The following is a 411679-nucleotide window of genomic DNA, read 5'->3' on the forward strand; positions in this document are numbered from 1 at the left end:
CCTGCCATAAGATGGCAGCTGCCCAGAGTCACAAGGTGCTAGCAGGTGGTGTGGAGACATTACCGGAAACTGGGAGATCTGATTCCTAAGTTCACACCAAGGTATGGCCTTGGTGTAGCCTCTGGGCAGGCCTTGTTTTCCTTCTCACTCAAGGAATCCTGCCTGCCTGTGTTCTGGCCTCTGCAGGCCCCAGCACGTGGAGAGATAGAGCGTGCTGTTCCTCCACCTGCTAGCTGCTTCTGGCCCCTCTGCAGAGTGCGTGCATGCGCGCGCACGTGCGTGTGTGTGTGTGTGTGTGTGTGTGAGAGAGAGAGAGAGAGAGAGATGCAATATATTTAAGAGCATCTGAGTGAGTCACATTTCTAGGAGCCTGGCTGGCAGCAAAGGTAATTAGTATGTGAGCTGAGTCTTGTGCATTCGTTCACATTTATTCATTACTCCTTTTGAGAAGCGCACGCCTGCATCCCACGGGTTTGTTGCCATATATTCATCCCGTCCCAATCAGTCCTGCCTCGAGGCTGACTCGAAACCTCTAATCTGGTATTGTTCCTTTTGGGGCTCCTGGAGAGCTGCCCAGCTCTCGGGGGTGGGAGGCACCAGGTGGCTAATTTAGCAGGATGGGGGCTTACCTGCCAGGGGGGCACAGTGGATCGTGGGCATTGCCTGCCTTGTCTTGGGCTGGGGTGGGGAGGTGAAGGAGCTAGGGCTCTGAGTTCCGGCTTTCGCTGCTGTACGTGTCCTTGTGTATCCAGCCTCAGTACACCCCCACATCGCCTGCAGCACTGGTGGAAGCACTGGTGGCTGGACCCACTCCCTGAGAATCTGCATTTCTAAAGAGCTTCAGGGCGATGTTGCTGGTTTTGCCAGCCCGAGAACCAAACTTCGACGTAAACCTCTCAGACCCTCAGTTTCCTCCTCTATAAATGGGAATGACAACACACGGCCTTTCGGGGTGGTGTGAGGTTTGGAGACCACATTTATCCATTCATTCGGCAACTGGATTGTGAGCACTGCCCAAGTGCCAGGCACTGGGGAAATGGTGCAGACGACAAGGTCCTGGGCATGAGGTAGGGGTTGGGGGAAGAGGGGAATGGTGAGGAACAGACCAAAAGAGTAATACAAATAAAATAATCTGGCCCAGTGTGGTGGCTCACACCTGTAATCTCAGCACTTTGGGAGGCTGAGGCAGACAGATCACTTGAGGTCGGGAGTTCGAGACCAGCCTGGCCAACATGGCAAAACCCCCGTCTCTACTAAAATACAAAAATTAGTCAGGCGCCTGTGATCCCAGCTACCTGGGAGGCTGAGGCAGGAGAATCGCTTGAGCCCAGGAGGCAGAGGTTGCAGTGAGCCGAGAACATGCCACTGCACTCCAGCCTGGGCAACAGAGCAAGACTCTGTCTCAAAAAAATAAAATCAAATAATTGAAAATTGAGGTATACACTACAAAGACAACAATCAAAATTATTGACAAGGACAGGGAGAATCTACTTTGGGTTTTTTTGTTTGTTTGTTTGTTTTTAAGACAGAGTCTCACTGTGTTGCCCAGGCTAGAGTGCAGTGGCGTGATCTCGTCTCACTGCAACCTCCGCCTCCTGGGTTCAAGTCATTCTCCTACCTCAGCCTCCCAAGTGGCTGGGATCACAAGCACGTGCCACCACACCCGGCCCATTTTTGTATTTTTAGTAGAAACGATGTTTCACCATGTTGGCTAGACTGGTCTCGAACTTCTGTCCTTAAATGATCTGCCTGCCTCGGCCTCCCAGAGTGCAGGGATTACAGGCGTGAGCCACTGTGCCAGGCCAGGGAGAATCTACTTTGATTGACTTGCCAGTCAAAGGCTCAGCAAGTGGCACTTCTAGGACTCTTAGAGGGTAGTGAAAGCCCAGGAGCAATAGTACAATTGTTTGCGTCTGGCCTCACCCCTTTGTAGCTGCGTGACCTTGGACAAGCCTGCTGTCCTCCCTGTACCAGGTTTTGTCTCCTGTAAAATGGAGATAGTAATAGTACTTACCTCATAGAATTATAATGTGGATCATTAGGTATTAATATACGTGAAGTACACAGAGTGCCTAGAACATAGCACTGCAAGGGTTAACCAGTTATTGTTGTTGTCACTTTAGCTGCAATAGGAAACTCTGGGGGGCATTTCTGAATCCCCCCGGAAATCCTAGATGAGCTGCCTCAGCGTCAGTCTGTGAGGCGGTGTGCCACACCCCTCCCCCAAACATCCTGGACATTGTCCTATGGAGTGGGGTGGCTGTCACCTCATGGGCAGCCTTGGCAATTATAATGACCCACTTGAGGCAAGTGGTGCCATCAGTTGCATCTATGTGCTTAGATATTGGGTAGGGAGGACTTCCTGGAAGAAGGGGGCCGTAAGATGTGGGAGGAACGTTAGAACTTCTTTGTTGGTAAGTGACAGAAACCCAGCTCAAACTGGCTTAATCCAAAAAAAGCAGGGGCTGGAGGAGTTAACTGGCTGCTGGAACTGCAAAGACCAGGCCGGCTTCAGGCATGGATGAATCCAGCCATTCAGTGTATTAGGACTGTGGTCCATCCCATAGCTGTTTCCTCTGGGACAGCTTGACTCTCAGACAAGTTCTCACCCTGTGTGTTCTCCAGCTTCATGCCTTCATCCTAGTAGTTTTTCAACCTCAGCAGAAAGAGAAGACCTCTTTTCCAGTGAGTGCTAGAACAATCCTAGAGCGGATTCTCATGGGCCTGACTCAGGCCACGTGCGTTTCCATGAACCACTCACTGTGGCTAAGGGTAGCATAAATGCTCTGATTGGCCAGGCCTAGGACAGATGCCCATGCTGGGAGCTCAGACGCAAGGTAGCTCTCCAAGGGAAAATCAGGTGCTCTTTCCAGAAATGGGAGAAGCGGATGCTGAGCAGCGAAAACAACAGCTGTCCCGGAAGAGCAGAGAGTTCCACCCTCAGGGATGAAAACAGAAAGCAAGAGTGTATCTATTTCCTATGTCAGAGAGGAGTCAGGAGCTGGAAACCTGGACCAGGGCCATAGAACTCTGCACCATTTCAGAAGCTTGGTCGCCATCTTGGTGTTGGCATCCTCCACATAGGTTTTCTGTTGTGGTTGCATGGCTGAGCAGGAAGGGGGAGGAGCTGGAGAAACAAAGGTCCCAATTTGCAGCCAGGTCTGGAAAAGAGAGAACCCCCTCCGAGAGTGAATGGAAACAGCTTGAGAAGGCCAAGTTCTTGCAAAAAGACCCAGGGTGCAGGCCTGCTGCTGAGGGGCCCGGCTGGTTTTGTGGCATCTTCCCCATCAATTCTCTCTTTACGTGCCTAAACCAGGCTTGCTCCACCTTGGCACAGTTGACCTGTAGGGCTGGAGAATCCTTTCTCGTGGGAGCTGTCCTATTGTAGGATGTTTGGCAGCATTGCTGGTCTCTATCCCCCCGATACCAATTGCATCTCCCTCCCTAGTTGTGACAACCAAAAATGTCTCTAGACATTGCCAAATGTCCCGTTGGGGTCAAAATTGCAACTGGTTCGGAACCACTGGCCTACAGGGGGAGGAGGGGTTGGGGAATCGGTGGTAGTCAGGACTGCAAAGCATATTCCTGCCTGTCATCCTCCCAGCCACCCTGGGGCTGGATGGGATTAGAGAGGCTGCTTGGAGCATTGCTTGCTGAAACTTGCTGAGAAGTCTCTTAACTGAGCTGGCCATTGATGAGATGTCTCAGGGGAATCCATTCCAGGACCCCCTCCACTGGGTCAGGGACTGTTGGCCTTTTGTTCTGACACCTCCAGTTCTTAAATTTTGATCCTTGTGTGCTTTAGTACCTCGTGACAAGCAATTGTGCTAGGATGATGTTTCTCCAAAGAGTGGTAGGTTGAAATGTGCCCAGTGGGTATGCAACATGGGTTACATCAACGAGCAATTTTATTTTATTTTTATTTATTTATTTATTGAGACAGAGTCTTGCTCTGTTGCCCAGGCTGGAGTGCAGTGGCAAGATCTCGGCTCACTGAAACCTCCACCTCCCAGGTTCAAGCGATTCTTCTGCCTCAGCCTCCCAAGTAGCTGGGACTACAGGCACGTGGCACCACGCCCAGCTAATTTTTTTTTATTTTTAGTAGAGACGGGGTTTCACCATACTGGCCAGGCTGGTCTCAAACTCCTGTCTTCAAGTGATCCTCTTGCCTCAGCCTCCCAAAGTGCTGGGATTACAGGTATGAGCCACTGCGCCCAGTCTCAATGAGCAATTTTAAAATGTCTGGAGATAAATACTTGAATGTGTTTGGTTTTCTTTTAAGTGGGTTGATTCAAAAGTTAAGTAAATAACCGTCCAGGTGGCGTGTGGACAAAGCATAAGTAGCTGCGGTGGCACGTCAGCGACCGACGTGGCAGGACCAAGAATAAGTGCTGGGGTGCAGGCCGACCGATGCCTGGGGTGCATCCTCACCCTGGAATGTGCCTGAGCAGGATGCTGGGGGGATGCTGGCCAGATGCCTTCTATTCCGAGCCTGCCTCCTCTCATCAGTAGGCAAAGGACATGAGCCCGACAGCCCCAGGCACCTTTTCCTTCAGTAACATCAATAATTTATGACACTGGAAAGCCTCACAGCCAGGGCAGGATCTGAGACGCTCACAGGATCTCCGTAACAGTGAGGTGGTCGATACCGCATTTACTTAGGGAAGCCCCAGGGACGTACTGGAGCCCGGGGAGAGCAGCTGGCCACAACCCCACACGTGGGTTGAGCTGGGGCAGTAAGTCTGGCTTGAGAGGCCAGGAAACGAGCATCCAGCCAGCCGTGCGGGCTGTGGCTTTCCTAAAGACCAGGCTCCCTTCGAAAGCAAGGGGCTGTTAGAGAAAAAAAAAAAAAAAAAAAGCAAGAAGCTGGTAGCCGTGAGGTAGAGGACGGTCCTCACTATATTCCTCATTCATTCAGTATTTACTAAACATCTACTTCGTGCCAGGTGCTGTGTGTCTACACCCGTGGTTCTCATCCAGGCGATTTTGCTCCCCCAGGGGACATCTAGCACTGTCTAGAGACATTTTGGGTTGTCACAGTTGGAGGAGGGGACGTGCTACCGGTATCCAGTGGGTAGAACCCAGGGATGCTGCTAAGCGTCCTGCAACGCACAGTCCCCCATGACAGGGAACGACCCAGCCCAAATGTCAGTCGTGCCGAGACTGAAGGAGCCTTGTCTGCCGGTGAACAAGAGAGACCATGTCCCTGCCCTGCCACGTCTTGCAATGGAGGAAGTGAGGATGGGAGGACAGGAGGAAGGGAAGGCAGAAACAAAGTAAACAGGCAGAAAATGACAGACGCGATTAGACCAGAGGCTGCGGTGGAGAGGACTGGGGTGTGACCTTGGCCAAGTCTGAGTTGATGGCATCAGAGCTGAGCTCAGCACAGGGAGGAGGAGTGGCCAGGCAGAGGGAGCGAAGGGGCAAGAGGAGACTTGGGTTAGGCCCGTCACTGAGGCTGCTGCGTGGACTCCAGCTCGTATATGGGCAAGAGAGAGGGCAGCAGGGAGAATTCTGCAGGTTTCCCAGGGAGAGACACACTCCGGGGAATCCTCCAGAGATGTTCTAGAGAGCGAGCGTGGGAGGGGAGGGAGAGACGCAGCCTGAAACCAAGGAAGACAACTGCTTTTGTGTTTACTACATTTGAAATGCTGGGATTCCAGCACTTTGGGAGGCCGAGGTGGGTGGATCACTTGAGGTCAGGAGTTCGAGAGCAGCCTGGCCAACATGGTGAAACCTTGTCTCTACTAGAAATACAAAAAAAATTAGCCAGGCGTGGTGGCGCACACCTGTAATCCCAGCTACTCAGGAGGCTGAGGCAGGAGAATCGTTTGAACCTGGGAGGCAGAGGCTGTAGTGGGCCAAGATTGCACCACTGCACTCCAGCCTGGGCAACAGACAGTCTCCGTCTCAAATTAAAAAAAAAAAAAAAAGGAAATAAATGCTGGGAGCCCCCAGAAGTTGAGTTGTGTGACCTTGTTCAAAGGTTGTCACCTCCTGGAGACTCTGTATTGTCACCTGTAAGATGGAGGTCCTGATAGGAGCTGTCTCACAGGGCATTGTGAGGACTGGATGTGTCCAATTCCTGGCTGTTAGCTGTTAGCCTCGAGAGGCTGAGACCAGGTAATCCGTGCCACTCATTCTCCCAGTGCGGCACTTGGCCTGTGGCTGTCTCTTTAAAGTTTCATTTTTTTCCCGTTATTTTTCCTTCTTTCTTTCCTTTTTCTTTTTTTTCTTTTTTGGAGATGGAGTCTAGCTCTGTCACCCAGGCTGGAGTTTAGTGGCACAATCTCAGCTCACTGCAACCTTCGCCTCCTAGGTTCAAGCAATTCTCCTGCCTCAGCCTCCCAAGTAGCTGGGATTATAGGTGCCCGCCACCACGCCCAGCTAATATTTGTATTTTTTAGTAGAGACAGTATTTTACAGTGTTGGCCAGGCTGGTCTTGAACTCCTGACCTCGTGATCTTCCCGCCTCTGCCTCCCAAACTGCTGGGATTACAAGCGTGAGCCACCACGCCCAGCCTTCCCCTTATGTTTCAAGAGGTTGGATGTGGCACAGAGTATCCAATTCAAAGAATACAAAAGGGTATACAGAGAAGCTGGCCTCTCTCCTACCCTGTCCTTCAGCCACCAGTGATGATGATTCACGGTTCTTCACTGCACCCAGCCAAGGGTACAGATGGGACCCAAAACCTCCCTGCCTGGAGAAAGGGGCAGGTTTTCCTATGTGTGCAAAGGTGCCATGTGCGCTTGCAAGTTTGAAATGAGGTGGGTCTTCTTCAAGAAATCAGGAGAGGGGGGGAGTCTTCCCATGAATTGATCTTTCCTTCCCCCCAACCATTCCCCCCTTGACTTTTCTAGAATGTTCGTGGCATCAGAGAGAAAGATGAGAGCTCACCAGGTGCTCACCTTCCTCCTGCTCTTCGTGATCACCTCGGTGGCCTCTGAAAACGCCAGCACGTCCCGAGGCTGCGGGCTGGACCTCCTCCCCCAGTACGTGTCCCTGTGCGACCTGGACGCCATCTGGGGCATTGTGGTGGAGGCGGTGGCCGGGGCGGGTGCCCTGATCACACTGCTCCTGATGCTCATCCTCTTGGTGCGGCTGCCCTTCATCAAGGAGAAGGAGAAGAAGAGCCCCGTGGGCCTCCACTTTCTGTTCCTCCTGGGGACCCTGGGCCTCTTCGGGCTGACGTTCGCCTTCATCATCCAGGAGGACGAGACCATCTGCTCCGTCCGCCGCTTCCTCTGGGGCGTCCTCTTTGCGCTCTGCTTCTCCTGCCTGCTGAGCCAGGCATGGCGTGTGCGGAGGCTGGTGCGGCATGGCACGGGCCCCGCGGGCTGGCAGCTGGTGGGCCTGGCGCTGTGCCTGATGCTGGTGCAAGTCATCATCGCTGTGGAGTGGCTGGTGCTCACCGTGCTGCGCGACACAAGGCCAGCCTGTGCCTACGAGCCCATGGACTTTGTGATGGCCCTCATCTATGACATGGTACTGCTCGTGGTCACCCTGGGGCTGGCCCTCTTCACTCTGTGCGGCAAGTTCAAGAGGTGGAAGCTGAACGGGGCCTTCCTCCTCATCACAGCCTTCCTCTCTGTGCTCATCTGGGTGGCCTGGATGACCATGTACCTCTTCGGCAATGTCAAGCTGCAGCAGGGAGATGCCTGGAACGACCCCACCTTGGCCATCACGCTGGCGGCCAGCGGCTGGGTCTTCGTCATCTTCCACGCCATCCCTGAGATCCACTGCACCCTTCTGCCGGCCCTGCAGGAGAACACGCCCAACTACTTCGACACGTCGCAGCCCAGGATGCGAGAGACGGCCTTCGAGGAGGACGTGCAGCTGCCCCGGGCCTATATGGAGAACAAGGCCTTCTCCATGGATGAACACAATGCAGGTAAAGTGGGCACCGCCTGGCTGGGTCAGGCCCATTCATCTCAAAAGATGCTCTTCGTCCTCTCCAGTGGGGATGGGCGGTCCCAGGGCCTGGGGCAGACCTAGCAGATCAGAACCCACAAACATTGGCTCCTGGGCTGAAACTGGCCCAGATATGGGTTTGGGTTGTTTGTTTGTCTGTTTGTTTGAGACAGATTTTCACTCTTGTCACCCAGGCTGGAGCGCAATGGTGCAATCTCAGCTCACTGCAACCTCCACCTCCTGGGTTCAAGTGATTCTCCTGCCTCAGCCTCCTGAGTAGCTGGGACTACAGGCGCATGCCACCACATCCAGCTAATTTTTGTGTTTTTAGTAGAGACAGGGTTTCACCATGTTGGCCATCTTGGTCTTGCTCCTGACCTCAGGTGATATGCCCACCTCGGCCTCCCAAAGTGCTGGGATTACAGGAGTGAGCCACCACGCCCAGCAGGGTTTGGGTTTTTTGTGGTTTTTTTCTTTCTTTTTTTTTTGAGACAGGGTCTTGTTCTGTTGCCCAGGCTGAGTGCAACAGTGTGATCATAGCTCACTGCAGCCTCGAACTCCTGGCTAAAGCAGTCCTCCCACCTCAGCCTCCTGAGTAGCTAGGACTGTGTGCATACGCCACCATGTCCAGCTACTTTTTTTATTCTTTGTAGAGACAGGGTCTCATTATGTGGCCTAGGCAGGTCTCAAACTCCTGGGCTGAAATGATCCTCCCGCCTCAGCCTCCCAAAACTCTGGCATGAGCCACTATGCTCAGCCTCAGATATGGATTTTTATTAAGTTTTTTTTTTCTTTTTCCCTACCAATTGCCAGCCAATTTATTTTAAAAATACAGGTTTCTGGCTTCTTTTGCAAAGTTGAATCTGGCAACACTGGACCAACATTTCCACCGGGCTGCAATGGTCTGAAACTGACTTGAGCCCGTGTGCACTGGAAGGCCCTGCCTCTGGCCCCTCCTGGAGTTGTGGCTGCCCTTTAGATGGGAATCCACTTTTCTGTTCACCGCACTCTCCACCACTCTCTATTGCTCCTGACCCAGCCGCTATATAGCACAGTAACGTTAATTCCCTGGCTCCCCCAAAGCATTTGAGTCTGCAACCCATGTGCTGGATGGATGTAGGGGGCCACAACGGGGATTGCTCCCATCCCCTCTCCTACCTCAGTTACCAGGAATGTACTAATTTGGGCCCTGGAGGCAGATGTCTGGGTTCAAATTCTGCCTCTGCCACTTCCTAGATGTGTGGCTTTGAGCAAATTATATTACTTTTATGAGCCTCAGTTTTTCTCATCTGTCAACTACAAATAGTAAGAGACTGTACCGCATAGAGCTGTTAGGAGAAGGAACACAGTGAGTACAGAGCCCTCTTGGTACCTGGTGTGTTCTCTGTGCATCTGACTTGGCTTCCCCGGAAAGCAGAATCTGAGACAAGGGCTCCAGTGCAGGTGGTTTAAGTGGGGAGGTGGTCCCTGCGAGGGAGAGGGCAGGGAGAATGAGACTGAGAAGGCAGAGAAGATAACACAAGCGCATCAATGAGCTGGTTAGTGCCACGGGCGACAGGGGCTCGTTTGTGCTGGGAATCCTCTGAGGACATATGCTGAATGAGCCTCAGAACTGGTCCCGGAAGAAAAGGAGGCTGGGGCATCTGTCCACCAGCTCCCATCTCCCAGTGTTATTTGATTTTGCTTTTGGTTTTTTACGGATTGAGTCTCACTCTGTTGCCCAGGCTAGAGTGCAGTGGCACAATCACAGTTCACTGCAGCCTTGACTTCCTGGGCTCAAGCAGTCCTCCCACCTCAGCCTCCCAAGTAGCTGGGACCACAGGCATACACCACCACACCCAGTTAACTTATTTTTTATTTTTGATAGACACGGGGTCTCACTCTGTTGCCTAGTGTGGTCTCGAATTCCTGAGCCCAAGTGATCCCCCCACCTCGGCTTCCCAAAGTGCTGTGATTACAGGCATGAGCCATAGCACTGAGCCCCCCAGTGTTATTAACATCCCCTATAATTCTGGTGACTGGGGTGGATAAGTATCATCGGTTCCAAGGGAGAAAAACAGATTTGCTGAGCCCTTGAGATGGACGTTATCTGGGTACCCAGGGCTATCTACTACTGCTGCAGGGGGCTTCAGAAGTGAGGTCTTGTCCAGGGGATGTGGCATAGGAACCCAATAGGACCTGCCTAGGGGATGTGATACAGGAACCCAAATCCCCTGCTATTGATACTTGGGAAGTATCTCTTAGAATCATTACTTGAAGGGAGTCAGCCAGGGTCCCAGCACTTGAGATTAAATAAACTTGCCCTTTTTTGGTTCTTTGAAGATGCATCAGGGGCTACAACATTAATAATAATAATAACTAGTATTGTCATCGTTTGTTGACCACTAACTGTGTGTCAGGCACTATTGTGAATCTTTTTTTTTTTTTTTTGAGGCAGAGTCTCGCCCTGTCACCCAGGCTGGACTGGAGTGCAGTGGCTTGATCTCAGCTCACTGCAGCCTCCGCCTCCCAGGTTCAAGTGATTCTCCTGCCTCAGCCTCCCGAGTAGCTGGGATTACAGGTGCGTGCCACCACACCTGGCTAATTTTTGTATTTTTAGTAGAGACAGGGTTTCACCACGTTGCCGTGGCTGGTCTTGAACTCCTGACCTCATGTGATCCGCCTGCCTTGGCCTCCCAAAGTGCTGGGATTACAGACATGAGCCACTGCGCCCGGCCACTATTGTAAATATTTGACCTGCATTAGCTTGTTAGTCCTCACTGCCACCTAATGAGGTAGATCTTGTTATTATCCCCATCTTATGGGTGAATAAATGGAGGCTCTGAGAATTAAATGACTTGTCCGAGGACTTCAGATTGTCATGATTCCCTCTCCAGTGACATTCACCCAGGGGCCTGGTGCATGTGCCATGCTCAGCAGCTGCTCATCCTATCCAAGGCCATCCACATCCCTCCTTCCCGCGTGGATGGGTCCCCTCCCCCTGGCCTGATCTCTAGGAGGGAACGCCAGTGGCCCCTCCGCTAGATAGGGCTGGAAATCCCAGTGTGGTTTTATCAGCCGCTCTCTTCTTACCAGGAAGTTCCAGGACAGCAAGCCTGTGTTTGTTGAGATTTGGCAAAGATGGCAGAGTCAGCCCAGCTTGGAGGCTGGCTCCCTGGGATGCCAGAAGATAGGGATCGGGACAGAGATCAGCACTGGGAACCCAGAGGACGGACCCTTCAGGGAATGTGGTGAGCAGAGATCAGGAGCTGGTCAGTTCCTGGGGTCCTGGTTGGGCCATCTCTCTGCTGGCCCAAACTCCCCCTGGAACTCAAAAATAGCAAGAACTCCTGAAACGGATACAAACTTTTATACATTCATGTTTTCTTTTTTCTTTCTTTTTTTTCTTGAGATGGAGTTTCACTTTTGTTGCCCAGGCTGGAGTGCAATGGCATGATCTCAGCTCACCACAACCTCTGCCTCCAGGTTCAAGCAATTCTCCTGCCCCTGCCTCCCGAGTAGCTGGGATTATAGGCATGTGCCACCACGCCTGGCTAATTTTGTATTTTTAGTACAGACAGGGTTTCTCCATGTTGGTCAGGCTGGTCTCAAACTCCTGACCTCAGGTGATCCACCCGCCTCGGCCTCCCAAAGTGTTGGGATTACAGGCATGAGCCACCGCACCCAGCCCCTTTTTTGTTTTGTTTTTCTAGATCGAGTCTCACTCTGTCGCCCAGGCTGGAGTGCAATGGTGTGGTCTCAGCTCACTGCAACCTCCACCACCCGGGTTCAATCGATTCTCCTGCCTCAGCCTCCCGAGTAGCTGGGACTACTTGAGATGGACACTTGAGATGTGTGAGCCACAACACCTGGCTCATTTTTGTATTTTCAGTAGAGACGGGGTTTCACTATGTTGGCCAGACTGGTCTCAAACTCCTGACCTCGTGATCTGCCTGCTTCGGCCTCCCAGAGTGCTAGGACTACAGGCGTGAGCCACCACGCCCAGCCATGGAGGCTCTTTTATAAGGACACGAATCTCACTCGTGAAGGCTCCACCCTGATGGCCTAATCACCTCCCAAAGGCTCTACCATCTAATATCATCACACTGGAGATGAGGTTTTAACATGTTTCTCTAGGGAATTGTTCTATGGCTTTGTCAGATTCTCAAAGCCACCCGTGACCCCCAAAAGGTGAAGAACCAGTGTGTTGTTGAACATGATGTTTCCATTTCTTGAAATAAAACCACGATGCCAGAGCTACCCAAGTCTTATGGCCTTCACAGTGTAAGATAACTAACCTCTGCTGGGGGCTTCCTGGGGGCCCGGTATCATTCTGAGCATTTTAGTGGCTGATCTCTTTTAATCTCTACAATAACTCCATGAGTTCTGATTTGCAGATAGGAAACTGAGGCACAGAGAGGCTAAGCAGTTTGCCCAAGAGGCAGAGCCGGAATTTGAACCCAGGCAGAGGAAGAGTTAAATCTAGGCAGAGCCAAGAGTTTGAACCCAGGCGGGATAGCTCCAGAGCCTGCATGCCTGACCCCTGTGCCATGGAATTTCCTTCCTCTCCATAAAGCACTTAAGCGCCCCTCATCTCACTGAGGTGTCAGGACCACTCTGTGCATTTGGAAAGATGAGGACTATCAGACCCATTTTACAGAGTGGAAAACTGAGCCCAGGGATGTCAGGCAACTTGTTCAAGCGTAGGCTATAAATACATGGCAGAGCAGGAAGGGAAAAAGTTGGTTTCCTGAATTCCATTACTGACATCCTTTCTTGTAAAAACGCAGCCAAGACTTTATAGCCAGATAAGATCCAGAGATGCAAGGGCTCTGGGACCCAGGTTGGTGTCAGCAGAGCTGGGGCTGGCGCGGAGACGATGGAGAGTCTGGAGGTGCGGCACTCCTTATCTGTTTCACATCTGTTTCACAGTGACACATTCCAAAGCCAAGGAAGTTGTCTTTCTATTCCCCTCTTTCTTTTCCAAAACAAAAATACCTTTATTACTCCTTCTTGGTGGCAAATAAGCAACAATAATCATACAGAATCAGCGGAATCATGTAGGTTCAACAAGTAAAAATAATAGCCAGGTGCGGTGGCTCACGCCTGTAATCCCAGCACTTTGGGAGGCCGAGGCGGGCAGATTGCTTGAGTTCAAAAGTTGGAGACCAACCTGGGCAATGTGGCGACACCCCTGTCTCTACTAAAAATATAAAAAATAATAAAATAATAATAAATAGCTGGACAAGGTGGTGCATGCCTGAAGTCCCAGGTACTCGCTCGGGAGGCTGAGGTGGGAGAATCGCTTGAACCGGCGAGGCGGAGGTTACAGTGAGCTGAGATCGCGTCACTGCACCCCAGCCTGGGTGACAAAGGGAGACCTTATCTCAAATGAAAAATAAAATAAAACAATAATAAACAAAAATTGCTTAAAATCCCTTTGTCCAGGGACAACGGTTTGCTTCCACACTCACACACAATGGGGCAGAGTGCTTCTTAACCAGGCTACACATTACAATCACTTGGGCTGCTTTAAAAAATTACCAATGCTTGGCCGGGCACAGTCCCACCACTTTGGGAGGCCGAGGCAGGCGGATCACAAGGTCAGGAGTTCGAGACCAGCCTGGCCAATATGGTGAAACCCCGTCTCTACTAGAAATACAAAAAAATTAGCCAGACGTGGTGGCGCATGCCTGTAATCCCAGCTACTCGCGAGGCTGAGGCAGAATTGCTTGAACCCGGGAAGCGGAGGTTGCAGTGAGCTGAGATCACGCCACTGCACTCCAGCCTCGGTGACAGAGCGAGACTCCATCTCAAAAAAAAAACAACAAAAAACAAAAACAGTGCTTGCTCAACTGTGATTAAGTCTGAGTTTGGGATTAGGTATTTTTTAAGCTCTCCAAATGATTCTCAGATGTAACCAGGTTGAAACCACTGGTCTAAGTGACGTTCTTCAGCGTGCTTGCTTTAAATCAATGTTAAGGAGGTAAGTGAGGATCAGCAACTGCAGAGCTACCGTCTCCTTTTTTTAATCTTCAGCTGGTGAATATTCTGCCTGCTTCTGGCTCTCGATGATAAACAGTGCTGCAATGAACATTCTTATGCATTCATCTTCAGGCTTTTGATCAATTCACTCCTTGCAAAAAAATTTTCTAGATATGGGTTAAAGAGTCTGCACTTCAAATCATGATACAGTTAAGTCCTCACTTGACATTATTAGCAGGTTCTTGGAAACTGTGACTTTGAGTGAAATGATGTATAATAAAACCAGTTTTTTTCTCATCAATTTCAGTAGCAAAACAATGACACTATTTGAGGATCTCTTGTACGTTCCTTCACTTAAAGTCACAGTTTTCAAGCACCTTTTGATGGCATCAAGTGAGGAATTACTGTACATATGGCCAGATGGCACCCCAGAAAGTTAGACCAGTGGACTGTCCTTACCCTTGATAAACGCATTGAAGCCCCATCTCTCCACCTCTTCGGCAACCTTGGGTGTTGTCAGACCTTTTTAAAAATAGCCTTCTTTTGAATCATCCCAAATGTGTGTCCGCCAAAATTCACACGAAGCTGGATGCAGTGGCTCACAACTGTATCCCGGCTCTTTGGGAGGCTGAGGCAGGAGGATTACTTGAGCTCAGGAATTTTGAGGCCAGCCTGAGCAACACAGGGAGACCCTGTCTCTACAAAAAATATATAAAAGTAAGCTAAGCATGGTGGCGTGTGTAGTCCCTGCTACTTGGAAGGCTGAGGTGAGAGGGTGACTTGAGCTAGGGAGGTCAAGGCTGCAGTGAGCCATATTCATACCACTGTACCCCAGCCTAAGACAGAGACCCTGACTCAAAAAAAAAAAAAAAAAAATCCCATGAGACTGGGCACAGCTCCCACAGAAAGGCTAAGTTGGAGTCCTGGCTAGATGGCCTTTGTTCTAGAAACCCTTGCTTTGCTGGCTGGGGACTGTCTGACATGCTCCCTTGCCACGGGAGGAACAGCTGTTGGCATCTTTGGTGCTGACCTCAGCCAGCTTGTATTTTAGGAGCCAGGCCCCATGAGGCAGACGCCTTATCCTTGAGCCCTTGGGTCTCACAGAATAGCCAGTGCCCAGGAGCTATGGTTGGCCCAGTTTCTCTTGCATTTTAGCCTTTTGGGGTCTCTTCCTTTGAGAGTCCATCCCTGACATGCTCATGTGGTGGGAAGGGCATTCTCCAGGCTGGCCTGTGGCTTTGCCAAGCCCCAGAAGCCTCCACGCCCTATATCCTTCCACTGAGTGAGATCTCAGATATATACAACTTCACCCACCTGCTCCTTACTAATAAGTATCAACAGGGCATAAGGTATGTGATAAAAGATTAAAATACACTGAGAGATGTAGCACCTCAGATCACATCTTGGAAAGCGTTAACAAGGCACTTGAAATGTTCACTTTCAACAGAGCAAGAAAGAAAAGTGTTCTGGCTGGGTGCAGTGGCTCATGCCTGTAATCCCAGCATTTTGGGAGGCCGAGGCGGGCAGATCACGAGGTCAGGAGATCGAGACCATCCTGGCTAACATGGTGAAACCCTGTCTCTACTAAAAATTACAAAAAAAAATTAGCTGGGCATGGTGGTGGGCTCCTGTAGTCCCAGCTACTCGGGAGGCTAAGGCAGGAGAATGGCGTGAACCTGGGAGGCGGAGCTTGCAGTGAGCTGAGATCGCGCCACTGCACTCCAGCCTGGGTGACAGAGCGAGACTCCGTCTCAAAACAAAAAAAAAAAAAAAAAAAAAAAAGAAAAGAAAGAAAAGTGTTCCTTCCTCTATTAGGGGCTTTGGGCTCTCAGATCTCATCAGTGCCAAGGTCTATTTAAAATGACCTTTTGCTTCTTGCTGGAAGGCCCCGAGTTGGCTTTGGGGGCAAGGCCAGCCTGGCATCACATGCAGGGTCTATGCAAGAAAAGGCTAGCATTCAGCCATGTGAGCTTTGATTCCTAAGGGGACCTCTTGTCTTAGGAGAGGTCCTAAACAAGGTGGGTGAGCCTGGCTTGTCTTTGTCTCTGGCCCAGGTCTGGGTAGGGTGTTAGTTGGGCTTCTTGAAGTAAGTTGCAAGTAATAACAAATCCATTGTGAGTAGGCTAAAGCAGCTGTCCCCAACCTTTTTGGCACCAGGGACCGGTTTCATGGAAGACAATCTTTCCATGGATCAAGGTTGGGGGGTTGGGGGGTGGTTTCAGGATGAAACTGGTCCACCTTAGATCATCAAGCATTAGATTCTCATAAGAAGCACGCAACCTAGATCCCTCGCATCCACAATTCTCAGTAGGGTCTGAGCTCCTATAAGAATCGAATGCTGGCTGGGCACGGTGGCTCATGCCTGTAAACCCAGCACTTTGGGAGGCTGAGGTGGATGGATCCCTTGAGGTCAGGATTTCAAGACCAGCTTGGCCAACATGGCAAAACCCCGTCTCTACTAAAAACACAAAAATTAGCTGGGCATGGTGGCACGTGCTTGTCGTCCCAGCTACTTTACTCAGGAGGCTGAGGCAGGAGAATTGCTTGAATCTGGGAGGCAGAGGTTGCAGTGAGCCGAGATTGTGCCACTGCACTCCAGCCTGGGCAATAGAGCAAGACTCTTGCCTCAAAAAAAAAAAAAAAAAGAACACAGATTCCTTGCCTGGGTCCCAATGCTGACTGTGACCCTTACCAGCTGTGTGACCTTGGGCAAGTTACTGAACCTCTCTGTGCCCCAAGCAAAGTGGAAATAATGAAAGTACATATGGTAAACCTTGGCAACAAAGTGAGACCCTGTCTCTACAAAAAATATATTAGAAAATCAGCCAGGCATGGTGGCATGTGTCTGTAGTCCCAGCTACTCAGGAGGTTGAGGCAGGAGGATTGCTTGAGCCTGGGAGTTCAAGGCTGCAGTGAGCTATGATCATGCCACTGCATTCTAGCCTGGACAACAGCAATAACTTGTCAAAAAAAAAAAAAAAAAAATACCTATCTTGCGATGAAAATTAAATGAGTTAAAAAGAAAGAAAGAAAATTAAATGAGTTAATGGTTAATGTATATAAAGTACTTTGCACAGTGCCTGGCTCCTGGTTGGCGCTCTATGAAGCTTAACTGTATAACTAAGGTGATTTTGGTCCCTGCCCCAAGTAATTCTCAAAACAAACAAAAACAAAAACAAGCTCTCTTGTTGCTTCCCTTCAGGGAAGATTTTTTTTTTTTTTTTTTTTTTTTTTTTTGAGACACAGTTTCACCAGGCTGGAGTGCAGTGGTGCAATCTTGGCTCACTGCAACCTTAACCTCCCGGATTCAAGTGATTCTTATGCCGCAGCCTCCCGAGTAGCTGAGATTACAGGTGTGCACCGCTATTCCCGGCTAATTTTTGTATTATTAGTAGGGGGGGGTGGTTTGCCATGTTGGCCAGGCTGGTCTCGAACTCCTGACCTCAAGTGATCCACCCGCCTCGGCCTCCCAAAATGCTAGGATTAGGGATTACAGGCTTGAGCCACTGCGCCCGGCTTCTACCCCCACTTTTTTTTTTTTTTAAGATTCCTCCATGTCTTTTCATGTTAATTTTTCTTTAACAAAAAGGAAGTTCAAATCTCTGAAAGTACAGTATATAAGAAACACCAGTTTTACCCATCTTTCAGAGGGAAAAAGTGCCGACATGCCGTCTTGGCTTTAGGTCTCCCTTTTATCCTTGTTTGGAATAACCCTACACGTGTGGTTAGAGTCTCCCTGTTCTCATCCCTGGTCACTTTCCAGTGAAGACTCTTAGCAGCTTCCTCCTCAGTGTGTGTCCAGAAACGGCAAGCAATTTTGAGTAGCAGGATGCTGAACTTTACATGAATGGCTTTCTGTAGTGAGAAGGCGCCTGTCACCCACGGCCTGCAGAGGCTGCGTGGCTTGCGGGGGGGCTAGAGGCCCAGCCATGGGCCTTCTTCCCCGGTCTCCACAGCAGCTTTTCCCAAACCCACTGAGATGGGTCAGGCTCCTAGACAGCCTGAGAACAAAGCCCCTTTGTGACTTTTGTTTTGAATCAGGCTTGTGACAAAGGGGAGGAGCCACTGGGCTGGATGGATGGGGGTGCCCGGAGCGCGTTGTTGTTGCAGGGGAAGAAAACAAAATTGTATCTTTTTTTTGGCGATGTTGTCTTGCCAATCCCTCCCTCCCCCAGCCCTCCGAACAGCAGGATTTCCCAACGGCAGCTTGGGAAAAAGACCTAGTGGCAGCTTGGGGAAAAGACCCAGCGCTCCGTTTAGAAGCAACGTGTATCAGCCAACTGAGATGGCCGTCGTGCTCAACGGTGGGACCGTAAGTATCAAGATGTGATGTGGGGGTAGGAAGCCTAGGAGTGTACAGTGTGGGGAAGCAGCTTCAACAGGGACATACTCCTCCATGGAAGCTGCTCATGTGGCCTGCAAGGACCGCAGCTCAAACGCATGCAATGCTTTTATTTTTCTTCTTTCCCTTTCTACCCCTTTTCTCCACACACGGAATACCCACCTCTATTTAGAAAACCATCTGTAGATTCGTTTGAAAGAGCTCGTAATCCTTGAGGCTGTTGGACCAAGTGAATTATTTGGCTTTCATGATACAGTGCCCCAGCTTTGTCCCTGGGAGGTGACTTTTGGAAAAAGCCCAGAATGATGGAGCGCCCCTAGCAGATTTTGCTGACATCCAGCCTTGTTTAAGGTCCCCGGTCACCCCTCTGTTGATTCCCCCCAGCTGGGTACCAGGTTCTCCCATTCCCTAAGAGATGTCTTAAGAAATTGAAGCAGTTACTATTTCTCTGCCTCAAACACAGAAGCAGGTTTACTACTATCTGATGCCAAACAGACCTTCAGCAGAATTGTCATTGTTTACGTTTGCCTCTGTGGAATGACATTATTTTGTTTCTCCAGCAATCCAAAGATGCACTCTCATCCCCACATTTAATTTCCAAACATAGCTACATGCTTCTTTCAGAAACAAGGCCTGAGCCAGTTTACATGTGTAAATTGGGTTTCCATTCTTTATATCATGCTCCAACTCCATAACCCAACCTGAGCATTCTTCTTCTTCTTCTTTTTTTTTTTTTTTTTTGATGTAGATCAGGGATGGTCTTTGATCTCTAGAGGGAATTGAGGTTTTCCTGGCCTTTTGAATGGTATGCTAGACATTGGTTTGCATTGGTTTGCAACAGGCTCAAAGACAGAATCACAGATTTGCATTCTTGAAACCCCCTGCCAACAACTGGGCTGTTTTATTGTCCCGAGCCAAGAAAAGCCTGATTCACAAGCATTCGGCCTGTGTGTTATAATAAATACGGTTAGAAAAGCCCCCATCCGTCACTCTTAAGCCCTCCTGGTTCCTTCAAGGCCAGTGTGTGAAAAAGTAGTCAAGACAGAAAGTGAATGAGTTGAACTCACATTCCTTAGGGGTGGATGATTATAGAAAAGGGAGCTGGGCTTCCCAAGAGCCACAGCAGCATGACTCACAGTCATTGCTGCCTCTCCTGGGAATTATTCGGCCCATCTAGGTAAAAGCAAGGTAACTTACTTTTGCCGCGTTGTTTACGCATCGGTTTCTAATGCTGACTTTGCAAAGCACAGAGTTCTCAGTGTGTTATCCTTATGTGTTATTCCAGATCCCAACTGCTCCGCCAAGTCACACAGGAAGACACCTTTGGTGAAAGACTTTAAGTTCCAGAGAATCAGAATCTCTCTTACCGATTTCCCTCCCTGGCTGTGTCTTTCTTGAGGGAGAAATCGGTAACAGTAGCCGAACCAGGCCGCCTCACAGCCAGGAAATTTGGAAATCCTAGCCAAGGGGATTTCGTGTAAATGTGAACACTGACGAACTGAAAAGCTAACACCGACTGCCCGCCCCTCCCCTGCCACACACACAGACACGTAATACCAGACCAACCTCAATCCCCGCAAACTAAAGCAAAGCTAATTGCAAATAGTATTAGGCTCACTAGAAAATGTGGCTGGGAAGACTGTTTCATCCTCTGGGGGTAGAACAGAACCAAATTCACAGCTGGTGGGCCAGACTGGTGTTGGTTGGAGGTGGGGGCTCCCACTCTATCACCCCCTCCCCAGCAATTGCTGGACCCCAGGTGGCCTCTTGGAGAAGACCGTTGCGTTGAGGACAAATGGGGACTTTGCCACCGGCTTGCCTGGTGGTTTGCACATTTCAAGGGGGTTAGGAGAGTTAAGGAGGTTGTGGGTGGGATTCCAAGGCGAGGCCCAACTGAATCATGGGGTGAGCTTTATAGCCAGTGGAGGTGGAGGGACCCTGGCATGTGCCAAAGAAGAGGCCCTCTGGGTGATGAAGTGACCATCATATTTGGAAAGTGATCAACCACTGTTTCTTCTATGGGGCTCTTGCTCTAGCGTCTGTGGCGAGAACACAGGCCCTGCCCCCTTCCCTTGTAGAGCCATAGAAATATTCTGGCTTGGGGCAGCAGTCCCTTCTTCCCTTGATCATCTCGTCCTATTCCTACACTTACAGGTGTATCTCCAAACCCTCTCCCAATTTTATTCCCTTACTCATTTCAAGAGCTCCAATGGGGTCACCAGCTGAAAGCCCCTCCGGGAGGCAGGTTGGAAGGCAGGCTCCACTGCAGGTTTTCCGCGATGATGTCACCTAGCAGGGCTTCAGGGGTTCCCACTAGGATGCAGAGATGACCTCTCGCTGCCTCACAAGCAGTGACACCTTGGGTCCTTTTCATTGCTGTGGTGAAAGTTCCTGGAAGGAATGGATCACATGATGGTTTCTTGTTGCTTTTGGAGGGTGTGGGGGATATTTTGTCTTGGTTTTTCTGCAGGTTCCATGAAAACGGCCCTTTACCAAGCCCATTGTTTCTGTCATGGTTTCCATCTGTCCTGAGCAAGTCATTCCTTTGTTATTTAGCATTTCGAACATCTCGGCCATTCAAAGCCCCCATGTTCTCTGCACTGTTTGGCCAGCATAACCTCTAGCATCGATTCAAAGCAAAGAGTTTTAACCTGACGGCATGGAATGTATAAATGAGGGTGGGTCCTTCTGCAGATACTCTAATCACTACATTGCTTTTTCTATAAAACTACCCATAAGCCTTTAACCTTTAAAGAAAAATGAAAAAGGTTAGTGTTTGGGGGCCGGGGGAGGACTGACCTCTTCATAAGTCAGTACGTCTGAGCTGAGTATGTTTTAATAAACCTTTTGATATTTCTCGAGGCCCTAGTCTCTGCTGTCTCCCCTTCCCACCCCATCCTTGCAAAGCACTGGGGAAAATAAGGCCAATCTGGCCCTCCCTGTGTGGCCCTCCTTCGAGTTTTCCTTAACAGCTAGTGCATTTCCTTGTGTTACCACGCATGGGGAAGAAAACGCATGGCCCCAGAATGCCACCCCCACCTGAGCTCCCCGGAAGCACCCCGCCTCTGCCCAGAGCATGTGCTTGCTTCTAGAGAATCCCGTTCCAGTCATTGCGTGGACTGAAAACGTAAGAGTCCTGGGGAGGGGTGGGAGGGAATGAAGCTAGGACCTGGGGTGGGGGTGGGGGCGGTTGCATGCAGACCCGGTATTCTGAAAAGAAAGAAATCTTCAAACACCTCGGTCCTCTCCGGTGAAAAACGACAGCATTACACATTCTCGTGCCAGGAAATGGTTACTCACCCCCGCTCTCTGGAGTCCTTTGGAGCTTTCTGATACTATTCACACGATGGAGCAATTCACACGTTCGTTTTCTAAGTTCTTTATTGTCGAAGCATATAAGGTGAGCACAGCTCAAATGGCTGCCATGGAAAGTCGTGCTTCTCCAACGTAAGAACAGAGCCATCTTTGAGCCATGGGAAGCCTCACTTAATGAGACCTTTCCCCCCTTTTTAAATCTGATATGTTATCGCACTTAGGGTTTTGTTTTATTTTGGCTTTTAAGGTTGAGAGTGGGCTGAACGCCTTCATAATGGGGGCTGAGGCGGGAGTGAGAGGAGAAGGGAGACAGCTGTTCTTTTTCTAATGACAACACCTGAAAAGTACCAAGAGGCATCTTTGCCAAGAGACTGTAGCAGCCAGCTGCCCCCCATGGAGCAAGGTTTAAAGACAAAAATAAATGGCACCTCTGTTTAAGATGTGTTTGTGTAAACAATACTCGTTTGGGGAAAACGTCCTGGGAGGAGAGCATCTGTGATCCAAATCTCTCATTGTAAGCACAAATCGTTCCGTGTCTGGTTATTAAAATCGCTTTGGGTCTATAACAGCCACTCTTGTCCCCCCTTTTAGTAGAAAATTGTCATTCTAGCCTGGATTTCTCCCCACTGGAGATGGAGGGTGGGAAGAGAAGGGAGTCAACTCTGACAGCTTACAAACTGGGAAGTTCTGTGCATCTCCAGGGATTCCAGAGTTGAAGATGCGGTTGTTGGAAGCTGGGCGCCCAGTGCTTTTTTTTTTTTTTTTTTTTTTTAGCCCAGATGCCATCAGGACCCACTGAACAAGGGTGAACTCGGGTGGTGGTCTTGGTTGGCCGAGGCTGAGTTGAACACCTCAGGCCAAACCCCAAGTTGAAAGGGAGCATTGTGGCTTTTATAATCCAATGATGCAATGATGATACCAGCTTACAGGAGTTCTCAGCAGGTGCTTTTTATTAATTGATGAAGAGCTAAGGCTCACTTTTGATAGATAATATATATTTATTAAATGCATTAATGTGTGTTTTATAATGTACCTTTATCTTTCCCCCGGCTGATTGTTGCATACTTATAAAAAAGAAGTTAAAGAAATTTCAAGACAATCAATATGTACCATAAATGACTATATAAATATTACAAATTTAAAAGGTTGTAAAGCATGGGCAGATAGGTTTTATTTTCAAAATGCTGTTCTTAACACAAAAATAAAGGCTTTACTATTTACTTAAGACGTGTGGTAGCTTGTCAAAACAACCCAATGCAACTAACTACTAGGCTTTCAGATCTGCCCTGAGGTTCAGTCTGTGGCATTTTAAATGGGAGAATCTTGGTTAACGGCAAACCACAGAACAAATTAAGGTAATAAGTTTACCCATAAAAGCAGGAACTTTCTATATAATACTTTGGGACTTAACAAAAATCCTTTGTTACATCTGTCTGGGTTTAAGTGTCTCATCTTGTTGGGTTTGCAGTAAAAGTTAAGGAGTGGTCTCCTTTGGAAATGATCATAAGTATAAGGTCTTTATTATAAAGACAGTGGTCAGTCACTAGGTAAACTTAAAACCAAATTCAGAGGTTGGGGACTTAAATTAGAATATGCATCTTTGCAAAGGCGGCCACAAGTGGGAAAACTGGTAATAAGAGCACTTCTGTATCCCTTGGGACTAGAGTTCATTGTACATTTTAACAGCAGCTGGTGTAGATGGATACTCCTGAGGCACTGAAGAAGTAATCTGGATGAATGAATAAAATGTGGGGATAATGCAGAAAGTGAAGACTGGTCCTTTCTTTTCTAAACTATTTGCACTAAGCCTTGTTTGCAATGAATCCTATCTTGTACAGAAAAGATTCCATTTTCACATGTTCCAAGTCTTGTTAAAGAAATCACGAGAGAGAGCATCATATGGACATTTTCCTTGCATAAGGGAACTTGTGCTCGAATGGGCAAAGATACGTCTTAGCTATGGTTAAGATGATGGAATTTTCATCTTGGCTGCAGGTACCGCATCATCCTCCATTTTGCATTTCACTGCAAAGAAAAGGGAAAGTCACGATCAATTTACATACGTAGACAGGCTTGTCATTGGGAGACCGGAAACTGATGTGTGGACAAGGTCAGTTGCACCAAAACCCATTGTGTGCCTGCTATTCATGGTTCCGGCCCCATGGATCCACGGGGAAGAACACAGGCCCATTGTGCTCTAAGGACAGCACCTGAAAGTTCAAAACCACTTCCCGGACTGTTCATGGCCATTCTTAATTCAGTTCAGAAAGAGGTCAGAAGTGTGCTTTGCCGGTCAGGGTACTGAAGGAAGGCAATTTTACTAAAGATGATGACAGATTCCAGGCTCTCCACTCAACCCCGTCTGTCACCACACACCCTGTTCTCCAGCCACCCAAAATGGAAAACTCAGGGTATCACTGGGGTCAATGCAAAGGTCAGAAGAAAATCTTTTCTCTTATGTCATGGTCTGGACTAAGAACCTGATCTCGGTGATTTCCCCTGTCTGCCAAACAGGAAAGTTAGCTCCATACAGGGCATGGCTCTGTGTGTAAGGGGAATTAATCCCAACAGATAAAAGCCTCTCCCCAGTTAAATATGGAAACCCAGTCCCTTGGTGGGTGCAGTAGGGATCCTTTTGGAAAGACCCTCTCTTTTCATACATATTTCCCTTGAGTGTCCAAGTGCTGCTTGCCCATATGTGAATGTCTTGAAAGGTGGTTTGAGCCAGGCCACAGACTCTGATGATTTATGGAGAGCATCGGTCTGGTAAAAAGGGTGTTTGAGCTTGTTACTACGTAGGGCTGAGGTTTCAAGTGAACCTGCCCTCGTCCTGACCTCCCAGCAACTAAGGGCATGCATCAGCCAGATGTGGCAAAGAGGTAGGTATGTACATCATCCCATGAAATGCATTTTTTTTGTCTTTTTGGGGACAGAGTCTCTCTCTGTTGTCCAGGCTGGAGTGCAGTGGCAAGATCTCGGCACACTGCAACCTCCACCTCGTGGGTTCAAGTGATTCTCTTGCCTCAGCCTCCCAAGTAGCTACAGGCGTGCACCACCGCGCCCTGCTAATTTTTGTATTTTTAGTAGAGATGGGTTTCCCCATGTTGCCCAGGCTGGTCTCGAACTCCCAGCCTCAAGTGATCCACCCGCCTCAGCCTCCCAAAGTACTGGGGTTACAGGTGTGAGCCACTGCACCTGGCCCTAATGTGGTTATTTTCTGATGGAGGTGGGATGAGGGCCTTCAGCAACACAGACCAGCCCTGCAGTCTTCAAACTGAGGGCAAGGGTTCTTGGTCATGGTTCATTCAAAGGAAATCAATTTCCAGATCATCAGCTTCCTGTCCTCCTGTCATTCCTGGCCCGGTGTGTAAAAACTCCCCAGGTGCCAAACAAGAAGGCAGTTCAAAATGAGGGCCCTCAGAGTCTCCTTATTTTCTATGTTTGACAACTATCAAATTGTATCATGTATTTATTTGGTTTTGCCTACTACTAATAATTGTATTAGCAACACAAATCAGAAAAAAATATTTTTAATACTTGGAGCCTGTGGTCACAGGACATTTTAAAACATTTTTTCAAGGTATATACCTTTTTTATTCCATATATATGGAAGCTCTATGGGCAACCACAGTGAAAACCCTATGTGCATCTAGACCCTACTAACGATGACATTAACCCTTCATAGTCAAGGATGCGCCACACCTCCCTAAAGACTGTCCCACTAGCTCACTGATCCCTGAGATGCTGGTGATTAACAACTCATCAGGGATTGGGGGAGAGTCCCGAGTTGTAGCATTTGCCATTTCCATAGCCTATTGGAAGCCAGCAGCCTGACAACGTAACAGAGTTGGGAAGAGGTGCGCACAGTCAGATGGAGCGGGGCTGCCCTGGATCCCCCCAGGGAGGTACACAGGTCAACTAGTGCAGCCAGCATCAGGCATAACTTCAGACCTGCAGGCTGGCTCTCTAGGGACAAGTTGGGGACATCTGCAATAGGGGGAAATTGTTAGAAATGCAAATTCAGGGCCCTTTTCCGGGCAGACAGAACCAGACACTGGGGGTGGAGCCCACCCATCTGCAGTTTAACAAGGCCTACAGGTGATTCTGATGGATGCTAGTTAAAGTTTGAGAACCATTGATTACTGGTTTTCTACCCTGGCTGCATGTAAGAGTCACGTGGTCAGCTTCTGAAATTTATTGGTGCCTGGGTTTCACTCCAGCAATTCTGATGTAACTACCCTGGGGCCCGGGCATCAGTAGCTAGGTAAAGCTCCTGTGTGTTGCTAAGGTTCAGCCAGGGTTGAGACACAGATGGGGCTTAGAATCCCTTTAAAGAAACATGACTGTAAGACACTGAGGAGTCTAGAATTCCCCTCAACTTCTTAGCATCATGCTGGCTGCCTGTGAGTCTCACAGTTTAAGCTGCTAAAGAGAGAGCTGGCAGACAGGCTGGGCACAGTGGCTCATGCCTATAATCCCAGCACTCTGGGAGGCCAAGGCAGGTGGATCACTTGAGGTCAGGGGTTCGAGACCAGCCTGGCCAACATGGTGAAACCCTGTCTACCAAAAATACAAAAATTAGCTGGGCATGGTGGTAGGCGCCTGTTAATCCCAGCTACTCGGGAGCCTGAGGCAGGAGAATCGCTTGAAGGGAGGCAGAGGTTGCAGTGAGCCAAGATCGTGTCACTGCACTCCAGCCTGGGTGACAGAGCAAGACTCTGTCTCAAAAAAAAAAAAAAAAAGAGAGAGAGAGATAGCTGGCAGACAGACAGATGCTGGAGGCAATTAATAGCTGGAGGAAAGGACTGGCTTCTGGGAGGATTCCCCAGCCCTTGGGTTTTCTTTAGTTTTCTTCAACTGCCTGAAGGAAGAATTCACCTGCAAGCCATTGTCCTGGTATTTTACCCAATTCCTGTCCATGCCTTGACAACCTTGTTGGCTACTCCCTACGTGTTGACCTTGCCTGGGAAAAAGCCCCTTAGTATCTCTTTAGATCATCACTCAGAAATCTTGACAGAGGAGGGCAGAAAGGAATGAGCTAGGGACCTTGTTCACGGTGGAGGACTGAGAGGTGTTATCTCGAGTTGACGGGCTGGAAATCAAGGTGGGATGTGGAGCCTCCCAGTGGAATTACCTGGGGAGTTTTGAAAACCCTACACAATTAGGTCACCATCTCTGGAGGCACAACCACACTGGAAAACTGCTTGGCGTTACCAAGTGGAACTGAGTCTGACAGTGAATACAAACGATTCCACTCCCGTATCCCACTGCAGAAACCCTTCCATACGTGTACTGGGAGGATGCTTGTGATAGCAAAACCTGGACACAACCCAAATGTCCATCAGCTGTTGACTGGTTAAACCAATTGTGGTCTACCTGACCAGTGATTATACAACAGTGAACATGAGTGAGCCACAGCCACACGCATCAACTTGGATTAGCTTAAAAATGTTGCAGGAGGCCGGGCGCCGTGGCTCATGCCTGTAATCCCAGCACTTTGGGAGGCCGAGGCGGGCAGATCACGAGGTCAGGAGATCCTGGCTAACATGGTGAAGCCCCGTCTTTTACTAAAAATGCAAAAAATTAGCCGGGCATGGTGGCGGGTGCCTGTAGTCCCAGCTACTCGGAAGGCTAAGGCAGGAGAATGGCGTGAACCTGGGAGGCGGAGCTTGCAGTGAGCCGAGATCGTGTCACTGCACTCCAGCCTGGGCGACAGAGTGAGACTCCGTCTCAACAAAAAAAAAAAAAAATGTTGAAGGAAAGATGAGAGGCACGGAATAATACATATAGTGTGATTCTATTTATAGCAAATCTAAATGCTGAGAGATGCATACAAAGGTGAAAAGAGCTCCAAAGAAAAGCAAGAGAACAGCTATCACAATAGTCAGGGAAGTGGCTTCATGGGGGAAGAGCTTTAAAACTGTTGACAGTGTTCTGTTTGTTTGTTTGTTAAATGTTGTAGAGGTCTCGCTTTGTTGCCCAGGCTGGAGTGCAGTGGTGCGATCATAGCTCCCTGCAGCCTCTGACTCCTGGGCTCAAGCGATCCTCCACAAATGTTTTATTTATTGTTATATGTGTTTTATAGCCACTGTTGTACGTATATTTCACCCCCCAAAAGGTAAAAAGAAATAGGTATGTTCGTGTACTGCTTGAAATTACAAAGCCAACCAATAAAGGAATGGAAAAGAATGATTTAGCTGTTTTCAGGAGGAGAGGGACGGAATCTAAGCTAACCCTCACCTATCATGGCAGGAAATCAGTAGATCCTATTGAAAATCTTATTACCATAGAGGCCTGTTCCAGATACAGAAGTAACGCCCCGAGGAGCAGCTGAAGTTCAAAGTCATTGCCTTTGGGGATGCACTACTTTGCTAAAAATTAAGCAAGAGATAAAATCACGACTTGGTGGTCTTCCTCCTCCTGGTCTTGGCAGAACACAGCCTTGCACAGGTAGGTACTTGATCAGCGGAGGGAGGAAAGGGGGAGGGAAGCAGGGGTGAGAGACAGGACAGAAGAGGCAAGCCAGGATGCTGTAAAATGCAGCTTCCACCTTAGCTCAGAGACATCATCGTGGTTGGCTTCCAACACCAACAGACAGATGCCTCAGCGCCCCTACGCTGTCCTTGTCTCTCTCAGCAGGCTGATGCCCAGCCAGTTCCGGAAGGGCTGGGAGAGTGGAAAATCCCAGAGAGAGATACACCAGCCCTTCAGCTTCAATTAAAGGCAATGTGACAAGAAGAGCCTTGCATGCTAATAAGACTCGGTACATCTTCTCCTCGTGGTCGCCCTTATCCTCTCAGTCAATTGAATTGACTGAGAATTCAATTCACAGCCCAGAGAAAAACCTCCCAGCCAGCAGCACAGGACAGATAAAGAAGATGCCTAAAGCTCAAGACAGGAAATTTGGGGACCACAGGGTCATCTGGCCACTCATACAATGTTGTGCAGACAGGGCCTCAGCATAAAAGGATGACCTGGAGTGAAAATATAGATTCCTGGGCCCCACCCCAGACCTTTAGAAACAGAATCTCCAGGAGTGAGGCCTGGGAATCAGTATCCCCCTCCACCTCAAGTGCTGTGGGTGGGCGTTTTGATCTGGCAAGTTTGGGAAAGAGGGCAGATCTGGGCAAGTTTGGGAAACGTGCCTGTTTCCTGAGTCAACTGTGAGCCAGGGTTGAGAATGGCACCTGCCTCCTAAGGGCGCTGAGAGAAGCAAAAGAGGCAAGCCGTGCAAAATGCAAAGTGCTCAGCACTGGTTCTGACCCAGAGTTAGGCACTTGATAAATATCGGCTATTATTATTCGCGTTTTTATTGAGACCAGGTCTCGCTCTGTTACCCAGGCTGGAAAGCAGTGGTGCAAATCAGGACTCACTGCAGTCTCAACCTCCTGGGCTCAAAGGGTCTTTCCACTTCAGCCTCCTAAGTATTAATATCTGGGACCACACACACGCACCACCATGCCTGGCTAATTTATTTTTATTTTGGGTTGAGATAGGGTCTTGCTATGTTGCCCAGCCTAGTCTCTAACTCCTGGGCTCAAGCAGTCCTCCTGCCTCAGCCTCCCAAGATGATAGGGTCACAGGTGTGAGCCACAGCACCTAGCCAGCTATTATTATTCTTAGGGCATATTCTTTGCCCTCAAAGATGTCACAGTATAGAATGTGAGGCAGAAAAAATCAACAGGAAATTGTAAGAACCAGGAGATGCTCACATACTGTGGAGAGAACTTGCTTCACTAGATATCATCTGCCACACAGCTGTGGACCATAACCGTGCTGGGGCCTGGGATTACAAGGAGGAGACTGGCTCACGCTCCCAAATCAGCAATATCTATGAGAAACCTTAAAATGTTCATCTTTTACTCAATTAGCTCCCGATTTCTAGGATTCCAGGTAAATAATAAAAGCAAACACTTCTATGGTACTTATGAAGCCCTTGACACATACGAAGTCATAGTGAGCTAAGTGCTATTATTTTCCGCAGTTTTACAGGTAGGGAGACTGAAGCAGAGACAGGTCATGTAACTTGCTCAAGGTTACCCTGTGAGCTGTCTGGCTGCTGCTGCTCTTAAAACTCTACAGGGTCAAGATCTCACAACTGCCTCCCACCAGGACAGTAAAAATGTCTGTGGTTAAAGAAGCAACAATGATGTTATGCAGACAAAGGTGTTCACTTCCGCATCCTCTACCACATAAACAGTTTGAGAACAACCTAAATGCCCAACAGTCAGGGAATGATTAAGTATCTGATAACCTATAACCTTGATGTGATGTAATATAATGAAGCCATAAAAACATGATGTTTTGGCAAAGTGTAAAAACAGGGAGAAATGTCGGTGGGAAAATACAGTGCAGCACATTTCCTGTAAATTTCCATTATGCAAATTTGAAATTGTTCAATACCAAGTTAATCGTGTCTCCAAGGAGTACAAGGATGGCACAAGGGCATGGAGGCTTCTGTCTGTTAGAGTTGGAAGCCAAGCATGATGATGTCTCTAAGATGTAAACCAGGCTCTTTCATTTAATCATCCCTGCTTTCTTTTCTTTCTTTCCTTCTTTTTCTTTTCTTTCTTTCCTTCTTTTTCTTTTCTTTCTTTCTTTTTTTTTTTTTTTCAGAGACAGGGTGTCATTCTGTTGTCCAGGCTGAAGTACAGCTCACTGCAGCCTTGACCTCCTGGGCTCAAGTGATCCTCCTGCCTCAGCCTCCCAAGTGGCTGGGACTACAGGTGTGCACCACCATGCCCGGATATTTTTTTTACTTTTTATAGAGATGGGGTCTCATTGTGTTGTCCAGGCTGGTCTCGAACTGCTGGGCTCAAGCGATCCTACTGTCCTGGCCTCCCAAAGTGCTGAGATTACAGGTATGAGCCACCGCACCCAGCCCCTGCCTTTCTAAAGAAAAAAAAAAGTTTACTTTTTAAAATTTTTATTTTTTTAGAACAACTGACTCCTATTCCACATTCATTCTTGGGTGAGATTTTCATAATACATCACTTAAATGTAACCACCCTGTAGAAAATTACATTCATTACCTCCAAAATTACATCTATTGCTCAACTAAGTTATAACCCAGCATCTCAAATACATTAAAAAAAAAAAAAAAACCTGAACATAGATGTAATGATTGAAAGGAAACTGGTGAATTTTTGTTTTCCTGAATGTTCTACAGTATACATGTATTGCTATACAACTGGGGGAAACTTTCTAAAAGAATCACCAGAAAATATACCAGACAAAAGAAAAAGACCCTCAGGGTAATCAACACCTAAACAGTATTGCTGCAATTAGAGCCCAAAGATGGGAGAAAGGCAGGAAGGATGAGAAATGGTATCAAGTGGCCAATCAGAAGCTGCAGGGGAAACTCCCCGATCATCAGATCCAGGGTGGGGTGACAGTGAGGAGAGATCCACCCACAAGTGGTGTGGCCTTAGTAGGGGTAACCATTCACAGAAATAATTATGAAATGTTTGCTAGGAAAAGTTTCTGATTAGCAAATTTCTAGGAAAATAACGTTTCCTCCTCAATTTGCTTGCTAACAAAAGGGTACACTTTAGCATCAAGCAGACGCAGTGTTCAAATCCTGGCTCTGCCACTTAATAGCTGGATGATACCCCACCTCTGCCCCCAGCCTCAATTTCCTCATTTGAGCCATAGGTATAATAATCTCCACCTCACAGAGTCCTTATGAAGATTAAAGATGATCCACTCAAAGTGCCTGGTACACTGTACCAGTGGTACTGGTGGCACCAGTATGTGGCACATGAAGAAGGTACTCAACAAGTGTGGCTTCCTTTCCCCCCAGGTGGACTGCAGGACTATAAGCTGAATTGCTGCTAAGTAGTTCATTTAGCATCTTTTAAAATTCATAAGATGTCACTCATCTGAACGTTACTTATCTTTGCAAACTCAGGTATCAAACACGGCCAAGAGCTTGAAAGTAAACAGAAGACGCCAATGTGGATGTTCCGGAATGTATTCCCCAAACTCAGAGCATGGGTGCTCATTCTTTAAACATCATTCTGGCAAGTTGACCTATCAGATATCCCAACAGCAGAAATGAATTTAGGAATGAAATACGGTCCCAATGGCTGATAAGCACATAAAAAGGTGTGCAATGTCATTAATCATTAAGGAAATTAAAGCCACGATGAGATAGCCACCACACACCCACCAGAATGGTTAAAATGAAAGACTCATCACACTCATTGTTGGTAAAGATGCAGACTGCTTGTGCATCACTGATGGGGATGTAAAATGGTACAGCCACTTTGGAAAATGAGTTGGAAATATCTTAGAATTAAACATATGTATGCCCTATAACCCAGCAACTCCAAATCCACAGCTGAAGTGAGTATTTACATCTGCCAAAAAACAGATCCAGGAGTGTTCAAAGCAGCAGCATTGGGCCAGGTGTGGTGGCACATGCCTATAATCCCAGCACTTTGGGAGGCCAAGGCTGGAGGATGGCTCGAGCCCAGGAGTTTAAGGCTGCAGTGAGCTATGATTGCACCACTGCACTCCAGCTTGGGCAGCAGAGTGAGACCCTATCTCTAAAAATAATAATAAAATCAACAAAGTAGCAGCATTTTTTTGTAATAGCCAAAAAGTGGATATAATCCAATAATCCATTACAAAGTGACTGGATTCACAACTTGTGACAATAATCATACAAAGGAATGCTACAACAGCAACACAGCAATACAAGATCAACTGAGTGCTACCCTCAACAATTTAGCTGCATCTCCCAGACATAATGTTCAGCAGAAGACACAGACGCCAGACACAAAGGAGTTCATTCTGTGTTTTCCAGTTAGGCAGAGAAGAAGCAAAACTACTCTGTGGTGAAAGGAGTCAGAACAGAGTTTACCTCAAGGGAAGGGGACACCGCATGGGGCATGAGGGAGCTGGCTGGAGGCCGCCCATGTTCATTATCTGGATCCAGGTGGTGGTTGGGTTGGATTCATGCACAGAATTTCACGGAGCACTGCACTGGGACCAGTGTACCCCACTGCATGTGAGTGCCACCTCAATCACAAAAATTAAAATAGGAACAATGGGGAGGAAGAAAACAGACACAAAAATGTGCCCACCTTTTTAGTCAGACCCTCAAAGAGTCTTACACACCTGAGAGGTTCCCTATGAACAATATCATAGAATTAATCAGGAAATTTGCACTAGCCAGATTCTGGACACTAGGCTCACGGCTTTACATACCTTAATTATCTCATACAATCCTCCCAACCATCCTGGGAGGTAGATGCTATCCTCATTTCCATTTTACTGACTGAGAAATTGAGGCTCAGAGATACTAAGCAACATGCCCAAGGTCACAGAATTAAGTAGATGGCCACACCAAGATTCTGATCTTGGTATCTTTTGAGTCCAAAATCCATGGTCTTAACCATCATCTGACACCACCTTGGAGTAAGAATTGGTCCCTAAAATTAGAAAGGCAGGGGAGTGTATGATATATATGACCGAGATTTTATTTTTCCATGAAGAGCAATACATTATAGAAAATTCAAAGAATACAGGAAAAAAAGAAAAAAAAATCTATGCTCCTCTCCCCCCAACTAGAAGAACAAATTGTGGAAGATTCCTTTCTACAAAGAAATACATGTTGAGGCCGGGCGCGGTGGCTCGCGCTTGTAATCCCAGCACTTTGGGAGGCCAAGGCGGGTGGATCACAAAGTCAGGAGATCGAGACCACAGGGAAACCCCGTCTCTACTAAAAATACAAAAAAAATTAGCCGGGCGTGGTGGTGGGCACCTGTAGTCCCAGCTACTCGGAGAGGCTGAGGCAGGAGAATGGTGTGAACCCGGGAGGCGGAGCCTGCAGTGAGCCAAGATTGCGCCACTGCACTCCAGCCTGGGCGACAGAGCGAGACTCCATCTCAAAAAAAAAAAAAACTAAAAAAAAAAAAAAGGAAATACATGTTGATATTCAGGGAGTAAATGTCAGTAGCCTGGTAAATTTACTTCCATTTCTTGACAGTACCAGATGCTGTGTTGCATTATTTTTGGGAAAATTAAGCCAACTTGGAAGCCACAAGGCATTCCGGCAGAACGTGACAGCCTTGAATGTGCAGTAATTGCGGCTTTCTGTTGTTGACTTCCAAACAGTTACTAAAGTTAATCCAGAGCAAAGGCTCCTTGAAGGCAGTATTTTAAATGGAAACATTTGGCGTGGGAGTGGCAACAATGGTTATATTGAGACAGAACCATGGGATTATCAAGGTTTGACACCGTAGGCTGGGCGCGGTGGCTCACACTTGTAATCCCAGCACTTTGGGAGGCCGAGGCGGGCGGATCACGAGGTCAGGAGATCGAGACCATGGTGAAACCCCATCTCTACTAAAAATATAAAAAATTAGCCGGGCGTGGTGGCGGGCGCCTGTAATCCCAGCTACACGGAGAGGCTGAGGCAGGAGAATGGCATGAACCCGGGAGACGGAGCTTGCAGTGAGCTGAGATCGCGCCACTGCACTCCAGCACTCCAGCACTCCAGCCTGGGTGACACAGCAAGACTCCGTCTCAAAAAAAAAAAAAAAAAAAAAAAAGGGTTGACCCGTAAAGGGTCTTGTTTCCTGGCAAAAGAGAGATTCAATAAAAGGCTTGTTTTTAATAGGTGAAAACTGAGTTATTGACAGGGGAAGGAAGCCACCAAATCAAACCTAGCAATGGGGCCATCCAAGCACAGCTTAGCTGCTTAGAGCACACCACTTGGGAGAAGGCAGCTCCGGCTTTGAATCCTACCACCATTTACCAACTGGGTGGCCTGAACAAGTCTCTCAACCTCTTGGAAGCCTCAGCTCTCTCATTCATAAAAGGAGGATAGGAAGACTTTCCTTTTGGTAGAATTCAAAGATGAAATGAAATGGTACATATTGTATGGCACATAATAAATATTAGATAAAATTATTATTATTTTTTGAGATGGGGTCTCACTCTATTGCCCAGGCTGGAGTGCAGTGATGTGATCTCAGCTCACTGCAGCCTCTGCCTCCTGGGCTCAGGTGATCCCCCCGACCTCAGCCTCCCAAGTAACTGGGACCACAAGCATGCACCACCACACCTGGCTAATTTTTTGTGTCCTTGGTAGAGATGGAGTTTCACCATGTTGCTTAGGCTGGTCTTGAACTCCTGAGCTCAAGCGATCCGCCCGCCTCAGCCTCCCAAACTGCTGGGATTACAGGCATGAGCCACCATGCCCAGCTATAAAATTATTTTTTATCACACAAGTAATGCAGTTACTGCAGAAAAACTGGAAAATATAATATTTTAAAACAAATATTTAAGCAGGTTTTCTTTAAATCATTGAGTAAGCCTTAGTTTATGTGTTATTCATATGTATTTATAGATCTATTCGTATTTTCTTTCCATATCTCAATTTACAAGGGTAACTCCATTTTGCAATTAGCTGAATTACATTGAAATTGGAGTTTCAGTGCTGCAGTTTAAACAGCCACCATCTGGTTGTCCTTCGAAATTCTGTGTCTTCAAAAGCCGAGTGAGTCATGGGTGTGAATGAACACAGACAAACCCCGTCAGCCGTGTCTTATGACTTTTTTATTTATCACTGCATTCTCAGCTGCCGCTGCCCAAACTGAACCTTTAGAAATATCCCAGGCATTCTGAGTGAGTTTAGGGTATAAACTGTTAGCCAGTTCGGACTGGCAGAAGCTCTGTATATTACACGCTGCCTTTAAGAACAACAGAGACAAACCCTCCAGTTTATTTTTAAACAGCTCCTCTACAAGGGTAACAAATTAATAAACAATTGAGAAATTATTTCAGTCTGTACTTAAGGATTGCGAGACAAGATTCACTCATCTTGATGGCTGACTCAGAATCCAGGGCAGATAGGGCTAACGTCAAGAAACTCCAAGGAATAAGAAACTAAACTGGCAGGGCGTGGTGGCTCACACTTGTAATCCCAGCACTTTGGGAGGCTGAGGCGGGCTGATTTCTTGAGCCCAGGAGTTCGAGACCAGCCTGGGCAATGTGGCGAAACCTCTACAAAAACTACAAAAATTAGTCGGGCATAGTGACGTGTGCCTGTAGTCCCAGCTACTAGGGAGGCTGAGGTGGGAGGATCACTTTAGCCCAGTAGGCAGCGGTTGCAGTGAGCCAAGATTGTGCCACAGTGCTACAATCTGGGGGACACAGCAAGACCCCGTCTCAAAAAACAAACAAACAAACAAACAAAACTTCCCATCCCCTTTCTTCATGTTTGGTAAGGTGTTTGTTGTTGTTGTTGTTGTTGTTTTTACCAAACATGAAGAAAGAGGATGGGAATTAACATCCTTCCAGTTTCAACCAGCATTCTTTCTAAAAGGAAGCCCCCTGGTCCACTGAAAAGGAAACGTGAACGTTTTCAACCACTTACTAAGATGAGAAATACATTTATCTACAAACAAAGCTGCATTTTTAGAAAAGATCACTGATCTCATCTTTGTCATTTTTACCCCATAAATGTCTCCTAAATCTGTCCACTTTTGTCTGTTCTTACTGCCACTGGGTCATCCGACCCATCTCCAACCTGCCCCATACTCATCTTTCCGATAAAGCCCTCCTAAAGCTGTGTGGCCCAGCTGAAATTGGGTTCAACTCTGAAGTCTTCAACAACGCCGGCCAGACACAGTGGCTCACATCTGTAATCCCAGCACTTTGGGAGGCCAAAGCGGGCGGATCACCTGAGGTCAGGAGCTTGAGACCAGCCTGGCCAACACAGTGAAACCCTGTTACTACTAAAAATATAAAAATTAGCCGGGCATGGTGGCGGGTGCCTGTAATCCCAGCTACTTGGGAGGCTGAAGTGGGAGAATCGCTTGAGCCTGGGAGGTGGAGCTTGCAGTGAGCCAAGGTCGTGCCACTGCACTCCAGCCTGGGTGACAGAGCCAGACCCTGTCTCGAAAAAAAAAAAAAAAAAAGCAAGCATATGAGTACACAAAACCTTGTACATGAATATTCATAGCAGCATTATTCATAATAGCCAAAAAGTGGAAACAATTCAAATGCCCATCAATTGATAAGTGAGATGTGATACCTCCATACAATGGAATATTACTCAGCCATGCTACAGACTGAGTTATGTCCCTCAGAATTCATATGATGAAGCCTTAACTCCCACCATCTAACTGTATTGGAGATAGGACCTTTAAGGAGGTGATTAAGGTTAAGGATAGATACCTGATCTGGTAGAACTGGTACTGTTACAAGAAGAGGAAGAGACACCAGAGAGCTCCCTCTCCCATGTGATGACCCAGCAAGAAGGTGGCTGTCTGCAAGCCAGGAAGAGAGCCCTCACTAGAACCTGACCATGCTGGTTCCTTGATCTCAGACTTACAGTGTCCAGAACTGTGAGAGAACAAATGTCCGTTGTTTAAACTGTCAAGCCTGTGGTATTTTATTATGGTGGCCTGAGCTGACTAATACAAGCCGTAAAAAGGAGTAAAGTACTGACACATGCTACAACATGGATAAACTTTGCAAACATTGTGCTAAGTGAAAGAAGTCAGTCACAAAGGATTACATATTGAATGATTCCATTTATATGAACTGTCCAGACCAGGCAAATCCATAAAGAGACAGAGTAGATTAGTGGTTGTCTGGGGCTGGGAGGAATGGAAGTCTTGGGAGATAATGGCTAAAGGGTGTAGGGTTTCTTTTAGGGGTGATGAAAATGTGCTAAAATTCATTTAGCGATGGTTGCAAAATCTGTAGTATCTGTGATATACTAAAAGCCATTGAGTTGTACACTTTGAATTGCATGATATATGAATTATATCTCAATAAAACTTTTAAAAAAAGAAAGATGGTATTTCAATAATGGTCAACTCTAGGCGGTGAGACAGAATCATCCACTTTTTTGTTTAGTTTTCTACAAAGAGCAAGTATTACTTCTACAATCAGTTAAGAAAAAAGTTATTTTTAACAATTCTGTTAAAACAAATGCCAGCCCTATTCTCCTTGTCAACAAAGCTGATAAAACTTACACCTTTGCAAGAGTCAGATATGCTCTAACGACAATTCCCCCTGGGCCGGGCTTCCCAGTGTTTAATGTTCTTCCCCATACATTATCTCATCTGAGGTTCACAAGCTGTCTGTGTTATAAGCAAGGAAAACAACTGTTTTCCTCCTGAATGTATTTACATCCTGCTTCCTTCCTTAAAAGATTTGAGATAATTTATAATAAAAGATGGTAAACCAAAACGGAAAAAGAAAACCAAGCGTGAAGAGAAATGGAGAATTTAGATATGCTAACTATAGCGTTTAAGACGTTGCTATAAATGAGTTTCACATTGAACTCTGAGCATCCTGGCCAACAAGGCAAAAAGGGAAAGACAGGGAAGAAGCAAACCATTTTCAAGGGAAGCAACATTTTTCCTGGCACCATTTGCTGGATGACATTTCACATATGGATTTATTTTTGAAAGGGATTTAATGGATTTTGCCTCAAAGAAAAAATTTTACAGAAGATGTTAAAGTACATTAACATGGTTATTTCCCAAAGGTACCTTGGTTTGTAAGCCAAAGACACACCACCTTGGCAAATTCAGGGAAAATCTAAAACCATGGGAACCAAATTTATAATCTAACTTAGTGGTTTTCATATTTTTAAACTGCCACCTTCAACTTAAAAAATATGTTTTACATTGCTTTTACAATGCACAAACATATCTCAAACAAATATTTCTCCAAAAAGTATTTCCCTTACAATAAGCAAAGCATGTTGATATTTTCTCTATATTGTACTTCATTTTTCAAAATGTTTGTGGCAACCCACTAATTGATTTCACCACTCAGTGGGAAAAGACACTGCTCTAAAATGATTCAAAAATGATATGGGGCCAGGTGTGGTGGTTCACACCTGTAATCCCAGCATGTTGGGATACCGAGGTGGGCGGATCACCTGAGGTCAGGAGTTCGAGACCAGCCTGGCCAACATGGTGAAACCCCATCTCTACTAAAAATACAAAAATGGGCTGGGCGTGGTGACAGGCGCCTGTAATCCCAGCTACTCAGGAGGCTGAGGCAGGAGAATTGCCTGAACCCAGGAGGTGGAGGTTGCAGTGAGCTGAGATCGCACCACTGTACTCCAGCTTGGGTGACAAGAACAAAACTGCATCTCAAAAAAAAAAAAAAAAAAAAAAAAAAGATGGCTTACAATGCTAGACACTGATCATTATTGAGCACCTAATGTTTATGAGGCATTGGACTAAGCATATTCATTACAAGCATTATCTCATTTCGGAATCCAGTGAGGGGGATACTTTTATTTCCATTGTACAGGTGAAAAAACTGAAAGCTAGAAGGGTTAAGTAACTTGTTTAAGGTCACATAGCCAGTAAGAATTTGTAGGTGAAATTAGCTCAAGTTGTTGTTGTTGTTTTGACGCAAATAAACTTGTCTCTCAGTTGGGCTTTCAGGGAGAGTGTTAATTTCATTCTGCATCTAAAAGATGAGCGATCAGGAAGGTTAAGTGCCTTGCTCAAGGACACACAGCCAGGAATTTTCCAGCCAGGGTTCCAATGCAGGTCTTGGGACTCCAAGCCTAGGACTTTCTACTATTATTAGCTGCTCATCCTGAACAGCTTCAAATGTCACTTTGAAACCTCTTAAGTGACAAGTCTCTGGATGCCACGGGAAGAAAATGAGGGCAATTCCAATGCACGTGGCAACAGTAGGGCTCATGCAAAAGATTCCTTAGTCTCCCCCATCTTCCTCCTACTCAGATCTGGCAAAGTAAGGCATTTTTGAAAAGTTTTCCTAGCCACCGAAGTATTACCAGTGACAGTGAGGTGGGTACCTTTTTTAGATCTCTTGGTACTATTCTATGTTTTTCATAATGAGAATGTATTGCATTGATATGGGGACAGGTTTTAAATTATTTTTAAAAAGGTAATTTAAAAGAGATAATGAGAGTTGAATCTGAAAACTGGCAAGACGCTTTAGCTGTTCAGATCCTAAATTTAGATCCTAAGGGTGAACGCCATGTGTCAACAGACTTGGACTGGTGCTCACAGAAAGAAGCAGGGACAATTTGGTGGGCGGGATCCTTACTCTTTAAGGCAGGCTCACAGGCATAAAGAAGCATGTGCTTCATGCCCTTGGCAATGCAACCAGAAGTCCTAATGGACTTTGTAGGAAACTGAACACCAACAGATTTCTCTCGAGCATTTGAACTCCATAAATAACATCTGTGCATTGCAGCCTAATGAGGAGAGAGAGAGGGAGGACTCTGGAGTCAAGCTGCTTGGTTCTGCTACGTTCTTGCTGTGTGGCCCCAGATAATATTGTTTGACCTCTCTCTGCCTTAGTTTCTTCATCTACAAAATGGAGACCATAGCAGTACCTACTTCAAAGGTGTAAAGATCATTTAATTGAGTTACTACTAGTAAAGTGCTTGGGAAAATGCTTGCCTCATAGTAAGTGCACAATGAATGTAAACAAACACTCCTTTTTATTATTTTTAGAAATTATGGATAATCGAAAAAGAAAAATAATCACTTGCATTTCTGTTTTAGAAAAAAAGGCAAAAATCAATCAACTCATCAATCGCCTGCATTACAACCACCCAGAGATAATCAATATTAGCATCTGGGGATTATATTCTAATGAGCTTTTTGTCTTTCTTTCTTTCTTTCCTTTCTTTCCTTTCTTTCCTTTCTTTCTTTCTTATTTTTTGAAACGGAGTCTCGCCTGTTGCCTAGGCTGGAGTGCAATGGCGCGATCTCAGCTCACTGCAACCTCCACCTCCCGGGTTCAAGCGATTCTCCTGCCTCAGCCTTCTGAGTAGCTGAGATTACAGGTGCCTGCCACCATGCCAGGCTAATTTTTGTATTTTTAGTAGAGATGGGGTTTCACCATGTTGCCCAGGCTGGTCTTGAACTCCTGATCTCAGGTGATCCACCTGCCTTGGCCTCCCAAAGTGCTGAGATTACAGGCGGTCTTTATCCATTTATATATTATATGTAAGCATATAGCTTCCCTTAATTTTTTTTTTGGAAACAGTTCTGTTTGCTTTATTTTTCTTTTTTTTGGAGACAGGGTCTTGCTCTGTCTCCCAGGCTGGAGTGCAGTGGCACAATCATTGCTCACTGCAGCCTCAACCTCCTGAGCTTTAAGAGGTCCTCCTGCTTCAGCCTCCTGAGCAGCTGGGTCTACCGGCATGCACCACCCTACCCAGTTATTTATTTTTTATTTTTTTAGCGGACACAGGGTCTCTTAACATTGCCGAGGCTAGTCGCGAACTCTTCAAGTGATCCTCCCAACTTGGCCTCCCAAAGCGCTGGGATTACAGGTGTGAGCCACTGTGTCCAGGCTCAGTTCTGTTTACTTGCCCATAGAGTGTTTGGCAAGCTGGCTGATCTGGGAAGGAGGTTATGTAACACAGATCCATTCATTCAACCAACAAGTATTCCTTGACTGTCTACTATGTGCTAGGCCCTGTTCTAGATGCTGAGGATAGAGCAGTGAACAAAATAGGAAAGAAAGGTCCCTGCTGTCCGAGAACTTACATTCTAGTGCAGTCACATAGACAATAAACAAAATAAATCATTAAAATCCTGGGTGACTGGCCGGGTGTGGTGGCTCACACCTGTAATCCCAGCACTTTGGGAAGCCGAGGAGGGTGGATCACTTGTGGTCAGGAGTTCGAGACCAGCCTGGCCAACATAGTAAAACCTCATTGCTATTAAAAATACAAAAATTAGCCGGGTGTGGTGGCACGCGCCTGTAATCCCAGCTACTCGGGAGGCTGAGGCAGGAGGAACCCTTGAACCCCGGTGGTGGAGGTTGCAGTGAGCCAAGATCATGCCATTGCACTCCATCCTGGGTGACAGAGCGAGATCCTATCTCCAATAAATAAATAAATTAATTTTCTCAGTTCTGCCACTTCAAAGCTATGTGACCAAAGGTGAATGATTTAACCTCTGAGACACAGTTTCCTCCCCTGAAAGATAGGGGCAATAATAGTTTCCTTTTTTTTTTTTTTTTTAATTGCTATGGAGTCTCACTCTGTGGCCCAGGCTGGAGTGCAGTGACGTGATCTTGCCTCACTGCCACCTCCGCCTCCTAGATTTGAGCAATTCTGCAGCCCCAGCCTCCCGAGTAGCTGGGATTACAGGCGCCCGCCATCATGCCTGGCTAATTATTATATTTTTAGTAGAGACAGGGTTTCACCATGTTGGCCAGGCTGGTCTCGAACTCCTAACCTCAAGTGATCTGCCCACCTCGGCCTCCCAAAGAGCTGGGATTACAGGCATGAACCACTGTGCCCAGCCGGGCAATAATAATTTCTACTCATTCTGTTTGCTGTGAAGATTAGAAATAATATATGCAAAGTGCCTGGCATGTAGTTGGCACTCTAAATCAGAGCTGCTATGAGGATTGCGGGTCTTTGCAGACACCCAATGTTTGGCAGCCACAGGTAGGCAATGCTGTCCTGTAGGCCAGGACACAGCTTGACGAGGTAGACAGAATTTCCCATTGCCCTCCCGATTAGCTCCAACTTGCATTCAGAAAGGGTCATTCTGGGTGTGACAGGTTCAAATGTAGTGACAGGAGGAGACTCCTTCCAGAATATATGCTTCCTACCTTCTCAAACGTGATCAAACTTCACAAAAATCTCCTTTAAACCTCCCTACTCCTTTCCTCCAAACTTTCCCAAATTGCCAAATACCAAATTCATGCCTCCCTCTTCTCTGCCTCACCCTCTAAACTTCTGGATTTACTCTCTGCCTCCCCCAGTGATCCCACCTCGCCTTCCCCAACAAAAGCCCAGTAGTGAGCAGAACGTTCACGATCTATTGTTCTTGCCTTCAACGTTGAGACCAAACTCCCAAACCCGGCAACAGCCACCAAAACGGCAGCAACAGGTTTTCAAGGTTTAAATTCGCCCAGACAGCAGGCCTCTTGCCTGGGAGGCAGGAGATTCTACAGCAGACACCTATGGGATATTCTGTTTTGCTGTTACAGAGATTTCCTGATTCAACCATTCAATTTTTCAAAGCAGAAAGCAAGGTCCATGTAGCTGCTAAATTGCAGAGTCGAACAGGAACTCAGATCCCCTGAATTTTAGACCAAATGAAACTGCATTAGTGAGGAGAGCCTCGCAAAGGAAGATTTTGAATCCAAAGCTATTACTGGGATCTTGTAGCTAATCCATAGTATTAGGGCTTTGCTGATGTGGTTACAACACATTCTCTACTAAGAATAAACCCATGTAATCACTTTCTCTGGCCTCTAGCCTGACACAGCTTATAAATTTCCCCCAGGAGATTCTAATCTGCAGCCAGCATTGAGAACCACTGCTGTACATAAATTACCTGGAATAAAAACTTTATTTTTGCTGACAGCTTTAAAAAATATTACTAAAACCAGCCACCAGTTACTGACCTTTCACTCTGTGCCAGGGACCTGTTTAATTCCATACACGGCTGTTTTACTTAATCCTCACAGTAGCCCTTTGTGACAGATCCTAATTGTCCCCACACAACAGAGGAGAAAACAGCCTGGAGAGGATTAACAACCTGCCCAGGATACCATCCTGATGGTAAAAGGCAGGAGCTCGGTTCTGTCAGACCCTCCAAAGCCAATATTTTTATTTTTATTTTTTTTGAGACAGGGTCTTACTCTGTTGCCCAGGCTGGAGTACAGCAACATGATCATGGTTTTCTGAAGCCTCGACCTCCCAAGACCAAGAGATCCTCCTGCCTCAGCCTCCCAAGTAGCTGGGACCACATGCACAGACCACCACACCCAGCTAGTTTTCATATTTTTTGTAGAGATAGAGTCTCCCTATGTTGCCCTGGCTGGTCTCGAACTCCTGGGCTCTCAAGTGATCCTCCCATCTTGGCCTCCCAAAGTGTTGGTATTACAGGCATGAGCGACTGTACCTGGCTGCCAATATTCTTAACAATATATATTAACCATATGTTGAATGCTTTGTTTAATTAATAATAATTATCATTTATTGATCACTTATTATGGGCCAGGCACTATTCCAGTTCATTTAATCCTTACAAAAACTATGGCTTGGTTACTAGTATTAGTATTGCCATTGTATTGCCAGACAAACTGAGTTACAGAGAGGTTAAGCAACCTGCTCGATGTTGCACAGTGAGAAATGGGAAACTTAGCCCAATCTGGTCATGAGCCGTCCAGGGGTTTGTAGATTTATCTATATCCTTCAAAAGCATTATGCATCGGCCAGGCATGGTGGCTCACACCTGTAATCCCAGCACTTTGGGAGGCCAGGGCAGGCGGATCACAAGGTCAAGAGATCAAGACCATCCTGGCCAACATGGTGAAACCCTGTCTCTACTAAAAATACAAAAATTAGCCAGGCGTGGTGGTGCACACCTGTAGACCCAGCTACTCAGGAGGCTGAGGCAGGAGAATCACTTGAACCCGGGAGGCGGAGGTTGCAGCGAGCTGAGATCACATCAGAGATGAAGCTCATGAAGTTGGAAGTGGTCATTCGCATAAGCTTAAATATAGGATCTTGAACTTTTAGGGCAAATCATTAAGAAAGGAAATCATCTTTTATTTTTTAATCTCAGAACAGTAGGGATCTTCAGGCATTGCAGTAGGAGGCTTGTGTCATGTCATAGCTGTGCAGACTTTTGGAAATTTTAAATGAAAAGATATGTGTAAAACTTGATGTCATCCAAACATCCCCAGACACTGGTGAGTCCTAAAAATAGAATTGATGAAGGCAGTGCCAAGGCATGAAGTCACTAGATGTCTCTTAATCAAATTATTTATTTTGCAGGTTAAAATGGAGAAGGAACTAAGTTTTGAGGAATTATGAAAGAAAAAAATGAAAATGACACCTTAGATTTACAGATATATTTCTTCTGAAGGAGCCATGGTCCTATCAAAACAATGACCTCATTTAGAATTATTACTGAGGCATAAGAATTCTCATTTTACAAGTAGATGTAGCACAAAGATGACATCACCCATCAAAAGTCCCACAGTGGGTTGGTAGCATTAAGTATAAATTAATATAACATTTTTGGATGACAATACGGTGATCACTGTCTAAATTTAATATGTGCCTGTCCTTTGACCCAGCAATTCCACTTCTAGGAATTTATCCTATAGAGATACTTCTACAAGGCTCGGCATGGTGGCTCACACCTGTAATTCCAGCACTTTAAGAGGCCGAGGCAGATGGATCACCTGAGGTCAGGAGTTCGAGACCAGCCTGGCCAACATGGCGAAACCCCGTCTCTACTAAAAATACAAAAATTAACTGGGTGTGGTGGCACTCACCTGTAATCCCAGCTACTCAAGAGGCTGAGGCAGGAGAATTGCTTGAACCTGGGAGGTGGATGTTGCAGTGACCCAAGACTGTGCCACTGCACTTCAGTCTGGGCGACAGAGCAAGACTCTGTCTCAAAAAAAAAAAAAAAAAAAAAGAAGAAGAAAAGAAAAGAAAAAGAAATACTTCTACAAGTAAGCTAGAATATAGCTACAACAATGTTTATGGAGCATTGTTCATAATACAAGCCAACTATCCATTCATAGGAATTGGTTTTACAAAAGTGTGGTACAGCGCTATCATTTCTATGGAGCCACTAAAAATAATGGGATAGATCTGTGTGTGCTGGCATGAAGCAGATGGCAATGATATATTGCCAAGTGAAGGAAAAACAAGCAAGTTACGGTACAGCATATATAATATGGTTACATGTTTATAAATATATATATTTACTTTTTTTATTTTTTTGAGACAGAGTCTTGCTCTGTCACCCAGGCTAGAGTGCAGTAGTGTGATCTTGGCTCACTGCAACCTCCACCTCACTGCAACCTCCACCTCCTGGTTCACCCAATTCTCATGCCTCAGCCTTCCGAGTAGCTGAGACTACAGGCATGTGCCACCATGCCCAGCTAATTTTTTTGTATTTTTAGTAGAGACGGGGTTTCACCATGTTGGCCAGGCTGATCTCGAACTCCCAGCCTCAAGTGATCTGCCTGCCTCGGCCTCCCAGAGTGCTGGAGCTATAGGTGTGAGCCACCACACCTGGCCTATATTTGTGTGTTGATAGATGAATGGGAAAACTATGGGCTGATATACTCGACAGTGATTGTCTTTGGAAAATACATCACTAAAACTTGACCTTTTTTGTTAGATGACAGACTGTTGGTCACAAAGGTTCTCAACTAATGCTAGAACCCACTTCCTGAGCCACAGGCTAGAGTGTTCCCTGTACCCAGGTTCCCTCTCTGGTGGCCAAACCCTTCTCTGCTCCTCAAATGTAGATGGACAGAGGATTCGGAAAGAGGGAGGAAAGAATATTCTTATCCTTATTCACTTAACCCTGGTTTCTTGCTTTAGTGAAAGTATCTCCCCAAAACATTCATGTAGATCCTGCAGCCCTTGAATGGGGCTCTCAGCCTCCTCTAGTGCCAAGCCTCCCCTGTACTAGTGCTCTGTGGTCACTCCAGTGTCAGGGTGCAGGCTGGGAGGCATAGCCAGACACTGCCTGCTGTCCAGCCTGTGAGTCCTTAGATACCATGCTGGGAAGCTGTGCACTGGACCACTTTGGCCTACTGGGCACTTGGGTTACAGAACAGCATGGCCTGGGATGGCCCTAGCCTCTTTGGCATCAGGTAGATCCAGGTTCAAATCCCTGGTCTCTGGTCTGACTGGCTGCGTGAACTTGTGCAAGCCGTGTATCCTTTCAGCCCCAGTTTCCTCATCTGTACAATGGAGATAATCTCACCTCTTTGAGATACCAGGTGTGAGGACTACGTGGAAACATAAGGTGCTTAGTGTAGTGTCTGGCACATGGTATAAGCTCCATCGCTCGTAGCTACTCCTTAGTTGCAGACATCCTTCTCTGCTCTCAGCAATGCACCCAATTACATGGGCTAGGAAGGAAAGAACTGAGTTCCAGCATATCTTATTTATTTATTTATTTTGAGACGAGGTCTTGCTCATTACCCAGGCTGGAGTGCAGTGGTGCAGTCACCTCTCAGTGCAGCCTCGAGTTCCTAGGCTCAAGCAATCCTCCCACCTCAGCTTCCTGAGTAGCTGGGACTACAGGAGTGTGCTACCACGCCTGGCTAATTTTATTTTTTGTAGAGATGGGGTCTCATTGTGTTGCCCAGGCTGGTCTTGAACTCCTAGGCTCAAGCAATTCTCCCACCTTGGCCTCCCAAAGCGCTGGGATTACAGCCGTGACCACGGCCTCCAGCATATCCTAAGGTCACAAGCAGGTGGGGTGGCTAAGATGAGGTGTTCATCTGAAGAATAGCCTTTAAACCACAGGGAAATCCTAATCTCTAGGATTTGTCATTGTGATCTAAATTAAAATTAGGGAAAAGAACTTTCTGTGGTCTCCACCCTCTACTCTGGGCTTTCATGTTTTCCCTCTAGAAGGAAACATTGCTCTAAGAAACGTACTATATTTGGGAATAAAATGGTGTTCAGTATGTTATAGTGTCCTCTTTATGAAAGAAAAATCAAGTCTCAGCTCCAGGAATATGTGCTTCCAAGAAACTTACTTAATCTTGAGGACACAATAAACCATTAATGATCCTATTTCCTTTATTGTTGTGGCTTCCAGGAAACTCAGAGCCATATTTCTATTCACTATAGGAACATTTTTGAGGCCATGATTCACATTGCATAATGTATTAGGGAAGCGCTGAGTATTTCCTGAACAAATGGTTTGTCTTTTTTCTTATGGACACTGTGAATTTATGTAATAGATTCTATTTCCATCTTTACTTTAGCATGTTTTTCTAAGAAACTTCTATGTTGGTCAAAGGGTACAAACTTTCAGTTATAAGATGAATAAGTTCTGGGGATCTAATGTAAAGTATGGTAACTACAGTTAATAATACTGAATTGTTTATTTAAAAATTGGTAAGAGAGCAGATTTTAAGTGTCCTCACCACACACATACACACGCACAAATCGTAATTAAGGGTGACGGATGCGTTCATTAATTTCATCGTAGTAATCATCACACAGTATGTATGATACAGCTTGGCTCTGTGTCCCCACCCAAATTTCATCTCGAATTGTAACCCCCATGTGTGGAGGGAGGGATCTGGTGGGAGGTGACTGGAGCATGGGGGAGGTTCCCCCATACTGTTCTTATGATAGTGAGTGGGTTCTCATGAGATCTGATGGTTTATGTTTGACAGTTCCCCCCTCACTCTCTCTCTCTCCTGCCACCATATAAGACGTGCCTTGCTTCCCTTTTGCCTTCCACCATGATTTTAAGTTTCCTGAGACTCCCAGCCATGCAGAACTATGAGTCAATTAAATCTCTTTTCTTTATAAATTACCCAGTCTCAGGTATTCTTTATAGCATTGTGAAAATGGACTAATACAGTGTACAAATAATAAATCATCATGTTGCACACCTTGAATATATATAATTTGTATTTGTCAGCCTAGGCCTTGAAGTATTTTACTTACAGCACTGAGTGGCTTTATTTTTTTCTCTAATCTTAATTATTCCTTCATTACCACCTTTATCTAAAAATATCATATTGTGTGTATTTCCGTAACTACTAAAAATAACTCTGGGAATGAAGTAAGAAATAAACAGTTAAGCAAACAAAAAGTAGACAATTCATTTCCTTTGACAGATCAATCAATCTCTCCTTCCAAGTCTCTGCCTTTTCTTCAAAACATTAAGAAGTGATAGTTATTTAGAGATTATTTGTGCATATATAAAGAATATACACACAAACACATATATGATAAATTTATCTAAAGGTATATATGATGTATATATACGTGTGTGCATATATATATACACACACACATATGTAATTTAATCTGATGCTATGGGAACAATTTCTATGGTTTCTTTCTCCCTGCTCATACTAGATTTCTAAATAAAATATGGATATTCAATTACAAAGCACATTTGAAAACAATTACTGACTATGTGAGTCTAAAAATATGCTATTAATCGAGACATGATACTTTTTACTACATCTCAAAAATGACTTGGGCATCTTATTTTCAACTACATTGGCTGAAATTCTTACCATACACGTTTTAAAATAATTCCTGCATCTGTCCTGATGGATAGAGACTTGAAGATAACTTCACACCGCTTCCGTCCTAGAAGAAAATACTGTTTGGGACAGGCAGCCTCTTACTCACTGTAACGTGAGATGGGCTATATATGACCACGATTCCACCCCGACAGCTGATGTGACTCTCCCTCAGACCTCGTGTCTGCCCAAGGTTGCTCTAAGCTATGAACTTGGTAAAATCTATTTGTACTGTAAATGCCGGAGCGCAATGTGGATAAAATGGCAACAACTTAAAAAGATATGCCTGTCTCCTGGATTTGTACATAGATGAGCTTTTTTTTTTAAATGAAGTTGAAAAACCGTTTTCATTTGCAATCACTCCACTATTTTTTATTGCAAGTCTAAAGGAGAACTAGCATGTGCTTAACATCCATTTTCAAATTGCTTCACTGCAAGCCTTTGAGGTCTAACTGAGGTATCACCTTGGCTGGGGAGATTTATTTTGTAACCCCCCACACTACCCAGATTCATAAGGTTTAAAATAGGAAGTAACTCTAGCGCATGAGCTTAATGAAATGATTCAACTCGGCAACAGTTAAAGGGAACAAGAAGTTCTGCTTCGCCTGGTGTGCAGCAGGTTGTACTCTGCTTCTCATAATGCAGCCCCTAGCTGGAGGCTTCAGTCCATGAAAACATAAACAGCAAGAACCCTGAAGCCCAGAGAAGAAACTGAACAGGTCGTATGTCATGTTCCAGAAGATTCCTGAGAAGTTGGGTCTGAAGGCAGAATCTAAGAGAATGTCTTAGCTTTCTGCATCTGTCCTCCAGGATGTGTTAGAACACTGGACAAAGAAAGGGAAGTCCTGGGCCCAGCCCCAGACTCTCCTCTGCTGTGTGACCTTGAGCAAGCCACTTAATCTTGCTGGAACTCCATTTCTTCATATGTAAAATGAAGCCCAGAGCTTCATCCCCTAAATATGTACAGACCACCTGCTCTGTGCCAGGCTCATGATGACTAAGACAAACACGGTCCCTACAGGAAAGCCCATGGAGCCTGGAGTCTATTGGAAGATATCAACACAAATATTTTAATAATACTATCATGACAATAACTCACATTTATGGGAGCTATGTGCCAGGACTTGTTCTAAAGATCATCATCTCTTATCATCTTGTAATAACACCTGTACGAGATAGACACTATTATTACTAGTCTCATTTTGCACAAGGGAAAACTGAGGCGTCATGAAGTTCACTAGATCAGGGTCACATGGATAGAAGTGGTAGTTAGGATTCCAAGGGCAGGTCTGGCCAGCTCCAAAGCCCGGTCCTTTACCTGTCCTTTCTGCTGTCCTGACTTCCTTCTTAACTGATCACAGACCTGGGGACAGACTTTAGAATTGGCTTGTTTGCCCAAAGGCCATTTGACGGTCTCAGCGTAAATGGGAACCTATCCATGGGTTCACACTGGGGTATTTACTGAAGAGGTGTTTCTTGTTTGGAAAGCACGGCTCACTCCTTCCAGAGCCCTTGGAAGGTGGCACGGGAAGCCAGCAGCAGATGGTGGAAGTGGAATTGCTTCCACCAGCCCCTCCAGCCCCTCTGCTGCGGGCTGGATAACGGCATGAACTCCAGTCTATTCTCCCTGCTCCAAAGCGAGCCCAATCAGTCAATCAACCAACTGCAAATCAAATCCAAAGAATACAGACCAACACAAAGAAATAGGCATGCTGCACTTTCCTCGACCTTTAAACTGATTACAGCCCTGATTGCCTTCCAGTTTTGAAGCCAAATGAAACTGCATTTGTGCATGGAACAGAGGCCTGTGCTGAGCCAGCCAAACAGTAATAGCTCAAGCTGCTTCTTTATAAGGGCAGCTTAGATCACCAATTTGATGTACTCCTACTCTGCACCAGGAATTTTCTGTTTATTGACTCGTTTAAACCTCACAGCTCCATTCATTCATTCATTCGTTCAACAGATATTTATCTGGTGCTCACTTTCTGCCAGGCACTGTACTAGGAGTTAAGCCAGGCAGACACATCACATCAGGAGGTACCATGATGTCAGTGTGTCCTATTATTTCATGTAGGTTATATGCTAGTGGGGAAGACAATTGTCCAGTAAATAAATTTAGGCTGGTGCAAAAGTAATTCCATTTAATGTCATTATTTTTAATGGCAAAAACTGCAATTATTTTTGCACCAAGCTAATAGCAGCTGTACAGTCAAGCATCAGCAGGACTTGTTGCCCAGAGCCGAGAGCATAGGCCTAAAGGACTCCACATTTTAAAGAAAGCACAAAACAACTGGGCATCTCGCATCTCCTTAGGTTCTCCATCCTGGCTGAGCAATAGACACGGTGGCTGATGCCTGTAATCCCAGCACTTTGGGAGGCCAAGGAAGGAGGATCACTTGAGATTAGGAGGTCAGGACCAGCCTGGCCAACATGGTGAAACCCCGTCTCTACGAAAAAAAACGAAAATTAGCTGAGCATGGTGGCAAACGCCTGTAATCCCAGCTACATGGGAGGCTGAGGCATGAGAATCGCTTGAACCCCAGAAGTGGAGGTTGCAGTGAGCTGAGATTGCACCACTGCACTCCAGCCTGGGTGACAGAGTGAGACCCTGTCTCAGAAAAAAAAAAAGGAATAGAAAGTACAGAGTCCCAAGGTGAAGAAGGCATTGGCACATTGCAAGAACAGAAAAGAGACTAGAGGGGCTGCAGCCCATTGAGGGAGGATGGGGACAGGGTAGGACGGGGAGGTTAGAGGATCCAAGGCATGATGGCCTGTGGCCTGCTGAGGGATGTATGACTATTTTTTGTAGTTTCTCATAATGATAAAGTACTATGTGCTTATCTAAAAGATTCCAACAGTATGGTTCCACCCCTCTGGTCCAAATTCTCAAAGGTAACTACCAATAATTTTCTTCCAGACTGTTTAGCATCTCTGTGTTTCCATGCATATATATATATATATTTATTTTTTTTTTTTTTTTTTTTTGAGACGGAGTCTGGCTGTGTTGCCTAGACTGGAGTGCAGTAGCACAATCTCGGCTCACTGCAACCTCTGCCTTCTGGGTTCAAGTAGCTGGGATTACAGGTGCCCGCCACCATGCCCGGCTAATCTTTGTATTTTTAGTAGAGACAGGGTTTCACCATGTTGGCCAATGTGGTCTTGAACTCCTGACCTCAGGTGATCCACCTGCCTCAGGCCCCCAAAGTCCTAGGATTACAGGCCATGCATATATTTTTTATATGAATAAAAACTTACAGTTCTGCAATTTAATTTTCTCCACTTGAAAACATATCAGGCCAGGCGTGGTGGCTCATGCCTGTAATCCCAGCACTTTGGGAGGCTGAGGCGGGCAGATCACCTGAGGTCAGGAGTTTGAGACTAGCCTGGCCAATATGTATGGTGAAACCCTGTCTCTACTAAAAATACAAAAATTAGCCGGGCATGGTGGTGGGTGCCTGTAATCCCAGCTACTCAGGAGGCTGAGGCAGGAGAATTGCTTGACTCTGGGAGGTGGAGGTTGCAGTGAGCTGAGATCAAGCCACTGCACTCCAGCCTGAGTGACAGAGCAAGACTCCGTCTCAAAAAAAAAAAAAAAAAGAAAAGAAAAGAAAACATATCAGCCAGGCACGCTGGCTCATGCCTGTAATCCCAGCACTTTGGGAGGCTGAGGTGGGCAGATCACTTGAGGTCAGGAGTTCAAGACTAGCCTGGCCAACATGGTGAAATCCTGTCTCTACTAAAAATACAAAAATTACCCAGGCGTGGGGGAACACGCCTATAATCCCAGCTACTCAGGAGGCTGAGGCTGGAGAATCACTTGAACTCAGAAGGCGGAGGTTGTAGCGAACCGAGATTGCGCCACTGCATTCCAGCCTGGGCAAACAGAGTGAGACTCTGTCTCAAAAAAAAAAAAAAAGAAGATGATATTGGCTGATTATGAGACTGAGATGTCCCACAATCTGCCATTTGCAAGCTAGAGACCCAGGAAGTCCAGAGAACCAATAGTGTAGATTCTAGTCTGGGTTTGAAGGCCTGTGAGCCAGAAACACCAAGGGCAGGAGAAGATCAAGGCCCCAGCTCACATGGCCAGGCAGAGTTCATGCAATCTTCCTCCACCATTTTGTTCTATTCAGGCCCTTAACAGATTGGATGAAGCCCGTTAGAGAGGTCCATCTGCTTTATTCGGTCAATCAATTCAAATGCTAATCTCTCTGGAAACACCTTGACAGACAGATCTAGAAATAATGTTTAATCTGGGCATCTCACAGCCCAGTCAAGTTGACACATAAAATTAGCCATCGCAAAAGGGGAGAAGACAAGCATAAAATACCATCTGAGTTCAGACACGCAATCAACAACTTAGAAGAATAACTATAACTATCCATCATACTGATAGACACTGTGTTTCCAAAATAATGGGTTATTCTTGATGCCTTGTAGCTTCAAAAATAGAAGTCTGCAGACACAGGGAGACACTGAATTTGTCCCTGTGGGAGAGAAATGGCCCTGTAAATTATATCACATCACCTCTGTCATTCCAGAGGAGAATCTTAATATGCAGCCACTTCCCCCATGCACAAGTTGAGTTCCATGCAGACAAGGACCTTACAAAAGCTCAGAGGGCCTCCTTCTTGAGCTTGGAATAAGAATCAGGCTTTTCTTAAATGAACTAAGGACTGTGAATCCAGCAACTTACCTTTTTGTTCTTGCTTGGCCCAGAAAATTTTGACTCGCTGGTGAATGTGCTTGGCCTCGCGAAGTTTCTTCTGCCACTGACGCAGTTCTTGAATCTCAGGATCACAGCGAACCTGGAAAATCCCAGTGAAACTTCAGTCCCTTTTCAACATACTTCTGTACACTAACTTATTAACCCTGCGTGGAAAATCCTTTACAAACCAATTGGATGTACTTTTGATTCTCAATGAATCATCGTCCTAAATGAATTATTGACACTCCTAGAGCTTACATCATATTTGAGCATAAATGAGGTTGTGTGAAGATTTGCTATAGTAACAGTAGGTTAAGAATGAATAGGCCTGTGCTGTCCAATAGAAAGATAATGCAGCCACCACATTTGTAACTTTAAACTTCCTGGCATCTCATTTTAAAAAGTAAAAGCAAGCAGATAAGATTATTTTTAAGAATATATTTCACTTGGCCAGGCACGGTGGCTTACTCCTGTAATCCCAGCACTTTGGGAGGCCGAGGCTGGCAGATCACCTGAGGTCAAGAGTTCGAGACCAGCCTGGCCAACATGGTGAAACCCCCCTCTCTACTAAAAATACCAAAATTAGCTGAGCGTGGTGGTGGGTGCCTGTAATCCCAGCTACTTAGGAGGCTGAGGCAAGAGAATCGCTTGAACCCGGGAGGCAGAGGTTGCAGTGAACCGAGATTGTGCCATTGCACTCCAGCCTGGGCGACAAGAGAGAAATTCCGTCTCAAACAAACAAACAAGAATATATCTCACTTAACCTAAAACATTCAAAATCTTATTACTTCAACATGTAATTAATATAAAAAACTATTATGCCAGGCATGGTGACTAATGTCTGTAAATTCCAGTATTATGAGAGGCCAAGGCAGGAGGATTGCTCAAGCCCAGGTGTTCAAGACTAGCCTGGGCAACGCAGCGAGATGTCATCTCTATAAAAAATAAACAAAATTAGCTGGGTGTGGTAGTGAACACCTGTAGTCCCAGCTACTCAGGAGGCTGAGATGGGAGGATTGCTTGAGCCTGGGAGGTTGAGGCTGCAGTGAGCCAAGATTGTGCCACTGCACTCCAGCCTGAGATCCTGTCTCAAAAAAATAAAAACAAAAAATTATTTATGAGTTATCTTACTTTCTGTTTTACATGCTAAGTCTTCAACACTGTGTGTTTTTGCACTTACAACATACTTCATTTCAAGTGCTCAACAGACACATGTAGCTGGTGGCTACTACATAGAACAGCACAGTTCTAGGTTCACCACAGTTAATGCATTAACCACAGTTCTATTTAACACTGACTGCTTACTTCATACCAACTTTTGTGCTAGACGTTGAGATTAAAGAGATGAATAATATTCATTGTAACAATAATTATTTTTATTTTTATTATAGCTCGTATTTATTGAGCATTTATCTCCAGACATGGTTTGAAGTATCTTACAAATTTTATTTCATTTTTTATTTTCTTTATTTTGTAGAGAGTCTTGCCATGTTGCCCAGGCTGGTCTCAAACTCCTGGGCTCAAACCTTGGCCTCTAAAAGTGCTGGGATTATGGGTGAGAGCCACTATGCCTGGCCAAATATTTTACAATTTTTTTTTTTTTGAGATGGAGTTTCGTTCTTGCTGCCCAGGCTGGAGTGCAATGGTGCAATCTCAGCTCATTGCAACCTCCGCCTCCCAGGTTCAAGCAATTCTCCTGCCTCAGCCTCCCAAGTAGCTGGGCTTACAGGTGTGTGCCACCAGGCCTGGCTAATTTTGTATTTTCAGTAGAGACAGGGTTTCACACATGTTGGTCAGGCTGGTCTTGAACTGCTGACCTCAAGTGATCCACCCACCTTGGCCTCCCAAAGTGCTGGGATTACAGGTGTGAGCCACTGCTGCCCGCCTATTTTACAAATTTGAATCACCAAGCCAAGCCAATAAGGCAGGAATTATTATCCCCATGTTACAGATGAGATAATTGAGTTTTAGTGGCTTGCCAAGTCTTACTGGTAATGGTGGAGCTGGAATTAAAACTTGAATGGATTGATTTGAGAAAGTTAAAGTGTAGGAGGAGACACAGGAATAAGATCAATAAGGTATGGTAAGAGTAGGGAAATTGGTGAGTGCAAGGGAAAACAGAGGGGGCATCTAACCTACCCTTGGAGAGGTCAGAAAACTCCTGGGCTGTTTTGAAGGATGAACTAGAGTTCACCATGGTTAGAAGGGATGGAGTTTAATTGTGTTCCTGGGAGAGATACTGGCCTCTGCAAGAGGCGCAGAAGGGTGAAACAGTCTTGGATGATACAGGAATTCTAAGGTGAGAAAGTAACAAAGGGCTCAGAAAGGCCACAGCCACTCACATCCTTCCTCTTCCTGATTCATCTTTCTACCTCTTCACTTGCCAGAGGAGCTGCATCTCACAAAGCAGATTCCCAGACTGGAAGGGAGTGATTTTATATATGTGGATGTGTGTCAACTTTATCTTGAAAGATAAGTTAAAGTCACAAAAGAATGCTGTGAGACTTCCTGAGAAATGAGATCCAACATTTTCCAAAGAAGTCCCTGACTCAGCTCTCTAGATTAACTATTAAATAAGGCTACTTTGGGGGTTCCCCTTATTTCGGGGGTACCCAGCCCCCACAGCCACAGGCTGGTACTGGTCCATGGCCTGTTAGGAACCAGGCAGTACAACAGAAGGTGAGTGGTGAGTGAGCAGTGAAGCTTCATCTGTATCTGCAGCCACTCCCTATTACTCACATTACCACCCGGGCTCCACCTCCTGTCAGATCAGTGGCAGCATTAGATTTTCATAGGAGCATGAACCTTATTGTGAACTGCACATGTGAGGGATCTAGGCTGCATGCTCCTTATGAGAATCTAACTAATGCTTGATGATCTGTCACCATCTCCCATCACCCCCCCAGATGGGACCACTTAGTTGCAGGAAAACAAGCTCAGGGTTGCCACTGATTCTACATGATGGTGAGTTGTATAATTATTTCATTACATATTACAATGTAATAATAATAGAAATAAAGTACACAATAAATGTAATGTGCTTGTATCATCCCAAAACCAATCCCCCCACCCCAGTCCCCCATCCATGGAAAAACTGTTTTCCATGAAACTGGTCCCTGGCGCCAAAAAGGTTGCGGACCACCATCTTAATCAGCTTTATTTATTTATTTATTTATTTATTTATTTTTCAGAGGGAGTCTCACTCTGCCATCTAGGCTGGAGTGCAGTGGTGCGATGTCACCTCACTGCAACCTCCGCCTCCTGAGTTCAAGCAATTCTCCTGCCTCAGCCTCAAGAGTAGCTGGGATTACAGGTATGCACCACCATATCTGACTAATTTTTGTAGTTTTAGTAGAGACTGGGTTTTGCCATATTGGCCAAGCTGGTCTTGCTCCTAACCTCAGGTGGTCTGCCCACCTTGGTCTCCCAAAGTGCTGGCATGAGCCACTGCACCCGGCCAGCTCCATTCATTTTAAATGAGGCAATAGCTGTGTATTCTGGAGGAACAGTTGCCTGAACTGGAATGAGCATGCAGAACTGGGGCAGTCACACGCCACATGCCCAGGTCAGTGCTTCCCACTCTAGGCCGTGGTCCCCTCCTGTCTCTCCAGGGACCCCAGGTGCCCAGAAGGGTGGCCTCCTTGCTCTTCTTCTCTTCTTAAAGCCACAACTCAGATCTGCCAGTCTGATAGTCAGGAACTACTGTCTCTCCTGCTGGGAGGGATGCAGGGCAAACTGAAGCAGAAATAGAAACCTGCCAGGCCTGCAGGACCCAGCATTTAAGAGAAACTGGTGAAGGGAGAGCAGGGTGAGGACAGACCAGAGAGCCAGGCTTGTCTAAAGGGGATGGCTGCTCCCCAACTCTGCTGACCATGGGGATGCCACCAAGCCAGAGCTCCATCTCTTGCTTTTTCAGATCACCACTGGATCTTGGGACTTCCTACCTTAGTCCCTGGGCTTCCTACCATGGTCACTGCTATCCTTTGAGGGAGCCCAAGCCTGGGCTCCCAAGTTTCAACTTGCTCGAGTCACCCACACATCCACCATCTTAGGACACAAACGCAGTCCCCAAAGGGTGAGATTGAACCTGGTTTCACCATCAGCTACCTCCCAGCCCCAGAACTACCATTCCCTCTCGTCTCTCCCCTATTGAAAGAGGGGCCACCTCTTCCAACTCTCTTAATAATTTTACATCAAAGAGCCTTGTTGTCCTTTCCTGCCACTGAAATTGTATCAGATTCACACAAGTAACCTTAGTGGTTTTTTAAAAATTTGCTCAAATACACATAGCATAAACTGTACCATTTTAATCCTTTTAAAATATACAGTTCAGTAGCATTAAGTACACTTACAATGTTATGCGACCATCACCGTTCTCTCGTTGCAACACATTTTCATCAGGCCAAAAGGAAATCTCACATTCTTTAAGCAGTGAATTCCCATTCTCCCCTCTCCGTACCCCAGCCAACCACAGACCTGCTGTAGTCTCCATAGCCTCTCTGTGTCTTTAGATCCACAGTCTCTCTGGATTTGCCTATTCTCCATATTTCCTACAAATGGAATCATACAATCATGTGTCCTTTGTGTCTGGATTCTTCCAGTCAGCATATCATATTTTAAGGTTTATCCACATTGCAGCATGTATCAATACTTCATTCCTGAATAATATCTATCATATAGGTATACCACATTTATTTTTATCTATTCATCACTTAATGGAACATTTGTTTTGCCTTTTTTTTTTTTTTTTTTTTTTTTCTGAGACAGAATCTCACTCTGTCACCCAGGCTGGAAGGCAGTGGTGTGATCTCAGCTCACTGCAACCTCCACCTCCCTGGTTCAAGCAATTCTCCTGCCTCAGCCTCCTGAGTAGCTGGGATTACAGGCACCCGCCACCATGCCCAGCTAATTTTTGTATTTTTAGTAGAGATGGGGTTTCACCATGTTGGCCAGGCTGCTCTTGAACCCCTGACCTTGTGATCCGCCTGCCTTGGCCTCCCAAAGTGCTGGGATTACAGGCGTGAGCCACCACACCTGGCCTTTTTTTTTTTTTTTTTTTTTTTTTTTTTGAGACAGGGTCTCATTCTGTCACCTAGATTGTAGTGCAGTGATGCATGATCTTGGCTCACTGCAACCTCCACCTCCCAGAGTCAAGCAATCCTCTCACCTAAGCTGGGACTACAGGCCCGCCACCACACCCAGCTAATTTTTAAATTTTTTGTTTTTGTAGAGACAAAGTTTCACCATACTACCTAGGCTGGTCTCAAACTCTTGGGTTCAAGCAATCCTCCTACCTCAGCCTCCCAAAGTACTGGGATTTACAGGTGTGAGACACCAAGCCCAGCACTTAATGGAACATTTGAGTTGTTTCTAGCTTTGGGTTATTGTGAACAGGGCTGCTATGAACATTTGTGTAGGAGTTTTTGTTTATTTATTTATTGAGACGGAGTCTCGCTCTGTCACCCAGGCTGCAGTGCAGTGGCGTGATCTCGCCTCACTGCAAGCTCCACTTTCAAGCGATTCTCATGCCTCAGCCTCCTGAGTAGCTGGGATTACAGGCACATGCTACCATGCCTGGCTAATTTTTTGTATTTTTAGTAGACATGGGGTTTCACCATGTTGGTCAGGCTGGTCTTGAACTCCTGACCTCAGGTGATCCACCCGCCTCGGTCTCCCAGAGTGCTGGGATTACAGGCGAGTTTTTGTTTAAACACCTATTTTCAATTTGGAAGGGGAGTTGTAGACCTAGAAGTCGAATTGCTGGGTGACATAGGTAATTTTACATTCAACTTATTGAGAAAACAAACGGGTTTTCACAGTGGCTGAATCATCTTCTATTCTCACCAGCAGTGAATGAGGGTTCTAACTGAACCACATTCTTGTCAACATGTGTTATTCTTGATTTTTTAATTTTACATTTAAATTTCATTTTTAATTTAATTTTTTATTAAATTAAATAGGGTCTCGCTCTTTTGCCCAGGCTGGTCTCAAACTCCTGGTCTCAAGTGATCCTCCCACCTCATTCTTCTGACTAGCTGGGACTACAGGTGTGTACCACTGTGCCTAGCTCTGTTTGTTTTTCACTATAGCCATCCTAGTAGATATGAAGTGGCATCTCATTGTGGTTTAAATGTGCACTTCTCTAATGTTTAATGACATTGAGCAACTTTTCATGTGCTTGTCGCCTGTCTGTATATCTTCTTGGAGAAATGTCTATTCAAGGCCTTTGCCCATTTTATTTGTTCACTTTTTTCTCCCTCCACTTCCCTTTGCCCTTTTAAAGAGTGGGTTGCTTGTCATTTTGTTGTTGAGTTGTAAGAGTTTATTAAATGTTTTGGACACTATACCCTTCTCAAATGTATTATTTACAAGTATTTTCTCCCATTCTGTAAGTTGTCTTTTCACTCTCTTAATAGTGTCCTTTGATGCAAAAGGTTTTAAATTTTGATAAAATCAAATTTATTTTATTTATTTATTTATTTATTTATTTATTTATTTATTTATTTTGAGACAGAATTTCCCTCTGGGGCCCAGGCTGGAGTTCAATGGCACAATTTTGGTTCACTGCAACCTCTGCCTCCTGGGTTCAAGTGATTCTCGTGCTTCAGCCTCCTGAGTAGCTGGGATTACAGGTGTGTGCCACCACCCTGGCTAAATTTTTTTTTTTTTTTTTTTTGAGACAGAGTTTTGCTCTGTCACCCAGGCTGGAGTGCAGTGGCACGATCTCGGCTCACTGCAACCTCTGCCTCCCGGGTTCATGGCATTCTCCTGCCTCAGCCTCCTGAGTAGCTGGGACTACAGGCGCCTGCCACTGCGCCCAGCTAATTTTTTGTATTTTTAGTAGAGACGGGGTTTCACCATGTTAGCCAGGATGGTCTTGATCTGCTGACCTCGTGATCCACCCGCCTCAGTCTCCCAAAGTGCTAGGATTACAGGCATGAGCCACCACGCCCCGCAATTTTGTATTTTTAGTAGAGATGGGGTTTTGCCATGTTGGCCAGCCTGGTCTCGAACTCCTGACCTCAAGCGATCCACCCGCCTTGATCTCCCAAAGTGCTAGGATTACTACAGACATGAGCCATCGCGCCTGGCCTGAATTTATCTATTTTTTTTCTTTTGTTATTTGTGCTTTTGGTGTCATAGCTAAGAAATATTGCCAAATCTAAGATAATAAAGATTTATCCCTATGTTTTCTTCTAAGAGTTGGGTAGTGTAGCTCTGTGATCCATTTTGAGTTAATTTTTATATATGGTGTGGGGTAAGGGTCCAACTTCATTTTTGGCATGTGGACACTAAGTTGTCCCAGAGCCATTTGTTGAAGACACTATTCTTTGTCCCACTGAATGGTCTTCGCACCCTTATCAAAAATCAATTGACCACAGAGGTATGCGTTTATTTCTAGACTCTTAATTCTTTTCCCACAATGCATGGTTTTTTTTTTTCAAGTTAAAATGCATGGACTTTCTGTATTTTTAGTAGAGACGGGGTTTCACCGTGTTAGCAAGGATGGTCTAGATCTCCTGACCTCATGATCCGCCCGCCTCGGCCTCCCAAAGTGCTGAGATTACAGGCGTGAGTCACCGCACCGGCCAAAATGTATGGACTTTCTAAATAAGGTATAGGAGTGGTAAATAAAACTAAGTCTATAGTTATTAAATTTTGACATAGTCAATACTGCTTCCAATTTATCATATGAATTACTTCCAAACATGTTAATCACAGCTAGATTAAAAGAGCATTTGGGAAATGTGGAAATATTTTCTACAGAATACATTGTAAGTCTACTGGTGATCCGAAGAGATTTGCCCTTGTGAATTTTTTTTTTTTTTTTTTTTTTTTTTTAGATGGAGTCTCACTCTGTCACCCGGGCTGGAGTACAGTGGCACGATCTCGGCTCACTGCAACCTCCACCTCCCAGATTCAAGCAATTCTCTTGCTTCAGCCTTCTGAGTAGCTGGGACTACAGGCACCCGCCACCATGACCGGCTAATTTTTGTATTTTTAGTAGAGACGGGGTTTCACTATGTTGGCCAGGCTGGTCTCAAACTCCTGACCTCGAGTGATCTGCCAGCCTCAGCCTCTCAAAGTGCTGGAATTACAGGCGTGAGCCAACGCACCCAGCCCCCTGTGGAATTTGAAACAAAAGAATAAGCAGCAAAAGCTACCGTGATAGGTCCAGATCCACCAGTGGTGGGGCGCCCAGCTTTAACACACTCACCATCATGGACATTCTTTAACATTTCAGCTCTCTGATCCTGTTCTTCTACAGCAAAGGCCTCTAACAGGTTTTGATAACTAGGAAACTTGGGGAGAAATATTGGGATTGCGGCGATCTCAATCCCTTTCCTCCCAGAAAATTCTAGATTTTTTTATGACAATTGATCTGATGCCACCCCGGAGCTTTACTCACCGAGAGGAATTTGGATAGATGGTCTCGTCAAACTCAAGAAAAATAAAGTCCTTCCTATTACTTCCTTTTCCAGAGCATAGGGTGCCTTACTTGTTTTAAGAAAACCATTCAACTGATTTTTTACTCCCAAATAAAGAAGATTGTTTTCAGCTAAACTTAAAAATGGAAGTTTATCTTGCTTAATAAAAAGAAAATACACAATATATCTCTAAATATATATAAAAAACGGCCGGGCACGATGGCTCATGCCTGTAATCCCAGCACTTTGGGAGGTCGAGGCGGGCAGATCACCTGAGGTCAGGAGTTCTAGACCACCCTGTCCAACATAGTGAAACGTCGTCCCTACTAATAATACAAAAATTAGCTGGGCGTCATGGCACATGTCTGTAATCCCAGCTACTCAGGAGGCTGAGGCAGGAGGATCACTTGAACCCGGGAGGCAGAAGTTGCAGTGAGCCAATGTCATGCCATTGCACTCCAGCCTGAACGACAAGAGCGAAACTCCGTCTCAAAAAAGAAAAAGAAAAATGTATATATGTAAAACGTTATATATGTGTATACACACACACACACACACACACACACACAGAAAGTAGTGTGTCATGCAAATCTCAGAGAGGAAAATCAGCTCTATATTAATGTCACAGAACATGGGATAAGCCCCCAAATCTTTTTTATTACAAACCAATGTTTTTACAGTATTTCTTAAAGTCTTATGATCATAAGAATCAGGCATCCTAGACATCTCTGTTCTGGGTAGGATGGGTTATCATATCTTACTAGCCATAACTTTAGCTGTGATCTCAGCAACCCAAACCCTCCTAGAGGCGAAGGGCAGGGGAGGAGGCAAACAAGGGATTAACCCTAACTTTCCCACAGGCTCGTGTTTATCGGGATCTAAGCACACAAGAATCCCCATACTTCTGGACCGCGACAACTGATAACCTTCATGAGAATAAACCCAACGGATCTTCTGAATCATTAAAGGAAGGCCTAGTTATAATCAGCAACTTGACTATGTTTTATGGCAGTCAAATTCTTTCTTTACAATTGGTTTACTCTTAATGTTTGGAAGGACATACAAGGTGGGTTCGTCATCAGGGACTGTCACTTTTTAAGTCCATGTTTTTCTGGACTGGATTGTTTGGGATATTTACAATGAGCATGTATTGTTTTAGGAATACAAGAAGTGTTTAAAATTTTAAGTTAACAGGTTCTGAGAGGCAAATAAAAGTCCTTTAACTTATAAATAATTAATTTTTCCTATAATCATTCGACTCTCCATTACCTAAATACTCAACAACAACAACAACAAAAACAGAAACATCCATTTCCTCATCATTCTGGAAGCCTGCAATTGTTCATAGGGTTCTGCTGACCAGTTTAGCGTGATTTTGCTCTGTCAGGCCAGAGACCCTTTGCTCTTTTCCTTAATTTCCTTCATTTTGAAGTGAGGACTGCTATTTACCCATAGAGAATACAGCAGCCTTGTTAGTTCATTATCAGGGAAGCCTGGATCTCTAGAGAAGGCTTTTGTGAGCCCTGGGGAAAGCATGCACCCATTGAACTGAGCTAATCCCAGTCATTATCATCCTGATTAGGGAATCAATTTCAATGGCAGTGGTTGTGCCAATCAGCAAATACCATGGAGTGCAGTTTAATGTTTAACACATAAACAATTTCATTGCCAAACAAAGCCTCCCTTACTAAGAGCTTTCTACTTTTATTTTTAAAAAGTACTGTGTGGAGTCTCCATTTGCTCCTTCAAGACGGGAACATAAATAGGGTATATATTATTTATGTCAGTTTTTTTTTTAAAAATGCCCATGACACCATGAGATTCTCCTAATTATAGATTGCCCTGATGGAAGCTAGTACAGGGTACCACATTGGTTTTAAAAGCTAACCCTGGATCTGATAGCCTGAGGTTGAATCTCAGCTCCACAAATTACAAACTAAGGAGCTTTGGGCAGGTTCCTTAAACTCCCTGAGCCTCAATTTTCTCATCTGTAAAATGGGGAAAATAAAAATATGTTTTCATTGGGTTGGTGTGAAAATAAGCTGAGATAATACATGTGAAGTGCTAAACCAATGTCATTACACATAGCAAGCTCTCACTGTTAGTAATTTCTTAAATCAATTGATGAAGTAGTGAGAATAATCTGGATTCAGCTCTCAGGTTGAATCTTACAATTGCTATTAGTACATGGAACCAAGTGGCTGAGGAGCCAGTTATTCAGAAAACTGAAAGCAAGCCTCCTCCCAAGGGTTTACAAAGTGTTGAATATATAAATGATCTCATAATTTTATAATTTTAGGCATTAGCCAGGCAGCAGAAAGAAGTGTTGGCCAGGTGCAGTGGCTCATGCCTGTGTAATCCCAGTACTTTGGGAGGCTGAGGCGGGTGGATCCCCTGAGGTCAGGAGTTCGAGACCAGCCTGGCTAACATGATGAAACCCCGTCTCTACTAAAAATAGAAAAATTAGCTGGGTGTGGTGGCACGCACCTGTAATCCCAGCTACTTGGTAGGCTGGGGTGGGAGAATCGCTTGAACCTGGGAGGCGGAGGTTGCAGTGAGCCGAGATCGCGCCACTGCACTCCAGCCTGGGTGACAGAGTAAGACTCCATCTCAAAAAAAAAAAAAAAAAAAAAAAAAAAAGAAGTGTTGCTGTGAGGTGGTGGTTTGCAGGCAGAGAAGAGGAGGGAGACTGTTGCCTGGGACTCTGAAATTACCCATTGTGGATCTAGACTTCTAAATTCCTCAGTTGTTTTCTCTGATTCTTGGCAAAACAGACAAAAACCTAGCAACAGCCTGGATGACTGAGGATGATTCCCAGGGCTTTTTCTAATTGCTCTGGAGGAAGGCAGTTCATATACTACAGTTGCTGGAAAGAAGCTGGGGAAATAACATAATGGTCAGGCCTCTTCAGTCATGTTCACAAGAGTGAACCACCGACTTGGTGTGAAATGCCTCATAGAAGGTTCTTAATACATCTTTGCTAATGATGTGACATACTAATGATTATACTGAAGGATTTTATACTCAAGAAAAGCGGATTTCAACATAAAGGAAATACATGTTTACAAAATCTTTTTCAATGACCTTATATTAATAAAATATTCAGAGTTCATAACTCTCTTGAATTCAACTTTATAAGGAAGCTTTGTGATTTCTTCTTAGATCTTTGGCAAAATGAAACAAAACAAAAGCTAGTTTTTCATTCTGGTAATTATTAGTGTTCCTTATTGTCTTAAGGATCTAATGTTTGTTTTTGGTTTTTGAGACAGGATCTTGCTCTGTTGTCCAGGCTGGAATGCAGTGGCGCAATCGGAGCTCACTGCAACCTGAAACTCCCAGGCTCAAGGGATCCTCCCACCTCAGCCTCCCATGTAGCTGGGACTACAGGCACAAACCACCATGCCTAGTTTTGTTTTGTTTTGTTTTGTTTTTTCCTAATTATAGAGATGGGGTCTCATTATGCTGCCTAGGCTGGTCTTGAACACATGGGCTCAAGCAGTCATCTCACTTTCACCTCCTAAAATGCTGGGATTATCAGCATAAGCCACTGGCATCTGGCCTTTAAGGATCTAATTTGTAAAAGCTGTAGATATCACCTATTCCCTGGTATTGTGGAAGTGTTACAGATATTCTATTGCGGTAGGACAGTAGTCCTCTTAGAGTTACGTGGGGCTTTCAGGGAGGCTTAGAAGTGTGTTCTAGAGCAGCATTTTTCAGTCTGTTGTGTCATATTAGTGAGTGGTAAATTCATTTGGGTGGCTGGTGAATGATATTAAAAAAATAATCAAATGGAAAATATAGAAAATGATAATTATTCCTTTATCATTAAGGACCCTCTCCAGGCCAGGCATAGTGGCTCATGCCTATAATCTCAGCACTTTGGGAGGGTGAGGTAGCTGGATCACTTGAGCACAGGAGTTCGAGACCAGCCTGGGCATTTTAGTGAGACTTCAGCTCCACAAAAAAACTAAATTTTAGCCAGGTGTGATGGTGCATACCTGTACTTCCAGCTACTCGGGAGGCTGAGGTGGGAGGATTGCTTGAGCCCAGAAGGTCGAGGGTGCAGTCAGCATGACTGCACCATGGCACTCCGACCTGGGTAGCAGAGTGAGACCCTGTCTCAAAAAAAAAAAAAAAAAAAAAAAGGACCCTCTTTATTCCTAATGTTTTCTGCCTTAAGTCTATTTATCTCATCTTAATATTGCTATATCACTTTTCTTTTGGTTAGTACCTGTGTTGTCAATCTTTCCCCATCTGATTATTTTCAGCCATTCTGGGTCATTTTATGCGCCTATACCTCCAGCATAGAGGCAGATTTCTTTTTTAATTCAATCTGAAAATCAGAGAAGACTTCATTCTATTTACATTTATTGAGATTAGTGATATGTTTGTATTTATGTCTCTCACTGTTTTTTTTGTTATAACTTTGCCTTTTCTATCCTGCTTTCTGTTGCATTGAATTTTCTGCATTCTACTTGTTTCCTTCTACTGATTTATTCGTTCACATTCTATTTGTTTTCTTTTCTTTTCTTTTTTTGAGATGGAGTTTCTCGTCACCCAGGCTGGAGTGTGATGGTGCAATCTCAGCTCACTGCAACCTCTTCCTCTTGGGTTCAAATGATTCTCCTGTCTCAATCTCCTGAGTAGCTGGAATTACAGGTGCCTACCACCACGCCCGGCTAATTTTTGTGGGTTTTGTTTTGTTTTGTTTTGAGATGGAGTTTTGCTCTTGTTGCTCAGGCTGGAGTGCAATGGCACGATCTCAGCTCACTGCAACCTCTGCCTCCTGGGTTTAAGCGATCTTCCTGCCTCAGCCTCCCGAGTAGCTGGAATTACAGGACCTGCCTCCATGCCCAGCTAATTTTTTTGTATTTTTAATAGAGACAGGGTTTCACCACTTTGGCCAGGCTAGTCTCGAACTCCTGACCTCAAGTGATCCGCCCACCCTGGCCTCCCAAAATGCTGGGATTACAGGCATGAGCCACCACGCCCAGCCCTAATTGTTTTCTTTAATGTGTTGTTATAATGTAACAAATGACTTAAAAAAAAAAAAAAAAGGCTGTCCAGCCTCCTCCCAAACAACACAAGGACTTTAAAATGCTTAACTCCAACCTTCCAATTCTCAACTTTTATATTATTGTTATCTAGTATTTTAGTTTCCCCTAATTTATTTCCCATTGGTTAATAACTATTTAGATCTATCAGCTTCCTCATTCACCATTGTTTCTTGCATCCCACTCCTTCCTTGTGGGTTCAGTTTCCTTCTAGCTGAAGTATATCATTTAGCAGTTCTTTCAATGAGAGATGTGTTTTTAAATGCCTTTGTTTATAGCCCTTGCTCTCGAATGGTAATTTAGTGGGCACATAATTCTAGGTTGAATATTATTTTGTCTGGATTAGAAGATGTTACACTTCCCTGTCTTCTGGCATATACTGCTGCTGATTGGACGTCTACAATCAGTCTCACTGTTTTCCTTTGTAGGTAATCTTTCCTTTAAGATAGCTTGCAGGCTTCTTTGCATAGTTTCACCATGAAGCATTTTGGTATTGTTTTGTCCTTATTTATCTAGTTCAAGATTCATGTTTCTTCAACTTTGGAATATTGTCACTCAATATCTCTATGAATATTGCTTCTCCCTCACTCATTCTATTGTTTCCCTCTGGAATTCCTAGTAGACTTAGGTTGGACCTTCTCATTCTGTCCTTGTCTCTTAACTGCTTTTCCACATTTCTTATCCCTATCTCTCTACTGCATTCTATCTCCCAGATCTGTCTTCCAGTTGACTAATTACTTCTCCAGCTGTGTCTATCTGCTGTTTAACTCATACCTAAAATATGGTCCATGGATCAGAAATATCAGCATCACCTGGGAGCTTATTAGAAATGCAAATTCATGGGCTTCACCCAAGACCCATTTAACAGAGTGGGGCCCGGGAATCTGTGTTTTACCAAACTCTGCAGGTGATTGTGATGCTCACTGAAGTTTGAGAAGCACTGCTTTAGTACATTGATTCAATTGCTTTCATTTCTAGAGGATGCACTTAGTTTTTTCAAATCTGAATTTCCCTCTCTCCCATTTTCTGCAATGAATTGCCTTTTTCTTTCAGCAAGATTTATATATTTTTTCTAGCAAATCTTAATAATCTTATACTTATTTTATAGTCTCAAATTGCCACTCTTGGGGATTTGGATTTTCCAGTTGATTGTGTCTGCTGACTCCCCTCCTTTCTCATTGGTTTATTTTTTATTATGAGCTCATAACTATTAGTTCCAATTCCAAGTTTGCCCACATCTGAAATCATAGCTCTTATCCAGGGGTCAGTAAACTGTTTTTTTGTAAAAGATCAGATAGTAAATATTTTCAGCTTTGTGCATCATATGGTCTCTGTCATAATAATGCGAACTCTGACATTATAGTACAAAAGCACCCATAGAAAACATGTTTTTAAAATAGGCATATTGTATTTCAACAAAACTTTATAAAACAGGCAGTGGGCTAGATTTGCTCCATGGGCTATAGTTTACAAACACCTGCTCTTGAGTGGCCATTAGAACCTATAGCCCCCAGCTTCCCTTATTGCCTCTTCCATCTCTCTATATGTGTTACATAAATATTAATTTAAGGTTGTTTCCATGGCCGGGCATAGTGGCTCATGCTTGTAATCCCAGCACTTTGGGAGGCCCAGGTGAGCAGATCACTTGAGATCAGGAGTTCGAGACCAGCTTAGCCAACATGGTGAAACTCCATCTCTACTAAAAATAGGAAAATCAGTGGGCGTGGTGGTGCACACCTGTAATCTCAGCTACTGGGGAGGCTAAGGCAAGAAGGCAGGAGAATTGCTTGAACCCGGGAGGCGGAGACTGCAGTGAGCCAGGAGGCGGAGACTGCAGTGAGCCGAGATTGCACCACTGCACTCTAGCCTGGGCAACAGAGTGAGACTCTGTCTCAAAAAACAAAACAAAACAAAAATTAAGGCTGTTTCCTAAATTTACCTGATGACACTGAGATCACTGAAGGTACTTGTTCAAAACAGAATCCCAGACCCTTTCCCTGTAGGTACTGATTTAGCATGTGTGAGGTAGAACCAAGGTTTCAGCATGTTCAGGAAGAAACCTAGGTAATTCTAATGATCTCAAAAGTTTGGGGAACCCTGTTCTAATAAACAGAATGTTAAGAATGAACTTAATGTTACAAGACTTACCATCCTAACATCTGTACAACTTTCAGTTCTTGCTCACAAGAATGCCACGTTGATTATTGCAAATCCATAAAATCTGAGTCAAAAAGGACTGCTCAGGTCATTAATGTATAGTCAGCAAGGCACTATGTCTGTGACTCATGAAGAGCAGCTGCTTTTTGGTGGGGTCATCTTTGCAGTGCCGGATATAAAGAGGCCTCCCAGGAAGCCACACCTATTTTTTGTTAAAGTCCCTTTAATAATAAGACTATATCGCAGCACATATTTGGAAAAGACGGAATTTCCCCCAATAGCTCAGTGATAATAGTTCAGATAAAGTTCACCCAACTGTTCGTCGTACTTGTTTACCCAAATAACGAGGGAATGAATAAGTTGCAAAAGCATTTAAGGTATTTGATAAACTTTCCAATGATTTACAGGGTTAAACTACAGCAAAGTTTGCTATGCCAGAGACCATATCATTGTACAATGCATTGTTGTTGTTTTGAGACAGGGTCTCGCTCTGTCACCCAGGCTTGAGTGCAGTGGCATGATCTGGGCTCACTGCAGCCTCAACCTCCTAGGCTCAAGCAATTCTCCCGAGTAGCTGGGACCACAGGCATGCATCACTACACCTGGCTGATTTTTACATTTTTTGTAGAGACCAGGTTTTGCCATGTTCCCCAGGCTGGTCTCAAGCTCCTGAACTCAAGCAATCTGCCAGCTTCTGCCTCCCAAAGTGTTGAGATTACAGGCATGAGCCACTGCACCCAGCCTGCACAATCAATGCCTTCAATGCCTTGATCTCTTCTTTACCACTAATATGTATTCAAGAGCTGACTTTTATGTAGTACTTTCATTACATAATAGTGCCAGCACTGTTTTAAGACTTTCATACATATTAACTTTTAATCCTCAGAACAACCATACAAATTAGAAACTATTGCCATCCCCATTTTCTTTTCTTTCTTTCTTTTTTTTTTTTTTTTTTGCTGGAGTCTTGCTCTGTCACCCAGGCTGAAGTGCAGTGGCGCGATCTTGGCTCACTACAACTTCCGCCTCCCGGGTTCAAGTGATTCTCCTGCCTCAGCCTCCTGAGTAGCTGGGATTACTGGTGCCCGCCACTGTGCCCAGCTTTTTGTATTTTTAGTAGAGACAGGGTTTCACCATATTGGCCAGGCTAGTCTCAAACTCCTGACCTCAGGTGATCCGCCCGCCTTGGCCTCCCAAAGTGCTGGGATTACAGGCGTGAATCACCATACCTGGCTACCATCCCTATTTTCTTTTTCTTTTTTTTTTTGAGACGGAGTCTCACTCTGTCACCCAGGCTGGAGTGCAGTGGCGCGATCTCGGCTCACTGCAAGCTCTGCCTCCTGGGTTGACACCATTCTCCTCCTCAGCCTCCTGAGTAGCTGGGACTACAGGCACCCGCCATCATGTCCGGCTAATTTTTTGTATTTTTTAGTATAGACGGGGTCTCACCGTGTTAGCCAGGATGGTCTCAATCTCCTGACCTTGTGATCCGCCCGTCTCAGCCTCCCAAAGTGCTGGGATTACAGGTATGAGCCACCGCCCTGGCCAAACATCCCTGTTTTCAAAGAGGAAACCGAGTCAAGGAGAGGTAGAATAACTTGCCTAAACTTGTGCATACTGTAGCCAGTGCTTGAACCTACATGGCCTAACTCTAAAGTAGCAGTTCTTAGCTCTGGCTGCCCATTGGAATCTCTTGGGGGAGCTCTAAAAAAAACCCACTGAAGCCTGAGTCTTACCACCACAGCTTCTGATTTAACTGATGGCTTCAGGATTGTTATCGCTGCCCTGGTGCTTCTAATGTACAGTCAAGGTTGAGTGCCACTGCCCTCACGTGTGGACACTGAACTCCTCTGCCAGCTCTCAAAGTCGGATCCCTAGACTGGCAGCATCTGCATCACCTGAGAACTTGTTTGAAACACAAGTTCTCAGGCCCCACTCCACTCCTACTGACTCCGATTTTCTGGGGGTGGGGCTCAGCAGCTGTGTGTTAACAGGCCCTCTGGATAATTATGATGCGGGCTAAAGTTGGAGAACCGCTGCACTGTGCCCCAGTGAATCACATCTTCTTGGGCCCCTATCCCCTTGAAAACATTGTTGTGCTTCTCACTGAATGAGGGAGTCTATCGCCTCTCTTGAATCTAGGCAAGGCTCATGACTGGCTTTGACAGATAGACGGTAACTGAAGTGCTGTGTTGTGCAACTTCCAGAAGGCTTGAAGTTTTTGTTTTTGTCCCCTGGATTGTATCTGCCACAATTTAAGGAAGCTGATGTGGTTTACTGGAGGATGAGAAGCCACATGGAGGAGAACTGCGGTGCCTCAGCCAGCAGCCAGCACCACCTGCCAGACATGTGAAGCCAGCTTGGACATTCCAGCCCAGCCCGGTCACCAGCTGAACGTAGCTACATGATCGAGTCTAGGTGAGACCAGTAGAGGAACTACCCAGCTAACCCACGTCACGAAAAACAATCAACTGCTGTGGTTTGAAGTCATTAAATATTAGAGTGGTTTGTTACTCAGCAGAAGGGACTAGATTGCAGCTGCGCAGTTTACCTTAAACTTTGCCCTGGAGGGAAACTGGTTAGCCCTTAAAAGAAAAGGATGCGGGCCGGGTGCGGTGGCTCACGCCTGTAATCCCAGTACTTTGGGAGGCCGAGGTGGGTGGATCACGAGGTCAGGAGATCGAGACCATCCTGGCTAACACTGTGAAACCCCATCTCTACTAAAAATACAAAAAATTAGCCGGGCGTGGTGGCAGGTGCCTGTAGTCGGGAGGCTGAGGCAGGAGAAAGGCATGAACCCGGGAGGCGGAGGTTGCAGTGAGCCGAGATCGCACCACTGCACTCCAGCCTGGGTGACAGAGGGAGACTCCGTCTCAAAAAAAAAAAAAAAAAAAAAAGAAAAAGAAAAGGATGCAGCTGGGTGTGGTGGCTTACGCCTGTAATCCCAGCACTGTGGGAGGCCGAGGCAGGTGGATCACCTGAGATCAGGAGTTCAAGACCAGCCTGACCAACATGGTGAAACCCGTCTCTACTAAATACAAAAAATTAGCTGGCTGTGGTGGCACATGCCTTAATCCAGGCTACTTGGGAGGCTGAGGCAGGAGAATCACTTAAACCCAGGAGGCAGAGGTTGCAGTGAGCCAAGATTGTGCCATTGCACTCCAGCCTGGACAACAAGAGTGAAAACTCCATCTAAAAAAAAGGACCCTAGGAAAGTTGATTTGGCTGGTGCTAACGCCAGGCAGGGGTACTAGGTGGCTCACATGCAGGCCTGGCTTCATGGGTACTGCCCTGTGCAACTGCACAGGACTCATGCTTACAAGGGCCTCACATTTATTTTATGCTCCCCTGACACTATCTAGAAATTCTTAATCACTTTGAACAAGGAGCCCTGCATTTTCATTTTCCTCTGGGCCCTGCAAATTAATATATAACCAGTCCTGCTAATATGCAGGTTTCTCATTTACTCCACACAACCACCCTAGGAACTAGAATTCCTTATTATTATCAGCTTCACATTACAGATAAGGAAAATGAGGCTCCAAGAAGTGAAATACTCATACAAGGTCACATGGCAAGAGAGGCAGGGTGGTACTCAGGCTTCTCAAATCCCCGAGCCCTGGAGCCAGTTCACTGCGGTGAACCCTGTGTGAACCATTGAGTGAAACCTGGAGTGTGGTTTATCAGTTTTTGTCACATACTTGGGGTACATTGTGACTGAGCAAATAAAAAGGGGGTTTTGCTGATAGCCTGGCAAGTTGGCAAGACATTTTCTGGGCATATTAAGGAAAATGCAATTGCAGCTCTAACCCAGAGTATATTTAAACAACTACAGGAGCAGGCAGGGGAAAGGGAAGGGCCTGACCTGAGAAGTCAGGCCCAAAGCAGCCCAAATCCACTATTTATAGTGCTGTGGCCTATTTTGGCCTGCCGGGTGGTCCTGAAAATTGCCCTGAGAACTGGGCCTAGAAACAGACCATGGAAACCAGGCGCCTTCATTCTGGGGTATGGCTGGAATCATGCTGGGCACAGACAAAAGTTTTCTTGATGAGCTCAAGGACGTTTTTTTAAAAAAAACAAAACAGGATTTTCTTTGACAGGGAATTAAAAAAAATACTAATTTAAGGAACATCATCAGGAAACGATCAGGAATATATTCTTAGGGAGCAAATGCATGGATCAGACCCAGCCAATACAGAGCTAATACTTATGAGCCCTTAACCATGTGCCAAGCACTATGCTACCTGCACCATTTCATTTATGCCCTCACATATGACCCTGTGACAGCAGCAATATTATTATCCCCATTTTACAAGAAAGGAAACTGAGGCTTAGGAAAATTAAGTGATTTACTGAAGGTCACATTGTTGGCAAGCCAGGATTAAAACCCAGATCATGGCACCCTACTAGGCTGTCACCCACAGGACTGCTTCTCAAACTTCAGCATGCAAAGACTCTCCTGGGAACCATGTAAAGATGAAGCTTTTGATTCAGGAGGTCTGGATGAGACCTGAGATTCTGCATGCCAACCAGATGCCAGTTGATGATGATAATAGCACTGGTTCTTGGATGCAAACAAATATTACAAGTTTTCCTGCTTCTACTTTTATCCTCTTACAATCTGTTCTCTCTGCAGCAGCCTGAGTTATTGTATTGGTCTCCATTGCTGCATAACAAACATCCCCACAGGCATAGCAGCTTTAAGAAACAACACAATTTCTGAGGATTAGGAACATAGGAGCAGCTTAGCTGGGGCGTTCTGGCTTAGGGTCGAGGCTGCAGTTAGGATGTCAGCTGGGCCTGCAATCATCTGAAGGCTCGACTGGGCTGGAGGATCCACTTCCACAATGGCTCCCTCCCATGGCTGTTGGCTGGAGGCCTCAGTTTCTTGCCATGTAGGTGTCCCCATAGGGATGCTCAAGACCAGCTGGCATCCTCCAGAGGGAATGATCCCAGAGAGAGAGAACAAGTGAGCACAAGACTGCTGTGTCTTTAATAACCTAATCTTGGACATGGCACACCATTATTTCTGCCATATTCTACTGCCACACATATTAACCCTGATACAATGTGGGAAGAGACTCCTCAGTAATGGGAATCCCAGGGGGTGGGGGTTATTGGGGAGTCACTGTGGATGCTGACTACAGTTTCCTGATGAAAACTCAGATCATGTCATTCTTCTGCCCATCATTTCTTATCAGAGTCAGAATAACATCCAAAGTTCCAGCATCCAAATGAAAGCTCACCTTTGATTCTACAAGATCTGTCCCCTGACTGCTTCCTCATCTCCTCTCCTATTCACCTCTAGCTCACTGTTTTTTTTCTTTTTCTTTTTTTTTTTTTTTTGGTGGGGGGTGTGGTTTGAGACAGGGTCTTGTTCTGTCGCCCAGGCTGGAATACAGCAGCATGATCTCAGCTCACTGCAACCTCTGCCTCCCGGGCTCAAGCCATCCTCCCACCTCAGGTTCCCAAGTAGCTAGGACTACAGGTGCGTGCCACCACACTCAGCTATTTTTTTTTTTTGTAGTGACTTCATTTCACCATGTTGCCCAGGCTAGTCTCAAACTCCTGGACTCAAGTGATCTGCCCGCCTCAGCCTCCCAAAGTGCTGAAATTACAGGTGTGAGCCACTGAGCCTGGCCTCACTTTTATTTTCTAATATATATATATTGTATTTTTTAGAGAGAGAGTCTCGCTCTGTCACCCAGGCTGGAGTGTAGTGGTGCAATCAGAGCTCATGGTAGCCTTAACCTCCTGGGCTCAAGCCATCCCCTCACTTTAACCTCCATTAGCCTCCACCACCATGCCCAGCTCCAGCTCACTTTCACACTGACTCTCTTGCTGGTCCTCAATACATCCAGCACCCTCCTGTTCCTGCAGGCCTTTGCATGTGCTTTTCCTTCTGCCTAAAATGAACTTCATTCAGGTCTCAGATCAAATAACACCTTCTCAGAGAGGCCTTCCTTGACCAAATTCACCATCTAAAATAGTAGCTGAGATGTTTTTTCAGGCTTTTGCATTTCTGACCACTAGACGGCCTCACCCAGACCTGTGCTGTGACTCAAGCAGTCCTGTGGCTCCCCACCCAGAAGTAGACTCAGCACATGAGGACCGCTTTCCACACCCCTATGATTTCATCCCCAACCAATCAGCAGCACCCATTCCCTAGCCCCCCACCCCACTAAACTATCTTTGAAAAACCTCTAGCCTCTGAGCCTTTGGGGATATTGATTTGAGTAATAACTCTGTCTCCCATGTGGCATGGCTGGCCTCGTGTCAATTAAACTCTTTCTTTACTGCAATGCCTGGTCTCTATGAATTGCTTTTGTTTGTGCAGCACACAGGAAGAACCCATGGGGTGGTTATAAGATGAAAATGTATATATTGTGAGCTGCTGAGTTTTGGAGTTTGGGGGTGATTTGTTATGCAGCATTATTGTGACAATAGCTAACTGACACTCTTTGATGTTATGTTACTATGTATTTATTTGTATCTGCTTATAGTCTCCTGAAAGAATGCAAGCTCCATAAGGGCAGGGACTTTGTCTCCTTCCCTGCAGTATGCCTAGCATCCAGAACAATGCCTGCCTGCCGCACTGTAGGCACCCAGTAATTACTAGTGAGTGAATATTAGCGAATGAATCGATCTCATTGTAGCACCTGCCTGCTTAACTATGATGCTATATTGCCTTCAAATCAGACCCCAAATTGCAAAGTATCAAAAAATAATTGTCTTGCACAGGAGTTCTAGGCAGCATACTATTTACCAGGAAAATGTGACTCATACACCAAGCTGTTGGCCATTGTCTCTGTGCCAGATGCCATCTCTCTTCACCTGGGCCATATCTGAAGTCAGCCAGAAACGAGAACCAACCCCTGCCTGGGAACGGAAGTGCTGCTTTAAATGACACTGGCTCACCTGGTTGGCAGGCTGTCCCCAGAGGAAAGCCAGAGACAGGGCTAATGAGCTCACACAAAGGGAGGAAATGCAACCCACCCCCCTTCCTGGAACAGCTGCAGCAGGAGACGCCCCTCTCTGGAAAGGAGGAAGAGGAAGCTGGGGAAAGCAGACCAACAATGTGGGGAAGCCAGGCACTCAAGAGAAAGCAGAAGGAAAAAAGAATCTGGTGCTTAAACAACTGATTGTTGGAACTTTATGATGAAATATAATAAAAATCAAGACCAACTCCTAAAGGTTTCTTTGGTCCTGCCATCTCAGGGCTCACCCTGAGTTGAAAGTATTGTGAATGAGAAATGTTTGGCTAAATGCCAGCCCATCAGCCACACTGGTAGTATGTTTTTCTTTAAATACAAATACTGGCCAGGTGCAGTGGCTCACACCTGTAATCCCAACACTTTGGGAGGCGGAGGGGGTGGATTGCTTGAGCTCAGGAGTTTGAGACCAGGGAACATGGCAAGACCTGTCTCTAAAAAAATACAAAAATCAGCTGGCGTAGTAGCTCACAGCTGTGGTCCTAGCTACTTGGGAGGCTGAACCGGGAGGACTGCTTGAGCCCGGGAGGTGGAGGTTGCAGTGGGGTGAGATCGTACCACTGCACTCCAGCCTAGGTGACAAAGTGAGACCCTGTTTCAAAATAAAACAACAACAAAAAAAACCATCACACACACACATACACACAACAAACCTCTTACATCTGTTTAGGAAATAGAACCTCAAATACTTTTTTTTTTTTTTGAGACGGAGTCTCGCTCTGTCGCCCAGGCTGGAGTGCAGTGGCGCAATCTCGGCTCACTGCAACTTCCACCTCCCGGGTTCACGCCATTCTCTTGCCTCAGCCTCTCCGAGTAGCTGGGACTACAGGCGCCCGCCACCACGCCCGGCTAATTTTTTGTATTTTTAGTAGAGACAGGGTTTCACCATGGTCTCGATCTCCTGACCTCGTGATCCACCCGCCTCGGCCTCCCAAAGTGCTGGGATTACAAGCGTGAGCCACTGTGCCTGGCCTAATTTTTTTATTTTTAGTAGAGACAGGGTTTCACCATATTGGTCAAGCTGGTCTGGAATTCCTGATCTCGTGATCCACCTGCCTTGGCTTCCCAAAGTGCTGGGATTACAGGCATGAGCCACCACGCCCGGTGAAGAACCTCCAGTACTTTTCAAACAGGAAAGTCACTGATACATAATCACCTCCATACTGACACCATTCATTTCTGCATCTGCAGTTTACAGAACACTATCTCCTGTGTTGTTACATTTAGAGACTGGGCACAGTGGCCCACATTTGTCATCCCAGGACTTTGTGGGGCCAAGGTGAGAGAATCACTTAAGGCCAGGAGTTTGAGACTAGCTTGGGCAATATAATGAGACCCCCATCTCTACAAAAAAAATTAGCTGTTTGTGGTGGTGTAAAACTGTAGCCCTATCTACTTGGGAGGCTGAACTGGGAGGATAGTTTAAACTCATGAGTTCAAGTCCGTAGTGAGCTATGATTGCACCACTGCACTTCAGCCTGGACAACAAAGTAAGACCTTGTCTCTGAAAATAAAAAATAAAACATTTTAATTATCATGCTAACTTGGTGAGCTAGACTGGGCAGCTATTATTATTCTTCATCTAAAGAGAAAAAATGTTGTGATTTATCGTTCAGTGATTTGTCCTGGGTCATAAAACTGGTAGGTAGCAAAGTCAATTCCAATACATCAGTGGGTGTCAATCCTGGCTGCATGTTAGAGTCACCTGGGAGCTATTAAACAACACCAATCTCTGGCTGGACGCGGTGGCTCACGCCTGCAATTCCAGCACCTTGGGAGGCTGAGGTGGGCGTATCACTTGAGGGCAGGAGTTTGAGACCAGCCTGGCCAACATAGTGAGACCCTGTCTCTACTAAAAATGTAAAAATTAGCCGGGTGCAGTGGCGTGCGCCTGTAATCCCAGCTACGCGGGAGGCTGAGGCAGGAGAATTGCTTGAACCTGGGAGATGGAGGTTGCAGTGAGCTGAGATCATTCCACTGCACTCCAGCCTGGGTGACAGAACGAGACTCTGTCTCAAAAAAACAAACAAAAAAACAAAAAACGAACAAACAAAAACCAACAATAACAAACCTATCTCTTGTTCTCACTGTGACCAGTTGAACAAGAATCTCGGGAATAAGACCCCAGGTATCAGAAATTAAAAACAAAATCTTTCAGTGGATGGCTTTGATGAACAGTGAAGCTCAAGACCATCACAATCTATAGGTTCAAATAAACGAGTCTTACGTAAAAGTCATATGTGTTTATTCATCAGCAGAGTTAAGAACCCCTTCCTTCATGTTTCTTCTCTTGCTGGGTTCTACAGTGGAATACTGTTCAGCAATAAAAAGGAAGGGACTACGCACACACCCAAACACGTGGGAGAACAGCAAACACATGGAGCCAAGTGAAGGAAGCCAGACTCGAAGGCTACGTGATGTATGACTCCATTTATGTAAGATGGTGGAAAAGGCAAAAGTATAGGAGCACAAAACAAATCAGTGATTTCCAAGGTGAGATGGGAGCCTGCTTGGTGCCTTTGAAGAACTTAAAGGAGGGCATTAGTTGGCTTTTTAAAAAGAACCCCTATTCAGGAAAATAGAGCCAACAACTGCAACAACGATAACAACAACAGCTAATATTTCTTGTGGATTTACTATGTCCTTGGCACTGTGCCATGTCCCTTACGTGGACTGAAGCATCTGATTCAATCTTCATAGGCAGGAATTATTACTCCCATTTTACAAACAGAAAACTGTGGCTCAGAAGTTACATAATCTGCCCATAGTTATTAAAACCCATTTATGCCTATGTGGGAGTTATTTATATCCTACTGCTCAAAGTCGTCACTAAAGTCTGGTTGCAAAAATTCAAAACATTGCAATCTCAGGCATAAATGGGTAAATAACCTGACACGTTGGTATTCAAACAGGTCTGTCTGCTGCTAGAGCCCATATTATTAACAAATTGCTATAGGGCATGTTTTACCTGGAAAAAAAAAAATAAGTCTTTCTCTTCAGCCACAACTTTGAAGACAGGAAAGTTAAGGCCAGTAATGAGAACTTCAAGTGACCTTTCAGAAAAAATAAAACCTGTCATGCCTAATAGCCCAGCCAGCTGCCCAACTTGGAGAAAACTCTCCCTCTCAGTGCTGAGCCTTAAGTTGTAATTTCTGCTTTTTGTAGAAAAATATGGGAGGAACTACAAAACCTTTTATTTGTATTGTTTAAAGGTCCTTTCCATACGTGTTTGGTTTTTATCCTGAGCTGTTTTCATCATCTATTTTCTACCTAACTATGCAGGCCAGATCTTCTCTAAATAGAAAGGAGTGGTTTTTCAGAATAAAAAATAAAGTTGAATCAAATCAAAACACACCTGAACACCCACCACTTTTAACTGAGTCTTCTGAATGCCCTGCCTTTTAGAATGTCCGCTGATTCAGTGCGTGTTCTCCAGTGAAGTATAACACGTGTGGCGTGGAAGGCTTTCTCTGTGAGGCCAAACTGTTCTCCAGATGACTTGCGGTCTATGATTTCTTGTCAGTTAAGACTGTGAAGAGGCTGGGTGCAGTGGCTCATGTCTGGAATCCCAGCACATTGGGAGGCCAAGGGAGGGAGGATCACCTGAGCCCAGGAGATCAAGACCAGCCTGGGCAACATGATGAAATCCCATCTCTACAAAAAATACAAAAATTAGCCAGGCATGGTGGAGTGTGCCGTCATCCCAGCTACTCAGGAAGCTGAGGTGGGAGGATCACTTGAGCCCAGCAGGCGGAGGCTGCAGTGAGCTGTGATTGCACCACTGCACTCCAGCCTGAGTGACAGAGAGAAAGACCCTGTCTCACAAAAAAAAAAAAAGAGAGAGAGAGAGAGAAAAAGACTGTGAAGACTTGTAATAGGAGGTCTATAGGCAAAAATCCTCAAACTTCTCTGCTAGTGAAAATATTATTTAACCATAAGCACTTATTGTGTACATAGACACACACACACACAGCCCAAACTCAAAACCAAAAACACTGTTAGAAAGACTACGAAATACAAAACAAGATGATTTTGGAATTTCAGAATGAACAGAGTACACTAGCAATCAGATTAAAATAAAACAAAGAACACTTTCCAAATACTATTGTTTCAAATTTTTTTGCATATTTACACACACACACATACACACACTCCTAAAAAGGCTCAGAAAAACTAGTCTAATTATGTCAAATTTTAACTAAAGAAGAAAAGAGTAAAAAATATTATCATGGTAGAATATAGGTTTCTAAGTAAATAAAGTTTTTATTACTTTGTAAAAGCCATATATATTCTTTGTAAATAATTTTAAAAATATAAAAACAGAGAGAATAAAAACATCACTCCTTATCCTGCCACTGAACAATCACAATATTTTACATATGTCTTTGTAGCCTATTTTCTATATAAAGTTATTTTTTACATAGTCATAAAATAATCTGCATATGGCATTTTACTCATTTTTCACTTAGTAATACTATGGGCAATATCCATCTTGTTACCATGACTGATGTTGATTATTTTTAGTGTTTAAATAATACTCTATGGAGTAAATTCCCAATGTTTATTTTATAATTATTATTATTGAATATTAAATATTATTGAATATTCATGTTTAATCTAAGATGCTGCATAAATTTCAGGAAGAAAATGCAAATTCTTGATCAAAACAGTAGTACTTCTATATGGTATCACTGATACACGCTCCATTGACTCATCCAGCCTCCAGCTAGCAGAGGGGTTTTATAAACCATAGGCTAGCAGCTGGGTAAGCCAGCGGGATTTTAAAATGTGTAGCAAGTGGCCACTCAACTACTATTTCCCAAGCTTCTCCAAGCCTCAGATGTCTAATACATATGGTTTTGAATGGTATCCCCAAGTTGTGCAGTGCACAGCCCACACAACTGAACAAACTGGTCCTCCCTTCTCATACCCTCTAGCATGGTGTCCTCACAACTCCACTCTCCCGAGACATGCATCACGTTCCCAATCCCTTCCTTTCTCTCTCTACTTTCCCATCAAAACCTACGGCTAACGTACACTTGCATACATTGCTGGTGTGCATATAGATTGGTCTAGGGGTTGAACTCTAGCCTCTCTAAAGGGTAATTTATCAATAATGATCTGAACTCTTGAGAAACGGTACTTATTCTTTGAGCTATCAATTCCACTGCCAGCAATTAATCTGGAGAAAAATTGGACAAGTGTGCAGACATATGAACGAGGATGCTTTTGGGTTTTTGGTTTTCTGTTTTTGTTTTGCTCTGTTTTATTTGAGAGACAGGGTCTTTCTCTGTCACTCAGGCTGGAGTGCAATGGCATTATCATAGCTCACTGCAGTCTCGACCTCCCAGGGCTTAAGTGATCTTCCCACTCAGCCTCCTGAGTAGCTGGGACTACAGGTGTGTGAATTCGAACAATAATGTTTTTCACTGAATATATAGGAGAGGAAACGAGAATGTCTAACCACCTATGATTAAGTTATGACTAAATGTATTCACTGTGTGTGTGTGTGTGTATATATATATATACACATTTGTAAATATACATTTTTATATATATATACATTTATAAATATACATTTATATATATACACATTTATAAATATACATTTATATATATATACACATTTATATATATATATATAAAATAAAATATAGGCCAGGTGCAGTGGCTCATGCCTGTAATCCCAGCACTTTGGGAGGCCAAGGCAGGCAGATCACCTGAGGTCAGGAGTTCGAGACCAGCCTGGCCAACATGGTGAAAACCTGTCTCTCCTAAAACTACAAAAATTAGATGCGTGTGGTGGTGGGCGCCTGTAATATCAGCTACTCGGGAGGTTGAGGCAGGATAATTGCTTGAACCCAGAGGCGGAGGTTGCAGTGAGCCAAGATCATGCCACTGCACTCCAGCCTGGGTGACAGAGCAAAATTCCATCTCAAAAATAAATTAAAAAAAAAATAAATATATATATATATACCATAGAAGAATTAAAATTTGTGAGGTACATCTTTGCGTGGCAACAATGAAAGATATTCCCAGTATATCATTAAGGAGAGAGAGCAGGCTTAAAAAAGTGTTTATAATCGCAATTTTGTAAAAAAAATTTTTTAAATTTCCATACGAATAGAAAAAATTCTAGAAGGATGAATATTATATATTTTTAAAAAGCTTATATGCATTGCTGGGCACGGTGGCTCACGCCTATAATCCCTACACTTTGGGAGGCCGAGGTGAGAGGATCCCTTATGTCCAGGAGTTTGAGACCAGCCTGGCCAACATAGTGAGATCCCTTCTCCAATTTTTTTTTTTTTAATTAGCCCGGCATAGTGGCACATGCCTGTAGTCCCAGTTACACAGGAAGCTGGGGCAGGAGGATTGCTTGAGCCCAGGAGATTAAGGCTACAGTGAGCCAAGTTCACACCACTGCACTCCAGCCTGGGTGACAAAGTGAGACCCTGTCTGTCAAAAAAAAAAGACCCCAAAACTTATATGCATTATCTATTTTTCCCACAAGTGATATGCATTACTTGCACAATTAAAAAATATATATAAGTTTTAGACAAATTTGCTTGTTGGGGTAGGCTCTCCTCTCCAGCCGTGGCCAAGCCTCCAGTTGACATAGGACAGTCTTTTCCTGGGACAAAGTGAAATGGCTGCTCTGTACCATTGGGTCCAGATTTTCATTTTGTGCCAATATCCTCCTTTGTGTGCAAGTAATAAAGAGTCTGGATATTTTCACACTGAAAATTTTATTGTCAGGACTCTAGGCTGTAGGTGACCAAAGTATTTTTTTTTTTTTTTTTTTTTTGGTGATGGAGTCTGGCTCTGTCACCAGGCTGGAGTGCAATGGCCCGATCTCAGCTCACTGAAACTTCCTCCTCCTGGATTCAAGTGATTCTCCTGCCTCAGCCTCCCAAGTAGCTGGGATTACAGGCACCTGCCACCATGCCCAGCTAATTTTTGTATTTTTAGTAGAGACGGGGTTTCACCATGTTGGCCAGGCTGGTCTCCAACTCCTGACCTCAAGTGATCCGCCTGCCCCAGCCTCCCAAAGTGTTGGGATTACAGGCGTGTGCCACTGTGCCCGGCCTGAAGTCCATCTTGAAGGGGATTCATTGGTATAGCTGAATGCAGGCCCTCAAACAACAAGTTCAGGACCCAGCCCCTTTCTCTGCCTCTTAGCCCTGCTTGCCTCTGTGGTCATTTTTCCAACAGGCTCTTCACACTGTGTTAAGATGGTGCTGACAGTCTGGCCTCAACGGTAACCCCAGTGCAAAGAGGGCTGCTCTATCCCAGCCACTCCAATGAGGATCCCAGAACGGAGTCTCACTAGGTCTGACTGGCCTGATTTCCGTCTGCTGCCCATCACTAAGCCCTATAGCCAGAAGGATGGAATACGTGTCCAGGCTGCCACAGCCCCTCCACATCTAGGGTGAGATCTGTCCCACCCTCAACCTTATACTCTGCTGATAACAAGCTGTTTCTCCTTGGGGGTTCGCTCATTTACCCTAGGTCAGTTCGCTCAATGCACAGATTCTTACTGTTCTCTGCAAGTGGAGATGAGAAATCTCCGTTATCTTATTTTATTGGGTTTTTTTTTTTTTTTTGCAAGGCCTCAAAGGGGCTGCTGTAGCAACCTGGCACTGTATTGTTCATCAAATAATGGGTAATGATTGATGGACTTTGTAATTCTCAGTTGTCACAATGCCTGGAGGGGGAGCTGATGTTGGGAGGAGGGGAGGATTGCTAATGCATGCCACCGTGGGTGAATCCGCTGAGTTAGAATAAAACAAAACAAATGAGTAGAAGGCATAAAACACCACGGGCGCTTATTTAGATGGAATACATATTCAGTAGATTTATCTGGTCTCTACTTCTAAAATCATTAAAGAAATTTCAATCATGATGGCCCATAAGAACCTCATATTTGAACTTCACAAGAAAGCAAGGTTTTTTTCTTACCATTTGTATCCAAGATTTCATAAACCAAAGAACACCAGTGATGCAATAGCGCGTGACTTATCACCAATCACACTTGGAAAAGGAGAGTTTTCAGAAGAGGACCAGAATTCATTCACAATATTAAAAAACTAACACTCAGTTTTTGTACTTCGAAACAATCTGACTTTTCTTTCTTTCTTTTTTTGAGACAGAGTCTCACTTTTGTCCCCCAGGCTAGAGTGCAATGGCACGATCTTGGCTCACTGCAACCTCCACCTTCCAGGTTCAAGCGATTCTCCTGCCTCAGCCTCCTGATAGCTGGGATTACAGGTGCCCGCTACCACGCTCAGCTAATTTTTGTATTTTTAGTAGAGACAGGGTTTCACCATATTGGTCAGGTTGGTCTCGATGGTCTCAAACTCCTGACCTCAGGTGATCCATCCACCTTGACCACCCAAACAATCTGACTTTTCAACCACTAGATTCGAATTTTGAGTGAAGAAACAGGCCAGGCACAGTGACTCACACCTGTAATCCCAGCACTTTGGGAAACTGAGAAGGGCAGATCACTTGAGGCCAGGAGTTTGAGACCAGCTTGGCCAACATGGTGAGACACCATCTTTACTAAAAATACAAAAATTAGCCAGGTGTGGTGGTGTGCGCCTGTAATCCCTGCTACTCAGGAGGCTGAGGCAGGAGAACAGCTTGAACCTGGGAGGCAGAGGTTGCAGTGAGCCGAGATCATGCCACTGCACTCCAGCCTGTAAGACAGAGCAAGACCCTGTCTCAATAAATAAATAAATAAATAAATAAACGAAGACAATGTCCACTTCTACAGAAGTGCTTAATGTGTAGTCATAAATATCCAGGACCTATTTAGAATGCTAATTACAAAATCACAGCTACCAACAATGGTTCACTACAAATAGCCTTTCAGATCACATGATGTCTCTGTTAACGTGGTTGGTTAAAATATATTAATATTTTTATGAGATGTCTGGCTTGTTTTGTGTTAGATGGGTGAACATGTCAGATTTCTGGATTTTAAAACTTCATGGCATGAAAATTATTCAGCCTTCAAAAGGAAGAATATTCTGACACATGCTACAACATGGATATAACAACCTTGAGGACATTAGGCTCAATAAAATAAGCCAGTCACAAAAAGACAAACACTATATGACCTCCTTTATATAACATACTTAGAGTCGTCAAATTCATAGAGACACAGAATACAATGGTGATTGCCAGGGGCTAGGAGGAGGGAGAATGAGAAGTTATTATTGAATGGGTACATAGTTTCAGTTCAGAAAGAGGAAAAAGGATATGGATGGTGGTAATGATTGCATTATATTGTGAATGTACTTAATGCCACTGAAACGTACACCTGAAAATTAAGACGGTAAATTCTGTTAAATACATTTTGCTATACACACACACCAAAAAAAAAAAAAAAAAAAAACTTGTAGAAAGACTCTTTTTTTCCTTCAGGGCATTTGAGATAATATAAGTAAAAGATTTGTTGCTGGCAAATCGAGTAAAACCTACATGGCAGTGGGTAAGGACAGAGTAAGGGAGCTTCAAGATTCATTTCGTGAATTCCTGAAAGTCCCTTTTGCTAGTCATAGGACGTTTACTTTTTACTGCCAAAACCAGGTCAAACATCAAGAACTTGTATCGAAAGAACACATGGTCAAAAGGAATAAAATGATGACTTGCTTTATATTTTTCCCCATATTGTTTATTTTCTCTTATATAATTCACATGACACAAAATTCACCCGTTTAAAGTTTATCATTCAGTGGTTTTCTTATATTCACAAACCTGTTCAACCATCACCACTAAGTCCAGAACATTTTATCACTCCAAAAAGAAGCCCTGTAGCCATTTGAAGTCACTGATTCTCCCCTTTCTCCAGCCCCTGACAACCACTAATCTAGTTTCATCTGTAGATTTCTCTATTCTGGATATTTCATTTAAGTTGAATCATTTACATGTAAAAATGCGACCTTTTCTGTCTAGCTCCTTTTACTTAGCATAACATGTTTTTTTTTTTTGAGTCGGAGTCACGCTCTGTCGCCCAGGCTGGAGTGCAATGGCACGATCTTGGCTCACTGCAACCTCCGCCTCCTGGGTTTAAGCAATTCTCCTGCCTCAGCCTCCTGAGTAGCTGGGATTACAGGCGCCCACCACCATGCCTGGCTAATTTTTGCATTTTTTTAGTAGTGATGGGGTTTCACCATGTTGGCCAGGCTGGTCTTGAACTCCTGACCTCAGGTGATCCGCCCGTGTCGGCCTACCACAGTGCTGGGATTACAGGCATGAGCCACTGTGCCCTGCCTCCTTTTACTTAGCATAATATTTTAAGGATTCATCCGTTTTGTAGCATGTAACAGCATTTTCTTTTTATATATGAATGTATCACATTTTTTTTTCTCCTTTCATCAGTTGATGGGCATTTCAGCTGTTTCCATTTTTTGGCTACTATGAATAATGCTTCTATGAACATTCATGCACAAGTGTTTGTGTGGACAGATGTTTTTTGGTTATCTTAAATATATACCTAAGAGTGAAGCTGATGGATATAAAGTGGATACTCCATGTTTAACTCTTTGAGGAACTGCCAAACTCTTTTCCAAAGTGGCTGCACCATTTTACATTCTCATCAGCAGTGCATGAAGGTTCCAAGTTCTCTATATTTTCACCAACACCTGTTATTGTGTTACTGTCTTTTTGATTATAGCCATGCTAGTGGATATGAAGTGATATCTCATGTGGTTTTGATTGTATTTCCTTATGACTAGTGATGTTGAGCATCTTTTCATGTTTTTGGCCATTTGTATATATTCTTTGGAGAGATGTCTACTCAAAACCTTTGCCAATTTTCTAACTGGATCATTTGTACTTTTACTGTTGGGTTGTGAGAGTTCTTTATATATTATAAATACGGGACCTTTATCAAATGCCTGAACTTGCAAATATTTTTTCCTGTTCCGGGGGTTCTTGTTTCACTCACTTCATGATGTTCTTCGAAGCACAAAATGTGTTTTTAATTTGATGAAGTCCAATTTATCTATTTTATTCCTTTTGTTGCTTTTGCTTTTTGTTATATAAACTGTTGCTTAATATAAGGTCATGAAAATTTACATCCATGCTTTCTTTTAATATTTTTATAGTTTTCACGCTTTCATTTAGATATTTAATTAATTTTGAGTTTTTTTTTGTATAAGATATGAAGTAAGGGTCTCACTTCATTCTTTTGCATGTGAATATTCAGTTGTTCCAGCATCATTTGTTGAAAGGACTATTCTTTCCCCCATTAAATGGTCTTGGCACCCTTGTTGGAAATCAATTGACCATAAATGTAAGAGTTTATTTCTGGACTCTCAATTCTATTCCATTTATATACACATTTATCCTTATGCTAGTACTACTCAGTTTTGATTATTGCACTTAGTAGAAAGTTCTGAAATAGGGCAAGGTGAGTCCCCCAACTTGGCTCTTCTTTTTCAAGATTGTTTTGGCTGTTTTGGGTCCCTTTGCATCTTCATACGAATTTTAGGACTGGCTTGTTAGTTTCACAAAAAAAAAAAAAAAAAAAAAGACCCAGCTGAGATTTCGATAGGCATTGTGTTGAATCTGTAGACCAATGTGGGGAGTACTGCTCTCTTAACAATATCAAGTCTTCCAGTCAATGAACACAGGATATCTTTCCATTTGATTAGTTTTTCTTTAATATCTTTCAATGTTATATAGTTTTCAGCATGCAAGCCTTGCACTTCTTTTGTTAAATTTATTCCTAATATTTTATTCTTTTAGATGCCATTGCAAATGGAATTATTTTCTTAATTTCATTTTCAGATCATTCATTGCTAAGTGTATAGAAATTCAGTTGCTTTTTGTATACTGATCTTGTATCCTGCAACCTTGTTTATTAGTTCTAATAGGTTTTTAGTGAATCTTTACAATTTTCTATATATAAGATCATGTCATCTATGTGGAAATATATTTACTTTTTTGTTTCCAATCCAAATGCTTTTCTTTCTTTTTCTTGCCTAATTTTCCTGGCTAGAACCACCAGTACTATGTTAAATTGAAGTGGCAAGAGAGGACATCCTCCTCTTGTTCCTAATCTTGGGGGGGAAATATCCAGTCTTTCACCATTAAATGTGATGTTAGCTTTGTGGTTTTCATAACTTTATCAGGTTGAGGAAATCCCCTTCTATTCCCAGTTTGTTAAGTGTTTTTGTCATGAAAACATTTTTAACAAATGCGTTTTCTATATCCATTGAGATGATCTCTGGTTTAAGTTCATTTCTAATTAAACAAAATCATACTACATTCTCTTTGTAAAAAAAATGTGTTCAGTGTGGCTGGGTGCAGTGGCTCACGCCTGTAATCCCAGCACTTTGGGAGGCCGAGGCGGGTGGATCACCTGAGGTCAGGAGTTCGAGACCAGCTTGGCCAACATGGTGAAACCCCCCGTCTCTACTAAAAATACAAAAATTAGCTGCGTGTGGTGGCACGCACCTGTAATCCCACCTACTCAGTAGGCTGAGGCAGGAGAATCGCTTGAACCCAGGAGGTGGAGGTTGCAGTGAGCTGAGATCACGCCGCTGCACTCCAGCATGGGTGACAAGAGCAAAACTTCGTCTCAAAAAAAAAAAAGTGTTCAGTATACATAAGGCTAGAGTCTTCCTAGTTCTTTCCCAACTGCCCCAAGGTACTCACTGTTGTCAGATTGCTGTTTCCTTTTAGCTAATTTCCTATCCGTGTCTGTGTGTGCATGTATTCAAAATATACAATATGCTTTAACAAAAAATGGCACAATAGTATCAAATTAAATTCGGCCTAAACCTGCCGCCATGGATCATAAACTGCAATCTATGAGAGTATATTTTTGTAACAAGTAGCTGAGTCTCAGCCAATCACAGTAGACAAGCTTCAGTCAATTGCAGGCTGCCAACTGATGAGACCACGTCCATATTAGGCAATGCCAAACTGTAACCCATCAAGCTGTTTCTAGATGTCATTTCCACTTTCTGTCTATACATAAGGCCTGCCTAGGTTGCTGGGTAGAGCGCTCTGAACCTCTCTCCTGGTTCTGAGTGCTGCCTAATTCATGAATTGTTCTTTGCTCAAATAACTTCTGTTAAATTTGTCTAAAGTTTTTCTTTTAACAATGTATGTATGCAGTTTCCTCTCCCCGGAATGCCCCCTTGGCCCCAGCTGACATACCAGTGCCCACCTCCTCTTTAAGACTCAGGAAGTCCCTCTTTTCTGTGGTGCCTTCTAAGGTCATCCATACATCAGACATCTTTTCCTTCTAGTGATGGCTCAAAATTGTTCCCCCTTTTGTAGTCCCCTCTGGTTATGATTTTAGCAGGGGAGGTGTTTACATTTGAACAGCCTGAACTTTCATACAGTATACACTGATATCCCCCTAAACATCTTTTTAGCTATAAACACATTTATAGCTATTGTGTGATGATGGTGCTATAGCCACAGTTAAATTTCGAGCCACTTTGACATCTTTTTATATGGCAGCGTTTGTTGGTATGATAAGTGGAATTCAGTCGTCTTACAGACTGCTTTTCATGCTGTATTCATATCACTAAGAATGAATCCCAAAGCTCCTTGCGTGTGGAAGGATGAGGGTGGGTGGAATCTTACCATGGGAGAATCAGGGACGAACAGTTCCCCTTTTGCTGTTACATACTGGTGACATACTGGGCTTCTGGGTATGATTTCATTTGAAATAAACAGCACACACCTGTTTCAAGGACGGGCTTGAAAATGACTATTTTATTGCACTTTGCTCTTACCTTTTCTTTATTAAGACAGAGTCTCACTCTGTCACCAAGGCTGGAATGCAGTGGCACAATCTCGGCTGACTGCAACCTCCATCTTGTGGGTTCAAGCGATTCTCATGCCTCAGCCTCCCAAGTAGCTGGGATTACAGGCATGTGCCACCATGCCCAGCTAGTTTTTGTATTTTTAGTAGAGACAGGGTTTTGCCATGTTGGCCAGGCTGGTTTCAAACTCCTGACCTCAAGTGATCCGCCTGCCTTGGCCTCCCAAAGTGCTGGGATTACAGGTGTGAGCCACCACTCACAGTCTGCTGTTAACATTTCATAAAAATAGAAAAGTAAAATTGCTGATTCTAGTGTAACAAGTATAAGTCTCACAAATCAAAGATGGAATTCAAGTAGTATCTGAACGCCAGGAATATTTTGCCTTGGTTAGACATCCCTGGATGTAAGCTAACCTTCTGGTGTTCAATGAAGAAAAAAGACCACATTTATAAAATATGTATGAAATACTGAAAACCTACATTATAAAAAACTATGTCTAAATCACGGGGAATAATAGGGGTTTCTGTAACAGGGTGTTTTTGTTTGTTTTAACTCTTTGGGCATAGACTGCTCCTTTAATGTGCAAATATGTTATTTAACTTTCACACTTCCCTTTAGCCCATGGTTTCTGGAATACACCATGCACAAAAGGAATGGAATAACTGGACAATATTGACTCATACAGTAAGCTCTTGTGTTCAGGGACAGTTCCACTAATGGGCATGTAGCAAATATTTGTTGATTAATTGTAGCTTGTTAGGATTAATCCAACTTCTTAATTGATAGCTTTTTGCTGAGGTGTTTATCAGAGTCTCTTTTTCCTACACCAGCTGTGTATGGAGTATGAAGAGCTTTGGCCTCTATGGAAATCCACTGGGACCTTTCCTTCTGGCAGTGTTTGCCACTGCTGATGTTAAATGTAAGCTCATTCCATGATATCTGATGCTCAGATTTGGGGAAAGTCATCTTGCTACCTAGAACGGGAGCTTCATGAAAGCTTGTTAACATTGATACACTAATTGCCAAATAATTGGAGAGGTTGTATACTTTTTGGAATGAGATACACACGCTACTCTCATATGTATTTGGTGAGAACTTCTTACATATGACAATATTATCAGGAGTTTTGTTTTGTTTTGTTTTGTTTTTTGAGACAGGGTCTTGCTTTGTCACCCAGTTGTCACCCAGGTTGGAGTACAGTGGCACAGTCATCTCTCACTGCAGCCTTGACCTCTTTGGCTCACGTGATCCTCCTGCCTCAGCCTCCCAAGTAGGTGGGACTACAGATGCCCACCACTGCACCTGGCTCATTTTTGTATTTTTATTGCAGAGACAGGGTCTCACTATGTTGCCCAGGCTGGTCTCTAACTCCTGCCTCAAGAGATCCTCCTACCTTGTCCCTCCAAAGTGTTGGGAATACAGGCATGAGTCATCTTGCCCAGCCAGGATCAGGAGCTTTAAAAAAAGCTTACCTTTTCGTCTAGATATTCCACTTCTAGGATTCTCCTATATAAATGACCAGACGAATACGCAAAAGTGACTGCACAAAGGTGTCTATTGCAGCATTTATTACAATAATAAAAAATAATGTAAATAACCTCAAAGTCTCAAATAGAAAAATGGTTAAAAAAGACAAGTTATAAAGGCAAAGGCTATTTTCTATGTTAAGTATTTATATGTCACTGTGTGAATTCAGATTTTTAAAGTTTGAAGTTTTATACCAAAATGTTAACAATAATTATCTTTTGGTGATGGAGTTATCAGTGACTCAAAAATTTTTATTTATTTTATCCGACTTACCTGAATTTTCTAGTTTTTTTTTTTTCTAAAATGACAATGTAGTTTTCTCTGTATATATGAACACAGGCCAGTCAACCCAACTTTAAAAGGTTAAGAGAGTACTTTTAATAACTACAAAATAAGTTTTGGTAAAAAGTCTCTGTGGTTTTTTTTTGGAGACAGGGTCTGTCTCTGTCTCCCAGGCTGGAGTGCAGTGGCACAATCTCCACTTACTGCAACCTCTGCGTCCTGGGCTCAAGCCATCCTCCCACCTCCGCCTCCCAACAGCAGCTAGACTACAGATACGCGCCACACGGGCTAAGTTTTGTATTTTTTTTTCTTTTTTTTGGCAGATACGAGGTTTCGTCATGTTGCCCGGGCCAGTCTTGAACTCCTGGGCTCAAGTGATCCTCCCACCTTGGCCCCTGCAAAGTTCTAGGATTACAGCCATGAGCTACTATGCCCAGCCAGTTTCGGTAAAAATTCTAAATCACTCTTTAACACCCATTTTACAGAGAATCCTATTTCTGAGGTCTGGATGTTAGTTATAATATCCTGTTCCGAGCTCATCTAAGGTTTCCCCTGGACCCTCCACCTCACAAAAGTTCCCCATTAAATCAAATACCGCAGTCGCATATGATTCTTACCACATAGGCTCTCCAGAAGGATTGAATGTAGAGGGCTGCTTCCTCTTCTGTCAGCAGGAGGGAGAGTGTGATTGGCGGCCGTGGGCTGAAAAGCAATAAAATGGTCATACGCCCATGAGAATCCAGTCCTTCAGTCTTGGCATTGCCTTTGACAACATAATGACCTCTCTGATTAAGTGCTTCATCCATCCCCTTTCTTAGCAGGCAACAGTGTCATTTTAGATAGAAAAGTGTATGCTTGAGTTAGCATTTATTATTTTAAAATCTGGGAAGGATTTTTTTAAAAAAAGCATAATCTTAAGTCATCGTTAGCCTATTTTTCTTTTGAAGGACTCAGGCTGCTATACTTGCATTTTAGTCCTGAAGGTGCAACATACATGTTACTGACATGAGACTATTTGGATACAATGCAAGAGACAGAGGAGCAGCCGCCTTTATGTACTGCAGTATGACTAAGACATAATAAAGAGCTCTTTCTCCAACTTTCCATTGAGGTGGGCGGATCACGAGGTCAGGAGATCGAGACCACGGTGAAACCCCGTCTCTACTAAAAATACAAAAAATTAGCCGGGCATAGTGGCGGGCGTCTGTAGTCCCAGCTACTCGGAGAGGCTGAGGCAGGAGAATGGCGTGAACCCAGGAGGTGGAGCTTGCAGGGAGCCGAGATTGTGCCACCGCACTCCAGCCTGGGCGACAAAGCAAGACTCCGTCTCCAAAAAAAATAAATAAATAAAAGAAATTAAGGACTGCAGTTCATCTCTTTCCTGAAAGGAATACTGGAATTTATTTCTGATTAGTGTGCATTCCAGGTTAATGTGGTTTAAATTCAAACACATTTTTAAGTTCTGCTGTTGTTACAGAAACATCAAGGGTTTGGTGTAGGTCTTGCTGCTCACCACACAGAATGCCAATTACTAAACTGATGAGTATTACCAGGGAAGAAGGCTCTAATCTTAACCGAGTGCTGCTGCCAGGAGGAGATGGGATCAGTCTCAAATCCACCTCCCAGAAAAACAAAAACTAGGGGTTTATACAGCAGGAAAGAAATGTGACAATGTGTAAGAAAACAAGAACTACGGAGGAGCAAGGAAGCAATCATGATGAATGAGGGCTGTGGCATCTCATTGTCTAGATGTGGTGATCTGATGTTTTTTTTTTTTTTTGAGAGGCCTGGGGGTCCTTCCCTGAGGAAGGAACTCAGATAAATTAAGTTGTAAGCTTTAAGGCCAGAAGGGTCAATTTCTATGTTTATCTGAAAACAACAACAACAACAACAAAAACAATGGGACATTGGCTTGGTTTCACTGCTTCATCTTAATAAGAAATAAAATATCTCAAGTGCTGGATCAGTTGATAGTGTCTGCTCTTGTGGGATTTTCATATCATGGGATTTTTTTAAAAATCAAAGATACCACATTAAAAAATCAAGACTACATACTCTTTTCTTTCCCCTAAAAGTTTAACAGGCACTAACTGACGACAAGTTCTTACAAATCTGTCTTAATTCAGGTTCTTTATATTTCCCCCACAGCAAAGCATAGCTACCTCTGAAAAGCAAAGGCCAAGGCTGTTCAGATATAAAAGAAAGAAACCCTCAAGGATATGGATCACATGGAGGCTGCTCCCAGTATAGCATCCCCAGAAATGACTTTGCAAGTAAGGGACTCCCAAGTGCCCTGGCCTCAAAACTCTCCCAAATAACAGCTAGAGCTTACAGTAACTCATGGCACAGACAGGTTGACTAACCTGCCCAAGGTCACACAGCTTGTAGGTGCCTAGTGAGGATCTGGGCCCAGACCCGTACAATCCCAAAGCCCAAGCATCCCTTACCATGGAGTGCTGACACACCAGGCCTCAACTGGGCAAACACATGCAGATGCCCAGCCTGCCACAGACTGCAAAGCTAACTGGTAACGGTGCATGATTCTCCAGGATCCAAGGGTTTTATTTCCCTCCAAAAACTCTGACTTAAAAAAAGAAAAAGAAAAGCTTGATATAGTCTATTTGTTTGAATGAATGAGTGCTCTTTTGAATTTTTCCAGAACCAAAGAAATCAAAGCCACAAAGAACACAGAAGTTATCAGCAGTTGAGTGCAGTGCTGTTGCCAGGCTCTGGTTTTCTGGCTGGACAGGTCCTTTCTAAGAGACCAAGTAAAGGTGATTCTTCCATTTCTTCCTTTTTCTTTCCTTTCTTCCCTTCCCTTCCCCTCCCCTTCCCTTTTCTTTCCCTCCTTCCTTCCTTCCTTCCTTCCTTCCTTCCTTCCTTCCTTCCTTCCTCCTCCTCCCTCCCTCCCTCCCTCCCTTCTCTCTCTCTCTTTCTTGGTGATTCTTCCATTTCTTCCTTTTTCTTTCCTTTTTTTCTGTTCTTTCCCTTCTTTCTCTCTTTCTTTCGATGAAGTTTCACTCTGTCCCCCAGGCTAGAGTACAGTGGCATAATCTCGGCTCACTGCAATCTCTGCCTCCCAGGTTCAAGTGATCCTCCTGCCTCAGCCTCCTGAGGAGTGGGACTACAGGAGCACACCACAATGCCCGGCCAATTTTTGTATTTTTTGGTAGAGATGGGGTTTCACTGTGTTGGCCAGGTTGGTCTCAAACTCCTGAACTCAGGTGATCCACCTACCTCTGCCCCCCAAAGTGCTGGGATTACAGGCATGAGCCACCGTGCACAGCCTCTTTTACATTTTTTTAAGTAAATTTTCTTAAAACTGTAGAGACAGGGTCTCGCTATGTGGTCTCCAACTCTTGGCCTCAAGCAATCCTCCCATCTCGGCCTCCCAAAGCACTGGGATTACAGGCATGAGCCACCCGCCCAGCCCGGGCTCCCTGTTTTCCACATTAAATGTCTCTCCTCATCCACTGTCCTGATTCTCTATATCTCAGTTGTGTGACACCAACAAATCACATCCCTGAAGTAATTTCCCTTCACTAGTTAAAATTCAACAGCTTCTAGAGAGACCTTGGTGTTTATAAGGAGACCTTGGTGTGTTGGCAGTGAATTCATGGGAATGATGCTCTAATGCATTCTCATTGGCTGATATTTACTGAGAACTTTCTGGATCCCCTCCCAGTAGCCTTGCTCCTCATGCTCCGGCCCTGTGGGTGTCACTGGTAGAGGGTCGTGACCGCAAGTTGTCCAGGTTCTTGGCGTTTTGAACAAAGAATTGTACAAAATGCCCAGCAAAGCAAAGAAAGAATGAAGCAACAAAAGAACGAAAGCAGGGATTTATTGAAAACGAAAGTACAAAAGTACACTCCACAGTGTGGGAGCGGACCCAAGCAGGGGCTCAAGGGCCGGGATACAGAATCTTCTTGGGTCCAAATACTCCCTAGAAGTTTCCCATTGGCCACTTCATGCTCACCTCATGTAAATGAAGTAAGTGGTAGCCAGCAATCAGTCTGATTGGTTGTAGAAAGCAGCCAACCAGAGGCTGAAGTGAAGTTACAAAGTTATACTTCTATGCAAACAAAGACTCGGCCCGCAATCAGTCTGACTGGTTGCGGACAGCCAATTCCCCATCTGCTGCGCAGAAAATTTTGGGAGTTGAAAAGGGGGAAGCCTCTGGTCCTTTTGTTACTTAGGCGTGGAAAGTTAGGGTTTTCCTTTCAATTTAGCTCTGGGATGTCAGCGTGAGACAGCCTTAGGTTCCCTGCCTCCAGACCCTATTCCCCTGCCTCACTGGCACTTGGCAGCTCCTCAAATGTGCCTGCTTCTCCCATCTCAGGGCCTTTGCTAAAGTGCTTTCCTCTGCCTCCAGTATACCCCTAGCCAGGGGCACCCTCTACAGAGGTCCTGGTTGTTCTCTGCTCAAGGGCACCCAGCAGATCGGCCAGAGGGTGCTAAAACCCAGCACATGCTCTGCTCCTGGGTGTGTGGCCACATCTACCCTAAGGTGAGGATATCTTTTCCTAATTTGCTCAAATGCACCCTGGGGCTGGTGCAAGGCCTGACACCTCTTTTTCCTGGTTCCATCTTATTACTGCTTCTGATCTCCATTCAAATGTTATTGAGGCGGGGCGCCATGGCTCATGGGCCTGTAATCCCAGCACTTTGGAAGGCCGTGGCGGGTGGATCACCTGAGGTCAGAAGTTCGAGACCAGCCTGGCCAAACATGGTGAAACCCCATCTCTACTAAAAGTACAAAATTTAGCCGGCCGTGGTGGTGTGTGCCTGTAATACCAGCTACTTGGGAGGGTGGGGCAGGACAATCGTTTGAACCTGTGAGGCAGAGGTTGCAGTGAGCCAAGATCGTGCCACTGCACTCCAGCCTGGGCAATGAAGCAAGACTCCATCTCAAAAATAAAAAAAAGTAATTGAAAAATGTCCTTTGATTACATCAGGGTCCCAGGAAGCTTCTGTGTAATTTTCCTTCCTGGTCCTTGGCCCAATTTGGAGATAGAAGCCCTTGTAATTATCTAATTAATGCTCGAATCTTCTACTGGTCTGAAAGCTCCGCAAGAGTAGACATTGGTCCTGTCTTTGCTCCTCTTGGTATCTTCAGCACTTAGGACAATGTCTGGCACATAGGAGGCACACTCAACAAATACTTGTGGAGTGAGTAGGTGCCTCTGTGCCCAGCTGTGTGTTAAGCATTTTCTACACGTGATTTTGTTAAATCCACACAACATGAAGAATGAGTTGTTATCCTTTGTTTAGAGTTGAAACAACTGAGGCATAGAGGGGTAAAGGGACTCTGTGTTCAAGGTCATTGAGCATTTCCAGCTGAGAATGCAAACTGCCCACGAAACAGTGGCCCAGAGAGAAGATGGGGCCAGCTTGTAAGGTCAGTAGCATGGAAGGCAGGGTCTAGCAGCTGCTGAGTGTTAAGGAGAAGAAAACACAATCATTTGCTTCGAAGAAAAAAAAATGGGGGCAGGGAGGGTGCAGAATCATAGAAAACACCCTCTTTGTTGAACTTTACAGTAATAACTTGGCAGATATTCATTTATCTGAACCTCCGCAGGGAATCCTATGTCAGGAAGGCTAAACAGAGTAGAGTTTGTCACTTGTATTGGAGGGGAGATTTGATAGCGCCTTCCTGTTCAGCGGCAATTTTCCTGCTTTAAGTATGTTTTTCACAACTGATGTCATGAAATCCTCAAAGTAACAGTATTCCTGTTTCGGAACAGCAGCAGGAAAACAGAACTGCAAATCTCAGAACACAACGGGTGAGCCCAAACAAAGGGCTTTCACCAGTAATGAAACCCTGAACCGCTTTGCATCACAACGACATTTCCAAAAAGCAAAATGAGATTTCTAATAGGCCTACAATAAGCAGTAATAAGAGGCCACCTTTAGTGACATCCCTGCTTTCATAGCTAGATAATGGGGCGCTGTCTAGTTCCCAAACCAAGAATAAGTATAAGAAAGCCATGGTAAATCGGGCCAAATGAAAAGGACTTACTCTTCGAAGAGTAGTCCTGGGAATTATCAATCATTTCAGCGGGCCAGCTTGAAGGGAGAGAAGCCACGCCAGGCCCTTTCCTCTCTCTTGGAATCCGTGCAACTGGCTTAAGGTCAAATAAAAATAAAGAGGCGACTGCTCATCACCAGGGAACTCGGGAGGAGAGAGATGAACACGTCAATCACAGAAGGAGGCAGCTGAGGCCTTAAAGTGCTTAAATCAGACATCCCCAAAGCAGACGTTTTTGCATGTTCAGACGGGCACGACAGCACTGCTAGGTATGCTTCCAAGGAGAATTGTTATACTAGTAATGCTCATTTGTCATGTCCTCCTCCTTTTTTTCTCAAATGTGAATACATTTGAACTGTAAGAATCAATGCTGGCCGGGCGCAGTGGCTCCCGCCTGTAATCCCAGCACTTTGGTAGGCCGAGGTGGGTGGATCACCTGAGGTCAGGAGTTCGAGACCAGCCTGGCCAATATGGTGAAAATCCATCTCTACTAAAAACAAAAATTAGCCAGGCGTGGTGGCGGGCACCTGTAACCCCAGCTACTCAGGAGGCTGAGGCAGGAGAATCGCTTGAACCCAGGAGGCAGAGGTTGCAGTGAGCTGAGATTGCACCACTGCACTCCAGCCTGCGCAACACAGTGAGACTCCGTCTCACAAAAAAAAAAAAAAAAGAAGAATCAATGCTATAATTCTGAGAAGGAACAAAAATTTATTTTTCTGATTGTGTTGTGTATATATAAATGTATGTGCACATGTGTGCACATACACATGCTTCTTTCCCCTTTTTCAGATGCAAAGTAAAAGATTTGCAGGACATGAAGATACAGCATGCTAACAAAATATATAATAAGAAAATCTGAGACGTGAGTCTTGATCAATTTCTTCATCCAGTTCAAACACAATTAGAGAGGTGTCATCAAAAATCACATTTAATCAGAATAAAGAAGAAAGGAAGAAAGCTTGCTTGAGATTGAAAAAGAAATTTTGGAATCAAAATTCTATCCACTTTTCTTTCTCTCTTTCTCTTTTCTTTTTTTGACAGAGTCTTGCTCTGTCACCCAGGCTGCAGTGTAGTAGCATGATCATAGCTCACTGCAGCCTCAAATTCCTGGGCTCAAGCCATCCTCCCACCTCAGCCTCCTGAACAGCAGAGATTATAGGTACACACCACCATTCCCAGGTAATTTTTTTTTGTATTTTTGTAGAGACAGGGTCTCACTGTGTTGCCCAGGTTGTGCCCAGGCTCTCCACTTTTCTTTTCTTTTTCTTTTTGAGATGGAGTCTCACTCTGTTGCCCAGGCTGGAGTGCAACGGTGCGATCTCGGCTCACTGCAACTTCCGCCTCCCAGGTTCAAGCAATTCTCCTGCCTCAGCCTCATGAGTAGCTGGGATTACAGGCACCCACCACCATGCCCGGCCTTCCACTTTTCATTAGCTAAGAGATTAAGTTGTTTTCTTGGAATATGAAAGCACAATCCAGATATAAGGCCATTTACAAAGATGGCACATGCTGTAAATCAATCATCATGAAGTTTTGCAATACACTAGTATTTGATAATGGCCACTTGTCACAGTCAGCAAAAGAGACCTTACCCAGTCCTCGCCTTCCATCCTAACTGGGTTCCCAAATGCTCTATATTGAGGCATCACATTTTTTTTTTTTTTTTTAGACGGAGTCTCACTCTGTCACCCAGGCTGGAGTGCAGTCGGCACGATCTTGGCTCACTGCATCCTCTGCCTCCTGGGTTCAAGTAATTCTCCTTCCTCAGCCTCCCGAGTAGCTGGGATTACAGGCGCCTGCCACCACACCCAGCTAATTTTTGTATTTTTAGTAGAGATAGGGTTTCACCATATTGGCCAGGCTGGTCTCAAACTCCTGACCTCAAGTGATCTGCCTGCCTCAGCCTCCCAAGGTGCTGGGATTACAGGCGTGAGCCACCACGCCCTGCCGAGGCATCACACATTCTTGACTTACAAACTTAAAATATTTCTAAAAAGTACAACAGAGGTTATCTGGAATGGTACTCCCACAGATATGGTGACTAGTCGTTAGGATGGAATCTCATAGGATTCTTCCAATTCCAGCCTTCTGTGAACACATGAATAGCTCCAAAACCCGCAGAGCATTACTCTCTGTAGCCTTAAAGCATATTTAGAAATCATGGTTACCGGGATATGATGTTGCTTTGGCCCCTTCACTAATCTCTACCCTGGGAGATCAACAAGCAGTTATTACTCCAGCATCAGGCTGAATCATTCTCCTAGTTACAGACAGAGCCGAGTTCCATTTTACCAACCCCATCACTGAAGCTGCATACGTGTCCAGATAGCAGAACTCGCCAAGCAGCAAAGTGCAAGACCACGTGCTCCCATGTGGGTTTCAGATATAACCATTTTTTAAAAAAACCAAGGCTGTGATACTTGATATTTCTTGATAAAATATGCCCAGATTGTGGTGTTATTTAATGTCTTTGTAACTGATTACACATTTTCTCTAGTGTGACTAAAGGAAAAATTTAAGGAGACCCACCTACTCCCTAGTCTCCCTCTCCCGGATTTAAAGGGTGGGCCCAGGCAAGGGGGATGTTCAGAAGAGCAGACCACCTACCTCCCACCCTTTTCAAACCTCTCACAGGGGATCTTCACCTTTTTTGTGTCACGGATCCCTTTCTACTTTGGCGGTTTGGATTCCTTCTCACAATAATGTTTTTAGCAACATGAAAACAATAGGATTACCGCAAACCAATTATATTGAAATAAAGGTATCAAAATATTAAAACATGAGCTGGTGACATGGTAATATATGTGCTTCTAAATTATGCAGTAAATAACAAGAGCTAATAGCAGGCCAATTAACTACTGTAATTTGAAAGGTGTGACAAGTGTAAATGGTATTTCTTGATCTCTGCAACAACTGTAATGTGACAGCAGAATATCTGTGATTGCTGTCAGGGACAAACTCACAGACACTATGGAAACTACTGAGGTTTGTTGTCCAAATTCATACTTAAAGGAGACGCTGGATTTAAGTGAGAGATTAGTGAAAATAAAGAAGGAATTTCCTTCCCCTTCCAAGTTCTGGGACCCCTGAATCATAGTTAGTTATGGCTGGAGCTGGGGAAAGATGGGTTTTATATCCAGTTGGAGACTGAAGACTAAAGATTTAAAAATAAACAAGATGGGCCAGGTGCAGTGGCTCATGCCTGTAATCCCAGCACTTAGAGAGGCCAAGGAGGGAGGATGGCTTGAGGTCAGAAGTTCAAGACCAGCCAGGGCAACACTGTCTCTATAAAAAACATAATAAATTTTTGGCCGGGCATAGTGGCTCACGCTTGTAATCCTAGCACTTTGGGAGGCAGAGGCGGGCAGATCACTTGAGGTCAGGAGTGCGAGACCAGCCTGGCCAACATAGTAAAACCCCATCTCTACTAAAAATACAAAAATTAGCCAGGCAAGGTGGCACATGCCTATAGTCCTAGCTACTTGGGAGGCTGAGGCAGGAGAATCGCTTGAACTTAGGAGGTGGAAGTTGCTGTGAGCCCAGAGTGCACCACTGCACTCCAGCTGGATGACAGAGCGAGACTCCATCTCAAATAAATAAATAAATAAATAAGGCCAGGCGTGATGGCTCATGCCTGTAAGATCCCAGCACTTTGGGAGGCTGAGACGGGTGGATCACGAGGTCAGGAGATCGAGACCATCCCAGCGCACACTGTGAAACCCCGTCTCTACTAAAAATACAAAAAATTAGCCGGGCGTGGTGGTGGATGCCTGTAGTCCCAGCTACTCGGGAGGCTGAGTCAGGAGAATGGTGTGAACCCGGGAGGCGGAGCTTGCAGTGAGCAGAGATCGCACCGCTGCACTCCAGCCTGGGCGACAGAGCAAGACTTCATCTCAAAAAATAAATAAAATAAATAAATAAATAAATATTTAAAAAATACTTGTGATTTAAAAAAATAATGAGGATAAATCCTAATGGTGAAATGAGACGATCTAAAAAGAGTGACCAGAAAATTAGGGAATTTGGTCAAAAATTATTAAAGAGCTGCTATCCAGATGGCAGATGGAGTCAATATAATATAGTGTGGTGGTTAGTGGGAAAAAAGAAAAAACTTTTCATGTTTTTATTCCCAATAATTTGTGATTTTTCAGTGTACCCATTACATTTTCAAAAGAGAACTGTTATTTCCCCTACTCTGTTTCATTAAAGGGATCCCATTCAGCCAGTTGCTCAGGCCTGAAATCTCTGTTGCATTCTTGACTCCTCTCTCTCCCCAAACATCCAATCCATCAACAAGTCTTCTTGGTTCCAACCTCAAAACATGTCCCAAATCCAATTTCTTTTACTTCCTCCTCTCCATGAGGGCATCATCTCTTCACTGTAGTCACCTCCCTGTATGCACTATTAGGTTGATTTCAGTCAATACCCCATCCAGATGCCGGACTGATCTTTTTAACAGATACACTGAAGGCTGGGTGTGGTGGCTCACGTCTGTAATCCCAGCACTTTGGGAGGCTGAAGTAGGAGGACTGCTTGAGGGCAGGAGTTCGAGGCTGCAGTGAGCTATGATTGCACCACTGTACTCCAGCCTGGAACAGAGTGAGACCCTGACTCAAAAAAAAAATTGTGTGTGTTGTTTCAAGCACCAACTTTGTGGTAATTTCTTGCAGTAGCCCTGGGAAACTAATATACTAATTCCCATCTTATGATCCTTAACTTAATCACATATGCAAAGTCCCTTCTGCCATATAAGGGAACATATATATTTACAAGGTCTGGGAATTGGATGTGGACATCTTGAGGGCACTAAAAGGAAAAATCTTTGTTTCTCTACTCGCAAGACTTCTGACACCAAATGTGTGGGTTTTTCACGCTAAGCAATTCTCCAGCTCTCTGCAGATACCAACTGGGCATCCTACAATTTATTATTTATTTATTTATTTATTTTTTGAGATAGGGTCTCACTCTGTTGCCCAGGCAGGAATGCAGTGGCATGCTAATGGCTCACTGCAGCCTCCGCCTCCCAGGCCCAAGTGATCCTCTCCCCTCGGCCTCCAGAGTAGCTAGGACTACAAGTGTGTGTCATCACATCCAGCTAATTTAAAAAATGTTTTGTAGAGATAGGGGTCTCACTATGTTGCCCAAGCTGGTTGCAAACTCCTGACCCGAAGCAATCCTCCCGCCTCGGCCTCCCAAGGTGCTGGGATTACAGGCACTACAATTTAATTTAACTCTGACACTAACTACCCACAGTTAGTGCAGACCCCACAGAAGGCCCATAGGGAGTCCACAGGATAAGGGCTTAGTCCCACAAGAATGCTCTCCACTACAGATGCCAGTCACAAGGAATGGGTCTCCAGGTTACTCATACTTCTGCCTGACTTGGCTACAAATTGGAGGCTCCCACAATCCCCTCCTCAAGTTCGATAATTTTCTACAACAGCTCATAGAACTCAGAGAAAACGTTTTACTAAATGGTGGGGCTAAGATTGGGGCCTAGATGTGCGTGCCACACTGCTTCGCACAGGCTCTCTGAACTAGTTCTTTCTTTTTTTGAGACAGAGTCCCGCACTGTCACCCAGGCTGGAGTGCAATGGCACGATCTCAGCTCACTGCAACCTCCGCCTCCCGGGTTGAAGCTATTCTCCCACCTCAGCCTCCCGAGTAGCTGGGACTACAGGCATGCACCACCATGCCCAGCTAATTTTTGCATTTTTTTAGTAGAGATGGGGTTTCACCACATTGGCCAGACTGCTCTCGAACTCCTGACCTCAAGTCATCCGCCAGTCTCGGCTTCCCAAAGTGCTGGGATTACAGGCGTGAGCCACCGTGCCCAGCCCTGAACTGGTTCTTAAACAGCCATGGAGAAACAGCAGAAAGAAAGAACGGAAGCAGTACTGAGTGCCCCTGAGAAAGGGCCACCCATATGTCAAACCTCCAGCAAGAGGGAGGCACTAGAGAATTTACACATCTCAGCACGTCCCAAATTCAGGAAACAGCTTTCCTTCCTCCCTCTATTTGAAGATGAATGTGAATATAAAAAGCAAAGATGATTTACTATCCTCTTGGGACTCTCTGGCCTCCGAAATTACTGACACAGAAATCTACTCTTCTATAAGACAAAATAAATTAAAAGGATTTTTTTTTCTATCAAGAGGGCATGACAGCAAATTATCTGCCGTGCCACCATTTAATTATAATCTTCAGTACGAAATGCAGTTTTTTTGTGCCACTCTGAAGGTAGGAGCATTTTCAGTTCCACTATCAGCCTCAGCACAAATAGATCATCATGCGACTGGAGCTTGTCCTCAAACGACACGGTGACACTTTTGTTTTCACCTCCGTTTTTGGTCACAAGATACCTTTCATCAACATGAACACATCATAGGTTCCCCCAGCCCTCCACCTTTTTTTTTGTTTCAAGGATAAAATTTAGCTGAAAAGACATTTCACCCAAAGCAACCTTTTCTTTTCAAAAACACAATCTTTGTTTCATTGAAGGTCTCAGTTTTAATGATGTCTTTCATGAGCCTTCCCTTCTGGGACATGAGACCAGAAAGGCAGTGGTGCACTTTTGCTCTTCGTGCTCATTTAGTTATTTATTTTTGCAAATGAATCTGACCGATTCTCAGCGCCATTCTTTTTGGCCAAAATAGAAATTTAAACTTTTTCTCTTCTTAATGTGCTAGAAAATAATTTCATTGCCTCTGATTGGCTGGTTGAGTCACGACTATATACTACAAAAGAGGATGGTGCTGGATTAATAAACAGGACTAAAGCCAACGGGAGATATGACATCATCTATCCCTGTTAAAAGGTAAGGACAAAAACACCCTCATCACACTTCAATTAGAGTACGTGAGAGATCGTTTTTTGTTTGTCTGTTTGTTTGTTTTTGAGACAGAGGCTCACTCTATCACTCAGGCTGGAGTGCAGTGGCACCATCTTGGCTCACTGCAACCTCCGCTTCTCGGGTTCCAGCGATTCTCCTGCCTCAGCCTCCCGAGTAGCTGGCGTATTACAGGCGTGCACCACAATGCCTGGGTAATTTTTTTGTATTCTTAGTAGAGACAGAGTTTCACCATGTTGGCCAGGATGGTCTCAAAGTCCTGATCTCAGGTATCTGCCCATCTTGGCCTCCCAAAGTGCTGGGATTCTAGGCGTGGCCACCGTGCCCGGGACATGGCATCTTTCAAGCTGTCTCGCACAGCCAGGTTTCTCCCAGTCTCAGTACTGATCACTTTAAGGACCAGGTGACAGAAGGGGAAGTAGAACAGAGTAATTAGCCACACTCTTAACAGTGCATAGACTCTGCAGCCAGGTTGCCTATGTTCAAATACTGCCTCCACTATGCACTGGCTTGAGATCCTGGGCAAAGACTTAATTTCTCTCTGCCTCAGTTCTTTCTTAGAAATATGCGTGTGGGCCAGGTGCAGTGGCTCATGCCTGTAATCCCAGCACTTTGGGAGGCCGAGGCAGGTGGATCACCTGAAGTCAGGAGTTCAAAACCAGTCTGGCTAACACAGTGAAACCCCATCTCTACTAAAAATACAAAAATTAGTCAGGCATGGTGGTGGGTGCCTATAGCCCAGCTACCTGGGAGGCTGAGGCAGAAGAATTGCTTGAAATGGGGAGGCAGAGATTGCAGTGAGCCTAGATAGTGCCACTGCACTCTAGCCTGGATGACAGAGATAGACTCCTTCTCAAAAAAAAAAAAAAAAGAAAGAAAAAAGCCTGCCCAGAACAGCTAGTGTTCACCAATATCCACATGTTCCTTTATGTATCCCTGCCTCCCCTGCAACTGGCTTGAAGCCATGCTCTGTAAAGAGAGGTGAGAAGGCTAAGGACCTTCTAGACTAAGAAGGTTAAGAGCTGAGGGACCTCCTACATTCTTTTCTTCCTTTGTGTCAGTGACCTCAGAGGTAAGACGGCTGTCCAACCTACCACAGTCTTTTTTGAGCAAGAAATAAGCTGTTATTGGGTTAAGCCACTGGTATTTTGGTATTGTTTATAACTGCAACCTAGCCTAGCCTAGCCTAATACAATGGGGATACTATGATTTTCTACTTTGTAGGGTTGTGATGTAAGTTAAATTAGGTAATATTTGTAAAGTACCCAGAATAATACCCAAGTAAACACTATGTAAATGTTTGGTAGGTAGTTAGTTAAATATATAAATATGAAAACAGCCTTATGAGCTTCTTATGTTATGAGGGGTACCCAAAATTGAAAACAGCTGAGGAAAGAGCTAAGTCACATGTCCTATTTTATGCGTCACCTCTAGAGTAAAGTGGCAAGAATTGCTTGCATTTTAAAAAGTCTTCTTTTTTTTTTTTTTGATACGGAGTCTCACCCTGTCGCCCAGGCTGCAGTACAGTGGCGCAATCTCAGCTCACTGCAATCTCCGCCTCCCGGGTTCAAGTGATTCCCCTCCCTCAGCCTCCTGAGTAGCTGGGATTACAGGCACGCACCACCACGCCTGGCTAAGGTTTTGTATCTTTAGTAGAGATGGGGTTTCACCATGTTGGTCAGGCTGGTCTCAAACTCCTGACCTTGTGCTCCACCTGCCTTGGCCTCCCAAAGTGCTGGGATTACAGGCAAGGCGTAAGACACCGTGCCCGGCCTTAAAAATTCTTATCCCTTTCCCTTTCTTCCCTTCTCTGTCTTTCTCTCTTCTTCCCAAAAGCATATCATTGAATTAGCATAAATTAAGTACACATACACTTCAATCCAACTATACACAGTATGTCTGTCCATGAAAACGGGAACCATGTTTGTCTGTTTCCACGTGTCATGTTTCCATGGCACATAGTAGGTGTTTCATAAATGGTAGCCAGCCCTCTTATGAATATACCTGCCCCATAATTTAAGAGCATATTTAAGCATTCAATAATTATTAGCTGGCTGGGCACGGTGGCTCATGCCTGTAATCCCAGCACTTCGGAAGGCCAAGGAGGGCGGATTACTTGAGCTCAGGAGTTCCAGACCAGTCTGGGCAATGTGGTGAAATCTACAAAAAATTAGCCAGGCATGGTGGTACACGCCTGTAATCCTAGCTACTTGGGAGGCTGGCTTGAGCCCAGGAGGCAGAGGTTGCAGTGAGCCAAGATCGCATCACTGCACTCCAGTCCGAGCAACAGAGTAAGACCCTGTCTCAAAAAAAAAAAAAAAAAAAAGTATTAGCTAAATAAATAATTCCCTTTAGCTGGAACATACCTGCTTGGTATATGTACCAATAATGAAATATAATAATAGTTGGCACTAGGATTCCTCTTAGGTGGGGAACTTCGTCCAGATAAAGGCCATTTTTCAGATGGAAAAACTCAGGCTTGGAAGGATTAAGTCATCTTTGCCCAAAGTCACATAGCTGGAAGTGGTGGAGCTGAGTTTAGAATGCAGAGGTGTGATTCTACTGCTTCCAAGCTCCTAACCACCACACTACACTGCCACTTCTTTGACTTCTAGAACATTCCTACACTTCCTTTGGCAACTTTGGGATTTAACTCACTGCCATCTTCTTCAGCTGTCTCCTCCCAGTGTTCTCAGCTACTTCATTATCTATGCTGATGACCCCCGCAATACCATGACTTTGGGTCCACGTTTCCAATGAACCCTACCTTCCTTCTGGGTCAGTCACCCAACAGAAAGGTCACATCTTAGAATGGTTCATCACTGAAGACTGTCACATATCAAGTTCCTGAATTCCTGATGTAACCATAAACTTTTCTCTCCTTCCATCTTTCCCACCTACTATTTACTTCTAATTATGTTGGGTTTTTTTGTTTTTACATGAGACCATGGTTTGGGAAGGTTATTGGTGTCCACCTGAAACAGGGGATCAACAAACCGTAGCTCATGGGCCAAATCTTGCCCACCACCTGTTTTTGTGAATAAAGTGTTATTGGAACACAGCCACACCCATTCATTCACATATGGTACATCTATGGCTGCTTTCATGACACAACTAGGGAGTTGAGTAGCTGAGAGACCGTCTGTGGCTTGCAAAGGCTAAAAGACTTAACTATCCTCTACAGAAAAGTTTGCTGACCCTTGACATAGAAAGCCATGTCCTTGTTCCCCAGGAACTCTAAGATTATTGGAGACTTGTTCTTTAGAACAAACCCAAGGCTCTGATCATGTTAATCCTCCTTCTCATTGTTTCTGGGGAAACTGGGTTTGGGTTTGGTGGGAGGGTTGGAGTTACCTGAGACTAACATAAGAGAATTGATTGGGAAGTTGTGCACATTCAGAGCCAGGTCTCTGGAGGGGTGACTGAGACCTTCTCAGCACCACAACACTTGTCAGTTGGGCTGCACCTGCCATCTCCTCTTTCCCCAGGGCCATTTTCCCTCAATGCCGTTTGAGTTTCTCAGCATGATCATAGGAAAACTCAGTCCTCCATTGTCTGTCACTCCAGCCACCTCCAGTAGGGAATGGCCCCCAGCCCTCCTGGTTCATTGCCTTCCAGTAGATACCTCCTCGCCCAGGGCACATCTCCTACACTATCAAGTGCTCATAAGGAGCTTTGAACAATCTCATTTTAATGTTTTTTAAATTATTATTATTTTTTGAGACACAATCTCACTCTGTCACCCAGGCTGGATTGCAGCAGCACAACCACAGCTCACTGCAGCCTAAACCTCTGGGGCTCAAGTGATACTCCCACCTCAGCCTCCTGAGTAGCTGGGACCACAGGTGAGCACCACCATGATCTGATTTTTGATTTTTTATAGAGATGGAGTCTCACTATGTTTCCCAGGCTGGTCCAAACTCCTGGGCTCAAGCAATCCTTCTGCCTCAGCCTCCCAAAGTGCTGGGAGGCATGAGCCACTGCATCTAGCCCTAATCTCATTTAAAAAATTTTTTGTTATGTAAATTTTAAAAGCTATACAAAAGTAGACAGAAAAAATTAAAAGGAGTCCATGTCTCCATCAACCAGCTTCAATTATACTGTTCTCCATGTCAGTTAATGGTAGCTTCCCTCCCTCCCTCACCCCTGTCCATAGAATATGTAATTTCATATATAAATATTTTGGCATGTTTCTCTGAAAAGTAATAACTTTTTAATCATGACTATGAAATTAGTATTCTCTTCATCATATCTTAAATAATAACTTTTTTTATTTCATCAACTATTAAGTGTTCAAATTTTCAGTTGTCTCCAATATTTTATATCGCTTCTTTGAATTGGGATCCAATTAAGATCCACACATTGGAATCTTTAAAAACAAATTGTCTTGATTCTAAGATGGACCCCATTACCCTCATCTTAGTGTTTCTGAGTTTGGTATGTTTCTTACTTTCAATGTGAACACCTAATGTAGGGTTTCTTTCTCTTCCTGAAAACTGGTTGCTAAAGCGTTAACATAATTCAGAAAATATGGTAATTTATGATTTAAAAATGTGAGACATTCTTTAAAAAGGAAACAATGCTTTCACTTGTACCTACGATCCCCTGGGCCCAGTCTAGACCTTTTACTAGATTAGCTTTGCCAGTCTTCAACCCTGATTTTATCAACCATCTGTTCTCCACCCCCTTTCCAGAGCTGTGGAGGGTTGCTGGAGACAATCACATAAGCAGGCTGTTTATATGCACCACAAATTCAGGCCATCAGCTGGGCCATCCCTATTTATCCCTTGTTGATTCCCTGTCGGTTTCACCACAGCAGCTGTTGCAACCCCCTCCCCTCCTCCATAAACCTCTGCCTCCCTCTCAGCAGATGCCTTCACACCTACATGAATGTGAACATTAGTGACAGCACCCACCATGAACTTTCTCAGTGCTTCTCCCTCCACCTCAAATTTTCTCTCACTCTTAGCTCTAGTCTCAGAGGAATACTTACACATTTTTTTATGTCTATATACATATGGAGATACATAGAAAAGTATCTGAAAAGTTCACCAAAATGTCAACAATGGTTATATCTGGGAGGCCGGCTCTTCTGTGCATTTTTTTTTTATTTTTCTGTTTTGTTTGAATTTTTTCACTCAGCATGTATCATTTTTATTATACAAAACCTGGAATACTATTTTAAAATGTAAGCAATCTTCAGCAAAATGTAGGTGATCTCTAAGAGAAAGGGACTTTAAATTTCTCCACATTCTCCATTACCCTTTGTGGTAGGCAGAATTTCGGTCCTAAAGATGTCTGCATCAAAATTCCCAGAAACCGGTCGGGCATGGTGGCTTAAAACTGTAATCCCAGCATTTTGGGAGGCCAAGGCAGGCAGATTGCTTGAGCTCAGGAGTTTGAGACCCACCTGGGCAACATGCCAAAACACTGTTTCTACCAAAAATACAAAAATTAGCTGGGCATGATGTCATGCACCTGTAGCCTTAGCTACTCAGGAGGCTGAGGTGGGAGGATGGCTTGAGTCCAGGAAGTCAAGGCTGCAGTGAGCTGTGATTGTGCCACTGCAGTTCAGCCTGGGCAACAGAGGGAGACCCTGTCACCCTCGCATCCCTCCCAAAAAATTCCCAGAACCTGTGAATACTTACCTGACAATGGCAAAAGAAACTTTGCAGATGCGATTAAGTCAAGGATTTTGCAATGGGAAGGTTATCCTGAATTATCTAGGTGAGCTAATGTAATCACAGGAGTCCTTAAAAGTGGAAGATGGGGGCAAAAGAGAGTCAGAGAGGCCAGGAGAGGTGGCTCACACCTGTAATCCCAACACTTTAGGAGGCTGAGGCAGGTGGATCACTTGAGGCCAGGAGTTTGAGTCCAGCCTGGCCAACATGATGAGACCCTGTCTCTACTAAAAATACAAAAATTAGTCAGGCATGGTGGCACATGCCTGTAATCCCAGCTACTTGGGAGGGTGAGGCAGGAGAATCACTTGAATCTGGGAGGCAGAGGTTGCAGTGAGCCGAGATTTCACAACTGCACTCCACCCTGGGTGACAGAGTTAGACCCTGTCACCCCCCCACCCCCCCAAAAAAAGAGAGTCAGAGAGATATGACTAAGAAAGAGGGTCAGACAGATGCAACATTGTTGGCTTTGAAGAGGAATGCAGGGGCCACTAGCCAAGGAATGCAGGCAGTTTCTAGAAGCTTGAAAAGGCAGGGAAACATTTTCCCCTAGAAACTCCAGAAAAGAATTAGGCTCTGCCAACACCTTGATTTTACCCCAGTGAAATCCAAGTCAATCTTTGGATCTCCTGAACGGTACAGTAATAAATTTGTGTTGTTTTAAACCTGTCAGTTCTGGGGTGATTTGTAACAGCAGCAATAGAAAATAAACACACCCCTATTTCTCGTTGCCAGTCATTTAAAATCAACATAGACTCTAAGTTGAAACAAGTCATCGTTACACTGCCAACCACATGACTTAGAGTAAGTGCCATTCATTGAACTTCTGGAATCAACTCTGGGCTACCCCTCGGTTCAGCCCTTGTCCATCTTGACTTAATCCACACATTCGATGTGGGGCTCTTGATTCCCAAACCATTTCTCTTCATATCCTACTTGTAAGCTTTAGGCCAACGTTTCTGGCATGGATATCCTAGAAGCACCTCAATCTAAATGTGCCCCAGACAGGAATCATCATTTTACCCTTGCACTTCCTCTTCTGGCTGGGTCTCTTGGCTTCCATTATGGGCCGCCCACATACCCAGGAGCAAATCTCACCATTTCAGGCACACCCCTTCTCTACCTCTAAATTTATCCTGTGTCATCCATCCATTCTACCCATCCCACGTCCCCCCTTTACCACTAACATGGCCCTAACTCAATACCTTACGGCTATAAAGACAGTCTTGGTACTAGTAGCCCCAACTCCAGGCTCTCCCCAATCTCAGATGTCCTGTGCACTGTCTCAGGAATTATCTTTCCAAAACAGCCTAATCCCATTTCACCTCTGCAGAAAAGCCTTTGAATGATCTCTTGCTTATGGAATAATGCCCTAACTTCTTTCTTTTACTGAAAACCATAATCCACCCCCTAACTGCCTTCTAGCCGTAGCTTCCATCTCATCCCTATGTCCTCACACACTCCAGGAGCTAGCGATGCTGGTTTCCTGTGACTGGACCAAATCTGGTCTCTTCTCTCATCTTTGGGTCTTTGGCCTGGAATGTCACAATGTCCACCAATGGCAATAAGCCACTATTCACCATTTAGTAAGCCACATGTTATTACAGGTTGGGCTTGTTCACGATCCCATTTGTAGCTGTATCACTGCTTCTTCACAACCACCACATTTATCAATAAGGAACTGGAGGCCTAGAGACAGACATGCTGTGATGCTTTTAAAATAAATATGTCCACACATTCTTTGATACTCCTCCCTCCCCAAGGTAGAGCTTAATTATTAAACCTCGAATGTGGCACTTGGTGACCTGCTTCTAATAGCATGTGATGGAAATGGAGGTATTTGACTTCCAAGACTAGGTCATAAAAGATACCATGCTTCCTTCTTGTGCCCAAATCTTTCACTCTGAAGGAGGCTAGTCACCATGTTACGAGGATACTCAAGCAGCCCATGGAAAGACCCAGATGGGGGAAAATTTAAAGCCTCCAAACAACAACCAGCACCATGTCTGTGCACCATCTTAAAAGCAGAACCTCCAGCCCCAGTTGGGCCTTCGGATGACTGCACCCCCAGTGACATCTTGACTACAACCTCATGGGAGACTCTGAACCACGACCACCCAGCTAAGCTGCTACCAAATTCCTGACCCAGAGAAACTATAGGATAATATTTATGACTTTAAGCCACTATATTTTGGGGCAATTTGTTACACAGTAATAGATAAACACTTGCCCAAGATCATAGGATCAGTAAGTGGTGGAGATATGTTTTTTTGTGTGGTTTTTTTTTCTTTTTGAGACGGAGTCTCACTCTGTCACCCAGGCTGGAGTGCGGTGGTGCGAACTCGGCTCACCGCAACCTCTGCCTCCTGGGTTCAAATGATTCTCCTGCCTCAGCCTTCCGAGTAGCTGGGATTACAGATGCACACCACCACGCCCAGCTAATTTTTGTATATTTAGTAGAGACAGGGTTTTGCCATGTTGGCCAGGCTAGTCTCAAACTCTTGACTTCAGGTGATCTGCCTGCCTCAGCCTCCCAAAGTGCTGAGATTACAGGTGTCAGCCACTGCCCCCAGCCAGTGGTGGAGATTTGAATACTGGTTTATCTATCCCAAAAGCTCAGGGTCTTAATTCTGCCTGAAGCACTACTGTAGTTTATATTTCACTTCCTTTAAAAAGCCTTGACAGAGTCTCCCCCTCGAAAGTTATCTTCCTCCAATCTGTATCATTAAGCCATACTCAAAATGTCCATCCATAATACTCGTATAATCACCTTATTTGTCGAAAACCCATCTCACTTCATGGACTTTCCAGCTGTGGGCTCTCAGCTTTAGTACCTACATCCTAGTGTTGTTGTGAAGATTAAATGAAATGGCATGTATCAAAGCTCTTAGTGAAGCAATGGCTCAATTATACTATTTATTAGTTCCTGGATGCAGTACTTTTTCTGTCCTATGGATGGAAAAGCTCTTAATCCTGGCTATATATTAGAATTACCTAGGAAGCTTTAAACAAAAAAAAAGCAAAAAAACAATGTCCAGGCTATAACTGAAGATTATGATTTAATCAATCTGGGTGAAGTTAGGTACCAATATTTTTCCAAAGTTCCCTGGGTGATTTTATTTTATTTATTTATTTGTTTATTTATTTATTGAGATGGAGTCTTGCTCTGTCACCCAGGCTGGAGTGCAGTGGTACCACTGATACAGGAGTGCTGGGAAGGGAAGAAGGGGGTAGGGGAAGTGCTCCGTAGAGAAGGGCATGGTCCCTGGCAAGGGCTCCACCCCCAGGGACCTAGATGAGAACAGGCATTTCCTGCCAAATGTTGCATTTCCCAAGACCGCCCTGACTTGCCACACCCCCCATCCTGGGCATATAAAAGCCCAAGACCCTAGCGGGCAGACACCCAGGCAGCCAAACGTCGAGAGGAGCATGTCAGCGGAAAAAGATACAAGCAGCGGCTCATGGAGAGGATGTTGAGAGGAGCACGCCAGCAGAAGAGCACATGGATAGGCACAGGCACCTGGCAGGACGAAGCTGAGTTTGGCCAGGGCAGCTAGTTGGAGGAGAGCTGTGGCCACGGAGCAGCCCAACTCCATGGGAAAAACCATGGTGCCCTTCTGGCTCCTCCATCGGCTGAGAGCTACTTCCACTTAATAAAACTTCGCACTCATTCTCCAAGCCCACGTGTGATCTGATTCCTCCGGTACACAAAGGCAAGAACCTGGGATACAGAAATCCCTCTGTCCTTGCAACAAGGTAGAGGGTGAATTGAGCTGGTTAACACAAACCGCCTATAGATGGCAAACTAAGAGAGCACCCGGTAACATATGCCCACTGGGGCTTCAGCTGTAAATTCACCTATAGACACCGCCATCGGGTGAGAGTCCCACAACCTGCCTGCCTGTATGCTCCCCTAGAGGTTTGAGCAGCAGGGCACTGAAGAAGCGAGCCACATCCCCCTGTTGCACACCCTGCAAGGGGGACAAGGTAACTTTTCCCGTTTCACCTTCTTGGCTCACTGCAACCTCTGCCTCCTGGATTCAAGCAGTTCTCCTGCCTCAGCCTCCCAAGTAGCTGAGATTACAGGCATGTGCCACCACACCTGGCAAATTTTTGTATTTTTAGTGGAGATGGGGTTTTACTGCATTGGCCAGGCTAGTCTCGAACTCCTGACCTCAAGTGATCTACCCACCTCGGCCTCCCAAAGTGTTGGCTTAAAGTTTTGAAACTACTGGACTAAATCAGAGGTTCTCAACCAGAGGCAGTTTTGCCTCGTTCCCCTTGGGGACATACGCTAGTGTCTGGAGATATTCTTGATTGTCACAACTGTAGGAGGGTGCTACTGGCATCTAGTGGGTGGAGGCCAGAGATGCTGCAAAACATCCTACAATGCACAGGTCAGCTCCTTACAGCAAAGAATTATCCAGTCCTAAATGTCAACAGCGCCAATATTGAGACAACCTGGATTGGATATTTCCCGGCTCCCACCCTTGTTCTCCTTAAGAACTTTGGTTCCTACTTGCTTCTCTGACTATTCCTACTTGAGACAAGAAGAATGTAGCATTCGAGTTCTTGCCTTGGACCAAATCTGGGCACCAACCAGCTTGGCCGCTGCCCCAGCTGGGCTGGCTCCAGGCCCACCAGGAAGGGCACGTGGATGGTCTCATGCTTCCCCGCTTCCCTTTAATGCTTTGTTAACATTTGAATTACAACACTCACTACAGAAACTACAGCAAATTGTAAACATGTCTCCCTCACCCCAAGGGCCAGGGCCATACTTTATTCATCTCTGTTTTTTCCACAGCACCAAGCTCTGTGCAGCTGAACTGGGTAGGTGTTCAATAGATATTCATTGCATCAAATAGATTAATATCACTTTAAGGCCGGGCGTGGTGGCTCACGCTTGTAATCCCAGCACTTTGGGGGGCCGAGGCGGGCGGATCATGAGGTCAGGCGATCGAGACCACGGTGAAACCCCGTCTCTACTAAAAATACAAAAAAAAATTAGCCGGGCGTGGTGGCAGGCGCCTGTAGTCCCAGCTACTCAGAGAGGCTGAGGCAGGAGAATGGCGTGAACCCAGGAGGCGGAGCTTGCAGTGAGCCGAGATCGCGCCACTGCACTCCAGCCAGGGTGACAGAGCAAGACTCCGTCTCAAAAAAAAAAAAAAAAAAAAAAAAAAAATCACTTTAATTTTTATCATGCATCTGGGCATCTCTTTGAAAGGTCATGGATGTAGAGAATACAAATGCCAGTTAAAGCAAGAGCTCTTGTGTTTCTGTTCCTGTGGAGTGCAGCTGAAATGACCGCTACTGCTCCTTTACAGTATATTTACATGAGCTTCCTGTGGACATCAGCGCCATTTAAAATTAAGGTATTTGTATAATAAATAAATCTAAGAGGATTCTTATTAGAGAAGTTATATTATTTTTAAGATTATTTTTCATTGGTTATTACAAATGGAAAAATATTTTATTTTCAAGGCAAAGCAGCAACCTGGAGAATGATACTCAAAGAAGCTTGTCTTAGAAAAATATATGCAAATCAATAAATTTTGGACTATACATTTCATAGCAGATAAAATCAGGCACAGGTTTAAAAGCTAAATAAGAAACAAGGTTTTCCAATGTTTCTCTCCTTTCAGTGTGTAATCTTAGATTTTTTTAAAAAAAACTGGTTAATATCTGGGGTTTTTAAAATTCTCAAAATTGCCAAAGTCAGCCAAGGGTCTATTCATCTTGGCATTCTCAAAGAGGGCAGATTTAAGCAAAATATGTGACAACTGAGAGCCGAGACTCTAAATTTTTTTTTTGAGACAGAGTCTCACTCTGTCCCCCAGGCTGGAGTACAGTGGTGCGATCTCGGCTCACTGCAACCTCTACCACCCGGGTTCAAGTGATACTCCTGCCTCAGCCTCCCGAGTAGCTGGGATTACAGGCATGTGCCACCATGCCCAGCTAATTTTTGTATTTTTAGTAGAGACGGGGTTTTGTCATGTTGGCCAGGCTGGTCTCGAACTCCTGACCTCAAGTGATCTGCCTGCTTCGGCCTTCCAAAGTGTTGGAATTACAGGCATAAGCCACCATGCCCGGCCAGATATAAACTGATTTTTTTTTTTTTTTTTGAGACGCAGTCTTGCTCTGTCACCCAGGCTGAGTGCAGTGGCACCATCCTGGCTCACTGCCAGCTCCACCTCCCGGGTTCACGCCATTCTCCTGCCTCAGCTTCCTGAGTTGCTGGGACTATAGGCGCCCGCCACAACGCTCGACTAATTTTTTGTATTTTTACACCATGTTAGCCAGGATGGCCTCGATCTCCTGACCTCATGATCCGCCGGGCGCGGTGGCTCATGCCTGTAATCCCAGCACTTTGGGAGGCCGAGGCAGGCGGATCACGAGGTCAGGAGATCAAGACCATCCTGGCTAACACGGTGAAACCCCGTCTCTAATAAAAATACAAAAAAAAAAATTAGCCGGGTGTGGTGGCAGGCGCCTGTAGTCCTAGCTACTCGGGAGGCTGAGACAGGAAAATGGCATGAACCTGGGAGGCGGAGCTTGCAGTGGGCCGAGATCGCGCCACTGCACTCCAGCCTGGGCGACAGAGCAGACTCCATCTCAAAAAAAAAAAAAAAAAAGAAATTAAAGGAATAAAAGAATGGCTACTCCATAGACAGGGCAGCATAAACTGATTTTATATAGCTAAATAACTAAGAGGTCTGGAAGGCTGCACTGTGGACTGAAGTGATTACTTCAATGTGGGGAGGAAACCCATATTAGAATGGTCAAAGAGTTTTAATTTTATCTGTCATGTTCTTTATTATATTATAAATGGAGAATTGATGCAGGTAACTTATTATTTAAGCTTTTTTAGTATTTTCTAAGTATTTAGAAAAGCTTAGTCATATTTGCTGAGACATAATTACATTCAGAGAGAGAGAAAAAAATGAAGGGAATGGAGGGATAAATTACTTAGGATAATAATTCTTTTTAAGTTTTCTATTTTATTTCTGGAGTGCTTCTTGAATGAAATTACTGGCCTGATTAGGATAAGGTTAGCCTAGGCTAAGAATAACTAGAGACAGGAGTCACAAATACGACTGGCCCAAAGTCCTGGATGGATCACATCAGTTTGTTCTCTTAGATTGAAGAAAACTATTATTAATGCAATCTTAAATTAGGAATAAATTATTCAAAGCCTTATGCCATACTCACTGTTGCTTTAGCCACTCCTCCACAAAAGGAATGGAGAAAAATTCTGTGAATGGCTCCCCTGCCCTCTTTGGATTTTGGCTGGTCACGATGCCATATGTTTGATTGACAAGAAAACAATAAGCAAGAATTCAAGTCAGTTGTTGCTATTCTGCTTGCAAATTAACACGACTGAATTCTTAGGATCACTGAATAGTCAAACATGAACAACTTACTTGTATAACCACTCGGTCAGAAAATCACAGGCAATGAATTTGGTTCTTTTCCTCTAAAGGGAGAAGAGATAATTAAATTACAGCTGACCCTGAAACAATATGGATTTGAACTGCACAGGTCTACTTATACATGACTTTTTTCAATAAAACTTAACATGGGCATGGTGGTTCACACCTGTAATCCCAGCGCTTTGGGAGGCCAAGGCAGGTGGATCACTTGAGGTCAGGAGTTCGAGACCAGCCTGGCCAACACAGTGAAACCCCGTCCCTACTAAAAATACAAAAATTAGCCAGGCGTGGTGGTGGGCTCCTGTAGTCCCAGCTACTCAGGAGGCTGAGGCAGGAGAATTGCTTGAACCTGGGAGGTGGAGGCTGCAGTGAGCCGAGATCGCACCACTGCACTCCAGCCTGGGCAACAGGGTGATACTGCCTCACACACAAAAAAAGAAACTTAACACCAAGTGTGCCTGCCTCTCCTGCCTCCCCTTCCACCTCTATCACCTCTGAGACGGCAGGACCAATCCTTCCTCTTCCTCCTCCTTCTCAGCCTACTAAACCTGAAGATGAGGAAGAAGACCTTTATGATGATCCACTTCCATTTAATGACTAGTAAATACATTTTCTCTTTTCCATAATTTTGTTAATAAATTTTCTATTGCTACCTTACTTATAAGAATACAGTATGTAATACATAAAACATACAAAATTTGTGTTACTGGTAAGTCAACAGTAGGCTAGTAGTTAAGTTTTGAGAATATAATACATATATAAAATTTGTGTGACTGGTAAGTCAACAGTAGGCTATTAGTAGTTAAGTTTTGAGGGAGTCAAAAGTTTTATGTGGATTTTCTTTCTTTCTTTTTGTGACAGGGCCTCATTCTATCATCCAGGCTGGACTGCAGTGGCGTGATCTCAGCTCACTGCAACTTCTGCCTCCTGAGCTCAAGTGATCCTTCCACCTCAGCCTCCCCAGTACCTGAGACTACAGGCACACACGACCATGCCTGGCTAATTTTTGTATTTTTTGTAGAGATGGGGTTTCATCATGTTGCCCAGGCTGGTCTCGAACTCCTAAGCTCAAGCAGTCTGCCCTGCCTCGGCCTCCCAAAGTGCTGGGATTACAGGTGTGCGCCACTGTGCCCGGCCAAAGTTATAAGTGGATTTTTGACTGCACGGGGGTTTGGCATCTGTATTGTTTAGGAGTCAACTGTATATTCTTACCTTGCCCACATGCCTGAGTAGGAAAAAGGAAGGGAGGTTAACTGATTGCTTGTGTTAGATGAAATACGCATGAATTCTTTATGAGATTTATAAGAACATCAACAAACAGTAACTTGGGCAAAGAATTCCAAAGACATTTCTTTAGTCCTCTTTCAATAAGCACATTTTCTGACATTAGGTACTAATAAAAGGCAGTGTTCGTATCAGGGCTTATTACACGCTTTTGGAATTGAAGGATTTTGTTATTTAAATTTAGACTGTGCTTCTTTTTTTATGAGTAATTGTATATATTGCTTTACCCCAAATCCACTCAAATCCTCCGAGCAGCAGTCCTTCGGGTCTGAGTGCCACCTTCACGAGACACCCCGCACACAGGTGCCGCCAGCAGTGTGGCTGACCCTGCTAGCTCTCCACCCAAAGTCCACTCTCCACTTCAACCTTATTAACAGAAACTTGATTGCTTCCAAATGGCAATCAGCTCAGCCAAAGATCTACATTTCCCAGGCTCCCATGTAGCAAGGGACAGCTACGTCATACAGTTCTGCCTGATGAGCTAAAACCAGACATATTCTAGGGACCTATGAGAAAATTCTACTTTCCTGATTTCTGTTGCCCCTTCTTCCTTGAAGTTTCGTTTCACTTCTTCCAGGCTGGAACACAGATGTGGGGCTGGAAGTGGAGCAGCCCCTTTTAGCCATGAAGCCCAAAGCCACGTGCTAAGGATGGTAAAGCAGGGGATAGAAAGAGCCTGTGTCTTTGCTGACTTCCTTAAGCCACAGCACCAGCCGGGGCCTGCCCTACTCTGGACATCTAAATGTGTAAGGAGAAATAAACTTCATTCGTTTTATTACCACCGTTCTTGAGTTTTCAATACAGGCAGCTGAATGCAGCCCCTAAGGGATAGATACCTAGTAAGCCACAAGGGAAAAGACATCCCAGAGTAATGGGGAGAAGATAAGCTGAGCCTGCCAATGGGGTGGAGCACCAGATATCCTGTCTTCTATTTCCATTTCAAGTTTGTTCTTGTAACCCAAAGAATACCAGTAAACTTCTTTTAGAGAATTGTTATGGAAATCGGGTGATAAAATCTCTGTGTCTTCTTTTAAAATAGCAGGAGCTAAGAATCAAGTCAGTCTAGAGGTGTTAGTTGCCATGTGGAGAGATCCTTCCCAAGAAGAAAGGTGCTACAAAGTGTCCTGGAAATCCTCTTTGCCCCTCCAGATCCACCCTCCCTACCCTGCTCTGTACCTCAGGAAGCTGCTTTTCATGGTTCACATCAACCAGGCTCCTGTACCCTCCAGATGGGTCCATCCTATGGGAGGTACCAGCAGGAGACCAGAGAGATGAAGGAGGGAAAGAAAGAATATTAGGGGTTGAACTGTATCACCCCAAAATTCATATGGTGAAGTATAACCCCTTTGGAATGTAACCTTATTGGAAATGTCAGAGGCATGTGAACCAGAGCAACTCCATCTTGAATAGGGGCTGGGTAAAATGAGGCTGAGACCTACTGGGCTGCATTCCCAGATGGTTAAGGCATTCCAAGTCACAGGATCAGATAGGAGGTTGGCACAAGATACAGGTCACAAAGACCTTGCTGATGAAACAGTTGCAGTAAAGACGCCAGCCAAAGCGCACCAAAACCAAGATGGCGACAAGAGTGACCTCTGGGCATCCTCACTGCTACACTCCCAGCAGCGCCATGACAGTTTACAAATGCCATGGCAACATCAGAAAGTTACCCTATATCATCTAAACAGGGGAGGCATGAATAATCCACCCTTGCTTAGCATACACTCAAGAAATAACCATAAAAATGGGCAACCAGCAGCCCTCAGGGCTGCTCTGTTTATGGAGTAGGCATTCTTTTATTCCTGTACTTTCCTAATAAACTTGCTTTCACTTTACAGACTCGCCCTGAATTTCTTCTTGCACAAGATCCAAGAACTCTCTTGGGGTCTGGATCAGGACCCCTTTCCTGTAACATACCCTCCAGATCAGTCCAGCCAACGAAGAGATACCAGTAGGAGATCAGAGAAATGGAGAAGGGAAAGGCAGAGTGTTAAGGGTTGAATTGTATCACCCCAAAATTCATATGTTGAAGTATAACTCCCAAGACCTCAGAATATGACTGTATTGGAAACAGGATTGTCACAGATATAATGAGTTAAGCCCAGCCACTCCTGAAAGACAAAGCAGTTCCACTGAGAGTGAACAAATTTGGGGCTCTATTAACAAGGAAGAAGAGAGATGCTGTTGGGTAGACAAACAGTGGCAGATCCTTGATGATACTCTACTAGATCCTAGGTCCAGCTATGACTGAAGCCAAAATTCCCTGGGCCTTTCAGGTACAAGAACCAATATATTCTCTTTTGCACTTAAGCCAGTTTGCATTAGGTTATTATTTGAAACACAGAGACTTTTTAGCACTATTATTGTCTTCTCCAATCAGTTAACCACCATTTATCCTTCATGATGCCTCCAAGAAGCCTTTCTGAGCATTCTCATTGTCTTTTTAAAAAATTATATATTTTTTAAAATTTTAGAGACAGAGTCTGTCTCTGTCACCTAGGCTGGAGTATAGTGGCATGATCTCTTTCCAGCCTCAAACTCCTGGGCTTAAGCAATCCTTCTGCCTCAGCCTCTTGAGTAGCTGGGACTACAGACATGTGCCACCACACTGGCTAATATACTTTTAAAACTTTTTGTAGAGACGGGGTCTCACTCTGTTGCCCAGGCTGGTCTCAAACTCCTGGGCTCAAGTGATCCTCCTGCCTCCTGCCTCAGCCTCTTGAGCAGTTGGGACTATAGGCATGCGCCACCACGCCTGGCTAATATATTTTTAAAACTTTTTGTAGAGATGAGGTCTCACTATGTTGCCCAAGCTGGTCTCGATCTCTTGTGCTCAAGTGATCCTCCCGTCTCGGCCTTCCAAAGTGCTAGGATTATAGACATGGACCACTTTGCCCAATCTCGCCCTCTTCAGTTTAGGGTGGGCTCTACTCCAGTTTTCCGTGTGCTTATCTGTCATAGCATTTGAGACTGTAACATGAGTCTGCCATGTTTATCTTCCCTAGTGAATCATAAGCTCTGTGACGACAGGCCACATGTCTTTTTTTTCTTTATATTCCCAGTGCTTAACTGACTGCACTGAGGCTGGGCATGGTGGCTTACACCTGTAATCCCAGCACTTTGGGAGGCCGAGGCAGGCGGATCACTTGAGGTCAGGAGTTTGGGACCAGCCTGGCCAATATGGCAAAACCCCATCTCTACTAAAAATACAAAAATAAGCCAGGCATGGTAGCACATGCCTGTAATCCCAGCTACTCGTGAAGCTGAGACAGGAGAATCGCTTGAACTTGGGAGGCGGAGGTTGCGGTAAGCTATCGCGCCACTGCACTCCAGCCTGGGCAACAGAGCAAGACTCCATCTCAAAATAATAATAATAATAATAAATTTAAAAAACTTGACTGCACTGGACAGAGCAGGTGAGCAGTTCCTGTTGAGTAAATGAATGAATGAATTCACCATTCAACTCTCAAGCATCAAAGCAAGAAAAAACTCATGTACACAGGTTCTGATATTTACAAGTAGGAATTGCTAATATAATTGTGGACAATTTATCTTTACTTTCTTCCCACAATATTTACTAGGAAAATGTTTCCATAATTTTTTTTCTTTTTTCCTCTTTACTTTGAAATGGCCAACTCAGCTTTATAATTCAAGATAAGTTTGAAACGATTGTTGTGAAATTGATGTTTCACCAAAAAGAAAAGTTCTCCTTAACACTTTTTACCGAAACCTTTACTGGAGTTTTTAGTAAATAAAATATCGTGGTGCCTGAGTTACTGGAGATTATCTGCAATCTTTTACCTCATTGCTGAAACCCCTTTATGAAAAAATGGAAATACTGCTGGCTGGCGTAATAAAATGCAATGTATCAGACCATGTAATGGGGTCTTCTAATCTGCCCTGCAAGAATAGGAGTCCCTTCAAAAAGCCATCTTTAACCAAAATAAGAAAATACTTGTATAACAACGCAAATATGTAACTAGCCTGAATTGCCGTATAATAATTTAAACAATCTGTCAATTGTAGGATGGCAGTGTCTCTCTCTTGCCCTACAAAAGATGCATTGTTCCCTTGGCATTTATCACATCATTTAGTGGTAAAGATTTCTTCTGTAAAGAGAATGCAGCTTGACTTTAATAAATAGACTTTAAAAATAGCCAAATGGTCTGATGTATGAAGGTCATGAACACAGATTTAATCACTTTTGATGCAAAGAAATAAAATGGAAGAAATAGCGTTTTCCTTCTGTTCTGGGCAAGTGTGGACGTGCTGTGCATACCCAGACATGTGGAACAGTGGGGATATTGTTCAGCTGTTGTTTAGTTTAAAAATTATCTGCTGAGGAGCTGAAAGAGAGAAGGAAAAGCAAATGAAAAGTTGTGGTGAGTGATGAAATGAGAGGAAGTAGGAGAGAAAGAAATTAAAGAGCGAAATTTAGACAGCGAGGGCACCCAGGGTTTATGTAATGTGGGCAAATACACTGAGTCCTTGATTGTTAAAGGGTGAAAATGCTCAAGTTTGTGAGAGCAGAGGGAAGAGTTAAGGCAGCCTCTAACAAGGTTTAAAAATATTCTTTTAATCTATAATTAAAAGGAAAAAGACTAGGTGTCAAGGGTTAAGGCATCATCATGTCCTCATTAAGTCTGCAACTTACTCTGAAATGCATCCAAAAAACGGAGATGAATGAATAGAGGGATGGATTGATGGGTTCATGGATATGTGATAAAACAAATAAAGCAAAATGGAAATTGTAGAATCAAGACAGCAGATATGTGGGAATTCATTCCAAAATTCTCTCAGTTCATCTATCTGATTAAATTTTTTTAATAATAAAATTAGAAGAGAAATAGAAGGAAAATACCATCATAAAAGACCCAGACCTCTAAAAGAGAAAATGCAGAATTTTGTTTTTTGAGACAGAGTCTCACTCTGTTAAACAGCCCAGGCTGGAGTGCAGTGGCACGATCTCCACTCACTGCAACCTCCACCACCTGGGTTCAAGCCTCAGCCTCCCAAGTAGCTAGGATTACAGGCGTAGGCATAGGATTACCATGGCCTGGCTAATTTTTGTGTTTTTAGTAGATATGGGGTTTTGCCATGTTGGCCAGGCTGGTCTCCAACCGCTGGCCTCAAGTGATCTACCCGCCTCGGCCTCTCAAAGTGCTAGGATTACAGGCATGAGCCACAGTGCCCAGCCGAAAATGAGGAAATTAATAGAGGTTCAATCCAGACAGTATTTTGTACCAATTTTTTATACTGGATGCACGTAGAGGAGACACACTGGAGGACCAAAGGCTGAGAGAAGAAACAGCTAGCATTAAAAAGCAATTGAATCTGCATCAGATGACTCATATAATTCCACCTGGAAAAGTCAAAAGCACATGCTGTGAGTTCAGGGGACTGAAGTGTGGCTGGCTATGGCACTGTGTTGATTGAGACTCTTTGGGCTTACAAGGAATAGAAATATGCTCAATTTACTTCATGTCTTAGTCCATTTAGGTGGCAATAACAAAAATATCATAAACTGGGTAACTAATAAACAACAAACATTTGTCTCTCACAATTCTAGAGGCTGGGAAGTCCAAGATAAAAGTGCTGGCAGATTTGGTGTCTGGTTCCTCACAGATGGCACCCATAGATGGAAGGGACAAGGTAGCTGTCTGGAGCCTCTTTTTTTTTTTTTTTTTTTGAGATGGAGTCTTGCTCTGTTATCCAGGCTGGAGTGCAGTGGCGCGATCTCAGCTCACTGCAAGCTCCGCCTCCCAGGTTCACGCCATTCTCCTGCCTCAGCCTCCCGAGTAGCTGGGACTACAGGCATGTGCCACCACGCCCGGCTAATTTTTTGTATTTTTAGTAGAGACAGGGTTTCACCGTGTTAGCCAGGATGGTCTTGATCTCCTGACCTCATGATCCGCCAGCCTTGGCCTCCCAAAGTGCTGGGATTACAGGCTTGAGCCACTGCGCCTGGCCATGGAGCCTCTTTTATAAGGACACGAATCTCACTCATAAAGGCTCCACCCTGATGGCCTAATCACCTCCCAAGGCTCTACCATCTAATATCATCACACTGGAGATGAGATTAACATATGAACCTGGGGGGAAGATACAGACATTCAGACCATAGTACCTCAGTTACTGGGTTTGTTTGTTTAGTCATATTCGGCTCGATTTTGCTGTGATAATAACTAAACTTCAAGTCTCAGTGGCTTGTCAATGGTTTATTTTTCACTCATGTTACATGAACATTTCAATCAGCTGTGGCTCTCTGCTCCATGCTGTCTTTACTCTAGGACTCAGGCTGACAGAGCAGCCTGTATCTCAAATGTCACCAGTTCTTATGGCCAATCAAAAGAATATGGTGAACCATGCTTTGACGATTGATTGATTGATTGAGACACTCTATCACCCAGGCTGGAGTGCAGTGGCACAATCGGGGCTCACTGCAGCCTCAACTTCCCAGATTCAAGTGATCCTCCTGCCTCAGCCCCCCAGGTAGCTGGGACTACAGGTATGCACCACCAGGCCCAGCTAATTTTTTTGAATTTTAGTAAAGACAAGGTCTTGCTATGTTGCTTGGGCTGGTCTTGAACTCCTGAGCTCTAGTGATCCTCCGGCCTCAGCCTCCCAAAGTGGTGGCATTAGAGGTGTGAGCCACTGTGCTTGGCCTGTTTTGACTCTTTCAGCATGTTTTTGGAAATGGCATATGTCACGCCCATCCATTTTGCTGACCAAAGCAGTCAGTCACATGGTCAAACCTCCCTTAGGGAGAGGCCAAAAATATTTCTGAAGTATAATCTATTCTACCACGGGGAGTGACTGTAAAGGTAAAAGAAATGGTGGGGGAAAATGAGAATCTCTCTGGCTGGTGGCAGAGCCAGGTCTCAGGAAGACCTGGACCATTGCTTATGGCTGTTCAGGGCACAGGCGAGGCTACAGTCATCCAACAACGGTTCTGGTTCCGGTTCCAGTTATGTGGAGCTCAGCTCCTTAGCCGTGGCTCCTTTCATTGCTTGCTGTTGCTTTTTCTGCTGTTCTCTCCTAATTGATTCTCTGTCCTCCTTTCTCTGCCTTTAAGGTTGTCTCTAGGTGTCCCCCTCTCCCTACACTACAGTCTGCCTGTTCTCTCTGCAGTGCGACATCCCACCTCCCCAGATGAGAGAATCTGATAGGACTAGTTAGATACTCCCGAGAGAGACCATCCCTGTTGGGTGGACCATTTCACAGTCATTTGCCATCTAAGAGTGGCTGCCCAAGGGCCTGATCCATATTCCTGGTTCAATCACTCGTATTCAGGGTGATGAAGACATGGATAAAATAGGGACAAAGAACAGCAGTTAAGGACTGTGGATGTGGCATACACATAGAACATCGCAGCTTCCTTTCCCACATATTTTCTGCAGTACATTTCCAGATACCCGATAATTCCCAGACACGATGAAACCATCCATAACTATGAACCTAGAAATAAGCATACACTTGGCCTATAACCAGATGCCAAAATATTTATAGCAAACTGCAAACAGGTATTCACATTTTTTTCCACTGAGAAGGCATTTCATTAGTGAAAAATAATACTTCTCTAAAGAAGTTCAAAAAATGCACTAATAACATTGACCAAGACCTCCAGCCCAGGCCACAGGGTCATTTCAGAAAGTGTTTTGGCTGAAAAGAGATCATGCTAAAATAATTCTACCACACCTTTCCTGCCAGAATCTATTGTTTCCACTCCTTAGAAATGTTTTTGAACAAAAGCCGATGGTATTACTAATTTTCCTTATTGGTCAAGACCAGGAAATAGAGTTTCTTCCCTCACTGACCAAAGCCCTTGTACTTTTAAAAGGATATTCAGGTATTTCATTATAAAAAGGAAAATAACTACAATGAATGACTATGAGATGGGCAAGGAATGTAAAAAGAAAAAAAAAGAAAGAAAGAGAAAAAAATTCTGTAATTTTACAGAATTATTTGTAGTAGCAAATTTTAGTGTTATGAGATCATCAAAGAACTTGTCAGGAGTTAGAAATAGTTTCCTGATACCAACTATGGTCTACAATAGTCTTCACTGTAATGGAATTTGATAAGCAACCAAAAGCCGAAAGGGAAAATTTTACGTTGCATGGAGTAAGACAGGAAAAGAGGCGGTCTTATGGCCTCTACCCACAGTCCACATTTAATCCATATTTAAAGCTGACATAAAATTTATTTTCAGCCATCGTTTTACTCATGCACAAAACTGATTTCTTTCCAAATTAAGCAAAGTGCATTGTTCCAGTCTGACTCTGTTCAACAAACATTTACTTACTGTGTGCACGCCCTGTGCTAAACACAAGAGATAAAGAAAATGAGTAAGGCACGGCCCCAGTGTGGTTATTAATTAAATGCCCCCAAACTGCCACCCTGCAGCTCCTGACCTGGGTAGTAAGTGACAGTAGGTGCAGATGGTTAACTCCGTCTCAGCTCCAGGTGTGAACTCTGATAAGGCAGGTGAGATAATCCCACCTCACCCCACCTAGACCTGAGCCAATCTGGTCCACATTTATCCTGGCCAAAGGGATGCACTGAATCAGGAATGGGCATGTGACCCATTTCAGAGTGATGAGATGTCAGGGGAGGTGTGCTGGGGCTTCTGGGAAGTTAATTTCCTTTGCTTTCCTGAAAGAGTTTGTTGTCCCCCTTCTGTTTGATTTAGTAGGTGGATACAAAGCCAAGGCAGTGGTCGCAGCTGTTTTGCCAATCCAAAGGAAGCCAGCCCTGGGATAAAGCTGACTGCTAGAGGCCAAGCAGAGAGGCAGGAGAGAACCAAGTCCTCCTCAGTTATATCACAGAGTTCCTGAATCAAACCAACCCTGAAGCCTTCTGTCTCTACCTTGGGGCCTTCTAGTTTCCTGAGCCAATAAATCCTCTGTATTATTTAAGTCAGTTTCCTGCTAGTTGTAACAAAATGCACCCTAACCAAGATACGTGCTCAGTATCCCTTCCATTTGTTTTGGTAACAGCACCCTGAGTTCCTTTCAGGAATCCAACTTTCCTCAGCAAAAACTATGGGCTTTGGATGGGGCCCCTTTCCTTGCCTAACACACCACTAAATCATAATTCCCCTAGTTTCAAGGACTTATTCCAAAGAAGGTATGTTTATTTATTTATTTATTTTATTTTTAGAGACAGGGTCTTGCTCTGTCACCTAGGCTGGAGTGTAATGGCATGATCATAGTTCACTGCAGCCTTGAATTCCTAGGCTCAAGGGATCTCCCTGCCTCAGCTTCCTGAGTAGCTAGGACTACAGGCACATGCCACCTGTAATGCTCAGGTAATTTTCAAAAGTTTTTTTTTTTTATTGTAGAGACAGAGGTTTTGCTATGTTGCCCATGCTGGTCTGGAACTCCTGGGTTCATGTGATCCTTCTGCCTTGGCATCTCGAAGTGTCTGGGATTACAGGCATGAGCCACTATGCCTGGCCCAAATTACTCAATTGACCTGAGTTGGCTCAATTAGAAACTCTGGGAGAGACTCTCTCTCTCTCTCTGCTACACTTGAGCCTTATAGGACATAGGCTGGTGCCACAAGATGAGGGCCCATTTGAGGGTAGAGCCAACCCAGATGAAGCAGTCAAGAAAGAAAGAGAGAGAACAGTCATGGAGTCATCATCTGGGCCACCAGATCAAGCTGTGCTGGAAGATCTCCCTGTGGGCCTCTTGTCTACATTTTTTAAAAGGTCCGGGCGTGATGGCTCACACCTGTAATCCCAACACTTTGGGAGGCTGAGGCAAGTGGATCATTTGAGCTGAGAAATTCGAGACCAGCCTGGCCAACATGGCAAAGCCCCATCTCTACAAAAAATACAAAAACTAGCCAGGCATGGTGGCATGTATGCCCATAGTCCCAGCTACTCAGGAGGCTGAGGTGGGAGGATTGTTAGAGCTGGGGTAGATTGAGGCTGCAATGAGCTATGCTCTGACTCCAGCCTGCGCAGCAGAGTGAGACCCTATCTCAAAAAATAAATAATATGTAAAGAAAGAAAGAAAACAATCCCTTTCTACTTAGGGCAGTTTGAATGGGGTTTTCTGCCATGTTCAGGACCTGCCCTCAAAGAGTTAACTCCAGCAAATAAGGAAATCTTAGCTCTGCATACTTAATACTCCCCAGCTGAAACAAACTCATTTGAGTTTCCACTACTTTTTACTGCTAACAATATAAGCCTTTTATCAAAAAATGCTTATAGTAAAAATGATTAACTTTACTCTGAGTGCTCAAAATATTTTCAGAGATGCATCAGAAAGAATTTCCAAGCGAAGTTTGCAACGTAGCCACTGAGCCAGCTCTGTTTAATATAGCAGTTCAATTAAATTCTAATTAAATTCTGATTGCTCGTGTTCCAATTAAGCTAATCCAAAGGCAGGGCTGAATGTCATGGAATTCCTTAAGAACATCAACCTAACTGTAACGTTTAATCTTCATAATGCTATTTACACATCTCAGACTTAATTTGTTCCAGTGGAATGCAATGCAGGTCACGGTAGGGCAGGAACGGTACTGTGGCCTTTTAACTAGACTTCAGTCTAAAAACACTGTTTAAGTTCTATTTTAACAATTGCACAGTTGATTTCCTGCCTTACAACCTTTTCCCCTTCCAACTCTTGTAGAGTGTAGCCAGCCCAGGGGCACTCAGGAAGGCAGCTATAACTATAATCGGAAGATCAGAAAGGTCAACGTCAATGCAGATTCAATAAGGAGAAGGCAAGTCTTTGTACAAACTCTACTCCCACAGATTTTGATCTCAGGCTCAAAATTATTTGCACACCTAGCTTCAAAGCCATGCCTCCGAGAAACCAAGGGATCTGGAGCACTCCCTTCAAGGCCTGCTCTCTGCTTGGAAAAGACATGCCAAGCCCTGTGTTAAAGGAAGCTACTGGCAGAGGCTTGATGACATACCTGTCCTGATCCATCTCGCTACTCCTGCCTAAAACTGAATTTATTCTTTCTCTCATCGCATACCTGGACTTCATCTCTCTTTCTTCTGGCTTTGCACTTGCTCACATTTGCCTCCCTCCTTCAAACATAATTTTAAAATTTATTTTTATTTATTTATCTTTTTTAGAGACAGGGTCTCGCTCTGTCACTCACGCTGGAGTGCAGTGGTGTGATCATAGCTCACTGCAGCCTCAAACTCTCGGGCTCAAGCAATCCTCTCACCTCAGCCTCCCGAGTAGCTAGGACTATAGGCACATGGCACTATGCCTGGCTAATTTCTATTTTTTGCAGAGATGGGGTTGCCCAGGCTGGTCTCCAATTCCTGGTCTCAAGTGACCCACCTACGTTGGCCTCCTAAAGTGCTGGGATAATGCGTGTGAACCACTGTGCTTGGCCAAGCACAATTCTTAATAATGATGGCTCCCATTACTGTGCTTGACACACCCCATCTCATTTATTCTTCCCCACAGCCCTGGTGAGGTGGGTAATATGATTATCACTTCCCCACTTAACAGATAAGAAAACCGAGGCTCACAGCATTTCAGGGAACTTCCTAGGAGCACAGAGCTAGCAGAGCTGAAGGACAGATTCAAGCCCATCTAACTCCAGCAGCCCCACCCTCATCACCGTACCTGCCACAGCCCTCCACATTTCTGACACCACCCCTACCATTCAACTCCCCCTACATGGCCAGTCCCAGTCCACCTCTTCCTCGCAGACTGTCCTCATTTTCAGACTTCCACTTTTTCCAATTTAATTTTGTTGTTATTCAACTGTTATCTTTCATTGTAGCTGTGCCAGGCACTTAGCTGAATGCTTTAAATGCATTATCTTATTAAATTCTTGGCTGGGTGCAGTGGCTCACGTCTGTAATCCCGGCACTTTGGGAGGCCCAGTTGGATGGATCACTTGAGGTCAGGAGTTCGAGACCAGCCTGGTCAACATGGTGAAACCCCGTCTCTACTAAAAACACAAAAATTAGCCGGGCATGGTGGCACACACCTATAGCCCCAGCTACTTGGGAGGCTGAGATAGGAGAATTGCTTGAATCCAGGAGTTGGAGGTTGCAGTGAACCGAGATCATGCCACTGCACTCCAGCCTGGGTGACAGAGCAGGACTCCATCTCAAAAAAACAAAACAAAACAAAACAAAAAACCAAAATTCTCATTAACTTAGGCCAGGAGCGATGGTTCAATCCTGTACTCCCAGCACTTTGGGAGGCCAAGGCGGACAGATCACTTGAGATCAGGAGTTCAAGACTAGCCTGGCCAACATGGGGAAACCCCGTCTCTACTAAAAATACAAAAATTAGCCAGGCATGGTGGCACACGCCTGTAGTCCTAGCTACTTGGGAGGCTGAGGCAGAAGAATCCCTTGAACCAGGGAGGCAGAGGTTGCAGCGAGCCAGGATCATGCCACTGCACTCCAGCCTAGGCCACGGAGCGAGACTCCGTCTCAAAAGAAAAAAAAATCATAAACTCCCTTATCTGAAGCAATTACTATTATTATTTACGTTTTACAGAGGAAGAGACTGAGGCTTAGAAAGATTAAAATTACAAGGTCACAATACTAGCAAGGTCTTGGGTCACGCATCTAGAAAGAGGTGGAATGAGGCCCTATACTCAGGTGAAAATGGCTCCAAATTCTATACTAAATCATTAAGCTTCCCTTACACTGTAGTGCCTCCTACACAACAATAACTACTTAATCATTCAGCTTCCTTTATACTAGACTGCCTCCCACATAACAGCTATGACTATAAAAATATGGATAGCTCCAGGACTTCAAAGCATGAATAGGCACACTTTTTCTTTTTCTTTTTTTTTTTTCCCCCCTTTTGAAACAGGATTTCACCCGTTGCCCAGGCTGGGATGCAGTGCTGCAATCATAGCTCACTGCAGCCTCAACCTCCCAAGCTCAATGGATTCTCCCACCTTACCCTTCTGAGTACCCGGGACTACAGGCGCACACCATGGTGCCCAGCAAATTGTGTAAATTTAATTTTTGTAGAGACAGGGTTTCACCATGTTGCCCAAGCTGGTCTTGAATTCCTGGGCTCAGGTGATGCTCCTGCCTCAGCCTCCTAAAGTCCTGAGGTTATACATGTGAGCCACCATGCCCGGCCAAACTTTTTCTTAAAGGGTCAGATAGTAAACATAGGCTCGTGTCACAAATATTCAACTCTGCCATTGTAGTGCAAAAGCTATTACAGACAATAGGTAGAGGAACAGGCGTAGCTGTGTTCCAATGAAATTTCATTTACAAAAACAGGTAGCTGACCTGTGTAGTTGGAAGGCGTTAGCTTCGTAAAGTTATGAATAACTGACAGACGATCTTTCATAAGGAGTCATGGAAACATCCATAGTACTTGATTTCTGACACTGAAGTCTGATTTTAAGAAAGCTCTGTTTCGTCTCTCTTCTCTATTTCCTGGATAACCCTTTATGATTCTAAGGGGTTAACAATTGAAACATCTTTTGGATCTGGGACTAGTTTATGACCTGGCTTTTCCTGTTCCTAAAATGTAGCAGGAGAAATGCAGTTCTCTAAACAACCAAGAAAGTCAATGATTTAAGATAATGTTTTCAAAAAAACCTAATTTTCATTCTTTTAAAAAATGGCTTCCTTCTTTAGACATAAATTCTCAAGAGAAGGCTGGAATACTTGTAGGGCTGGTTTTTTTTTGTTTGTTTTGTTTTGTTTTTTTCCATTACAGGCTGTGATTCTAGCAGTTGCTTAATTCTGGGAGGTGTCTTTATATTACATTCTCAGATTCTAAGCTCATCATTATTTCTAAGAGTTATGTTTTGATTTTTACTAATACCTATCATTTTAAAAAGGTACTAGTATTTTCAGAATGACAAGGAGAGTCCATCCTTGGCCATCTATCTGTAATGTCCAGAATGCAGTAAGAGAATTACACCCTCCATTCACTCATGTAACAATTGGTCAACCAGAAGAGGCCATGGGGAATAGCACTCCTTTACAGGTTGGCTGTTTTCCAAGAGAAACGCTAATAGGATTAACAACAGTTAATGTGTATTGAGTGCTGTCTATATGCCAGACACTCTTAAGTTTTACTTAACTCATTTATCCTCACAACGAGGACATATTACTACGATGTACTACCTATAATTCATGTTTTACAGATCAGAAAATAGGGGCACAGAGATGCTAAATACCTTGCCCAAAGTCACTTACTAGTAAATGGAAGGATAAGAATTTAGCTGGGTTCGGTGTCTCATGCCTGTAATTCCAGCACTTTGGGAGGCAGAGGTGGGCGGATCACCTAAATTCAGGAGTTTCAGACTAGCCTGGCCAACATGGTGAAACCCTGTCTCTACTAAAAACACAAAAAATAGCTGGGACTGGTGGTGCACACCTGTAATCCCAGCTATTCGGGAGGCTGAGGCACCAGAATTGCTTGAACCTGGGAGGTGGAGGTTGCAGTGAGCTGCGATCACACCACTGCACTCCAGCCTGGGCAACAGAGTAAGACTCTGTCTCAAAAAAAAAAAAAGAATTTGAGCCCAGATGGTTGAACTCCAGAACAAGGCCCTTCACACATTAGCTCATTTAATATTGCCTGAAGTCACCAGGCTGGAGCCAGCAGTCACAGCTGCCATCTGTGACCCGGTCCATATTATTTCTAATGCAGTGTATATGGTAAGTTGCAAAAAGGGCCACCATTCTCCACCCTTCCTGTATCTGCACTTTGCAGTGTGACTTTACAGCTCTTCCCATCAAGAAGTGGAATCTATAAAAGGGAACAAACTCATGTATTTTGCAGCAACATGGATGGAACTGGGGGGCATTATCTTAAGTGAAACAAGCCAGACACAAAAAGTCAAATATCGCATGTTCTTACTCATAAGTGGGTGCTAAAACCTGTATATACACAGATGGAGAGAGTGGAATGACAGACAATGAAGACTCGGAAGGGTGAAGGGGTGGGAGGAGGGTGATGACGACAAACTACTTATTGGGTACAATGTGTGTTATTTGGGTGATAGATACCCTAAAGCCCTGACTTGGCCACTATGCAATCTATGCATGTAATGAAATTGAATTTATACCCCATACGTTTACTTAAAAAAAAAAAAAAAAAGGAATCTATTTCCTAACTCTTTGGATCTGGGCTGGCCTTGTGACTTGCTTTGGCCAATCTAACATGTAAAAGTGACACTATGTCAGTTCCAAGCCTCAGGCTCAAGAGGCCTTGACGTGTCTAATTGAATTGAAGCAACCCTGCCTGGCTGCCATATGAACAATCTAGGGTTAATCTGATCCAGGATGAGAGACCACATGGAACAGCTCATCCCAGCTGAGGCCATCCCAGACCAGCCAGCATCTAGCCTATCCAGTAGCTGCCAAAGACACATAAATGAACCCAGCCAAGGCCAGAAGAAACTCCCAGCTAAATCTAGCCCAAGTTGCTAACTTGCAGAAAAGGGAGCTAAATATATGGTTATGATTTTTTGTTGGCAAAGATAGGGGTCTTGCTATGTTGCCCAAGCTGGTCTTGAACTCCTGAGCTCAATGATCCTTCTGCCTTGGCCTCTTAAATTGCTGGGATTACAGCCATAAGCCATGATGCCTGACCAATGCTCGTAATTTTAAGCCACTAACTTTTGAGGTAGTTTGTTATATGGCAAAAAGTTAACTGATAAAGTACATAATAATCGAAATGCAATTTATGGCCAAATGATAATGTTCCCCCTATCTGGCAGTTAGTCAAGACTGCTACCACAGCCATCTGGCATAAAGCCATGCCCCTCAAAGCCAGAGGACAAAGCTTCAGACCAGAGAAGGAAAATCCTGCCACAAAGCCACTGCCCTTCATTTTGTAAAAGAACCATGGGGTCACCCTCTGGTCAGACCCTGCTGACTTTCTTTTCAAAGCCTTGTCCTTTGAGGATCACTTTGATTTTTAGAAACAAAAGCAACTCGTAGCCAAGTTTGGGAAATGAAGTGATCAATGCTCTTTTGTTACAAATAAAAAAGAAAAGAAACTTGACTATAAAGTTATAATAAGATTTTCTTGCGTGGCTTACAAACTAGACCTGACAGCAATTCTAAGAGTCACAATGGGAAATATTTTCAGCACCCACAGCCTTATCATCATGAGACACAGTAGGAATGAATGTCAGGTTGGGGATGGTTAATGGCAACAACTAAGACCTACTATTTGATAGCACAACAGGGTGACTACAGTCAATAAAAACTTAAGTGTACATCTTAAAATAAGTAAAAGAGTGTATGCAATTGGATTGTTTGTAACACAAAGTTACTTAGGGGATGGAAACCCCATTCTCCATGATACTTCACATTGCATGCCTGTAGCAAAACATCTCATGCACCCAATATATATACCTACCATGTACCCACAAAAATTAAAAGAAAAAAAAAGAAATGAAGCCAGACTCTTTTTTTTTTTTTTTTTTTTTGAGACAGAGTCTCACTCTGTCCCCCCAGCTGGATCTCTGCTCACTGCAACCCTGCCTCCCAGGTTCAAGCGATTCTCGTGCCTCAGCCTCCTGAGTAGCTGGGATTACAGGCGCATGCCAACATGCCCAGCTAATTCTTAGTATTTTTAGTACAGAACTTGGTGGAAGTCATGTTCCAGAAGGTCTTGGCTTTGCACTTTTGCTTTTACCCTCTTGGAAAGCTGCTGGAGACCACCATGCTGTAAAGGAGCTCGTCTGGCCTGCTGGAGGTTGAGAGGCCCCACGAAGGGGAACCAAAGTGCCCCAGCTAGCAGGCAGCACCAGGGCCCCAGACACACGAGTGAGATAGAATTGGACGTTCCAACCCAGCCCAGTTACCAGCCGAATGCAGTCACATGAGTGACCCCAGGAGAGAGCGGCAGAACTGCCCAGTTGTCGGCCCAGAGTCATGAGAAATAATATATCGTTATTTTAAGCCATAAAGTTTTCAGGTAGTTTATTGTACAACACAGCAATCAGGTAACTGATAAATAGGTTATATCATATCATCTAAGCATTTCATTTCAGGATAGCAAGCAGCACACTATACAATGCTATGACAAGGGAGCACTAGGCCCAGTAGGGTTGAGTCACAGTTCTAATTATTTCCAACTGCTTTTAAAATAAAACCCACTTTCTTTACTGGCCCATGTGATGTTACAGCCGCTGCGGGGCTGACCCTGTCAAACTCACCTCCCCTCTCTTTTGCTTACTCTGCCCCAAACATACTGGCCTCCTTTTTGTCCCTGGAATAGGTCACAGAATTTGGCAGTACTGGGTCATTGGTAAACTTGAGTTGTACCAGACATAGTGAGCATTTAGATGCCAGAGTGTCACATTAAAGAATGAATGGTAAAAAGATGTAGGTGAGGTGATTCACTGAGTGCGTCAGTGAAAGGGAAAGAGAGAAAGAAAATAACGTAGATGAGGCAGCAGGGTCAAATATAAGGACTTGAAAATGTTACTTATCATTAACTTTTATTTTTCCTGATTACAAAGGTAACTCGTGCTTCTTTTGAAATTTTTTAATTACCCAAAATATTGGAATATTAAATATAGGAGAGCAAAGGGTCCAAACTTTCATCTATTCCCCATCTTCCATGTGATTCTTCACTTATTGGCTAATGAATTTAGATACTATTATCTGCATTCTGTTACCTTTGGCTTGTTGTATACATGGCTGCATAAATCGCTATACACACAGGAAATGTCTGTACAATATCTATTGTTGGCCACAGATGTACTTCCACCAGCTATTTGTACAAAGCAATCATTTTCCGTTATTTATCTTTCACAGAGTATATTTGTTTAACACAATATAAAATACTGCTAGCACCCAGCTAATTTCACAGCAAAACTAGAAGGCCATTGGCTTTATTTGTAGATTGTCACTGTAATGCCATATAGATGCCACTTAAAAAAATCTCAATTACTTGTTTTACATGATTGAAAACGACCCTTTGAGAAAGGGTTAAATAAATCTATTTCACTTGTTAAATTCATATCATGAAATGCGCAGGTCTTGATCTAACTCTCAGGCTGAGATAATTCATGGAAATCATGTGCTTAAGGTTTATTCTCCCAATTGTAATCTCCACCAAAAATTAAGGATTAGAGAAATACCTGCCTATTAAATATGCTGAATATTATACTGAGCATTTAAAATACAGTTAAATATCTAAAGATGGGCCAGGTGCACTGGCTTATCCCTGTAATCCCAGGACTTTGGGAAACCAAGGCAGGAGGACCACTTGAGCTCAGGAGTTTGAGACCAGCCTGGGCAACACAGTGAGACCCCATCTCTAAAAACAAAAATGAAAATAATTTTTAAAATGAAAAAATATACTATTTGTGTGCTTAGAGATAAGAAGAAAAAACAAACTAAGCAGGAACAAACTGGTTAGAAACTATATTAAATTCGTAATATTTAAAATTTATATATATGTATATATATAAAAGAATCAGAAGATGAGTGACTCAAAATCAAAATAATCAAGCTTGCATAGCTTTTGGGGAACAGGCCTGGGTTGAAAGGGTCTGCCTGATTCCAGAGGCTGGAATCATGGAATTGCTGAACCAAGTACCGTACAATGCCTCAATTCATGTGTGCAGACACACCTACACCTATACACACACCCACACACACCACACATCACACAACAGATGTGTGTGTAATTGGCCAAATGCTCTATGGCATAGCAATTAGGTGCCAGCTCTTGCTGTTTCTCTGTCTGCTCTGTTCCCCCAGTCTTCCTTGGAGTTTCATGGTACTGGCAAGACAACCTAAATAAAAGGCTTGCTAACTTCTCACTCCTCTTCTCCACAGCCTCCAGACCCATTTTTCTTTTCTTTTTTTTTTTTTTTTTGAGACGGAGTCTGGCTCTCTCGCCCAGGCTGGAGTGCAGTGGCGCAATGTCGGCTCACTGCAAGCTCCGCCTCCTGGGTTCACGCCACTTTCCTGCCTCAGCCTCCCGAATAGCTGGGACTACAGGGGCCTGCCACTGCGCCCAGCTAATTTTTTTGTATTTTTAGTAGAGACAGGGTTTCACTGTATTAGCCAGGATGGTCTCGATCTCCTGACCTCGTGATCTGCCGGTCTCAGCCTCCCAAAGTGCTGGGATTACAGGCATGAGCCACCGCGCCCCGCCAGACCCATCTTTCATGTCAGAATCTGACCTCTGCTTTCAGCAAGCTGTGAGACTGACCATCAGAGTGGAGCAGTGGTCAAACTCTTAGACTCTGGAACCATTCTTGGTTTGAGTCTTGGCTCTACCACTTTCTAGCTGTGAGCTTGAGCTTCTTGGTTAGCCCTGGTGCTGTACAGCCCTGATCCGTAAAATGATGATAATAGCATCCACCTCCAAAGATTATTGGGAGGATTAAATGAGTGACTGCAGGTAAAGTGCTTAGAATGACATCTGGCACAAAGCAAGGCTCAACAAGTGCTGGCAACTACTATTCTTGAATCCTAGCCTCTTGCTCTACCCTCTGGCTCTCCATTGTCTATGAATGAGGCTCCTTCAATTTGAGGGGATTTGCTCCTTGCCCAGCTCCAGCTCCAGGGAGCCTAGCAGACTTAGGCAGTCTCCCATTGTCTACCTCCCTCCAGAGGCAGTAGATCCAGACACTGCAGGTATAGTTAATAAATTACCTCCTGTGTGTAATAGCTACAACAAACTGGATAAAGGTCACAGACCTCCACAGAGTGCTCGTGTAGCTTAATTACTATCTTAAAAGTAGGCCCTGACTTTTATTTATTTATTTATTTTTTTGAGACAGAATCTCACTCTGTCACCCAGGCTGGAGTGCAGTGGTGTGATCTCAGCTCGCTGCAACCTTTGCAACCTGGGTTCAAGTGATTCTCCTGCCTCAGCCTCCCGAGTAGCTGGAATTACAGGCACGTGCCACCACGCCCAACTAATTTTTTTGTATTCTTAGTAGAGACAGGGTTTTGCCATGTTGGCCAGGGTGGCCTTGAACTCCTCACCTCAAGTGATCCACCCGCCTCGGCCTCCCAAAGTGCTGGGATTACAGGCATGAGCCACCGCATCTGGCCAGCCCCAACTTTTGAGAATCCATATTCATTCATTTATCCAATAAATACTCATTGAGTTCCTACTATGTTCCAGGCACTGTGGAGGCTATGTCATAGAAAAAAAAAACACAGAAAAATAATGAAGTCAAGCATAAATAACTAGACATCAGCAGTTTAAGGGCAAAATGCAGATCTGCAAGTATTTTTGAGCAACTTATTATAAATGCTATTTCAAGATATAATTTGAATGGCCCCAATAAACAATGAATTACACTGCTGTGTAAGAGCCATTTGGATGCAAGTTCAGTTGTGGGTGACAGATAAAAATGCCCCTGTTATGTAATTTTGGTTGGAGGCCAGTCATCATTCAGTTTAAGCATCTATTCCCAATGACAGGATGTAAGGAACAGCTGAATCAAGAAAATGTGAATCTGTTGTGCAGATCAGGATAAGGGGAGTTCCACTTGGGTCTGACAAATGTTGAAATGGCACTAATGTGATTTTTAAGCCTTCGAAAATAACCCACAAAAGACTACATGACTGGGGGGGAACATGGAGGGAATCCGATTTAATTAAAAAACCCTAAGTCAGGAAATGAAGACAGTTAATAGTAATTTACCCACCTTGCATATTTGTGGCATTCAAAATACTGAATTTCCTGGCAAAGCGTGAGAAGCAGAGGAGGAAGAAGTTAACATTCCTTGGGTCTGGGAGTATCATTCACTACTTCCCCTCTTCCGCCCAATGACAAGAGCAGGTCTGCTGTCCTTTTAATAGTTGAGGAAACTGAGGCTCACGGATTACTTAGGGCCATGCTGCAAGGAAGCAGTCTAGCAGGATTTTGAACTCCCGTGTGCCTGCCTTTCAAGCTTCTCCACTCTTACAAGTGAACAGGTTTGTTGTTGTTTTTGAGACTCAGTCTCTCTCTGTCACCCAGGCTGGACTGCAGTGGTGAGATCTCGGCTCACTGCAACCTCTGCCTCCCAGGTTCAAGCAAGTCTCCTGCCTCAGCCTCCCAAGTAGCTGAAATTACAGGTGCCTGCAATCACACCTGGCTAATTTTGGTATTTTTAGTAGAGACAGGATTTCACCATGTTGCCCAGGCTGGTCTCGAACTTCTGGGCTCAAGCAATCCTCCCGCCTCGGCCTCTCTAAGTGGTGGTATTACAGGCATGTACCACCATGCCTGGCCACACATGAACAGTTTTAACAACCCACATTTTCTACATTCCTTTATCATTCATTATAAAATTTAATGCTCTGTTCAAGCACCTTGGAGCATTTGACATCTGGACTGTTTTCATTTAGTCTCAGGAGTAGCTCATCTGTAGGATGTCAATGATGAAATATGAGCTGGCACAAGGATGCCTCATTAATCTCTAATACAATTAGAAATTTATCTGGTTCTTCCAAAGCATTTTATCACTGCTTAGAGGCTGGAAACTGTTTCTAGCCTCCTTGTTACAAAATTATTTATGGGCAAATATTAGATATGCAACCTTCACGTAAAATCTTAATTACTGCCCTTTTAGCTGATTTCTGTGCCCTCTGAAAGGGTATAAATTAGAAGAATAATGGCCAAGCAAATTAGAATAAAGGTTGCACAATGGAATATACATGCACCAAGGTCTAGAAATGAATCTCCAGCTACAGATCCACTGTAGCCATTTCTCCTTATTCATTCTTATTTCAGAGGAGTGAAAAAAACAGACACAAGGGGAAGAAAAATAAAAACTTTAGTTCATCATTATGGCTCCTCTAGGACAGGACCATGTCTTCTTGTCCCCTCAGTGTGCCCTGGGGTCTGGCCTCATGATCAGTACACAGCAGGGCTTAATGAATGTTTGTTGAACAGAACTAAACACGGGCGACTCATCCTGCTTCATCCTGCTTGTAGATATTCTTTGTTTTTTTGGAACATAGTAGGAACTCTGTTGCCCAGGCTGGAGTGCAGTGGTGCGATCTTGGCTCACTGCAACCTCTGCCTCCCGGATTCAAGCCATTCTCCTGCTTCAGCCTCCCGAGTAGCTGGGACTACAGGCACCTGCCACCACGACCCGCTTATTTTTGTATTTTTAGTACAGATGGGGTTTCACCATGTTGGCCAGGCTGGTCTCAAACTCCTGACTGCGTGATCCACATGCCTCAGCCTCCCAAAGGGCTGGCATTACAGGCATGAGCCACCGCGCCCAGCCAGATGTTCTTTACATGTACGAAAACAAAGGTTATTTCACTGTGCTCACTTCATTGTTTGATCATTATATTCCATCCTTTGTTCAACTGAATAAAAGACACAGTGCACTGAATATACTTTGGTCAACAGCAAGATAGGAAAAAGTGATACAATTGCTGAAATGTGACTCGTGAGGTGCTCTTTCTCACTTAGCAGCAGAACAGAAGGCAGAGAGACAAAGCCATCTAACAATGGTATGGCCAGGCTGAAGGTCTGCTCTGGGAACACTCTTCAGCCCAGCCTCACTCCCCTTCCACTCAGCCACACCTTGCAACTGTTTAACACCACAGGATACCTACCAACTGTATCACACCACAATCTGATACAATTTCTGATGATTATCATAGCAGTAGTCGAAACACAGATGATTGGGGAAGGTCAGTAATGAGTAGTGGACAAGAATTAAATTGTCAGGAAAAGCCAAGTGAGCAAATGAAAAAACAGAAGAGAATTAGAAGCAGTTTAAATTTGATAACCGAAGGCAAGTAAGCAGTCTGTTCTTCAGAAAATAGCTATGAATGAAAAAAAATCAGTATCTCTGGGAGCTATTTTGAGGACAGCCTCCAACTCCCATTTACTAGGAGGGATGGAAACCCAGGCTTCAGGATCATCTGGGCCTTGGTTGGAGATGTGTGCTGTTTGTTACTTACTAGATGACCTTGAGTAATGCTCAACTTCTCTGCGTCCCAGGGCCATCCTTGGTAAAAGGGAGGTGATCAAAAAGAGGATCTGGTTCAGAAGGTTATTGTAAGGGTGAAACAAGGTGGTGCATAGGAAGCCAGTGCTGACGCACAATGGGCAATAAATCAATGAGAGGGCTCCTCTGACTTTTTTTTTGAAACAAAGTCTCGCTCTGTCACCCAAGCTGGAATGCAGTGGCGCCATCATGGCTCACTGCAGACTCAACTTCCAGGGTTCAAGTGATTCTCCCACCTCAGCCTCCCAAGTAACTGGAACCACAGGCATGTGCCACCATGCCCAGCTAATTTTCATATTTTTTGTAGAGATGGGGTTTTGGCATGTTTCCCAGGGTGGTCTCAAATTCCTAAGCTCCAGTGATCTAGACGCCTCAACCTCCCAAGGTGCTGGGATTATAGGCATGAGCCACCACACCGGGCCTTCTCTGACTTTTGATACAATTTCTGATGATTATCATAGCAGTAGTCAAACCACAGGTGACAGGAGAGCAATTACTTGGATTTAATCATCAGTACCTGAATCATTGACTTTATTTTACCTGCTTTTTTGTTTACAGTTCTCATCAGCAGAGTGCCCTCTCTTGTTAGTGAAAATAAGGGATCTGATCATTGTGGTCTTCCCAGGTTCAATATGACAACCATGTCTGTAGTAGCACGTCAGGAGAAAGAGTGGGGAGTGAGGTCCCCAGATTTGAATTCACCAGGCCTATGTGTCAAAACTAGGATTTCTGACAAAGCAATATGAGGAAAACCTTACAACTGCGTCTTTGTTGGGGTGAGAGATGTGAAGCCCCCACCCCCAGTTCCACCTGCAAGGGCTACATGATGGCTGAATTGCATTTAAGAGAGAAGGGAAAGCTGCATGCTGGGCTTGGCCTTGCTGAGTGGGCCATGCAAGCTGAGAGCCACAGCTGAATTGTTCAGGATCCAAAAGGGGTCTGCAGAGTGAGCATGGGGAGGGGGTTCCTGGAGGGTCAGAAATGCTTCCAGAGAGGATTAATGAAGTATTGCTTGATAAGTGCCAACACAACCCTCTTCCCCACCTTCCCATGAGAGGACCCATAAAACAAACCCTCCTTGCAAGATCACTGTGGAATTGGATGGTTTTTCTGGGAACTGGGACCAAGTCCTGAATAAGGACTCTAGAAGGCCAAGGAACAAGAGTGACACCACTCAGGTAGCAGGTGTAACCCACCCTATCTGGGAAGTACCTGTACCACTGTATCACTGAGATAAGTTAACATGTACTGAGTTCTTCCTAGGTTCCAGGGACTGGCCTAAGCACTTTACATGAGTTACCTCATTTCATCAGCATAATAATCCCATGAGCAGGTGCTATGATCAGCCTCATTTTACATGGAAGGAAGTGATAATGGCTCAGAAAGATGAAATGACTTGTCCTGGGCTGGGCTGCCAGTTGGGATGGAGGTGGACTTCAAAATCAGGTAACTTTGACTCAAGTGTTGCTCTTAACTGCTACGCTATAAATCAAGGCCCAATTTACTAATTACTTGCATAATTAATATATGGGGGGGTCAGACTGTGCCATTTGTCCCCCACTGTTCTCCCCCATCAACTAAACTCATGAGATAGGTGCATATCTTCTTCCCTCACCCCTCCAGGGAATTTCTCCAGGGATGAGTCCAACAGAACAGCCTTCCCAGATAGAAGGAAGCTGGGTTTTGGTCAAGGACATAGTAATAGTGACATTCCCTGGTGTATAATCATGCACTCACTGATTTAATATTTATCAAGGGCCAACTCTATGTTCACCATGTGCTAGGCATTGGGTAGCATTGACTAGAGATATAAAAATAAATCAGAGAATCTGTCCTCAAGGAACTTAAAATACGGGGGGAGACAGACATGCATAAAATTAAGTATATGTGGGCTAAGAATGTCTTAATTAAGGATGTCTTAATTTGCCATAAAATGAGGAACAGATGAAATACTCTGAAATCTGAGAGTTGGGATCAATTACTTCTAGTTTGAGCCCAGCAGGGAACTGGAAGCTTGAGAGAGAAGTTATGGAGCTGAGTTTGGAAAAACAAGTAGAAGTTAAATATGCAGAGAAGAGGAGCTCAGGGATTTTTTTCTAAAAAAAGCAGGAGCAGATGCACAGAGGCCGTGAGGTGGGGGCTGGTGGAGCGAACTCAAGTGGTTCTGCTTGGGTGGAGGGTACCATCGGGAAGGGGAGCACTGCGGGGGAGGGACAGAGGGAGGAAGGAAGGAAGGAACCATTGAACAAATGAACTAGGCAGAGCCTTGAAAGCTAGGCTGAGGGCTAGTGACTTCATTATGTGGATCCACTGTTGTCAAATGGTGAACCACGGCCCAGAGGTGTATCCCAAATTCTTCCTTTCTAAGCGTGCTACCCAAATTCTGATCAATGTCTCATCATCCATTTCTGCCTCAAGTAAAGACACAACTGTCATGGTGAGGCCTGTCAAAGGAATGTTATGCTGAGCAGATTAAGTGGCAGGCAATTAGGGGGAGGTATAATACGGAGTGATTAAGAGGCAAGTGGGGCAGGATACTGTCAAGGCATTGCTGAGGAAACATCGGGTATTTGCTAGAACATGGGAAAACCTTATTTCCTCAGTACATAGAAGTACCAGCACGGCAGTAGGCAGTTCTCAGATGGGGACCCTGTGCTGAAGGGCAACTAGTTGGGTGATATCATTAACTATGGATAATTTTATAGACCCAGGATGTGTCAAACTCATTGATTGGGGTTTACACCGTAATTACTTTTTTAGTATCTTTTTTTTTCATTTTGAGACAGGGTCTTGCTCTGTTTCCAGGCTGGGGTGCAGTGGCATGATCATGGCACACTGCAGCCTCAACCTCCAGGGCTCAGTTGATCCTCCCACCTCAGCCCCATGAGCAGCTGGGACTACAGGTATGCACCACCATGCCTGGCTAATTTTTTTTTTGTAAATATTGGGTCTCACTTTGTTGCCCAGACTGGTTTCGAACTCCTGGGCTCAGACCATCCTTCTGCCTTGGCCTCCCAAAGTGCTGGGATTATGGGCATGAGCCACTGTGCCCGGCCTTTAGTATCATTTTGAATCATTTAATCTGGATTTGACTCCTAACTCTGCCATTCGCCCTTGATCATGTTTCAGGCCTCTGTGTCCCTACATTTTCTCCTCTGCAGAGTGCAGATAATAATAATAGAAGGAAGCTCACATGGCTGGGGAGAGCAACTGCAATAATGGAAGATGCAGCACTCAGCAAAGTGCCTGGCACAGAGTGAGTGCCTGGTCAATAATAAATGTTGTAATTTTACTCTCTTCATCCAGATCATCCAAAATTCTAGAATTCAAAACTGTGCAGGGAACACATACACCCAAAGTATCCAGTGAACTACGGAAAAGAGGGAAACTCTAAGGGTATCCACGTGGGCGTAGGCCAGCATCAGAACTCGGTTTGTACTGAGTTTACCAAGTTTTTGCCCAGTATCTACAAAAAAAAAAAAAATTAGCCAGGAGTGGTGGTGCCTACCTGTAGTCCCAGCTGCTCAGGAAGCTGAGGTGGGAGGATCAACTGAGCCCTGGGGGTTGAGGCTGCAGTGTGCCATGATTATGCCACTGCACCCCAGCCTGAAAACAGAGCAAGACCCTGTCTCAAAAAGAAAAAAGATACTAAACTAAAACTTCCCTGCAGAGAAGTTGATTCTCTGCAGTGCAATGTTAACTGTTATTTACTGAGCACTTACTGTGTTCCAAGACTCTCTGCAAGCAGTTTACATTCATGACAGCTGGCATGGAGTAGAGAGATGCCAGGGGGAACAATCAATCCAGAGCCAAGTAGGAAGTAAGCAGAGTTTTGTGGGACTTTTTTTTTGAGCCGGGGGGTCTCGCTATTGCCCAGACTGGAGTGCAGTGGCGTGATCATGGATCACTGCAAACTCAAACTTCGGGCCTCAAGGGATCTTCCTGCCTCAGCCTCTTGAGTAGCTGAGACTATAGGTATGCACCACCATACCTAGCTAATTTTTTTTAAAAAAATTTTTTTAGAGATGGAGGTCTCACTATGTTGCCCAGTGATCCAGAGCTCCTGGCATCAAGTGATCCTCCCACCTCAGCTTCCCAAAGTGCTGGGATTATAGGCATAAGCCACTGTGCCTGGCCAAGGAGAGCTTTAATCAGTGCATGTAATAAACAGAAGCTGAAGACCCAAGAAACCTGGTGGATGCCAAACTGCACAGGAGAAGGGCAGGCAGGAGGCCAAGCAAGGCGGAAAAGCTCTCTGGAGTCCAAGTGGCCAGACAGATGGCAGCGCAAGTATGTGCACAACTAGATGGTGTGGCTGGAACTGGGTAAGTGACCCCAAACACAGGCTTTCCCTCCCGAAGAGGTCATCTGGAGAACAACTTGATGGTACCAAGACAATGAGCTATCATCTGATAATAATGAATTATTGAGAATCTTAAAATAAAGAAATCCTGCCAAACAACTGACCTCAAAACATTTTTCTTTCTTCGCTTGGTGAAGCAGGCTAGCCATTCCGGGAAGCAGAACAGGAAAGATGAAAGTTTCCAAATATTCTTTGGGAGAACCTAAAACAAACAAACAAAAATTTCCCCTGCAAATCCCCAGTGGCCCAAGCTAATCTGGGAGAAATGTTTACTTTTCAGCCAGAAAAAGGTACTGTCCATTCAATCACATGATCTTAGATGTTATATTTTGTTCCAGACTGCAGAGCTGGGCTGTATCGCTAAAGTAACTTAAAATGTCCCTCTGAGCCTCTATAGTCTGGTGAAGATGTAGGAAGTATCCTACATAAGGCCAGGTCCACCAGCTTGTTATGGCCCCAAAGCAGGAATAGCAAGGGGGCCAGTGTGGCCGGAGGGACAAAAACAAGGGGAGTGTGGTAGGAAATGGGAGCAGAGAGGAATTGGGAGTGAGAGTATAATGGGTAAGGTCTTACGGTCACGGTAATAAAGGCAGTCGTTAGCCAAGGCCCAAGGCATGCAGAAGGCACAGAACAAACCAGTAGGAGAGGGTCTGGTACCAGGGAGGGCCCAAGGAACTACGACTCAGATCTGCAGTATACACCCCTGCTTCCACACACAAAGCAGGGAAGCATGATGATGCTTTCTTCTAGTTTTTACTTTTTTTTTTTTTTTTTGAGACAGAGTCTCACTCTGTCGCCCAGGCTGGAGTGCAGTGGCACAATCATAGCTCACTGCATCCTGGACCTCTCAGGCTCAAGCAATCTTCCCACCTTAGCCTCCCCAAGTAGCTGGGACTGCAAGTATCTGCCACCATGCCCAGCTAATTTTTTTTTTTTCTTGCTCTGTCGCCCAGGCTGGAACGCAGTGGTGCGATCTCAGCTCACTGCAACCTCCACTTCCCGAGTGCAAGCAATTCTCCTGCCTCAGCCTCCCAAGTAGCTAGGGTTACCAGTGTGCACCACCATGCCTGGATGATTTTTTTTTTTTTGTGATGGAGTCTTGCTCTGTTGCCCAGGCTGGAGTGCAGTGGCACGATCTCAGCTCACTGCAACCTCCGCCTCCCAGGTTCAAGCAATTCTCCTGCCACCATGCCCAGCTAATTTTTGTATTTTTAGTACAGACAGGGTTTCACCATGTTGGCCAGGCTGGTCTCGAATTCCTGACCTCAAGTGATCCTCTTGCCTCAGCCTCCCAAAGTGCTGGGATTATAGGCATGAGCCACTGCATCTGGTGATAATTTTTTTTTTAATTTTTTTAGAGATGTAGAGATGGGGTCTCCTTGGGCTCAAGCAATCCTCCTGCCTTGGTCTCTCAAAGTGCTGATATTACAGGCATGAGCCATCACAGCCGGCTACATTTGTTTACTGTTCTCTTTTCCTACTTTTTATTTAATGTAAAATCAAAGTATGCTTTTTGTTACTTATCTTTATTACATTTTTAACCTTAAAGATAAATCAGTGAAATAAAGGACATTTCTCTTAAAAATAAAACAAGAACACATTCTTTCTTATGTATGTGGTCTCTCTGAGGTCTATCTGTCCGCCTCCATACCCACCCTGTGGTTCTGCAATGGTAAAAGCCCCAAATTATAAAAGAGGGCATCTCTCTTACTCACATGTTTTTGGGTTGACTGTTTCCGATTTATCTTGAGGACAGGGTGTATGTGAGATCATGGTGAAATGGGAAACTGGAAAATAGTGCTCTGCACTGAAGCCATGAAAAAGCATTTCCTCTACTGGCGCAACCTGGAGGCAGACAGGGGAGGGGGGGCAATTCATTCAAACAGCTTAAATAATTGTATTTTCTGGTATAACCTTATGAAGGAATAAAATTCTACATCAGACTTCAAGGTTCAAGGGGGTACGCTGAGCATAGATCTTTGTCTCCCTTCCCTCCTGAGACACCTATAAACAACAAGGCAGAAACTCCTGATAGAGAAAAGAAGGACCATCTGTGGATGAGACATTTGTAAACATATCCAAAACACCAGGGATGAAGCCTCACTCAAGAAGCAAGAAGCTCACGCCTGTAATCCCTGCACTTTGGGAGGCTGAGGCAGACGGATCACCTGAGATCAGGAGTTCAAAGCCAGCCTGGCCAACATGGTGAAACTCCGTTTCTACTAAAAATACAAAAAAGTAGCCGGGCGTGGTGGCGGGCGCCTGTAATCCCAGCTACTTGGAAGGCTGAGGCAGGAGAATTGCTTGAACTCAGGAGGCGGAGGCTGCAGTGAGCTGAGATCGCGCCATTGCACTCCAGCCTGGGCAGCAAGAGTGAAACTCCATCTCAAAAAAACAAATAAATAAAAGAAGCAAGAGTGGAAGTAACAGTCACAGGAGGAAGCTGCCCCAGAGGACAGATGTCCATCCTCCCAAAAGATCCCAAAGGGACTCAACACTCAAGTTGACAGGCACTGCACAGGGTGGGAACAAGAATGGAATGATACATGGCGAGGCTGGGTGGAAATCCAGCTGGGCTAACTTGGCCTGCTGCCCATACTCCCCTCAGGCTTCTTTCTGGTCCCTCAATATCATAAAGCTGTGTTCACACCAGCTGGATCTCCAGCTCCCCCTCCTCTCCAGGAACTCTTCTGTAAACCAATGAAACAGCCTGAAAAGGAGTAGAACACTTAGAACCACTTAGGGCACCATGATGGTAGCGAAAGAAAAAAAAATTGGGCTGGGCGTGGTGGCTCATGCCTGTGATTCCAGCACTCTGAGAGGCCAAGGAGGGCAGATGTCTTGAGTCTAGGAGTTTGGGACCAGCCTGGGCAACATAGTGAGACCTCATCTCTACTAAAATTCAAAAATAATTAGCTGGCAGTGGTGGCATACGCCTGTAGTCCCAGTACTTTGGGAGGAAGAGGCGGGAAGGTCGCTTGAGCCCGGGAAGTGAACTACTGCACTCCAACCTAATGACAGAGTGAGACCCTGTCTCAAAAAGAAGAAAGAAAAAGTTGATTTAGAGACCCCCCCCACCGCCGCCCAATCCCAAAATACCTACTCTCTGCCTGTTCATCCTGAAGAAAAGTCGGCCAGTGGACAATCACCCTTCATGAGCACCCAGTCAGTGTTTTGCTATTCATAGAAGAGACCCATCCAGAAAACAAACCCACATGTACAGCAGTAGGAGAAAGCCACACCAGCCGTGATACTGTGATGGTTAATTTTCAGTGTCAACTTGACTGGAGTAAGGGATACCTAGGTCACTAGCAGAGCATTATGTCGGGATATGTCTGCAAGAGTTTTCTGGAAGAGACTGGTGTATATGTTGGTGGACTGAGTGGAGATCTATCCTCAATGTGGGCAGGCACCATTGGATTGGCTGAGGGCCTAGAACGAACAAAAAGTTGAGGAAGGCTGAATTCTTGCTCTCTTCTGGAGCTAGGACGCCCTTCTTCTCCTGCCCTTGGACCTCAGAACTCCAGGTTCTCTGGCTTTGAGACTCCAGGGCTCTCACCGGTGGTCCCTGGGGCTCTCAGAGGCTAATTAAGTCCAGCTAGATTTCCATGTAACCCTACAATGTATCATAAACAGAGGCCCTCAGACTGGTAGTTACACTGTTGTTTCTTCCTGGCTCTGAGGCTTTTGGATTTGGAATGAGCCACTCTACCAGCTTCCCTGGTTCTCCAGCTTGCAGACAGCCTAATGTAGGACTTCTCAGCCTCCATAATCGTGTGAGCCAATTACCCCAGAAAATCCCCTCTCATATATGTATCTCTCTATATATCCTACTGATTCTGTCTCTCTGGAGAACCCTAATATACCAGCTATATAGAAAAATCCACTCAGGACCATTGTACGTTTTAAATAAACAATCAAATCTCTTTATACAGGTCAAGAAGATCATAGCACAAGAGACGAAGATCAACATATATTGTCAGAACAGCTGACCCTGGAAGAAGCACAGAGAATTCAGGGAAGAGAACTGTGATTTTTATCTGCAGAGAAATTTGAGAAAGAATCGCATCCATAAAGCAAGAACAGGATGCTAGGAGAAAAGGAACAATCACAGAACAAGAAAGTTTTTAGACACAATGTCTCTGTCAGAGGCAGCTGCGGTGACGGAAGTTACTAGAAGTCGAGAAACAGGTTTTGATTCCATCTGTGTTACCATGCTCAAGTCCCTTCATCTCTCAGAGATGCTTTTTAAAAATTTTAAACTCCGTTAAGCTCCTAATTCCAAGGTAGACTTCATGAGGGCCTCTCTTCCTGGCTGCCCTGTCCTTAGCCCTCTCTCCTTAGCACAGTCTTCATCTTGTCTACCCTGGCATGCAGAGAAACTTGGTCTATCTGCAACTGTCCCTCACATGGACACGGTGTTAGATCCACTGCAAAGGCTCTTCTCATCCAGGATCTCATGTGAGCCCCACAGAAGCCCTGTGAGTTAGTCAAGGATTATCTGTCCCATTTAATAAATGCAGAAACCTGGCTGGGAGCAGTGGCTCACATCTGTAATCCCAACACTTTGGGAGACTGAGGCAGGCAGATCACTTGAAGTCAGGAGTATGAGACCAGCCTGGACAACATGGTGAAACCCCGTCTCGACAAAAAATCCCAAGCACGGTGGTGGGTGCCTGTAGTCCCAGCTACTGAGGTTGCAGTGAGCTGAGATTGTGCCACTGCACTCCAACCTGGGCGACAGGGCAAGAGCCTGTCTCAAAAAATAGATTAGATAGATAGATAGATAGATAGATAGATAGATAGATAGATAGACAGACAGACAGATGCCGAAACTAACGCTCAAAGACGTTATGTGATGCCCTCTAAGTCAAACTGTTAGTATTAGAGCTGGGATTGGCCCCAAGTTTCTGGTTCTCGCTCCAGTGCCTTCTCTTTCCCACCTCCTGAACTCAGTGACATTGACAGGCCATCAATGCTATTCTCATTTAAGAGCTTCTTGCTTAGGTTGAGGCCTGGGTAATACTCACCGTAATCACAGGCTCCTGTTTGACTTTATATCCTTCTGGAAAGGGAGGCTGCTCAGCTTCATACTCTAAAGGGAAGGGAAAAAAATCCTCAATTCCATACTTCACTAGAGTTTCTGGTGTAATTTCCTTCTCTCTGAATAAAACATTCTTAAATTTTATTTTGGCTGGTGGTGTACAGAAATGAAAAAACAACTGGCCATGACAGGTTAGCATTTAATGTAATTTAAAGTTAACATTTAATGGTATTTAAAATCAGCAAGAGGCCGGGTGTGGTGGCTCACACCTGTAATCCCAGCACTTTGGGAGGCCGAGGCAGGAGGATCACCTGAGGTCAGGAGTTCGAAACCAGCCTGGCCAACCAGATGAAACCCCGTCTCTACTAAAAATACAAAAATTAGCTGGGCATGGTGGCTGGTGCCTGTAATCCCGGCTACTTGGGAGGCTGATGCAGGAGAATCAGTTGAACCCGGGAGGCAGAGGTTGCAGTGAGCCAAGATCCTGCCACTGCACTCCAGCCAGCCTGAAAGACAAGAGCGAGACTATCTAAAAAAAAATTATTAATAAAATAGGCCAGGCGCGGTGGCTCACGCCTGTAATCCCAGCACTGACCTAATCTCCCTAATTTAAAGTCAGCTGGTTAAAAGCTTTAAACATATCTGGAAAATCTTCTGACAGCCACACCTAGACTAACGTTTGATTGAATAACTGAGGTGTGTTCACGAGGTGGCAAGAATATTGGGGGCTATCTTAGAATTCTGCCTACCATACCAGCCCAAGTTCTACCATTTTTCTTCCTCTCCAGCAAGCATGTAAATTCACCCTTCTTCCCCAGCTGCCTTCGGAACCATTGATATAGTGTGAAATTGTTTATTTGGGTTTAAAATGTATACATTTATACTTCTTTCGATTACAAAAGCAAGACATACTTATTGAAAGAAAATTTCAAATAACATAGGGATGTCTTATGTAGAGTGTAAAAGTCACACCTAGTCCTATTGCAACCCTAAAACCATTGTTAGATATGGCATAGATCCAACCAAATCTTTTTTTTGGGGGGGTGGGGGGGGGCGCCAAAGTCTCGATCTGTTGCCCAGGCTGGAGTGCAGTGGCGTGATATCGGCTCACTGCAACCTCTGCCTCCCGGGTTCAAGAAATTTTCCTGCCTCAGCCTCCCGAGTAGCTGGGACTACAGGCACATGCTGCCATACCAGACAAATTTTTTGAATTTTAGTAGAGATGGGGTTTCACCCTGTTGCCTAGGCTGGTCTCGAATTCCTGAACTCAGGCAATCCGCCCGCCTTGGCCTCCCAGAGGTAGCATTCCAATGTATTTACTAATATATGTATATAATACATGATACATTTGTTTACTTTCAATTTCCCAGGCTAGGTCAAAGTGCCCATGCATAGAACCACATAACACTTTGTCCTTTTTCTTCATAACTCATATTAGTTTTTGCCTTATTTGAAATTTATAAAAATTAGTGACTATCTTTTCTTTTCTTTCTTTTTTTTTGAGACCGAGTCTTGCTCTGTCGCCCAGGCTGGAGTGCAGTGGTATGATCTCGGCTTACTACGACCTCCGCCTCCCAGCTTCAAGCAATTCTCTTGCCTCAGCCTCCCAAGTAGCTGGGATTACAGGCACCCACCATCATGCCCGGCTAATTTTTGTATTTTTATAGAGACAGGGTTTCATCATGTTGGCCAGGCTCGTCTCGAACTCCTGATCTCAAGTGGTCTGCCCACCTTGGCCTCCCAAAGTGCTGGAATTACAGGATTCAGCCAACATGCCTGGCATTAATGACTATCTTTTCTAATAGGCTATATGTTTTATGAGGGAAGGGCCCAGATCTGTTGTCTCACCATTATTTCCCCACAGAATACTGGCTGAATGAATGAATGAATGGATGAACAGAACCAATCATATGGTAAGTTACTTTTGATGCCTTATTCATTCATTTATATCTATTGTAAGCCCATTACCTGCTATGAACCATTCTGTGTGTTAAATATGAGACTCCTTTCAATGTTGCTACATACATGACGTGCCACATTTATTTAACCAGTGTACTCTTAATGGGCATTTGGGTTGTTCCCATTATTTTATTATTATAAACAATGTTTCAATGAACATCTTTATACAAATATCATTAATCCACAGAGAGGTATTTTGGTAGGATCCTTAGATGTGGAATTTTTTCTGTCAAAGGAAAAAATAATTTAAAAATTGGGCCAAATTGCCAAACTTTTCTCCAGAAAGTTTAGTCACTTGTACTCCCAATAGTGACACTACCTGTTTCTCTAGAGTATAATCAATCTTATACATTAAAAGTTTTTCAACACATGTAAAAGAAAAAAATGGTATTTTCTTTTATTTGCATTTCTTTATTACTTGCTATCATATTTTTTCCAGTGAAATCTCTCAGGAGTTCTGGAGTGGGCACGGTGGCTCACACCTGTAATCCCAGCACTTTGGGAGGCCAAGGCGGGCGGATCACGAGGTCAGGAGATCGAGACCATTGTGGCTAACACGATGAAACCCCACCTCTACTAAAAATACAAAACTTAGCCAGCCTTGGTGGCGGGCGCCTGTAGTCCCAGCTACTCGGGAGGCTGAGGCAGGAGAATGGCGTGAACCCAGGAGGCGAAGCTTGCGGTGAGCAGAGATCGCGCCACTGCACTCCAGCCTGGACGACAGAGCGAGAATCCGTCTCAAAAAAAAAAAAAAAAAAAAAAAGAAATCCCTCAGGAGTTCACTTAAATTTGATGGAAAAAACACAAATTTCTTCATCATACGATCACAGAAGACATACAGTTGAAATGATTATGTAGAAGTATGAAGTATGCGAAAATAGCTTCAAGACAATCTGACGTGTTACTTAAAACCTTTGTAATGTTTAAGAGAATCTAACATATTTGAGAATGTCAGTTTTCCCTATGGTTTCAATCTGAAGTATGATTACAGACTGATGCTTTTACATTGAAAGGCATAAAAGAATTTAAGTTTGTAGAGTACTGGACTCTTTAAAACAACTTGATTTACCATAGTTTAATTAATTCCATTTCCAAGAGTTGTTTCAGTGCTTAGAAAAGTGTGCTTATCTGCTCTGTTCTGCATTAGAAATACTTAAGAAACTCAGGGGCCCAGGCATGGATTACAGGCTCACACCTGTAATCCTAACATTTTGGGAAGCCAAGGTGGGCAGACTGTTGGAGCCTAGGAGTTCAAGACCAGCCTGGGCAACACAGCAAAACCCTGTCTCTACAATAAATATAAAAATTAGCTGGGTGTGGTGGTGCACAACAAATATAAAAATTAGCTGGGTGTGGTGGCGCACGCCTGTAATCCCAGCTACTTGGGAGCTTAGGTGGGAGGATCACCTGAGCCTGGGAGGTTGAGGCTGTAGTAAGTACGATCACGCCACTGCACTCCAGCCTGGGCATCAGCCTGTCTCAAAAAAATAAAAATTAAAAAAAATTTTTTTAAATCAGGTATATTAAATGTATAAATGTTTACAATCTTTCAATTACCAAAGGTTATAAATGGCATTAATTGATCAGGGGAATTTAATGTTACATGCATATTAAACAAACATTATGAACAAGTGAAAGTTGCTGTTCGTTTTATGCAACAAAGGCAACATTTTAGGAGAGGCAGAGCAGGAGCCCGGAAACTTGTTGGCAGAGTGGAGCCCCTGTGCCACAAGTGAACCCTCTCCCCTCAACTTCTGGGATGTGAGAATAATTAAATGTTTTTGTTTAGGCCATTATGAGTTGGGCTTTCTGCTGTTTGCAGCTGAACATGTTCCTGATAGAAACAATTAAAATATAGCATTGACTGGTGGCCAGGCACGGTGGATCACACCTGTAATCCCAGCACTTTGGGAGGCCGAGGCGGGCAGATCACAAGGTCAGGAGATCGAGACCATCCTGGCTAACACGGTGAAACCCTGTCTCTACTAAAAATACAAAAACAAAATTAGCCGGGCGTAGCGGCAGGCACTTGTAGTCCCAGCTACTCAGGAGGCTGAGGCAGGAGAATGGTGTGAACCCGCGAGGTGGAGCTTGCAGTGAGCCGAGATCACACCACTGCACTCCAGCCTGAGTGACAGAGCCAGACTCCGACTCAAAAACAAAAAACAAAAAAAAACCCAACAACAAAAATGTAGCATTGACCCACAGTAGCTTATTGGAAGGGGATGCAACAGGAAGGTGATGCTGGGAGTGAAGCAGACCAACATTTGACAGGCATATACTATAGGAGGAGGTTGTACCAGGTTGCTGGAGAGCCAGATGAACGGGGCAGAGGAGCTTATGTTCCAGAGAGGGGATGAATGATAAACCAGGGGTTATGATAAGTGAAAGTATTGCTGTAGAGGGCTTCAACCACAGCCTAGAGGAGGGGAAAGAAGGAGCTTTGAAATTGGCCTGAGGAATTACAGAAGGCTTTCCAGAAGAGAGGCCACGTGGACTGAGTCTAGAGAGATAAATGAGAAGGCAGGGATGTTCCAGGAAGAGATAAAGCTTGTGGAAAGGCATGGAGGAGAGGAATAGTATGGTGTATTGGAGGAACAGTTTTGTGTGACTCCAAGTACACAACACAACAGTGGTACCGAAGTGCTTGTTTAAAATGCAGAACTCAAAGACTCACCCCCAAGGAGTCTGGCCCATCAGGCCAGGAAGGGGAGCCAAGGAAGCTGCATTTTTTTTTTTTTGAAACGGAGTCTCACTCTGTCGCCCAGGCTGGAGTGCAATGGCATGATCTCGGCTCAGTGAAACCTCCTCCTTCTGGGTTCAAGCGATTCTCCTGCCTCAGCCTCCTGAGTAGCTGGGACTACAGGTGCACACTGCCACGCCTGGCTAATTTTTTTTATTTTTTATTTTAGTAGAGATGGGGTTTCACCATGTTGGCCAGGCTGGTCTCGAACTCATGAGCTCAGGCAATCCAGCCCCTTCGGTCTCCTAAAGTGCTAGGATTACAGGCTTGAGCCACCACGCCCGGCCAGGAAGCTGCATTTTAACATGTATCCAGATTTTGATGTAGGTGCTCCCAGTCTATGCTTTAAAACCATGCTGGTGTCTTCTTCAAGGGTTTGAACTTGAGAGTCAAAATAGACTTGAGTTTGCAGCCAACCCTGCCACTTACTTTGGGCAAGTTTCCTAACCTTTCTAAGCCTCAATTTCCTCATCTGTTGCTGAGGCTTAAATGAGAAGTAATGCACCTAGCACAATGCCTGGCACATAAATAGCAGCTCAATAAATGGTTGCCATTAGGATGATTTGGGTGAATGGTATGTCATGAACTAAGAAAACAGAGATGGGACGTTAAGAAGCTTAAGGGTTAAGCTAAGGAGTTTATCACGTAAGCTATGAAAATCATTGTAGGTCACAGCATGATGCGATTAGATTTGAATTTTACAGAGGTTCCTACGACAGCCAGTGGGATGTGGTCTGGAAGGAGGCCTGCCTCAATTAAGAAGCCACAGCAGCAATCTAAGCAGGGGGTGGCAAGCGCCTGATCTAAGGCAGCAGACATGAAGGCTGGTGGGGGTGGGGAGTGGAGGCAGGGTGGGGATGGTGGGAGATATTAAACAGGTAGAATCTATAAGGATTGGCAAATGAGAGTGTGGGGCCGTGGAAAGTGAAAGGGAAGCAGGCTGGATGCGGTGGCTCACACCTGTAATCCCAGCACTTTGGGAGGCTGAGGCGGGTGGATCACCTGAGGTCAGGAGTTCAAGACCAGCCTGGCCAACATAGTGAAACCCCATCTAAAAATACAAAAATTAGCCGGGTGTGGTGGTGAGTGCCTGTAATCCCAGCTACTCAGAAGGCTGAGGTGGGGGAACTGCCTGAACCCGGGAGGCGGAAGTTGCAGTGAGCAGAGATCGCACCTCTGTACTCCAGCCTGGGCAACAGAGCAAGACTCTGTCTCAAGGAAGAAAAAAAAAAAAAAGTCTGGACTGGGTAGCTAAATGAACAATGGTAACACTCATGGAGATGGAGGTAAGTTGTTGGCGTCTAAAACAGTGCCTGCAGTCATGCCTGGCCCATTGAAAACAGTTCCCAGCCCTGGTAGATACAAGTTGGCTCAATGCTTAAGAACAATTTCTTCGGAGAAATAAGGAAGAAGCTGGTCTGCCCTTAGTTGATAAGGGAATAGGAATGAAAGACTGATAGGAACTGGAAGAGGATATAGGGTCAACGTGGTTTCTTCCTGAGATGACAGGACAGGGGTGTTTGGAGGAAAAAGCTAGTAAAGAAGTTAAAGGCATAGCAGAGGAGGTGAGTGATAAAGCAGGATCCTGGAATGGCAAGGGGATGGTAAGCAGAGATGGAGAGCTGAGTGGCGAGTAGCGGGGTGAGAGCTTCTTCCACCTGTACAGATGGATGTTAGCGGACTCCCTCCCTACTCCTGACTGCCTGACTCAGTGAATGCCTCCTATGCTAAGAGGTATCACAGAACATTTCAGGAGGTGTTAGAAATTTGGACTAGTAGAACCAGGCAATGGGAGAAGGCACTGAGAGATGCTGACTGCTGAGCAGTGCTGAGAGACAGTTGGGGTCATCTTTCTTCAGCTGGCTCAGTGGTTGTGCTGGAGGAACAAGTATTGATTCACAACTGATCCATGTCGTTATCTGGCAGGTGAAATGAAAGACCAGATTTTACAACAGCATTGGGGGCTAAAGCCAGAGAGTGCTTCATTAAGTGATGAACCAATGACAATAGTGAGGATGCTGATAAGAGTAATCACAGCATATCAAAATAGGAAACTGTAAGGCCGGGCGCAGTGGCTCACGCCTGTAATCCCAGCACTTTGGGAGGATGAGGCGGGCAGACCGCTTGAGGTCAGGTGTTTGAGACCAGCCCGGCCAACACGGCAAAACCCCATCTCTACAAAAAATTAGCCAGGCATGGTGGTGGGCACCTGTAATCCCAGCTATTCGGGAGGCTGAGGCAGGAGAATTGCTTGAATCTGGGAGGCAGAGGTTGCAGTGAGCCGAGATTGCGCCACTGCACTGCAGCCTGGGTGACAGAGCCAGACCTCATCTCAAAAAAAAAAAAAAAAGGAAACTGTTAAGCCCCACATCCTTTGATTGTCTTGATTAAAACCATGAACACAGCAAGTCACAAACTACTATAAGATTTGATTAGAAGTGTTGGCCGGGAAGACGTTTATTGATACTAACACAAGCGCTTTTTAGAATACAAAACTCAGTTGTCACTGGAAAGATGAGAGAGAAAACTGAAGAATATGTACAAATAAGTTATAGTGGTGAGCATGCACATACATACAAAAGAGCGCTAGTCAGGTTGGTTAAGGTCTGTGTAAGTTAGATATTTACCTACTTTGTATTTTGTCTTCATGAAATTGAGTTTCTGGCAGGTCTGTTTGCTATGATAATTTGTCTTTTGAATGGAGACTATCTTAATAGAATGTAGTACTTAACCTCAAAGATAGGATTACTACAAAGCCTGTTTTTTCATGTTCGTTGTGAGAAACTGAATTTACTACGTGTTATAGAAAACTGCATTTGTTAGATGTTTAAGAATTGGGTTTATCCATCTAGGTTATAATCATCATCACTGTGCCCATGTGTATAGTTTGCCAATGTTGACCTCATTGAATTTTTTTTTTTTTTTCTAGACGGATTCTCACTTTGTCACCCAGGCTGGAGTGCAGTGGCACGATCTCAGGTCATTGCAACTTCCGCCTCTCAGGTTCAAGAGATTCTCCTGCCTCAGTCTCCTGAGTAGCTGGGATTACCCATCACCACGCCCGACTTAGTTTTTATATTTTTAGTAGAGACAGGGTTTCAACATGTTGGCCAGGCTGGTCTCCAATTCCTGACCTCAGATGATCCACCTGCCTCAGCCTCCCAAAGTGTTGGGATTACAGGGGTGAGCCACCATGCCTGACCTCATTCTGTAACTCTATCATTTTATAAGTGGCATCAATTCACTTGCTTTTCAGAGAGCACCAAAACCCTTTGTCTTTGCTTTCTCTCTAGAGGCCTATTTGACCAAAATAAATTCGGTGTGTAAATCACAACACAAGGCATGTTTCTTTGTCAACAATAATGAACATTTATTGACTACTTTTTAAATGCCAGGCACTGTGCTAAGCACCTTTTCATACATTAGCTTACTTGGTCCCCACAACAGCCCTGTGAGGTAGGTACAACAATTATCTGTCTCTTACAGATGAGGCTGAGTAACTTTTCCAACAATCCTCTAGTAAACTGTATTATAAGAAACTGTTTGGCTTGGAGAAGTGAAAGCTCTGGGGGAAAGGCAGCCATAGTAACTACTGTCAAATATCTGAGTAGATTCTTTGGGACAGAGTAAGCAGCTCCTTGGGTCATAGCACCCAGAGGTAAGGACCTAGGGGTGAAGGTGACAAAGAGAACATCCAAAATGAAAGGGATTTTTCTAGCATGATGTAAGGTTGGAGAAGGAATTTAAGTACTGGATGGGGTTGAAATAGACAACTTTTGAGGGCATCTATCGACTGAGTCTACTATTCTCTTCCTTCTCTGTATTCTCCACTTCTTTCAAGTCATGTATACTGGTACATTCATTCTTTTTTTCCATTCGATAAACATTTACTGACCTGCACTATCCAATACAGTAGCTACTATCCAAATGTGGCTATTTAAATTTATTAAAATTAAGTCCAGGCTGGGCCCGGTGGCTCACGCCTGTAATCCTAGCACCTTGGGAGGCCAAGGCAGGTAGATCACCTGAGGTCAGGAGTTCGAGACCAGCCTAGTCAAAATGGTGAAACCCCTTCTCTACAAAAATAAAAAAATTAGCAGGGCATGATGGCGGGTTCCTGTAATCCCAGCTACTCAGGAAGCTGAGGCGGGATAATTGCTTGAAACTGAGAGGCGGAGGTTGCAGTGTGCCCAGACAGCGCCACTGCACTCCAGCCTGGGCGACAGAGTGAACACTCCGTCTCAAAAAAAAAAAAAAGTCCAACAAGAAATTCAGTTCCTCAACTGCATTAACCACATTTCGAATGCTAAATAACCACTTTTTTTTTTTTTTTTGAGACAGAGTCTCGCTCTGTCGTCCAGACTGGAGTGCAGTGGCGCGATCTCAGCTCACTGCAACCTCCACCTCCCTAGGTCGAGCAATTCCCCTGCCCTGCCTCAGCCTCCCAGGCAGCTGGGATTACAGGCGCACACCACCACGCCAGGATTTTTTTTTTTTTTTTTTTTTTTTAGTAGAGACGGGGTTTCACCGCGCTGTTTCAGGCAGCTTAGGGAGTGATGGTGACCAAACAAATGAAAAATCTGAGTCATTGACCTTGAGGAGCTTATGGTTTCGTGGAGGAAAAAAAAAAACACCAACACCCAACATTATTCATTAAGAACTAGCGCTTACGCAGCTCTTTCTGTAAATCGAGCAGTTTGTTTTTGTTTTTATTTTTTCCCAATAAGCCTTTTGCACTCCTAAAATTAGGCAGTTTGCTAAGCACTTTTTATGACTATCTGGTTCCGTGTTCCTAACACCATCGAAATAGGTGCCATTATTATGCCTACTTCGCAGACGGGTAATAAGTTAAATAATTTGCCCAACTTAAGTAACGAATACTGAGCAGGGCCACAAAGGAAGATGTGCTCAACTCCGTTTGGGGAGGTTAAGGAAGGTTTGAAGCAAGAAGGGACTAAAACCCGTTTGTCCACACCATGGTTACTGAAGGTGTGGGCCACCGACTACCTATGTTAGGATTATCCGACGTGCTCTTTTAAAAAGTGCAGATTCCCTGCATCCCAATTTGAAGCTCTGTGGGCGGGGCCTGGGAACCTCCGTTTATAACAAGATCCCCGCGCCCGCCCCCGCCCCCGCCCCTGCCCCAGCAATTATTTTCTGTTCACTAAACGAGGTTTAAGAACCAATGGTCCACACTGCATGGTTCTCTTTATTCAGCTTTCCCTCGCCGTTCCCTTGCCTTTGACCTCACTGCGGATCGCGATTGTAGTCCGCGCTGCGTAACCTCGGGCCAGCCTCTCCAAGCCTCAGTTTCCCCGTGCGTAAAATGCGGAGCCCGGGCCCGCGAAGCGGCTGCCCGGCGGCCCCGCGCGTCAGCCGCCAGGCGCACAGTGGGCGCTCCCCAAACGCAGCCCCCGCCCGGCCGCCCGGGTCCCGCCCCTCTCGGCCAGCCCAGGCTGCCTACCCTCGCATATCTGCTCCCACAGACTCTTGCTCGACGGCTCGGCGACCTGCCACGGCGAGACAGGCAGCTCCCGGGACTCGAGAGACACGGTGGACACCGGCGTCCGGGTAAACGACGAGTTCGTAGAGCAGCTGGGCTTGCGGGGCATTATGTGGCGGGGCACTTGCCGCGGTGCCGCCATGGCCGCGGTTTCCACGGTAACCGCGTTCGCCGGAAGGCTGCAACCCGGAAGAAGCCGGAAACCGAGAGGTTGGGCCGGAGACTCGAAGTGGACTTCCGGGTCACGGCGGAGCGGGCTCTCACGTGGAGGCGGGGAAATTTCGCCCACCGGTGAGTGCCAGGGCGCGTTGCAGGCGGGCCGGCGCGGGGTCTGGAGATTGCACCAGAGGAAATGCGCGGCGGAGAAGATGGGGAAATGCGGGCCACCCGCATCCCTAAATCCGACCCCTCCAGTTGGTGTGCGCCCGCTCCGGCCTGAGGCCGCCGCCTCCAGAAAGTTTTCCCGCCTCAGAGCCGGGCCTGGGACCCCACGTAATCTTTCCCAGTCTGATGATACGAAGGCTTGGGCGCATGGGAGCCTTGGAGGTACGGATCTCACTTCCTGGCTCCCGCGCGTCCTGCTGGTGATCCTGCGGGGGAGTGGGGTGTTGCTGCACAGGCTTTGGAGTTCTGTGGGCGGAATTCCAGTCTCCGTTTTCCACTTCCTGGCTTTGGAACCTAGGGCAAGTGAATTATTGAAGTCTCTGGAGCTTGTGAGGTCGGGTATTCACAAAGATCCTCACAAGGCTTTTGGAGAAAGCGTTTGTGTTTGCAGGAGATGCACTGTAATGTTCTTTTCCTTTCTTTCCCCTTGAAAGAGTGAATGCATTTGGTCGCAGGGCTAAAGAGGAGGATGCTATACTTTTCTAAATGGCAGAGATGGGGAAAGAAGGGGATTAAGAGTTGACCCGCAACCTCCCGGTGGATTCTTTGTTCTTACCAGATCTCTTGGCCACTCCCCTATTCTGAAGTCGTCTTGGCTCTCTTAACTACACTATTTCAAGGTGTGCACCTCCTTCTTCTTTGCAAGCTCCTTTATCTCTGCCCACTTATTTAAATGCCAATACAATAGTCCCCGTCCCCCATTATCCGCGGGCAGTAAGTTCCTAAACCCCCAGTGGATGCCTGAAACCACAGACAGTACTGAACCCTAAATATGACTGTTTTGTCTTGTGTATACTACCTATGACAAAGTTTATAAATTAGGCACAGTAGGGCCGGGTGCAGTGGCTCATGCTTGTAATTCCAGCACTTTGGGAGGCTGAGGCGGGCGGATCACCTGAGGCCAGGAGTTGGAGACCAGCCTGGCCAACATAGTAAAACTCCGTCCCTACTAACTATACAAAAATTAGCCGGGCGTGGTGGTATATGCCTGTAATCCCGGCTACTCGGGAGGCTGAGGCGTGAAAATTGCTTGAACCAGGGAGGTGGAGGTTGCAGTGAGCCAAGATCATGCCACTGCACTCCAGCCTGGGCAACAGAGCGAGACCTTGTCTCACAAAAAATTAGGTGCAGTAAAAGATTACCAACAATCTAGCTAGTAATAAAATAAAGCAATTACAACAGTATGCTGTAATAAAAGTTGCATGCATGTGGTCTCCCTCTCAAGATGACTTCCGGTACTGTGCTCACCTATTTTGGGACCAGGGTTGACCAGGGGTAACTGAAACCTGGGAAGAGGAAACCTGGGATCGGGGCGCGGGGGCTACTGTATTTCTTGAGGTCTTGTCTCAGACTTGTTCTGTTCAAGGCTTAATCACCACCCATACATTCCTAACTTTATGTCGCCCGTGTCAGCACAGCCACCCAAACACCTCATCCATAGATTCACCTGTTCAGTGAACATCTCCAAGTCATCTGTCCAATCAAGCCTGTTCCTTCAGCCACTTGCCTTCAGTACCTTTGTCTCAGGGATTACCACCATCCTGCAGTTCTTCAGAAATTTTCCTGACAACTGGTAGGACAGTTTCCACAACCTCCACCACCCTGACCTTACCACTGTCCTTGCCTTTATCACCTGTGTCATTGTATTACCCTTATTCTCTCCCACACCTACTTGCTTCTTGATGGGTGGTGTTTTATCTTGTTCATCTCTGTATCCCTAGCATGTGTTCATTCATCCAGTGAGTATTTATTGAGCACCTGCTATGTGCCAGGCACTGAGCAGGACACTGGAAATAAACCAGGAAACAGGGCAGACAGGAATGAATGAGTATAGTTATTCCCTTGACTCTCCAGGTGCTCCTGGAGTGGGTTATGAATGAACTTGACCTGTAGCTCAGGCCTGGCTCTTTGAAGCTGCTAAGAGTGAGCCAGCTCCAGTGTGGACCCTCTAAGTTCCGAAGCTGAGGAGGGCTGCAGGATGGAGAAGTTTTTCCTTTCCCTCCCATGATCCTAACTTGCTGTGAAATATTTTGGGATATTTTGCTTCTAGATTCTGAGAATGTCTAGTGCAGGGAGCAGCAGGAACTTGGCTGGGGACTGGAGCGAGAGAAGTGGTCCAGCTGGACACTGATGGGTATTGAGGACCCCAGCCCATTCTCACAGGTGCTTCCATGATACCTGTCCAAGACAAGCTGGGTGCCCTCAGTACTGTGTGTCACTGTGACTCATTCAGTGTTGGCAATCAACTTCAAATTTTAAAAACAGTGAAACTAGGCCAGGCAAGGTGGCTCATGCCTATAATCCCAGCACTTTGGGAGGCTGAGGCGGGCGGATCACTTGAGGTCAGGAGTTTGAGACCAGCCTGGCCAACATGGTGAAACCCCATCCCTCCTAAAAAAGAAAAAAAAATTAGCTGGGCATGATCACGGGTGCCTGTTATCCCAGCTACTCAGGGGAGGCTGAGGCAGGAGAATCACTTGAACCCAGGAGAAGGAGGTTGCAGTGAGCCGAGATCACGCCACTGCACTCCAGCCTGGGCGACAGAGCAAGACTCTGTCTCAAAAAAAGAAAAAGAGAAAAAGAAAAAGGGAATTAACAGTGTACCAAGCCCTTTCCATGGGTCATCTCATTTACTCCCTCCAACACCCTTTTGAGGAGGGAGGTGTTATATTCCCCCATTTTCCAGATGGAGAAATTGAGGCTCAGGGAGGTTAGCTGATTTACTTAAGGTGAGAGAGCCATTTAGGTTTGAACCTAGGGCTGTGTGGATTTAAAATTTATGCTGTTTCTGTGTATTTCTTTTTTTGCTCTAAAGGAATCATGTCCATTTTCCCTATCCCGCAACGCTTAGACCACCCACTCAAAGAAACATGGCTCTTGGCAATGCTTAATAAAATTGAACACAGGATGGCTTGGTATAGGGGTAACTTGTACCATTTGTTTTTTCAGGAATGATCACCAAGACACACAAAGTAGACCCTGGGCTCCCAGAGAAGAAAAAGAAAAAGAAAGTGGTCAAAGAACCAGAGACTCGATACTCAGTTTTAAACAATGATGATTACTTTGCTGATGTTTCTCCTATAAGAGCCACATCCCCCTCTAAGAGCGTGGCCCATGGGCAAGCACCTGAGATGCCTCTAGTGAAGAAAAAGAAGAAGAAAAAGAAGGGTGTCAGCACCCTTTGCAAGAAGCATGTAGAACCTGAGACCACTCTGCCTGCCAGACGGACAGAGAAGTCACCCAGCCCCAGGAAGCAGGTGCTTGGCCACTTGGAGTTCCTCAGTGGGGAGAAGAAAAGGAAGAAGTCACCTCTGGCCATGTCCCATGCCTCTGGGGTGAAAACCTCCCCAGACCCTAGACAGGGTGAGGAGGAAACCAGAGTTGGCAAGAAGCTCAAAAAACACAAGAAGGAAAAAAAGGGGGCCCAGGACCCCACAGCCTTCTTGGTCCAGGACCCTTGGGTCTGTGAGGCCAGGGAGGCCAGGGATGTTGGGGACAGTTGCTCAGTGGGGAAGAAGGATGAGAAACAGGCAGCCTTGGGGCAGAAACGGAAGCAGAAGAGCCCCAGAGAATACAATGGGAAGGTGAAGAAGAAAAAAATCCACCAGGAGGGAGACGTCCTCCCAGGCCACTCCAAACCCTCCAGGTCCATGGAGAGCAGCCCTAGGAAAGGAAGTAAAAAGAAGCCAGTCAAAGTTGAGGCTCCGGAATACATCCCCGTAAGTGATGACCCTAAGGCCTCCGCAAAGAAAAAGATGAAGTCCAAAAAGAAGGTAGAGCAGCCAGTCATCGAGGAGCCAGCTCTGAAAAGGAAGAAAAAGAAGAAAAGGAAAGAGAGTGGGGTAGCAGGAGACCCTTGGAAGGAGGTAGTTTTTCCTTCAGAAATGGACTCTGCCCTGGGAGAATTAAGGGTGGGGCTTGGGAGGGGTGTGTAGGCGTGTGTGCAAGTTTGCACATGCACGAGCACTCATGCTTTTAGCTAAAACCCTGGTTAAATTAATTTCAGCCAGAATAGGGAGTTTATTGATATATGCAATTGGAAAGATTATGGTTAAACTAGCTTCAGGTATGGCTGGATCCAGGGGCTCATGCAATATCATCGATAATTGCAGGTATCCTTTGCTGCTGAAACCACCCAAGTTTTCCCTGTCTGCCGTTGGGGTCTGAATTAACTGGGATCAAGTTTTCAGATGAATCCCTTGCTTTCTGAACTCTTGCCACTTGCTATCCAAAACTCAGGAACCAAGTAACATGAGATAATGTAGTGCCCATAGCTATCTGAGTATCATCAGAGCTCAGTGTACACAATTTATACATCAAATAGATTTGGGTAGCAGGAGGTGCCTGTATGAGATTTCCTCAGCTCTGGGCTTTGTATTTTTCTATCTTGGTTTATGGCCCATCCTCCTCCTCCACCTCCATCACATTGTGGCTTGATGGTCCCGGCAGCTCCAGGCTTTCGTCCCAGCACTTCAGCCACCCCCAAAGGAAGAAGGGTAGCCCCTGTAAAACTATGACAGAAGTCTCAGGGCCACTGTCGCAGGCCTGAGTTGGGTCAATCTATCCAGAAGCTCTAATTTAAAACCAAAGGTGACCGGGTGCGGTGGCTCCTGCTTGTAATCCCAGCACTTTGGGAGACCAAGGCAGGCAGATCACTTGAGGCCAGGAGTTTGAGACCAGCCTGGCTAACATGGTGAAACCCCGTCTCTACTAAAAATACAGAAACTAGCTGGGCATGGTGGCAGGTGCCTGTATTCCCAGCTACTCGTGAGGCTGAGGCACGAGAATTGCTTGAACTCGGGAGGCGGAGGTTGCAGTGGGCCGAGATGCCACTGCACTCTAGCCTGGGTAACAGGGTGAGACTGTCTCAAAAAAAAAGAAAAAAAAAAAAAAAAAAAACTTGAGGTGAAGGGCAGGGGGTGTCAGTCCCAACTAAATCACACTGTCTGAGATGCGGGGAGGCAGTTTCTGAGAGGAAAACTGGAGTTCTGTTACCAGGAGGGAAGGAGCGGATGATGGCTTGGTGAAAACCACAGAGACCTGCTGTCTTCAGCCTGCCAGGCTGCCTGGAGTGGGAGAGGGAGGCCTGAAGTGAGCCGGAGGGCTGGGGGCTCCCCAGACCCACAGCCTTTCCAGGGCCAGGCCCCCATTCCTGTCCTCAGGTGTGTGCATGGACATGTAGGCCAAAACAAGATGGTGTGTGGCTTGTTTCAGGGTGTGTGTCCTGCTCCAGGCAGTGTCCAGCCCTTCCATGTGGCCGGTGGCTGACATTTCATGAGTGCTTACTGTATGCCCAGACTGCCATGTATCAACCCATTTCATCCTCTTCCCTGTCTGGTGAGGTAGCGGCTGTGGGCACCCCCATTTAACAGATCAGGAAACTGAGGCTCCAGAGACTTAATATCTTGTCTGAGGTCACGCAGCTGGCAAGAGGTGGAGCTGGGTTCAAACTCAGCTAGTCTGGCTTCTGAAGTTGGCATTTATCCCTTCTCAGAAACCATCTATGTAACCTCTTATAGAAGCCGGTATTAGTAGAGCCCCAGAAATGACCATCTTTCCATTAGCATAAACCCCAGATTCTCTTCCGAACTCTGCACCAATCTGCTGGGTGACCTTGGACCAGCCATTGCTTGGTTAGAGGGTGAAGGGAGGGGAGGGGTGGCCTCCATATCAAAGGCCTCCAGGTGTTAGCTTTAGTTGCTGGGATTTCCCCAGCTTTGCCCTAGTCCATTAGCCTTGGTTTTACCAGCATCTTCCTTTATTCAGAAACTTGGAGTTGGGAGGAACCCTAGAGGCTTGGGCCCAGCCGCCATCAGACTCTAGAATCCCTTCTCCCAGGAGCTCAGTGAAAGGGGGTTCCCTCTGCTTAACATCTGTGGGGGGGACTCTACCTCCCACAGCAGCCCACCTAGTCCGGCAAATGCACACGTGTTGCAGGCCTGGATGAGTGATGGAAATGGAGAGGGCTTCCAGGGTCATCACACACGTGACGCTAGGTGCCAGGCACAGCACACTTATCGTGAGGACGCATGAAATGTCAGCATTTGTCGTCACTAAAGAACCTCGAGAAAGTGGCCGGCCTGAGGTCTTGCTTTTGGAGGGTGTCTTCAGGGCCAAGGCGGGTGGGAGAGCGTGGTGCATGTTAGTGTGGTCCTTGGCTTCTGTCCTCTAGTTTGGTGTCACCATAGGAGGTAAGTGACGTGTGTAGTGGGAAAGGTCGGACACCAAGCCCTGGGTCAGGAGATGTGGGTTAGAATCACCAGTCCCTGAGCCATGGGGTAACCTTGTAGTCACTTTACCTGTCTGAATCTCAGTTTCTTCATCTGTCAAATAGGTTAGTACTACCGTTTTGTGGGAGAATTGTGGAAGAGAAGGGATGGGAAGGGCTTTGCTGACTATGAGATGTTTCTAGGTGGCAGGGCTGGGGGTGATGCCGTGGTCTGAGGTGTTTTCTGGACTTTGTCATGGTCTCACCCCGGCTGGGTGCAGGGGCAGAGGCCATTCATTGTAAACTCGAACCTTACCCAGCTCTGCCTCTCCTGCAGGAAACAGACACGGACTTAGAGGTGGTATTGGAAAAAAAAGGCAACATGGATGAGGCGCACATAGACCAGGTACAGCCCAGACCCTCCTCAGGCCCCTCCCGCTGCCTCCTGCCACCCTTGGAGTCTCACTTGCCGCCTGCCAGGCTGGCTACGTGATCCTGGTCTCAGGGGCACCAGGGACTCCAGAGGCCACTGGGCCAGCCGCCAACGCACACCTCCCGGGCTGGGAATGCATGCTTTCCCCATCATGCTGGGGGCCCTTCCGGCTGCCGTGGCCATGGCTGAGAGGCCTGACTGGCCATTCCCTGTTACTTGCTGCAGGATGTGGGGGACATGTCCCTAAGACCCTGCAGCTGGACAGGTGACACATGCTGCCACCCCCTGGGCTAATTCAGGAGCATTTAGAGGAGAAGTTTTGTTGTGAATCAGCTTCCGCTTCTGTTGTTCCCAGATGCCGTGGCAAATGCATCCCTGTGGGAACTGGACTTTCTGGCCTTGGGGATTTTTTTTTTTTTTTTTTTTTTTTTTTGAGGCGGAGTCTCGCTCTGTCCCCCAGGCTGGAGCGCAGTGGCGCCATCTTGGCTCACTGCAAGCTCTTAAGCCTCAGTTTCTAGGAAAATTCATTCTTAAGAGGCTAAAGAGGATAAATGAGCCTGCCCAGTGTAGGCCAAGGGGCTGTAGCCCTTGAGATGCTAAGAGAATACTTTTGATAGCAGCTTCCCATTGTTTGTAGCAGATTTAGGCTGCGTTAGTTGCTCCCATGCTCCGTTCCCCCAGCCCCATCTCTGTCCTGGGTTTTAAGCTTGAAAGAAGATCTCTGTGTCTGATGGCCCTCTTCTGTCATCCTTCTTGCTCAGGTGAGGCGAAAGGCCTTGCAAGAAGAGATCGATCGCGAGTCAGGCAAAACAGAAGCTTCTGAAACCAGGAAGTGGACGGTAAGTTTGGGGCTAGGGCTCTGTGAGGAGGTGGCACGCTTGGCCTCCCAACGCCTCCCCTCGCTTCCAGCACGAGGAGTGGAGCAGGAAAACCAAGTATGTCCAGGCCCCAGAGGCAGCCCTAGCCTGCAGCTGGCTCCCTCCACAGCAGAATTTGTCCTGAGCTAATTTCCTTCCTTCTGAAAAGGGCGCTTGCCTCCCTCCTAGAGAGCTGGCCCGGTGAGATAAGCTGTCTCAGCCCTGGACTGTTGGGGTGTCCTAAGGATTAATCGCTGAGGACACATTCCAGCGAGCTCTTGCCAGCGGTGGACAATGCCCTTGGAGGGCTGCTAGGAACGGGCAAGAGGCAGAGGGGAGGGAGTGGCCGCGGCCTCTCTCAGGCCTGGTTTTCAGATCCAGTCTGACTGGGAAATGTCCAAGCTGGGCCTGAGAAGATGTCTCAGGAGGGAGGAGAGTGTGAGGATCATGGGGCTGGAGAGTGTGAGGTTGTCAGGCTGGGGCCCTGGCAGGGTTCAGTGAGGGCTCTGTGCTGGGTGCTGGACATGGAGCAGATGAAGCCCATGTGATCCCCATCATTGCGCTCACGGTCTAGAGGCCAGAGTGGGGTGAGCATGGCAGGGAAATGGTTAGCAAACAAGGAAAGGAAGATCAGTTGAGGTGGCAGTAGCGGTCAGGAGAAAGAAACAGAACAGTGAGCTGGAGAGGGGCTGCAGGCGGGGCTATAGGTAGGGGCTGCAACAGATGGGCGAGGGCTGGGAGATGGCAGCACTTGTCCAGAGATGTTCAGGGTGCAGAGGCCCCAGCCCTCAGGACACTGGGGGAAGAGCGTTTCAGTGAGGCCAGTGGCCGGTGCAGACCCCTAAGGTAGGAAGGGGCCTGGAGTGATCTGTAGGAAAGGCCAGTGAGGCAGCACTGCGGCTGGAATGAGGGACGAGAGGGCTGCAGGCCACAGGCCTCAGCCTCAGCGGCCATGGTAGAGACTGGCCTGGGATCTGGCTAAGTGGAATTGGCTGGAGGGCATTGATTCGGCAAGCGGGAAGACCTGGTAGAAGGCTCAGCCGGCAGGCCGCAGCCTGAGGATGGTGGCAGAGGATAGAGAGAGAAAACAGCTTTGTGATTTACTTTGGAGGCACAGCTGGCGGGACTTGTTCATAGATTGGATTTCCGGGAGAGGAAAAGAAGGGTCTGGGTGACCAGCGATGCTGGCCTTCAGGCTCTGTCAGAGCATTCAGAAAAGAACAGTTGATTCAGATCAAAAGATCTGATTTCACTACTGTCTCTGCTACTGTCTAGTGGTGGGACTCGGCCAAGTACCTTCCCCTGAGCCTGTAAAATGGGACTCGTACCCTGGCCTGGTGGGGTATGGAGTGGGGCTTTGTTATGGGTTCTGCCTTGGGGTGCCCTTTCTCTCCATGCCACCCTGCTGAGCTGAGCCGAGCTGATGGGACATCCAGCTTGAATAGGGAGGGCAAGAAAAAAGGCGGTGTGATTCGGAGCCGATGTCCCGGGGGCTGTCCCTGGAAGGACCTGACGGCAGGAGAGTGATCCTGGGGCATAGGGGCTGGGACATGCCGTGCCACTGAGACATGTGGTGAAGTGGTCCTGTGGGTGGGCAGCAGCCGTTGGAAGTGCTGGTTGACGCAGGACCAGCTAGCAGTCTCCTGCTCTCCCCAAAACCCATGTGGGGTGGTCATAGATGGCCTCTCACTCTAGAAACTGCAGGGCAGGGGAGCTGTCGTTATTCCTGCATCTGGGCCACCATGAAACTGGGAGAATGTGTCACCGGTTCACTCAGGGCAGCTGTAGTGACAACTGGTTCTTATTTTCCCAAAGCCAACCCAGAAATAAGTGCTGGGCTGGCCTCTGGCTTATGGGCGGGAAGTTCCCAGGCAGCGTGGAGGTCAGCAGTCTGGTTAGGGTAGGGGGAGAGGAGTGGCCAGTCACTGAGGGCTTGAGGTGTGCCATGCATCGTGCACTGGGCTTTTGGTGTCAAATCTGACGTATGTCTCACTGAAGCCCTGTGAGGGGGATGTTATCACCCCACCTTAGAGATGAGGACACTGAGGCTTAGAGAAGTTAGGGGACTTGAGCAGGGTCACCCAGGGGAGGCTTCCTCCCGGGGCTGCCTGACTTCAGAGTCACAGTCTTCTTGGGAGGTGAGTTTCTTTCCTCTCCCACCGACCTGGGAGAAGGGGGTCTGGAGGGCTCTCCTGCATTTTCTTGCACATGGGTGGTAGCGCACTCTGGCTGGAATGGGGACCCCGGAGCTCCTGGGCTTGGCTCAGTCTGACTTGGCTGTGTGACCGTTTACTCCTGTGGGCCTGCACCCGTTCCCGCCATAAAACAGTGCTTCTGAGAAGCACACTTCAGATTCCCACTCGCCTTCTCCCACCCGCCAACTCACCCAAACGTTAGGCTGCTGGGTGAGTGCGCCCTGCTGCCGGGCTGTGGGGTGCCCTGTGTTGCAGGGGAGGTGCGCCTGTGGGGAGGTGGGGAGGTGTGCTGTCTTGTGAGATGCATGGTGGAGTGAGGTGCGCTGTGTAGGGAGGTGGGGGGAGGTGCGCTGTATAGGGAGGTCGGGGGAGGTGCCCTGTGTGGGGAGGTGGGGGAGGTGCGCTGTGTGGGGAGGTTGGGGGAGGTGCGCTGTGGGGTGGTGGGGAGAGGTGCGCTGTGTGGGGAGGTCGGGGGAGGTGCGCTGTGGGGTGGTGGGGAGAGGTGCGCTGTGTGGGGAGGTTGGGGGAGGTGTGCTGTGGGGTGGTGGGGAGAGGTGAGCTGTGAGGGGAGGTGGGGGGAGGTGCGCTGTGGGGTGGGAGGTGCCCTGTATGGGGAGGTGGGGGAGTTGCGCTGTGTGGGGTGGGGGGCGGTGCGCTGTGTAGCGTGGTGAGGGGAGGTGCGCTGTGTAGCGAGGTGGGGGGAGTGTGCTGTGTAGCGTAGTTAGGGGAAGTGCGCTTTGTAGGGTGGTGGGGGAGAGTGTGCTGTATAGTGTGGTGGGGGGAGGTGCGCTGTGTAGGGAGGTGGGAGCGCGCTGTGTAGGGAGGTGGGGCGGGGTGCGCTGTGTAGGGAGGTGCGCCGTGTAGGGAGGTAGGAGGAGTGTGCTGTGTAGGTTCGTGGGGGGAGTGTGCTGTGTAGGGAGGTGGGGGGAGGGGAGGTGCACTGTAGGGAGGTCGGGGGAGTGCGCTGTGTAGGGAGGTGGGGGGAGTGCGCTGTGTAGGGTGGTGGGGGGAGTACGCTGTGTAGGGTGGTGGGGGGAGTACGCTGTGTAGGGTGGTGGGGGGAGTGCGCTGTGTAGGGTGGTGGGGGGAGTATGCTGTGTAGGGTGGTGGGGGGAGTGCGCTGTGTAGGGTGGTGGGGGGAGTACGCTGTGTAGGGAGGTCGGGGGAGTGCACTGTGTAGGGTGGTGGGGGGAGGTGCGCTGTGTAGGGTGGTGGGGGGAGTACGCTGTGTAGGGAGGTCGGGGGAGTGCGCTGTGTAGGGAGGTGGGAGTGCGCTGTGTAGGGAGGTGGGAGTGCGCTGTGTAGGGAGGTGGGAGCGCACTGTGTAGGGAGGTGGGGCGGGGTGCGCTGTGTAGGGAGGTGCGCCGTGTAGGGAGGTAGGAGGAGTGTGCTGTGTAGGTTCGTGGGGGAGTGTGCTGTGTAGGGAGGTGGGGGGAGGGGAGGTGCACTGTAGGGAGGTCGGGGGAGTACGCTGTGTAGGGAGGTGGGGGGAGTACGCTGTGTAGGGTGGTGGGGGGAAGTGCGCTGTGTAGGGTGGTGGGGGGAGTGCGCTGTGTAGGGTGGTGGGGGGAGTGCGCTGTGTAGGGTGGTGGGGGGAGTGTACTGTTTTGAAGTGAGGCACACTGTGCTGTGTGTCATGAGTTAGGAAAGGAGGAGGAAGGCGGAAAGGCAGCTCTGTGTGCAGAGGTGGGCAGTGGTGTTGGCTGGACCTGGGCTGGAATTCTGGGGGTCACTAGTTAGGTTTCTGTCTCCAGCTAAGCTGCGGACCTCTATTTTATCCTCTGTGCAATGGGAATAACAACAGTGTTTCTCATAGGGCTGTCATTAGGATTAACGGAATAATCCATTGTTGAGCTTATTAGCACTGTGCCTGGTACACAGCAGCCATCTAATCTGCTGGGCCCTCCCTGATGAGGCTGAGGTCAAGGGAAGGAAAGGGCTTTGGACTCAAGGAAAATAGCCACCTTTTTCCTCTCCTCACAGGGAACCCAGTTTGGCCAGTGGGATACTGCTGGTTTTGAGAACGAGGACCAGAAACTGAAATTTCTCAGACTTATGGGTGGCTTCAAAAACCTGTCCCCTTCGTTCAGCCGCCCCACCAGCACGATTGCAAGGCCCAACATGGCCCTTGGCAAGAAGGCGGCTGACAGCCTGCAGCAGAATCTGCAGCAGGACTACGACCGGGCCATGAGCTGGAAGTACAGCCGGGGTGCCGGCCTCGGCTTCTCCACCACCCCCAACAAGATCTTTTACATCGACAGGAACGCTTCCAAGTCAGTCAAGCTGGAAGATTAAACGCTAGAGTTTTGTCCCCCCAAAACTGCCACAGTTGCTTTGATTATTCCATTTATGCTGGAGATTACAAATTTTTTTTGTGAAAGAAATCAGATCTTGGTGATGACCTTGAGCAGTAGGATATAAATAACTCCCATAAGCTTAGCGTTACAGTAATGGAACACTAGGCATAAATGGTTTATTCAGTTGTGCAAATGAAAGCCATCTGACAGTTGGCTCACATTGAACACCTGTGGAGATTAAGGACGAGGACAACTATCTTGATGGGCTTGGATGAACTGGGGCGGGGCAGCTCATATTTTGGGAGCCAGGAGAAGGAGTGAGTGGCTAAAACCTCCTGTTTTCTGTGTTACACATTCCGTCCCTGTTTGAGACATCAGTATGTACAGTTAACCTTTGTTGAGTGTTTAGCAGGTGCTAGGCACATACTAGTGTTTTCCTTAATGTATTTAATCTTCATAATTATGAAATGGGTGCTATTATTAGTCCCATCTTATAGATGAGGCAACTGAGGTTCAGGGATAAAGTAATAAAATTGTCTGGGGTCACCGAGTCACTAAGTGCAGGGTGTTGTATTTTTGTACCCGAAGCCCTAAGTTCACTATTCGCCACTCTGAATGTCCCCTTTAGGGAATTTCCACCAGAATCCTCATTGGGGATTGAAATGTCTTTAGATGGAGGAAAAAGTTTTAAGACAAGTCTGCATCTCTGATAAAAAGTGTAGTGAATGACGAAGGGAGAATCGCAAGCTCCTTTTCCTTTCTTTTCCTTTCTTTTCCTTTCCCCTGTCATGGAGCAGCTGTAGGCAGAGAGGTGTCTGAGTTGTTACCAAACACGTGACTGAGCTTCTGCTGCTGGGAAATGTGCCTCTAAACCAGTCCTGCCTTTTCCACTGGCGTCCCTTCGGCCCTAAGTGCTGAGGTAGGATTTTTGTGCTTTGACTGGATTCTGAACAAGGCATTTTAGGAAGAGTGGTTAGTCCCGCAAATGAACCAATGGCAGATTCCCAGGGACGTGTGTGGTGTGTGTGGTGTGTGTGTGTGTGTGTTTTGAGCTAGGGTCTCACTCTGTCACCCAGGCTGGAGTGTAGTGGCATATCACGGCTTATTGCAACCACTACCTATCCAGCTTAAGTGATCCTCCCACCTCAGCCTCCCAAGTAGCTGGGTCTGCGGGTGTGCACCACAACAACCAGCTAGTTTTTAAAATTTTTTGTAGAGACAGGGTCTCACTATATATGTCCAGGCTGGTCCCAAACTCCTGGACTCAACTCATGCTCCTGCCTCAGCCCCCCAGTGCTGGGATCACAGGTGTGAGCCACCGTGCCTAGCCCCAGGGATGTGTCTGATGAGATTCTTTTTTAACACAAGGAAGAGAATCCCAGGTGACTTCTGTAGGAAGATATTGAATGCCGGGAGGAGGAGATGAACGTGTGGAGATAACATGGGAAGTTGCCTTATTAGCTGTGGGGACAGCATTTCCAAGCCTGGACTCCACAGCAAGCCTCAAAGAGCTCCAGGTCCAGTGGCCCAAGTTGCACGTGACCATCTGTGACCACCTTCTTTCCATTCACCTCGCCTTTTGCATCCCAAAATACAGGTTCTGATGGACATTTTCATGATCGTTCGGCCTGAACGACATCCTAGCCCAAGCAGGCCTTGATGGCCAGAAAGTTCAGTCTCACATGGCAGGAAGGCCTGATTAGGGCCTGGTTCAGCAGACCGCCAAGGAAGCATTCTCTCCATCATCCCCAGTGTTGGCTTCATCAAGGCTAGTATAAAGATGGCAGTAACAGTTCCAGGCAGCATATCAAGACCCTAGAACATGCCAGAGGAAGAAAAGCCTTTTTCTGTCTCAAGGAAACTTCCAGAAGCCTCCATTGCTGGGCAATGAGTCATCTGCCTATACCTGCACCCACCCCTGTCATGGGAAGGGTGGTGATTCCCCTTAGTCAAGAAGAGTGGATGCTGGTGAGGTGGCCATGGTGTCCACAGCTGCCCACTGGGCAGAGGTGAGGCAGGCACTTCAGGCGGTTTCCCTGGCTCTGAACCCTGACCCGCAAGCATTGGCCAGGTCAATAGTTGGACAAGTGTGTGCTACAAGGACCTACTTGGGCCACTTCCCTCAGGACGTGAACTTGGCCTGCCTTTCTTTCCTGGATTCAACCTTGAGATACATAATGGGAGAGGCCATGGAAAGCCCAAGAGGCAGTGTTCTGGATTTGAGTGAGTGCCTTCTGGGCACCTCCTCCTTTGATGGAGAAACAAATCCCTCCTGACCTTGAGCAACACTACAGGAATGTGCCTGGTGTAAACAGGAACCAGCCGTTTCTTTTTTGAGATGGAGTCTCACGGTTGCCCAGGCTGGAGTGTAGTGGTGTGATTCGGCTCATTGTAACCTCTGCTTCCTGGGTGCACGCGATTCTTGTGCCTCAGCCTCCTAAGTAGCTGGAATCAGCCATTTCTACTCATAGTTTTTATCTTGCCAAGAGGTCACCCTGCCGTTGGCCTGCCTTAGCTCTGTTAAAAAGGTTGTGCTCTGCCAGGTGTGGTGGCTCACGCCTGTAATCCCAGCACTTTGGGAGGCCAAGGTGGGCGGATCACGAGGTCAAGAGTTCAAGACCAGCCTGACCAACACGGTGAAACCCCGTCTCTACTAAAAATACAAGAATTAGCTGGGTGAGTGTGGTGTCACGGGCTTGTAATCCCAGCTACTCAGGAGGCTGAGGCAGGAGAATCGTTTGAACCCAGGAGGTGGAGGTTGTAGTGAGCTGGGATGGTGCCACTGCACACTCTAGCCCCGGGCAACAGAGTGAGACTCCGTCTCAAAAACAAAACACACAAAAAAAACTGTCTTCGGGTGATTGTGGAGAGGTGATCCTATGTCCGCTGTGTTGCTCCCATCCAAGCTCTGGTGACTGGTCACTCTCAGGAGGGTGTGATGGTCAGGCCTTGCGCCTGGTGTAAATTCTGTCTGTAACGGGGTGTGACTTTCTAACTCAACATCACCACTGGCTTAGGAGTTCCATTTGCACAGGGGGCGCTTTATTGCTTTTCTGTGTACATAAGAACTTCACGTCTTACCAGTGGAGGTTGGGCAGCCAAGACACCACAATGCTGGGTGTCTTCAGAATGGACTTAACCTTGTCCTTTTGCTTTCTGCCAGTGCAGATCACCATCTGTCAGATGAGCAGGACCCCACCCTGTGGCAGTCTTTTCTTGGGAGAATCACTCTGAGCTCCCATCCTTTGTAAAATTGGTTTGAGCACCACCCTCCGTCACGGCTGCAGTGAGCCATGACTGCACCACTGTGCTCCAGCCTGGGTGACAGAGCAAGACCCTATCTCAAAAAAAAAAAAAAAAAAAAAGTATTTGCCAAATAGACACAGTCCTCACAAAGGAAGTTGGCAGAATAACACCTGTTCCTACCACATCTCAGAACCTGTGTATTTGGTAGGTTACGAAACAAAAGGGAATTAAGTTTGCTAATCAGCTGACCTTAAAACAGGAAGAGGATCCTGCGTTTCTGGGTGGGCCGGAGGAATCACAAAGATCCCTAAATATGGAAGAGGAAGGCAAAAAAGAGTCCGCGTCAAAGAGACTTAAGAAAGACTTGAGTAGACACTGCTGGTTTTGAAGATGGGAAGGGAAGGGTCAGAAGCCAAGGAACGTGTGTGCTGTCTAGAAGCTGGAAAAGGCAAGGAAGTAGATTCTCCCCTAGAGCCTCCCAGAAGGAGCGTAGCCCTGCTGATGCCTTACTTTTAGCCCAGTGAGACTAGGCGGACTTCAGACCAATAGAACCGTCGGATGACAACATTATGTTTTAAGCCACTAAAATTGTGGCAATTTGTTAAAGTAACAATAGAAGACCTAATACAAGTCTTGTGGAAGTTGCCATAATTTTCTTTTTCTTTCTTTTTTTTTCGAGACAGTCTCGCTCTCACTCCACGCCCAGGCTGGAGTGCAGAGGCGTGATCTCAGCTCACTGCAACCTCTACCTCCAGGGTTCAAGCGATTCTCCTGCCTCAGCCTCCCGAGAAGCTGGGATTACAGGTGAGCACCACCACACCCAGCTAATTTTTTTTTGTATTTTTAGTAGAGATGGGGTTTCACCATGTTGGCCAGGATGGTCTTGATCTCTTGGCCTCATGATCCACCCACCTCAGCCTCCCAAAGTGTTGGTATTACAGGCGTGAGCCACCGCACCCAGGCCCCATCATTTTTATTTTCTACAATTCTGGCTGACATCTTATTACTCCATCCTTGCTAATGATAGACTTCATCTCATATAGACCAGTGTTTTCAGAGACCGGCTTACTGATTCAGTAAAGGGCTGGGGGAAACTGCACACACAGGGACATACAAAATCTAAGCCTCCGCCTGGGCCACATGACAAGATTCAGAAGCACCTTTGGTATAATGGGTACCTGACCTCATGTGAAAGTCCAAGTTCAAGTTAATGCAAGAGCGGTAAGAATTCACTGGCCTGGGCTTGGGAACTAATGCCGCCCAACACGTTCAGCCTCAGAGGAGAAGAAATGACTTGAAGAACATAATTTGTGAATTTGCTAATTGTTTTTTTCATTTTATAGCATCACACAGTAAAAGTAGTAGATAAAATAATTTTAATGAAAATAATTTTGTGGGCCAGGCACGGTGGCTCACGCCTATGTAATCCCAGCACTGCGGGAGGCTGAGGCAGGCAGATCACCTGAGGTCAGGAGTTCTAGACCAGCCTGACCAACATGGAGAAACCCCATCTCTACTAAAAATACAAAATTAGCCGGGTGTGGTGGCGCACTACTGTTATCCCAGCTACTCAGGAGGCTGAGGCAGGAGAATTGGGAGGCGGAGGTTGGGGTGAGCCAAGATCACGCCATTGTACTCCAGCCTGGGCAACAAGAGTGAAACTCCGTCTCAAAAAAAGAAAAAAAATACAATTTTGTGAAATAAAGGCCACTTGGGAGTATCTGAGCCACCCCACAATGCTTTCTGAGTTTCTGTACGATTTATTTAGTAGAGGGGAGGGAAAGAAGCATTCATTAGTGTCTGCTGTCCTTTAATTTTTTTGAGATGATATTTTGCTCTTGTCGCCCAGGCTGGAGTGCAGTGACGCAATCTCGACTCACTGCAACCTCCACCTCCTGGGTTCAAGCGATTCTCCTGCCTCAGCCTCCCAAGTAGCTGGGATTACAGGTGTGTGCCACCACACCTGGCTAAGTTTTGTATTGTTAGTAGAGACGGGGTTTCACCGTGTTGGCCAGACTGGTCTCGAATTCCTGACCTCAGGTGATCTGCCTGCCTCAGCCTCCTAAAGTGCTGGGATTACAGGCGTGAATCACCGTGCCCAGCCAATAAATTGATTTTAAAAAATTTTTTAGTCCCTTTTACCGTCTGAGGTTAACTAAGTGTTCAACTGTAGTCTTGTATTTCTCAGAGTAAAGATGAAATGTAATCTATGTCCAGTTCCAGTGTGGATCTTCTAGAAGCACAATAGTTTGGGGCACTTTTAATCCACAATGTGGATGCATTTTCACAATGGCAGTGGGGCTGAGATGATGAATCACCAATCAGTATGAATGCTTTTACTGATTCAAAATGAAATGTGGGTGCAAGCTCACCAGCCGTAATAGAAGAATCAGGTTCCACCAAACTGTTGGAAGAAAAGCAGACAGAATCACATGCTGTTTAGAATTGTGGCTGCAAAACAAACCAGGCTAATGTATTTAGACACGTTCTCTCTCTTCTGGAGGAAGACAGAAGTAATTAAATGAACAGTCATAAACATAAATGCTCCTTCAGGACATTTATGCAGTTACTGTATACTGAAGCCACAGAGAATCTCAAAGTTGACCTCGCTTTCTCCTTTGATCCACCAACACAGATTCTAAGTCCAATCAAGAACTGCTTTTGACAGGAAAAAGAGTTAATGGAGTGCTATTTCTGCCTTTTATAAATCCTCCATAGGGGTTCAGGTAATACAGTTCTAGGCTTTGGGTGTGCTCTAACTGTAAGGTACAAAGTCTGGAATGGAATGGGTCTGGAACAGCGGCACTTTGAAAAGCAGTCCACTTTTAAAGTCCTTATTTCTAAACTATGAAAAAACAAACACCTTCCAGAGAAGAAAGATGTTACTTGCATTCTTGTTTCTCTCTTGCTAAAAAGGCCCGTCGGATCGGGCTGAGTAGACTGAAGGCCACTTGTGCAAAAACACAGAGACTGCTTCTTAATGAAGACTGCATTTTAATGCTCTGACAACTCCCATTTCTTCATTGTCAGAATAACCTGGATAGAGGCCAAAGCTTAAACCAATTTGTACATATGTAAAAAGAAAAGAAAAATGAGAAACCTAAATTACAGTAAGAGTTCAGGGCAGCAGAGCAGATCTTTCTGGATTTGGCGCCAGAGTCCCTGAGCCTGGGGATGGGCCCAGGGGTCAGGTTCTTGTTTGCAGAGGGAGTCTGAGGGCCAGCTCCGTCAGATGAGTCATGTCTGGTTGTTTGCTTTGCTTCTTGATGTATTCTAGCGTTTTCACCTACGAGGAAAAAGAAAGATCCATCTCCTTTCTGGTTCATTATCCTTGGAGCCCAAGGCTCTAATGAATCAGCCATTATGTGAGCTTAGATTTCGTAGCAGAGAATAGTGAGTTTTTTGAGGGATGAGGGGAGGGAAGAAATCAAAGTCTTTAACTTCTTGGATTGCAGCTTGCCCTAAAAATCAGATTTGGATGTGACCAGAAATGACTGATGTTTTATATGTATGGTTTTTATTCAGAGGGAATAGACTTTCAAAGCTATGCTTTTGTTTTTTGTTTTGGAGACAAGGTCTTGCTCTGTCACCCAGGCTGGAGTGCAGTGGTGTGATCATAGCTCACTGCAGCCTCGAACTCCTGGGCTCAAGCCATCCTCCCTCTTCAGCCTCCCGAGCTGGGACTACACATGTGCACTACCATGCCCGGCTAATTTTTTATTTTTTGTAGAGACCTGGTCTCACTATGTTGCCCAGGCTGGTGTCAAACCCTTGGCTTCAAGCAATCCTCCTGTCTCAGCCTCCCAAAGTGCTGGGATTATAGGCATGAGCTGCCACACCTGGCCAGCTCTGCTTTTTACTGCTAGGAAGTGATCCCGTAGAAATGGACCAAGTGCTTTTCTAAAAGGGGAATATAGGGTTGTCTGTCTGATGTCCAGGCCACAATGCTGTGTTGAGGGTGGTTGTGCACTGGCCAGTGGGCTTATACCACGGGGCCGTCTGAGCGCCTCACCATGGTCCTGGTGTCTGCACAGCCGTGCCTCTGTGCCAGGTGCCACAGGTTGACGGAGAGCTGGTTGAGCTTGTTGTTGCGTAGGTCCCCATGGGCCAAGATGCTGTTAAAGAAGGAAAGGCCCAACGAGCTCTGGCGCTTCAGGGCCTGAAACAGAAAAGGGAGGTTACTGCCCTGCACTGGGGCTCAGGCCATGCCCCGCAGAGATGCTGTGGACAGTGTTGACTCTGGGGTAGGTCATGCCTGAGTTCCAGTGCCAGCTCTGCCATGTATTTGCTGTACGGCAAGCTGATGAACCTCCCAAAGTCCCAGCTTCTTCATCTGTAAATGACAGTAAGGTCACCACTGCAGAGGGTGGGGATTCAGTAAGATGACAAAGCTCTGTGCCCACAGATGGTCATTACTCATGAAATGGAAGAAACTTGCCAGTCAGTGAGGTCGAGGAATGAAGGGTACCCCAGCAGGGACAAGCCTTGCTTTAATGCAAGTACAGCTGAAAACTGAAAGGCTTCAGCTTGCCTCTTTCAGATGTGTCCTCAAACTACCCAGAGCTGCAGTCAGTATTCCTGCCCCTGGGCTGCCGGTAATAAAGACCAAAACACATCTCCTCCCGAACTGAGCTCCCAATCCTTGGTGCCCATATCCAGCCTTTACACGCTGACATCAGATCTTCCCTTTCTTGCTCAATAATCTGATGTGAGAGGTATCTTGCCAGAAAAAGTCTAACCACAGTGTCATGGTAGACCGAACCTGAACTCCAGCTTTGAGTGATAAAGACAAAAGGGAAACTAAACCTCCAGAATGCAACACCAGGCCCAGGAGAAAGGATACAACTTCCCCAAGGTAAACGAAGGCCCCTGGAAAAGCCACATCAACAGGTGGGTACCTGCTGTTCAGGAAGCCTATGGGGCCAGGGCAGATCCCACATCTGCACAACATCAGTGCTGCCAAGAGTCTCGTGTCTGCTCCCTGACAGTGAATGCGTGTAAGAGCCCTTAAGAGTGTGCCAGGGATTCTGCTCTGTGCTTTATACAACTCGACTGATTTAACCTTCATGACAACTCTGTGGCAGGTACATTCCTAACCGCCCATGATAGATAGAATTCTAGAGGTGTCTCCCAACATTCCTTCCCCTGTTATTCAAACATGAATCCCGGTGCTGCTGTGGAGAGACTGCAGATGGAATTAAGGTAGGGAGCGTATCTTAGATGACCTGAGTGGGCCCTCGAATCACTGGAGCCCTTAAAAGCAGAAGCATTTCTCTGACCAGAATCAGAGACAAGCAGTGAAAGAGAAAAACAGGAAAGAGGAGGAAGAAGGGAAGCCAGAGATTCAAGGCATGAGGAGAACCTGGCCCACCAGTGCTGGCCATGAGCTGAGAAACACAGGCAGCTTCTAGAAGCTGAGAAGGACGCCCGGCCAACAGACACAGGATCTCAGTCCATGATCACATGGAAATGCAATCTGCAAATACCCTGAAGGAACAAGGAAGTAGATTCTTTCCAGTGCCTCCTGCTAAGAGCCCAGCCAGCAAGACCTTGATTCTGGCCTTGTGAAACCCAGAACAGACACACCGGCCCCAGCCAGCACTGACTTCTCACCTACCAGTGAGATCAAAAATGGGTACTGCTTTAAGATGCCAAGTTTGTGGCAACGGGTTATGGTGGCAACAGGAAATGAATACGCTCCCATTCTGCAGATGAGGCACCTGAGGCTCTGAAAGGTTAGGAACTTGCCCAAGGACCACAGATGGGTCCTCACAATGCAGAGGGGAGTCCGAGCTCCAGCTCTGTGACTCCAGAGCCTGTGCTCGTACTCACAGCCCTCTCCAGGCCACACACTCAGGGTTGCATCTTATCAGGAATTGCAGTCAGAAGGGGCTGAGAGACTTGCCAGTGCTGCGAGCCAACTTCGGCTATGCAGTTTTATGCAGGGAGTAAGAATGGCTTGATTGAGCTTACACCAAAACACATTTCTTCCTGCTTTTCTCAACTACTCTTGGTGGCTAAAACCAACTTATCAACTGTCCATCCATCCAACGTTCCACAGATAATTCACATGGCACCTGCTAGCTGCTATGCCAACTGATTTACCCCTTTTTACTGTCCTTTCCCAAGTGAGAATTTAAAGTCTTTTAGTGAAAAGAAAAAAATTAGCTGAGCATGGTAGCACACACCTATTGTCTCAGCTACTCAGGAGGCTGACAGAGGCTGGAGGATCACTTGAGGGCAAGAGTTTGAGGCTGCAGTGAGCTATGATCTTACCGCACTCAAGTCTGGGCATCAGAGCAAGACCCTGTCTTAAATAAAAAGTCAAGGAACAGCTTCAAATGCAGTTGGGCAAGGTGGCTGAGTGGCAATTAAGAGTCTTCGGCACCTCCCCTCCCCCCTCCGGTCAAAATTGAGCCTGCCTTGGCAACAGCCTAGAGCAGCAACAGTCACAGAAGCAGCAGAGCTGACGGCGAAGAGCCCAATCATCAGGAGCAGGTTGTGCTGTGGGCGCCCAGGCCCGCGGGCAACGAGGGAAAAGCGCTTTGGCATGGGGCACACGGGCTGGCACCTACTGGGCACGGACTCGCAAACTGGCTGGCGACCACCTGCTCTGGCTTCATTTGTTCTAACAGACAACGCAGTTATGCCCCAAGTGGGAACCTGGGCCCATTCTGCTCTCCTTTTAACCTGGTCCTCGTCTGACACCTGGGAGAACGGGAGCCCCGCTTTCTGCTTGGATCTAGAAGACCAAGCTAAAATAAAACTGTTTCAAAGCCAACTAAAAGTCTCCTTGGAGAGAGGCCCTTTGACTACCTTTCACTGAAGTGGGAGAAACTGTTTTAAAAGTCAGACAAGTAGCACAATACCTAATTGGCTATTTCTCCATTCCATATCTTCTCAATTAGCAAAAAGCTCAATTCGCATGTGTTTTAAATGGCAAAGCCCATTAAAAGTGAAATCATTGGAGACGTGTCTGAAGGATGAGACACATGCCAGCTGATATATTCAAACACCGAGAAAAATACAAACACGTAGCTTGGGAACCAAATCAGGGCCTGATCCCCTCCCCTCGCCACAGAGGTTTTAAATAGAAAAGAGCTGCTTTTCCTATGAGAACTGTCATTTCCAGGAAGCTCTCGGGGTTTGGCATGGTTCCCAGCTCCACCACACCCAAACAAACAACTTCATAAAATACAACTTGTGATTAAAATGAGGCTGGCACCTTCATGTGGCCTTAGAGGATGACTTTGGAAGCAGGGTTGCTACCAGAGCTGAGGTATGATTCTCAGAACGGCACAGGCATCAGGGTTTTCCAACAGCAGGAAGCCGCCCACCCACTCAGTGGGGAGAAACCCACCAGGCCCTTCCTGGTCTGTGATGGGCCTGGACACCAAGCCTCATGCTCTTGGGGTACCAGACTTCAGAGAACTCCAATATGGCTGTTGAGCTGAACTCCAAATTGCACCATTAAAACGAAGGATAGCCGGGCGCGGTGGCTCACGCCTGTAATCCCAGCACTTTGGGAAGCTGAGGCGGGCGGATCATGAGGTCAGGAGATCAAGACCATCCCGGCTAACAGTGAAACCCTGTCTCTACTAGAAATACAAAAAATTAGCCAGGTGTGGTGGCATGCGCCTGTAGTCCCAGCTACTCGGAAGGCCGAGGCAGGAGAATCACTTGAATCTGGGAGGCGGAGGTTGCAGTGAGCTGAGATTGTGCCACTACACTCCAGTCTGGGCAACAGAGCAAGACTCTGTCTCAAAAAAAAAAAGAAGGATAACATGTTGAGTTTCAGCTTGGTCCACCCATATGACCATGTTTTTGTTTATTTATTTATTTTAGAGACAGGGTCTTGCTCTGCTGCCAGGGTTGGAGTGTAGTGGTGCAATCACAAATCACTGCAGCCTCAAACTCATGGGCTCAAGCGATCCTCCCACCTCAGCCTCTTGAGTAGTCCCAGCTACTCAGGGTGCACACCACCATGCCTGGCTAACTTTTAAATTTTTTTTAGAGATGGCTTTTACTATGTTCCCCAGGCTGGTCTCAAACTCCTGGAATAAAGCAATCCTCCTTCCCCAGCCTCCCAAAGTGTTGGGATTACAGGCATGAGCCACCATGCCTGACCGATGTTTTTCTAATAAATGTGCATATATGGACAGACATTTTCAGTGAACATCGCTGGTATTGATGCGACGTGAAATGTTCTTCAGAAACATTCCATCTTTGCTATTCTTTCAGAATCACTATCACCATCAACCCTTCTCTCCACCAGAGAAAGAGACATAAATGTTAAATATAAATAGCTCCAAATTATATGGTTCTGGGCTTTATTTTTATTGCAAGCTTGGGACTTCTGGGCTATGATCATTTATGCTGTCAGTGACCACCTCTGATTAAACCCAGCCTATTGCCTTAGAATGAAGAAACGTAATTTTGAACCACATGTCAAGTTTTCTGTGAGTGTGACTTGTCAAACACACATCATTGTTCTAAGAGGTCCCTGGACTAGAAGTTGGAGCCAGAGCCAGTGGTTTCAAGAAATCAGGGGAAGGCTGGGCATGGTGGCTCACGCCCAGAATCTGCAGCACCTTGGGAGCCCAAGGCCAAGGTGGGCGGATCACTTGAGCTCTGTCTTTTTTTTTTTTTTTTTTTTTTTTTTCTGAAACGGAGTCTCGTTCTGTCACCCAGGCTAGAGTGCAGTGGCGTGATCTCAGCTCACTGCAACCTCCCCCTCCTGGGTTCAAGCAATTCTCCTGCCTCAGCCTCCCGAGTAGCTGGGATTACAGGCACGTGCCACCATGCCCGGCTAATTTTTGTATTTTTAGTAGAGGTGGGGTTTCACCATGTTGGCCAGGCTGGCCTCAAACTTCTGACCTCAAGTGATCTGCCTGCCTCAGCCTCCCAAAGTGCTAGGATTACAGGCATGAGCCACCGTGCCCAGCCAGGCTCCGTATTTTAGGACTAGCCTGGGCAACACAGAGAGACCTCAGCCGTGTAAGAAATAAGAACTTAGCTGGGTGTGGTGGTTACACGCCTGTAGTCCCAGCTACTTGGGAGGCTGACATGGGAGGATCACTTGAGCCCAGGAGGTTGAAGCTGCAGTGAGCTAAGATAGTGCCACTGCACTCCAGCCTGGATAACAGAGTAAGACCCTGTCTCTGGAAAAAAAAAAAAAAAAAAAGAAATCAGGGGAAAAAGCTACGACAAGCTTTCCATGGGGGGATCTACTTAGTACAAGCTGAAGGTGATGGGCTTCCATTATTCCTGTAGGCTGAAAGGGCTCTCTCCTGAAAACCATCTACACAGAAAAGGGAAGAGGTATGAACTCTTGCTGAGTGTTTATGCATGTTTGTAAAAGGTCTTTTAAAACAATGTGTATTTAGGGTTTTATTTTCTCATCTTGAGTCATGAGCCTCAGCTATGCAACATTTAAAAATTATTGATACATAATATTTGTGTGTATTTATGAGGTACATGTGATATTTTGTTACATGCCTAGAATACACAGTGATCGTGCCAGGGTATTTGGGGTGTCTGTCACCTGAGCATTTATCATTTCTATGTGTACGGAACATTTCAAGTCTTCTCTTAAATAGCTATTTTGAAATGTATAATACCTTGGTGTTAACTATAGTTACTCTGCTCTGCTATTGAACATTAGAACTTACTCCCTTTTATTCCTTTTTTCTTTTTTTCTTTTTTTTTGGAGACAGGGTCTTGCTCTGCTGCCTAGGCTGGAGTGCAGTGGCATGATCACAGCTCACTGCAACTTGAACTCCCGCCTCAGCTTCTCCAGTAGCTGGGACTACAGGCACACACAACCACACCCAGGTAATTTAAAATTTTTTTTGAGATAGAGTCTTGCTCTGTTGCCCAGGCTGGAGTGCAGTGGTGTGATCTGGGCTCACGGCAACCTCCGCCTCCCAGGTTTAAGCGATTCTCCTGCCTCAGCCTCCCAGGTAGCTGGTACTACAGGCACACACCACCATGCCCAGCTAATTTTTTCTGTATTTTTTGTAGAGGTGGGATTTTGCCATGTTGGCCAGGCTGGTCTCGAACTCCTGGCCTCAAGTGATCCGCCCACCTCAGCCTCCCAAAGTGCTAGGATTACAGGTGTGAACCGTACCTAGCCTAATTTTTAATTTTTTTTTTATAGAGACAGGATCTTACCATGTTACCCAAGCTGGTCTCAAACTCCTAGGCTCAACTAATCCTCCCACCTGGGCCTCCCAAAATGTTGGGATTACAGGTCTGAGGCATTGTGCCTGGCCTATTCCTTCTAACTGTATCTATCTCTGTACCCATTAACCAACCTCTCTTCATTGCCCTCCCCACCCCCGCATACACACACACATCCACATACCCTTCCCAGCCTCTGGTATCAATCATTCTAGGAGAGTTGCCTCGTCTGATACTCACTGGTTTGATAAACCAGTTTTCCTGAAGAAGAAACAGGTTCCAATGCCACTCTTTCCACAAACAACCAAGAGCCCTCCAGGCACTAACTTGCTCAGAGTTCTGGTACTGCAGCTCGGGGTCTCCAAGGTCAGTAGGACACAGTCACATACCCTCCCTCCCTAGAGAAGGTGCTATGAGGTGCTACGGGCCCCCAGGGCTGCAGCATTTCTACAACTGTTGGGCATGTAGGTCTCTGCCCTTTCAACTACTAACCTTAAGGCCAGCCCTTTGGGCAGTGCCCCTGAACTTGGAGGCCAGAAAAAATCCTACTCTCTCAAAGACATGCTTGAACACCCTGGACAGAATGGGTATATATTGGCCGGGCACAGTAGCTCACGCCTGTAATCCCAGCACTTTGGGAGGCCCAGGTGGGCGGATCACTTGAACTCAGGAATTCGAGACCAGCCTGGCCAATATGGTGAAACCTCGTCTCTACTAAAAACACAAAAATTAGCCTGGTGTGGTGGGATGTGCTTATAGTCCTAGCTCTCAGGAGGCTGAGGCAGGAGAATCACTTGAACCTGGGAGGCGGAGATTGCAGTGACCTGAGATTGCACCACTGCACTCTAGCCTGGGCGACACAGCGAGACTGTCTCAAAACAAAACGAAACAAAACAAAAAAAGAATGGGAATATACTGCATATGAGTACCTACAGCTAAATAATGTGGTATTTTTGGTGGGTGCAGAAGGAACATGAGGATGGGTGGTGGTTTATACAGTCTTGGAAATGACAAAGAACTACTACAATCCAGTTTGATCTTATTTTGTCCTGAAAGGGTCTGGATGCTATGAAAGGATGTGAGATGAGAGGTATGGGAGCAAAACCCAGGAAGAACAAGGACTCCAGGAAGACCCAGTGGGTTGGGAATGAAGGAGCTGGAGGAGGGAGGTGGTCAAGCGCCTTAGAAGGAGTGGGAGCATGGGAAAGGCACTGAGAACCCGGGGGGCAAAAATCGTCTTAGGTTTGGGGAAGGGAACTGAGGAGGAGGAGAGCGAGAGAATAGAGGTCCCCTCCTGCCAGGAGGATATCAGGAATGAGTTATCTATCAGGCAACATCTTTTGCTAGGTGGGAATACAATAATCGAGATGCTCAGAGCTTCGAACAAACAGCTCATAGTGGATAAAGGGCAAGATCTAGGAGAAGTGCTTGGAGGCAGAAAGTCAGGGAAGGACGCAGACAGAGGCCAAGCACTGGCTCTGACTCCCAAGATGCTGCCAACCTCCCCCTACACCTCTATCTTCACTACGCTACAGCGATCAGCCTTAACCGCAGTGAGAGAGACACACCTATGTCTACACAACTGACTGACTCGGCCACGTCTGAGACAGGGTCTCTGGGACCCATGTGTCACTCACACATTTGGGCCAAAGCTGTGAAAATGGAAGCCATGGTCAGGTTGGGAAGAGAGGCAGGTAGTTAATTGGGTTGTACTCGATGGAAATTACACTGAAATCAATCAATCAACTATCTCTATGGAGAATATGAAAAACAAACTTCTGAAAATACAAAAGACACAACATCTGATAAAAAGAATTTAGCTTGTGGATAAGAGCAGGGCTTCTAGAAAATTGCCTTGACCATACTCCATAACTACCGCTCTAGGATTCAGTTTCCTCATCTGTATAGCATAAAGGACTGCTGTGAGAATTAAGTGAAATAATCCACGCAAAATTCTTTATACTACACTTAATGTATAATGAAGGCTGGGAAAACAGAACCTACTATTATTAATGACCACACACCACTTCTTAAAACTGAAGTGGGCCAGGCACAGTGGCTCACGCCTGTAATCCCAGCACTTTGGGAGGCCAGGGTGGGTGGATCACTTGAGCTCAGGAGTTTAAGACCAGCCTGGCCAACATGGTGAAACCCCATCTCGACTAAAAATACAAAAATTAGCCAGGTGTGGTGACAGGCGCCTGAATCCCAGCTACTCGGGAGGCTGAGGCAGGAGAATCATTTGAACCTGGGAGGCGGAGGTTGCAGTGAGCTGAGATTGCACCATTGCACTCCAGCCTGGGCAACAAGAGTGAAACTCTGTCTCAAAAAAAATAAAAGAAAAAGAAAAGTGAAGTGGAAAGGCCTTGGTTGAGGAGGGCAATGTAGCAGTGCAGAGTTCAGGTTTGGGAATCCGGGTTAGAATCTCTGCTGTTTCAACACGGCCAGAGGAGATACTAAGGGCTCTGAATAACCCTCTCTGAGCCTCAGTTTCCCTTCCCATTCAATGGAAATAAACACAGCACCTACATCTCACAGGGCTGCTGTGGGCACTGAAAGAGCCCAGGTATAGCAATCCCACGCTATCACGGATTCACCATGAACTGATGGAGCATCTGCCGCAGGCCGGGCTCTGCATGAGACGTGGGGTGGTGCAAAGAGTTACCGGGGGTCCCAGAGTCGCTGTCTTGTCATTCAGACACAGGCAGGTCTTCAAGACTCACCAGGTCCGGGCCGGGCGCAGTGGCTCATGCCTATAATCCCAGCACTTTGGGAGGCCGAGGTGGGCAGATCACAAGGTCAGGAGTTCAAGACCAGCCTGGCCAACATAATGAAGCCCCGTCTCTACTAAAAAAATACAAAAAATAAGCCAGGTGTGGTGGCAGGCACCTGTAATCCCAGCTACTCGGGAGGCTGAGGCAGGAGAATTGCCTGGACCCGGGAGGCAGAGGTTGCAGTGAGCCGAGATTATGCCATTGCACTCTAGCCCAGGCAATAGTGTGAGACTGTCTCAAAAAAAAATTTAAAAATAAAAAAAAAAAAAAAGACTTGCCAGGTCCCTGCTCCCATGGAGCTTACATTCTAGTCAGGGAGCTGGGGGATGGACAGACAAACAGAACATTTCAGACGGTGACTGAACAGGCGCTACAGGGACAATCGGGCAGAGGCATGCAGGTGGTGGTGGCTCCTTGAGACAGGGTCTGGGAAGGCCTCTCTGAGGAGGTCCTTTGAGCTGAGATTTGAATGACGAGAAGGAATAGCCAGGGGAAGCCGTGGGAGAGGCGCAGTCCATGCAGAGAAAACAGCAGGAGCGAAGGCCCCAAAGCAATGGAGAAGTGGTTTGCACATAAACACATTACTCACATGACATACTTTCCTTTCTAGAATGAACCAACGTTGAACCACCCTGGAAACTTGTGCTTTCAGAGCAAGAGGCAGGTGGAGGACAGCAGAGGGCACCCACCTCGTCCTTGGCCAGGGTTTTCAGATGCTCTAGGATCTGAGCCATCACCGTCTCACACAGCTTGTTGTTTTCTGCCAGGAACTTGGAGTCTCCCCCGTAGAGGCTGTCATTGGAGTCCACTGTTGAACAAACAAGAACAGTGAGGCAGACCCAAGCTCCGCGGCCATGCTGGCCAGGGAGAGGCAGCTGCGTGTCATGTCACACCGTGTCAGCAGATGGCAGGAAGTCGTGGCAGGGCACATGGAAGTGGCGGAAATTTCCCACTGGGCTTGGGGCCTTGGGAATCACAAAGAAAACACCCAGCCTGCAGGACAGTCTAAGCCAGTGGTGTGGAAGTCACCCCTCCAGCCCATGTGTGCGTGGCGGGGAGCGGGGGGGACATTAATAATCATAATGATCATCACAGCAGCTGCCAGGCACTGGGCTAGGGCTTTAACTGCCTTATTGCAGAGTCCCCCACAACCAGTATGTGAAGAGATGATTTTTCTTTTCTTTTTTTTTTTTTTTTTTGAGACGGAGTCTCTCTCTGTCACCCAGGCTGGAGTGCAGTGGCATGATCCTGGCTCACTGCAACCTCCGCCTCAAGGCTCAAGCAGTCCTCCTGCCTCAGCCTCTTGAGTAGCTGGAATTACAGGCACCTGCCAGCACGCCTGGCTATTTTTTAAATTTTTAAAAAAATTTTAATAGAGACAGGGTTTCACCATGCTGGCCAAGCTGGTCTCGAACTCCTGACCTCAAGTGATCCGCCTGCCTCGGCCTCCCAAAGTGCTGGGATTACAGGTGTGAGCAACCAGCCCAGCCAAGAGATGATATTAATATCCCCCTTTTAGGGAGATGAGGCTCAGAGGTGGTCCTAGCTGGGATCCTAAACCAGGAAGTCTGATTCCAGAGCTCACACTCAGCTACCGCTTCCAGCTGCCTGCCCTGCCACCCTCTCCTCAAAGCTGGCTTGGGAAGGACTGCAGAGATTTCCTATTTCAGCTACTCTAGAAGTGTAAATCCCTTTGATAATGTCTCTTGCCAAAAGCTCCTCCACTGTTTGCTTGGTCTCGTCCTGTGACAACCACTGCCTAGAGTAAGACAGGCCCAGCCAAGGACAGCCTGAGTCTGAGCTCCTCCTCCCTCCCTTTTCCCTCCCCGCTCCTTCCTCTCAACTGACCCTCACACAGAGCATAATCTGGGCGATGAAAGATACTACACTCTGTGCTGCTTTACACTTTGTTTTTTTAACTTAATGATAAATCTTGGGGCAGGGATCAGTGGTTCACACCTGTAATCCCAGCACTCTGGGAGGCTGAGGCAGGAGGATCACTTGAGTCCAGGAGTTTGAGACCAGCCTGAGCAACATAGCAAAACCCCATCTCTACAAAAAAAATTAGCTGTGTTTGGTAGCTCACGCCTGTAGTCCCAGATCCTTGGGAGGCTGAGGTGGGAAGACTGCTTGAGCCCAGGAGTAGGTGGCTGGAGTTATGATCACATGACTGCACTCTAGTATAAGCAACACAGCAAGATCTTGTCTCAAAATAAACAAAATCAAATAAATCTCTGTGCTATTTCTGTATCAGCATACAATAGTCCCCCCTTATCCTTGGGGGATACGTTCCAAGACCCTCAGTGGGTGCCTGAAACCACAGACAGTATTGAATCCTATATACATTATGCTTTTTCCTATATAGTAACGGGTAGGAATTACTTTTTCCTATATAGTAATGGGTAGGTAGCGTTGCATCAGTGTGGATAACCTGGACAAAGGGATGATGGATGTCCCGGGTGGGACAAAATAAAATTTTTTCACCCTATTCAGTACAGCACGCAAATTAAAACTTATGAATTATTTCTGAGATTTTCCACTTAATATTTTTGGACCAGGTTGACTGTGGGGTAACTGAAACTGCAGAAAATGAAACTGGGGCTGGGCACTGTGGCTCACACCTAGAATCTGAGCATTGTGAGAGGCTGAGGTGGGTGGATCACTTGAGGTCAGGAGTTTGAGACCAGCCTGGCCAACATGATGAAACCTAGTCTCTACTAAAAATACAAAAAATTAGCTGGGCATGGTGGTGCACGCCTGTAGTCCCAGCTACTTGGGAGGCTAAGGCAGGAGAATCGCTTGAACCCGGGAGGCAGAAGTTGCAGTGAGCCGAGATGGAGCCACTGCACTTCAGCCTGCGTGACAGAGCGAGACTGTTTCAAAAAAAAAAAAAAAAAAAAAAAGGCCAGGCACAGTGGCTCACGCCTGTAATCCCAGCACTTTGGGAGGCTGAGGCAGGTGGATCATGAGGTCAAGAGATCGAGACCATCCTGGCCAACATGGTGAAACCCCGTCTCTACTAAAAATACAAAAACTAGCTGGGCGTGGTGGCACGCGCCTGTAGTCCCAGCTACTGGCACGCTACTGCACTCCAGCCTGGCGACAGAGCAGGACTCCATCTCAAAAAAAAAAAGAGACACCGGGTAAGGGGGCGCTATGTGTACAGCTCTGTTGCTTTGTTGTCATGGCTGCGTAGTATCCCACTGTATGATGGAACAGAATGTATTTAGTTGGTCCCTACTGTGAACACTTCAGTGGTTTTCTTCCTTCCTTTTTTTGGCTAGGGCCAGCCTGCTGCAAACCCTAGGGTTCACAACGAAACCACCAGCTCTGCCTACAGAGCCAGTTCTTTCCTTCCACGCCCACATGAGCTCACACACCTTTTCCACTGGATCCTCTTACAGCTGCTTTCATTCCAACTACCAGACAGGGACTTGAATGTGGCCGAGCATAACCGAGTGTGAACAAGCAGCACTCTGTCTGGGGAGCCCAGTTCAGCATCTGAACCCCCAGGCTAAAGGGAGAGCTCTGGAGCCAACACAGCACTCAGTGGTCAGGAAGGGGGATGGTGCGGTGGCGGCGCTTGCTGCTTCTCACCTGGCACGGGCCTGCAATCTGGGTCACCGTCCTGAGCGCGTGGATATCTCATAAACCAAGAGCCATGCCTGTGCCTCGGGGTGTGGTTGTGTACACGCGGCCACATGTGCACACAGCTAATCCAGTTTTGTGGCTTAGGGATGTCTTTAATAAACCACATCCAGTTTCGCTTATCTGCTAGAATGTGATTTGTTGTGCTTTTCTCGCCCCTTTGGAAGAATATTCATCACTGTCTTGAGGAAACGAGTAGGAAGGATACTGTCTCAGATACACACAATTCAAAAGAGACAACATTTATTAAAATACTGCTTTTTTTTTTTTTGAGATGGAGTCTTGCTCTGTCACTCAGGCTGGAGTTCACTGGTGTGATCTTGGCTCACTGCAGCCTCCCAAGCTCAAGCAATTATCCTGCATCAGCCATCCAAGTAGCTCGGATTACAGGCACTTGCCAACAGCCTGGCTAATTTTTTTGTATTTTTAGTAGACATGAGGTTTCGCCATGTTGGTCAGGCTAGCCTCGAACTCCTGACCTCAGGTGATCCGCCTGCGTCTGCCTCCCAAAGTGCTGGGATTATAGGCACGAGCCACTGTGCCCAGCCAACACTGTTATTTTGTAATCAACAAAGCAGTGTAATGCACGTCCCACCGCTCTGGGTGTCAGTTGCACTTCCATCACTAACTACCGGAAGCCCTGGAGTAAATCACGTTGTCTTTCTGGATCTCCTCTTGCTTATACATAAAATGGGAACATGAATGCCTGTCCTCATAGTAAAGCTGTAAGGATTAAGGGAAAAAAAGGCCTGTAGAGCCTGATGTAGTCCTTGGCATGCAGTAAGTGCTCAGATCAGGGTAGCTGCCATCATTCTTGCTATGAACCAGCCTCCCTGAGTTACATCTTTATCCTCAGTCCCCAGACCCAGCTAGACAAAGCCTGAGAGGTATGACAGAAGGCAGGCCATCCCTTAAGCACTGCTAATGTGTTCACTACAACTTGCAAGTATAGAGATGGTTTTTTAAACCGTAAAGTACACAATTACCGGCCAAAGCACTTTTGACATTAAGACCAATTTTTGGAACCCAAAAATTAGAACTGAGGGTCTGCCAGGCAGGAGGATACTTGGGCTCAGTGGGAAAAGGCCTGGAACTGGGATGTCCTGTGGTAAGTCCAGGACATGAGGAGGCTGCTCCCAACTTGTACTAGCAAGTTCAAAATGTCTGGTAGCAGGTGATCAAGGCCACCTCCTTCCTCCAGACAAGGGCCGCTGAGCCTTGGCATCATCTGAGGAGCAGGTTGCAAACACCCACACCAGGGTCCTGCCTGAGACTGTGGTAAGGAACAGGCCTGGCACGAAGCTCATACATGTGTATATTTAGCCATTGTTCCAGTTTATTGTGTAGCACACTGATCCAAAAGAGGGTTCCTCTGAAAAGAGAACACTTAACACTCTGTCAGTGGAAATGCAAATTAGTTCAGCCACTGTGGAAAGCAGTTTTGGAGATTTCTCAAAGAATTGAAAACAGAACTACCATTTGACCCAGCAATCCCATTACTGGGTATATACCCAAAGGAAAATAAATCGTTCTACTGAAAGGACACATGCACACGTATGTTCATTGCAGCACTATTCGCAATAGCAAAAACATAGCATCAACTTCAATGCTCATCAACAGTGGATTGGATAAAGAAAATGTGGTACATACACACAACGGAATACTATGCAGCCCTAAAAAAGAACGAAATCATGGCCTTTGTGGCAACATGGATGCAACTGGAGGCCATTATCCTAAATGAACTAGTGCAGAAACAGAAAACTAACTACCGCCATGTTCTCACTTGTAAGTGGGCCCCAAGCATTGGGTACCCATGGGCATAAAGATGGAAACAACAGACACTGGAGACCACTAGAGGGAGGAGGAAGGGGAGGGGACAAGGGCCGAAAAACTACCTATTGGGTACTATCTCATTTGTACCCCAAACCTCAGCATTGCACAATATACCCCTGTCACAAACCTGCACGTATACCTCCTAAATCTAAAACAGAAGTTGAAATTATTATAATTATTTTTTAAACAATGTTTCCCCAGACTGGTCTGATGTTTGACATGATCTCAGGTGCTTGTTAAAGATGCAAATTAAGAGGGAAGGCCAGGTGTGGTGGCTCATGATTATAATCCCAACACTTTGGGAGGCTGAGACGGGTAGATTGCTTGAGCCCAGGAGTTTGAGACCAGCATGAGTAACACGGTGAAACCCTGTCTTCAGAAAAAATTTTTTTTAATTATCCGGGTGCAGTGGCACATGCCTGTATTCCCAGCTACTTGGGAAGCTGAGGTGGGAGGACTGCTTCAGCCTGGGCTGTAAAGGCTGCAGTGGGCCAAGATCACATCACTGCACTCCAGCCTGGGTGACAGAATGAGACCTTGTCTCAATCAATCAATCAATCAATCAATAAAGGGAAGGATGGGGCTGAAGAATCTGTACTCTTTTTTTTCTTTTTTGGGATGGTGTTTTCACTGTTGTTGCCCAGGCTGGAGTGCAGTAGTGCGATCTTGGCTCACTGTAACTTCTGCCTCCCAGGTTCAAGCGATTGTCCTGCCTTAGTCTCCCAAGTAACTGGGATTACAGGGGTGCACCATCAGGCCTGGCTAATTTTTGTATTTTTAGTAGAGACAGGGTTTGGCTCTGTTGGCCAGGCTGGTCTCAAACTCTTGACCTCAGGAGATCTGCCCGCCTTGGCCTCCCAAAGTGCTGGGATTACAGGCGTGGGCCACTGCGCCCGGCCCAAGAATCTGTACTCTTAAGAGTTGCCCAGGTAAGTCTTGGATCAGGTAAATACAGTTAGACCCTGGACTAGAATTTCATGGGAGCTAAAATACAAGGGAGGAAAAAATAAAAGAGAAAATGAATGCATTCTGTCTGCCTTTCATGAAATCCACGCGGAGCATGGTTTGGTGGCGGAGGCTCTGCTACCTTTGTCTATGTGGTAAAGGTACGTCTCCTGGCTCATGGCAGAGAGGAGATGCAGGACGCAGGTGTAGATGCGGATTTTCTCATCGCTGTTGTCCTCCCAGGTGTAGTCCTGGATCACGTTGAGAAGCTCTCGAACAAGAAACAGGACCCCATGTTCAGGATGATCCTAGCAGAGAACCAAAAAAAGGATAAATAATCCCAAAGATGAAGCGGGGAGGGAAAAAGAAAATCAACACAGAAACCCAGATCCCCCCTCAGCAGCTGTAGAGAAATTAATGTTGTCAGTTACTGAACAAAGGCAAGACCCACTCACAAGCCTGGTTAAACAATACAGAGGAAAATGACAAAACGTGATTCCCACGAATCAACATGCTCCTGTCTGGGCAAACAAGCTTTGAGAGTCCCTTTTTGGATCCCAAAAAGGAGAAGGCAAAGTTACCTGTCGGCTTAATGGCCTGTTTCCAAAATTACACTCTTGTTTTTCTGTGGGTGGTGGGAGTTAAAAAAAAGGAAGCCCTGTTCCAACCACAAAAGCAAGATCGCGGGTATCGTAGCAGATGGAACGGCAGAAGCCACCTACGCTGGGTGAGCCCCCGGATGATCCCTGTCACCACTCGAGGCAGTGACTTTAAATAGAGCCTCACTCTTTGGGATGCTCAACAACAGTAACAGCCAAATGGAGGACGCTCTCTTGGGAGAGGCAAAACCTGAGAGACAGTCACGGAGTTTATAGCAAACAGTGTTTCTCAGATGCTAAACTGAATCTATAAAAAGTTTTGGGGTGTAAAAAAGTAAGCAGCTTCAATTCCATTCCAAAAGGGTGTATGTGAGTGTAGGGATGCCCTGCTGAAAGCTCTCCAGACTTCTCACTCTGTGCAGAAGCTCTGCGTGGCCAGCCCCCTCCACGGCCTCACTGGCCCGCCCCACGCGAGTCCCCTTCCCTTACCCCAGCCACGTTAAGGTAGGGAGAACAGCATGATTGGAACCCGCAGCGGCAGGGGAAACAGCATGATTGGAACCCGCAGCGGCATGATTGGAACCCGCAGCGGCATGACTGGAACCTGCATCTAGCCCAAGATGTAGTCTTGGGTGCAGGAACAAAGCCATTGCCAAAACATGGCCCGGGGGAATGGGGGAGAAATACCCTAGCCTCGCTTTCCTCCTGCCCTGCATCATGCTGCTGCATCCTACTGGCTGAACAAATTGGGAGCTAGAGGAAGGATAGGTGAGGCAGTCCCCAGAGGCCAGTCTCCCTCACACACAGTAGGACAAAGGGCACAGAGTGGCACCAGGGGCCAGCACACACGTCCAGGTTCTGGCCTCCAGCCAGGCACGTTCTCTCTGACTTGAGTCTGTGCCCCAGGGCTTGGCCAGACTGGCTCCTTGGTAGCCTGCAGTTCTCATCTTACACATTAGCTCCTTAATGAGGCCTTCCCTGACGTTCCATCTTCATCACAAATCATCCTGTTTTTGGGGTGGGGGGGCTGGTTCTGAGACAGGGTCTCACTCTGTCACTCTGGCTACAGTACAGTGGCACGATCACGGCTTGCTGCAGCCTTGACTTTCTGAGCTCAAGCGATCTTCCACCTCAGTCTCCCGAGGTGCTGGGACTACAGGTACATACCACCACGCTTGGTGAATTTCTATTTTTTGTAGAGATGAGGTCTTGCCATGTTGCCCAGCCTGGTCTCGAGGTCCTGGGCTCAAGCAATCCACCTGCCTTGGCCTCCTGAACTGCTGGGATTGAAGGCGTGAGCCACCGTGCCCAGCCTCTGCGTTGTTTTTACAGAGCACCTCTCACTATCTGAAATGATCTTATGTATTCCTTCAATGACCTGCCCAACAGTATCTCATGGTTTTCCTGGTTCTCTCTGTTTCATGCTAGCCTATAACCTCCAGGAGGACAGGCACTTCATCTATTGCATTTGCCAATACACCGCCAGGTCTGCTGGCTGCACACTGTATTCTGTTAATGGTGCCTCCCGGAACTCAATGTGGATGGTGTCCCTGATGACATTCAATCCAGCCCTGTCTCTGGCTCCTGGGACAGGGCTGGACACTGACATGCATTGGGTGAACAATGTTGAATGGATTGCAGTTTTTGGGTACCTTCTATGTGTCAGGCACTGATGTGGCTACGAAAACAACAGCAGCTAACATTAATAGCAGCTACCATAGCTTTTCTATGTTCCAGGGTGATACTATGATAAAGCCCCATTTCACAGATAGGAAATGAGCCACTGAGAGGTTAAGTGGCCCAAGGTCACACAGTTGGTATTTGGGGACCCCAGGTTCAATCCCCAGGAGTTTGGCTCCAGAGTGGACATTTCTAACTACTGGTACCATATTCGCACTGCCTCTCTGCAGATAAACAGCGTCTCTGACTTTATAGAACTTGTGAACTGGGGGAGGCATACATGCAGTCAGCTACTTAGAATACAAGTATGAAGTATGAGAACAGCATTGCCATTATATCCAATGTGAATGTGTGTACATATCGCAGTCATACTTTCAAGTGGGTGAGGACAATTGTGGAGGGGCGTGGGATGTTTTGTACAAGCTGTTAATATCTGTAAGAATTGCTCTTAGCCTGGGCTAGATAGCAGTGGCTCATGCCTGTAATCCCAGCACTTCAGAAGGCTGAGATGGGTGGATCCCTTGAGGTCAGGAGTTTGAGACCAGCCTGGCCAAAATGGCGAAACCCCGTCTCTACTAAAAATACAAAAATTAGCCGGGTGTGGTGGTGTGCGCCTGTAATCCCAGCTACTCAGGAGGCTGAGGCAGAAGGATTGCTTGAACCCAGGAGGTGGAGGATGAGCGAGCAGAGATCACACTACTGCACTCCAGCCTGGGTGACAGTGCGAGGCTCTGTCTCCAAAAAATAAATAAATAAATAAATAAATAATTGTTCTTAACCTGGGCAACATAACAAATATTGTTGCTACGAAAGAAAAAAAAATTAGCCACGTGTGGTGGTGTGCACCTGTGGTCTTAGCAACAGAAAGCTATGATGGCACCACTGCACTCCAGCCTGGGTGATAAGAGTGAGACCATCTTACAAAAAGAAAAAAAGAATTGCTCTTTGATACTGGCAAGAATGAGAATACAAGATGCTCAGAAGTCTGACATCCACAAACTACACACATCAAAATTGCCCATGCCATGATCTGCCTTCCACTCAGAGCTGGTTTCAGCTGGGAACTTCCCCCGCCTTCTTTTGCTAACAGCTGTTTTTAACTAGGCTATTTGGTTCTGCTATGTGGCTGTCCAAAAATATATTTTATTTAAAGATCTGCCATGGGAATAGACAACAATCTGAATGTTCCAGCAACTTCATTTCAACACAAATGCATAAGTCTTGTGACAGACCATGCAACACACTGTCAAAAAGGTGGTACAAGGGCCAGTGGAGACGTAAAGGTTTGTAGTGAGCCATTTCCGTGAGCTTTTGCTCACAACCGAAGAGGTGGGAGACTATTTCCGACCTTCTGTACATGGACAAAGTTTCCCATGTGACATCCATGCTTCAGTGGTTGTAACTTTTTTTTTTTTTAAATTGTACTGACGGGCTCGGTGTGGTGGCTCAAGCCTGTAATCTCAGCACCTTGGGAGGCCGAGGCGGGTGGATTGCTTGAGGTCAGGAGTTTGAGACCAGCCTGGCCAACATGGTGAAACCCCATCTCTACTAAAAATACAAAAATTAGCTGGGCATGGTGGCATGCACCTGTAATCCCAGCTACTCGGGAGGCTGAGGCAGGAGAATCGCTTGAACCTGGGAGGCAGAGGTTGCAGTAAGCCGAGATCGTGCCACTGCGCTCCAGCCTGGGCAACAGAGCGAGACTCCTCTCAAAAAAAAAAAAAAAAAAAATTGTATGGATGGTTCAGTGCCAACAGCTGGAAGTAAGGCAGACACATTTTTTTTTTTTTTTTTTTTTAAATACAAAGAAAACGGTTCTGGATTCAGACGGCGCTTCCAGTGGGAAAAGGTGTCCCCAAGTGTCCCTGGCAGGGCTGCCTCCCAAGTGGAACAAACAAATGCTGACAAAGTGGCTCCCAGGTAGCACCTGGCAGGGGCTCAGACCTCTCTCCCTGCTGGCCCAATACCTACCACATCAGCAATAACCCTCTGGATTTCTGGTCTGCAAGAATCCTTCTACTGAACCCCTTGGGAGAAAAAGTATTAGGTTGGTGTAGAAGTAATTATTTTCAGTGGCAAAACCCACAATTACTTTTGCACCAATCTAATAATACCGTAGAAGTAACTAACTCTTCCTAGGAGAACCAAGATGAGAGGCAGTGAGTATGGCAGCTGGGCAGACATCCTGGCCTTAGACCTGGGCTCGTCACTGACCAGCTGCTGACCCTTCATCTTTCTGCACCCCAGTTTCCACTTCTATGAAACGAGGGTGATAATAACAGGCTTGTTTGGAGTGAATATTTGTGAAATGTTGGCTGGCCCATGGTTATGAGGTTGGTTAAGTAATCATAAGGCCCTTTAGAAAAGAAACCAGAACACAGGTGAGCTCTTATGTTCTTCCAAAAGAAAGAACAGAGAAAGGAAAGAAAGGGCACTGGGGAAAACAGAGATAGTGGGAGGGCAGGGGAGGAGGAGGGGAGACAGATCACCACTTGACAGGAGGCTGTCTGGGACCGGCTTGCTGTTTCTCTCAGTCCTGTCTGTCTCACCAGCTCCTTGGGCGTCCCCTGTGCCCTCCCGATGTGCCAGTCACTCTGGCTCTCTTCCAGTCCCTCTGGGGCACAGTGCTGCTTCCCACCTCCAGGATTTCACCCATGCTGTGTCCTCGGCCCAGAATGCCCTCTCCTCTCCCCATCTGTGCCTAGCTGACTACTTACTAGTCTTCCTTCAGATCACAGCTCAGATGGCACTTTCTTAGGGAACTCTCCTGATTATCTGACCCCCTTCTCCAAATCTGGAGCTCTGAGAAGTCTCTATGGTTCATTAAAAAACTTTTTCTTGCCGGACACATGGCTCACGCCTGTAATTCCAGCACTCTGGGAGGCCTAGGCGGGTGGATCATGAGGTCAGAAGTTCAAGACCAGCCTGGCCAAGATGGTGAAACCCCATCTCTACTAAAAATACAAAATAAATAAATAAATAAATAAAATAAATTAGCCAGGCACGGTGGCAGGTGCCTATAATCCCAGCTGCTTGGGAGGCAGAGGCAAGAGAATCACTTGAACCTGGCAGGCAGAGGTTGCAGTGAACAGAGATCACACCACTGCATTTTTTATTTTTTATTATTATTTAAGTTTTAGGGTACATGTGCACAATGTGCAGGTTTGTTACATATGTATCCATGTGCCACGTTGGTGTGCTGCACCCATTAACTCGTCATTTAGCATTAGGTATATCTCCTAATGCTGTGCCTCCCCGCGACACCACTGCATTCTAGCCTGGGTAATAGAGCATGACTCCATGTCAAAAAAAAAGAAAAAAAGGAAACTCTTTCTTTTGAGATGAGGTCTTGCCATGTTGCCCAGGCTGGTCTCAAACTCCTGGCCTCAAGCATTCCTTCTGCCTCAGCCTCCTGAGAAGCTGGAAGTGTTATTATTAATACCATCAGTTTTCCAGCACTAATCAGTAGTCATCAGCCTGTTGGTGGACCAGTGCCAACTGTAGTTGGCTTCTGTAGTTCTTTATGGCGCTTTGTGCAATTGTAGTTAAATGTGCACTTATTTGTTTAACATGAAGTCTGTTCTCCTGAGTGGGGGTATGCTTCTCTTGCTCACTCCTTAATTCCTGGATTGACAAATGTTTGTGGAATAGACTGAATGATGAAACATAGACCTGGACATCTTGCTGTGTTTATGGCTGGATCTTTTCTCCAGGATAAGAAGGAGAAAAGACATCTTCCTGCTGGACCCCAGATCATTAGTGCTAGAAAACTGATGGTAGTAGCATTTCCATTTCCTGCAAATTGCAACTGAATCAAAACTAGGCCTCAAAACTATGATACTGAACTTGTTCAGTCAAGTCTACTTTGTCTTATCACATTGTTACATGAAATGAGCCAGTTTGATTATATAGGGAAGATTATTCCACAAACTAGTCCCTGACTAGGCTGACAACTACTGATGCTAAAGCAGAACATTTTAACATGCTCCAAAAAGTTCTCTGTCTGCAGGGGAGAGAGGGCCACCCTGGGGACTGTTTACTCCCACATTTGTAAGCATCAATAAATCGGACCAGGGACTTGATCTGGTATCAAATGGTTTCTATCTTTTCTTTTTGTGTGTGTGTTTTTTGAGTCGAAGTTTTGCTCTTGTCACCCAGGCTGGAGTACAATGGCATGATCTTGGCTCACTACAACCTCTGTCTCCTGGGTTCAAATGATTCTCCTGCCTCAGCCTCCTGAGTAGCTGGGATTACAGGCGCATGCCACCATGAGCAGCTGATTTTTGTATTTTTAGTAGAAATGGGGTTTTGTTACGTTTGCCAGGCTGGTCTCGAACTCCTGACCTCAGGTGATCCACCCGCCTTGGCCTCCTAAAGTGCTGGGATTACAGGCATGAGTAACCGTGCCCAGTGGTTCCTATCTTTTCTAAACAAATAAAATGAATCAAACTTTCAAACCCATCCTTTAAGAAAACCTTGCATACTGTGGATAGGAAAGCAAAATAGTGCAGTCACTATGAAAAACAGTATGGGGGCTGGGTGCAGTGGCTCACGCCTGTAATCTCAGCACTTTGGGAGGCAGAGGTGGGCTGATCACCTGAGGTCAGGAGTTGGAGACCAACCTGGCCAACATGGTGAAACCTTGTCTCTACTAAAAAAACAAAAAGTAGCTGGGCGTGGTGGCACACACCTGTAATTCCAGCTACTTGGGAGGCTGAGGCAGGAGAATCACTTGAACTGGAGAGGCGGAGTTTACAGTGAGCCGAGACTGCAACATTGCACTCCAGCCTGGGTGACCCCTCCAAAAAAAAAAAAAGAAAAACAGTATGGAGTTTCCTAAAAAAATTAAAAATAGAGCTACCACATGACCCAGCAATGCTACTTCTGGGTACATATCCAAACAAATTGAAATCAGGATCTTGAGGAGATACCTACACTCCCATGCTCACTGCAGCATTATTCACAAGAGCTCAGATGCGGAAACAATCTATATGTCCATTGACAGATAAATCGCTAACGAAAAATGGGGTAGCTGGGTGTAGTGGCTCACGCTGCAGTGAGCTATGATTGTACCACTGCACTCCAGAATGGGCAACAGAGCAAGACTCAAAAAAAAAAAAAAAAAAAAAGACTGGGTGCAGTGACTCACACCTGTAACACCAGCACTTTGGGAAGTCAAGGCTGGAGGAGCACTTGAGCCTTGGAGTTCAAGACCAGCCTGGGAAAAATAGTGAGACCTTGTCACCACAAAAATAAAAAATTAGATGGGCCTGGTGGCTCACCCATGTGGTCCCAACTATTCAAAGAGGCTGAGTTGGGACAATATTTGAGCCCAGGAGGACAAGGTTGATGCCGCGAGTGTGATCATGCTACTGCACTCCAGCCTGGATAACAAAGTGAGATCCTGTCTCAAAAAAAAAAAAAAAAAAAAAAGAAAACATGATACATATGTACAATGGAATATTATTCAGCCTTAAAAAAGAAGGAAATTCTGCCATATGCAACAACATGGATGACCCTCGAAAGCATTAAGTTATGTGAAATAAGCCAGTTGCAGGAAGACAAATACTGAATGAGTCCACATATAAAGAAAGTATCTAAAATAGTCAGATTCATAGAATCAAGAGAGTGGAATGGTGGTTGCAGGGGGTGGGGGTAGGGAAATGAAGAATTACTAACCAATGGACAGTTTCAATTATGAATAAGCTCTAGAGATCTGCTACACAGCACAGTTCCTAAGTCAACAGTAATGTATTGTACACGTAAAAACTGGTTAAGAGGGTAGATCTCACCTTAAGTGTTCTCATCGCAATACAATAAAACTAAAATAAAAGCTGTGACCTGAAAGGTAACAAATAATTTGAACCAAGTAGGCTGCATGCAGAGGCTCACATCTGTAATCCCAGCACAAATCCCAGCACTTTGGGAGGCAGAGGCAGGCAGATCACTTGAGCCCAGGAGTTTGAGACCAGCCTGGCCAACATGATGAAACTCTGTCTCTACTAAAAGACAAAAAAATTAGCCAGGTGTGGTGGAGGGCGCCCGTAGTCCCAGCTACTTGGGAGGCTGAGGCACAAGAATTGCTTTAACCCAGGAGGCAGAGGTTGCAGTGAGCTGAGATCGCGCGCTGCATTCCAGCCTGGGTGACAGAGGAAGATTCTCCAAAAAAAAAACAAGAAAAAAGAAAAAAATTGAACCAGGTAGAAGTGAGATGTGGGAAGAAGTGAGATGTGGGAGTCTTGTTCATGCTAGATCTACTCATAGTGGGCATGGCTCAGGTGTGGTGCATCTCATCACCTGGGAGTTTATTCAGCTCTTAGCCCTGGCTATTCAGGATAAACATCCTGTAGTGTCTGTAAGTAGTTACTAATGCTGCATCCCACAAGGAGGGATATAGGGTTGCTAGTGCTCAATGAACTTGAGCAAATAAGGCACGCTGCAAACGTTTCCGGCTTAGGTCATGCAGGACAGGCACTGGAGTAGCGCAGCCCTGGGTTTGAATCCCAGCTCTGCTACTTATAAGCTTTGTGACCTCAGGCACATTGCAAGGGCCCTCTGGCTCAGGTTTCATTAGTGGAAAAGGTGCAATGATTCCTACCTTGGGGGGCTTGGGGGTAGGACTCCCAGGAAGTATTAATGAGAGGCATTAGCAAGGCATGGGGCACCTAGTGAGGTGTCGTGAACTGCAGCTATTCTTTGTCTCATATCACTGCTAAACCCCAGCTAAAACATATGCAATACTACAAGGAAAAATAACTCAAATCTGTTCAAGGAATAGTAACTCAAATCTCTTCAAGGAATAATAAATCTGTTCAAGGAATAATAAACCTGTTGAGAGCAGGAGCGCTTTCCACAAATGCCTGAGGGGCCAAGTGGACAACAGAAATGGGGTTAATGGGTCCAGAGGCGCCCAAGGAAAACTGGAGAGAAAGGCATACGCCACCTGCATAGGGCAGCTGGTACCCAGCTGCAGCCAACTGGCCAGGTCGCAGGATGCGGGCCCCACGTGATAGGACCTGATTTTTCAAGGGGAGATGCAAATCTGGGATTTTCTGTGATCTACCAATTTTTAAATGTAGGAAACTCATTCCAAATGTTCTCCATCAGGACATGGCCAGCAAGTGTCTACATGTCTACCGGCTGGATCTGCCCTCCAGACATCAATCTGTAATCCCAGGGGACAGAGTTTCGGGTTTACAAAGCACTTTCCCAGCTATCATTTCATTTAACCCTCACAGGAGTCATTTGAGGTGGGCACTGTGATGACACCTTAGAAAGGTGACAACTGAAGCTCTGAGGAGTTATAAAACTTTCCCAAGGTCTCAGCGCTATGAAGTCTTCAGGTCAGGACTGAACAGAAGCTTCTGAATCTGAGAAGGCTTTTCAAAAAGCCTCCAGTGATTTTTAACCTGCAGATGCTGAATGCGTCCCGATTAATCAACAAACAATGACTTTTACCAGCTGCTTAATTCAAAACCCTGATTTTTTTCTTTTGCCTTCTCACTTTTACCACTGCTTAATTCAAAACCCTGATTTTTTTCTTTTGCCTTCTCAATTGATAAATAACTAGCTTACCCAAAGACAGAAACTTACAAAGTACTAATATGGAGCTCTGAAAACAGTGACATCAAGTGTCAAGTGAAGGGGCTCTAGAAAATGCCAGTGCACGCTGCCCCATCTTGGGGTGCCGCCTATCCTCCCTGCAGGACAACAAGAGGCCCCCATCCTGAAGCCATGTCCGCAGTCCTTGAGCCCGGCCTCCTGATCTCGCTCCCCTCTCTCTGAGGACTTGGAATCCGAACAGCGAGAGTCAGAAGCTGAGTCACTTTCTGTTTTCTCAGCTTTACTGAGATATAATTCACATGCCAAACAGTATACCTGCTAAAATGTACAATTCAGTGATTGTCAGGATATTCACAGAGTTGTGTGATTATCAATACAGTCAATTTTAGAACATATCATCACCCCAAAAAGGAACTTGGATCCATTGGAGCTCAGGCACTTTTATGGCTCAAGTTCAGGGTGATGTTTCTCAAATATGGTCCTAGGACCACTTACCCCTGAATCACTGAGGGGGCTTTTAAAAATGCCCATTTGCCAAATATGGTTGATCCCACCTGTAATCCCAGGTACTGGGGAGGGTGAGGGAAGAGGATTGCTTGAGGCCAGGAGTTCAAGACCAGCCTGGGAATTGTAGTGAGAATGCACCTCTATAAAACATTTAAAAAAATTAGCCAGGGGTGGCCTGTTGGCCCAGCTACTTGGGAGGCTGAGGCAGGAGGATCACTTTAGCCCAGGAGCTCAGCCTAGGCATACAGCAAGACCCCGTCTCAAAATAAAACAGAGATAATTTTTAAAATGCTGATTTGTGAGCCTATTTCAATCTACTGAGTGAGACTCTGGGAGGGGCCCGGCGAATCTGCATTTTAACAAGGGTCTGAGATTCCCACGCACATTAAGCTCTACCAGTGGTGCTTAATCTGTTCTGTGCCATGGACCCTGCGGCAGCCAGGTGAAGCCTATACACTCCATGGAATACTATTTTTTTTTTCGAGATGGAGTCTTGCTCTGTTGCCCAGGCTGGAGTGCAGTGGCACAATCTTGGCTCACTGCAACCTCTACCTCCCAGGTTCAAGCGATTCTCCTGCCGCAGCCTCCCCAGTAGCTGAGATTACAGGTGCCTGCCACCACTCCTGGCTAGTTTTTGTATTTTTAGTAGAGACGGGGTTTTACCATGTTGGCCAGGCTGGTCTCGAACACCTGACCTCAGGTGACCCACCCGCTTCGGCCTCCCAAAGTGTTGGGATTACTGGGTGAGCCATTGTGCCTGGCCCTTGGAATACATTTTTTTTTTTTTTTGAGATGGAGTCTTGCTCTGTTGTCCAGGCTGGAGTGCAGTGGTGCAATCTCGGCCTCCTGGGTTCAAGCGATTCTCCTGCCTCAGCCTCCCAAGTAGCTGGGATTGCAGGTGCCTACCACCACGCCCAGTTAATTTTTGTACTTTTAGTAGATATGGGGTTTTGCCATGTTGGCCAGGCTGGTCTCAAACTCCTGACCTCAGGTGATCTGCCCGCCTCCGCCTCCCAAAGTGCTGGGATACAGACATGAGCCACGGTCCCCAGCCCTTGGAATATTATTTTTATTTTTTATTTTTTATTTTTTTTGAGATGGAGTCTCGCTCTGTCGCCCAGGCTGGAGTGCAGTGGCGCGATCTCGGCTCACTGCAAGCTCCGCCTCCCGGGTTCACGCCATTCTCCTGCCTCAGCCTCCCGAGTAGCTGGGACTACAGGCGCCCGCCAACACGCCCAGCTAATTTTTTGTATTTTTAGTAGAGACGGAGTTTCACCGTGTCAGCCAGGATGGTCTCGATCTCCTGACCTCGTGATCCGCCCGCCTCGGCCTCCCAAAGTGCTGGGATTATAGGCTTGAGCCACCGCGCCTGGCCCGGAATATTATTTTTAATGCAGCAAATAAAACACATAAAACTACAAAGAAAACCAATTATACTAAACTACAGCTGGCAAAATATTTTTTCAATGCATTTGTGATACTGTAATCTATTGCTTCTTTGTGAATGCATTAACAGCTCTAGCAATGGGCTTAATAACTGCTGTGCTTTTAAAGGAAGAAGAACATAAACAATCTTCTGAAATATCTTTCACATCTGAAATGTGATGTGAACATATCTGTTGATTTCTTTTGGTGACAAAGTCCCAGCTACTGCTACTACTACTCTGGCTTTTTGTCTGTAATTCATCATTGAGTGAAAGGTAAATTTCACTCAGAGGTTTGTTAAAAGAAAGCTGTCATTTTCCTCATCCAAATTCATGTCACTCTGCCAGACCCCCAGGGAGTAGATGGACTCCAAGTTATAAGGACCCTTGCTAGGGAGGGTCCAGGAATTCCTCCTGCTGGGTCCCGGGAGTGGCCTCATTCTTTCTAACTCAAGCCTGGCTGTACATCTCTTCCATTCTACGAAAAATCCAGCATCCTTCCAACAATGCCCCTCTTAATTTCTGCTATCTTTAGTTTCTGTTATTTGCCATCAAAAGAACTTTGTTGCCACTTTCTTAGTGCTTTCTAGAAAGTTTACTATGTGCAGAGGCACGGTTCTGACCTTGTGAGTACTCACTAACTTAATATTCATGGCAACCCAGAGAAGTGACAGTTCTTATCCTCATTTTATAGACAAGGAAACTGCAGCCCAGGGATGTTATATTATTGCGCAAGAATGCAGAGCTGGAAGAAGGATGGGCCAGGATTCCATGCCGGGCATCTTGGTTCCAAGGCCTGTGCCCTTCCCCACTGAGCGACACCTCTGCCTTGGCAGTATAGAGAGTGCAGTGAACTAAATGTTTGTATCCCCCTGCAAATTCATACACCAAGACCCTAATCCCAGTGTGATAGGATTTGGAGGTGGGGCCCTTGGGAGGTAATTAGGTCCCAGAGGACCAATTGCTCAAAAGACCGGAGAGCTTGCCCTTGCTTTTTCTTTCTGTCACATGAGGACATAAAGGGAAGATGGGCCTGTAGTCCCAGCTGCTCAGGAGGCTGAGGCAGGAGACTCACTTGAGCCTAGGAGTTCAAGGCTACAGTGAGCTATAACTGTACTACTGCACTCCAGCCTGGGTGACAGAGCGAGACTCCTAAACACACAAAAAGGCCAGGCACGGTGGCTCACACCTGTAATCCCAGCACTCTGGGAGGCCAAGGCAGGTGGATCACCTGAGGTCAGGAGTTCAAGACCAGCCTGGACAACATGGTGAAACCCCATCTCTACTAAAAATACAAAAATTAGCCAGGCATGGTGGTGGGCGCCTGTAATCCCAGCTACTCAGGAGGCTGAGGCAGGAGAATCGCTTGAACCCGGGAGGCAGAGGTTGAAGTGAGCCAAGATCACACCATTGCACTCCAGCCTGGGCAACAATAGTGAAACTCCATCTCAAAAAAAAAAAAAAAAAGAGACAGAAAGAGAGAGAAGATGGTTGTCTGCAACCCGGAAGTGGGTCCTCACTAGAACTCAACCAGGTTGGCACCCTGATCTCAGACTTCCAGCTTTTAGAACTCTGAGAAATGTTGTTTAAGACCCCAGTCTATGGCACTTTGTAATAGCAGCCTGAGCTGACACAGTACCTCACCTCTACTATTATAGTATGATTCCCCACCCAGCAAGAATAGAAAATTCATTAAGCAATTCAAATACCTAACTGGAAAACCAACACAAAGATATTAGATAGAATGTTCCTGCAGTTTTAGGCCTAAGAACACATATAATATTATCAGGCAGGTCAAAGGAAGACATGTCTTATGGTTCTGCTGAGGAAACGTACCGGAACTATTAATAAAGTAGAAAAGAAATTGCAGAGGAATTCCAGCAGGAACGATTCCGACGGCCGCATCTTCCCATCAATATTAATCATCTTTGGAACTTCTGGAATGAGGCTTATAGCAGCTTTGAAAAAAGCATCAGCTGCAAGACAGAAGATAAAAGTCAGTGTATTAGAACTCTGGGAAATTTAGTTGGCTTTCTTCTTCACGTGGCCTGAAGGCCAGTCCTGAGAGTTAGGTGGAAGCCAGGCCATGCCAAGGGCAGGTCCTAGCAGAGGGTTTCTGCAAACCATGATGGAGCTGGAGGAATATTTGCTTGACAGGGCACTGCTTCAGCTCAGAGAGCCTCTGTTAAATTGCCTTTAGGTTATTGAGTGAAAAAAGCAGGTCACAGATTTTTGTAAAAAGTCTAGAAATGACTGTTGCCTGGGCCAAAGGCTCAACTTGGATTGGTTCATTGAATTCTCATGTCTACCAATGCGAGGAAGGTGCTGTCAATGGGTGTACTTCACAGACAAGAAATAAGGGAAGGAAAGAGAAGCAATTCATCCTGCAACAGTGTCCTGTGTATGTAGGAAGTTCCAGTGTTGGTGGCAGAGCTGCACCTCAATCCCGGGTCTGTTTGACTCTATTCTAGTGCACGCCATTTTTGTTAAATAGCCATCAAAATGTCTGAAGGAACACAGCGCACGCGCACACACGCACACACGCACACACACACACACACACACAGCTTAAAGACTTCTGATTAACATCAGCTCCACAGAATCGTTTGGGAAATGAAGATATTTAAAGAGCTATGAAAAAATCTGTAAAACAAGAAGACTTCAAAGTTAAGAGAGGAAGAAAAGGAGTGGAGAGAGAATGTGTGTGCACAACAGGATAGAGATGGGGTGGAAGGGATGAGGGAGAGCAGGAAGGATGGGAGGCGGAGGGAAAGGCTGCGAGGGAGAGAAAGTTCTTTCTAAAACTGCCAAGGTATTGACTGTGAGAAAAAGCCTCAAGGTTAAAACAATCAAAACATTGACCTGACAAATGAAATTTTAAACTACTCGACAAGATCAAATGTTTTCATGGTCCAAATGGACTTCCACTCCAAAACGACTTCCAGTGATGCAAACAGAACACTGTAGGGGTGAACAGCATCCTGAATTAAAACAGGAACGCTGGCCAGCACACCAGAAGGGCAAATGCAACAGCAAATGCTCACTTTCCTGGGAAGAAAGGCCTACGTTTAATGAGAAGAGTATGTGTCTGAAGATGGATGGTGGAGTTTTCCCATCTCTTCCTTCTTCAAAGGAGAGGAAAAAAAAAAGAAAACATGTCACAGAAAGACACTCCTTGTAAAGCCTTCTGAGTCAAGTTAGCTCTGCTCTGGAAGCTTCTTTGCCTGGCTGTCTCCCGAACCCCAAACTCAAACCCCTTCCACATTTATTAAGCACCAACTGTGAACAGGGTACTGTCATGGGCAGGTGGACAAACAGGTGAAAAAAGTGACAGAAAGCGTTGACAACATAAACTGTGGCAATGAGACCAACATAATCATACTAATTAACAACTATTTTTTTCTTTTCTGTTTTTTTTTTTTTTTTTCAGACAGGGTCTTGCTCTGTCGCCCAGGCTGAAGTGCAGTCGTGTGATCTCGACTCACTGCAGCTTCTGCCTCCTGGGCTCCAGCCATCCTCCTACCTCAGCCTCCCCAATAGCTGGGACTACAGGAGTGTGCCACCATCCCCAGCTAATTTTTGTATTTTTTGTAAAGATGGGGTTTCACCATGTTGCCCAGGCTAGTCTCAAACTCCTGAGCTCAAGCGATCTGCCTGACTCGGCCTCCTACAGTGCTGGGATTATAGGTGTGAGCCACCGCATTGGGCCAACACTTATTTCCTAAGCCTGTTACATATTTTGGTCTATGAATCCACTTATCTCAATTGTTTTCGGGAGAGACACTACATATGGGGCTTGAGGAAAAGCCACCTGATGTCGGTTCTGATAGAGAAACCTTCCAGAAAGGGTCAGAGCCTGCAGGGTCTTCTATCTTGTGATCACTAGTAAGACATGGCCCGACTGGACACGGTGGCTCACTTGAGGTCAGGGGTTCGAGACCAGCCTGGCCAACATGGTGAAACCCTGTCTCTACTAAAAATACAAAAATTAGCTGGGCATGGTGGCACATGCCTGTAATTCCAGCTACTCGGGAGGCTGAGGCAGGAGAATCACTTGAACCCGTTGGTCAGAGGTTGCAGTGAGCCAAGCCTGGGCAACACAGCAATGCTCTGTCTAAAAAAAAAAAAAAAGAAAGGAAAGAAAGAAAGAGAAAAAAAGACATGGCCCTACTTATGGAACCCACAGGATCTCCTAGGCCCTATCTTTAAGCAGTTCATTTCCTTAGTCCTCCGGCAGTCCCACAGTGAAGTAAGTATATCATGAAACAAGGTTCTCAGTGGGAATGCAAATTCTGCTCAGAGCAACTTGAAAGACCATTTTTTCTATTTATATGTTTGTTACTGACTGGCCCAGAGAATGTGCCTATTATTATGCCTCATTAAAAAGAGAGCAGCTTTGTCCCCAGAACTTGGCTCCTCTCACCCGCCCCGCCCAGTTTCCACTCTAAAGGACGGAGCTAAAATAAACAGTTATTTAAAGGTTGGGGCATGCAGGGTTCCAAAGCAGATTTTTAGTTCTATCCTCAGAAGACTTGCCCCATATAGAAAATATTGTCTGGAGACTTCTCAATCTTATCTTAGTAATTAGAAATCAAATCCTACCCCATGTGAGAGTAGTTTATCCTTATAGTTAAAGTTCAGAATAATCATGTCAACTTCATGTAACCCTTTGTTTTGTAGCTATTAAGAGCCATAGAAGCTCATTTAAGATATAATGGATTTTTTTTAAAGACCTACAGGAAAAGGAGAACTCAGATTCCCAGTAGTAAATAATATTGTCCCCTTTTTGAGTAATACCCCACAAGCACAGGCAACCAAAGCAAAAATGGACAAATGGGATCACATCAACTTAAAAAGCTTCTGCACAGCAAAGGAAACAATCAACAAAGTGAAAAGAGAACCCACAGAATGGAAGAAAATATCTACAAACTACCCATCTGATAAAGGATTAATAACCAGAACATAAGCAGCTCAAACAACTCTATAGGAAAAAAAATCTAATAATCAGATTTTAAAATGGGCAAAAGATTTCAATTGATGTTTCTCAAAAAAAAAATACAAATGGCAAACAAGCATATGAAAAGGTGCTCAACATCATTGATCAGAGAAATGCAAATGAAAACTGTAATGAGATATCATCGTACCCCAGTTAAAACGGCTTTTATCCAAAAGACAGGCAACGACAAATGCTGGTGAGAATGTGGAGAAAAGGGGAACCCTCACACACTGCTGATGCAAATGTTAAATTAGTACAACTACTACGGAGAACAATTTGGAGGTTTCTGAAAAAGCTAAAAATAGAGCTACCATATGATCCGGCAATCCCACCACTGGATATATACCCAAAAGAAAGGAAATCAGTATATCCAAGAGATATCTGCACTCCTGTTTGTTGCAGCACTGTTCACAATAGCCAAGATTTGGAAGCAATCTAAGTGTCCATCAACAGACAAATGGATAATGTACATGTACACAATGGAGTACTATGCAGCCATAAAAAAGGAGATTCTGTCATTTGCAACAACATGGGTGAAACTGGAGGGCATTATGTTAAGTGAATTAAGCCAGGCACAGGAAGGCAAACTTTGCATGTTCTCACTTATTTGTGGGAGCTAAAAATAAAAACAACTGAACCCATGGAGACAGAGAGTAGAAGGATAGTTACCAGAGGCTGGGAAGGGTAATGGTGGGGCATGGTGGGGAGTGGGAATGGTTACTGAGTACAAAATAAAAATAGTTAGAAAGAATGAATAAGACCTAGTATTTGGTAGCACAACATGGTGACTCTAGTCAATAATTTAATTGTACATTTTAAAATAACTGAAAGAATATAACTGAATTGTTTGTAGCACAAAGGATAAATGCTTGAGGGGATGGATACCCCATTCTCTAGGATGTAATTATTATACACTGCCTGCCTGAATCAAAACATCTCATGTACCTTGTAAATATATATACTTACTAAGTACCCACAAAAATTTTTTAGAAAAGGAAAAAATATATATTGTCCTGGTTCCACTAGAGGAAGGGGAAAAGCAGCAAGTACATGGACTAGGCTTCCTCCATCCAAGTCCTCTGGGGTTCACGGGACACTCATGTTTTTGTTTTTGTTTTGTTTTGAGACGAACTCTTGCTCTGTCGCCCAGGCTGGAATGCAGTGATGTGATCTCAGCTCACTGCAGCCTCAGCCTCCCGGGTTCAAGCGATTCTCCTGCCTCAGCCTCCCGAGTAGCTGAGACTACAGGCACATGCCACCGTGCCAGGCTAATTTTTGTATTTTTAGTAGAGACAGGGTTTCACCATGTTGGGCAAGCTGGTCTTAACTCCTGGCCTCAGGTGATCCAGCTGCCTTGGCCTCCCAAAGTGCTGGGATTATAGGCATGAGCCACTGTTCCCAGCTGGGACATCCATGTTTCTTTTCCATATCCCTTTTTTTTTTTTTGCTTACATTTCCAATGTCTCAGAACGATCATTGCATATCCCATCTTAATGGCAAAACCAAACCAGAAAAACTCCACTCAGGCCTTGCTGACCCAACACCACAGTTCACTGTATTTGAGACCCCTTTTTCTTGGGGCAGGGACTTCACTTTTTCGAGCAGCATTCTATTGTTCTTTCCACACAGCAATTGACGTATCTCACGGCACTGCTCTCTTCTGGGCAGAGAGCAAACACAGCCACCATCCCCATATTCGTAGTAAGAGAAACTCCAGAAACACAGCCACTGTCCCCGTATTCGTAGTAAGAGAAACTGCATAAACATAGCCACTGCCCCCATATTGGTAAGAGCACTGTAGTACTCTTGGAGGGCTCTATTGTAAGAATTGTTGCGGTTTTTGCTAAAAATATGGGGACAGACTACCTCATCATTTTGTATATATGATGAGTAAAAGCCAGGGATGCTCATTGGCAAAATAGCACATTTGACATTTTCCATCTGAAGTTTCAGGCTCTCCTGTTCTCAACCTGAGTAGTTTCAAAGAGTCTGTGGACCACTGAAAGAACATGATATTCGGGAAACTTCTGCAAGGACAGGAAGAAATCAAACACTCAGAATACAAAGCCACTAAAACCTCACAGATGGACTCCAAAATATGTGTTACAAGCAAATAGCTGTGGGAAAGGGTGAAATGCAGACAGAAGCTGAAAATAAGGGCTTAGTTGAAGATGCTAGGTAAACTGTATGTTTTGATTATTCATGCTGCCTAGCTACTATAAATGATTGGGTCAATTGTTCCCTTTGGATGAAGATATCTTTATATCAACTCTAAGATCATTTGAAGAAAAAGTGAAAACAGCCTAAAGTTCCAAAATGTAAAAAAAAAAAAAAAAAAAAGAAATTACTGCACTGTTGCACCAAGCAAGTAATATAGCTAATAAAGAGAATAAGGCAGATCTATATGTTTTGAGGTATATTTGAGGTATAAAGACATCTATGACATATTATATACAAAAAATCGGGGGGGAGGGTAGTGGGGGAAAAAAGAAAAAAAGGACAAAAAATCATATAGCTGTATATGTGTGAGCCTATCTTTGCAAAGGAAAAAAAGTACATAAACTTATGTAGATGCATAGAAAGGTCAGGCAAGATAAATGCCAAACTATTAGGTGTAATATTGGAGTGGTGGATGAGGATGGACACCAAATCTTTCACTTACTGATAGGTTACTGTCTTGGAATTTTAATTGAAATTTATTATTATTGAGACTTTGCTCTTGTTGCCCAGGCTGGAGTGCAATGGCGTGATCTTGGCTCACCGCAACCTCCACCTCTTGGGTTCAAGTGATTCTCCTGCCTCGGCCTCCCCAGTAGCTGGGTTTATAGGCATGAGCCACCATGCCCGGCTAATTTTTTGTATTTTTAGTAGAGACGGGGTTTCTCCATGTTGGTCAGGCTGATCTCGAACTCCTGAACTCAGGTGATCTGCCCGCCTCTGCCTCCCAAAGTGCTGGGATTACAGCCATGAGCCACTGTGCCCGGCCTATTATTATTATTATTATCATTATTATTATTATTATCATCTTTTTTTTGAGGCAGAGTCTTGCTCTGTCACCCAGGTTGAAGTGCAGTGGTGCAATTTCAGCTCACTGCAACCTCTGCCTCCTGGGTTCAAGCAATTCTCTCCTGCCTCACCCTCTCGAGTAGCTGGGATTATAGGCGTCTGCTACCATGCCCCTGTAGGAGCTCAGTTAGGGTGGTGGGAGAAATTGTAAGAGAAAATTATAGGAAAAACGCAAGCTTTCTTGGAAGGCAGGAAGGTTTTACAAAAGCTTTAGGAAAGGGTTATGGCTGAAGGCAGCCTAATCCTCTTTACCTTGAGTTGATAGCAAAAGAGCAAATAATAAGTGAATGTGGGGGAGTTTATCTAAATAGCTTGTTTACTCCTGTGGTCCGAAGACTGACCTTTGATCATTTGTGGGTGTATGACTGCTCTCTACTCAGGAGGTCGGCAATGTTAATTACCTTCTAGTGGTGTTTACTCGAGACCTTTGTCATTTAATCTGTACTAAATAAATGCGAACTTTGCCGGCTTATCGAGGCCAATGCTGTAGACTCAGGCAGCAGAGCCTCTTAGCCATGCTGACAGGCAAAATATCTGTGTCAGTCTTTCATCCATCTCTGGGTCAGGGTCTGCAGGTCAGACCTGGCATACCTGGCTAATTTTTGTATTTTTTTTTAGTAGAGATGGCATTCCACCATGTTGGCCAGGCAGGTCTCGAACCCCTGACCTCAGATGATCTGCCTGCCTCTGCCTCCCACAGTGCTAGGATTACAGGCATGAGCCACCGTGCCTGGCCTATTTTTATTATTATTTTTTGAGACAGGGCCTTGCTCTGGTGCCCAGGCTGGATTGCAGTGGTACCGTCATAGCTCACTCCTGCCTCGACCTCCTGGCTTGAGCAACCCTCCCACTTCAGCCTGCCAAGTGGCTGGGACTACAAGCGTGCTCCATCATGCCTGCTAATTTTTTATTTTTAGTTTTTTTTAATTCATATTTTGTACAGACAGGGGTCTCACTATGTTGCCCAGGCTTAAATTTCTAAAAATAATTTTTCTTGAACATACAACGGCAATACAAGTTTGCTGTAAAATGTTCAGTCCTAGAAATGTATAAAACAGAAAGATGGCAAAACAATGTACTCCCTTCCTATTTAACCAGAGTAGGACAAGGTGGAGATGGGAGTAGGGACAGGGCCACACACTGCATGGACTCTTAATACTCCTGCTGTTCTAAGGGGCAGCCACCCCAGTTCCCTGTATGTGTAAGGCACAGCACCAAGCTGAGGGGTGACACACACTCTGTGGGGACCAACCAGGGATGCTGTTCTGCACTGCACCATGAGGATGGCGGGAAGGGTCCTCTCTAATTAGCTTCTCCATGAAATGAGTCAGACTTCAGGCTTGAAGCTCCCCAGTCAGTCCACTTGCAAGGGTTCTTCTTCTCAAGGCTTTAAAAAGCTCCATACCATGCTCTGGGGCCTCTTCGAGCTCCTGTAGATAATTCAGGGGCAGTAACCTCCCACTGGGAAGTCTACCTGAGGAGCCCCACTGACATCTGTTGTGTGTACTGAGGCTTTGAATACGCCTCTGTCTGAACAATAGAGTTCCACATTCTAAGAGGCTAAAATACCAGTTGGACAACTGTCAGAAAGCTTCAAAATGCTCAGAATTAAGATGCAGGTTATTTATTGTCTGCCAAGAGCAAAAACTTGCAAAGAGTTCATATATTTTGCAACAGGAGTTTGGAGGAAAAAAATAGAGGGGGGCCATTTGAAGAAATAATTTGTAGCACTTCCAAAAAAAAAAAAAAAAAGAAGAAGAAACAGAATACCAAACAGCCATTACAAAGAGGGTATTGATTGACACCAAGATTTACAGAGAAGCCAAAAAAGGCTTAGGAAAAACACTGTAGAAGACATAATTCCATTTATTGCTAAGGGGGAAAGAGAACTACATATATATATAGGAGAATATAGATAAATGGAGAGGGAAGGAGAAAGGAAAGTAGAATAGAGAGGCAGAGAGCATATAAGAATAATGAATATTTTAAAATGGATATATAAAAGAAAAAAATCAAGATGTCCATACTGTTAACAACAGCAGATTTGGGGGTGGGGTGGGGAGATACAGCATATTATTGGAGACTTTTATCTCAGGGCTTTTTACTTTTTAAGAGTCCTACATTTCTGTATTGTTGGAAGTTTCTCAAATGAGCATTCTGAATTTTTATAGTGAAAGTCATTAAGATTTAAAATACAGATTGCCTAGATTTTCAACTGTATAGAGGACAATCTCACCAAACACCCTCAATACATGATAAAAGGAATTTAGACTTAACTAGGACCTACAGGAGTAAATGCAACCTTTTGTATCGTTGGCATTGGTGATACGGAAAATGAGTCAATACATGAATCATAAGTGACAGTCAAGAAGTGATAACCCAACCCACCTTCAAAATCGGCGTTTTGCCTTTTTTTCAATAATGCATTAGGTCATTGCTAATGGAAATCTTTACCACTCGTCAGTCATAAACTCCTGAGGCTAAACAAGACCTCAAAGGTAATTCAGTTCACTCCTAGATCTTCAATCCATCAATCCAACTACCTAGGAGGGTAGTAACTCAGACTGACGGCTGTCCTAGCCCAGGAAGATCGACGAATAGAAAAACCATTATTTCTTATTTTTTTTTTTTTTTTTTGAGACAGGGTCACACTCTGTCGCCCAGGCTGGAGTGCAGTGGTGCAATCACGGCTCACTGCAACCTCTACCTCCCAGGTTCAAACAATTCTCGTGCCTTGTTAGCCTCCCGAGTAGCTGGGACTACAGGCACATGCCACCACGCCCGGCTAATTTTTGTATTTCTAGTAGAGACAGGGTTTTGTTATGTTGGCCGGGCTGGTCTTGAACTCCTAGCCTCAAGTGATCCACCGTCTTGGCCTCCCAAAGTGCTGGGATTACAGGCGTGAGCCACCATGCCCGGCCAAAAATCGTTAAGTTCTTAAGACAAGATGTTCCAGGGGGTTGAAGACTCCCATCTCTTGAATATGTATTAGTAAAGCAGAGTTCTGGCTATAAAAATCATCACTCTCTCTCAAGGTATACAAACCCCATCGCAAAACATCTTTACCCATCTTCAACATTTTCTATCTCTGTATGAGTTTAGGTTTGGATTGACAATATCAATATCATGGAAACTACCACATAAAATGCAACATCCAGACATATTTTCTTCCTGAAAACTTTGTCTGCAATGAAGATGTGCTGTCACCAAGTGATGGGGTGCCTTTGGCAAAGCCTTGTGGTCTCAATGGCCAAGTTATTCACAGGCAAGTCACTGATAGAGATTAACCACTATCTATTACTAGCCTGTGTTTTTGTAATAGAACTTGTTATTCCAACAGTTAAGTTTAAGGACTTATGGGCCACTATTTTGATATATACATAGAGCAAGATATAAAGAAATATGAATCTCCAGGAACAATTAAATACCTTATACATTAATGCTTAATAGCTACCAATGACAGCTTAATCTAACTTTGATTTTGCCACCTGGTTTATGCAGAATGCCTTTTAAGTTCATTCTGAATACCAACACTTAATGTGAAAAATCCACTTGGGACATATAAATTACTTCTTTGCTTCGGTAGTATCATCAGAAGGCTCCTGCACTCTCCCTCCCTCTTTTCTCTGAACTGTCAAGGGCTCTCTCATTGAGCCAAGCACGCTCAGCCCATGTGTTACCTAACTCCTACCTCTGAGATACTCTAAGATGACATACCTTTCTCTCATCCCTGCAGTAGCTCACTTGAGGTTGCGTATTGTCTGTGAATAGTAGGCTTAGATTTCCCTAAGCAGAAAGGATTAGGTATTCCTTATCTTAATTTTGGTTCTTTGTTTCCTAAATTAGTTTATCGAATGCTCAGTCTGTAATAATTGACCTCTAGCAACCACGTGCACTTGGGATTAGAAATACAACCCTGCGTTATGGTATAGAAGAACTAACCTAATATAGAGAGGCACAGTGGTCAAGTCCAGATAAGGCCACTTATTAGCTGGATGCTCCTAGGCATGGCCTGAGCCCCAGTTTCCCCATCTGCAAAATAAAGATAAACCACCTACCTAATAATACGTACTGAATAAAACTATTTTGCCAGGAGTTCAGACCTCTCAACAATTAGGTCCCAAACTATCACCTTAACTTGATCGCCTCCTCATTTCTTCCAGATGTACTGTTTTCTCAGCCTCCAGGCCTCAACCTAGAATGCCATACACCTTACTTCAGTATAACAAGATACTCCCTGACCTTCCAGGCTCTTCAATGCCACCTCTTTTTTTTTTTTTTCCCTCTTTCAAGTCAAGGGTTAATTCTCTCTGCTCTAAAATTCCCAAGCACATTTTATGTCCATACTGCATGACCTTTATCATGTGCTGCCTAGTGTAATAATTGTAAACAGATTTGCTCTCCCTGAATGGCCTGTAGTCTCTTTTTCTCGTTTTAAGACATGGTCTCACTCTGTTGCCCAGGCTAGAATACAGTGGTGCAATCTTGGCTCACTGCAACCTCTTCCCTCCAGGCTCAAGTGATCTCCTGCCTCAGCCTCCCAAGTAGCTGGGATTACAGGCGTGCACCACTACTGCCGGCTAATTTTTGTATTTTTTTTTTTTTTTTTTTTTTTTTTTTGAGACGGAGTCTCGCTCTTTCACCCAGGCTGGAGTGCAGTGGCGCGATCTCGGCTCACTGCAAGCTCTCCGCCTCCCGGGTTCACGCCATTCTCCTGCTCAGCCTCTCCGAGTAGCTGGACTACAGGCCCCCCCCACGCCCGGCTAATTTTTTGTATTTTTTTTAGTAGAGACGGGTTCACCGTGGTCTCGATCTCCTGACCTCGTGATCCGCCCGCCTCGGCCTCCCAAAGTGCTGGATTACAGCGTGAGCCACCGCCCGGCCAATTTTGTATTTTAGTAGAGACAAGGTTTCATCATGTTGGCCAGGCTGGTCTTGAACTCTTGACCTCAAATGATCCACCCACTTCGGCCTCCCAAAGTGCTGGGATTACAGGCGTGAGCCACCGTGCCCGGCCCAGCCTGTAGTCTCTTTAAGTGCATTCCTGTTGCCCATACAATGCTTGGCACAGTGGGCTGCATGTAAAAGATGACCAAAAAATACTGACAGGAGGAAGCAAACTGCAGGTTATAATTTAACTATTATAAGGGTCCGAGGGATCATCAGGAGGAGACTTGCCCATGCCCTTTTCCTGTGGGTTCCACGAGCAGTTGCCATCCAGCCTAGGCCCTGACACTCCCTAAGGTGGATAGATCATGCATGGACAGATGTGTACATGGGTGACAAGCCTGATGCCATCTGCCCTGCTGTGAACTGTTCCAACTAAAATAACCTACTTTGTCTGCATTCACCAAAGAGGCCTCAGAGTTGGAGAAAACAATCAAATCAAACATTCTTCAGAGGATGTTCTATTAACTAAGTTAGTAAATATGAAGTTAAACATAAATCACCAAGACCTGGTAAATGAGTGAAAACCACTTTTTCTCCTTCACAAGCCATTCTTGACTCTCCAGGAAGGGGAAATGCAAAATAATTTTTCTCGCCCACACCATGGCCCTGGCTATTTCCATTAGCCATTACAGTTTGTAGTAGCCAGGGGCTCCATATACAGGTTGAACATTCCTAATCTGAAATCCAAAATGCTCCCAAATCCCAAACTTTTTGAGTAAACCAGACAGACAGGACCTCATGGAGGTGATGCACTTACAGTGGGAAAAGCAGACAACTACTTACATATTTACTTGTTAAATAACAGCGATAAGCATAATGGAGAAAAAGCACTGGTGAGCAGATAATATACCGTACAGGATGACCTGACCTAACTTTTTGTTTATCTGCAGAAATGGGAAGGCCAAGGATGCTTTTCCTAAAGACATGACATATGAACCCAGCTTTGAAGGATGAAGATGCAAAAAACTAAAAGAAAGTAAGTTTTAAAAGAAGAGGGGAGATCCCTACAGAAGGTGGGAAAAGCATTATTATTAATGATAATAAAAAATCATTCTTGGCTGGGTACGGTGGCTCACGCCTGTAATCCCAGCACTTTGGGAGGCTGAGGCAGGTGGATCACCAGAGGTCAGGAGTTTGAGACCAGCCTAGCCAACATGGTAAAACCCCATCTCTACTAAAAAATACAAAAATTAGCCCAGTGTGGTGGTGCATGCCTGTAGTCCCAGCTGTTTGGGAGGCTGAAGCAGGAGAATCACTTGAACTCGGGAGACGGAGGTTGCAGTGAGCAGAGATCACGCCACTGCAGTCCAGCCTGGACGATGGAGCAAGACTCTGTCTCAAAAAAAAAAAAAAAAAAAAAAGTTCTTTTGACCACTATTTCTCTTTAATTGTTCTATCTTGTTTCAGCTTTGGAGGAACTGCAATTCTTTTTAGCATAATTCATCAGTTTGTCTCAAAACAAAGATCAAGTTTCCTACAGATTCCCCAGTGCTTTGCATATGAAAAATAATCTGGCTTTCAAACTATAAAATCAAACAGCTATCAACGTACTGTATACAGTTAGCTGCTAAAACCCATGGCATACTTTCATCATTTGAGAGATGTGTATACTAAGATAATACTTACTGAGCAGCTACTATGTGCCAGTGGGCCAAGTGCTCTAAGGCCATTTTCTCATTTAACACTCAACAGACAGGTACCACTGTCATCATCTCCACTTTACAGATGGGGAAACAGGACAGAAAGGCCGAGTCATCCAAGAGCACCTGGCTTGTAGGTGGCAGAGTCAGGATTGGGACCAATGCAAGCAGAAGAGTTGAAAGTCAGTACTAATTAGGGCCTCATCCCAACATTCTGCTGTTGGCCAAATTCATCATGTAATTCCACATCTCCATGCCTTTGCTCAGGCCATTTACTCTGCCAGGAATGCTAATCCTTCCTTCTTCCCTTCCCACATCCTCATAAACACGTTCTTCTTTTAAGACCCAACTTAAACATACTTCCATTATAAAATGCCCCCATTTTCTTTCTTTTTTCTTTTTTTGAGACAGAGTCTCGCTTTGTCACCCAGGCTGGAGTGCAGTGGTGATATCTTGGCTCACTGTAACCTCTGCCTCCCAGGTTCAAGCGATTCTCATGCCTCAGCCTCCTGAATAGCTGGAATTACAGGAGCACACCACCACAACTGCCTATTTTTTTTTAATTTTTAGTAGAGACGGGGTTTCACCATGTTGGCCAGGCTGGTCTCTAACTCCTGACCTCAGGTGATCCGCCCACCTCAGCCTCCCAAAGTGCTGGGATTACGGGCATGAGCCACCACACCTGGCCTATAAAACACCCACCTTTTCTAGATTATAAACTGTAAAGATAAAGAAACAAAGGTAAAAATAAAGGAAAACAGAGCCTGCTCTTGCTGTGGCCTGGTAATAATTTTCTAGAAAGAGCCATTGACAAGGTCAAGAAGTTACCTAGAGAAGGGACTGAAAGAAAAGAGAAACAGGCATTGCTAGGCCATCTCCAGCTGAGAAGCATCTGATCGACCAAATCTCTGGCTTGCAAGTCCTTCATTTCTCCTAAATACTCTGGGGTGGTGGGCACGAGAATGTGCACCAAATCCCTGCACAATCCAGTCTATGTGCAGCACCGGTGTACACAAAGGAACAGAACCAGGCCTCCCCTGCAACAAGCCCTCATCAGCATCCTGCACCAGCCTGCCTGAGAGTTCAACAGGAGTTTACTTGTCGGGATGGACCCAGCCTTGGGAAAGCCACAGCCTGCCGAAGAAGATACAACCAAGGCCGGATTAAGGGAGGCAAGAAAATGAACTGGAGGGACGGGGACATTTTATAACCAGCTGCAAGGGGAGGATGTTTAGGGAGGCAAACAAAAGCAGCACATTTCCATGAGCTTCATTTAATTTATATTTAGCCTTCTCATTCTCAGTAATTGAATGCATTATTTATTTTGGCCAGCAATTGCTGCCTGTGGCTTTCAGAAGAAAAATAATAGGCTTTTAAGGTTTAGCGCCACAGCATTTAGAGACTCGAGTAAAAATCATCAGATAAATTATTAAACATGAGGCGGACCCACATTCCTGCTCTCCTGCAGTAGCTGAAAAGTGACAGGGGAGGCAGACAAGGAGCCCAGAGTTCTGACACCAAGGATGCTGTCTTTATCCATGCACAGTGTATGGGGCTGTTCTTACACCAGTTGTCCCTCGGTAGGGACTGAGGACGTTATAGGAAGCGCAACAGGAAGAAACTACTCACAGCTCTCCTTCGACAGTTCTTGGGAGCACCAAATCTTTGATAAGGGGGATACCTTTAACCAGGTAGAGAATTTTTGTTTTGCTTTTTCAAAAAAATTATCATAAAGCCCTATACGGGATCTAATTATAAATTTCCCAAGATCCACAACATCCAGATCCATGGTCCTGATTTTATAACATGGGAAGAAGAAAGATCTAGGCTTCCAAAGCCTCCACTTGCAGTTCTGGTAAGCGGTGACATAGCTTTGGTATCTGCAGCTCACAATTTGTTCCTAGTATTGCAGGTAAAACCAACTCAGGTGTGCCTACCTAGGTCCACCATTCCTGAGCTTTTAAAGAAGGAACCCATTTATAAGCAGATTTAAAATTTCTAATATCCAAGGAAGCGTCTTCTAATTTTCATCCTGCGCATCACTAGGTTTTTGTTGGTGACTGTTAATTTTTGTTTTGTTTCTCATTAACCCATTGTTCTTTCTTTTTTTTTTTCAAGACAGTCTTGCTCTGTTGCTCAAGTGGTGCGATCTCGGCTCACTGCAACCTCCACCTCCCAGGTTCACAAGATCATTGTGCCTCAGCCTCCTGATAACCCATCATTCTTACCAAAGCAAGCAGTAGGAGAAAGTTCCATGTTGACCTACACACAATGAAGATACGTGCCTGTCCTAGTGGGGAGAGGGGGTAACACAGACAATAAGCAAGTAAACACAGTAAGAAAGCACTGGATTGTGGATTGTGCAACGATGATAATGAGGATGATGCTGCAGAGGTGACAGAGTGGGGTGGGGCGGCTACTCTAGCTAGAGTGGGCAGCAGAGGCCTCCGTAAGGAGCTGTGGCTTGTTCTCACCATCTGCCTTGTAATTTAAAAAAATACAACTATCTGGGGAAAGATCATTGTAGAAAGAGGGAACAAAGCCACAAAGGCTCTGAACTGGGAGACCACTGAGTATGTTCAAAGAACAGAAGCAGGCCTGTGTTGCTAAAGCAAATGGGAGATGAGGATGCAGGCGGTTGAGGATGGAGGTGGGCAGGCACCAGCTCACAGGGGAACTCAAGAGGCAAGTGTTCAGCTGCACTCAGAAGCTACTGAAGTCCCCCATGAGTTAGAAGCAAAACCAAGCCGAGTTTTAAAGGTGTCTGGGCAGTAACCATGTATGAAGACTTCACTGCCCAGAGCTGCTCCAGTTGAATCATGACACAGATGATCCCCAGAACTTCCATGGCAGTGGTTCAAAGGATGGAGAAGTGATCACTCTCCAACTGGCCCAGAATGCCCTACCAAGACAATGGCAACCAGTGCTGAGGCGCCAGCCTTGGCATAATCTGTGCAGTTGTGTCGGGAAAAGAACCACCACTGAAAACCTCAGTCTACCTCCTATGGCGCTATGGAAGTGCCCCAGCATTCCTTTAGGCTTCCCAGTAAATGCAGTGGTGAAGGGCATGGCCTTGAGCCAGACAGATCAGGGGCTGAGAGCTGGCTCAGTGACTCAGGAATGGACCTACCAAGCAAGTTAGTTGGCCACTCTCTGCCTCAGTTTACTCACCTGGGTAATAAGGCACCAACGACAGCACCAGCCCCATGTGGCTGCTGGGAGGATGAAATGAGATAACTTGTGCAAAGGGCTTGCCACATAACAAACGCTCCATAAATGTCGCGTAAAGATTTCTTTTACCCTCTGTGTTATGGCCTGCAGGGTGGGTACCCTGCTGCCAACCTGCCTGCAGGCCCTTGGCGTACACCGTTGCAGTAGGTAACCAGGGTGTCCTGCAGCAAACACTTGGGCTTTCCACCTGAGTGCCTTCTCTTGGCTCAAGTGTGGAGCAGGCCAGAATGCCATGGGGTTAATATCCCAGAAGCAGTGCTCTGTCAGTGACAGATGAGAATAAAGGGAAAATCACCTGTCTTCCTTGCCCTTCAGGTGGAGAAACACTGGCTGTGTCTGACAACACCTCCCAGATGGGAATGAGCTTCAGCTGCCTACAGGAACGACTTGTTCGATGGTGCCTGTTTTTCTGGCTTCCTTTCCTTCCCTGTCTCATCTCACATCACTCTTCTGGTATCACTGAGATCACCTTCTCCCAAATAAACGATCCTGAGCATCCTTGCCTAATGGATGGCTTTGGTGTCTAGTATGGAAAGATCAGTCTTGGGCAGAAATTTTATCTGTAACAGCAAACCGTAGGGTATTTGTTCTACCACAGATTAGACGGTACTTGTGTGTCTCTGGGGTTTCAAACACACAAACATCAACAACAACTACAACAACAAACAAACATGAATCCGCCACTGTGAAGAAGTCCTCATGTCTCATATTCTCCAAGTGTGCTGAGCTCAGGATGTCTGAGCTGCATGACCTGGTCTGTCCTAGGCAGATTTAAGAAGGTTCTCACAGGAAGATATCTGTGCTCTATGATCTGTCTGACTCTATAAATGCATATGTGTCTAATGTGCTTCCTAGCAGAGAAACAAATTTAAAACTCATCATTTATTCATCTTTCCTCCTTAAAGGAATCTCTCTTGGTCGAGTGCAGTGGTTCATGCCTGTATACAACCCCGGCACTTTGGGAGGATCATTTGAGGCCAGATGGCAGGCGGGAGGCACATTTGAGCCCAGGAGTTCAAGAAAAGCCTGGGCAACAAAGCGAAATTCCATCTCTACAAAAAATAAAAATAAAAACATTAGCTGTGTGTGGTGGTGTGCGCCTGCAGTCCCAGCTACTCGGGAGGACTGCTTGAGCCCAGGAGCTCGAGGTTACAGGGAACTATGATCGCACTACTACACTCCAGCCTGGGTGACAGAGCGAGACTCTGTCTCTAAAAAAAGAAATCTTTGTCTCTCTCTACACACATACGCACACACCTGAGTCAGTTTTCCTAAACAGCAAGGGAGTGCCTGAGATGAGAGAACGATGGACTTACCTTGGGAGAGGCACTGGTTGGCCAAGGCCACCTGACCAGAATGCAGGTACAGATTGAGACGTGTGAAGATGCCCGCCAGGGAGGGGATGGTGATGAAGCAGTAGGCAACACAGGCCTAGGAGAAGGGAAGAAACATTAACGCTGGCAAGGCCACGGTGGCAGAATCATACTCCTGTTTTCATCCCTCATGTATTTCCAAGGAAAGAAACTTACAACAGTGAATCTCCCCATTCTGAGCCCCAATTTTCCCCTCTTGTACAACTCTGCTCTGATGACCCTCTACGAGGACAGGGGTGTGAGAGGAGTGAGAACGCAGGAAAAACAAATCCTCACCCATCATCACGGGAAGTAAATACGTAGCACCTAACATTGATAAACTGAGAAATAGCTGTTTAAACCAATTACTTAAAAAATATGGAGGTAATTAGAAACAGCTGCTAAAGAGCTTGAGGTGGCTGACCGAGGAAAGAGAAGCAAGGTGACAAACGGCAGAGCCAGGATGCTTATTTTTTACTGTAATCTTTTCAGTATACTTTCATGTTTAAAAACACAGACGCATATTTCTTTCTTAAAATTTTGAGCAGGGCTGGGTGTAGTGGCTCACACCTGTCATCCCAACACTTTGGGAAGCTGAGGCAGGAGGATCACTTGAGGCCAGGAGTTCAAGACCAGCCTGGGCAACATAGTGAGACTCCCCATCTCTACAAAAAAACAAAAAACTTACCCGGGCAAGGTGCTTACAGTGAGCTATGATGGTGCCACTGCACTCCTGCCTGGGTGACAGAGCAAGACCCTTTCTCCAAAAATAAATAAATGAATGAATAAATAAATTTTGAGCAGCATCACATCTGACAAAATTTTCAGCTTCAAGAAGCTGAAAATGATTTTTCAAAGTTTAACATCAGGCCAGGTGTGGTGGCTCATGCCTGTAATCCTAGCACTTTGGGAGGCCGAGGCAGGCAGATCACTTGAGGACAGGAGTTTGAAACCAGCTTGGCCAACATGGTGAAACTGCCATCTCTACTAAAAATACAAAAATATTAGCCGGGCATGGTGGTATGTGCCTGTAATCCCAGCTACTCGGCAGGCTGAGGTAGGAGAATCGCTTGAACTTGGGAGGCGGAGGTTGCAGTGAGTCGAGATCGCGTCACTGCACTCCAGCCTGGGTGACAGAGCAAGACTCCATCTCAAAAAAGACAAAAACAAAGTTGGGCATCATTATTATCTAGAGGAAAAAAGGCCTTTCAGTTACAAGAACAATATTATTATACATATTTTTATATTAGAAAACTATTTTACAATGTTATAAAATATGTGTCATATTAGTATATTAGAGAAAATGAAAGCTAATTCAGCTGGCACATAAAAATGCAGATCCATCACTCATTCACCTTCCCCACAACACGTTAAAATTCAGACTCATTTAACCATTTATCTTGAAAACATTAGAAAATGGATCAGCCCATAGATACAGGGAAAAATTAATCTGAAAAATCAATACTAAACCATTCTTATCATGATACACTCATCTTTTTCTGGGAAGAGTAATTTAGTAACCTGCAAACTAAACAGCCCACTGAAGTTTGAAGTCCGACAGTCCTTATCTTGAGAACATACCCGGACAAATGCAGCCGTCTTTCTGGAATGATTTCCTTTCATTACTTTTCTGGTCTCCATTGCCAACCGGTTCACACTCTGAATTTGTTAATAAAATAGAAATAGTAATGAAGTGATGGCCGATTCAGATGAGTGTCTTCCATAGAGATTTGAACATTAACTACATACAGGTCAACAAGAACAAGCTTTCTAGGACCAAGACTGGTTAGCACCAAACCTTGAAATGCCAAAGGGGTCATCAGGCCTGATCCAATCATGGCTTGAGCAAACATCTCCAAGAGGGTAGAACAAAAGGCAGTGTTTGCTACGTTAGTCATGCCTTTCGATCAGCATTTTAAGTGACCATTTTCTGGCTTAATGAATAGCTGGGGCTCACTTACTCCATTTCCAGAAATCCCATCACACCAAATTTTAAGAATTTAGAGATCTTAAGAGACACCTCCAAAGCACACCATTTAGACAATCAGACCACACCATTCAGCTATACAATACCAACAATAAGAACAATAATGATAGGAGCCACATCATCACTAATAGTGTTCCAAGCATTATTTAAGAGCTATACATTCATTGGTTCACTTAAGCTTCATAATCCCAGGGTGGATACTATTACCTCCTCTGTTTTCCAGATAAAGTTTCTAAATTTAGGTCTTAAGTTTAGTTGTGCTAAATAACTTGCTAACCAGCAAACAAATACATACGAAAGTTATTCTCCTTGAATAGACATGAAATAATGACAGAGCCTTAGGGAACCCTTCCACAGATATAAAAAGTTTGGACCTGCGGTTCCCAAACTGTGCACCATGGCATCCTGGGGTGCTGCAGAAAAGGCAGCAAACTCATAGGGGCACCACAGTTTTTTAGGGAAACACAGCAATACTTGTCTGTTGTGCATTGTGCAAAGCACTGGTGCAAGGCTGATTTGATGATGGACTACTTTACATCCCTTATAGCCACATCACATATTTGTAAAACTTATTTTTCATGGCTACTGTGATCAAAAGCAAGTTTAATCGCTGTGCAAGAATAAATGTAAAAAAAAGTGAATGTAAAACAAGAAATAAGAATAGCATCACCAATCTAATTCCAAATTTTATGAAGCTGTGATATGCCTCATAAGTACACACCCATCATTACTAATTATGTTTAAGAAAAAAAGAGTCCTTCCTTCTTTCCTTCCTTCCTGCTCCTGACCTCGAATGGTCTGCCCGCCTCAGCCTCCCGAGGTGCTGGGACTGCAGACGGAGGCTCGCTCACTCGGTGCTCGCTGTTGCCCGGGCTGGAGTGCGGTGGCGTGGTCTTGGCTTGCTGCAGCCTCCGCCTCCCAGCCACCTGCCTTGCCCTCCCAGGGTGCTGGGATTGCAGCCTCTGCCCGGCCGCCGCCCCGTCTGGGAGGTGGGGAGCGTCTCTGCCTGGCCGCCCATCGTCTGGGTTATGAGGAGCTCCTCTGCATGGCCGCCCTGTCTGGGAGGTGAGGAGCACCTCTGCCCAGCCGCCACCCCGTCTAGAAAGTGAGGAACGTCTCTGCCTGGCCGCCCATCGTCTGGGATGTGAGGAGCGACTCTGCCGGGCCGCCACCCCGTCTGGGAAGTGAGGAGCGCCTCTGCCCGGCTGCCCCGTCTGGGAAGAAGTGAGGAGCGCCTCTGCCCGGCCGCTCAGTCTGGGAAGTGAGGAGCGCCTCTGCCCGGCCACCCATCATCTGGGATGTGAGGAGCGCCTCTGCCCGGCCGCCACCCCATCTAGGAAGTGAGGAGCGTCTCTGTCCGGCCGCCCCGTCTGGGAAGTGAGGAGCACCTCTGCCTGGCCGCCCCGTCCTGGATGTGGGGAGCGCCTCTGCCCGGCCGCCTCGTCTGGGAGGTCTACCACAGAGGCCAGAAGCAATGTGGGGGCTGGACGTGGTGGCTCACGCCTGTAGTCCCAGTACTCTGGGAGGCTGAGGCGGGTTGATCACTTGAGGCTAGGAGTTCGAGACCAGCCTGGCCAACATGGCAAAACATATGAAAAATACAACTGACAAACCAACCAACCAACCAAGCGACAACAAAACAGGTCTACCCTGGAGTCGTACTCTAATTTTTTCTATTTTCCTCCCTTTCTGATCCTTTATCCCACTTTCTTTTTCTTCCTCTTCCTTCTCCTTCTTCTTTGTCAAATAGAGGATTGAGTTATTATCATTGATCCATACAAAGTCCCTCTCTCATTTATTTTCTTTAATTCCCACCCCCCATTTCTATTCCCCGTCTTCCCATGGGCAACCTTCCTAATATGTTTGATATGCATCTTTTTGTTTGTATGTACTTTTAGAAAATGTTTATTGTTTTGTGTGCAAAAAAAAAAAATTAAAAAAGAAAAAAATAGGCCAGGCTTGGTGGTTTATGCCTGTAATCCTAGCACGTAGGGATGCCAAGGCAGGTGGATCACCTTAGGTTAAGAGTTCAAGACCAGCCTGGCCAACATGGTGAAACCCTGTCTCTACTAAAAAATACAAAAAATTAGCCAGGCATGGTGGCGGGTGCCTGTAATTACAGCTACTCGGGAGGCTGACGCAAGAGAATCACTTCAACCTGGGAGGTAGAGGTTGCAGTGAGCCAAAATCGTGCCACTGCACTGTAGCCTGGGCAGCAGAGCAAAAACTCCATCTCAGAAAGTAAAGAAAAGAAAAGTATTATTTTTCTTTCAATTTATATATATTTTCTTCAAATGGCTATCAAGTTGTTAGAGCATAAATACTTAAGTTGTCTGAAACTAACTTTTTTTTTTTTTTGAGATGGAGTCTCCCTTTGTTGCCTAGGCTAGAGTGTAGAGTGCAGTGGCGCAATCTCTGCTTACTGCAACCTCCACCTCCCAGATTCAAGTGATTCTTCTGCCTCAGCCTCCCAAGTAGCTGGGACAACAGGTGCCTGCCACCATGCCTGGCTAATTTTGGTATTTTTAGTAGAGACAGGGTTTCACCATATTGGCCAGGCTGGTCTCAAACTCCTGACCTCAAGTGATCTGCCAGCCTCAGACTCCCAAAGTGCTGGGATTACAGGTGTGAGCCATCACATCCAGCCTGAACCTAACTTCTTAATAAACAGGGCAATTATTAATTCTTTTGGTCTGAGGGTACCATAAAAAGTTACTGAGAGATGCCATGATCCAAGAAAGTTGGGAACGTCTTGTTAGGTAAGAAGGGGCTCCTTCTGGTTAGATTTCTGTAACTAATCATTGTCAATCACTTAACTCTGTTGCTGGCATGCAGAAATGGGAAAATGCAAATCTCACAGAAAAACAGATCAATAAAACCAAAGTTGTAAGTTTATTAACCTTTGAGAAACCACCTTGCATACCATAGACAACAGTAACAAAATAGGACCAGAAGAATCCCAGATTAAGGCTGGGTGCAGTGGTTCATGCCTGTAATCCCAGCATTTTGGGAGGCCAAGGCAGGAGGATTGCTGGATGTGAGGAATTTGAGGCCAGCCTGGGCAACACATTGAGACCCCATCTCTCAAAAAACAAAACAAAACAAAACACAACAAAACAAAATTTAAAATAGCCAGGCATGGTGGCTTGAGCTGGTAGTCCCAGCTATTCAGGAGGCTGAGACAGGAGGATTGCTTGAGCCCAGGAGTTCAAGGCTACAGTGAGTTATGATTGCACCACTGCACTCTAGCCTGGGTGACAGAGTGAGACCCTGTCTCTAATAAAATAAAATAAAAATGATTGGGATGTAGATGATCAATAAATATTTACTGAGAGAAGAAACTAATGAATGAAAATACTTACATGAATCAACTGCACAAGAACAGGCTCCAGATTGCAAAACATCGACCTGGACTCAACATAAAAACTCAGCTGTTGTTCAAAATCACGGCCAAAGGAAATCTAGAATCAAGGAGAAAGATGCTGAAGGGGACAGTGGTATTTTTAGAGGGAACACAGGCACATGGTATGACTGAAATATTATTATTGCCACCTCATCTTTATGATATGGGCACTGGACTAGAACATAAGAAGTCAAAGGGTATAAAACAGAAGCTCAGAGTGTAAGTAGAATTTTCCAGGCTCCGAAGGAAACCACTGGAAAGGGAATAATGGGATATTGTTTGTCAGCTGTGGCCTTTTCACAGAACATAAATGTGGTTATTGGGGGCCATTTGTCAGCAGGTTTGCTGTCGTAACCATCACACCTTTCTGCTCCCTGATGGGGACCCAACCTTGGCAGCTCACTGGTGGCTACAGAAGCCATAGATGGAAGTTTTTCCACCATTAAACATCCCCTCTTTTCCTATTTCTTCAAATTTATGAACAGCTGGTTAGTAAGAAAAACTTTACTGTACATCAATCATTTTTGTCCAGATGAGGTTTAACATCGCCATTTCCATTACAGCTATCATGTTTCATATCTGATTTCCTTATATTCTTTTCTATAATAACTTCGTAACTTTCAGACAATGCCATGAAAAGATAAATACCACATGATGAGTACAAAAAGCAAGGGCAAAGGAGAGTGACCTGGGAAAATCCATAGGTCTCTTTCCTAATACGGGAATTGAAAGGCTAATCCTGAATTTTCATCAAAATTGATATTTCACCCACAGAGTCAGGTGGACTAAACAACCCGCACTATTGAACAAGTCAGAATTTCAAAGTTATTTTCAAAGTGATCTCGTCATTTTCATCTCGGTCAGCTTTGGTCCTGACTTTTCTATTAAAATAGAAGATATTGGCAGCAGTTGGTGTTTTGGCTTAGAGGACACAGAATGAAGGCGAAGACTGTTCAGGCTGTGACAGTATAATGGTGGGATGTTCCCAAAGGAGGCTGCAGGAATCCCTCTCACTCTGCCGGCTCTTCTGCAATGTCTCTGTGGACTACCCCCCATCAAGAGGCAGAGCCTCTTCACCTCCAGACTGGCTCTGTGACTTGCTTTGACCCACAGATTGCAGTAGAATGTGGCAGGGGTTTACTGTGTGATTTCTTTTTTTTTTTTTTTTTTCCCAAGACAGAGTTTTGCTCTGTTGCCCAGGCTGGCATGCAGTGGCATGGTCTTGGCTCACCGCAACCTCTGCCTCCTGGGTTCAAGCGATTCTCCTGCCTCAGCCTCCCGAGTAGCTGGGATTACAGGCATGCACCACAACACCCGGCTAATTTTGTATTTTTAGCAGAGACAGGGTTTCACCATGTTGGTGAGGCTGGTCTCGACCTGACTTCAGGTGATCCACCTGCCTCAGCCTCCCAAAGTGCTGGGATTACAGATGTGAGCCACCGTGCCTGGCCTCACCATGTGATTTCTAAGCCTTGGCCTTAAAATGCCTTGCTACTTCTGTCTGTGCCTTCATAGAAGGCAGCACCAAGTAAGAGAGCTCAACTGAAACCACTGACTGAGGAGAACAGTGGAGAGAAAGAGAGGACATGGAAGAAAACCAAGATGGCCCCAGGCCATATCCAGCACCAAAACCCTAGAGAAGGGAACAAGGCCACTGTGGATCCTCCAGCCCAACTGTGCCATGCCAGTGCCACACCACACTGCCTGTGGCAGCCTGGTTACCAAGCTGATCCACAGAGTTTGAGAACTAATAAAAAACTAATGCTGGGCACAGTGGCTCAGGCCTGTTATCCCAGCACTTTGGGAGACCGAGGCTGGAGTATTGTTTGAAACTAGGAGTTGGAAACCAGCCTGGGCAACATAGCGAGACCCCTGTCTTGACCCCCTCCCAAAAAAAAAACAACAAAAAAAAGCCCTGTTATTTAAAGCCACTAAGTTTTGGGATGAGCTGTTACTCAGCAGTAGATAAGTAAAACAGATGGGGAGTGGATATCTGGCGTTTTGCCTGCCCGGCATAGTTTCCATCACCATCTGATGATCTGCATCAGCTGCTTCACGGCACACCTTCTTTCAACTCTCGGCCCTCCTGACTCAGGTCACCCAGGTGTGCTTGGGGCCACGACTCATGTTAATCCAAAGAGACTCAATCCCAGGCCTTTGCTGGAGTCCCGCCTGCTGGGCTGCAGAGCTGGGGGGCATGGAAACCTGGAGCTGTGGTGGGGCAAGCCCAGCTGAGCCGGAGGCCAAGAGGACAGGGCCCAGGGCTAAAGACAGACAGGGGGCCGGACCCGGTGGCTCACGCCTGTAATCCTAGTACTTTGGGAGGACGAGGCGGGCGGATCACGAGGTCAGGAGATCGAGACCATCCTGGCTAACACGGTGAAACTCCATCTCCACTAAAAATACAAAAAATTAGCCGGGCCTGGTGGCGGACGCCTGTAGTCCCAGCTACTAGGGAGGCTGAGGCAGGAGAATGGCGTGAACTCGGGAGGCGTAGCTTGCAGTGAGCTGAGATCACGCCACTGCACTCTAGCCTGGGCGACAGAGCGAGACTGTCTCAAAAAAATAAAAATAAAAATAAAGACAGGGAAGGCAGGTCCTGATGACATCCCGGAGACCCTGAGCCTGGCTGCTGCTTTGGAGAGTTCCAGCCCCTGGACTTTTTGTCACATCAGCCAAGAAATCCCTCCTCCCATCACCCTCCCGCTCCCCACCTTTTTCCTCTTAAGCCGGTTTGTCTTGGCTGTCTTTGCCCCCAGGGGAGTCCTGGCTAATGTAAGATGTTTTCTAATTTCATCTTATCTCACTAAGAATGAAAAGCACCAGAGAACATAATGTTAACTGCTTTCGCCAGCATAAGGATAAACAATTACATCAGACTTCCAAGTGCACTGAAACTTCTTCCCTAATACTTACCATTTTTATAAATCCATTAATCAAATATGACAGCATTCTTTTCTCATCCTCAAGAGTGAGTGCACTAAAATCAATAATTGTACATAATTAACACAGAGGTAACAGATGAAAGTTTCTAAAGAAAAAAATACACAAGGGGTAAGTAATTTAACAGGTAAGAACATTTTGCATTTTCTAGATTTAAAAAACTCCCAACAGGCTGTTTATTTTTCCTTTGATAAAAATACATAATCACAATTAACATAATTTAAATATGTTTCTCATCTCCCTCAAAGATGCTGTTCTCAAGATAGATTTATTAACAAGAAAAGAAAAGGTCGCCGGGTGCGGTGGCTCACGCCTGTAATCCCAGCACTTTGGGAGGCCGAGGCGGGCGGATCACGAGGTCAGGAGATCGAGACCATCCTGGCTGACACGGTGAAACCCCGTCTCTACTAAAAATACAAAAAATTAGCCAGGTGAGGTGGCGGGCGCCTGTAGTCCCAGCTACGCGGGAGGCTGAGGCAGGAGAATGGCGTGAACCCTGGGGGGCAGAGCCTGCAGTGAGCGGAGATCGCGCCACTGCACTCCAGCCTGGGCGACAGTGAGACTCCGTTTCAAAAAAAAAAAAAAAAAAGAAAAGGTTAGCTTTCACTTCTTTGGAACTTGGGCAGCAAAGTCTAATGTCAAATTTTGTATTTCAGCGAAGTTTCATTGAATATTTTATTTAAAAAATCTCCAGTGGGGTGTGCTGGTTCACACCTGTAATCCCAGCACTTAGGAAGGCAGAGGTAGCAGGTTCGTTTGAGCCTAGGAGTTGGAGACTAGCCTGGGCGACATGACGAGACCCCGTTCTCCCCAAAAAGGAAACAGAAATATTTCCAATGTACAGCAAAGTTGAAAGAATTTTCCAGTAAACACCCATACACCCACCATCGAAATCCTGCCATCACCATTTTACTTGTTTTACACATAATTATCCATTCCCCTCTCCATCCATCAATCCGTCTTATTTTTTTGATACACTGTAAAGTAAATCTCAGGTCTCAGTTGCTTCTATTTAATAGAAAATTTAACACAAATATAAATAAGAAAAAGTCATTATAGTTTTGATTATACTTGGGAAGGCCTATCAATAGTTCCCCAAATAGGGGGGAGGGGGGAGGGACAGCATTAGGAGATATACCTAATGCTAAATGATGAGTTAATGGGTGCAGCAAACCAACATGGCACATGGATACATATGTAACAAACCTGCACATTGTGCACATGTACCCTAAAACCTAAAGTATAATAATAATAAAAAATAAAATAAAATAAACAGTATAGTCAGTGGTCAAGGAAAAAAAAAATAGTTCCCCAAATTTATTTAAAAAAATTATTTTAAGAGCCCAGAGAAAACAGGAGTCAGGGTTTTTGCTTGTTGGTTTGTTCTTGGAGAAAATGTTTTGGCAAAGATAACCCACTGTTCTTCAATACAAATGCCCACTTTGTTCTGTTTTTGTTTTTGTTTTGAGATAGAGTTTCGCTCTTGTTGCCCAGGCTGGAGTGCAATGGCGTGATCTTGGATCACTGCAACCTGTGCCTTCCAGGTTCAAGTGATTCTCCTGCCTCAGCCTCCCAAGTAGCTGGGATTACAGGCATGTGCCACCACGCCTGCCTAATTTTTTGTTTTGTTTTGTTTTGTTTTGTTTTTTTAAGTAGAGACGGGGTTTTACCATGTTGGCCAGGCTGATCTCAAACTCCTGACCTCAGGTGATCCACTCATCTTGGCCTCTTAAAGTGCTGGGATTACAGGTGTGAGACACCATGCCCAGCCCCACTTTGTTCTTAGAACAACATTCCCTACCCTCCTTCCCAGCTAGGGGTGGCTATGGGACAGTTCTGAACAATGGGATGTGAACACAAGTGATGTGTGAGCCTTCCCAGCTTTGTCCCTAAAGGAAAGCTGCTGTTCCCCAATGCCCACAGGCTGGAACGTGGACATGGTTGAGGTACGTCAGCTTCCAGAAGAAGACAAGGACAACACCCCAGATAGACTGGGAGAACAATAAGACAGAAATAACCTGGGTCCCTGGATGACATTTGAAAGAAGAGCTGCCCTACCCCTACCTTCTGGTCTGTCAACTATGCACAATTTTAACAACAGAGAAATCAACATTCTATTTTACTTAAGCCAAAACCCAATATCTCACGAATCTAAGTGCCTTTCTGGATGCTTTTTGTATATTTATTTCTATTTTTGTCCAACTAAAGTCTACCGGTTCCATTTTTATGAAATGCCTCAACACTTTGATTTTCGTAACTACCCAGGAATTTGAAAGCACACAAAATCATGGAAGTAAATATTCTAAAATGCAGAGAAAACAAAGAAGAAATACAGTTCATCTTGCTGATGGTTATGTTCCAAAACAATTTTCTCCATTCTTGTAACATTTTCCAGTAAATCAAGCTGCTGTGTTTAAAAATTCTTTGGGGACTAAAATTTCAGCCACAAATAAGCAGGAATTGCCCTAAGCACAGTCAAATGAAAACATATTTTAAAAATAAACAAACAAAAACCAGAAAGCAAAGCAGTGACTATTCAGCCTTTGACTGAAAGGTAATGCCTGTGGATAGGTCTTAGCCTCAAGTATACCGAGGAAATAAAGTCCTTCATGTAAGAAATGTAAGCAGTTTCATTTGAATTTCAAATAATTGGCTAATAAAGAGATGAAATAAAAAGGCTATATTACTGGATGAGTGAGCTCATTATTATACTATCTGCTGCTCTCAGAAATCTCCAAGAGACATGGAGTTTGAGTTCACTTGAATAAAACCAGCTTTTTACTCGCAACATAAATTCCTTTCTATCAACATCTGCTACGTTGCTTTCTCAAGAAGGTTACCCTCAGCCTCCTTCCTCTCCTGGACTGGAATGTCCCCATTAGCAAGAATCTTAATACACCCAATAAAGTAATATTATTCACAGTGGCAGCTTAAAGCAGTCATTCCCTAATGTTCTATTAGGTGGCATTAAGACCCAATCCATGTTATATTTCAGCTGTAAGCATGGCTTACTTCACGGAGTCATGCATGGTCTTGCAAACGTGCAAAAGGGCATTCAAAATGACCGGGTCCTTGGTGGGCTCTTGTTGATGCCTAGGAGACATTTAAAGATAAAAGTCAAAGTTTTGTCCACTGACAGCACTGCAAAAGTGGATTCAGTTTTCATCCACTGTACACACTTGAAAAGCAGCAAATTATCCAGCTGGCATTTCGCCCAGCCCAGTTTACCAGTAACGAGCCATGTTCTCTGGTTGTCTCAGAATTCTTTTTTTAACTTTTGAGACAGAGTCTCACTCTGTCACCCAGGCTGGAGTGCAGTGGTGTGACCTCAGCTCACTGCAGCCTCTGCCTCCTGGGTTGGAGTGATCCTCCTGCCTCAGCCTCCGAAGTAGCTGGGACTACATGTGTGCGTCACCACACCCGGCTGATTTTTGTATTTTTGGTAGACACCATGTTGGCCAGGCTGCTCTCGAACTCCTGGCCTCAGGTGATCCGCCTGCCTCAGCCTCCCAAAGTATTGGGATTACGGGCATGAGCCACCACACCTGGCCCAGAATTCTTTAAATAACAAGTTTGCTCTTCTACACACATAACTTCTCCTAACTGTAAAATCACAGAAGAACTGTTCCCCTTCTTAAACCAGGTGGGCTAAGGGCAAACCTGTTTTTGTTTGTTTGTTTGTTTTCAACTATGCTTCTTACACCTTCTGAAGCTGCCCACAACCTGTCACTCTGTTCTTTTTTTTTTTTTTTTTTGTCACTGTGTTCTTAACAGGCAAATTTTGCCAGGCAAAATGATTCATTTGGTTTTTCAAATAATATAAAAGGGCAAACTCTTATAACAAATCTTTAGGTAAGTAAATTAGGTATATTTATTCCAAGCATATTAATTAGGAATTAATATTAATCCTTAGGAAGGAATTAATCTTTTAGAAAGATGACAAGAAAGCTTAAAACATTTGAGCAATATCAAACTCAATTTTCCAAAGTGAACCATATCTATACACCTAATATTTAAAGTAACTTTAGCTTTTTTTTCTTAACCCTGTCCTAAAAAAAATATATCTTACATGAAATCACATTAAACTAGTTATAAACTGCCTAATACATTTAAAATCAATATATAACTCTAAAAATAAAAACAGGCTGGGTGTGGTGGCTCATGCCTGTAATCCCAGCACTTTGGGAGGCCGAGGCGGGTGGATCACTTCAGGCCAGGAGTTCGAAACCAGCCTGGCCAACATGGTGAAAGCCTGTCTCTACAAAAAATAGAAAAAAATTAGATGGACGTGGAGGTGGGTGCCTGTAATCCCAGCTACTTGGGAGGCTGAGGCAGGAGAATCGCTTGAACCCAGGAGGTGAAGGCTGAAGTGAGCCGAGATCGCACCACTGCACTCGAGCCTGGGTGACCAAGCAGGGTTCTGCCTCAAATTAAAAAAAAATAATAACAAAATAAAAATAAAACCCTAGCTAGGCGAGGTGGCTCACGCCTACAATTCCAGCACTTTGAGGTGGATGGATGGCTTGAGCCCAGGAGATGAAGACCAGCCTGGGCAACATAGAGAGACCTCACATCTACAAAAAATGCAAAAATCAGCTGGGTTGTAGTGGGGCACATCTGTAGTCCCAGCTACCTGGGAGGCTGAGGTGGGAGGATCACTTGAGTGTGAGAAGGTCAAGGCTGCAGCGAACCATAATTGTGCCACTGCACTCCAGCCTGGATGACAAAGTGAGACCTTGTCTCAAAACAAAAACAAAAACACCTTTTTTCCACGTACCACCTTAAAATTATTTCATGTACCACTAGCAGTCGAGCAGTTGTGGCAAACACAGACTTAATCAAAAAAATGAAAAGAACTAAATTTGATTTTTCTTTTTTGTTAAAGAGCTAAATTTGAAAACTGATCACAAATTAGTCAGCTACATAACTAAACACTGAAGATGAAAACCTTTCTAGCACCGGTGCCTTCTTTGTAAGTATGTATGCCCTGATTTGTATCCTTAAAAAATGTTACTCTTGGGGGAATTTATCAAAAGACTCCTCCTTCTAAAAACACATCAAAGTAAAATGGAGCTGCTGGCCAGGCTCATGATAACACTTGCTACTCTGTTTTCTTAAACACGAATTACAAACTTTTATCAGACTGCTGCTTTTACTGTGGCTTTCCTTCCAGTGTGGTTTTCTGTATGAAATAAATACACATCACTCGGCCTCAAAGTGCAAGAACTGATTTTTTATCAACAGGTTTCTCAAGGGCACTAGGAATCAAGGCTTCTGCTGCACACTGTGGCACTCACTTGATAAAGGCGTCCATGATGCATTTGCAAACCTCCACTCGCACACTCTCTTTTTGGAACATGTCCAGAAACGGCAGAAATTTTTCCTATAAATAAAGCAAGCACTCTATATGCAAATGACACAAGTTATCGGAAGGAAGGAATCTGTGGGTCCCTTTTTCTGTGGAGGTCAAAGAAGCAGAACAGAGGTTCATCTCTCTGAGTCAGGTCAGATGAGGACTCCTCTGAAATCAGGGAGAGGACCTGACTGGGCTTGTAAAAAGCTGTTACTGGGCCGGGCACGGTGGCTCACACCTGTAATCCCAGCACTTTGGGCGGCCCAGGCGGGTGGATCACTTGAGGCCAGGAGTTCAAGACCAGCCTGGCCAACATGGCAAAACCCTGTCTCTACTAAAAATACAAAAATTAGCCAGGCGTGGTGGTGCATGCCTGTAGTCCCAGCTACTTCGAAGGCTGAGGCAGGAGAATTGCTTGAACTCAGGAAGGTGGAGGTTGCAGTGAGCCGAGATTGCTCCACTGCACTCTAGCCTGGGCAACAGAGCAAGACTCTGTCTCAAAAACAAACAAACAAACAAACAAAATAAAAAACTGTTACTATTAAAACAACTTATGTGCATTCCAGGGATTGGTGCTGGGACCAGTTAACATTTTGGTGAGCCATCCAGGCAACGTTTGATGACCACAAGCTTTTCTGGGCAAGGCAGACTTCAGTCTTTTTAGGATTATATTGATGAGCAATGGAAGAAGAGTCAGAGTAGAGCTGTTCAGAGATGGCCTCGAAATTGGACTGCCTGGCTCTGAATCCTGACCTCGGTGACTCTGTGGCTGTAAGCAAGTTACTCTACCTCTTCCTGCATCAGTTTTCTCATCTGTAAAGTGGGAATATGGTAGTTGCTCCCTTATCTGCGGTTTTGCTTTCCATAGTTTCAGTTATCCTCGGTTAATGGCCATCCGAAAATATTAAATAGAAAATTCTAGAAATAAGCAATTCATTCATTTTCATTTTTATTTTTATTGTATTTTATTTGTTTGAGACAGAGTCTCACTCTGTTGCCTAGGCTTGAGTGCACTGGTGTAATCTCGGTTCACTGCAACCTCAGCCTCCCCAGTAGCTGGGACTACAGGCATGCACCACACACCTGGCTAATTTTTTTGTATTTTTAATAGAGACAGGGTTTTGCCATGTTGGCCAGGCTGGTCTGGAACTCCTGGTCTCAGATCTGCCTGCCTTGGCCTCTGAAAGTGCTGGGATTACAGGTGTGAGCCACAACACCCAGCCTCATTCATTTGAAACTGTGCATTGCTCAGAGTAGTGTAATGAAATCTCACACTATACTGTTCTGCCCCGCCCAGGTTGTGAGTCACCCCTTTGTCTAGTGTCTCCACGTTGTAGATGCTACCCGCTTGTTAGTCACTTAGTAGCTGTCTTGGTCATCAGATTGACTGTCACGGTATCACAGCATTTTTGTGTTCAAAGAACACTTATTTTACTTAATAATGCTCCCAAAGTGCAAGAGTACCGATGCCGGCATATTGTTACAACTGTTCTATTTTAGCTATTGTTGTCAATCTCTTACTGTGCCTAATTTATAAATGAAACTTTATTGTAGGTATGTATTTATAGGATAAAACACAGTATACACAGGAGTCAGTTCTGTCTGCAGCTTCAGGCAACTCCTGGGGGTCTTGGAACGTATTCTCCCTGGATAAGAAGGCAATACTATAGTGATAACTCCTACTTCCCCGCGGTGGTATGAATCTGATGTGAGGCAATACATGTAAAGTCCCAGAACAGTGCTTGGAGTGTGATATATGTCCAATAAATATTAGCTGCTATGATTAAAATAAAAAATCTTACAATCCTGTGAGCACATGTAAATGGAACCTGAAAGAGGGAAGCGAAGGGAGAGACAGAGAATGTTACTATACAGGGAATAACCTAGATTCCTACTTGCCCAGGGCACTGAGCAAACTCGAACAGACATCGCAGGATATTTTAAATTTTTGAGGGAATCATGGTAAATCTCAAATGTTAGACACTGAAACAACTACTAGCTCAATGTATTTCATAGTTTCAACATTAGGCTGTGTGATTAAAAAGCAAGTGCCCTGTGAAAATCACTGTGGACGAGCGAAGTAAGAGAAGGCTGTCCAAAGTGTTTTGAAGGTTTGAGAAGTTGTGTAATGCCCAGTGGAGCACATATCCCATAAGTAAGGAATGAAACAGAAATAATATTTTTCTTTCAGTTTTTGTGTATTATTTTTTCAAATACTGCTTAATCTGTTAGGACATGAATACTTAAGTTGATCAGACTTAACTACTTTATAAAAGGAACTGCTGAATATTTCTTTTGGCCTGGGGCATCATGAAAACATTACTGAGACAATGAGAACCTCTGAGCCAGGTACAAATTTCCAAAGATAATTAAGAAATGCTACTTACCACGGAGAAAAGAACTGAGAAGTCATGGAAGTGGGCAATAACTTTCTTAATTATTAACTGAAGCTGTAAAACAAACAAACAAACAAAAATCTTATTTTTAAAAATGTAATTTTTAAGAATTTCTTTCTGGTTCACATTCTCTCATGAAAACCTGAATTTTTTTTAAAAAAGGCAATCACCTTTCACAATTTGCAATTATAACTACAATAAGGTAAGCCTGGATTGTTCGACAAATGGTGAACTGGGCTTAGGGTAGGCTCTGTCTCAGTCTGAGTTTGCCCAGTGACTCTGTACATCCTACTTTGTAGTCCTGGGGAAGTAACTGAGTCTCAGTCTCAGCTTCCTCATCTGTGAACTGGAGATCAAAGCAGTAAGGACTCAATGGAATGGTTCGTGGAAGGTCCTGAGTGCAGTGCCCACCCTTAGAAAGTTTTCCATTAATGTCAGCTATTGTTATTCCTTGAATAGTGGGCAAACTTTTTCTATAAACGTCCTACAGTCCACCACACTACTCAACACTATTGTAGTGCAAAAGCAGCCATTGCCAACATTAAATGAATGTGCATTAAATGAATTTGTGCCAATAAAACTTTATTCACAAAAACAAGTGGCAGGCTACATATAGCCTATGGGCTGTAGTTGGCCAATCCCTATTCTACATCATCGTGTGGCCCTGTGTTTCTTGATTATTCACTGGAGAAGATTTGGACAGAGTTTGCTGGTAGAGTTAAAGGCCAAGGTATTACCCAAGGATGGTGGCACAGTCTGTGAGGTCTGCCTCAAAAATGCCCAGACACTGATGGTTACCGCCCCTCACTCTGCGATGCACAGTCCAGACTGAAAGGCTGACAGGGCCTTGGTCCAGGAGAGCCAAGGAGATGCTGTTTCTAAATAAAATAGAACTTTCTACCTCTGGTTGCTATCAAGAAAATGTACTGACAATTTGTTTACACTAAAAAAAACTGCTGTTTCAATAATTTCCAAAAAAATCTCTCATGTTCTAAAAACAGAACATGAAGAACGTTATGTGCCCATTTTTTTTCATAATTAGGCAGCTTACTAGGTCAGTCAAGCAAAAAACTAATAAAGGACTTCAAATCTTCATCATAAACAATGCTCCAAGGCATACCATTGTAAGACACTGCAATGCTGTCTGATTAAAATAGTTCCTGAAGCACAAAGCACCTAATCTCTTTAGAATAAGAAATTTTTTGTTAACACTTAAGCACAGCTACACATAAACAGTGATTTTAAAAGACAGGATTTTTTCCCCTTAATATTTCATTATAAAAATGCTCAAAAATAAAGAATATTGAAAGAATTATACAAACACCCATTTATTCACCACTTAGATTCTACAAAAGCTAGCATTTTAATACATTTACTTTATCTTCTCACTTATCCATCCATCTACTGATAGAATTTGTAAACACACAGCCCATCCACTTTTTAAAACCTTTTCGTTTTATTATTATTATTTTTTGAGACAGGGTCTTTCTCTGTTGCCCAGGCTGGAGTGCAGTATGGCATGATCTCAGTTCACTGCAGCCTTGACCTCCTGGGCTCAAGCAATCCTCCTGCCTCAGCCTCCAGGGTAGCTGGGACCACAGGTGCATGCCACCACACCCAGCTAATTTTTATATTTTTTTTTAGTAGCGACAGGGTTTTGCCGTGTTGCCCAGGCTGGTCTTGAACTCCTGGGCTCAAGCAATCCGCCCATCTCGGCTTCCCAAAGTGATGGGATTACAAGCGTGAGCCACTTCACCTGGCTTTAACTTTTTATTTTGAAATAATTTCAGACTTGCAGAAAAGCTGAAAGAATAGTACTGAGAACTCCCATATATTCTTTACCCAAATCCATCAATTTTTAATATTTTGCCAAATGTGCTTTGTGGTTCTCTCTATGTAAAACATACTATTTGTTCCCTGAACTATATGAGAGTAGATTGCATGAATCACATCTTTACCCCTTAACACTTCGTTTTTTATTTCCTAAGAATAATCATATTCTCTGACATTTCCATTTGCTGTCATCAAATAGGGAAAGTTAACACTGATATAATGAAATCTAATCTAATTTGATCTCATCACCCATTTCCAATCTGTTGACTGTCTCAGTTAGTCTTTTCTGACATTATTTTTTCCATCTTCTTTGCAGGATCCAGTCTGAGATTGCACATTCTATTCCATTTTCACGTCTCTTTAGTCTGTGTTAATTCACAAGTTAATTCCGTCTTTGTCATTTATGGCAATGATATTTCTGGGGTTTTTGGTTTTTTATTTATTTTATTTTCATTTTATTTATTTTCTTTTTAGTTTAGTTCAATTAGAGACAGGATCTCACTCTGTCACTGAGGTTGGAGTGCAGTGGTGCTATCATAGCTCACCGCAGCCTCCAACTCCTGGGCTCAAATAATCCTTCCAGCTCTGCCTCCTGAGTAGCTGGAACTACAGGCATGCACCACCACCCCTGGCTAATTTCTTTCTTTCTTTTTTTAATTTTTTGTAGAGATAGGGTCTTGCTGTATTGCCCACACTGGACTCGAACTCCTGGCCTCAAATAGTCCTCCTGCCTCGGCCTCCCAAAGTCTGGAATTATAGGTGTGAGCCACGGAGCCTGGCCATGGTGATATTTCTAAAGAATTATAAAATGCTTCTCAATCTGGGCATGTGTGACATTCCCTTGTGATTAAATTCAGCTTATGCATTCTCAACTGAAATTCTATACAGGTGATGCTGTGTCTTTCTTAGGGTACTACATCTGCAGGCACATCATGGCCTTTTGCTCCTCACTGGTGAGATGAACTCTCATTAACTGGCCTGTTCCAGTGTCTCTGCTGTATAGTCACTATTTTCCCCATTGCAGTTGATACCTGCTCAGTAGGAAGACCTTTTGAGATATGCAAATATCCTGCTCCTCATCAAACTCTCAAAATCTCTCTCCTCCTCAATGCATGCAAAACTCTCCTTCCCAGGTTTAGCATACACCAGTAATTCTTACCTAAAGGAAGACAATTCCTGTCTTTACTGTGATGGCTGCAAAATGGTGATTTTTCCAATTCTACCATTTCTTTCACATTTCTCAATCCACTCATCTATTTATCTATTCATCACAAGGATGGACTCTTGGATTCCTATTTTATTCAATGGGCTATAATCCGTTACTGTTCTAATTCCAGTTGATCCTCAAATTGGGAGCAAGTGAGAGCCCCTTCAAGCTGCTCTTATACCCTTTTCACATGGGTATTTCACATTAGTGGGTTTTTTGTTTTTTGAGACCATGTCTCTCTCTCACCCAGACTGGAGTGCTCACTGCAACTTCGGCCTCCAAGGCTCAGGTGATCCTCCTACTATAGCATCCCAGGTAGCTGGGACTATAGGCATGCACCACCACGCATGCCTAATTTTTATATTTTTTGTAGAGACGGCCTAGGCTGGTCTTGAACTCCTGGACTCAAGTGATCTGCCCTCCTTGGCCTCCCAAAGTGCTGGGATTACAGGCATGAGCCACCACACCTGGCCTCACTAAACTCTTTAGAAGCAAAATGTGACATAATGTATGCAACTTATTATCAAATAATTCTGAAAAAAAATGTACACATATACATGTATATATGTGTGGAATGCGTGAAAGATAAAGCATACATGGTAAAATGTTAACAGTTGGCCGGGTGCAGTGGCTCATGCCTGTAATCCCAGCACTTTGGGAGGCTGAGGCGGGTGGATCACAAAGTCAGGACATCGAGACCATCCTGGCTAACACGGTGAAACCCCATCTCTACTAAAAATTCAAAAAATTAGCCAGGTGTGGTGGCACGCCCCTGTAGTCCCAGCTACTCGGGAGGCTGACGCAGGAGAATCGCTTGAACCCAGAAGGTGGAGGTTGCAATAAGCTGAGATTGCGCCACTGCACTCTTGCCTGGGCAACAGAGCAAGACTCTGTCTCAAAAAAAAAAAAAAAAAAAAAGAAATGTTAACAGCTAGTGAATCTGGGTAAAGAATAATATGAATTGTTTGAGCTTTCTTTTAACTTTCCAATAAGCTTAAATTTATTTCCACATAACAAAGTTATGCTTAAGCCCAGGAAGTCGAGGCTGTGCCAAGCGGTGATCACAACACTGCACTCCAGCCTCCATGACTGAGCGAGACCCTGTTTCAAAAAAAAAGGAAAAAAAAAGTTGAATTAGCTAAAAATACTCGCAATTTACTTACTGGTGACAACAATGAAGACAACACTTACTGAGCATTTACCACGTGCCAGGCCACTGTGTGAGGGCTTCACTTCATCCTCACAGTAACTCTCAGGCAGCACTATTACTGTCTCCATTTCACCGGTGAGAAAACTGGGGCACAACAAGGTTAAGTAACTGATCAAAGGGCACATGGCTAGGATATGGCAGAGCTACGATTCAAACACAGGATTATGTGCCTTTATAGCCTGACCCATGCAACACGCCTATTTAATCCAACAGAGCAAAATTCCTCACAATGTTGAAATGAGAAATGCAAATCTGTTACCTGGGGGTAGGAATCTTCAAATGCACGATCTGGAGTCATGTGCTTGATGACATCCGCCAAAACGGTATTCACCTCTCGTTTCTAAGCAGGAAAAAGGAACCAAACCTGGATTAGACACTGTATGGCAATTGCTGACCATGTTCCTGGGGGAAAGGACTAACATATTCAAAATACATCACACATCTTCCAGGAAATCGATTTCAATATTCTACTGAAAATAACAGAAGGGAGGAAATCTCACTCATATCACCTGGTCTAGTACCACAGCCCCACACCTAGGTCAGGACTAAACGCTGTTCTCAAAGGTTCTGGGGCTTTACATTGTCCCTGCTTTCCCTGACTGATGGTCAAAGCGGCCATGCCTCTTCCTGTCTGCCTGTCCCAGGCTCTCCCTCAGGTGCCTGCAGAGAGAACAGTGAAGCACTGTGGAAGAGCGCAGGCTCACCCTTACAAGTTGTCTGACCTAACTGCTCACTGTTGTCATCTATAGCAGGAGTCAGCCAACTGCAGCCCAATCCAGCCCAGGGCCTGTTTTTATAAGGCCCACAAGCTAAGAATGGCTTTTAAGTCTCTATAATTAACTGCTGATTTACAGAAAATACAAAAGGCAGAAAAGCACACCAGACACCATCACAAGGACACAATGAGAAAAATCCAGTCTTTGCAACTCTGTAGGGCAAAAGACCCAATTTCTTCAACAAATAAATTACAGGGAAAGAAGGGGGAAGGAGAGAAGGAGACAGTTTGAGAGAGAACTTATACATCAAAAGTATCCTAAAATTTATTTTCAACCGGATTTCAACAAATAAACTTAAAAAAAATGAGACAATTGGGGAAATCAGAATATTGACTGGTATTTATGATATTAAATAATTAGTAACTCAGCTGGGTGCAGTGGCTCATGCCTGTAATCCCAGCACTTTGGGAGGCCGAGGCAGGTGGATTGCTTGAGGTCAGGAGTTTGAGACCAGCATGGCCAACATGGTGAAACCCTGTCTCTACTAAAAATACACAAAATTAGCGGGGTGTGGTGGCGCACACCTGTAGTCCTAGTTACTTAGGAGGCTGAGGCAGGAGAATCACTTGAACCCAGGAGGCGGAGGTTGCAGTGAGCTGAGATCGTGCCATAGCACTCCAGCCTGGGTGACAGAGTGAGACTCCATCTCAAAAAAAGAAGAAAAAAAAAATTAGTAATTTTTTTCCTTAGAATAATGTATTTAGATCTGGTTTAAGGAAGGGAACCCTGCAACCTAGGCAATATGGCGAGACCCCATCTCTACATCTCCGCATGTGCCTATGGTCCCAGCTACTCGGGAGGCTGAGGCACGAGCATTGCCTGAGCTCAGGAGGTCATGGCTAGAGTGAGTCACGATCGCACCACTGGACTCCAGTCTGGGCAACAGAGTGAGATCCTGTCTGTCAATCAATCAATCAATCAATCAATGGAATCCTTATATTTTTACAGGTGTGATGAAATACTGACAGATGAAATGACACAATGTCTGAGATGTGCTTCAAAATATTCCAGGGGTCGGGGTACATGGTAATGATATAAATCAAACAAGATTTGTCATAAATTGATAATTCCTGATTGATGGGTACCAAGGAGCACATATGTTTTAAATTTCCATAATAAAATGTAAAACAAAAATAGGACCAAAAAAACCCACAAAAATCAATGGACCAACATTTACCTAACACTCAAAATGAGGCAACATCAATTTTGGTGTTAGAGGCCAGGATAGTGTCTACCTTCACCTGCCCAAAGGCTGAGCTGTGACAGGGAGAGGCAGTTTTGGGGATTCTGCGGGGTCACTTATTTCCTATTTCTTACTCTGGATGGTGATTATATGGTCATACCTTGTGAAAATTCATTGAGCAGCAAACTTATGATATGTGTACTTTTTTGCATGTGTGCTTGGCTTAGTCTGTTTGAACTTCTCTACCAAAATACCATAAACCAGGAAGCTTGTAAACAACAGAAATGTAATTCTCACAGTTCTGGAGGCTGGGAAGTCCAAGATCAAGCCAGATTTGGTGTCTGGTGAGGGCCCATTCCTCACAAACGGCATCTTCTCCCCAAGTCCTCATGGGATGGAAGGGGACAGTGAGCTCCTCGGGACTTATTTTATTATTATTTTTGTTTTGAGACAGAGTCTCACTCTGTCGCTCAGGCTGGAGTGAAGCAGTGCGATCTTGGCTCACTGCAGCTTCTGCCTCCCACATTGAATCGATTCTCCTCCCTCAACCTCCTGGGTAGCTAGGACTACAGGCAGGTGTCACCACACCTGGCTAATTTTTTTTGTATTTTTAGTAGAGACGGGGTTTTACCATGTTGGCCAGGCTGGTGGGCTTCTTTTATTATAAGGGCATTAATCCCCTTCATAAGGACTCTGCCTGCCATGACCTAATCTCCTCCCAAAGGCTCCACCTCCTAATACTATCATCTTGGGGGCTAGGATTTCAACATATGAATTTTGGGAGGGCACAGACATTCAGACCATAGCAATGCCACACTTAAATTTTTAGGGCTTGGCCGGGTGCGGTGGCTCATGCCTGTAATCCTGGCACTTTGGGAGGCCGAGGCGGGCAGATCACAAGTTCAGGAGATCGGGACCATCCTGGCTAACACAGTGAAACCCCATCTCTACCAAAAACACAAAAAAATTAGCCAGGCGTGGTGGCAGGCGCCTGTAGTCCCAGCTACTCAGGAGGCTGAGGCAGGAGAATGGCGTGAACCCGGGAGGCGGAGCTTGCAGTGAGCTGAGACCACACCACTGCACTCCAGCCTGGGCAACAGAACGAGACTCCATCTCAAAAAAAAAAAAAAAAAATTTAGGACTTGATTAAAATAAATTACTCTGGCAAGGGTTTTGAACCCACTTCTATCTGCTTCTAAAGTCTCTGCTCTTTGAGAAGCCCAGTATTCCCCTAACTGTGGTTCTAGTCTATGCCTAGGGAAAGAAACATTTGCTTAGGAAGAAAATTACATGCCAGTCAAATTGTTTGGGAAATGCTGCTTACTAGACTCTGACGTACAGTCGCAATGCACTTTAGCATATAAGCATCTAAGGTATCCTATGGTAAAAAAAAAATGGTTTAACTTTGTATAATGCTGCATTTTCCAAACTTAAATGTAAACATGGAACAGTTATTTTTTGTTATAGTACACATATTAATGCTCCATCATGCTTTATTATGAAGAATGCAATTTTTATAAATTACAAGAGCAAGTACCATTGTCAAATGCCTCAATATCTAAACTAGGCTAATTCACTATTATAAACATGAAAAAATCTAATTCTTTCAAAAACAATACCACAGTCACACATACCGTGAAATGCTTGCAGGTGTATTCTACCCACACTTCGGCACAATTAATGTAGTCCTACAAAGGAAAAGGAAAACATCTTAACGTTAAGTACAACACAGTATGCCTTACAGCAAACAGGAGGCTTCAGCTGGCTCCGTTCAATGGCTGGAAACTGGAATTTCCTTTTGCTAATTACTGGCTTAAAGGCTGATTTTTTATTTAGGAATATCCTACTAACAATATTTTCAAAGCTAAATCTCACAAACTGTTACATTTTGGATGCCCACTATAAAGTTAGCTGATCTTTTATAAAGTTTCAAATATCTGTAATGTTATGCATTTTTTTAAGTTTTATTTTTTATGGCAGTTCCGAATGCATGATCATGTAATTTTATACTTTTAGCCTATCTTAAGGCTGTGAGAATTGAATTTTTAAAAAATCAAAGAAATTACATCTTTAAAGCTATCCGTTCTCCATTACAGGTAAACAAATAATACAATTATAATAGATTTCTTTAGGGAAAAATGTGTAACTAATGAAAAGATAATTTTTACTTTTTAGTTCATAGAGACAGGGGTCTTGCTATGTTGTCCAGGCTGGTCTAAAACTCCCAGCCTCAAGTGATCCTCCTGCCTCAGCCTCCCAAAGTGCTGAGATTATAGGTGTGAGCCACCATATTCGGTTTGGAAGGATAATTTTTTAAAAGAGTAGATGCCAAAACTTGGACAAAAAGTGGTTGATTTAAAGTTTAAATGGCAGGCCGGGCAAAGTGGCTCACGCCTGTAATCCCAGCACTTTGAGAGGCCGAGATGGGTAGATGTTTGAGACAGCCTGACCAACATGGTGAAATCCCATCTCTACTAAAAATACAAAAATTAGCTGGGTGTGGTGGCACACACCTGTAATCCCAGCTACTCGGGAGGCTGAGGCAAGAGAATCGCTCAAACCCAGGAGGCAGAGGTTGCAATGAGCTGAGATGGCACCACTGCACTCTAGCCTGGGCAACAGAGCAAGACTCCATCTCAAAAAAAAATAATAATAATAATAAATAAATAAATAAATAAAAATGGCCACCCACCTGTGGGTTCTTCAGCTTAGTGATAACTTTCCAAGCTTCATTGAGAATCTGAAGTCGGTCACTCTCAGGAGGATCAGCCAAGGCCAAGTTTAATCCCAGTGATCGAAAAAGGAGATGCTAAGAAAAGAGTCAAACCATCATGTTTTGGAAATTTTAAATCAAACTAACTTGAAGCTCAAAGAAAAGAAAACAGAAAAGGTTGTAATGTTTAATCCTTCTTGGGGCTAATCTTCCAACAACCTCCTTCCGAAGTTCTATCACACATATCTGCCCCAGCTACACTGAGAGGCTCACACAGAGTTAGCTCCATCTGTTGGTCTAATTTGGGGCCATAATATTCTACTGGACAAAGTTTTTCATAAATAATGAACGAAGATATATCCTTTTGTTTGTTTTGAGACAGGGTCTCACTCTGTCACCAGGCTTCATTACATAATCATGACTCACTGCAGCCTTGACCTCCTGGGCTCCAAGTGATTCTCCCACCTTAGCCTCCCAAGTAGCTGGGACTACAGGAATGCACCACCACACCCAGCTAAGTTTTGATTTTTTGTAGAGATGGGGTCTTGCTGTGTTGCCCAGGCTGGTCTCAAACTCCTGGCCTCAAGTGATCCTCCTGCCCTGGCCTCCCAAGTGCTAGGATTATAAACATGAGCCACTGTGCCCAGCCTGATATATTCTTAAATATGTTAGACCAAAGTCTTTCTTAAATCCTTCATAGGGAGCCAGTTTGATAGATTTAGGGCTCATGGGGGCCTGAAGCATGGCAATCACATGGTGTCTGACAATCCCAATCTCTAACTCATCTTCCATTGCATTCCTCAGAAACAGAGCCTTCGCCTGTGTTCCTGCTGGCCCATGCTGTTCCCAACACCGGACTGTCTCTCAAGAACTATCAGATACACACTGCTTATTTGTATCCTACTGAGCATGAAGTCAAGAGCCTACCTTGGGGAAACCAGATTCATCACACTCTTTAATCATGCCAATGAAATCCATAGACCTTGTGGCGATGAACTCAGCCCGGAAGGCAGACATCACGGAATTCAACAGCAAGGCACTGCAAGACACAGATCCCCAAGTCAGCCTGGCTTCTCCTCAATCAAAGTTGCTTTAATTTTTGGATATATATTGCCAGGAAGGATGACTAACAGCTCTTTAGCAGTAGGGTTGGGGATAAAAAAGAGATCAGAGTAAAAAGGTAAACTGGAGAGACTAACACAGTGTCCTATACATATTTGCAACTCAATAAATGATGAATTAACTGGATGTTTAGATGGATGGATGGATAGATGGCAGGGTGGATAGACAGATCAGCAAATGATCCAGTTCATTTAAGGAGAAGAAGAGCAAGCATTCAATAAGCTGGTGCACTAACGAGACAGAACATTAAGTAACAATATTGATCCATGTTGTAAATATATATCCACATCGTTTATGCAAGAGTTTTGGTTTTTTTTTTTTTTTTTTTTTTGAGATGGAGTCTCACTTTGTTGCCCGGGCTGGAGTAAAGTGTCACAATCTTGGCTCACTGCAACCTCCACCTCCTGGGTTCAAGTGATTCTCCTGCCTCAGCCTCCCAAGTAACTGAGATTACAGGCATGCACCACCATGCTCGGCTAATTTTATGTATTTTTAGTAGAGACAGGGTTTCACCATGTTGGCCAGGCTGGTCTCGAACTCCTGACCTCAGGTGATCCACCCGCCTCAGCCTCCCAAAGTGCTGGGATTATAGGCGTGCACCACTGTGTCTGGCCAGTTTATGCAAGAGATTTCTTAGGAAAGAGATCTTATGTTATGGCACCAGGCACAGGGGACACAGTGGTAAACAAAGCCCATGCAAGGCTGTTTCCATGTATCTACCACTAAAAGGAAAGCAGAGAGGCAACCTCATATTTGTGAGAGTCAGGGAAATCAATTTCATCCTAGCCCAACCACCTACCACAGCCCCATGGGGAAATAACTATTATTTTCTTTTTTCTTTTTTTTTTTTTTGAGATGGAGTCTTGCTCTGTCGCCAGGCTGGAATGCAGTGTCATGATCTCGGCTCACTAAAACTTCTGCCTCCGGGGTTCAAGCAATTCTCCTGCCTCAGTCTCCTGAGTTGCTGCGACTACAGGCTTACACCACCAAGCCCGGCTAGTTTTTGTATTTTTAGTAGAGATGGGGTTTTGCCGCGTTGGCCAGGCTGGTCTCGAACCCCTGACCTCAGGTGATCCACACGCCTCAGCCTCCCGAAGTGCTGGGATTACAGGCATAAGCCACCACGCCCAGTTGGAAATAACTATTATTACACTCGTTTTACAGATGAGGAGACAGAGGCACAGAGAGGTCAAGCAAGCGGCCCAAGGTCACAGGGCTAAGACAGAACAGAGACAAGGTCTGAGGCCAGGCAACGGGACTCCAGCATTCTAAACCTCCATACAATCCTGCCTCTCTCTCTTCAGCTCATACCCAGGTAAGCAGGCCAAGCTCAAAAATAGCAGCCAACGCCATTTTCAAATTCATGCTTTATGAATCTTAAAATACTTACTTGTTTCCTAGTTTCTTACACCTTTCCATCATCTCGGTCAGCAGAGCCTATTATGTTAAAAATAATAATAATTAAAAAATCAGGTTGGAGGAGCTAAAGTAACATTTCTAAGAGATTTCCAAAGTCAAACTCTAAAATGAATGTAGCCACATGTCCATTAAGATAATTCTCAGTGTCTGGTAGGGATGGGGAGGCTTGGGGAGAAAAAAATTCACTTTCATGGCATTTAGTGTAATAAATAGAAGGAGGGGGCCGGGCACAGTGGCTCGCACCTATAATTCTAGCATTTTGGTAGACCGAGGCAGGTGGATCACTTGAGGTCAAGAGCTCAAGACTAGTCTGGCCAACATGGTAAAACCCTGTCTCCACTAAAAATACAAAAATTAGCTAGGTGTGATAGCGGGTGCCTGTAATCCCAGCTACTCAGAGGGCTAAGGCAGGAGAATCGCTTGAACCCAGGAGGTGGAGGCTGCTATGAGCTGAGATCATGCCACTGCACTCCAGCCTGGGTGACAGAGGGAGACCCTGTCTCAATCAATCAATTGATCAATCAACAGAAGCTAGGGCCCTGGCATCAGGCACACTTGGATTCAAATCCAACCTCACCAACTACCAACGATGAGACTTCGGAAGAGTTGCCAACTCTGTCGAACCTGGGTCTCCTTGTCCTTATTGGAAGGCTACAAGTGGTACTATCTGATCTGTGGGGTCACTACAGGATGATGGGAGATAACTCCTGCACTCCAGGGCACGAATGAGAATGATAATTACTCTGCTCCCCACCTCTTCTGTAACCCCACATTCTTCCCCATTTCAAGAGGTGCCCAACGTGCACTTAGTAATATGAGCAACAAACACAGGGCTAGAGCTTAGTGCCCACCAGCCATGATGAGAAGCATTTTGCACTCATGATCTTACCTCTTCCAACCACCCTTGAAGCAGGGGCTCTATTCTCCCATTTCACAGATGAAAAACAAAGCCTAGAATAGCAGTGTTTTTCACCCAAGGTCGCACAGTTAGTGATGGCAGGCACACATGAACCTGGGCAGACTGGGATCAAAGGCCACGTTCTTCAATACATTTCTTCTCCAACACAGTTTGAAGTCTATTTCCCCGCCCCCCACAAAGGAAGTAGATTTTTTTTTTTTTTACTCACTGGAATACTGTTAATGGCTTTGGAGCTATCTTAAGACAATTACATATCTTTACAAGAGCTCCTGTTTTTAAGAAAATCAATGGAAGGAGGATCATTTAGGGCAGTGGTTTGGGGAAGGTCAAGCCGAAGACCAGAGGTAATTACAGGACACTGAGCACTGCCCAGGTTTCGGGCTAAGTCCTTGACTTCCCTTTGTTCTCTTACTCTTCACCATGTCCTTGTGAGGTCCATGAAACATTATCCCCATTTTACAGATGGAAAAAGCCAAAGCTCAGATAGGGTTAAGCCACTTCATAATAAGCGGCAAAAATGGGATTTGTGCAGGCCAGGGGTGGTGGCTCATGCCTGTAATCCCAGCACTTTGGGAGGCTGAGGTGGGAGGATCGCTTGAGCCCAGGAATTCAAGACCAGTCTGGGCAATATAGTGAGATCCCATATCTACGTAAGTGTTTTTGTTTGTTTGTTTGTTTTTTAAGACGGAGAGACGAGTCTTGCTCTGTTGCCCAGGCTGGAGTGCAGTGACGCGATCTCGGCTCACCACAACCTCCGCCTCTTGGATTCAAGAGATTCTCCTGCCTCAGCCTCCCGAGTAGCTGGGACTACAGGTGTGTGCCATCATGCCTGGCTAATTTTTTTGTATTTTTAGTAGAGATGGGGTTTCACCATGTTAGCCAGGCTGGCCTTGAACTCCTGAACTCAGGCAATCTGCCCGCCTCAGCCCCGCAAAGTGCTGGGATTACAGGAGCGTCCAGTCATAAACTTTTTTAAAGAATTAGCTGGGTGGGGTGGTACGTGCCTGTGGTCCTAGCTACTCAGAAAGCTGAGGTGGGAGGATCACTTGAGCCCAGGAGGTGGAGGATGCAGTGAGCTGTGATTGTGCCACTGAACTCCAGCCTGGGCACCAGAGTGAGACCCTATCTCAAAAAAAAAAAAAAAAAAAAAAAAAGACCTGGTAGCCACGATGGCTCATGCCTGTAATCCCAGCACTTTGAGAGGCTGATGGGGACAGATGGCTTGACCTCAGGAGTTCAAGACCAGCCTGGGCAACATGGCGAAACCCCATCTCTAAAAGAAATTTAAAAATTAGCCAAGCATGGTGGTGTGTGCTTATAGTCCCAGCTAGTCAGGAAGCTGAGGTGGGGGCATCACTTGAGCCTGGGAGGTCGAGACTGCTGTGAGCCAAGACTGCACCACAGCACTTCAGCCCGGGCAACAGAGAAAGATCCTGTCTTAAAATAATAATAATAATAACAATAATAAATAAATAAATAAGTAAAAAGTAAAAAATAAAGAAAAAAACAAAAGGGATCTATATCTATGTCTGGACCCAAAGTAAAAAAATAAAAGGAGTGTCCTTAAGTGCAATTCCATCCTTTCTAGTGGCACTCCTCTCTGTCGTGTTGCCTGAATAAGTGAGAGCTGACGCTGGAGATACTGTTGGAATCCCTACCCCAAAACCCTGATTTTATACAGATTTCCATCTATGCCTCACATAAACTAGGTTGGCTTCTGTCATGGACTGAATTACAACTCCCCTAAATTGCTATGTTGGAGCCCTAATCCCTAATATCACTGTTCTAGGTTAAATGGAGTCATAAGGGTGGGATCCGAATCCCACAGGACTAACCTCTTTATAGGAAGAGACAGCAAGGAGGAGTGTACACAGAGGAAAAGCCATGTGAGGACACAGCAAGAAGGTGGCAGTTTCCAAGCCAAGGAGCGAGGCCTCACCAGAAACCAACCTTGCTGGCCCCTTGATCTTGGTCTCCTAGCCTTCGGGACTATGAGAAAATAAAGTCTGTTGTTTAAGCTCCTAGTCTGTGGTATTTTGTTATGGGAGCCCAAGCAGATTAATACAGACCCAAACCAATCATAGTGGGTCTCGTTCTCCTTGCCCATGACCCATTTCTAGCTGCTGAGACAGGATGGGAAGTCTTTGGGGGATTTGGAGAAAGGTTTCCTGTTCTTAAACAAAGACCCAAGAATCAAAGATTCCCTGGATGCTGCCGGCTCTGGACGTGATGCCTGGAATGGTTGCCCCCACCTTGCTACTAATCAGGGACAGCAGAGCAAAAAGATGCACTGAAGCTGCCCACCTGAGAGCATCCACTTGTTGTGGAGGAGGACACATGGAATTATATGTGGAGGCCAGACTAGTTAGATGTTTGTTCCTTGCAGCCAAAAGCACCCTAGCTGGTGACAAAATTGACCACATCATAAATGGCTTCCCTAACCCACTCTTGGGTATTTACATTTGAAAAGTCATGCTTAAAGACCAATAGCAAAGCGGCCTTTGGAAAAGGCTAAGAAAGGAAAAGAGAGATTCTGTGTAATCATCACACTGACACTCCCTGACACACAGAAATAATCATTCAACGCCTACCTAACAAGCAACTTTAGTATACAGTTGACCCTTGAATAACAACATGGTTTTGAGCTGCGTGGCTCCACTTAGACACAGATTTTTTTCAACCATATGCTGAACGAAAATACAGTATTTGTGAGATACCAAACTCAAGTATACGTGGGTTCCACAGGGCCAACTGTGACACTGTGAGACTTTAGTATGCATGGATTTTGATATACATGGGGGCCAGACACAGTGGCTCACGCCTGTAATCCCAGCACTTTGGGAGGCTGAGGCGGGTGGATCACCTGAGGTAAGGATTTCGAGACCAGCCTGGCCAAGATAATGAGACCCCGTCTCTACTAAAAATATAAAAATTAGCCAGGCGTGGCGGTGTGGCTGTAGTCCCAGTTACTCGGGAGGCTGAGGCAGGAGAACTGCTTGAACCCGGGAGGCAGAAGTTGCCGTGAGTGGAGATGGGGCCATTGCACTCCAGCCTGGGTGACACAGCGAGACTCCGTCTTAAAAAAAAAAAAAAAAGATGGCCGGGCACGGTGGCTCACGCTTGTAATCCCAGCACTTTAGGAGGCCAAGGCGGGCGGATCACGAGGTCAGGAGATCGAGACCACGGTGAAACCCCGTCTCTACTAAAAATACAAAAAAATTAGCCGGGCATGGTAGCGGGCGCCTGTAGTCCCAGCTACTCGGAGAGGCTGAGGCAGGAGAATGGCGTGAACCCGGGAGGCGGAGCTTGCAGTGAGCCGAGATCGCGCCACTGCACTCCAGCCTGGGTGACAGAGCGAGACTCCGTCTCAAAAAAAAAAAAAAAAAAAAAAAGATATACATGGAGATCCCGGAATCAATCCCCTAAGTATACCAAGGGATGACTATACCAGCCACTGTTCTGGACACTGAGGGTAAGATGAGAGGAAAACAGAAACCCATGCCTTTGTGAGGTTTACTCTATCTCATATACATGCACGTGCACACACACATGCACACATACACACACACATAAATGAGACCTCCTGGCCCACCAATTCTGGAAAGATTAACTAGGGCAAATCCCAACATATGGACAAAAGATTCTTACCACTAAGACAAGATAAATGCTTAAAAAGTTCCCTCTCTCACGAAAGATGAATGCACTAAAAATGCATCCAAGAATATAACTTTAAAAAAACCAAAGACTCTTTTGTCATAAAGGAACTTAGGAATACATGTAAATGTCCAGAGAGCCAAATGTTATAGATCCCCAGGCAGGTCTGCTGGAGGTTACTGATTTTTTCCCCTCTAAGAAGTGACAGAATTGATTATCTTTGGCAAGAACACGATGAACAACAGCTCAAAGCAGACGGAGATTGAAACAAGCCCTTTGGCTGGGATCAACCATTGAAAAAGCAGCCCAGCGTATTTCTTTCATTTTCACACACACCAGAACTTGAAGATTCAGAAGATTCACAAGGCAGGCATTTGCTTGGTGTGCTGGTTTGTTTTTTAGGCTTTTGTTATTGTTGCTGTTGGCCCTACATGCCACTTATTTATGTAACATTTCATTGTTTTCCTAAAAATTGTAAAAATAAGAAATGCTTTATAGACAAAAGTCCCAACAACATCGACATGCATCAAGAAAGATGCGAATGTCCCCCCCTCCCAACTTCCACGTCCTAGAAATCACCACTGTCAACACTTTGGTGTTTATCTAGGACTTTGATGTTCTTATCTAGAATTCTGCCTATGCCTTATGGATATATATTATTACAGAAGCCTAGTTTTGTTTTTACACAATGGGATACTCTTATAAATACTGGGCTGGAGATATTTAAATATGGCCTTTTTTAATGGAGAATCTAGATGGCCCGCTCTTCTCCATGTTATTACACAAATCTACCTCACTCTTTTAATCCATGGTTATTTAATCCATGCCATGGATATAAGATCATTTTTCAAACTACCCCTAACTGACAGATGTCTGTTATGTCTGTTTCTGTTTTCTGTTTAATTTTTAATTATTTATTTTTATTTATTTATTCTTTTTTGAGACAGAGTCTTGCTCTGTCGCCCAGGCTAGAGTGTAGTGGTGTGATCTTGGCTCACTGCAACCTCCACCTCCTGGGTTCAAGTAATCCTCCTGCCTCAGCCTCCCGAGTAGCTGGGATTACAGGTGCATGCCACCACACTCGGCTAATTTTTGTATTTTTAGTAGAGACAGGGTTTCGCCATGTTGGCCAGGCTGGTCTCAAACTCCTAACCTCAAGTGATCCGCCCGCCTTGGCTTCCCAAAGTGCTGGGATTACAGGCATGTGCCACCACGCCCGGCCTAATTTTTATTTTTTGAGGGTACATAGTAAGTTTATATATTTATGGGGTACACGAGATGTTTTGATATAGGCATGAATACATAATAATCACATCATGAAGAATGGAGTATTCATCCCAATTGAAGGATTTTTAAAAGTCTTTTTATTCTGAATTAATTACAGACTCGTCAGTAATTGAAAAAAACAGTAGAGAGAAGTCCTGGGTACCCACCACCCAGCGTCTCCCATTTACATAACTATAATGCATTATTAAAGCTAGGAAACTGGTATAACACAACTAACTAGACAATTTCACCAAGTTTTACAGGCATACTTTTTCGGGGAAGAAGAGCATGTCTTTGTGTCTAATTCAATGACCATTTTACCAATGTATATGGAGTTGGAGAACCACAACCATATTTAACTGTTGGATTTTTTACGGTGATCTCCAGATTAGGTTATTTATAATTATTTACCCACTTCAAAAGTACAGGAAGAGAGAAAAGAAGTCAGGCCAAGGATGCATTTCTATTTTAAACATTCTATGGCGCTTTATTATGGCAGCCCAAATGGACTACCACATGCCTTGATTTTTTACCTTGGATTTCAATTTCGATTTGAAATTCTGTAGATGAGATATTCACAACTAAAGGTATTTCTCCTTTCCCTCTCTCACCTGCCTGCCCTATATATTACTAATTGCTGCAGCTGAACTTTACCATCCCCTATTTTGAAGTCTTGGCCTCTAATTGGATATACACAGTTCTACTCTGCAGGTGACTCATAGCGGCCACTATCAAAGAGCTTTTAGGCACCAAATGGTCACATGCACCTTTAAGACCACCTTCCATACCGACATCAATTCTTCTGCAGTTTGAAAATGATTTTTTTTTAACAAGACACTGCATGTCCCTTATTTAAGTGTGCCCAAGAATCAGAGTTTATTATTATTCAGATGACCTAATTTTTTAATCACTTATTCTAGTGCAATAATGATTTCCTAGAGCTTACTCCCAGGAAAGCTCTATCCCCAGCTTCTGCCATCCTTTGAGATGACTGGGGCTTAAAATAAAAAGAAGACTGCCTTGTGACATGTACCTTTTGTTTTTAATCTGATTTTGCCTTTCGCTAAAATAAGAAAAAAAAAAAAAAGCGTTCTCATTTCACCACGTCAGTCCTGCTTGTATGTTTCCGTCATTCAATGGAATACCAAGAAAACAGTCGCGTTCATGGTACCCTTCCCAGAAGCAGGGGACAGCATGTGGTTGCTGAAACTATGCTGAGGACCATAGAGAACCAGCAGCAAAATTTCAATCTTCCCTTTATACTGGCTTGATTTAAAATCAATTTACTTAATGGTAAGACTATTCACCTGAAGTACAAGATGTCCCAGTTTTTCTCCTCAGAATTTAGAATCTCAAAAAGTAAAAATGTAAGCAGTGCATACTTGTTGAAAAGTTAGAAAACAGAAATGGGCGGCTGGGCGCGGTGGCTCTTGTCTGTGATCCCAGCACTCGGGAAGCCGAGGCGGGAGGATCACTTGAGGCCAGGAGTTAGAGATCAGCACGAGATCAACAAGGTGAAACTGCATCTCTACTGAAAATACAAAAATTTGCTGGATGTGGTGATGCATGCCTGTAGTCCCAGCTACTCATGAGGCTGAGGCATGAGAATCGCTTGAACCTGGGAGGTGGAGGTTGTAGCGAGCCGAGATTGCACCAGTGCGCTCTAGCCTGGGAGACAGAGCGAGAGACTGTCACAAAGGAAGGAAGAAAAAAACAGATAGGCAAAGAAAAATAAGTTACGATGGCCCCAAATCTCACACTCCAGTGATGTTCTGTCATTTCTCCTTCCCAGCTCTCTCGCACAGATATAAAAATCATGTCTGCGTGTACTAAGATGTGGGGCGCTACACTAAGCACCGTAGATACAGTGACTTCTTTAATCCTTGCAACAGACTAGAAAATAGGAATCATTAATATTGCTCCCATTTCACAAATAAAGAGAGAAGACTCAGAGTGGTTAGGAACAAGTTAACCTGCTCCCTGCTCTATCACAACAGCTGTAATGGAGCTGAGATGCAGACCCAGGCACCCTGACTCCAGAGCCCACACCTGAACACTAGGCCACACTGCCACTTACAACACACACAGCAAGGTGTGTAACTTTCTTTTTGCACTTAGCCATATACCATGAATATGCCTACGTCAGTATGTACAGATCATCAGGAGTCTCCATCATTTTAAATGGCCCCGTAACACCCCACTGAATGCACACACCATAACCAGTCCTCCCTGATGCTTGCCTCCAATTGTGCACCACTGTGAACAAACCGTGTGTGCATCTCTGTGTTTATAATGTTTATGCACTCATCTAACTTACAGGATAAATTCTTAAAAGTGGGATTGCTCGGTTAAAGTCATGTCCTTTTTTTTCTTTTCTGTACAGCTTTTAACACGTGTTGGCAAGATCTAGGAAAAGGCAGATGTCTTTCAACTTTGCTTTGCTCTATATGTCCTTGTTTTGTAGTCTCTCTTTTCTTTTCAATGATCAAATAAAGACAAGGAAAGCTTCATCAATCACAGTCTTTTTTTTTTTTTTGAGACAGTCTGGCTCTGTCGCACAGGCTGGAGTACAGTGGTGCGATCTCGGCTCACTGCAACCTCTGTCTCCCAGGTTCAAGCCATTCTCTGCCTCAGCCTCCTGAGTAGCTGGGACTATAGGCACAAACCACCACGCACAGTTAATTTTTGTATTTTTTGTAGAGACAGGGTCTCTATGAAAGACAGGCCTGGGCAACATAGTCAAACTCCATCTCTACAAAAAAATACAAAAAACTAGCCAGGCATGGTGATATACACCTATATATCCATGTTAGCCAGGCTGGTCTTGAACTGCTGGTCTGAAGTGAACTGCCCACGTCAGCCTCCCAAAGTGCTGAGATTACAGGCATGAGCCACCATGCCCGGCCTATCACAGTCTTCATGACAGTTTGAACTGGTGTTCTACTAAAACTGCTTCTCAGTCTTGGAAAAGAAAAAAAATATGTGTCTGCTATGATTCTGATGTCACTTCAATTCCTGACAATACTTCAACTGGCAAAAAAAAAAAAAAGAAAAGAAAAATAATCTTATAAAAGAAATTAAGCATCTGAGTTTTGTTCTCCTTCCATAAAATACCTGCTCTACAGACTTTATTGGATTATTATAAACACAAAAGGGGTACATGAAGGTAAGTGAAGAGGCAATAAGGCTTGTTGGCCCTGGAGCCCAATTCTATGGGTTTGTATCAAGTCACCAACCACCTTCCTTTTTTTTCTTTTTTAATGAGACAGTGTCTTGCTCTGTCACTTAGGCTGGAGTGCAGTAGTACAATCACAGCTCATTGTAGCCTTGAACTCTGGGGCTCAAGTGGTCCTCCCACCTCAGCCTCCTGAGTAGCTGGGACTATAGGCATATATCACCATGTCTGGCTAATTTTTTGTATTTTTTTGTAGAGATGGAGATTTGCTATGTTGCCAAGGCTGGTCTCAAACTCCTAAAATCAAGTGATCCTCCCACCTTGGCCTTGCAAAGTGCTGGGATTACAGATATGAGCCACCACACCCAGCCACCAACTGCTTTCTAGCTGTGTGGCCTCACTTAGGTATATGGCCTCTGGAGCCACCACATTCCCCTCCCACAGTTGTTAAAACGGGACAATCTCAGAAAAGCATTCAGCACAGAACCAGCCACCATGACAAGCCCTCTATAAAGGCTGGCTAGCACTAACATTGCTATAGCTGTTATGAAAGGGTCCCGTTAACATTAAAGGGCACAGTGGGCAGGGGCTGTCAGCATACAGGAGGTGAGCATCACACTGAAGCCACCTGGCAGTTACCTCGGGGGCATGGTAGGAGATGCACTGGAAGATCCAGTCCATGGCAGGCGGGTACAAGGGGAGGTACGATGGGAGCTCCACTCCTTGGACCACCAGCTGGTTCTGGACCGTATCCCCATGAATCTACAGGAGGCCAAACAAACACTTAGAAAAGGAGGGGAAAAATCAAACAACAAACAAAACACACACAACTCACAGACTGTGCATACTTGTAAGCATGTGGACAGCCCTGAGAGAAATAGCCTGGTTTCTCAGTTGTTTTTTTTTTAAACCAGAAAAAAACACAGAAAGTTTCTCATGTCACCAAGCTGAGCTGTTTTGGGAATGAGCGCTGTGGAAAGCAGGAACCTGATAAAAATGGAGCCAGCAGATGCTCAGAAGCAAGGCTGATCGACTGGAGACGTTTCCTGTTAACACATGCATATTAACTTTCTCCGCTTATTCAGTACAATCAACACATTTTAATTGTCTACAACAGAAGCTAGTGTAATTTTCCAGGGCTTGCACATTTAAAGAGCTTTAAGGCATTCTCAACTTGGAAAACCAACTGGGTTTTGTGAATTTGCTATCATAGAACTGTTATATCGATGAGCTATTTTGATAGTGTTCTCTTACCTGTTTGAACGTAAGGAGGAAGTCAAAAAAGTTCTTATTTAGGGTTTCTTTGAGATGTGGGGCCACTTCCATTCCCACCTGTAGCCAGACAAATGGAAAAACTGGTTGCAAATAATAACTATAGTATGATTTTATTTTTGGAAATTAAAAAATTTATATACCTATGTTTATAGACATAGAAAAAGTCCAGAAAATTATTATTATTTTGAGATGGAGTCTCACTCTGTTGCCAGGCTGGAGTGCAGTGGGCACGATTTCAGCTCACTGCAACCACCAACTCCCTGGTTCAAGGGATTCTCCTGCCCCAGCCTCCTGAGTAGCTGGAATTACAGGCACGTGTCACCACGCCCAGCTGATTTTTGTATTTTTAGTAGAGATGGGGTTTCACCACGTTGGCCAGGATGGTCTTGATCTTCTGACCTCATGATCTGCCCGCCTTGGCCTCTCAAAGTGCTGGGATTACAGGTGTGAGCCACAGCGCCTGGCCAATTTTTTTTTTTTTCTTTATCTGTTTTTTGTTTTGTTTTGAGATGGAGTCTCGCTCTGTTGCCCAGGGTGGAGTGCAGTGGCACGATCTTGGCTCGCTGCAACCTCCACCTCTTGGGTTCAAGCAATTCTCCTGCCTCAGCCTCCCAAGTAGCAGCGATTACACGCATGTGTCACGACACTTGGCTAATTTTTGTATTTTTAGTAGAGACGGGGTTTCACCATGTTGGCCAGGCTGGTCTCAAACTCCTGACCTCAGATGATCTGCCCGCCTCGGCCTACCAAAGTGCTGGGATTACAGGTGTGAGCCACTGCGCCCAGCCTGTTTTCTTTTTCAATAAACATGTATTGCTTTTATAAGAAAGACCACAGAAGCTGTTTTTAATAAAAAAGGGCAACATTTGCAGAAATCATCTTTGCCCTTCCCCAAAGGTATTGAATGTATTTCTGAACAGATGACCAAGAGAACAAATCAATACAGAACTAAAAAGGAATGTACTCTCAAAATTGTGTACACAATAAAAAAAATGATAAACACACATGTGGTTGTACTTATTAGATGAAGCACAAAGATTACGGTACGTGAGAGACTCAGCTTGAATTCCAGATGTGGTGCTGCCCGTTACATGGTTAGTTAAAAGCTATACAAATCCATTATTTGCAAGGCAGACATAAGAGCTGACATAAATTTTAATACATTTTATGCAATTTTATATAAGATGAGCATGAAGTGTAACGATGCTATAATCCACTGGGTCCTGACTTCATTGTTAAAAAACAGACTGTAACATTTCCAGCTGAAGAAATTTACTAATCATAGAGAAGGTGCCAGTACTGGGGTTAGATGGAAAAGTAGAGGAATGAGCTACGGAGGGGAGTTCATAGGTTTAAAACACAACATCACAGCGTTTCTTAAACTGAGCTCCTCAGAAACGCTTCATTTCCAAATTGCTGCTTAACCGCAAAAATAACTTCGTAGGCTGGGCTGCAGTGGCTCACACCTGTAATCCCAGCACTTTGGGAGGCCCAGGTGGGCCAATCACTTGAGGTTAGGCGTTTGAGACCAGCCTGGCCAACATGGTGAAACCCTGTCTCTACTAAAAACACAAAAATTAGCCAGGCGTGGTGGCGCACGCCTGTAGACCCAGCTACTTGGGAGGTTGAGGTGGGAGGATCGCTTGAACCCGGGAGGTGGTGGTTAAACAGTGAGCAAGATTGTGCCACTGCACTCCAGCCTGGGCAACAGAGTGAGACTGGTTCCCCATTTCTTCAAATGAGGAGAGATTTCTCCCATTCACCTTCCATTACCCAGAGGTCATGATGGGTAACAACAATAATGTTTTTCAGATGGCATTTGAGAAATGCGTTAAATTCCAAGAGCAGCTCTGTGACTGTTGGGTACAGGAAGTACTGTTTTCAAGGACAAGCACATAGATTAAAATATATATATATATATAAAAAAAAAAAAAAAAAAAAAAAAAAAAAAAAAATATATATATATACATACTAACAAGAAACATCAGATCCAGCTGTACAGTGTTCTGATTCTCCTTCCACTTAATCATATTGTAGAAAAGACAATAATTATCTGTTAGGTGACAGCAAAGGCTGGCCTGGTGGCTGAGCCGTGGAGATGAGCTGAAGCGGCTGTGAGTTAGGAGTTAATCATACCTTCCTTTAATAAACGGCTTCAAGCTCCCCCCACGCTCTACCCACTCAGAGCTTTTGTTTTCTGTTTTTCTCTTCTCATCGGGCCAAATGAGCAGCTTGGATATCTGCTTGGGTCTAAAAGATTTCTACCCAGAGCAGCAAGGGTATTGCTCATGATTCCCATCTGCTGTTTCGGCCTGCCCAGCATTCATCACCTGCCCCCCGCCCCCCACTGCTGGTATCAGCAAATTAGATTTGTCTCTGGGGAATCAAACCTTCCTCTTGGACCATGAGGTTTGTGGTGGAGCTAGATCCACCTCACCCTAAGCTCCAAGCAAGGGCATGTGACCCAGGCCCAGTCAGTAAGCACCCAGACACCAACCCCAGACCCCAACCCATGGCCACATGACTAGTCTAGGGGTGGACAAGCAACCCAAGGCAATCCACCAAGAATCAGCCCTGAGGCTCTGGCTAGATCTACTGGCAAGAAGACACACTTTCCAATAAGGTTCCTAAGGTGGTACGATGGAAGCCAGAGGCTGCTATGGGCCATCATATAAAAAAAGCAAGCCACAGAATGAAGCCAACTCAGAGGACAGCAGAGCTGAGTGATGTGGGGAGAGGCTGATTCTTGACAGCACCCTTTGAGGGCCTGCATCCAGCCATGCCTGCACTACCCCTGGCCTCTCCAGACACTGGCCAGTAAGTTCCTATTTTTGCTTAAAGTAGTATGAACTGGGTTTTTGCCACTTGCAACTGAAAGAAATCTTACTAACACACAGGCTGTCTCTTTTTGTTTGTTTGTTTGTTTGAGGCAGTCTTGCTCTGTCACTCAGGCTGGAGTGCAGTGGCGCAATCTTGGCTCACTGCAACCTCTGCCTCCTGGGTTCAAGTGATTCTCATGCCTCAGCCTCCCGAGTAGCTGGGACTACAGGTGTGTACCACCAAGCCTGGCTAATTTTTTGTATTTTTTAGTAGAGACGGGTTTTTGCCATGTTGGCCAGGCTGGTCTTGAACTCCTGACCTCAAGTGATCTGCCTGCCTCGGCCTCCCAAAATGCTGGGATTACAGGCATGAGCCACCGCGCTTGGTCTCTCTTACTCTTTTAATGTTAAAGAGACTTTTAGAAACTACCCAACGAGGGGATTCAATGCATTGCCTGGACTGACAAAAATGATTTCAACAGATGCAGGGTACTCTACTACCAATCTTGCTGGGGGGTCTGCTCTGTCCTCTGCATCTTCTCCTCATTGTCACTGTGTTTCAAGTTGCATCTGCCATTCAAAGGCACTTTATATGTAACAAATATGATCGTGTACCCTAACTCACGTACCTGATCTCAAACATTAAAAGGGAACAGGCTTGCAAAAAATACATACTTCCCCACATTCTGATTTCTTTTTAATAACCAGAATTATTTGCATAAGAGACGGCATGATTCTAAGTCTTTATCACCGGGTCTCCGATATCAGGCCTTATTCAAATGATGTCAAGGTGTGTTCAAAGCATTTGCTATTTTCTACAAGGCAAAAGGCAGCAGAGAAGAAATACATAAACAAGGCTGGGCACGGGGGCTCACACCTGTAATCCCAGCAATTTTGGGAGGCCGGGGAAGGCAGATCACCTGAAGTGAGGAGTTCAAGACCAGTCTGGCCAACATGGTGACACCCTGTCACTACTAGAAATACAAAAAGTAGCTGGGCATGGTGGCAGGTGCCTGTAATCCCAGCTACTCGGGAGGCTGAGACATGAGAATCACTTGAACCCAGGAGGCAGAGGTTGCAGTGAGCTGAGATTGTACCACTGCACTCCAGCCTGGGCAACAGAGTGAGACTCTGGCGCAAAAAAACAAAACAAAACAAAAAAAGGCCAGGTGCGGTGGCTCATGCCTGCAATCCCAGCACTTTGAGAGGCCGGGCCGGGTGGATCATGAGGTCAAGAGATACTCATTCTCAGTATCAAGAAACAGACCTATAAAAAGTGCCCTTCCTAACAGATATCTGCTCCTCACTCTGAGGGCACTGACTTAGTTTTTCGTGACAGTTGAGACCACAGGGCTTCCGACATTTGCTGGCTGTCATGCAGAAGAAGCAAATCACAGGCTACATGTTCTCGCCTTCTGATTTAATAAGACGCAAACTCATGGGGGAGGCTCTAACTGCAGCTTTGTCCTCAAGGAAGTCTGGGGCTTATCAGGGGCAATGATCTCTCTCTAAGGATGTGCAATATTGATGGGATGATAGGGAAGATTCTCATTGCTAGGGGAGTCCTGACAGAGGCAAAGCCCCTACGTAAGCTGAAGAAAACTATGGAGAGACCATATACTGGCCGCGTGCAGTGGCTTACGTTTGTAATCTCAGCACTTTGGGAGGACAACGTGGGCAGATCACTTGAGGTCAGGAGATCGAGACCAGCCTGGCCAACATGGTGAAACCCCATCTCTACTAAAAATACAAAAATTAGACGGGCGTGGTGGCGGACACCTGTAATCTCAGCTACCCAGGAGGCTGAGACAGGAGAATCATTTGAACCTAGGAGGTGGAGGTTGCAATGAGCCGAGACAGTGCCACTGCACTCCAGCCTGGGGGACACAGTGAGACTCCATCTCAAAAAAAAGAAAGACCATATAACCTCCATTGGTTACATTTTTCCATACACAAAAAACTTAGTAGCTTAGCTGAAGCCTCACAGTGCTTTAAAGCAGGGCATGGGCAAGTAATTTCTAATCAGTCCCTCTACCCCCTTTCACAGCAGCCACCTAAGCCAGGCCACACAGACCCTGAGGCCTGCCATCATGTGGGACACTGCTCCCCTGCCAAGCAGAAAACTAATAAAACAATCAAAGTCAAGACAACGGAAGAGCATGTTTCAAGTCAATGAAAAGCAACCTGTTAGCCCAAAGGCCCTGGGAACCTCCTTCCCAGCAAGAACTGAGAAACAATTAATTCTGAAAACCAGTTCATTTGTAAGAAGATGACCTTAAACATCCCCTAATTAGAGCTACGGTAAGTTGGTCTACTTTAAAATTAACTTTTAAAAGAAACCCTACAGTTCTACTTTCTGTGGCAGAGCCATGATCTAAAATTAGCTGCTAATAAAGTCCTTCTCTCAATGACTTGCGGGGTGGTGGGGAAGGAGGGCCCTGTGTGAACATTCAAGGAGACGGGCGACAGCCGTGCCATCAAGGGCAGTGACTCGCATGGCCTACCCGGCACAGGTAGGCACGGGCATACACCGACACCAGCGGGTCTCCGATCCCTCTGATCATGCATGTCAACCGGGGCAGGCACTCTGAAATTCCCCTGCGAGAGACAAAAAATGGCCGGCATTATACTCAATGTGAGAACTCGCTGTTCTTTTATTTTTAAAATAAAGATAAAAACTTCCTAAATTTCGGGGAGTGGGGGGAAGAAAAATCAAGTTTCAGTAACAAACCAAGGTCAAAGTTTCAGTTTTCTAAGGCAATGTAACAACAGTCTTTCTCTTCTGATACAATTCATTCATTGAATGATTTCTTTCATCGTTATCATTTGCTCAGTGGTGGAGGCTAACCACATTTTTTCCCCAATCGAGGTCACATTTATTTTATTAATTTTAACAGTTTTTGTCTTCAATTATTTTCCATCAACTGGGCACCCCTTGATCTTCTCTCCACATCTATTTTCGTTTGCCACAGATTTACTGTCCCGTATCCTGTTCGTTCCGTGAATCTCAGGCTGGCATCTGACATCCTCCAACCACCAACAATGTGAATTACGATTTATTTCTCCTGCAACGTATGTCTTCCCTCTGCCTAAGGCATTATCTTCCTCCAACTGGTGAGGCAAAATAATGTTTCTTCGGCACCCATGTTATTCCCCCAAACTACTCCAGCCATCCCTAGATCCAAATCCAACACACTTGAGATAAATTCTAAATCCAATCAGAAGAGCTATCTGTGGAGCACCACGAATCAGTCACTGCCCGGCTTCAAGGAATTTATTATCTAGCTATCTAACATGACTCAGCATTTCACCTGCTCTGCAGAAAGCAGATCTGGGTCCCCCACGTCCTGTAACTACTCTCAAAACATTGTGATAAATTGAGTAGCATGGACCTAAAACACTAACGGCAAAGGCTTCTGCTTCTGATGTCATCATTTTCATCATCATCATCATCATCAACAGCAGCAGTCAACATGGAGGACGGGCCCACCGTGTGCCAGGTGTGACTCTAATTGTTGCATGTGTGATCCAAAGCTCTTGTTAGGGTCATGTTCCCAGGAGAGGGAGCCTGAGGTTCTGAGGCTGTAAATAACTTGCTCAAGACCATACAGCTAGTACCAGTACAGCCAAGATTCAAATGTAGTTGAGCTGATCTTCCATGACCTCCTCAACCAACTTCTCCAGACTTGAGTTTTCCTCTCCCTAATATGGGGATTAGGATGGTGTCTCTACTTCATTCAGTTTTCATTTGGATTCAATGAGAAAATGCACAGAAGGTGCTTAACACACATTAAGTACTCAGTGAATAATGGCTACTATTACATTGCCACTACTATCTGTGTACACACGGGAGATTTTTAGAAATTTTATGGTTCTAGATTTTACCGAAAAGCCTTACGTTTTGGAGAGGAATTTGTTACATTTCAGGATGGATGCCTCCACGTAACTACAAAAACATCCTGTTAAGGAAGATGTTTTCCAGAAGGTCTACTCCCTATGGAGAAAAGACTAAACTATCCATGAATAGAAGTAGACAGGTCTTAGGAGACGGGGACCACAGTGGCCCTCAACAATCCAGCGAACTAAGGTAGCTTATAGTTTCTACATATGGTTTTCAAGGTTTCATACTTACTTAAAATAAACTGTGGAAAATGTTACACGTTGACTCATAGTTGCATGCTGAAATATAAACTGGGTTTTGAGCACTTCTAATCAATGCTTTATGGGGAAAGAAAAAACTTTAGATAAGTAAGATGCAATTTATGTATAAGTCGATTTCTCTGTTCTTCAATATTGGCATTTGCCCCACAAAGCTGGACCCTGTTCTTTCAAGTTCTTGGAATCAGAGAAAACACAAATATGAAGCATTTTAATTGAGAGAATTAAGGTGGGAATGTTCCTCAAGGAAACAAATGCTTGACACATGGCATCGTATTCAAAGTAAAAGACAAAAAACTGGAAAGAGCAAGAGTCCAAGGGTTTCTACAATGTGGCTTGCCCTGTATGTGTTTTCAGGCTAGCAACCGTAACGGGACCAAATTTTCAATAAGAATGTCAGGGTATCCCATCACATGGCTTCTATTAACAGTACAACTCTTTTAGCCTATCTTTAAAATCATCAGACAAAAAAAAAAAAAAAAAAGGATACAATCTTGGAATGAGTTCCCTGATGGAGGCAATCTTGAAAAACCAATTTAGGCATGTTTCCTTGGCGGTGTCATTTGCATTCTCTGGAGAAAAGTGATCTGTAATACAAAAACAAGACCCATCAGCCCTCCTAAATCTCAGGATCTGTGTAAGTCCCCAGATGGGAACACATTACCCTGGAGCAGAAAAAGGGGTGACTCAGCCTGTGTCTTTCCTTCCAAATATCACTATTAGGAAGTAACTGATGATAACAATAGTTTACACAAACACAGGCTTTCTAAGTGCCAAGTGTTGTTCGCAGTGCTTTACAGACAGCTCACCTGATCCCATATAGCAACCCTCTGAGGTATGTACTTTTATTATCTTATCTTACAGCTGCAGAGACCAAGGCACAGAGGAATGTAGTGACTCACCCAAGGCACACAGCAAGCAAATGTAAGAGCTGGAATTCAACTCAGGCAGTCTGGCCCTGCGGCCGACATTCTTAGCCACTGCCTCTAATATAATCCAGAGGTTCTTGGTTACCTACCAGTAACTATGACAACATTGTTGAGAATTCCAGATGCTTTAGGGACCTGCGACTGCAACATGAAATGTGATCTAAGCTTTTGCTCTACACATCCCAATGGGCCAGAGGAAGGTAAAGCAAGGCCCCTGAGATGAAAAACCAGCCAGAATTATGTTGCCAGCTCACGACTGGCTCCAAGACGAGTCACCTTGTGAAACTGCCAGTTTATTCCATTAGCTATTCTCTTCCTCTTTAATAAAAGAACTCACATTTTCCTGCAGGGCACAGGGCCATCCTTGCAGCTAGGTGTGATCACGTGGGCCAAGTTCTGGTCCCAGGATATATAAATAGAAGGGCAACTTCTGAGAAATATCTTTAAGGGAAGGGGCTTGCCTTCCCTCACTCCTTCTTCCTGCTCACTGACTGGAATGCAGACATGACAGCTGGAACCTCTGCAGCCATACTGACCATGACAGCAACAAGACAGAAGTGGGGATCCTTGGTACCAGGGGCTAGCTGGCCCATCAGCTCTGACCTTCATTACTGTTATTTTGAGTTTTCTGGAACTGGTACCCAAGCTTGATTTTGACATACATATTTTTAAACAGCAGAAATTTATTTCTTACAGTTCTGGACTTGACATACATCTTAAGGAATGGAAGAGAATATGGAGAAACGAAAGAAAAAACACAAAACTTATCAACACCATGAAGGCCATTGTTAACCTCTCACATGGAAATGATTTCTTCTAAATGATTTTGGCAAAGATTAGAGCTCTATCCCACCACTGGGTGTTTTATACTTCTAGGATTAATTCAAAAAGGGAGAAGCTGGCCAGGCACAGTGGCTCAAGCCTGTAGCCCCAGCTACTTGGAAGGTTGAGGTGGGAGGATCAATAGAGCCCAGGAGTTTGAGGCTGCAATGAGCTATGATCGAGCCACTGCACTCCAGCCTGGGCAGAGCGAAACAGAGTAAGACAGAGCAAGACCTTGTCTCTAAAAAACATGAATACATAAATTAAAAGGGAGAAGTTAATTACTTTAGAATATAGCAAATGATTCTTAGCTTGTTGGCTTTCATCCTGTTTTACAATGAGTCATTTTCATCCCTGATTCTGTCATTTGGTGGTATATGAAGGTGATCAAAATTCCCATAGAATCAGCAAAAAAAGATAAACCTCTAGGTACTTCTCTAACAGAGAACAGTCACTAATCACAACTGCAGATATTTTGAAATTGCAATCTCCTCACTCTATTTTTGGATGTCTGGCATGCCTCATTCACTTGAGAACTATTTGCTTACCATTTTCAAAAGGATGGGAAATGACCATTTTCCCCTTTCCAGCCTAGATCTCTACACATGAAGTAACTTTTTTTTCTACTTTCAAGAGATCCAGACAGGAAAAGATAGCAGTTATTCTTACATTCATTTGTCAATCTTCTCTTTGGGGAGAGGGAAGAGCAGTGTTAATTTCCCTTCATATGACTGAATCTTGTGGCTTAAAATCCAAAAGCAAAAATAGGTCTCTGAGGTCATCTATAAAATCTCTCACTGTCTAGTTGAAGGAACTAGCAAAGGCTAAAACAAACTGGTTCGGGTTGCCTGAAAGAGTTGGAAATCAGGCTAAAGGCAGGCTGCCCTGCATACACACATTGACTACAAGCTATATGACAATCTGCATACACCAATACAGAATCTTTAGGCTTTCCTTCCAGCTCAAGAGATAATTTAGGAAAAGGATTATGTTATGCGGGACTTTAAGATCTTACAGCAAACTAAATATTATATTTCTTTACTTCATGTGCTCAACACAAATGCCTTAAGGGCCAACTAAAGGTGGTGTTCTAGGCTTTGGGGAGATAACAGTGCACAAGGTAGATCCTATCTTCATGAAACTTACATTCCAGTAGGGTGAGACAAATGATAAACAGGAAAGAGAATAAGCAGGCAAACAAATAAGTTAATATCTAACAGCAGTAAGTACTATTAAAGACACTAAACTAGGTATTGGAATAAAGAGTGACTTGAGTGAGATTTAGGGGAAGGGGCTCATTAGATGCAGTGGTCAGAGAAGGCTCCCACAGAGGCAGCATTTGAGCTGAGCCCTGAATTACGAAAGGGAGCCAGCCATGCCCAGATGTGGAAGAAATATATTCCAGGGAGAGAAAACAGCAAGTGCAAGGCCCTGAGGTAGGTATAACCTCACTATGGTCAAAGAACAAAAAGCAAGCCAATTTGCTGAGCAGAAAGGGGTGCAGCCAGCTTCACAAGCCAGTTCATACAGGGCTGAAGCCTTGGTGAGGAGTTTGAGAGTTTTTCTAAACATAATGGAAGCCCCCTGAAGGGTTCTAAGCACAGGAATGGCAATGACATGACACGGTTTAGACTTTAGCACTTGGGCTGCTACATGGAGACTCCTTCAAAATCTGGAAATTAATTCAGAAGACACTTCAATATAACAAAGAACAGAGATTCTCTTTCTAGCTCCCACTTATTTTTCTTTTATGGTGCTGCTTTTTTTCAGACCTGAACTTCTGTGGGTATTTTAAGAGGAGGCAGGAGACCAATGAGTCTAGTTCTTTCATTTATTTGCCAAGTCTCTACCCTAGCAGCGAGAGGTCTCTTTACGTAACAGTGTTATAGGGATTGGCACCATCTTAGGTAGCATGTGCTGGAAAGGCCAGGTCAGTTAAGGCCACTGCTTATCCCGATGTGGCCCACATCAGCCACAGGGGAAAACTGAAGATGGGAATGCTGAGAAGATGGTGATGGGAACCATAATACAATAAACCCAAATTATCTCTCCCAAGCTGGAAATAAAATGATTTGGCTTCTCAGAGTCGATGGCCTCTTTATGCATAAGCTGGATTAAGAACTGTTGGGAAAAAACGACCACATCTAGTAGTGTGTGCTTTTCATGAACCCAAAAGACACTGTATCTTTCTCAACTCCGAAGAGCTATACCTTAGTTAAAATTCCTGAAGGCAAAGGGCTCAAGTATGAAATTCACCCAACAGAACTTGATTTAAATGGAAAGAATGAGTACAAATGCCACCAAATCTCTCTGCACACACAATCTCTTTGGGCAGAATTCGGCACAGGAGATTTCTAAAGCTTTCATGATAATTATACTTAAGAGTCATTCCTCAGATCACCAACAACTTTGAAAACATAATCTACTGTTCTTTTCAGGTTCTTGGAACTGGAGCGAACACAAGCAGATGAAAATTTTAGCTAAAAGGAAAACAAACAATGATATCATTTAAAGAAAAAAACAAATGATTTGCTTTGGTCAAGGTCAAAAATAGTTATTTGGAGAGGGAAGAATTTTAGTGATAAAAGTGCTATAATTAACATATCTAAACAAGGACTGATCTGTTGTTTTGAACTCTTAATTTTAGGCAAGGAGTTAGTTATTAGTAATTTTTCCTTAATTGGCCCTAAAATGTTGTTTGTATAGTCATTGAAGACTGAGAGAAAGGAAGATTATTGCAGTAGAGGCAAACTCAAATGCCTCTAGGGGACAGGCAGGTAAATATGAAAATTTTTAAGAGGTTGGGTATACAACAATAGGAAGAACTAGAGCCTGTATTAAAAGTCTTTTTTTTTTTTTAAATGCTGTTGTTGCCAAAAAAAAAAAAAAAAAAAAACCTATTTTGGTTCAATCCCACCTGTCGGCTCAAGCTTGCTGCCAATGGTATATAGCATGCTACATGGCGGCAAGTGTGAATTAAATAAATGGATTCAGCCAGGCATGGTGGCTCACGCCTATAATCCCAGCAGTTTGGGAGGCCAAGGCGGGTGGATCACCTGAGGTCAGGAGTTCAAGACCAGCCTGGCCAACATGGTGAAACCCCATCTCTACTAAAAATACAAAAATTAGCTGGGTGTGGTGGTGGACACCTGTAATCCCAGCTACTTGGGAGACTGAGGCAGGAGAATCGCTTGAACCCAGGAGGCAGATGTTACAGTGAGCCGAGATTGCATCATTGCCCTCCAGCTTGGGCAACAAGAGTGAAACTCCGTCTCAAAAATAAATAAATAAATAAACAATTCATATTTCCCAAATCCTCAAGCCAGCAGAGAAGGCCTTTCCTTTCCACTTGGGCTGGCCTCTGCCTGCCTTTCCCAGATCACTGCCTCCAACCCTGAGATGGCCAGAACATGGGAGGAGCTGCTGAAAAAACATCATCACAGGTGTGACGCAGTGGCATAGAGGGTCCCAAAGAAAAACCACGTGAGCCACATTAAAAAGGTCAAAAACTGGGGAAATTAATTTTAATCATGTACTTTAACCCGATTCATCCAGAATACCATTTCAACATGTAATCAACATAAACACTATTAGTGAGCTACTTTACTGTCTTTTACTTGTACTGAGTCTCTGAAATCCAGTGTCTTTTTTAATAGTTAACGTCGCTGGCCACATCTCAAGTGCTCAAGAGCAACACGTGGCCAGTGGCTGCTGTACTGGACAATGTAGATGCAGCACTAAGAAAGAGCAAGGCTCTCAGTAGCTGGTGGCAGGGCCCTGGGCAAGACTCTTCCGTACTGGGTCTGCCCATCTCTGATGAAACAAGATGGGTCCTAAAAGCACTTCGAGACCTAAAAAGCCTTCGAGACCTAAAGCACTTTGAGACCTAAAAAACCTAAAAGCCTGTTGAGTTCTGTCTCTTTCTTTCTGACAAATGTGCACATTAAATAGTATTAAAAAGACAGACCAAGCATAGTGGCTCATGCCTATAATCCCGGCACTTTGGGAGGCTGAGGTGGGAGGACTGCTTGGGCCCAGAAGTTTGAGAGCAGCTTGGGCAACATAGGGAGACCCCGTGTCTACAAAGATGAAAAAGTAAAAATATTAAATAGAAAAAAAAAAAAGGGACAGGCACAGTTGCTCATGCCTATAATCCCAGCACTTTGGGAGGCCGAGGCAGATGAATCACTTGAAGTCAGGAGTTTGAGACCAGCCTGGCCAACATAGTAAAAACCCCAGCTCTACTAAAAATACAAAAATTAGCCAGGTGTGGTGGCAGGCACCAGTAGTCCCAGCTACTCAGAAGCAGGAGAATCGCTTGAATCCGGGAGGCGAAGGCTGCAGTGAGCCGAGATTGTGCCACTGCCCTTCAGCCTGGGTGACAGAGCAAGAGTCCATCTCAAAAAAATTAAATAAAGATAAATTGATTGATTGATGGACAGATAGGAGGCAGAAGGAGAGAGAAAAGGAGAAGGTGGGAGAGGAGGAGGGAGAGGAAGAGAGAGAAGGGGAAGGAGGGAGGAATAAAGGAAAGAGGAAAGACGGAAGGATATAGGTCAGGTTATAGGTTACTGTCACAAACACTTTCCATTCACCTCCTGGGAAGCCCCACTGCAGGAGCAGGGGGAAGTGGAGCGGCAATGGAGCAAGCTGGTTGCTCTAGCTTGGACAGATGAGAATGTTTCCTCATAGCAGTGCTCGGAAGTTAAAAAGAGGAATAAAGGCAAAGGATGCTGCGGCTGAGAGTCCTGCATTGCCAGACATATCATTCTTACCAGTTATATGACAAGAGAAATTCATCATCCACTTGTCCCATTATAACCTCTCAGGAATTTAAACTTGATTGACAGTCAATTTAATGCAAAATCACTTGGGTATAGATTGTGAATTCAAAGCATCAATTACTATTGATCTATTTGACATCGTTCTTTAATATACATAAAGTCGTTTTCGTTTTTTTTTTCCAAGCAATTTGCTTCTTAGGAGGGAACGATACATAGGAAAAATATTAAAGTCAAGCAGCAGAAGAAAATATGTTGGTGCGAAAGTTCAGCTGAATCTAACTGTGATGCCTTTTCATTTTGGCAGATTCAAATTATTTGCCCGAGTTCCTACACGGGCCATTTAGAAACCTTCTAATATTTTTAGAAGACCGAGATAATCAGAAATCTTCAAAGGTGTTTCTTTTACTTTAACACACCCAAAATTAAAACCTTTAGCAAGTTTCAACGAATCCTGACTCAATAAAAGCCTTCTAGTCCTGACTCCAGGGCAGAACGACACCCCAGGAACAGCTGTGACATTACCTGGTAAGACACTGCGGTTATCCACACACATGGAAAAGATGCGCTCGTACACGAGCTTTCCTGGGAGGAAAAGGACAGATGGTGTTAGTATCACACTCTTCAGGAGCAAACAGTAAATAAATGTTTGTTAATTAGGGACCCAGAGCTATCACTGCCCAGACAGGCTTTAACTTGTGAGGATATGCTGCCACCTGGTGGGACAGATTTTAAGCCACATTTTTTTGTTTTGTTTTTAGTTTTTCCAGTAGACTTTTACTTTCTTTGAAAGGCAGAAAAGTGATCGTTTTACCCTTTGGAGTCTAAAGGAGTCTCAAGTATCTCCATCCACTCAGACGATGGTCCACACTCCATGCTAGGCCAGAAGTGAAAATGGGCAGCCTGTGGGCTGAATCCAGCCCGTGACCAGTTGTGCGTGGCCTCACCACAACAGCCCACAAAGTGTTTTCACATTTTTTGAATTGGTTACCAACAGGTAAAAACTGGGAGAGGCTGGGCATAGTGGCTCACGCCTGTAATCCTAGCACTTTGGGAAGCCGAGGCAGGAAGACTGCTTGAGCCCAGGAGTTCAACAGCGGCCTGGACAACATTGTGAGACCGGGTATGTACAAAAAATTAAAAAATTAGCCAGGCATGGCAGCGCACGCCTGTAGTTTCAGCTACTCAGGACGCTGAGGTGGGAGGATTGCTTGAGCCCAGGAGTTCAAGGCTGCAGTGAGCCATGATCGCCCACTGCCCTCCCGTCTGGGTGACAGAGTAAAGACCCTGTCTCAAAAACAAAAACTAAAACAAACTCTACAACTTGGGAGAACTCACGTGCCTTATTTTCTCCTTCACATAAAATATGCCAAAAATGTGGCCACATCTCTATGGGATAACACAGCTAGAGCAAATTAGTAGCTGCCCCTTGAAATGGCATATACACTAACCAGTTTGCCACAGTCTCCACCATCCCCTACTGTCTCTCATCATCAGCCTGCTTTTCACTCTTTTATGTGACCTGCCTGGTCCCTAGAAGCATCAGAATTTGAGATTCAACTGGAATGCAAGCTCCACAAAGGCAGAGATTTGTGCTTGTTTTGCTCACTGACATATTCCCAGTACTGATCAGTGCCTGGCACACAGGGGGTACTCAATATTTGTTGGATGGATGAACATACTAGAGGTTTTGCAGGTCATAGGTCACTTTCTTGATGACTCATCTTTGCCACTGTAGCACAAAAGTGGCCACAATGTGCAAACAAATGGATGTGGCTGTGTTCCGATAAAACTCCACACAACAGGTGGGCAGCCTGGACCCCTAAACTGGTACCAAAAGTTTTATTTATTCTGTGCATGTATTTTCAAAATGTTATCAATATGTGGAAGTAAAAAATTAGAGTTCTTACTCATTTTCTGAGCTCTCCTAAGTCACCTTCAATGTGAAAGTATTTCCCTCTATGGGTTTTTTTTTTTTCCATAACCCTTTATTCAGGGCAATAAAGAACAACACACCTTGTCCATACATGGAAAAAGAGACAGGAAAATACAAAGATAATTTCAAGTCAAAGAACGTGGGATCAAATGATATCAAGAGATGACACAATGTTAGGATTAAGTGAAGGAAGCCAGCCAAGCTAAGAGGTACCACCCAGGTGCTTCTCCTAGTATGAGCCACCTACCTAAATACCTACCTACCTACATTCATTCATTCATTCATTTAGATAGGGTCTCACTCTGTCACTAGGCTGCAGTGCAGTGGCGTGATCACAGCTCACTATGGCCTCCACCTCCTGGGCTCAAGCAATCCTTCCACCTCAGCCTCCTATGTAGCTGGTACCACAGGCATGCGCTGCCATGCTTGGCTAATTATTCTTTTGTAGAGATGGGATTTCCCTATGTTCCCAGCCCAAGCTGGTCTCCAACTCCTGGGCTCAAGTGACTGCTTGCCTTAGCCTCCCAAAGTGCTGGGATTTATAGGTGTGAACCACCATGCCTGGCCTTGGCCCACCTACATTAAAATTTCCTGAAGGCACTTGTTGAAAATACAGATTCCTGGGGCCCACCTTATAGCTACTGGAAAAGAATATTTTATAGCCAGGCGTGGTGGTGCACACGTGTAGTCCCAGCTACTTGAGAGGCAGAGATAGAAGCTATGATTGTGCCGCTGCACTCCAGCCTGGGGCAACAGAGTGAGACACTGTCTCTCTAAAAAAAAAAAAAAAAAAAAGTATTTTGGAGGATGAGGACTAGGAATATGGATTTTTGAATAACCTTGCTGGGAAATCCTTATACATGCTGAAGTGTGAGAACCACTGATTTAGGCAGACACCAGTGGGTCTCTGAGCTAAAACTTGCCTTGCCTCTGGAATCTACAGAAACAGCAACGAACCTCCCTCTTCCTTCTGAGCCAGTGCTTCTCCAACTGGGCTGCAGACTCCAAGCACCTGGGACTCTTGAAAATATGTGGATGTCTGCGTCCATCCTCAGCGGTCCTCATATAAATGGTCTGGACGCAGCTGGGACTTTGTGGGTGTTTGTAAAGCTCCCTAGGTGATTTCAGTGTGCAGCCAAGTATGAGAAGCACTGCTCCAAACCACTGGCTCCATTTAGAAGCCCCTGGAAGGCCTTAGAGAACAAGCCCCAGTTCTCAAAGCCACCTGCCTTTTTCCTCCTGGCAGAACGAGCTTTCCTTTTCAGGGGCTCTGGGTTCCCTATAGCAGCCACACCATGTGTAGACAGAGGCCTCCCCTGTGGTGACCCCAGAACCCTGGCATTAGGGATGCATGCAGTGTTACCTCAGACCATCACACAGCAAACCACGCTAAGTGGCTGCATAACTTCTCACCTCCCATGGTGCACAGAATGAACCCAGCACAAAACACCTTTATTTCCTACACAAAAGTTGCCATCCCTCTAAAACTAGCTTTTTAAAAAAAAAAAAATTTCATCTCCACATTCTTTTTTATTTTTTTTTTTAGAGACAGAATCATGCTCTGTCACCCAGGCTGGAGTGCAGTGGAGCAATCACAGCTCACTGCAGCCTCAACTTCCTGGGCTCAGGGGATCCTCCCACCTCTGCCTCCTGAGTAGCTGGGACCACAGGCACGCGCCACCTCACCTGGCTAACTTTTAAATTTTTCATAGAGACGAGGTCTCACCATTTGCTCAGGCTGGTCTCAAACTCCCGGGCTCAAGCAATCCTTCTGCCCTGGCTTCCCAAAGTGCTGGGATTACAGATATGAGCTACTGTACTGGGCCTCACTTTCATATTTTAAGGACCCTTTAACTACAAAATTAGTTTTACTGAAAAAAGCGATTTGTCTACTGTTAAGCTAGTAGACAACTATTTTGGGAAATAACACTTGATCCTAGATTTATTTCCTGTCTTGATTTGCTTTCTTGTAAATCAAAGGCACTAAAAGAGATAAACAATAACAGTGGTAACAGCTAGCATTTTCTGAGCACTTACTTTGTGCCAAGCACTATTCAAGGTCGTTTACTCTAATCCTGCCTGCAAGCTCTTAGAAAAGGAAAGACCTACTTCCTATGAATCCTCTCATTTAGTCCTCTCCAGAAACCCTTGGAGGCAGGGTCTACGAAAGCCCCATTCTACAGGTAGAGAAACTGAGGCTCAAGTTCACACAACCCTGAAAGAGGAGACGCAGGCATTGAAGCCAGAAGCCCACCTCTGTACCCAATGCCTCTAGTGAAATCCCAGCAGAAACCAGGCACACGTCTTCCCACTGTGCATGCCAGTCTCTGTGGATGCTGGGGCCCTAGCCTGCATCCCTGGCACAGCAAGATGCTCTGACCCTCTTGTTAACGATGTCAACAACCATGAAACACCTGTCCCTGTATCTTCCATGCACATGTCCATGCATCTTCTTTTAGAGCAGAGTAATGACCATGTGCAGAAAAATGGAGCTCAGGACTCCACATTTCCACCAAGCAAGTCAGGGTTTCACTCCTTTTTTATAAAGTGAACGCTCATTAGCCCCAAATCTTAATAAAGACTCTTTCAGCACCTGTCCATGCAGGCTGCCTCAACAGTCCTGAGGAATATTATTCACAATAGACTTAAACAACAGCACCCTGGGAACACCATTCTGAAGTGGAGAGGAAGGACAGGGACTTTGGGAAGTGCTGAAAGCAGCTACTTTGTGTGAATGTTTGGTTTTGAATAGGTAAAACATTCCCATGGTTCAAAATTCAAAGAGGCTGCAGACGGTATCGAGTGCGATTTCTCTCCTGGCCCATCCCATCCACCTCACTGCCCTGTGCACCCTCTGAGAGAAACCACTTCTATCGGTTTCTTGGGTATCCTTTTAATGTCTCCTTAGGGAGACACAAGTGAATATCAACATGTATTCTACATTTTCCTCCTTTTTTTTTTTTTCTTCTTTTTGAGACAGGGTCTTACTTTTGCTAAGGTGCAGTGGTACTATCATAGCTCACTGCAGTCTCAAACTTCTTGGGCTCAAGGAATCTGCCTGCCTCAGCCTCCTGAGTAGCTGGGACTACAGGCTAGTACCACCACACCTAGCTATTTTTTAAAAATCTTTTGTAGGGATGGGGTTTTGCTATGTTGCCCAGGATGGTCTTGAACTCCTGGACTCAAGTTATCCTCCTGCCTCAGCCTCCCAAAGTGCTGGGATTATGGGATTACAGGTGTGAGCCACCATGCCCAGCCCTTTCCTTCCCTTCTTTGCTTTGTTGTTTTGTTGTCGTTGTTGTTGTGGTTTGTTTTTCTGAGACACAGTCTCACTTTATCGCCCAGAATGGAGTGTAGTGGCTTGATCTCAGTTCACTGCAACCTCTGCCTCCTGGGTTCAAGCAATTCCCCCACCTAAGCCTCCCGAGTAGCTGGGATTACAGGTGCATACCACCTCACGCAGCTAATTTTTGTATTTTTAGTAAAGACGGGTTTCACCATGTTGGCCAGGCTGGTCTCGAATTCCTAAGCTCAAAGTGATCTGCCCGCCTTGGTCTCCCAAAGTGCTGGGATTACAAGTGTGAGCCACCATGCCCAGCTTTTTCATTTCATAGAGCCACTAGTACTCCACTATACAGACACACCATAATTTATTTAGCCAGCTCCTATTGATGGCCACTTGAGTTGCTTCTTATAGTTTGCTATTACAGGTGGGACAGATTCCCAGAGGTGAAACTGTTGGGTTAAATGTATATGCATTTAGGCCAGGTGCAGTGACTCATGCCTATAATCCCAGCACTTTGGGAGGCCAAGGTGGGAGGATGGCTTGACTCCAGGAGTTTGAGACCAGCCTGGGCCACACAGGGAGATCCCATTGCTAAAAAAAAAAAAAAAAAAAAAAAAAAAAAATTCGCTGGGCATGGTGGCACACACCTGTGGTCCCAGTTACTTGGGAGACTGAGACAAGAGGATCCTTTGAGTCAAGGAGATCAAGGCTTCAAGGCTGCAGTGAGCCATGATCTCCCCATTGCACTGTGGCCTGGGCAATGAAGTGAGACACTGTCTCAAAAAAAAAAAAAAAGGTATGTGCATTTGCATTCCCCCATAAGCAATGTATAAAGAGAAATAAAGTAGGTACTTTGACTGCAGAGAGCTAGTTGAGCCTCAGCTCTGCAATTCACTATAACGGTGACCCTGGGCAAGCTACTTTCCTTCTCCAAGCCTCAGGTTCCTCATCTATAAAATGGGGATAACAACCAGACCCATCTCATAGGGCTGTTACGCAGATTATGGGACTTAATATCTTTTTTTTTCTCCTGCCTCAGCTTCCCGAGTAGCTGGGACTACAGGCGCCCATCACCATGCCCGGCTAATTTTTGTATTTTTAGTAGAGACGAGGTTTCACCATATTGGCCAGGCTGGTCTTGAACTTCTGACCTTGTGATCCACCCACCTTGGCCTCCCAAAGTGCTGGGATTACAGGTGTGAGCCACGGCACCTGGCCGGGACTTAATATCTATAAAGCACCTAAACAATCTGCCCAAGGTCATCATCTCTTGAAGGTTTACCACTGCTGTTCCCAACTCCCAGCCCAGCTATTTTCTGGGACGCAAAAAGGACGGCAGCATCTGCACTACAGCCCAGCGAGTCCAGGACAGGGCTGGGGAGCTGCTGGCAGGAGCTGGCAGAGTGGCTGCCCAGAGTTCTTGCAAGGTGAGTGAGCTGTCTGGGTCTGGCCAGGCTTGCAGGATAGAGTTAATCAGTGTCTCAGAGCTAATCTTGCTCAGGAAAGCTGACTCATACAAAAGAAACTTAGGAGAGGCTGGCGAGGGAACCAGAAGTCCAAGAGGTTAATTCACAGGAGGAATGAGACTGCCAGGGGAGCCAGACACAGCCACCAGCCTCTCCCCACCAATGAGGGCCTCACACTCCCTGAAGGTAAGCCGTGTGCATGGACACGTCAAGGACCAGCAGTGTATGATTTGACATCTAACCTGAGAACCTAAAGCCCTCATCCATCCTGGGTCTCTCCTCACCATCTCCACCACCTCCCAGGGCCACGCCACCCCTGCCTCTCACCGCAAGTGCTGCCACAGGCTCCAGGCTCTACCCCCGCCCTACAGTCTAGTCTCAACACAGAGCCTGTTAAATCCCACGTGGGATCACCTCCCTCCTCTGCTCAACACCCTCTGGTGGCCCCTCCTGCCCTCACAGTCAGAGTCAAAGCCCAAGTCCTTCCAGTGGCCCCCAAGGCCACCATGATCTCTGACCATGTCAGCTTCTGCCCCTCTCCCGGGCTCATCTCATCGCCTGTCTCTTAGCCTCCTTGGTTCTCAGGCTAGCCTGGCATGCTCCCAATGCTCCCACCCCAGGATCTCCGTACAAGCTGTTCCTTGGCCTCTTCTGCCCCTGGCCTCTACCCCATAGACCCAGCAGGCTCACCTCACCCCTCTCACCGCCTTCAAGCACCTGCTCAGGTAACCTCTCAATGAGGCCTCCTCTGAGCACCTTACTTAAAATTGCACCCCTACCCCCTCACCTAATTCCCTCCATTCCTCTTCACCCCCTCACCCCACTCTGTTTGGTTTTCTCCATAGCATGGATCATGGTCTAACATAAAATTGGGTTGACTTATTGTTTTGTAAATTCTCTTTTTTGGAAACATAAGCACCACAAAGGCGAGGATTTTTTTTCTTTTCTTTCTTTTTATTTTTTTTTATTTTGAGATGAAATCTCAGCTCTGTGGCACAGGCTAGAGTGCAGTGGCATGATCTCAGCTCACTGCAACTTCCACCTCCCGCGTTCAAGCGATTCTCCTGCCTCATCCTCCCGAGTAGCTGGGATTACAGGTGCCTGCCACCACGCCTGGCTAATTTTTATATTTTTAGTAGAGATGGGGTTTCACCATGTTAGCCAGTCTGGTCTCGAACTCCTGACCTGAAGTGATCCAACCGCCTCAGCCTCCCAAAGTGGTAGGATTACAGGCGTGAGCCACTGTGCCTAGCCAAGGCAAGGATTTTTATCCCTTCCATTTGCGGACACCTCCCTAGTGGCCTGCAGAGAGCCTGATACCACCTCTCCGGGCCATCTGAACCCATCAGGCCTCATCTGTCAGCTGGAACATCTCTTCTTTTTGCCCAGGTAGCATCACTCCCCTTTCTTCTGCTAACTGTATCACTCTTTTAGATTTGAGGTGACCCAGGCCTGGATAATCAGTGCATTTCATCCCCCAGATAACACAACTGGCTCAGGGACTGACATATGATCCAAGCCAGGCCAATGAGATGGGATTCTGAAACTTCTGTGGGAATGCTTGGAGAAAGCAGCTCTTTCCATGCCCTGGGACCACTAGCAGTAAAGCTAGCAGAAGCTGAGGACAGCTTGTGAAGTCGAGAATGCACCCAACCCAAGGGCAAGGTCTTTTTTTTCTCTTTTCTTTTTTTTTTTGGAGACGGAGTCTCACCCTGTCACCCAGGCTGGAGTGCAGTGGCCCATTGCAATCTCCACCTCCTGGGTTCAAACAATTCTCCTGCCTCAGCCTCCCAAGTAGCTGGGACTACAGGTGCGCACCACGACATCCAGCTAATTTTTGTATTTTTAGTAGAGACGGGGTTTCGCCATGTTGGCCAGGCTGGTCTTGAACTTCTGACTGCAGATGATCCACCCACCTCGGCCTCCCAAAGTGTTGGGATTACAAGTGTGAGCCACCATGCCCGACCCAAGGGCAAGGTCTTAATGACATTGTTTGGGTTCCTGGATCTAGCTGCACCTGAAGCCAAACTACCCCTGGACTTTTCAGCATAAGCCAATAAATACCCACTTTTTCACGGTTAGTTAGCTTTCTTGTCACTTGTTTTAGCTAGCACACTCAGGCCTCCGGTCTCTTGGACAGGACTGGGATGCACAGAAATGAATGAGTCTCTCAGATTGACAGTTTGCTTTCTGACACATTATATCTTTCAATGGGTTACAGATAAGATTTGCTGGGTTGGGAGCCCATTGGTCCCTGTAAGACACTGAATGTCTCTATTCTAATCTTCCATGTGTTCAACTCTCAGAAGGCGCCCTTATTTCCTAGTTCTGGTGGGGTGCCTCGCTGTGGGGCACATCATATACAGCTTAGAGGGCTGCATGGTTTGAGCAAACTGCTAATGGCACGATGTTCTGGCCTAACCAACCACTGCCAAGCAGCACAGCGGCCTCCTGCTCCTCCAGGTTATTCTCTTCAGTCTAAACCTTTCTACCTGGCTCCAAAAGGTCTCTCTACCTGTGAGGTGGTGTGTGGGACTAGGGGCAGCCACAGTGATGCAGGAAGGTATCCAGGTGGGAGAGGACTGTGGCTAGGATTAAAATTTTAACAGTGAGGCTGGGCACAGTGGCTCCTGCCTGTCATCCTAACACTTAGGGAGGCCGAGGCGGGTAGATCACTTGAGGTCAGGAGTTTGAGACCAGCCTAGCCAACATGATGAAATCCCATCTCTACTAAAAATACAAAAACTAGCTAGGCGTGGTGGTGCGTGCCTGTAATCCCAGCTACTGGTGAGGCTGAGGCAGGAGAATCACTTGAACCCCGGAGGCAGAGGTTGCAGTGAGCCGACATCATGCCACTGTACTCTAGCCTGAGGGACAGAGACTTTATCTCCAAAAAGAAAAAAAAAAAATTTTAACAGTGAAGAAAGAAAAAAATAGACATGCTGGGGAGAGCTTTAGGAGGCTGAACTGAAGAATCTGGTGACTGGACATGGGCATGTGGGGGAAGATGCTCAGATTCCCATCTCAGGCAACTGGGTACATGGTAGTGCCATTCCTGGAGACAGAAACTCAGTGGAAAAAGGGAAAAGTCTGGGAACAGATGCCAAGTTCAGTTTCAGGTGCCTGTGAGACGGCAAGGGACCCATGCTGCTTAGTGCTCCCAGCCTGCCCTGCTTCACTCATTCACTTTACTAGTCTATCACAAGATTAGGAAAAACAGGCCAGGCATGGTGGCTCATGCCTGTAATTCCAGCACTTTGGGAGGCCAAGGCAGGAGGATCACTTGAGGCTAGGAGTTTGAGACCAGCCTGGGCAACACTGCGAGACTCTGTCTCTACCAAAAAAAAAAAACTTAGCTGGGCATGGTGGCATGAGCCTGTAGCCCCAGCTACTCAGGAGGCTGAGGCAGGAAGATGGCTTGAGCCCAGGAGTTCGAGGCTGCAGTGAGCTATAACTGCACCACTGCCCTCCAGTCTGGATGACAGAGCAAGACCCTGACTCAAAAAAAAAAAGAAGAAAAAATAAAATTTTATAAATTTTAGAATGTTTCAAAAATAGCACCCTTATTAATGGGCATGGGGGGGATGGTTTGATCTCTCTCATGACTTACTTAATAACTTAAACCACAGCAGAACCTAATTTACAGTAACTCTACCACCCAATTCTTGACAAAACGAACACATTTCCTAGATCTAAGGTGCATATGACAGGTACTTACCAAATGTATCAAGTATGTCGGTGATAAGGACAAATTTGCTTGGGTAGAACTGAATAACACTGGTGTCTGAAAGAAGCTTTGAACACTAAAAAAAGAGAAAAAAAAGAGAAAATTCACTCTGGCATGTCTGGTATGGGTAGGACACTCCAGATCTGAAAAATTAATGGTTTCTAGAAACAAGTTGAGATACTTACTATGTGCCAAGGCCTGTGCGAGGCACTGAGCATACAATGACAAGCTAAAGCACTGTGCTTTTGACAGAGAGAGCCGGACTCTGCTCACAACAGAATCTCTTTTTTCTTTCCCTTCCTTTTTTTTTTTTTGTAGAGATGGGGTCTCGCTATGTTGCCCAGGTTGGCCTTAAACTCCCAACCTCAAGTGATCCTCCCACCTCAGCCTCCCAAAGTGCTGGGATTACAGGTGTGAGCCACCGCACCCGGCCCATAACACAGTCTCTTAAGGAAATACACTATCACCTTCTTCAGGAAAGCCTTATCCAAAAGGATCCTGCTTGTATACTGAACCAGGAAGCACTCAAAATCACTGACAGAAGTGAATGACATCTCTCTCATCACAGTCCTCATCTATGGCCCCCATCTTTGTTCAACTGCTTTGCAGACTGGCTTCTTCTGTTGATTTCAGGGTGATCAGCATCCTTAAACATTCTTTTCTAAGAAACGACCCTATAAGTAAATCCCCAAGGCTTCATAAACTCACACTGATTATTTATACTCAGTCCCAAATTCCCCCCTAAAAGGAACATAGCTTCAATGAATACATGTTACTCTGGAAATATGACCTTCAATGCTGAAAACATTTCAGCTTTGCGGGGAATTGCTGAATTCTATATTCTCATTCATGCCAAAGGGTCACAGCCATGTTCAGGACTCTTTATTTAATTTTTTTAAATTTTATTATTATTTTATTTGAGATAAGGTTTTGCTCTGTCGCTCAGGCTGGAGTGCATTGGTGCAATCATAGCTCACTGCAGCAATGAACTCCTGGGCTCAAGCACTCCTCCTGCCTCAGCCTCCCGAGTAGCTGGGACTACAGGTATGTACCACCATGGCTGGCTAATTTTTTTTCTTTAATTTTATGTAGAGGCAGGTTCTCACTATGTTGCTCAGGCTGGTCTTGAACTCCTGACCTCAAGCAGTCCTCCCACCTCAGCCTCCCAAAGTGCTGCAAATACAGGCATGAGCCACTGCACCCGGCCAACATGTTCAGAACTCTTTTTTTGAGTACTCATCTGCTATTTAGTGTTCAGGACTCTTAATGGAAGACCGCAGTCACGCAATGTGGCCCCAAACACCTTAGATTATCTTTTATCATCAGAAACAGAGAAGCTCTTTCTACTTTGAAGAATTAAATTTAACGCCATGCTCTGAAGTCTTTACAAATTCAAAAGTCAGCATAAGGAAATAAATAACTGCTACACTTCATCACCCCAGTGGTTGACCCTCAAGAAAAATGTCATTTAAAAATGTAAAAAAAGATGTTCAGACATTTAGAAAGGATTATTTAATATGCAATTCCAATATGCAGAGAATGGTGAGAACGTTCACCATGTCAAGAGATAGGTTGACATGTGTTTTCAGTTTGATGTTGTTACCCAACATCTAAATTGTTAGAGTCACCAAGTTTCTCCATAGCATTACAGGCCTCAAAGTAAACAACGTGTCTGATTTGCGAAACATCCTCTTACAGCCCAGATGTTATGGGGGGGTGGGGGGGGGCGGGAATGTAAGCTGTAAAAACAATAGTGCTGACACCAAACGTGGCAATTGGATGTATGTGGAATTCCATTTCCTGACACCTCGCTCTGCGATTTTCATATGCCCTTTGTGAGAGTTCCAACTTAAACAACTGCCCCATGAGATTTCAAGGCTGGAAAAAGCTAACAACTCCAAATCTTAGAGACTGTTTACAATACACAGTTCTCGGTTCCTAGGGATGTGACATCTCTGAGTCCTGCCCAGAGCTGGGCTTGCACAGTCTCTCAGAGATGAGTTACTGCCCACTGGTGAGGTGAGAGAGACAATTTAAACAGAGGATTTCAAATTAAACACAGCTGGGGCTTCCCAAACATCTGTGCATTGATTTTCTCCCAAGCTGGTTTCATAGAACATATATTTTATAAAGGACAGCAGGAACAAGATTATGTTTTTAATCCAAAGTTAAAGCTATAATGATCTTATAAATTGAAGTTACTTTTTAAATTACTGTTTTGAAGATGCCACAGTTTTTAAAGCTTTGGTGCCGCTTCCTAAACTTGTCTGATAAGAATCAGGTAACCCAGGTATGTGTTAACAATACAAATCCCAGCTGGGCATGGTGGCTCACGCCTGTAATCCCAGCACTTTGGGAGGCTGAGGCAGGAAGATCGCCTGGGCCCAGGAGTTTGAGACCAGCCTGGGCAATGTAGTGAGACCCCAGTTTCTACAAAAAAATACAAAAATTATCCAGGCATGGTGGTGTGTGCCTGTAGCCCTAACTACTCAGGAGGCTGAGGTGGGAGACACTTGGGCCAGGGAAGCAGAGGTTGCAGTGAGCCGAGACTGCCCCACTGCACTCCAGTCTGGAAGACAGCAAGAATCTGTCTCAAAAACAAGGTTAAAAAAATTTGAATAGCCAGAACAAATGCATACATTCAAAGATGACCTGAGTAGGAAGGAAAGAAGTAGACCATTACTATCCAGAATACATCTTAAAAATTCCAAAACTCAGTACGAAAAACACAGATAACAAAATGGAAAAATGGGCAAAAGAAATCAGCAAAGGGCATTTTACAAAAAAGGAAACCCCAATGGCCTATAAATATGTGAAAAGATGCTCATTTTTATTAGTAATCGAGGAACTGCACATTAAAACCACAAGAAAATATGACTGGAAAAATTAAAATAGAAAATCTGCTCATACCAAATGGTGGTAGAATGTTGAATAGCACAGACTCTCACACGCCCACATGCTACTACAAGCGTATGTTGGCACAGCTACTACGGAAAATAACTTAGCATTATCTGGAAAAGCTGAAGAGGCACAGAGCAGTTCTACTCTTAGGTATAGGCTCTTATCTAGAGAAAAGCTTTACATGGGCACCAGCAGACGTGACCAAGCTTGCTCACAGCGACATCGTCCATGTAGTGAAAAAAGAAAAGAGCCAGATGCTCATCAACAGATGGCAAAATTTATGCATCAGAAGATGATTTCATACTCAATGCAGTCCCTGTCAGAATCCCAGAAGGTTTTTTTTATTTTGTAAAAATTGACAAGCTGATCCTAAAATTCATACAGAAATGCAAAGGGCCCATAACAGTGAAAATAATTTAAAAAAAGAAGAAGAAGAAGAAAAAAAACAAGCTAAAAGACTTACATGACCCAGGCCAGGTGCGGTGGCTCATACCTTAATCCCAGCACTTTTGGGGGGCAAGGTGGGTGGATCACCTGAGGTCAGGAGTTTGAAATTAGACCAGCCTGGCCAACATGGTGAAACCCCGTCTCTACTAAAAATACAAAAATCAGCCAGGCATGGTGGCAGATGCCTGTAATCCAAGCTACTCAGGAGGCTGAGGTGGGAGAATTGCTTGAATCTGGGAGGTGAAGGTTTCAGTGAGCCGAGCCAAGATGATGCCACTGCACTCCAGCCTGGACAACAGAGCAAGACTCTGTCTCAAAAAATAAATAAATAAAGACTTATATTACCCAGTTTCAAACTTGCTATAATGCCATAGTAATCAAAACAATATGGAATTGGCCAGGCGCAGTGGCTCATGCCTTTAATTCCCAGCACTTCGGGAGGCCGAGGTGGGTGGATCACTTGAGGTCAGGAGTTTGAGACCACCCTGGCCAACATGGTGAAACCCCCCTCTACTAAAAATACAAAAATTAGCTAGGTGTGGTGGCACACACCTATAATCCCAGCTACTGGGGAGGCTAAGGCATGAAAATCGCTTGAACCTGGGAGGCAGAGGTTGCAGTAAGCAGAGATCACGCCACTGCACTCCAGCCTCGGTGACAGAGAAAGACTCTGTCTCAAAAAAAAAAAAAAAAAAAAAAAAGACAATGTGGAACTGGCGTAAGGATTGACTTATGGATCAACAGAATGACAGTGAGAGTCCAGAAATAAACCCTTACATTTATGGTCAATTGATTTTTGTTTTTTTGTTTTTTAAGTAGTCTGAATTTGCCACCAGTGGTCAATTAGTTTTTTTTTTTTTTGAGACGAAGTTTCACTCTTGTTGCCCAGGCTGGAGTGCAATGGCACGATCTTGGCTCACCACAACCTCCGCCTCCCAGGTTCAAGTGATTCTCCTGCCTCAACCTCCCAAGTAGCTGGGATTTCAGGCATGCACCACCACACTCAGCTAATTCTGTATTTTCAGTAGAGACGGGGTTTCTCCATGTTGGTCAGGCTGGTCTTGAACTCCCGACCTCAGGTGATCCGCCCACCTCGGCCTCCCAAAGTGCTAGGATTACAAGCATGAGCCACCACGCCCAGCCTTGGTCAATTGATTTTTAACAAAAGTGCCAAGGTCTCAGTAGAGAAAAGGATAATTAATATGGTTTGGCTCTGTGTTCCCACCCAAATCTCATGTTGAATTGTAATCCCCAGTGTTGGAGGAAAGGCCTGGTGGGAGATAACTGAACCATAGGGCAGACTTTCCGCTTGCTGTTCCTGTGAGACAGTTCTGGTTGTTTGAAAACCTGGGTCACCTCCCTGTTTGCGCTCTCCCTCTCTCTCTCTCTCTCTCCTGCTCTGCTATGGAAAGATGTACCTGCTTCCCCTTTGCCTTCCGCCACGATTTTAAGTTTCCTGAGGCCTCCACAGCCATGCTTCCTATACAGCCTGCAGAACTGTGAGTCAATTAAACCTCTTTTCTTCATAAATTACCCAGTCTCAGGTAGTTCTTTATAACAATGCAAGAATGGACTACTACAATAGTCTTTTCAACAAATGTTGCTGAGACAACTGTAGCTCCACATGCAAAAAAAAATTATTTAGATCCTTACCTTATACCATATACAAAAAGTAATTCAAAATGAACCACTGGCCTAAATGTAAGTGCTACAGTTATAAAACTTCTAGAAGAAAACAAAAAAATCTTCATGACCTTGAGCTAGGCAAAGAGTTCTTAGATACAACTATAAAAGCATAAGCTAAAAAGAGAAAATTGAGAATGCAGCTGAAAGTAAAAACTTCTGACTGGGCACAGTGACTCACGCCTGTAATCCCAGCACTTTGGGAGGCCAAGGCAGGTAGATCACTTGAGGTCAGGAGTTTGAGACCAGCCTGGCTAACATGGCAAAACCCCATCCCTACTAAAAATACAAAAATTAGCTGGGCGTGGTAGCGGCGCCTGTAATCCCAGCTACTCAGGAGGCTGAGGCACGAGAATCACTTGAACTCAGGAAGCGGAGGTTGCAGTGAGCTGAGATCACGCCACTGCACTCCAGCCTGGGCAACAAGAGCAAAACTCTGTCTCAAAAAAATAAATAAATACATACATACATACGTACTTCCGCACTTCAAAGACACAATTATGAAAACAAAAAGACAAGCCACAGACTAGGAGATCCTATACTTGACAAAGAAATAGTGTCAAAAATATATAAAGAATTGTTACAACTGGCCAGGTGCATTGGCTCATGCCTGTAATCCTAGCACTTTGGGAGGCCAAGATGAAAGGATCAGTTGAGCACAGGAGTTTGAGACCAGCCTGCACAACAAAGTAAAACCCTCCGTTTCTACAAAAAATTTAAAAATTAGCCGGGTGTGGCAGCACATATCTATAGTCCTAGCTACTGGGGAGGCTGAGATGGGAGGATCACTTGAACCCGGGAGGTGAAGGCTATAGTGAGCTGTGATGGCACCACTGCACTCCATCTGGAGTCACACAGCAAGACCCTGTCTCCCAAAGAAAAAAAATTGTTATAACTCAACCAAATAACACAATTTTTAAATAGGCAGGTCTTGAATAGACATTTCACCATAGATATACAAATGGCCAATAAGCACGTACAAAGATGCTCAACATCACTGTTAGGGATATACAAATTAAAACCACAATGAGGTACCACTTCAAACCCACTAGGATGGTAGGAGGGTTATAACAAAAGTGATAGGCCAGGTGTGATGGCTCAGACCTGTAATCCCAGCAGTTTGGGAGGCTGAGATGGGAAGATCACTTGAAGCCAGGAGTTCAAGACCAGACTGAGCAACACAGCATGGCCCTGTCTCTATAAAAAATTTTTTAAAAAATAAACTGGGCATGGTTGTGGCCAATTGTAGTCCCAGCTACTCAGGAGGCTGAGGCGGAAGGATCTCTTGAGGCCAGAGTTTGAGGCTGCAGTGAGCTATGATCATACCACTGCACTCCAGCCTGGGTGACAGAGGGAGACCCTGTCTGAAAAAAAGAAAAAAAAAAAAGAAAACAGAAAAAAAGATGGACAATGCCAAGTGTCAGAGAAGATGTGGAGGAATCAGAACCCTCATGTAAATGGAACAGCCATTTGGAAAATAGTTTGGCAGTTTCTCAACAAGTTAATCCTAACTTACCATATGACCCAGCAATTCCATTTCTAAAATTTTACCTAAGAGTAATAAAAACGTAAGTCCATGCAAATAATTGTATGCAAATGTGCAGAACAGCATTATTCATAACAGCCAGAGAGTGGGAACAACCCAAATGCCCATCAACTTGTTAGGATAACTACACATTAGAATACAATTCAGCAGTAAAAAGGAACAAAGTACCCACACGTAATATGATGTGGATGAACCTCAAACATATTATGCCGAAGAAAATAATCCAATTAAAAAGTGGACAAAAGAGCTGAAGAGACATTTCTCAAAAGATGATACACAAATTAGCCAACAAGTATGTGAAAACATGCTCAGCATCACTCATCATCAGGGGAATCATCAAATGAAAACCACATGAAAATGGCTACTATCAAAAAGACAAAAATAGGCTGGGCATGGTGGTATGTGCCTACAGTCCCAGCTACTTGGGAGGCTGAGGTGGGAGGATCACTTGAGTCTGGGATTTCTAGGCTGTAATGCAGTATGATCACGCCTGTGAATAGCCACTGCACTCCAGCCTGGGCAACCTCATCTCTTAAGAAAAAAAAAAAAGAAAAAAAATGCTGATAAGAATACAGAGAAAAGGAAATTCTTTTTTTTTTTTTTGAGACAGAGTTTTGCTCGTTACCCATGTTGGAGTGCAATGGTGCAGTCTTGGCTCACTGCAACCTCTGCCTCCTGGGTTCAAGCGATTCTCCTGCCTCAGCTTCCCAAGTAGCTGGGATTAACAGGCACCTGCCACCATGCCCAGCTAATTTTTGTATTTTTAGCAGAGATGGGGTTTCACCACACTGGCCAGGCTGGTCTCAAACTCCTGACCTCAGGTGATCCACCTGCCTCAGCCTCCCAAAGTGCTGGGATTACAGGCGTGAGCCACCACACCCAGCCGAAAAGGGAACTCTTATACACTGTGGGTGGAAATGCAAATTAGTGTAATGATTCTAGAAAATAGTATAGAAATTTCTCAAAAAACTAAAAATAGAACTACCATATGATGTAGTAATCCCACAACTAGGTTATCATCTAAAGAAAAGAAAATCAGTATATCGAAGAAATACCAGCAGTACCATGTTTATTGCAGCACTATTCACAATAGCTAAGATATGAAATCAATCTAAATGTACACAAATGGATGAATGGATAAAGAAAACATGGTACACACAGGAATATTATTTGGCCATAAAAAAATGAAACTGTAATTCACAGCAACACGAATGAGCCTGGAAGCCATCATGTTAAGTGAAATAGGCACAGAAAGATAAATACTGCTGTCCTCACTCATATGTGAGAGCTATGAAAGTTGAGCTCATAGAAGTAGAGAGTAGAACAGCGACAACTAGAGGCTGGGAAGGGTAGCGGCAAGGGGAGAACAAAGAGGTTGGTTAATAGGTACAAAATTACAGACACATATGAGGAATAAGTTCTAGTGTTCAACAGCACCTACGGTGACTACAGTTCAAAATTTATTGTGTATTTTCTTTTCTTTCTTTTTTTTTTTTTTTGAGACAATCTCACTCTGTCACCCAGGCTGGAGTGCTGTGGTGCGATCTCAGCTCACTGCAACCTCCACCTCCCATGTTCAAGCAATTCTCGTGCCTCAGCCTCCCAAGTAACTGGGATTACAGGGGTGTGCCACCAGGCCCAGCTTATTGTGTATTTTCAAATAGCTAGAGGAGAAGATTTTGAATGTTCCCAACACAAAGAAATCAGAGACGTGTGAGGTGATGAATATGCTAATTACTTGGATTTGATCATTGCACACGGAATACATATATCAAACTATCACTCTGTACCCCATAAATATGTAGAATTATTATGTATCAATTAAAAAGGCACATTATACTATGTGAGAGAAGCCAGATCCAAAAGATTATCTACTGAATAATCCCATGTATATGAAATGTCCAGGAAAGGCAGATTTATAGAGGCAGAAAACAGACTTGTGGTTTTCTGGGGTTGGGTATGGCAGTGGGGTTTGATTACAAACAGGCTTGGGGGAATCTGGGGAGGTATAAAAATGTTTTAAAACTAGATTGCATGTTAGTTGCACAACTCTATAAATTTAGTAAAAAAAATCACTGAATTACACACTTATAATGGGTGGACTTTATGATACGTAAAATATGCCTTAGTAAAGCAGCCACCGGGTACCCCCCCAACACACACAAAAAAATTTCACCATATAGCAAATTAGCCTGGCTAATTTTTGTATTTTTAGTAGAGATGGGTTTCACCACGTTGGCCAGGCTGGTCTCAAACTCCTGCGCTCAAGTGATCCACCCGCCTCAGCCTCCCAACATGCTGGGATTACAGATGTGAGCCACTGTGCCCAGCCTTGACTATGTCTTTTGGATAAAGAAGGCAGTCCTTAATGTATTGTTGAATCGTTACTATTAGCCAGATGTGGAGTTGATGAAACACACTTATGATTATTTTGTTTGTGAAGACATGAATCAAATCTCTCCCAGATGTAAACCTCTTAGAAGACACGGTTCGAAACTATAATAATCTATGGAGAGATGCTGCCAATGCAAATATTGTGAAGAAGCACTTGTTAGTTCAGATAGTTTCTCACTCGGGACACTCAGCAAGCAACTCTCTCCATGGGCTTCCAGGATGAGAGGCCTGGCCTTCGGGACTATTTACTCTGTAAACTAACAACAGTGATTGAAGAGAAACAGGCATGGGTTTGCCTCCCATCATGAAAGACCAAAGAAATCACCCCTACTATAGAAGGAGTCATCTTAAAAGACTTCGAGTGTCCAGTGTGAAGACTCCCTGACTCTCCTGTCTTTCAAAAGAACAGGTGAGAAAACAAATGTCACATTATCATAACATGGAATGAGAATGGGATCTGTCCTTTTGAACTAAAATGGCAGTTCAGAAATCCTTTGTTGACTCTGCTTTGAAAATGATAATTTAATGAATTATTCCTTTCCAAATGTGCTTCTGAGCACATTTTGCTGAGATAGCAGGATCTTTAGGACCAAGAAATATAAGCTGTTTTCCACATAGTACTTGTTCTTGTGGTTCATGAATTGTCACTGGCTTAACAAATTCATCAACAAAGAAGATTCAATGTATGTACCTCTCCCAATGCTGTAAACTTCTTCTCCTTGTCACATAAGCATGCATAATATGTCTGAAATATTCATTTATTAGGGACATATGTCATTAATTCCAAAGATACCAAGCCAATGCAGTCAAGGAATCCCGAAAGAAAGCTGCTCAATCTTTAGTGTGTACAAATCATAAATATGTCAGGGGTTGCACCATGGTTAATGTACTGCACGACACATGGGGTATCATCAATTCTGTAACCTAGGGTGAAGAGTGCTTCCTGGAGTTGTGCAGTGTACAACCTGTGCAGCTGCACATGGTAACCCTGGGATTAGCCATCTCATAAAAACACAGATTCATAATCATGGCTTTTCACAGGAAGTATATGAAAACAAAAGGGATGAAAAAACAAAGGTAAGACCCTGCAGGCAGGCCCCTGAAAACTCTAAGTCTCACAGTGGAATTTTACATAGGAAATTCTGGGTGGGGGCGGGGGGATCACTGAATCTAACCTGGATGACTATTTTTAGAGCCTTCACTTTCTGGTCTGAGGCCCAGGCATCCTTCAGCGATTGGTTGAGCTCCTCTATGCGGTTCACGTAATCCTGCTGAGTCAAGTTCAACAGCTCCTTTTGGGAACCCTGTGGGGAGAAGGCAGAAGGTGAAGGCATAGCAGGAAAAATATTGCTCAACTACACCCTTATAAAGAATACTAGGTATTGGCTGAGTTTTGGTCTCTAAATTTTCCTCATATCCCCGCCAGGATTGACAGCTTTGCCTTGCAATTTGCAATCAAAGAGGTTCTTTTGAGTTTTCTGACAAAGATGGACAGAGTGCTGTGGGTTGAAAGCCTGGCCTTGGAAGTAAGTCAGACCTAAGCCACCTCCTACCTCAGTCACCAAGTAGCTGTGTGACCCTAGGTCACTACTTTCCTCTCACAGCCTCATCTGTGAATTGAGGTAACAAGACTTACCTCATTCAACCAACTGTGGGCCTCCTGTGTGCAGGACATAGGACTAAATGCTCGAGATACAAAGACATTTTTGCTCAAGATTCCCAAGCAATAAGACATGACAGGGTATTTCAGCACTAATGGAGCTTAAGATACTGAAGACAGTTGGATATTAACTCAAACTGAGATAAATGCTCAGGAGAAAACACAATTCTATGGGGACACATATCATAGTTCACTGGATCTGAGGTGCCCATTGGAAATAGCACAACTGTTTCATGGGCTACTAAGGAAGAAAAATATGCTGATCACTGACGGGAACCAACTGAGGAACATATACCCCAATTTCAGAGATATTCAAATGTGAGATAAATGGTACATCTCAGACTGGAAGAAATATGGTAACAAAGAAATAGACTGTAAACTGTGATGGGGGATCAGGAATGGCTTCCTGGAGGAGTGATACTTGAGACAAACTCTCAGGGGAGTACAAGTACTGCAGAGTGTGGGGGTGTTAATTAGACCAAGGAGAGAGTAATCAGTACAGAAAGACAACCATAGAAAAACCCTTGGCAGCTGAGCAAGGGATTGTCATGGGGATGAAATAACCATGTAGGTAAAGACTTGGCACAGTCCCTGACGCACAGAAGATGCTCCTTAACCCTGGGCTATTGTTAAGAGGCTCTTCACACAACTCACAGGAGTGAAGGTCATGCGAACACACATGATGAGACCTGGAACCAACGTTTATATGTATATTTCCTACAATCCAAAGTGGAAAACTCTTTATTAAATAAGTTAGAGTAGGCCGGGCATGGTGGCTCACGTCTATAATCTCAGGACACTGGGAGGCCGAGGCGGGTGGATCACTTGAGGTCAGGAGTTTGAGACCAGCCTGGCCAACATGGTGAAACCCTGTCTCACCTAAAAATACAAAAATTAGCTGGGCATGGTGGCACGTGCCTATAATCCCAGTTACTCGGGAGGCTGAGGCAGGAGAATTGCTTTAACCTAGGAGGCAGAGGTTGTAGTGAGCTGAGATTGCACCACTGCACTCTAGCTTGGGCGACAGAGCGACCTGCAACCTCCATCTCTTGGGTTCAAGCAATTCTCCTACTTCAGCCTCCCGAGTAGCTGGGATTACAGGCACCCGCCACCACGCCCAGCTAATTTTTGTATTTTTAGTAGAGACAGGGTTTCACCACGTTGGCCAGGCTGGTCTCGAACTCCTGACCTCAGGAGATCCACCTGCCTCGGTCTCCTAAAGTGCTGGGATTACAGGCATGAGCCACCACACCCAGCCAAGATTTTTTTCAAGAAATTCTGTATTTGTTGGTTACATTTACCAATGTTTAAGTGTTGGCAAAAGACTCACTTTTTTTTCAAAGTACATGTAGGCCAATTAAAAGATTCCTGTGGGCCATATCCAGCCAGCCGGAACAGCGTCTGTTGCAAAGCAAGGTCTTTGTACTCCATAAGGCTGCTTCTCAGGGAGGTGACTGAAGTTGGGTTTTTTCTTTTTTTAGACAAAGTTTTACTCTTTCACCCAGGCTGGAGTGCAATGGCGCAATCTCAGCTCACTGCAACCTCCACCTCCCAGTTTTAAGCAATTCTCCTGCCTCAGCCTCCCAAGTAGCTGGGATTACAGGCAGCCACCACCACGCCTGGCTAATTTTTGTATTTTTAGTAGAGTCAGGGTTTCACCATGTTGGTCAGGCTGGTCTTGAACTCCTGACCTCAGGTGATCCTCCCGCCTTGGCCTCCCAAAGTGTTGGAATTACAGGCGTGAGCCATTGTGCCCGGCCTTGCAGTTGGTTTTTACCATTAGACACTGTCGCCAGGCGACCCAGCCTTGCTCAGGCATCACAATGAGAAAACAGGCCTCTAGAAAAGCAGCCCCAGTCAGGCTTCTGTGAGCTCAGCCAACTGCACACTGGCACCCTTCCCTGGATGGAGTCATTGCCTCAGGAGGACCAAGCACAATGCGCAGCCCAGGAATTAATCAAAGAGCAGCCACTGAGGTTGATCTCACTTGGCAGGAGGAAGGAAAAGCTCTCCCACTCCCTGCACTCCACAAATGACTTGCTCACCTCCTCAAAGTCATCCAGCTCCTCCAGCCGGGTCCGAACCTTCTCTGACATTGCCAATGTGGCAGTCCCGGCTTTGCCTAAACAGAATGAATTTACGTCACACAGGTGGCTTTTCTCATGCACCAATACCCTCGGCGGAGGCATCTTTCACTCTAAACTTCATCGTGAATAAAGACACAAGGGAATGATTCCATTATAGAAAACTATCCCAGATTTTCAAAGCAACTTCCTTATGTAACCAGAATTCCATTGAAACATTTCCCACATAGAAGCTGCCCCTGGAAGCCCAGTGGGCCAGCCTCAAAGAGGTTAACCGCTGCATTTGAGATTTACAAACTTTGCTCTGTATCGTCTGTTTATTCCTAAAGAAAGGCAGTCCAGATAAGGATGCCAAAAATCCGTCATTTAATTGTTTTCTATGAACAAAAGGCCCTCTTAGGCTCTTACTCACAGTGTAGAATTGTGCTCTTCTGCTAACAAAACAACCATCTCACTGTCTACCCAGGGTGGAAACACTAGGGCTTCAAAGCCCTCTCTTCGAGCAAACAGGACTAGCTGTGCCTCCTTCCAGCATCTGTCAGCACAATTTCGCCATCAGCAGGGACTGGTGGAGGGATGAAGGAAAGGCCCCCAGGCCACAGGCCAGCCATCAGGCAGGGCGATGCATCCAGCTGACTGCTGCCCTCTGCGGCCGTCTATTTCAGAATCCTTCCCCCATCTAAAGGGGGCCTCTGCTCTAGTACCTTTTTTTTTTTTTTTTTTGAGAAGGGGTCTTACTCTGTCGCCCAGGCTGGAGTGCGGTGGTGCGATCTCGACTCACTGTAACCTCCATCTCAAAAGAAAAAAAAAAAAAAAAAAGGAAGAAAAAAAAAAAAGAAATGTGGACTTAGGGTCGAGCTGCAGAACTCTTTTTGTAAGCCTGACAAATGTTTTAGGTTTTGAGAGTCACAAAGTGTCTGCTCCAACTACTCAACTCTACTGTTGTAGCACAAGAGCAGGCATAGATAATACGTAAACAAACTGATAGGGCTCTGTTCCTATAAAGCTGTACTTAAAAAACAGACAGTGGACCAGACTTGGCCTGCAGCATGCAGTTTACCAACCCCTGATCTGGGGATACCCCTAGTAGTGGAAGGCTGGATCAAAGGCTTGGCTCATTGTGTTAATCCCTTTGAGCTGCGATAACAAAATGCTACAAAGTGGGTGGCTTATAAATAAGAGCAATGTATTTCTTGCAGTCCTAAAGGCTGGGAAGTCCAAGATCAAGGTCCCAGCAGATTAGGTCCCAGTGCCTGATGAGGGCCTGCTTTCCGGTTTGGTTCATAGATGATGCCCTCCTGCTGTGTTTTCACTTGGTGGAAGAGGTGAGGGGAGTGCCCTTGGACCTCTTTTATAGGGCACTAATCCCATTCATGAGGGTTCCACCCTCATGACCTAATCACCTCTGAAAAGGACCCATCTCCTAATCCCATCATCTTGGGGTTACGATTTCAACATATGAATTGGGGCAGGGGAGTGGGGTTAGGCACAATCAGACCACAGCACCTGTCTTCAAATAAAATAAAAAATGCAAAAGTGTTCTACAAGGTGGTTGTGCCATTTTACATTCCCACCAGCAGCATATGAGAGTTCCTATTGCTCTATATTCATACCAAGTCTCATGTTGAAATGTGATCCCCATTGTTGGAGGTGGGGCCTGGTGGGAGGTGTCTGGGTTGTAAGGGAAGATCCATCATGAATGGCTTGGTGCCATCCTTGCAGTAATGAGTGAGTTCTTATTCTTAGTTCTCATGAGAACTGGCTGTTGAAAAAAGCCTGGCATCCTCTCCTTCTCTCTCCTCCCTTCTCTTGCCATGCAATCTCTGCACACACCTGCTCTCGTTTGCTTTCACCATAAGTGGAAGCAGCCTGAGGCCCTCACCAACAGCAGATGCTGCACCATGCTTCTTATATAGCCTGTGGAACCATAAGCCAAGTAAACCTCTCTTCCTTATAAATTAGCCAGCCTCTGGTATTCCTTTATAGTACCACTAAACAAACTAAGACACTTGGTATCATCACTCTATTTGATCTTTACAAACTGGTGGGTACGTGCTGGTATGATTTACCTTTTATGGTCTGGGATCAAAATTCTGTCCATAACAAGCTGGGTGTGGTAGTTCACACCTGTAATCCCAGCACTTTGGGAGGCCGAGGCGGGCAGACCACTTGAGGTCAAGAGTTTGAGACCAGCCTGGCCAACGTGGTGAAACCGTCTCTACTTAAAATACAAATATTAGCTGGGCTTGGTGGTGCACACCTATAGTCCCAGTAACTCAGAAGGCTGAGGTGGGAGAACTGCTTGAACCCAGGAGGCGGAGGTTGCACTGCATTATGGGTGACAGTGCAAAATTCCATCTCAAAAAAAAAAATTCTGTGCATAACAAAGCTGTTCCCACTCTCTTGATTTCTAACGTGCTGTCTCATCCAGCAGAGCCATGGGGAGAGTGGCAGCTGCCATATCAGAGACCTGCAATGAACTATGATTGTGCTCATCTGCACCCAGCAGCACATGATCCATCAGTTGCTCCAGAATCACCTTGGAGCATCAAAATAGGAATTCTGGGGTCCCATCCTGCAAGATTAATTGAGCAAGTGGGGGCCAGGCATCTACATTCATACAAAAGTTCCTCAGGAAATCCTGCTACACGGCAGTTTGAGACACCCTGGTCCAGAGCTTCTGACTGTGTGTCTTAGGAGAGGAAGCTGAGAACTGCATTCAGGGACCAGTGGCCTATAAGACTAAGCATGTGACCCCCTCACCAACATATCTTATTGCACAAGGACTTAAGGCAAGGGAAAGGCTCTCTAAACCCCAGTTAGTGAGGGAGGCACAATGAGGGGGAGACTACTTCCTCTGTAATTCTTAAACAGTAAGCTTATGTTTTACTCCTAGTAACCTCTTTGGTATTTTTTTTTTTTTTTTTTTTTTTTTTTTTGAGACAGAGTCTTGCTCTGTCACCCAGAATGGAATGCAATGGAGAGATCTTGGCTCACTGCAACCTCCACCTCCCAGGTTCAAGCAATTCTTCTGCCTCAGCCTCCCAAGTAGCTGGGATTACAGGCGTCTGTCACCACGCCTGGCTAATTTTTTTTTATTTTTTAGTAGAATCGGAGTTTCACCATGTTGGCCAGGCTGGTCTCCAACTCCTGACCTCAAGTGATCTGCCCGCCTTGGCCTCCCAAACTGCTGGGATTATAGGTGTGAGCCACTGCACCAGGCCATATATATATATTTTTTAATACGGAATTTCACTCTTGTTGCCCAGGCTGGAGTGCAATCTCGGCTCACTGCAACTTCCACCTCCCAGGTTCAATCAATTCTGCTGCCTCAGCCTCCTGTGTAGCTGGGATTATAGGCATGTACCACCACGCCCAGCAAAATTTTGTATTTTTAGTAGAAATGGGGTTTCACCATGTTGGCCAGGCTGGTCTCAAACTCCTGACCTCAGGTGATCTGCCTGCCTTGGCCTCCCAAAGTGCTGGGATTACAGGTGTAAGACATCGTGCCCGGCTGTATATATATATTTTTTTTTTTAGACAGAATTTTGCTCCTGTCACCCAGGCTGGAGTGCAATGGTGCAATCTTGGCTCACTGAAACCTCCGCCTCCCAGGTTCAAGCGATTCTCCTGCTTCAGCCTTCGGAGTAGCTGGGATTACGGGTGTGCATCACCACGCCCAGCAATTTTTTGTATTTTTAGTAGAGACGGGATTTCACCATGTTGGCCAGGCTGGTACCAAACTCCTGACCTCAGGTGATCTGCCCACCTTGGCCTCCCAAAGTGCTGGTATTTGGTATTTTTTTAATTCATGCTCTAAATATGTATTTTATTTCTATGTCTATCCACAATCTAAGAAATAGCAGCTCCAACTGAATCAAACATCAGAATCATATCACATAAACTTTTTTCCTTTGTAAAATTATATTAAAAGTAATGCCAGAATTTTCCCATCAAAACAACAACAAACTCATCTTACCTTTTTCAGATCCCATAAACAGATTCTGCAGAGACATAAAATTCATTAATATTTTAAAAATCTAAGGCAGTATGTTCACTGTTTTCCAACAAAGCCATTTACATACCCAAGAGAAAGAAATATACATTCAAAGAAGGAAAATACAGTCATTAAAAACCACTGGAGATTCAAATTTCTACTCAAGTCAGGGCTCTCAAAGGCAGCAGACAAATACTAAAATTTTTGATATGCCAGCGGAGTCACATAATAGAACTATTTTTAACCTACTCTGCATCAGGGTTTATCACCCTCTACACTATTGTCATTTGAGGCCAGATAACTTTTTGTGGGAGATTAATTCTGTGTACCGTTGGATGTTTAGCCGCATCTCTGGCCTCCCCCCAATAAATCTCAGTACCACCCCCAGAACTGTGACAGTCAAAAATGTCTCTAGATATTGCCAAATGATGACCCAGGGGTAAAAATTACTCCTGGTTGAGAATCACTGCTCTAAGTTAACTCTGTACACTTAAAAAAAAAAAAAAAGACTCAATTTAAATAGTCCAGCAATTCTGCCTGTCATTCTGTTCAATGAGTGTTCTGCTACCCTGGGAGGAAAAAATGAAGAGAAGAGGCGTTGTGGCCAAGCGTTCCCCGTGGCCTGCCGAGTTCACTGCTTCCTCCAGGGCACAGCCCCATTTGTAGATGGACACGCTGCTACATTTCTCAGCCTCCCTGCATCTACGCATGGCCCATGACCACACCTTCAAGACAAATGTAACTGAAAGTGTTGGGGGACCCCAAGAAGTCTTCCTAAATGGGAGGGGACACACCTTTCTTTCCCTTTCCTCCCTCTGTCTACCAACATGAATGTGAGGCAACACTCAACACAGCCGAGGAGCAAGAAAGAATGTGGTGGAACCCTGATGCCTTGGAGCTGCCAAACCAGCCCTGGACTCCTCTCCTCGAGACTTTTCTCCAGTGTAAGGAGGGATACAGGTCACTCTTGTTTACCATGTTAGCAGGGGCTTTAGTTCTAAGCAGCTGAACCCAGTCCTAACTGACACAGGCATTAACCCGACTGCGCTGGTCTCAGCCCTCCTGAGTCTTTCCTTCCATAGCAATTTGCCAAGTGGAGGGTAAGCCTCGAATTTCCTAAGTGTCTCGAGGCCTTCACCTAATGGCCATCCAGAGAAACAGTGAATTTCCGGCTCCAGGAGAAAACCCCGCTATGTGGGACTTACTGAGTGACACCTTTCTCCTCCAGTGTTGTGCTCTCCTTCCTTAATTCATTTTTAAAATTAATTAATTAATTATTTTTGAGACAGGGTTTCACTCTGTCACCAAGGCTGGAGTGCAGTGGCGTGATCTCTGCTCACTGCAACCTCCACTTCCCGGGTTCAAGCAATTCTCATGCCTCAACCTCCCGAGTAGCTAGGATTACAGGTGCCCATCACCACACTCAGCTAATTTTTTAGTAGAGACGGGGTTTCACTATGTTGGCCAGGCTGGTCTCGAACTCCTGACCTCAAGTGATCTGCCCACCTTGGCCTCCCAAAGTGCTGGGATAACAGGCGTGAGCCACCGTGCCCAAGCTCCTCCCTTCATAATTCAAACCTCCTCCAAAGACAAGACCCTGCTGTTCTGATTCTTTCTCTGGCCTGTGCCACATCCCTGATCCTTAAGATATTTTTTTGGGAAACCTGTCAGCACATTTTTCTGCCAACAACACTGACATACTACGTGAAGCCTTATATTTGAGCTTTTAAGAGAAGTAGAAAAATAAATAAATAAGTGAAACTTACAGAGCCCAGGAGTTGAAGCAACATAACAAAAAGAAATTACTACTAACTCCAAAGTAGACCCTGGGAGAGGGTCTCCGGGTACTCACAATAGACAGCTTCTCGGTAGTGGTATACCGGGCAAGGATTTCTCCCCGTTTGTTGGCCCAAGGCTCAAAATCCAATCCTACAGCGGAGTTATCATCTCTATCACGTTTCTTTCTGGAGCTGTCCTAAAGAAAGGCAAGATAATCTCTTTAGCAGCAATATCATTTTAATCTTTAAATATATACATATATAAATAGAAGGCAGATAGTCCTTTACTGTGGAATAAAAGAGACCTGTCTCAAGGTTTACTATCATAAAAAAAATTACAGCGCCAGGCATGGTGGCTCATACCTGTAATCCCAGCACTTTGGGAGGCCAAGGTGGATGGATCACTTGAGGGCAGGGGTTTAACACCAGCCTGGCCAACATGGTAAAACCCCATCTCTACTAAAAATACAAAAATTAGCCAGGTGCATGCCTGTAGTCCCAGCTACTCAGGAGGCTGAGGCAGGAGAATCGCTTGAACCTGGAAGGCAGAGGTTGCAGTGAGCCAAGATTGCACCACTGCACTCCAGTCTGAGTGACAGAGCAAGACTCTATCTCAAAAAAAAAAAAAAAAAAAAATTTCAGGCCATTTCATCACAAATGGACAATAAACATATCAAAAAATGCTCAAACTCATTACAAATTAAGGAAAGGATAGTTGGAAAAGACCACTTTTTCAACTATCAGAATGTCAGAGTTAAAATGCTGGCTGATGTCAGGCTAGCAAGGATGCAGGGAAACAGGCCCTCTTCAACATCACTGGTGGAAATACAGACTGGTTAACTCCTTTTGGAGGACAATTTGGTGATAGCCATCAAAACCTTAAATACGCATTGCCTTATGCCAGCAAAGAGACGGAGTCTCGCTCTGTCGCCCAGGCTGGAGTGCAGAGGCGTGATCTCTGTTCACTGCAATCTCCGCCTCCCGGGTTCAAGCGATTCTCCTGTCTCAGTCTCCCGAGTAGCTGGGATTACAGGTGCGTGCCACCACGCCCAACTAATTTTTGTATTTTTAGTAGAGATATTGTTTCACCACGTTGGTCCGGCTGGTCTCGAACTCCTGACCTCGTGATCCGCCCGCCTCAGCCTCCCAAAGTGCTGGGATTACAGGCGTGAGCCACCGTGCCTGGCCAACCAGCAAAGAACTTCTAGGAAGCTATCCTGCAGAAATCCTTGCAGACATGCACCAAGATGTGTGTATGTTCGAGACACATGGTGCACTGCTGTTTGTACCAGCAAAACCCAGAAACTATCTGCGATATCCTCTATCTGATGGATACATCAGTAGGAGAATGGCAAATTAAAGTAGGTAAATCCAGTCTTTAGAATACAATACGGCTGGTCAAAATAATAAGGTTGTTCTAAATGTACTAACATGGATAGTTCTCCAAGACACATGGTCAAGTTAAAAAAAAAAAAAAAAAACTTGGCTGGGCGGCATGGCTCAAACCTGTAATCGCAGCACTTTGGGAGGCCAATGTGGGCAGATCACCTGAAGTTAGGAGTTCGAGACTAGCCTGGCCAATGTGACGAAATCTTGTCTCTACAAAAAATACAAAAATTAGCTGGGTGTGGTGGCACATGCCTGTAATCCCAGCTACTAGGGAGGCTGAGGCAGGAGAATCACTTGAACCCAGGAGACAGAGGTCACGGCGAGCCAAGATCGTGCCACTGCACTCCAGCCTGGGCAACAGAATGAGACTCCATCTCAAAAAAAATAAAGAAAATTTAAAAAATTAAATTAAAAAAAAGAAAAAGTTGTGGGGTGCAGTGGCTCAGGCCTGTAATCCCAGCACTCTGGTAGGCCAAGGCAGGAGGATTGCTTGCACCCAGGAGTTTGAGACCAGCTTTGGCAACACAGTGAGACCCTGACTCTACCAAAAAATCCAAAATTAGCCGGGTGTGGTGGCGCACACCTGAAGTCCCAGCTGCTTGAGAGGCTGAGGCAGGGGGATTGTTTGAGCCCAGGAGTTTAAGGCTGCAGCCAGCTATGATTATGCCACTGCAGTCCAGCCTAGGCAACAGAGCAAGACTATCTCCAAAAAAACAAGTCACAAAACAGCAGTTCCATTTATGTAACAATGGTAAATATATATGAAACACAGGCCGGGCGCAGTGGCTCACGCCTGTAATCCCAGCACTTTGGGAGGCCGAGGTGGGTGGATCACGAGGTCAGGAGTTCGAAACCAGCCTGGCCAACATAGTGAAACCCCGTCTCTACTAAAAATACAAAAATTAGCTGGGCGTGGTGGCACGTGCCTGTAGTCCCAGCCACTCGGGAGGCTGAGGCAGGAGAATCACTTGAACCCGGGAGGTGGAGGCTGCAGTGAGCCGAGATAACCCCACTGCACACCAGCCCAGGTGACAGCGTGAGACTTCATCTCAAAAAAAGAAAAAAATATGAAACACAACATAGGATGATGATTGAGAGCATGTATTCTGAAGTCAGACTGGCCGGGTTTGAATCCCAACTTGGATGTGACTTGATATCTCTATCCCTCCATGGCTGCCTCTTTAATGAGGATTCCAATACCTCTCACAAGGTAGTAAGAGAACCAAATACGAAATGCACTCCGAAAAAATGCCTGCCATGCAGTAAGTTGATGCTGTAATTATTTATATATGAGTATGTATGGGAATGCTCAGAAACTGCTGTCGGAAGTATCTGTGAAAATACAGGGGGAAAGCTATGGAAGAAGACACATTACAGCCATCATTCTCACAACCGCCAGGGTGGAGATTGGAATGAGGATTGCTCTACGTGACTTTATCTGTAGTGTCTGACTTTTTCACATCAAAATGAGTGATTTACTTATGTAATTATGTAAAAAGATTTATAAGAAGAATAAAATTAAAATTAAAAATAAATTTTAAGAGCCAGGTACAGTGGCTCACGCCTGTAATCCCAGCGCTTTCGGAGGCTGAGGCAGGTGGATCACTTGAGGTCAAGAGTTCAAGACCAGCCTGGCCAATATGGTGAAACCCCATCTCTACCAAAAACACAAAAATTAGCTGGGCGTGGTGGTGCATGCCTGTCCCAGCAATTCGACAGGCTGAGGTGGGAGAATTGCTTGAACCCGGAGGCAGAGGCTGCAGTGAGATCGCACCACTGCACTCCAGTTTGGGTGACACAGCAAGACTATCTCAAAAAAAATTAAATTAAATTAAAAAATAAAAATAAATTTTTAAATGCTTTCAAACAAAAAACAAAAAGATTTTACAGAGCTACACCAGTCTCTCATGTCTGGATGACCTGAACTGTTCCAGCTAGAATGTACCGTGTGCATTACATGTGCAACTTAACAAAGGGGAAGAAGCTTTAAGAGGCTCAGGTGGGGGGATCGCTTGAGGCTTGGAATACGAGACCACCCTGGGCAACACAGCAAGACCCCGCCTCTACAACAATTAAAAAATTAACCAGGCACAGTAGTGTGTACCTATAATCCCAGCTATTCAGGAGGGTGAGGTGGGAGAATTGCTTGAGCCCTGGAGTTGGAGGCTGCAGTGAGCCATGACCACACCACTGCACTCCAGCCTGGGTGACAGAGTGAGACTCTGTCTCTCAGGGGAAAAAAAAGGGTAGGGCACGAGAAAACCACCCATTCCTGCACCCACAAAACCGACCCCCACTGGACGACCATGGCCAGAGTGCATTACCGTGGCAGCTGCCAAGGCTGCGGGGTCAGCAGTGGCTGCAAACATGGAGAGGGGGTCAGTCCCATCGAGGACGCTGCTCAGCGGGTCCACCACGGAGCTGGAGGAGGAGGAGGACGTGGAAGAAGTGCTTCCTTTCCGGTTCACTTTCTTTGTCTTTGACTCTGTGACCTGTGAGGAAAATTTCTGGAGGTAAAACGGAGCTCCCACAACTCTCCCCAGTGAAACACTCCAGTGGGTACTTTCCTCCCATTCTGGTAGTTGAATGGATGGTTCACTTGCAGCAGAGACTTATCCATCTGCAGGGGATGCTTAGTTTTTGTGACAAATGGACATGACTCAGGATCACAGCTGTCAAGGAAGGGAAAGTGGGAAGTTAGGGTTAGGAAGTGTTAAAAAAATTAATTGAGAGGTCACTGGACTGAGATGGCTACAGCACCTGGGGTTGCCTATGTAGCAAACCAAAATCCAACTCAATATAAGTAGCAAAATGGAACTTAAGCTTAATCAGTTGCAAATCGCCACCTACCCGCTAACTAGAGACTACCAATCAAAACTGACAACTAACCTCTAAGGAGGGAATTTCTACTTTAACCAGGTACTTTTTTTTGTCTTTCTCCCTTGAACACCTCATAAAAGTTAAGTTTTCTGCTGGGTGCAATGGCTCATGCCTGTATCCCAACACTTTGGGATGCTGAGGCAGGAGGATCACTTGAAGCCAGGCGTTTGAGACCAGCCTGGGCAACATGGCGAAATCCTACCTCTACAAAAGATACGAAAATAATCCAGGTGTGGTGGTACATGCCTGTGGTCCCAGCTACTCAGAAGGCTGAAGTGGGAGGACAGCTGGAACCCAGGAGGTGGAGGTTGCAGTGAGCCAAGATCGCACCACTGCACTCCAAGCTGTTAAATTTATGTGGTCTCTGCCCCCAGTTCCTCCCACAGAGCTCCTAATACCCTGGGAGATTTCCTGGGTGATAGGAGCATCTTATGTCCTAATAAGGTGACTCCCGATGGGCTCCTGCAGGGCTTCAGGATGGGGTCTGGTCACCAGAAAGACCAAGCCATGATTAGAAGCTTGGAGCTTTCAGCCCCATTCCCCATCCTTCGGGAAGGTGAGAGGGCTGGAGACTGAATTAATAATCAATCATGCCTATGCAATGATGCCTCAAAAAAAAAAAAACAAAACCAAAAAAAATGGGGTTTCGGGAGGCAGAGGTTGCAGTGAGCTGAAATTGTGCCATTGCACTCCAGCTGGGCGATACAGTGAGACCCTGTCTCAAAAAAAAAAAAAAAAAAAATGGGGTTTGAAGAGCTTCCGGGTAGGTGAACAAGAACACATCGAGGTACCTGGAGGGGACATGAAAGCTCTGTGCACCCCTTCCCCTGGGCCTCACCCTACATACCTCTTCATCTGGCTGTTCATTTGTATTCTTTGTATATCCTTAATAATAAACTGGTAAGTATAAGTAAATACTAAATAATAAACTGGTAAGTATAAGTAAATGTTTCCCTAGTTCTGTGAGCCATTATAGCAAATTATTGAACATGAGGGAGGGAGGCATGGGAACTCCCAACGTGTAGCAAAGCTGGAGTTTCTGAAGTGAAGATGTCTTTTTTTCTTTTTTTTGGAGACAGGGTCTCGCTTTGTCACTAAGCCTGGAGTGCAATGGTGTGATCACGGTTCACTGTACCCTCGACATCCTGGGCACAAGCAATCTTCCTGCCTCAGCCTCCCGAGTAGCTGGGACTACAAGCACACTATCACACTCTGCTAATTTTTTTTTACTTTTTGTAGAGGTGGGGTATCACTATGTTGCCCAGGCTGGTCTCAAACTGGGCCCAAGGGATCCTCCCATCTAGCATCCCAAAGTGCTGGGATTACAGGCATGAGCCACCACACCGGGCCAGGGCTGTCTCACTGAGGAACCTGCCCTCAAACCTGTCAAGTCAGATGCTAACTGCTGGTGACAGCTGCCTGAATGGAGTTGAACTGCAGTTTAGAGGAGGGAGAGAAGCACCTCCCATTGGGGTACATTTGCTGTTTTTGTCTGCCTGGCACCCATTCCTCCACCTTACAGGCTTAATATTTAATACCCCAATTTTTATTTGAGAAAACATCTCTCCCCCACACTCAGTTCCTACAGGCCTGGTGGGGTGAACTCTGTTCTCAGTTCCCAAGGTGAGCATTAGACCTACCCCAATCTATCAACTTATCCTATACAGCAGGTCACCAATGCTGGTTCAGGGTAGAGCGCATAACAAAACTGAGTCAATGAAAACTGCTCGAGAAAAAGCATTTTCCTGCTGCCGATGTTGCTAACCTAACAGGATAGGCCTGGAGCTGCAGCAGCTCTTCTCAGCTATTCTGTTATGGTATGGGTGTTAAAACAAATTTAGCCTAAAGCTGTCTCCTTATGTATTTTAAGTTTGGCCTAAGGGTTTCTCTGCACATAGTGAACTATAACCTCACTGGACATGTAAACAGAGTGTAACCTACCCTTGTGCCAATCACCAAGTTCTGGCCAATTAAAGGGGGCCAACTGGGCCGGGCACAGTGGCTCACACCTGTAATCCCAGCACTTGGGGAGGCTGAGGCAGGTGGATCACCTGAGGTCAGGAGTTTGAGACCAGCCTGGCCAACATGGTGAAACTGTGTCTCTACTAAAAAGACAAAAAAATTAGCCAGGCATGGTGGCGGGCGCCTGTAGTCCCAGCTACTCGGGAGGCTGAAGCAGGAGAATCGCTTGAACCCGGGAGGCAGATGTTGCAGTGAGTTCAGATGGTGCCACTGCACTCCAGCCTGGGCAAGAGTGAAACTCCGTCTCAAAAAAAAGAAAAAACAAAGGGGGGGGGGCGCCAACTGTTCAAATTGGGTTCAAATAAGGCAAATGCTGAACTGTAACCGATCCGGCTGTTTCTGTACCTCACTTCTATTTTCTGAATGTCACTTTCCTTTTTGTGTGCATAAATCTTCTACCACGTGACTGTGCTGGGGCCTCCCTGAACCTACTCTGGCTCAGGAGGCTGCCTGATTCATGAATTACTCTTTGCTCAATTAAGCTCCATTAAATTTAATTTGGCTGAGAATTTTCTTTTTATTTTTTTGAGATGGAGTCTCTCTCTGTTGCCCAGGATGGAGGGCAGTGGCGTGATCTCGGCTCACTGCAACCTCTGCCTCCTGGGTTTAAGTGATTCTCCTGTCTTAGTCTCCTGAGTAGCTGGGACTACAGGCACACGCCGCTATGCCCAGCTAATTTTTGTATTTTTAGTAGAGATGGGGTTTTGCCATGTTGGCCAGGCTGGTCTCGAACTCCTGACCTCAGGTGATCCACCCGCTTCAGCCTCCCAAAGTGCTGAAATTATGGGTGTGAGGCATGGAGCCCAGCCAAGAATTTTCTTTTAACATGGGGAATGGGCACCTGAGAATGAACGCAACTGTGGCTGTGCTGAGGTCACCCACAGCCACACAACAGCATGGGGACTGAAGGGGTCCTGGGAAGCTGAGTCTCAGTCTTGGGGTCTTCTGCTTTATGCAGTCATCTCCATACATTCCCAGAGCCTCCATGCTGACAATCACATCTTCTCTTCTCCCCAACATGACAACCATGTAGTTTCTATTACTTTCTAATAAGACAGTACCAACCTGGCAGAGAGGAATTGCCAAGTCTCTTGCCTGCTTTTGTTTTATTTTTTAAATAAACCCACAGATAGACTAAGATGCTATTCAGGACAGCACTCTCTGCTGGCAATTAGAGTGACTCTTACATTACAAATACAAAAATTAAAAGTCAAGATACATTTTGTTGACACAGCCAAATCAGGAACAAAGTCATCCCATTCACTTGGTGACCTCACTAAGGAGGAAGGAAGGGAGTAAAAAATGGTGCTAGGCGAGGCCAATATTACAAAAAAGAGGCAGTGAACAAAGTGGTTGATTTAAATATGCAGGCCAGGTGAGGTGGCTCACTCCTGTAATCTCAGCACTTTGGGAGGCCAAGGCGGGTGGATCACCTGAGGTCAAGGGTTCGAGACCAGCCTGGCCAACATGGCGAAACCATGTCTCTACTAAAAATTTAAAAATTAGCAAAAATTAGCCAAGAGTGATGGTGCATGCCTGTACTCCCAGCTACTTGGGAGGCTGAGGCGGGTGAATTGCTTGAACCTGGGAGGCAGAGGTTGCCATGAGCTGAGATCGCACCACTGCACTCCAGCCTGGGCTACAAAGTGATTCCATCTCAAAAATAAATCAGGCTGGGCACGGTGGCTCACACCCGTAATCCCAGCACTTTCTGAGGCAGAGGTAGACAGACTGTCTGAGCTCAGGAGTTCGAGACCAGCGTGGGCAACATGGCGAAACCCCATCTCTACTAAAAAAATACAAAAACTTAGCCAGGCATGGTGGCGTATGCCTATAGTCCCAGCTACTCGGGAGGCTGAGGCAGGAGAATCGCTTAAACCTAGGAGAGAGAGGTCAGAGGTTGCAGTGAGCCAACACAGCACTCCAGCCTGGGTGACAGAGCAAGACTCTGTCTGAAAAAAAAAAAATCAAATATGCAAAAGTGGCTACCACTGGCAAAACGGAAAAGACTCAGGAAGATTGTCTTTCATTTTAGGGGATAAGAATATCATTCAGAAAGACCCTTAACAAAACTTACAGTTATGGGTTTCAGAGGGTGATAGTCCCCAAACTCCAGTGGTACAGCCTCCAGTCGGCATGATGCAAATTCAGCTTTGTAGTTCCTGTTCCTGGAGTGCCTGGTAAACAGCGAAACACAGCCAATTAGTGGATGGTGGTACTTAAAACGCTAAAAACTTCTGATGAGACTTCTTCAATGACGAAGTAGTTTAAGAATAGCACAATATTCCCACCAAAGTCAAAAAGAAACTACATTTAAAAACAAATTTTTTGGCCAGGTGCAGTGGCTCACACCTGTAATCCTAGCAATTTGGGCAGCCTAGGTGGGTGGATCACGTGAGGTCAGGAGTTTGAGACCAGCCTGACCAACATGGTAAAACACCATCTTTACTAAAAATACAAAAATTAGGTGAGTATGGTAGTGCATGCCTGTAATCCCAGCTACCTGGGAGGCTGATGCAGAAGAATTGCTTGAACTTGGGAGGTGGAGGTCACGATGAACGAGATCACACCACTCCACTCCAGCCTGGGCCACAGAGCAAGACTCCATAGCAAATAAAAAACAAAACACAACATTTAAAAAAACCTGTTTGGCCAGGCGCGGTGGTTCATGCCTGTAATTCCAGCACTTTGGGAGGCTGAGGCAGGCAGATCATGAGGTCAGGAGATTGAGACCATCCTAGCTAACATGGTGAAACCCCGTCTCTACTAAAAATACAAAAAATTAGCCGAGTGTGGTGGCACATGCCTGTAATCCCAGCTACTTGGGAAGCTGAGGCAGGAGAATCGCTTGAACCCAGGAGGTGGAGGTTCCAGTAAGCCAAGATCATGCCACTGCACTCCAGCCTGGGGAAAAGAGTGAGACTCCATCTCAAAAAATAGATATATTTAAAGGTATAAAGAGCTGCCAGCATACTGGACTTGTCATGCCACACACCAGAACAAAGGGAAACTCACTAAGGTTGAGAGGTGACAGCGTGCTGGCAGTCCTCACAGCCCTCGCTCGCTCTCGGCGCCTCCTCTGCCTGGGCTCCCACTTTGGCGGCACTTGAGGAGCCCTTCAGCCCACCGCTGCACTGTGGGAGCCCCTTTCTGGGCTGGCCAAGGCCGGAGCCCACTCCCTCAGCTTGCAGGGAGGTGTGGAGGCTGGTGCGAGTGGGAACTGGGGCTGTGTGCAGAGCTTGCGGGCCAGCCGGAGTTCCGGGTGGGCGTGCCCTTGGCAGGCCCCACACTCGGAGCAACCAGCCAGTCCTGCCGGCCCCAGGCAATGAGGGGCTTAGCACCCGGGCCAGCGGCTGCGGAGGGTGTACTGGGTCCCCCAGCAGTGCCAGCCCACTGGCGCTGCGCTCGATTTCTCACCAGGCCTTAGCTCGTGGGGCAGGGCTCCCGACCCTGTGCAGCCGGAGCCTCCCTGACGAGCGCCACCCCCTGCTCCACGGTGCCCAGTCCCATCAACCACCCAAGGGCTGAGGAGTGCAGGCGCACGGTGCGGGACTGGCAGGCAGCTCCACCTGCAGCCCCGGTGCAGGATCCACTGGGTGAAGCCAGCTGGGCTCCTGAGTCTGGTGGGGTCTTGGAGAACCTTTATGTCTAGCTCAGGGATTGTAAATACACCAATCGGCACTCTGTATCTAGCTCAAGGTTTGTAAACACACCAATCAGCACCCTGTGTCTAGCTCAGGCTTTGTGAATGCACCAATCGACACTCTGTATCTAGCTACTCCGGTGGGACCTTGGAGAACCTTTGTGTCCATACTCTGTATCTAACTAATCTGGTGGGGACGTGGAGAACCTTTGTGTCTAGCTCAGGGATTGTAAACGCACCAATCAGCGCCCTGTCAGAACAGACCACTGGGCTCTACCAATCAGCAGGACGTGGGTGGGGCCAGATAAGAGAATAAAAGCAGGCTGCCCAGCCAGCAGTGGCAACCCGCTCGGGTCCCCTTCCACACTGTGGAAGCTTTGTTCTTTCGCTCTTTGCAATAAATCTTGCTACTGCTCACTCTTTGGGTCCATGCTGCCTTAAGAGCTGTAACACTCACCACGAAGGTCTGCAGCTTCACTCCTGAAGCCAGCGAGCCCACTAGCCCACCGGGAGGAACAAACAACTCCAGACGTGCTGCCTTAAGAGCTGTAACACTCACCGAAGGTCTGCAGCTTCACTCCTCAAGCCAGTGAGACCATGAGCCCACCAGAAGGAAGAAACTCTGAACACATCCGAACATCAAAAGGAACAAACTCCAGACGCGCCACCTTAAGAGCTGTAACACTCACCGCGAGGGTCCGCGGCTTCATTCTTGAAGTCAGACCAAGAACCCACCAACTCCAGACACAAGGTGACTCTAACACTCCTTGCCCAGCTTTCCCGCTCAGGGCATTTGTGAATTCTCAGCACACGACAAGAGGCTGATGCCAAGCACAGGGCAGCTGTGAGGCAGCAGAGCAGCTAAAAGGGCTCTAAGGAAACCTCACAGAGCTGCACAGATAAACAGGAGTTCAGAGCTATCAAGACAGCCAGGAGGAAGAGGAGAGAGCACAGAGAAGACAGAAATCCAGCCTAGATTTCCCCTCAAGGTATTCGCCCATTGAGCTGCATAGGGCAAGAGAAAGGAGCCGCACAGAAAGGAGATGAAGAGCTCACCATGTTTTCATTGGTTTCCTGAGGGTTCAACAAGAGAAAGGATTTGTGAGCTGGAAAATAAAGGGGGAGACTGAAGCATGGAGCAGAAAAAGCACAGGAAGACAGGCAGAATTTCAAAGACACAAGCAACGTGAAGAGAAGGCCTAACACACGTATAACTGGAATCCCAAAGAGGAGGAGAGAGAGAATGTGCAAGAACAGTCTCTGAAGAGATAACAGGTGAAACTTTTCCAAAACCAAAGAAAGACATCAAGCTACAGACTCAAGAAACATTTGTGGCCCAAGCAGGACGAGTACAAAAGCAAATAAACAAAACACACTTGGAGCCTTTATAGTAAAATGTAGAGAAACCAAACAGAATTTTTCCTTTTCCTTTTTTTTTTTTTAAGTTTTTTTGAGAGATAGCGTCTTCCTATGTTGCCCAGGCTGGTCTTAAACTCCTGAGCTCAAGTGATCCTCCTGCCTCAGCCTCCCAAAGTGCCGGGATTACAGGCATGAGCCACCATGCCCAGCCTTCTTTGAGCATTTTAAAGATACGGTCCCTGTGTCTTCTGTGCTCATCTTTGTGCTGCAATAATAGTCTTATTGTTGCTCCTTTGAAAATAAAGTATCCGTTTTCCTTTTAAGGAATTCTCCGCTGGGCATGGTGGCTCACACCTATAATCCCAGCACTTTGGGAGGTACAGATGATGGACTGCTTGAGCCCAGGAGTTTGAAACCAGCCTGGGCAACATGGCGAAACCCCATGTCTACAAAATAAATAAATAAATTTGCTGGGTGTGGTGGTGTGTGCCTGTAGTCCCAGCTATTCTAGAGGCTGAGGTGGAAGGATCGCTTGAATCCAGGAGCTCAAAACTGCAGTGAGCTATAATCACACCACTGCACTCCAGCCTGGGCAACAGAATGAGTCCCTCTCTCTTAAAAAGAAAAAAATCTGAAGGAGAGGAATACGGAAGCAGGGGGAAGGCAGAAAATGTTTTTAAATGATTGTCTTTACATTTCTTAATCTCTATTACAAAGATCTGAGAATTTAATTTCATAGGTTATAGTTAAAAAAATTTTTTAACTCACATACTTAACCAAATTGTTTATGCAATGTGTGTATCCACATATAATTTTAAAAGCTACCATAGTCATAGAACGTCAGGGCCACAAAGTCATAGACAAGTTAACCCATTTGACCCCTTTCTCATCTCCTCCATTGACTCTACAAGCAGGAGAACATCTCAGCCAGTACAGAAAGTGACAAAGTCTCTCCTTGACCAAACTCTGGGCAGGTTCCTCTGAGTTCTCCCCAGCTAGTGCTCAGCTATTGGGTTTCCACGTTTGTTTTTGCACCGCCCAGTTTTAGCAAGAATTCTATCAAGCTGATTGAGCCAGAATCCCCCTCCATATCCAGTTGCCCTCAATATCTGATCAAATTCTTCTTCTACCCACACTTGGCTATAAATTCCCACTATTCCTTGTTGCATTAGGAGCTGAGGCCAATCTCTGTCCCCTATTGCAAAACCCCACTATAGTAGCCCCCCGGAATAAAGCCTGTCTCATTTCCTTTAACAAGCACCATGAATAATATTTTTGTTTTGTTTTGTTTTTGTTTTTGTTTGACATAAGAGTCTCGCTGGAGTGCAGTGCTGCGATCTCAGCTCACTGCAACCTCCACATCTCAGGTTTAAGCCATCCTCCTGCCTCAGCCTCCTGAGTAGCTGGGACCATAGGCACACCCCCACACCTGGCTAATTTTTGTATTTTTTATTAGAAACGGGGTTTCACCATGTTGGCCAAGCTGGTCCCAAACTCCTGACCTCAGGTGATCCACCTGCCTCAGTCTCCCAAACTGCTGGGATTAGAAACGTGAGCCACTGAGCCCGGCCAATAGTTTTTCTTTAACAAAAGACATGTGCACTTCGCATTTGTAAAATATCACATCCCAGAAAAACAGCTTTTCTGGGCACATGGGACAATTCTTGTTTCCCCCAACCCACTTTAGGGAAAGAGGAACCTCAAAGAGCACAGGGACTTTCCTTGGCCTCCAAGTCCCTTAAATTCATCCCCCCGCCCCACCTTCTGCTCCCATTTAGATTCCCAACTTCATTAACCTTTGTATGAAATACTAGCATCCCAGATCTAATTGTGCCGTGCAACTAGTCAGCTTTACCCAATATCCTCCATTAACCCAGAAACCCAAGCCAGCATAAACGAATTGAGCTCCCATGTCATTTCATTTCTATCCTTTCTAAATGAACTCGGCTTTGAGTGTAGGAAAGGAGGAGAAAGGCTGGTTGACAATAATGAGCCAGTTCTACTTTTATTTTATTTTTTGAGGCAGAGTCTCACTCTCTCGCCCAGGCTGGAGTGCAGTGGTGTGATCTCCGCTCAGTGCAAGCTCCGCCTCCCGGGTTCACGCCATTCTCCTGCCTCAGCCTCCCGAGTAGCTGGGACTACAGGCGCCCGCCACCATGCCTGGCTAATTTTTTTGTATTTTTAGTAGAGACAGGGGTTTCACTGTGTTAGCCAGGATGGTCTCGATCTCCCGACCTCGTGATCTGCCCGCCTCAGCTTCCCAAAGTGCTGGGATTACAGGCGTGAGCCACCGCACCTGGCCCCTACTTTTATTTTTTTTTAAGGGAAAATCCCTTTCACAATAATTTGCCTAGTTGCTCTGGGGTCATATTTACAAAATATACACTATCTTCATCTTCCAAAAGATTGCAATAGAAATCACCTATGAAATATTCCTCCAAACTCCCATCCCATCAAGGATGCTATCAGGCAATCCTCGATTTATTTAAAAAAAAAAAACCACAAAGGATAAATTTGAATAAGAGTCATCAACAGTCAAGATGGAGTTTAAAACATCAAAGTATACTTTTCCTCTTTTCAAATCACTTTTTTTTCCTTTTTTTGAGACACAGTCTTGCTTTTTCCCCCAGGATGGAGTGCAGTGGCATGATCTCGGCTCACTGCAACCTCTGCCTCCTGGATTCACCCAATTCTCCTGCCTCAGCCTCCCAAGTGACTGAGATTACAGTTGTGTGTCACCATGCCTTGCTAATTTTTGTATTTTTGGTAGAGACGGGCTTTTACCATTTTGGCCAGGCTGGTCTAGAACTCCCGACCTCATGTGAACCACCCACCTTGGCCTCCCAAAGTGCTGGGATTATAGGTGTGATCCACCACGCCCAGCCTCAAATGACTCTTAATTTTATCTGTTGTCAAGAAAAGTAGAATGTTGAAAGGTTCATTTAACAAAGTAGAAAATTTAATGTGACAGGAAAGTCTGTTCCAAATGTGTTTTCTGTCCCTATTAGAATTACTAACAATCAACAGCTGAGCAAATGCTAGATCGAAACAGAAATATGACTTCATATGCAACAATCAAATAACTGTTCTCATTTAGTATGCACTTACTGTATACCAGGCTCTGGGCCAGCCTTTACCTCTGTTTCCTCATTTAATCAACCCAGTAAGGTAGGTACTACGCTGATTTTTCAGATGAAGAAGCTGAGGCTGTTAGAATGTTGGAAACTTGTCGAAAGTGAGAGCAGCAATAGAAACAGATTCAGTAGTTCCATAGATTATCTATAAGTCATGCTGAGAACTTTAAAATTTAAGCATATCTCTATTTCCCTTAAAAGAGCCAAGTTTTGGAACGAATTTTATTTTTTTTAAAAAGGGGGATGGTGGTGAAAAAATACTGCTTCTGGGCCAGGCGTGGTGGCTCATGCCTGTAATTTACCCAGCACTTTGGGAGGCCAAGGTGGGTGGATCACCTGAGGTCAGGAGTTCGAGGCCAGCCTGGCCAACATGGCAAAACCCGTTTCTACTAGAAACACAAAAAAATTAGCCAGGCATGGTCACACACACCTGTAATCCCAGATACTCGGGAGGCTGAGGCACAAGAACTGCTTGAACCCAGGAGGTGGAGGTTGCAGTGAGCCAAGATCGTGGGAGGAGAGACTACATCTCAAAAAAAAAATATATATATATATTGCTTGTGGAAATAAATCTTAAAAAAAATTTTTTTTCCTTCTGAAAGCCCACAGTAAACCATCATATTTTGATTTTCTACCACTTCTTTGATGATTTCCTCAAATTTGCTCTCTGATCCCTAAGTCTGAGATTTTAAAGCATTTTCTTTTCTCTCTGGGTCTTTGGTAAGGCTAACAGCGACCTCTTGTGGGCATTTTGTCAAAAATCATTCCTTTTCTTTTTGCTAACACAGTTGATAAAAACTGGTAAAAATTCCCCATAATTCCAACCCCCAGCAATGTAAAGGGCTTGTCTGGATCACTGGCACCTGCCACAGGAAAAAAAGGCCACCATTTCACACCTCCACTGTTGGCTGGGCTTAGTCCTTGGCTATTCAAAGTGTGGTTCACAGATCACCAGCAATGACACCACCTGGGCGGGCTAAAATACTCCAGGCCTACAGAATCAGAATCTGCATTTTAACTAAATCCTCAGGTGGTTTATATGCACATTAAAGGTTGACAACAGCCTATTTTTAAATTATTTACCTCTGATAATATGGATACACAGAAATCCCACTATGATTAACCAAATTAATCTCCTTATACTGGAAACACCGAAATCCACTAAATGCTTTGCTCAACTATTTTAATTCTCAAATAAGTTTTTGGTTACTAATCACATAATCAGACCACACAGCTTTTTCTTCCATAATAACAATATTACCCAGCCCCCCTCACTGCTACACATAAAAAAACTCTTAAAATGATGTAGAGATTCTGACTCCAAGGATTGTTTTGTTTTGTTTTGTTTTTTTGAGACAGAGTCTCACTGGGTCATCCAGGCTGGAGTGCAGTGGCGCGATCTCAGCTCACTGTAACCTCTGCCTCCTGGGTTCAAGCAATTCTCCTGCCTCAGCCTCCGGAGTAGCTGGGACTACAGGCACCCGTCACCACGCCTGAGGAATTTTTTTTTTCTAGTAGAGACAGGGTTTCACTATGTTGGTCAGGCGGGTCTTGAACTCCAGACATCAAGTGATCCACTGGCCTCGGCCTCCCAAAGTGCTGGGATTAGAGGCATGAGCCACCTTGCCCGGCCCAAAGGGTGGTATTTCCAAGTGTGCTATAACCACAGGATTAAACGGAAAATGTGATCTAGGGCATACAGGACATCTCATCTCCTAGCCAGGCCAAAATATAGCAGGGATAGCAAAAACTGTGGGTAAAAAGAGGCATTCCTGGGGAGACCCATGACAAGGCAGTGGGATTTGGGGAACCCCCCAAGCCAGAAACCTCAGCCCAGGATATAGATTTGAAGTCCAGCTGGTGAGGATGATTACTATCATAGCCTCTGGCTTCCAAACCTCAGCTATCCCTTGTGGGGCTAATTTAAGTAAACTGCTTCATCTCTCTGCCTCTATTTCTTCCTCCGAAACATGGGGTTGTTATAAGAACCTAATGACGTTACACGTTATACACTTTACGAGTGATGTCTGACAGAAAATAAGGACTTGAGAAATGTAAATTTAATGACAGAAACTCGTTTCTCCTCTGCAGTCCTCCTCAGTTTCCTCATTCATTCATAAATATTAATCAGCACTCACCATCATGTTCTAGGCTCCACATACAAAGATGGACAAAACTCAGTCCCTTTAACTTTTTTTTTTTTTTTTGAGACGGGGTCTCGCTTAGTAGCTCAGGCTGGAGTGCAATGGCACGATCTCGGCTCACTGCAACCTCCGCCTCCTGGGATCAAGCGATTCTCCCGGGATCAAGCGATTCTCCCACTTCAGCCTCCCACGTAGCTGGGATTACAGGAACCTGCCGTCATGCCTGGCTACTTTTTGCATTTTTGTAGAGATGGGCTTTCACCATGTTGGGCAGGCTGGCCTTGGAACTCCTGATCTCAGGTGGTCCGCCCGCCTCGGCCTCCCAAAGCGCTGGGATTACAGGCATGAGTGACCGCGCCCAGCCAGTTCTTTTAACTTTTAAGGAGCAGTAAGTCTATTAGGGAAACTGAAAGATGAATGCATACTTCAAAAGGAAATGTTCAGAGCACGGGCCAGGTGCGGTAGCTCACGCCTGTAATCCCAGCACTTTGGGAACCCGAGGTGGGCGGATCACTTAAGGTCAGGAGTTCGAGACCAGCCTGGCCAACATGGTGAAACACCGTCTCTACTAAAAATACAAAAATTAGCCTGGCGTGGTGGCGTCACCTGTAATTCCAGCTGCTCGGGAGAGTGAGGCGAAGAATCACTTGAACCGGGAGGCGGAGTTTGCGGTGAGCCAAGATCACGCCACTGCACTCAAGCCTGGGCGAGACTCCGTCTCAACAAAAACAACAACAAAATGTTTAGAGCACGGCCAGATTAGGAACTATAGAGACCCTAAACACTAAAAGCGTTATGGCACCTGTTTGCCTGCTTGTAATATAAAATTAAAATTCCAAAGGTAAAAATGTACTGGGATGCAGAGATTAAGACAGCATCTTCCTGGATTTTCTGACTGCAAACTCCAGATAAATCCACTGAAGTCAAATGTTTCTCATGTTTTTGGTTAGCTTTTTGGTCAAGCCAGCATGACTTTTTTATTTTTTATTATTTTTTTGAGACAGAGTCTCACTCTGTTGCCCAGGCTGGACTGCAGTGGCATGATCTCCATTCACTGCAACTTCCGCCTCCCAGGTTCAAGCGACTCTCCTGCCTCACCCTCCCAAGTAGCTGGGATTACAGGTGCGTGCCACCACTAATTTAGCCCAGCTAATTTTTGTATTTTTAGTAGAGATTAGGTTTCGCCATGTTGGCCAGACTGGTCTCGAACCCCTGACCTCAGTTGATCCGCCAGCCTCGGCCTCCCAAAGTGCTGGGATTACAGGCGTGAGCCACTGTACCCAGCCAGCATGACTATTAACTGAAAAAAAAAAAACAAAAAAACCTCAGGGTGTGGAAGTGCTCAGAGGCATTCAATGCTGCTGTAGCGTGTCAAGGAAGCAGTCTCTTAAGTGTTGGGCAAATGAAAGGAATAAGACAAAATGAACTGTTTATCAAGCTCAAAAGCAAAGGTTGTAACTGATTATTTCTAAGGTCTTTCATTTGCTCATTTAATCTAAGCTACTTCACATCATTTGAAGAGAAAGTAAATTATCTCGCTTTCTGAGATGCAGGAGAGATTCCCCGTCCCCAAATCCCACTATCATCAACAACACAACTTCCTCAAGTTCTTCACTCACACACATACCACCTGCTGAACCCTGAAGCTTCAGTCACTCACTCCTAGCTACTCCAACCACAAGGGACCTATGGGCCTGCCAACCAGGCACACGCCACGCCCTCCCCTATGGTGAACTCCTATTCATCCTCCAAGACCCAATTTAACTCTTCCTCTCTAGCCTTCCCCTAGCCCCCTGGTGGGGATAATCACTTCCTTCTTGGTGCCTCATCCGAATGCCTTCTTTGGACATCCCTCTACTGTGTGTCTGCCCCATTATACTGTCAGCTCCTTGAGGCCAAGGGATAAGTCTGAGGGCTGTGCTTAGGGTAGGATGAATGGTGGCCGTTTTACAGATGAGAAAAGCAAGTCTCCAGGTGAACAGAGGAGCTCAGGAAACTGACCAACAGCCAGATCTCCCGACTCGTCCAGACTTAGAGCTGAGTCCACCATTACCCTCATCCAGCGACCCCAGAACCCGGGCCAACTCCTGGGGACGCGGAAGCCTGGAAACTCAAGTTTTCTTTAGGGAATGAATGGACAGGGGCCCGTGGAAGGCGCAGAGAGGCAGCAGACGGGGAAAGAACCAAGAACCCGCCAGTCTGGCTTCAGATTGCTCCGCTGGACCGCGGTAGCGGCCAGGGATTCTACGGTCAAGACAACTTGGGGGTGGGCGGTCGACCACCAGAACCCGCAAGAGAGGAATTCACACTCTCAGACCCAGGCCGACCCCATCACAACTAAGGACAGCTCCTCCCCAAAGCCCACCCGCCGCTGCTTCCTTACCAAGGAAAGACGGCCATCTTCCCAGTCACATGACCGCTTGTTCTGGGGCCGTCTGCTCGGCTTCCCATCCAGACCCCGCCACGCCCCGCACCGCCCGGCCGCCATGTTTGTGAAGGGCACCTGCCCGCCCCGCAGAGGCCGCACTGCACGTTCTGCAAACGCCATGCTTGTGAGGGTCAGACGACGCTCCGCACAGCACAGGCTTCATTTTCAGCAGACGCCATGCTTGTGAGGGGCAGCTGCCCGCTCTGGATAGCCCGGGTTACAACTTCCGCCGACGCCATGCTTCTGAGGAGCAACGTCGGCCACGGCCGCAGTGCCGTAGAGTTTCTATGAGCCATGATTGTAAAGGGCAGCTGTCTACAGTGCCGGGTGGTCCCGCCTGCGGGCGTCATGATGGTAAAGGGCATGACTGCTGCTTAGCCCACCCGCGTCCTCTAGAGGCAGAAAGGACCCCAGAAGGCGGCGGAGCGAAGACGCAAACTGAGGTTCAGCCAGCACCTGGTTTTGCGGCTAATGCGCTGTTTGGCGTGGGTCAGCCATGCCCCCTCTAGGCCGCTGCTTTACCCACTGCTTTGCGGGCGGTTTTAGGCACTTGCAGAATGCCCTTCCCACGACTAGCAACCAAGGGCTGCCCTAGATCCAATATGATTGACTACAGCTAATGCACGTGGGGAAATTAGGGTTCGCATTTCATCCAACTTGGCAAAGCAGTGTTTCTAGGAAGGTGGATATCCATTTCGACCACAGAACGTTTTTAAAAATTATTTTAGGCCGGGAGCGGTGGCTCAGGCCTATAATCCCAGAACTTTGGGAGGCCGAGGCGGGTGGGTCACCTGATGTCAGGAGTTCGGGACCAGCCTGGCCAACATGGTGAAACCCCGTCTCTACTAAAAAATACAAAAACTAGTTGGACATGGTGGCGGACGCCTGTAATCCCAGCTACTCGGGAGGCTGAAGCAGGAGAATTGCTCCAACCCGGGAGGCAGAGGTTGCAGTGAGCCGAGATTGCGCCATTGCACTCCAGCCTGGGCTACAAGAGCAAAACTCCGTCTCAAAAAAAAATTTTTTTTTAAGTATTACTTTTATAACTTCCTTAGATATCCATTATGGTCCCTTAGAGAGAAAGCATTCAATGTTTTTATAACTCTTACTTTTCCTTCGGGGGTGGTGGTCTGTGGTTGTTCATGGGATGGTGACCTATGACAGGGAAAAGGATTATCTACGGAACGGGCCCTCCACTGTTCAGCTCAGTATGAGTAGGAAAGTATTTCCAGTCATACCTACTATTCCCAACACTGGAAGTGAACAAGGGTTAAAGGGTGGCCACGGGAAAGTGAGGAGCTCTTCCCATACAGCCGTGCATGTTATCACATACAACATCTCAGTAAGAGGTCAAGGTGAAGAGCCTTTTCCTAGGCTCACACTACATGATTAGGCAGTAACAAAAGGAGGATTCTTAAAGTTGTACAAATTAACAGCTTTGATGTGAGCTTCAACCTTCGCATTCTCTTTTCTCCCTCTCCTTCCCTTAGCAGGCTTCTATCTCTTAATAAGTTAAGACATTTCCAGACTTGAGTTTTACCTTCCGAAAAGTCCAACTTTTAGTAGAGACGGGGATTCACCATGTTGGCCAGGCTGGTCTCAAACTCCCGACCTCAGGTGATCCTCCCGCCTTGGCCTCCCAAAGTGTTGGGATTACAGGCGTGAGCCACCACACCTGGCCCAGGGGACATATTAAATAATGAGATATATCTTTCATGGAACTTGTAAAGAATGATTATATACAATATTTGTTTTGGCCAAATACTTTTCACTATCTGTTTCTTTTTTTCTTTTTTGTTTTGGAGACAAAGTCTCATTCATGCTGGTGTGCAGTGGTGCAATTATAGCTCATTGTGGCCTGTAACTCCTGGGCTCAAGTGATCCTCCTGCCTCAGCCTCCAGAGTACCTAGGACTACAGATGTGAACCGCCATGCCTGGCTAATATCTATTTCTTTTTTGTTTTGTTTTGAGATGGAGTCTTGCTCTGTCACCCAGGCTGCAGTGCAGTGGCACAATCTCGGCTCACTGTAGCCTCCCCATCCCAGGCTCAGGTGATTCTCCTGCTTCAGCCTCCCAAGTAGCTGGAACTACAGGCATGCATCACTACGCCCAGCTAATTTTGTATTTTTAGTAGATATGGGGTTTCACCATGTTAGCCAGGCTGGTCTCAAACTCCTGATCTCATGACCCACCCACCTTGGCCTCCCAAAGTGCTGGAATTACAGGCATGAGCCACCATGCCTGGCCTATTTCTTAATAGTCCTTCCCCTGGTAAATAAAAACAATCAAACTAGATTTTCTTTAAGATGAAAAGTTTATTTTGCTTTTTGCCTAGAAGCAAAACTAGTGAAAATAAAAATATAAAAATAAATACAATTTACATTAATGAACATTCCACTCAAAGTAAAAATAAGCAAAAAAATGTATATAAATAAAAATCCATCAAAAGCACAAACAGTGTCTGGCACTTGTATAAGAAAAAGCTATGAACACCAAAAAAGAATGTGTAAAACACACGCTTTTATCTTTAAATTAAAAACACACTCAAGTTTCTCATCCTTACTCTAAAGCTAGTTTTAACTTTCTCCAAAACATACTATTTGTTTTAACTAATTTGCATTACACACACAAAAAGTGCACAAAACTTTTAGCATCTTTCTTACTGGAGAGACCCACAATGCTATGAATAAGCTGTATCCTGAGTTTTCAGAATGATAAAGCACAGTTTATCATATTAAGACAATTTTATACTTTGCCTATAAATTTTAAAAAATTGGTAACTTGGACTTTTTTTGACCATCTTCTAATTTTCTGGTTCACTCATTCAATACATGATACATCTGAATAAAGAAAATCAAGTTTACACCCAGGGTGGCTTATTATTTCTGTCTATAGCTGGATGTCAAAGTTAAATTTAAAATGGCACAGAAAATTGGAGAAAACAATCTTCATCTCCATATTCTTAAAAGGATATTAAGAATATATATAGGCTGCATTTTCAAAATACCAGTATCTCTTTAAAATTTAAATTAGATTAAATATACACTGTCCCAATTTTGTGTGAAAAGCACAAAGCCCTTTTTGGAAATGGTATGATAAATTAATAGTGACATTCTCCCTCATGAAGTCATGTTTTCTTGGTAACATTTGTTGGTTGATACTTTTTTTTTTTTTGAGACAGTGTCTCGCTCTGTTAACCAGGCTGGAGTGCAATGGCACAATCTCAGCTCACTGCAACCTCTGCCTCCCAGGTTCAAGCAATTCTCCTGTCTCAGCCTCCCAAGTAGCTGGAACTACAGGCATGTACCACCATGCCTAATTTTTGTATTTTCAGTACAGATGGGGTTTCGCCATGTTTGGTCAGGCTGGTCTCAAACTCCTGACCTCAGGTGATCCACCCGCCTTGGCCTCCCAAAGTGTTGGGATTACAGGCGTGAGCCACCCTGCCCGGCCAGTTGATACTTTTAATGGATATGTTAGTGATAAAAAATCTTAAACATGGGTGTCTTTAAGCAATGCAGAATTTTAACCAGGTAATATTCTTATCCTGAAATCTGGATTTATTATTATATAGCCCTTTATTCTCTCCTAAATCAAGCATGCTAGAAAAAAGACTATGAAGAACAAAACATACAAACTAAATAGAAAATATAACTGCATGCAACATATTATTATGTTACAGAAATGGATGTAATAATGCATTCCCAAGAGCTACATTCAAGAAGATTGTGCTGTCTTCCCCAAATTTGTTACCTGTCACAGAAAGATCTTATAACCTAGTACAAATGTTTCTAACAGTACTGGGGTAACATACATGAAGCCTAACATTTCTGTAAGACAACTAGTTGTTGACCGGAATGTATGCTTCTGACCAAAATGGTGACCCACATTAACTTCTGTAGGTTTTAGTGGACCACAATTGGCTACATCGTTATACTGTAAGTTAAAGAATGTGGACATTGAGCGGTTAATCCAAGTTTTTAAAGTTATAAAATGAGGGAAAGGCATTCTTCTGCAATAATTTCCCTTTGAATCAAATTCAAAAATCACTATGCAGAGATGAATTAAATTTGTTTTAGAACTTATTTATAATTTGTCTTATCTTTTCAATATTCTGTAAAAGTAAACCCAAATGTCCTTGATGTTTACAAAAAGGGTCTCTGTAGACATCTGGGCATATAAAATAAACTTATGTTTGTATAGGTAAGCACAGAGATGATGCAATTACTAAACACTAATTTGTCTTCACCCAAACTTACTATTAAGAGGAAAATAGGGGCGTGGAGCAGGAATTACCAAACTGACCAAATGATCCAGATAAGTGCTCAGCCTTCTGATGTCACTTTGTCTGTGTAAACAGAGTCCAGGGTTAAATAAAGTCTTGGGCAGGGAAAATAACATGAATAATAATCCTTCCCCCCGTTTTATCCTAATGAATGTTGTCTTCTTAAATTGTCGCAACATTTGGCCGCTTTCTTTGGATTTTTCCTGCATATACTCCTAAAAATAGAGCAAAACTAGTATTACTTCTCAATGGGAGGTTTTCTATAATGATACAATTTAATGAGTTTTTACTCTGGAACAAACACTGAGCTAGGCAATATACATTATCATATTTAATCCTTATATGAATCATCCTGAGGTAGAAATTGTTATGACCATTTTAAGGGTAATTAAACTGAGGCATAGGAGAGCACTTGCCTAAGGAACAGAGCTAGAAGTAAGAACTCTGATAACCCAGTTCCACCTGATGTGTTATTTTACTTAACCATTTTGCATGACCACCTCCTACTCTGCTTTGATTAGTGGTTTCTGAATTTCACTATATAAACTCTAGGCAAGCACAAAACATCAAATGAAGAAATGTGTTTTAAAACTGTAAGTCAAAGATCACTTACGATAACATCAGATATTGCAATTTAGGTTTGTAAAACTATAAATAACTAAATGCTTTGCAGCATACTTTAACATTTTAGAATTCTACTTCAGTGTAAGAGTATGATGATATTCTATCATAACAAAAGTTAGTTTTCTATTAATTGCTTAACAAAGGATTTGCCTCCATTTAGAGCAAATCAAAACATAATTTCAAATTTGTTTAAAACATAATTCAGACCATTAAAACTCTAAGCAGGAAAGAGTAATCTTTCAAGAGTGACAGTGGATTCCTGTGTTCAGATTCATAGTTAGCATTTTAACCAGCCAATATCCCAAACTCTCAGTTTATATAAAAGAATACAATTCTGGCTGGACGCGGTGGCTTACACCTGTAATCCCAGAGCTCTGGGAGGCCGAGGTGGGCGGATCACCTGAGGTCAGGCATTCAAGACTAGCCTGGCCAATATGGTAAAACCCCATCTCTACTAAAAATACAAGAAATTAGCTGGGCATGGTGGCATGCGCCTGTAATTCCAGCTACTCGGGAGGCTGAGGCAGGAGAATGGCTTGAACCCGGGAGGTGGAGATTGCAGTGAGCCAAGATCACACCAATGCACTCCAGCCTGGGCAACAGAACGAGACTCTGTCTCAAAAAAAAAAAAAAGAATACAATTATTTAGTTTCTTTCAATTGTCTAAATATGCACTCATGTATAAGTAAATCTTTAGAAAACAACAGCAACAGACTTTTGTACTTGTTTAGATACATATTAATTCAAGGGTTAAGTTCATTTGTATTAATAATTATGTTGCAATGCAATTAAATCTCAATAGTTCAAAATAATGAACTTCATTGTATGTTACTAACTTCAATGACTGACTATACATCCTTTATACTGTTGAGTATTGCTGAATAAAAACAGTACTTGCTATTTTGCTTGTAAGTTCACAAGTGACAAATAGTGGAGATGAAATGCATGAGAAAAGAACATGGAGAGTAGTCACTGTGGCAAATTGATATCAGGCAAAACAATACTAATTCCTCAATGATTTTCCAACTTGCTAAGTTTCAGTGCAATATAGAATACTAACATGAGAAAAACAGAAAATGTCTTAAAATTCCACAGGTCTGGTGTTTGCTCTGAGTCCTTTCAAATGGTTATCTTTCAAACTAGCTTATTCTGACTGCCTCTGGAGTAAACAGTATCTTCAGCTATGTAATCCTTTAAGACAATTCCATTAACTGTCACTCACAATGATTTCCAAAGATGACCTTTTAAATTATCCTATATATGTGTGACACTATGAATTACATTCACTACCTACATACAAAAGGTCAGCCATCATTTCAAAGTTACAATCAATAGCTTGTTCCCTCCTAATTTGAAGGAAATCGCTTAGTAATAAAAGCTCTAAAATTTGCCTAATTGTATATTAATGGAAAGATTAAAATTGATTAAAGGTTTAATCTTCAATGCCTGGTGATTAATTTAGGTTTCTTGTAAATGTCTAGAAAGCAGTATAGTTAAAGCACAACATTTGGAAAGTATTCTTAAATGGATCACATAATTTTTAAGTGAGCTTAATCAAAGTGTCTTAACAAAGATACCTAAAAAATATTAAAGCATTTGGTTAAGAGCTTTGAATTAGCTCAAGAATGAGTTTGTCTTCTTGCCACCATAAACAGAATTTTAAAATACAGTGTTTAGTTTAGCTCTTAATCCTCAAATAATGAACATAAGGAGAGATTTAGCTCAAGCTTTGGACTGAGCAAAATATGAAGCCCTCCTCCCACTGGCATATTCACATGTGATCTTACAGTCCGAGGGAGAAAGTTTTATCCCCTTATGTGCAGATACACTTCCCCAAGCTGAACAGACAATGCACAGACTTAGCACCAGAGATGATCATTATCTTTTATTCATTAAATAAAAAGGTTTTCTGAATTAAGCATGGCAAATTCTACAATTTTTTCAGAATGAAAAATACATGGTGCTTTCCATAGAAATATTATGGAAATGAAGACTGGAATCACACTTAGTTACTAAGACTTCCTGACTGCCATACAATGCAAAGACCAAAGAACACTAATAAGATGACTGTGAATATGCCAAAATTATGGTGGCAAGGAAAGACAATCTATTCCACTTCTGTGGCCTGAGTTATGGGGCAGCTTGTGCACTTCCTTCTATTGAATGGGCTTCAGGAATTTATTTTCTACAAACCTGAAACAGGCACTCTGTTAGGCACTCTGCTCTTTGAAGGCTTCTGTCTATTTTGCACAACCCCCTTCACTGTTGTCTTAGGGGTTCTAATTGAATATAAAAAAATTAATAAGTCACTGGCATTAAGGTCTAAATGTTCAAAATTCAAAGAAAGCAATCACATTGCATCAACTGTCCAAAGCACAAATAAGCTTGAAAAGAACTGAAGTCTCATGCATGCGCACAGTAAGGAAAGCTAAACTCTGGCTTCAGCAGGAGACTATAAGCATGAGTCATACTCTGTTGGAGAATCACTTCGGTGATGCTGAACTTACTATATGGATATTTAAAATACTTTATGAGTAAAATGGTATGAAATGAAAAGTCAAAACATGCCAACATAAGACAGTAATAAGAATACACAACAGTACACCAAGAGGGTTACATTTGAAGACAAAACTTTAAAATATCTTTCCCAATGCTATAAAGAAAAGAAATCCCATTGAAAAACCATTATCCTTTACGTAAAGAACACTAGATTTATTTTTCCCTCTCAAATCTAATCTTGGTTTCCGTAGTTTTCAATACCCGTGTGTGGCATTCTTACCCTTGTCTACTAAGTAGCCTATGACCAGGTGCATTCTGTCCTTGGTTTGGCTGAAGGACTCTGTTGACAAATTAAATAAAAAATTAAAAGGTTAAACTCCATTTTTTCCCATTTTCTTTCAACGGATGAAAGATGATGACCGTAAGGTAAAGGTCAACTATGCAATAATATGGCCTATATATTACCACAAAGCAGAGCAAATCGACTAAAGCATATTAATATGATACTTACATTTTGCTCACTAAGAGTCCAAACCTTAGGTTTTTATCAGCAAAGAAATGTCCAACATATAGACTAACCCTTGTGCTTTTAGATAATTTTCTTATACATATGCTTTACAAAAGCTAACTTTTCCCTTCAAACCAGTGAGAGAAGAAAGTATAGCTCTCATTTTACAGGAGTAAAAAACAGGTCAGAAATATTAAAGTTCGCTTTTTAGTTTTATTTTTTATTTATTTATTTTTTTTGAGATGGGTCTTACTATGTTACCCATACTGGTTTGAATTTCTGGGCTTAAACTATCCTCCTGCCTCAGCCTCCTGAGTACCTGGGACCATAAGAGCATGCCACTGTGCCCATCTTAAGTTAGCTTTTTTTTGAGACGGAGTCTTGCTCTGTCACCCAGGATGGAGTACAGTGGTGCAGTCTTGGCTCACTGCAACCTCCGCCTCGCTAAGCAATTCTCCTGCCTCAGCCTCCTGAGTAGCTGAGATTACAGGCATGCGCCATCATACCCGGCTTTTTGTATCTTTTATTTTTGTATTTTTAGTAGAGACAGGGTTTCACCATCTTGGCCAGGCTGGTCTTGAACTCCTCACCTCGTGATCCACCCGCCTCACCCTCCCAGAGTGCTAGGATAACAGGCATGAGCCACTGCTCCCGGCCCAGCTTAAGTTAGCTTTCTGAGGTTTTTAAATAAGTATCAAATATCCTCTGGACTGTGTAACTGAACTCAAGACATATCACGCTCAAAATTTCTACCACAGATAGCATGTCCTACAAAAGCTCCAGGCACATCTGGTCTGACATGTGACCAGGTATATGGCCAGGTATTGGTATGAATCTTGAGCCTGAGGACCACCCCCGACCCAATTCAGCAAGAAGTGTTCTATTGATGTCAAGTAGAACAAAGTCAACAAAAATGAAGTTTGGGATTTAAATTTTAATTTTTTAATTTTTTTTTTTTTTTGAAACAGAGTTTCACTCTTGTTGCCCAGGCTGGAGTGCAATGGCGCAATCTTGGCTCACTGCAACCTCTGCCTCCTGGGTTCAAGTGATTCTCCTGCCTCGGCCTCTTGAGTAGCTGGGATTACAGGCATGTGCCACCACGCCCAGCTAATTTTGTATTTTTAGTCGAGATGGGGTTTTTTCCATGTTGGTCAGGCTGGTCTCAAACTCCCGACCTCAGGTGATCCATCCGTCTTGGCCTCCCAAAGTGCTGGGATTACAGGCATGAGCCACCGTGCCCAGCCAATTTTTTTTTTCTATAAAAAACAAAAAGCCTCTCATTAAGTGATTTTTCTCACCTTGTTTCAGAAGGATTTTGTTTAACCAGAAATTTCTTATTTGGCATTCCCATTTCAGCAGCTCTAACACAATATAAAAATAAGGACATAATGTATTTAGAGAAGGGAAGAAAACATGCTTACAAATGTAATACAGGATGACAGAAACATCATCATTTAGAAGCTAGTGTACTACTGGAAGACCTGTACTAAGCATATTAAAGACTGCATTCAAGAACGAAGAATTTTTTTAAAAAGTTATTAAGATATTTTTCCCATTAAGTCTTTATTCCCAAGAAACCTTTAGGACATCAGAAAAGGAATATATTTAGGCACTGAATATAAAGATTAACTGTTTTTAAGATTGATCAGCTATCAGTTATATGAGTTGAATGTTGTCAAATTTAGTAAATAAATTCATCTAAGATGAATGAGATTTTAGCACCTGATTTTAATAAATTTCTTTATATAAAGGGGATTTCTATCAGCTCAACTGCAGAAAAATTAACTCTATTTCTAAATTTATGCAAGTAGACCAACAGATGACTAAAATTAATTGGTTTGATAACTAACATGACATGATACAAAAAACTTACTTCATGTATTTCTTCCTATCAAGAGACTTCTGTGTTGCAGCTGAAAGAGCCACTCGTGGACTTTTCATTTTATCCTTTAATAGACAAAAGTAATGTCAAACCCTACTGGAACCAATTAATACCACTATATTATAATACAGAATGATCCCAAATTGCCTGGCAAAGTTTCTCTCTACTAACATTTTTAATTTAGTTAAATCATCTTGTTTTGTATTTTTGAATCAGTCTAATTCTAAGAATTAAATAATTAGAATTATGTAAATTTTGCTTGCTTGCCAATCACACTAAGATAATTGATTCAAATCACAAACTCTGATATACTTCAAATTAACTTGGAGCCTGTTTTCTAACTCAGATTTCAAAAAAAGCAAAACCCACATTATAATTGAATTCAAGGAAATTCAATTAGGAGCAGCTGATAGATTGTATAAGCCATCTGAGCAAAACATTCAAAGCTTCAACTCTAAAATCCAATCAGAAAACAGTATGTAATTCTTAAATGATGTAATTCTTTTAAATCTGTCTACAGATTTAAATGTTGCTAGTAATTCCAGGAATTACTTGTGCTTAAGAATTATCAGAAGGGTGCTGAAGTCAACCAAAACTGACATTTAGTATCAATTACCCTAAACCCAGAAGAACTCTATTCATTAGAAATCATATAACATACCATTTGCCTGAGCATTTTCTCTTTGCGAACTTCTCGATCATGATGTAGAATAGACATTCTTTCAGCTGCATCCATTACAAAGAATATGTCATGAATACCATACAGGGCAGCTCGCAACTAGGCACAAGAGAAGAAAATATTGTATACATTTAAAAGATGAGGTTAGAGTTCAGGAATACTATATACCATGTACACTTATTTATAGAAAAAGATTAAAATAGTTTTCATTGAAACCTATTTTCAGTGATTAAATAAAAAAGGAGAAATATAATATGTCCATGTCTTAAAAGCCTTCAGGATCCATGTATTTACCTGAGCTAACACTCTTTCCTGAAGTGAAGCATCTTGAGCTGAAACAATGCCTCTCTTTAACGGTGCTTCTGACTGAAAACTTCTTATGAATTCCATAGTATCCTGAAAAAAGAAATGCTCCTTCAAAAACATTTTTCTAGAAAGATTTGTGATCACTGGAGTTTCCTTTTTTTTTTTTCTCAGTCAATCCAAAATTACAGTCTTTCCTCAGTATCTATGGGGGTCTGGTTCCAGGAATCCCTCAGATCCCAAAATCCAAGGATGCTGGAGTCCCTTATATAAAATAGTTATCTGCATATAACCTAAGCACATCTCCCATATACTTTAAATCATCTCTAGATTAGTTAAAATACCTAATAAATGTACATGCTATGTAAATAGTTGTTACATTGTTTAGGAAATAATGACAAGGAAAAAAAAATCTGTACATGTTCAGTACAGACACAACCATCATTTGTTTTTTCTGAATTATTTTTGATCCATGGTTGGTTGAATCCACAGATGTGGAACCCAGAGATAGAGGACCAACTGTACTAAGAACATAAATAAAACTATTACTTATTAGAAGTCAAACAGCACTCACTTTCAAGCAAGTCAAAAACACACAAACTGCTTCATTTACATGTTATTCATAATATTATCTAAGAAAGATTAACAATTATCAGGGGAACCAGCCCCCAATATTTCAACATAGATTCTTTCTATTTTTCATAAGTGTCAGCCGGATGAGAAATAAAGAGAAAGAGTACAAAGAGAGGAATTTTATTGCTGGGCCTCTGGGGGTGACATCACATATCGGTAAGACCGTGATGCCCACCTGAGCCTTAAAGCCAGCAAGTTTTATTAAGAACTTCAAAAGGGGAGGGGGTGCAAGAACAGGGAGTAGGTCACAAAGATCACATGCTTCAAAGGGCAAAAAGGAGAACAAAGATCACATGCTTCTGAGGAAACAGGACAAGGGCAAAATCAGAACTACTGATAAGGGTCTATGTTCAGCTGTGCACGTATTGTCTTGATAAACATCTTAAACAAAAGGAAACAGGGTTCGAGAGCAGAGAACTGGTCCAACCACAAATTTACCAGGGTGGAGTTTCCCAATCCTAGTAAGCCTGAGGGTACTGCAGGAGACCAGGGCATATTTCAGTCCTTATCTCAACCACATAAGACAGACACTCCCAGAGCGGCCATTTACATACCTCCCCCCAGGAATGCATTCCTTCCCCAGGTTATTAATTATTAATATTCCTTGCTAGGAAAAGAATTTAGCGATATCTTCCCTACTTGCACGTCCATTTATAGGCTCTCTGCAAGAAGAAAAATATGGCTCTATTTTGCCTGACCTCGCAGGCAGTCAGACCTTATGGTTGTCTTCCCTTGTTCCCTGAAAATCGCTGTTATTCTGTTCTTTTTCAAGTTGCACTGATTTCATATTGTTCAAAAACACATGTTTTGCAATCAATTTGTAGAGTTAACACAATAGTGGTCCTGAGGTGATGTACATCCTCAGCTTATGAAGATAACAGGATTAAGAGATTAAAGACAGGCATAAGAAATTATAAAAGTATTAATTTTGGGAACTGATAAATGTCTATATTAAAATGAAATCTTCACAATTTATGTTCAGTGATTGAAGACAGGCATAAGAAATTATAAAAGTATTTGGGAACTGATATATGTCCATATTAAAATGAAATCTTCACAATTCATATTCCTCTGCTGCGGCTCCGGCTGGTCCCTCCGGTTGGGGTCCCTGACTTCCCGAAACAAACAATCAGACTTCTAAAACTGCCTAGATTACAATGATTAAAAAGCGTTTAAGTTCTGAACTACTCTGTTAGCTCAGCTATCATAAGACTGATAGAAACTAAGACAGAAGCGAAATACAAATGATTTACAGGAATCTTACTTTTACAGTTTGTCGAAGTTGCTTCAGCTTATCTGTCTGCATAAGTCTACGAGTAAGAAATCCTTTTGCCACCGCAGTTATTTTGTTAAATTTTGCTTGTATTTCTGGACTAAAAACCTAGGAGAAAGAAGACAGACACAATGTTTATTGGTGTTCATTTATACAGTCTAAGATAATATAGCTCTTAAGAAAAGATAAATAGATAGATGGCATGTATCATTAAGTTTACTCACTTGAGACCATCTAGTTTTGGCTCTTCCAAAAGGCCTTGTTACTGAGAGTTTGGTCAAGCCACTAGTTGATGATCCCCAGAGGTAGAATGGTGCTTCGTTTGCAGAAACAAAGCTATATTGCAGGGCAGAATTTGTGAAACCTAGAGAAACATACATATAGTATTATACTTGATGTCATATAATTAGAATACGAAGAACATCCCAATAAACACTTGTGACACTCATTAAGAATAACAACTGCCTCCAAAACTGACCCACCTGCTGACTTAAAATATTTATGGACTTTAAAGCTTACATACCAGATGGATCTTTTCAACACAAACAGCATCTCAGGATAATTGAGATATGAAGATAAGCTATTTAAAGGGACTAGGGAATTAGAGGTAATTCAAGATCACTCAGGAGAGAGCATTCACTTGAAGTATATCACCTGCTGCATGCATGATCAGACTGGACTCTGAGCCAAATTTCCTGATCTTTTCCTAGCAAAGGTAATCTTTGCTCACAAACATCTGCTCACAAGTCTTTGATCTCCTATCATGTCATTTTTCACTGGTTACTAAGCAGCTGGCAAAGAGGGTTGGACATGGAATCATTTGAAAACAGGAGATATAATCTTACAGTGTGCCAAATAAATATCTTACTGTAGGATCATTTTCCCAAATGTAAAAGGATTTTTAAATATTTACCAGAACTATTTGAATTTGAAGTATGGAGTGAGTCCGCTTGAGACAGCATTGTTTCCAGCAAACTAGAGTCACTTATTTTTCTCCATTCTAATTCCACCGCATTGTTAATGTCCAACTCAGAGGCTTCTGCTGTCATTGCCTTCTTCTGTTTTAACATTTTCTCCTGCTCTTCTATTTCCTATACATGAACAGTTTATTGTAACATGCTAAACCTTTTAATTATGTCCCAAAATGATATCATTTTAGGCTTAGCCAAAAGTACATGTAATTACCAGCAATTATTATTTATTTCAAGTTTTTCTTCCTCAAATTATCCTTCCTTCCTTCTCCCTTCCCTCCCTCCTTTTTCTTTTCTTTTCTTTTTTCTTTTCCTTCCTTCCTTCCTTTCTCTCTCTCTCTCTCTCCCTCTCTCCCTCCTCTTTCTTGTTTCAGGAAACAGAATCTCGCTCTGTCCCCCAGGCTGGAGTGCAGTGGCACGATCTCGGTTCACTGCAATCTCCACCTCGCGGGTTCAAGTGATTGTCCTGCCTCAGTTTCCCAAGTAGCTGGGACTACAGGTGTGCACCACTATTTTGTATTTTTTAGTAGAGATGGGATTTCACTATATGTTGGCCAGGCTGGTCTCAAACTCCTGACCTCAGGTGATCCACCCACCTCAGCCTCCCAAAGTGCTGGGATTACAGGCGTGAGCCACCACGCCCAGGCTATAATTTAATATGTGATAATGTATAAATTATTAATTATAATATTATAACAAGTGTCGTTCTTTTTTTTTTCTTTTTATAGAGACAGGGTCTCCCTCTGTTGCCCAGGCTGGAGTGCAGTGGCTACACAAAGGCGAAATCATAGCTCACTGCAGCCTTGAATTTCTGGGCTCAAGCAATCCTCCCACCTCAGCCTCCTGCATAGCTGGGACTACAGGCTCATGATACCATGCCCAGCACGAGTGTCATTTTTATGATATAACTCCTGTGGAATGTGTACTTTAGCACCTATTTATAAAATACCTTTTTAAAATATTAAGCTTTAAATCAAGGATTCAATAAAATATTCTCGATAAATTATGCAATTACTTTTAGATAAGGATCTAAATATCAAACTTCATATTTTGACAAAAAATACCATTCACGTATCAAAATGACTCCCTTACCTTAAGATATATGGAGGAAAAAATTACAAGTATTCTATACATGACCAAAATTCACAGGTATCCTTGGCTAAATTTCACTTACCAGTTGTATCTCCCTCCACATTCCTCACCTTTTGCAGTCTTTCTTGTTCCCTTTCCTGCTCAGCTATGAGTAGTGATAGCTGCTGGGCGTGCTGTTCTTCTAGTCTCTTCCGCATTTCTTCAAAAGCTAACATCTTGCTTTTTAGTAACTCCTCGCTTTCTGAAAAGAAACATGTTTCCTCAATTTAGAAAATTCACTACAAGTCTAATATCTGATATTTTATACCATCAATTTAAATTATCCTTCTGACAAGAGAGTATTCCTGGATCTGACATAATACAATCAAGATATAGCTGGGTCTCTACTTCGAACCACACTCCTTTTATTTCATGCTACTCAATAAAGTAAGACCTGTATTGCATCACCTTTTCCACCCCTTTTATTTCATGCTACTCAATAAAGTAAGACCTGTATTGCATTACTTTTACCCACTCATTCAGCAGATCCCATCCTGATCTGAAATGACAGACCCAGGACTATATATTCAGACAAGATTCTCCTGACTCTACTTAACTTTCAGATGTGGTCCTCCACTGCATCCTATCACCATTTGTTTTTTTGACACTTGTCCTCCAGGATCTCTGGTATTGTAGCTTGTAGTTTTGCCTTGTTTTGATTTTCAAAGAAAGTGTTTCCTTGATGGTATAAAGCTTTCTCAGCTTGAGGTTTCAAAAAGGACTGGACATTAAAATTCCAGATATTTTAGTTACTAACTAAGAGAAAACATTATGACAATACAAGCTTCCTAAATAGAATGTGGTAAGATATGTTGAAATGTACAAATACCAAGTATGGGCCAGGTGTGGTGGCTCATGTCTGTAATCCCAGTACTTTGGGAGGCCAAGGCAGGTGGATCAATTGAGGTCAGGAATTCGAGACCAGCATGACCAACATGGTGAAACCCGATCTCTACTAAAAAAATACAAGCACATGCCTGTAATCTCAGCTACTTGGGAGGCTGAGGCAGGAGAATCGCTTGAACCTGGGAGGCGGAGGTTGCAGTGAGCTGAGATCGCACCATTGCACTCCAGCCTGGGCAACAAGAGTGAAACTCCATCTCAAAAGAAATTTCCACTCTGTTGGTCTTATGTACTCCTGATATTCACTGAGGCAGCCTCTTACCTTGCTATGCTGTCTACTTGGAGGATCCAAGTTGGCTCCCCAGGTAACAGTGGTTGTTTTTATTAGAGCTCTTACAAAGTTGCACAGGATGGGCCAGGGCTGGTGGCTCAAACCTGTAATCCCAGCACTTTGGGAGGCCAAGGAGGGCTAATCACTTGAGCCTAGGAGTTCAAGACCAGCCTGGCCAACATGGTGAAACCCTGTCTCCACAAAAAATATAACAGTTAGCTGGGCGTGGTGGCGCATGCCTGTAAATCTCAGCTACTTGGAAGGCTGAGGCAAGAGAATCGCTTGAACCCAGGCCTGCAGTGAACTGAGATCGCACCACAGCAAACCAGCCTGGGTGACAGAGCAAGACCCTGTCTCAAAAAAAAAAATTTAAAAAAAAATAAAGTTGCACAAGTTTTAAGCAGTCTGACCCAACCCTGTATTTCCCATAAGCCCTAAGAGCTTAATTTACTTGATTTGTATGTCTTCTGTATCAGTAATAAAGAATTATCAACCATGACAACAAAGTAAGGGGTAATGAAGGAGAAAAACGTGCTTTAATAAATTGCTGTTAATGGATACAACAGAAAAAAACTGAAATAATTTTTATTAAGAACCTTTATTATTATTATTATTATTATTATTTTTTGAGACGGAATCTGGCTCTGTCACCCAGGCTGGAGTACAATGGTGCAATCTCGGCTCACTGCAACCTCTGCCTCCTGGGTTCATCCAATTCTCCTGCCTCAGCCTCCCAAGTAGCTGGGATTAAAGATGTGCACAATTACGCCCAGCTAATTTTTGTATTTTTAGTAGAGACGGGGTTTCTCCATGTTTGTCAGGTTGGTCTCGAACTCCTGACCTCAAGTGATCCACCCACCTCGGCCTCCCAAAGTGCTGCGATTACAGGCGTGAGCAACCGCGCCGGCCTAAAGAACCATTCTTGAACCACCTACTCAGAGCCTTATTTCTGATACTTTGTCTAATAATTTGATGTTAAAGTGTTTACTGAAGGGCCAATTACATGAAGCTCATACTACAAATGAAAAAGCAAATTGAAATAAACATTAGAAACTATAGTCCAAAAGAAAGACCTCATAGCAATACAGTGAATTAAAACTGTAAGTGATGTTTCAGGCAAGACTGTTTGGGGCTGGGTGCAGTGGCCACGCCTGTAATTCCAGCACTTTCGGAGGCTGAGGCAGGTGGATCGCTTGAGGCCAGGAGCTTGAGAGCAGCCTGGCCAACATGGCGAAACCACATCTCTACTAAAAATATAAAAATTAGCCAGGCCAGGTGGTACGCACCTGTAATCCCAGCTACTCTGGAGGCTGAGGCACGAAAATCAATTGAACCCAGGAAGCAGAGGTTGCAATGAGGTGAGAACCCGCCACTGCACTGCAGCCTAGCGACAGAGCAAGACTGTCTCAAAAAAAAAAAAAAAAAAAAGAACTGTTTCCTCCAATTATTAATATTCTCAATAATACCAAGTGGACTATGAATGCTTCATCATTTAAATAAGAAGATCCATCCAGGCATGGTGGCTCATGCCTGTAATCCCAGCTACTCAGAAGGCTGAGGCATGAGAATTGCCTGGACCGGGAGGTGGAGGTTGCAGTTAGCCAAGGTTGTGCCACTGCACTCCAGCCTGGGCAACAGTGCCAGACTGTCTCAAAAAAGAAAATCCTGGGTGCCATGGCTCACGCCTGTAATCCCACAGTTTTGGAAGGCTGAGACGGGAGGCTCACCTGAGCTCACGAGTTTGAGACCAGCCTGGGCAATATGCCGGAAACCCCATCTCTACAGTACAAAAAATACAAAAATCAGCCGGGCATGGTGGCATGAGCCTGTAGTCCCAGCTACTTGGGAGGATGAGGTGAGAGGATGGCTTGAGCCCAGGAGGCGGAGGCTGCAGTGAGCTGAAGTCATGCCACTTCACTCCAAACTGGGGTGATAGAGCCAGACCTTGTCTCAAGAAAATCCTTAAGAAAGCCTATCAAATGGCAATAAACTGTAGCTGACTATATGCTTTCTAATAAGATAAATAAAATTAAGTGCCCATATGAATAAAGACCATTTTTTCCCAAAAATGTCAATTAAGAGTATTAAAATAAAGGTATTATCTGCATAGAAGGTATCAAACACTTCAAAGATTCCTTACCTTTGGAACTAGTTCCTAACATTTTATTCTTGTTAACGAAGACAGATCCCTTAGGGTATCTTTTTTCTGGCAAATGTTGCCTTTCTTGTTCAGTTATTCCACTGGTTATGACATAAGGGCAGTTTTCTTTTTGCAAACCATCAATATCTAAATCAAGTCTCCGTTTAACTTTCTCAAAACTGTTATCCAAAAATTGTTCATTTCCACAGGACACCGTAGGTGTGTCCATCTGCTGTCTCGTATTCTGGTTTTGCATCAATAAAGGAGAAGGGTTTTTTACATCATAAGATTTATTCAGTTCCGTTTGCAAACTGCAGTTTTTCTCTAACATACTGGCTGGCTTGAGTCCACTCACAGTTCCAAAGTTTGGACTTGCTATACACTGACTGCTGGCATATGGTTCATGCAGCTTTGGCATCGCAGCACAGGTACTGTTCATTACGTGTGCGCCTCTCTCATCGGATGTTAACTGACCTTCCACAGTAACAAGTCCATGAATAACTTTATTTTCTAAATGATTTCCTGAAGATTGACATACCTGATTTGATTTACCTAAAACCACATCTTCTTTGACTTCAGATGTATTTTTGCCCACATAAACCTTGCTTGAACAAACTCCTGCTAAATCAGTTGGTAACTTTGGCACAATTTCGGGCACATTTGTGTTTTCATCAGTATCTTGAACAATTAAGTCCATTGCCTGTTCTTTTCCTTTAGGGCTTAATTCACAGGCATTTATTGGGTTATTTATAAGTATATGACATGCTGATGATGTCCTGGAACGTCTTCGGTGCATTTTAGGACTCATACTTGGCTCTGGACTAGGTAATTTGGCATAGGAACCTGTAAGACTTTTGATAACATTATTTTCAGTAACAAAAGTGGGAATAACTTTAAAATCAGAATTAGACTCTAGAACAGTGGGATGGCCAGTTCGCATAGGTATGTCCACTTTTGAAAAGCTAGCTAAAACTGGCATACTCATGCTGCTTGCTTGAGTGGAAGCACCTTGGAGAAGAACATTTGATTTATTAAGGCTTGGTTTGTCAGGAATAACTGAGACACAGTGTTTGCCTGTCAACTGGGCCTTCTCTTTTACACAGTCAGCCACTTTAACAGCATCATGTTCTTTGTCTAAATGACTCTCATTAACAATTCTGTTCATAGTACCTCTCAGACTGCATCTAGATTGTTCCCTTTCTATATATTCCTTTGACTTTTTCATCAGATTCTGAAGACTCATTACATAGGGATCTGGGGTGACTTCTGCCAAAAGTGGTAGATCCTGTTGTTCATTTACTGAGGAGAGACCATCAGAAATAAGAGTTTCTTGTGGGGTTGCTGAAGAGGTCTTTGGAAAAGCTTCATTTTCTACATGACTAATATTGGAACTATCACATTGCTTCGGAGAATTAAATCCTTCTGAATCTCTAGGTAAGTCTATTCCATTAGTTTTACATTGGTCCTCATTATCCAATGGCAAAATCCCAGCTATCTTATCAAGCTTTGCTGCAGTAGAGTGTTCAGTATGGCTTGGAAAGCTATTTGGAAATGTAGCAGGAACATTCAAGTTTCTGACTTCTGAATTAGAGTAAACTGTTTCCATCTCCCACTGATCAAAATCACTAGCATTAGGTGCTTTTCTAACCTGAAACAGGAAATTTAAAAATTAATATTTCCTCATTGCACAAAAAGTCTCTGATTTCACTGTTTTCTAAAATAAAAGTGAAATTGAAGATTCAGAATTCTGACATTTCAAAACATAAAGAAAAACTAAGATGACAGGTTTCTACGGTATCCTGTATCACAGGGGGTTCAAATTATTATTGAAAAAATGCCTACTGGTCATCCTGCCTAAGTTATTAAAAGAGTTATAAAAGAGTTATAAAAAGAAACATCTAATCTGATACAAATATGAACATATATGTGTATACACACACAGATATATTCATATATCCATGTGCAATTTAATTTTAGAATAGAAGCACTTACATTTCTTCTAGTCATATGTTATTAACATAACCAACTGTTCTTCCTAGGATAGCTATCATCCAAGGTTAATAATATATGCAATAAACAGCAAACAATGAAATGTCTTACTTAAACGATTCCCTCTCTAACAAAGACTAACTTGTCCAGGACGTTGATTAAGCAAAAATGATTCAGTAATAAGACTCCTGCACCCACATGCTTACTCCAAAGTTTAACTAAAATCCCTCCATAAAATGAGGCAAGTTTGTAGTAAACAATAGCCCAGCCATGCAGCTTAAATTATTTAGAAATAAGAAATATTTCAACTTAAAACTCAATTCATTAAAACAAAATTCAATTCGATTAATTGATGCTTAGTTAAAACAGCAACTTGTTAATGAGTTTCGGAACAGCCAAAATAGGTAAACATCTGGTGCATAAGGATGAGAACAACTATATATACGAGAAAAAAAAATGTAAAATATATGTAAAGCCGGGTGAGATGGCTCATGCCTGTAATCTCAGCACTTTGGGCGGCCAAGGCAGGTGAACTGCTTGAGGCTAGGAGTTCGAGACCAGCCTGGCCAACATGGCAAAAACCTCATCTCTACAAAAAATACAAAAATTGGCCAGGCATGGTGGCAGGCACCTGTAATCCCAACTACTCAGGAGGCTGAGGCAGGAGAATCACTTGAACCCAGGTGGCGGAGGTTGCAGTGAGCTGAGATCACATCACTGTACTCCATCCTGGGTGACAGAGTGAGACTCTGTCTGAAAAATAAATAAATAAATGAATGAATGAATGAATGTAAAAATAGATATTTTGTATCTAAATAATCCAACTTTGCAAAAGAATAAAAAGAGAACTAGGATAGTTTCTAAAGGTAATTATACATCCGTATATTAAACTGGCAAAAATCATTGTATTATCATATGAATACAGACATCAAAACCCTGAATATTGGCCGGGCATGGTGGCTCACGCCTGTAATCCCGGCACTTTGGGAGGCCAAGGCGGGCGGATCATGAGGTCAGGAGATCGAGATCATCCTGGCTAACACAGTGAAACTCCATCTCTACTAAAAATACAAAAAATTAGCTGGGCTTGGTGGTGGGCGCCTGTAGTCCCAGCTACTCAGGAGGCTGAAGCAAGAGAATAGCATGAACCCAGGAGGCGAAGCTTGCAGTGAGCCGAGATTGCGTCACTGCACTCCAGCCTGGGCGACAGAGCGAGACGACGTCTCAAAAAAAAGTCTGAATATTACAATATTTTTTGGTTGTTTTGAATGTGCTTGTTTTTTTCTAGACCACATGGCTCTCCTGTTTTACCTTACAAATCCCAAGACAGGTAATGGTTTCCAGGTACTATGCAATACATAGTACAATAAGACATACTTAGTCACAACCTCAGAAACAAAATAAAACAAAAAAGATGCAAAAAGCTTTCCAGGTACTATGCAATCAACAGTACAAGACATAATTAGTCACAGCCTCAGGACCAAAATAAAACAAAAAGGATGCATATTTATGAAATCCATGAACATGTTCACAGGTTTAAGTAAAACAGATGATTTCCTTATATAAAATATTTCACATTTGTGATATTCGGAAGCTATGTTGTTTATACGTCACTAAAACGAGCCTTTAGTTAGACAAGTTAAATAACAACAAGAAAAAAATCTATCATAGAATCTTAGGTTTTACAGGTGAAGCAGAAATCTAATTGTATTATATAAAATTTTCCTATCTGAATAATTAATTCATTACAGTTCAACATTATACATGCTCTTTTAACAATTTTATTAGTAGTATATTTTATCTTCCCTCAATGGACCAAGAATATATGCCATTTTTATTTCAATCACAGGAAATATCTAGTAAGTAAAAAACTCACCTCTTAATGTTAAATTAGTGCTACTCAATACATATTTTTAAACTTAATATGGACAGTAATTATAATCTGCAAAATGAAATCTACTACCCACACACTATATACTACTGTGAAAGGGAAATAAAATCTCAGGACCCTAAACTTAACTATGTCAAATGAGAGTCACTATGACTCTCATTAACAATTCTCTTAATACTACCTCTCAGACTGCGTCTAGATTGTTCTCTTTCTATATATTCCTTTGACTTTTTCATCAGATTCTGAAGACTCATTACATAGGGGTTTCGAGTAACTGAAATGGAAAATCACATGTCAAAGGAAAAAGTAAAGCTTAGGAACTGAGTCACACAAAAACTGCCTTCCTTTTATTCCTAAACAGATAGCTGCAAAATAGAAGGCCACCTATCTACCCAGGTAGACTCTCTTGCAAATTGCTCATGAGGAAATTCCTCGTAGGCCCCAAAATCTTTACACCAACCCAGAGTTCTGCTGAATCTCACTCTGACAAGATACCGACAAAGTCCAAAGATGACTAGAAATCATCCCTTTGGAGACAAATGTATATTTGACTTCTGCCTCTACTCTGCTTACTTTATCCTATGTAAAATGCAGATTTATTGAGCTTGAGATGAATGCATAACTGACTGTTCCTCTAACCCCACCTTTCTCATGCGACATGTGGATTCAGTGAGTGCTAATCAAAGCCTCACAAAAATGTGATCACTTATCTCATTACCTACCCTCCTTTTTTTTCTTTCCTCTTTCCCCTCCTGCTGTTCTTTCCCCTTTATATACTGAAGTCCTCAAAACCTCTTCTGGAAAAGCACAAGCCACAGATTCTACTGTAACTTTTGTCTCTTTTTCCTTGGCACATCCTCAACCTTGGCAAAACAAACTTCTAAATCGATTGAGACTCGCCTCAGTCATTTTCTTCGGTTTACACTACCAACAGAGAAATGAACCCTTAAGTTTCATTATACACGTGTCATCTGATATGAATTAAACAAACCACAAACTCCTAAGATTATGAAAAAACAAAAAGATGTTACCAGCAGAACACTGCTATATGTTGTAGAAATTATTCATTCAATCTAATTCGTTTTTCTTTTTAGTACAAAATGATCCACATATCAGAACAAATTGTTTATACAAATCTAAAAATAGGCCGGGCGCGGTGGCTCAAGCCTGTAATCCCAGCACTTTGGGAGGCCGAGGCGGGCGGATCACGAGGTCAGGAGATCGAGACCATCCTGGCTAACACGGTGAAACCCCGTCTCTACTAAAAATACAAAAAATTAGCCGGGCGTGTTGGCGGGCGCCTGTAGTCCCAGCTACTCGGGAGGCTGAGGCAGGAGAATGGCGTGAACCCAGGAGGTGGAGGTTGTGGTGAGCCGAGATCGCGCCACTGCACTCCAGCCTTGGGGACAGAGAAAGACTCCGTCTCAAAAAAAAAAAAAAAAATCTAAAAATAACTGCACAAGGTGTAGACGTGTTGTTTAAATAGTTTTTAGATATAGGATGCATCTAAAGAATTCAATGTTATCTAAACTGCATTTTGTGTATCTAAGAGTTTTCATCAAAAAAAAATTGGAGGCAGTTATTTACTTAAGCAAAGAATGAGAATAAGGTCATTTAGTCAACAGTCTAATTAGTTTGGGGTAAACAATAATACCCAATTCTATCATTTTGTCACTGAGAATCCAATGTTTTTAGAGTCATAAGATGCAAACAATAAGCAACTGTATTCAGTGTATGGTTCCATTGTGTAAATATCCTCTGATTCAAGTACTGGGCATCACTAACAAGCAAGTACATTCTCTCTGGAGTAACTGAAATGGAAAATCACAAATTATGAAGCTTCTCAAATGTAACAGTAAAGTACATTAGTAATTAGTTAAGTGCAAATATATTTCAGAAAAATCATCGTCAATGCTTATCTTATGATTTCTTTATTATAACTGTAACAGCTGAAATCACACACCTGAACATTGTCAAGAATCTCCTGGACACGAATCAGTAAAGCTTTCTTCCTGTTAACCTGCTTTCTTGCTTCTACATCAAGTGCTTTCTGCTTTTCTTGTTGCATTTCCTTTCTTTTCTCAATGTTAAGCTGCAAAACATCATAAAAATGTAATTATTTCCCACGATAAAAATATCATAAAATCGGGAAGTTCTGAATCAGAAAGATTAAAAACATGTGCAACAGGCAAAACTAATCTATAGTGAAAGAAATCAGAACAGTGGTCTGGGTACTGAGTGGGATGGGGCATTAGAGATCTTTCCATGGTGAAGAAAATATCCTGTGTGGGTGGGAGCTATACATGTGTATGCCATATATCAAAACTCATGGAACTTTAACACTTAAGATCTGTGCATTTTGCTATGTGTAAATTATTTTCAGTTAAAAAGTTAAAAAGAAAAAAGTTTGTTCACTAATCAAATGTTCTAAAATGACAGAAATAAAATTAAAGCCCTTTTGGCCACTGCTGAGTTTTTTATTACTTCACTTGAATATTGACTTGAATATTCACGTTCAGTATCCTTCTTTTTTTTTTTTTTTTTTTGAGACGGAGTCTTGCTCTGTCACCTAGGCTGGAGTGCAATGGTATGATCTCGCCTCACTGCAACCTCCACCTCCTGGGTTCAAGCGATTCTCCTGTCTCAGCCTCCGGAGTAGATGGGCTTACAGGCGCACGCCACCCCGCCCAGCTAATTTTTGTATTTTTAGTAGAGATGGGGTTTTACCATGTTGGTCAGGCTGGTCTTGAACTCCTGACTTTGTGATCCGCCCACCTCGGCCTCCCAAAGTGCTGGGATTACAGGAGTGAGCCACCACGCCCGGCCCACGTTCAGTATCTTATTTCACTTGGTCAATTGGATTCCATAACTTTTAATTTTCTAACCAGTGCACAATTTAACTCTTTGCTGCCTCAAAAAATGTCCAAAGGTTTAATGATAAAAGAAACAGATAATGTATTATTTGCCTACAAAAGCAGAATACATCTTTTCTTTCACCTCACTCTACCTTCCAATAAAAATATAATGTACCTAAAAAATGGAAGGCTTCTAAGCATTGTATCTCTTTATAATGGATTTCAATCTTAATTATTAAGTCCTGGGAAATTAAGTCACTGTTAACAGTCAAAACTTATCATAGACTTACACAAATAGAAAATATATCATTAAAAAATTATTTCAAAGGTTGCAATATTCACCTATCAAATACAACATAAAAGTGTGGATTAGGTCCATAAACATCAGATTTTGCTTATAAATAAATAACATGGAGTCATAGACCCTATACAACAAGCCTCAGACATTTTGGTCCACATTAAATCAAGCAATATGTTATCAAATAGCTGATAAATATGTTGTTTTAAAACTTTTTCCTAATTGCATGGTACCAAAGAATCATTACACAATTTACTTGCTAATCAAAAGGAGAAAATGTGTACTTTAAAGAGCCATCTGGCAGTCACTACTGTAAGCAAGTGTTCAAACTAAACATCACTAATAGAGGGCAACTAAACATTATGTAACTTCTGATTTAATTTAGTATGAAGTGCAGGGCATCATCTCCAAAGAATTCCTTTTTTTTTTGAGATGGAGTCTCAGGTTGGAATACAGTGGTGCGATCCCAGTCCCTCCTGGGTTCAAGCCATTCTCCTGCCTCGGCCTCCTGCACAGCTGGGATCACAGGCACCCACCATCATGTCTAGCTAATTTTTATATTTTCAGTAGACAAGGGGTTTCGCCATGTTGGCCAGGCTGGTCTCGAACTCCTGACCTCAAGTGATACACCTGTCTCAGGCTCCCAAAGTGCTGGGATTACATTTTTTTTTTTTTTTTTTGAGACAGGGTCTCACTCTGTTGCCCAGGCTGTTGTGCAGTGGCTCGATCTCGGCTCACTACCTTTGCCTCCTGGGTTCAGTGGATCTTGGCTCACTGCAACCTTCGCCTCCTGGGTTCAAGTGATCCTCCTGCCTCAGCCTCCCACATAGCTGGGATTACAGGCATCCACCACCATGCCCAGCTAATTTTTGTATTTTTAGTAGAGACGGGGTTTCGTCACGTTGGCCAGGCTGGTCTCAGCCTCCCAAAGTGCTGGGATCACAGGCATGAGCCACCACGCCCAGCCCTATCTTCAAAGAATTCCAAAAATCTTTAACCTGTTTATCAAACTTCACTTCCAGTTCATAAGAACTACAGGGACTAGAGAAACAAGTTAAATATCACTATTAGGAAACAATGAGACAAATCCAAGATCTAAGGAATTCTACAAGATGATAGCTCTGGTCTCTTTAAAAATTCAGCATCATAGTTTTGTTTTTTTTTAAAGATAGTATCTCACTCTGTCACCCAGGTTGGAGTGCAGTGGCATGATCAGGGTTCACTGCAACCTCAGCCTCCCAGGCTCAAGTGATCCTCCCACCTCAGCCTCTAGAGCAGCTGAGACTCCTGCTGCACGCCACCACACCCGGCTGATTTTTGTATTTCTTGTAGCGGTGAGATTTCACCACGTTGCCCTGACTGGTCTCAAACTCTGGGGATTAAGCAATGCAATCCACCCGCCTCAGCCTCCCAAAGTGCTGGGATTACAGGCGTGAGGCACCATGCTCAACCAATAAAAAAAATTGTTTTTAAGACGTAGAGTAGTTGTTCTAGATTAAAATAAAGAAACATAACAAGCAAATAAATACTAGTTGTGAACTTTGGATCCAGATTGGGGGAATAAAGTTATAAAAGGCATTTTGAGCACAAATGGAAAAATTTAAATATGAACAGAATTATTAGATATTATTAAAAATTATTTTCTTAAGATGTGATAATGGTATTGGGGCTTTACATAGGAGAATGTCTTTATTTTTAAGAGATGTACGCCAAAATATTTAGGGGAGCAATGTCAGGTCTCTGTGGTTTTCAAATAGCTAGGCAATTTTTAAAAATGTATGTCATATGTACACACACACATACATGTATATAAAAATCACAAACACAATAAAGCAAAGATGACAAAAATGTTAAAAATTATTTAATCTAATAGTAAATCTATGGGTGGTCACTGCACTATCCTTTCAACTTTGCTGTATGTTTGAAAGTTTCATTACAAAAAGCTGGCAGTTAGCTCTGGTGTCTTTAAAAATTCAATTCAATTAATTAAATTAAATTTAAAAATAAATTTAAAGCTCACTTTTTTCTAATATTAGTTTGTGATTTAAAATAAAGTCATATACATTTTTAAAATATCCAATTAGTATCACAGGGTGTATGATGAAGTGTCTTCCCTATTATCCTATATTCTCTCACCACTCCCCAGAAAAGGAATAGCCATCCTTTGAAAAACCCAAATGGTTAACTTATATTGGGTACCTCTTTTGATCCAGGTGGTATTCTAACCATTTTATATCTACAAATTCATTTAATCTTCAAAATAGCCTTAAGAGGTAGGCACTATTTTATCCCCATTTAACAAATAAGAAAATAGACCACAAGTTTACACAGCAAGTAAGTAGCAAAGCAATGATTTGGACCCAGGCCAGAAGGCTCCACAGCCTAGGCTTTTTTTTCCTTCTTCTGGGATAGGGTCTTGCTCTGTAGCCCAGGCTGGAGTGTTTTTCCTTCTTTTGGGATAGGGTCTTTCTCTGTAGTCCAGGCAATGATGCAATCCTGGCTCACTGCAGCCTGCAACTCCTAGGTTCAAGCAATCCTTCCGCCTTAGCCTTCGAGTAGCTGGGACTACAGGCACATGTCACTGCGCCAGGCTAATTTTTTAAAATGTTTTTGTAGAGATGAGGTCTCGCTATGTTGACCAGGCTAGTCTTGAATTCCTGGTCTCAAGCAGTCCTCTTCCTTCCGGCCTCTCAAAGCATTGGGACTATAGGTGTGAGCCACTGTGCCTGGCCCAGAGCCTGGACCTCTAATCATGACTCTGTACTGCCCCTGACAGCATGCTGCACACTGTGTTTTACACTAGATCATCGAGATCCTTCCATGCCTCAACATTTACATCTGCATTACTGTAATGGTATGTATGAGATTTTATAAAATGGACCATAAACTCCTCCACTACTGATGGACATTTAGGTTGTTCGTCAACCTTTGCTATTTTAAACAATGCTAATGTAACTTTGTACTTATTTCTTTGGGTTCACATATAATTGCAGGATATACCCAAAAATGGAACTCCTGACCCAAAGGCTATGTATGCTTTTAAATTCTACCAAACTGCTCATCTAGAAATAAAATAAACTGATTCTTTTAGCAAAAGTGCATTTTCTCCACAATCTAAGGAACACAAGGTTCTATTACGTCTTTGCCATTCTATAATAGTAAGTAAAAAATGCCAATTCATTTGCATTTCTCTAATTCTGAATAAGGGCATCTCTTCAAATGTTTATAAGCCTCTCTTTTGTTTTTCCACGAACTGTTTTAGTTGTTCACTACAGAAAAAAACTATTTAAAAACAAAGCAAGTTTACCAGTGGAGAAAGGATAGCCACTCCATGAAAGCGAATAAGTGAGATACTTTCAGACTGAGCAGGGAGAAAGCTCTCTGTGGATAGTGATGCTTCTTGTATTCTGGCAACACTTTTTTCACAAAACTTCTCATACTCCTCCATCTTCCCACAGTCACACTACAAGAGAGAAAAATGTTATTTTTAATGTACTGGGAAAAACAGATCTTAATTATTTGGCAGATTTTGTAGAGCATGAGAGAGTCCCTGTAATTCACAATTCCTATAACTGGTCCTCCCAGAATTGTCTTACTGATCAGGAGCTAATTCTTGGATATGGTAATTCACCCCAAGAACCTGTCCAATTAAGATTTACTTTATATATTAAATATTTCTGAATATTATTGCATGTAAATCAATCTTTAAATGGGATTAATTTAGCTAAGAATTCAGTAAAACCTTCTTAAAGGAAACAAAGTTCTGTAAACCTTTACTAACTTCAGATTGTAAAACGGGATATTATATTTTCTTTAACAGGACTTATCTACACAAGAAAAACTATATCATACACAGGTAGAAAGACTGTAGTAAAAATGCCTACTTAAATCAAAGAATATTTACTTTTAAAAATTTTCTATTTTGAAGTTCGAAGGTTACTCTCATATTTTTTTTTTTTTTTTAAAGAGATAGAGTCTCACCATGTTGCCCAAACTGGATTCCAGTGACTATTCACAGGTTCAATCACAGTGCACTATAGTCTCAAACTCCGAGACTCAAGCAATCCTCCTGCCTCAATTTGCCTATCTTAACACTATACTTGGACTGCATGGCACCAGCCAACTCAGTCAGAGTTAAAAAACAGAAAATCGATTGGCTCTGATATTAATTATATTTTATTGTTGAAAATTGGAACCATCACTAAACTACTTAAAACAATTCCAGTAATTTCACAGTTTCTGGGAAATTGTGATTATGAAAATACAAGGTAACCAGGAGGGATTAGGCATCATATTCATTCATTTAGCAAACAGTAAATATTGATTGCTTATTTGGACAGCATTATGTGTGGCACTGTTTCCTTTAAATAAGCAAGGGAAAATAAAAAGACATTATCAGAATCATAAGCAGCAAGGGTATGAACTATGGAAACAGAAAATAGAATACAATAATGTTCCTTTATGTCTTCATTTTAAAATAATTAGCTTCTTAACAAAAAAAGAGAGGGCAGGGAAATTCAATTCATGATGTGGGATATGCAAAGATGAAATAGGATATGTCCTCGGTAGGCCTCAAAGTACTTAAAAATTCAGTACACCAAAGTATCAGGGACAAATTATAATGCAATGAGAAATGGGAAAAAAAATAGTCAAAATTACAATCAGGTTATAAAGGAATAAGATACAATGCTATTTTTTACTAACTAGTCTAATCAATAACAAAACTTCTTCCTACTATTCAATCAATTGTAATTATTTGTGTTCAATCTATTTAAAGTAGGAATCTAATGACAAACAAATGGTTCTCTACAGTGTGAGTGAGACTATTTTACAAGCTTTTATTTATTTTTAAAAAGCAAAAGTAAAAACAATAAAACACCTTAAGGCATAGCCTTTTTTTAGGTCTAGGTTTCAACTCACATTATTTCTTAACCCCATTTCTGCTCAAATATTTTATTTTTTAATCATGCCGTGCATTCAGCAATACACAGAATGTAAATAGATTATACAAATAAAGTAATATATCTTCTATGGATACTCAAGCAAAGCATGAAATTCAGTTTTAGAAGTGAGGGAAATTACTAAGGAAATATAATACTTTTATGGCCATAGTTTTATTTTTCTTTCAACATCATAGAGCTATGCCTCATTGTTTCAGAAAGTTATTCACATCCCTTAAATAGTACATTTATGTCCTACATTTTGCAGATGTATAATACTATATTATTATTACAGCATAACACAGCATATGACAACGCATTACTCATTCAAATATGAGTGCTAATATGGAGATTATACAAATTACTAGATCCTTACAGCATGACTGGATCCTTCTTATCCTTTAGTCTCAGCTTGGATATCCCCTCCTCAGAGAAGGCATCCCTGATGACCCCATCTAAATTAACTCTGCCTCGATCACTATCACATTACCCTGCTGTTTCCCAATTTTCATAGCACTTACCACTATCTGAAATTATCGTGTTTATTTCCTTGATTTTTGTCTGTCTTCCTCCACCAAAATGTAAGCGCCATAAGTACAGGTACCTTTTCAGTCTTGTTCACTGAATCCCCATTACACAGAACAGTATCAGCACACAGCAGGCACTTGATAAAAGTATTGAATAAGTGAATAAGAATAATAATAAGCTCAAACAATAATGTAAACCAGAAGAAAAAAAGAAGGCAGACTGCAAAGGTAACCATTTAAGAAGTGAGCAGTCCATATCCCATGATTAAGCAAGAGGACACTATGCCTTTCACACTACAATTACCACTGTCAGCAAGGTTTTATTTTAAGGGAGCCTTGACTACAAGGCTACCCCAACCACAAATCTACCGCCCTATACCTTGCCATCAGGCATCACTGGTCCACTTCCAGTAATAATTTGTCAGCTACAGCAGGTTCAGACATGCCCTGTCTTCTCCATTGATACCACAGAGAACCACTGACCCTTGTCCAAATGAGCCTCTTTGCAAACCCCATAGACTCATGGTCCTATCTGCTCCTTACCCGTGCTCTGCCAGACATGTCACTGAAAGGAGTGCTAAAAGTAACACAGAACAGATCTTGCTTTTTTTTGCAGAACCTAGTGTTTCTTTGCCTATCAGTTCCCCCAAAGACGCAAACTTCTTGTAAAAGCGGTAAAGGGGAAGATTTCTTATTCGGATGCATACTAGCTGCAAGTTCTTGGCAAGCCAGTTACCGTCCCCACACCTGTTTCCTCCTCCGTAAAAGAGGGATGATCACAGTATCCGTCTCAAAGGAATCTTGTAAGAATTCAATGAGCTAATGCATGTAGGGCAATTAGCATAGTGCAGAACACGCAGAAAGCAACAAATAATGGGGACTGCTTTTCTTATTAAGAGGATAATGATGATGACGATTTTTAGCAGTAGAGTATGAATTCCTGGAGGGCATCGACAGTGCTTTGTTCCCCGTAGGATTCAAATGAAACTGAAAAATACAGAAAAGGGGACAACGGCTTCCTCTTTTCCCTGTCCCTAGACCTCTCCCCGTCAAATCAATCTCGAGATGGCTGCCATTTGCCTAAACTGGGGGTAGGGAGCTTGGATCGTAACCAGAATAGAATCAAAGGGTGGGAACCATCTAGCAACTCCAGGGGCAATCAATTACTTTATTATCCTCAAGTTTATGCCCCAGAGTGGCAAAGGCGAAGTAAGCAGCGCTCCTAGGGCCTTGGTTGTGGTAACCGGGGCTCATAAATGGCCAACGCACACCCCGGGGAAGCCTCCCTCTCCAGCACCGTGGGAGGGAGAAGAAAAACGGCCCAAACAATTTGATCACCACGATGGGGTTCTCCGGCTCTGGCCCGCGTTTTATTCACCAAGGACGACCCCCTGCCCTCTCCCCAGCGCCCCACGCCCACCTCCTCCAGCTCCTCCGATTTAAGACTCCAAACCGCGGGCCCTCCAGGCGGGGCCGGCATCGGAGCATCACCTCAGCGCCAGGTGCTGGCTGCCCCAGGGGTCCCGCCTCCCAACAGCCGGCGCCTTTCCATGGGGCTCGAGGCCCGGGAGCCCAGCACAGAGCCCGCCCTCAGCTTCTCAGGGCGCCAATTTCGCCTAGCCAGACCACCTCTCAGCCCGGACCCATCGAGGCTCAAGCCCCCTCCTCATGCACACACCTGATCCCCCAGGGCCCCTTCAGCTCCTCTCCCTTCGCCACGGGCCTTGTCAGGAAGCGAATGGCTCAAATGGCACTGACAGAGCGCAGCTCGGTCCGCCGCCGCCTTCTCCTCCTCCTCCCCGCCATATTACGGATCTCAGGCTGCAACGCGGGCTCCTGGCAACCGCCGCCGCTGCCACCCCGACTCCACCTCTCAGGGCCGGCACTTCCGGTGGTTGCTTCCCGGGCTGTTAAAACCGTTGGGCCACCAGAACACTACCATCCCCGAGGTGCATTGCGCGCCCGCGAGGGAGGACGTAATGCTTACAGCCAGCACGCTGCACGCCGGGAAACGTAGTCTTCACTGCAAGCTAGAGACTAGAATTTATTAATAAATTTACTTATTTAGTAGAATAGGAACACCCCTCAGCGTCTGAAGCCCCCTGAAGTGTTCCTTGAAGTTGCCTTTTTTTTCTTATCTGTATAAAGATACCCCTTTCTATGCAGCCGTTAGAAAACATGTAACATTCACCAAAATATTTTCTTGTAGGTAAAAACTTGCTGAACCCATCGGGCGTGATGGCTTACATCTATAATTCCAACATTTTGGAGGAGGGAGGATCGCTTGAGCCCAGGAGTTCGAGATCAGCCTGGGCAACAAAGGGAGACGGCATCTCTACAAAAATTTTAAACATTAGCCGGGTGGGGTGGCGTGAGCCTGTGGTCCCAGCTACTCAGGAGGCTGAGGTCGGAAGATCGCTTGAGCCCAGGAGGTCGACGCTGCAGTGAGCCATGATTGCACCACTGCATTCCAACCTGGGCGATACAGTGAGACTGTGTGAAAGAAAAAAAAAAGGCTGAGTCCTAGATGCCAACTGGAAGGCTTAAGACAGCTATCCCCTTTTGCAAGTCAGTGGGAAAATGCACTAAAGGAAAAAAAGGTAACAGAAAAATCTCTGAATATTTTTGCAAAGTTCTCTACATAAAAATGTTACCAGCCTTCCAAAATATGTCCAGGGGCCCCTTTTCATTCCCTAACTCGGCTTTACGGTCTATCTCTCTTACCCTCCTTCTAGTGCCTGTTTTTGCATATGTAAAATGGGGGTTTTAAAAGTGCCTATCACAAGGGTGGCTGTGAGGCACAGTTGAGGTAACTCTTGCACAGAGCCTGGTACAAAAGCCCTTAGCAGAAGTAAGATTACGGGGAGGAGGAGTGAAAATGTCACAAATCACTGGGGAGGCCTTTATGTCAGTCCCCACCCTGCCATTAACTGCTTAATTCACCTATCCTCAGTTTCCTTATCTATGAAATGAGGGAATCCTTAAAACCCCTTCCAGTTTTATAATCCGATTGTGCCTTCTTTCCTAGGCTCTTCCAGTCCCCCAGAATCAGGAAAATAAAGTCGATTGAAATCAGTCTCCTGAGATAGTAACTGTTAGGCTGTATTGAGAATGAGATAAGCACATAAAGTATTTGCTCACCAAGTACCTGGGACATGATAAATGCTCTGTAAACGTTAGGTGTACTTGCTAACTTTTATTTCCCCCCACGAGAATGTGAGTCCCATAAGAGCAAAAACCCTGTAGGTCCTGTTCAACTGTGTCCAGAGCACCTGGACCGGTATTTGGCACATCTTGAATTGAACTGAACTGAACTGAATTGAATTGAATTAGATTGAATTGATAGTCTAAGCATCCTGCCTCTCCAAGTTCCCTGGAATTCAGTTTCCTCAAGGGCAGATAAAGGAGTCACTAAAATCCCTTCCAGTCCTACAGCTTTAGGACGGTTCTTATCCCTCCTTTTCTCGCCTAGGAGTCTGAACGCCCAGGTTGAAGTTCAGACCCCGGAAAACCCTAACCCACTTTGGATTTGGAACGTGAGGCTGGGGGCCTGGGGCCTGGGCCCGCCCCCGTTGCCATGGAGCGGCTCCGCCCACTAGCGCTGAGAATCCCGATCCCTGATTGGCTGGGCGGCCTGCTCCCTCTCTGGATGTGTCCGCTGCCGCCATTGTGCGGCGCTGGTCCCCTCAGGGGGTTCTTGCTGCTGCCGGTGCTTTGGACCCTCCCCCTCGCTTCTCACTCTCCTGCCCCAGGAGCCCGGCGGGTCCGGGACTCCCGTCCGTGCCGGTGCAGGCGCCGGCATGTGGCTGTGGGAGGACCAGGGCGGCCTCCTGGGCCCTTTCTCCTTCCTGCTGCTGGTGCTGCTGCTGGTGACGCGGAGCCCCGTCAATGCCTGCCTCCTCACAGGCAGCCTCTTCGTTCTGCTGCGCGTCTTCAGCTTTGAGCCGGTGCCCTCTTGCAGGGCCCTGCAGGTGCTCAAGCCCCGGGACCGCATTTCTGCCATCGCCCACCGCGGCGGCAGCCACGACGCTCCCGAGAACACGCTGGCGGCCATTCGGCAGGTGAGACCCCCACGCCTCGCGCCCCTTGGTCCTCCCGAGAGCTCGGACTTCTACTTTTGCTTCCCAGGGTTCCCCGATCTTCTCAGGACGGCCTTCCCACTTCCTCATTCGTCCACAAGGCACGCTCCCGGCTCTTGATCCCTCCCAGTGTCTAGGGATCTCCGGACTTGAGGTTTTATATTTACAGAAAACAGCAGATATGTATATAGTTTCTGTGCGCCTGACGCTGAGGTTACATCCAGGAACAAGGTCAAAAGTGTCCCTGGTTTACAGAGTGTACATCGGAGTGGGGGAGGCAAGCCTTAAACAAGTAAACACATAAATGAGAGAGTGAAAGGTGCAATGAAGAAATCGGGGGATCTCGAAGGAAAGAGTTACGCTATTTTATTTAGATGGAATAGTCAAGGGAAATCGTCTCCGAAGAAGCAACATTTGAACAGAAACCGGAATTATAAGGAGCCAGGCAGGTGCAGAAGGTCTTGAGATGGGAATAATATAGGGGTGTTCAGGTAACAGAAGAGGCAGTGTGTGGCCTGACTTCAAGGAACAGAACAAAGACTGGTGTGTGAATGAAACAGAAAATGGGTCAGGTCAAATAGGGTCTTGGTCAGTAATTGAGGTTAGTCTAAATAGATCACCCTTCACAGGACATATGTTTGCTTGTCTTCTGAATCACTTGAGTAATTTCCTTATCACCTTTTCCCCAGAAACACACATTCGCACTCGCACAACCCTGGCAGCTGGACTCATATCAGTTTCTGCCCCCTCCTTTTCACAAGGCACTCCTGAAACTTTTGGTACCTCCCAGCTCTTGGCATTCTCCTGGCTTCATAATAATGACAATTTACAGAGAGGGCTTTTCAGTGGATTAGGCACTTTTGCATCTGTGTAAATATATCTGATTCTCTTCTTTATTATTTTTCCCTCTCTCCTTCCTTCCTTCTTTTTTTTTTTTTTTTTTTTTTTAAACTTTACAGAGTCTCACTCTTTTACCCAGACTGGAGGGCAGTGGTGCAATCTCCACGCACTGCAACCCCTGCCTCCCGTGTTCAAGCGATTCTCGTGCCTCAGCCTCAGGAGTAGCTGGGATTACAGGCGTGTGCTACCGCGCCCAGCTAATTTTTGTATTTTTAGTAGAGATGGGGTTCTGCTGTGTTGGCCAGACTGGTCTCAAACTCCTGGCCTCAAAGTGATCCACCCGCCTCGGCCTCCCAAGGTACTAGGATTACAGGCATGAGCCATCACGCCTGGCCTCCCTTTTTCTTTTTTTTTCTTTTTTTTTTCTTTTTTTTTAAGCGAAGTCTCACTGTCTCCCAGGCTACAGTGCATCGGTGCAACCTCAGCTCACTGCAACCTCTGTATCCCAGGTTCAAGTGATTCTACTGCCTCAGCCTCCCGAGTAGCTGGGATTACAGGCATGAGCCACTGTGCCCAGCCAAGATTTATGCTTTTAAAGCTGCACTCTGGCACGTGTGGAGAATGTACTCTGGGTGTAATTTCATTCCTTTGCCACTGTTACAATAGTGTATCTGTTTTTGGAATACACTCAACTCACATTTATCAAGTTTTTCCTTCTATATCTCATTTATAATCTACCAGAAATTCTAGCACTGTCAGAAATGTATATATGTATATATACATTCAACTTTACCAATAATTTTATTTATTTATTTATTTATTTATTTATTTATTTATTTTTGAGACAGGATCTCTCTCTGTCACCCAGGTTTGAGTGCAGTGGGGCGATCTCAGCTCACTGCAACTTCCAACTCCCAGGTTGAAGCGATTCTTGTGCCTCAGGCTTCCAAGTAGCTAAGATTACAGACGTGCTCCTCCACTCCCGGCTAATTTTTTTTTTTTTTTTTTTTAGTAGAGATGGTGTTTTGCCATGTTGGCAAGGCTGGTCTCGAACTCCTGACCTCAAGTGATCCACCTGCCTCAGTGGATTACAGAGTGCTGGGATTACAGGCATGAGCCACTGCCTGGCCAGCTTTACCAGTACTTCTATGTTATTCCAGTAATTGAGATAAAAAGATGAACCGCCTGTAATCCCAGCACTTTGGGAGGCCGAGGCGGGCGGATCACGAGGTCAGGAGATCGAGACCATCCTGGGTAACACAGTGAAACCCCGTCTCTACTAAAAATACAAAAAAATTAGCCGGGCGAGGTGGCGGGGGTTGTGAGGATCAAATGAGTTAATACATTTAAAGCACTTAAAGAGTGCCCGGCAAATAGAAAAGGCTCAATAAATAATAGTTTTTGTTTTTGTTTTAGTACAGAAAGAGACTGAGGAAATTAGGTCAAAATATTCACATAGGTTATATCTTTTTTACTGTAGATGTTTGCAATAGGCCATGACTTAAAATATTTTTAAAAAAATTAAAAATCTTGATCATGGCTGGGCACAGTGGCTCATACCTGTAATCTCAGCACTTTGGGAGGCTGAGGCAGGAGGATTGCTTGGTCTCAGGAGTTCAAGACCAGCCTGGACAACATGGTGAAACCCCATCTCTACAAAAAATACAAAAATTAGCTGGGCATGGTGGCACGTGCCGGTAGTCCCGGCTACTTGGGAGGCTGAGGTGGGAGGATGGCTTAAGCCCAGGAGGTGGAGGTTTTAGTGAGCTGAGATCATGCCACTGCACTCCAGCCTGGGCAACAGGCTGTCTCCAAAAAAAGAAGAAATCTTGATCGTAATGAGCATTTCACATCTTTATTGTGATGAGGAAGCCAAGGAAGCAAACATTAAATAGTGTGTCTCCAGAGGAGCATGACTCGTATAATTTAAGGTTCAAATTCTCTTTTTAGATAAATTCTAATCTACCTCATCAAGCTTAACAACTTACTGGCCAACAGCCAGTGCCGCTTACATAAACAAAATGTGATATGTCGTAGAAGAAGGCGTGGTGTCTTTGTGGTAGAGGGTGGAATTAAACCAACAAAAACCTGACTCATTTGTGCCAAAGTAGTGAAATATCTGACTAATCAACAACCATAGGGTGATCATCAGAACTGCTGTACCAACAAAGAGTGCAGGTAAACATTGGAATTGTCTAAGTGTTCAAAAGCCATTGATGACCCATATAGTTAAACATCCAGAGAAAACATAAGTTCCTGAAGTCTCCTAGTCTTCCACTGTGAAAGTAAGAAGAGTGGGAAAATTTCTTAAAAGTTTTTAAAGAACCCATCAGTTAGGAATTGAAGTAAGGTTATATACACAAAAAACAGAAACAGGTCAGGATTGCTGTTTGGTGGGGAAGTGGAAGGAAAGTGAATCAAAAAGGACAGCTGTCTTAGGAGCCCTGCTCGTCTTTTGGGTGGTTAGATGCAAAATAATGTTTGTGGCCATTTGACAGCAATATTGTTGATGTTTTTGTTAAGGCAGCTAAGAATGGAGCAACAGGCGTGGAGTTGGACATAGAGTTTACTTCTGACGGGATTCCTGTCTTAATGCACGATAACACAGTAGATAGGACGACTGATGGGACTGGTCGATTGTGTGATTTGACGTTTGAACAAATTAGGAAGCTGAATCCTGCAGCAAACCATAGACTCAGGTAAGTAGTTTATTGTCACTTAAACAGATCTTTTAGCTTTTATTGGAAATGACAGACACTGGTGCCTTCTAATTACATCTGCCCCAGGAGAGTTGTCTTGTTTTGTTTTGAACTGTATATAGGTCTCCTAAGTAATGAGCAAGTGCCAGGAACAACAGAAATTCGGCATTATGTTTTTAATCTTTCCCACTGAGGTTAAATTTGGCTTCAGAATTACTCTCAAGATAATACTGTCTAGTCATTATAGAATCATGAGGCTGAAAGCCATTGCTTGGCAATCTTCTTGCCTTCAGGTGTACCAAGAAGCAAATTATACATTCAATAAAAGCTTCAAGTAGCATTATAATATCACATTTTAACTTAACCCATTTAATTCTTCTGATCCTCATAACAAACTTCTGAGGAATCACAGAATTGTAGGAATAGAGAGTATCCTAGAAATCATCTAGAATAGCACTTTGCAGTAGAACTTTCTGCAGTGATGGAAATATTTTATATCTGCACTGTGTAATATGGTAGGTACCTGTGGTTATTGAGCACTTGATATGTGGCTAGTGACACAAGGAAGTGAATTTTTAATTTAAATGTAAATTTAAACTGAAATAGCCATGTGTGGCTACCATATAGGATACTATAGATCTAGATCAATCTTGCCTTTAGAGATAATCCCAGAAAAGTTAAATTATTTACTCAAGGGCAAATAACTAGTTCATAAAGAAGCCAAAACTAGAATCTATCCCGTTTTAGTCCAAATCATGCTGTTTTTAGCTGCCCCTAGTGTCTTTCAACCCTGTAAGAGCAAAAGTTCTTTCAGTGTCTAATTTAATTCCTTCCTGGTAGAGTGTACACATAGCTTCCGAAGTATATACACCAGAGCTAATCTTACAAGCTGTTCCACAAAAACAGGGTTCAAATAAGATCAAACAGTGTACTCTGAATACTTCTGTTGTGGATAAACAGTCCACATCAGCTGATTCTTACTTGTAACTTAGCTTTTCTCAAACTTACATGACCACAGAACCTACCTCCTCTTCCCCACTTACAGCTGTAAGCACCCTTGGAATTGGTATGCTGAGTAATATACTGTACTTTGGAATGTGGTTATTTAAATCCCTCTCTGCTTGTCATCTTTGCAGTACTGAAAAGTGTGTGCTCACTGATTATTCATGTAATATCAATTATCCAGACAATGATCGATTCTCTTGGAAAATTAAGTATTTGACCCAACAATTAAGTTATACTTTTTCCTAAAAGATGATTCAGACCTATTTTCCTAGGATCTGAAAACATTAGTCAGCCGAAGGAAATCATACTGTAGGCAGGAAAGAATATTGGTAACACTTGAGAATTATGAGTCCAAGTTGCTAGAATTGTTCTTGACTGTCATCAGATATTGTATTGTTCTGCTTATGCAAGGGAAAGGCTGGTTTTAATATTATAATGACATTGCAACTAATAAAATGTCAGGTTCAAAGTTAATACTTAAAGCAAAAATGTTTAGGGTCATCATTACCCTTAAAAATCCTTTAAGGGAGCACTGAGTCCATTTCTCTGGAATTTGTGCATCCTAGGAAAAAAAAATTGTGATTTTCAAAAAATCCCTTAAGAAGACACCATAGCAAAGGCAACATATTATCCCAATATCTTTAACACAATCAGTCTTTGCTCCACTATTGGAACGGAGTGTGTTTTCTATGATTGAACACTAAATGAAGTAATTGGCTTGTGTTTACGGATCATGTTGTGGGAAGAAATAGATATTTTCTCTAGAATTATGCTCAGTGTGATAGATGCGTGTCCTGAGAGGAGGATAAGGAGGAAACTAAGATCAGCCAAAGGAACAACGAATTCAGGTCTCCCATCTTTCACTCTCAGGGAATAGAAATTGATTAGAATGGCTAGGATAATTGCCTGTAATGTTTAAATTATCCTTATCTTTTTTTTTTTGAGATGGAATTTCACTCTTGTTGCCCAGGCTGGAGTGCAATGGCATGGTCTTGGCTCACTGCAACCTCCACCTTCTGGGTTCAAGGGATTCTCCTGCCTCAGCCTCCAGAGTAGCTGGGATTACAGGCACATGCCACCACACCTGGCTAATTTTTGCATTTTTAGTAGAAACGGGGTTTCGCCATGTTGGCCGGGCTAGTCTCAAACTCCTGACCTCAGGTGATCCGCCCACCTCGGCTCCCCAAAGTGCTGAAATTACAGGCATGAGCCCACTGTACCTGGCCTATCCTTACCCTTTTTTTAAAGCATGATCTTACAGTTGAAATAATGCAGTTGAATTAGCATTAAGTTAAATAATAATTTTATTATGAGAGAAAAGCTAATTTCTTTTGTATCAAGCACTTAGTTTTCATTTTCTTTATCAGAAAATTATGTCTTAGAAAATTATTTAAACAGTTGCACTTAAATAAATACACAATACAGTTAACAGATTTATGTATTCCCTTTTTTTTTTTTTTTTTTGAGACGGAGTCTCGCTCTTTCACCCAGGCTGGAGTGCAGTGGCGTGATCTCGGCTCACTGCAAGCTCCGCCTCCCGGGTTCACGCCATTCTCCTGCCTCAGCCTCCGGAGTAGCTGGGACTACAGGCGCCTGCCACCACACCTGGCTAATTTTTTTTTTTTTTTTTTGTATTTTTAGTAGAGACGGGGTTTCACCATGTTAGCCAGGATGGTCTCGATCTCCTGACCTCGTGATCCGCCTGCCTCAGCCTCCCAAAGTGCTGGGATTACAGGCGTGAGCCACCGTGCCTGGCCAGATTTATGTATTCCTAAGAATTCCTCCTGCATAGGGTTCTATTAGGGAAATCACAATCTGAAAATTAAGTCTCTGAGTTTTCCAAAGGTGGCATATACTCTGCCCTTTGGGGAGTAGGGTTATTTATTAATAATGTTATTAATTCAATAGAAATTCAGTGATTTCTTAAAAATTAAATGATTTTTGTTGTTGCTGGTCTTTGGTCAAGAATATCTGTATTTGAACACATGGAGGTTCCTGAATGATGGAGCACCCAGAAAGGGCATGGAAGCTCTATGCCCCTTTCCCCATACCTCACCCTACGCATCTCTTCATCTGTATTCTGTGTAACATCCTTTATAATAAACCTGTAAACATGTTTATTTGAGTTCCACAAGCCACTCTAACAAATTAATTGAACCCAAGGAGGAGGAGGTGGGAACCCCAATTTATAGCTAGTGTCAGAAGTACAGAATTACCAGAAAAGGAAAACAGATCAAAACAAAACAAAACAAAAAACAGAAAAATAACATCCATTATACAATGTAAGAAACCAAAGACCGTCAATCTCTAATCTCTGTGCTCAGGTATCTGTGTGCTTCAATTCTTCTCACCTGTGAGTCTTGGGTTTTCAATGCTCACTTGTTACCAGGATATGAATTAAAAATGTCTTAGGCACCACCATGTGGTCCAGTTGTCTTAACCTTTCTAAAAGTGCTTGTGCAAACCATTTACTTGTTGCTTCTTACACAATTACAGCCCAACCTACTTGTGGTTAAAAGCAACCATAACATGTTTGAAAGTCTCATGCAATAAAAGGGAAGTTTATGATTGCATTTAGTCTGTACTTACTGGATGCTTTCGGTTTTATCAGTCCCAAGTACAGCAAACTCTGGATAATATGATTTACTTCCTCCATGATTCTTTCGACCTTCATATCAATTTTGCTAAATATGGAATGATTGACTAGCCAAAACAATCAGGAAAGAGAAAGAAATAAAAGGCATCCAAATTGGAAAAAGAGGAAGTCAGATTGTCCCTCTTTGCCGACAACATGATTTTGTATGTAGAAAAACCTAAAGACTTCACCAAAAAACTGTTAGAACTAATAAACAAATTTAGTAAAATTGCAGCATATAAAATCAATGTACAAAAATCAGTAGCATGTCCATACGTAAATAATGAACTAGCTGTAAAAGAAATCAAGAAAGCAATCCCATTTACATAGCTACCCGAAAAAACCCAATAAAATACCTAGGAATAAATATAACCAAAGAGGTGAAAGAGCTCTACAAGGAAAACTACAAAACACTGATGAGAAAAATTAAAGAGGACACAAACAAATGGAAAGACATCCCATGCTCATGGATCAGAAAAATTAATATTCCTAAAGTGACCATTCTACTCAAAATAATTTACAATTCAGTGCAATCTCTATCAAAATATCAAAGACATTCTTCAGAGAAATAGAAAAGCAACAATCCTAAAATTCATATGGAGCCATAAAGAAGCCCAAATAGCTAAAGCAATACTGAGCAAAAAGGACAAAGCTGGATGTATCACACTACCTCACTTCAAGATATACTACAAAGCCACAGTAAACAGCATGGTATTGGTATAAAAACTCACACACACACACAAAACAGATACATAGACCAATGGAATACGATAGAGAATCAAGAAATAAATCCATATATTTACAGCCAACTGATTTTCCATGAAGGCACCAAGAACATACAGTGGGGGAAAGGACACTCTCTTCAATAACGGGTACTGGGTAAACTGGATATCCATATGCAGGGTAATGAAACGACCCCTATCTCTCACCATATTTAGAAAATCAACACAAAATGGATTAAAAGTTTAAATTTAAGACCAGAAACTATAAAACTACTAGAAGAAAACGTAGGGGAAATGCTCTGCGACATTGGTCTAGGCAAAGATTTTATGGCTAAGACCTCAAAAGCACAGGCAAAAAAAACAGGCAAATGCGACTATATTAAACTAAAAAGCTTCTGCATAGCAAAGGAAACAATCAACAGGGTAAAAAGAAAACCTGTTGAATAGGAGAAAATATTTGCAAACTATTCAACAGACAAGTAACTAATATCCAGAATATACAAGGAACTCAACAGCAAAAACAATAATAATCCCATTAAAAACATCTACTCAAATCCTAATTTGAATAGACATTTTTCAAAAGAGGATACACAAATGGCCAACAGGCATATGAAAAAACACCACAAATTATTAGAGAAATGCAAATCAAAACCACAATGAAATACCATTTTATCTAGTTAGAATGGCCATTATTTAAAAGATTTTTAAAATAACAGATGCTGGCGAGGATACAGAGCAAAAGGAACTCATATTCGTTGGTGGGAATGTAAATTAGTACAGCCATTATGGAAAACAGTATGGAGGTTTCTCAAAAAACTAAAAATATAGAGCTACCATACAATCCAGTAATCCCACTAGTTGGTATCTATCCAAAGGAAAGGAAACTAGTGTATCAAAGGCATACTTGCACCCCCAGGTTTATTGCAACACTATTCACGATAGCCAAGATACAGAATCAACCTAAGTGTTCATCAGTGGATGAATGGATAAAGAAACTGTGGTAAATAGACTCAATGGAATACCATGTAGCCATAAAAAGAGATGATATCCTGTCATTTGCAGCAACATGGATGGAACTGAAGGTATTATGTTAAATGAAATAAGATAAGCCAGGCACAGAAAGGCAAATATTACATGTTGTCACTCATATATGGGAGCTAAAAAAGTTGATCTCATGGAGGTAGAGAGGAGAATGATAGTTACCAGAGGCTGGGAAGGGTATAGGGTTGGGGGAAGAGGAGAATAAAGAGAATTTGGTTAATGAGTACAAACATACAGTTAGAAGGTATAAATTCTAGTGTTCAATAACATAGTAGGGTGATTATAGTTAACAATCTGTTGTATATTTCAAAATAGCTAGGAGATTTGGATGTTCCTAACACAAAGAAATGATAAATATTTGGGGTGATGGACATCCTAAAGACCCTGATTTCATCAGTATACATTAGGCGCATATCACAAAAATATGTCTAAGTATATAGCAATAAAAATGTGGAAAAAAGAATATAATTTGGTTCAAATTATTACAGTAGGACAGGCGTGGTGGCTCACACCTGGAATCGTAGCACTTTGGGAGGCCAAGGCAGGTAGATCACTTGAGGTCAGGAGTTCAAGACCAGCCTGGCCAACATGGTGAAACCCCGCCTCTACTAAAAATACAAAAAATTAGCTAGGCATGGTGTCACATGCCTGTAGTCCTAGCTACTCGGGAGGCTGGGGCAGGAGAATTGCTTGAACCTGGGAGTTGGTGGTTCCAGTGAGCTAAGATTGCACCGCTACACTCCAGCCTGGGCAATAGAGCAAGACTCCGTCTCAAAAAAAAAAAAAAACTTACAGTAAATTATCGTTGGACTTTGCCATGGTCGAAGAAAGGAAGTTGGAGAAAACATTCTTTCCTTTTGATTGAGAGACATTTGCAAAATGTTTGTTACAATATAGTTTATCTGTTTCTCTTTTTTCTTACAATGTGTTTTCTCTTCTTTTATAGGAATGATTTCCCTGATGAAAAGATCCCTACCCTGAGGGAAGCCATTGCAGAGTGCCTAAACCATAACCTCACAATCTTCTTTGATGTCAAAGGCCATGCAAACAAGGTACAGTTTAAACTGTGGACTTCACTTTGTTAAAAAGACATCTTATTTCATTGACAGTCATTTCCAAAGTTACATATATTTTGTGATTTATTCTTTTTAAAACTTATTTTTATAAATTATATTTGTTTAATGGAAGTGTACAATGCAGGAATCTATATCATTTAAGGAAACAGTACATTATGGAACTTTTTAACCTTTTATGGAACCTTTACAAAACTTCTGATATTCAATAACCAGCACAAAATGGAAGAGTCAAGTTTCTATTATTTACATAAAGCATTTACAAAAGATATTAAGTAAACAGTAAAAAAGGCACTTCTAGAAAAAACCACTCAAGTAACCTCATAAAAAGGAATTCCGAAGTTGTACACAAGACCAATTTTATCTAGCTTAAAAGTTAAGGGCCTTATATGGACAACTATGGACTGCATTTAAAGAGAATTCCTATATTAAAAGCTTCTAATAGTTAACAGAACACATACCTTTTACATAGATGTATCCCTTTGTATAATTTATATCCCTTATGTATAGTTTTTTATTCATTGATTTCAGCAGTTATACTTTTATCAGAAAATCATTTATTTTCTTCAAATGTGTTTGACATTCCTAGGTAAAATTTTGCTTAAATTTTAGGGCCTGCACTTTTACTCATAAGAACATATTATTACAGTGAAAATCAGTGGGAAGATATGATTCTGATTACATTTGTTCTCTTATAACCAGCTTTTCAAGTGCAAGTACTTTTTTCCCCATTTGGGCAACTTGAGTATTTTTCCCCTAGCAATATTAATAATCGGTAATGGCCATCTACTGGTTGAGAATTCTGACAATGCCAATTTTTTTTTTTTATTAATCCCATGATATCATTGAAACCAGTTGTTAAAACCCAAAATGGGCCGGGTGGGGTGGCTCACGCCTGTAATCCCAGCACTTTGGGAGGCCGAGGCGGGTGGATCACCTGAGGTCAGGAGTTCGAGACCAGCCTGGCCAACATGGCGAAACCCCGTCTCCACTAAAAATAAAAAATTAGCTGGACGTGGTGGTGGGCACCTGTAATCCCAGCTACTCGGGAGGCTGAGGCAGGAGAATTGCTTGAACCGGGGAGACGGAGGTTGCAGTGAGCTGAGATTGTGCCAGTAGTACTCCAGCCTGGGTGACAGAGTGAGACTTCGTCTCAAAAAAAAAAAAAAAACCTGAAATGTGGAGCCTAAGTATACACTCTAATTTTATTATAGTTAACTCTTATTTTTGAAGAAGGAAGAGAATGGTAACTAATGTATTATTCTGGTAAACTGATAGTTGTATACATCTAGGTTTTCCAATCGGTCTGCATTAGAATCACCTGGCATATCTATTTTAAAATACAAATTCCTGGGCCATTCTCCCTAGGGAAGAGATTCTGAAAATGTCTAGAGTGGGCTCAAGGAACATGTATTTTTAATGAGCACCTCAGGTGCTCATTGTTGATGTTGCAGCCCACATTTGGGAACCCTGATAGGTCCTACATTTCACCCATGGTATACTGACTTTCATGCTTATTCTCTTAGTTTTTTTGTGTGTGTGTGTTTTTTTTTTTTTTGAGACAGAGTCTCACTCTGTCACCTAGGCTGGAGTGCATTGGTGCGATCTCAGCTCACTGCAACCTCTGCCTCCGGGTTCAAGCAATTCTCCTGCCTCAGCCTCCCAAGCAGCTGGGATTAGAGGCGTGTGCCATCACACCTGGCTAATTTTTGTATATTTAGTAGAGATGGGGTTTTGCCATGTTGGCCAGGCTGGTCTCAAACTCCTGGCCTCGAGTGATCCGCCCACCTTGGCCTCCCAAAGTGCTGGGATTACAGGTGTGAGCCACCACACCTGCCTTCTCTTAGAATACTTTTTAAAAAGAAGTAGACATTTTTTAAAAAAATCTAGCTATTTGGTTTTCTGGATGGGTGCTCATGGGTGTTCAGCCAAGACTGGGTAGAACATAGTGACCTAATTCACCAAGATGGTAGTAGAAGGGACAAGTGTAGGCAACAAAGTGGAGCTAGTAGAGCACGGTGGCCAAAATCATGGGCTTGGGACTCCAACAGTCTTTGACTGAGCTCTTACTACAGGGTAACCTTAACTTTGATGAGCTTCAGTTTTTTCATGGGTAAAATGGGGATACTAAAAGCAGTTACCACATAGGGTTGTTGTGAAAATTAAATAATGTAAAAGCAAAGAGTTTATAGTGCATGTCTTTGTTCAAACAGCAAAAAAAAAAAAAAAAAAAAAAGAAAAAACAGCTTTCTATAGCTTACCTTCAGTTGCATTAGTGAAGAGGAGGCATGATATGGATAATTTGTGTTTTTTTTTATTTTGGTGGGAGAATGCATTTTGCCCATCATATTTGGTTAGGGGTATGTGTGACATTCCAAAAATTAGCAGTGTTTCACAAATTATGCAGCAGCAGCATTGCGTCCTACATGGCTGGTGACTTTCTTGTTGTTAGCTGCTATTGATGTCACTTCACTAGGGGTTACCAAATAATACTTAAATTCTATCATGTCTTCTTCATTTCGTAGCTAGACTACTGTAAAAAGAAACTTCCATTCACCTTGGGAAGAATTGGGAGCCCCTTAACTCTTCCCAGTCCCTCCTACCCTTGCCCCATTGCTTCTCCCTCCATACTGGTGATGGGTAATACGTCCTCTCAGTCCCCTGGACTGAGAAGTCTACCCTCTGTAGTTCCCAGACTGGCTGGCTCATGTTTCATTTGGAAGAGGCACAGTGATAGAGCTTGTGGGTATGAAAAGACTTTTCATAGTGGCTAAACTAGGGTATAAGGCAAGGAAAATTTTGCCTCTGGCCTCATCTGGCCTACGGCTTACCACACTTTTCAAAAGTATGACAAAAGGGGTGAGGACCTCAGAAGGAGTAAAGCAGCAGTACTCCACCTTCTTCCTTGTTTGCTGCTGGTGTGAGTTTAAAATGCATCCCAGTGGATAATAGATTCTGCCAATACTTTCAGCACCTCCATTTCTAGTAAACTTCTGTTTTATTCCATAGGGTTGTACTTAATATATGATAGTTATTGGCTGAGGCTATCTATCACATTTTAATCAATTTTAAATATATGAATCTCTTTATTTTACAGGCTACTGAGGCTCTAAAGAAAATGTATATGGAATTTCCTCAACTGTACAATAATAGTATGGTCTGTTCTTTCTTGCCAGAAGTTATCTATAAGGTAACATTCGAGATTTTTCTTGTACGTATTAGGTGAGCTGGTGTAGATAATTGCAATGGGCTGCGTAAGCACAGGATAGATGCCTATTAAATTGAACTGCGTCAAGGTCACAGTTGAGAAGCCCCTCTTTTAAATTAACAAGAGAAATTCCAGAAGGGGAATGTACTGATACCCCTTACAGAATGCCATTATTCCTCTTTTGCCCCTTCTTTATTGTTGTTTATAGGCTCATTCAGATGACTGTGGTAAAATTCTCACAACAGAAAAGAATTATGTAGCCCCCTCTTCTCACCAACTAACAGCAGAACATACCTTCATAAAATAAATTCTTAATTATGGAGAATCTAAAACATGCATAAAATAGAGTAGTACGGTGCACCCCCCCTTAACCATGATCCAGCTCATTTCACCCATAACCCTACTGATCCTCCCCAGTGTTATTTTGAAGCAAATCTTATTCCATCCATAAAATTGCATTAAGAATCTTTAAAAAGTGATGCCATTTTATTTTAATTTAATTTAATTTTATTTATTTATTTATTTATTTATTTTTAAAGACGAGTTCTCCCTCAGTTTCCCAGGCTAGAGTGCAATGGTGTGATCACGGCTCACTGCACTCTTGACCTTCCAGGCTCAAATGATCCTCCTGTCTTAGCCTTCCAAGTAGCTGGGACCACAGGAGCACGTCACCACACCTGGCTAATTTTTTATTTTTATTTTTTGTAGAGACAGGATCTCCCTGTGTTACCCAGGCAGTTCTCCAACTCCTAAGCTCAAGCAATCCTTCCGCCTCAGCCTTTCAAGGTGCTGGGATTACAGGCATGAGCCACTATAACCAACCTAGTGATGCCTTTTTAAAAACATAGCCACAATGCCATTGTCCCATCTAAAAATTATTAACAATAAATTCTTCATATCATCAAATATCCAGTGTTTAAATTTTGACTTGTCTCAGAAATGTCATAAATGGTTTTTTGTTTTTCATAAATTGCTCATTTGAATGGGACCCAAATAAGATCTGCGTGTTACAATTGTAAATCTTTTTTTGTTTGTTTTTGAGACAGAGTCCCACTCTGTCGCCCAGTGGTATGATCTCGGCTCATCACAACCTCTGCCTCCCGGGTTCAAGCAATTCTCTTGCCTCAGCCTCCTGAGTAGCTGGGATTACAAGCACACACCACCATGCCTGGCTAATTTTTTTTGTATTTTAGTAGAGACAGGTTTTCGCCATGTTGGCCAGGCTGGTCTCGAGCTCCTGACCTCAGGTGATCTGCCTGCCTCGGCCTCCCAAAGTGATTACAGGTGTGAGCCACTGTGCCCTGCCGGCAACTGTAAATCTTAAAACTTGCAGGTTCTGTCTCTCTCTCTCTCTCTGTTTTTTGGGGTTTTGTTTGTTTGTTTTTGGGGGGGACTCCTTGTTTTGTATTTACTGAAGAAACCAGATTATTGTTTTGTAGAGTTTACCCAAATCCAGATTTTGCTGATTATGCCATGATATGGTTTAATACTTTATTCTCTTTATTTTCTATAAACTGGTAGCGAGAGCTGGAAGCTTGCCTTGTTGAGGTTAGGGTTGGTTATTCTTGGCAAGGTAACTCTAGAGATGAGGGTGTTTGTCCGTCAGGAGGCACTTGACATCTGGTTGATTCCTGTTGTTGTTAGCTGCTGTTGATGCTCATTGGCCAGATCTGTACATTTTCTAGGGAGCTACAAAATGTTGATATTTTAATTCTATTACTTCTTGCATTAGCTGAAATAGATCTATAAAAAGAAACTTTCCCTCCTCTACTATTTAGTTACCAAATAGGCAGAATAAATGCTTAATCTTTCCTTTTATTTACCAGTTTGCAAAATAATGAGCTGGTTCCATAGCATTCTTTACCAGTGACCAACAGAGCATACACTGAAAATTTTTACAGTGAGGATAGAGCCTATCAATAGAAGCTGTCATGGAGATGAATAGGGTCATGGGGCTTGTAGACATTTGGAACAGTGTTTCCCAAACTTCCTTGACCAGAGAGTCCTTTAAAATGTGTAAGACATTCCCCCAGAGGAGCACAAGAGCAGAGACTGAAGAAACTCTTCATTTCTCTGTTGTCCTCTCCCATTCTCTCGTCACAATTCCTTCTCTCCATTCCCACCTCACTTCCCCATCCTCCTCCTCACCCCTGCAACTCTTCAGCCATTTGCTCTGGAAAGGGTCAAAACTAAACGGCCCATCTTGAACTGACCTTGGTTCCATCCTCATTGACTTCTAATTAATTATCTCCGGCCAGGATTTAAGTTGATATCCAGTTAAAAGTTTATTCTCGTGACGTTATTAAAATTTGATCCTAAGGTTTTAATTTTTCCATTTTAAAGATAGGATTGCAGTTTTTAAGGTTTGTGAAAAAAAATGTTCTCATATGTGCCACATATTAATGCTTTACATTCTTCACATGATTTTCTCAAAGGGTTTATGATTGAGAACTTATTTAGTAGATAGCGGGGCAGGGTACCAACCATGACCACCTCATCTGGTTGAGCACATTGGCTAAATCTAAACTAATAAGTATTCAACTTTATATATGATCATTATTTTACTTCCCCAAATTTTCAGATGAGACAAACAGATCGGGATGTAATAACAGCATTAACTCACAGACCTTGGAGCCTAAGCCATACAGGAGATGGGAAACCACGCTATGATACTTTCTGGAAACATTTTATATTTGTTATGATGGACATTTTGCTCGATTGGAGCATGCATAATATCTTGTGGTACCTGTGTGGAATTTCAGCTTTCCTCATGCAAAAGGATTTTGTATCCCCGTAAGTTGGAAGGTTTTTTATTTTACCCAGACACATGTCCTGAATGCTCCTATTTGAAACGAAGGATTAACAGAGTAGACAACCTGAATTGGTTTTGACCTGCAAAGCTTACCATGCCTCTAAATTGGATTGCCAATTTCACTTCTTAGGTGGGAAGAGTTCAGGCATATTTCACTGTTTTCAGACCAAGTCGATCACATATTTTTGGTTTTTTAGTGTATTTTGAAGAAAAAAAATGAACCTGTGAAACTATGCTGAGAAAGGGATTTTATTTCTGTGACTGGTTTTTTTGAAAGCCAACACAGGATCCTGGAGAGAACCACAGTGAAGACATCCTGTGGGCACCATCCTCCCCGCTACCATCTTACGTTATAGGCACTCCCCCACCTCTCCCCATAAAATTTCCGTTTCCTAACCTGCTAGCGATCTCGGAATCATTTCTTTGGCAATTCTATATCTGTATATTTCAGCTATTTAGAGTTGTAAGTCTAGTATTATTTCAGACATACATGATTCAGTTTAATAAATATTTGGTAAGTGCCTACACTATTGCAAGGTTCCATATTGAGAAGCTGAAGATGCAGTGGGTAAAGAATCAAAGCCATGATCTCTGCCCTTGTGACATTTACAGCCAAGTGGGAGAGAGAGAGATGCTAATCAAATAAAAATCCAATCAATATAAAGTTAAAACTAAGATACAGGCTATGTCAGAGAGAACAGTGTGCACGGACTGTAATCTGATCTGGTCTGGGTTGTCAGAAACAGCATCCCCAAGGAAGTGACAGTTAAGCTAAGATCTGAAGGGTGAGTGGGAATTGGGAGGAATCCAGATCAGAGAGAAAAATACATGTGATGTGCTCTGGCAGGAAGAAGCATGGTTCTTTCTAGGAATTGAAAGAAAATGAATATTCTTTCAATTAATTTAAAATTAATCAGCACGGAAAAGAAAGGGGGAGTGTGGTGTGATATGAAGCCAAGGAGACAGGTCGGGGCCAGGTCAGGCACACCTTCAGTGGCTGTGCCAAGGACAGTTGGGGGTGGCGATCATTAGTGAGCTACTGAAATGTTTTAAGCTGGGACAATGTAGGGAGGTTCATGGCATCCTGGGTTTTGGAACAGTCCCTCTGATCACAGTGCAGAGGCCAGGTAGGAGGCATTCTCTGGGCACTATTGGTATGCAGTGAACACCATACATAGTGGCCATTATAGATTCCTGAGACAGCTGCTTATTCTTCTAACAGGATTGGCTTTCCTCTTTCCCCAGGGCTTACTTGAAGAAGTGGTCAGCTAAAGGAATCCAGGTTGTTGGTTGGACTGTTAATACCTTTGATGAAAAGAGTTACTACGAGTCCCATCTTGGTTCCAGCTATATCACTGACAGCATGGTGGAAGACTGCGAACCTCACTTCTAGACTTTTACGCTGGGACGAAACGGGTTCAGAAACTGCCAGGGGCCTCATACAGGGATATCAAAATACCCTTTGTGCTAGCCCAGGCCCTGGGGAATCAGGTGACTCACACAAATGCAATAGTTGGTCATTGCATTTTTACCTGAACCAAAGCTAAACCCAGTGTTGCCACCGTGCACCATGGAATGCCAGAGTTCAACACTGTTGCTCTTGAAAATCTGGGTCTGAAAAAACACAACAGCCCCTGCCCTGCCCTAGCTGAGGCACACAGGGAGACCCAGTGAGGATAAGCACAGACTGAATTGTACAATTTGCAGATGCAGATGTAAATGCATGGGACATGCATGATAACTCAGAGTTGACATTTTAAAACTTGCCACACTTATTTCAAATATTTGTACTCAGCTATGTTAACATGTACTGTAGACATCAAACTTGTGGCATTACTAATAAAATCATTAAAAGGAGCACTAAAGGAAAACTGTGTGCCAAGCATCCTATCCTAAGGCATACGGAATTTGGGGAAGCCACCATGCAATCCAGTGAGGCTTCAATGTGCAGCAACCAAAATGGTAGGGAGGTCTTGAAACCAATGAGGGATTTACAGCATCTTGAATAGAGAGCTGCAAACCACCAGGGGGCAGAGTTGCACTTTTCCAGGCTTTTTAGGAAGCTGCAACAGATGAGAGCATAGGTAATTAGAACTGGAAGAAACTTCCAAAAGCATGTAGGTTTGTCCTCATTTTACAAATGAGGAAACTAAACTCTGTGGAAGGGAAGGGGTTGCCTCAAAAGTCACAATTTAGCTGGGCACAGTGGCTTATGCTGATAATCCCAGCAATTCAGAAAGCTGAGGCAGGAGGATTACTTGAGGCCAGACTGGGCAACATAGCAAGACCCCATCTCTAAAAAATTAGGCATGGTGATGCATGCCTGTATTCCCAGCTACTCAGGAGGTTGAGGTGGGAGGATCACTTGAGCCCAGAAGTTCAAGGCTGCAATGAGCCATGATTACACCATGGCACTACAACCTTGGTGACACAGTGAGAACCTGACTCTTAAAAAAAAAAAGATAACTAGAACTTCTTGTTTACAGTTAGCCAGAAACTATACAAGTGGTTTAACATGCATTATCTTACTCAATCCATACAAAAGTCTTATGGAGGTGTTAGCACTCTTTCTACTGATGAAGAACTGAGGTACTTCATAAAACCACTTACTCAAGGTGTCTTGAGTCTGGTACAATTGGCATTCAAATCTAGGTCAGTCTGCCCCCAGAGCCACTACCCTTACCCCCCACTGAATCTGCCTTTATATTGTTGAGCCCATGACCCCAACTCTGCTCTTTCCAATTTGAACTTCCAGGGATTTTATTGTGAACTTAAGTAGCAACATTAAAATGAAGTTGAATTTTTTTTTAATGGCAACGCCGTCTGTCTCCTCTAGCTTACCCCTTCTCACCTTTCAACCCCATCTGTGGCTTTTGTCCAGGCCCACAGTTTAGCCATGGCTTCCCTCCTGCATCCCTGCCGTGGGTTGCTGGCCTCACACTTGCAGCAGCCGGACAGTGATTTTAGAAGGCCACCAGTCCCCACAGCTATGTGACAATGAGAAGCAAACTTTTTTGTGACAGATTGTATTGGCATAGGCATGATAGATAGATGGGGCTTGGTACATTTTGAATCAGCATTTGCAAAAAAGTTGTCTTGAATTTTAAAGTGAACAACAAAGATTTGTTCATTGAGTGGAACAAATGTCTAAACTGCATGTACTTCCGTGCCATGTTATGACTAGAGTGAAAGAGGGAGGAAAAAGTGACCAAAGAAGATACATCAGGCCAGGTGCGGTGGCTCATACCTGTAATCCCAGCACTTTGGGAGGCTGAGGTGGGTGGATCACTCGAGGCCAGGAGTTTGAGACCAGCCTTGGCCATGATGGGGAAACCCCGTCTCTACTAAAAATACAAACTAGCTGGGCATGGTGGCACATGCCTGTAATCCCAGCTACTCAGGAGGCTGAAGCAAGGAGAATTGCTTGAACCCAGGAGTCAGAGGTTGCAGTGAGACGAGATTGCACCACTGCACTCCAGCCTAGGCCAGAGAGCGAGACTCTGTCTCAAAAAAAAAAAAAAAGATACCTCCGTGAACTGAATTCAGCCCTGGGGTACCTTCTGAGGGTACACGGCAACTGGCAGGGAAGGATTTCTCTTGGGGGCGGTATGGAGTTAATATCCCTTGGCCAAGTATGGTGACTTATGCCTGTAATCCTGTCACTTTGGGAAGCCAAGGCGGGAGGACTGCTTGAAGCCAGGAGTTCAACACTAGCCTGGGCAACATAGTGAGACTCCATCTCTACAAAAAATTTAAAAATTGGGGCTGAGATGGGAGGATCACTGGAGCCTAGCAGGTTGAGGCTGCAGTGAGCTAGAATCATGTCATTGCACTCTGGCCTGGGCGACAGAGTTTGACTCCAATCTCTAAAAATTTCATAATAATAATAATATCCCTTTGTATTGCGGGAAGATCTCTAAAGAGCCATGAGATCTCTGTCTCTTGATCTTTATCCCAAATCCATTTTGCCTTTGATTCAGCCAGGTCAAATTAAGGATTTAGATCCTATGCTAAGATGGTCAGGGCCTCAAAAGGGTCTCACAAACTCCCTACCAGTAGGGTTTATGGGTTCCACCTGTCACCATGACAGAGCTCTCATGCCAGACACCCTCACAGGACATGGGCCAACCAGTGGGAAGCTGCCTTGGAGTAAGGGCGCTAATTCCTGGCTTAATCAATTAATTTACCAGAAGCCACACATGCAGAGTCACATGATATAAACCATTCATTCATCTGACAAATAGGGCACCTCATGTATGTCACACTCTGTCCTGGCATGGAGAATACAATGGTGAAATAGAAACAACACAAGTTTTGCCTCACATTCTTCTAGGGGCTGGGATGGCTGACAAGAAAGAAAATAGGCCAGGCGCAGTGGCTCATGCCTGTAATCCCAGCACTTCGGGAGGCCAAGGCAGACGGATCACCTGAGCTCAGAAGTTCAAGACCAGCCTGACCAACATGGCAAAACCCCATCTCTACTAAAAATACAAAAGTTAGCCAGGCGTGGTGGTGAGTGCCCGTAATCTTAGCTACTCCAGAGGCCGAGGAAGGAGAATCGCTTGGACTCAGGAGGCGGAGGTTGCAGTGAGCCGAGATCAGCCACAGCACTCCAACCTGGGTGACAGAGTGAGACTCTGTCTCAAAAAAAGAAAGAAAAGAAAGAAAAAAAAAGAAAAAAATGAAGAGTAAAACATAGGCTTGATGTTGATGCATGTGATGGAGAAAAAGCCAGGCAGGGTTATAGAGAGTGCCGGGAGCAGGGTCTTGTATGTCAATTTTCAACAACAGGTTGGTTGAGAGAGTGACATTGGGGTCATAAAGGACAGAAAGGAGGTGGAGAGGCCAAGAAGAGACCCCTTATAGGGCTGTGTGCGTGATAGACATGATGAGGCTTCTGGAACTCTTAGTGCTGGTGTGGTCAGCTCTGAGGATCATGGGGAAGCCCTACTGTCTAGGACCTCACAGATGAGAGAGGAAGCTTATGTCCGTAGGCACACAGTGCGGTGTATAACACTTGACTGAGTCAGAGAGCCACAGGAGCCACAAGGCATTTAAGGAGGGAAACAGAGTATAGGCCCCATGCTCTGTCCACACCTGTCCCTGCCATCTCAAAGCCCTACCGTGGGAGCAGGGAGGCTCCCATTAGGAATTATCAAATTCAGTGGAAATCAACCTCACTTTTCTTTTTTTGAGACAGGGTCTCATTCTGTCACCCAGGCTGGAGTACAATGGCTCACTGCAGCCTCAACCTCCTGGATTCAAGTAATCTTCTCACCCTCTCAGCCTCCCAAGTAGCTGGGACTACAGGTGTGCACCACCATGCCCAGCTAATTTTTTGTATCTTTTGTAGAGATGAGATTTCTCTATGTTACCCAGGCTGGTCTTGAACTCCTGAGCTCAAGCAATTCTTCCGCCTCAGCTTCCCAAAGCGCTGGGATTACAGGCATGAGCTACTGTGCCAACCTTGGGACTCAACCTTTAAGGCTCATCAGAATCACTGAGAGAACTTATGAAACACAGTGCAAAACCCATCCCCAGCAATTCCGGTTTTGTAGGTCTGCAGTGGAGGCCCAATCATTTGCATTATGTACACTTTCCCAGGTCATGCAGATGCCATTGTTCCAGGTACCACACTTTGATAACCACTGCTATGATTTACATCATGCCCTGCCAGCCCTTCCAACTTTGCCCTTATTCTTCCCTCTGTCTAAAATCTTCCACTTCTGGCTATAGGCTGTGGCTCATGCTTCTAAGCCCAGCACTTTGGAATGCTGAGGTGCAAGGATCACTTAAGCCCAAGAGTTTGAGACCAGCCTAGGCAACAGTGAGACCTCGTCTCTACTAAAAATCAAAAAGTTAGCCAGACAGGATGGTGCACACCTGTGGTCCCAGCTACTGAGGAGGCTGAGGTGGGAGGATCACACCACTGCACTCCAGCCTGTGCAACAGAGCAAGACCCTGTCTCAAAAAAAAAAAAAAAAAAAAAAAAAAAGGCCTACTTTCTCTTCTTTCTATTTTTCCTCCAAGACCCAACTCAGTAGTCCATTTCCTTCAGGAAAAATTCCTTGACTTTCCCAGGCAAAATCCTTCATGCCCTCATCTTGTCTGAGTATTTTCCCTTTATATCTTCATCCCATCTCATGACTATACTCACACCTACTGCCTTTCTGGATTGTAAGCATTTGAGGGCAATTTCTCCAGTTCCTACTATCTGGTATGCATTCAGGAAAACTTTCTGAAATCCCCATATGTTTTCTCCTAATGTTTATGAAAGGAAGGCCCCACTTCCAGCGTGTTTCTTCTTGGGCTTCCCTCATCATCTCAACCCCCAACTCAACCCTGAGCTGTCTGACTCCCCTAAACTTCCTGGTCCCAGCAGATCCAGGCCCACTGTTGTACCACATCTGGCCATTCAGCAAAGTTGAAGTTCTTTCTCTAACAAAGCAATGTGCAGTTTGAAGGTTTTACTTTGTTTTGTTTTTTAGAGACAGGGTCTCACTCTGTCAACCAGGCTGGGGTGCAGTGGCACAATTATAGCTCACTGCAGCCTTGACCTCCTGGGCTCAAGCAATCCTTCTCTCTCAGCCTCTGTGTAGCTGGGACCACAAGTGCATGCCTGGTTCATTTTTTAATTTTTTGTAGAGACAGTGGTCTATGTTGCCTTGGCTGGTCTTGCACTCCTGGCCTCAAGCAATCCTCCCACCTCTGCCTCCCAAAGCACTAGGATTATAGGTGTGAGCTACAGCGTCCCACCCAGTTTGAAGTTTTAAGAGAGATTTTTTTACGAAGAGCCTCCAATAAGCAAAATCAAGCACCAAAAAGGCAAAACATGCATAGCTCTACAGGAAGGTCAGAGAGAGAGAGACCCAGTGTTTCAATTCTGCCTCCACCAGTACCTGAGTGGCCTTCAGCAAGTCACTGGCCCCTTCAGGTGTTCAAAGAACTGGACTCAAAGATTTCTAAAATAACTTCCAGCTCTCAAATTTCATAATTACCGAATCTGAATTTATCTAAATACTAAGCCAAAATACCCAAACTTCTAGCATGACGGTCCCAAGTCTGGTGGGAAATTTGCTCTTCTTCCAAGCTGTTTGCTAGGTTTTTCTCTGCATATGAAGTCATAGGCAGCTTCCTAAAGATTCAAGGTGAGTCTTATCAAAGAACCTGCAAAAGGAAACTACAGACTTATTGTAGCCTAGAGAAAGGTGCATAGACAATATCTGAATCTTAGCATTGCCACTACGTGACTTGCAGCAAATTATTTAACTTCTCTGGGCCTCAGTTTTCTTGTCTTTAAAGTGGGAGCAAAAACAGAATCTACCTTATAGGATTCCTATGAGGTGTAAGAAAAAATAATTAACAGCAACAGAGGCTAGCACAGAACTGGTGTTCAGCAAGCATGAGTCAGCTCTTGGGGGCTCCCTCTGCATACTTTCAGTCCGCCTCTGCTGCCAGCCTGGCCCCTTAATGAGGAAAACATTTTGTATTCTGAAACTCAAATCCTTCTGATGAGCTTCTGGCCACTCCTCATGGTCTTGCTGGGTCATTCATTCATTCAACTTATAGTTACTAAGGTTTTATTGAATGCCAGATACAGTGAAAAGAATACGTACAGATAATTAAGACAAACTTAAAACAGTCCCTATCCTCAAGGAGCTAGAGCTTTGCTTTAGTAAAATTAGACAATCAGTCATTTCTGGGTGTCACAGAATGGAGTGGCCAACAGCCTGCAGAGCAACATGCCCAAGTTTTATTGTGACTACTGCAATACATACCTCACCCATGACTCTCCTCCTGTGAGAAAGACACACTGCGGTGGTAGGGAACACAAAGAGAATGTGAAAGACTACTATCAGAAATGGATGGAAGAGCAGGCTCAGAGCCTGATTGACAAAACAACGGCTGCATTTCAACAGGAAAGATACCTCCTGCTCCATTCTCTGCTCCTCCTCCTGCAGGAGTGATGATACAACCTCCCCCTAGTCTTCTGGGTCTCGTCACCCTGGTATGATGCCAGCACCCCATATGAGGGGTCCTCCCATGATGCCAATGATGGGCCCTCCTCCTCCTGGGATGATGCCAGGGGGATCTGCTCCTGGAATGAGGCCGCTTATGGGAGGCCACAGGCCAACGATGCCTGGGTCCCCAATGATAAGACCTCCTGCCTGTCCCATGATGGTGCCCACTCGACCCAGAATGACTCGACCAGACAGATAAGGATAGAGGGGAGAGCTCATTATATCGGTTTTATATTACCTGTTCTGCTTCGCCAAGAGATCATGCTGCTGTGATGCTGGGTTTTCTAAACAGCATAAGGAAGTCTTGCTCCCCTCTCCTATCAAAGAGAATAGTTTTGGAGGGGAGAAGTGGGACAAAAAAGATGCAGTTTTCATTTGTATTGGGAAATGTGAAAATAAAATTGTCAACTTTTTTAGTTAAAAGTGTATTCCTTTTTCCTCCCCCCTGTATTCTCTGTATATTATAAAAGAAATGAGGCCGGGTGCGGTGGCTCACGCTTGTAATCCCAGCACTTTGGGAGGCCGAGACGGGCGGATCACGAGGTCAGGAGATCGACACCACGGTGAAACCCCGTCTCTACTAAAAATACAAAAAATTAGCCCGGCGTGTTGGCGGGCGCCTGTAGTCCCAGCTACTCGGGAGGCTGAGGCAGGAGAATGGCGTGAACCCGGGAGGCGGAGCTTGCAGTGAGCGGAGATCACGCCACTGCACTCGAGTCTGGGCGACAGAGCGAGACTCCGCCTCAAAAAAAAAAAAAGAAATGAAACATTCCAGTTCTGTTTCTCTTGCTCATTATCTCTTCAGCATGTCCTCTGTGTGAGATTCTTTTTCCTTAGCTATATGGTAAATCTCTTTGGGCATCCTCCCTTTATTAGTAAAGTCATCTTGTGCAGGACTAAATCTAGCACTTGTAGAGCTTTTGTTGGTTAAAATAATAAACAGCTCGGTTAATTTAAAAAAATTAGACAAGTCAACAACTATAATATGGTGAGATAAATGCTACTAGGGGAAGCACTGGGTCTACATGTATAGGATAGGTTGAAAGAGACGTCCTAGGCCAGGTGACATCCAAATCGATGGCAGAAGGGTAAGAAGGACTGGCTCAGCTGGGTGGTGGCAGGAAAGAGGGTTCCTGGGGGGAGGGGGAAATGAAGCTGGAGAAGTGAGCAGAATTATGTCGCCAAAGGCTTTTGGGAGCAAGGCAGAGGCACTGCAGTGTGTGAAGCAGGAGAGTGGCAGAGGCAGCTTTGTCTTTGTGAAGTTGTCTCTGGGTGCTGTGCAGAGAACCCATGAATGGGAGGTTGGGGAGGCTGGCAAACCTGCAAGAGGAGAGAGTGGTCCAGACAGCACTGGGCTGACCCGGGATAGAAGGATGGTGGCTGAAGGTGGAGACAGTTGAGAAAAGGGGGAGAATTGGAGAGGTGTTTATAGGGTAACATCTACAAGACTAGAGATGAATCAGATGAGAAAGTGTTGGGAGGAAGGAATCGAGAATGGTGCCTACATTTCCGGCTTAGGCATCCCAATGGATGCTGATGTCATTAACTGAGATTTGGAGTCAGGGAACAGATGAAATTAGTTTGAGGAGATATAGGGTATATGAGGTTGAGGGAAAGGGCTGTTAAAAAGTAGAACTGTTCATTGATTGCTAGGAAAGAACCCGTCAACGGAGATGATAAGGACAGAGAGAAAAGGGGCCCAGGAATCTGTGATGTGAAGGCTCTGCTCAAGATCAGCCGGGCATGGTGGCCAGGCCTGTAATCCCAGCACTTTGGGAGGCCGAGGCAGGCAGATCATGTCGGGAGTTCAACACCAGCCTGGCCAACATGGTGAAACCCCATCTCTACTAAAAATACAAAAATTAGCCAGGCATGGTGGCGGATGCCTCTAATCCCAGCTACTCGGGAGGCTGAGGCAGGAGAATCACTTGAAACCGGAAGGTGGAAGTTGCAGTAAGCTGAGATTGCTCCACTGCACTCCAGCATGGGTGACAGAGTGAGACTCTGTCTCAAAAAAAACAAAACAAAACAAAACAAACAAACAACAACAACAACAAACAGAGCGCATGTCGCTGGAGCACGGTGGAAAGGTGAGCTCTAGACAGGAGGGAGGCCCCTCCTCAGCTCTTGGGATGGAAGGAGGGAGGCAGCCCCAGGTGTGCAAGCACCGTGGGTCTTTCTTGCTCTCAACCCTGGGAGTCCTGCCTTTCCCAGCATCTTCTCATCGCCGACCCATTCTGTTTGTCTGAACATCCCTCAGCCAGTTGGTGAATTTTCTTTCATTTAGTGGGACCCGCAGTACTCACTGGCCACCTTGACCAAATAGTTGGCCGTGGACAAGCAACTGTGTTTCAGGTTCCTCATCTGTAAAATGGAGACAGAAAAACTCAATTTCTCCTGAGGGTAAGATGAAATTATGTATAGACGTGCTTAGAATAGTTCCAAGCATGTAGGAAACTCTTTGAAGTGTTAGCTAGTATTCTCATTAGACTCTGGATGTATGAGGACAAATGCTGTGTTTACCTGGAGTGCTCTGGGCCATCCTCTTAGTCAGAACCAAGCTTCCTGTTTCCTCCCCTTTCAAAGCCACAGAGCTCCTTTTTTTAGCTGTCCATTAAATTCCTATTTCCAATTTACTCCTCATTTTAAAATCAAAGATAATAAATAACCTGTGTGATCTCACACAGGAATTCCCCAAGCTGCCTAGGACTTAAAAAAAAAAAAAAAAAACCAACAACAACAAAAAAATAAAATCCTGGTCCCACCAATAACCAGAATCACTGGGATTTGGGACCATAGAATCTGTGTTTCTAATGCTGGTCTGATGAACCGGGCTCAGAATTTGTAGTAATGAAACCAGACTTTAGAACCGGCTCTACATTTAACAGGGCAATTTTGGGCACCTCTCTGAGCTTTTATTTATGCTTCTATAAAATAAGGAGAGTAAAATCTGTTCGTAGAGTTATTATAAAGATCTGATAAGATATCACAGGGCAAAGCCCTCTGCCAGTCGTCCAATGCTATATATGGTTCCAAGATATTTTTTGTGGGGCTCTGAACTGGGATCTGCTAGCCCAGATTTTATCTGATCACTGAGTCCTCAGATGGTTTTCTAGAATTTCCCACCATAACAGTTATACATCACCAAGAAGAATCTCATAATATATATAATTTTATTACTTGTCATTCCCATAAAGGGAAGTGGGATGTATTTTAGTGAAATCCATATGCTCACCACCCCTTTTGTCAGAGTAATGTTTGTTTTTAATCTGCCTTCAACTGACCTTGTTATGTTTCAAAGGAAAATCCTCTCAATCTGGTATCTGCAGAACTTGAGTCCTGCCCATCGAGGATTTTATCAACTGGGATTTTTTCACCCCTGACCTCAGCCACTCACACTGAGGCATCCTCATAAAGCAGCCCCCTCCCACCCCAGGAGCCCACCTGGCCTCCTCCCGGGGGTGGTCTTCATGAAGAGGAGAGGGAAGGCTGCTTCTCCATGCCCCTTCAGGATGCTTGTATTTCAAGCCAGGAGCACAGTGCCTGCCTCGGCTTTCACACACTCTACCTGGCTGTGGCTCTGAGAGTCAGAGGGAAATTTATAATCAAGGAAAATGGAGCTCTCGTGTGTTTCACAGTTCACCTAAGATCACCCCAAAAGGAGGTGTCGGGGGGCAGCTCAAGCTCAGTCTCATCACTCAGGAACCCATGGGCTTTCCCCTGTATAACATACCCCATTGGTGGCCTCTTTTAACTTGAATCTTGTCATTTACAGACATGTTCTTATTTTGCTGTTGAATCTCTTTCCCCCTATAATGTTGGGTTTGAAGAACTAAAGCCTGTGGTTCCTTACAGATAAGCAAGACTCCATCTGTCCACAGTGAACTCTAATCTCTTTGGGTGTCTCTATGTCTCCCTCACACATATTTATCTCGTTTTTGCTCCCTGAAGCCTCTCTCAAACATCATGAGATGATCAATCACTGTTTAAATCAATTCGACTTTTAGGTTCCTTCACTGCAGGCCTGCAGCTCTCTTTGTCTGTGTTTATTTTTGTTTTTGAAAGGACAGTGCCAGTCTTAGCTCTAAGGCTCTCCCTCAGCAGAAGGTCCAACATTTCTTTCTTGAACCTGTGTCATTTGCTCCAGGCCAGCTGTCCTCTCACACACTGCCCAGTAATTGGGCCCAGACCCACAGAGGCGTGGGCAGCAGAAGACAGAGGGAATCCCAAGGCTGGGCTTCCTCACTGAATATTTAGACTTTAAGTTTAATAACTTTTCAAGTATTTATTTGAGAAGAGCCTGTTTTCAGACTTCAGGCAGCTACTGTAAGCCTTGGCTAGCTATGAAATCCAAAGGGTCAGGCCGGGTGCAGTGGCTCATGCCTGTAATCCCAGCACTTTGGGAGGCCTAGGCAGGTGGATCACCTGAGGTCAGGAGTTCTAAACCAGCCTAGGCAGGTGGTTCACCTGAGGTCAGGAGTTCTAAACCAGTCTAGCCAACATGGTGAAATCTCGTCTCTACTAAAAATACAAAAAATTAGCCGGGTGTGGTGGCGCATGCCTGTAATCCCAGCTATTTGGAAGGCTGAGGCAAGAGAATTGCTTGAAACTGGGAGGCGGAGGTTGCAGTGAGCTGAGATGGTGCCATCGCACTCCAGCCTGGGCAACAAGAGTGAAGCTTTGTCTCAAAAAAAAAAAGCAAGAAAGAAACCCAAAGGGTCTGATCACTCAGTCCACTAGCAAGTGGGGCAGCCGGATAATGTCAATCCTACCTAAACCCTCCAGGGGCTTCCCATCTCTTTATTTATTTATTTATTTCTAGACAAAGTCTCCCTCTGTCGTCCAGGCTGGAGTGCAGTGGCGCAATTTCAGCTCACTGCAAACTGCTTCCCAGGTTCAAGCAATTCTCCTGCCTCAGCCTCCCAAGTAGCAGAGGTTACAACCACCCACCATCACACCTGGCCAATTTTTGTATTTTTAGTAGAGATGGGGTTTCACCACGTAGACCAGGCTAGTCTTTAACTCCTGACCTCAGGTGATCCACCACCTCGGCCTCCCAAAGTGCTGGGATTACAGGCATGAGCCACCACACCAGGCCTTCCTGTCACTTTAGAATGAAACCCAGAGTCCTGCACACGCTGCTCCTGCCTCCAGCTTCAGTCTGCCCCAGGCCTTCCAGACTCCAGCTTTTGTGGTTTTCTGTGGCACTAGCTGGGATACCTTCCCTACTCAGCTTTTTTTGTTCCAGGTCTCACACCAATGCCTCACATACTCAGAAGTTGTCTCTACCACCTGGGCTAAAGCAGCCCAGTACATGGTGCCTGAGATCAGGCCATAGATCTGTCTTTGTCTCTTTGTGCCCCTTGTGTCTCTCCAGAGCCCCACCAAGAGCCACTGCTCAGGTCCTCCGACTCTGCTTCACCTCACCCCACCACTCAACTGATGACCCCCAAAGTCATCGCATACCAAACTTTCTCCCACTTCTTTCCCTTGCTTCCTTTGTCCTCAATAAAAATAATAAGAAGAAGAATCTCCTGTGCCCCATTCCTCCAGGATGCCGTTTAGGGGTAAGAGCTGAGACTAGAGCTAGAAATACATTTAGCACGCCAGGCGCGGTGGTTCACGCCTGTAATCCTGGCACTTTGAAAGGCCAAGGCAGGCGGATCACCTGAGCTCAGGAGTTTGAGACCAGCCTGGCCAACATGGCCAACCCTGTCTCTACTAAAAGTACACAGAAAGTTAGCCAGGCATGGTGGCGCCTTCCTGTAGTCCCAGCTACTCCGGAGGCTGAGGCAGGAGAATCACTTGAACCTGGGAAGTGGAGGTTGCAGTGAGCTGAGATCATGCCACTGCACTCCAGCCTGGAGAACACAAAGAGCCTCCATCTCAAAAAAAAAAAAAAAAAAAAAAAATAAGAAAAGAAAAAAGAAAGGATTACATTCAGGAAACCCTAAGTCAGCTGTGGGCCAAGCACTGGCCAGGTGCTGGTTTTTGCCAGGGTTTGAATTCCAGCTTTTTGACTGTAAACCCTGGGCAACTGTCTAATCTCTTGGAGCCTCAGGCTTCTCATCTTTAAAATGGGGCTAATCAAGTCTCCCGTGCTGGTTAACTTTATGCGTCAATTTGGTTGGGCCACAGTACCCAGATATTTGGTCAAACATTATTCTGAATGTTTCTGTGAGGATGTTTTTAGATGAGATTAACATTTAAATTGGTGAACTTCGAGTGAAGAAGATTGTTGTCCATAATATGGACAGGCTTCACACAATCAGTTGAAGGCTTAAATAGCACAAAAGACTATTCTCTCCACTTACCCCCAGTAAGAAGGCATTCTGCCAGTAGATGGGCCTTCGGACTGAACACCAGCGTCAGTTCTTCCCCGGGTCTCTAGCCCGCCGTCCTACTCCACAGATTTTGAACTTGCCAGGCTCCACAATCATGAGCCAATTCCTTAAAATAAATCTATCTCTCTCTTTCTCTCTCTCCATAGACACACACACACACACACACACACATCCTCTATTAGTTTTGTTTCTCTGGAGAACCCAAAATGACTATACCTGCCTTACAGTGATAAGAGTTATTATTGCTAATAATTGCTGCTATTTCTTGAGTGCTTACAATGTTAAGCTTGCTAAGGGTTTACCACATGTTATTTCATTTAATCCTTACCACAACCTTATGAACTGGGTATTATTATTGTCTGCTGTGTACAGTGAGGAAATAGATGCTTTGAGAGATTTAAATCACTCACAGGTAGCAAAGGGTGGAACTAAGATTTGAATTTTAACCACCATCCTCACTGCCTCAACTGAGTTCTAACAGTGTTCCTCTTACCCAAAATAGATGTTCTATTCCACTCTCTCTCTTTTTTTTTTTTTTTGAAACTGAGTCTTGCTGTGTCCCCCAGGCTGGAGTGCAGTGGCGCGATCTCAGCTCACTGCAAGCTCCGCCTCCCGGGTTCACCCCATTCTCCTGCCTCAGCCTCCCGAGTAGCTGGGACTACAGGCGCCCGCCAACACGCCCGGCTAATTTTTTGTATTTTTTAGTAGAGACGGGGTTTCACCGTGTTAGCCAGGATGGTCTCGATCTCCTGACCTCGTGATCCGCCCGCCTTGGCCTCCCAAAGTGCTGGGATTACAGGCTTGAGCCACCGCGCCTGGCCGTATTCCACTCTCTCAATGCAGTAATGGAAGCATATGCATTCCTTTTATTCATGTATTTAATTTTTAAACATATACATATATGTTTGAACATATATGATTATATGTAGTATATTTTATATGTGCATATATATATAAAATCATCTGACTTATTTGGTTCAGGAACTGTCAGGAGACCGGGACAGAAGGTTCTGACTGCATTCCTCAGACCACCCCAGATCGGCTTTCCTGGGGGCTGAGTGTCTGCCTACCCAGCAGAGCCCCCTCAGCTTCCTGCCTCCATCTGCAATGCCGGAGGGCAGCCCTGCCACTCAGGCCAGGGAGCTCCCTGGAAGTCAGCCCCTCTTGGTCCCCTCCAGTGAGCCATTTCATCTTGTGTTGCTGCAGAATTTCTAGGTGCCCTGACTTTGTCAGGGAGCAAACTGGCTTGATGGTAGAGTCTGTGGAGGAGGAGTTGTGTACATGACATTTGACCTGGACTTTGTACAGGTACCATTTTGAGCCTGTTCATTTAAATCTCTTTTTACTGATAAGCTCATACACAAAAACAAGACCCTGGAGTGGCCGGCTTCCAGCATAGCAGAAGGTGGGGAGAACTGCAGTTTGCAGGGTACTGTGGCTTGTCACGCTGCTGCCAACGAAATGCTGCCCAAATTCACCACCAGGTTTAACCCTGCCTGCTCCAATGTAGTGGTGTGGTCAGGAAGCACTTGGCCTGTTCTGGAGAGGGAAGAACCCTCAGCAAGAGGCCCCTAAGTGCCTCAGTAGTGGCTCTCCTGCACCCCCCCACCCATCCTCCCGGCTTTTCATTAATGTTTTCCTAGAAAATTTCCTTTACCAGTGAACAAAAATTTTTTTTTGAGTTGGAGAGAGAAGAACCAAATAAATTTTTTTTTTTTTAATTAAAAAGCCTCTTAGGGCAGGTAAACGTGCACTTTTCTTTTATGCCAATTAGAATGAGTCGAATTAGAAAGCAGTTTCCACTTATTATGCCCCTCTTTGCACTTTGCTAAAAGCTTTGTCTACATTATCTCCTTTGATGTTCCTATAACCCCGTCAAGTGGGTATTACTTGACAGATGATGGCACAATGGCTCAAAGGGTGCAGGAGACTGCCCAGGGTCACATAGCTGTAAGTAGCAAAGTTGCTACTCCAGACTTCCCCTGGCAGAGAAGCATCTCCTAGAATGATGTCTTCGCGAATGGCACGGGGGACTTTTGACTTTCATAATCATTGGTTCTGCTGGGAAGTGTGCCTAGAAGGAATGCCTAAAAATGATGGAATCTACCTGCTTTCTTTGCCAGAATTCATTCATTCACTCACTCATTCAACAATTGTAAATTGAGTGCTTCTGCTATGTGTCAGGCCTGTTCTAGATGCTGGAAATATGATATAGTCCTGTCTGTCTGGCCAGACACCGGGTTGCCATTATGCAGAGGTAAAACATTTTAAACATCAAATTCAGCAAAACCTTCCCTAATGGATCTAACTCTTTGTTGTAAAAACTCACAGCACTGTTTTTTGCCAAGAAATGTCCTTACTCCTATAACTTTCTGACCTTGCTTGGCAGACATTTGTACTGTTATGAATCCTTTCCAAAACCCATGCCTTCTTAAACCAGTTAGGCTATGAACTCCTTTAGAGCAGAGGTTGTACACTTATCAGTCACCCAACAAATACACTTTGACTTCATGAAAATAATTTTGGATACTGAATCATTTCTCCGTAGAATCAAATTGTTTACATTTGGCCAGGCACAGTGGCTCACACCTATAATCCTAGCACTTTGGAAGGCCGAGGCGGGTGGATCGCTTGACCTCTGGAGTTCAAGACCAGCCTGGGAAACCCAGTCTCTGCAAGAAATACAAAAATTAGCCCAGTGTGGTGGCTCATGTCTGTAATCCCAGCAACTTAAGGGGCTGAGGCTGGAGGATCACTTGAGCCCCGGAGGTGGAGCTTGTAGGTTGCAGTGAGCCGAGATCGCAACACTGCACTCCAGCCTGGGTTACAGAGTGAGACCCTGTCTCAAAAAAAAAAAAAAAAAAAAAATTTACACTTAAGCAAGTCAACCATTTGATTTTAAGCATTAAATGTATGATCTTAATTTTCCTATCATCTTTTCCCCCAGGATCTAAATCTGGACTGTGAATCCATGTGTGTAGAGGGTGATAATATTTGGTGTGACTTGAAATTCAGCTCCTTGAGTCTCAGGTTCCTGAAAACTGAGGGAAATAAGAAATGTTTGCCAAGGACACACAAGCTTTATGGACTTCTTTCCAAAATCTGTTCTCTCTCTCTCTTTTCCTTCTCTTGTAGTCTCTCAGATCATAGTCAGATTTTTCTAAATTCAGACAGTATCTTCTGGGCTGTGAAGAAAAACTAGGAGACTGAGGAAGGTTGTTGACCTCTGCGTATCGTTCCTTAAGGTTCTCAGCATTCTCGTTTAAACACAAGTCTTGTTAAGCACTTTCTAAAGCCAGACAGCTCTGTAAGTTTGGAGAGAGAGAAAAGGAAAAGCTAGGAGCGAAATCAGCTGTCAGGCTGATGATCACAGTGCAGAATGAATATAGGGCCAGTTATGGGAAGGGGGAATGGCAGAATTATAAGTAAACAGGTTTTCTCCCTTTCTGGGCTGCAGGATTTCATGCCAACGTCCTGGCCTTGGCTGCCCTCCAGTCTTGTTTGACCTTGGAGCTGTACCTGCAAGGCGAGGGAGGAGCCACATCTTTCCCTAAGCAATGCCTGGCACTTTGCCGGAAGGCCTGGCGCCCCATTGGCATCAGGTGGCTGTGATGCACTTCTTCGTATGCTCCAGTCCCAGTCGTGGCTGGCCTGGCCCCAGAAAGAGGCCTGTGGAAGCTCCAGGCCCTGAGGGAAGTTCCTTGAGGGAAACCACTGGAGGTGGATATGGGGGTGGGAGAGCTTTCTCTTTTTCTGGAATAGCTCTGGTGAGGGATGTAACTGCTCCACCACCCTACCACCTAACTACAGGCTCAAATATCTGGCTCACCCCACTCTCAAAAAGGCTAGCACATTTCCCAGGCTGGCACAACAGGCAGGTTCACCTATACCAAAATCTCTCTCCACCAGGCCTGTCTTCCGGTCTAAAATTTGCACTACGGTATGCTTTCCAGTAGGTCCAAAAAACCCCTGTGAAAATGAACAAGTGCCAACTGAGGGTATAAGATTCCAGCTCTGGCTTAATGGACCTATAAGACTGTCCAGCTTGCTGGATGCCACCTAGAAGAAATCAGGGCTTTGAGAGATAGAGCCAGACTCTACAGAGGTCAGTCTAATAGCAGAGGTGAGTTAGGAAACCCCAAAGAACTAGTGCTCCATAGGCTTTGGGTGGGAAAAGCAAGGCAGAGACAGGCAGGGCACACAACCCTAGGCAGCAGGTCCTGGGGCTTTGACTTAACTGGGGTTTGTGTCCCATTTAAGGAGGCAGTCACTGACCACTCTCAGCCCGTTCCTATTGCATGGAATTGTGGCCCCACTTGCCAGATTTTTGTTTTGTTTTGTTTTGTTTTTTAAGAGAAGGTGGTTTTTTTTTTTTGTTTTTTTTTTTTAGATGTTGGCAACTAATGTATTTTGAAACACTGTGTGGGCCTGAACAGTACAAGCTAAATGAAATATCTGTGGGCCCCATTTGGCTTCTAGGGAATAGTGAAGGAGGATTCTGCCCAAGACCATATCTGCTTTCAGGAGCAGCTGAATCACCACTCTTTCCAGCTCTAATGCATAACAAAACTATTTAACCAGAAGGAGGCTCTTGTTTTTTTTTTTTTGATGGAGTCTCGCTCTGTTGCCCAGGCTGGAGCGCAGTGGCGCGATCTTGGCTCACTGCAACCTCCACTTCCCAGGGTTGAAGAAATTCTCCCTGTCTCAGCCTCCTGAGTAGCTGGGATTACAGGCATCCGCCACCACGCCTGGCTAATTTTTGTACTTTTAGTACAGACAGGGTTTCACCATGTTGGCCAGGCTGGTCTCGAACTCCTGACCTCAAGTGATCCTCCCGCCTCAGCCTCCCAAAGTGCTGGGATTACAGGTGTGAGTCACTGTGCCACCCAGCAGCCGTCATCTTCCCATCTTATGCCTTAGTTTCTTCCCCATAAAATTAGTGGGATAGACCTAAGCTTCTGGGCTGAGGATGTCTAACAGCCTTCTACTTAGAGCACTGCCCTTGGCAGAACTCAGGAATGCCCTCTGGCAAGAGTGTGAACTGGATGATATTAAAATTCTTTGAACTCCATTCCACCTCTGGTGACCTGATGCCCTCCAGCTGAACTGTAGATGCCCCCAAGACACTTAATTGAGTAAAAAGTTTGGTTATTTTACTAAGTGACAGCAAGGTATGTATATAATATACATGAAAAGATGCAGAATATTATATACAAATGAATGTCACTTGTACAAAAAACTACATAATGAATTTGTACACTCTTCCCCCCTGCTTAAACGTTCAGGATGTACTAGCCCACTGATTGGAGGAATCACATCCAGGACTCTCATACTGAATGCCAGTAAGTGTTTAGTGTTCGGAGCTATCTGCTCATCCTGACTTGGAAGCAAGTTTATTTATTCAGCATAAAAGGAAGTATTTGAACTCACTCACAGAGTGATTCTCTACAAGATTTAAAAGCGGCAAGACTGGACAGACAACTTTTAGAACAATAAGACATATTTCTCCGTTGTGAATACCACCTTGATATCTTAACCAGGGAATTATAGCTATACCGGAGCTCAACAGTAAAAAGAATATAAATTTTTTTATTAAGATAGGTAATATTTTATATTATAAAAATGAGCCTTTTTTCTTCTCAAATTCCCTTTTATTACCTTCTTCATTCAGCTATTTCATTTTGAATCACTTTTTTGTGAAACTAAACATGTAAGCAGTGTTTTTATGAATATTCACCACAATATTGCCTAGGTGAATAGAAAAACTTACTCCATCCCGCTCCTATTATTTTGCCTAGGTTATGTAGACCCAGCTGGCCTTTTGGATTCACAGATTTGCATAAAAATTAGAGCAAGAGTAACATGGAACCATAAGCTGTTATAGGGCACATCCTGTGGTTAATCTTTCTCTCTAATCCTACTCAACACTCAGTATAGTATCCCACATAAAGGAGGTATCCAATAAATTGTCCAATATGTAAAAGAACTGAACAACAGAAAAAGTCCAGCGACTGCTTAAATACAGGATGCATGAGAATTAGAGTCAAACAGTAAGAAGGCTAAAAGGCTGCCTGCACACTGAACCCCCAGCCACTCCAGAATCAGCTCTGGGCAGAGGGTACAGCAAGTCCTTCCACGTTTCACTCAAGTTTCATTTGTTGTATTGGAGCTGCTTTTTGCACATGCTCATTTCAAACCACAATTCACCATTGTTGCCAACTCATCTTTTCTCCATAAGTAAGCATTTAGCTCTCCCGCTTCCATGCTAAAAAGCTGAATGATCCTCTCCAACCCCCTCGTGGCTGCTTCTCTTCTCTCAACAGGTGATCATTTTGACCACTCCCCTCTCAGAGCCTTGCATTAATAATTCAGAAACTGGCTGGGCGCGGTGGTTCACGCCTATAATCCCAGCACTTTGGGAGGCCAAGGCAGGCATATCACCTGAGGTCAGGAGTTCAAGACCAGCCTGGTCAACATGGTGAAACCCTGTCTCTACTAAAAATACAAAAATCAGCTGGGTGTGGTGGTGCATGCCTGTAGTCCCAGCTACTCCAGAGGTTGAGGTAGGACAATCGCTTGAACCTGGGAGGCGGAGGTTGCAGTGAGCCAAGATCGCGCCACTGCACTCTAGTCTCGGTGACAGAGCAAGATTCCAATCTCAAAAAAAAAAAAAAAAAAATTCAGAAACTGCTAAATAGTGAAATGACATGGCACAGTGAATTCTGTCAAAGCTCGCTTCTTCTCAGTGAGTGAGTAGAAGCCAGCATTCAGCTGTGCCCCGCGATGATGTTTTGTTGACCATAGACTCAGCTCAACGACACTATGACCCTTGAGATATTTCTTTTTCTATTCTTAGGCATAACCTGTCATTCTTCTCCCTTTATTTATGCAGCTTGTGTTTTTCCTGACCACTCTCTTTCTCCCCGGTCCCTAGACAGTGGAGCTACCAGAACATGTTGACATAACTTTTGCCCCCTGTCAGAGTTCCTGTCGCTGGAGCCACTGCGGTATGACCTGCTGTTGCCACAGGGCTTTTCTCTAGCTGGAATCATTCTCACCATGGGAGCCTGTCCACAACGGGTGGCACCTAGGAAAGTTAAATTCACGTGGCATTTTGTTTCATGAGACTCTTTCTTGAAGTTGAACTTTTTGGCTCTCTGGAATGAACAGGCTTGCACTGAAAGCCTGTGAGTGACTGTCCAAGAGGTTACAAAGTGTTTTTCCTTCTCAGAGACATCAGAGTTGATTCTCTTTCCAGATTCCATGCTAATATTTTATATTATTCTGCTATGCTGCTGCTCCGTTATTTTCTGGGTAGAGATACTGCAATGCAGGTGATCATTAATTCATATATAGGTCAGGTAGCAAGAATTAGCGCTCTGTTATAAACAGATGCTGTTTGGTCATTAGCCAAATATGGGAAATTATTGAACTTCTCCTTTCCAACAGGCCTTGCTGGCATCAAAGAGCCTGAGAGAGGCAAGAAATCAATTTCAGTTTGAGGCAAGTGATAGAAGATAAACCAATAAGTTAATTTTAGAGAGAACTGAGATTAGAGTTAACTATTCATTGATTTGGCAAATATTCACTGGGTGCCTACTATATGCAAGGCACTGGGTATAGAGCCATGAATAAAACTGAAGAGCTGTAAAATTAGAACAACAGATGATTTATGAAGCATTCCAAGTCATGGAGACCTGAGAACTCTTTGGGGAAGAAATGAAAATTACCTGGAAGTAGTCGTTTTATATACCAGCTCAAGCTTGTGTCTTTCCTTTTCCTCTTTCTTTCTTACTTTCAAAAAATTTTCCTAAAATAGGACTCTTTCATCCGAGGTATAAATGAAGCCTGTTAGAGGCATCATAGAAGAATCAGTTCCTCCCAGTATGAGATTATAGGCAGGAAGAAAGGAGGAATGTGACCTCTTTCCTTTGTGGTCCTTGGCCACTAGATCCTGGGGATTTTTAAAGGGACTAAGCAACTAAAGCAAGAGAGGTAAACACAAGTGGAATTCCAAAACCTAATTAAAAATATATATATAGAACAAAACTTTTAATTGCTTTGTCTCAAGTCTGTAACAAGGAATAAAAAGACAGCAAAAACAAAGAAAACTGTTGTTCCTATTGTGGGTTATTTTGCTCAAGGGAGGAAGTGGGTTTCAAGGTACCATGCATTGGCTGTGCACGGTGGCTCACGCCTGTAATCCTAGCATTCTGGGAGGGCGAGGTAGGTGGATAACCTGAGGTCACGTTATCCCCATCTCTGCTGAAAATACAAAAAATTAGCCAGGTGTCGTGGTGTGCACCTGTAGTCTCAGCTACTTGGGAGTCTAAGGCAGGAGAATTGCTTCAACTCGGGAGGCAGAGATCAGAGATCTTGGCTCAACTCAGTGAGCCAAGATCATGCCTTTGCACCCCAGCCTGGGCCACAGAGCAAGACTCAGTCTCAAAAAAAAAAAAAAAAAAAAAAAAAGGCCGGGCTGGGTGGCTCACACCTATAATCCCAGCACTTCGGGAGGCCAAGGTAGGCAGATCATCTGAGGTCAAGAGTTCGAGACCAGCCTGGCCGACATGGCGAAACCCTATCTCCACTAAAAGTACAAAATTCAGCTGGGCATGGTGGCATGTGGCCACAGGGATTTTGCTACGTTGGCCTGGCTGGTCTCGCTTTAACCCGGGAGGCAGAGGTTGCAGTGAGCCAAGATCGGGCCACTGCTCTCCAGCCTGGGTGACAGAGCGAGACTCTGTCTCCAAAAATAAATAAATTAGATAGATAGATAGATAGATAGAGATAGATAAATGGAGCATGCATTGAAAAGGTTTATGCAATCACTGAACCATTTTGGAGGAGTTCTTGAAAAATCATACACATTATCTCTCACTCCACCACCACTACCCTATATGCAATTTTTGGTAGCATAAAACACTTCTGTTCCTCAGAAATCTTCTAGATTTCGTAACACTAACTTTGTAGCATTAATGCCCAGGCTGTCACTATACATAGCTGAATTCAATCGGAAACTTGTATTTATTTAGGGAATAAATCACTGTACATATCCAAGCATGCCAGTATATCTCATTTAAAAATCCAAAACCTGGCTGGGTGTGGTGGCTCACGCCTTTAATTCCAGCACTTTGGGAGGCCAAGGCAGGTGGATCACGAGGTCAGGAGTTCGAGACCAGCCTGGCCAAGATGGTGAAACGCCGTCTCTACTAAAAATATAAAAATTAGCCGGACATGGTGGCACACACCTGTAATCCCAGCTACTTGGGAGGCTAAGGTGGGAGAATCACTTGAACCCAGGAGGCAGAGGTTGCAGAGAGCCAAGATCATGCCACTGCACTCTAGCCTGGGTGACAGAGTGAGACTCTGTCTCAAAAAAAAAAAAAATCCAAAACCTAATTTTTGAGGCTAATTACTCTAAAACTGACCAAGACCTTGAAACAGAGTGGATATTCAGTGTTAGTTGAATTCCATTGAAAATTTTATTACCGGCCGGGCGCGGTGGCTCATGCTTGTAATCCCAGCACTTTGGGAGGCCGAGGCGGGCGGATCACGAGGTCAGGAGATCGAGACCACGGTGAAACCCCGTCTCTACTAAAAATACAAAAAAATTAGCCGGGCGTGGTGGCGAGCGCCTGTAGTCCCAGCTACTCGGAGAGGCTGAGGCAGGAGAATGGCGTGAACCCAGGAGGCGGAGCTTGCAGTGAGCCGAGATCGCACCACTGCACTCCAACCTGGGTGACAGAGCAAGACTCCGTCTCAAAAAAAAAAAAAAAGAAAATTTTATTACCACAGAGAAGCACTAACTTAAGTAGCAGAATAAGAGAAATTTCTAATAATGCTCAAAACAGAATAAAGAATATAAAACCATGTAACATTTAAAAGCATTATGTGTAATTTGTTTACAAATAAGTTAGTGTAAAAATTAGAAAGAAAATCAAAGGGAGCATGGGTTTTCTGGGCCCATGGGAATACTAAATGCCAGCTAAATCTTTAGTGATCCGGAAAAGGAATTGCATATGAATTGGGACCAGATTTTCAAAATATCCATCAAAGATTTTATTGCTTATTGAAAGGGAACTCTCGCCTGGTGCATGAATCCTTTCTATAGCATTTCCAGCATAATGCTTTTTTTGTCTGTTTTTAAAGCACACCTCATACAGTTTCAATGAAGCATTGTTCTAGGCATCAAATTTATACTAATTAATAGGTTTCCTGAGAAGATATAAACTCCAGACATTCAGAAGAGCTTAATATACCACATTTTAAAGGACACTTCAAGTTAGCATTACAGTTTGCAAAAGATAAATGACTAAATCTGTTCTATTTTGTTTAATTTTACCTCCCAGAATGTCTTCAGTTCTTTCAAGAAATTGTAGAATTCACTCTCAAAGTGAAAACAGTTTAAATTTGTTTTAAAATAACTTAAAGCAACACTGCTACAGAACATGTAGAACTTTGAGTGAGAAGAAGGGCTGAGAGTTATGTGAAATCTAACAATAAACATGAAGAGTTTAAAACGGCAGAACATGAAGCAGGGTTTCTCTGGTGACTGTGGTGCCTCCCCTCCCCCAAAGGGCCTTGTGGCTGATCAGTGGGACGTTCCTGTCTTACATCTCAACACCACCATCCTTGTGCTGTATATGTGGTCTTTGTTTGTATTAAATTCTCACAAAAATATCTAACATGTGACCTGATAAAATAAAAACTCCGACACGCCAACATGCTTCGAATACAGACATCTTAGGAAAATGAAAAGCTTTCTCAAACCAATTGTTTTTACTGAACCTGGCTTAGAAACTACAGAGATCAAGGCTGGGCGCGGTGGCTGACGCCTGTAATCTCAGCACTTTGGGAGGCCAAGGCGGGCGGATCACGAGGTCAGGAGATTGAGACCCTCCTGGCTAACACGGTGAAACCCCATCTCTACTAAAAATACAAAAAATTAGCCAGGCGTGGTGGCGGGCGCCTGTAGTCCCAGCTACTCGGGAGGCGGAGGCAGGAGAATGGCATGAACCCAGGAGGTGGAGTTTGCAGTGAGCCGAGATCAGCCACTGTACTCCAGCCTGGGCGAAAAAGCCAGACTCTGTCTCAAAAAAAAAAAAAGCAACTACAGAGATCAAATGATAATCTCTATATGCAGTAGGGAGATGCTTTTTGTTGATGTCATCACTTGTCAAGACCCAAACAGATCTATTTAGTGTCAAATCTTTGTTGAGCACCTACTGAATGCTGGATAAAGTTCAAATTCCAACTCCATGAAACCTCTCAATTTTTAGACTCTCAAAGTCTCTAGGAAGAAAATACTGGTTTAGAATTCTACTCAAGAAAGTGAGAAAGAAAACTTTTTAATCTGAGGGAGGTGAGCCCCTTTAAGTTATCAGGCCCAGAGAGCCATTTAAAATATAACAGGGTTGGCTCGGTGGCTCACGCCTGTAATCCCAGCACTTTGGGAGGCCAAGGCGGGCAGATCACTTGAGGCCAGGAGCTCGAGACCAGCCTGGCCAACATAGAGAAATCCCATCTCTACTAATAATACAAAAATTAGCCGGGTGTGGTGGTGAGTGCCTATAATCCCAGCTACCCGGGAGGCTGAGACAGGAGAATAGCTTGAACCAGGGAGGCGGAGGGTGTAGTGAGCCAAGCTGGCACCACTGTACTCCAGCCTGGGCAACAGAGTGAAACTGTGTCAAAAAAAAAAAGAAAAAAAAAAAGTAACAGCATTCATGTCTCTCTCTTCCTTGAGCTACATAATTATCTCTTGAACCAAATACGCTTTGTGGGCTCCAGACTAACTGATACCAAGTAGCCATAAAAAATGCCACACATCGTATAGTTCTACAATGTATTGCCCATCACCAACCAATGTTACTTCCATAAACCAATGAGAATTCTGAAAGAACAACTTTTATAATCACTCCCTTTCCTGATTCATCTTTTTCTTTAAAAACTTGAGCTTCTTGGCTGGGCGCGGTGGCTCACGCCTGTAATTCCAGCACTTTGGGAGGCCAAGGCCAGCAGATCACGAGGTCAGGAGATTGAAACCATTCTGGCTAACACGGTGAAACCCCGTCTCTACTAAAAATACAAAAAATTAGCTGGGCATGGTGGCAGGCATCTGTAGTCCCAGCTACTCAGGAGGCTGACGCAGGAGAACGGCCTGAACCTGGAAGGCGGTTGCAGTGAGCCGAGATCGCGCTACCACACTCCAGTCTGGGGGACAGAGTGAGACTCTATCTCAAAAAAAAAAAAAACACTTGAGCTTCTCTTTTGTTTTTAGGAGTGCTCCCCAAGGCAACTCGGAAGCGTGTCCCAAGCTGCAGTCCTCAAATAAATTTATTGGCCCAAATAAACTATCTATATTAATTTTGCCTCCGCTTCTTTCTTTTAGGCCAACAGAAAATCAGCAGGCTTTCAACAGCTATCACTTCCCGCACTGCTGTTTTGGACTCTTTGAGGTTACTTGTTTTGTCTACTATTGTGGGAAATAAAAGCAAAATCTGGGAACTCCAGATGCTGACTTTTTTTTTTTTAATCAAGGAAACAATAGAAACATAAATAGCAACTAAGGTAGTATTTGCTAAAGACTCAAAGTGTTACAGCAGGTAGTTAGTCAGACATGAGCACGCAGGAGAGGGCCCCCCGACCCACACCAAGAATGTCAGGTGATCATCAGGTGGTGGTCAGGCAGTTGTTACACTGTTTCTCTAAAATAATAATTGGTTGCAGCCAAGGGAGTCTCCCAAGAGATAGAAAAACCCTGAAGCTGGTGATCAGCAGCATCCCAATAAGATCTCAGGAGTTGGGTGAGTGGGCTCAAGCATGTGCACTCTGAGGCAAAATGGCAGTTTAATTGGTATATGACCTTCTTTTAGGGACACTCAGTTGGTAAGGGAAAAACGCCTCAAGTGAGCCTGTGCACAACTGCAGTAAACACACTGTGCCTGCAGCCCCTCCCAAATGCTGACAGGCCACTGTGCATGTGGACAGCCAACCCCAAGGGAAGAATCATGGGAGAAGGGATGCGACTCCCTGAAAGTATGTCAATGTATAAAGCCCCAAGTAAAAGGTCAAATCATGTACTTGAATCTCTCGAGTTGTCTGCTTGCCCTTCTTCCAAGTGTACTTTACATCTTTCCATTCTTACTCTAAAACTTTTTAATAAACTTTCACTCCTGCTCTAAAACTTGCCTCGATCTCTCCTTCTGCCTTATGCCCCTCAGTCGAATTCTTTCCTCTGAGGAGGCAAGAATTGAGGTTGCTGCAATCCCACTCAAATTCGCCACTGCTAACAAAAGGAGAGTACCAACTGCTGACCTAAAAGGAAGAAGCTGACCAGGCATCATGGCTCATGCCTGTAATTCCAGCACTTTGGGAGGTTGAGGCAGGAGGATCACTTGAGCCCAGGAGTTTGAGACCAGCCTGGGCAACATGGTGAAACCCCGTCTCTATAAAAAACTACAAAAAAAAAAAAAAAAAATTAGCCATGTGTGATGGCACACACCTGTAGTTCCAGTTACTCAGGAGGCTGAGGCAGGAGAATCACCTGAGCCTGGGAAGTCAGGCTTCAGTGAGCCGTGATCATGCCAGGGCGACAGAGTGAGACTCCATCTCAAAAAAGAAAAAGGAAAAAGCTGAGGCAGAATTAATATAAGCAGAGAGTTTATTTGAGCTAAGCTTGAGGATTTCAACCCAGAAGCGTAGATTCAAGTTGCCCTGAATATACACCCCAATTAGCAGCAGTTACAGGTAGGCTTTTAAAGGAAGAGGCAGTTCCTAAGTTGTTTACTAAGAATTACATTAAAATAACGTAAGCTATTGATTGGCTATACATTGCTCTTTGTGTCACAAATTTCAGGAACATGAAGATAATGGGTGAAGCAGCTGTCAGGAATAAAATTACTGTTTGTTTATTTATTTATGTATTTAGAGACGGAGTTTCACTCTTCTTGCCCAGGCTGGAGTGCAATGGCGTGATCTCGGCTCACCGCAACCTCCGGCTTCCAGGTTCAAGCGATTCTCCTGCCTCAGCCTCCTGAGTAGCTGGTATTACAGGCACCCGCCACCACGCCCAGCTAATTTTTGTATTTTTAATAGAGATGGAGTTTTGCCATATTGGCCAGGCTGGTATCGAACTCCTGACCTCAGGCGATCCGCCTGCCTTGGCCGCCCAAAGTGCTGGGATTACAGGCATGAGCCATTGCACCCAGCCTTTAAAATGACTTTAAACAATTGCCCCCAGGCATGGAAGGGGGCATGAAGTCCCATACTCATGTCTCTCTGGGCTTGCATACCTCACAGAATTCAGACTGCTATGAGCTTTTTTTTTTTTCTCACAGTAACACTGTATGGTATTTGATAGAGGAATTCAGAGGAGGAAGCAAGCAAACTAAATTGCAAGGAGGAAAGAAACAGCACAGAAATCACCCTTGCAACAGTCCAGGTGTAAGATGGTGTGAGAGCTTGAATCAGAGTGGTGGTGGGTGATGATGGGAACCAAGAAGAAAGAAGAGACATCAGCAAAGAAGAGTGATAGGAACAAAAAAATCACCAAGGCTGAGGGACTGACTGGATACTAAGGAATGATTCCAAAGGAATGCAAAATGATTGAGGTTTTGAACCTAAGTGACTGAAAATGTGTATTAACAGGGTATGGAAATCAGAGGAAAGATGTGTTTTAGTAGATGAAGAGCAAGGTGGAATTGAACAATTCTGGTTTCGTCTGTGGAGTTTGGGGTGGCAGTTTTATTTATGGTCTGACAAAATGCAGTCTTTGGTGATGTCTGCCTCCCTTGCCATAATACTCTTTGGTTCACTATTGGCTTTTGCACTTGGCCAGGGGCCGACCAGATCCAGATGTGAAGTTAACTCTTAACAAACAGTAAATGAGCATTAGGAGCTGGGTAGCAAAACAAAACAAAACAAACAGAAAGACTTGATTTTATTTTTATAATTTTTTTCCTTTTTTCTTTACAGAATGAGGTCTTGCTGTGTTGCCCAGGCTGGTCCCAAATTCCAGGCCTCAAGTGATCTTCCACCTTGGCCTCCCAAAGTCTGGGATTACAGGTGTGAGCTACCATGCCTGGCCCAGAAAGACTTTATTTATTTATTTATTTATTTTTTTGAGACGGAGTCTCGCTCTGTCGCCCAGGCTGGAGTGCAGTGGCGCAATCTTGGCTCACTGCAAGCTCCGCCTCCCGGGTTCACACCATTCTCCTGCCTCAGCCTCTCCGAGTAGCTGGGACTACAGGCGCCCGCCACCACGCCCGGCTAATTTTTTGTATTTTTAGTAGAGACGGGGTTTCACCGTGGTCTCGATCTCCTGACCTCGTGATCCGCCCACCTCGGCCTCCCAAAGTGCTGGGATTACAAGCGTGAGCCACCGCGCCCAGCCCAGAAAGACTTTATAATGAAGGAGGACCCACCGAAATGCATAAGTAGTACTTTGTGACAGTGTGACAATTTCTGCCTCAACAATAGGCCAGACATATGGTCAACTCTTCATTCATTCATCCATGAAGAGCTATTCCTTGGTAAGTGTGAACAGGAGGATTAGGAGTCACTAACCAATCCCAAAATCGAGATCCTGGTCATCAGCAGGTGGTTCTTAGCAGCACCCTAGGAAACAGCTGAGTTTTAGGGTAGAAGCTACAACTCTTTCAATAAATCATAAGCACCTTCCTAGAAAGACATACGTGTTTGCATATTCATATTGCCACCATCAACATCTCACTGTGGCCTTGTTTTGAAATAATAGATTTCAAAATCTATAGATTTGCCTCTATCGAGAAAACTTAACAAATCTGAACTTTAAAAAGTGGTAAACCAACAGACTAAGACATTATTTTTATTTTGAATATATTAACAGAATACTTGTTCCTTAAAAAAAAAGTTTTGAAAAGCATCACAAACAAAAGAAAGACATAGAGGATAAAACATCAAATACTTATGTACATACTCCCTGAATATAACAAATGTCATATTTCCTCAGGCTTTTAAAAAGGAAATTAAATGTTACAGATATATTTGATGTTCCTTGTCTACATCTTTGGCTTCCATTTTCTTCCCTAATTTCTCAGAGGTTATTTCTATTCTGAAATTGGTATGTTCTTCCTGTACATGTTTTTTATACTTTTACTATATGCATCTATCCCAACATATATTATGTGCTATTATTTCATGTGTTTATAATTGTACATATATGGTATAACATTGTATTTATCATTCTCTATCTTATTTTTATTTTATTTTATTTTATTTTTTTGAGGTGGAGTCTCTGTCACTCAGACTGGGGTGCAGTGGTGCGACCTCGGCTCACTGCAACCAACCTGTTAATATATTCTGTTAATATATTCCCGGGTTCAAGCCATCCTCCCGCCTCAGCCTCCCAAGTAGCTGGAATTACAGGCGCCTGCCACTAAGCTCGGCTAAGTTTTATATTTTTAGTAGAGATGGGGTTTCACCATATTAGTCAGGGAGGATCTTGAACTCCTGACCTCAAGTGATCCACCCGCCTTGGCCTCCCAAAGTGCTGGGATTGCAGGCATGAGCCACTGCGCCCGACCTTGTCTATCTTATTTTTCTATACCACAACATCTGTCCATCCATCCTGCCACAACAGGCCATTTAGGTTGTTTCATTTTTCTCTGGAGTGAACATCCTTGTACATGTCCTCCTGTATGTGGGGGCTTCACTAGAGCACCTTAATAGATGTGAAGTTGCTAGGTTTCATGAAATGTACATCTTTACTTTAACTAGAGATGACCAACTTATTCCTTGAAATGGTTGCTCAAAGTTACGTCCCTCTTAACACCTCATGAGAGTTCCCGATTCCCCACACTTGTTAAACATTTTTGGCACCTAATGGGTTCTTTCATTTTCATTCCCTGATAAATTGTGAAGCTTTATTCAAAATATCCAAGCTCTCGTAGGTCATCTAGAAGTTTGTCTGTCATCAATCAATTAATACAGAATCTTCTAGAAGGGAATGTGTCAGGCAGAGAAGATTAAAGCTAGGACAATGAGCTACTGCCAAAGGTAGATCAATCCAAGATTAAAATAAAGTATACTTGGAGTATGGTCAATGGGAAAGCATAAATGACTTTAAAACATTGATTCAGAACAACTTTACAGGTATATGGCAGACAGCCCTTTAGTAAGCACCATTCAGATTTTGTCTCATTCATGCATAGAAGACCAATAAAGAACTACAAGGGATTAGCAATTTAACTATAATCAGAACTATTGCCTGGATACAAAATGGACCCCAGGGTCCTAGTTCTTTGTAATGGCAAATAGATGATGGTAACTTGGTGTCATTTGTAGTAGGTCCTTTAGTGTTCACCTAGGAAAAGACAACATGTATTTGTTAAAAGGTGAAAATGTTGAAAATTGTAGTTCAATTTATCGGTTTCTGTTGGGGAAACTGTGTGGACTCAGATAAACCCAGCTCTGCCATATACTACCAGTCTCTATGAGTCTGTTGCTTTACTGTTAAGTAAGGATATCTCTATCTTCTTCCCAGAGTTATTACCAGAATGAAAGTAACAACTATTTCTAGTATAGTGACTGGTGCATATAATTTATCATAGTAAATTCATGATTGCAACAAAATAATTGAGCAGCTACTACATGCCAGGCATTGCTACACATCCTGGACACACAGCAATGATGAATTAGACCAAGTTCCAGTTGTCAAGAAGCTCAAATTCTGCCTGGCACGGTGGCTCACACCTGTAATCCCAGTACTTTGGGAGACAGACACGGGTGGATTACTTGAGGTCAAGAGTTTGAGACCAGCCTGGCCAACACTAAAAATACAAACACTGATTGTTTCATTCATTTCTGATTCTTTTTAATTTTTTTGTAAATTTGAAGTTGGACTGTAACAGTTTTCTTTTTAGACATAGGAATCTCCTTTGCAATAAAGCGTACTTTCTATTTCTTTTCAGTAGAATTAGAAAATTTTAATAACCCAAGTGCTCCCAGTACTTTGAAAAAGCCTTGAATAACTTCTTTCCTATGATTTCCTCATTCCTCATTTCTGGCGACAGTCACTATTTTGGGTATGCATGTAAAATTGATCAATAATGTGATATTATTGGAAAATAACCAAGTCATCTCAAAGGCAAATATAATATTAAAGTGTGCTAAGATTTTTCCTGAGACATACTTTTTTCCCCTTTTGATGCTCTTGATATAATCTGTTATTTTAAAAATCGCATTTTTCCCAAACACCTTTATTTCAGCTTGTCAAAAGAAAACAGATGGGCCTTAAAAACAATAATTTTTTAAAATAATATTGCTTAAAAATTGTTTCAGCATGTCTAGTAGTTTATTAGTGTTGTTTTTTGTTTTACATTAAAGAAAAAAACTTGCTTGCTTTCTTGAAAACTTTTTTTCACTAGATGGCCTTCATTTTTGTTTCTAATATTATTGCAAGCACAATCAGATGGACATTGCCTTGTACCTATTTGAATCATTCTCCAACGTCAAATCCTAAGAGAAAATAGTCCAGCATTCTGCAGACAAATTTCTTTTCTGAGATGCTGAGGTGAAGTGACCTCTGAGACAGTATTGTTACCCAGTGAGTGCAGACCAAAATGCCCATGATTAATGCTAGCACTTGCAAAATAACAAGAGCATTTGCCTTTCCAATTTCATCTTAGTGTTTTAAGTTCTTCATAAAATCGTGACCCATGACAGGACCTTGAAGCCACCTCAGATTCTTCAAATGAACTTAGAACTACTGCCCTCCCAATCACCTATTTATGCTTTAACCTTCACTTTCTACTATTAACAGATATTTACTTTACTTAATCTACTTGTTAGTGTGTATAATATCTATACATGTTGATGGCACCAACTCGAGTGTATTAAAACACCCCCTTCATCTCCCTTACTGATATCAGCCTCATTGAGGCCCTTCTTACCTCTCTCTTCAATCTCTGTCCAAACACCTTCCACGGGGCGTCAACATCTCCAAATTGTCCCATCCCAACCTATCCTATGACCTGCTCCAATATTCTCTGGATTCCCTAAACTCTTTTGCATTCTGCAGCTTCCATACTCAAAACCTTTAAGATCTCTTGAATGTTTCTACGATAATCTCCAGTCCTCTTAGCCAGGCACTCAGGGCCCGCCACAACCTGATGACAACTTCATAGCTCCAATCCAGTCCAACCAATCCAGCTCCAACCCAACCTTGTGCTTCACCTCACTGTCTCTTTCCCTTGGATGCTCTCCATCCAGCTTTTACCACACTTCCACTTCAAGCCACAGTTTCAAACTCTATCACCTTCCTGGACCATTTTATTTATTTTTTATTTTTTTATTTTATTATTATACTTTAGGTTTTAGGGTACATGTGCACAATGTGCAGGTTTGTTACATATGTACCTGGACCATTTTAGTTTAGAGTGATTTTTCCGCCCACCTCTAAATATATAGACTACTCATTTATTTGGGCTCTAAGTCATACACTCATACGAAAATTGGTATGTGTAAATACTTAATTGTTAACACTTGACAAATGCGACAACAGAGATGGAATGGACTTTAGACATCATTTAATTCAGCATCTCCTGACGTGCTCGAAAATCCCCTTCCACATTTCTCCTCTGGGTAAATATCAATTGACAGGGTGCTGTGCCTCAAATGTGGTCATTTCGCCTTTGAATTGTTCTTAGACTGAGAGGCATCTGCTTTCTAAGAAAGGAAAACCCCATTCATCCCATTCCAAACAGGTGAGAATCTAATGCCATCAGGGAAAAAAAAAAATATTTTGCTATCCCGTCTGAATTGAGAGTTTCCTGTGTACAGTTTACGTCCCTGTGCGCATCTACTACTCACAGAGCCACTCTAAGCATGCTCTGCAGTGTCAGCATCACCTGGCAGTATGCTAGAAATTAGAAATGCAAATTCATGAGCCCCAGCCCAGACCCATTAAGTCGGAAATTCTGAGGGTGGGGCCTAAGAATCTGAGTTTCAACAAGTTTGAGAAGGACAGCGTCTCC

At 44.5% G+C, this 411679-nt stretch overlaps 6 protein-coding genes and 1 pseudogene across 13 annotated transcripts; 4 read left to right on the forward strand and 3 right to left on the reverse strand.

Annotated features, from left to right (window-relative positions):
- Positions 1-6824: 6824 nt before the first annotated feature.
- Positions 6825-21080, forward strand: GPRC5B (G protein-coupled receptor class C group 5 member B). Its single transcript, XM_030800183.1, has 3 exons — positions 6825-7892; positions 18052-18188; positions 19504-21080. Exons 1-3 carry the CDS (start codon positions 6863-6865, stop codon positions 19546-19548), a joined length of 1212 nt encoding a protein of 403 aa, XP_030656043.1. The 5' UTR covers positions 6825-6862; the 3' UTR covers positions 19549-21080.
- Positions 21081-22686: 1606 nt separating this feature from the next.
- IQCK (IQ motif containing K) lies at positions 22687-161534 on the reverse strand. 2 transcript variants are annotated; one of them, XM_004087395.3, is made up of 9 exons: positions 161284-161534; positions 151104-151168; positions 147789-147918; positions 146178-146275; positions 117498-117550; positions 117286-117363; positions 92135-92219; positions 53269-53380; positions 22687-23558 (listed from the first exon to the last, which is right to left on the reverse strand). In XM_004087395.3, exons 1-9 carry the CDS (start codon positions 161462-161464, stop codon positions 23497-23499), a joined length of 864 nt encoding a protein of 287 aa, XP_004087443.1. In that variant the 5' UTR covers positions 161465-161534; the 3' UTR covers positions 22687-23496. The 2 variants fall into 2 exon arrangements, with proteins under 2 accessions (XP_004087443.1, XP_030656047.1); XM_030800187.1 differs by lacking the exons at positions 146178-146275; positions 147789-147918 and having other exon boundaries at positions 161284-161486.
- KNOP1 (lysine rich nucleolar protein 1) lies at positions 161433-174255 on the forward strand. Of its 3 annotated transcripts, none has more exons than XM_012505396.2 (5): positions 161433-161868; positions 164656-165572; positions 168252-168320; positions 169109-169186; positions 173383-174255. In XM_012505396.2, exons 1-5 carry the CDS (start codon positions 161433-161435, stop codon positions 173692-173694), a joined length of 1812 nt encoding a protein of 603 aa, XP_012360850.2. In that variant the 3' UTR covers positions 173695-174255. The 3 variants fall into 3 exon arrangements, with proteins under 3 accessions (XP_012360850.2, XP_003261529.2, XP_030656036.1); XM_003261481.4 differs by having other exon boundaries at positions 161433-161613; XM_030800176.1 differs by lacking the exon at positions 161433-161868 and adding an exon at positions 162141-162326.
- A 5229-nt stretch (positions 174256-179484) lies between these two features.
- VPS35L (VPS35 endosomal protein sorting factor like) lies at positions 179485-326699 on the reverse strand. 2 transcript variants are annotated; one of them, XM_030800203.1, is made up of 31 exons: positions 326535-326699; positions 315949-316048; positions 311294-311461; positions 307655-307777; positions 305785-305809; positions 301767-301843; positions 299237-299365; positions 289082-289166; positions 279201-279260; positions 272634-272730; positions 271884-271931; positions 270490-270583; positions 265146-265223; positions 264531-264653; positions 254849-254895; positions 253264-253375; positions 252316-252432; positions 251258-251311; positions 247924-248004; positions 243406-243468; positions 240963-241048; positions 238678-238758; positions 235639-235702; positions 232682-232780; positions 228914-228991; positions 227297-227411; positions 209934-210073; positions 196467-196632; positions 190588-190706; positions 180955-181101; positions 179485-180228 (listed from the first exon to the last, which is right to left on the reverse strand). In XM_030800203.1, the coding sequence occupies exons 1-31, from the start codon at positions 326600-326602 to the stop codon at positions 180130-180132; spliced, it is 2943 nt and encodes a 980-aa protein (XP_030656063.1). In that variant the 5' UTR covers positions 326603-326699; the 3' UTR covers positions 179485-180129. The 2 variants fall into 2 exon arrangements, with proteins under 2 accessions (XP_030656063.1, XP_030656068.1); XM_030800208.1 differs by lacking the exon at positions 180955-181101.
- A 2176-nt stretch (positions 326700-328875) lies between these two features.
- Positions 328876-359092, reverse strand: CCP110 (centriolar coiled-coil protein 110). Of its 3 annotated transcripts, XM_003261485.2 has the most exons (15): positions 358861-359092; positions 355023-355178; positions 350526-350654; positions 344683-346330; positions 341440-341570; positions 340180-340357; positions 339491-339630; positions 339258-339374; positions 337352-337453; positions 337040-337156; positions 336370-336443; positions 335795-335857; positions 334269-334328; positions 333683-333768; positions 328876-331080 (listed from the first exon to the last, which is right to left on the reverse strand). In XM_003261485.2, the coding sequence occupies exons 2-15, from the start codon at positions 355161-355163 to the stop codon at positions 331028-331030; spliced, it is 3039 nt and encodes a 1012-aa protein (XP_003261533.2). In that variant the 5' UTR covers positions 355164-355178; positions 358861-359092; the 3' UTR covers positions 328876-331027. The 3 variants fall into 3 exon arrangements, with proteins under 3 accessions (XP_003261533.2, XP_030656082.1, XP_030656086.1); XM_030800222.1 differs by lacking the exon at positions 333683-333768; XM_030800226.1 differs by lacking the exons at positions 333683-333768; positions 334269-334328.
- A 1715-nt stretch (positions 359093-360807) lies between these two features.
- Positions 360808-380111, forward strand: GDE1 (glycerophosphodiester phosphodiesterase 1). 2 transcript variants are annotated; one of them, XM_003261486.4, is made up of 6 exons: positions 360808-361243; positions 364625-364800; positions 371150-371255; positions 374374-374466; positions 377066-377277; positions 378542-380111. In XM_003261486.4, exons 1-6 carry the CDS (start codon positions 360983-360985, stop codon positions 378687-378689), a joined length of 996 nt encoding a protein of 331 aa, XP_003261534.1. In that variant the 5' UTR covers positions 360808-360982; the 3' UTR covers positions 378690-380111. The 2 variants fall into 2 exon arrangements, with proteins under 2 accessions (XP_003261534.1, XP_030656102.1); XM_030800242.1 differs by having other exon boundaries at positions 360824-361243; positions 364629-364800.
- A 4187-nt stretch (positions 380112-384298) lies between these two features.
- On the forward strand, positions 384299-385731 carry LOC115831536 (annotated as a pseudogene).
- The last annotated feature ends 25948 nt before the right edge of the window (positions 385732-411679 follow it).

This window comes from Nomascus leucogenys, chromosome 2 (assembly GCF_006542625.1).
Source record: "Nomascus leucogenys isolate Asia chromosome 2, Asia_NLE_v1, whole genome shotgun sequence".
Taxonomy (NCBI): Eukaryota; Metazoa; Chordata; class Mammalia; order Primates; family Hylobatidae; genus Nomascus; species Nomascus leucogenys.

Coding starts and splice junctions, on each gene's coding strand:
- GPRC5B (XM_030800183.1), top strand. CDS start 6,863: ATGTTCGTGGCATCAGAGAGAAAGATGAGAGCTCACCAGGTGCTCACC. Junction 7,893..18,051: donor CATGGATGAACACAATGCAG/GTAAAGTGGGCA, acceptor TCCCTCCCCCAG/CCCTCCGAACAGCAGGATTT. Junction 18,189..19,503: donor TCGTGCTCAACGGTGGGACC/GTAAGTATCAAG, acceptor GTGTTATTCCAG/ATCCCAACTGCTCCGCCAAG.
- KNOP1 (XM_012505396.2), top strand. CDS start 161,433: ATGTGGCGGGGCACTTGCCGCGGTGCCGCCATGGCCGCGGTTTCCACG. Junction 161,869..164,655: donor GGCGCATGGGAGCCTTGGAG/GTACGGATCTCA, acceptor TTGTTTTTTCAG/GAATGATCACCAAGACACAC. Junction 168,321..169,108: donor ATGAGGCGCACATAGACCAG/GTACAGCCCAGA, acceptor CTTCTTGCTCAG/GTGAGGCGAAAGGCCTTGCA.
- IQCK (XM_004087395.3), bottom strand. CDS start 161,464: ATGGCGGCACCGCGGCAAGTGCCCCGCCACATAATGCCCCGCAAGCCC. Junction 151,169..161,283: donor GTGGGAGCAGATATGCGAGG/GTAGGCAGCCTG, acceptor CCTTCCCTTTAG/AGTATGAAGCTGAGCAGCCT. Junction 23,559..53,268: donor GGCCAAGCAAGAACAAAAAG/GTAAGTTGCTGG, acceptor TTTTCTTTGCAG/TGAAATGCAAAATGGAGGAT.
- VPS35L (XM_030800203.1), bottom strand. CDS start 326,602: ATGGGAAGCCGAGCAGACGGCCCCAGAACAAGCGGTCATGTGACTGGG. Junction 252,433..253,263: donor ATGAATCTGGTTTCCCCAAG/GTAGGCTCTTGA, acceptor CTCTTTTCTTAG/CATCTCCTTTTTCGATCACT. Junction 227,412..228,913: donor AGACGGCTGCATTTGTCCGG/GTATGTTCTCAA, acceptor CCCTTCTCCTAG/GCCTGTGTTGCCTACTGCTT.
- CCP110 (XM_003261485.2), bottom strand. CDS start 355,163: ATGGAGGAGTATGAGAAGTTTTGTGAAAAAAGTGTTGCCAGAATACAA. Junction 340,358..341,439: donor AACAAGAAAGACTGCAAAAG/GTGAGGAATGTG, acceptor GTTCATGTATAG/GAAATAGAAGAGCAGGAGAA. Junction 334,329..335,794: donor CAAAATCCTTCTGAAACAAG/GTGAGAAAAATC, acceptor ATTTGTCAACAG/AGTCCTTCAGCCAAACCAAG.
- GDE1 (XM_003261486.4), top strand. CDS start 360,983: ATGTGGCTGTGGGAGGACCAGGGCGGCCTCCTGGGCCCTTTCTCCTTC. Junction 371,256..374,373: donor TCAAAGGCCATGCAAACAAG/GTACAGTTTAAA, acceptor TTTATTTTACAG/GCTACTGAGGCTCTAAAGAA. Junction 377,278..378,541: donor CAAAAGGATTTTGTATCCCC/GTAAGTTGGAAG, acceptor CTCTTTCCCCAG/GGCTTACTTGAAGAAGTGGT.